A 502,368-nucleotide genomic window follows, 5' to 3' on the forward strand; every position below is an offset into this window, starting at 1 on the left:
CAATTCAGAATATTTTAGAACTCCAATGATGTGGGATTATTTACTGTTAATATGTTAAAATGTTCAACTTGCTTTCTTCCCACATGAAATTTTGTGGAGCAGGATTTGATGAAAAGACTGACTATATATAATGCATATACACCATTTACAGTGTCTATTAAAATATAGTTTGTAGCCGGGCATGGTGGCACTTTAATCCCAGCACTCGGGAGGCAGAAGTAGGAAGATTGCCATGAGTTCGAGGCCACCCTGAGACTCCATAGTGAATTCCAGGTCAGCCTGGGCTAGAGTGAGACCCTACCTCATAACAACAACAAATATATATATATATATATATATATACACACACACACATATAAATATATATATAGTTTGTAGGGCTGGAGAGATGGCTTAGCGGTTAAGCGCTTGCCTGTGAAACCTAAGGACCCCAGTTCGAGGCTCAATTCCCCAGGACCCAAGGTAGCCAGATGCACAAGGAGCGCATGCATCTGGAGTTCCTTTGCAGTGACTGGAGGCCCTGGCACACCCATTCTCTCTCTCTCTGTCTTTCTCTTTCTCTCTCTCTCTCTCTCTCTCTGTCTCTCTCTGTATGTCTGTCACTCTCAAATAAATAAATTAAAACAAAAAAATTAAAAATGTATATGTAGTTTGTAATTAATATGCAATGTAAATAGTACGTATATCTGCTATTTTATGATGACAAGTTGGAATTCCCATCTTGCCATTGTTCTCTAATAGAGATGGGTGAAGAGGATGCAAGTCAGGCTCCACAGAACAGCTCTTCAGGTCTTTGCCTACGGAAGCTGTTTCTCTCCACGCTCTTGTTAAACTCATATACATGATCCACCAGAGCGCGGTTAGCACGTACCAGCACTTTTTACTAGACTTCCCACTGTTGGAGCCTCACACCCGCCTGGTAGTGCTGTCCATGTGTCCTGAAGTCCATCGGACTATCCTTTATGTCAAAAGCAGCAAATGGCTGCTTTCCCTTGTGCACAAATGATTGCCCTGTCTCTGCCTACCTGGCAGGGACTCTGTGGCGTGGGGGCATCTGTCACACTCCTTGGCTTCAAGGCTTCAGCTAAAACTTCTAACAGCAGCTTGAAGAAGAGGCCAAAGCACTTTAGAAGATGACTCTGCGTTTGTGCCACGATTAGTCATATTCACTGTAAATAAATCAAGCACTGGGAGGAAAACGAGGTAGGAAGATCACCCCCAGAAATAGTCTTTGCTATCATAGTGACGTTATTGTTAAGATGCCCAGTAACATCTCAGCTATTGTAGAATATAGACTTTAAAAAAAATTTTATTTAATTATTTATTTGACAGAGAAAGAGGGGGAAAGAGGCAGACAGAGAGAGAGAGAGAATGGGTGCACCAGGGCCTCCAGCCACTACAAATGAACTCCAGACACGTGCGTCCCCTTGTGCATCTGGCTAACACGGGGTCTTGGAGAATTGAACCTGGGTCCTTTGGCTTTTCAGGCAAATGCCTTAACCACTAAGCCATCCCCCCAGCCCTAAAATTTTTATATTTATTTTTATTTTACTTATATGAGAGAGAAAGAGAGTGAGAATGGGCGCTCCAGGCCCTTCAGCCACTACAAACTCCAGATGCATGCACCATCTAGTGCATGTGGCTTACGTGGCTCCTGGGGAATCGAACCTGGGTCCTTTGGCTCTGCAGGCAAGCACCTGAGCCATCTCTCCAGTCCCCACCCTTTTTTTCTGAGAGAGAGAAGGGGGGGCAGGGAGAGAGAATGGACCCTGCAGCCACTGTGAACAAAGTTCTCACGCGTGCGACCCCTTGTGCGCATGAGTGACATTTCCTGCTAGCCTCACTTAATGCATCTGGCCTTGTGAGACCTGGAGATTCCAACAAGTGTTCATAGGCTTTGCAGGGCAGGCTTCTCAACTGCTAAGCCATCTCTCCAGATGGAATGTAGACTTATTAATAGATATGATAAGTGACATATGAATCTGCTAAGTACTGCACATGCCATTTTTCATCGAAAAAAAAAAAAAAACACAGTTAAGCAGAAGATAAATTAAATGAAACCTTAAAGGATGGCTGAACTTTAGGTGTTGACTCAACTTACAACATATTCCAACCTTAGGAATCCTCTAAAGCCAAAGTTATTACATGAATCTGGATGTGAATTCATCCTGCTTAGGGACATATTTGCTTTATTCGACATCTAATAGCTCCTGGCTACTTGAAAGTAGAGGGAAGTCGCTCTTTTTTTTTTTTTTCCTCCTCGTCTTCTTCTCCTGTGTTTTCACTGAGGTATTATTTGCTCGCTACCTGAATATTTATAGCACTTGCATTTCACTTACAACTCTCATTCCCAAAGTGGTTCAAATTTAGCTCCATGTTTAAATGGGAGAAATTCATTTTAATTCATACTCTTACCATGATTTTTCTATTCTTGGTTCTTTACTGAGTCATCCTTTGGTTTCCTTATTAAATACTGCTCCCGAGAAGGAGTGGCAGGTGCCTTCTTGTACGACTGAGAACACTTGCCTCTTCTTTTCTTCTTGTTTCTATTTTCTTAGACTAGTCTTCCATTTGATGATTCCTTCTCTCTTGCTGTTGAGCAGATTTTCACATTTACTATGCTATTTTTATTTATTGATTGATTGATCAGAAGTCATTTTTGCTGTGGCGCATTTTAAGTGAATTCCTCTCAGCGGGTCTCTGCCTGCCCCATCTGAGAACCTGGTGCTTTGTCCCAGGAGCAGGGAGTGGTGATAAAGATGGAGACAGGCTCCTGGGAGCCTCCGTGCATCTCTGCCAGAGGTGACAAGCTCTGCTCTCCTCCCGAGGCTGTGCAAAATGTCCTGCCCAGGACTTAGTGCAGGTGATCAGGATAGGATACCGCAAAAGCTTCCACAGAATTAAAAGCCGAGGGCTGGAGAGGTGGCTCAGCACTCACCTGCAAAACCTAAGGGACCAGGTTCAACTCCGCAGGACCCATGTGAGCCAGACGCATATGGTGGCCCACGAGTCTCGAGTTCGTTTGCAGTGGTTAGAGGCCCTAGCAGGCCATTGCCAAACTCCCTCCCCCACCCCACAATAAATAAATAAAACTTTAAAAACAAGAAAAATTAATTTTTTAAAGCGTTGAGGCTGTAGATCAGTGGTAGAGCACTTTGCTAGTACACACAAAGTCCTGGGTTCAATCCCCGTCGCTACAAAACAAATATAAAACAAAGAAACAAACTTTCCGTAGGCTTGGGATTGCATTCCCCATTCATTCTACTTGTTCCCCCCAACAACTTCCCCTATACCTGCTTGCTCCTTCCCTCCTTCCCAGCATCAAAGGCCAACTGCAGCTGCTCAGCTTATGTTACCCCACATTCGGAAGCATTCTTTGTTTGGCCTCTTTGTGGTTTTATTTTATTTTATTTTACTTTATTTTTTGAGACAGGGAGTTGCCATGTTGGGGGGGCCTTGAACCCTTAGGACTGCTTCTCCCTCCTAAATGACGAGATTGCAAGACTCCCAGACCTTTCTTTCTTCTTCTTCTCTCTTTCTTCCTTTTTAAAATATTTTTGTTGTATTTTTTTTAAGGCAGGGTCTCACTGTAATTCCTGAAACCCACTACGTAGCCTAAATATATTTTAATATTTTTTGTTTATTTTTATTTATTTATATGAGGGGGGTGAGGGAGAGAATGGGCACGCCAGGGCCTCCAGCCACTGCAAACGAACTCCAGACGCGTGCGCCCCCTTGTGCATCTGGCTAACGTGGGTCCTGGGGAACCGAGCCTTGAACCGGGATCCTTAGGCTTCACAGGCAAGCGCTTAACCACTAAGTCATCTCTCCAGCCCCTAAATATTTTTAATTGGGAGCTTTAATAGATGAACATATTGCAATTGGGTCGTATTCCCATCAGGTTTCCCCTCTCTGTCTCCTCCCTTCTGCCCCCTTTCCATGGAGGGCCCTCCACCGTGGGGTTATGGGTAAGCACGGTGGCATGTGGATGCTCCACTCAGTCCCTGGCTGGGGGAAGCAACCACACACTTTACCTTCCCACCCTATGGCTCTTCCGTGGTTTTTCTGCTCCCTCTTCTGACCCTCTCCCTGAGCCTTGGGGGGCTGTTGTAAGTTTAGTGTTGGCAGGATGGGGAACTTGTGACTCACCAGCGCTGCTTCTGGAAAAGCTTTACAGTGATCTTTTAATCCCTCGGGAGATTCAGTTTTTAAGTTTCATGTGATGCCCTATCTTTCCTTATTTTATTTATTTTTTGTTGTTGCTAAAAGTGAGCGTTGCCTTTGGGGTGAGTGTTACTGTTTTACTTACTTAGATACTAGGCAAAGGCAAGGATTATCTTAGTTATGGTTTAACTTTCCTGTTTACTGTGGATAACTATAAAAGATAACTGAAATACATAAAACAGCTATTGAGAAGCATTGAGAGATAGTCAAGGCAGGGCTGAGAACCCTAACAAAGAGAATGCACTTGCGTTACCCCACGTTTTCTCCTTGGGAGCACTTTTTTTTGTTTGTTTTTTGTTTTTTGAGGCAGGGTCTCACTCCGATCCAGGCTGTCCCCTCGTTCTCAGGGCGGTTCTTCTTCCACTGCCTCCCTAGTGCTAGGATTACAGGCGTGCGCCACCCCGCCTGGCTTCTTTGGGAGCATTTTTAAGGGCCTTTATCCATGCAGGTTGAGTCCAAACAACAGTAAAAGATTGCAGCTGAGGTCTCCCAAGACCCAGGTCTCAGGAGGTATGAATACTAGAGAGGCCAGGAAAGAGAAGGCACCATGGGATGGTCCCTAAGGCCCTGGCTAACTCCTGTTCTCTACACTTGGTGAGGAGGCTCTGGGACATCTGGTAAAAGATAGTATTTGCCACGGGTGTGAAGGCCTGGTGTTTCAAAAAATCTGAGTTCTGGGAACTTCAGTTCTTACAATCCGAGCCAAGCCTATAGTGCTCAGAAAAGCTTGTGACTCTCCTGGCCATTCAACTGGGAAGGCAAAACACCAATAACAAAGAACAACATATCTAGGAGCGAGGACTATGCCTTAGGAAGAAAGAGCATGTGAGAGACATAAGGGTGAATCTGACCCAGGCTTCCCACGCTCCATAGAGACTCAGTTGAGACTGACTGTCACGAACATTGAGGTCCGCCAGCAAATTAGCTGCATGTCAAAACCAAAGTCAGCACTCTTGAGGATGCCCATGCTGGGAAGCACCTCTGAAACATTTCTGTTACCTGAGACGCACCGTATCAGGGCGCTCATGACAAACTACCACGGAATGGGTGGGTGAAATGACAGAAAGAGGTTGACAAGTTGGGCTTTTGGGAGCTCAGAAGTCCGGCGTGGATACATCAGAAAGCTAGGTCACATCTTAAAATGCTCTTCTAGTCTCTTTTCCTCCTCTCCTCTTTTTCCCTCTCCTTCACTGCTTAACCACCCCCCTCCTTTTCCTCTCTCGCTCTCTTTCTCTCGTACTGGGGTTTGAACCTAGAACCTCACACTTACTAGGCAGGCCTTCTTTTTTTTTTAATTTTTTTGTTCATTTTTATTTATTTAGTTGAGAGTGACAGACAGAGAGAAAGAGGCAGATAGAGAGAGAGAGAGAGAATGGGCGCGCCAGGGCCTCCAGCCACTGCAAACGAACTCCAGACATGTGCGCCCCCTTATGCAACTGGCTAACGTGGGTCCTGGGGAATCAAGCCTCGAACCGGGGTCCTTAGGCTTCACAGGCAAGAGCTTAACCGCTAAGCCATGTCTCCAGCACTAGGCAGGCCTTCTAACACTGAGCCAGACTCTCATCTCCTGAGCATCATCTCTTGGCTTGTCCTGCCATGCATCAAGCTCATACAACCTCATGTGTGTGTGAGCATCCTGGTGTGTATACGTTGATACGGCATATTTTCAAAGTTCCAGAGACAAGCACCATCTACGGTTAAAGAGAATGTTAAGACATCACATGGACGATGGTAAATTTCCTGTATATCCTGTTGTCCACTCAGGAGTGAAAGGAGAAACTATGAAACTATTCTTTGGCTAATGAAACAGAGGTTTGCTGATTTTAGTTCACATGTCTATGGCTTAGAAGGACAGAAGGAAGGACAGGGAAGTGACTGAGTGCATTAGAAGACCTCACCAGCTAAAAGAAACTCTAAATTTTAGTATCAGTCATCACCTGATCAGTAAAGGAGGAAGTGGAAAGTATTACAACTTATTCACCACTTACTCACATTTTTATTAAAAGGCTTTGTTTGTTTGTTTGGTTGGTTGGTTGGTTTTTCCAGGTAGGGTTTCACTCTAGTACAGGCTGACCTGGAATTCACTATGCAGTCTCAGGGTGACCTCAAACTCATAGCGATCCTCCTACCTCTGCCTCCTGAGTGCTGGGATTAAAGGCGTGTGCCACCACGCCTGGCTATTGAAAGTTTTAATACATAAATGTTTAGTAATTTGATCACATCCCTATCCTATTACCTCTTTTGGGCCCCCCTTCTCCTACCTCCATTTCCCCTGAGCACCTTCCACTTTCCAAATAGTCCTTATTCTGTATTGATGTCTCGGCCTTTTGGTTCTCCTCTGCTCCATGACAAAATGTTGATGGTGGTGTCCTGCACACCTGGTATTGGTTGCAGAAGCATGCAAAATACGAGGAGTGGTTATGAGTTGCACATGGTTCCAGGAGCTGCTGCTGAGATGCGTCATGAGGTAGGGCCTGATGCCCTGATAGGCTGAAAGAGCCTTAGGAAGATGGACCGTGGTTTGCATGAAGACCTGAAGACGTTTTGGATATACCAGGACTATGCAAGGGCTGCCATAGAGCACACTGTTGGCCTAGGAGGGAAGTGATCCCTGGCTACTCTGCCCAGCTTGAGAAGCAAAATTGAAGAATCTGGAGACTGGCAGTCTCTGGTTATATTGAACTTGAACTACAGAAGTTCAATGTTATGTGATGAGTTTGCATTGTTTTAGTCTCTCCTTGCTATGCCTTATACCAGTTGCAAATGTTTACTCTGCCTTTATGTGCTGGAAGTATTTAACTTGTTTGATTTTACAGGACTCACTATCTTAAATTGGTCAAGACCTTTGAAACTGAACTGAGTACAATTTACAATATGTGATGGTCATGAATCTACTGGGGGGCCAGGGGCAGAATGCGGTCATTTGAATAGTTGGCTCCCAATCTATTCCGTGTTCTATTAGTTTGTAGTTTGCATCTGCAGCCACCTGGCTGGAGGCGGTGTCACTGGGTGGATCTTAAGGTGTGGTGGTGGGTTTCAGATTTCAATCTAAAGATCTGCAACGTGTGCCTAGCTGGAGTTCCTGAAGTGTGCTGTGCTGTGTGGCTTTTGGCTTGTGCTTCTCTCTCTCTCTGTTTGGTCCTGTGAAAGCAGGTCAGATTCTTCTGCCATTATGGAGCTTCGGCTGGATCTGTGAGCTTCAATAAATATCCCTTACTCCAATGCTGTGCCTGGTCTGGAAGTTCATCTCAGGGAACCTGAAGCTGTCTGCCACACAATCCTTCTACCCCCACTTCCGCAAATCTCCCTGAGCCATGGAGGGTGTGTTCCAGGTCAACTTCAGTGTCGAGCTCTCCGCAGGCCCTGGAGTTCTGCCTTGGTGAGTTTTGCGTGTCCGCTGTGTCTGTTTCCATGACCTTGACATTGGTGGCCAGGCTCACGTGGTGGCGGTGCTCTGTGGTTTCACCGGGGCCAGCCTGATGTGCGAGGGGCGGTTCATCCGCTTCTTCTAGCTGCCTTCTGAGAGAGAAACACAGGTGCTCTGAAGGAGACTGAGGTCAGCGTAGGTTCAGTGAGATGAGCGTTATTAATTAAGAGAGACTTAGGTGGGTGTAGCCTCTCCTTTGGCTAAAGACTCGTGGGAGCTTCTTTGTTGGAGTCCATGATTTTGGTCTCTATAGGATTCTGACTCATCTCCTGGTTCAAGCTAAGGATTTGTTTCCACTGAGCAAATCTCTTAGCCAACCAGAGAGCCACTGGTTACCCATCTAGGCTGGGTGCCATTTTTGCATGGGTCCATCTTGTCAGGCTGGTTTTGGCCACAGGCTTTTGACAATGTTTCCGATACTTGCTGTGGAGAGAGCCTCAAATCCAATCAGAAAACAGCTTTTGTTACCCTCATTAACGGTTGTATCACGATTGCACCAGTATGCACCTCTTGCTGGCCTGACCAAGGTGTGGCACCTGTTGAAAATGTTTTTCCCCTGCATAGCACTTTCCAGCACCGTGACCGCTAGCCAGCAGGTTGGATACCTCCACTTCAGTTCATTTTCAGAGAAAATACGTCTAAACAAGAAATATTATTCTGTGTCTGAAAGTACAATAAATCCATATGCACTGTCATGAAAAGATCTCCAGCACAAAACATAATACATAAAATCTGAGTAAAAATAGTCTCTATAATTTCTATGAGGAGACACGCATGACCACAGAAAATGTACAAAGACATAAAACAAACACACAGAGACATGTCTGGGGAAGAAGGGCACAGCTGTTGCGAGTATTGGCAGATTTGTGCAGTGTTGGGTTCACCCACAATGCTTTAGTCTATTTCATTTAGTCTGTCTTACTAGAGTGGCGCATGTCATATATTTGCTAGAAAGTCATAAATTGGGCAGGAGAGATGGCTTAGTGGTTAAGGAGCTTGCCTGCAAAGCCTAAGGACTCATGCTTGGCTCTCCAGACCCCATGGAGGCAAGATGCACAGAGACGCAAGTGAGTAAGGTTGCACATAGGCACTAGGGGGCGCATGTGTGCCAATGTGCTCACTCTCTCATACACACACACACACACACACACACACACACACGCACACACTTACTCTTGCTTTGAAAAAAAAGCAGCCTGTTGGACTTGCATCAAAAAACCAGAAAAATAAACGAAAATTAAAAAATCATTTTTCCCTTAAAATAAAAATAATAGGGCTAGAGGGAGGGTTTAGTAGCTAAGGTGATTGCCTGCAAAGCCTAAGGACCCATGTGGGAGTCCCCAGACTCACACACCCAGACACGCACGGTGACACGTGCACTCATGGTGACACACATGTCTGGAGATCGACTGCACTGTCTAGGGGCCCTGGGGTGCCAACTCTCTCTCCCTTCCTCTCTCTCTCTCTCTCTCTCTCTCATAAAATAAATAAATAAAAATAATATAGGCTGGGATGGAGAGATGGCTTAGCGGTTAAGCGCTTGCCTGTGAAGCCTAAGGACCCCAGTTCGAGGCTCGATTCCCCAGGACCCACGTTAGCCAGATGCACAAGGGGGCGCACGCGTCTGGAGTTCGTTTGCAGAGGCTGGAAGCCCTGGCGCGCCTATTCTCTGTCTCTCTCTCTATCTGTCTTTCTCTCTGTGTCTGTCACTCTCAAATAAATAAAGAAAAAATGAACAAAAAATATTTAAAAAAATAATATAGGCTGTAATAATATCAGCTATAAAGTTAATATATGCATTTTGGAAATGGCCTCAAAGCAATGTCAAGGAAAATGACTCCATCTACAGCAACATCATCTGTGTAAAAAATGTAAAATGGTTGGTCCCTACATTATATCTCTTCACTCATCACTGACAAGAGGTCTCATGCATGTTTTTTTTTTTTTCCTGATAGCTGTTAGGAATAATATTTAGCCAGCTTGCCCATGAAGGGTGGTAATAGAAAGTCAGGAAAGTACCTTGAAAGATGTTGACATCTACGTCATACTCTGGGACTGAGAATGCAGCCATCGCGGTTCACAGTCTGGAATGCCACGGCAAGGCTGGCCATGTGCACGAGGGGCTCGTTTCTACCAGCCAGGCCCGCCTCGGCCACTGCTCATCGGCCTAGCTGTAGGTGCCATTTCTACTGTTCACACATAGTATTTTTTTTGTTGTTGTTGTTTATTTTATTTATTTATTTATTTATTTATTTGAGAGCAACAGAGAGAAAGAGGCAGAGAGACAGAGAGAGAGAGAAGGAGAGAGAGAGAGAGAGAATGGGTGCGCCAGGGCCTCCAGCCACTGCAAACAAACTGCAGACATGTGCGCCCCCTTGTGCATCTGGCTAACGTGGGTCCTGGGGAATCGAGCCTCGAACCAGGGTCCTTAGGCTTCACAGGCAAGCACTTAACCGCTAAGCCATCTCTCCAACCCACATAGTATCTTTATTTCCGTTTGTCACTTTATCTTGAGACATATGATAATATCTGTTGGATGGTACTATTGGTGGCTATTTAAGAACTATGTAAAGATTCTGGGTATATAGATCCAGAAGTTCGCAAAATATGCAAACACATAAAAAGTTATTTTATTTTATTTTTTGTTAACCAAAAACATTGGAAGTAACCAATTTTTCTCTTACATATTAGGAGCCTAGAGATCTAAATTCAAATGAACTTTTAACGCATGCAAGAACTGAAAATTCTTTAATTTTGGTACATGAGTGTGATTGTCACACATGAGAAGGAAACAAGAATAACCTTGGGCCAACAGATACAAGTCCATCTAACCTGGACCACGTAAGATAATATCCTGGAGTGAATGAGAGAGAACATGGCTGTCAGCTCCCCTCTGGACAAAGGCTTTGACCGGTTCTCTAACAATGCTGAATTGTCAAATTAAGAGAACAGCAAATGCAATATATGCAAATGTACATAGTTGCTCCGAGTTCACAGCATCATACAATAGTTCCCAGATTACATACTTAACGTTTCCATCATAAAATCTCAAGTAGAATGCTTATCCTCAAAGCAAGTGCTGGTGGCACTCACTGTAACCCCATCACTCAGGAAGTGGAGGCAAGAATATAGAAATTTAAATGCAAAATGCCCCCCCATAGCCTTATGGGTTTGTGATTAAGACTCATACTTAGGGCTGGGGGCATGGCTTAGCTCCTAAGGTACTTCCCTACAAAGCCAAAGGACCCAGGTTCGATTCCCCAGGACCCACATAAGCCAGATCCAAAAGGTGGGGCATGCATGTAGAATTTGTTTTCAGTGGCCCTGGCATACCCATTCTCTCTCTCTCTCTCTCTTAATCTGCCTCTTTCTCTCTCTCTCTCTCTCAAATACATAAAAGGAATTTTAAAAGTCAAAGATAAAAAAGACTTATACCTAATCCCCAGTGGGTGAAATTGATGTGAGGCGGAACCTCACTGGATGTGTTAAAAGAAGTTTCAGGCAGGAGAGATACCTCGGTGGTTAGAGGCACTTGCTCCTCAAGTCTGCCACCCGGAGTTCACATCGCCAGCATCCACATGAAAAGCTGGATGCTCACGGTGCATGTGTCTATAATTCCAATGTGCCCATGGCATTGGGAGGTGGAGTAAGGAGAACCCCACAATTTGTGGGCCGGCTAGTCTCACCTTCTCAGAGGCAAAACAAGAAGAGAGACCCCCCCCCCCCGCCTCAAACAGGGGAGGTTCGAAACAACAATGTGAGGTTGTCCTCTGACTTGTCAATTTACCGTGGCATGTGTGAGCTCATATTATACATACATACACACATACATGGGCACACTCACAGGGAAGTAAGCACCCCTTTTCTGTACTGGTAAGAAGTAAACTCAAAGATGCATTGTGGAAAAGACTGGGCAAAACCCTGCAATTTGTATAGCTAGAAATTCTACTGACATGCATGCATAGCCACCTAGAACATTTTGGTGCAAAAAAAAAAATTAGAACTGGTGGGCTGGAGAGATGGCTTAGTGGTTAAGGCACTTGCATGTGAAGCCTAAGGACCCATGTTCGGCTCTTCAGATCCCACCTAAGCCAGACGCACAAAGTTGAAGCAAGCGCAAGGTCACACATGCCCACTAGGTGGTGCAAGCGTCAGAGTTCAATTGCAGTGACTGAGGCCCGGGCACTCCAATTCTCTCTCTCTCAATCTCTCTTTCTCTAAAACGATAAAATAAAATTACAAAATTAAATATATATATACGACTGATACTGGTGAGGGTTGGAGAGGGATTTCCTATTCATCATCAATCCATTCCTATTCATTAAAGATTTTACTTTGGGCATACAAATTACCAGGATAGGTTAAAAATGTAAGGAAAATTAAAGTGATCAAAGATCACTCCTTAATAACTGCCGTCTCCTCCAGACTGTAGAGTATTTATAACCTACGCTCTTACCGCTGCTGTGTGCTGACCCTGCCAGGACGCCGTTCCTGGTTCTCTTAGCGTGAAATTTTATTGACTCCTGGAAACCTTGATGGGCATTGACCCTGGCCCCTCTGTCAAGAAGCACCCATCTGACCTGTATCTGCCTCTGTTTCCGGGCAGTTGGATCACCCAGGCTGACTGAGCACCAAGCAAACCCCCACTTCGGACGTCCCACTCTGTGCTTGGATCCACTCCCAAGACGGAAAGTCTAGCCAGGTTTCTGGGTGACTGGGCCCAAAGCAGCACACATGTTGAAAATCTGCAAGAATCCGCCAAGACTGGAGAACAAAGGACACTGTAGTTTCAAATGAGAGTGCCTATGATTAAGGGTTTGGAAGAAAACAGGAATCACACTTTGTGTGTTGATGTTTATTGAAGCAAATCATTAGTCATTTTCATAGCAGCCGTCTCGTTAGGTCAGGCTCTACCAGGGCCAGCGCTGACTTTCACAAACATGAAAGCAGGTGCGAATAACTTAAAAATAGCCTTGAATGGAAATAATTACCACTTGGTCTGATCAACAAAGCATATCTTTGTGCCAGAAAGACCCTTTCCTACCTGGCTAAGTGCTAATTACCCCACTTGCAAGAACAGGGCTGATGTGTTAGCTGGAATTTCTAGATTCCAGTATTTAAAGTTGTTTACTACAGTGTAGAAAATACTGGAAATTATCTTTCAATCTAAAATGGCTTCACAGACAATAATGAATGGTTGTCCCAGTGATGTATAAAATATTGTTCAAGTTTTTTTTTTTGAGCCCTTAAGGAACTAAGAAAATGTAGAAATTAATTCCTAATCTTAACAGCTAAATCTCCTTTTAACGTTAACAATTGTGTGTGTGTGTGTGTGTGTGTGTGTGTGTTATTAGTCATCCCTAATGAAAGTAAAAATAATTTGGATAGTTACAAAATGAAAAAGAAAACTTATAGTTAAAAGTACAATATTAAAAAGTATTTCAGGCTAATTTATATTACATCCCTGAACTAGAGCACAATATTCCATTTGGAATGCAGGTATGAAAACATAAACTTGACTTACACATTTTTATCATTTTTGGATTGTTTTGGGGTGGGGGCATATTATGTATATTTCTTAGTTCATTTCTATATTTCCCAATGCCAAGGCACTCTGAGATTGTTCATCTTAAACTAATTTGGGCAGTGAAAAAATGTCAGGATACAATGCGCTTATTCTGCTTCAGCCTGGAAAGGGTTGTTTCAGCTCAAATGTCAAATATTAAACCAAAGGAAAGAGCCAGCAATGTTCTAACATTTAGATGTGAAAGGGAACGCGGACACAAGCTGTTCTAGCTCTTTTCTCCTTTTGTGCGAGAGTTCATTTTCAGCTTGGCATCTTGATGTTCCTCCTTGCCCTACAATTTTTTTTTTTTTCCCCAAACTAAAATCTGGTGATTTCCTTCTGTAAAAGCCTTTGTTACTAATTAACCAACAACATAATTTACTTGTATTTAAAAGGTCAGTTCATGTTTTGGGAGACCAGTGATTTCAATCTTATATGATTATGAGATCAACACAAACCAGACTGGGTCTGTCAGGAACAGGAATAGCAGTCACGGGGAAAAAAAAAAAACCCTCTGGTAGACAAGCATCTACCATGACACTTTTTATTTCTTTATTTGCAAGGAGAGAGAAGGAGAGAGAAGGAATGGATGCATCAGGGCTTTTTGCCACTGTAAATTGAAGTGCCAAGACCCCCTACCCGGGGTCAAGACCCTCAGGATGTCACCCAGAGATCCACCGCAAAGAACTGAGATGGTCACTCCGATGCAATTAGCAGCAAGTTTCCTTTATTGTAGTGCAAGCCAAGCCTGGACCCCGTCTCCACACAGACCACGCAGTGGGTATGAGAGTGAGCCCCGACTCGGGGGAGGGTCAGGGGTTATAAAGGCAAAACCCACAACTCTGCATAACAACATGATCTTTGCATTAATTGGGTATTTGGGCTCCCATGGTTAGGGACTTTCTGCTCATGGCCAGGCTGGTTGGGTGTCTGGGGTCCCATGGTTAGGGATTTTTTACTTAGGCTGTCTGGCGTTTTACAGATCTAAACACCAAGTTGGGCCGGGGCTTTTTGTGTAAAATGTTCCCCTAGAGTTCCCAATATCTGCAAGGGAGGGGGAGTTCTGGGAACTGAAGCTGAGCATACTGACTACAGTGGCTACCTGTTTTAATATGGCAGTACCAATGTCAAGCTGGAGGGCTGGCAAGCAGGGTTACAGAAGCTAAACGCACCATGTTAATTTCTTAGATGTTACATTCCCCCTCTTTATGTTTCTTGAGGAGCCAATCTTGGTTCCTTATATGTTGTCAGGCTCATGAACAGCAACAGTATTGTATTGAGCCCTGAGAACCATCAAATGGACTGAATTAACACGATCTTTGACAAATCTGACAAGCCTATTAAGTATGCAGGGTCCTATGGTGAGTATAACTAAGAAAATAGCTAAAGGTCCTATTAAGGCAGATATTCAAGTAGTAAACCATGGAGCGTGGTTAAACATGGACCCAAACCAGCCTTGAGAGTTTTCTCGATCCCGTTTTCTTTTTGCTAGACCCTCTCGCACCTTTGCCATGGACTCTTTAACCACACCTGAATGATCCACATAAAAACAGCATTCTTCTCCCAAAGCCGCACAGAGACCACCTTGTTGAAGAAGAAGCAAATCTAGCCCTCTCTGTTCTGTGATACCACCTCAGATAGAGAGGCCAGTGACTCCTGAAGGTGAGAGGCTGAAGTCTCTGTCCTCTCTATGTCTGCATCAATAGCTGTCCTCAGGCTGGGGTAATAACTTTCTGAGTAACTAGGGCTGCCGAACCAGTGCCCACCCCAGCTAATCCAGCCCCAAATATAAGGCCCATGGTGAGAGCCGTGATGGCCTCTCTTTTAGTTCTTCTCAGCTGTGGTTGTTCCAAACGGGCAAATAACTCATCCTCTGCATGGTAAAGCAGCCTGGGCACCAGAGTAACCAACACACAAAAATCCCGTGACTGATTAAGAACTTTTAGTTGGACACAGGGAGTTAACCCCGTGGAACATGCCCACCACATTTCGGGGGGAGGGAGAAGATAGGCAGACAGGTGATCAGGCTCTGGAGTTATATTAGTGATGTTGCAAAGTTGGGTCTGATCCAGGGGCACTGTTCCTATACATAGTCCCTGTCCAATGACAGATGTTAAAGTTAACTGGGCTTTCTGTTGCCATCTACAACTAGAAGCATCATTAGCGCTTGTATAATTACCATGTCCTGCAATGCCCTCATAATATGGGGGCTGAATGTCATAGCGAAGCCAGCAAGCAGTAGTAGATTCGGGTACAGAAGCATTCAAGAATCTGTAGGAGTGCTCTGAAAGGTCAAGGAGGGGGTTGGTTAAGGGTGGGGACGGGGGGGGGGGTGAGGGAAATAGGGGAAGGGTCGGTGGAGGGGGGCGAAGTAGGCAATGGTTGAGGCCTGGGGAACACAGGTAAAGGCCGGGCCAGAACTTTACTTGGGCCTACAGGTGGACTTCTAGGGTAAGAAACATGTAAACGTGCTCCCAGGAGACCCGCTTCACGGGAGCCCGAGCCAGTTTGGTACAGTTCCACCCCCCAAATTAATCCTTGTTGCCAGCTTTGATCTTGTTTGCCACGATCAGTAAAGGACAGTTTAATCGGGTTACAGCGTCCCTTTCCATCCCTTTCTGAGAGTCCTCTTAGAGGCCCCGACTGTACTTTTAAGCAAGGGGGTTTGGGATCTCTGATTATGTAAATTAAATCATCCTTTTGTGGCGCCTCCCACCATATGTCTCCTGTGGAAACACAGGCCCATGACTTACAATAATAACTTTCAGTTCCCCCACATGTTTTACGATGGTTTTTGTCAGTTATATATCCTAGGCAAACACAAAAATTGTGTTTTTGGAGGAACCCATCTACAAAAGATACCTCAATAAAGGTTCCCAGCTCAAAATATAATTCTGGGAACCAAGTCCAGAGGGGGTATATACCAGTGGTAGAATTTAAAGTCTCCGAGGTGGTTACATTGCATACCTCCCATGTTAGATTTAAGGGAACATGTGGGTTAGGGGCAATACACACAATTGGTAACATGAGAACCATCAGGAGTGTCCAGGGGCTGGATTCTGAGATGTAACATCTCAGTGGAGACGAAGCTTGAGTGGATCTTCTGGATCTGGGTGACTCGTCCAGGCATCTCTGGCCTTCCAGGGGACTGCCTTTACGTGGGCCCAATGGATCCATGATGCTATACCGTCCACCTTTACAGCTGTAGGAGTAGTCATTAACATGATGGATGTAAGGACCCTTCCATCTGGGTTCCAGAATTCTCCGCTGGTATCTCCTGACAAGCACTTTGTCTCCTGGCTGAAACCTGTGGGGCTTTGGGGGAACAACAGTTTCATAAACAGCTCTTAGGTGGGGCCAGGCCTTTATATGGGCAAGCTGTAAGCGCTTTAAAGCATGAATTAGGGGCTGGAGAGATGGCTTAGTGGTTAAGCGCTTGCCTGTGAAGCCTAAGGACCCCGGTTCGAGGCTCGGTTCCCCAGGTCCCACGTTAGCCAGATGCACAAGGGGGCGCAAGCGTCTGGAGTTCGTTTGCAGAGGCTGGAAGCCCTGGCGCGCCTATTCTCTCTCTCCCACTATCTGTCTTTCTGTGTCTGTCTCTCTCAAATAAATAAATAAACAAATAAATAAATAAATAAACAAAAAGTATTTAAAAAGAATGAATTAGGTCTCGATCGTCCATCTGCGTTAGGAGATTGGGAGGAGGTACTCCAAACATTATTTCAAAAGGGGTTAGACACATGTGATATGGGGAATTCCGGACCCTAAAAGGGGTGCAGAGGGGAGGAGAGCCACCCAGTCCGTGCTGGTCTCCAAAGCCAATTTAGTCAAAGTCTCCTTTAAAGTTCTATTCATTCTCTCTTCCTGTCCTGAGCTCTGAGGGTTATAGGCACAGTGTAATTTCCAACTGGCCCCCAGTGCAGTGGCTACTCCATGACTTACCTGTGATATAAAAGCTGGTCCATTATCTGAACCTCAAGAGACTGGGAAACCATACCTGGGCAGTATTTCTTCTAGTATCTTCTTAGCAACAACCTGGGCAGTTTCAGTCTTAGTGGGGAAAGCTTCCATCCATCCAGAGAAAGTATCTACAAACACTAAAAGATACTTGTATCCTGACTTTCCAGTCTTAATTTCAGTAAAGTCCAATGCCCAGTAGGCCCCTGGTCTAGTTCCTCTTAGCCTAGTTCCTGGATTGGAGGGAAGAGCATTAGCATTAGTCATACAGCAAGGCTGGCAATTAGACACAATTTGTTCAATAATTTGGCTAGTGCCCCGTATTTTTAAGTGGGAATTTCTCAGTAACTCCTGCATCCGCTTGATTCCCAAGTGAGTGGAGCGATGGACCTTCTTTAGAATTCTTTGTTCCAGTCTTTGGGGTAAAATTAGGTGGCTATCTTCTGTTTTCCACCAGTCATCTGATTTATTAGTTCCTTTTAGTTGGCTAATCCAAGCAAGATCCTCTGTAGAATATTTAGGGACATCAGGGAGTTGGTGGCCTCCAGGGTCAACCAGGACAAGGGTCACCACCTTAGCGGAGAGGGCTATTTGTTTAGCTGACTGATCAGCTAGGTTGTTGCCCTGGGGAATTAGTCCATCCCCTTTCTGATGTCCTAGGCAGTGGATAATAGCCACCTGAGTGGGGACCCCAAAGAGCTTGGAGCAGATCCAGAATTTCTTGTTTATTTTTAATAGTTTCTCCTTCTGCTGTTAAAAGTCCCCTTTCCCTGTATATTGCTCCATGGACATGAGCCGTAGCAAATGCATACCAGCTGTCTGTGTATATATTGAATTTTTTGTTGGCTCCCAGTTGTAAGGCGTTAGTGAGGGCTATGAGTTCTGCCCTCTGGGCTGAGGTGCCCATTGGAAGGGGGTTCCACCCAAATAACATCTGTCCCCGAAGTGACTGCTGGCCCCGCGTACCTGTGTCCGTCTTTGATGAAGCTGCTGCCATCCGTGAACCAGGTCACCTCAGCATCCTTCATGGGGGTGTCCTTGAGATCTGGCCTCACATTGTATACATGGGCTAGTATCTCCACGCAGTCATAGAGAGGAGCATCCAGGTCTGGATCAGGCAGCAGAGTGGCTGAGTTCAAAGCTGTGGGAGTCTGGAAAGTTATTCTGGCTGGATTTAAGAGCAAAGTCTGATAATGGACCATGGGAGCATTGCTGAGCCAAAGGTCAGGTGGCTGTTTCAGTACCCCTTCAATAGAAAAGGGCTGTGGTGGCTATAATTCTCAAGCATGGGGCCATCCAGCTGCAACAGTATCCAATTTCTTTGACAGGTAGGCTGCAGGTCGCTGCCAGGGTCCCAAACTCTGGGTGAGGACTCCCTTTGCTATCCCATTATGTTCATCTACAAAAAGCAAAAATGGCTTAGTTACATCAGGGAGGCTTAAGGCAGGGGCTTCTAAAAGGCGTATCTTTAAATCCTCAAAAGCCTGTTGGTGATAATCTGTCCATTGGAAAGGTTGAGTTTCCTTGGTGGCTTCATATAGAGGTTTTGCCAGTTCCTCAAATCCAGGGATCCACGGACGGCAGAAGCTTGCTGTACCAAGAAATTCTCGTACCTGTCTGGCTGAGGTTGGCGTTGGGATCCGGATAACAGTTTCTTTTCGTGTGTCTGACAGCCAGCGCTGGCCATCCTGGAGAATATACCCCAGGTAGGTCACCTGCTGCCTATAGACTTGAGCCTTTTTGGCAGAAGCTCGGTATCCCAATTTACCCAGAGTCTGCACGAGATCTCTGGTTCCTGCCAGGCACATATCTTGGTCCACAGCTGCTATTAAAAGATCATCTACATATTGTAGCAAAGTTAGTCCTGGGTTACATACCTGAAAGTCTGATAGGTCCTAATGTAAGGCTTCATCAGAAGTGGTAGGGGAATTTTTGAACCCTTGAGGCAACCGAGTCCAAGTGAGTTGGCCATTGATTCCAATGTCAGGGTCATGCCATTCGAAAGTTAATTACAATTGATTCTGTGGGCTAAGGGTAGGCTGAGAAATGAATCTTTCAAGTCCAAAACAGTATGCCAAGTCAGTTCAGGTGTTAGACTTCCTGATAAGGTATAAGGATTAGGCACTGTAGGGTGAATGTCTATTACTCTTTTGTTAACTTCTCTTAAGTCTTGTACTGGGCGGTAATCACTTGAGTTAGGTGTTTTTACTGGTAGGAGGGGAGTGTTCCAAGCTGACACGTCTAGGGGTTGACTCAGGTCCTTTGCCTCAGCAGGAATTTGAAACTTAGGCCTAGCCGGGGTCACACCTTACTGAAGCCTGTCATGGCGCCAGTCTGGTTCCTGGGTCTTTCAATCAGCCACGGTGCTCATTCTGTGACCTTTGTATTAAGGTGTCCAAGCTCATGTGACATAGACATGGACCAATCTTTCCTTTTTTCCTAGTAGTTGTGTGGCCACTGTTCTCTCTCTGCTAAGGCAGTGTCTTCTGAGCAACATCGTGGCCAGATTCTTAAGGTTCTTGGGTCACTTTGGATCAGCTGGTGTCAGTCTATAACTCAGTCCACAATTGTTTCAGTTCCTTTTCTCACCAGGCCAGGCTCTGAGTTAGCAAGGCACTCCTGCTGTTCTTGGGAGCAAGAAGAGGCTCGTGTGAAGAAATGATATCATTGAAATCCTTTCTGCAAGTCCACAGACATCTGATTGTTCCCTTGACAGCTGTTATTTGGGCTGAAAATGGTAGTCTGGACCTTCCTTGTGACATTGGGCCATATCTTCAAGCTGAGGGCCTGCCGCCCCCTACTATACCCTAACCAACACCCAAGTCACCCTTCAAAACCTGACTCTTGTGCAGTTGACATCAGATCCAGTCCTGCATGTCAGGAACTGGGACGGGAGATGCAGAGCACGTCAAGCATGCATGTTCCTCTCTGAGCCCATCTCGTCTTCAGCGGCTCAGGCTCAGGTCAAACGCTGACCAAGGCCTCGCCTAAGCAAGCCACGACCTTCAAGGCTTCACTCCTGTACCTGCTTCCCCTTCATGAATAGACACTAAGGCTTGTTCAGGAGAAGGGAAGAAAAGAAATGGGGGCTATATAGACGCCACACTGCCAGGTTCCAAGAACCTCTGAAACTGTTCTTCCTAGAGGTTAGGATTTATGCAAGTTTACCCACTTCCAACGTAAATCAGTTTAGTTAGGTTTCTCTCATTTCCAAGCCGGGAAATAGTGGCTTCTACTACATACTGCAGAGATTTATAGTTGTGCTAACAGCATGAAGGCTCCAGGATCAAAAGCAGACTCGGAACAAGAGCTTCCTCTGCTACTGGAAGTCTTACCAGGCTTGATGGGCATTGTTTTTATTTGTTGTCTTTTTTTTTTCTCTTCCTTCCTTCTTTCCTTCCTTCCTTCCTTCTTTTCTCCCTCCCTCCCTCCCTTTCTTTCTTTCTTCTTTCTTGTTTTCAAGGTAGGGTTTCACTGTAGCCCAGGCTGACCTGGAATTCACTCTGTAATTCTCAGAGTGGCCTCTAACTCACAGCGATCTTCCTACCTCTGCCTCCCAAGTGCTGGGATTAAAGGCGTGCATCCCCATGCCCAGCTTGCCGTGTTTTATTTTGATTTCTGTTTCTTAATTCATGTTTGAATGGTGACAGAATAAATACAGAAAGTCCTTAGTATAGTATTTATAGAATTGAGCACAATTTCCCAATGTGATGGTACCTGACTTGCATCACTGTAAAAGGAGTAGACTAGTGAGTGTCCTTAGTGAAACATTTCCTCCTGGAGGTGTGGGGGGGAGGCTACTAAGGCTCAGGAAGCCAGGGAAATGTACAAGGTTCAGGAAGTTCATGAACATTGCAAGCTCCACAAGGTCCCTCCCCAAGGTCATATAGGTAGTAAACAATCCCTGGGTAGGAGAGACTCTCCAGTGACTTGCTTACAAGTGGGGTGGGGCTCTAGGTTCCCAGTTCTCACATAAGATGCCAAGTACAATCATGGGCATGTGTAATTCTACCCCTGGGGAAGCAGAGACAGGGTATCCCCTAGGACTCGCTGGCTACATGGACTAGCCGAATTGCTGAGCTCATGTGGAGAGCTATTAAGTGCCCTGACATTGACCTCTGGCTTCCATATGCACACACGTGTACATACACCTGCACACAGATGGACGCCACCACAGGTGAGAACACACACATATGGAAATAGAATGATGGGGGCTGGAGAGATGGCTTAGCGGTTAAGGCATTGGCCTGCGAAACCAAGGGGCCTCCATTCAACTCCCTAGGACCCAAGTAAGCCAGATGCACCAGGTGGCTCTTGCGTCTGGTGTTGGTCTGCAGTGGCTGGAGGCCCAGGCATGCACATTCGCTCCCCCTCTTCCCCCCACCTCTTTCCCTCTCTTGTTCCCTCAAATAAATAAGTAAATAAAATTAAAAAAATAAAATTATGAGCCAAGGCATGGTGGCACATGCCTTTAATCCCAGCACTAGGGAGGCAGAGGTAGGAGGATCACTATGAGTTTGAGGCCACCCTGAGACTACATAGTGAGTTCCAGGTCAGCCTGGGCTAGAGAGAGACCATACCTCAAAAAAAAAAAAAAAAAAAAAAAGGAAGAGTATGTGATTGAAAGGCCCAAGAATTCAGAAGCCCAGAAATACTATCACGCTCCAAAGGGAGCTTAAGCGGGCCCCTGCATACCTCAAACTCCAGGCTTTACTCTCTGTTGAAAGCAAGTAAAGAATCCCTCTTCTCATTATATCAGAGCCCGCTCCTAATATAAAACTACGTAAAAAGGGCATGAGATAGCCCTCAAGGATGGGAAATGAGTAATAAAGTAAACCACTTATTTGGTTTCTGTAAATAGCCTGCACCATAAGCCTTAATAGCCCACACTGTAAGCCTTAGTAGCTCGCACCATAAGCCGTAGCAGCCTGCCTCAGACCACCAAGGTCATAGGAGACTGGTACCACACTCTGCTACCCCCACCTAAGGACCTGCGCAAATGCTGACCTCTAAGGTCATAGGAGAATGATTGGTCCACGAGGGGCTTGAACAAATTAAACTAATTGGCTTAGAAACTATGGGGTGGCACAAACTGACTGGCTCGCACCCTGTGGGCTCCTGATATTAAAAAATGATTGGTCTAATGCACAGGCTTTGTTAGAAACCCTATAAAACCTGTCCCGTCCTGCATTCGGGGCTCTGCAGTCCTCTACCCCTGTGCGGTGTATGACTGTGGGCCCCAGAGCGCTTGGAATAAAATCCTCTTGCAGTTTGCATCAAGACCGCTTCTCGTGAGTGATTTGGGGTGTCGCCATATCCGGGCAGAGCGTGGGGTCCCCCTCCTGGGGTTCCTTCATGATATGTTCATATATTCTCTGTATACTATCTGAAATTCCTTATATAAAATGTTAAATAATGAAACCGTATATAAACCTTGAGCTTCACAACTATCATTCCCTTGATTGATAAGTACTCTCCTCCTGCTGATGTGCTTTCCCTCCCCTGCCCGCCAACTCTGCGCCCTTCCTTCTTTCATTACCACACTGTCAGCAGCCTCACCTTCCAGTCCCTTTACTCCAAATGCCATCGGAACAAGGACGAATCTGTATTTTACACCTCTGTGATCATGCTCCATAGCCCATGATGCACCAGAACTTTTTCATGCCATATTGGCTTGTTCCTAATTTTCTTTGCAGTATAATTAAATTTTATTCCCATTTTTCCCTAATGTGCCATATCACAGTTTACTCAATAAGTCATTATTTATTATTATTATTATTATTTTTTTTTTCAAGGTAGGGTCTCTCTTTAGCCCAGGCTGACCTGGAATTTACAGTGTAGTCTCAGGGTGGACTCAAAACTCACAGCAGTCCTCCGACATCTGCCTCCCGAGTGCTGGGATTAAAGGCGTGCACCACCATGTCTGGCTCAAGAAGTCATTCATTCTTGGGCTGGAGAGATTGCTTAGTAGTTGAGGTGCTTTCCTGCAAAATAAGGACCCAGGTTTGATTCCCCAGTACCCACATAAAGCCGGATGCACAAGGTGGTACATGAGTCTGGAATTTGTTTGCAGTGGCTAGAGGGCCTGGTGTGTCCTTTCTCTCTTTCTCTCTCTCTCAACTAACTAACTAACCAACTAACTAACTCAATAAATAAATATTTTTAAGAAGTCATTCTTCAGAAAAAAACCTGCTCAAGAAGATGATGAACTAGTTGACATAAGTAAAAGCTAGTACTAGAGGAACAAGAGTGAAATGGTTATTTGATGATAATGTTACACATTTTTCCAAATAAAATCAATTGTAAACTCTCCTGCTAATTAAAACCTAAAGGTAAACAAACTTAAGTCAGTTAGGTTTATTTGGTTGGTTCTCGTTGTTTATTATGGGCCCAGAGAAAATGCTTAGTGGTACGGGAGAGGCGGCTCTTGCTTTGAAAGCCCAGTGGCCTGGTTTTGATTCCCCAGTAGCCAGATGCACAAGGGTCGCATTCATCTGGAGTTCATTCGCAGCCACAGGAGGCCCTGAATCACCCACCTTACTTTCTCTCTCAAATAGATAAAGAAAAATATTTAAGAAAAAAAAAAAAACAAGAAATGCTTTGTGGATGACCCCCTGACATATTGCCTTTCCCTAATCACTTCTGTCTCTTTTATTTTTTGTCACTGTAAAGGTTATTTTTCCCTTCCATACTGGGTACATAGGTTAAATTATATGCCTCCGGGCTGGAGAGATGGGTTAGCGGTTAAGCGCTTGCCTGTGAAGCCTAAGGACCCCGGTTCGAGGCTCGGTCCCCCAGGTCCCACGTTAGCCAGATGCACAAGGGGGCGCACGCATCTGGAGTTCTTTTGCAGAGGCTGGAAGCCCTGGCGCGCCCATTCTCTCTCTCTCCCTCTATCTGTCTTTCTCTCTGTGTCTGTCGCTCTCAAATAAATAAATAAATATTTAAAAAAAAATTATATGCCTCCATGAAAATTATACTAACTTCAAATAGGTTGATGCCATTTACTTATTTTACTTGGTTAGCTCTTTTGTTACTAAGAAAAGCACACACTACATAGAATATATCGGTAATTTCAGAAGGAAATCAAATAGTTTACTTCATAGTTAATTTAGTGTTCCAAAATTTGTGAATTCACTGCACAAATGCCACAGTCTAGAAATCAGGAGAGAGAGAGGGGGCAGCTAAGCTCTAAAGCCTCTCAGCACCATAACAAAACAAGGCAAATGTGACTGGGGAAAGAGCATTTCGTGGGATCATCCACAAAACATTTTTCTGTTTTTTTTTAAATATTTTATCTATCTATTTGAGAGAAGAGAGAGGTAGAGGCACTACAGACCAGGAAGAGAGACCCACAGGAAGGAAGGAGGAGGAGGAGGCCTGGAGAGGAAGAGGAGCAGACCAGAGGACAGAGAACTGGACATAGGAAAGGGAAGGATCCAGAGAGACATGCTCCAGTGTTTCACGGTCCAACGTTTTGGAAGGAAAAATAACCATTCTTTTAGGGTCTGGGGAGACAGCTCGGGGGTTGAATGTACTTGGCAGTCCTGAGGCCAAGTAGCACACACATTTGTAATTGATATATAAATTTATATGTCGCAGTGGGAAGTGGGATCAGGAGAGTCCCGAGGCTTGAGGGGCGGTGGTCTGGCACTCATAGGGGAAAATCAACAAGAGACTCTGTCTCAACCAAGAAGGAAGGTGAGCACCGAGACCCTGAACTTGTCCTCTGACCAGCAACTGTCCCCATGCATGTACACAGAGCGCGTGCACACACGCACACACACACGCACACGTGCACACCCTCTTCTGTGTCCTACTTGTCTCATTAAATGTTTCCCATTGTCTCTACTCCCCCTGGTTTTATCATCATCATTATCATTATTCTTATTATACCACTCGCCACCTGGAAGGGCATTACCAAGGAAACATGAATGGGCTTTCAGTCTCACTCCATAGAAACAGCCTTGGGTTCTCACAGCGAGTAACTAGACACAAGACACCCGAGGTCTACCTGTCCACTCTCCCCTGCTCACCATGACCTCCTTGCAGGCCAGCCTTCCTCATTCTCTCTGCACCCCAAACAGAGAAACAAGCAAAGGAGACGCGTAAACGGAGTGTTGGGAAGGGAGTCGTAAAGTACACAGGCCCTGGGTCAACTCTTATTGTCATGGAGTCCAGCCTCCACGGTAATGCCTCCATCCCATTTCCCAAGTTGATGTTAAGCATTTCTGGACCATCTACGCCCTGCCTCCACCTTGCATTTATGGCAGTGAGTTGCAGTCAGGTCCGCATTGCTGGTAGAAATCACCCAACCAAGAGCAGCTTCTGGGAAAAAGTGGTTTATTTTGGCTTATAGGCTCGAGGAGAAGCTCCACGATGGCAGGGGAAAATGATGGCATGGGCAGAGGGTGGACATCACCCCCTGGCCAACATAAGGTGGACCATAGCAACAGGAGAGTGTGCCAAACACTGGCATGGGGAAACCGGCTATAACACCCATAAGCCCGCCCCCAACAACACACTGCCGGCATCATGCGTTAATTGGCAAATCTCCATCAGCTGGGAACATAGCATTCAGAATACCTAAGTTTATGGGGGACACTTGAATCAAACCCCCACACGGTGCATCTTCTCTGTCTTTGGTAGCAGCCTAAATTTACCTGAGGGATTAGAACTCACTTGAAGGATGTGGAGGGGAGATACAAGTTCGTGGGTAGAAAGTGGAGGTGGAGAGGAACCACCTTGCTCTGCCTTCTCTCTGCTGGTGTGTGTGTGCGTGTGCGTGTGTGTGTGTGTGTGTGTGTGTGTGTGTGGAGACCAGAGGATGACATCAGATGTCCTTCACCTTTGCTGTCCATCTTATTTTTTTGAGACATTGTCTCTCATTGGACACAGGACTCCACACGGCCTAGATATCCTCCAGCCATCCCCGTTCTGGGATCAGATGTGAACCGCCACGCCTGCCATTTGACGTGCGTCCTGTGAATCCAAACTCCGTCCCTCATGCCCGGCGAACCATCTCCACAGCTATATTTCTAATTGCTCTTTTTGAAAATAAAAGGCATGGGCTGGAGAGATGGCCTTATTGGTAAAGGCGTTTTGCCTGTGAAGCCTAAGGACCCATGTTTGACTCTCCAGGTCCCACGTAAGTGAGACGCACAAAGTGATGCAAGCGTGTGAGGTCGCACGTGTGCACAAGGGGGCGCACACATCTGGAGTTCTACTGCAGTGGCTGGAGGCCCTGGCGCACCATTTTTTTTCTCTCTCTCTTGCGCTTGCTCTCGTGCATAAAAAAAATGCCAGATTAGGGCTGGAGAGATGGCTTAGCGGTTAAGCGCTTGCCTGTGACGCCTAAGGACCCCGGTTCGAGGCTCGGTTCCCCAGGTCCCACGTTAGCCAGATGCACAAGGGGGCGCACGCGTCTGGAGTTCGTTTGCAGAGGCTGGAAGCCCTGGCGCGCCCATTCTCTCTCTCTCCCTCTATCTGTCTTTCTCTCTGTGTCTGTCACTCTCAAATAAATAAATAAATAAAATAAAAAAAAATGCCAGTTTGTTGGGCTTGCCTCAAAAAATAGACTAAAATAAAATAAATAAAAGGTATATTGGTGTGTGTGTGTGTGTGTGTGTGTGTGTGTTTGTGGGTGCATCAGGATCTCATCATTGCAAATGAACATCAGACACATCACTCTTTGCATTTTGCTTTTGTGGAGGTTTGATTCAGGTGTCCCCCATTAAACTTAGGTATTCTGCATGCTAGTCTCCCTAGCTGATGGCAAGTGGACATTAACGCCTCCTGGGGGCAGTGTCTTGTTGGGGGCGCTTATGGGTGTTACAGCCATAGTCCTCTGGCTAGCGTTTGGCACACTCTCCTGTTGCTATTGTCCACCTTATGTTGGACAGGGGGTGATGTCCACCCTCTGCCCATGCCATGTTTTCCCATGCCATCATGGAGCTTCCCTTCAAGTCTATAAGCCAAAATAAACCTTTTTTTCTCAAAAGCTGCTCTTGGTCGGGTGATTTCTACCAGCTACGCAAACCTGACTGCAACACGTGGGTATTTGGATTCAAACCCAGCAGTGCAGGCTTTCCAAGCAGGTTCCTTTAACCACTGCGCGAGCTCCCTAGGCCCTATTTCTAATTTTATTTACTTATGTATTTGCATAAAGAGAGAGTGAGAAGATAGGGAAAGAGAGAGAGAGAGAGAGAGAATGGGTTCATCAGCTGCTGCAAACAAACACCAGGTGCATGCACCACACTGTGCATCTGGCTTTATGTGGGTACTGGGGACCAGGACTTGGGTCATCAGGCTTTGCAGACAAGCGCCTTAGTCACTGAGCAATCTCTCCAGTTCCTGTTTCTAATGCTTTATTGCCTTTTGTGACAAGTGTGTGTGTGTGTGTGGGTGTGTGTGTGATGTGAGAGAGAGAGAGAGAGAGAGAGAGAGAGAGAGAGAGGGAGAGCCTGGAGAATGCTTCCATTGTTTTTCTGTAGCATTATTGTTAATATTTCTTGAACCTTCTGTCCTGGTACTGAGGTCCCCTATCCCGGGAATACGCACTACTTTCTCCCTCCAGCCTGGAGCATAGAAATCTTGAAAACCTGGCCCACAGTTTCATTTGGTCATCCGACAAACTGTCCTGAATGCCAGTTTACAGCATGACAATGCGCACATGTCTCTGGCAAAATATCCTTTCTGTATCTGATGGCCACGAATTAAGATTTAATTAATTTTCTGTTAAAATAAACTGTAGGGAGCTGAGGCAGAATCTCGCGTGTGTGACGACTTTCCTGTGTGGTGTAAACATTAAATTAAATTCATATGCTAATGGTGACAATAACGGTCCTGTGTATGATTTTCTATTACAAGCATCAGCCCAAATGAGGATCCCAGTTGTCGCTAGGAACATCAGAGGATCAAAGAAGTAAATCTTCGATTATAGTGACTATGTGTGAATTATGATGATTTTCCTCAATAAAGAAAACATGCTGAGCTTTACAACTTTCCTCTGAGAATCAATCAATTAATTAACACATATTAAACACCCGCAGGGGGCCCTGGAGCTGAGCAAGCAAACTATTTTATCGACCTGACAGAGGACAGTTGGCGGAATGCCACACAGCAACCAGGGAGGCCATGGACAATCTGGCCAGGGCTGGCTTTCGAAGTGGGTCCCATCTTCACCATGCTTTGCTCGTCCACCAAACAGTTTGGACACGATGGTGGGTCTGCAGTCTGCTCTCTTTCTAGCTATGTGTCCCCAGTCAAGACCCTCCACCGTGAGTTTCTGATTGCCTATTTGCTAGGTAGTAAAACCCTCACCCTATGGGACAATGAGCTTTGAAGTCAGTGAGGAAAACACACGTGGAAATTACTTTTCAAAGTATTCGACACTCACTGGGCCTGATGGTAATCCTAGCTACTTGGCAGGCTGAGGCAGGAGGATTGCTTGGGATACAGAGTGGGTTCAAGGCTATCCTGAGTAAGTCAGGGAAACTGTCTCCATGATTTAAAAAAAATCACTCTAGTAGTATAAAATATTATTTTTTCTGTTTGAAGTCCTTCTCAACATTCCTAAAGATGTTTGCCTCTAATTCCTTTCCTCTCTTTTCTTCTAAATTTACTCTCCAATGAATTCCCTCCTGCCATATTGCAAAACTGTCAGTAGTTCCTAGTTGTCACCTCAATCGGCAGCAGGTCACATCAGGGGTTTATTTTCCTCACAACACATGCTATGGGACCTTCTGAAAAGGGCACTTGCTTTTTTCCTGGAATCACTGGCCACATTTTCTCTAGGTGATTTTTTCTGTCTCTCTTCTGCATTTTTTTTTTTTGAAGGCTCTTAGCCAATTTGATAATTTTTAGAACTTTTCTCTTCTGAATTTTTATCCTTAGTATCCAAGGCCTTGGGTTCTCAGATCTTTCCTCTTTTCACGGTGGCATCCGTTTTCTTTTCATTGTATATTTATCTGCTGTCTTATTGTAAATATTCTTTCCTGTTTTGTTATTCTCACACCATTCCAGAGCGCCCCTGCAAATTAGATTTATACTATATGCATGTATCATTCTCCCAAGATAGTTTACACACTTTGAGCAAAACGACGTCCCATACCTAACTGCTCACTTTCCCCTCTACATCTCCTCCACCACCACCTTCCTTTCCTTGGTTAATAACAATTCCATTTGTACTGGCCAACATTCAAGTCAATCTTGAAATGTCCCTTTGTTTTTTTCTTCTTTATTTATTAGAGAGAAAGAGAGATAAATAGGGAGGGAGGGAGACAGACAGAGAGAGAATGGGAGCACCAGGGCCTCCAGCCACTGCAAACGAACTCTAGATCCATGCACATGTGCACCTGGCTTATGTGGGTCCTGGGGAATCAAACCTGGGTCCTTTGGCTTTGCAGGCAAGAGCCTTAACCACTAAGCAATCTCTCCAGCCTTGAAATACCCTTTTCTTTTGTAGCCCAGAACAAATTCCTCTGCCCAGAACCCACAGCAAATCCAGTAGGTACAACCTTTCAAATCTACTTGCCGATGGCCACTTCTCATACTGTGACCGGTATAAACTACCGCCATCCGCAGAAGACCATGACACGAGTCTCATAACCGTTCTCTGCCTTTCTGTGCCTATTTCTCCTCCAGCAAGCATGGTCCTCCTGAGCACGCCTGTTGTCCAGCACGCCTCTGTTAGAACCCTGCAATGCTCTCTACTGAACTGGGTAAATCAAGACCTTCCAAAAGAAAAAAACAAACATGTCTAATGAGATTTCTCTCTCCCTCTTTCTCTCTCTCTCTCTCTCTCTCTCTCTCTCTCTCTCACATACATATACACACCACACCTTCACCTCTATCTCTAATCTTATCTATTATTAATTTCTTCCTTGCTCTGCCCCAGGTATCAAGGCCTCTGTGATCCTGCCTAGAAATTCTGGCTCCCTTCCCTCCACTCAGGCCCTTCCTTTCTGCCCTCTGCCTTGAGAAGAGATTTCACCAAGATAGCCACGACTTGTTCTTTCAGCTGTTCCAGATTTTGCTTTCTCAGCAAGGTATTTCCTGACCACTTTGTAAATTGAAAACTACCTTGGTTCTAATTCCCTAATGTCTCTCCAGGATATGTGTCTAAGATTTTATATATATATATATATATCATATATATATGATACTAGTCTACTAGTATATATAATACTATTGTATGTATATATATATTTATATATATAAAATAGTAAATATATACACCCACACAGAGAAAGCTCTCCCAAAACACACACACTTATATATCCATATATCCATATACATCAACATATTAAGTCATATTAACACATTGGTCAATTATTTCTCTATTGCTTTTAAGTACAATGTTTGTTTCTTGAAGAAATATGTTTGTAGGTTTTGATCCCAACAAATTCTTTGTCCTAAGGATCTCTTTCATAAGTTAGGAAGGAAATGGATACATTTTAAATGAATTAAGACTATTTTTATTACTGGACCTGTATATAAAATTAGCACTAATAAATTTCAATTCTAGGAAAAACACATTTTCACAAGAGGAAGTCACTGGATCTACAGTGCACACTGGTTGGAAGATTGGCTTTGATCATTTACACCTAGCTTCATTTTTTAAACTTTTTTTGGTTTGTTTATTTTGTTTTTGTTTCTGTTTTACCCACTTGTTTCATTTCATGATGAAGTAACAGGTGATCACTTCATGTCACTTCATACTTCCGGGACAATTTAGGATGATTGAAGATTTTTTTTTTTTTTTGAGGTAGAGTCTCACTCTAGCCTAGGCTGACCTGAAATTCACTCTGTATTCTCAGGGTGCCTACCTCTGCCTCCCGAGTGCTGGGATTAGAGGCGTGCGCCACCACGCCCCACATGTTTTCTTTTTAACAAATGGCAATAGAGATTTTTGAGTTGTTACTCATACTGTGGAACCTGATCATTCAAAATCAACTTTTCTGTCATTTCAAAGTTCAAAGGTCAGAAGATGAAGACAGGACAGATATCCAACAAATGAATTACTTCACTGGTCTTTTTGCATGTCTGTGTCTGTGTGTGTGTGTGTGTGTGTGTGTGTGTGTGTGTGTGTAGTGTGAATACATATGTGCATGCATGCTTGTATGTGTGTGGATGCATATGTGCATATGTTTATGAAAGTCAGTGGAAAAATTTAGGTGTATTTTAAAAATCGCTCTCCATGTCACATTTTATTTTTATTTTATTTATTTATTCATTTCTCTATTTAAGTAGGGTCTCAGTCTAGCTCAGGCTGACCTGGAATTCACTATGGAGCCTCAGGGTGGCCTCGAACTCACAGACGATCCTCCTACCTCTGCCTCCCGAGTGCTGGCATCAAAGGCGTGTGCCACCACACCAGGCTTCTAGCCTCGTTTTGGAAGCTGTAGATCAGTTATTCATCAGCTGGCATGTCCTGTGGGATAAGTGGGAGACTAGGTGAAGGGAAATTCCAACACAGTCAGTCACTCCTTTCCCAGACCCTTTCATGAGGAAGATTAAGGAAAAGAGCAGAACTTGGAGAGAGTCCTTTGCTTTGTAACACATGTGTGAGGAGATGACAGGATGCTTTCAGAGTCAAGCGAATCATTCCCCAATTCTCTGAAATCTTCTCTCCCATGGAGGGCAAGGCCCAGGACACAGGTGCAGTAGTAGAAGATTCTTGCCTTGTGGAGTGGAAGAGATTGTCTTCTTATAATTGCTTTCTTATAATTTCTTATAATTGCTATGCTTAAGTGAAGCAAAACGCAAAGGCTGTATCTCAAAAAATCCTTTCTGATCCGGCCGTGGTGGCGCACGCCTTTGATCCCAGCACTCGGGAGGCAGAGGTAGGAAGATCACTGTGAGTTCGAGGCCACCCTGAGACTACACAGTGAATTCCAGGTCAGCCTGGGCCAGATCGAGACCCTACCTGGAAAATCAAAAAATAAAAATAAAAATAAAAAAATAAAATAAAACCCCTCCCTTGTGTCGGCTTTTTTTTTTCCATGAGAGTTATTTGGCTCTTTGGAACTGCATGAGTGGTTTTGTTTTTATCTTTTCCTTTTCTTTTTTTTTCTACTTTGATTTAAACTTCCTTTCAAAGTAGCAAAATGCCAGACAATTTCGTCCAAGATTTCAGCAACTCTGAGTAATAGATTCCAGATGCCACCATTCCTTGTATTCAGCAGAGGGATGAAGGCTATAGAAATGAATCAAACCAAATGGCTAAGAATTATCTTTTGCAAAAAAAAAAAAAAATGTGCTGGAGAGATGGCTTAGTGGTTAAGCAACTTGCCTGCAAAGCCTAAGGACTCATGTTCAACTCTCCAGATACCACGTAAGCCAGACCCACAAAGGTGAGACAAGCGCAAGGTCACACGTGCCCACTAGGTGGCTGAGGCCCTGACCTCCCAATTCTTTCTCTCTCTCTAAAATCATTTTCTCTCTAAAATGAAAAACAAAAATACCTGAATGAAAAAAAAAAAAGCAGCCTGGCATGGTGAAATTTGCCTATAATTCTAGCACTTAAGAGGTAGAGGCAGAAGCATTATGCATTCAAAGTCATTTCTAGCTACTTGGCAAGCTTCAGATCAGCCTGCACCACATCAATGCTCATCTCAAAACAACAACAGAAATAATGATAATATACAAATGAAGAATACACAAAGAGTAAAGAATAAAAGTGAGAAATAATCAAAAGGAATATCCAGTAACTACGGGATGCTGGTCAGATTGACCTATGTAAAACTGACTACCTAGAATGAGAAGAGAGTACATGGATAGAAAATTGTCAAATATACACCAAAAATGGTGGGAGATGTCAAAAACTCAGAAAATGCCAAGCATAATAATAATCTTAAAAGGCACTTATCTCTTCTAAAGACAGGTAGAGAACAAATGAAAGGCTGTATATAACAATAAAGATAGAAATCATAGAAGAGTTCTCATCAGAAGCATAGTATAGTACACTGCACTATTGTATACAATACCTACTACCCTGTGTACTAGAATAAAAAAGAGAGCTATATTTGAACTTTAGTTAGACAAAAAGAATATATATATATATATATATATATATATGTACACACACACACAGATACATACATACATACATAATACATATGTATCCAGGGAAAATATAGAAAAAAAGAAAATATGTTTCACAAGAACAAAACTTTTATTGACAGCAGAATAGCATATTCAAGAATGAAAAAATTACAAATGGTAATAGCTAATCAGGCCTAATAAGTGCAAGACAATTCAAAGCTCAAAGCTTAGAGCTACATAAAAAATAAAGGGCTGGAGAGATGGCTGAGCAGTTAAGCGCTTGCCTGTGAAGCTAAGGACCCCAGTTCGAGGCTCGATTCCCCAGGACCCACGTTAGCCAGATGCACAAGAGGGCACATGCATCTGGAGTTTGTTTGCAGTGGCTGGAAGCCCTGGCGCACCCATTCTCTCTCTTTCCCTCTGCCTCTTTCTCTCTGTGTCATTCTCAAATAAATAAATTAATTAAATTTAAAAAAAAGTATGTATGAAAGGAGAAACATCAAAATAAATGTAAACAAAATAGATGACTTTATCTCATTTTTAATATAATGTCTAAAATAAAAAAATAAATATATTGTGGAGTTTAAAACATATAAAATTTAATATTTTATCCAAATGTTCTACTTAGATCACTGAATAGACAATAATAATCATTCCAAGGATTAGAGAAAGACTTTTGAAGTATAATATCATAAGATTCTGCTATAAAATAGGTGGTGTAGTATTTAACAGTAACTGTGGCAAGTTAATAATTCCTACTGTACTTATGAAGACATATAACTAGGAAGCCAGTAGTCAAGATAAAATGAAATAATTTTATTCATTCATTTATTTCCAGTTTTCTTTGAGGTAGGGTCTCACTCTAGCCCCGGCTGACCTGGAATTTACTATGGAGTCTCAGGGTGGCCTCAAACTCATTGCAATCCTCCTACCTCTGCCTCCCGAGTGCTGGGATTAAAGGCATGCACCACCATGCCTGGCCTGAAATTATTTTAAGATGGTTAATCCAAAGAAATCTAAATAAGAAAACATGTATAAATGGTTCAAATAGAACAAAACTCATGAAATAACAAGTATAACACAATATACTACACTAAAATACAATACAATAAAATATAATAATATTGATATTTTCAAATATAAATAATGTGAACACTGACTAAATGGATTGATTGACTGATTTTAAGCATTTCAACCATTGATTCTTTATAAAAAGTGCAATTTAGGGGCTGGGGAGATGGAACAGCAATTAAAGGCACTTGCCTGCAAAGCCTGCTATGTTGGGTTCAATTCCCCAGGACCCACATAAAGCCAGATGCACAAAGTGGATATGTTTCTGTACTTAGTTTACTGCTGCAAGAGGCCCTGGGATACCCATTCTCTTTCTCTCTCTCTCTCTTTCTGTCTCTCCTTGCAAATAAATAAATTAAGACACCAGAGAGATGCCCTTACTGCTCTCTGGAGAAGAGTGGGCTTGCATGCTAAAGAAAATCTCTCAAATAACTTTTCATATCCCCTTTAACCCAAGCTGCTCTCACTCTTGGTTGGATTATCTGTTGTTTTTTGTTTATTTGTTTTTCCAAAATGGCAGAGAAAATGGAGGTGAGCCAAGATCTACTGATAAGACAAAAAGATAACTGACTGATCCAGGCGTGGTGGTGCATGCTTTTAACCCCAGCACTCAAGAGACAGAGGTAAGGGGAATCGCCTAGAGTTTGAGGCCACCCTGAGACTTCATAGTAAATTCCCCTGTCAACATGAGCTAGAGTGAGATCCTACCTCAGAAACACCTCCCTCCCCCAAAAAAGTTAACTGACTGCCTACCATGAGACTTGCCACCTCTATCACATCCACCAGGACCCAAGAGGAACTGTGGAAGAAGAGATGACATGAATGCTGCTCTTACTGTTAGCATGACAACCACCTGCAAGGTGATGGTGACAGACACAGTGAAGAATCAAAATTTATCAAAGCAGCGATCAGAGGCTACAGAGATCGCAACACTAATTCAGACTGCCACCGGGTCTGCTATTGTGGAAGAGGAAGCGGAAAGATTGCAAGAGCCACAGAGTGGGTAGGCATACCCTGAGACGTGGTTCCCCCCACCCACTAGCTCCTCCACAGTGACAGACTGAGTCTTTCATGTTCCATAGTGAATACTATCCCACCAGTGAGGAGGGCCCCCAGCACAATGGGTGCCAGGGTGAGAGGATAAAACCTGTTATTTTTTATATAAAATAATTTTTAAAAATATTTTATTTATGTATTGGGAAGAGAGAAAGAGGGAGAGACAGACAGATAGAGAGAAAGAGAGAGAGAGAGAACCAGGACCTCTCACCACAGCAAACAAATTCCAGATGCATGTGTCACCTTGTGCATCATTCTTACGTGGGTCCTGTGGAATCAAACCTGGGTCCTTAGGTTTCACAGGAAGGAGCCTTAACCACTAAGCCATCCCTCCAGCCCCACAAAATAAAACTTAAAAGAACAATTTAGAATGGATATGCGGCTCTGTTGATAAAGTGCTTGCAGCACAAAGGGGCGGAGTAGAGTTTGGATTCCAGCACCCATGTACAAGCCAGATGCAGCGTCAAGTGTGCGTAATCACGGCACACGTACAGAGAGAGGGGAGGTGGAGACAGGAGTTTCAGATGCTGCAGGGCCAGCTAGCCTTGTGAACCCAAATTTCTACAAGGGGAGTCCACCTGCCTCAGACACAGGGGAAGGCAAAGACTGACATGTGACATTGTCCTCCAGTCTCCATATGTGAGCTACCACACACACACACACACACACACACACACACACACACACACACATTTTATGTAAATAAAAAGAAAATCTAACTTAATTATAGGGAATTGTAGAGATTTCAGGTTAAAGGCTGGAAGAGGCTATTGAATGAAAACATTAATCAAATAAAGCTAGCATTGCTTATTTCAAAATAATGAATAGTTCCTGAGGGAAAAGATCAATCAGATCTAACGTATTCTATTTGTATTTGCATCAAGGCTTGCATAGGAATGAAAATTAATAGACCTGCAGAGATAAATATAAAAATGGAAGAGTTCTGTACTGCTTTTTTAGCAAGTGATAGAATAAAATGACAGGAAATCAGTAATGATATAGAATACCTGGATTCCATCAACAACATGGTCTAGTTAATATTTATAGAACACTATGCAACATAAGCAGAATTATTATTGTTTTTTTCATATACACAGGAAAACCTTGCCAAGATAGAGCACATTCTGAGCCATAAGGAAATATCTGTGCACTTGCCCTCCAGGATTGAAGCTCTTGGTTTGATTTCTAGCACCAGTACAGAGAAAAAAATGAAAGAAAGAAAGAAAGAAAGACAGAAAGAAAGAAAGAAAGAAAGAAAGAAAGAAAGAAAGAAAGAAAGAAAGAAAGAAGGAAGGAAGGAAGGAAGGAAGGAAGGAAGGAAGGAAGGAAGGAAGGAAGGAAGGGAGGAAGGGGGGAAAGAACTGTCACCAAAACTCAAAGAATTAAACCTAGACAACTTTGTGTGGCAGTTTGAAGGTGAAATGTGCCCCATAACCTCATGTATTTGTGATTTGTGATTTAACCTAATACTTAATCCTCAAGTGGTGCAGCCTTTGGGAGACAAAGTGTTGCTGGGAGAATGCCAGGCAGTGCTATCATCCAGCCCCATGAGCCAGTGCTAGTGAACTCACTTTCTTTTTTTGTGGAGATCCAGCTAATTGGAAAAAGGCTAATCTCTGCACAGGCTAAGCCTGGGGATGTGGAAGACTACTGCCTTGGGTGGAGCTTCTTAAAAACAGGAACTCATAAGCTTCTCTAAAGCTTTCCTGATAAAATAATCCTAAACAAACAATTTGTGATCTGATCTGCTGCAAACTTGGGCCTGTCTTATGTTCTGACTCCCCATTCCTTTGACTGCCTGAATCTAAATAAAAGCTGCCAGAAAGGTCAGTTTGGGGAGCACTAGATTGCATTTCCCCCCTGAACCCCCAATTAAATCTCGTTTTTGCATGTTGTGTGTCCATTTTGCATTTAGCCAAACACTGCTGGAAGTGTATACATCCTTCCTCCCTACTGAGGAAAAGATGTCACACCAGCCTTCTGCTCCTGCCATACTATAATGAAGCCTCCCGTTGAAACTGGAAGCTAAAAATAAGTCATTTCCTGCCATAAGATGCTTCTAGTCAGGTATTTTTTTTGTCCCAGCAACAAGTAGATAACTGCTACAATTTGTTATCTGGGCAAGTGAAAGCAAAATAAAAGTCATGAACAGAAAGATATATGAAAATTTTCAGCTACTTGAAACTGACTATTCAAAGTCAAAGAGCAATTACAATGGAAACTTTAAAATATTTTCCAGTGATGGAAAACAGAAATAATACATGAGACCCATGGAGCACAGCTTAGAGAGAAATAGTCTCAGTATTAAAAGGCTAGTGTTTAAAAAGTAAGAACTTTGCAAATAGTTGCTTAAGCTGTTGAGAAATAAGAGTTTCCTCTTCTTCAAACCCAAATTCAGCCCAAACCAAGCAGACAGAAGAAAATATTTAAAAAACCATCAGAGATGAATAAAATTTTTAAACAAAAACAATAGAACTAAAGTGGTTATTTATTATAATAACATGGAAAAGTTCCTAAGAAAAAGCCCCAGAGCTGAAGGCCTCACAGCTGAGTTCTACCAAATAAACAACAAATGCAAATCTTGCTCAAAGGTTATCAAAAATTTGATATTTTTAAATCTTTTAAAATATTTTTATTTATTTGTTTGAGAGAAAGAGAGAGAGAGAGATTGAGAGAGAGAAAAGGCGTGCCAGGTCCTCCAGTCACTGCAAAATGAACTCCAGACACATGCGTCACCTTGTGCATCTGGCTGAATGTGGGTTCTGGGGAATCAAGTCTGGGTCTTTTGGCTTTGCAGGCGAGTGCCTTAACCACTAAGCCATCTCTCCAGCCACCCAAACCTGAGTTTTCTTAAAAGGAAAAATCAAGCAGCTCTTTGGTGTGGAGTCAGCTGTCGACACTTGTATGCAGCCCGACTGTTGCAGACATGTTAGAACATGGTCGTTTCTCCTCTTGCTGTGTGAAGATGAACACAGAGGCCCTCATGCACAGGGCCCCGTCTAGGCCAGGTTTTACTCGACACTGTGCATGAATGAAAGCCAACTGCTTCATTTGATGCCAAACAGGGAAAAGAGAGAAATTCTGCTCTGAAACATGAAGCTAGAAGTAAAACCCTGAACTTCTGCAAAGTCACTATGTCTGTAGTTAGCTTGATTTCATTTTGAGAAGACTCTCAGGAGAAAGAATGCACCATTTAAAAAAAAAAAAATTGAGCTTATCAAACTGCTTTTTAAATTTTGGTTATGAAATTGTGCTTTAGTCAGCTATGTGCTTCAATATTTTGCCTCAACTGTTGTTTCTTCTTTACACTTTGATGCGTTTTGGATTTCCCCGGTAGTCACCACCCTCTGAAAAGATCTAACAAAAAGTGAGAGCAAGAACATGGATATTTAGAGTGCAGTTTTGTGGGCATAATAAATTCTTTTAGCTGAACAGCAGTGACCTGTGATCTTCTCAGCCATGGGCTTTGGACTAGGTTTTCAGTGTCAAGCAGGATCTCAAATCCAATCAGAGAGCAGTTGGTTGCCATCATAATCAACATGCCACTATTGCACTGCGTGGCTACATCTTGCCTGCCTGGCCACTTGTGTAGTTTTTCAGGACCCAGTACTGGTTAAGACTGTTGATGATTTTTCTCCCCCTAGAAAGCTGCATAGAACCTTCCAGCATCAGGCCAGCTGCTCAGCCAGGAGGAGGTTCTCAGCTCAGTTCTAGCTTGGTTTCTCTGTCTTCTGCAGCTGAGGAATGTGGAGTCTTCAGCAATAGGGTTTATTCTAATTATTACAGCCAGCCAAAGGCCTTGACAATAGCCTGTCTTGTTCTGAGGCCCTCAATGGCTTCCCTGACCAACATCTCACTAGAAGGTATTGATCCCCTGACACTGAGGTTTTTCTGTAACAACATATGGCTCAGAACTCAGCGATAGCTACCCGAGTACGTTACTGCTGCCCAAACCATGTATTTTAAAATTATTTTTGTCTTAATTTTTTATTTTATTTAAGAGAGAGAGAGAGAGAATGGGCACATCAGGACCTTTAGCCACTGCAAACGAACTCCAGATGCATTCCTGGGGAATCAAACCTTTGGCTTTGAAGACAAGTGCCTTAACCTCCAAGCCATCTCTACTTCCCAAATTATGGTTTTTTTTTTAAGTTAGTTAACAAATTAAGTATCTTTCCATATGGCTTATTTATAATATCCTTAGTATTTTACATAGTTTATGAGATAAGAGAGAGAGGAAGAGAGGGAGGGAGAAAGAGAATGGGCACATCAGGGCCTCCTGCCTCTGCAAAAGAAATCCAGATGCATGTGTCACTTTGTGCATCTGACTTAAAGTGGGTACTGGGCTGTCAGGCTTTGCAAATAAGCACTTTAACCACTGATCCATCTCTCTAGCCAACATCTTTAGTTTTGATTAACTCTCATCTCACCCTTTCCTCTCCCCCATTCCCACCCGCCCCACCCCGTTAACACGCATCTGGAGAACTAATCACCGCACAGACAGATGTGGACTCTCTCCCCTGTGAATTCATTTTCCATTTCCCCTGGGCATGGTGGAGTGCCCAGGGGAGAGGAGGTCCCAAACTATTTCCTGTCTCTGATCCAGCCTGAGGATATAAACATGTAATGCTTTTTTTAAAAAATAAAATTTGTTTATTTTTATTTGAAAGTGATAGACAGAGAGAGAAAGAGGCAGAGAGAGAGAGAATGGGCATGCCAGGGTCTCCAGCCATTGCAAATGAACTCCAGATGTGTGCGCCACCTTGTGCATCTGGCTTACGTGGGTCCTGGGGAATCAAGCCTCGAACCAGGGTCCTTAGGCTTCACAGGCAAGCGTTTAACCACTAAGCCATCTCGCCAGCCCCATGTAATGCTTTTTAAAAAGATCATCATTGAGGACTGGAAGACACCCGCCATGTAAACATGAAGGAAGACGTTTGATCCCCAGTGTCCACGTAAAATATCAAGGATCGCTGTGTGTGCCCGGAACCCCAGCTCTGGGAGGTGTAGGTAGAATCCCTGGAGCCCACTGGTCTCAAAAGGAGGTGGTGGCATCCCTGGGGATGACACCCGAGGTTGCCTGCTAGCCTCCACATGCACACATCTGAACATGTACTCTTCCACGCCCGTGCCCCCAAATACATGAACATGCGTGACACACATACAAACCAAAAACAAGCAAAAAAAAAAAATCATCAATTTTCATCCCTGGTTCACCTTTATGAATTTCAGAGATGGGACTTTCTGTGAGTTATCTGAGCCAACCATTACCTCTTATAATTATTATATTATATTATATTATTATATTATTATTATATTATTATTATTATTATCCTCTTGTTCCTAGTCACCTGTCTAACAGGCCCATATGGGAGAGAAACATTGCAGGTGAAACTTCTTAGAAAGCATACCTTCTGTTTTGTTATTATTTAATTATTTGAGAGAGAGAGAAAGAGAGAGAGAGGAGGAGGGAGGGAGAGAATGGGCACACCAGGGCCTTCAGCTGCTGCAAATGAACTCTGGGCGCGAGCGCCCCCTGTGTGCAGGTGCGATATGGCATGCTTGCATCTCTGCGGCCTGGAGATTGCAACGTGCGCTCTTGGGCTCTGCAGGCAAGCACCTTAACCATTAAAAGCCATCCCTCCAGCCCGAAAGTGTGCGTTCTCGCCCCAAATCAGCATTCTACCGTAGAGTGTCTTCAGGTTGGAAGCACCGTATCTTGTCATGAGGACTAAGGTGAAGACACCACAGAGGTTGCTGTGTGGAAGTTGAACTAAACCTGTATTGCAGTCTGCACCACTGAGGCCCGCACTGGCCCAGGACCACCCATCTAGGACACCTTACGTCACACACCGCTCATCACAGAGGCACATCCCGAGATAAAGTACTTCCAGAACTATTAGAACTTTAGTATTTCTCCCTGCCCCCCACGACCCCGGCCCGCATGGAGATAAACAGAACTACTGTGAGAGGGCCCTATCATTGTCATATAAAACCACGTGACAAGATGACATGACTTGACAGCTACGTGAAATTTGACCTGCAATTAATATATCACCTAAGTAAGAAATGCGAAATCATTTCAAAGTCAATTTGCTAATATACTTCTAGTACACCGTACATCCCTCTGTTTTCTACAGAGCCATGAAAATTAAAGTGAAAACAAAATGGTGACAAGGAAGAGACCTCCCGGTGCCCAGGAACAACACTGATCTGGGAGCAGACCTGTTTCCAGAATTCATTCCTGCAGTTCATTTTCACCCTGAGGCAGTTGCTTCTCTTTTTAACATTCCTTGCTAATTCCTGCTGTACAAGATCGCTGTCATACGTGGAGAACCAGCAGTTTTGTTTCTACGACACAGCATGTGTTCAGTAAGGGGAGGCTATTGTTACAGCTTACCACGTCAGGATGACTCATTACATAATTTTGGAGTCACTGACTCCTCTTTTTTGACAAGTGGATTAGATAAAATGGCTCTAAGTCAGTCTATAACCACATGAGACACAGGTTGCCCTGGTGATAAGCCTGTCTCTCTGTTTATTTGGATAAGTGTAGCTGCCTAGAGGAGACAGTTCCAAGGTTCAGTCCCTGCTCATCACGTGGTGCTTTGACCTTGTACAGGTGACCCGAGGCACCACGGATCCTTGAGGGCAAAGCAGGAGTTGAGAGAAAATGCTCTCTGACACTCGGTTGCCAAGTGCCATCTTTCAATGCTTCAAATTCTAAACCGAGGGGATGTCCAAGAGTCCATCTGGCTGGCACCATGTTCCAGGGTCAGCTGCTTGGACTGGGGTGTCTGGAAAACTGATATGCCATCACTCAGATGTTCTAGGGTAGGATGTCGAATTGAGACATAGGCTCTCAGATGAAAAGGAAGTTTCAGGATGGTGTTAATGAGATGCCTCTAAAGTGAGGTGGGGCACCTCAATTATTTTTTTTTCATCTCTTTTTCTTTTTTCATGGTAGGGTCTTGCCCTAGCCCAGGCTGACATGGAATTCACTCTGTAGTCTCAGGGTGGCCTCAGACTCACTGTGATCCTCCTACCTCTGCCTCCCAAGTGCTGGGATTAAAGGCGTGTGCCACCTCCCCTGGCTCCATATTGAAGGTAAAAAGAGTCACAGGCAAGCCTAAGGAAGGGCTCCACCATGGGTCTCCATGAGCAGATAAAAGTCATTTCAGAAAAGGGGTTCCAAACAGGAGAGAAACAGCGTGCCAGCTAAGGGGTGGCACACACCTTTAATTCCAACACTTGGGAGGCAAAGGCAGGAAGATTAGGAGTTCAAGGTCAACCTTGGCTGCAGAGCAAGTTAGAATCCAGCCTGGACTACATGAGACTCTGTCTTTATAAAGCAGTAACAAAAAACAAACAAGGGCTAGGGAAGGCTCAGTGGGGAAGAGTGCTTGCCATGAAATCACAGGCCTGGGCTGGAGGGGTGGCTTAGAGGTTAAGGCACTTGCCTGCGAAGTCAAAGGACCCAGGATCGACTTTCCGGGACCAATGTAAACCAGATGCACAAGGTGGCACATGCTTCTGGAGTTCCTTTGCAGCGGCTGGAAGCCCTGGCACGCCCATTCTCTTTCTCTAGCTGCCTCTCTCTCTTTTAAATAACTTAAATAAATAAATAAAAATTAGAAAAAAAAAAAAGAAATCATGAGTCTGAATTCATGGCCAGCACCCACATCAAAAGCTGGGTGTGGTCATGGTGGAGTGAACTCAGCCCCACGGGGAGGGGCCAAGAGAGGAGAGTCCCTGGGCCTCACAGGTCAGCCGTTCTGGCTGAAAATGGCAGTTTCAGTTTAGGGGAGAGCCTCTGTCTCAAAGAAAGAACGTGAGCGCGATAGAGGAACACAGCCAGGGTGATCCTCTGGCCTCTGCACACGTGGGTGCCTGGCATGTACAGCTGCCACACATATGCATCTACCCCACAGCGCACAAAATACACACAACACATTACATGCCCTGATTACATTACGTTACATTACATGACACACGATAAAGTAAAGGAATAAAGGAGGAGCATAAAATGTTAATCTTAATACATATATTGTTTATAAATATATTATTTTGTTTGTTTTGGTTTTTGTTTTTTTCAAGGTAGGGTCTCACTCTAGCCCAGGCTGACCTGGAATTCACTATGGAGTCTCAGGGTGGCCTCGAACTCTCGGTGATCCTCCTACCTCTGCCTCCCGAGTGCTGGGATTAAAGGCGTGTGCCACCATGCCCCGTTATAAATATATTATTTATAAATATTATTTATAGATATATTACTTATAAATCGATATCATTTATAAATAATGAATTATAATAAAATTCTGGTGACCTAAGGGGAAATCTCTGGGTTGCAAACATATAAACCTAAATACTAGTGGATTTTGGAGGGTTTTTGAGGTTCAAGAAAGTGACTGAAGAATTCAAGGCCACATCCTGGCTCGGTGGGTCAGCACTGCCGCTGTTACGTGCAGGCAGGTTTTCAGCCCTCAGAGATGCTTAGAGAGATTTGATCCATTATGTTTGCAAGCCTGAGGTATTCGATTTACAGAATCAGTGCCTAGCAAGAAGCTGCTGGCACTGTCCTCAGGCGAAGTAAATACAAGTTTGTATCAGGGCTGGAGAGGTGGGGTGGTGGTTAAGGCACTGGCCTGCGAAACCTGAGGACCTCGGTTTGATTCCCCAGGACCCATGTAAGGCAGATGCACGAGGTGGTGCATGCGTCTGGAGTTCCTTTGCAGTGGCTGGAGACCCTGGCGTGCCCATTCTCTCTCTCTCTCTCTCTCTCTCTCTCTCTCTCTCTCTCTGTGTGTGTGTGTGTGTGTGTGTGTGTGTGTCTGCCTCTTTCCCTCTGTCACTCTGTCAAATTAAAAAAAAAGAGTTTGTATCAGAGGCCATTAAACATGTCAATCAGATGATTGAAAATTGCCATCGTGGTTTAAGACTTGCAAGAATTTGGTTTGAAATTTAAAATAGCAGTTTTCAAAACTGCTAGACAGAAATAAAATACTAAGCTCTGAGCAATTTCAATTTTTAAAATTCTAACTTCAATTACAAAATGTTGTTTAAAATCCAAGTAGTAGATAAGGGTTCTGCTCCCTACGTAAACTATCTGTGTCCAGCTCTGGCTAACCTAGGGAGAGAGTACAAGGCAAGAGGTAAAAATTCCTGTTAAGTGGGAAGACCCTATTAGCTAAACTAACGTTCATCTTTATGTCTGTAGGCGTGGTGCCCCCTGGTGCTAAACACAAGTAATAGCATTTTTGGAATCCAAGCACTGGTGTGGGTGGAAACCATTTCAAAGACATTATCAAGATAGAAATAGTACCTAAAGCTTGCAGCTCTCCTATTTTGTGCTTTCTTTTAAAAAAAAAACAATTATTTTTATTTATTTGAGCGAGAGAGAGAGAGGGAGAGAGAATGGGTGCACCAGGGGCTCCAGCCACTACAGACAAACTCTAGATACCTGCGCTACCTTGTGCATCTGGCTTAAATGGGTCCTGGGGAATTGAACCTGGGTCCTTTGGCTTTGCAGGCAAACGTCTTAACCGCTAAGCCATGTCTCCAGTCCTTGTGCTTCTTTTTTGTATTTGACATATTGTATTCATGTTCCTGGGTGTATTTCTTTACCTTTGAATAGGAGAAATCTCCCCTTTTGTGCTCTGGTGGGGTGCTTACCTCTGTCGTGACATTTGTCAAAGTTGGTTCACATCAGAGTTATTTATTTAGTCCCTATTTTGCCTGGGAGCATTCCTGCAGTGTGCTTCATGACCACAGAGGGCTTGCAGGTGAGGCAGTGTTGAATAACTGCACCTAGAATGAAATAGATATGCAAAACAAGAGTGTTGTACATAATTGGCAAATCAATTAATTATAGCACATTAATGTTCTCTTTTCTGTCAGGATGTTTGGTCAACCACAGTTCCCCTCATCTCTTCTATCCTGGAAGTCACAGTGCTGTGTGTACGTGATGGCTAGAATCAAAGAAGTCATCATGACATGCCTCCTCCTTTGCAGGAGAATGGTTAAGTGTATATCAAGAAAACTTCTGGAACTTGTGATGATCACATGGTGTTGCAATTAACTGTCTCACTGCTGGGACAGACACTGCACCAGAAGCAGATTGTGGGAGGAAAGGGTTAATTTTGACTGACAGGCTCGAGGGGAAGCTCCTTGGTGGAAAACTGATGGCATTTGCAGAGGCTGGACATCACCTCCTGGCCAACATCAGATGGACAACAGCAGCAAGACAGTGTGCCAAACAATGGGAAATGGGAGTGGGCTATTTCACCCGTAAGTCTGCCCTAAACAACAAACACGCCCCCTCCTCCCCAGCAAGGCTCCAATTCCCAAATTGCTATCAGCTGGGGACCTAGTATTCAGAACACATGCGTTTATGGGGGACACCCAATTCAAACCACCACAGATGGTGCGCAAGTCCCTGTCCCTCACCCCCCAGGCACAGGGACACCCTACTGGCCCGCGGGTACTTCCCAGACTTGGTCCTCGAAGACTGTGCGCAGCCTCGGTCAGCGTGTGAGGCACTGATCAGGGCTCATGCACACATCGTGACTGATCAAGCAAGGCGCTGGGAATAAGTGACTGTTGGGTGACCAGCCCTCACTGTGACAGATATATCACCCCTTCCAAGCCCCAGAGGACATTAGAGGCGAGAGCGCAAAAGGCAGAACCAGAGGAGGAGTTGTGTTTTCTGAAGGTGACATGTCTGTGGCAACCATGAATGTAGCAAACACGGCACCTCTTCCCAAGGAACTGTCAGGAGCTCATGGTTACCAGTGGCCGTGGTGGGATATGTTATTCAGCGGGAGAGCCACCACTACATTGTCTGAGCTTTAGTAAGTACACCCGCTGCCCAAATGCCCGTGGAAGCGACCCTAATGAGAACTCAGTGACACACGTGCACACACACATACACACACACACACGCACACACTCACTCTCTCTCTCTCTCCACACACAAAGACATGAAAGTGTGATAGTAGGAGAAGAACTAGCTTATTTTCTGTTTTTCTAATAGATGTTAAACATACAGAGCTACCAGGTAAGAGCTGCGAGGTGCAATGTGTTTTTTTAAATTTAATTAATTAATTTATTTGACAGAGAAAGAGGGAGTGAGGAGAGAGAGAGAGAGAGAGAGAGAGAGAATGAGCATGCCAGGGCCTCCAGCCACTGCAAACAAACTCCAGATGTGTGTGGTGTGCCCCTTTATGCATCTGGCTAACGTGGGTCCTGGTGAATCAAACCTGGGTCCTTTGGCTTTACAGGCAAACACCTTAGCCACTAAGCCATCCGTCCAGCCCTGCAATGTGTTTAAATGCATGCAGGAGAAATGTTTCCCTCGAGTTATAGTGTTGTCTGGTCAGATCTCAGTAGGATTGCAGGTCACAGGGGATGGACTGACCGTCACCATCGTCAGCACTTACACACAAGGTTTGAAACTGTACAGCTCTCATTCATCAGAAAAATGGCAACCGACTCATATCTCTGACCGTGGGTGAAGACATCAAATTCTAAACTGCCAAAGGCTCGTGCGATTACTATCTGGCTAGAGGTTCTATGGTAAAGGACAAAGACGAACTATTGTTATCTCCATGAGGAGTTAATCCAAGTGGGTTGATCAGTATTTGTCCAGGAAAGCACCCCTCCAGCAAGTTGTCTGTTCGAGAGGCTTTATAAATAGCATAGAGCCTTCCTAAAATTGTACGTTGTCATAACAGTCCTTTTGGCCATAGCTTATTTTTTTTTCTTTTGTTTTTTCCAAGTAGGGTCTCACTCTAGCCCAGGCTGACTTGGAATGCACTTTGTAGACTCAGGGTGGCCTTGAACTCACGGTGATCCTCCTACCTCTGCTTCCCAAGTGCTAGGATTAAAGGCATGCGCCACCACGCCTGGTTTACCATAGCTTATTTTTAACCTTGAGGATGCTCTATTCTGTCTTGTGATAAGCTCCACCCATGTACACTAAACCCTCTCTGTGTCTCCTCTGAGTTCTTCCGATGGATATCACAATGGCCAGGAAACGGAGGGGAGGCCAGAGAAAGATCCAAGTGGACACAATATCTTTACTAAATGTGTGTGTTCCGCAGCTCCTTTGACAGAGACAGCTCACCCTATGTCCTTGAGCTTACAAAACCTCCTGATAAAGCAGCTAATGGAGGATTGGCCATTGGGCACTAGCTCTATGAATCCATGAGCTGTGGGTGGTTTTCCTAGCTCCCCAAAAGCATACATCTACATGTATGTTCATGTCATGTAGGATGACCTTTTATCCCATCTCCATTATCAATGGTTCATAAATTAGACACCTCCTAAGAGCTAACTTGGAAAAAAATTTTTTTTAGAGGACAGAAAAGCTTGCCAGAAATTTACTTAGTTCAATTATTTGCAGAGGTGGTGGTTATATAAAATCACAGGGACTGTTCAAAAGTCAACCTGGTCACTTGCGTTTCTTCTTCCAGTTAATTAACATGGTATGTGTGTGTGTGTTTGTGTGTGTGCACGTGGAGGCCAGAGGTCAACATTAAGTGTCTTCCTCAATTACTGCCCTCCTAAGTTTTTGAGACAAGATCTCTCACTGAACCTAGAGCTCACCTGTTCAGTATAGACTGGTCAGTGAACCCCAGGGATCCCCCTTTCTCTGCCTCCCAGTACTGGGATTACAGCCATGCACTGCCACATCTGGCTATTGTTTGTTTGTTTGAGGTAGGGTCTCACTCTGGCCCAGGATCACTTGGAAGTCACTGTGTAGTCTTAGGCTGGCCTTCAGCTCATATTAATCTTCCTGCCTCAGCTTTTGAGTACGGAGATTAAAGATATGTGCCATCATGCCCACATCTGCCTTTAAAAAAATATATATATATATATACATACACACACACACACACACATATACACACACATATATATATATATGATTGAGAAATATTTAATTTAATTAATTAATTAATTTATTTATTTGAGAGGTAGAGAGTGCGAGAGAGAAAAAATGGGTGTGCCAGGGCCTCCAGCCACTGCAAACAAACTCCAGATGCATGTGCCACCTTGTGCATCTGGCTTATGTGGGTCCTAGAGAATAGAACCAGGATCCTTTGGCTTTGTAGGCAAGCGCCTTAAGTACTAAGCCGTCTCTCCAATCCCATATCTGACTTTTTTGTAAATGTGAGTGCTGGCGGTCTGAACTCAGTTCCAACTGAGCCATCTCTTGAGTATTATAACAGGAAATCATGGAGAAGCAAATTATTACAAAGAGTTTGCATTTGTCCTGGCACTGCCCTGAATCTCTCACTCATGATTCTAATCAGAAGATAACATAAATAGAGGACATTAAAAACAGGATGATTACAACTGCTCTCCTTTGAAATGCAATTTGCTGCTTTTAGGTGTTTTTCAATTTTATTTTACAATAACTCCCGGCTAAGTAAGGATAGCTTTTTATTCTGAGCAATTTCCCACTGCCTACTTAAACCAAATGCTTAATGAAGTCCAAAGGACTCAGGCAAACAGGAACTTAGCCCCAGCTCAAACAATTTGGGTTTCTATTACAATATGAAAGGGCAGAAGCTCCTGACCCATGTCAATCGCTGTGGTAAGAAGAAACGCATTATGACTGTTGACCCTCGCCAGGCAGGAGCCGGATGAGCGGCTGTGCGGGGAGGCTGATATGCTGGGCTGCTTCTGCGGGGAGGAAGGGCTTCACCACCACCTCCGAGAATCAGAGATGAGGTCTGGCTGGATGCAGCAAATGTGCCCTTGTCATCCCAGAGGACTGTGGCCACGTCTCCTGCTTAGCCACAGCCTTGTGACATCAGCAGCCACTGACACCTCTGCCCGAATCCTCTTGTGTCCTGGTCTGATTGCTTCCATTCTTGGATGGCCGCTGTCACTGATGCAGAAAGGACATGAAGAAGATGTCTTCCACCACAAGCCAGCCGTTCTGTTCTCTCAACTATACTACCTTTAAAATTACTGGGCTGGAGGGTTGGTTTAGTGGTTAAGGCGCTTGCCTGCGAAGCCTAAGGACCCATGTTTGACTCTCCAGATCCCACATAAACCAGAGGCACAAAGATGAGGCAAGTGCAAAGTCACACATGCCCACCAGGTGGGGCAAGATCTGGAACTTGATTTCAGTTGCTGGGGCCCTGGCATGCCAATTCTCTCTCGTTCCTCCCCCTCTTGCTCACTCTATAATTAAAAAATAAAAATTTAAAATTACCCAACTTTGTTCCAACTTAACATGGTGTGGTGGTGATGTCCTAGATGATATTTATTTTTATTCCATATAATTCCACTGGAATATAAATTACAGTGAGAATGAGGACTTCTTTGATGTTATTCCTCAATAAACTAGAACATGGGGTAGAAAAGATTAGACATTCCTTGAATATTCAGTGAAAAAAAGACCTTGGATAATGGGTTGTATACTTAGGATTTACTTTTCGAAGAGTGAAATTGTAGCCATTGATATTCCATTTATCTTTTGTTCACTTATGGATAAATTATATTGCTACATATAGGATAGGACATGCAATAATTACTTTGTAAGCATATGAAATAAATTGAAAGAAAATGATTCCATATTGAATATATAAAATTGAAGTCAATTGTTACCTTCAGTTCTTTCCTTGTAGATACAAACGCAAAGTACATTGGGTTACAATCACACACACACACACACACACAGAGAGAGAGAGAGAGAGAGAGAGAAGGAAAGAGGCAGATAGAGAAAGAGAGAATGAGTGTGCCAGGACCTCAAGCCATTGCAAAAGAACTCCAGACGCGTATACCACTAGGAATCAAACCAGGGTCCTTGAGATTTTCAGGCAAGCACCTTGACTGCGGAGTATTCTCTGCATTCCCAGAAAGAGACTTTAAGTTCAGGTCATTTATTAGGTCAGGTACTTGTAGGCATCAATCTCTAAACCACTGCTGCTGGGGACCAAGTCAGACTCCTATGGAGAGCAAGAGTGTGACTAATGAGAAGCTCTCGCTAGTTTTTGGCCAAAAGAGAGGCTACATCCATCCAAGTCTCTCTAACTTAATGATTCTTAATTCCCTTTAACCTATTGTGGTGAGACTCAGGTGTCCCCCATAAACTCAGGTGTTCTGAATGCGAGGTCCTCAGTTGGGGGTGGGCTTATGGGTGTTATAGCCAGTGTCCTCTTTCCAGCGTTTGGCACACTCTCCTGTTCCTGTTGTCCACCTGATGTTGGTGAGGAGGGTGACGTCCACCCTCTGCTCATGTCATCATTTTCCCCTGCCATCATGGAGCTTCCCCTCAAGTGTGTAAGCCAAAGTAAACCTTCTTTTCCAGCAAGCTGCTCTTGGGTGGGAGATTTCTCCCAGCAATGCCAACCCGATTGCAACAACTGTGCTGACCTCACTCTATGTTGAAGAATCTTATTTTCTTTTTCAGAAGGTAGTGAGAACCGAGGACAACCAAAATCTATTAACAAGACATGAAAAGATAGCAGAAGCCCTGGCAGATGAACTGTACCACACATTTTACTTTTAGAAACACTAGGTTTCCTACAAAAAAAAAAAAAATGTATTAGATAAGCAGAGATAGAATGTTTCTGAGATGGCTTAGTGGTTAAGGCACGTGACTGTGAAGCCTAAGGACCCATGTTCGACTCTCCAGATCCCTCTGAGCCAGATGCACAAAGGTGAGGCAAGCACAAGGTCACACGTGCCCACTAGGGGGCGCAAGTATCCGGAGTCCTATGCAGTGGCTTAGGCCCTGGTGTGCCAATTCTGTCTCTCTGTTTTCTAGATATGTGTGTGTGTGTGTGTGTGTGTGTGTGTGAGCAGGCACATGCCAGGAGAAAAAGTTCATTTCTCTTTAAGACAAACAAGGTGGCCCATGAAAGGAAGCAAGGTTTAATGACATGTACTACTGAAGCAGCACTTTGCCCCTTATTCCCTTCAGTACTTTCAATCATTCTAAGGCATGTGTATGGCTTTGCAGTTGAGGAAGTGGAAACAGAGATGATGCATGATTTTCCCCACGTCTAAGCTACAGACAGAGGATGTAAACTCAATCCTAGTTTGAATAAATGGGAATTTAATTTTTACTATAAATTGGATCTAGAATGACTTTTCGGGCTGGAGAGATGGCTGAGTGGTTAAGGCACTTGCCTGCAAAGCCTAAGGACCTGGGTTTGAGTCCTCAGTACGCACATAAAGCCAGATGTGCAACGTGCTGCATACATCTGGAGTTCATTTGCAGTGGCTGGAGGCCCTGGCACACCTATTCTCTCTCTTATCTCTCTCTTTCTGCATGTAAATTAACAAATAAAATATTAGAATTTGACTTTCAAAGACCAACGTGCTAAAGGCTTTAGGTATTTGAACCTTTAAGAGGTGGGGCTTAGGGGGAAGCCTTTAAGTCATTGTGGGAATGCCCTTGAGGGCGACTGTTGCCATTCGTTTCTTGTCACTGTGACAAACATCCAACCAGAAAGAGCTTATGGGAGGAAAGGGTTCACTTCAGGCTTACAGGATCCTGGGAAAGTTCCTTCAAGCTGGCTCACTTTGCAACCAGAACAGAGAGAAAACAAAAACAAAAACAAAAACATTCGCCAGCAAGCACGAATAGCCAGAGTTTAAACTGTACTAGCTCTTCACACTTAGTAGAGGGCTGGTCTGAAGGTCGCTCCACCTCCGTAACACAGTTCTTTCCCAGCAGGGCTCTGGGCACTTAAGCTACAAACTCAATCTTAATCGGAAGTCCTTCAGGCTATGGGGGACATACATTCACATTGGACCTCCACAGGAACAGTGGGACCCCAGCCTCTCTTCTTCCTCGTCTCCTTTTTAAATTTTATTTTTATTTTTATTTATTTGAGAGTGACAGAGAGAGAAAGAGAGAGAGAGAGAGAGAGAGAGAGAGAGAGAGAGAGAGGAATGCCAGGGCTTCCAGCCACTGCAAATGAACTCCAGACATGTGCGCCCCCTTATGCATCTGGCTAACATGGGTCCTGGGGAATCGAGCCTTGAACCGGGGTCCTTAGGGTTCACAGGCAAGCGCTTAACCACTAAGCCATCTCTCGCCAAGCCATCTCTCCAGCCCTCCTCTTCTCTTTTGCTTCCAGGCTGCGAGGCCATGCTTTGACATGTGCCCCTGTAATAATGATACTCTACCACAAGCTACAAGCACTGGGGCTTGACTAAAATCTCTGCAACACAGAGTCAAAATCAACTGTTTCTCTTTGTCTCAGGGATCTGTAATAGTCACAGAGACATGAACAACGTGACCTGTAACCCCCCATTCTGGGAACACGGCTGTTACTGAAGTTCTGTGGTCTCCCAGCATTTACCCCAGAGCACACGTCTTGGGTTTTCAAACCTCAGTCTACCTGGATTCATTGTACAGCCTCGCCCTAGGTCGCGGTAAACTCAAGGTTCCATTGTGGAAAGGTGCCGTCTACTGTAATTTGAATCCAGACAGCTGAAGAATAGGGAATCTCTCGCTTGTTGAACCGGAGACCCTGAACTCACCAAAGGTGGCTTTCCATATGGAAGCAGTCATGCCTTCATGTTTGCAGAGAAAACGTCTTCGTAACTGCACGTATCCGAATGCCACCTCCATTTCTGGGGGCTGCCCATTCACCTGTGCATGAATTCTCTTTTTCTCTTTGAGCCATTGAAACACTTTTGATTTTTAAGATAGACACTTTTCAAAATGTTCCATTTCCCCTTGACAGTTAGGTGATATTTTCCTACAGACAGGAACTTTCAAAGGAAGCTCTGTCTTCTATGAATCTTGTCAAATTTCCTCTGGTAATTGATCACCAGGTTGTCTGACTCTATTTCTAAAGCAAGAAATAATATTATCTGACATTCCTTTTTAATTTAATTTAAATTTTAACTGACTTTTCCATTATTTGGGTCACATTTAGCCAGAATTACAAAAATGTTAGGGGGAAGGGAGCTTAGGTATTTTCTTTGTTATCTCATTTCATGGATTAAAAAAACATAATAAATGTTAGCTGCTATGCATTATATTGCCCAGTTAATAAGTGTTCTTGGATTGTTGTGTTGAACATGATTCCGCAGTCATTAGTAGACTTTGCAGATTAGAACGTCCGCCCTGAATGTCATCACAAATGACCAGTCCATGAGGTGTACTCACTGTGAGGAATCCCAATGCGGATACAGGAAAGCGGTCACCAACGCTCACGGCATGATTCATTATGACTTCTGGAACTTTAGAATCTGTCTTGAGCCTGATGGCAGTAGATGAGTGTAAAACTCCAGCCCTCGGGTGGGCGAAAACCAGCTGACCACCTGTTATGGCAAATGGTGGTTCTCGGGCCGCTAAGAGTAACTATTTGTTTATTATGGCCTGTGGCTTGTCTTAGCTACTTATTGTTGTGACCAAATACATGATGGGTGGCCGTTAAAGGGAGGGCAGGGTTTTTCTGGCTTACAGTTTGGAGGGGCTGCGTTCCATCATGGGTGGGGGGGGGCGCATGACAGAACAAAGAGGGTGGCTGCTTCCATGGAGCCCAGAGTCAAAAACCAGACACAGGGGCCTGGAGAGATGGCTTAACAGTTAAGGAACTTACCTGTGAAGGCTAGGGACCCAGGTTCGACTCCCCAGAGCGCATGTGGGCCAGATGCACAAGGCGATGCACACACACATGGATGTGCACGTGTCTGGAGTTTGTTTGCAGTGGCTAGAGGCCCTAGTGTGCCAATTCTTCCCGCTGCCCCCTGGCCCGCCTCACTCTCTCTCTGTGTCTTAAATAAATGAACAAATAAATAAATAAAAGCAAAACAAACACAGGAAGTGAACTAGAAGCAAGGCCAGGCTATAAAACCTCAAGGCCTGGCCCCAGCGCCCCACTTTCTCTTAGAGATTTCACGACTTTCCACCAGCTGGGGACCAAGTACTCAAACGTGAGGCTCTGGGGACCTTTTATACTTAAGCCACAAGGCGCTTTCAGCATCATAATTATGGTGGGGTCATTGCTGTGGAACTCTGTGACCCATGGACCCTAAACTACTTACTCTCTTAACTTCTTAAAAAATTTATTTATTCATTTTGAGAGAGAGAAAGAGGCAGACAAGGAGAGAGTGAGAATGGGTACCCAAGGCCTTCACCCACTGCGAAGGAACTCCACATGCGTGCCTCCTCTTGTGCGGACTTTGTGTCATTGTGCATGTGGCTATGCGGGACCTGGAGATTTGAACATGAGCTCTTAGGCTTCACGGGCAAGTACCCTAACCACTAAGGCATCTCTCCAGCCGCTCTTACATTCTTTCTTCCTCCTCTTCCACAGTGTCCCCTGAGCCTTGAGGCGAGTGATACAGATGTCTCATTTTCCACCGAGCTCTCGACACCCACTTCTACTTGGCACTTTGACAAGTTGCGAGTCTCCCCGGAAGTTACTGCCCTCTCCAGAAAGAAGCTTCTCTGACCAAAGGTGAGAACAGGACTAATCTGTCAGCATAAACATATAGTATTTAGAGTGACTTGCTGTTCACAGCATATTCACTTAGCCAAACAACATCATTTTTTTTTAAAGATTTCTGAAAAGGATGGAATCACTATTCTGTAGGAATAATCAAATATTGATGGAGGCAAGAATCACCTGGACTTTTTTTTTTTTTGTACAAAGGGAGAGACTAAGCTGCATTTAGGCTGAGTAGGACTGGCATTGGGCCCAGGAAGCTCTATCTTCCCAGGACTAACTGATTCATACAGTTTCTTGAATGTTCTGCTGCAGGTGCCTTCAGAATCACGAGTTCCAAGAATGAGTCGTTACTGCAACGTACACCCAGTGCCAGAGGCTTAGTCCTTGTCGATAAAGATGTGCTTTAAAAAAATAAAAGTTTTCTCACAGTCCCATTTCACATCACCCCAGAGTATTGCCCACTTGTAAATCATAGGAAAAAAAAAAAATGGCAAGCGTCCCCAAAGCAATCCAGTTTCTGATCGCACTTAACAGTGACTATAAGTGTGGAAAGGAAGAACGAAGAACTGTTACTAAAGACTATTAAATACTTGGAAAGACTGAATTCTCTCACTGTGCATAGGGTTGGTGGAGAGATTAGCACGTGATCGTAATATTGTCATGTTCAGACATTAACAATAGCCCACCTTTAGGACCTCAGTGTATACAATCTGGGAACAAAATCTCCAAGCAGAGGATGATAATGCAAACCAAACCCATTGCTGTCACAGGGGGCTTGGCCACTCTACTCTCTGCCAGTTGACAGGCACCTCACTTCCGAAGGTCCTGCGTTACTTCGCAGAGTCCCTGTGTATGATAGCGGCTCTCAGTGGCAGATTTCTCTCCCTGTTCTTTGGATTTTAGCAGGACAAATAAAGTTGAAACAGTAGATGAGATTGTTATTAAACCTGGCTTTCACATCCAGTAAGGCCCAACAGTGTAGATTCATGTAGGTTGTTTGAAGTCTCATGGAAAGTAAATCTTCTACGTATCTTTTGTTTAGTGAAGTCCTGGTTGGTGATCCTGAGTGGCACCAGTCCAAGCGTGAAAGGTGGTGGAAAGCATGAGTTTCTTTCCTTCTTTCTTTCTTTTTTCCTTCCTTCCCTCCCTCCCTCCCTTCTCTCTCTCTCTCTCTTTCTTTCATTTTATTTTTAAAGAGTGAGATAGATGGAGAATCCATGTGCCAGGGCCTCAGCAACTGCAACTGAACCCCAGATGCTTGCGCCACCTAGTGGGCACGTGTGACCTTGCGCTTGCCTCACCTTTGTGTGTCTGGCTAACTGGGATCTGGAGGGTCGAACGTGAGTCCTTAGTCTTCGCAGGCAAGCGCCTCAACCACTAAGCCATCTCTCCAACCCTGGGTTTGTGTCTTAATATCCAAGGAGACCTAAGGGCTGGGAAGATGGCTCAGTGGATCAGGTGCTTGCCACACAAGTGTGTTTACCCAGATTCGGGTTCTCAGATCCCGTGTAAAGCCAGACTTTGTGGCGCACACAAGTGAATTCCTGGCATACCTACAAGAAGGGAGGCAGAGTTAGGAGAACCTCCTGGAATCTTGCGGGGCAGCTAGCCTGGAGGACACAGCAGGGAGAGAGACAAGGCTTGGCCTCTGGGCAGAAGGCGCGAACCAACACCCAAAGCTGTCTTCTCACCTGCACGTGTGCGCTGCGTCATGGGGACATCCATGCTCACTCACCCGAATACATGCACACACATCCAAGAGAACCCAAGTGCACAATGTTTTCAATTTTTTTAACTTTCAATGTTTCTAATGTGTGTGTGTGTTCCTAGCCACACGCATATGCGTGTGTGCATTGGTGTCGTTTCTCAGGAATTCCATCCACTCTTTTTTTTTTTTTTTTTTTTTGATTTTTCGAGGTAGGGTCTCTCTCTAGCCCAGGCTGGCCTGGAATTCACTATGTAGTCTCTGGGTGGCCTCGAACTCACGGTGATCTTCCTACCTCTGCCTCCTGAGTGCTGGGATTAAAGGCACACGCCACCACGTCCGGTCCCATCCACTCTTTTTGAGGCGGAGTCTCAATGCGAGGTCTCTCGTTGGTCTGGAACCCACCAGTTCTTACCACACTGGTTGGCCAGCAAGCCCCAGCGATCTTTCTGCTGTGGTCTCCCTAGTGCTGGGATCACAAGCACATGCCATGGTGGCCACCTTTCTTACATGGCTTCTGGGGAACTCAGGTCCTTATACTTGTGAGGCAAGCGTGTTACCCACTGATCCACCTTCCCAGCCCTACACAATGTATTTCTAAAAAGATTCTACGACGTCCTTGTTGGCAGGCTGTTATTTGGGTATAAGTGGGTTACAAATCTAGCCTGCCACGAGACAAAAGTAGTTTTGGAAGGAGTGAAAAAATACTTCAGAGTAGGAGATTCATAGCATGAAAGGAGGGAGCTGGGAAAAAAATGGGTCACTTTAACCAGCAGGTGGTGAAGAGAGATTCTAAAGCAAATTGTTTTTTTTTTTTCCCAATCCTGTCAGGATTTAGAAAATTAGCACTTGCAATGTCTTCACCGGCCACCAGGTGGCAGCCATTCAGCATATTCCTGCCGGCTACATAATGACAGTTTTCCTCTCAGTAGTAATTCAAATATGACTCTCCTCTCAAGAGACTTCGTACTCTCATAAATGAAGTACAAATATGCTTTAAGGACTAATTTTAAATATTTGTTTATTTATGAGAGAGAGAAAGAGGCATACAAAATGGGCATGCTAGGGCCTGCAGCCCCTGATAATGAACTCCAGACACATGCACCACTTTGTGCATCTGGCTTACGTGGGTTCTGTGGAGTTGAACCTGGGTCCTTAGGCTTCACAGGCAAGTACCTTAACCGCAAAGCCATCTCTCTAGCCCTAGGACTAATGTTTTATAGTTTGAAAATATCAAGAGTCAGCCATACCCAGAATATAATTGGCATCCCAAAACATCAAATTCCTGAGAGGGCACTGGTTTTATTGTACTGATCGATAGCTCCCTCGCCTCATTGGATGAGGTCTTGGAGGACCGCCTGATGCTGCCAAGGCCGATGCACAATGGGGAAGTGATGTTGCTACAAGGGACGCACAGCGTTTGGAACAAGACACAAAATTTGGAACAGCATGGACCTCGGTGGAGAGGAGGAGTCAAATTGTCACAGAAAGAGTAAAGGAAATGATATGGGGGAGGGGCTGGAGAGCTGGCTCAAGCAGTTAAGGCATTTGCCTGCAAAGCCTAATGACCGAATTCAGTTCGATTCTTTAACATTCCCCCAAAGCCTAAAGACCCCAGGCAGATACACAAAGTGGCACATGTGTTTGGAATATACATACATATATATATATATATAAATGAAAATGAAATATGTATATATATATACATATATATATATATATATATATATATATGTATGTATGTATATATATATATTTGTTTTCCCAGTGGCTAGAGGCACTCAGGAGGCCATTCATTTTCCCTTTTCTGCTTGCAAATAAATAAGTGAAAATATGTTTCTAAAAAGATTATGGGGGGCTGGCATGGTAGCGCATGTCTTTTATCCAAACACTAGGGAGGCAGAGGTAGGAGGATCACCACGAGTTGGAGGCCGCCATGAGACTACATAGTAAATTCCAGGTCAGCCTGGACTAGAGTGAAACCCTACCTTGAAAAACAAAAGCAAGCACAAACACCCTCCCCCCCCACACACACACAAAGACAATGGGGGGGGGGCAGCTGGGCATGGTGGCGCATGCCTTTAATCCCAGCACTAGGGAGGCAGAGGTAGGTGGATCACCATGAATGCGAGGCCACCCTGAGACTACATAGTTGATTCCAGGTCAGCCTGGACCAGAGAGAGACCCTACCTCCAAAAAAAAAAAAAAAAAAAAAAAAAAAAAAAAATACTGGGTTACTGGGGGAAAGAAGAGTATTTTTTCCTTGGAAAGAAAGATGGATCAAGCCATTTCAAGTAGGTTACAACTTTTTAAAATTTGTTTATTTTTATTTATTTATTTCAGAGCAACAGACAGAGAGAGAGAGAGAGAATGGACACGCCAGAGCCTCCAGTCACTGCAAACGAACTCCAGATGCGTGCGCCCCCTTGTGCATCTGGCTAACGTGAGTCCTGAGGAATCGAGCCTTGAACCGGGGTCCTTAGGCTTCACAGGCAAGCGCTTAACCAAGCTAAGCCCTCTCTCCAGTCCTAGGTCACAGTTTTTAGAAAACCATACAATCCACCCATCAGTCCATCTACCAATCCATCCATCATCCACCCATCCTGTCAATCATTTTCCCATCCAATGTTTGCACACTTAGGATTTCCTGGGCAGTGTGGTTGTATTGAGGAAAGATGAGCAAAGCTTTGCCCTTCCTTCAAAGAGCTGGTCTATTAGAACATATCCATCCACAGATAACTGAGGGGAGAAAAAAACGTCTCCATATGGTAACAACACTAAAACACAACACAACTACACAACCTTTAGAGGGAAATGCCAAGTTAGAAAACATGTGAAAAAGACAAAATGAAAGGCCTGGCCAGAAGGGGCAAATGACCAGAAGACAGGGGCTTGCTAATTGCATCATGGAGGAAATTAACGTTGGTACGTGGATTAGGACCCGATGCCTGAGGAAGAACACTGGGGGTAGAGTTAAAAAAAAAAAAAAAGTAATGGCAAAGTTTCTCTTAGCCTCCTTAAGTAACGACAAAGTTTCTCTTAGCCTCCATAAGTAATGACAAAGTTTCTCTTAGCCTCCATAAGTAATGACAAAGTTTCTCTTAGCCTCCATAAGTAACGATAAAGTTTCTCTTAGCCTCCATAAGTAATGACAAAGTTTCTCTTAGCCTCCATAAATAACGACAAAGTTTCTCTTAGCCTCCATAAATAACGACAAAGTTTCTCTTAGCCTCCATAAGTAATGACAAAGTTTCTCTTAGCCTCCATAAATAACGACAAAGTTTCTCTTAGCCTCCATAAATAACGACAAAGTTTCTCTTAGCCTCCATAAATAACGACAAAGTTTCTCTTAGCCTCCATAAGTAACGATAAAGTTTCTCTTAGCCTCCATAAGTAATGACAAAGTTTCTCTTAGCCTCCATAAATAACGACAAAGTTTCTCTTAGCCTCCATAAATAACGACAAAGTTTCTCTTAGCCTCCATAAGTAATGACAAAGTTTCTCTTAGCCTCCTTAAGTAACGACAAAGTTTCTCTTAGCCTCCATAAGTAATGACAAAGTTTCTCTTAGCCTCCTTAAGTAATGACAAAGTTTCTCTTAGCCTCCATAAGTAATGACAAAGTTTCTCTTAGCCTCCTTAAGTAACGACAATGTTTCTCTTAGCCTCCATAAGTAACGACAAAGTTTCTCTTAGCCTCCATAAGTAACGACAAAGTTTCTCTTAGCCTCCATAAGTAATGACAAAGTTTCTCTTAGCCTCCTTAAGTAACGACAAAGTTTCTCTTAGCCTCCATAAGTAATGACAAAGTTTCTCTTAGCCTCCATAAGTAATGACAAAGTTTCTCTTAGCCTCCTTAAGTAACGACAATGTTTCTCTTAGCCTCCATAAGTAACGACAAAGTTTCTCTTAGCCTCCATAAGTAATGACAAAGTTTCTCTTAGCCTCCTTAAGTAACGACAAAGTTTCTCTTAGCCTCCTTAAGTAACGACAATGTTTCTCTTAGCCTCCATAAGTAATGACAAAGTTTCTCTTAGCCTCCATAAGTAACGACAAAGTTTCTCTTAGCCTCCGTGGCAGGTTGGTGTCCCCCCCCCCTTCCCTCTTTTCCAGTGGTCAGAGGTCAGTGCAGATGTGCATAGCTGCTGGAAGTGCACAGAACAAATGGCCATTGTGTGATCAACCCTAAATGACATATCTATGTCACTCCCTCCAGTGCTTAGGGAACACACAGAAGAGGGATCAGAGAGAACATTGAAAGATAAAGGATGGGTGCTGTACGTGATGATCAGCTCCAGGATGGAGGAGACAGACCCCCGGGGACGCTCAACAGCCACCAAAGCAGAGATCCAGAGGCTCCTAAGAGCTCAGCACTGAAGTAGACTTCAAGCCCACCCACCACGGCTCAGGGAAGTTTGTGGAACAGGGGACGGAAAGATTGTAAGAGCCACAGGTTGAGAGATCATGACCAGAGGCATTCCCTCCCCTCCAAAATAACTGACTGCTGCTCCCACAACGCATAACACACCCCCCCATGGGGAATATCTGCAACGCCACTGAGGAGGGTCTCCAGCGGAATGGGGGCAGGGAACAGGAAGAAGAGGGGACCAACACATGACGTATCCACACAAAACATGCTAATGATCAGCATCATCAGCATCATTTTTAAAAAGATAGAGGGTGGGTAGGAGGGCCGTCAAATGCTGTTTTCTGGACAACACGTGGCTGTTGTATTTGCGGGCTCACAGCAGATGTGGTCTCATGCACAGGACTGAGCCTGTCAGTATTTCCTCATGGATGAGGGAGGGGTTCATGAGATTCTACTTGTTCCAGAGAAATCGTTGACAGCTGATGGTTGCTGGGAGAGTGGAGTTATGCCCTTTAGGGGTGTAGCCACTGGTAAATAGCCCCCACCCACACTCATGCAAACAATGCTAATTTAACTCAATGCAAAAAAAAAAAAAAGACATAAAAGTGGAAAGCAGATTGTAGTTGGGATTAAGAAGGTATTTTGTGGGTAAAAGAAAAAAAACATTTGAGAATTTAAAAATGGTTGCTGCTGTTGCACACGCACACACGCAGTAAGGAGGACACTTGGGTTGGCACAGAGGTCCCAGGGGTGCTCAGCCATGCACCTTGAGCTAGTGGGCCAACACTTCCCAAGCCTCAGCTTCTCCATCTGCGAAATGGAGCCTGTGGTGACTGGTATGGGGAGTTACGAAGCATATCAAAGGTGCAAACAGAAGTGAGCGGGCAGGAACGGAGCGTGACATCACACACGCCGTCTGTCAGACTTCTCCGGCCAGGCATTTCACAAGAGCAGAGCGATCACAGGGAAGCCGGGTAATTTGATGCTGAGTACTCAATCCGGCTACACTTCCCTCCTACATCCTCCCCAAGACTGTGACTTCAACAAGAGTAACAACGATGGATGCTCTGGCCAGAAGCGCTAAGATAGGTAAACAGAGATCTCATGAAGCAACATGTCACCTGGAGGCGTGGAGATGTGGTGTGCGGTTTACTCACAGAAGTAGGATTCGGGTGTGAGGGTGGCCTGGCGGCGACATCTGTCACCCCATTGATCGCTAGGGTTGATTCAGTTGATCTGGCTGGCTGTCCCCTTCCTCCCTCACTGCTCCGTGTGTGTCCCTCCCAAAGCTGATCACTTGGTACACAAGTAGCTGTACTCCCCTGTTAGATTCTCCATACATGTTCTCAGACATGTAAGAGCCTTAGCATGCATTTGTGTGTTGGGGGCAGGGGAGGGCGGAGACAGAGAGAGAAAAGCTAGACCCTGGGAGTTTTACTGTGGGCAGTCTTTGTATATTATGCTTGGATTGTAAATATATTTTTTAAAATTTTTTTGTTTATTTTTATGTATTTATTTGATAGCGACAGACAGACAGAGGCAGAGAGAGAGAAAGAATGGGCATGCCAGGGCCTCCAGCCACTGCAAACGAACTCCAGATGCGTGCGCCCCCTTGTGCATCTGGCTAATGTGGGTCCTGGGGAATCCAGCCTCGAACCGGGGTCCTCAGGCTTCATAGGCAAGTGCTTAACCGATAAGCCATCTCTCCAGCCCTGGGTTGTAAATATCATCCCAAAGCTCATGTGCTAAGGGCCTGGTCACTAGCCGACGACAATACTGGGAAGTGATGGGACCTTTAGGAAGTCTGTCACTGCTATGAAGTGAGCAGTTTCCTCAGCCAGATGCTTCCAGCATAATGTCCTGCCTTTTTTTTTTTTTTTTTTTTTTTTGGCCACAGATCTAAAAGAAACAGGACCACGCAATGGACTCAACTGTCCGAAACCGTGGGCCAAATAACAGTTTCTTCTTTTGGGTTGTTGATGCCAGGTATTTTGCCATGACACAATCACTCACCCCTGTCCATGTTGACGTGTCAGCCTGGCATGTGTTCCGCTAGCTTGGAGCCAATGTTTGTACACATCTGTGTGTGCTGGAGCAAGCATGCACACATCCCTGTGTGGGGGCGACCTGAATGTGTGTGCCTGGCTGTCTCCTGGAAGGTGATTATAGTCTTTTCTTAAAAAAAAAAAAATTATTTATTTATTCATTCATTTATTTATTTATTTTGTTTTGTTTTTTTTTTTTCGAGATAGGGTCTCACTCTAGCATACGCTGACCTGGAATTCACTATGGAGTCTCAGGGTGGCCTCGAACTCACAGCGATCCTCCTACCTGTGACTTGGGTGGAGGGGTTAAAGGAGCACACCGCCACGTCCAGCTTAAAACATATATTTTTATGCACTTACTTGAAGAAGAGATTGAGGATGCCTGGTCCATACTGCAGACTCCAGACTCATGGGACACTTTGTGCATCCGACTTGGCACGGGTACTAGGGAGTTGAGCCTGAGCCAGCGGGCTTATTAAGGAAGCCCTTTAGCCACCGAGCGACGTCGGCAGCCCTGGCCGTAATCGCTGCTAGAGTTTACATGTCAAAAAGAAATGCATTTGACAAAGCCTCGGGAGCAATGTAGAAGTTTCTAAAGGGTGACTTCCACTGCTTCTTTCTTTTTTTAAAAAAATATTTTATGTATTTGTTTGAGAGAGAGAAAAAGAGGCACAGAGAAAGAGAGAGAGAGAATAAAGAGCACACCAGAACCTCCAGCCACTGCAGATAAACTCCAGAAACATGTGAGGCCATGTACATCTGGCTTACATGGGTCCTGGGGAATCGAACCTGGGTCCTTTGGCTTTGCAGACAAGCGCCTTAACCGCTAAGCCATCCCTCCAGCCCTCTTCTTTCTTTTATAAGTTTTCCTCCATCACCAGTAAAACTAGGGGTTCACTTCTGCTTGACCTTCCCTGACACTGCACTGACCTGCCCCCGCCCCCTCTTTCTCTTGAAACCTAGTGAATCCCTGCTTCTGTCTTACGAACCTGACCCACAGGCAGAGGCTCTTTTCCGGTGCACATGGGCCTTTACCAAGCTTCCTTTCAATCAAGTTGGCCCATTCCCACAAAATAATTCCCAAATTACATTATCAAACACAACAGCCATTATACACACAGACATAACTGCACATACACATTTTTAATGTGCAACGTGATTGTACAATCATACTGTGATTTTCAGATGCTTTTCAATTATGGTTTTATGTTTTTCAGCTGCCTCTCAACCATGTCTTGTTTATCTTTCCAAGTCATTAGAAATAAATCAAACTCATTCCTTATACTTGCCATATTCAATTAATTACTTGAACGTCAAACAAGGTAGGGCCTTTTGTGCTATAATTTAATTCGGGCTCATGATGAGACTTCATCAGCTAAAACACAGAGGTCTTTCAGTTGCTTGGAGCATAAGCCCTACTTAAACAATAATTATATTATCAATATCATTAAAGCCAAAGAAAATTGCTAATACTTCAGTAACTTCTTTCTGAGGGGAAAGAGCTATTCTATTCATTTATGTGCACGAGGTCATTGAATCTTCATATCTATCCTATTAAAGAGATCCTACTTTTTTTTTTCCAAGGTAGGATTTCACTCTGGCCCAGGCTGACCTGGAATTCACTCTATATTCTCAGGATGGCCTCAAACTCACTGCGATACTCCTCCCTCTGCCTCCCGAGTGCTGGGATTAAGGTCATGTGCCACCACGCCCGGCACAGAATCTACTTTTATTCCCATTTTACAGATGATTCCTTGGAAGCACGGGAAACTGAGTAAATTGCTCCAAGGAGCCCAGTCAGCAAATGATATTTTTTTGCTTTGTTTTGTTTTGGATTTTCGAGGTAGAGTCTCACTCTAGCCCAGGCTGACCTGGAATTCACTCTGTATTCACAGGGTGGCCTCAAACTCACTGCGATCCTCCTACCTCTGCCTCCCGAGTGCTGGGATTAAAGGTGTGCACCACCACGCCCGGCTGAGCAAGTGACATTTTTTTTAATTGCAATGTGTCAGGCTCTGGACACTATGGTATTAATTATTCCACATGTAACATCATCTCCAACAGGAAATACTTTGTACCTGTTTGGTTGCCAAGGACTCAAACTGGCTGTCCCTGAACAAATTTAATAAATGTTCTCACTAGTTCCAGGGGATCCTGGCATGCAGCTCTCAGACTGGCTCTTAATCTGGAAGCCTGGTGAGAGGACAACTGGAAGTTTCTATGAGGAAGAAAGTGAGGCAGGCTCTGCAAGAGCAAGGGAAAGGAACACAGCTCCCCCGCTCCCACCAATGACTGCTTGCTGCTCTCAAGGTCATAGCCCTCAGCCCCATGCTGAATACCAGGAGGCCGACCACGGAGGGCAGGGAGGAGGGAAATGGGAAATGATGCTTCCAACACATGATGTGTCCACTCACAGACTCTACTTGGTAAAAGCCGGGCGTGGTGGCGCACACCTTTAATCCCAGCACCCCGGAGGCAGAGGCAGGAGGATCACCATGAGTTCGTGGCCATCCAGAGACTACACTGTGAATTTCAGGTCAGTCTGGGTTAGAGCAAGACCCTACCTTGGAAACCAAAGCAAACAAATAAATAAAATACAAAGTTTCTATTAAAAAAAAAAAAAGAGGAAAGAGAAAAGAAGTCAGGCGTGGTGGCTCACACCTTTAATCCCAGCACTCGGGAGGCAGAGGTAGGAGGATCGCTGTGAGTTCAAGGCCACCCTGAGACTCCATAGTGAATTCCAGGTCAGCCTACACCAGAGTGAGACCCTACCTCAAAAAAACAAAACAAAACAAACAAACTAACTAACAACAAAAAAATAAAAACACTGAAAAGAGTAAAGGGAAGAGAGAATGAAATAGTGACAAGGAGTGATGTCAGGCACCTAGCAGCTGAGAAAACCTTTGAGGGGAATTCACCAAGCCTCTGCAGCTCCGAGCCTGGCTCCCAGAATAGCTGGAAGGAGGCAGACTGCCAGCAAGTCAATTATTACGGCTGGAGCTGGGAGAACTTAATCAGATGTATCCGGTTTGCATTCACACAGTATTGGGCGGAAATATGTGGTCAACTGCAATGAATTGGCATGCCATGAAGTGGTCCAGCCACAGACGGATGCCAGGTGCCTTGCAAGTTGAAATCCAATGATTCTCTCTTCTGGGTGCCTGCATCTCATTGAAGGTGTGTTTTGTATCTCCATACTGTCCACGCCCTAGAAAAGAAGAGAGAACTCTTAGGATGACTAAGTGGAAACTGCAAGAGTTTGAAGATAATAAGGCAACATCCTGAGGCATTTGTCCATCAGACGAGACCAGCCCTGTACCTGGTGTTCCTTCACTGCTCAGGCATGGGGCCCAGGAAGGCTGCCATGGCCACTGTGACACCAGAATGGAGAGGTCAAGATGACCCAGAGAGCTGGTGAGCTTCCTTAACTGCAGGAGTTCCCGTAAGTGAAACCAGCTGCCCACCGCCAATGAACTTGGCTGTTTGTTACTGGTGTCTCGTCAGGTCCCCTGGGCAACCCACGGCTCTTACTCTCTGCTTGTTGCCTTCTACCCTAGAGGGCGTGGCACTGCCCACCAAGTTGACACTGCCCACCAAGTCGACCATGTCCAAGGCCAGACTGAAGTGAGGTTCGCGCCTCTGGTCAGGACATCTTTTTTATTTTTATTTTTTTAAATTTTTATTTATTTATTTGAGAGCGACAGACACAGAGAGAAAGACAGATAGAGGGAGAGAGAGAGAATGGGCGCGCCAGGGCTTCCAGCCTCTGCAAAGAAACTCCAGACACGTGCGCCCCCTTGTGCATCTGGCTAACGTGGGACCTGGGGAACCGAGCCTCGAACCGGGGTCCTTAGGCTTCACAGGCAAGCGCTTAACCGCTAAGCCATCTCTCCAGCCCAGGACATCTTTTTTATTGTGGCATTTAGAGGATGAAATTTCCTCTGGGATCAGTCTGAAGCTGAGAGTCTCCTAAAATCATGACATACCTAATTCTGCTCCCGCCCCAGCCGCTCTCCTTCCTGCTCCCTCGCTTCTCTTGGGGGTGTCTCCCCAGTGGATCACTTGACAGCAGTGTCTGCCTCAGGCTCTGGGTCTCAGGGAATCTTGCCTAAGAGAGCGTGTGAGATCTCCGTCAGCAAAACCTCACGGAAAACAGACGTACCTTCTACGCCGCATCAGGCAGCGCTCACAAGACCGCCTGCATTACTGTTCCAGAACGTACACAGAACACACAGTTACTTGCCCAATGTTTGCTTTACAGTAGTTTTAAAAAATATTTTAGGGCTGGAGAGATGGCTTAGCGGTTAAGCGCTTGCCTATGAAGCCTAAGGACCCCGGTTCAAGGCTCAATTCCCCAGGACCCACGTTAGCCAGATGCACAAGGGGGCGCACACGTCTGGAGTTTGTTTGCAGTGGCTGGAAGCCCTGGCGCGCCCATTCTCTCTCTCTCTCTCTCCCTCTCTCTGCCTCTTTCTCTCTCATCTGTCACTCTCAAATAAATAAAGAAAAAATAATTAAAAATATTTTATTTATTTACTTACTTTTTAAAGCCTTAAAAAAAATTTGTTTTTAGCCAGAGAGACAGAGAGACAATTGGCATGCCAGGACCTCGGCCACAGAAATCAAACTCCAGATGCTTGTGCCACCTAGTGCGACCTTGTGCTTGCCTCACTTTTGTGCCTCTCGCTAACGTGGGATCTGGAGATTAGAACCTGGGTCCTTAGGCTTTGCAGGCAAGCGCCTTAACCACTAAGCCATCTCTCCTGCCCTTATTTACTTATTTTGATATAAAGAGAGGGAGGGAGGGAGGGAGGGAGGGAGGGAGGGAGAGAGAGAGAGAGAGAGAGAGAGAGAGAGAGAGAGAGAGAGAAAATGAGCCTGCTGGGGCCTCCAGCCTCTGTAAACGAAGTCCAGATGTATGTGCCACCTTGTGCTTCTGGCTCATGTGTGTCCTGGGGACTCAGACCTGAGTCCTTAGGCTTCGCAGGTAAGCACCTTAACTGCTAACCTACCTCTCCAGCCCCAACAGTAGTTTTTAAGCTAACTGATTTTATAAAAATACTAGCCTTGCCCTAAAAATATTTCTGAAATTATGACTTTTAGGTTCTAATTAGGGCTCCTTAGTCCACAGTAAAATAAATACATCTTCATATGCGCACAAATGTATTTACCTATGAGCAGCTTAAAACCATTCCACTTACCACATATATGATATTCATATGGACCACAGCTTTCAAAACATTTTATCATGGGCTGGAGAGATGGCTTAGTGGTTAAGAGCTTGCCTGTGAAGCCTAAGGACCCTGGTTTGAGGCTTGTATTCCCCAGTACCCATGTAAACCAGATGCACAAGGTGGCACATGCATCTGGAGCTTGTTTTCAGTGGCTGGAGGGCCTGGGGCACCTATTCTCTCTCTATCTGCCTCTTTCTCTCTCTGTCTGTGGCTCTCTTAAAAAAGTAAGAAAAAATATTCTATCATGAGGCAGATAATTTACAGAACCAGATTTTAATGTCACAGAGTTCTGTTGGAGAGCTAGGCTCATATTGGCTATGAAATCAGTTTTTACTAATTGATTTTTTTTGGTGGGTGTGTATGTTCATTTTTGTTTGTTTTGTTTTGAGGTAGGGTCTCACTCTAGCTCAGGCTGTTCACTCTGTAGTCTCGGGGTGACCTTAAGGTCACGGTAATTCTCCTACCTCTGCCTCCCAAGTGCTGGGATTAAGGGCATGTGCCACCATGTCCGGCATGTTCATGTTTTTGAGTGAGGGCACACACGTGCCCCAGGGCATATGTGGAGGTCACAGGATAGCTTCCAGCGTTGGTCCTTCCCTTCCATCCATTTGAGGCAGGGTATCTCATTCTCATTGTTATTCACCACTGCATTTACCAGACTGGCTGTCCCGTGAGCTTCTGTGCAAATCTCCTGTCTCCCCGTCCCTTCATGTAGTAGGTGCATTGGGTGACAGGTACGGGTGACATAGCCTTGGCTTCTATGTGGGTTTCTGGGATCTGGTCGTAAGTACTTCTGTTTGAGTGACAAGCACCTTATCACCGGCAGCCATCATCCTAACACTTCTCTATAGTTTTAAATTAACCTATATTTTTAAATGTTTTCTTAGCCCTAAATCTTGCCCTAGTCCTAAAGAGATACACATGGTGTGAAGTAACAAGTGGGTAGAAGAATGCAGTGTTTTTTTTTTTCTTTGAAAACAGGAATAACTCAAAAATACCTTGGCATATGCATGTTCACCTCAGAGTTTTGAGTTTTCAAGATGCTTGGCCAATCTGCTGCTTGTAAACAAAAGCATTTTGCTTGATGCTTGAGTTGACGTTGCGTTGAAAGGAAGGGGAAATTTCTACGAACTGAAGATATCTTGCTAGGATGAATGACTCTGGCGTGATAAAAAGATAAGAAAGATGCCCGGTGGTCATCTGGGCAGCTGATGGGCAGCACAGGGACACTTGGAGTCATAGACTTTCCCCTGCCAGCTGCCATACTACATCTCCATCCTTAGAGGTGGAGGTTGATACCAAGAGCATTTACATTTTTTCTTTTTGATTTTTTTTTTTTTTTTAGGTAGGGTCTCACTCTAGCTCAGGCTGACCTGGAATTCACTCTGTAGTCTCAGGTTGGCCTTGAGCTCATGGCGATCCTCCTTCCTCTGCCTCCCGAGTGCTGTGATTAAAGGGGTCCACCACCACGCCCGGGTGCCAAGAGCATTTTCAAAGAGAGATGCGCAGTGGGGACCACTTTGCCACAGCTCTGGAATGGCCAAAAGCGTACAGATGACACAGAGGCTGAGCTGGTGGAGGTCTTCGCCTCGTCTGATGTGTCTCATCTTGACTCCATTGATTCCCTCTGTTTTAAGAGTGGATAAAACACTTGCCACTCAAGCCTGGGTACCTCAGGATCCTCAGGACCCAAATGAAAACCAGATGCCATAGCATTAGACCCCATGATCCCAGCAAGTCTGCCACCAGAAGGAAGGAGGACGCATGGCCATGTTCCATGAGCTCATGGGCCCCTTAGCCTGGTGAACAGTGGAAGACCGTGTCTCCAACGAAGGGAAAGGTGAGGACCTTCACCCAGACGCTGTCCTCTGACCTCCACAGGTGCGCCATGCCACGTGCATGCTCCCACTCACACACCTGAACATACACACACATAGGCAAACACGCCAATGACGAGAAAGACATTAGTGCTTCAAGTGCAAGGTAACAGGCCAGTGATCAGTAAGGCATTTTAGTATCAGGACTTTGTATCTCATCTCCAGCATATTACAGAGGAAACGTACCTTAAGGGACTCTGTCATGTATTTTGGGGCAAAGAATAGCACATTTCTGGCTGTCATGAGATGGTTACATCATGTTATGGGAAGTGTGACTTCAGCCTGCTATAAGGAGATGGGATACAGTATCGGGCTGCGCAGGGGAGGCGGGACTTGAAATGGTTGCATTCTATTGTCAACGTGATCAGGTTAGGAATAAACAAGAGACGTGCCTCTTGTGTGGGTCGGTGAGTGTGTTTCCAGAAAGGACTGATGGGGGACAAAATCCTCTTCTCATAGTGTGAAGCCTTCCCATGGTGGGCTATGTATAAAGAACCTCCCTGGGCTGGAGGGATGGCTTAGCAGTTAAGGCATTTGTATGCAAAGCCAAAGGACCCAGGTTCGATTCTCCAGGACCCAGGCAAGCCAGATGCACAAGGGGCACATGTATCTGGAGTTTGTTTGCAGTGGCTGGAGGCCCTGGTGCACCCATTCTCTTTTGCTCTCCCTCAAATAAATGAATAAAAATAAAATATTTTAAAAAATTAAGAAAAACTAAAAGAACCTCCAGGAGAAGACAGGGTCTTTTGCCTGGCTATGTGGGCTACTCTGTGGGGCATGCATCTCTCCTGATGCTGCCAACCTTCATGGACATTGGAACCCAGCTCTATCAGCTTTCTAACGTGGGATGGAGACCAGAAGCACCCTCACAATCTTCCAGAACCTTCAGTGCCAGATTAGGCCTGCTAAGGCATCAGCCTTGTGGACTGAGCAGCTGCTGAGCCTCTCCAGCCTGTATCCAAGCCATTGTTGAACTTCCCAGTCCACATCCTGCAAGTGAATCTAACAAACCCTCTCGTGATTCACAGGCATTCATTTTTTCAGTGCCTCTAGAGAATCCTGACTGATACAATGTCTCATCCTCAGCATAATGATCTTTATGATTTATCCCCTCATGCATCCTTTATGGATAATGGAGTGTTGAGCAGAGAGAAGTCTGAGGACCAATGAATCTTGAAAAGCACCTTTCTTCCTTTGCATTTCAGCTGAAATAACATTTTGAAATTCACAGGAGCAGCTCATAATTAGAGATTCAGAGAATGGAGCGGTCGTAAGTCAGGGAAGAGATTGCAGGTCTGGCACAATGGTTCCTGCGCACTCACATCTTAACGCGCAGTCAGACATTAAACTTACATTTAAAATGTCCCCGACGCGTTTACCCATCTGTGTAAACTTCAGAGAGTGACAAGTTTCTATGACAGAATTGACTCTATTAATGTAGTGATTAGTATCTTTAGTTTAGACAGCTCCACTTTTAGTTCTGTTTTTTTTTTTTTAAGAGAACTCACTATTTTCCATATGGCAGTACTAATTTTCGATCTCAAAACAGCATATACGAGTTCCTTTTTCCACATTCTCACCAGTATTTTTTTTTAATATTTTTTTGTCCATTATTTATTTATTTATTTGAGAGTGACAGACACAGAGCGAAAGACAGATAGAGGGAGAGAAAGAGAGAATGGGCGCACCAGGGCTTCCGGCCACTGCAAGAGAACTCCAGACGCATGCGCCCCCTTGTGCATCTGGCTAATGTGGGACCTGGGGAACCGAGCCTCGAGCCGGGGTCCTTAGGCTTCACAGTCAAGTGCTTAACCGCTAAGCCATCTCTCTAGCCCCTCACCAGTATTTTTATCTACATTATTAGAATGTTACTGACCAGAACCAGAATATGGAATTGACCTAAGTGACCATCAATGAGCAAAAAAGAAGTAAAATAAAATATACAGGAATCATATACATATCCATGGAGAGAGATGGGTAGATAGATTAGATGGATAGATAGATATATACAAACAGTAAATACTTTGCAGTCATAAAAGAATGAAACTGTCTGGCTGGAGAGATGGCTTAGTGGTTAAACGCTTGCCTATGAAGCCTGAGGACCCTGGTTTGAGGCTCAATTCCCCAGGACCCACATAAGCCAGATGCACAAGGGGGCACATGCGTCTGGAGTTCATTTGCATTGGCTGGAAGCACTGGCCCACTCTCTCTCTCTCTCTGCCTCTTTCTCTGTCTGTCTGCTGTTCTCAAATAAATAAATAAAAATAAACCAAAAAAAAAAAAAGAAAGAAAAAAAGAAAGGTGGACAGCAAGCAAGGAGGCCACCTGAGGTCAATCTTTGGCTTCTATATGTACACAGGCATGCACCCATATACACATGTACAACCCAGACACACATGAACATGCATATAGCATGCACACATGTACAGGCAAAAACAATGCTTATGTTTATGGATATGGTGATTACCCTAGTTTGGTTGCATTCAGATGCATATGTGAATTAAGACATCACGTCGGACTTCAAGCATCTACATAAGGTTATTTGTCAACTGAAAATGAAGTTGGCAGTCCCATTGCCTGTGCATAGGCTCTCACAAGTTTGGGAGAAGAGGCGGTTTTGCCCTCATTCCTCAAGTGGCAAGGGTTTTTTTTTTTTGACAAGAGTTTCACTTTCCATTCCATTACATCCACTGACTCACATTCTCCAGTGCCCTTCCCAAGTGTTGCTTTGTTCTCACATGTCTCCTCAGGATTAGGGCTGCAGTCCAGGAGAGATTAAGTTTTTTTAAAACTATTTAATTAATTTATTTATTTGCAAGGAGAGAGAGAATGGGTGTGCCAGGGCCTCTAGCCACTGCAAATGAACTCCAGATGCATGCACCACTTTATGCATCTGGCTTTTGCATGAGTCCTGGGGAGTCCAACGTGGTTCATTAGGATTTGCGGGCTAGTACTTTAAACATTGAGCCATCTCTCCAGCCCCAGATTGGTTTCGTCATGGAGGCTGTCTCTTATTCCAGGAGTTGCTTTTGCATTGCTTTGCTTCCATCACTCAACAGCCATGGTCTTGAGAAGTGAAATCTCTGCTTTCTCACAGCCCCTGATTGTCAAGTATGTCAAAAGGAAACATGGTGCCCTGAAACCAGGCCAATTCCCTCTGGCTTGTGCAGTGTGGACTAAAATGCCAGGACTTGTCACTATATACTTAAAATTTTGGGCATGGGAAATTAACCTTTGTCAACATATAATAAATAAGTTGATGCTGGTGTCCAATTTCTCCTTAAGTAGAACATGTACTTGTCATTGAGCCATTTGGCGAAAGGCTTAAGAGATGAAGAAGGTGACAATAACAGCTTTATGACATGGATTTTATGTCATCTCTAAAACAAGCACAATTCCCAAACAAATAGCAGACACCAATAATTCACAGGCAAACAATAAGATCCTTCTATTCCTGGGCTGGAGAGATGGCTTAGTGGTTAAGATGATTGCCTGCAAAGCCTAAGGACCCAGATTTGATTCCCCAGTACCTATGCAAAGCCAGATGCACAAGGTGGTGCATGCATCTGAAGTTCGTTTGCAGTGGCTAGAGGTCCAGGAGTGTCCATTCTCTATCCGCCTCCCCTGTGTCTCTTAAATAAATAAATAAAATATAAAAAGACAACTAACTGATTGCTAAAAGAAAAAAATAAAAGATAACCTGTATTCCTAGTTTAAGCCCTTATTCAAGAAAAAGGATTTAAAACCCCAAGTGTAATGGCAAGAAGTAAGACAGACTAATTCAAAATTACCTAGGCTATTTAAGTATCATATTAGGTGTGTTTTCTGTCTTAAAATGTTGACTAATGCTAACTAACATAGGATCATCACATTACTAACACTGCCCAGTGCTATTTATTAGTAACTATCCAGAAAATGTCCACAAGTCTTCACAGCTATTTTCCAGTAATATTTCAAGAAACAAGAAACCCACTTTCCTGACCTTTGCAGTGAAAACAAGCAACTCCAAGATTACAGACCTGCCAAAATAAAGCTTAAATCTGCTCCATCAGATTTCAACACCGAGTGAGAACTTACCTGTTAAAATCAAGCCTCTCATGTTTGAGAGCTGCCTTCAGTTAAGGTCACATTGCCATGTGAATTTTTTTTGTTATTGAAAATGATATCCATTTCCCGTGGAAAATGCTCACATTGGTATACTTAAAAAGAATAGCTTCAGGGGCTGGGAAATGGCTCAATGGTTAAAAGTGTTTGCTTACAAATCCTGCCTGCCAGGTTTAATTCCCCAGTGCACACATAAAGCCGGAAGCAAATGTCGTGAGTGTGTCTGCCTTTCATTTGCAATGGCAAGAGGTGTCCCCCCCCCACAAATGCAAGTAAATAAAAATTTTAAAATAATAAAGTTCAAAAAATAGCATTAGCTTTCATTAAATTGCATAGATATTTTCCAAAGGGAAAAAATATGATGGAGATTTGAATTACGTGTTTAAAGATAAAATGCAACATATTTCTATTTCTTTTCCAGAATGATGATTGACATCTGGGAAGGTAGAACAACATTATCTACCTTCCAACAAAAACCTCTGTGAGTGATGGGTAGAATAAAAAATAAGTGTTGTGGTATACAACATAAATAACCGTGCGTTTTGTTCATTTGGATCTACGCACATTGAGAGGCACCCTTCTCAGATAAGATAGGCTTGCAAATAATGGTTAGAATAAACTCAATTCAGAAACTTCTGCCTTTGCCGAAGATAAAGTAATAGAAATTTATCAGTCAGAAAAAGAACGAAAGGGAAAAAAAGACAGATAAACAAAACCATGACTTTCATAACCCTGGACAAGCTGGCTATAGAGGAACGTGATTTATGATGAATGGGAACAAATCACCTAAGATTGTTGCAGCTAAGGGCTTCAGGAGAGCTTCCGGGCAGAAGCTCAGGTGAGCCCCCCTCCCCCTAGGCTCAATCTAGGAGGAGCAAAGTGTGTGCCAATGTGAAGGACAGAGTGGGAGGAACGAGGGATGTGCCAAGTGGCCAGGGGTCACCAAGAGCTGGGGACAGGACAGGGTTCGCCACGCAGACTGAAAGGCTTATGAGTAGCCAATGGCATGGCAGGCAGAGCTTGTGAGAAGTCTTCGCTCCGTGGTGAGGAACAGATCAGCCCCCCAGGTCCCACCTAACAAATCAGAGTCTCAACAGGGTGAGCGGCTTCCAAGTAAGGTAAGGGTGCCCTAGAATTAACTTCAAGAATATTCGTGGGAAAACAAAGTCAGCAGCATTCAGTATTGTGAAATTCACAAGTTCGGATGTCCAGTAAAATGAGCCAAACAAAGGACAGAAGGTGGCTGTGGTGGTTTGAATTAGGGCTTGCCCGTAAATTCCTGTGTTTTAAAGGCTTGGTCCCCAGCTGGTGGCAATTTGGGAGGTGGAGCCTTGCTGGAGGGGGTGTGTTGTGTGTGTTGGGGTGGGGGCTTTGGAGTGTTATACCAGCTCCCCCTTGCCAGAGCTCAGATCACACTCCTACTTTTTAAAAATTATTTTTGTTTATTTTTATTTATTTATTTGAGAGTGACAGAGAGAGAAAGAGGCAGATACAGACAGAGAATGGGCTCACCAGGGCCTCCAGCCTCTGCAAACAAACTCCAGATGTGTGCGTCCCCTTGTGCATCTGGCTAATGTGGGTCCTGGGGAATCAAGCCTCTAACCAGGGTCTTTAGGCTTCACAGGCAAGCGCTTAACCGCTAAGCCATCTCTCCAGTGCCTGAAGAAATTTTTGAATCCACAGTAGATAACTGCATAGATTCCATACAAGTGATGAGAAACATGAAGAAAATCTCATCAAATGTGTCATATTTAGATGGTTCAAAACCAATGACAAGAGACTCCTAAAAGGAAAGAGGAAATTGAGAGATGCCAGTGTGATGGCTGACCTCTCACTGCCAACTTCACAGGATTCAGAACGACCATGGAAACAGCCCTTTGGAAATGGAATTTGAGGGCGTTTCTTGTTCAGGTTCATTGAGGGCCTACCCTAACTGTGAGTGGCCCCATTCCATGGGCTCACTGTCCTGGTGTCCTGGATTGAATAAAAAGAAGAATGCAATCTGAGTACCCAAACAAATGTTGAAAATTAATCCCCAAGGTGAGGTATTAAGAGGACGGAAACTTAACCAAACCACAGCATCTGCAAGTGGGACCTTCGGGAGGGAGTGAGGCTAAGTGGTGACCACAGGCCTAGGCCTCTGATCCAGTGGAACTAAGAAAAGAAAGAGTGACTTGAGTCAATAGTCCGTGTCTTGCCATGTGACAAGTGATCACTACTTCTTTGGACACTGTTGAGTTTCTCCAATAGGAACGATCCATCACACGCCACTGCCCGCCCTTGAACTTCACAGGCTAAGGCTCATTGAACAGGCACCAGAGATAAGTGGGAGAATCAGAAAATGTATTCCTGTCAGTGTGGACTCAGGGGAATAGCTTCTGAAGCCTGGGACCTGAGCTCTGATGGATAGCTCAGGGGTTTTCTAGACAGTATAGCAGACAGTTTGAATTTGTTACGCTGTTGGTGGGTTACAGGTTTATAAGGTTACATGATTTGGGGGCACAAACAGAAAATTCCTTAGCAGTAACTAAGTCAGCGATAAGAAATGGACGAGTGTAGAACAGAACGCTGTTTGTTCGGGGTGTTTGTGGCTAAGGCTGCATAACCCGATTACACACAGGCAGGGAGCGCAGCAGACATAGGGAGGAGACCCAGGGTCCTGCTGCCTCGTGGTGAAGCTTGTATAATAGACACTGTATCTTACAGGATCATCTGGGCCTGGTTTCTATTCGTTTCAAGAATGACTATGAGGGCTGGAGAGATGGCTTAGCGGTTAAGCGCTCGCCTGTGAAGCCTGAGGACCCCGGTTCGAGGCTCAATTCCCCAGGTCCCACGTTAGCCAGATGCACAAGGGGGCGCACGCGTCTGGAGTTCGTTTGCAGAGGCTGGAAGCCCTGGTGTGCCCATTCTCTCTCTCTCTCTCTTTCTCTCTCTCTGCTCTTTCTTTTTTTAATTTTTCTTTTTTCTTTTTTTCCCAATTTTTATTAACATTTTCCATGATTATAAAAATTATCCCATGGTAATACCCTCCCTCCCCCCTACCTTCCCCTTTGAAATTCCATTCTCCATCATATCCCTTCCCCATCTCAATCATTCTACTTACATATATACAATACCAACCTATTAAGTACCCTCCTCCCTTCCTTTCTCTTCCCTTTGTATCTCCTTTTTACCTTACTGGCCTCTGCTACTGGGTTTTTTCCTTCTCACACAGAAGCCCAGTCATCTGTAGCTAGGATCCACATATGAGGGAGAACATGCAGCGCTTGGCTTTCTGGGCCTGGGTTACCTCACTTAGTATAATCATTTCCAGACCCATCCATTTTTCTGCAAATTTCATAATTTCATTTTTCTTTACTGCTGAGTAGAACTCCATCTCTCTGCTCTTTCTCTGTCTGTCGCTCTCAAATAAATAAATAAAACCAAAGAAATATTTTCAAAAAAGAATGACCACAACCACGGACATCTCTCTGAGGCAAAGATGGAAGCTTTTAGTCGGGAAAAACACGAGCTGCCAGGACTGACTCAAGAGCGGAGAGGTCGACTTGGGATCTCCAGTAGTGGGGTATGTAGAGTTCTTCAGTTGGGGGAAGGTGAGAAAGGGGGAAATTAAAAAAAAAAAAGTTTGCTTCAGGGGAGATCTAAGATAGCCAGGGTGTGACACCAAACACTAACCTGGTGTCCTGAGAGATAAGGGGGCAGGAAACCTAGACCTGGGGCATTGTTAGGCAAGGAAGGGATGATGGCGGGGGGGGGGGGGGGGGGGGGGGGGGGGGGGGGGGGGGGGGGGGGGGGGGGGGGGGGGGGGGGGAGTGAAGCAAGGCACTCCTAACGCTTGAAGGAAGCACCACAAAATCCTACAGTGGACGCCCACAGTCACTTGTAGTGCCGAATCCTCCACACGCTATGGTTTCATCCTGCGTATATCTTCCCGTGATAACGGTTAAATGGCTGCGGGCTCCCTAACACCCCGATAATTCTGTTACTGCCACCGCTCTTATTCTCCTGCCTCTGCAATAGCCCAGGCACTGAGATAGCATCAGGCTCTTACAGCGGCATTCCTTGAATTCAAGGGCTGTGATACCACACGAGGGGTGCGCTGAATCCAAGCGTACCACGTGCTAGGCAAATGTTGATTCATGGAATGGAAAGGAAGGACCAAGAGGAGAGGTTTCATCACGTTGCTCAGGGCAACGAAAAATTTAAGGCTGATCAACTGTTTAGTTCTGTGCCTTCCCGTTTAATGCTTTTGCACCATTGTTGACCACAGGTGGCTAAAAGGTTGTAAAGATGGAAACGATACCTCCAAGTGGCAACAAATTAGATTCTTCATATTAATGAGGCCTGTGTGATAGCTTTCCTCTAACCAAAATTATTTTCTGTGATATGTTTTCACTGAGCACTGAATGCTTTCATTTTCTTAGAAATAGAATGCTCCAGGGCTGGAGAGATGGCTTAGCCGTTAAGGCACTTGCCTGTGAAGCCTAAGAACCCAGGTTTGATTTGCCAGATCCCATGTAAGCCAGATGCACGTGGTGGTGCATGTGTCTGGAGTTCGTTTGCAGTGGCTGGAGGCCCTGGTGTGCCCGTTCTAACTCTCTCTCTCTCATTCTCTGTCTGTGTCCCTCTCTCTTTCTTAAATAAATAAGTAAATGAGTAAATGAATGAATAAGTAAATAAAAAGAGAATGCTCCAAGTGTGGTGATATGCTTAGATCTCTTGCATCCTTAAAATGTATAGTAGTGTATAGATAACAAAGTGCATATTTTATTAGTAAATTTATGCATTGTATAGCACATAAAGTGAAAAATGCTCATTAATGTTGTATCACCTTTTAACTTATGGAAAAAAAAATTAAATGCTACTGTGTTACTGGTGTGGTGACGTAGAGATAGTGTGGTTGTTTGAATGTTATGTCTCCTGTCATAATTAGCTTCATGTTGCTGGGATGATCTTCTACACAAGGCACACTTTGTGGAAGGAATAGGATCTGTTGAAGTGTACAGATCCAGGGGAAGTTTGATAATGGCAGGAGAAGCTGCCCCCTGGACCTCACAGGTCCCACACAGAGAGAAAGACCACCAGCAGCCGCCACACTCCAGGACCCAGGCAGAGCTTAAGCACTCTGCATATCTTTAGGCTTGAGTTCAAGAACCGCCCCCAAACATGCCTTTGGGCTGGACCCTAGGATCTGCTCACAGAGACACCTCCTCCAGTCGGGGCTGGAGATCTAAGTAAAAAGCTATAATAAACTCTTGAATCTACTGAGGACATTCATTCAAAGTACCACATCCCCCATAGATTCAGGGATTTTTTTTAAATTTATTTATTTATTTTTTTATTTATTTGAGCACAACAGAGAGAGAAAGAGGCAGATAGAAGGAGAGAGAATGGGCGTGCCAGGGCCTCCAGCCACTGCAAACAAACTCCAGATGCATGTGCCACCTTATGCATCAGGCTTACATGGGTCCTGGAGAATCGAGCCTCGAACCAGGGTCCTTAGGCTTCACAAGCAAGTGCTTAACCACTAAGCTATCTCTGTAGCCAGATTCAGGGATTTTTTTATTTTATTTATCTACAGGAAGGGGGGTGGGCACACCAACTTCTACAAACAGATAATATGCACCAACTTGTGCATCTGACTCTACATGGGTAATGGGGAATCAAATCCAGGACGTTATGCTTCGCAGGCAAGCACCTTAATTGCTGAGCCATCTCTCCAGCCCTCGGGTGTTTTATTAAAGCTTATAGTTTAGATCTCCAGCCACCTGCCTGGAGGAGGCATCGCTGGGAGTGGATCCTGGGGTCCATCCATAAGGTGTGTAGGAGGCAGATCTGATGCCCGGCACGAAGGTGCCCAGGTGGGTTTGAGCTCTTGCTGGGTCCTGCTTGCTGCCGGTTCATGTTTGCTGCTTTTGGCGCTTGCCAGCTGTTTGGTTGTGTGTCTCTGCTTGGATGTACGGAAGCAGTTTCTTCTGCCACCGATGGACCCTCCCCCTGCATCTGCAAGCTTGAAATCAACCCCTTAATCCCATACACCATGTTGAGTTTGAATGTCCATCTCAGCAACGTGAAACTGTCCACAAAAGGTATTGATGCCAGTAAGGACATGTGACCATAACATAACATACATCACACCATATAACATCACACCACATCACATCACACCACATCACATCACATCACATCACAGCACATCACACCACACCACATCACCTCACCTCACATCACATCACATCACATCACACCACACCACATCACCTCACCTCACCTCACCTCACCTCACATCACACCACACCACACCAAACCACACCACACCACACCACATCACATCACATCACATCACACCACATCACATCACACCACATCACACCACATCACATCACAGCACATCACACCACACCCCACCACATCACAGCACAACACGACATAACAACAAATGCAGCTATCTAAATACAACCTATAGGATGGAATCAGAGGCAGCTTTAAAGATGACCTCAAACAACACACCTGGCCCTAAATGCAGATACCTGTGGACATCTGTGGCGAGCCACCTCTTTCTCACATCATCCTGGCCTTGCTCAAAGGCATACTGAAAATTTTTGTTTGGCCAGATGGGTATTATTCTACCTAGCAAATTGCATTCTTTCTTAAATTTTCTGTTTATTTTTATTTATTTGAGAGTGCCAGACAGACAGAGATAAAAGCAGAGAGAGAGAGAGAGAGAGAGAGAGAGAGAGAGAGAGAGAGAATGGGTACACCAGGGCCTTCAGCCACTGCAAACAAACTCCAGATGTGTGCCTGGCTTACGTGGGTCCTGGGGAATTGAGCCTCTAACCAGGGTCCTTAGCCTTCACAAGCAAGCACTTAACTGCTAAGCCATCTCTCCAGCCCTGCAAATTGCATCGTTAGTAAGCTTTATTTTATTTTATTTTTTAACATTTAGAGAAGCTTATTAGATAGATTGAGAGATGGGAAGAGAAAGTCAAGCGAGATCCTGCCCGTGAGAAGGCAGGAGGGTATAAAGATCCCTTAGTAAACATTTTACTACACGCATGCTTGTCCCTTTTGCCGCCTGTGTCTTTTCTCTTGGCTAGATATCTAGATATAAAATGCATACTTTTGCCACCTTCTAAAAGAGTTTAATTTGAACCAGATCTCTTCCATTTTGTACCCATTTCTTCTTTCCAGCCCTGGAGGATGAGTTAGATGGACTCTACCAATAGACTTCTTGCCTCTTGGTTTGGTGTACCCCAGTGGAGAGCCCTGGAAAGAGACAGATGACGTCATGGCAACATTGAAGGAATCCCATGTATTCTAGAGACACAGATATGGGTGAAGACAAGTTAATAGGTCTTTAGGCTTCATAGACAAGCCCCTTAACCTCTAAGCTATCTCTCCAGATCAAGTGTTTTCATTTTTTAAAACAAAACCAAACAAGCACAAAAAAATACAGTATGCATCAATGGGGATCTAAGATATCCAGAGGTGTGATATGAAACATGACTCTCTAACTTGAGCTAAGTCACTGAGGTGAGTGTACTCCCCCAGGACCTGACATTTATAGTTTTCTGAGAGTGATATCAATAGTTAACTGGGTTGGATAATTGATGCATGGCTTGACTGGTGGCCTATATTTAACAATGTCAAATCGCCCACAATTTCCTGACATCCTAGCAAGGAAAGAATCGAAAATGATCTTATGAAATGATGTTTAGATGCAGGAAGGCGGTAAAAATCACGGACGTTTTGGCCCATAGAGCCACATCAGATACTTTCTCTGCCCCCCACAAATATAGCAGCACCAATGTCCTCATAGGGTGCTAAACAAGGCACCTGCCTTAAGAGAGATGTCACAGTGGTGGTGTGGGGTATGTTACAGCAAGAGAAATGAGTTCTACTGTCTTAGTGGGAGAAAAAATGAGATCTTGGAAGGGTTGAAATCTATTCAGAGTGAATGCAATTACCATGAAAACCTACGGAGACCAAGGGATAAACAGAGTATTTTGACATTGAAGGCATTACAGCAGTTGCTAACTCATCACTGATCCCCTGGAAATTCAACGAAGGTTCAGGAGATGCAAGCGCCGCCTTATAGGGAGGGATGAAAACCAATTGTAGATCTGCTGGCAGAAACCCAGTCTGAATTACTGCAGAAAGGGCCCACAGGCTTGGCTCTAGATTCCCTCCTCAGACAGCCCAGAGTTTAAGTGTGTGTGCATGTGTGTGTGTGCGCACGTGTGCATGTGTGTGTGTACATGCATGCATGCCATGTAGCATGTATATGGAAGTCAGAGGACATCCTCAGGTGTCCATCTTGTCCTTCTGCCTTGTTTGAGGCAGTCATCCATCGTTCACAGCTTCATTAGCCAAGTGAGGGGTCCAGAGATTCTCTTCTGTCCTCTCCTACCTCACCATAGCAGTGCTGGGATTAGAAAGGCTCATGCTGGGGCTGGAGAGATGGCTTAGCGGTTAAGCACTTGCCTGTGAAGCCTAAGGACCCTGGTTCGAGGCTCGATTCCCCAGGACCCACAAAAGCTAGATGCACAAGGTGGCACACGCACCTGGAGTTGGTTTACAGTGGCTGGAGGCCCTGGTGCACCCATTCTCTCTCTCTCTGCCTCTTTCTGCATCTGTCTGTCTCTCTCAAATAAATAAACAAAAAATTTTAAAAAGGCTCATGCTATTATGTCCAGCTTTATGTGGGTTCTGGGCATCTGAACTCAGGTACCCCTGCTTGTGTGGCAAGCACACACTTTATCCACTGAGCCATCTTCCCAGCCTAGAGTTGAAACCTTTTCAAGGAAGAAGAGACTAAACTAGCAATGAGTTCACAGCTAGAATCCACTAATATGGTCTAGTCCCAAGATTGCCATGAAGAGACCCAGGGCTGTTAACTCGGGCTGCAGTAGAACAGGGTCAGTAAAACGGCCGTGGCTTGTCGGATCAGCTACTGACTGAGTGGACACAAATCACTGGAGATGTACAATGCCCCATTTGTCTAACTGGCAGAATGGGAGCGTATGAAGGTCACACGAAATAGATGGATCTTGGCCAAACTGTCATACAGTTGGCCTGGTGACAGCGCAGACCTACTCTGAAATTTGCACGGAGCCAGACCATTAGGGGGAAATACAATTGTAAATGGCCCGTGTGAAGGGGATGTTGATGTATAGTATCAAGTCCTTCTTTAAACCTCCTTGCCTACCCTGGAAGCCAAAAGTGGGGCCACATGTCCTCCTTGGTTAGTGCTCCTGCCTGAAGACCTGAAGTTTCTGGGGGATTCTTGCCATGCAACTTAGCAGTTTGGCTGGTGAAGGTCAGTGTGTTCCCATTTTTGTCCTCCACGATTGACTTCTTGATTTCTTTCCCTCTTAATGCTAATGTTCGCTGTCCCAGTTTTTGGAGATTTTCTCTGTATCTTTTTGTTTTATTAGGTAGAGATCTTGTATGGACACATCTGTGTGTTGGTACCATCATTTCCCTCCTCCCTTCCCCATTCCACTGAGGGGCCTCCTTAGAGGGATTGCTGGTTCTTCACCTTGGGGTTGTGGGTTATGAGTTGTGAGAGGAGCAGTCAGTCATTGTGGGGGTGGGGCAGGCAATGCCTCCGGATATTCCCTCCCACCCCTGTGGCTCTTACATTCTTTCCACTGCCTCTTCTTCAAAACTCCCTGAGCCTCAGTGGGTGTGGCTCAAGTCTGCTTTAGTGCTGAGCTCTCACAGCCTCTGGATTTCTGCTTCGGTGCATTTTGAGTGTCCTCAGTGTCTGTCTCCATCACCCTGGTGCAGGTTGTCAGGTTATCTTAGTGTGAAGTCTTATCTTCAGCAGGATCAGAGCTCTTATCAGCTCTTATCAGCTGAAATAAAGCAGGAAGGAATGAACCTCTTCCATTCCCCCCTTTCGCTCCACCCCCCTCCCCACTGGCCAGTCCATTTCCTCCTTGGAAAGCTAACTGAAACTGACTCACTGTGGTTGGGCAGGTTCATGCTTCCTGCAGCTCCCATGACATAGTCTCCTAGCAACAGTAGTTTGGGGATGATTTTAGCTGTGTTCATTGAATGGCGGCCCTTAAAGTAATTCCACAAGAGTATCAGGAGGAAACATTTTAAGGAAAACAAACAAACAAACAAAAAAAAAACCAAACACCCTAGGGTCTAACATGGTGGTGCACACCTTTAATCCCAGCACTCAGGAGGCAGAGGTAGGAGGATTGCCATGAGTTCAAGGCCACCCTGAGATTACATAGTGAATTCCAGGTCAGCCTGGACTACAGTGAAATCTTAGCATGAAAAGCCAAAGGGTGGGGGGGGGGAGAAAGAAAGAAAAGGAAAAAGAGAGAGAGAGACAAAGATCCAAACTGGAGACTATGCTTGGCATTAATGAGGGCCTTGGTAGTTGCTGCTATCAATTTAAAAGACAAACTCCGGAAGAAGATAAGGCATTCATGTTTCACTCTAGAAACCGGAGCGCCTGTGGAGTTCAAAGGTTCTTCCAAGAGGATTTTTATCTGTGTAGTGCTTTGTTAAAATGCACTTTGTTAGGGCTGGAGAGATGGCTTAGCGGTTAAGCGCTTGCCTGTGAAGCCTAAGGACCCCGGTTCGAGGCTCGGTTCCCCAGGTCCCACGTTAGCCAGATGCACAAGGGGGCGCACGCGTCTGGAGTTCGTTTGCAGAGGCTGGAAGCCCTGGCGCGCTCATTCTCTCTCTCTCCCTCTATCTGTCTTTCTCTCTGTGTCTGTCGCTCTCAAATAAATAAAAATTTTTTTAAAAATGCACTTTGTTGAAGTGTTGTCTCCTATCAGAAGTTTTACAAGGCAGCATTTGCAATTATAAATAGGCTAGCTTTTTAAATAAAAGTCCCCTTTTAGGGAGTTAAACAGAATAAAATGAAAATTTCTGCATGTTTAGTGCTCAAACAAAACCAAGCATATAAAGTGAATATGTACTGGAAGTGAATGCCAAATATTAATAATAAAATACAAATGTGTATTATCCACCTGGAGGAAAAACTGAATTGCATGTCTATGCTTGTGTTGAAAAATCTTGCAATATTGTTTACAAAAAGGGTACCAAAACATACACCAAAAACTGAAGGACGCTATGACAGATGCAGATGTAGAATATTTTCCTGAATTTTTATAGTAGCTGTGTTATTTGTTAGTTTTTTATTTTAGTTTTTTAGTATTTTATTTTATTTGTTTATTACAGAGAGAGAGAAGGGGGCAGAAAGAGAGAGAATGGGCGAAGCAGGGCTTCTAGCCACAGCAAACAAACTCCAGATGCATATGCTACCTTGTGCCCCTGGCTTCCGTGGGTCCTGGGGAATTGAACCTGGGGAGGGAGGGGTTTAATTTGGCTCATGTTTTCAGAGGGGCGCGGGGGCTGTGGGAGGGTGAGGCAGTTGCTGTCCCATCATGGCAGGCAGAAAGAAGAGGATGCAGGTGGGAGCCAGGACAAGTGTCACCTTCAAAGGCCATCTCCTAGTGACCCCTTCCTCCAACCAGAGCTCAGTTCCTAACAGCTAAAGAGGAGGTTTTCAAAATATAAGCCTGCACAGGACCTTCCAGATGCAACCAAAAATGTCCACATCTAATTGAATGGTTTTAGGGACTTCCAATGTCCTGCCAAGTTGTATCAGCTTCAAAACCCTGGGCTGCTGTCTGTACTTCTCAGGTTGCTTACAATCACTTGGCCCCAACCTTTCTTCCTCATAAGCAGTGGCAGGCTCTCTGCACATAGAGGACTGAGGATGGTCACTGTATTTTGTTCTTTTAAAACTTGATATCGGTGACACCTGGAGGATAATAAATAGAATTGAAAAGCTGGGCATAGTGGTGCATGCTTTTATCCCATCATTCGAGAGGCAGAGGTAGGAGGATCACCATGAGTTCAAGGTCACCCTGAGACTACATAGTGAACTCTAGGACAGCCTGAGCTAGCATGAAACACCATCTTGAAAAATCTAAATAAATGAAAGAAATAGAATTGCTCAGCAACAAGCCTTACAGGACCTACGATGTCCCCAGGTAGGGGTTTAAAACACCACCTAAAAGTAAAGCCATATCTATTTTAACATTCCATCTAAATATGTTTAAGTCGTTTTAATATGGTAATTTGCTTTTGAAGATAAAAGATGCTTGTATTTCGCTTATTTCTAAAATGTGTGTGTGCTTTTCAATCTTCAACTTTGTTTCTTTAGTGGAGGATTTAGAAACAGCTCACATGAAATACAGACGTGCCACAGTACTATATCTCTGACCGTGTCTGAGGGTAAGTATAAATGAATAACTCTTTCTCTTTCTGATGAAATAAATTACCACCTTCACAGAAAGATCTAGTGACAAGAAATACCCTAGAGTAAAAATATTTGTTTACTCGTATCAGATCTATAAAAGATAATTCACTCCTGCATGTTACAGGATCAGATCACGTGCAGATTTAGGAAAAGAAACAGCCAAAATGTTTCTAGTTTCCCTAGTGTTCGCTTCTCTACTTAACCACCATGTGTTAATGGAGACATCTTCCTGGCTCCATTATTTCAATATAGATGTCACTAAGTTCTCTCAGACATATTATAATTGGTGTTAGTTTCTAATGAAATTCATAATCCTGAGGGAAAGTTAAATTCATGGAAGGATCTTCTTGGCTCATCTCAGAATGATAAGTAGCAAGAATATCTGATGCTGACATAATTAATAACACTATATGATGACTAGCAAAAAATTATACATCCTAGCCAATCCCAGCACTTGGCAGGCAGAGAGGTAGGAGGATTTCCATGAGTTCGAGGCCACCCTGAGACTACATAGTGAATTCTAGGTCAGCCTGAGCTAGAGCAAGACTCTACCTCAAAGAAACAAAAAAATAATAAAATTAAAAATTAAAAATCTTAGGTATTGTACAATATAACATTTTTCCTCCTATCACTAAGCTAATGTAATATGCTACAATAAAAGTGATTTAAAAAAAAACCCAGAGACTGAGAATAGCTTATGTGAAACTTGAAAAATTCAGTCATCTTTACAGTTGTATTTTGTCATCCATAGCAGTGAAGTGAAATTTTGCCAGTCCAGATTCTATTGCTGTTCTTAGTAAGATCAAATACTTATTCTGATAAAATACTATGTGACGCTAGCTTTTCATTCTGTTTCAAATATCATATTTTAATAATACCAAAAACATTTCTATGGAAACAAATTCATTCAGTTTAAAATCAGTCTACTAATAAAACTGACACATGAGATATATTTGGAATACAGATTCCACATATTTCTTTTTTTAAACTTTTTTTTATTAACAACTTCCATACTTACAGATTATAAACCATGATAATCCCCTCCCTTCCCCCACTTTCTCCTTCACAAACCCACACTCCATCATATTCCCTCCCTCTCTCCATTAGTCTCTCTTTTCACATATTTCTTTTGATTGCTATAAATGCTTCATATGCAGTAGAGCTAATTTTTTTGTTTTGTTTTTGAGAGAGAGAGAATTGGCGGGCCAGTTCCTCAGCCACTGCAATTGGACTCCAGACACTTATATCACCCAGGGGGCATGTGGGACCTTGCGCTTGCTTCACCCTTGTGTGTCTGACTAACGTGGGATCTGAAGAGTAGAACTTGGGTCCTTAGGCTTCACAGGAAAGAACCTTAACCACTGAGCCGTCTCTTCAGTCCAAGCTAATTCTTTTTTTTTTTAAATTTTGTATTTTTTTGGTTTTTCGAGGTAGGGTCTCACTCTAGCCCAGGCTGACCTGGAATTCACTATGGAGTCTCAGGGTGGCCTTGAACTCACGGTGATCCTCCTACGTCTGCCTCCCGAGTGCTGGGATTAAAGGCGTGAGCCACCACGCCCGGCTCAAGCTAATTCTTAATATGGATTAAAGTTCATTCTCAGCCAATCCAGATAGCATAGGCCTATAGCCCCGGCTACTCAGGAGGTTGAGGCAAAAGGATCACTTTGGACTATAGAGTGAATTCAAGCCTGCCATGGAGAATTTGGTGAAACCTTGGGTCAAAATAAAAGCAAAAGGGGGGTTGGGAATACAGCTCAGAAGTATAATGCTTCCCATCATTTGTGAGCCCTACATTCTCACACACTGTAAGAGCACACTTTCAATGTGTTTTCAGCAGTATAAAAGTACACGACATATAAAGACTGTTTTACTCTGTGGACTGTACCACTCTTTTCCGAGAAAATTACTATAAACATTTTTTTTTTCATCCCCTCATAGTGCTGTGGATTGGTAGGCTCTTATCAGGTCTAAATTTTCACAAATCACCCCTTACATAATACTTTGGATGCCTTTATGTTTCAGTACATGTAAGGGCACCTGACTCTTTTGAAGACACCGTAGTAGCTCTGGCATGAAGCTCACGTTGTTTTCAATAATTTACTGTCACAAGCAGCACTAATTAGAACATCCTCACATCTGTATAGGTGTATACAGCAGTGAATAAGAATATAGCTATTTCATATTTATTAATTCCCCCAAACAATTACCTAAATTACACTTAGCAACCAGTAGTTTAAAGTTGTTAAATAAGGTTGGAGAAATGGCTTGGCGGTTAATCGCTTGCTTGCAAAGCCTAAGGATCCCAGCTCGAGCCTCGATTCTCTAGGACCCACATAAGCCAGATGCACAAGCTGGTGCATGCATCTGGAGTTTGTTTGCAGTAGCTGGAGGCCCTGCTGTGCCCATTCTCTCTCTCTCTCTGTTGCTCTCAAATAAATAAATATAAGTAAAACAAAAAAATTAAAGTTTTAAAATAAAAATTCTTATACATATATGGGAAAGCTCTGAGGAAATACGTGGAGCAGTATTGGTAGCAATCTCATTCCTGCACATGTCTGTCCATGTGTACCAGTGGGCAGGAAACAGTGACAAAAATTACAACTACAGTTTGTAAAAGTTTATTTTTGCACCTTTAGAAATAACTGAAAATATTTAAATTCATGAGATATATCACACTTATCCAATACATTCATTACAGTTAGCCTTTTCATGTTTACTAAGCAGGTTGAATTCCTTATCTTTAATTTTCCTTTGTGAATGTCCATTTTAAAAACCACTCCTATTTTTCTACTTGACTTCTTGTTCTCATATTTAACACCAAAAAACCCTGTATATATTTTTATATTCTAATCTTTTTGTATGCATTGTCAACATGCTCATTTTGTTCTGCAAAGTGCCTTGAAATAATTTTGTAAAATATTTTCAAATGTGAATAAAAAGTGTGATAACAGTAAAGTTGAAACCCATAAATTTGACTAGCTCTATCAGTTTTGCTGTTGTTGTTTGTTTTATTTTTGAGGTACAGTCTTTTTTTTTTTTTTTGGTTTTTCTAGGTAGGGTTTCACTCTAGTCCAGGCTGACCTGGAGTTTGCTATGTCTTCTCAGGGTGGCCTCAAACTCATGGTGATCCTTTTACCCCTGCCTCCTGAGTGCTGGGATCAAAGGTGTGCGCCACCTGCCTGGCTCTGTCTGCTTTAAACAGAGAATAGCGTTGCAACCTTCGAAGTCCCCTGTGCACCCCTTTATTTGCAGTTGCTCCTTCCTCTCTAAGGAACCACCTCTCAGAATTCTGTATTTATCATTCAGTCCTTGAACTATGCTCACAATATTATCATAAATATTCCTATTCTGGGCTGGAGAGATGGCTTAGCGGTTAAGACACTTGCCTGCAAAGCCAAAGGACCCAGTTAGCTTTCCCACGATCCATGTAGGCCAGACACACAAGGTGGCGCTTGTGTCTGGAGTTCATTTGCAATTGCTGAAGGCCCTGGAGCACCCATTCTCTCTCACTCTCTCTCTCTATCAGCCTCTATCTCTCTGTGTGTCTGAAATAAATAAATAAGTAAATAAAATAAATATTCCTGTATTATCTGAATTTTCAAAACACATATGAGGCAACTCTAATGGACTTTTTAAAAAATATTTATTTCTTTATTTGAGAGAGAGAGAGAGAGAGAGAGAATGGGCATACCAGGACCTCCAGCCACTGCAAACAAACTCCAGATGCCTGCGCCACCTTGTGTATCTGGCTAATGTGGGTTCTGGGGAATCTAGTGTCCACCTGGGGTCCTTAGGCTTCACAGGCAAGTGCTTCACCACTAATCCATCTCTCCAGGCCTCTAATGTACTTTTGAGCAACATGAAATTTTTCTTCAATATTTATTGCTCAGATTCAGAAATGTGGCTACAGTTTGGTCATCTTCACTGCCATACAACAAAATTAATTTGGGGCATGAATACAACAAATTATATAACAATTTATTTATGATTTACTTAGAGGTCAATGGAATTATTCCCAGTTTGTAACTCTTACCAATATGTTATGATACAAATAAATAAAAATTTCAGTTACATCTCATTAGCTATCTTCTTGACACACTAACGTATCTTCTTCATGTAAAACACAGCCTATACGTGTTTTAAAGAATTTTTTTTGTTCATGTATTTATTTATTTGAGAGTGACAGAGATAGAAAGAGGCAGAGAGAGAAAGAGAGACAGGGCCTCCAGCCTCTGCAAACGAACTCCAGACGCGTGCGCCCCCTTGTGCATCTGGCTAACGTGGGACCTGGGGAATCGAGCCTCGAACCAGGGTCCTTAGTCTTCACAGGCAAGTGCTTAACCACTAAGCCATCTGTCCAGCCCTCCACATCCCTTTCTTAAAGAATAATTTTATCTTCATTTGTAAGGAGAGAGAGAGCAAATGGGCATGCCCAGGCCTCTGGCACTGCAAATAAAGTGCAGATATATGTGGTACTTTGTGCATCTGGCTTTACACAGGTACCGGGGTATTAAACCCGGGCTATCAGGCTTTGCAAGCAAGTACCTTGAGCCATTGAGTATTCTCTCCATCCCAACTTCACTTTTTGGGTCATGGTCTCTCACAGAACCTAGAGCTCACCAACTTAGCCAGGCTATCTGGTAAGCAAGCCTTAAGGATCCTCCTGTCTCTGCCTCCACCTCCCCAGCACTGAAATCCCAGGTCTCATGACCATGACAGACTTTTATGTGGAAGTTGGAGATTTTTGCATGTCATACACTTTACTGACTGGGCCATTTCCTCAGTCCCTCATTTTTTTTTTTTTTTCTGGTTTTTCGAGGTAGGGTATCACTCTAGCTCGGGCTGACCTGGAATTCCCTCTGTATTCTCAGGCTGGCCTTGAACTCACAGTGACCCACCTACCTCTGCCTCCCGAGTGCTGGGATTAAAGGCATGTGCTACCACGTCCAGTTTTTTTTTTTTTTTTTTTTTTTTTTGAGACAATCCCAACTGGTCTTTTTAATGAGACAGGAGAGAGAGAGAGAGAGAATTGGTATTCCAGGGCCACCAGACACTGCAACCGAACTTCAGATCCATGGGCACATGTGAAACATTGCAAACTTGCGTCACTGTGTGTCTGGCTTACGTGGGACCTGGAGATTTGAACATGAGTCCGTAGGCTTCATAGGCAAGCACCTTAACCACTAAGCATCTCTCCAGCCCAGTCCCTCACTTCTTATGGGATGAGCTTGGACATGATCTGTTATGGATTTCTGGAGTTTGCAAATAAATATTCTGCAGCCATAAAAGTTATGTTTGTCTCACCTTGCTGTTATCTTCTGGAAAAAGGCTCTCAGTAACACTGGGGTTTCATAACAAGCAACATAAACAGCATGCATCTTTGCTGTCAAGGGTAGGCCGGGGTCTTCTGTTTAGCATGAAAAGCCCAGCAGTGGTTGGCAAGCATCTGTGGAGACCAACAGCAATTAGTAATTTTGAGAGGAAACAGTGAGATCTACAGAACACCCTTGAAGATCCAAGGTGATTGCTGAAGGACCCTGTGATTCCAATATTTAATTAGCTTCTTAAACTTGGAGTCATGGAACGTATTTTGCTTTGTAAAATCCTTGGAATTCCCAGAAGCAAGAAGCTCTTAAAATCACTTGACTATAATGAAGCCTCCAAACAAGAAATTTTGCTAGTGTTGTTGAGATTATAAATTTCTACATGTATCTATGCTTGATTTTTGCGTGTATAATCTCCGTTCAAAAAATGAGAATATTTGCAAATCCCTTTCTCCTAAAATACATCATAAGGAATGCTTTCGAAGCACAAGAAATAGAAAAAATGGGCTGAGGAGATGGCTCAGTGGAGAAAGCGCTTGCTGACTAACTGTGAGTTCCTGGGTTCAGATCCTCCAGGAGCTGGAAGCTATGGTGAGCATCTGTAATCCCCGTGTGCCCATGGCAAGAAGAGAGGCAGAGATGGGAGAATTCCCTGGAAGCTTGCCAATAGAATGGTGAACAGTGGTGGCTGGCCCTGCCTCAAGTGAGATGGGATATGAGAACCAATCCAAAATTGTCCTCTGACCCCCACACATGCACACACGCACACACACACACATAAATAACATTTTCTAAAACAATAGAGAAAAATAATAAAATCAACAAGGTTTGTAGCCAAAACGACCAAATCAAAAATAGTTGACACAGTAAACACTTGAATACTTAATAAATAAAGAACAGGGCTAGAGGGATGGCTTAGTGGTTAAGGCACTTGCATGCAAAGCCAAAGGACCCAGGTTCGATTGCGCAGGTCCCACGTTAGCCAGATGCACAAGGGGGCGCACGCGTCTGGAGTTTGTTTGCAGTGGCTGGAGGCCCTGGCGTGCCCATTCTCTCTCCCTTCCTCTTTCTCTGTCAAATAAATAAGTAAATAAAAATAAAATATTAAAAAAAGAACAAATCAACAAATGATGGATTTTGCCTAAGGACTAGATAATGAGAAAAGAAATCCTAACGCAAACATGATAAACTGTTGCTGAAATGTTCGTCATTTACATACATGGAAAGTTTCAATCTGGTATATTTTTCAAAGTTTATTTTCATTATCTTATGTTACTTTTATTTATGTATGTGAGAGATAGAGAGAAAGAGGGAGGGAGGGAGAGAGAAAGAGAGAGAGAGAGAGAGAGAGAGAGAGAAAATGGCTGCATCAGGGCCTCCAGCCACTGCAAACGAACTCCAGATGCATGTGTCCCCTGTGCTTATGTGGGTCCTGGGGAATTGAACCTAGGTTTTAGACTTTCCAGACAAGTGCCTTAACCACTAAGCCATCTCTCTAGCTCTCAATCTGGTATTTACTTACATTTATTTACACATTCAGATTGGTTTAGTAAGTTGGGGTATGATATTAGAGAAACCTTTTGCAGACTGATAATGTATAAGAGGAATGGGAAACTCCATCCTATTCGGAGAAAATGGGAGGATTTGTCTTTCCATCTTGTTCTAAAGAGCCTATTGCTAAATTTGTGGAGTCAGAGATTAATTCTCCATCTTTGGTGTCTGTACTCACTTAGAGATGTTTCAGAGATCTAAAGATCACGGTACATTGAATATACCTGTGGGTCATTCCCATCTATACATAAATTCTTATTCTCTTATTACCTAAATGCCTGATGAACACTTCAAAATCAATACACAGCCAGGCATGGTAGTGCACGCCTTTAATCCCAGCACTGGGAAGCAGAGGTAGGAGCATTATTCGAGGCCACCCTGAGACTACATAGTGACCCTAGCTCAAAAAAATCAAAAAACTATGGGGCTGGAGAGATTGCTTAGTGGATAAAGCATGTGCCTGTAGAGCCAAAGGATCTCAGTCTGATTCTCCAGGATCCACGTAAGCCAGATGCACAAAGGGGCGCATGTGTCTGGAGTTTGTTCGCAGTGGCTGGAGGCCCTGGAGTGCCCATTCTCTCTTTACCTCTTTCTAAATAAATAAAATATATTTAAAGAGAAAAATCCCTAAAAAACAAAACAAAAAAAAAAACAAAAAACATAAAACTGAAGTAATCTTGGCTGGGGAGATGGCTCAGCTATCACCAATGTTGCCACTTATGCATGAGGGTCTTTTGGGTCAGAGGCTGACAAGTTCCAGGCCCCAGAACCCATATAAAACCCTGGGTGTTGGGCTGGAGAAATGGCTTAGTAGTTAAGACACTTGCTTGTGAAGCCTAAGAACACATGTTCGAATCTCCAGGTCCCATGTAAGCCTGATGCAAGCATGCAATGTCATGCATGTGCCACAAGGCGGTACACACATCTGGAGTTCATTCACAGTGGCTGAAAGGCCCTGGCACCCTCATTTTCTCTCTCTCTCTCTCTCTTTTTCTCTCTCTGCCTCTTTCTCTTTCTCATTGTCTCTGAGAAATAAAATAATTAAAAAATGTCTGGCTGGGCGTGGTATTGCATGCCTTTAATCCCAGCACTCGGGAGGCAGAGGTAGGAGGATCACTGTGAGTTCGAGACCACCCTGAGACTACATAGTGAATTCCAGGTCAGCCTGAGCTAGAGTGAGACCCTACCTCAAAAAACCAACCCCCCCAAAAAAAAATCTGGATGTGGGTACACACATCTGTAACCCTAGTGTACAGGGCGTGGAGCTGGGAGAATCACTGGGGCTCACTGATGGACACCAGCTCTGTGTTAAGGGAGAGACTGTGTCTAAAATATATGCAGATGAGGTGTAAGAGAAAGACACCCAGCATTCTCCTCTGGCCTCCACAGGCTTGAGTTTTGGCACACACATGGTCATGTCACAAACACACACACACACATGCATGTGCACACGCATGGGTACAGACACCTCCCCAAACAACAGTAAATAAGACAAAAGGTGAGGTAACCCTTCCCTCAAAGCCTGTGCCACCTCTGTTGTCCTTTATCAGAAAATGACAAGTCCACTCTTCCTCTCAGGGGCCGGACACTCTGGTATTGTCTCTGAGTCTGCATTTTCACGAATTTCTGGATTGTGTTCCTTCTGCTTAAATAGCTTCGGTACTGTGAGCTCTGGGATAGGAGAGCAGCGTAGAGCATCAAGTGTTGTAGAAGTCAGTGACTTGCTTTCCAAATCTATGTTCACTTAATTTAATTTCCCAGAAGAACAGATTTCTCCATTGTTCACTTAGAACATAAAGTGAGGAAGTGCTCAAAATCAATAGGGTAGTTACCAAGATGATCTAGAACCACTGCTAAAGGCCTAAATACTATCAAAATCACAACTACTGGACCATGAAAAAGAATAATTATGGTACCTAATAATAGCATATTTTTTTGGATCATTCAAGATAGGGTCTCTATATCCCAGGCTGATCTGAAATTCACTATGGAGTCTCAGGCTGGCCTTGAACTCATGGCAATCTTCCTATCCCTGTGTCCTGAGTGCTGGGGGTACAGGTGTGCGCCACCACGCCTGGAGTAATAGAATATTTAGTGAAAAACATCTGGGAGGCTTTTCTTCCTTTGGTGTATACTCATGTAGTTTGTGTACATACAGTGTATGCACATGTGTGCGCAGATGCATGCATTCTGTGTGCACGCATGTGGAAGTCAGAGAAGAAGGCTGGGCATCTTCTTCTATCGCTTGTCCACGCGGTCTCCTTGAGATTCAGCCTCTCATTGACCAGCGAGCACCAGAGTCTCCTGTCTCCCCCTCCACACGACTGGTTCCAAGCACTCATGGCCATGCCCAGCTTTTTATATAGCTTTTGGGGATCCGACTTAGGCCCTCGCGCTACGTGGCAAGGACACTTGCCTGCTAAGCCATTTTCCCAGTTCTCTAGGAAATATTTTATGGTTTTAGTTAAAGTTCCAAAAGTATAATCCATAAAAGAATAACATTGAAGCCGGGTGTGGTGGCACACGCCTTTAATCCCAGCACTCGGGAGGCAGAGGTAGGAGGATCACCATGAGTTTGAGGCCACCCTGAGACTACATAGTGAATTCCAGGTCAGCCTGAGCTAGAGTGAAACCCTACCTCAAAACCCCCCAAAAAGAATAACATTGACTAAAAGTTTAAAAATGCCTGTTCTGTTAAGCATACTGTTGAGAGAATGAAGTGATGAGCCAAAGTCTGGGGAAAAAAAATAATTGCAAAACACTTATCTCATTAAAGGACTTGCCTCCAGACTGCATAAAGAATTCTTAAAATGCCACAATAAAAAAACAAACAACCCAGTTTCTAAAGCCAGGGAAAAGATTTGAACAGACATTTAACAGAGCAGAAACAGATGTCAAATAGAAGTCCCATGTCACTCCTTTCATCCCAGCAGTTGGGAGGCACAGGTAGGAGGGTCGTTGTGAGTTCAAGGCCAGCCTGAGACTACATAGTGAATTCCAGGTCAGCCTGGTGAGATACTGCCTTGACAAACCAAAAGAAAGAAAGAAAGAAAGAAAGGAGGGAGGGAGGGAGGGAAGGAGGAAGGAAGGAAGCAAGGAAAGAATGAAGGAAGGAAGAAAAATAAGGTGAACAATTGAGGGAGACACCCAAAATTGACATCTGTCATCCACACACACGGGCACATAAGAGAACATGTACTTGCATACCCATGTGAGCACACACACATGGCTATGCACATGCATGCGCGTACACACACACACACACACACACACACACACACACACACACACACAGATGTGAAGCTATAGGATCTCCCAGTTCTGCACTGCTGGTAGGATAGCGACGGGAGCTGTCCCAGTCAGGTTCACATTGCTGGCAGAAATCACCCAACCAAGAACAGCTTGTGTGGGGGGGGAAGGTTTATTTTGGCTTACAGACTCGAGGGGAAGCTCCATCATGGCAGGAGAAAACAATAGCATGAGCAGAAGGTGGACATCACCTCCTGGCCAACAACAGATGGACCATAGTAATAGTAGAGTGTGCCAAACACTGGCAAGGGCACATTGGTTATAACACCCATAAGCCCACCCCCAACAATGCACTGCCTCCAGGAGGCATTAATTCCCAAATCTCCATCAGCTGGGAACCTCGCATTCAGAACACCTAAGTTTATGGGGGGCACCTGAATCAAAGCACCACAGGATCCCTTTGGCAGCTGCTGTCTTTTCATCTGTATGACGCAGTAGTCATCAATGGGTATTCATCTAATAGGGTCACAGACAATAAAAGCCTGTGCATAAATGTTTACGACAACTTCATCCATAATTGCCAAAACTTAAAAGCGAGCACAATGTCCTTCAGCAGCTCAGTCACAGCGTGGTTCATCCATAGTATGGAATAGTAGTCAGTGATTTCAGAAAGGAATTAGGAGCTGGAAAGACTGCTTAGTGGTTAAGGTGCTCGCCAGCAAAGCCAAAGGACACAAGTTTGATTCCTCAGTACCCAAAGTCAGATGCACAGGGTGGTTCATATGTCTGGAGTTCATTTGCAGTGGCTGGAGGCCTTCCTCTCTCTCTTAATCTCTCTCTCTCTCTCTATATATATATATATATGTGTGTGTGTGTGTGTGTGTGTGTCTCAAATCAATGAATCAATAATTTTTCTTTTAGTTTTGCGAGGTAGGGTCTCACTCTATCTAGCTCAGGCTGACCTGGAATTCACTATGTAGTCTCAGGGAGGCCTGGAACTCACAGTGATCCTCCTACTTCTGTCTACCAAGTGCTGGGATTAAAGATGTGCACCACCACACCTGACTTAAAAAAAATATTTTTAAATGAAGGCATTTAGCAAGACACACACATGGGAATGGATATAGCTTTATGTATTGTTAAGTGGAACAAGTCAGTAGGAGAGGGTGCATAATTTTTTTATATATTTTATTTTTATTTATTTATTAGAGAGAATGGACACACCAGGGCCTCTAGCCACTGCAAGCAAACTGCAGATGCATGTGACACCATGTGAATCTGGCTTAAGTGGGGTCTGGGGAGTCAAACCTGGACCCTTAGGCTTTGTAGGCAAACACCTTAACTGCTAAGCCATCTATCTAATCCCAGGATACATAATTTCTGATACTTGTTATGTTATACTCTGGCAAAAGACAGGACCATACAAATAGTCAACAGACCAGTGGTAGCTGGTGTTTCAAATGGGTCTGGAGTGCTGAGCATGTGGGGACTCAAGGCAAAGTGTGCTAGGGGCTTCTAGAAAGGATTTTTCTCCCATAGAAGCAGGCTTCATCCTCATGTCAGAAAGCGGACTTTTAGCCTGCCCTTTCTGAGACGGTTTGCCTTGCACAGGGGCAGCATGCAAGCAGGAGATTCTCCAGCCAGCGTTGAACCATTAAATGACAAGGCTCAGAACACAAAGCCAATCTGCCGATGTGAAGAATGCAAGGTTCTTGAAAGCGCCTGTCTCTAGATGGCTGTTAGATAAAAGTGGATGCCGGGTAGTCTACACTTTTACCCAAGCCACAGCAAAACTGAGAACCTAGAAAGCAGAAGGAGGTGAATAAAGAACACACACACACACTCAAATCACACACACGCACACATACACATTCACACTCTCTTACACTCTCTCTCTCTCTCTCTCTCACACACACACACACACTCACACACAGAGAGTGAGAGGGAGAATTTTGATAATTATCACCTTGAAAACCCCAGCATAAAAATTGATCCAATGAGGCTCATCAATGCATTCAAATAATCGCTGGGTAAAGGCAGCCAACAGGCTATGTCTGCTGTTTCAAAACCTGCAAGCTGTCTAATTGCGGAGGGACAGAGAAATTTGCCAGCCACTGACTCATCCAATGATTAAATCCTCATCCACAGTCAGTGAACATAGCAATGTGTGCCTCCTGGTGTGAGTCAAGGGCATTTATACAGTTATCAAGTATTTTGTTTTGTCAAAAAAATGCACTTAACATATGTACATAAACCCACAGCTCCAATGTCCAATTTACAGCAAACCTCGGGTCTCTTAAGTTAAATAGGCTGACTCTATGCGGAAACATCAGATGAATCTAGAATGAGGAACATCCAGTAGGGAACCTGTCCTAGACCCTTCAAAAAGTCAATGTTATGAATTTATTTTTGTGAGTTTTTTGTTTTTGCGAGGTAGGGTCTCACTCTAGCCCAGGCTAAACTGGAATTCACTACTTAGTCTCAGGGTGGCCTCGAACTCACAGCGATCCTCCTACCTCTGCCTCCCAAGTGCTGGGTTTAAAGGCATGCGCCACCACGCCCAGCAATGTTATGGATTTAAAAGAAGAAGAAGAAGGAAAAAGAATGTGATTGGTATTTTAAAATACCAAACAAGCAGTATTTACAATTGGTGAGTCCTGATTAGATTAGGAGCTGGAAATGGCATAGCTCTGAAGCCATTCTGCTAACAATGGGGACAGGTTGATCCTTGGACATCAGATGATGCTGTGGAATAATGTGTCAGTTTCTTAACTGTCATAATAATACCGTGGGTTATGAAGCATTTAGCAGGGAAAATATTACAGCACATATGCCTCTTAATTCCACAACCTCAAAATAAGTCATCGACGCAGCATGATAAATACATGCAGACACACATGCATAGATTAGATGGATGATGGAGAGAGTGAATTTTGCTAGCAAATGGGGAAATACAAGAAGATGCATAGTGGACCATTTATCCTCATAAAAATTTCAAAATACTGGGCTGGAGACATGGCTTAGCAATTAAAGACACTTGCCTGCAAAGTCTAAGGGCCCATGTTCAACTTTCCAGATCCCACGTAAGCCAGATGTACAAGGTGCTGCATGCACAAGGTTGAATAACATGTGAACAAGTTGACACATTTCTGGAGATTAATTATAGTGTCTGAAGGCCCTGGAATGCCAGTTCTCTCTCTTTCCCTTTCTCATTTAAAAAAAAAAAAAAAAAAGGTCAGTCTGTTGGGCTTGCCTCAAAAATTTCAAAATATAAAACACATAAAAGAATTATAGAGAGAATAGCCATGTGTCCATTGACTATCCCATAGTTGACAATGTTTTGCTAAAGTTGCCTTAATCTATTTTTTTTTAACTGTTGCATCGCCAGAGCCACTGGGCATCTCGTTGCTAAGTACACTGGTGTGCATCTCCTTAACTGGAGTGGTGATCATTACTTGTACACCTTTCTAACCTCTCTGTGGATTTAAAAGTTCTTTAGAAGGTGAATAGAGGGTATAAAATACTGACTTTTTGTTTTGTTTTGTTTTTTTTCGAAGTAGGGTGTCACTCTGGTCCAGCCTGACCTGGAATTAACTATGTAGTCTCAGGGTGGCCTCAAACTCACAGCAATCCTCCTACCTCTGCCTCTTGAGTGCTGGGATTAAAGATGGGCACCACCATGTCCGGCTTGAATTTTTAATTATTTGTTTATTTGAGAGGTTGAGAGAGAGAATGGGCGCTCCAGGACCTTCAGCCACTGCAAACAAACTTCAGATGCATGAGCCACCTTGTGCATCTGGCTTATGTGGGTACTGGGGAATCGAATCTGGGTCCATTGTCTTTGAAGGCAAACACTTTAACCACTAAGCAATCTCTCCAGACCAAAAAAGTGACTTTTAAAATCTGTTTTGATTCAAATTGGGCATATTTATTTATAATCCTCACTGTTGACTGTTTTTTGTAGAGAGCTTCACCATATAGCCCTGTCTGGCCTCCAGTGCATGGTTAAATCATCCTACCTCAGTATTCCACAGTACTGGGATTACAGGTGTGTGCCACCATGGCAGGGTTATTGCCACAATTGTATTTATTTATTTTATGCATTTAAGGGGGAGATAGAGAGAAAAAAAAATGATGGGCATCCAGGGTCTTCAGCTACTCTAAACAATCTCCAGATACATGTGCCACCTTGTACATCTGCTTTTCGTGGGTCCTGGGAAGCTGAACCTGGCTTATTTGTCTTTGCAGGCAAATGCATTAACTGCTAACCCATGTCTTCAGGCCCTATTGCCACATTTTTAATTCAAGTACTGCTGAAGTTACTTTTAAAATATTTTATTTATTTGAAAGGAGAGAGAGAGAGAGAGAGAGAGAGAGGGGGGGGGGGGAGAGAGGGGGAGGAAGAAGAAGAAGGAGGGGGAGGAGGAGAGAAACAGAGAGAACAGGCACACTAGAGCCTCTAGCCACTGCAAACAAACTCCAGACACATGAGTCACCTTGTGCATTTGGCTTTATGTGGGTACTGGAGACTCGAACCCAGGTCATTAGGCTTTACAGGCAAGCAACTAACTGCTGAGCCATCTCTCATGACAATCACTGTATTCCTCCTGTCTGACTTCTTGGACACGTGCTGGGCTAGATTCTGGGAGCTGGAAGGTGGGATTGGGATTGGAGGTAGAGTTCAGGGAGGTATGGGCAAGGTTGAGTGAAGTGAGACATCAATGTAGGGTAGTACAAGCAGATGAGTAAAACCAGGGACAGTGTAATGATCAGAAAATAGAAACCTGGTATAATTCAAAGTGGACTCCAGAGATGTGCTCCACTGGCATAGAGCCCTAAGAACCTCCCTTGGTGTTGGCATGCCGCTGTGTGGCATGATGGCACAGGTCTTGGCTGAGTGGCCAACCTCGCGCAGCTTGGAAGTTTGAGCATGCCCTTGTCCTCATAGATCATTTTCTTCCATTCCCTCTTCTTCCTTTCCCAGTCAGGAGTTTTCAATCCACTGTTTCATTAAGCATTTACTGGACCTCAGAATAACCAGATCTTTTGTAGCTCAACCTTACTAAACACTGTATTCAGTCTGGCTTCCTAAAGGGTTTGCTGTTCCTTGTGCCTTACTGAAAACATTTCAGTTCCAGTTCACACAGCCTGAAGCTTGGTGAGCGCTGGTGTGAAAATGACCTGTACTACTCAAGCTGGGTGTGCAAATAGAGTGGACACACTTCTTCTGTCCTTGCCCGGGCTCCAGAATCAAGGCTCCCTCTGCTATGATTCCTTATCACTCCAGGGCTGTGCATGCACACACCAGACCTCATGCTGTACGCAACTGCTGCTCCATTCTGTGGGCCACGTCTCCAACTTAAGCCAATACTTGTTTGCAAGGGAAACTTGTTAAAATGTACTACACCTGAAAGGTCATAGGAAGAAGAGACAGACATGGGCATTATTGAACAAAGACTGTTTAGATTTATTTATTTTCCTTTATTTATTTGAGAGCTACAGACAGAGAGAGAAAGAGGTGGGGGGGGGAAAGAATGGGTGCACCAGGGATTCCAGCCTCTGCAAACGAACTCCAGACGCGTACGCCCCCTTGTGCATCTGGCTAATGTTGGGTCCTGGGGAATCGAGCCTCGAACCAGGGTCCTTAGGCTTCACAGGCAAGCGCTTAACCGCTAAGCCATCTCTCCAGCCCTGACTGTTTAGTTTTTAAAGACAAGGTCTTATGTGGCCCAGTGTGGTGTTTTTAATCAGGTGTCCCCTGTAAACTCGTGTGTTGTAAATGTATGTTCCCATTGATGGCAGTTTGGGAGGTGGAGCCTTACTGGAGGAAGTGTGTCATTGTAGACCGGCTTGAGGGTGATACAGCCAGTTCCTCTCTGCTAGAGCTCAGGTCATGATCCTGCTGATGTTGGAAGGAGATGAGGCCTGTACTATACTGTCTTTCTCCCGCCATCGTGGAGCTTCCCCTGGAAACCATTAGCCAAAATAAACAAGGTTCCTCCCACCAGCTGCATTTGGTCAGGAGTTTCTTCCCAGCAATGCGCAGGTAACTGCAACACCCGGGCTGGCCCTGGAACTCCGATACTTCTGCCTCTGCTCCCAAATGCTCGGGTTATAGGTCTCCACTAACACGCTGGCAAGAAAGAAGGTTTTGGATTCTGATCCTAATGTCCTACATTCTATTCTACTCTTTTATTTGAGGGCAAACCCTCAAATTTCCAGATTCCAAGATTTGGAAATCTGTAAATTATCTCTCCCTTCCCTGAATACTATCTCTCTCTCTCTCTCTACCTGTCGCTCTCTCCTCTCTTTGTCTTTGCTTCCACTTACTGTATTTTATCTTATTTGTAATTCTTAACGTGGCGTCTTTCCTACCAGACTTTCAAGCTCCCAGAAGTCCATTGCTAGAACCTATTTACATTAGCCGTGCCCAAAATGGCAGGAGTTGAAAAATACATGTTTGCTGAATGACTTTAATAAATAATTCATAAATCTATCAGCTGAAAAACAGACAAAAGGGATGAGAGGTAATTTATTTCAGAAGCTTGATTCTGAGGATTCATCAAAAGAAAATCTGGGGGCTGTAGAGATGGCTTAGCGGTTAAGCGCTTGCCTGTGAAGCCTAAGGACCCCGGTTCGAGGCTCGGTTCCCCAGGTCCCACGTTAGCCAGATGCACAAGGGGGCGCACGCGTCTGGAGTTCGTTTGCAGAGGCTGGAAGCCCTGGCGCGCCCATTCTCTCTCTCTCCCTCTATCTGTCTTTCTCTCTGTGTCTATCGCTCTCAAATAAATAAATAAAAAATTTAAAAAAAAAATAATCTGGGGCTGGAGAGATGACTAAGCCGTTAAGGTGCATGCCTGAGAAGCCTAAGGACCAGTGTTGGACTCCCCAGCTCCCATGTAACCCAGAGGTTCAGTGATGCAAGTGTGCAAGGCTGACCCAAGCATGAGGGTGCTCGTGAATCTGGAGTTTCGTTACAGTGGCTGGAGGCCCTGGCGCATCAACGCTCTCTCTCTCTCTCCCTCTCTTGCATAAAAATCAGGTAATCTGGGAAAACCAATCACATAATCAGCAAACTGAACTCCTGAAAAACTGATTGTGAATTATTCAAAAATGATCCTGAAAATGCTAAAGCTGACACACACACACACACACACACACATATATACACACACACACATATATATACACACATACATATATATGCATATATATATGAAAAAATGTGATATGTATGTATGTATATATGTATGTATGTATATGTATACACATACATGTATCAATCACATTTTAATGTGATACATATTTTTATGTACATACATAAATCTATATGTATATCACATTTTTTCTTTTATTGCATTGTGTGTGGTGAAGCACACATGTGCATATACATATTCATATTTATGTAAATACATTATTTTCTTTAAATTATTCTATTGAGGTATAATTGTCATATGAATGTATTTCACATATATAGCATGTACTACTTAATAAGTTTGAAGATTAGATTCAGTAAATCATCACCACAGTTTATTCCAAACGCATATCTATGCCAACAAAAAGGGTCCTCCTACCCTCTTGTCATTATTATGTTATGGCATTAAAACAATATCTACCCTCAGCAAATTTTAAGTTTACCATACTTTATTATTACAATTAACATTGGGCATGATACAGAAGATCTACAGATGTATTCTCTAAGAATATAAAACAACAAGAAATAATATAAAACGATATTATCTTTCTTAAAGAGTAATTTTCCTTTGTGAGCTGGGGCTGGGTGCAGGGTTGCATGCCAGGGAGAGGTGGCATTTCTGGGTGCCTGCCTGGAAGGGAACAAACCAGCAGAAGATGGGCGAGAAAACAGAGGAGAACCGAGACACATAAATAAGACAAGACGACATTCAACTGCCCTCCACAAAACATACCACCTCTACTACATCTTCCAGTGCCCTGGAGGAAATGGAGTGACATGAATACCACTGTCACTGCCAACCTGACCGCCAGTTACAGGGCAACGATGACAGACACAGTGACCAGTCACAACTTACCAAAGCAGAGATCCAAAGGCTGTGGAGAACTCAATGCTCAATCATACTGCTAGCAGCCTTGCCATGGCCCAGGGAACACTGTGCAAGAGGGGGTGGAAAGATTGTAAGAGCCAGAGTGGGCAGAAATACCCCGTGGCATGGCATCTCCCCATCTGTTACTTCCCCCAAGGCATGCTCACCTCCATATCCCTACAGTGAAGGCCATAATCCCACTGAAGAGGGTTCCCAAGGTAACCGGAGCACAGCCAGAGGATAAAGAGCATAACCTGTTATAACATATGTAAAACAAAATAATTATTTTAAAAAAACATTTTTTCATGAGGGAGTATGACTTTTGCCTATATTTGGTTCTTGCTTGGAGTTCTCTTTGGTCTCAGACTTTTAAAAAATTCTTTCTTTTGGTTTTTCGAGGTAGGGTCTCACTCTAGCCCAGGCTGACCTGGAATTCACTATGTAGTCTCAGGGTGGCCTTGAACTCATGGCGATCCTCCTACCTCTGCCTCCCCAGTGCTGGGATTAAAGGCGCGCGCCACCATGCCTGTGCGCATGCGCGACGCCGCACGCTTGCGTCACTTGCGTGTAACTTACGTGGAACCTGGAGGTTCAAACAAGCATTCTCAGGCTTCACAGGCAAGTGCCTTAACCCGCTGACCCATCCCTCCATCCCTTGTTCTGAAATAAAAAATATGAAAACATGCTTCTACTTTAAAGGTAAGTTTTTTTTTTGTAACTTTTCTTTCTTTAAATTTTTTTGTGTATTATTTATTTATTTGAGAGTGACAGAGAGAGAGAGAGAGAGAGAGAATGGGCGCGCCAGGGCTTCCAGCCTGTGCAAACGAACTCCAGACGCGTGCGCCCCCTTGTGCATCTGGCTAACATGGGACCTGGGGAACCGAGCCTCGAACCGGGGTCCTTGGGCTTCACAGGCAAGCGCTTAACCGCTAAGCCATCTCTCCAGCCCTAAAGGTAAGTTTGATGAGCTTTGGTAAAGGCATAAGCGGTGACCGTCGAGACAATCATGAAGTATATGTAGCATGTTCATGACTCCAAAAGTCTCCTTTCGCTCCTTGTTGGTGAATTCTGCCCACTTACTTCCAACCTTTGGAAATCCTTGATCCTTTGTTTCTTTGTTTCTTTGTTTCTTTCTTTCTTTGTTTCTTTCTTTCTTTCTTTCTTTCTCCCCTCCCTCCCTCCCTCCCTCCCTCCCTCCCTCCCTCCCTCCCTCCCTCCCTCTCTTTCTTTTTTGTTGTTTCTGATAGCTTTGCCATTTCCAAAATGGCATATAAGTGAAGCGTGCGGATTTTCAAGCCTGATTTCTTTGTAGTTAGCATAATTCTCTCAAGTTTTCCTGTTTTCTCCTCAAGCTCTAATCGCCTCCCCAACCCTTCTGTAGATAATAGTTACCTTCACTCTCCTCTAACAAGTAGATCTGGGAAGATTCCCAGCTTTGCAATTTCAGCATGGAAATTGATTTGCTATGATTGATTTGGGGTGTAAGTGTCAATGAAATGTTATTATGTTCCTTGGTAGAATTTTTACCATTTAAGCTAAGGCAGTTTCAAAGCATATGGTTAATGGCTTCAGTTTTTGTACAGCCTCTGAAATCACTACAGAATTTTTAAAATTATTTTTATTTATTTATTTGAGGAAGACAAAGGGAGGCAGGGGCAGAGAGAATGGGCGCCCCAGGGCCTTAAACCACTGCAAACAAACTCCAGACACATGTGCCGCCTTGTGTATCTGGCTTGTGTAGGTCCTGGGGAATTGAATCTGGGTCTTTTGGCTTTGCAGGCAAGCACCTTAACCACTAAGCTATCCCTCCATCCCCACCACCAAATGTTTTATAATAACTTATTTGTAGCTACTTTGAAAGTAATGTGTCTATAGAAGCTACACTAGACAAAAAAACAGCCTATGGAGGTTGCCTGCAGTTTTAAAATATTTTATTTATTTATTAGAGAAAGAGGGAGAGAGAGAGAATCATCAGGGCCTCCAGCCACTACAAATGAACTTCAGATGCATGTGCCACCTTGTGCATCTGGCTTAGGTGGGTCCTGGGGAATTGAACCTGGGTCCTTAGGCTTCTCAGGCAAGCGTCTCAACTGCTAAGCCATCTCTCCAGCCCTGGATGCAGTTTTTAATTTTAAGAGAATCGAAGAAGGGAAGGGTAGGAATAGCAGACACCATTTCTATTCATCAAACAATATATGTAACTTCAGCTATAAATTCTTCTCAAGTTCTGGTCTTGCTTCTTGCCAGGCTAACATGAATCCTCCCATGGAGGTGATTAGTACTTGAAGTTATAATTAGTGAAGAAACTAAGTTATGAAGAAGAGCTAAGGAAGTAAATGACAGACATGTCTAGAATGCTTATGAAAAGTACCTAATAAATTAATTGTTTATAACATTGTGATATATATATAGATCTATCTATCTATCTATCTATCTATCTATCTATCTATATATGGAGAGAGAGAGAGAGAGAGGAACCTCATGTAAATTAAATATGAGAAATAATAATTACTGAACTTTATTAGTGTTTTAGAATAATCAAAGTAAATATTAGCAACAGACAGCAACCATAATATTGGTGAAAGAACATAATGTATGAAAAATAGCAATTATCTTCCTAATTTAGGACTGTTTATTCTCTAGCCTGCAACTGGTCACATTTTAATTCTCTTATTGCAGTTATGTGTGTGATGTGAAACATACATGAGTGCACACATGTTGATGTCTGTGTGGGCACATGTGTGTGTCCAAGGGCATGTGGAGGCTTACAGTTCTATTCATTCTCTTCCCCAATTGCTCTCCACCGTGTGTGTGTGTGTGTGTGTGTGTGTGTGTGTGTTATCAGTGTGGTAGTTTGAATGGATGGCCCCAATAGATTCAGGAGTTTATTCAATCTTATAACTTAGATCTCCAACCACATGGCTGGAGGTGTCACTGTGGGCAGATACCGGGGTCCAGACCTAAGGTGTTACTGGGGACGGATCTGAATTCTAGCCTAAAGTCTGCAGAGGGTTTGAGATCTATCTGCCTGGGGTTCCCAGAATGTGCTTGTTTTTGGTGGAGCAGATAGGGGTTGCTTTCTCGCTGCATGGGCCCATGAAAAGGGTGCCAGCTTTTTCTGCTAGTAGGGAACTTCTCTGGATCTGTAAGTCTGAAATAAATCCTGTTCTTCCTGTAGACTGTGTCTGGTTTGGAGGTTTACCCCAGCAATGTGGAGCTGACTGCGACAGTCTGGGTCAATCAGTGAATTCCGAGCCCATGGATTCAGGCAGACTAGCTAGCCAGAAAGTGCTAAGGATCCTCCTGCCTCCGCATCCCTAGCTCCAAGGCCACACACACACACACCCCATCACGTCCAGCTTTTACTTGAGATACCAGGAATCTGAACTCAGGTTTTTATGCTTGAGAAACACACCATCCCCTTAGATGGTCTGGTCGCATTTTTTTGTTGTTGTTTTTATGATTTTTTTGATTCCTTTATGTAGATAATGACATATCATAAAGACTGCAGCTTGAAATTGAATGATTTTAGAAAGACTACATTAAGAGTTAAGTCAAATTAAAAAAAAACAGACTAGATAGCTGTCTTGGGAATTATTTAGAGTAAAAAAAGAGGTAATGGGGGAAAAGCCTGTGTGTGGAGAGGAAACATGACCTTCTGTAGTGATCGCCCTGCTTTGCAAGTGAGGCAGGGATGAGAAGTCTTGGCGGTTGTAAAGTTATTCACCTGAGGGCTGTCACTCTCGCTCATGACACGGGGTTTATGATTTGCCAACACATCTTTGAGGTGAGAAATCAGTGCTCTATCAAGAGGGGAAAAAAAAAAAAGCTAAAACAAATGGTCAAATAAATTGAACATCAAAATGCTGCCTGGTGTTCTTATCTGGAAAACACATTCCATATCATGTGTAGCTTATCTGCTGTAGAAGGTATAATATGTGAGATACAGTGGCAAACTGAATTGCTGTCATTGTGCTTTTCAATTGCAGGGCAGTTTGGAGATCAATGACTTAAGCTTTTTTTTTTTTCCACCCTGCTATCCACATCAAGCATAATATTATTTGTCACCGAGAAGCCCCCATAAATACAACTCTCTAGTATGGAAACTGGAAACTGCTGACAGCCGTGTGAGCAGTTTCAGTGGTGGAAGCCGGGCCGACACTCACGGAGTCCATTAGGGAGGCCCCTGGAGGACCCAGTTGAGCTTCATTGGCAAGGGCACCACAAGAGTTCGTGTGACTCCTCCTCATTAAAGCTCTCACTCACAGCCGCTTCCCCGCTGGCTGCTGCTCCCTCTCTTCTATGGGAGAGATGGGTGTGCACCACAGAGGCATGGATGCAGATTGACATGTTTAGGAAAAGATTGGTTTTCTTTTAAAAAAAACTTTTTTTGTTGTTTATTTAATTTATTTATTTGAGAGCGACAGACAGAGAGAGAAAGGTAGCTAGAGAGAGAATGAGAATGGGTGCACCAGGGCTTCCAGCCTCTGCAAACGAACTCCAGACGCGTGCGCCCCCTTGTGCATCTGGCTAACGTGGGACCTGGGGAACCGAGCCTGGAACCGGGGATCCTTAGGCTTCATAGGCAAGTGCTTAACCGCTAAGCCATCTCTCCAGCCCCAACATCCACATTCTTCATGGGAGTCTCCATTAGGAAAATTTGCCAGCCAAGTGCAATAAACACAAACAATTTCGCCCTGCACTATTTCCAATGCTTAGGAAAGAAAACCTTCTGACTTCAGGCCACCGAATGAGCCTTACTGATGGGGCATTAATAATGCCCATTACTGATGTTTTCCTAAGTCGTGCTGCAGTTACTGCTTAATACTCCTGCTCTACGGTGGTCCAAGTATACATCTGTGTGACAGGAGAAATGCCAAGCAAATTGTGATCTAGGTGACTAAAGGAAAAATAGAGACATAGCCAAATATGATGGTTTAGAAGTGTGCATTATTATAAAAATTCTTTTTTCCCTTCTCATGACTAATATATGCCCCAAATTGCTTTTTAATGGCTATGATGCATTAGGCAAGCCTATATTCATGAACAATTATACACACACACACACACACACACACACACACACACACAGCATGTATATTCACAATTAACCTCACACATGTGTGTAATTCACACGCAGGCACTTTTAAACAACACTCTATGCAAAAGAGCCCTGGCACCCCGCAAGAGCCATCGTCTCTGGGGCCCAAACATACTTGCAGATCTAGAGACCATTAAGAGCCATTTTGGGGTGAGTGGAAACAGACTGCTGCTTCCAGAAGGTTCAAAACGAGGGGGAGACATAACAATCCAAAGCTCCTGCACATGCACCCTTAAGGATACATTGCTCAGTAAAAACCCCAAGTTTCCCTAGAACGAGGAAGACCCAGCACCTACTTTTCCTAGGAGTGTCAGGCCAGAAAAGTGAGAGCAGAAGGAAGGCCAATACGGCCAGAGCTGCCCTGTCGCTCAGGAGGACGGTCTCACACAAACTCACACCATTGTTGTACGCTCCTTGCTCAGCGACGGTAGCACACGTGTACACCCATGCACACACACATATTGATTGTAAAGCTTCCTCGGTGGCTCCCGTTGCTGTTCCCTTAGGACAAAGGCCACGTGCACACAGCTCGGGGCCTTTTCAGGCCACCACTCCTCAGCTGTGTGAGTGAGACAAAGTTGCTCGACCTCCTGGATCTGCCACCAAGGTGGCCTTTCTTGTCACCCGCTGCCACACGTGCCGCCAGGATAAATCGGAAGTTCCATTACACCAGGACACAGGAAGGGCATTTCCATGATAATAAGAAGTGATTTATGTCTGAAGAGTGCAACCATAGTTTATTTTGACACGCTCACCTTTGAGACAACGGCGCATATCGAAAGGGAATGATAAGTAAGTTGGGAACACACCTGTAAGGGCACCATTGCGTCTAGAAGCTAAAACGTCTTAATTATTCATGGGTCATCTAGCATATTTAGGACATACACATATTATAAATATGGAACAGGGTGAGTTTTCCCATTCTGTCTTCAGGCAAGGCGACTGACTGGTAAAAGGGGCTGTCTTTGAATTTGACAAGGACACCCGATTTCACATGGAAACCGCATGTAAATTGCTGATCTGTCTTCCTAGGAAGTGTGGAATGGAGAGCCAAAACGTGTTAGAGGATATGTAAGGAGTGACTCTCACTCTCCCTCACACACACCGCTCTCTTTAACAGTCTAACACGCTACCCTTCTGAGTACCACTAGTAACTATAAATGCAACTGAAGACATAGGAAATAAGATTGAGAGAGGACAGGAACTTGGTCCCGATTATTCCCCAAGAGAAACCCTACCGAGGCAGCCCCACAGAACTGCGTGCAGGACACGGGTGGGGAGGTTAAGGCGGAGCTTGGAGTGGGTGCTCCCCAGCGCAGCAGGAGGCGGGCCGACCCTGGCGGGAGGGCTGGGCGATTGCTGTCACTTTAGGAGCTCCGGGCTCCGAGAGTGAGGACACCCCCTGTGGCTAGAGCCCCGTGGCGGGCTGGACACGGGGTCCCCGGGTGGTCGCGGGCTCTCCCTTGCCACGCGGACCCCCCGCGCCCTGGGTGGCAAGCGCGGCGGTGGCGGGTGGCAGGGCCTCGCCCATCGCAATCCCCACCCTCTCCATCGCGAGCCATTAGCTGGCGCGCGGCGGGCCGCTCCTGGCACGTTCTGGGAGGACCCCAGGGCGCAGGGGAGGAGAGGCATCTGGGGGGCGCAGGACACTGCCCAGGCACCATGCGTCCGCCTGGAGCTGCCGGGGCACCCGGGCTCTGAGGCTGCTGCCAGCTCGCCATTGTGAGAGTGGCCGCGGGGACCTTCTCGCCGCCAGCGCCACCGCCAGCGCCACCGCCGACCCGGTCCACGGGTCCCGTCGCGATGGGGCATCCGCCCACGGGGACGCGCGGCCACCGTCGCCTGCTGCTGGGACTCGGGCTCTTTGTACTGCTCAAGGTAGGGGATTGCCCCCCCCCCCATCTGAGCGATGGGGCGGCGGGAAGACGGTGGTGCGGGGGAGCGATGCGCCCCCCCATCCCCGGGCGCGCCCGGCCCGGCCACGCGGAGAAGCGGCCCCGGCAGCCGGGGGGCGCTCGCTTTGTTACCGGGCCAGAGCCCGAGGGCTGCGCGCGGGCTGGGGGCGGAGGCTGAGCGAAGTTTGCCAGGTCCTCTGCTCGCCTTTTGTGCTCCTCTTCCAGCCGTATCAAAGGTGGGCTTGCTGGGCAGGGCTGTCAGAAGCAAAATGAGGTCGCTTTTATTTCCCTGCTGGTCTGCACTGCACCCCAAGCCATTTAACACCCCCTCACACACACTTCTCCTGGCGGGGGCTCGGTGAAGCCGCTTTGTGTCCGTGTGTCTTCGGATAGAAAGACGCAGCTGTAGCAGGGGCTCCTTGGCCGTCAACTTAGTGCTGCGCCCGGGTGGGTGGGTGGGTGGGTGGGTGGGGGGCACCGCTTGTTTGGAAGTCAGCCTGGGCAGGGAGGAATGGTCACCTTAACCCCACCGGGTCGGTGCCTGCGCTGTGCACAGGGGACTCTGCCTCTCATCTTAACGGCAGAAGGAAAAAAAAAAAAAGAAAGAACTACATTTCACTTTTTCTCTTCGGAATATGTTGCTTGGGATTTTACTTTGAGAAAAATGAAAGGGAAAGAGAGATTAAAATGAAAAAAAAAATAGAGCTAGCTTGACACCCCCACCCCTCCAAAAAAACACAGATCAGTTGGATGTTTTCTTGGAACGTGGTGTGAAGTTGTGAGTGACATTTGCGCTCTTATGGTGGTTTAGCTGCAGCGTTGGGACTGTTCCCTTCGCGTAAAGACGCCCACAGGTGACCTCTGGGGAGCTATCCTTTCAGCACCACGGGGCACCTATACTAGGAAAGAGGAAAACACGAACAAGCCAAACGGCTCATGAAGGAGCCACTTCTAGCTTATATGCCCATTGCCCATGAACGGCTGGCAAGGGCGTCATGGAAAAGGACCCGTGCATCACAGACAGCATCAATTTTATATACTCCGTGCTCTCTTTTGTCTTAATGGGAACATAGTTTCAGAGCAAAATAGCGGCAGAGTATGCAAGTACGAGTGGGAATTATGTCTCACATCTATTTGTATGTTTTCATACAAGTCATCGTTTTACTGTACAATCCGGCAAACAAGAAATGCGCTTACAAAGTTGCCTCACAGCTTGTTCATCAGCGCACATCATAAGTGCACTGGGGTTATTGAGTTTAAAATCTGCAAGGGCTACGGTATTTACTCATCGTGAATTTACGATGGAAACCCGAGTCACGCGTTTTACTGAGCAGCAGCCAGGGCGCAAATGGATGACATGGATCTGAAATGAACTTTTGGAGCAACTGCAAGGTTTCTTTTTCTTGTTTGTTTCAAGCCTTCATGATGACTGATAATTTTAGAAATGAGGGTGGCTGGTTTGGGGGTACAGTTAGAATGCTGCAGTTAAAATGTCAAAAAAAAAAATAATGTGGAAAAGATTGAACTCAAAGACTCAATAATGGATGAGGAAATGTAGTCAGTAGGGCATCTTGGTGGCCTTAGTGACTGTAATGGGGTTTCAGTCAATCACAGAATGGGGTGTTTCTCCACATTTGCAGGTGGATGGTGGTTATGCTGAACTGCGTAACACATACTGACGAACTTCATCCCTAAAGAAGTGTTATGATAGTGGGAAACTAATTTTGCAAGGAAAGTAATTGATATGGAGTATACCAGAAAAATATATAAATCAAATATCCACTATGTTCCAGTCATCTGAATATTTCACAATGCTATTTCAATTAATTGTATTTTCTTACTATCAAGAAGACATGTTCAAGTGTTAAATTGGGCACACGGTGTAATATCTTATATTGGGAGGTTAATACATTACTTGATGCACTGTGCATACAGTATAATCTGTTTATAATTTGGAGGCCCTTTTGAATTCAAATTACTGAGCAAGAATCAGCTAGATCTAAACATAGAAGTGATGGTAGGTATATCAAAGAAATCTTTTATTAAATGTCCAATAACTTACCTGATAAAATTTAAAAAGTGCTGGGCGTGGTGGCACATGCTTTTAATCCCAGCACTTGTGAGACAGAGGTGGGAGGAACGCCATAAGTTCAAGGCCACCCTGAGGCTACACAGTGAATTCTAGGTTAGCTTGAGCTGGAGCGAGGCCCTACCTTGAAAAAAAAGAAAAGAAAAGAAATTAAAAGTCTATGTGTAAAGAGTCAGAAACAAATCATTTCCCATCTCTCCTAACAAAAAAAGCAACTCCAGTTTTAATTAAACAGCCAACAATTTTTTTCACTTGTGTATCTTTCATATGAAAATGAAATTTCCTAAGAAATAAGAGTCAAAAATATTCAACCTTGAGGCTTGAGCTATAGTTTTATATTTTCTACAACTCAGATGAATATGAGGATAGAAACCATGAAAGTGAGGCAGTTTGCATGCTTGATGGGTGCAACCACTCTCGCTGAGTGACAGAATATGGGTGTAACTGAGCCCAGAAGAATTCGTACGTCACTTCTTATCCACGGTTTAGTTAAGCGTTCATCTAATCAAGTTGGTCAGATGGTCTAACTCACCTGCTGAACATTGTGATGCTGCTGCCTGTCCAGCTGACACGCACAAGCTCACTGTTGGTTAAGAGACACTTAACCAACACACACACACACACACACACACACACACACACATACACTCACACTATTAGAAACACAGTGGAACTCAAATGGGTGCCCACCACTCTAAAGTCTTCTGAGAATGCAAGAAGAGAATTTATTCAGTGTCTCCCTGTTATGCATCTTTCCATAATTCCTATCGAAAACAACCCAGTTCCCCTCACCACCCCATATTTACTGCTTTTCAATATCAGTATTTTGTCAGTTGCAGTGCAGATGGTAGACAGTGACCTCAGAGGATTTTGAAAGGTGCTTTCTCTGGGTTATTATTATTAATTTATTATTTATTTTATATATTTATTATATATTATTCATTATATTATTCGTTATACATGTTATATATAATATATATTATAATATAATATACAAATATATATTATATATAATATATAATTATGTATTATATATCTATTATATATTAATTATTATTATTATTACTATTATTATTAATGGCCAACTAGAATCGTCCTCAACATTAACAAATTTAGCTAGAGGCCCTTGTTCCTTTCTTATCCTCTCTATTGTGTCTTGTTTCTCTTCTAACACGAGAGATAATTAAATTTGAAAACCTAACTATGGAGTTATCGCAATTAGGCCCATGTTCAATTCTGTAAAGCAAGAATGCTTTTATACTGGCTCTAGTATTCTTTATTTTAAAAAAAATTGGGCTGGAGAGATGGCGTAGCGGTTAAGCACTTGCCTGTGAAGCCTAAGGACCCCGGTTCGAGGCTCGGTTCCCCAGGTCCCATGTTAGCCAGATGCACAAGGGGGCGCACGCGTCTGGAGTTCGTTTGCAGAGGCTGGAAGCCCTGGCGCGCCCATTCTCTCTCTCTCTCCCTATCTGTCTTTCTCTCTGTGTCTGTCGCTCTCAAATCAATAAATAAATTATTTAAAAAAATTATTAACAACTTCCATAATTATAAAGAATATCCCATGGTAATTCCCTCCCTCCCCCACTTTCCCCTTTGAAACTCCACTCTCCATCATCTCCCCTCCTCCTCTCAGTCCGTCTCTCTTTTATTTTGATGGCGTCATCTTTTTCTGCTATTGTGAGGGTCTTGTGTAGGTGGTGTCAGACGCTGGGAGGTCACGGCTATCCAGGCCATTGTGTGTCTGGCTCTGGTATTCTTAACCAGAAGAGCTATCCAGTGTCCATGCTCTGTCCACCCTTTCCCATCTTCCTGGCTCTCCCACTCTGCTTTCTGTGTCACCTGTCTTGTCTTCCTTGCGGGGGTCTCATCATCAACCACCTGTGACAGGTTGCCTGGCTGATCTTTTGCAGGTAATGGAGTGGTTCCCCTTAGTTTAGTGAGAAAGACTGCTACATGAAAAAAAAAAATCACACTATTACTTTGCCTTATTGTGGCCTCAAAGAAAATACGTATGCATATGCATAGGTGATTAAAGACAATGGGAGCTGTGCATATTAAAGTGTAGTACTATTTCTACTGTCTAAATATCTAATTTAGAAATATTATCATCTTTGGCTGGACATGGTGGCGCACACCTTTAATCTCAGCACTCAGGAGGCAGAGGTAGGAGGATCGCCATGAGTTTGAGGCCAGCCTAAGACTACAGAGTAAGTTCCAGATCAGCCTGGGCTAGAGAATTCCAGGTCAGCCTGGGCTAGAGTGAGACCCTACCTCGAAAAATAAAAGTATTCTTATCTTTGGATTGACACTCCCAAGTCTTAGAAATAAAACGACAACTTGATACTTCAGGGTTTGCAAAAGGGTCTTCTTGTTGTGTGTGATTGGTGTCCCTGAATAAATAATACTGGGGCTGATAGCAATGTGACATAATACTAAGTTTAACCCAATGACTGCAGACATCTGGTTTAGTGAATCCAGATGAACACAGTGACGTCAGATTCTTAGAGGCACAGCCCAGTGCAGTGATGGGCTTTGTCACAAAGCACTTAATGCCCTCATCTAATGACTGTATGTGTTGTTATAATTTTTTTAAGAGATACAGAGAGAGAAGGAGACAGAGAGAGAGAGAATGGGCATGCCAGGACCTTCAGCCTGATGCTAATGAACTCCGGATGCATGCGCCCCCTGGTGCACACATGTGGCATTGTGCATTTATGTCACTGTGTGTCTGCCTATGTGGGACCTGAAGATTTGAACATGACTTCCTGTGCTTCACAGGCAAGCGCCTTAACTGCTAAACCATCTCTCCAGCCCTTGTCATACTTTTTTTTTTTTGAGGTAGGATATCACTCTAGCCTAGGCTGACCTGGAACTCACTATGTAGTTCCAGGGTGGCCTAGAACTCATGGCGATCCTCCTACCTCTGCCTCCTGAGTGCTGGGATTAAAGGTGTGCCACCACCATGCCTGACTCAGCCCTTGTTACAATTTTTAATAAATGCAGCTACAATAATTTTCTTTCTCTGTGTGCTACCATCTTGTATTAGAAATGTGATATCAACTTAAAAAAACAGACCACAAGTTTTCTGCACTATATAAATAGCTTCTAAGAATTGTAACAATATTCACATAGGCGTTTGTAAACTTGTCAATGTAAGGAAAACATGATTGATTGTGTGAATTAAATGATCATAATGATAATAAAATCATTATACTTCAAATAATATTTTATCAATTACATGTTAATATCTTATTAAAACCAAAACTAAAATTCATTATTTTTCTCAAAAGTATGGTACTTCCAATTACTCATTTGTTTATCAATGTTACCTAAATTGATGCTTACTTTTATCAGTCACAAGGAAGCCAGGGGTGTTCTGGGGAGATGGTTTAGTCAATAAAGTGTTTGTCACACAAACAGGAGGGCTTGTGTTTGGAGCCTCAGAGCTCATGTAAAATGCCAGGCCATGGTGCCATGTGCCTGTAATCTCAGTGCTGGGGTGGCAGAGGTTGAAGGATGCACATTGTTGGATGGCTAGCTAGTCTAGACAAACTGGTGAGCACTGGGTTCAGTAATAGAGACTTTTTCAAAATGAAGTGAACTGATAGAGGATGACCCCTTTGTAACCTTTGGCCTCCTCGGGCATGCACACATATGCACAGGCACCCATGCAAGCATATGTGTCACACACATACACATGCATGCATATGCACACACCATAAGCTCATATATACAAAGAAAAATTAGCAAGAAATCTGAGTGTGGTGATGCGTGCCTGCAATCCTGAAACTCATCAGGCTCATGCAGAAAGAGCTGAAGTTCAAGGTCAACCTGAGTTATATGATGAAATAAGCCTCTATAACAACAGACAAACCAAGTTAGAAATTGATACATTAAGGGAATCTTGAGAATATTTTCTCCTCTGCAAGTAGCATCTTGGAATAGCTTTCTATACATAGAACCAATATATCTTATTCCTATGTCTCAGCTCTCATAGAATCTAATTCTACAGTGAAAGATTTCTTCTTTCTTGAGGCATTTTGGATGCTTTAAAGACAACTAATTATATATATAAATATATTCTCACTCTAGCCCAGGCTGACCTGGAATTCACTATGTAGTCTCAAGTTGGCCTGGAACTCACAGCGATCCTTCTACCTGTGCTTTCCAAGGGCTGATTAAAGGCGTGTGCCACCATGCCTGGCTTACTTGTATATCTTTAAACAAAACCAACAGAGGATTTTAGTGACAACATTGAAGAGGCTTCTTGATAAAAGGTCCCCCACCCCAGGAAGAAGAAACAAAAGAGAGAAAAGAAATGATACATCTTTAGAAAAATATTTCTGAGAACCAGAATACAATTTGAAAAGCTTTAAACTTGAGATCTGGATTACAGATTGTATACCTGCATGTAATTTCTGGAAAGAAAGTTATATAATGAAATGAATAAAGTTTGATGAGAGCCCGGGGAGATGGCTCAGTGGGTAACAGTCCTTGTTATACAAACATAATGATCTTGGTTTGGTCCCCAGCACATATGTGAAAAGGCAGGCATGGTTATACATTCCTATAACCCATTGCTGAGGAAGGTGGGAGAAGCAGAGACAGGAAGATTGTTGGGGCTCCGTGGTAAGCCAATCTAGGAAAAATGGGGAGCTCCAGGTTCCATAAGACGTGTCTTTGAAGACATAAGGTGGATGGGTGTTAGAGGACGCTTGTTACCTTCCTCTGGACTTGGCACATGCACACTTGGGCTCACACACATACACATGCAGGCATCACCCCCACTATGCAGAAGTAGAGGAAAAGAAAGTTTGATGAAAACAAATAGACAAATGTTTGTATCCAAGTAACCACATTTCTCATTAAATCCTCCTTATTGGCTTTTTCATCTTCCCAAAGAAGTTGGGAAGTACGTCTTTCTAGTAAAGCTGTTGTTATTTTAAAGTCCATGAGAACAAAATGAACCTGCCTTTAAACTGGTCAATTGTAAAACTTTATTATGAAATTTAAAAGGTGAGAATGCCATTTAGCTACAATGTAGGGGGTCCAATGCCAGTTCATAGGAATGTATATGAGATTCAAATGATAAATACTTCTCTTTCTTGAATGCTACCTCATTTAACTGTTCTCAGATAGCTAAAACCTTTGACTTATCTTTTTAATTTTTTCTGTCCACTCACTATTTTTTTTTAAATATTTTTTATTTATTTATTTGAGAGTGACAGACAGAGAGAAAGACACAGAGAGAGAGAATGGGCGCGCCAGGGTTTCCAGCCTCTGCAAACGAACTCCAGACGCGTGCGCCCCCCTGTGCATCTGGCTAACGTGGGACCTGGGGAACCGAGCCTCGAACCGGGGTCCTTAGGCTTCACATGCAAGCGCTTAACCGCTAAGCCATCTCTCCAGCCCAACTCACTATTTTTAATAAGTGGCTTGTGTGTGGATGAGAAAATATCATGAATCCACCACACCTTTATTACATTTCTTCATTATCCTCCCCCTGTTCTCCACACTGGACCTATAACTTCCTTTCCATCTCTAAAGGTTGCAATCACTACTGGGCATCATCCCATGCTTAAGAAAAATGGGAAATTTCTAACTTACGTCAATTTGATGACTGATAAAATGTCAAGTTCTGTTCCTGTTTTGGGGTTCCCTTCATTTACCCAAAACCCAACTTCGAGCCAGGGTACTCATGGATACACTGATTCTTTCTGGGTACCTCCTACCCTTAGGAGTTTGGGTTTGGTCTGTGCAAACCAAATGTCAGAGAATTCCAAAAAACAAAGCTTCAGTATCGTGTGTATGCAATCTGACGTCTGCTTGCTAACCACTGTGCTTATTATTTCTGGACCAGGATTGTTATTATTAATTATCATTATTATGTTATTATTAACTCCTGTACTTCTGCTTTGGGATCCTGACTTTAATTTCTACTTCATGTTTCTGTCCTTTATTTTTTCTGCGGGAAAGAGCCTTCCAGAAACTGGTTTTGGCTGATCAATATTTCCTGAACCTTAAATGGAAATATTGGGGAGTTATTTTTCTTCTTTAATCCAAAGTCTGTCACTTAGAGTCCTGGCCAGTGACTTCTTGGCCAATGATATTCAGTCAGCCAAACGCTTACTGAGAACCTACAAGGTGCCAAGAATTGACCAGGTGTAGGTAAGGAGTGGGTGACAGACAGATAAATGCCTGCAGGTGTATAGTGGAAATGCCGACACAGAAAAGCAAAATGTAGACATTTTTAACTGAAAAATTGAAGGAATGGGTATGCCAGAGCTTCCTGTAACAAATGACCTCCAGATGCATGTGCCACTTTTATTTTGTTTGGAGTGTGTAGTAGACAGCTTCGGGTTTGAGATGAACTTCCAGACCAGGCACAGTTATGCAGGAAGGGATGTTTATTGAAGCTTGCAGATCTAGGGGAAGTTTCATAATCACAGAAGAAGCTGGCCTGCCTTCACAGGTCCAAGGAGAGAGAGAGAGGGAGAGGGAGAGAATCAAGCCAAAAAGCCAATAGCCACACCACAGAGCACACTTTGCATATCATTAGATTGGAATCTCATACCCACTACCACTCCTTAGGGCTGGACCCTAAGATCCACCCAGTGACAATGCCTCCAGCGAGGTGGCTATAGATCCAAGCTATAAGCTAATGAAACACTGGATATATTGGGGTTCATATATTCAAACTACCACAGGGTACTGGCAAATCAAACTTGGGCCATCAGGCTTTGCAATCAAGTGCCTTTAACCACTAAGCCATTTCTCTAGCCCTAGAGATTTAAAAAAAATTTTGTTTATTTTTATTTATTTATTTGAGAGCAACAGACACAGAAAGAAAGGTAGATATATATATAGAGAGAATGGACACACCAGGGCCTCTAGCTGCTGCAAACAAACTCCAGATATTTGCACCCCCTTGTGCATCTGTCACTAACATGGGTCCTGGGGAATTAAGTCTCAAACGGGGTCCTTAGGCTTCACAGGCAAGTGCTTAACCGCTTAGCCATCTCTCCAGCCTGAGATTTTTTAATAGAGGAAAATATGGGAGACCTGTGGAGAATAACTATGTGTCTAGTGATTTAAGATGATGTATGAGTTAAATCCTGAGGCAAGTTATTTATTGCTTTTTGGTAACATGGACAGCAAGTTCAACATGCTAATTAAATTAGTGTCATGTTCATTAAAATGTTAGTCTGGATCAAACACCTAGAACATTAAAATTTGCAAGTAACTAAAATGCGAAAATAATATGTGCTTAAAACAAATACTATCACTTAAATGATTCAATATTTCACTAGTGTGTTGACATTAAATGATCATATAATAGATTTATATTAATAGTCTCTTACCAGGCTGTTAAAAGTGCTAAATTTTGGGTTGCTTGTAATTGGGTTGGTTGCTACAAGTTTGATTGCATTTTTGTTTGTTGGCAAGTCAGAGCCAGAAATAGGAGGAACTATGATCAAATTATTTATGCTTTCACATACTTGGCTAAAAGGGCATTTTCTTAACACTCTTTGAATTTGTGATAAGGATTTGCATCAAGAGTGGCAAAAATGATATTGGTAACTATTTCATGAGTGGTTTTAGTTTTATAGTTTGATAATATTCTTTACACCAAATCAAGATTTCTGAAAACTCTTCCTGGAGTAACTGCCTGAGGCTCCTTTTCCCAAATCATCTTTTCTTCCTCCAAGATTAACCAGGAATTTCTAACTTTTTTTAAAGTCAATTTTGTAGTCAGTAAAAGAGATATTTAAGTACCATTTCTAAGGATGGATTTCCGTTTACTCTGGTTGTTGTTGGAGTTAACTTCATGTTGCTGAGAAAAAACACCCTACCAAAAGCCGCTGGTGGGAGAGAGACATTGGATTTTGGTTTATAGTCTCTAAGGGAAGCTTCACAGTAGCAGCAGAGGCTGGACACCAGGCCACAGCAGGTGGAAAACCGCAACAAGAGAGTGAGCTGAACTAACTCTGGCTAGCCAGGGCCTCATAAACCTCTAGGTCTACCCGCAGTGAGTGCACCTTCTCCACCAATGCCTCACCTCCCAAGATGTGATCAGCTGGGAACCAAGCATTCCAAACACTTGAGTTTGTGGGGACGTCTGATTCAAACCACCATGGTAGTGTAACAAAAAATAAAGTGTAGCCGGGCGTGGTGGTGCACACCTTTAATCCCAGCACTCGGAAGGCAGAGGTAGGAGGATCGTCATGAGTTCGAGGCCACCCTGAGAGTACATAGTGAATTCCAGGTCAGCCTGAGCCAGAGTGAGACCCTACCTTGAAAAACAAACAAACAAACAAACAAACAAAAAATTGTAATAAAAAATACAGGAGGGTCTGGAGAGATGGTATAGCAGGCAAGGCATTTACCTACCAAGTCAAAGGACCCAGGTTCGATTCCCCAGGACCCATGTAGGCCAGATGCACAGGGGAGTGCATACATCTGGAATTTGTTAGCAGTGGCTGGAGGCCCAGGCACGCCCATTCTCTCTCTCTCTTTCCCTTTCTATGCCTCTTTATCTCAAATACATAAATAAAATAAGATATTTTTTAAGAAATACAGGAGTATATTGGCAAATCTTACATTTTTAGCTTGACCAAATTCGGAAAGACCTAGTAGTAGCCTCTGGGTGTGTCTGAGGGTTCAAAAGTAACCCACCCCAAAGTTCAGTGGATGGTGCTGTCCCATGGCTGGAGCTCTGTGGTAAGTGAAAAGGAGAAAATGCTGAGCACTACCATTCACCTCTCTCTGCCTCCTCACTGGGATCACTGTAAACTGAGGCCCCACACTCTGCCTCCATGACCTTTCCATCATGAGTGATGCAGCACCCTTAAACTGTGAGCAAACATCGACCCTTCTTCTTACATTTTTTTTGGTCAGTCATTTTGTCTCAGCAATGAGAACAGTGTTCCTGCCAAATCCTACAAAGCGTGCGTATGACATCTACATTAATGCGTGTCAACACCATCACCATTTTGAAATACTTCATTACTCAGATACTTAAAATTCTTAGACTTTTCACCTGGGAATAAAAGTTTTCTATTTCTAAAATTGTTGTAAAATTTTTCTTTTTCTTCCTTCCTTTCTTTCATTTTTGAGAAAGGGTCTCTTGTAACCTAGGCATATATCAAACTTTTGATGTAGCTAAGGATAACCTTGAACTTCTGATCCCCCTGGGACTCCCCCCAAGTGCTGGGATTACAGCTGTGCATAACTTCAACCAGCTTCAAGTTTCTGAATCTTCAGTTTATTATGGATAATAAAGGATCAAGGAACACTGGGTGTGACAACATATCCCTCTAAGACAGACACTGGGGGAACAGGTGGATGACAAGTTTTAAGAGAGTTTGGGCTTCAGATTGAGATCCTGTCTAAAACAACAAGATAAATTGTGGATTTTCTATGATGTATAATTAAACATTTGAGTTTTGTAGTTCTTGCTAAAATGATTAGAAGAATAAACAGGTAATTATGCATTGGTATAATAGCATTGTTTACACATAAAATTGTGATGAGATGTGCACCAATTTTATTTTGTATTGTCATAGGAATTTCCTTTTAATTTTTTCCTACCCCCATTATGCTTTATAACTAGTCTTTCCAAAATGACTATAGATCTCACTCAAAGTGGTTAGAGTCTTGGAATTTCAATTTGGAAACTTTAGTATTGTCAAAACTTTGTTGAAATGATTGCAAGGGCTTAGACTTTGGACTCTGTTCTAAAAACTGAGCTTAAGAAGGTGTGCTTTATTTTATTTTATTTTTTAAAGATAAGATCTTGCTGTAGCTTGGGCTGACTTGGAATTCACTACGTAGTCTCAGGCTGGCTTCAAAATCATCTCAATCCTTCTACCTCTGCCTCCTGGGTGCTGGAGTTAAAGACACGTGCTACTAGGATTAGAGATTTTTAAAATATTTGTTTATTAATTTGCAAGCATGTGGGGGGAGAGTGTGAGTGCACCAGGGTCTCTGCCTGCTGCGAACAAACGCCAGATGTGTGCGCCACATTGTGCATCCAGCTTTACGTGGGTACTGGGGAATTGAACAGGGGTCACCCAGGTTGTTAGGCTTTTCAGGTAAGCGCATTAACGCTAAGCCATCTCTCCAGTCCCGATTTTGTTTGTAATTAGCAAAACTTGCTAAAACTCAGGCACCCTTTAAGGAACCCAAGGTTGAATCTGTGGATTTATATTCGCATATTTGCAACTCATAAAACTCAACTAGGCCTTTCGATCCCTTTTTCGTCTCTATACTAATACTTCGCAGGCAGTTTTAACTCCTTGACTGATCGAACATGTTTAGTCCTTTGTTGTTGTTGTTGTTGTTGTTTTTCAAGGTAGGGTCTCACTCTAGCCCAGGCTGACCTAGAATTCACTCTGTATTCTCAGGGTGGCCTTGAACTCACGATGATCTTCCTACCTCTTGCCTTCCCGGTGCTGGGATTAAAGGCGTGCGCCACCACGCCGGGCATGTTTAGTCATTTCACTCTGTGACTTCTTGTAGCTCTGATATAGAGCTTTCTTAACTTGAACTCTTTAAGGAAGTCAAAATGACTTTGCATCATCATATTATTATAAAAAGATGATGCAGTATAGAATCAAGCAAGACGAACTTTCATCTCAAGAAATCATCTGTCTCATCTCTCCCATGCCAGGGAGTCACTGCACAGATGCACGGAACAATCACACAACAGAAACCTACGGGAATTCGGTGACATCATGACTGAGTGGGGGAAACAGTGACGCTGTGGTCATCAGGGATCAGAAGCAGAACAGATGTATAATTCATCACACCGACCGGGGCACTGCTGAGGTTGAAGGGATCATTATATCAGATTGCTGACAAAGATCAACCTGTTCTCAGAAAACCAGGACAGACAGTTCCCCTCTCTGAACAGACTAACAAACATATTTTATGCAGTATTTTGTAACCGGCTCCACACCCATGTCACCCAACTCTGAAAACCTTTGCCTTAGATAATACCTATCCATATAAAAAGCATTGTGGTTTTCTTTGTCAAGCCTTAGCTCAGTACATAAGTGTCCAGAGAACATTTGCACTAGATGGCTGCTGACCACAGCAAGTACAATGTCTTTAATATGGGGATGGTTACAAACCTGAGGTACAGCCACACCAGGTAACACTACCTGGCAATGAAAATAAACACACAAACTGTCGATATACTCAGTGGCTTAAAGGAACCTCAGTAAAACGTATGTCGGGTGAAAAAAAAAATCTTACAAAGCTGCACTGTGATTCCATGTAGACAACATTCTTGAAATAGCAAAGTCATGGAGATGGAGGGCAGTTTCTTGGTGGGATATGGGGAGGAGGTCTGTAAAAGGGCAGCGTGAGAAAGCCGTGTGACAATGGATTAGTTATGTACACTGAAAACAGGTAATTACCTTCAACTATCCACGTGACAACATTGTAAAACTGAGTTACAGAAGCACACATGTGCACACTCACACAAGCACGTATATAACTGGAAAAAGCCTGAATAACTTCTATACATTGTACTAATGTCAACTTCGTAATTTGGATGTTTCCTTATTTTAATAGGAAATACTACCAACACCTGTGGAGATTCAGGGAAGGTTGTGTGGAACTTTTCAGGATATTTCTTTGCTACTCTCTATAAGACTATAATTATTATAAAGAAAAATTTTAGGGCTGGAGAGATGGCTTAGCAGTTAAGCGCTTGCCTGTGAAGCCTAAGGACCCCAGTTCCAGGCTCGGTTCCCCAGGTCCCACGTTAGCCAGATGCACAAGGGGGCGCACGCGTCTGGAGTTCGTTTGCAGAGGCCCCTGGCATGCCCATTCTCTCTCTCTCCCTCTATCTGTCTTTCTCTCTGTGTCTGTCGCTCTCAAATAAATAAATAAAAAAAAGAAAAATTTTAAAGTATTTGTTTCTACTTTATATTTTCATCATACCTGATGTTTTTTCTTCTTTTATTCAAGAATTTTTATTTTATTAATTATTTGAGAAAGTGAAAAAAAAGATGTGGTGGTGGGGGTGAGAATGAATGAGCATGCCAGGGCCTCTAGCCACTGCAAATGAATTGCAGACACATGTGCCACCTTGTGCATCTGGCTTAAGTGGGTCCTGAGGAATATGAGCCTGGATCCTTAGGGCTTGCAGGCAAATACCTTAACTGCTAAGCCATCTCTCCAACCCATTTTTCTTCTTTCATTTTAACTTACTAGCTGACAGATACATAGTTTCTTGTCTATAGTGACTGCTTCAGAAAGACAATACTTATATTTTCAGGGACAGCAATCATTTCTAAATAAATGTGAAATATTTTAGGAAAACCCATAAGGATTTTAAAAAAACACTCAGCTACAAACTCAAGCTAACTGTGAAGTCATTTGCGTATTGAACTACATTTTAGCAAGTCCTTAAAAGGAGCAAGGGTTAAGACATCTCCACTCATCATTCCAACAGCTTCAACATTAAATGAATATAATCATGACTCTTCAGGGAATCAGCTGAAAATGAAGTCATGGAAATTACCGGTGTAGCAGGAAAATACAAAATAGATTGCTGAAGCGGTAGTCTCCCTTCTTCAGTGATTATTGTATAAAATATCTGGAAATAATATGAAATACATTTGACTTCAGTAGAAAGTGTAAGACAAGCTTACACAGATTGGTTAAAATGGGAGGACTGTGTAGATAGATGATAAATAGATAAACAGAAGATAAGTATATGCTTTATCTTAACCAGTCAGTACTCAAGCACATATTGAACTATGCATAAAAAGAAGACACTTTGTTCAATTTTAGTAGTATAGAACGAAGTCATGCCATCAGAAAAATGTGTAATATAAGTGAAAATAACATTAAACATCTCAATTTACAGAACAATATGCTACTTCATACTTCAAGAGAAGTCCTATTAATTTGCAGGTGAACATGACGGAACTATATGGAAGAAGCACTGGTTTCATGAGGAAAGAAATCTTCATCTATCTCTTTATTTTTTTTAAAATTTTTATTTATTTATTAGAGAGCGACAGACACAGAGAGAAAGACAGATAGAGGGAGAGAGAGAATGGGTGCGCCAGGGCTTCCAGCCTCTGCAAACGAACTCCAGATGCGTGCGCCTCCTTGTGCATCTGGCTAACGTGGGACCTGGGGAACAGAGTCTTGAACCGGGGTCCTTAGGCTTCACAGGCAAGCGCTTAACCTCTAAGCCATCTCTCCAGCCCAATCTATCTCTTTATTCACCTTTTATAAAGAGTAGGTTCTGGGAAGCCTTTCAGGGTAGAGGAAGAGAGGAAAACAGTAAGTCCACTTGCAGGAGAAGTCAGGCTATCTAAGCAAACATGAAAGGATTTAGGAAACATGCGAGCTACGTACACCTTAACGAAACACGATCACGTGAAATTTCAAATTCATAAGCAGGTCTCATATTGAACCACATTGTCACTGGACTGATTCGTCAGTAGGTGTGTGAGAAGACGTTCATCGAGTTTTGGAAGGCTTGAATGAAACAGGGTGGATGGGTTCTGGCTCCCGGGAGGAGGAGGAGTCAGAGGTAAGAAAGCAGAATGCAAAGATGTCCTCATTAGGCCCCTTGCTTCTTGTCAGCACCTGTTTAGAAGGGTTGCAACAGGCAGACACTCAATGCACGTTAGCTCAGCACTGCAGAATGTGCGGGCAGGAAAAAGCAAATCATCATACCTCATTTCAGCTTGAATTGCCTTTAACAATTCTGAATTTGCTATTAAATGCAAATGCTTAATTCTAAATAGGTGTGCTCTGTCTTAATTAGATAAAATAATCTTCAGTTGCTTGGGTAGTTCTGTAAATTAGTTGCTAGACTAACTCCCCTGGATCCTCTTTTTGTGTATTAATCTGTATGCACTCTTCATATAACTGGGAAATAAATGGACTTTTTTCCCCCCCAGACTCAAGTTTTAACAGTCATCAGACTTTCAAATTTATATCCTCTGTTTGTGACTGAAAATTGCCATTGTGACTTTAATAATTATAAGTTGTGTTCATTTGCTCCTGTCATTGTAGAACGCCCTCTGTTGGTTTTGTCTTTATTTAAACCTACAAGTTAAAATTACATCTCGCTGGCCAAAACCAAATAGAATCCAGGCAGCACTATTTCTTTAATTTAATTGTAGGGTTTTTTAAATTTATTTTTTACTTTTTATTTTATTTTATTTTTTGCTTTTGCCTTTTGTTTTTTGAGATTTCACTCTAGCCCAGGCTGGCCTGGAATTCACTGGGTAGTCTCAGGATGGCCTTGAACTCATAGTAGTCCTCTTACTTCTGCCTCTCCACTGCTGGCATTAAAGATGTGCACCACCACACCCTGCTAATTTTATTTTTTTTAATTTTTAATGTTTATTATTATTGTTAACAACAGATTTCATATGGATACATCATGTGTTGGTACCCTCTTTTCCCTCATTCCTGCCCCCATTCCATTGGGGATACTCCTCAGTGGGATTGCAGGTATTCCCCATGGGGTTACTGGTTATATGTTGTGGGAGCAGCAGTCAGTTATTTGTGTGTGGGGAGGAAGGAATGCCTCTGGGCATGATGTTTCAACCTGTGGGTCTTACAATCTTTCTGCCCCCTCTTCCACAAAATTTCCTGAGCCGTGGTGGGTGACTTTTAAGTCTGTTTCAGTGGTGAGCTCTTAGGAGCCTCTTTTTTTAAAAAAAAAATTATTAATTAGTTTTGTACTCAGCGAATACAGTCAGTTTGGTGCCATTATTAGGCTTATCCGTGGCCTACCCCCTCCCCTTGGCCCCTCCTTGTTGAGGTATATGGGTCGTGAATTCTGGAGTTAGCCCACAGTTATGGGTAGGAGAAATGTCTCTGCATATCATGACCCAACATGTGGCTCTGACATTCTTTCTTCCCCTCTTTCACAAAATTTCCCTGAGCCATGTTGGGTTCATTTTGGGTCTGCTTCAGTGATGAGGTGTTGGGGGCCTCTGGGGCTCTGGCTCTCTGATTTGATAGGAGTTGATTTTTCTCTGTGTTGATATCCTTCACCCTTGTGCTGGTACCCAGTTCATCAAGAAAACAGCACCCTTGCTTGTTTTGCCAATTATTCTTAGTTTCAGCCGGGACCCTTTTGAGGTATGATGGGGTGGCTCTCTCCTTAGGATCTGCATCTATCTGAAAAAGAGAAGAAGATCCTTCTTAGGAGTCTCTTAAAGGTGACACTGTTACATCCCCTTTCTGCACCCCCTCCCATTCTCAGTGGGGTTATTGGTACTCACTTTGGGGTCCTCAAGGCTCAGTCTCTGTATGGGAGGTTCATTAGACAACACTACTAACAGTCATTCCTTTGTATCTGTGGAATTATCCAACTGTAAGTTGAAAAACGCAAGAGAGAAAAAAGTTTCTACCTCACACGTACACATAAATTTTCTATCCGCATTCCCTGAGAAACTCATTAGAACACTGATTTGCATAACATTTACATTGTGTTAGGAATAATAAGTAAGCTGGACATGATCGAAAGTGCATGGGGGGTGGGTGCCCAGGTTGCTTGCCGATGTTGTACCACTTAGGGGCCTGAGCGTTTCTGGATTTGGTCATTTCAGAGCTCCTGGTGTCAACCTCGCGGGGGTATGAAGGGCATTCTTACCAGTGCATCATGCGTGTCCTCTGCCAGTGTCATATTGGTTGGTTCTAAAGTATCTAAGCAATAGGAGAAACTGTGCCAGGAACGAGATGGTGTGTTCTTCAAAGACTCACTTATTAGTGACGGTGACAGTGACCTGGTGATCGCTAGCAGCTCTTGAGAGGCTGCTAGGCATTGTGATCTTGCTGTAAACTTCTTGCCATCCTTATATAGTGCTGTTTTGTTTTGGTTTTGGTGTTTTGAGGTAGGGTCTCACTTAGCCCAGGCTAACTGGAACTTACTGGGGCACCCAGGCTGCCCTCAAAACTCATAACCATCTTTCTACCCACAACTTACATCATGACTCCATTTTCAGTAGTGGGGCAAAGTGAGATTCAAAGATGTTCTGAAGGAGTTGAAAGAAATCCTGGTCCTATTCGCCATGGGGTCTCTGCAGGCTGCCCTGTTGTTTTGTGTGAAAATTCATGCTCGGCTCTCATGTCTCAGTTCCCTCGCTTTCCACGCCCCTCCCTCCCTCGTGCTGCGGAGCTAGCTTGAGACGCGCGTGAGTCAACTCCTAAACTCTTGCGTGGAATGCCGTTTGGACAGATATGGGACAAAGCTTACTCCTGGTGACAGGACTTGATCGTCTGAAATCTTTCTTGTAGTTGTTCCTTTCTGTCAATCAATCTGCCAGTCGTATGTTCCCAGACCCAAACCTTCTGTCAGATTCCTATAAATTCACAACTGTAGCTTGTATCTTCATTCATTACCTTCTCTCTCTCTGTGTGTGTGTGTGTGTGTGTGTGTGTGTGTGTGTCTTCTGCACTTTGTTATGGAATTACACAGACCTGGAATACAGTGTGCTACATGGAAGATGCTTCTTTTCAAACCCTGTCCACCCAGAGCTTTCTCTGCGGGGGATATGACTGTATCCAGGCAGGCTTAGGTCCTGGCCTGAGAAACCTCCATGAGATTTTGGAGCTTGCTGGCTTTCTGTGACTTTTTTTTTTTTTCCAGCAAGTAGGCCTTTCCCTTTAAGATAGGACAACAATTTTAACACCAATGTCTTCCTTTTGATTGCATTAGATTTGCAAATTAAACGGATTAATGGTTGTGTTCTGTGTTCCTCTCAGCTCTTCTGTTTAATACTGTTATCTGACAAAGTGTAAACAGAAGACATAATTAATTACTCATGACTTGCATGTCAAGTTGCATAAAAAAATCACATCCCGGGGAGGCCTATTATTACATATCTGCCTGTTGTGTAGGATTGGTTTTGCAAAGAAGGAGCCTACCTGAAGATAAGGGTTTTGTTTGTTCTCTTTTTCTTTTCACTTAATGTATTACAGTGCCTGCAAAAGATGAGGAAGAGCATTACCAGTTAATACAGTTCAAAGAAGCTTATTGCATTTGCCCAAGGATCATTTTCTTTCTTTCCTTTCCCTCCCTCCGCCCCTCCCTCCGCCCCTCCCTCCCTCCCTCCCTCCCTCCCTCCCTCCCTCCCTCCCTCCCTCCCTCCCTCTTTCCTTCCTTCCTTCCTTCCTTCCTTCCTTCCTTCCTTCCTTCCTTCCTTCCTTCCTTCCTTCCTTCCTTCCTTCCTTCCTTCCTTCCTTCCTTCCTTCCTTCCTTCCTTCCTTCCTTCCTTCCTTCTTTCTTTCTTTCTTTCTTTCTTTCTTTCTTTCTTTCTTTCTTTCTTTCTTAACAGTTTGTCTATGGAACAGTCAACTCCGTATTCGAAAGTGTACAAGTGCTGCTTTGTATAGGAGAGGGCCCCAGAATGTGAGAACTGCCTCTTAAGAATGGGTCCTGCCAGGAATGTCATTGGCCAGTCACACCATGCCGTCCATTTCCTCCATAAATCGTCTCAACCTTGCCTTAGTAACTGTACTACCATGACCAAAAAAAAAAAAAAAAAAGGATAATTTTTTTTTTTAGTCATTTCTCCTGTCTTATCTGTCTAGAATTGAGCTGAATGAAATGAGGTCTCTGCTTTAAGTGGAGCACACAGCGTTTCATATTTAGCTCTCAATCTGTTTCATGGTAATTTCTGAAGGAACAGACTGCTCATGACAAAATGTGCCATGCTTTTATTAAAGGTACACTGCCTTTATCAATTTCTGTCACTTTGAAGGAAAGTGACGGTTGAGAATTTTTGAATGAGCAAGTCTTCCGAGTCTTTGAGAAAACCATTTAATACAATGAAGTAGTCACCTCAGGTGAGAGAAAACCAGATGCTGGATATAAGAAGCTGGTATAGTTCTCAGAGGAGCAGAGCTAACTGCTACCCGTCTGTCTCCTCACCTCTGTAGAAAACAAAGTCGTAATCATGTCTATCTCACGGGATCACTGTGAGCACCAAATGAGGTAATCTGTGAAAGCATTTTGTAAAGTGTAAAGTATAATTTAAATACACACCATCTCTTAAAATGATTGGATCACCTGCTTCATGTGCCTTATTAGAGGTGTGCTTCCTTTCTCCATACTCCAGAGCACCGTGTCGAGAGTGTAATGAGTGTCCTGAGAGGCTGGAATTAATACTGCAGTGCGTTCATTTTGTTTTTCTTTTGGTTTTTTGAGATAGCTTCTCACTCTTTAGCCCAGGCTGACCTGAAGTCAGGGTGGCCTCAAACTCACAGTGATCATCCTACCTCTGCCTCCCGAGTACTGGGATGAAAGGCCTGTGCTGTCACACCTGGCCCTCATTTTCTTTTTAAAAAGTAAAATTTGTCATACCCAAATTAATGTTGACTAACCTGTACTTTTAGTCAATTTATAAAAGTGAAATTTGCCAACATAGTGGCAACTATTAGCCCATCAGCTGTCTCTTAGCTACTTACCAGACCTTTCCTTATTTGAAATGAGTTACATCGTTGAGTATATAACACTGCCAAGAGTTCCCCATATACACTGTGCTTAGCATTACCACTCACCCTCCATGTGTTATGGTCGTATGGCCAACCATAATTCAATTAAGATGTCAAATTTTTACTATCAGCTATAAAACAGAATGCATTTAGCTACTGATTAGATCATTCTAATTCCCCTAAGAACATTTACTAAACCAAGTTGTATGCCAAATATTGTGTTATTAAGTCACTGTTTTCTTTTATTTAATATTTTTATTTTTATTTACTTGAGAGTAACAGACAGAGAGAGAGAAAGAGAGAGAGAGCACGCCAGGGCCTCCAGCCACTGCAAACTAACTCCAGATGCATGCACCCCCTTGTGCATCTGGCCAACGTGGGTCCTGGGGAATTGAGCCTCGAACCAGGGTCCTTAGGCTTCACAGGCAAGTACCTAACCACTAAGCCATCTCTCCATCCCATAAGTCACTGTTTTTAGCTTACAAGTGGGTGTGTGAGCATAGTAATAATTGCAATCGCAGAGCAGCTGAGACATTGGTCTTTTTTCCTTCAAAGAACTCCGTTAGGTGTTGTGAGTGTTCCGTGGGCATTTGCCTTGTCACCCTTCTTCTGACGACCACCTCTGCCCTTCTACATAGGCTCGGTAGCTTGTGATGACACATTTCTGCTGCTCCACTAAGTACTAACTTCACCAAGCTCAGCACCTTGCTGGATGCCCTCAAAACGCCTCCTCCTCTTTGCAAAGCTATGGCGTCTGTCTTCTGGGTTCAGCTTGTGTTTACTATTTTGATTTTTCCTCCCTTGGAGCTTGTCAGCTATGAGTCAGTCCATGTCATTCCTGTCTGACCTAATCCAGGCATGTCCGGATTCCCTGTGTGGATCAGCGTCATTCCTGTCTGACCTAATCCAGGCATGTCCGGATTCCCTGTGGGGACCAGCGTCATTCCTGTCTGACCTAATCCAGGCATGTCCGATTCCCTGTGGGGACCAGCGTCATTCCTGTCTGACCTAATCCAGGCATGTCCGGATTCCCTGTGGGGACCAGCGTCATTCCTGTCTGACCTAATCCAGGCATGTCCGGATTCCCTGTGGGGACCAGCGTCATTCCTGTCTGACCTAATCCAGGCATGTCCGGATTCCCTGTGGGGACCAGCGTCATTCCTGTCTGACCTAATCCAGGCATGTCCGGATTCCCTGTGGGGACCAGCGTCATTCCTGTCTGACCTAATCCAGGCATGTCCGGATTCCCTGTGGGGACCAGCGTCATTCCTGTCTGACCTAATCCAGGCATGTCCGGATTCCCTGTGGGGACCAGCGTCATTCCTGTCTGACCTAATCCAGGCATGTCCGGATTCCCTGTGGGGACCAGCGTCATTCCTGTCTGATCTAATCCAGGCATGTCCGGATTCCCTGTGGGGACCAGCGTCATTCCTGTCTGACCTAATCCAGGCATGTCTGAATTACCTAGGGTACCAGCTAGGATCCTCACCCCCACGCTGCCACATTAAAAATAGTGAAAGTAATTTATTTAGCTAACATCATCTTCCCGTTGCTCATCCTGTCTACTTCATAATGGAGGTGAGGAAACAGGTACACAGTGGACTAGCAAATGCCTAACAGAATACAGAAAGACAGGGAAACACATGAAAATAACTGAATAATACAACCATTGCCACAAGAACAAAAAGTCCCTGCGAAATACATTCTGTTTCAGACTCTTTGTGAAAGTTTGACATCTTAATTAAATGAGAAAATAAACAGGGGGTCAAAATTTTATTTGTGGTTTAGACTCTGCCACATGTATTTAATTCTACAGTGGGTTAGCTATTTCATAGTTTTTGAAAGCTCTATTTATCTCATCAGTATATGCTACAAGTAGGCAGCCTTTTAATATGAATTAAAAATTAAAAATTTTAAAAATAAGCATTATTGTATATATGACAACACTAATTTGAATACATATGTGAGACTAAATTGGTATCAGGTCCTAACGAAAATAGAAGGTAAATATAAAAATCAGGCTCTCTGGGGCTGGAGAGATGGCTTAGCGGTTAAGCACTTGCCTGTGAATCCTAAGGACCCTGGTTCAAGGCTTGATTCCTCAGGACCCACGTTAGCCAGATGCACAAGGGGGCGAACATGTCTGGAGTTCATTTACAGTGGCTGGAGGCCCTGGCGCGCCCATTTTCTCTCTCTCTATCTGCCTCTTTCCCTCTCTGTCTGTTGCTCTCAAATAAAAATAAATCAGGCTCTCTGTCTTGAGAGGGGATGGAAATAATGAGGATAAATATGTACCATTTTAAAATTCCAATTTTTTTAACAGTGTTCACATTGAAATCTCTGAATTATGGGAACTTGGGAAGTGTGTCATACTATATGTTTCCTGATCACATCATTTCAGAATCAATAGTGAGCATCCTCCAATTGGCTCTTAACTGCATTTACTCAGACATTCAGATTCAAAGAGCAGTTCTTCTTCAAGTCATGTGATAAATTTCACAAACATGGCAATGAACCTTCAGAGCATTCCTTCACCAAGGTGAACTCAAGATAGCCACATTCTCCTCACTGTCCCTGTACAGAGCTCTTGAAACCCTTGAAGATAAGTAAAATATAAAAGGAAAAATTGCCACTTTCTTCATCTTAATTTGAAAATATCAGGTTAATGGATGTCTACTGAAAGAAATGAAAGCAAATGCACTGTTTGTCACCAGAACTGTTGCAAAGTGAAAATTGAAACTCTTCTATGTGAACCTTCCGAGCATTTAAAAGTTCTTGCAAAATTCACTTAGTAAAGTTTTCAAATACTGTCTGGGAGAGTGGCTTTGCCACTTATGATTTCATGGCTCTTTTCGTATGCTGATCTTGATTCAACATCAAGTCTCTCTCTTTTCACAAACCATCTGGGAGATTGACAACTTACCTCTCACCAGATGGCCCGGCATACCAAACTCTCACTTCCAAGGCCCCATCCTTCCATGATAAATCTTGGAATGCTTTTGTATAGTGCTGCAGCCCAGGGAGAATTCCAGCGCTCCCGACACTAACAGCCTCCCCATGATTGCCCATTTCATTTCCCAAGATTGATCTCGGCTATGATTTCCACCGGGCACTGAACCATTCCTGCAGAATGCCAAGTTCAAAGTAACTAAGTGATTCCACGGGCGAACCACCAATCTCCTATCATGCTATCTTCCTGTAAGTTCTCTCTTCTTCATCTCTCTCTCTCTCCTTCCTAGTCTCGACTTTTGTTACTTACATTTTATCTATGGACTCCTCCTCTCCGTTTCTTTTGTTCTTCACATGCAAACCTTTAGCGAAGGAAGGGGAGGAGTGCTTACAATGCTGTCTTCCAGACACAAAACGGCCTTGATATCCATGACCTCACAGTGGCTGAAGCTACCTACATCAGACATGCATTGTAGCAGGGAAAACAATAATGACATCAAAGTACAGGAGAGACTAGCTGGATAAAAAAGGGAATTCACTGGACAGGGGACTTGGAAGGGGGAAGAAGAGGGTGGTGTGGTAGGGTTATGCTCACGGTATATTGTTTATATGAATGGAAGTTGCCAATGAAGAAGTTTAAAAAACAAAAATACAGAGGAAGGGCTGGAGAGATGGCTTAGCAGTTAAGGTGCTTGTCTGCCTTCAAAACCAAAGGACCCAGGTTTGATTCCCCAGGACCCACATAAGCCAGATGCAAAAGGTGGCGCATGCATTTGGGGTTTATTTGTGGTGGCTAGAGGCCCTGACACACCCATTCTCTCTATCTGCCTCTCTCTCCCTCTCCCTGCTTTTGTCAAATACATACATAAATAAAGAAAAACATTTAAAAAATAAAGGAAAAAGAAATAAACATTGACTCACTGTTCACTGGGGGTATCCAGACAATTGAAAAAAAGGAAAAGAAAAACGCTTTTGGTATATGTCCACTAAAATATCGGAAAGCAGCTACAGTTTTGAGCTGTGCATGGGAGAGCATATGTTCCAACACAAAATCCAGTTGCCTGTGCCTGTTATTTTACAGTGTAACTACATGTGACAACATACAAGTTTAAAACATGAAGATGGGCTGGAGAGATGGCTTAGCGGTTAAGCGCTCGCCTGTGAAGCCTATGGACCCCGGTTCGAGGCTCGGTTCCCCAGGTCTCACGTTAGCCAGATGCACAAGGGGGCGCACGCGTCTGGAGTTCGTTTGCAGAGGCTGGAAGCCCTGGTGCGCCCATTCTCTCTCTCTCCCTCTATCTGTCTTTCTCTCTGTGTCTGTTGCTCTCAAATAAATAAATAAAAAATGAACAAAAAGTATTTTAAAAAATAAATAAAACATGAAGATGTTCCTGAGCGTACGGTGTCTTCTTTTCACCAGTACAAATAGAAAGTCACTGGAGAAACCATGGAAGGTCAAGGATGGAGAAGATTCCTTTTCCCCTCAGCTCAGAATCCAGAAGGAATCTGGATATGTCCTCACATCCCTTCCACTGATTCTCATGAACTTTATATTCTTTTCGCCACTTAGAGTTGAGGAAGAAAGTGTGAATCAGAAAAATTGACAAGCGTCACAAATCTTAATTCGATAGTGCCTTGAGCACTGTTCATTAAATATCCTGTTTCAGCTTCCATGTGCTTTCTTCCTTTTCGTTTTTTAAAGTATTTTATTTTTATTTATTTAGTTGATAGAGAAAGCGGGGGGCGGGGAGAGAATGCATATACCAGGGCTTCCAGCCACTGCAAACGAACTCCAGACGCGTGCGCCCCCTTGTGCATCTGGCTAATGTGGGTCCTGGGGAATCAAACCTGGGTCCTTCAGCTTTGCAGGCAAATGCCTTAACAGCTAAGCCATCCCTCCAGCCCTTCCTTTTCATTTTTGTCTTTTTAACTTTACTGTCCCTGTCTCCCTGACAAATATGTAAGCTCCACGTCTGCTCAATTTCTGGCATGCGTATCAACCCCAAGTGCCCGCTAAGTTCTTTTTCTGTCATTGAGCAGTAATTATCTGCCACAAATTCACTACCTCTGTGGGAACAAACTGTGTTACAGAGAACTTTACCTCCAGGCGTTTTATTTCAAATTTCTTTCTTTCTGGCATTTGAAAGATGCTTCCTTATGTGCCACCATACCCACATCATATCACCACTGGAGACTCCTGAATCATCTTTGCATGTGGAAATCTCTTCCCATTTTCCTACTGCACTGCCAGGACACGTTGTCCACAGCTGGCCAAGGGACATAGTCCCCAGCTGGCCGGACGTCGAAGGGACTCCAGGGAGGAGCCCCTGCTTGGTTCAGTCTGCATTGATTCTAGGCAAGCCTGCTGCTCCTCTTGGGGGTGATTTGGCAGAGTAGAAAAATAACTGTCAATCATCTTTAGAATCCTCAAAGGTCTGCTTGACGTGGGTAAAGAGAGCAGTGGACCGTCAGTGAATGAGGCATTTCGGGATATTAAAAAGAGTCCGTGAGTTCTGAGTGTGTAGAGGGTGACCAGCGGCTAGTTCAGTTAGCAAAAAGATAATGGGATCAAGCAGGATGGAATTCCGTTACGTTGCTTCCTTGACCAAAACACTTAAGTGGTTGTTCATGATTTTTTCTTTTTTTTTCCTCCAAAAGCTCGCACTCTTTCAGGGGCTTAAAGCCATTTCATGACCTGTTTACTCCTCCATTAGCGCCTCTGCTCCATCCTTCGCTTCTTGTGCTATGGTCATTCAGACCTGCTCTTCGTTCCCCTCACTCCATGTTTATCCTCACCTTTCTGCAGTCTCTGAGGTCCCATTCTCTCTACCTGGAAATTACTTTGCCCCCCTCTTCTGCTTTTAACTCAAGGTGTGCCTAACCATCCTCCGGCTCACAGCCGAGGAGACACAAATGCCTTCTGGCCCCCGCCCCCTCCTCTAAAGGGGGGAGAACACTTCAGCTTTCCCCTCCTGCCGAGAACCCCCTTTCCAGCCATTGGTGTGCATTCAGACAAGTCCTGTTGATTTCTCAAGACAGACTTTAAAAACCTTCACTTCTTTGAAAACCTTCCAGCCTCACTCCAACTTTTGTAGATACTGCTTGGGATATCACTACCATTTACAGACAAACTGTAGGCACTTAGTCCTTGGGGCATCAACTACATCTTGAAGATATGCTGTAGCCACTCCTTGGGCATCACTATGAAGATACACTTCTAGTGTTTTACCTATACTGTTTGGTAGTAATCATCCATTAGCTTTCCTGAAAAGGATGTATTAACTTCTTGAAGAAAGAGATTATCTTAGAGTATATGACATGTTCCTACTAAGCTTGAGTCCTCACCTATTAATCCTACAGATATAATATTTAGGTATCAATTTCTCCATTTTTTCTGTGAGCCTTGTAAGTATAGGATCAGGTATCATTTCTTCTTTACAGACGCATTGCACAATGCTTGGCATGTACTGACACATTATTTTAGCGTGACTGACTTCATCTTTGTATCACCCAGACATGAACTTCTGTAAGCAGTGCCAAAAGGAACAGGGCAAAGTGACTTGAGGTGGCTTCATGCCATCATTAGTCATGTTTAGAGTTCATGGTTAACCAGACACCATAGAAAAATACAATTTAGCCCACTGTTGAATTACAAGTCATTGGCATGGCCCCATCAAAATCAAAGATTTAGAAAATATAATACCAACCAGTCTTGTAAAATTTATAGAAAAGAGTGGTAACAAGTATGTAATCTTAGCACTAAGGAGGTTGAAGAGAATACCATCTTAAATTAAACACACATACACAGAGAGAGAGAGAGAGAGAGAGAGAGAGAGAGAGAGAGAAAGAGAGAGAGAGAGAAATAAAATGTCAAATCGGATTTATTCATCTTAAAAATTGACCTCATTTGCCGGGCGTGGTGGCACATGCCTTTAATCCCAGCACTTGGGAGGCAGAGGTAGGAGGATCACCATGAGATCGAGGCCACCCTGAGACTCCATAGTGAATTCCAGGTCAGCCTGGGCTACAGTGAGACCCTACCTCAGAAAACCAAAAAAAAAAAAAAAAAAAAAAAAATTGACCTAATTTACTCAAAAGACCATAACAAATTATACCATCTGTAGGTCTTTATCTTGTCATTTGGTAAGAATTACTCGTCGGGGCTGGGGAGAGGGAGAGGAGAGGGTTCCGTGGTTAAAAGCCCTTTCTCTGCAAGCCTGCTGCTAAAGTTCATCTGCCCAGAACTCATATACAGCAGGAAGCCTGGTCCATGCCTCTGTAATCCCAACGCGCCTACAGAAATGGGAGATGGAGCCAGGGGAATCCTTCCCAGGGGCAAAACAAGAGAGACACTATCTCAAACAAAGTAGAAGGAGACTCCTCATGGCCTGTGGCATTCATGCATGTGCACTAACACACACACACACACACACACACACACACACACACACACACTTCTTTTAAAATGAGTTGTTAAGTAACTAAAAGTTAGGAAGCTTTTTCTATAGGAAATACAGTAGCTACCCAAAGATGTGGACACCTTACCTCTAATCGAGGAAACTACAGATGTTAACCTGGCATGACAAAAGAGGGTGATGAGGAGAAGGGACTTTACAATGATGAAGCTATCCTGGGATTTTCATGTGGACTCGGTGTAATCATATTATTTCCTTAAAACTGGAAGAGGAAGGGAGAGTGAAATTGGGGCGCTGCATACAGAGGTGGGATGTGCAGTTGCTGGCTTTGAAGATGAAGGAAGGGAGGTCCTGATCCCCTATCTATCTGTAGCAGACTCGGGAATCTCAGCAGATGCAGGAAGAGGGGCATGACCCCACATCTGTAGGCAGACCCTAGAATCTGACAACAGTTTTCAACTGGTTGCAGGTTAGAAAATGTGAGCCTCAGCCTTATAACTGTTATAACTGAGAACAAAAGTTAATAAGAAATATGCAACTTTCAGTTCCTGGAATAAAAGCCTTGGAAAAAATTTTCCTTTCCCTTGTTTCCTTTCTTCCTCTTTTCCTCCCTCTCTCCCTTCCTTCCTTCCTTCCTTTTTCTCTCTCTTCCTCCCTTCATCCTCTTCTCCCTCTTCCCTTATTTTCTTTCCTTTTTTTTGAAAAGGCCCAATGTCTAGCTATGCAGCCTAGGCTGGCCCCAAAGCATCAATCCTTTTGCTATCATTAAAGGTGTCCCACCATAGCTGGCTTGAATTCTCCTCTTTGAACAGATAACAGTAGCCTAGCCTCCACTCCGCTTTGAGAGACTCTGTGATCTGAGTCTGCGTGAGAAGATGCCTTAACCTTACCCTAAACGTGGGGTGTCAGGCCAGGGCTGTAGACAGATGATAGCAGACGATGAAGGGATGGTAAGCACTTCCTTGTACTCTATCTGCTGGGGACAGAGCTCCCCAAAGGACCCGTGGGTGTCACGCAGCTCTGTTGGGTGAGCAGTCAGCTGGAATGTTAGCTCTTTGCTTCTGACAAGTTTCTTAGCTCTGTAATTGGCAATATTGAGTTCCCACCCTGCCATGGACCTCGCTGCCTGTCCGTCAAGGCAAGTGTATCAGACGGACAGTTCACCCATGGGAAGTGAAGGCCAGGAGCGTAGTGTGCCGTCCAATCCGCTTTGAGTTTTATGAAATATTTGCCATCAGATATTCTGATGTAAGACTTCTTGAAACTGCCTGGGTACTTTCACTATAGGGAGAAGCGGCGCAAACTGCAAAAGACTACCTCTGTTGTACCAGACACACAAGGAGAGATTTGCACCCTCACGGAGCGATTTACACACAGGCAGCTTCTGTCCTCAGTTCACATGCGCACACAACTCCCATTGATGGCGACGGGAGCTGCGGACATGTGGCTGGGCCCAACGTTGGCCCGCTGCACAGCGTCCTTGGCATCCCTCCGCTCGCTGACGACTTCAGAACGGCACCTCTGAGCACGTGCATTTCTAGAGGCAGAGCTCTTGCTTTAATTGCACCCCACCCCCTTTAGCTTGGCCTTGGAATACAAAACAGAAACTTGAGGAACTGCTTGCTGGCAGCAGTGGGTGCCTTGCATAAAATCAACTGTGTGGGGCACTTGGAGAAACTGAGAACTTAAGATTTCTGGCTTCAAAAATTTGACGATGTACTCTCATAGATGGGTGCTGTGGTCCCCAGGGCACCGACCAAGAGCTTGGCTTCACAGTAACCTTGGAAATAAAAGGGAAGGATGCCTTTCAAACAGTTTTTGTATCCATAAAATTCTCAAGCCCAACCTTTAAAACTTACAAAAGGCACATAGATGTCCAACAATGTTTAAAACCTCTATCTGCAGGAATTGCACCTTTCCTGGTCCACAGAATTCTGATGGGGTTATGAACAGTCAGTCTCCTACTTCCTCCATAAGAGGTGGAGTCAGGCTGCCAAGCAGTGGGTTGAATCCTCCAGGACACAGAAACCAACCCAGCATCAAGCTGGTGAACCAAGAACAGAAACCGAGATCACTTGCTAGTCCAAAGACTAATGTGGTCAGTGTTGCCCTTTGATTTATTTTTATTTTTATGTTTTTGGTTTTTTGAAGTAGGGTTTCACTCTAGCTCAGGCTGACCTGGAATTTACTATGTAATCCCAGGGTGGCCTCGAACTCACAGCAATCCTCCTACCTCTGCCTCCCAAATGCTGGGATTAAAGGTGTGCGCCACCATGCCAGGCTTCCCTGTTACTTTTTTCTAATACATTTCATTCATATATTTGTGATGAGAGAGAGAGAGAGAATGAACTAGGGCCTCTTGCCACTGAAAACCAACTCCAGATACAGGCAGCACTTTGTGCATTTGACTTTATGTGGGTACTGAGAAACTGAACCTGGCTCAATCCTGGTTGGCAGGTTTTGTAAGAAACTACCTTTAACCACGGAGCCATCTCCCCCCCAGACCCAGAGTCTTTCCTTTTGAGAGCAGGAGATGAAAAGCTACAAAATTGTGGCTGCTTCTCCTTCTTTTTCCCACCACTTGGGAAATGTAACAGATCCCAAAGTTGATTGTATGAATTACTTTCTTCTTGCTGGGGAACCACACGCTGTTTAAGGAAGGAAAGGATTTTGGCTTACAGTTTCCAGGGAGATGGCATCGTGGTGGGGAGAGGATGGCAAAGCTAAGGTCACATTTTCCACATCAAATGGGAGGAAGTAGGGAAAGATTAAAAAAAAAGCAGGGTTGGGCTGTAACACTTCAATGCCCATCCCCCATTAACATGCTTCCCCCAGAAATGCTCCACCTCCAAGAGGTCCTGCAATCTTGCCAAGTAGCCACACCAGCTAGGCATCGGGTTTTCAAACAACTGGGAGACAGTTTACTTTCAAACAACCACACTGATAGAAAAGACAGGAAAGATTAGGAAAACCAAAAGTTGTTTTTTTTTTTTTTTTTTTTCGTGTTATGACATGCACCAGGCTCCTATGGAAGAAAATTAATACCTTTTGTGCTTAAGCTGTTTTGAGTTGAATATCGAAGAGTATATAGAGATTTAAAAAAAAAACAGATTTCCTGTCATATGCAAATTTTCATATTTCACCAGCTGTGTACCGTTTTGTAAATAAGTAACCTAAGGGGAGTCTCGCACCATTTGCAGAGCTTGTAGATTTGCTTTGACGTCTTCAGGGAGAATCCAGCTGTCTTGGCTCTTGTCTACGGGTGCATCTGGACAGGGTGTGACCTATCAGGCAACCCTTTAATGAATGGGTCCGGTGACAAGCAGAGTATGTTGAGCCAGCTTCTCTCAAAACATTGCTTCTCCCCAAAATTCCTTGAATGCCATTTTAATTAATTACTTAATAAGCTTACTTATTTATTTATGTGTGTGTGAGAGAGAGACAGAAAGGGGCAGATAGCAAGAGAGAGAATGGGTGCGCCAGGGCCTCCAGCCACTGCAAAGGAACTCCAGTTGCATGAGCCACCTTGGGCGTCTGGCTTAGGTGGGTACTGGGGAATGGAACCTGGGTCCTTAGGCTTTGCAGGTAAATGCCTTAACTGCTAAGCCATCTCTCCAGCCTTGTAAAGCCATTTTAAAAACATTTTACTTTTATTTATTTATTTGAGAGAGAGAGAGGCGGGGTGGGGGGGGGTAGAGAGAACAGGCATGCCAGGGCATCCAGCCACTGCAAATGAACTCCAGACACAGGCATGCATCTGGCTTAGGTGGAATTCCTGGGGAATAGAACCTGGGTTCTTTGGCTTTGCAAGCAACTGACTTAACCACAAAGCCATCTCTCTAGTCCTTGAGTGCCATTTTTAAGAGAGAGTTAGGAAATGTACATGGTAGGTAGCTTACAGAAACTATTATCTTCATTGAAGTGACTACTGAGAATGGGAATGCATGATGGGATTTTCAGGGGTCATGCAGGCCCAGGAGGAATGGGTCCTCCATCGCTGTGATGCGTACCGTTCAGGACACGCTGAAGGAAGGTGGGTTAGCCTTGATTTGCATGAACTGGAAGGATGGCTCAACATGAACAGGCTTAGTGGCTCTTGTTAAGCCAAGCCACGAGTCCACACAGATCCTTCACGGTTTCTCCACAGGGTGCCTTCCCAACAGCGATCCAGAAAATATGTGCATTGAGAATAAATATCTATTATTTACTTCCTAAGGAAGTTTTTTGGTTGAGAAAGTATTTGCTCTCAGCATGTTCAGATTCTAGCCCCACTACCAGAATGTGTTACCTGACATGTAATAAACAAGTAAATAATAACAAAAAGACAAAATAAAAACATGTAATAAAAACATGACATGTCTAGACATTCCCTCAATGCATCCATTCCCATGCAAGATATGGCCATACATTAGTAGACACACACACACACACACACACACCACCACCACCACCACCACCACCACCACCACAAAGGCCAAGATTAAGTAGCTTCATTCATCTAAGAGAATCATTAGGCATTTGTTTTATTACAAGGATAATAAGAAAAATTTTTTTCTTTTATTTGGGGGGAAGGGGAGGTTTATGGTAGGGTCTTGCTTTATCCCAAGCTGATCTGGATTTCACTACATAGTCTCAGGATAGCCTTAAACTCATAGTGATCCTCCTACCTCTGCCTCCCAAGTTCTGGGATTAAAAGCATAGACCACCATGCCTGGCTTCTTTTATTTTTTATTTATTTATGATTTATTTATTTGAGAGAGAAAGAGAGGGAGAGAGAGAGAGGGAGAGGATGGTTGTGCCAAAGCTTCCTAGCCATTGCAAATGAACTCCAGATGCATGCACTGCCTTGTTCATCTGGCTTTTCATGGGTTCCCAGGTCCTTTGGCTTTGCCAGTAAGCACTTTAATGGGTAAGCCATCTCTCCAACCCCTTCTTTTCTTTTTTAAAGGGTATGTGTTTAGTACCCATTTAGTATTACAAGAGGAACCATTTAAACAGGTCTGACTAGATGCTGTAATAAATACCCACTCATATTTTCTAACTGAATATTCACAATATTCTTGTAAGAAAAAAAAAGACCCACTGCTTTACAAGTGACAAAAACAAAGCTCACTGATATGAACCAGCCAAGTGCCTGGGTTTAGCTTCAAAGCCAGTTCTCATAACCACTAAGTGAATTTCAGTCCCTGGTGTTTATTTTAACTGAATTTAACCAGCCTCTAGTGTCGATGATCCTCTCTGCATTTAATACAAGACCAGCCATATCATCATTTGGCATTCTCCCAGCTGCAGTAACGTTTTCCTCTGGTCCATACTGTTTGTGTTGCGTGGTAGAATAACATAAGGGAGGGAGGGAGAAGAGGAAAAGAGAAAGGAAATGAGAAGCACACGGACAGAGGTGGATTGATCAATTGAGGGACCTACGACTCATGTGGGTGACCTCTATGTTTGCTTCTTTCAAGGTCTCCGAGGAGGAGGTCCTCTTTCAGGTGGGGTTCAGTATCTTGCCTACAGCTCTTCTGGTCTAGCCCAACTCTGTCCTTCAAAGTGCTGAAGCTGTGAGGTTGGTTCAGGCTTGGTGAAAAGCCTACCCTCTGATCCCCCTGGCACCAGCGTCCACACTCACCTCATGCCCTCCATCGAAAGCCTCAGCTTCAAGAGTCTCCCGTGTCCCTGACCAGCCCCATGTGTGAATTCAGTGCCTGGCGAAACCCTGGTGGAAGTAGCATTGCTGACATACAGAATGACAGATGAAGACTTGTCACCTCTAAGTTGATTATGACTTGCAGAGGTTAACTCAACAACATCTTTATTTTCCTTCTCATGGGGAGTTTTTAAAAAGATGGACATTTTGCTCCCCTAAATAAAGAATCTTTTTTTTTCCCAGAATTTCATAATCTGATACACATCTTCAGTAAGTTTACCAGATAGCTTTAGTGTTTTATTGGATCAAAGTTTTGGGATGAAAATTTCTCGTAGGTATAAAGTGAATTTTTCATGGCTACTTAAAACAAAAAGTGCTCTTGTTCAGGCGAGGAGGTAGCGAGCTGGTATTTGCTAGCACAGGAGAAACTGCCATATAATTAACTGTGTCAAAATGTTTTCTTTGTTCCCAGTTAATCTAACTGCAGCTGCTAGAAGGCAGAATGCATAAATATGACTGTGTACTTTTAATTACAGAAAATGACAGGCGTAAGTTGTGACTGGAGCCGTGCCTGAGACTGTTAAGGCAAAAATGTGGCTCAGAGACTCATTGAATTAATAAGTAGCCTTTTATTTTTTTTTTCAGTGTCAAAATTTCATAGATATTAATAGCGACCAAAATAAAATTCAGAATTTTAATCAGCCACAGGAAATTTAAATAAAGTCGTGGAATGGATCTAGAGGAATCATAATGTGCAATGCTCATTTTATTTTGGCTACAGTACACAATAGTATTTTATCCATCTGACTTTATATCAGAGAAAGACTAACTCCATTATCAGTGAATTTTCTAGAATTCTCTCTCTTATTTTCTGTGCTATTCCATTCAAAGTCACTTCCAATTTTAATTTTTTTTATCCCAAGTACTCTTAATAATTAGAGAAAGCACCTATTAATTAATTCCCACAAATAGAAGGATGGGAACCCTGGGCTCCTTAAGCTTAGCCCTCCCAAGTCTTTATCCCTAACTGCTTATTCCTATGAAATAGTCTAAATAGCCTTAAAGAGAAGCATAGCCTCACTCATTGTTTGAGACTCTAGCCTCTCCCATTTTCTCTTCAACCTTGTACCAGTGGCTGTTCAGCTATCAAAAAAGTGTATAGTTTTTATCATTAAGACTTTCTGAGTATTCACTCACCTCTCTATGAGGATAAAGTAGAGTTTGAACCTTAAATAGGGTGGTTACTCCAAGATCCCAAGATCCCTTCTCTATTTCTTTCCTCCGTGAGTTCAAGTAATCCTCTCTTTTAGTCACGCACATCTTTTTTTTTTTTAACCCCTGTCATATGTCAGATAGGTAATAACGGTGGCTTTGGGGTGGGGTGTCTAAAGGACCACTGGCAAGGCTGGGGGTGAGTGCTTTTTGCAGCTGCCTCATTGCCTGCCTTCTCCTGTGGATCCGTCTGCGTGTCACTCTGGAGTGGCCGTCACCTTGGTGACAGCAGTCTTGTGCGGCGCAGAGGATGTGAACACAGGCTTTTTGCATAAACAGGTCCTACTGCTTTGCGGGGCTCGCGGGAAGCAGGCAGCACACGGCCTTTGTTCTGCTGGGGAACCGCACTCGTAACAGAACGGGGTATTTGAAACGGCGTCTCTCCGTCTCTAATTACCGACTGCCAAAGCGTCCTGACTGCTGCTGTCACCGCGAGTGACTGTTCCGAGTTTCCTTCAAGGGATTGCGTTCCCTCGCCCTGCAGCCCTGTGTTCAGAAAGTTGACGTCCGTCCCAGAGCTTGGGATGATCTAAAGTCGACACAAAATGAACCTGAGGATTTTCAAGTCAGCAGATGTTCGCCGTGGGTCTGCTTCATACAAAGGAAGGTGGAACTGTCATCGGAACGAGCATGACAATCTGTCCATTCCTGAGTCCCAACGTCCCCGATGGCGTTGGTGAGGCAATGAGGCAGCCCCGGCATTGCGTGTATAGTCTCCTTCATGTGTGGATGTTTCAGACAGATCTCACCCACCGACACTATCTGTCCCGCTTACAGACTCAAGCTCTGGCCAGCCCACCTCTGGGTCCTAGAGAATCTCTAATATAGCTTCAAACAGTGCAGGTGAAGAAACGTACTGCCAAGTGTATTGCATCAATCCATGATGTCACCATATTGTTAAAGCAGACAGAACAGTGATCTGGTGTGGCCATGTGTGTGCAGACCCTTAATGTCCCTCCTTATTGTCTGTCACTTTTGCCTATCGTTGCATGTAGCAGTCGTTGCTGATAAAATGTGCACAGAAGTTGTCAGATCTCAGGGCAGCCATGGAAAGTTAGTCATTGCCAGAACTTCTGTCCGGTTTTAGTTACACCTGCTGGGGAGACTACGCTCTCAGTGTGCGTAAATCTTCCAAGACACCCTTGGCGATTTTACAACACTTTGGTTTTCTCTGGCCTAATGTATCTCCTGGAGTGAGATCCAGATAATGGGGAGATACATAAAGTTTCCATATTCGGGTGCTCAAATGTGAATGTTTGGTGCATGCAGAATTTGATCTAATTTGGAAACTGGGCTGCCCTCCAAGGCAAGTTTGATATAAGGTAGGTATAAAATCATCATGTTTATCATATATTTCTCCAAGTGATCCAACCTGTTGTCTCTGAGAAACTACTTACCTCATAGACCATGAAGTTCTAGTTGGATTTTAACGCATATACTTGGAGAATGAGGGACAATTGACATAAATATTCATATGGACTCTCAGCCATCCATTAATATGAAAATATGTGTTTATCTATTCAGTTATTTTTCCAGTCCTTCCTTATTTTTCTTATTGTAATATCCTTACAGGGATTATTCTCAGAAAGCATGGGCTATTATTATAAACGAATCTAATTTTTAATTATGTTTTTCTCATTTTGTTTTTGAAATACCGCAGTAGAAGAGTTTTTGGTTTTTCTAATGTTGACCATGTATCAAGCATCACTGGAGAGCTCTGTAATTAGCTCAAAGGACTTCCTCATCTCTGCTTGAACAAACTTCTGGTCTTAGTCTGCTTCAAGGACTCCAAACTTCAAGTACAGCCTATAAAGCCTCACATGTTTTCTTTCCCAGAGGTTTTGTTTTCCCTTTTTTTTCTGTGTCTCAAATATTCATCAGCTCCTTAAGTATTTGGCCCTTTTTTTCTTTACCTTTCCGGAGTCCATTTATTTTTAATATTTTTTATTGATTGATTGATTTGAGAGACAGAGAGAGAATATGGGCATGACAGGACTTCTTGCCACTGCAAACAAACTCCAGACACACCTGTCACCTTGTGTGTCTATCTGTATGTGGGTTCTGGGGAATCCAATCAGGGTTGTCAGCATATGTAAGCAAATGCCTTTAACCACTGAACCATCTCTGCAGCCCCAAAACTCCATTGAAATGTCAACATGGTGGCGGTGGCAAAGGCAAGCCTTTAATCCCAGCACTCGGGAGGTAGAGGTAGAAGGATCACTTTGAGTTCGAGGCCAGTGTGATTACAGAGTGAGTTCCAGGTCAGCCTGGGCTAGAATGAGACCCTACCTTGAAAACAGTAACAATAAAAGTCAACATATTTAAAGACATTGTTCCTAAACTTGCCAGAAAATGTGAATAATCCCTCTATCTCATTTTATCAAAATCACCAACACTATGCTTGTATCCATCCAACATTTATCATAAGCCGGAAATGTTTTATTTACTCACATGTGTAAACAAAATGTGGGTGTCTTCCAGGAAGGAGCTGACAGTTGGGCTTAGAGTTCTTTCAGCAATTAAGCCAGTGCCTGGCCAATAATGCCAGGGAACACAAGAATGCTAGGAGAGTGACCTGAGAATCAAGCTTTGAAGACCTGCACTTGTATGGAGCATGGAAGAGAGCTCTTTAGGGTGAAATAAGACACACAATGTCTCCATGGTAACTGAACACAATGTACAATTGTAATGAATGTCGATGCTAAGGGAAAAAATGTCAAACTGTCCACTCCAAGCACTGTCTGCAAATGCTCTGTAGAAACGACAATAAAAAGTCACATATACCAGTTTCCAGAATTTTAGCAGCTTGTTGTTGATTTAGATGCACATTTGGACCAATGGTCTGTGTCAAAAATACAAACAGATTTAAGTAAAATAAATAGTTCAGGAACTACTTGTTTCAGAGGTTTTGAACATAGCCAGCATCAAGTCTATTAGTACAAGAACAGGGTTTATTTGGTCAAGGGTCATAAAGACAAAATACCATTTGTGAATCTTGAATTGATTACCAAGTACTCGGTGTATTTAGTATTTGTGTTGAAGAGCACACAAAAATGGGTGAATTAACGAATGAATGAATTTTTGAAAAGTATCCTTAACGTTTTGTCATCTGATAGATGCTGTGCAATGTTAAGAGTTTGCTGTATTGACTCCAGCATTCAATGTTAAATGAAACTAGTATCTATAAAGACTGTAAATTTCATTTTATGTGATTTTTTGATTGATTTTTTTATAAGCTGTAACATAAGCAGATAAATATCATGTATTTTAGTTTTAGGCCAGTCAGCTCTTCAGACTGAACTTGCTTAGTACACTGCAGAGAAAGTGCATTTTTCTTTTTTTTAAAAGATTTATTTATTTATTTATTTATTTGAGAGCAATAGACACAGAGAGAAAGACAGATAGAGGGACAGAGAGAGAGAATGGGCGCGCCAGGGCTTCCAGCCTCTGCAAACGAACTCCAGACGCGTGCGCCCCCTTGTGCATCTGGCTAACGTGGGACCTGGGGAACCGAGCCTCGAACCGGGGTCCTTAGGCTTCACAGGCAAGCGCTTAACCGCTAAGCCATCTCTCCAGCCCCAGAAAGTGCATTTTTCAAACAATGAATCAGAGGGTAGAATTACAAAAAAAAAAAAAAAAAAAAAAAAAAAACACCAAAAAAAAAAAAAACTGGTAAGAAACTAATGCATGCAGAATAGTAACTTCTTCCCTGTCTCCATTCCTACATCCCTGTCTCAAACCCTGTTTGCATAATTGTCCTACACTTGCCATATGAGGGGACATTTCCAAAAGCATTTCTGTTGCTGAAGCCCTCTTTGCTATGTGTCCCTCTGTCCAGGCTTCTGAAGTGTCCCTTACAGTCATGGGGGACTCTGGCTTCAGGAAAATGAGCTACTGGAGGGATCAGTGCAAAGGAAGCACATTCCCGTCGTACAGGAATCCGGGATTTGCACGTACGTCCTTATGCATCTTTCTTTGCCAAAAATATCAGAACTAGATGCACAATAGTTTTCATTTCATTTTTTTAAAATTTTTTATTCATTTATTTTGGGAGAAAGGGGAGAGAGAGAGAGAGAGAGAGAGTGAGCGAGAGAGAGAAAATGAGTGTGCCAGGGACTCTAGCTGCTGCAAATGGACTCCAGAGGCATGCGCCACCTTGTGCATCTGGCTTATTTGGGTCCTGGGGGATCGAACCTGGGTCCTTTGACTTGGCAGGCAAACATCTTAACCATTAAGCCATCTCCTCCAGCCCTCCTGTCATTTTTCTAAGTGTAGCATAACCCTATTACTAGCAGTTCATCTATTCCTAAATATTTTCAAATATATTTCATCGAAGTATTGTTTTATACTAGAGTTACTCTGCATAGATCAGGCTTTTATAGAGAAGCAAATAACTAGTGAACATACGATATTCACAGAGTATTGATTCAGGTCAATGGATTTTTCTTCTACAGGACTGGAGAGGTGGCTCAATGGGAAAAGTGTTTGCTGGATCCTTAGTAATGACATAAAATTCAAGTTTAGTAGCAAGTGTCTTTAAACCCAGCATTGGGAAGGCAGAGACAGGGGTTTTTCTAAGGCTAGCTGGATCAGTGAACTGTAGATTCAATGAGAGAACCTGTCTCAAAAAATTACTTGGAAGCCGGGCATGGTGGCACACGCCTTTAATCCCAGCACTCGGGAGGCAGAGGTAGGAGGATTGCCATGAGTTCGAGGCCACCCTGAGACTCCATAGTGAATTCCAGGTCAGCCTGGGCTACAGTGAGACCCTACCTCGAAAAACAAAATAATAATAATAATTGAGAGGAACTGAGGAAGTTATCTGATGTTGGTCTATGGTGTACACAAGCACACGCATGCACATACACTCTCTCACACACATGTGCATACATACACATGCAGACATGCATACACACACCACAAACACACACATACAAAATATTGTTTCCCCTTTCTTCTATGATACAGTGTATAAAGTAGGCCCAGCAAAATATAAACCAATATACTAAAAGGATGATCAAATCTAGAAATAGCTTCAACTCTAATACAAATTCTCATCTTAAAAAATTGTAAATCTGAGTCAAATAATCACACTATTATGGAATAACCATGTGAAACTTTTCTAATTTCAACTTGGAAAAGCTAAACTTAATATTTCCACCTGAAACCTCTTAAAGCCTTACTGCTTTTTTTTGCCATTTTAAATTGAGCTTTTTGAAAATAATGAACATTTGCAAAGTGTGATTAGAATGAGATTTAGAAGAAATAAGCTCTAAATTCAAGATGGTAGAAATTTAATTTCTAAGCTGACCTTGAGCATGTCTAGGGAGGACCAAACAACCAGAGCTTAGTTTCTGTGTGGAGCAAAATCTGAAATGAACATGGAATGAAGGTAAATATTTGGAAGATTAATTCCTTGAGCTTCCTCAATATCTTAGTTTTGCAAGACTTTGAAACCGTCCTCTCCAGGGACAAAAGAATGTAATTACCTCTCCTCCACATGGTCTTCAATCATGCTCTGTTTTTCAAAGAACAGCTGTGCGATGCTGGCTGGGCAACAAAATTAAACACACCTCCTTCAACTAGCCTAGATTTAAAAGATAATGAATACGTGGGGTGACAGAATCCAAATTCAAGAAGATTTTAGTAGGCCAGAGCTCTAGGCAGACAACAAGGTGGATGTAACCAAGGACCAGTTTAAAGGCTTAGGCTTGGTCCATAAAAATCAAATAACACAGTTTTATATCCGGTTTTATTTGACTGGAGGCTAAACTGAGGCTGTTGGTTTGATGTAATTTACAGACCGTGGCTTAAGTGAGCTGAGCAAAAGCCTTTGCAGCTGCAGGCCTCACAGGTTTCCACCACAGAAAGGAATTGTGAAAGATGTTGGGTGTTCGTGAGCACATGCTGCCAGTTCTAGGTTAAAGATTGTTCAAAAGCCGGCTGTGGGTTCTTGTGCCTATAATCCCAGCCCTCGGAAGGCTGAGGTAGGAGGATTGTCATGAGTTTGAGGCTAGCCTGGGCTATAGAGTGAGCCTTGTCTAAAATGAACTCCTGCCTCAAATTAAATAAATGAGCCCACAACCAAAAATAAAATACTATGTGCTTAAGTAGATTTCGAAGGATCTACAATGAGTGTTCATTTTAACAGTTCTAGTAAAACCCTAAGGGTTCCTGATATGATCAGATTTGTAAAGGCTTGAATATTGGGTGGCATCCCAATGTTATGTATATTAGCAAACACATAAATCATGTAGCCAGGGATAGACAACTGAGATCATTCTTATTAAATCTAGATTACTGTCATTTTTTTTTCTGGCAAACATCGACAACTGATCATTGTATCGAACAGAAGGAAAATGTCTACATAAAGATCATGAGAACCTAGGACTCTTTCAAATAAAAGGTTTCGATTCAAAGTGTAAAGAGTGCACCGTGTTACAATCACTAGGAAATAAAAGAAATCTCTAAACGTATGTAGAAGAGAGAGGTCATACTTATCTTTGTGAATATTTATCATTGTAGTTCTGGTACTTTTCCCAGGTGGAAAACTGTTTTCCTGACTGCTTCTGTCCTCCACAAATAAATCACTACTGTAAAAAAAATTAAATAAAACAAAATAAATGAAAAAAACTCTCAAAGGAATGTCAGGTGTGCTTTCTGGAATTATTTACCATAATTGATTTCTTTGGGTTTCTAAATGCTTTAGTCCAAAACCTCATTTATCAACTGTCTGTTTCATTGTAATTGCAGAGTTTTCTATTATATATTATGTCAGGTCAAAGCAAGGCAACTCCTGTGCTAGGGAGGAAAAAAAAAGGTGTATTACGGCAATCCGCATTCTTAACTGTAATTGGACTTTGAGGGAGTATCCCTGTTTGACAAGTAAGGAGGCCGAATGACTTATAGGAGTTATTAAGTCTTAGCGTGAATATTGGATATCTGTCACCAGAACCTTTTCAGTACTTGGAACTGTGTATGTCACATAGTTCTCTACCACTGAAATGTATTCCCAGCCTTAAAAATTATATCTATATCTATATTTGGCATGTAGAGTTTTAGGTGTCATTCACTTTAACATTTTCAGGCATAACTTGTTTTTGGGAATTGTCACTTTTAAGACAGGGTTTCGCTAACTTTGTGCTTACTCTGTAGATCGGGCTGCCTTTTCACTTTCCTGCCTCGGTCTCCTGAGTACCTGAGATTATGGTCCCCTGCCACTGTCAGTACGTATGTGACTAAATAATAAATATGGACCCCCTCCTTTGTTTTGCAAGGGGCAGAGCCACACATTGTGTGTTGGAATCACGGGTCCCATTCATCAAACACTATGAGCATGCTTCTTGAAAAAGATACATTCCACATTTTTTATTCTAATAACAGCTCCTAGCAGTCGGGTTTGATTCCCCAAGACCCACGTAAGCCAGATGCACAACGTAGCACATGCATCTGGAGTTTGTTTGCAGTGGCTGAAGGCCCTGGCATTCCCATTCTATCTATCTATCATCTCTCTCTCTCTCTCTCTCTCTCTCTCTCTCTTTCAAATAAATAAAAAAAATAAAAACATACCAAAAAAAAAAAAAAAGACCATCTGGGATTGGGGAGATGGCTCACAAGTTAAAGGAGTTTACTTGCAAGTATGCCAGCCTGAGTTTGACTCCCCAGCACCCACATAAAGCCAAATGCAAAAAAGAAAAAAAAGCACGCATAAGTGAAACCAATATGCCTATATCAATGGGATGCAGAACCTGGAAAATTTGGACACTCACAGGCTACCTAGACCGGGCATACACCAAGTGAAATAGAAAAAACAAAGTGACAGAAAGGGAGAGCCCATTTAAGCAGGAGGAGGGGAGGAACCGATGCCCTGGGAGTTTTCCTCTGACTCCTACACGTGTGCTATGGCACGTGCATTCCTATACGCATGCACACACATCATACAGATATACCAGTATACACACCTAATAACAATACAATAAACCATGGGCTGGAGAGATGGCTTAGTGGCTAAGCGTTTGCCTGTGAAGCCTAAGGACCCCAGTTCGAGGCTTGATTCCCCAGGACCCACGTTAGCCAGATACACAAGGGGGCGCACACATCTGGAGTTCGTCTGCCTCTTTCTCTCTCTGTCTGTTGCTCTCAAATAAATAAATAAATAAATGAAAATGATAAACAAAAACTAAATAAATAAAATAAACCATCCATATGGAATATACTGCAATATATCAGTGAGAAGGTTGCACTCATCCTCAAAGCAACAGTTATTTGCTGACAAGCACCAAATAAAACACATGACCATTGCTGCATTCTGTTTGTTGCCACTCTCCCGTGTAGTGTCCCTGAAGATGGTTCATGCCTTAGTGGAGGAAAGAAATAGTTCAGATTGCTAGTTCTTACACTAATTTTCACCACAGAAGTCCTCATTCATCTTTGCCTGAGATTATAGATTGGTGTTTCCTAGGTAAGGTGTTCAGAGCATCCAGTGCACCTAGTTGATCGAGACTCCAAGTTAAAGTTTTGGTTCATAATATTTTAATTCTGACACCGTTAATAACTCATTTTGGTATGTTTGTCATCCAAATGTTATTTACTTATTCATGCATTCATTTTTAGAAACAGGGTCCCATGTAGCTGAGGCTGGCCCAGAGTTTTGAACTTCTGATACTCCTGCCTCAGTTTCTTGAGGCATATAAGTGTGTTTCACTAGCACCTGGTTTTATTCAATGCCACACATTAAACCTAGGACTCCTTGGTGAGGCAAGTTCTCTACCCACTGAGCCATATCCCTGGCCTGTAAAAATTTCAAATGTCTCTTGACAAGTGTAGTTGAAACGTAGGTCTATTTTTCTTCATATTTAAGAGTATTTCGCACAATCCCTACAGGAGAGGTTCAGTTTAGACAAAGTTGCACATAAAGATTTTAAAGAAATAGTTCATAGAACAGAGGTAACGTCTCACAGTACTGATACCTACAAAAAATACCTTAAGTTTGATAATTGGTAGGTTTTACTTTTGATCTAACGGAATATGTACATGTGTAAATTATTATTATTATTATTATTTTGGTTTTTCGAGGTAGGGTCTCACTCTAGTTCAGGCTGACCTGGAATTCACTATGGAGTCTCAAGGTGGCCTCAAACTCACGGCGATCCTCCTACCTCTGCCTCCCGAGTGCTGGGATTAAAAGCATGTGCCACCACGCCCGGCTTACATGTGTAATTTTGATACACAATTGTTTTTAGTCAATAAACTGATGAAGGAGATGATATTAACTGGCAATTGTCAAACACAGATCATATATGAAACAATATACTCAATGCAGGCAGTGCTGTTTGAATATTGTTTTATATGAGGGAGAGAGAGAGACAGAGAAAGAGAGAGAGAGGGAAGTGAGGGAAAAATTGGCATACCAGGGCCTCCAGCCACTGAAATCAAAGTCCAGATACCTGTGTCCCTTGGTACATGTGTGCACCCTTGCACCTTGGGCCCTTGTACTACTTCATGTGTCTGGCTTATGTGGGACCTGGAGAGTCAAACATGACTCCTAGGCTTTGCAGACAAGTGCCTTAATCGCTAAGCCATCTCTCCAGCCCCATTTGAATATTTTAATTAACTGATTGACCATTTATTTTATATCAGCCAAAAATTTTTCTACTTAAGATATTTAGGTGGTCAGGGGATGAAAAATAAAAAAAGGAGACATTACTCATTAGTGGCAGAATTTAATGTAGGAGATACTTAAATAACTCCATTCTAGAATAAAAACCAGGCAAGCACTATGCCTGGTTACAGGAAAGGGAAGTTGTATTGACTCATTTCAGCAGAAAAATGTCATTCCTGCTAAATTAAGTCCATGTGCATTTTCAAGCATCCATCTCGAGCAAAGCAAGCTGCTCAGTTTCTGAAGGATGAAACCGCGTTGAACCTTTGTGCATCTTATGGGAAACTGGCTGGGAGGAAAACGCAAACAGCGGTGTGAGATGGGAAACTGCAAAATGCGCCAAGGAAACGATGCAGAGCCCAGAATGAGGAAACCCAAAGGCACAAAGAAGGGCTTAAAAACTAGCATAAGAAAGGAGAGGAAAGAATATTCCAGAATAATGTTCGACTTTTAGATGCAGGAAACAGTCTTCAGAGTGGTAGATATGGAAAATTGATGAGCAGAGTTACAGACGGTAGGCAAGATTAAAATTGGGTCACATTGGGAGTTGTTTTCCTATGTTGATCTTTGCAACTTGGGAGCTGTGTGAAAAGTGAGATTCACATATACAACTGTAGCCTTCCAGTTTCTACTTGAGAGGCTGGGAAGATGGCCCAGTGGATCAAAGCCCTTAATGGGCAAGCATGAGGTCCTGAGATTGATTCCCAGCCCTGAGCATTCAGCACTTGGATTCATTTTGAGTCTTCCCAGTAAAACTCAAAAGATAAAATAAAATATTGTTTGAAAGGAGTATTTCAGTTGAAAGGGTCAAATAAACATAAAGTGTTGGAGATAAACATGAAGTTTATTGATGATCCCTGGAGTTGTTCTCGAAACCTGGAACTCTCTGGCCATCGTATTTGCTTAGCTTCAAGTTTGTCTCCCAAACTGACCAGCATTAATGCCCCCTTCATGTAATCCATGCTCACTGGTGCTCCTTAGTTCTTGAAGGTAGTTAAGTGGCATGTCATTATGTCTCAGGTGACTTAGTGGATTGTGCCTTGGCTGAAAACGAAGTGTATCTGCTTTGGGGTAAAACAAAAAGGCAGAGGTAATGGCCTTTATGTACACCTGCCAGGAGAACCCTGAGATCCTGGGCCAAGGACCCCTGCGGTGGCAATACTTGGTCTTGTTGAAGAAGCTGACATGTGGGTGGCACTTAGCTTGCCAAATTGCCAACGTGCTACTTCATTAGCTGCCTAAGGCTGTGAGGATGTGTAGGCACTGCCTGATCCTTTGAAAGGGTTTGTTTTTTTTTTTAAAAAAAATATTTATTTATTTGTTTATTTATTTCAGACAGAGAGAGAGAGGAAGAGAGAAAGAGAGAATGGGCACGCCAGGACCTCCAGCCACTGCAACTGAACTCCAGACACATATGTCCCCTTATGCATCTGACTTATGTGGGTCCTGGGGCATCGAACCAGGGTCCTTAGACTTCGCAGGCAAATGCCTTAACCGCTAAGCCATTTCCCCAGTCCTGAAAGGGGTTTCAATTGGGCTTTGGGAAAACACAGCTTTCTAAAGCTAAATTGGAAAGAGGCAAATTCTCCCAGTGGAAAGGCTCGGGGACATGTAGTCTGTTTTGGCTTCTTTGAGTTTGTGGGCATCAAGGACTCATGCCCTGCAACTAAAAGCAACTCTCAACCGCAAAGGCACGGCAGAGGAAATACTTATTGTCCCCTTGACTTTAGAGTCTTCACCCATTGTTTCCCTTTCACCTTCCCTGACAGATACACCAACCATGAAGGCAGAGAGCTTAGTCGGACCACCCAACAGGACGGGAAACTTGCTCAGTTATATCCCCATGGTTTGTGGAATTGACACAATCCAATTTTCCTTTCTTTAAATTTAAAATAACTGATATACTAATTTTTTAAAAATCAACTGGCCAGACATGGTGGTGCATGCCTTTAATCCTAGCACTTAGGAGGCAGAGGTAGGAGGATTGCTGTGAGTTCAAGACCAGCCTGAGACTACACAGTGAACTCCAGGTCAGCCAGCACCAGAACAAGACCCTACCTTGAGAAAACAACAACAAAAAGAATTCAACTGGAACAGAGTAAGCAGATGTGAATCTGTTGCCTATTGGAGACCATAAACCTTGGTGTTATACTAATTCCTATCTCTTTCCTTATTGGCTTGCTATTCATCAAACTAAATTAGATTTTGAAGCTAGCTATAGTGATGCATACCTATATCAGCACTTATGAGATTGAGGCAAAAGAACTGTGAGTTTGAAGCCAGCCTGAGCTAATTAGTGAGATCTTACCTTGAAAAAAAAACAGTGGTTTAAGTGAGGGAAGGGAATTATCATGGTTTATTTTATATAATTATGGAATTTGTCAAAAAAATTAAAAACAGGGCTAGAAAGATGGCTTAGCAGTTAAAGCACTTTCCTGTGAAGCCTAAGGACCCATGTTTGACTCTCTTGATCCCACATTAGCCAAACACATAATGGTGAGGCAAGCGCAAGATCACACATGCCCACTAGGAGGTGGTGCAAGTGTTTAGAGTCTGGCTACAGTGGCTGAGGCCCTGGAGCACCAGTTCTCTCTCTCTCTCTCTCTCTCTCTCTCTCTGTCTGTCTCTGTCTCTCTCTCTCTCCCTCTCACTGCCTCTAAGAAAAAAAATAAATAAAAATAAAAGAAAATTTCTATATGTATTGATAATAAACCCTAGAAAAACTGTACAACTTCATAGATCCTGACAATTTAAAAGTGAGGAAATCTTCCAGCAGTAAAAATTTAAGTATATTTCCTCCTCAAGGAATAAACATATTCACTACTTTATTCGTGTGACGCACACGTTCACTGAGTGAACGTCACAGGGAGAGACTGTATAAACATACGATGTTTCACAGAAGCAGTATGTGCATGCTGTGGCTTAGATCTTGAACATCTTACATGGACCTACATAGAGAAGCCTTGGTTTCCAGGCTGTGCAACTGTCGTCCACCAGGACTCAGGGAACATTACCAAAGAGAAGGCAGAAAGATTGCAAGAGCCTCAGTGGGTGGGGATAGCCTGGGGCACCGTGTGCTGCCCCCCCCCCCTACAGGGGCTGCCTAAATCCTCTCGGTCTCTACAACGAATACCAATATCCCCACCTGAGAAGACCCTCAGTAGAATTGGGGTGTGGGTAACGGAGTCTAAGATCATAACCTTTTTAATAAAAATCCATAGAAAAGAAAATCTTCACTTGGATTTATCAGTTCTTCAAATCACTATGACAAATCCCCAAGAGAAACAATTGGAAGGGAGAGAAGATTAATTTTGTCTCATACTTCCAGTCCATGTTTGGACTGGCTCCATCCCGTTGGTCTCAATTAAGGCAGACTCTTGTGATTAAAAGCTATGAGCAAAGAAGCATTCACCTCATGGTGTCCAGGAAGCATTAAGAGAGAGAGAGAGAGAGACAGAAGATGGGGGCGGAGGATGCAACTTTCAAGGGCATGCCCCGTGATGTGCTTGTTATAGGTGTGGTCCTCTTCTCTTGAAGCTCCCACCGCCTCCCACCAACTGGAGTCCAAGCCTGCAGCCCAGGAGCCTCTGGTAGACACTTTGTACGCAGACCACAGCACCACAACATGTTCATGTAAGCTTTCTCTACTGGTGCTATGACAGATTTCCATGTCTTCTTCAATGACCATATATTGTGTTTGCACCTAGAAAAAAGATTATTGTATCAAACTGCATCAAGGGCTGGAGAGATGGCATAGCGGTTAAGGAGCTTGCCTGCAAAGCCTAAGGACTCATGTTCGACTCTCCAGATCCCATGTAAGCCAGGTGCACAAAGGCAAGGCAAACGCAAGGTCACACATGCCTACTAGGTGGCTGAGGCCCTGGCATACCAGTTCTTTCTTTGTCTCTCTGTCTCTCTCTCTCTAAAAAGTAAACAAACAACAAAAAAATGCATCAAGTCATCAATTAATGGCAAATATGATCAAAACTTCAACCTCACACTTTGAATTTAAGCATTGGCTACGGAGAAAGCGCTCTGCTTAGACATGTACTAAAGTGAGTTTCTATTATGTGTGGCTTTGTGATTTTCCTATGTGTGTGCATAATCTCAAATGCTGAGATTACAGGTCTGCACCAACATGCCAGGATCTATTTAAGGAAACTTCACTTTGTAAAAGTCCTTCAATGAGAAGCTTCTCTAAAAGACAGTTCTGGTGCCAGAGATGGCTCAGCAGTTAAAGATACTTGCATGTAAAACCTGACGGCCTAGATTCCATTCCTCAATACCCATGTAAAGCCAGATACACAAAGTGGCACATACATCTGGAATTCACTTGCCCTAGCAGGAGGCCCTGGCACACCCATGCTCTTTCTCTCCGTCTCTCTCTCTGTCTTTTTTTTACCACCTTTCTCTCTCTCAAAAAAGTGAAAATAAGAATATTCAAAAAAAAAAAACTTGTTCACAATTCATATAAGTGCTCTCTCTCTCTCTCTCTCCTAATGAGTCCACCTACTGCTTCCTGTCAAGAACATTCTCTTCAGGCTGGAAAGATGGCTTAACAGTTAAGGTGCTTGCCTGCAAAGTCAAAGGACCAAGATTTGATTCCCCAGAATCCACATAAGCCAGATGCACAAGGTGGTGCATGTGTCTAGAATTCCTTTGCAGTGGCTGGAGGACTTGGTGCGCTAGTTCTCTTTCTCTCTCTTTCTCTCAGATAGATCTATCTATCTATCTATCTATCTATCTATCTATCTATCTATCTATCTATCTATTGTTTAAAAAGAATGTTCTCTTCCTGCTTAGGGATGGAGCCAGTCCAAACATGGACTGGAAGTATGAGGGAAAATTAATCTTCTCTCCCCTTAAATTGTTTCTCTTGAGGATTTGTCACAGTGTTTTGGAGAACTGAAAAATGCAAGTGAAGACTTTTTAATGGATTTTTTAAATAAAAGGTTATGATCTTAGATCCTCTTATCCCCTCCCCATGCTAGAATTCAATTTAGAACGAGATTTTTGCTTAACACGCACCTTGTTTGCTAAGGAGAAAAAAGTTGGGAAGAGCTTTTCTCTTTGCTATCATTGACAAGAATTCATTATTTACTGTCATGTTCCAACTCCACAGTCCATCTCATCAAGAAAGAACCCTGTGGCACGTTACGGAACCAATTTGGAAACTTACCTGTTACTAATCTTTCTGGTTTGGCCGAGTCTGGTATGTGGCAATGAAATGCAAGTTGGTAGTTCTAAAGTATTTTTTTTTCTTAAGAGAAGAACTAAACAGGCCCCTCTTTAGTTAGAATCACCATGACTTGGTGGAACATACATTTTTTTTTTTCTTTAGGCGGCAGGACAGTGTAATCGCACACACTGGACCACAGCCCAGTTAAGAGAAGCTCACTGCCTGAAAGGGAATTATGGGCAAGAATTACCCGAATTCGTTAACTGTTTGGGGGTAGGGTGGAGTGTGGGTAAACAGTGTACTTCCTATTTGCTCTTGGATCAAACCTACCACCAAAAAAGGGGTTGGATTCAATGTTGTCTTGCTCTTTAATTTAGCCCAAGGAAGAGGTTTCCTCACTCGGGGCCCAGGGTGGTCTCAGACGGTGTTTCCAGCAGACATTACTCAGTTCTTGGTTCAGTCTAAAACTCGTGATGGCAGGCGGACCATCTATATTTGTCACTTGACTAATTAGAAGTTGGTTGTGAGTCAGTTAATGGCACAACTGTCACCAGGGCAAATTGGAGTGTAAGTTTATAGGACAGGCAGTAATTAGTGCCTGCAGATGTTTTACATAGAATCTAGTTTAAAATCCATGGGAAAACTAAAGTAGAAGAAATTATATAACCTGTAGGTGCTGTTACCATAGAGAGCCACATCTAAAACTGCTAATTAAAAGAGATCTCTGAGGTGTGATGGAAACCAACATAATTACGGAGTCACGAACGTAGGCTTTGGTGTGTTGGACTATTAATGCTAGCGTGCCAATGGTACATTGTCCCAAGACAAGTGCATGATAAACAGGAAAAGGAAGAGCTTTGGGGGACGAGATTGGTGTCTTGATTGAGGGACCTAACACCAAATCTTCATCAGTTCTCTTTCTTATTTCTTTTATGGTCAGACTACATGATGTGAGCCTCAGTGGTTCGGCCAGTTTCCAGCCCCTTTTGCGAGCAGTTTCTGATGTGTGTGGTCATAGCCAGCTGTTTATGTGAGTGCCGGGGAACTGAACTCAGGGCCAGCCAGGCACCCCGGGGCCTCCTGCTTGTGCAGAAGGCTCTCTTATCTATGGAGTCTTACCCTCAGCCCTCTTCGTGGTTCTCTAAAGGAAGTCTTTGAAATCTAAGTGAAAATTTATTGTCTAGAAATTCTCATCAATAGGATAAAATTAGGACTCTACATTAGAATCACTATACAGATGTAGCCCACTTAGGATGCTTTAAACAAGAGCACCGTATAATTATACAAGATTTGTCTTTGATTAGACTATCTATCTATCTATCTATCTATCTATCTATCTATCTATCATTCTCCAACTCCACAGTCCATCTCATCTAGAAAGAACCCTATGGCACATTACGGAACCAATTTGGAAACTTACCTGTTACTAATCTTTCTGGTTTGGCTGAGTCTGGTATGTGGCAATGAAATGCAAGTTGGTAGTTCCAAAGTATTTTTTTCTTAAGAGAAGAACTAAAGAGGCCCCTCTTTAGTTAGAATCGCCATGATAGAAAACCAATTTATGATACATCTTTAATTAAATTTTTTGTTTACTTATTTATTTGAGAGTGACAGACACAGAGAGAAAGGGGGAAGAGAAAGAGAGAGAGAAAATGGGTGTGCCAGGGCCTCCACTGCAAACAAACACCAGACATGTGCACCCCCTTATGCATCTTGCTAACGTGGGTCCTGGGGAATCGAGCCTCGAACTGGGATCCTTAGGCTTCACAGGCAAGCGCTTAACTGCTAAACCATCTCTCCAGCCCTTAGGATACATCTTTCCAGCCTCCACAAAATAAACATTATCAGAACATGATTTTCTCGAGATTTTTGTTGTATCAGCATCACGAACTTTATCTTTTGTTTTTATGTGTTACCTCCATATTAGTCTTTAAACATGGGAATGATTATAAGATATTTTAAAAAATCCTTTCCATGGAGCCGGGCGAGGTGGTGCACGCCTTTAATCCCAGCACTCGGGAGGCAGAGGTAGGAGGATCGCCGTGAGTTCAAGGTCACCATGAGACTCCATAGTGAATGTCGGGTCAGCCTGGGCTAGAGTGAGACCCTATCTTGAAAAACCAAAAAAAAAAAAAAAAATCCTTTCCATGTAGCAGTTGGTGTTCTTACTCAGATAAATTGCAAGTTGTAGAGCCACAGCCAGCCCTCGTCTCCATGGCTCTGTCCTAAACCATCCAAACTGGAGTCAAGACATTGCAACGGAGCGTTTCATAGTGACAAATGCATTTACCCTTTTCAATGGTGAAAATAGATTTAACGGGGAGGAACGGACCACTTGGTGGCTAAGGTGCTTGCCTGAAAAGTGTAATGACCCCCGTTTGATTCCCCAGGACCCACGTAAAGCCAGATGCTCCAAGTGGCACATGCATCTGGAGTCCGCTTACAGTGGCTGGAGGCCCTGGCGTGTCCATTATGTCTCTGTGTGTCTGTCTCTCTTCTCTCTATCCATCTCTGCTTGCAAATAAATAAATAAGTAATTAAAAAATAGATTTAAGCCGGGCGTGGTGGCGTATGCCTTTAATCCCAGCACTCGGGAGGCAGAGGTAGGAGGATTGCTGTGAGCTCAAGGCCATCCTGAGACTACATAGGGAATTCCAGGTCAGCCTGGGCTAGAGTGAGACCCTCCCTCAAAAAAAAAAAAAAAAGAAAAGAAAAAGAAAAAGAAAAAGAAAAGAAAAGAAAAGAAAAATATTTAATGTACTTTATTCCTGCCATTTTTCTTTGCTCTGAATGGAAAAGACCTCTTAGGTAGTATATATGCTTAAACTTCAAACTCAGAAAATTCTTCCCTCCATGGCCACAGGTTGGGAGGGCATACCCAGAGGTATCCTTCCAACCCCCAGTGACTTAACTTCTGCTCTCACAACGCAGAACCCACATCCCCATGGGGAACACCAGCCACCCCACTGAAGTGGGGCTCTCAGCGGATTGGGGTGTGGGGGGGAATGATGGTACCAATACAAAGCATATTCTGAAATCAAGAAAAAAAAAAAATGTTCCCTCCACCAAACTGAATTAAACTCTTTTTTTTTTTTTTTTTTGAACTTTCAGCAATTTTCCAAATTCTCCCATCCCCCAAATACTGGTACGTATAGCTGTCATAAACGTAGAACACAAAGATCAGTGGAGCAAACTAGTAGCTCTTGAGAGGAAAGCTCCTAAGTTTTTATTGGATTACAGTTGACTCTTAGGAACTAGGAGGAGAAATGGCAAGGACACAAGAGTTGAAGACAGCATACGTGGAATTGGGATGCTTCGTGCCGAGCAACACTCAAGTCTCTCTAGAGGCTGGACGAGCCATTCTCTCCTGCTGTCTACATTGGGAGGGAGTCAGTAGCTTTGTTAGACAGTTAGGGTGACAGGGGCCCCTGAAAGTACCCCTGCGGTCTCCATTTTGCCAGAGATCAAAGTATGATCTGACTTCTTATCTCTCCCCTACATCTGTTTCTCCACAAACAACCTGAGCCCCTCCTGGAGGGGGCAGGTCTTTCTTTCTAGGATTTAATTGTGAGACAGGGGTTGGTCAAGATCAGCCCCCAGAACTTGGCATCATGGCTAACCTCTTCGTGAGACAGCCCTAGCCCAGACCAATCGGCTGTCTCTCTGGCTCACCCGAGGCAGAAGGTAGGACCCACTACCGTAAGGTTATAAATACGTTTACAATGGAGGGACAGCTCCCTGGGCTGACTGACCTCACCCCCCAATCTCCAGGTTCTGGTGAGCTTCCCCTTGTCTCAGCCCCGCCGGGCTCAGATGAGGGGAGAGCCTCCCATGACCCCCGACTTCCCACATTGGCTCCTTACCCCTTCCTGCCCTCCCCATGGCAAGAGCTCTTTGTACTTTCTTTGTTTTTTGTTTCTTTTATTCTCTCTAACTCTCTTTTTTCAATTTCTTCCCGGCCTACCACGTGGGCTCTCAGATGTGGTATACCATTTTCCTTGGTTCTGTCTTTCCCTCTATAAATATAATAATTATGATAATAATAATTATTATTGCCCCATCACCGTTTCACCATGACGGAAATCTTTCTTTTTTTCCCTCCCATGACTGCAGAGTCCACACACATGCAGCTGTATGTGTGCCAAGGCTCGTGACAATGAGGTGCAGCCCATCATTGGCTTTGTTGCCACTTGCTTTTACCTCTCCACTCTCTTACCGAAGCACACAGCTCTTATTTCTCCAGAAAACTACTTACAGAAATAGCTATTCCTTCTTTGTCGCTTACTTTGGGTCACCATTTATTACTAACACTTGATATTAGTTTTGCCTAAGACTAGGATTGGAGCTTGAAACTATTGTTAGGAAACTTACCCATATTCTTTTTAAATTTTATTTTTTTTGGGGGGGGGAGAGAATGGGCATGCCTGGGCCTTCAGCCACTGCAAACAAACTCCAGATGTCTCCTTGTGCGTATATGCGACATGGCACACTTGCGTCAAAGTGCATCTGGCCACATGGGACCTGGGGATTTGAACAGGAGTTCTTAGGCTTTGCAGGCAAGCACCTTAACCACTAAGCCACCTCTCTAGTCCCCCATTTTTCAAATCACACAACACAGAAAGACTGTTGCAAGGCAAGTCTATCTCAGCATCAAAACCACATGAGCAATTGGAAGGAAAATTACCCCAGGGATGTATCTCTCTCATGGCAATCAGTACTTCACACTTCCAAACACCCTCACTGCAAGCATGTTTTGCCCTCAGGAAAGTGTCTCAAGCCCTTAACATATTGTTTCGTGAAGCACGGGAGGCAAGGGAAAGATGGGAGGCCGTGATAGGGACATTGTCCTCAGCCTACAGAACTAGATCTCTAGACATTTTAAGAACCTTGTGTCTCTCCTCTGGCTGTTAATTTAGCTTGAGAGTTTCCCAGAGATCCCGTTCTTCCAATCTTAACTCCTCATGGAACCCTTCTGTGTCCATCCCCTTGGTGTTACTGTAACAAAATACCCTAGGCAAGCGACGTATACAGGAGTAAAGGTTTGCTTTGGCTGTCAGAGTTTGTTTGTTGGCCATGCTGCTTTGCCTATGCTATGGGACTTCACCTCAGAAGGGGGGGGGAGTAGATGATGCTGCTCCCCTCATGGCCAGATAGCAGAGAAAGAGAGAGAGAGAGAGAGAGAGAGAGAGAGAGAGAGAGGGAGAGAGAGTACCCTGGGGCTCTAATCTTTTAAGGGCCAGTGGACACTCAGGCTGGCAAGCAAGCTCAGAGTTGTGGGACACCCTAAAGGTCCAAACTTTAGCGTCCCTCTTCCGGCCTTACCAGGGTGTAATGCTTTCGCATTTGAGCTTATCTAGAGCCTTACGCATTGTAGCTGTCTGCCCGGACATCTCACGAGACCCAAATTCTCTTTTGTCAGGCCCATAGTGTCTGAGCACACCGGTATCTAAAAACATCACCTGTCAGCTGACTTAATGAATGCACTAAGGGATGGATGAAAGGGCAATAATGCAAGCTATGATATAGGAGAAGAAAATGCCAGCGTGTGGATGGTTTACTAGCTGACTGCCTATCACTCTGAAGAGACCAGCCTTAGCTCCTCCGTTACTGTTGTTGGCCGGATTCAAAGGATGTTTCTTGGTCCCCTTAGAGAGTACAGCGGAACATCTACAAGGCAAATTTCCCTTCTGATCTCACAGCTTGATTTAAGTGCATTGTGACATTCTGTAAGAGAGCGAAAAAGAGATCTGGCTCGGCTGTAAACAATGCCTATTACAGGACAACCTGAAGACAGGCTAATGGAGAAGACCCCGGGGAATATGGAAAGTATTTTGTTTTTCCTCTGCAAGCACAAATTATTTCACTGTCACACAGCCATGTGTTTTCTTCGTGAAAGTATGATCTATTTCTATCACATCAGAAAACAATATATGGATTTCCCAAAAATGTTTTGAAAATAGACTCAGAGAAAAATCATGTAAATTTCAGAACAAATATTGCATGTAAATTTCACATGCATCTTTTGTATAACATAGATGATAGCCACCCACTCCCAGTTTTATTGCAAAAATATTCATCCTTAACTAACAGAATATTGAGGCTCCCCCCACCTTGCTCTACATTTTATAAATTTTTTTTTGTTCATTATTTATTTATTTATTTGAGAGCGACAGACACAGAGAGAAAGACAGATAGAGGGAGAGAGAGAGAATGGGCGCGCCAGGGCTTCCAGCCTCTGCAAACGAACTCCAGATGCGTGCGCCCCCTTGTGCATCTGGCTAACGTGGGACCTGGGGAACCGAGCCTGGAACCGGGGTCCTTAGGCTTCACAGGCAAGCGCTTAACCGCTAAGCCATCTCTCCAGCCCTTGCTCTACATTTTAAATTATTCAGAAGTCATAAGACTTGAAAGGTCTTTGTTAATAGACAGAGACCCCTGCATTACCAAATGCCAAAAGAATAATGAAGCACCTCAAATGATAAGGGGCCAGTGTCTGGGATGAATAGACCCTTAATTGGAAAAAGTTCATGTATTAATGTTTAACATTAGCAGTGATTAGTAGATACACCATGTTTTCTCAGCAGGATGGATAGCGGTATGTCCAATTCTGATTAAATTTAGAGGCAATTTTAGTGTTGCTCTAAAATGGTCTAATTAGGTTTAGAAGAAAAAAATTTTTTTCCCAGTAAGCACATCTGTCTTCACAGCAAAGCTTCTGAAAATAATTTTATGTGTGAAACTCTTGCCATAGCTGGCTGGGAGATTTCCATATTAATATTAATTATTATTATTATTGAATAACCATGTTCTATCTGTCTGGTTTGGTTGCATGTTCTTTAACTCGTGTGTGTGTGTGTGTGTGTGTGTGTGTGTGTGTGTGATGGTGAATGTGGGTAGGTGTGTATGTGTGTGAGAGAGAAAGAGGGAGAGACAGTGAATATAGGTAGGTATGTGTGTCTCAGTGAATGTAGGTAGGTGTGTGTTTCACAGTGAATGTGGGTAGGGGCCTGTGTGCATGTGTGTGCCATGGTGAATGCAGGTAGGTATATGTGTGTGTCACAGTGAATATGGGTAGGTTAAATAACAACTCTGGCTGTTGGCCCTTGCTTTCCACTTCATTTGGGGCAGACATTTTTGTTCACCATGGCACACACCATTAAGCTTCCACGTTTCTCATGTGTCTGCCTACCCTCTCATAGCAGGAGGTCTGAGATTACAGATGCCTGCTCCTATGTCTAGCCTTATATAGGCTCTGGGAGTCCATGCTGAGGATCATCACACTCGCCCAGCAAGAACTTTTACCCACTGAGTCATTCTCCTGGGCCCCCCGTAATGAAGGGTTTATTCTTTTCTCCGTTCTAGGAAAGCATCTGTCAGCTACCCCTCTTTCTGTCACTGCCTGGTCAGAGTAAAAGACCCCCCCCCCCCCCCAGCAACATTGCTCCCTGAAGGGAATCTTTTTTTGTTTGATTTTTTTTGTTGTTGGTGGTTTTCAAGGTAAGGTCTCATTCTGAGAGGGGGGTAGAGTTACGGTGAATGGACCCCGGAAGGTGAAAAATGCAGGAAAGTTTGCCCTTGCTGGAAATCAAAGATGATCTGACTTCTTATCTCTTGCCTAGTTCTCTGGACTGTTTTTCTACAACCAGGAGCCCTCCTGGGAGGGAGGAGGTCTTTCATAGGATTTAAACATTGTGATTGGTCAAGTTCAGCCCCTGAACTTGGTGTCAGGCCTAGCCTCTTCCTGAGACAGCCCCTAGCCCTGACCAACCAGCTGTCCCTCTGGTTCACCTGAGCCGAAGACAGGGTCCACCACTATGAGGTTACAAATACCTTTGCAAGGGGAGGGCAGGCTGTCTGACCACTTGGGAACTTCCAGCTATAGGTGAGGTTTTTCCTCTGCTGGGCCCGGGCTGGCTTGGCTGAGCCTAGGGGAGAGCCCCTATCCCTGACTCTCCACATGGACCCCTCCAGCTTCCCACATGGCAGGAGCTCCTTCTTTTTTATTTTATTATTATTATTATTATTTGTTGTTGTTGTTGTTTTTTGAGGTAGGGTTTCAGTCTAGCCAAGGCTGACCTGGAATTTACTATGGAGTCTCAGGGTGGCCTCGAACTCAAGGCGATCCTCCTACCTCTGCCTCCCGAGTGCTGGGATTAAAGGCGTGCGCCACCACGCCCGGCTCTGAACTTTCTTTTCTCTCATTTCTTTCCATGGTTTTTCCAGCCCCTCCACTTGGGATCTCGAGCCACATAGAGATCATTGCTCTGTCCTTCCCTCAATAAATATAATAACTATCTTTCTGTCTTTTAATTCAATCCCTTGATTAAAAATAGAAATGGGGCTGCAGGGATGGCTTAGTGGTTAAGGTATTTACCTGCAAAGCCAAAGGACCCAGGTTTGATTCCCCAGTACCCGTGTAAGCCAGATGCACAACGGGACACAGGCATCTGGAGTTCATTTGCAGTGGCTAGAGGTCCTGGCATATCCATTCTCTCTCTGTCTCTCCCTCTCTCTGCTTGCAAATACATACAATAAAATTTTAAAAAATTAGAAATGAACCTAGGGTTTGGGGTTCAAGGACTTTCCTGGACCCCTAACAGCCTGTTACAGTTGTAGCCCAGGCTGACCTGAAGTTCACTGTGTAGTCTCAGGCCTCATGTGCCACCATGCCTGGCTGTTAGTTTGTAGGTACGGTCTCCCTCTTGCCCAGGCTGACCTGGAATTTATGGGGATCCTCCTACCTCTGCCACTGACTTGCAGATTAAAGTCCTCCACCACTATGCGTGGCTCCCTGCAGGGAGTCTTTAGCCAGGTAACAAGAATGCTCACCACAAAAGGCACGCTGAGTGTAAACATTTAGAATTATGTTCAAGGGGCTGGAGAGATGGCTTAGTGGTTAAGCGCTTGCCTCTGAAGCCTAAGGACCCTGGTTCGAGGCTCGGTTCCCCAGGACCCACGTTAGCCAGATGCACAAGGGGGCGCACGCATCTGGAGTTCGTCTGCAGTGGCTGGAAGCCCTGGCACTCCCATTCTCTCTCTCTCTCTCTCTTTCTCTTTCTCTCTCTGCCTCTTTCTCTGTCAGTCACCCTCAAATAAATAAATAAAAATAAACCAAAATTTTTTTAAATAAATAAATAAAAATAAAAGAATTATGTTCAACACAACTTCACTCTTCACAAGCAGTGGCCTCAGCTTCTTTTTCTTTTATTTTAATTAACTTCAAAAATATTTATTTATTCATTTGAGAGAGAGAGAGTGGAAGAGGCAGATAGAAAGAGAGAATGGGCATGCCAGAGCCTCTAGCCACAGCAAAGGAACTCCAAATGAATGCGGCCCCTTGTGCATGTGGCTTATTACGTGGGTCCTGGGGAATGGAACTGGGGTCCTTAGGCTTGGCTAAGCCATTTCCCTAGCCCTGGCATCAGGTTCTTAATGATTTTTATCTAGCCATATTTCCCAATATTTCTGTCACCTGCAGTCAATACCAGTATATGTTTACAATGATGCACCCCTTTGTCACAGCTTTCCCTGGCCCCCACCCCATCTTTTCCAGCCTCCTGGATGAGACACATACTCAACTTCACAATCTGAGATTAAGCTTTCATCTGCCCAGCACTGTCCTGCTCCTTTTTACCTTCGTCTATATTTTTTCATAAACTCGGAACATAACCAGTGCTCAATAAACCAGGATTGATAAAGTGGGAGGAAGCCTGGACCTGTCTTACCCTTCACCTCGCGTTTCTAGAGAACTTTCAGTGAAAGATCCTTTTAAAGATATGTGTGAAAAAAATAATAAGTAAGTGAAAGCCGTGTGTGGTGGTATACTCCTGTAATCCCAGCACTCCAGAGGCTGAAGCAAGAGGATCATGAGTTTGATCAAGGTCAGAGTGGACTATGTATTGAGTTCAAGGCTACATAAGACCCTTCTGAGAGAGAGGGGAAGGGGAGGGGAGGAAAGGAGAAGAGAGGAAAGAGGAGGAGGGGAAGGAAAAGGAGAGGGAAGAAAAGTTACCATCAACACTTTTTCAATCTCCATTTTATTCTAAGTTATCCCATAAAGCTCAGCCAGAAATCAAGGCTTATATAAAAGAATCTTCCGTCTTGTGGAAACTTCTGGAATGCCTTGGGAGAGCTTGCAAGGGCTGGCTTGGGGACAATATGGGAAGGCATTTGTCCATTATTTCTCCATCTCCATTACTTAAGGTTGGACCTTAAATAATGCCCCTCTGGTTGTACATGAATGAGGTCCCAGCGTGGTCCTGTGAGAATGTCACACCTGGGTACCAAAGTCCCATGACAGAAAGTACACTGAGCAGACTAGAAGGAAAGGACCTGCTAGAGCAAAGCAAGCTGGTTTGTAAACTAGTTCCACGTAAAGAAACTACTTAGCAGAACCATCGCTGAAGAGATGGGCTCGCAGCCAGTGAAGTTTCTGTTCCCTTAGCCTGCCTGAGCTGTCAGGACAAAATACCATAGCCTAAGGTGCCTTACATAACAGAATTTTTTACCTCGCAGTTATTGAGGTTGTGAAGTCCAGGGTCAAGTTACTGGCCAATTAAGTTTCCTATAAGGGTTTTCTTCCTGGTTTTCACAAAGTCAGCACCTTGCTTGTGCCCAGTTCTCTGGTCTCTTCTAGTGAGGTGAAGATCCCATCATGAAGATTCCACCCTCAGGACTTATCTAAACCTTTTAGAGCTTCTGCTCCCTAAAGTCACTCAATTTGGGGTAATGGTTGAAATAAGACTTTAAAAATTTTATTTTAGAGACGAGAGAGAGAGAGAGAGAGAGAGAGAGAGAGAGAGAGCAAGCGAGGGAGAAATTGGTGCACCAGGGCCTCAGCCACTGCAATCAAACACCAGACACTTGCGCCACCTAGTGGACATGTGCGACCTTGCACGTGCCTCCCCTTTGTGCACCTGGCTTACGTGGGATCTGGATCATTGAGCCTGGGTCCTTGGGCTTCACAGACAAACTTCCTAACTGCTAAGCCATCTCTCTAGCCCTGAAATAAGACTTTTGAAGTTACGCAAATATCCAGTGTACAGCACAGCCCAAACCTGGCACCATTTGGATCCACATGCCTTCACCAATGCTACCTCCAACAGTGCCTCGTGGCGGCAGTCACTGGCAATCCTCTCTGAAGACAAAACTGTCCAGCCCTCAGTTGCGCACACTGTTGGGATGAAATTCCAAACCAGACACAGTTTATGGGCGGAAGGGGTGTATTTCAAGCTTACAGATGTGGGGGGGGGGATTGTTCCATTGAGGCAGAAGTAGCTGGTCCCCTTTCACAGATCCAAGCAGAGAGACACAAGCAAATGCAAGTACAAAACCAGAAACAAACATCAGAGCCCAGGCAGAGCTCAGACCGCTCTTACACCTTTGGACTGGAATTCCGATCCACTCCCAAACACACCTTAGGGCTGGACCACAGGATCCATCCCTCAGTGACACTGCTTCCAGCCAAATGACTATAAATCCAAGTTACAAGCTTCAAGAAAACATCTTAGTCTATGGGGAGACTTACATCCAGACTACCACAATGTCTCAAGTTATAACCCATATGTATAATTTCTCTTCCCTTTCTTCACTATTGTATCTAGTTTCTTCACCCTTCTTAAGACTGTGGCTTACATTTCTTCTTTTTCTTTGGGAAACGATGGAAATAAAATGTCTTTATTTGTAGATGGCATGTTTTTCCATATAGAAAACTTGAAGGAATAAACAAGAAACCTTGTAAAATGAATGAGCAGTGGCACAGGTTTTAGCAGACAAGGCTGATATGCAAGAGTTAATTGCTTTCCTATATACAAACAATTAAGAGTGAAAATTAATAGCATTGACATCTGTACTATTAAAATAGAATGTATGCATATAAGTAAAAGCATATAAAATTCACATGAGGAAAAACTATAAAATAATGTTAGACTTTACCAAAATGAAATAAATGAAAAATGTTCCACCTTTATGAGTAAGTACATACAATTTGTTATGATATCAGCTCTTCCTAAATTGATGTAAAGTTCATTCCAAAGTCAATAAAAAATACTATTAAGTTATTCTTCAAATGTCAACAAACTAATTGAAAGTTGACAGAGAGAAAGGTCCCCATGGTACTGAGAAATTATACACAGAACTAGAACATATGCTGAGACAAAACCTGCATGTGGAGTGTGTGTGTGTGTGTTTGACGCTGCCAATTGCATGTTAGTCAAGTGTTCTACCACTGAACTATATCTCTATGGCTTTCTTTCTTTCTTCTTATTTATTTAGTCAGTAAGTCAGTTAGTTAGTCATTCCATATATATACACACACACACACACACACACACACACACACACACATATATGTATGTATGTATGTATGTGTGTATGTATATATTTAAGTTTGAGGCAAGGTCTTGCCATTTCCCAAGGCTGGCCTTAAGCTTGTTCATGTAGCTCAGACAGTCATTAACCTCCATGTAGCATGGGGAAGCCTTGAACTTACAATTCTCATGCCTCAGCCTCCTGAATAGCTAGCTCAACATTACCAGCTGAGACTCCAAGCAGAAATTTATAGGAGCTTTCTCCACTAATGTTAATAATTGTAGGCAAACAATGTTTCTTCCCATGGCTGAACGGATAAACTTAGTACATTACTGGCATCATGTCTGGAAGCCAACGCTAGTCATTTTCTCTAGTCAGGATCTATTCTTCAATGATTATTGAGAGTCATCCAAGTCCTTGAGAAATTTATTCCTTTTCTCTTGGTCCAGATTTCTCCCTCGTTCATCAGTTGTCCAAATTCAGGACACATGACTGTAATTATACACTGATCTATGTTCCAAAGGAGCTCATATTCTCTCTAAGGAAGTAGTTATCAAACTCGGATGCACATTAAGACATCCAGTCACAGGAGCATGGAGTCTCCATGGTGGGATAGACGGTGCTCTGGCTTATATATCTTGTGGGCTAGGACTCACTATGTGGCCCAACTGGCCTCCAACTTGCAGAGCTTCTCTTGCTTGTCTCCTAGCCACTGGGCTTGTGGGCATGCGTCGCTGTGCCAGCTTAGAGCCATTTGAGATGGACATGAATTCATACCGTACTTATCAAAAGGAAAAGAATGGCGAGGAATGGAATAAATCATGCAGAACAGAACCATGAGAACCCAAGTGACGTTAATACTAGAGACAAAGGCAAAGGCGTAAGAGAAGAACCAGGGTCCAGAGACCAGAATGAACACGCGAAGCAGAGAAACGACTTTCAGGACAAAGAAGGCTTCATCAAGAAACATGGCTGAGCGTCCCAAGGGAATAAAGGACGAATTCTGAATAAAGGATGATACAGAAATTAAGAAACTCTCACTTTTGTTTTGCTTGGAGCAACTGACTCATGAGGACGAGGGCAGATGAGGGATCTCAGGAGGTTGAGGGCTGTGTGGAAACCAGGGAGGCAGTGAGTTTAGAGAGCCCAGAATAGATCCTGAGAAGTGGTTGTGAGGCAGTTTCACCACGACAGCCGCCCCACGTCCGTGGGTGTCTTTATTTCATCAGCTCATCCCTGGCTGAAATGACACTGAGGCATATAGCTATGGAGATCAAGTTAATCGGCAAAAGGCTAATCTTTGCCCAGGCTAAGCTTGGGGACATGGAAGACCACGAGCCTTGAGTGGAGCTTCTCAAAGACAGGATACTTACAGCTTCTCCAGAGATTTCCTGATACACACAAACAACTGGCCATCTGAATGTGTGATCTGTCTTATGCTCTGACTCCCCACTGCTTTGACTCCCTGAATGCAGGTAACAAGCATGGGGGCAATCCGTGGGGGAAGTGCTCAAATCCAGCGCCCCCTCCCGACCTTCCGTTCAATCACATGTTGCCTGGTGTGCATTCATTTCGTGTTTATCCAAACACCTCTGGACAGAAAGAAGGGGAGGCACCTTGAAGAGAAGGACGGAATAAGGAAACATGGCCATATTGTCACTGCTATGGCTATTTAGGGTCGGGGCAATATGAACATTTCATGACAGGGATGAAGAGAGACGTGAGCTCAAAGCGATTCCACCCCCCCCCCCCAAGCATGCTTCTATGAACAATAAAAATTTCCCCCACAGTCCCCTCTTGGGATAGAATCTTTGGTCCCTTATATTGGCTAATTTTATGACCACTATCTTAATTTTATCTTCCGATTGCTGGTAACTCAAGACTATTAAATTCTAGGCTACCACACGAGAGCAGGGATATTTCCACAATTACCTTGCCTAAATGGAAGCTGTCCAAACTTGAATTACTATAGCTTTTGAAGAGCTAACAACCTATTTCACTGTATTATCTCTTAATATATGACAGGACTTGCAGAATTAAAGCTCTCACACACGCTGATGACTGAAGCTCCTGCGCTATAAAAATAAGATATTCTGGTGTGCCTAAAGATTGATGATGCAATGAACACTAGACAACCATATGGTTATTTCAAAATAATCAGGCCTTTGGGATTACTTGAGTTTATAAACAGGAACAACTGTCTAATCCCTCTTGAATGTCTTTAACATTGAGAATGTGTGTGATTGTATGTGGTATACCATATTCAGAAGATCCTATATTGTATATAAATTCATTTCCTGGGCTGGAGAGATGGCTTAGCGGTTAAGCGCTTGCCTGTGAAGCCTAAGGACCCCGGTTCGAGGCTCGGTTCCCCAGGTCCCACTTTAGCCAGATGCACAAGGGGGCGCATGCGTCTGGAGTTCGTTTGCAGAGGCTGGAAGCCCTGGCGCGCCCATTCTCTCTCTCTCTCCCTCTATCTGTCTTTCTCTCTGTGTCTGTCGCTCTTAAATAAATAAATAAAAAATGAACAAAAATATTTAAAAAAAATCATTTCCTTATTTCTTTTTATATTGTCAACACAAACCACACAGCTCTCACCTCAAAGGAGATAAGAGATAGCTTATCCTGGAGCCCAACATGAGCGTGCACGGACCGGGAACACAGATTTAGGTTACTCCCAAATTCCATGTTCCAACGTGTTAACACTCTCAAGAAGGTTTTATAGTAACAGAATGAAAGCAAGTCATAAGTTAAGGCACTTTTCAAATACATTGGCTAACCATCGGGTTGGTGAGTTTCAGCAAAGCGGGGAAATCACCATAGGCTTCAGGGGCTGGCCTGACATTCTTAGACCTTGGGTGGGTGAAAGCTGGGGAGTCTGTTAGTGAACTCCAAAAACGTCGTGCCTGATCAACTGATAGTCACGTGGATGTCAGGTCAGACACAGGGGTGGGCAACCAATGGCTACTGAGGGGCTGATGATAGCCCAAGGTGATTAAGCTTTGGCCTTACAATGTTCCATCTCTTTATCAGCCCGTTCAGCCTTGCTGGAAGTAGGCATAACAGATAGAGCCCTTGTCTGGAAACTTCAGTTCACAGCACCTAAGACGTCTCTTTGGATGGGCTGTAAAGAAATACACTTGAACATACGTGACGTGTGATGTGCTCGTGTGTGAACTTACACAAAAACATAAGTTTGTGGCTGCAAGTGTATGTATTTTGGATTACTCATATTGATGTGTTGCATTTTCACTTCTACTCATTAACAGGAAGGATTAATAGGGTGCTGAACTCAGATGAATTCTTGTATCTTCAAAGAGAAGTAAATTTTTCTTAAAAGTGGGAAGACAAGCATTGGATTAACTGCTGTTAAATAACTTAAGATTTTTAATTGATGTTATTAGAAAAACATGCTTTGTGTCAACAGTCTTTTCATAGTAAAGAATAAGACATAAGCTGTATGACTCCAAAATGTGATTAGTTTTACTAGTTATTACTTATTTGCATACTTGTGAGGGCATGGCTATGCTATGTATGTTTACACATCGCATGCACATGCATGTGGAAGGCAGAGGAACACATGGCGTGTTTCTCCTCTCCTTCCACCTTATGTTTTTAAAATAAATTAAAAAATATTTTTATGGGCCGGAGGGATGGCTCAGCAGTTAAGGCGTTTGCCTGCAAAGCCAAAGGACCTTGGTTTGATTCCCCAGGACCCACATTAGCCAGGGGGCGCATGTATCTAGAGTTCGTTTGCAGTGGCTGGAGGCCCTGGTGCACCCATTCTCTCTTCCAATTTCTCTGTCAAATAAATGAAAAAAAAATTAAATATTTTTATTTACTTATTTGCAAGTAGAGAGACAGGTGACAGAGAGACAGAAAGAGAGACAGAGAACGGGTGTGTCAGGGCCTCCAGATGCTGCAAACTCCAGATGCCTATGCTGCTTTGCATCTGAATTGTCCAGGGGTTGTGGGGCTTTGCAGGCAAGCACCCTAACAGCTGGTCCATCTCTCCAGCCCTCCTTCCGCCTTACTGAGACAGAGTCTCTCTTGCTGCTGCTGGTGCCTGTGAGCTTCCTGATTCTCGTGACTCCGCCTCCCATTGCTGTAGGGCATAAGGATTATAAACAATTGTACCACTTTATGTCTGGGTTTATCTGATGCTAAGAATCCAGGTCAGGATTTCAAAATTGCAATTAAGTGTCTTTACTTGCTAAGCCATCTCCCCAGCCCTAAACTATGATTTTTAAAATGATGTGATAGCATGGGATAAGGAAAAAAAGAGATTTTTGAAACCAAAAAAAATCTGGGCTGGAGAGATAGCTCAGCAGTTAAGGTGCTTGCCTGCAAAGCCCAAGGACCTTGGTTTGATTCCCCAATACTCACGTAAGCCAGATGCACAAGGTGTTGCATGCATCTGGAGTTCTTTGCAGTGGGTAGAGGCCCTGATGCATCCATTCTCTCCCCCCCCCACTCTGTTTCTTTCTCTCAAATAAATTTGTAAAAAATTAAAAAGGAAGAAAAATCTGGACAGTAATTCATGTCCAATGAGGACTCTTGAGATAGATCACTCTCCCACATCGTGTGGACTTTCATCATTCTGGACGTGAGACAGGTGAAATGAGAGTCAGGGATCACTTTCAGTCGGCCAGTTACCCCTGTTAACAGATTCTTCCTTTTGAACATTTACCACAAAACAGATTCAGTCTTTTGCCTTCCCAGGGGAAGAATGACAGAGAGAAAATGCAATTATAGAAAGACTACACATTATATAGACAAAGTATTTTTAGAAAGTACTCTCCCAGGAAATAGGGGAGTTCTATAGCTGATCTGATTAAGTTCATCTCAGGGGCCTCCAATATTTTATTTTGGATATCCAGGTGCTTGGATACTGTTTGCTTTGTACATAAAGCATCACCAAATTCTTTTTTTTTTTTGCTTATTTTATTTATTTGAGAGAGAGGGTGAAGGGGAGAGAGAGAGAGAGAAGATGGATGCACCGGGGCCTTCAGCCACTACACATGAACTCCATACATGTGTGTCACATTTGCATTTGCGCATCTGGCTTACCTGAGTCTTGGGGAATCAAACCTGGGTCCTTTGGCTTTGCAGGCAGTATGTTAACCACTAAGCCATCCCTCCAGCCTAGCATCACCAAATTCTAAGGCCATTGATATTTGCCCTGAATAGAAGGGTGCTATAGCACCCTTGAAAAACTATTGCTTTAACAACTAGCCTGTCATAAGACTTTTAAATTAAAACTACATTTTTTTTCTAGTGAATCTGATTGCATTAGTCACCAGAAGCTATGTATGTGGTTGCACTGAATTTTTTTATATTTTATTTTTTTTAATTTATTTGAGAGACAGAAATAGGCAGGGAGAGAGCGAGAGAGGGAGAGACAGAGAGAGAAAATGCGCATGCCAGGGCCAGTAGTCACTGTAAACGAACTCTAGAGATGTGCACCCCTTGTGCATCTGGCTTACATGGGAACTGGGAAATCTAACCTGGTTCCTTTGGCTTTGCAGGCAAGCGCACTAACCACTAGACAATCTCTCCAGGCCCTGGTAGCATTGTATTTCTAACAACTGAGTTGTAATATACGAAGGAAGAACAGAAATAAACTTTTACAAAACAAAAAATTAAGTGCCATTGACTATGAAACATACCTTCATATTTACTCTCTGACACAAATCCAGTCATTTAACATCATTATCCCCATTTCATAGAAAATACAACTGGGAAGTTAGAATCTGAACCACATATTTCTGAATGAGAAGCCCTGACTTTGGTCTGATGAGGGAATGGGGACTTAAAGACTACTTTAGATTATTTTGGATTCCCTCCATTATCCAGCATAGTTAATACTTCATTGAACTTGGACTTTATAAGTTCATTTCCTTCTGGATAAACCACGACATGGAAATCAATGCATAGCCCTCAGTGTTGGCCTTTGAGAAACCCAAGCAACCCACAGGAAATAAGGTTTGTGGCTTTGTTCTTCTGCAATTCATCTCCCAACCAGCCTAACTTTACTGAGAAACTCTGTGCCATTTGCTTTTCTAGGGGTTTAGAAAAAAGCAGGACTTAAGGAATCATATATTCTATAAGGTTCTGTGTGGTTGGGGATAGGGAAAAGATATAGATAAATGTAAAAATTTTACTCTGAATAATAACTGACCAGTACAGCAATGATGGCAACTAAACATTTTAAGAACTTAAAACTGTCTCTGCCATCAATGTAGAGGTTGGCAATTATTTGCCACATCCCTGTTGTTAGATTTCCTGCAATAGAGATAAAAGTCAAAACCAATGTACATGGGTCAAGTAGTGTGGAACCAGCGAATGCTGACAGATGCTTCCCAACACAGTCCTGCTCCCATCTTTAGTGCAGAGGAAAATGTGTTGTATTACTTTTCTGTAGCTGTGACCAAATATGTGAGAGATATGACTTAAAGGAGAAACAACATACTTGGGTTGACAGTTCCAGAGGATTCAGTCCATAATTGCCTTGTCAGAACACTACGGTAACAATGAGATAGAGGAGAACTATGAAACTCATGAGAGACAGAAAGCAGGTAACAGCTCACATCACAGTGGACAGGAAGCAGAGCAGCTCACATCATGTGGACAGGAAGCAGAGCAGCTCTCATCATGTGGACAAGAAACAGAGCAGCTCACATCAGGGTGGACAGGAAGCAGAGCAGCTCACATCAGGGTGGACAGGAAGCAGAGCAGCTCACGTCATGTGGACAGGAAGCAGAACAGCTCACATCATGTGGACAGGAAGCAGAGCAGCTCACATCAGGGTGGACATGAAGCAGAGAAGCTCACATCAGGGTGGACAGGAAGCAGAGCAGCTCTCATCATGTGGACAGGAAGCAGAACAGCTCACATCAGGGTGGACAGGAAGCAGAGCAGCTCACATCAGGGTGGACAGGAAGCAGAGCAGCTCTCATCAGGGTGGACAGGAAGCAGAGCAGCTCTCATCAGGGTGGACAGGAAGCAGAGCAGCTCACATCAGGGTGGACAGGAAGCATAGCAGCTCACATCAGGGTGGACAGGAAGCAGAGCAGCTCACATCAGGGTGGACAGGAAGCAGAGCAGCTCTCATCAGGGTGGACAGGAAGCAGAGCAGCTCACATCAGGGTGGACAGGAAGCAGAGCAGCTCACATCAGGGTGGACAGGAAGCAGAGCAGCTCTCATCAGGGTGGACAGGAAGCAGAGCAGCTCTCATCAGGGTGGACAGGAAGCAGAGCAGCTCACATCAGGGTGGACAGGAAGCAGAGCAGCTCACATCATGTGGACAGGAAGCAGAGCAGCTCACATCATGTGCACAGGAAGCATAGCAGCTCACATCAGGGTGGACAGAAAGCAGAGCAGCTCTCATCACGGTGGACAGGAAGCAGAGCAGCTCACATCACGGTGGACAGGAAGCAGAGCAGCTCACATCAGGGTGGACAGGAAGCAGAGCAGCTCACATCAGGGTGGACAAGAAGCAGAGCAGTCTTGGAGGACAAGATGTAGAGAGAGAAGCAAAAACGGGTCAAGTACCCCAAGATCACATCATCCCCCAAGTGGTCATCTTTCTCCCACAAGACCATACCATTTACTCTCCACTACTGTCAAAATAGCACCTGCAGCTTGAACCTCCAGGTCTGTTTGGACTGGGGTGATGGAGCAGGACCCCTACCCTTACATAACCCTGTCCCCTCCCTTGTAGTGGGATCTCTCTGTATTTCCTCCTCTTTCTTTCTTGCAACCTAGTAAAGTCTCTCTAAACCTTAAGCTGGAGAGCAAGCATTCCAACATAAGACCCAATTGGATATTTACTAATCAAACCATAACATAGGAGATCTAAAGTGATCATGATGATTGGGCTGGAGAGATGGCTTAGCAGTTAAGGCGTTTGCCTGCAAAACCAAAGCACCCACGTATGCCAGGTGCACAAGGTGGCGCATGCATCTGGAGTTTGTTTGAGGTGGCTGGAGGCCCTGGCATGTCTCTTTTCTCTATCTCTTCATCTCTCTGCCTCTTTCTTTCTTTCTCTCTCTCTCTCTCTCTCTCAAATCAATAAATAAATTTAAATTTTAAAATAATACCTTTTAGGGCTGGAGAGATGGCTTAGCGGTTAAGCGCTTGCCTGTGAAGCCTAAGGACCCCGGTTCGAGGCTCGGTTCCCCAGGTCCCACGTTAGCCAGATGCACAAGGGGGCGCACGCGTCTGGAGTTCGTTTGCAGAGGCTGGAGGCCCTGGCGCGCCCATTCTCTCTCTCTCCCTCTATCTGTCTTTCTCTCTGTGTCTGTCGCTCAAAAATAAATAAATAAAAAATGGAAAAAAAATATTTTAAAATAATACCTTTTAAAGGGGTCATGATAACTAATTTGAGTGGCTGATTAGCAAGGTTAAATACTAGCATCATTTGTAGTACATAAATAGGTCATCCGACTGATTAAATCAGTTGCTCATAGAAGCACAGTATTGTTCAAATACTCAGAGAGGTCTCATAACACGCCCCCTACCTCTTTGGTGGTGAACCTTACTATTTAAAGCTATGATTCTTTACTGCTCTGAAGATCCCATGAGTGATTTCACTTTCTCATTACTTTTGGTCTTTGATTCTCTAGGGACAATGGAGAAAAGTGACAGATATGTGTTCCAGTGTCAAGCTTACTATCGTTACTCTTTTTCCAAAAATATGTTTCTGAATTTGCAGTCATTGCTGCTTTACTTTTTCTATAAGAATACTAATAGCTACACAGAATTCTATGAGAGTCAAATGAAATTTTTATGTGGCTTAAGTGCTTAAAGAGGCATTTAGTAAATTTAGTTTAATCCTTTGAACATCTGGTTTCAACACCATATGATTGTAGTACTTTTCCAAAATCTTTTGAAATTATGTGTCTTGATTCAAAATATGATCTCAACAAGTATTTATGATTTTGGTTTCCACATATATTACAAAGAAGTTTAAATATCATAAAAATATCTGTACATGTTAATAGTTTACATGCTTTAGATAGACTGAGTCATCGCCTCACATTAAGGATGGAAATCTAGCCCTTTCAGTTTAGTTATTTTATTTTATTTTATTTTATGTAGAATTTTTCTTGACTTTGAGTCAGATGGTGGCTCATTCCTGTAATCCTAGCACGTGGAAGAGGGCATTAGGAGGATCGGGAATTTAAGATCAGCCTGGGCTACAAAGGACTCTGTCTCATAAAAACCAAAATCACAAAACAAGAATCAAAGAGAGATAGCCAGATAGATGAGAGATGGGTAGATAGATGATAGACAGGTAGATAGATAGATGATAGATAGATTATAGTCATACACACACATACATACACAGAGAGAAAGAGAGAGAGAGGGAGGGAGGGGAGAGAGAGAGAGGAAGGCAAAGAAAATGAATGTGTTTGAATCTGTGAGAGTTCACTAACCATCATGCTTCCCTACACTGACATGATTGCCCAGGGCAAACCCTCGACTTCTGTAAATTTTAACGAAGCTGAATGGACACCCATCAGGAAGGCGGTTGGAAGGTTGTCCAAATCAGTTGGAAGTCATTCAAGATGACTTTCAGATTCTCTTCTCTCTTGGGTAAATAATGTTTCATTTGAAGTAGACCTAAAAGGAACCCAACATGGCTCAGGGAAATTCATGGAAGAGGGGGCGGAAAGATTGTTAGAGCCACATGTTGGGACGTTATGCACAGAGATATTGCCTCTTCCCCATAAGTGATGGCTGCCCCCACAATGCACGACCCACATTCCCCAACGAGGAGGGACCCTGCAGAGGAGGGAGGACAGGGAGGAGGCTAATGATGGTACCAACATGGTTGTTTACACACTGTACATGTAACTAATAAAAGAAAGAAGAAAAGAAAAGAAGCCATGTGTATTATATTACTGTACCCTCTGTATTCTGTATTTTAATAAATATATTATCAGATATTTAATGTAAAAAAATCACTACACCCTGAAACTGAAAGCTAGAAAAGAGATTACCCATACACAACTGTAAACCTGTCTCAATTGCACATATATGTATAAATTCAAAGCTATATAAAGAATATAAAAGAGATATGCATGTATTAAGTTATCTTCTCAAGTATTTGGTTTCTGCTTTTGTAAAATCCAATTGATGCAATAATTCTATGCAATAATTTTAAGAAATATATGTGCAATAATATTGCCTCTCAGATAAATTTTTAAAAAAAAGAAGGAGGAGGAGGAGAAAGGGTTGGCCGGGAATTGTGGCACATGCCTTTAATCCTAGCACATGGGAAGCCAAGGTAGAAGTATAACTGTGAGTTCAAGGCCAGCCTGAGACCACATAGTGAATTCCAGGATGGCCTGTGATAGAGCAAGACCCTACCTTAAACAATTGAGAGAGAGATGGGATTGCTTTCCTATTGCATTGTTCCTCAAGAGCACTTAGAACGTTGCTCTGTGCAAAGTTCTCTGTATAGGTAATATTGATTTCTTTTTCTTTTATTTAGCACATTTAATTGCATTTTGATTTATTTGCAATAAATTGCCTCCCATTTTCTTATTTTGTCTTTACCAAAGCAGCAAAATACTTATATATTTTTTGAGGCAGAGTCTCTCTCTAGCCCAGGCTGGCCTCAAACTTACGGTTGATCCTGCTGTCAGCTTCTTTAGTGCTGGGATTAAAAGTGTGGGTCACCATGCCTAGCTTCAGCAAAATGTTATTAATGTTAGCTTGCAAGAAGTTTTGGAGGGAATTTCTGGGCATGGAAGCATGTTGGTCCACAGATAGCAAATATTTCTGACTATTTAAAATACTTAAAATAGCTGGGCGTGGTGGCACACACCTTTAATCAGAGAAGACAGAGGCAGGAGGATCACAGTGGATTAAGGCCACTCTGAGACTACATACTAAATTCCAGGTCAAACTGGGCTAGAGTGAGACCCTACCTAGAAAAATCAAACCAAATTAAAAAAAAAAAAAAAAACTTATAATAGTATTCCTTCTAATTTTGGGGAACTTTATACATCTTATATTCAAGCAATAAACTTATAAATCCATTATGGCACTGAAATCTGCCTTTGTAAGAAAAATCTCACATTTTCTACATTAGAAATTTTAATTTTTAAATTCTATTTTTGACAATTTCATACATGTAATATAATGTAAATTTTTCATATTCACCCCATTATCCTGTCTTATCCCTGTTCCACTCCTGATAAACCCCTTCTTCCCAGCCACCTGTCTCATGTTCTGGTGTGCATGTGTACGTACATACATGTTCATATGTGTGTGGGCACATGCCCAAGTGTGAGAGTGCATTAAGGGACAAAAGTCACTATCAGATGTCTTCATCAATTATTCTTCCCTCTCATATTTTAAGACAGAATCTCTCACTGCACCCAAACCTCTCTGACTTGACCAGACTACTGTGGTAGTTTAATTCAGGGGTCCCCCATAAACTTACATATTCGAAATCCTAGGTCCCCAGCTGGTGACAATTTGGGAATTGAAGTCTCTTGGAGGCAGTGTATTGTTGGGGGCGGGCTTATGGGTGTTACAGTGTCCCCTTGCCAGTGTTTGGCACACTCTCCTGTGGCTGTGGTCCACTTACGTTGGCCAGGGGTTGATGTCCACCCTCTGCTCATGCCATCATTTCCCCCTGCCGTCACGGAGCTTCCCCTCGAGCCTGTGAGCCAGAATAAACCCTTTCCTCCTGCAAGCTGCTTTTGGTCGGGTGTTTTCGGACAGCAATGCAAACCTGACTGCAATAACTACCTTGCCAGAAAAATCTAGGAATCCACCTGTCTCCACCTCTCTAGGACCGGGATTACAGGTGCATGCCAGCACATCTGTTGTCCATGAGTTCTGGGGATCCAACCTCCGGCCCTCATGCTTGTTCCACAAGCACTTTACCCACTGAGTCATCCCCCAGCTTGGTAAAAACAATTTATAACAATAGGCTTACCCTGCCTGACCCGGAGGGTAGTTTTTGCCAGTTTTAACTCACTTGGAGGTAGGTATTAATAGCACCAATCTCCATGGTCCCTGAAGACAGGGTCCAACTCAGCCTTTACCTGCCGTGACATCTTCCATACCTTGACACATGGAAGGGAAGCAACAAGTGACTTTTCTCAATGAATATTTTCTGGTTCCCATTTTAGATCCTTTTTATAAAAGGTGTATTATAAAAAACGTGTTGTTTCAATGTCAAGGTTATCATTTACCTGTTTAGCATAAAAACTGATTTTGAAATGTTTGTTGATTCTACACCCAGTAGTTCCAGACCCTTGAGATGACGTAGAATGAACATGTGAACATGGCAGGTGACCTAAGAAGAAAAAGCAGACACAATGGCAGATGTATATGATGGAATCACATTAATATAAATGCAGAAGCTATCCTAGACACGGGGAGGGAGTGGCGGAGAAAAATCGATTCATTTCTATTTTTGCCTGTTTATAAAATCAAAACCAATAATGCTTCGTGGAAGAAGCTAACCTATTCTTGGCATTGAGCTGCAAGGAAATGTCTTCTGAGGAGCTTCAAGAGACCCCAGCAAGGAAGTGAGCAATGTCTTCCACAACACCCAGTGTGCGTGGTCTTTGTTCTGACTTCCAATGAGACCGAGGCAGCACCCCCAGCCCCTTGGTAAGAGGGGAGCCAGCTATCTCTCTGTAATAAATCCGTGTTTAATTTTAGCAGGAAAGTTGAGACAAAGAGCTAAGCTCTAAATCATTGCGTTTAATTCTGACTTAGAGGCAGCAGGAAGTTGAAGCAATACTTGGCATAAAGCCCTGATTTTTTTTTTTTTTTCACTTCTCATTCTACTTTCCTCAAAGCAATGTAAGTGTAACTTTGAATACCTGCAGGCAATCTATCCCCACTGTCCTTGACCAACATCTAAACTCCTTACCTTCCCACAATGCCCTGCTGGATCTGATTCTTAGTCAGCACACCTCTCCATCCTGTACCACTGGGCCTAATGTCTCCTTTTCCCATCCACATCACTGACATTTCTGCTTTGTGACAGCGTCATTCCATGCCAGACATCCTGCACATGCCGTTCCCCACCATGTCCTCCCGCAACACCCTCTGCAGTTTTCTCTTACTTAATTCCTACTCTTCCGAAGCTGTTCTCAACAAGGACAGGCGTTTATTCCTCTTAGATGACTGGGCACCCCTCGTCATTCCAGACCCTCATCCATCACACTGTGCATCTCCATTGTGTGACACTATTACAATTTGATTAACTTGTTCAGTTTCTTGCTTTTCCAAACAAGGCTTCTAAAAGCGAGCGATTACTTTGTGCTGGGCACTTTTCAATTCAAAAGGCATATAACCATGAACAAATATACAAACTCTACACTGTCAGGCTGGAGAGGTGGCTCAGTGGTTGAGGCGTTTGCCTGCAAAAGTTGAAGAGCTCATGTTCTAATCTGTAGGTCCCACGAAGACAGATGCACAGTGACACAAAACACGCAATGTCACACATGCACACAAGGGGTGGAGGTGTCTGGAGTTCATTTGCAGTGGCTGAAGGCCCTGGAGACCCATTCTTTCTCTCCCCTTTTCTGCCTCTTTCTCTCTCTCTCTCGCTTGCTCTCCCAAAATAAATAATATATGTATATATGTATATATATTGATAGATATAGATACATAAATCTGCACCATTATACAGCTTTCATGCTAGTATGTGACATTAAATATTTTCACTAAGATATAAAATACGTATGTAATTTTTTCTATCTTGTTCCCTCAAACATTAAGTGCCTATCACAAAATTCCTGAAGGTGACATCAGTTAGAAGATAATGGCTTGGGAAAAAGGTCTAAATTTTTAGCGGCTTAAAGCAATATAGCTTTATTTTCTTAGTCATACTGATCATACTGTATGCCCATCAGATGACCTGCGATCTTTTCCCATCTTCCTATCACATTCATTCAAGGTCATGAGCTGGCAGAACAGAACTCTTCTCAGTTATTGACAAGCAGAATGGGAGAGAGAGAGAAAGAGAGAGAGAGAGAGAGAGAGAGAGAGAGAGAGAGAGAGAGAGAGAGAGAGAGGGGGAGAGAGAGGGAGAGAGAGAGAAACTCTCCTGAGAGTTTTAGCCAGCATTCAGTGATTCTAGGATTTTAGCCAGAAATTAAATACTCTATACATCTGAGAACTTGACACTTAAAAGCCACAGGTCAGAATGAGTAATCTGCCGTTTTCCAGCTATAAGTGTCCACAGGGAAGAACAAGAGTTAGTTGGTAGCAGTGATACTGATTGTGACAGAGGGAACTTAAAAAAAAATTTACAGAAAAAATGGCAGAATCACCGTAAGAGAAGTTGAGACATAGATAAAAATCACGTCTCTCCCTGAGAATTGTGCCCATCTGATATGCACAAGATGCTTAGTTTAAGCTACTGATAAAAACAGCTTGTTTTGTTCCAGCATAAAAATTACTTGTGGCTTTGTTAAGCAGGGATGACGGATTTGCTACACACAACATATGGAGTAGGTATCTTGCCAACAGGTAACTGAAATTCACTGTGTATGAAAAGTCGATTCTTCAAATAAATCATGAAGTATGGTAGAGGTTTCATTTCTCAAAAAGACAGGTTCACAGAGATACTCAAATATGAATGCATTCTGTGGGGCTAACTGAAAAGTAATATTTTTTGCACATTCTGTTCTCCTAGCTGACTGTAATTTGGATTTTCCTAAACATTCAATTTTCTTTATTTAATTAAAAATTAATTAAAATTCATTAGAGTATGAATGACATCTAATCATTTCATTGAATTCTAACTATAGGTCATGCCTCTTAAACACAGAAATACTTCGCATTTTGGTTCAGCATAAAATGAAGAAATATCAGGATTGTTTTGGTACTCAGATGGGGACTTGGTATTTGTTTGAACTGAATTCTGATTTTAATTTTGAGCAAGAAAAGAGCCTTTGGGGCTTAACTTAGCAGGTTTATTCAGACTCATAAGAAAACTGTAGGTATTTCTCCTTAAGAGGAAATGTTTTGAAAGATCATACTTTTGTGAAATTTGTTGGCTTCACTTAGTGGAATTTTCAACTATAAAATTCTGTTCCCCATCAGTTCTTTCCTGCTGGAGTTCTCAGATCTCTTGGGACCTGAGAGTTCCCTGAAGAAATTGTCCAGTGACTTATTCCTAGTTGATAACTGTTGCGGCAGCTCACATCTCTGGGACAAAGCAGTGAAGGGAGGAAGGAGTTTATTTCAAGCTCACGAATTCAGGAGAACACCATCAATGGCGGAAGAGACTGTCTCACTTTCATAGAGCCAAGCAGAGAGACAGCATCAAGCAGCCAGCAAACACCAAAATGCTCCAACAATCAGAGCTCCAAACAGCTCTGGTCACACCTAGTAGAGCTGGACTCAAGATTCACCCCCCAAACACACCGTAGGGCTGGACTTTAAGATCTTCCCCTAGTGACATCTCCTCTAGCTCAACTGCTGAAGACACAAGTAAAAAGCTCAGTTCATGGGGTGGAGAGATGGCTTAGCGGTTAAGCACTTGTCTGTGAAGTCTAAGGACCCTGGTTCAAGGCTGGATTCCCCAGGACCCATGTTAGCCAGATGCGCAAGGGGGCGCACTCGTCTGGAGTTCGTTTGCAGTGGCTGGAGGCCCTGGCATGCCCATTCTCTCTCTCTCTCTCTCTCTCTCTCTCTATCACTCTCAAATAAATAAATAAAATTAAACAATTTTTTAAAAAAAAGCTCAGTTCACAATCACAAACATGTGAGTCTATGGGACCATACATTCAAACTGCCACCATAGCATCCAAATGTGCAACACACACACACACACACACACACACACACACACACACACACACATTCTGTATAATCAGAATGGCATGCACTATCATTTGTTTTGGGTGCATTTTTCACAGACTTCTAACAGTAACCCTTTGGTTATTTTTTTTTTTTTTTTTTTTTTGAGGTAGGGTCTCATTCTGGCCCAGGCTAACCTGGAATTCACTATGTAATCTCAGGGTGGCCTCGAACTCATGGTGATCCTCCTACTTCTGCCTCCCGAGTTTCTGGGATTAAAGGCATGCACCACCACGCCTAGTCCCTTTAGTTATTCTAACAGTTATGTGTGACACAGTAAGAAAATTATGAATTTAGTCCAAGTGACACAGAAATGATGAGGAAAGTTTCAAAATAAACGAAATTGATGCTAATAGTAAATATATGTAACTAAAGATAACCTGCACTGTCCCAGCCGTAACTAAGTAAACCCAACAAATACAATCCCATGTCAACAAAGATCATCCGACATCAATCAGTGTTGGCAATTTATCTTAAGTTTTACAGCTTTAATTGATGAAGTTGATTCTATACTTTGTAAGGGTGGCAAATATTCGAGTTCTTACTCATTTGAGAGTTCATATCTGATTTGCCATTAAGAACAAAGATGGGAGGCTGGGGAGATGGCTCCGTGGTTAAGGCAGTTGCTCACAAAAAAAAAAAAAAAGCCTGCCGGGCCAGATTCTATTTCTCAATACCCATGTAAAGCCAGATGCACAAAGGGCCACACGTGTCTGCAGTTCATTTGAGTGGCCAGAGAGGCCCTGGCGTACCCATTCTCTCTTTCTCGCTCTTCCATTCTCTCGTTCTCACTCTTGTTCTGCTTGCTAATAAATAATGAATAAAATTTAAAAAAGAATACCAGTGAAACCCCTTATCAGAGTCTGTATGGCCCTGAATGGCCCGGCCTTCCCCTACATGGCCTATGGGTACCTTTTAATGCCGCCCTCTAACTGCCATGCTCCAGATCCTCTGGCAGTTCCGGGGATTGGTTTTATACTGGGCGTCTTCCATTTTTGGCCACATCTTCAGGCCAGTACAGCATAGTTGTCCACTGCTTGGAGTGGTAGTCACTGACCTTCCTGTCTAAAGCCTTTACCTTTATTTATTATTTTTATTTATTTATTTACTTATTTTGGCTTTTCAAGATAGGGTCTCATTCTAGCTCAGGCTGACCTGGAAGTCACTATGGAGTCTCAGGGTAGCCTGGAACTCCTGGTGATCCTCCTACCTCTGCCTCCCGAGTGCTGGGATTAAAGGCGCGAGCCACCATGCCCAGCTTTCCTTTATTTTCTTTAAAAAAAATTTTTTTGTTGTTATTTGTTTATTTGAGAGTGACAGAGAGAGAAAGAGGCAGAGAGAGAGAGAGAGAGAATGGGTGTGCCAGGGCCTCCAACCACTGCAAACGAACTCCAGGTGCATGCACCCCCTTCTGCATCTGGCTAACATGGGCTCTGGGGAATGGAGCCTCGAACTGGGGTCCTTAGGCTTCACAGGCAAGCGCTTAACTGCTAAACCAGCTCTCCAGCCCTTTTCCTTTATTTTCTAATAACAGTGGCTATTCATTTCCTTAATGTTATGCAGCTTTATTTACAGTTTGTTCAGCTTGCTTGCCTATTCCTTCAATCTGCTCAACACCAAGCACAGACCCATAGTCAACACACACACACACACACACACACACACACAGAAGCATGCCCATGATTACAGAGATCCTATCATCTTGTTCTTTTTGAAAGCATGCTTGGGGGCTGGAGAGATGGCTTAGTGGTTAAGGTGTTTGCCTGCAGAGCCAAGGGACCCAGGTTTGATTCCCCAGGACCCATGTTAGCCAGATGCACAAGGGAACTCATGAGTCGCGAGTTGGTTTACAGTGGCTGGAGGCCCTGACGTGTCCATTCTCTCTCCTTTCTCTCTGTCAAATAAATAATATGAAAAGCATGCTTGGTATATGCAGTAAGAGTATTTGACCCTACAGAAGCGTGTATTTCTGTCGAAGGCATTGTTAATTACAACATCAAAAAGTGGCACGCTTTAATTTGCCACTGTGATTATTCACAGCACTGGATATTTTTGGCCACATATATATATTTGGTTTTGCAAGGTAGGGTCTCTCTCAGGCTCTGGCTGGCCTAGAATTCACTATGTAGTCTCAGGGTGGCCTTGAACTCATGGCGATCCTCCTACCTCTGCCTCCTGGGTGCTGAGATTAAAGGCGTATGCCACCATGCCCAGCTAGGTCACATAGGTTTGCTAGTAAATTGTGTACCTTTGTTTTAAGAATCTTTTTATTTTTCTGTAAATCTATCTATCTACAAGTGTTGTTAACATAATCAAGACATTCATTTTATAACGTATTTTATTTTACAAAAAGGTCCCCAACTTGCTGCTTGCTTATCAGTATCTCATGACTTTTTTGTGCCGCAAACCTTGTTCATTTTTTTAAGATCATAATCTGTTGATGTTTTTATCTTGTAGATATTATTAATCATATTTCACAGATGAATAATATGAAATTCAGAACAAAATCCAAATTACTCATGTTTGTTTTAGGGTTATTTAACTGCAAAAATCTGTGTTCTTTTATTCTATGTACCTGATGACTTCTGTACCTTAAGACAGGTACTGTCTCAGAGTGGCTCAAAGCACATGACAGTCTTGGTTTTGACTAATACCAAAGATACCATAGGCTGGGTGGTTTAAACAGGGGATTTTGTTCCTCACACTTCTAGTGTTTCGGAGATCTGAGTTCAAGACCAGCAACTGTGGTTCTTGGGGAGGTCTCCTTCTGCTCACAGATGGATCACTTCACACTGTTCCTCATAGGGCAATGAGGCACCATCATTCCAGAGACTTCTGGTGTCTTCTTCCTCCTCTCCTTTTCCTTGTCCTCCTCCTCTTCCTCCTTCCTCTCTGCTTTTGACAAGATCTCACTATATAGCCCAGGCTAAATGTGAACTTGAAATCTTCCTACCTCAGCCTCATGAGTGCTAAGGTTACTGCTCTTAACTACCGTACCTAACTCTCTTGGAGCTTCTTAAAATAGCGATGGTCCCCTTCACAAAATCTCCACCTTTAGGAGTTAATTACTTCCCAAAGGAATTATTTCTAAATATCATCACATTCTAATATTCATGTGAATATAGCATGAGTGTCATTTTTAAAGATCTTCTAGAGCTCAAAGTATAAATCTCTCCTGATGTTTCTAATGAAAAGCATTAGTTTGCCTGCATTAAAACTATGGTGAGTAGCTGAACCTGTGTTTTTGAACTTTGGGCTATCTTTGTGTAACAGTGTTGTGGTAGCGGTACATCTCATGCTAACCAGAAATGCTGATTAGTACTTATGTATGATTTTGATGTGAATGCAGATAGGAAACAGTATTATTCCCTACTAGAGAGACAAAAGTGCTTTTTATATCCAATCAGTGACAGGAAAATGCAATTAACTATATTATTCTTGATGAAAAAAAATCAGCAGTTACCTAAAATTCTGTTTATTCCTCTTCATTAGGCTTTAAGAGAATGGTGATTGTACATGTTAGAGGAGATCGCTGTGATGACTCCACACATGTGATCGTTGGAGCAGGCCTGGTCAAACCCCACTGCCTTCTGTACCCTTCCTCGTTTCCTGCTTTACCCTGTCATCTCTGGCTTGCCATGTCAGTTCTCATTTCAGTTCCTACAGGTGCAGGAGAACACAGGTTGTTTGCTTTTACGAGTCTGGTTTATCTCACTTAACACCTTCCAGTTCAAATTGGCTGCAAATAACAGGACGTCAGGGAACGCAGGATGCTAAAATGACTCATTCACTTTCTAAATTTATGAGAAGCAAACTATTGCCACTCTGAATACCATACCCTAATGTACAAGCTTATTTCATACAATGAGCTAATAATAAAGTACTCCATTTCACCAAAATTATAGGACTAGAGTCATATCAATGACATATGCTCAAAGGACCAAGATAAGATTCAGTGTAAAAAAATATGGAAACGGGATGTAAATGTATTTGCACATTTCAGATCAAGTCCAGTTTCTAATTATTCCTGTTCTATGAGAATCGAATGTATGTCTAAAATTAAGTGGTTATATTCAATTTTCTATTATCCTATTTTAGAGCTGTTGATCAATTATGTTGGGATGTGTATTACTTACTTTTCTATGGTAAAGCTCCTGACAGCAGTATCTCAACTCTAGAGACCAAAATTAAATGATAATGACAGAATACTATCGTCCTAAAAAAAGAACCCATATTTGCTTTTTAAATTGCGTATTTCTTTCCTTCCAATGAGATGTGCCTAGAAAATTCCCTGTGGGTGTCAGAGAGTGACTTCTGCTATCTTTCAGCTTTTTCTTTGCTGGAATCTCCATTTGTTCCTATTATTCTATGTTACTGAAGAGAAATGAGCTTGGTCAGCATATGTAACACTCAATGGAAGGCTGTGTTTTGAAGTATCTCTCCCCAATATGTAACTTGTTTTCATGGTCCGAGGATAGTGTAGAGAGCAGTCACATGATGCCCCATACCTTCTTTATGTTATCTTCATAAAGTTCTTTGAACTTTGATGAAAGTATTTTTTAACCTAGATCCAAGTTTCTATCAGGATCACCAGTATCTCCGAGGTATTGAAATATGCCCTATTTTCACTTACAAAGCGAAACAGAACATTCTCAATTTCTTTTAACCTGTATTTCTTTACCTGTAAAATAACAATACTAATATAGATCTCCTTGGACTGTTAAGAGAGATGCATATTAATTAGCCATGGAGATTGGCACTCATGGATCTAATGAAGAGTACTTTCTGCTACGATTACATTGTAAGCCGACTTTTCCTTGAAGGTTAAATTCAGGTCTTATTGGCATCTATAAAATCCTCCGCATGGTCAGGCCGGGCATGGTGGCGCATGCCTTTAATCCCAGAAGTTGGGAGGCAGAAGTAGGAGGATCGCCGTGAGTTCGAGGTCACCCTGAGGCTACATAGTGAATTCCAGGTCAGCCTGGGCTAGAGTGAGACCTTACCTCAGAAAACCAAAACCAAAACAAAATAAAAAATGTCCTCCCCATGATCCTTAACTCTCCATCTGACATAGCTCCTATATTTAAGAGGTTCAATGCTAAAATTGAAAGAATAGTAGTTTAATTCTTGGCACATAGAAATGATATGTCCCTGAGAGATAAGTTAACTTCCTAAAGGTATTACATTAACAATTCTTCAATATCTTTGGTTATGATCAAATGTTAGCTTAACTAAATTAACATCTGGGAAAGTAAATTTCCATGAGAAATATGAGGTCAATACATATTTAAAAGGTGTTTGAATTGCATCCTAATGATAATGAACACCTTTCAGGTCACTCAGTAATTTAAACAATTCATTGACCGAAAAAAGAACAAAGCACATTTGGTCATATTTTGAAAATAATTATTTAGATTTTTCCTATTTTTGTCTAAATTACTAAATTCAGGCTATTATAAATAGCCCAAGTTAATTCTTTGTCTATTTAGGGATATTTGTGTCTATTGTCTATATATTAAACTTATACTACTATGGTATTTGAAAATGAACTGGCTATGTTCATATCTTTTTTAAAAAAATTGTTTATTTTTAGTTATTTATTCCAGAGTGACAGACAGAGAAAGAGGCAGAGAGATGGAGAGAGAGAATGGGCCAGGACCTCCAGCCACTGCAGACGAACTCCAGATGTGTGTGCCCCTTTGTGCATCTGGCTAACGTGGGTCCTGGGGAATTGAACCTGGAACCTGGGTCCTTTGGCTTTGCAGGCAAGCGCTTAACCACTAAGCCATCTCTCTAGCCCTGTCCATATCTTTTCATATGACCCAAACACGTTTGCTTTAGCCCTGTTTTCAGAATCGATTTTCATGTTCCTCTTTGTTGTGTACCTGACCCTTGGAAGAAAACAGAGCAGGTGAGCATGCCCACAGAGCAACCAAAAGCAAAACAGCAGGAATCTCTATCTAAATAAAACAGTACTGAGCTGGGCATGGTGACGCATGCCTTTAATCCCAGCACTCAGGAGGCAAAGGTAGGAGGATGGCTGTGAGTTAGAGGCCACCCTGAGACTACATAGTGAATTCCAGGTCAGCCTGGGCCAGAGTGAGACCCTGTCTTGAAAAAGAAAAACAAAACAACAACAACAAAATTCCTAGCAGTAGTGTTCTCTTGATGCGGAATGTTCTGGTTAACTCAGGAGCACCCTCTAGAATGTGTTAGTATAGCCGTGATCCTCTTCCTCAGCACCTTCCTACCTTTATCTAAGAGCTTGGAGGATACCTCTGATATCTAGCTGGAAAGTCTGGAGGAAAATACAAGCGAGGCGGCAGAAATAAGATCTTCTTAGGGTGGTTTCATCATAAAAATATAATCTTCAAGTGATCTATGATTTACCATAAAGATTTGGGATTATTTCACTTTATTTATTCTAGCCCTACCATGCTGTGTTAGAAAAAGAAATTCCATTGGGTACATAATATATTTCAACCAGTCCAAACTATCTAATTATCATCGCTAAATAAGAAGAAAGTCATCATGTGTCATTGAGGGAGGCTTCTTGCTGGGTTGTGTGCCCACTTCATTTATTACTGGGTCTTCCCATTTTCATTCATGACTCTCTTCCATAAACCAGTGTATCAGCAAGGTTACAAAATGTCACTGGAGTCATGCACACATGATTGAAACTATAAATCTTTAAAATCAAATTTTCTGGGGAGAAAGGCACTGGAAAGTGCCTTATAATATTTTGAAATGTAAAATGTTCTCATTGAACTCTCTCCTAAGGAATATTGTGATTTTGAAAAAAAATCTCTAGAAATTAGCCTTTCCAAAATTTTCTGTATTCTTCCATATATTCTTACAGTGCCAGCTACAATATTTTATACATATCTTAAAACAAACAAAACTTTTCATTAGCAGTTCTATAGCTAGATCTTTTTTTTTTTTTTTGGTTTATCTTTATTTACTTATTTGAGAGCGATAGAGAAAGAGGCAGAGACAGAAGGAGAGAGACAGGGAGAGAATGGGCATGCCAGGGCCTTCAGCCACTGCAAATGAACTTCAGACGCATACGCCCCCTTGTGCATCTGGCTAATGTGGGTCCTGGGAAATTAAACCTCGAACTGGGGTCCTTAGGCTTCACAGGCAAGTGCTTAACTGCTAAGCCAGCTCTCCATCTCTATAGCTAGATCTTAGTGTTATAAGATACAATGTTTTATTATGAGAAAGTCTTTCATGTGGTATTTGGGGAAATTTTCTTTATCTGCTAAGACGTCTTGAGACTGGGGATATGACTTAACAAGCAAGAGCTTCCTATGCAAGCATGAAGAACTGAATTAAATCCCTAGTCACACATAAGAAGCTAGGCATGGCTAAACATGCATTTGACCCCAGTCTTAAGAGGACGGAGATGGAAGATTTGCTTGGGTTTACCGGTTGGCCATTCTGACTGGGAGAAAAGAAAAAGAAAAAAACAGCTCCCAGCTCATCAAGAGACCCCATCTAAGGAAACATTGTATAAAAGTAATCGAGAAAGGGCTGGAGAGATGGCTTAGTGGTTAAGGCACTTGACTGCAAAGCCAAATGACTCAGGTTCGATTCCCCAATACCCATGTAAGCCAGATGCTTAAGGTGGTGCATGTCTGGAGTTCATTTGTAGTGACTGGAGACTCTGGCTCGCCCATTGTCTCTCTCTCCCAAATAAATAAATAAAAATAAAAATATTTTTTAAAGAGTAATATAGGGAGATACTCAACTTTCTCTGGCTCTCACATCCTTGCACATGGGGCTCACACATCTCCACACACATGTGCATATGCTATACAAACCCATACCTCATGCATATCACCACATAGTAAAGACATGTGTATACTGAAAACATCGTGGGCTGGAGAGATGGCTTAGCAGTTAAGTGCTTGCCTGTGAAGCCTAAGGACCCCGGTTCGAGGCTCGATTCCCCAGGACCCGCATTAGCCAGATGCACAAGGGGGGGATGCATGCATCTGGAGTTCGTTTGCAGTGGCTGGAGGCCCTGGTGTGCCCATTCTCTCTCTCTCTATTTGTTTCTTTCTCTCTCTGTGTCTGTCACTCTCAAATAAATAAATAACAATAAACAAAAAATTTTTAAAAAATAAAATAAAATAAAATAAAAACATCATAAGTTTAGCTGCTGCTGCTGTTGGAATAAATGAAACAATGTTCCTATAATTAGCTTTTGAAAAAACCTTGTCAGGCTATTATTATGAGTTGAGTCATTATAGAAAGCAATTTTTAAAAAGACAAACTAGTAATTGTTTTGGATAGCATGCTATTTTGTATCTTCTTATGAACATACTAGAGAGATTGCTTAGTGGTTAAGGCATTTGCCTGCAAAGCCAAAGGACTGTGGTTCAATTCTCCAGGTCCCACATAAGCCAGATGCACAAGGTGGCACACGTGTCTGGAGTTCGTTTGCAGTGGCTGGTGGCCCCGGCGCTCGCTCGCTCTTTCTGCCTCTTTATGTCTATCAAGTAAAAATTAAATTAAAGTTTTCAAGAAAAAAAAGAACACATAATGTTTTTTATATTCTCCTGAAAGATTTATACTTTTAAGTTCTAGCCGTTAATTATTACCAATGGTGTAGCATTTTGAAAAACACCTTTAGTACTTACAGAAAAATCCATACCAGTAGATATAGGTTTTTTATAAAATTAATCATGGGGGCTGGAGGGATAGCACTTGCCTGGGAAGCCTAAGGACCCAGATTTGATTCCCTAGGACCCAAGTAAACCAGCACAAGGTGGCATGTGCATCTGGAGTTCGTTTGAAGAGGCTGGAGGCCTTTGTCCGCTCATTTACTCTCTCTCTCTCTCTCTCTCTCTCTCTCTCTCTCTGTGTGTGTGTGTGTGTGTGTGTGTGTGTGTGTGTGTGTGTGCGCGCGCGCGCCTGCCTTTCTCTCTCTTTCTCATAAATTAATTAATTAATTAATGATTGGCTATGATTTTTTTTTTTTGCAGTGAAGGATTATATACCTTAGGAATATATGTATATATTTTAAAATCATACTATTTTTTGAGACTAGCAAGCATTTTGACAATCAAAATGTTTTCTTTTTTTAATCTTTCTTGTTTATTTTTATCTATTTATTTGCGAGTGACAGACAGAGAAAGAGGCAGAGAGAGAGAGAGAGAGAGAGAGAGAGAGAGAGAGAGAGAATGGGCGTGCCAGGGCCTCCAGCCACTGCAAAAAGAACAAAGGAACTCCAGATGCCTGTGCCCCCTTGTGCATATGGCTAACGTGGGTCCTGGGGAGTCGAGTCTCGAACTGCGGGTCCTTAGGCTTCTCAGGCAAGCGCTTAACCACTAAGCCATCTCTCCAGCCCAAAATGTTTTCTTGAGTTTAGAAAAGTATCTCAGTTGAGCAAAGGATTCCATGGTCAAAAACAAAAGCAAAAACAATTCAAACCTAATCCGGGACTTCTGATGGGATAAAGCGACATCCTGAAAATTCAAGTGTTGGCGGGGAGAGGGCTTGGCGGGTAAACAGCTTGTTTCTCCAGCATAAGTACCTGAGCTCAGAGCCCTGGGCCCCATGAAGAAGGGCTTTAGTGCCAGTGTCTGTAATGCCAGGGCAACTATGGTGACAAGGCAAGTGGAGCCAGGAGAATCGACTGGAGACTCTTGGGCCAATTAGCCTGGCAAACCGCGGTGGACAATGACCCTGCCAGAAACAAGGAGGAAGGAGAGGACTGACACCCCAAGTTATCTTCTGACTGGCACCCCTGCAGTGTGGCATGTGTGTGCCCACGCTTACACATACAAACACGTGTGTGTACCAAGCTTTGAATTTTATTTATTTATTGTACAGAGAGAGAGAAAGAGAGAAGGAGACAGAGAGAGAATGGGCACGCCAGGGCCTCCAGCCACTGCAAACGAACTCCACAAACATGTGCCTCCTTGTGCATCTGGCTTATGTGGGTCCTGGGGAATCGAACCTGGCTCCTTAGGCTTCGCAGGCAAGTGCCTTAACTGCTAAACCATCTTTCTAGCTCTCCTCATCATCAATTTTTTAAAACAGAAAAGAAGCAAAGTAAGTGTTGTGTCAGTATAGTACACAAATATTTCTACTTAACAGGTAAGTGCAAAATGAAAATTAAATTGCAGAGTCATTAGAAGTGAAGCTGTTGAATTTTCAGACCACGTGCCTTCATGCAGATAGTTCAACATTTATATAGGGGTTTAATCATCATAATCTCCTGGGTTCCCTGTAAAACAATAACCTAACTTGTCATGACATGTTTGGAGAAAGTAGTCCTCTCCCCTGTTTACAGAAGACAAATGCTCTTGAAATTTAAGTCACACAATTATAATGCTTATAGCATTTGCAGATGTCATGGATTTAAGTTTATTTACCAAAAGCTAACAGGATGCCAGTACTGCTGCTCAGCAGGCCAAACCTTCAGTGGTAGAATGTTCCAGAAGTACACAAACTTTCCTAGCAGGGCCTCGGTAAATACTGATGGCTATTCTGAATGTAGGCGGGAGGGTGTGTTGGCATGAAACATCTCATTCTCTTCCCTCATCCCTCGCTTGTCCTGGCACAGAAAGAAAGTAGGCTCTTCTCTCCTGAGTGCCCAGAGCGCCTGTGGTTGCTCTGTGGAGATGTGACCTTCCTGCTGACTACCCCGCTGAAAGTCCCCTTGATCTCATCCATCATTACAACAGCATTTGCTTCAATTTTTAATTCACTTTGCTGTTTCAACCGCAAGTTAATTTTTAAGGAATACATCTCTCGCACACACAAAACTTGGCCAGGAAACGAATTCTCTTAATCCTTGTAAGAGAACCAAGAAAATATTGCCTGTTTATTTGTCAAAAACACAAAGAAGGAAGAAATGGCATGAGATGAGTGTTTTTTCTTGGAAAAGAGAACTTAATTATCTAATGCCCCTTAGAAAAAGTACCATTCTCTAGGCATGCTTCGATTTGGAGTGTTAGGTTGTTCTAAATCTAGTTAATTACTTTTTGAACCTTTAATGTTGCCATGGAGAATGTGGGGCCAATTGTCTATTAATTTTCCCAAGAATAATCACAAAAGCTATCTCTGCTCAGGTGACTTGAAATACAGGGAGCATTTTGTGCATGCGGAGTTCTTGTGGTTGGGGGGACGGGGAACGAAGAGCTAGTGTAACTGTGATGTAGGGACGAAGAAAGACCACGGAAAGGCTGGGGATGTAGACTCATGAATAGATGTGCTTGCTTGCATGAATGAGGCCCTGAGTTTAAGCCCCAGCACTTAAATAGAAAGAAAAAAGGAAGGGAGGGAGGGAGGGAGGAAGGAGGGAAGGAAATTGAGGGAGGAAAGAAAGAAAAATAGAAAAGAAAAAAGAAAGACAAAACTGAGCTAACCCACCACACATTGTTCATATGAAAACACTCTAAGGATTCTGAAAGAGCCATAAATAACTAAATTGTTGTCTCTCCTGACTACCCCTGCTGGGCAAATGCAGAATTCTTGAAGGGTCATCTTTGCTAGGTTCTGGTAAGTTAGTTGCTTGTCTTAAGAAAAGGTGAACAGAATTCAGTGTTCCAAATCGTCCCTAATTTTACTTCCTCCCCCATTCCATTTTCTCTTATTTACACTGATCATTGATTTTTATATGTAGGATAAAATTGATTATATAAGCAAAATAATGTTCAAAGAAATATATACATATATATGCATATGTATGTATGTATGTATGTATGTATGTATGTATGTATGTATGAATGTATGCATTCTTCTGCAAAGGAGATAAGTGTTTATTTGGAAGCATATACTTATGACAGCCAACCTCAAATATTAAGCTCGAAGACATGGGACAAGCAATCCTATACATTTATTCCCTACTTACTGGTCTGTCCGAACCACTTGCAGCCAAGGACTATCTTTGTATCTTCCCACCTAAAGAGCAGTCTAGCTGAAGTTCTTTGAACACATTTTGTCAGGCGGTAGTGAAAGGCACGGACACGACCCTGGAACCATTCCAGTGCCCTTGTCATGCTGAATTAATGAATGACTCACGAGTTTCCAGCTTACTTGATGCTGCGCGCGGCCGGCCGTGATGAATGCTGCAGCCAACCTTGGCTTCCCTCTGCTAATCCAATTTCCCGGGATGGGCACTGACCGTCCTCAGTCAGGAAATGAGTAGCTCCTTCAGACCCTGGCAGTGGTCCACCATTTGCCCCTCTCTTGGCACGCTCCTTTCTCGATGAGTTGCAAGGAACATTTGTGCGCGCCCCCCCCCCCCAAGGCCTTTTCTAGGTTACTGTTAGGAATTTTATTTTGCATCCGTGATTTGGGCTGAGAAAAATGGTGATTGAAAATCAATACACAGGAACGAGACGGGGAAAAGATGATGGAAGTACTAATCTTACAGAAAACATTTTCACAGGTTGGTGTTCATTCAAATATTTTCCTTGTGTTCATTCATCTAGCCTCAATGTGTATCTTCCTCAGTGTCATGGAATTCTAGGACCATCTGTCCAACTTTTTTCCGATATCATGCAACTATATGAGAAGGTACCCAGCACATAGTTAAAAATAGTAATACCTGGCCACATTTAAGATATCAAGAGAGACGAAGAGTGAATTCTGCGTGCATTTCTTAGAGTATGTTCAGGCCATTGCATACAAGAAGCATGAGTTAGATAAATGTTCTTTCATTCATAGCCTTATGAAAACGTCAAAAGAATATATTGAAAATTGTGCCATAAAATTGGGTCTGATGATGTTTACAACACACTGCAAATGCCATGAGCATAAAGCCTTCATTCTTTTTTTTTGTTTGTTTTGTTTTTTGTGGTTTTTTTTTTTTTTTTTTTTTTTGGAGGTAGGGTCTCACTCTAGCTCAGGCTGACCTTGAATTCACTATGGAGTCTCAGGGTGGCCTTGAACTCATGGTGATCCTCCTACCTCTGCCTCCCAAGTGCTGGATTAAAGGCTTGCGCCACCATGCCCAGTTAAGCCTTCATTCTTAATGGGCCCCACAGACCTTAAATATGTCTGAAATGCAGAAACTAGGAACGGGTGCACAGGTCCGTGGCAGAGCGCTTGCCTGGTGTGCATGATTCTCTGTGCTTTCTCCCTCATCCTGAGTTACTAAATCATGGTTCTCAGGAAATCTGGGTGTATATTATTTGGGGGATCTATTCTAGTGAATGTACTGTACACTTGATCCCATTCCACATTCCCGTGTCTTCTCACAGAGGATTGGATGGTAATAGTAGTTTGAAAGCAATGACCGCTGTGTGGATCTGCCTCAATTCTCCTCTCTGTCTGCACTGCTCCCAATAGGACCATGCTGCCCTGGAATTCTTCAGGGATTTGTTTTGTTTTATTCGTTTATATGTTTGTTTTGAGATAGAGTCTTACTCTAGCCCAGGTTGATCTGGCAAAAACTGTGTAGTCCCAGGCTGGCCTTGAACTCACCGTGATCCTCCTACCTCTGCCTTCCAAGTGCTGGCTGGGATTAAAGGCGTGCTGCCATGCTTGGCTTCTTCAGAGCTTTAAATATTTTTATTTATTTTTATTTGAGAGAGCAAGAGAGGGAAAGAGGCACACACACACACACACACACAGAGAGAGAGAGAGAGAGAGAGAGAGAGAGAGAGAGAGAGAATGGGTGCATCAGGGGCTCCAGCTGCTGCAAATGAACTGCAGACACATATGCCACCTTGTGCATCTGGCTTACGTGGGTCCTGGAGAATCGAGCTGTGGTCCTTTGGCTTTGCAGGTAAACGCCCTAACTGCTTTAGCCCCCTTCAGGGCTTTTAAACTGTAAGGTTTAGTCTGTCATCAGGTATATTTTATTCAAGCCCATGTCAACTGAGTCTGTTCTTAGGCTGGGAATAAGGTCTAAATGCAATGCCATCCACTGAAGTAGGGATACTGAGCGCCCATCCACACACTGTGAACCATCAGCCTGCAGCAAAATGAGAAGCCTTGGCAGGCTGTGCATGATTGAGATACAGAACTTATCCCAACATGTTAACTGTAGCACTAGGCATACTCTTAAACCAGCTGGTTTTTATTTCTAGGTAAAAGTTTTTCAACAAAAGAAGCAAATATGTTGATCACCATTCGGGCCCGAACTCATTATGTCCTCATAGATAAGAGCGCTGATTAGCATAGGCAGTGGGTTGAACGCACAGGGCCCCTCCTTTTGCTGTAGTGGGAACACGGTTAGTCATTAATTTTCATGCCAGACCGTCACGTTAGCCCATAGACTAATTGCTGCTGTCGATTAGTATCTTCGTTAACTTCCTAAAGTCTCGCATTCACTGCTGGGTCTCCAGCCCTGGCACTGGGGTGGCTTTCAGTGCCTGTCAAATGAATAAGCTGCTGGGCTCAACCCCCTTTGTACTGGCATCACTTTTTCTTTTGTTTTAAGTGCGGGTGTCGGGGTGGGGGAGGCTCTTGTACTGGGTTTCCAGGGACATGGTTGGTTTTACTCAAACATCGGCAGCAGAAGTGAGGGTTGGGATCAATTGGACAAGAACGGGAAAGGTCAGGAAGGTTTCCCAGAGTAAATGTGATGAGTCTGTCGTTTGAAGTCAAAGAAGATTCTAGCTGAGGAGCTTGGCATGCACAAAAACTGGATGCCAATACCCATGTGGCACAGAGTGGATATGCTAGATGGGGAGAGGGCTCAGGTAGCGGAGAGTCTGCCTGGCAGGCAGAAGGACCTGAGTTCAACCTTAGGCTAGGGAAATGGCTTAGTGGTTTAGGCATTAGCTTGCAAAGCCTAAGGACCCTGGTTTGATTCCCCAGGACCCATGTAAGCCAGATGCATAAGGGGGTGCATGCATCTAGAGTTAGTTTGCAGTGGCTAGAGGCCCTGGTGTGCCTATTCTCTCTCTCTCTCTCTCTCTCCTTGTTTCTCTCTCAAATAAATAAATAAAATATTTTAAAAAATGAGCCGGGCATGGTGGCACACCCTTGTATTTCAAGAGCTGAGGAGGTGGAGGTAGGAGGAGCCACACACCTTACTGACAGGCTAGCCCACCTCTTGAAGCGTTCCAAGCCAGTGAGAGACCTCGTCTCAACAATGCTAGATGGCTGGAACTGTGGAAATGGCTCAGTGGTTCAAACTGTCTGTTGTAGGAGCCAGATAAAGCAGAGTCCCAAACCCTGGGACCCGTGGAAAGCTGATTGGAAGTACTCTACCTATTTCTCTATAACCAAGGGAGGCAGAGTCATGAGAATCCTGCAGCCCACGGGCCAGCTCCTTTGACGTTGGTAGAGGAAAACACGAGAGACCCTGCCCCAACAAGGTGGAAGGCAACGACTGATGCCAAGATTGTTCTCTGACTACCACACTCATGGCCCATCCTTACACATGCACACAAACACACACACATGGAGGTGGGTGGAATGACAATCAAGACTATCCCCTGGCTGCCACACATGTGCACACATTCACATGCGTGTGTATGGGCACACACATACACGCAAAGGCATGAGTATGTCACCCGTCAGTCCCCAGAAGTGGGGAGGATTAAGCATGGATCAGATTCTCACTTTGACATTTTTTACCATTCTAAATACTTGTAAATATGTTTCTTCTGCTAAAAATAGTCACAGGGAAACCAGTGCTAAAACTCTGTTGCATCCATTTTCCATAGGCACACCATAACACTAAATGCTTTAATACAAAAATAAATAAATAAATGATTTTTTGCTGGAGAGATGGCTTAGCAGTTAAGCACTTCTTGCCTTGAAGCCTAAGGACTCCGGTTCAAGGCTCGATTCCCCAGGACCCACGTTAGCCAGATGCACAAGGGGGCGCACGCATCTGGAGTTCGTTTGCAGTGGCTGGAGGCCCTGGTGTGCCCATTCTCTCTCTCTCTGCCTCTTTCTCTCTCTGTGTCTGTTACTCTCAAATAAATAAACAAAAAAATTTAAAAAATATATGATTCTAAAAGCCTCAGGAGGAAGCTCTTGCATGGCAGTTAGCATATTTTTCTCCAGTGTAAAATTTTAGAGCAAGTGCTGACATACTAAATATTAAATCAGTCTTTGAAGTTCAAGCGCACAAAAGATCAAAACACTGTGGTCGCAATTTGGAGTGAACAGAGGTGGGTTGGGAGCATAAATGGAAAAAGAACCTATCAGCTGCTGGTTTTTTTTTTTTTTTTTTTTTTTAGCAGATATTCGTGTGCTTGTTAAGGAAAGACTCCTTTCTTTACACAAGTCAGCAAGCCCATTTATCCTTTGTAAGATGCTCCAGCAATGATTAGGAAAGGAACTAATTGGAGAACGCTCAGTGTGGCAGCCTGGGAGAGGCCAGGATGTTTAAAGTCAGAAAAGTGTGCACAGAAAACAGGGAAGCACTCTTTCCAGCCTTCCTGGAAGCAAACGTTTACCTTCCATATGAACAGTGTAGCCAAATATTTAACCAAGTTAAACCTAATCTTTTTTTTTGGTCATAGTTCAGGTAGACCTCAAGCCATGTGAGTGACAGAAGAAGTGGTGGTGACCTCAAAGTCTGGCCTGTGGAAATACCTCTGGTTGGGAGACTGACAGCAATAGGGAAATTATTTGATGAACCACATTTATTTTAATCCCATCAAGAGCAAACATCGAAGTGGACACAGCACTCACAAGCAAAAGCAGAAAAAAATAGGGGTGGTGTTATCAATTTGTTCAGAGGGAAGTAATCCAACATGGGGTGGAATTTAGCAAAATTAAGAGGTGTGCATGCAGGTCAGCCATTCCTCATAGGAAGTGAACCAATCTGAGGGAATTCTCCCCTCTGACACATGCATCTCAGGGCTCTCTCTGCCTTTCTTCCTTCCTTTCTTTCTTTCTTTCTTTCTTTCTTTCTTTCTTTCTTTCTTTCTTTCTTTCTTTCTTTCTTTCTTTCTTTATTTGAGAGCGACAAACACAGAGAGAAAGACAGATAGAGGGGGAGAGAGAGAATGGGCGCGCCAGGGCTTCCAGCCTCTGCAAACGAACTCCAGGCGCGTGCGCCCCCTTGTGCATCTGGCTAACGTGGGACCTGGGGAACCGAGCCTCGAACCAGGGTCCTTTTAGGCTTCACAGGCAAGCGCTTAACCGCTAAGCCATCTCTCCAGCCCTCTCTCTGCCTTTCTGAGTTTTTCATCTTATTATCACTTTCTTATAGTCAGGTTCTTTCTTGAATATCCAGGCAGTACCTCAATTACTTGGCCAGACCTGAAAGCATGCAAATTGAAGCTCATGCCTGTTATCCAAGTACATCTCCCTCTCGCACCTGCTATTCATGCAGGATTTCTGGGTCCAGGGAGGGATTCCATAAAGACGTAGGAGATCCCAGGCCCGTGAACTCCATGTTTTGGGCCCTTATCCTATTTAGCAAAGAACTGAAAAATTGGACTCGGAGAAGGGTAACTTATGAATTATACGGTTTATTTTAGTAAGAATTAAGACTCAAGGGAAAGCTCCCAAAAGCCTCAAGCCAGAAGAGGTTAAGGCTCTTGTCTGAAAAGCCTAAGGACCCAGATTTGATTCTCCAGGTCCCACGGAAACCAGATGCACAAGGTGGCTCATGCATCTGGAGTTCCTTTGCAGTGGCTGGAGGCCCTGGTGTGCCCATTCTCTCCTTGCCCTCCCCGCCCCTTTCTCTCTCATTCCCTCCCTCTATCTCTAATAAACAAATAAAAATACTTTTAAAAAAAGAAATAGGAGGGCTGGAGAGATGGCTTAGCGGTTAAGCGCTTGCCTGTGAAGCCTAAGGACCCTGGTTTGAGGCTCGGTTCCCCAGGTCCCACGTTAGCCAGATGCACAAGGGGGCGCATGCATCTGGAGTTCGTTTGCAGTGGCTGGAAGCCCTGGCGCGCCCATTCTCTCTCTCTCTCTCTCTCTCTCTCTCTCTCTCTCTCTCTTTCTCTCTCTCAGTCTCTGTCTCCTCCTCCTCTCTGTCACTCCCAAATAAATAAATAAACAAACAAACAAAAAAAAAGAAATAGGAATATAAAGGACTCAAGGCTTAAAAAATGAAAGACTCGAAAGACCACAAGAAACTCCCCCAGTTCCGAGCTCGGCTGGGGCCACTGAGTCCCTTACTGACAGAAACTCGCCTCACTTCCTTTCTATTCCACCATCCTATCTGGCCAACCATACCACTTATTGTTTTTTTCATGATTAAATGAAATTTGCCTGAAAGCAGTAAGTCATTATCATTCTATGATACTATATCATGATCACCCTCTGCTGATAGGCAGTATAATGGTGGTGGCTAAAGTCGACCTGAGGTTCCATCATTTTCTGTCTCCATGAACATGAGTTGCCTGGTGCCTCTGTGCCAACTTTCCTGCCAGCTCAGTGAGTTCTGTAATAGATCCCGCCTTATAAGAACTATCCCATGTCTGTTGAAAGAGGGCCAAGAAAAAGGAGTTTACTGCCTACCACGTATTTAGTGCCCTGTCAATAGTACCAAGCTACACAGAGTCCCTATTGCAGCTTCTTAGTCTCATAGATGAAAGAATTTAAAAATCAACTCCAAAGGAAAAGCTAGGACAATTTTACTGGAGTTTCAGAGGAAGTAGCAGTAGGACAAGCAGTGGAGACCTCAACAGCTGTTGGTGGGAGGAGGGAGGTTGGCAAGATGAAGAGAGAACTGTTGTTTGTGAGTGACAGGATGAGGTAACCAAGGGCTTCAGTGGTGGCCGTGGGAGATCAGAAGTGTGATGGGCAGGCAAGTCTGGTGGAGGCGAGAAGGGAGCCAGGGAGAGCACAGAGAAAGGAGGAGGAGGAAGAGAAGGAGAACAGTCAGAAGGGGAAGGGAATGGGAGAGAAGAGGGCAGGGGAGGAGAAGAGAGTCGAGTTGAAGAGAGGGGAGGGGCCAGATTTAGGTCACCCCAAGTTCCAAGTTCCAATGTGTTATCAACTTCATGAAGGCTTTATAGTTAGAAGCCAAAAGAAAGTCATCAATCAAGGCATGGTTCAAATACATGGGCTGACCATCAGGTCGACAGGATACAGCAAAGAGGGGAATCTTTACCATAGGCCTCAGATGGTACATTCTCAGCTTTGGAAGCCTGAGATCCGTTTTTTCCATTCCAAAAAGGTCACACCTGAACAACTGACGGTCACCTAGATGCTAGGCCAGGCACAGAGAGAGGTAGGAAATAAGTGGCTATCGAGGGGCTAAAGGTAGCCCAAGGGAGCTTGGCTCTGGTCTTGCAACATTCCCTCTCTCTGGGACCATGGGAGTCCTGTCAGTCCATTCAGCCTTGCTGGAAGTGAGGGCAGCAGCGGATGCAGTGTTTTTCTGGGATCTTTAGTTCACAGTAGTATTTGGACCCCTGTCTCAGGTAAGCATCACTCATGGTATCTGATAGTTCTTCGAGTTTATTTTCCAGTCTTCCTTCCTGGCTCTGAATCTTAAAAGAGTGGGGGGGGGGGAGAGGGAAGGAGAAAGAGAGAGAGGGGGGAGAGAAAGAGAGGAGAGAGGGTGGTAGAGATGGGAAGGGACAGAAAGAGAGAGAGTGTGTGATTTAAGATACTTTCTGAGCCACAGAATTGCAAAATGAAGCTTCGTAGCAATTCCAAATAATTTTCCCGGGGAGGAGGATTCATGTATTACCAAATTGACAAATCAAGATGAATTTTGGTTGCCTTTCATGTTCATTTTTCTCAATTGAGATGGTAAGAGAAAAAGAGACATCATTATAGTATGAGAAGAAATTTTGTATTTGTGTGTGTGTGTGTAATTGTTTTTAGGATATTTGAGGCAAAAGCATACACATGGCACCCACTGCATAAATACACAAGTGAACAAACATGATGGCTTACTGCGAAGGTATGAAGGTTGCCTTCCAAGAATATGAAATACTTAATGAAAAGAATTTTAGAATAATCTAGAGTCAAATGCTTGCTGTTTGCTAAATCTTTCATGTGTTAGGTTGAACCAAACAACACTGAGATATTTGCCACTTTGACCGGAGGTATGAATATAGGATAGGGTTTGGACCAAACACATGTTTTCCATTCCTCCAAATAATAGCATTCTCACTTTTCAGGGAGGAAATTAGGGCTTAGAGAGAGATTAGTGATTCAGAAAGATTAATAAACCGCAGAGTTACAAAGGGACAGCTTTGGGATGTGAGCCCAGGTTTTGAGGCTCTTCTCATTAGATACTGACTCCAGCATTTTTTGTGTGTTTCCTGGTGGGGTAAATAATATGATATGTAAGGGACGTTTGCTTTAATAAATTAAGAGGCTGGCCAACAAGATATTAAACACTTATACGAGGGTAAACATTGAGCGATTAATCAAAGGTATAGCAGCAGAAGGTATGCATGAAAGACGTTAGTCCCAGGTCTCATAAAACCAGAGAACCGGGCTGGAGAGATGGCTTAGCAGTTAAGTGCTTGCCTAAGGACCCCGGTTCAAGGCTTGGTTCCCCAGGTCCCACATTAGCCAGATGCACAAGGGGGCGCACGCGTCTGGAGTTCGTTTGCAGAGGCTGGAGGCCCTGGCGCGCCCATTCTCTCTCTCTCCCTCTATCTGTCTTTCTCTCTGTGTCTGTCACTCTCAAATAAATAAATAAATAAATAAATCAAATAAATAAAAACAAAACAAAAAAAAAAACCAGAGAACCTCTCTCATTCCTCCACATAATAATGAGAGAGAATCACCATGGGTTGATTTCTTTGTATCTCATTCTACATCCTTCTTCCCTATGTCATAACAACGTATGATCATCTTCAGCTGCAAAAGGAACTACCTTGCTTAACTTTTAAAGGGAAAATGAGGGCTGGAGAGATGGCTCAATGGTTAAGGTACTTATTTTTTCTTTCTTTCTTTTTTGGTTTTTCAAGGTGGGGTCTCAGTCTAGCCCAGGCTGACCTGGAATTCACTGTGTAGTCTCAGGGTGGCCTTGAACTCACAGCAATCTTACCTCTGCCTCCTGAGTGCTGGGATTAAAGGCGTGCGCTGCCACGCCCAGCTTTAAGGTACTTTCTCGCAAGGCCTAACAACCTGGGTTTGATTCCTCTGTGCCCACATAAAGCCGGACACACAAAGTGGCACATGCATCTGGAGTTTTTTGCAGGGGCTAGAGGCCCTGGCGCGCTTTTGCTCTCTCTCTTTCTCTGCTTGCAAATAAATAAATAAGTAAATATATTTTTTAACAAAAAGGGAAGGTGAGAGGGTATTACATATGTGGGGAGAGGAGAATTTTCAGAGAGATCCAAGCAGACAGAGAAGGAGAGAGGATGTCTGTTGGCAATCCCTCAGGCTGGCAGAGGGGCAGCCTAACTTTTGGCCTCTTCTAGCTAATTACTGGAAATGTTGGGTAGATCCCTTGCCCATCCTGAGCTTCATATTCCTCTTTTATAGAACAGGATGCCTGGGCAAGTGGCTTTTTGAGGTCCCTTAGGGTCTTAATAATTTACAGAACTTGGGATATTATGCTATCAATTAACTTTTTAGCACTTTGCCAAGTGGTGAGATAAAGGAATTAAACTGGCAAAAACATGAACGAGCTTGTTTTCTACATTTCCTTCCTTCCTTCCTTCTTTCCTTCCTTCTTTCTTTCCTTCCTTCCTTCCTTCCTTCCTTCCTTCCTTCCTTCCTTCCTTCCTTTTTTCTTTCTTTCTTTCTTTCTTTGAGAGTGACAGAGAGAGGGAAAGAGAGAGAGAGAGAGAGAGAATGGGTACACCAGGGCCTCCAGCCACTGCAAACGAACTCCAGACATGTGTGCCCCCTTGTGCATCTGGCTAACGTTGGTCCTGGGGAATTGAGCCTTGAACCGGGGTCCTTAGGCCTCACAGGCAAGTGCTTAACCACTAAGCCATCTCTCCAGCCCTCTGTTGCTGTTTTTGTTGTCAAGGGCGGTTCTCATTATTTGGGTTTCAAAGCTGTTTTCTACACCCAACACCCAAGATCTCCCCGAGAGAAGCAAGTAACAGGACAGCCACACATCCAGATATTGCTTCCAGCTTCCAACAGCCTAACTGCTGCTTCCCTAACCCACTTACATGACTCAGAGTCAAGGCCATGGATACTGGTAATAAGAAATGCTGTAAGGGAGAGAACGTATTTCTTTCTCTTTTTACTATCTCCCCAGCAAGGATCTAAGGGCACAAGTGAGAGGAAAAGCTGAACATCAAAAAGAAAATTCATAGTTGGGCGTGGTGGCGCATGCCTTTAATCCCAGCACTCAGGAGGCAGAGGTAGGAGGCTCACCATGAGTTCGAGGCCACCCTGAGACTACATAGTGAATTTCAGGTCAGCCTGGGCTACAATGAGACCCTACCTTGAACAAACAAACAAAAAGAGAATTTGTTAGCCTTTGAGAACATGACAGGCGATGAAGACAGGCAAGTTACAAGGAGATGTGTCTTTGGCTAACTGGAGGTTTTAGTATTTATCAGCTCTGACACTTGAAGTTGTAACTAAATATCCTCAAATACGTGTAATAAGCGCGTGCAACACAGCACACGTAAAATCCAGTAAAGGACTTGTTTTGTGGAAAATGCACATTCCAATTTAGGTCTCATATTTATAGCATACCAAAAACCCACAGATGGGACAACATTGTTATTTTTTATTTTTTTAGGAAAGAATTTTCCATTGTGAAGACAGAAATAAAACTGTTCACTTTCCTTTATTATTTAGAAGTTGTGTGATTGTGGTTTCGTGGAATGTATTTGTAGTTACCCATGAAACTTGAGAGGAAGCATCTTTGAAATAAATATTCACAGCATGTACAAAGACTTAGTGAATTCCTAGTATGTTCCTGGCCTAGAGAAATATATTAGCAATGGCCTTGGTCTTTAGGAATCAAAAATCTCCTGAGAGCTATATGTATAGAGTGGTAAAATGAATCAGGAGATGGTGTGGTTTTTAGTTGGTATTTGTGGTGGTTTGATTCAGGTGTCCTCCATAAACTTGGGCATTCTGAATGCTGGGTTCCCAGCTGATGGAGATTTGGGAATTCACCCCTCTTGGAGGCAGTATATTGTTGAGGGCGGGCATATGCATTTGGAGTATTATAGCCAGTGTCTGGCACACTCTCCTGTTGCTATTGTCCACCTTATGTTGGCCAGGGGGTGATGTCCACCCTCTGCTCATGCCATCATTTTCTCCTGCCATCATGGAGCTTATCCCTAGAGCCTATAAGCCCAAATAAACCTCTTTTCTCCCCCACAAGCTGGTTGGGTGATTTCTACCAGCAATGTGAACCTGACTGCAACAATACATAAATGAAAATATAATGAGTGAGTGAGGATGGAGCCTTTATCTCCACGGAGAAGGTTCAGAAAAGAATATCCAGGCTGAGAGGGAAGGAAACAGACTTCCCTGAGGGCAAAAGAGAAAGAGAGAGAGAAAGAGAGAGAAAGGTGGGAGAGATTCAGACAGGCGTTAGGAAGGAGTGTGTATTCCTCAGGAACTGTTCGGCAGGTCATAGTGACTCCACACTCAAGTGGAAATGGTGAAGGAAATGGGCTGAGCTGGGCAGGTTATTGGGTGAGGCGTGAGGGTGGCCTTACTTCATGCCAAGGGGAGGGGTCTGTCCTCCCTGGACACCAGCTGCTTCCTCCGCAAGGCTGCAGTTACGTCCCTGCGGCGTGAATGCGTGTCTTCCAACCATGAGAGATGGCACTACCATGCAGCCGCGCGGATTTCGGTTTTCATGGGCTTGCCTGTTTCTGGCTCTCACCTCTCACCTCACCATCAACCAGAATTATGACTTGCAGAAGCCTTTTACATATATGACTAGTCAGGCTGGAGGGATGGCCTAGCGGTTAAGGCGTTTGCCTGCAAAGCCAAAGGACCCAGGTTCTAGTCTCCAGGACCCACGTTAGCCGGATGCACAAGGGGGCGCACGTGTCTGGAGTTCGTTTGCAGTGGCTGGAGGCCCTGGAGCGCCCATTCTCTCCCTCCCTCCCTCTCTCTCTTTCTCTGTCAAATAAATAAATAAAATATTTTAAAAATATATGAGTAGTCACCCTTTGTCACTTGTTATGTTGTATTTTGTTACCCCCTACCCCCATTTCTTTGGTCATTTTCTTCTATGATTTGGCCTCATCTACAGGCAGTTTTACAAGGGCTCAGGGGGTCCAACCCAGTCCTTAAGCTTGCAGGGTAGGCACTTCAGCTGAGACACTCACCAGCACCGCTGCTCTTATTTCTCTTGGGTTTAGCCAACACAGGCTTCCTGTACACTGGCCTTTGCTTTCGTGTGGTTTCACAAAGGCTAGCTCTTCTCCTCCTCCTGACAGCCTCGTGTGGAAATTATTCCTCCCCCAAAGTGACGAGTAAGGCAACTGTGCCTCATCATGAAGGGGACAGCCAGCCAAGGCCACGGTGTGGGTACGTTTGAGTTCGGAGAGCACAACAGAGGTCTGCTGCAAGTCCATGCCGGGGAACTCCCTTCCAGATTTCGATTTCACCTCTTCCACAGTTCTTATACTTTATACCTACATTGAACATGGCTTTGCCAAACCCAGAGATGACATCAATACACTACTTCAGCAACCTCTTAAACATACTTACAATAAGCCTATAGGTTTTTTTTAGAAGTTTAATCAATGTACAATGTATTCTTATTCATGGTGAAATTTAAAAACTTATTTTCCTTCCAGGGGTTATACAGCCATTTTTTGCACTGGCCACTATTTGAAATGCTAAATGTATTCTAAGATAGACTTTCTTTCTTTTCTTCTCTTTTTTTTTCAAGGTAGTGTCTCACTTTACCTCAGGCTGACCTGAAATTCACTATGTAGTCTCAGGGTGGCCTCGAACTCACAGCAATCCTTCTACCTCTGCCTCCCGAGTGCCAGGATTAAAGGCGTGCACCACCACGGCCAGTTTAAGATAGACTTTCTTATATGCAGGGTGTTCCCTGTAGCCCCCCACCTTGATTCTCTACATGGCTCCATTTGCTCACTCTTATCACTAATGCCACGAATACTATGTTTTCTAAATGTTTCATTTTTTCCAAAATACCTGTCAATATTCTCCTTTAGTTATCCAAAGAAGTACCCAGAGTTGGCTTCATAAATTCTATGAAGATTTTTTTTTTTTTTTGCAGGGGGAGTAGGTGGGTGTTGGACTAAAATCTACTTATAAATTAATCAAAATGGCACTAATCATCAAAACGATTATCTGATCCATACTGTGTATGGCATATCTTTCTGTTTATTAGGCTCTTTCATATACTTCATTCCACTTTGTACAGTTTTTTCTTCCTAAATGCCTTGCGCTCTATTTGCTAGGCATGTTCTCTGTATTTTACCATTGTTTGTTACTTTGAATGAGATCGCAAATTGCATTAAACTTTCTGATTGGATCCTGCTGATACTGTTAATGTTTGCGTTCTTGTCTATAACTGCTGTGTTAAATTTTCTTGTTAGTAGATTTTTAATTAGTTACCTTTGATTTTTTTCCCCTTAGACATTAATATCCATGAAAATTGGTAGCTTTATCACTTCCACTGTATATTTACCCAGTTTAATTACATATCAGACCATATATATACCTGGAATGAAATCTACTGGTGAAAATATTCTTAACTTTCTTGTTTCTTGTTTTAATTGAAATTCTTTCCATATTTTATTGTTGGAATTGTTCATATTTGGGAGTTTTATTTTTGGTCCCAAAATATTTATTTCAGAATCATATATTTATATGACACATTGTATATACAGATCTTTTAATTATCAAACCTTTTTGTCTCAGGACTTTCTTCTTCTTCTCCTTCTCCTTCTCCTCCTCCTCCTCCTCCTCTTTTTCTTCTTCTTCTTCTTTTTTCTAGCTAGGGTCACACTATAGTCAAGGTTGACCTGGAACTCACTCTGTAGTTCCAGGCTGGCCTCAGACTCACAATGATCCTCCTATCTCTGCCTCCCGGGTGCTGGAAATGGCTTGTCTCAGGACTTTCTTTTTGTTTTTTGTTGTTTTTGTTTGTTTGTTTGTTTGTTTTTGGGTTTTTCAAGGTAGGGTCTCACTCTGGCCCAGGCTGACCTGGAATTCACTATGGAGTCTCAGGGTGGCCTTGAACTCTGCCTCCCGAATGCTGGGATTAAAGGAGTGCGCCACCACGCCCGGCTTTGTCTCAGGACTTTCTAACTTCTGTCTCAGAGTAGAAATCTGTTGCCAGCCTCAGAGTCTGCTGTTGCAGTACCTTGTCAGGGTTCTCACTCACTTCCTGGTCGATTTTTAAAACCATCTTCTGCATTTGCAGTTCAAAAGTACATCTTGAGTTTCATCAAATTGTACATACATTCGGGATTAAGGTTGAAGATAAAAATATCTACACCCAGTTAAATTTAAGTTCAGACACACACTAAATTACAACCTGTATTCCTAAGGTACATGTATCTTAGTTCTGCAATCTGATAAACCCAGCAGAGTATTCACTGATCCTTTCATTATTGTGGTGGCTACTATTTGGGAATTAATGAGCTGGTCTGACCTAAATGTCTTCTTCAGCCCAGAGAAACACTCGCTAGTTATTTCTCTGACACGTTGTTCTGGGTCATAAAAATGGGCTTGTAAAATCATCATGCATATTAAATAATATTCCAAACAAGCCATTTTTTTTAATTGGAGGTATGTCTCATGCTTAGATGTCAGTGAGATAGAATAGAAAAACAAATGATGGGTTCCCCCCTATATTTTCTTTATTCTTGTTTTCTGAAAATATTGGATATACTAAAAGTGTTCCTCACATTTCATTATCAACTTGTATATCTTTATCTCTAGTACCTTACATTTTGAGTGTTATCTTCTGTCACAATAATTATATTACTTAAAACATTCACTAGGGCATTAATTTTAGTTATCATAGTTTTAATCTGTAAGATTTTTATTGGCCTCAAGTTATTTCTTTGTCATAACAATTTGGGTTTACTCCATGACCCTTATGTGTTTTTTTAAATAATTGCATTATGTTGGATTCCTACATTTGCCAGCTTGCCATTGTTACAGTGAAATGCCCAAGACAATCCGCTTGAAAAGAGGAAGGGTTTAGTTTGCCTCACAGCTTTAGAGGTTCAACGTGTAGTCAGTTGGCCCCATCGCTTCTGAGCATGTGGCAAACCAGCCAACCATGGTGACAAAGTGTGGCAGAGGTGGCAGAGAGAAATGCTTCACCTCATTGTCCAGATTCAGAAAGGGAGAGAAGATGAGTCCATGATCCCCAAACCCTCTTCAAGAGCACGTCTTCAGTTGACCTTAGACCCCTGACCGGGTTCCATCACATCCCAGTAGGACTTAGGTCCAAGGCCTTACCACATAGGGTTATGGGGACACTGAGGTTCAAACAATGGCACTTCCTTTATGATTGTTTCTTCAAAAGAGAAAGAAAGGAAGGAAGGAAAAGAAAGAGAGAGAAAGAATTGGTGCACCAGGGCCTCCAGCACCTGCAATGAAGCTCCAGATGCATGTGACACCTTGTACACTTGTATGACCCTGTGGAACTGGCTTATGTGGGACCTGGAGAGTTGAACATGGGTCCTTAGGCTTTGCAGGCAAGCTCCTTAACCACTAATCCATCTCTCCAGCCTTGATCCTTTCTTTTTGTTCAGCATTATCCTTTACATAAGTGCTGATGATCTTCCTGATACGTAATGATTCTCAGTTGTCAGTCCATATTTTCATATAATTCATGTTTTAAAGAAATAATTATGCTTTAAACATATATGGTGTATCTTCCGATTTTTTAATCGGAGAGGGTGATTGAGCATGTTAGTGGGAAACAATTATAATATGATGCTTTGACCTATGCAGACACTAATTTCCTCAACCCAATTAATAGTAACATCAAATTATTGATTGATACTTGTGGTGAGACTGTTGAAAAGTTTTAGTATTTTTAAAGTAATGTGTAGCTGGATGTGGTGGTGCACACCTTTAATCCCAGCACTGCAGATACTGATGTAGGAAGATCACATGAGTTGAAGGCCAGCCTGGGCTAGAGTGAGACCCTGCCTTGGAAAAGAAAAGATATTAAAATAATGCAACACATGACTATTTACTGTGGTCACTGTGAATGGCAGCAGATCCCTGAAACATCACTCCACCCAACAGGAACTGCAGACACTTAACCTGTTTACTTTCCTTCCTTCTGCTGTCACTCCTGCCTCAGCCTCCACGTTTATACTTTATGTTTTGGTGAGTCTGGTTCTTTCAGACTTTACATGTAAGGAAAATCATATAGTAGTTGCCCTCATTTATCTGGCTAATTTCCTTTAGCCTACTCTTGACAAGCAGTGTAAAGTTCTGTTTCCACCGTTGCTCTGTCCTCTAAATCTGAGATAGAAACAGGGATACTGGTCTTTGGATATTATGCTATGAGAAAGAGGTAGAAAACATGAGGCTCTTCCATCATTGTCAAACCCAGTATTCCCCAGGGTTGCACTTGTAAGAGCAGGTGCTGAACACTCCAAGGTCACTTCTTCTGAGCACTTTGATGAATTTTGAATCTCTCCCTTGACAACTTATGACCTCACCAGCCACAGGAATTTGCCTAGGTTTTCAGTGCCAGGCAGGAATTCTCTCCCATGGAGTAGACCTCAAATCCAATGAAAGAGTAGTTGGTTACCCCCATAAAAGACATGCCACCATTGCAGTAGTGGTGCTTCTTGTTTGGCTGGCCAATTGTGTAGCTTTCAGGGTCCACTGCTGGTTCAGTTCATTTGATAGAGTTGTAGAAAAGGAGATCTCTTGAACAGACAAAACTGCCTTTGAATAGCCTGATAGGGTAGAAAATCCAGTTGTAGTATCATATAGCCAAAAGGGGAGCTCATCTTTTAGTAGAGGAAGTAGATCAATTTATGGTCAAGGATATAGGTAAAAAGTTCAAGCAGTAGGTTACTACTAAAAGTAAAGTCCTTAAAGAGAGTATATCTGGGGATTATTTCTAAAAGCTAATCATCAAATAAGTTTAATTATTAAAGGGGGTAGTGAGCTTATCCCATTTAAAGAAAAAAACAGGGAGGTGTTAGATAGGAATTTCTGCTGATACCATGTGCAGAGATGGCAAACTGTTGCCTGGATGAGCAGGAAAATGACATGCCAGCTTAATGAAAACAGAACCACAAAGCATGTATGAAAAACAGCATATGTAAAGGACAATGAAGACTGTGTACTTCCAGGGATAAGCGCTGTGCCAATACGGCATGTATAGAGTGGGGTAAAGTTCATCTTTAAACCCCAACAACTTTTGACAAGTTTTAGTCCCCAACATGCCGCATAGCACTTTCTAGTACCATGACAACTAGTCAACAGGAAGGAAGCTTCTAGCTGTGATCTAGCTTGAATTCCCAGTGTCCTGCAGCCTAAACATATTGTGCCTTCAGAAACAGGGTCTTACCATCTAGTTCTGGTGAGTTCTGGAGTCTTAACAATGGCCTGGATTGTTTGGGGGGCATCAGATGCCTTCTTGACCAACAATTTAAAAATAACATAGAGTTTGGGTAGGAGTACCATGTGGGGATGGATAATGTTTTTCCTAGAAGCCACAGATTGCTAAAAGGAGGTTTTGGTGCCAGGGTGGAATATGTGCCAGTGGTTTGTTGGCCAGGATCATATTTTTCTAACACTGAAACATGTCAAATAAAGATGAGATTTAGAGGCACAGTGTTGTCCTGTGGTTTGTATTAAGGGGCTGAGGGGACAACATGTAAGCAGGTATTTCTGGTGAGTGGTTGAACAAGTGGGTCTCAAACCCAGAGGAGATATCAGGGCTAGAGATGGATTTGAAAGTATTTGTGGGCTGGAGAGATGGCTTAGCGGTTAAGTGCTTGCCTGTGAAGCCTAAGGACCCCGGTTCGAGGCTCGGTTCCCCAGGTCCCACGTTAGCCAGATGCACAAGGGGGCGCACGCGTCTGGAGTTCGTTTGCAGAGGCTGGAAGCTTTGGCTTGCCCATTCTCTCTCTCTCCCTCTATCTGTCTTTCTCTCTGTGTCTATCGCTCCCAAATAAATAAAAATAAATAAATAAATAAATAAATAAATAAATAAATAAATAAATAAATAAAATAAAAATAAAAATAAAAAATCTTTAAAAAAAAAAAAAAAGAAAGTATTTGTTATAATGTTGGTAACTCTTCCACAGCCCCAGAGGGAGTCTATGGAGATACAGAGTCGAGCTACACAATAAGTGATGAAGACCTAGGACCCAAAGTTAAAAGGCAGGGGGAAAGGGAGAGAGGGAGAAGGCAACAAAGAAAAGAGGCTGAACGCTGGGGTTGGGTCAAAAGTTTTGTTGTGATAGTTGCCTACGGAAGTGTGTCAGTGCTGGACAGAAGCAAGTTCTGCAAAGATGTCAAGGGCGGAAGCTGAAAGGACAGCTTCAGACTAAGAAAAGTTTCTGAAACATCCCCTCCCAGGATGAGATGTGATAAATGCCTCATCCTGGAAATGCTGTGGGGGAATTGTGGGTAACTTGGATATGCATTCATATTTGAACCACTTACAGCAATACTTGGTAAAATCACACAGACTTTCAAATACATAAGAGGAGTAAGCTTGAGAGATTTATTATACACTATGGTGACTACAGTTACTAACAACATACCATATATTTGATGTCTTAGGATTGTTCAGAGAGAGACAGAGAGAGAGAGAGAGAGAGAGAAAGCCAATAGGATGGATAGGTAGATAGATAATATAAGTAGGTAAGTAGATAATAGCTAGATTAGATAGATGATGGGTTGATATGTTTAAGATACATAATAGATGGTAGATTGATATATTATAGGTAGATAACAGATCAGATAGGTGTAAAGAAGAAAGATAAACAGACATATAGATAGATGGATACTTAATTAGGAAAATCGTCCCATGAGACCGAATAGGCTAAAAATTGCCACAACATCTTGCAGACTCTGAGACAGCTGTAGCGAGGCTCAGTTAATGTCCAAAAGCCTCAGAGCCAGAGAAAGCAGTGGCGTAACTAGCCGAGGTAAGGACATGAGAGCTCCAGGGACCACTGTTATCAGTTCTCTTAGTGGTCACTAAACCAGTCCAGCTGCTGTCCTCACGAACAACTACATGAAATGGTGCATATGAGGATGGAGAGAGGCTTAGTGGTTGAGGCACTTGCCTGCAAAGCCTAAAGACCCAGGTCCAATTCCCCAGTACCCACATAAGCCAGATGCACAAGGTAACACAGGTGACTGGAGTTTGTTTGAAGTGCTAGAGACCCTAGCATACCCATTTTCTCTCTCTCTCTCTCTCTTCTCCTTTCTCTCTCTCTCTCTCTCTCTGAAATTAATTAATTAATTCAAAAAGAAATAGTGTGTGGGGTAAATCATATGACTGAGCCACCCACAATGGGTACATATCAAGGCATCATGCCATCCTACACAAGTTTAAGCTACGTATCAGTTAGAAACAAATGGAAAAAAGTCAATCAATTAATTAACTCAAACATTTAACCCACATTGAATCTGCATTCTGAAATGATGCTCATACCAGTTAGCTTGGTTAAGGGCAGCATTTGCATAAAGTATGTGGGAAAAGTAAAGTCATTAGTTTCTGAAACTACACTCAGCATGCTGCTGCTGACCTTAGTTTTGAAAATGCATAGACTGAAGAGATAACTCGGTCCAACACCCTCCCCAAAAGTGCTGGGCATGGTGGCATGTGCATGCCATTTTAGTGCTCAGGAGACAGTCAGTCACTGGCTGTTTATCCTGGCTCAATCAGTAGATAAAAGTTCAGGGAGAGGGCTGGAGAGATGGCTTAGTCGTTAAGCGCTTGCCTGTGAAGCCTAAGGACCCCAGTTCAAGGCTCCATTCCCCAGGACCCACGTTAGCCAGATGCAATGACTGGAGGCCCTGGCGTGCCCATTCTCTCTCTCTCTCTCTCTCTCTCTCTCTCTCTCTCTCTTTCTGCCTTTCTCTCTCCATCTGTTGCTCTAAAATAAACAAATAAAAATAAACAAAATTTAAAAAAAAATGTTCAGGGAGAGACCTTAATGTAAAGAATCAAGTAGTTAATGACCAAGAAAGAGCCCCAACATCAACCTTTGGCCTCCACACACACCTGAGCATATTTGCACCTATTTGCACACAAACATACATACACACATTCAGCACATACCTATTTAAACAAAGAAGAAATTGTGACCCATTTATAAACTTCTAGCAGCTGGGGGGACAGGGTGGCTCCCGGCATTAGGTAATATTGATTTGCAGCTTCACCCAGGCACACCTGGTGGGTCCTTGTACTAAAAAATACAGGTATTTTCCTCGGTGGTGTTTGCTGGAAGATCACGATGTTAGAAACAAAAGTGTGGCCCCCTAGGACTTTGCTGCTTGTGCCTGGAAGAATTAAGCTGGGCTTGAGAGAGGAAGCAATGAGAGGAAGCAATGATCTCTGGAAAGATCGATCAACTGCCACACTTGCTTTTGAAAGAACTTACTGTCAAAAACTGCCTCTTTTGCAAAGCCATGCCATTTCATTATTCCTCTCCTTTTGAAACTTAATAAGTTATATTTTTTTCCTTTCAATTCGGTTGCTCAAAGGTTTCATGGTAAGGAACGACATTAATTGCCACTTTCTGCAGTTAAAATATTTTAGTGCAGAAGCAAGCAGACTGACAGATAGATGAAGCGAGACTTTAAGTTGCTTTAAAGTAAAATGGCATTTTTCATGCTTCTACCAAGGGTAATAATTCAGTGGGATAAATTGTACATGAGTACAGTGGTCAAAGCAAGCAAGGCACCATAAGAAACGTATGGCTTTTCTATATTGCTGCAAAACCAGATCATTTCAAAGTGATTAATTATGCTTGACATTGTACTTTGGAAAAATTCAATATTGGGAAAACTTTACACAAGGTTGGAAAATTTAACCAAGATGATGTTCGTGCCAGTAACTGTATAGCATTTTGATTTAATCTTTTCCTTTTCTCCTGCCTTCTCAACCTAGAAGCAAGTTGCAGAATCCTTCCAAAAGTGTCATGCTTTTAGGGATACACATTTAATACTTTAGGCCACTGTGCAGCTACTGAATTTTGTATCTACACTTGAACTTTTGGTCTCAACTTGCTCACATAGGAAGGAGTGGTCCAGTCAACTGTCCTCCCCAATCTGTTTCCAATGTTTCTAGTACAAATTCTATACCAAATACTCACACAACTTCATGACAGTTCTGTTGTTAGCTACTTACTAGTTAAAAGCAAACATGGACTCAGCTCAAGTTTGCTGAATTTCAAACTTAAAACACACGTGTTTCTTTGTCCACTACTTTCTACAAGTGAAAAATCAAGTTCATCTTGGTGCGTGTCTCCCATGCAGGCCAACAAGGAGAATTCAAGAACAAGCGAATATTTTATTTGATCATACTATGAGTTGGAAAGCAATAAAGTAGTATTTTCTGGAAAAGAAGAAAATTTAATGTCTTCACTAGGGATCTGAAAATCCATTTGAGCATCAAACATTACTCACAGATAGCTTATCTTCATTCTTAGGTGCAATTAAATGTAACAAGCATAGATCTAGTGCTTAATCTACAATTTTGGTAAATCTGGTGAGCTTTTTAAACAAGCTGGCCAAATATCATTGATTCTTGTCAACAACTACTAAAATTGCAGCCTAAGTGAATGTCTGTGAAAGATATTGAAATCTAGAGGAGCTGCTGAGGGATGTAGAGTTTTAGCTGGAGATTTATTTCATATTTGTCATTGATTATAACAGTGAAATGTGATACAAACTGAATAAACAAAAGGAGTTTGGTCAAGTAAGTTATCACCTATGTCCTAATTTTGTACAGTGATCATACAGTTCTTCTGTTAAATCATGAGAGCTGGTCCTGAAATGGATTATCTTGAATCAGTAATTCATTCAATGTTTTTAGATTTCCACGGGGACATGTTACTGTGTCCTTCTATGCTTTAAGTGACGGAATGATTGATCTAGACATGAAGCACATTGTCATAGCATCTGACACAATGTAGCCATCAAGAGGTATCTATATAGGAAAATAGAGAAACTGAAATTACTTGCTTATTCTATCTTCAGAAAAGTGTATTTAGGGGCTGGAGAAATGGCTTAGCCACTAAGGCACTTACCTGTAAAGCCTAAGGACCCAGGTTCAATTCTCCAGGCCCCACATTAGCCAGATGCACATCATGGCACATGCATCTGGAGCTTGTTTGCAATGGCTTGAAGCACTGGCACACCCATTCTCTCTCTGTCTCTCTTCCTCTGTCCCTCTGTCTCTAATAAATAAATTTTTAAATGATTTAAAAATATATATTAAAAAATAAAATATATATATTAAAATGTATTCAGTTAAGTGCCATCAACTTCATAAGATAACTTAATATTCAAAATAATTATATTTAGATAAAATTTACTACCCTGCTTTTAACTACCAAATAATCAATAGTGTGCACTTAACAACTGATTATCTGTATAGTTTTTGTACATTATATTTAGGTATTTCCAGTTAGAAAAAAAAATCCTTCACTGAATAAGCCAATGTAAACTGACATAGACATATTTCTGCACGACTCTGCTTCGTTTTGCATTGTGTGTCATCTCCAGCAAGTGAATCCTTATCTCCATAAGCCAGGCCTTTGGCTGGAGCAAGATTTGGGCACATATCAAACTGGGAGGATGGAAACAGCTCAAACGAAACATATTAGCCAAGTCTAAAGTAGATGAATGAATGCCTTCACGGAAGAAAATCACTTAGGAAGCCGTCATTTGTGAAGTGTTATTTACAGCACATTAATAAAAAGTGAAACAGGTTTGATAAATAGTGAGCCACTGACTCTCTGACGTCTCGTTGAGATGACCTCGGCCTGCTCAGAGCAACGGATCACGGTCACATGCTTCCTGTTTAGGTCATTCTACTGGTCCGCAGGTTGAAAGAAAACTCTTCTCCCCTTAAAGCTCTGTTTGTGTTCTGAGTCATGGAAGTTTTATGGTACAAGAGGGTTCAATTCAACTACTGTACCTTCATCACTGCAGCTGATGTCTCATGATCAGAATAACAAAAACGAAAACGAAACCAAATGCCTTTCAGAGCCTTCTCATCCCTGTGCTGTGTACAAAGCAATGGGGAGTGAAGTGGCCTCCACCGTGGACGCAGAGTAGTGTCCGCAGCATCTCATACGAAAGCAGGAGGGTCGTTCAAGTCTTCCTTCGTTTACCTGGGCCCTGTGAGGACAGCAGACATCGATACCCTAAGGACATCTCCACCCATCCCATCTGGCCACACCAAGCAGGAGAGGAAAGGGCTTTTCGCAGTAGACTTATGATAACTGATCATATTATACTATTCTTTTTTTTTTTTCACCAGCAACCCCCAAAATAAAGAAAGTGGCACCTGTTTCAGCCCATGTTGCTCACATTTAATTACACCCATCCTTTGAACTCTCTGCCTTGCACGCCTGCATACTGGGAGCGCTCCCACCTTCCTGTGACTCCTTTTGTGATTTGCTTACTGACGCCTCCAGCCAGCATCTGAATCACTGTGCCTCATCCAAGGGCGTCCTGAAAGAATAGGGGTTTTGTAAAGGACCCAGCCCAGTGGGTAGACACTGGCTCTTACCACATAGATGTCATGACAGGTAACCTAGAATAACAGTAAACGGTCATGATTCACGAAAACCAAGCGCAGTGGTAACTTGCTACAGTGCATTTTGTTTGTTTGCTTGTTTGTTTTTCGAGGTAGGGTCTCACTCTAGCTCAGGCTGACCTGGAATTCACTATGGAGTCTCAGGGTGGCCTCAAACTCATGGCAATCCTCCTACCTCTGCCCCCCGAGTGCTGGGGTTAAAGGTGTACTCACCATGTCCAGCTCAAGCTGTGCTTTGGAATTTGTAGATACTTGTTTTTTCTTTCTCTAGTTTTTCTTTTAGAAACTGGCTCATGCAGCCCAGACTGGCCTTGAATTCAAATCTGGTACCTCTGCCTCTGGAGTGCCAGGACCACACCCATCTGCCACTATGCCTGGCTTTTGATTTTTGGTTTTGTTTTGTTTTTCAGCGTAGGGTCTAGCTGTAGCCCAGGCTGACCTGGAATTCACTATGGAGTATCAGGGCAACCTCAAACTCACGGCAATCCTCCTACCTCTGCCCCCCGAGTGCTGGAATTAAAGGCGTGCGCCACCATCCCCAGGGCTACTATGGATTTTAATGGTGCTACAGGAAAGAGTTGTATTTGTTTACCAGCATCCTTTGCTAATCCCACGGAATCAAGATGGAGAGCAGCTTTGATAATCAAGCCAATATGACACAAAACCATATTTGGGGGTAAGGACCAAAGTTCAAGGCAACCAGTGAGCTGCTGGGCAAGTCTAAAGCGTGCGTTGAAAGGTGTTTCTTCATGTAAGCCAGAGGCGTGCCTCGTAGCCAGAACTGTGCACCAAAGGATGCAAAATTTTAAGACCCAAGCATTTCAGCAAGATGAGCAGGTTGTCATTGTAGTTATTTTCTCACTGCTGGGACAAAGCTTCTCACCAAAGGTAGCTGAAGGGGGGAATGCTTTATTTTGGCTGAAGGTCCTGAGGGGAAGCTTCATGATGTCAGGGGAAGGGTGGCATGAGCAGAGCCTGGGCATCGCCTCTGCCATATCAGGTGGGAAACGGCAGCAGGAGAGTGAGCTGACGATCTGGCAAGAAAGAGCTGCCTATCACACCCCCAAGCTCACCTCCAGCTTACACCTCCTCCAGCCAGGTTCAGCCTCCCGAATTGCCATCAGCTGGGGACCAACATCCAAAGAAACATGAGTTCATGGGGGCCGTGTGATCCAAAGCCCAAAGTTGTGATGCGTTGCCTGCAAGCCAAAAGTCAATTCTACGTATGTTCAATTGATTCAACAATTCAGCAGTTCAACAACTGTTGGCTCATTTAAAATTAACAGGGTTGTGTTGCGTGTGTATGTATGTGTACCAATATGTGCGTAGGCACATGTGTGTGCAGGTGTGCGTGCATGTGTGTGTACAGGGCACAGGGTGATGTTTTCAACCTTGCTCAGTTACTTTTTTCCCTTAGTAAACCTAGCACTCACTGGTTTTGCTAGACTAGCCAGCCAATGAGTGTCGAGATCACCTTGTCTCTACCTTTTCAGTGCTGGGATTACAGAGGAGCATCACCATGCTGGGCATTTTAAAAAAAAAAGTTTTTTTAATTTATTTGAGAGGGAGAGAGGGAGAGAAAATGGGCATATAGGGCCTCCAGCCACTACAAACATCCTCCAAATCCATGCTCCACCTTGTGCATCTGGCTTATGTGGGTCCTGGGGAATCGAACCAGGGTCCTTTGGCTTTGCAGGCAAGTGCCTTAACCGCTAAGCCATCTTCTCCAGCCTGATGCTGGGCATTTTTTAAAAATTTTTATTTATTTGTTTATTTATTTATTTGAGAGCGACAGACACAGAGAGAAAGACAGATAGAGGGAGAGAGAGAATGGGCGCGCCAGGGCTTCCAGCCTCTGCAAACGAACTCCAGACGCGTGCGCCCCCTTGTGCATCTGGCTAACGTGGGACCTGGGGAAGTGAGCCTCGAACCGGGGTCCTTATGCTTCACAGGCAAGTGCCTTAACCGCTAAGCCATCTCTCCAGCCCGATGCTGGGCATTTTTATGTGGGTCCTGGGGATTTAAACTCAGGCCCTCCTGTTTTCATGGCATGCACTTGACCCACTGAAACGTCTCCCCAGCTCCCAAACCCACAGTTTCATTCTCTGTAGAGCCATAAGTCAACGTCATGTATCAGGTTTATTTCAAAGAGGCTTCCCTCCCATAAGCATAACCATGACTCTCATGTGGGTCCTTCTCGGAAAACGTGTGTCTTATTTTGAAATGTAATCCCGCTTGAGCTGCCTTTAGAAACCAGTGAACGCTGCTCCTCTCATCGTGGAGAACCGCTGATGTCCCCTTTCAGGTCCCCAAGTGGTTTCACGTTGTCTGTTGGCTCTAATGACACAGCGGTACATTGGGACTGGGAGGAGGGAGTTGAGAATTGCTCCGGAACATAGGCTGTGCGCTCCGTCTCTCTAGCTGATAAAACACCGGAATTCCAAGGTCCACACGCACAAACGCCTTTCCTATTTAGCAGGTCCCATCGTAATTTGAGCCTAGTGTAATTTCTAGTTTTTAGGTTTGTATGCTACTAGTGATCAACTCTGGGGTTTCCCACATGCCAGCCAAGAGCTCCGCCACGGAGTTACATTCCCAACTCTGATGACAACATATTTTATAACCTTTTTTTCTAATACTGGGAACCTTCACTATGAAATCCTATTCAAAAGAATGCACCTAGCAGCATAATTTTGCTTTTGCTTTGTCTCCCCTACCTAGCAAAAAGCATTAGTTATAAAGGAAGGGTGGTGGGATAGAAAATAAAACACACGATAGGTACTTACCAAATATTTGCTGAATGATTGCTAAATCATCTTACACCTGTTTGCAAGGCTACATCAAAAAGTGAGAAAAGGGAGCTGGGTGTGGTGGTGCACGCCTTTAATCCCAGCCCTTGGGAGACAGAGGTAGGAGGATTGCTGTGAGTTTGAGGCCACCCTGAGACTCCAGGTCAGCCTGAGCTAGAGTGAGACCCTACCTTAAAAATCCAAAATAAATAAATAAATAAATAAAGTGAGAAAAGGGATGGAGAGATGGCTTAGTGGTTAAGGCATAAACACCCTCAAAGCCAAAGGACCCATATTCGATTCCCCAGGACCCACATAAGACAGATGCACAAGATGGCACATGCATCTGGAGTTCATTTGCAATGGCAGGAGGCCCTGTCATGCTCTCTTGCTCTCTCTCTCTCTCTCTCTCTCTCTCTCTCTCTCTGTCTCCCTTTTTCCCTCTCTCTCATGAATAAATAAATAAAGAAAAATTTAAAAGTCAGAAGACAACAGTATTGATATTTGGGAAAAGGTGGTAATATAAATAGGTAAGGTTTTGGAGCATAGTAGAGATTTCTCAGAACATTAAAACTGTTACTACCATATGATCTAATAAACTTCTGGAAAGTATAAATATCCAAAGAAACAGGAAATCAGTAACTCACAGAGAGCTCTGAACTCCCATTCCTTAGAAAATTATCATTGCACAAATGCATCAAACAGCAGAAGGAGATCCTGCCTTTGGTCACAATATGCATGGAGCTAGAGTATATTATTTTTATTTTATTTTATTTATTTGAGAGAGAGAGAGGGGGGGAAGGGAGAGAGGATGGGTGCACCAGAGCCTCTGGCCACTGCAAATAGCCTCCAGAAGCATGCACTTCCTTGTGCATCTGGCTTTACATGGGTCCTGGGGAATCGAACCTGGGTCCATTGGCTTTGTAGGCAAACACCTTAACCACTAAGCCATCCCTCCAGCCCTAAAGTATATCATTATTATTATTATTATTATTATTTTTGGTTTTTCGAGGTAGGGTCTCACTCTGGTCCAGGCTGCCCCGGAACTAACTCTGTCATCTCAGGGTGGCCTTGAACTCATGGCGATCCTCCTACCTCTGCCTCCAGAGTGCTGGGATTAAAGGTGTGCGCCACCATGCCCGGCTAAGTATATTATTTTTATCTATTTAGTTAATCTGTGTCTTTTTGTTTTGCTTTGCTTAGCTTTGTGACAAGCTCGTGTGTATCCTGGGCTTCCCTTGTGTTTTCTGTGCAGCCAAAGATGACTTCAAAACTCCTGGTCCTCTGCCTCTGCCGCCCCTCTGGGGTGGCCGGGGTGCCTCCATGCCTGGACTGGTCATTCTGTATCTCAAGGCACAGTTGAATCCACTTACATTTAAAGAAGGCCTTTCATTGTTTTCTGTCTTGAAATGATTTTGTCCCTATTTTCCTCTCTTGCTCTATTCCTTTGTCTCTTGATGATTTTTTTAAAAATTGGTATTCTTTGATTCCTTTTTTTGACTCCATTGTGTATCTTCTTTAGCTATTCCCTTTGTGGTCACCATGGAGTTCACATAAAACATACAGCTTTGGGGCTGGAGAGGTGGCTTAGCAGTTAAGGCACTTGCCTGTGAACCTAAGGACACAGCTTCGATTCCCCAGGTCCCACGTTGGCCAGATGCACAAGGGGGCGCACGCGTCTGGAGTTCGTTTGAAGAGGCTGGAGGCCCTGGCGTGCCCATTCTCACTCTCTCTTTCCCACTCTCTCCCTTTCCCTGCCTCTAATAAAGAAAGAAAGAAAAATAAGACATACAATCTTGGCGTGGTCTCTGGGTGCAGTGTGTATGTGTAACGCATGCACACTTTTGTGTGCAGATGCACACACCACACCCCTGCACACACATTCAGAGGCCAGAGGAGAACGCCGGATACCCTCCTCTGTCTCTCTTCCACTTTGTTTCCTTGAGGTGGAGTTTGTCATTGGGCCTGGAGCTGACATTTTCAGTCAGGGGGTCAGATCAGCGAGTCTCAGCAGTTCTCCTGCCCTTACCCCATCGTTCTGCCCTACCCAGATGGGATTTACAGGTGCAGATGACCGTGCCTGATTGTTAACCCTGTTTCTGGGGAGTAAACTCAGGTCCTAATGCTTGTGTGCCAAGCACGCTGTTGAGCAGTCACTCCAGTAATAACAGTTACCTGTTTTTAAGTCGATAACAGTTCAACTTCAATCATACAAAATATGCTTTCACCACCAGCCGTGAATACGTCCCAGCACTTTAATCCCAACACTCGGCAGGCAGAGATAGGAGGGCCGCCATGAATTCAAATGCACCCTGAGACTATGTAGTGAATTCCAGGTCAAACAAGAGCGAGACACTGCCTCAAAAAAAATATGCATTCAGGGCGGAGCCCGAGCTAGATCCAAGAATTTTGAGGATGTCAGATGCACATGTATCTGTCCTTCCTAAATAGAAAATCCTGGGCATATTTATAATAAAACGTCTCTCAAGAAGATTGTGGTCGCCTACATGTTGTGGAGCCCATGCCTGTGCCGGGTTGGGGGGTGTCACATAGAAGCATACTGCTTGCCCCGTGGATGCAAATATGAAGAAACTCTTCACAATCAAGGTCACCATTATAATTTGTACGTCTGTTTTGGGCCTTCGACTTCTGTACGTGGTGTATCTTACCCTAGTTGAGCCCATACTGAAGAGGCGCCTCTTTGGACACTGGCCAAAGTGGTGCGTGGTGTTGGGGACGCTGGCCAGCTCCTGCAGTGGGGCCAACATCCTGAACAAGGTGAGCTCAGAGGCCCTGGAAGCTTCAAGTGCAAGAACAGCGAAAATCTGTCTTTGCCCCCTGACATGTTGTCCCCAGCTAACTGGGAATCACATTCAAGAGGCAGACAGCTGGGAAGAACTGACCGAGTTGTCCTGGGTTTTATCTGCCACCCTGTTGTTTTCACCAACTCTTGCTGGAAGATCACAGTTGGAAGCAAACACACGTGCTTAGTGTCTTGTCCTTGTTAATGTACTAATAGACATTTTTTATTTTTATTTATTTATTTGACAGAGAGAATGAGACAGAGAGAGAGAGAGAGAGAGAGAGAGAGAGAGAGGGAGAGAATTGGTGTGCCAGGGCCTCAGCCACTGTAATTGAACTCCAGACACTTGCGTCACCTAGTGGGCATATGTGACCTTGTGCTTGCCTCACCTTTGTGCATCTGGCTTACATGGGATCTGGAGAGTCGAACATGAGTCCTTAGGCTTCACAGGCGAGCGCCTTCACTGCTGAGCCATCTCTCCAGCCCTCTTGCATCACTTTCATTTTTTTAAAATTTTTTTTAAAATTATTTATTTATTTATTTATTTGAGAGCAACAGACACAGAGAGAAAGACAGATAGAGGGAGAGAGAGAGAATGGGCGCGCCAGGGTTTCCAGCCTCTGCAAACGAACTCCAGACGCGTGCGCCCCCTCGTGCATCTGGCTAACGTGGGACCTGGGGAATTGAGCCTCGAACCGGGGTCCTTAGGCTTCACAGGCAAGCGCTTAACCGCTAAGCCATCTCTCCAGCCCTTGCATCACTTTCAATGTAGCACCCTGCTCTGTCCTGGCGTGTAAAGTCTTTCCCAAGAAATCTTACAGTCCTATGAAAATTTCATTCTATGTAGTCACATTTTCCTCACTACTATCAAACTTTTCTTTGTCTAGATTAATTATATTTCACGGCAGTATACCTATCTTTGAGGTCATCTTACTTGGGACTCCAGCAATTTTTTTGTTTATTTTATTTATTTATTTATTTATTTATTTGAGAGTGACAGACAGAGAGAAAGAGAGAGAGAGAGATTGAGAGAGAGAGAGAAAATGGGCACGCCTGAGCTTCCAGCCACTGTAAACGAACTCCAGACATATGCGCCCCCTTGTGCATCTGGCTAACGTGGGTCCTGGGGAACTGAGCCTCAAACCAGGGTCCTTAGGCTTCACAGGCAAGTGCTTAACCACTAAGCAATCTCTCCAGCCCCTCCAGCAATTTTTCATATGAAGGTCTACTTCAGAGTATAGATCTGGCTACATTTTATCCATTATTTCCTTGAATAAGTTTCCTTCCTAGTTTAAGTCTCTTCTTGCAATGTGTGCATTGGTGATGTGCTATAAGCCCTTTAAGCTTTCATTACTCTTTTTTTTTTAAACTACATTGTTAATATTTTTATTTATTTATTATTTGACAGAGAAAGAGGGGCAGAGAGAGAGAATGGGCACATCACAGCCTCCAGCCACTGCAAATGAACTCCAGATACATGCTCCCCCTTGTGCATCTGGCTAACATGGGTCCTGAGGAATCAAACCTGGGTCCTTTGTCATTACTCTTTTTTATTTTACCTTTTATTATTGCCCCTCTAACCAAACCATATGCAATGGCTTGACTAATGGTTTGCAAAACTGTTCTGTTGCTCAAAACAATAGGTTATCAGATCTCTATAGTGAACTTTTTAGTTCAGTTATTTTATTCCTTAGAGCTATCCCTTCTGACCTCAATTTTTGGTACATTTTTATGTTTCCTGTCTCTCACTTTGAAATTCACGCTTTGTTCATGCATTTTTCTTTTAACCCTGCAAAACATCTTTGTGAAAGTTACTTTGAATTCTCCCTCATATATATTCATATTTCTATTTCATTAGGGCTTATCCCTAGAGATGTATCTTGTATCTTTGCTTTGAACATATTGCTTGCTTTGTTTTGTTTCTCTCCAGGCCAGTCCCTTGGCTAGGTCCTAGTAAAAGCAGAATAGCAAATGTGTGATTTGTTCTTTTAAACCTGGGATCTGGCAGTTTCTCCTCATCCCTATACATGACAGGGATGGGGGTGGATGGAGAATAGCTCATTTGCCTGTGAGCTTTCAAGTTTCACTTATTTATTTATTTATTCATTTTTATTCACTCAGGATGAAAAAAAAATCACCTAGTTTTTCAGAATGGTAGTATTTCAAGTCTCATCACAGGCATTCTGTGTTTACAAAACCCTTCTATATAGCACAGTATGCATTTTGGCATTTCTTTTCTTTTTTGTTTATTTTATTTATTTATTTGAGAGCAACAGAGAGAAAGAGGCAGAGAGAGAGAGAATGGGCACGCCAGGGCCTCTAGCCACTGCAAATGAACTCCAGACGCGTGCGCCCCCTTGTGCATCTGGCTAACGTGGGTCCTGGGGAATCGAGCCTCGAACCGGGGTCCTTAGGCTTCACAGGCAAGCGCTTAACTGCTAAGCCATCTCTCCAGTCTGGCATTTCTTTCCTAATAAAGTCAATTTAAGTATATTTGTGACTAAATGCAGTGATAACTCCTGATTTTAATCTTATTTCTCTGTTATCTAACAATGATAACTGATGAAGGTGGTCTTCATTGCTTCTTGGAATACAGTCTCCTACCTACCAAAGTAGCTTAGCTCCATCCATTCACTCACTGTCCATCCTGTCTGTCTTGTTTCTGTAAAGCATAAGCAGAAATCCCACCTGAGTGAGCTTTATGTCTGATGGAAGAAAAGAGGGAAAACAAACAGAATTGGTAGGTTTGAGAATTTGCAACATCATAGTGCAAATAATAATGGAGTGTGTTCAAGTGTAAAAGATTCTCCCACTCCTATGCCCAAAACAGGTTCTTTTCCTATTCTGGGTCTCTGGTCTCCTTGTCTGCATGAAGAAGTTTCAACTTCCCAGCTCCAAAGGTCTCTTGTCACTCCGAAGAGAACATGTGCTGAGGTCCTGTGAATGCTTCCTTGCACCGTGCTCCTTGCCCCCTGTGCTGGCTGGCAGTCCACTTGCTTTAATCACTGCTATAGCCTGCTGGCGCGTTTCCTGCTCTCTGTCTCCCTGGTGCCCTTCAACCACCCCAGTGCAGGCTGCAAATCACCACTTCTCACAGAAATCCATCTTCATGCACAGAAAGTTCTAAAAGCTCTCGTGTACTGCGCGCATCTAAACGTGCCTTTCAAGACCCCTCCTGCTTCTTCAAAGCGCCGTGTTTCCCCTCTGGCCTGAGCACACACCACGCCCAGGCTCCCTGTCAACACCGTCCACGTTACCGTGGAATTGCGCCCATTTCTCAGCTCTTACCTTCGTCTTCACTAATAAAGCATCCTTTCTACCACCGTATTCTGTGGCTACAATGTTTGGGGCTCATCAATTCTACTGCTCATTACTCGTCTTTCTGAGGACCGAGCTGAGTCTCTTGCTCACAACAGTGCTCTCTACTAAACACCAAGTAAGCACAGAATATATATTTTGCTTGAATCACTTGCCTTTGAGGTCTGTGTCATGTGTTTCCCAGTTGCTGATAAGACGTTGATGGTGATGGCGATAATAATAACAATAATAAAAAGCTTTCAACATTGCTTTAAGGGAGAGACGTTACGCATATATAAGGAAAACCCTGAGCAGTACGAGGCACTTAATATATGCTAGCTATGATTGTTGCTATCATTCTGTTCCCTCTGTAATTACAGCAGTCTGTGTGGGTTTAATGATAATTACCCTATAAGGAAAAAGCTCTCATGTTCCGAATACTAAATGGAATGCAGAGAAAGCAGACACATTAGCCAGCTAAACAAATGCATCAGGTTAATAGATTTTTTTCTTATGCCACAGAAATAGGGTCAGATCATTTATGCACTAAGTGTATATAATTATTCATGTTTTATTATAAATTATGCACCAATATAGTTGGAAAATATTATATTGAATTATTCTAAAGTATTATTAAGTTATGCCAGTAAATAGCCCATGATTTGTTTCCCTAAAGTTTAAACTAATGGAAAAGACTTAGGAGAAATCCTTTTAAAGAAAACAGATGTGAGTACTTTAGGTCTAAAAGGAAATCTGACGGGCATCTCTTAATCTTAGAAATTACTCATGCCTTCAGCTTTTACTAATTCATAGCTCTTCAAGTTGTGAAATGAAAGAGGTCCTGGGCTCCAATCTCCCATCCAATACCTCAGTCTCCCCAGCACTAGCCTAGCTAAGTGAATGAATGGCTGTTTCAGGGGCAGTTGGGCAATTATATCTCTATTAGTTTCCATAGCAACATATGATTTATTAATGGTTTAATCTGTGAGTTTTTAAGAATACATATTTTGAATGCCAGAAACAAATTATAACTTAGTCATAGGAAAAGAACAACAGGAAAGTGGGCAGTAGAAAAGGAAATAAGTGAGATATTAATATTTAGTTTGATTTTATGCATGTGCACTGGCGCATAATAACACAAGGATTCATGACTATCTGAGATATAAAATATCAGTCTTGACTTGTCATTGTTTGTTTATTGTTATTCATTCTTAACTTATAAGCTTTTTTCATTGTCTCCCACTTCCTTTTGTTTTTTAAAATATTTTATTTATTAATTTATGAGAGAGAGGGAGGCAGATAGAGAGAGAATGGGTGCACCAGGGCCTCCAGCCACTGCAAATGAACTCCAGATACATGTGCCACCTTGTGTATCTGGCTTACGTGGGTACTGGGGAATCGAACCTGGGTCTTAGGCTTCACAGAACTAAGCCTTAACCAATGAACCATCTTCCCAGCCCACTTGTGCACTTTCTTTGTATTCATTTAGTTTTTTCCCCTCATCAGACTCCCTTTTCCTCCTTTACTTCCAGATTCTCTTTTGTTAACTTCCTTTTTTTGGCCAAATATTCTTTCATTGCTACCACGTGATGTTTCTGTAACAACCCCAAAGTAAACAATGACAATAATCACCCTGCCCCAGGAGCGCCTGGCAGGGCAGTCACAACGGGGGAGATCCAAGCGCCATCGAGGTGAGGAGAAGTGACCCGTAAGTGCACAGTACTGGGTGGGACCTCCTCATTACATCTTCCAGGGCTCAGGGAACATTGTGGGGGAGATGTTGGAAAGAAGATTAGCGCTGTTCTCAGCATTTGCCATGCAAGCCCCTTTATGGAGACAGCTGTGGGGACTGGGGAGTATCAAAACTCATCAGAGTGCTGGGCTGGAGAGATGGCTTAGCGGTTAAGCACTTGCCTGTGAAGCCTAAGGACCCTGGTTCGAGGCTGGATTCCCCAGGACCCACGTTAGCCAGATGCACAAGGGGGCGCACGCGTCTGGAGTTCGTTTGCAGTGGCTGGAGGCCCTGGTGTGCCCATTCTCTCTCTCTCTATCTGCCTCTTTCTCCATCTGTCACTTTAAATAAATAAATTAAAAATAAACAAAAAATTAAAAAAAAAAACTCATCAAAGTGCTGAAAAGATTCTCATGGGAGTTCAGTGCTGCATGGGACATTTCTCTCGTGGCCTCTAAAACTCGGGGGACACTGAAGAAGGGGGGAGGGTAAAAAGAATGAGCTAGAACTTGGGGAAGAGGACTTTGTAACACCATCCTCCAGGCACCAGCACATTTGTGAACACACAGTGGAGGTCACTACCTTGTTAAGAGCTGCACAATATTTGCTCAACAATATTTTGACATAGATGATGGAGGATGGAGAAAAAGAATGAGGCAACAAGATTAAAAAAAAAAGGGGGGGACTACATGGAAAAATGAAGGGATTTACTGGAATTAGGGTGGGAAGAGAGAACTGATGAGGTAATGGGATGGACTTCTGATCAAATAATAGTAGGCACATATCTTAAAATCCTCAAAGATAGCCAGGCTTGGTGGTGCACACCTTTAATCCCAGCACTTGGGAGACAGAGGCAGGAGGATTATCATGAGTTTGAGGCTGCCCTGAGACTACATAGTGAATTCCAGGTCAGTCTGGGTTAGAATGAGACCCTACATCGACAAACCAAGAAAACTCAAAATAACTCAAATATAAGTACTTTGGCATATGAGGAGTAAGCCAAACAGCCACAAGACGAATATGTAACTAAGGATTTAATAAATATATGGTAGATGGGCTTAATCTTACAAGCAACATCATATTAGGCTAGAGTGTATGATAGGTAAGAAACTGGTTCTCTTTTTACTCAGGAATTTAAAGTCTACAGGGAAATTTACGTGCAGAATAAATACAAACGTGGCAAGAAACTAGAAAAAACAAGAACTATAAAAAAGAAGAATAAAAAAAGATTGACATCAAGGAATGATATTATGGAGGGAGGAAGATGTAGAAATCCAGTGGCTAACACATAAAAAATGAATGCTGATTATAAATAGAGCATTTCCAGGCATCAAGACAGTAAAGGTGTGTCTCCAAAGGTTAAACATGTTGACACTGGCTTATTTATTGGTCTATTCGATTATTGAATCTTTATATGTGTTTGGGTATATGATCTGTGCGTGAGTGTGGGCATACACGTGCCATGGCACAGGTGCCATGTGGAGAGCAGAAGACAACCCCAGCTGTACCCTCCACCTTGTCTGAGATGGGCTGTCTGTCCGCCTTTGTGTCTTCACGAAGCTGGCACGCAACCTCCTAGGATTCTATTGCCACTCTCCCTCCTCCATCTTGCTGAAGCTGTACTGACATTAAAGACACACACTCATGTACCCAGCTCTACACTGGATGGGGGGATTTGAACTCAGGCCATCATACTTTTCTGCAAGCACTTTATCCACTGAGCACCTCCCCCAGCCCGACATTAACTTAAAACCATTCTGACCTCGCACTCACAGGCATGATATGCTATGGGTTTAAGTCTTTAGCTATCTTACTTAACCTAAATTTAATGCACAGATTATTGTCAAATGGCATAGTGTGCTGGTTTCATGCCTTCAAGAGTAGCTGTCTTCATAAGTCGCCTTTGAAATGGTAGAAAAATATGTGAAGCGAGGTTCCAGCATTTCTGCAAAGAATTCTATGGAAAAGTTCATTGTTTCTGTTACATTAAGTACTGTCAAAACATTCTAATTTTAAAACCGTTTAAAAGGCAAAATTTCTGATTTTCATCTTTTAAAATACACATGGTAATGGGCAAAAGAAAATATTTAATGCCCCTATGGTGCAAAATTTCTGTTTATCACCTTTTATGATGTACAAAATAATGGGGAATATTAAATATTTAATGAAGAAATACCAAGTTCGGCATGCCACATAAAGTAATAGTATTTTCTTAATGCCCATAACAAGAGCATGGTCTACATGCATACACATCCTTGTCAAGAATGGACCCCTTTTGGGCTGGAGAAATGGCTTAGTGGCTAAGGCACTTGCTTATGAAGACTAAGGACCCAGGTTTGATTCCCTGGTACCCACATAAGCCAGATGCACAAGGGGTTGCATCCGTTTGTAGTTCATTTGCAATGGCTAGAGGCCCTGGCATGCCCATTCTGTCTCTCTCTGTCTCTTTCTACCAGCCTCTTTCTCTCTCTTTCTCTTCAAAGAAAGGGAAAAAGGAAGGAAGGAAGGACCCTTTCACTTGATATAGCAAATTGCATACTGTCTTCTAACTGCTGTTTCCAAAGACAGACATATTTTTGAGCTTCATGCTTTAGACATAAAGATCAGGTTGTGGTCCTAGCATGACTGTCATTCAAAACAGCATCATGGTAACTGGACATATGACTCCTACATTAGTGACAAGTGAAAGCTAATATTGCAAACTGGCAATAAATGTTCAAAATGTTCTACTTTTGTTCTGTTTCCCATGAATACTGCAGACATATATTCTCTTTATATATTGGTTTAAGGAGATAATTTACAAGCAAGTGCCTTTAACCACTCAACCATCTCCCCAGTCTTTATGAAGGAGATCACTTAAATACCTAACTTGAGGATAGGAAGATTTGGGTAAAGGAGAAGAGATAATGACAATGGTTTTGAGGTCTTGTTGTAAGAACAGCGAACCTGAGCAGAGCTGCATGGTCTGATGTGCAATGGTGGGTCCTGAGAGCTCAGTGTAAAGCTGAAAAGAGTACAGAAACCCACAGTCTAATTCTCAAAGGCTTCTCAGCAAAGGTGACATTGGAGCAGAGAAGTAGTGCAGGTATTTGAAGTGAGGGGAGAGAAATCTCAGCCTAAATGCATGCAGAAGTAGAACTCCAAGACAAGTAAAACCCCCAGGATGGGCACTGGAATTTGTCTGTTTAATGCAATGCATAGAATTCGAGCAGAGAAATAATGGTAGATAAAATGGGAATGTGAACTGGGGCAAATCGTCAGAGAGGCAGCCTATACTGTCTAGTTAAAGTTTGGCAACCAGTAAGAAGCTTGGTGATTCCCACCACCTGCCACACATACAAACACACACACACACACACACACACACACACACACACACACACACACGCACATTGTTCTTTCCATCTGATTCACATGCCAAGACTTGGTTGCTCACTGGACACTTGGCGTGTACCTGGTTATGCTATATAGTTAAAAACATTGTCCAAAATGGCTGTATTAGTCCATTTTCAATTACTGACACCTGAGTCTGAGTCGGTCACAAAGGAAAACATTGTACCTAGTAGACTCATGCTTCTGAAGGCTGGAGTCCACCATCAGATGGTGGCATCTGTCAAGAGCCTTGTGCTTGGGTCCTGGGGAATCAAGCCACGAACCGGGGTCCTTATGCTTCACAGGCAAGCGCTTAACCGCTAAGCCATCTCTCCAGCCACAGAGACTGTTTTAATAGGACAATAAGAAATAGCATCTCTGGGCTGGGGCGATAGTTATGTCAACAAAGTATTTACCTTGTAAGCATGAGTACTGCGATTTGATCCCCAGGACTCACTTAAAAAACTCCGGGATGGTGGCTTGAGTTTGTATTCTCAGTGGTGATGAGGTAAAGTCAGAAAACTTCCTAGAGCTCTCTGGCCATCCAACCTAGTTTTCTTGGCAAGTTTCAAAGCAATGAGAGGTCCTGTCTCAACAAAGAACCTGTGACAGGACATCTGAGGTTATGTGGCCCCCATGTGTGTGCACACACATGCACACGCACATACACACATGCACATATATGTACACAGGCAGAAAGAAAACCATAATATTTATTACTTTTGTTTATAACTACTCCAAGTAAAATCAAATCTAACTCATCAATATTCCTTAAAAATAAGGGCTGAAATTGCATGATTGTAATGTCAGAGTTTTGTTGTACCATTAAAGGTTCCTGTGCAGGAGTAATTTTGAATATTCGCTTTATTGTCTGTCAGACTTCTTGATGCTGTGCAGAAAGCTCTATGGTGCCTCTTACAAGGTCTAGCAAGAGTCTAGCAAGATTCATGTACCATTCTTATTTTTTAAGCTGTCTAAACTAAGTACCTTGGTAAGTATAAAATAAGTATATGAGTGCTGGAGAGATGGCTTAGCAGTTAAGGCACTTCCCTGTGAAGCCTAAGGACCCAGGTTTGGTTCCCCAGTACCTACACAAGCCAGATGCATGCATCTGGAGTTCGTTTGCAGTGGCTAGAGGCCCTGGTGCACCCATTACCTCTCTCTCTCTCTCTCTCATAAATAAATAAACAAAAATAAGCATATGGAAGGGTTTTAATGACATGTTCTTTCATTTTACTATCACAACAAATTTGTATGCTAGATGTTCTTTCTGCATTTTATAAATGAGGAAGCCAAGCCTAAGATGGCTTGGGTCTGCGTGTGAGAAAGCTGACATTCACAGCCTGCCTTGGTTCTCTCTACACCCCTACAGTAGAATAGCCTATCGTTCCCCATGTAACAAAAGCTGTGTGATGGCCAAGTGAGCTGCATGCCTCATGGTCAGTACAATGCTCTGACAGTGTGAGACGCATGGAATAAGGAAAGCAGCATTAAGTTTACCGCGTCAGTTTTGCCAGCAGAGGGACATGGGCTGAACACCCTTGTCTACCCTTAAGGGTATGTAACCTTACGTGTCTTCCTTAACCATTCTAAGGCTCAATGTCCATGACTGAGAAGTATAAAGAATATCTGTTTGGGGAAGTCGAGAGGATTCAGTGGAGTCATAACTTTTAGATAACGAGGTATAGCAGTGCCCAGACCTGTGGTTCCAGCACTCAGGAGCGTGAGGCAGAAAAATACTGAGTTCAAGAGCAGCCTGGACTACTTAGGGAGACTTTGCACCCCAGCCCCCAAAAGACAACACAGAGTCAATAAAAGTAAGCTCGGCCTGCTTACCACACTATGGTATATTCTAGATTCCTGTGGCTTTAGCTAAATATCTCAGTCAAATCACTTTCTAATACTGAGTCCAGGCCTCACTTCTGAACCTTAAATGCACAATCCAATTATTTTTTAAATATATTTTTTTATTTATTTGAGAGAAACAGAGAGAGAGAGAGAGGCAGATGGAGAGAATGGGCACACCAGGACATCTAGCCACTGCAAACAAACTCCCTTGTGCATCTGGCTTACATGGGTCCTGGGGAATCAAACCAGGGTCCTTAAGTTTTGCAGGCAAATGCCTTAACCACTAAGCCATTTCTCCAGTCCCAATCCAACTATTTAATTGACATCTGCAGTTTGGTGTTCACAGACACCTCCGTCCCCTTCCTATTGAAATGATGATACTTGTCACCCTTGTTTCTTCCCTGGCAACATCTGCTCTTCTATATGTGACAATAAGATGTGTGTGTGTGTGAATGCATGCATGTGTATAGAAAATCAGCATCACAGCCAGTTCTTATCCACCCATTCCCAAGTCACTTAGCTTGGAAATATATGTGCTCTGAATCTCTCTTCATATCCCCCTTCTTTCTAGTTTCTACCACTTCTCTCCCAGATTATTCCATCTTCATTGTGCCAATCCCACTCATTTTTGCCTACTCTCAGTGAGAAAACAGATGCAGCCATCAGGAGAGTCTGCCTGCTCAGGGGACATAAATATAACCAGTTTAGAGTGCTACTCCACTTCAAGGAAAATTAAATTCCCCAGTGGGACTGTTTGCCATCTTGGTGGAAACTTTCATCGTAACGAATGCTCTTCTCTTTGGATCCCAATACGTTCCTCCACGTGGATATGAAACTCAAGTTCATGAACACTGACGACATACAAGTGTGGCAGACTTTAGTAAAGATTGAGAACCCAAGAGAAGGCAACGTGTTCACTCTTCACGTGGGACCTCAGATGGAACACCAGTTGTTTTTTTTTTTTTTAATTTTGTTTGTTTATTTATTTATTTGAGAGCAACAGACAGAGCGAGAAAGAGGCAGAGAGGGAGAGAGAGAGAATGGGCCACTGCAAACAAACTCCAGACGCGTGCGCCCCCTTGTGCATCTGGCTAACGTGGGACCTGGGGAATCGAGCCTCGAACCGGGGTCCTTAGGCTTCACAGGCAAGCGCTTAACCGCTAAGCCATCTCTCCAGCCCAGGAACACCAGTTTTAAAGTGCTCATTGGCTTCCTCATAATCTGAAGGTGGTGGCTGGGTGCCCCTTCTATATTCTGGCACCTCTCTATCTTGTGCGCTCTCTCTCTCTCTCTCTCTCTTTCTGTCTCCTTTCCAGCTCCATCTTGTTTTTGGAGTAAGCTATTCCTTTTTTGGGGACTTGGATGCTAGTTCGGCTGTTAGGGGTTTGGTTTATACATTGGCCTACATTCTTCTCCTCCTATAATCAGTGCTCCCTCCTCTATCAACTGTTTTCTTACCAGGTACTTGCTCAAGAAACCTTTCCCCCAGTGGGAATTGTAAAGCCAGCAGAAATCACAATGAACTTCTGGTTTCTACTGAAGAATGAAAATTTGATCATTTCACACACCCCACCCTTTATAACCATACGTAGCTTTCCCTTGCATTCAGTATTAAGCCTCAACTTTTAAATATTTATTTATTTATGAGAGAGAGAGAGAGAGAGAGAGGGAGGGAGAAGATGGGCGTACCAGGACCGCTGGCTGTCGCAAACAAAGAGTCCACTCTTTCTCATAACTATTACCTGTTGGTGTTGCACTCTTTTGGGATTTCTCCAGCCCGCAGTCATCATGTGCCCTGCTCTTCGGGGTCCTGTTTTTCCCTAACTGGCCTTCAGGTCAGTTATGAGTAGCCGTTAGCCCTCAGCTTCAGCAGCCCTCAGTCTAGGTCAGAGCCTTGCGTTCGACACATTTTGATCATCTTGGCCTTATCAGCAAGGCTTTTCCACTGGCAACTATCTCATTGCTGAAAGTTAAAATAATTAATTTCCTCTCTACTGCTATAGAACATAAACACCAATGGCCAGAAACATTTTTTTTTTAATTTATCTACTTATTTATTTGAGACAGAGAGAAAGAGAGAGAAAGGGCACGCCAGGGCTTCTAGCCATTGCAAATGAACTCCAGATGCATGTGCCACCTTGTGCATCTGGCTTATGTGGGTTCAAGGGAATCGGTGTTTTTCTCTTTCTTGTCTTTGTTTTTATTTTTCAAGGGAGGGTCTCCCTGTAGCTCAAGCTGACCTAGAATTCACTATGTAGTCTCAGCATGGCCTCAAACTCACAGTAATCCTCCTATCTCTGCCTCACAAGAGCTGGGATTAAAAGAATGTGCCCCCACGCCTGGCTGGGTACTGGGGAATTGAACCCAGGTCATTACGCTTCCCGGGCAAGTGTCGTAACCACTAAGCCATCGGTCCAGTCCCCAGATTTCTTTTCTTGACAGCCATATCCTCAGCACCAAGCACCATGTTTACAATTAGGTACTCATAGTTTAAAACTGTCTAAAGAAACATCGAGCAAACCCCTGTCTCTTAAGTATTCTCCTTCACTTCCCTCAACTTTATAACTATGGAACCTTAGTGGTGGTGAAGGGCACATGGGTCTCTTTGTTTAAAGCTCTGCCATGCTGCTTCTGATCTGAACTGAAGGACAGAGCTTGCAATAGGCCACAGGAGTCCTGGCAAAGTGTGCTTGGGGAAGGCTGCTCTCCTCGCCAGCTGCCTTCAGGACTGAATTAACTATTGTCCTGGGCTGGAGAGATGGCTTAGCGGTTATGCGCTTGCCTGTGAAGCCTAAGGACCCCGGTTCGAGGCTCAGTTCCCCAGGTCCCACGTTAGCCAGATGCACAAGGGGGCGCACGCGTCTGGAGTTTGTTTGCGGAGGCTGCTAGCCCTGGCGTGCCCATTCTCTCTCTCTCCCTCTATCTGTCTTTCTCTCTGTGTCTGTCGCTCTCAAATAAATAAATAAAAATTTAAAAACAACAACAACAAAAAAAAAAAACTATTGTCCTGGGGGAAAAACACTTAAGGCCTGCAGGGAGGTTGGGCTCAGCCCATCCATTCCAAAACAAAGCCAGCACCACCATCTCTCACCTTATCTTCCAAAGAACTGGACAGTGGCGTTTTTTGTTGTTGTTGTTGTTTTTTTTTTTCTTTTAATGAGGGAACGTCAGTTTTCAAGCTTTATGAAAATAACCTCTGCTTCACAAGCAGAATGGCCCTCTCAAAATGGTTTACTGTTCATGACACGTGAAGCCAGAAGAATTTTTCAGGGCTCATGACTCTGCCTGGACCTTGAGCTGTGAAGATACATGTGTATTTTGTGGCTCCCTGCGTTGAGTTCACTTTCTCCCCAGTCAACCATCAGCCACGCACAGCTTCAAGGACACCTAGTTTCTCAGCATCATAAGCCCTAAACCCGAACAGGTTAGCTCAGGCTGTCACCATGTTGAGAAGAATAAAAAAAATGCTGTCAGCTGGCTTTTGTTAAGAATGTCACAGAAGAAAGTACCTTTGGAGGGTTACCAACTCCCTAATAGCAAACTAGACAATTTACATGTATAATCTCAGCTGTCTTCTAGCCACAAAAAAAGATCGAATCTAAAATAGGTTTTAGCCGGGTGTGGTGGTGGCACACACCTTTAATCCAAGCACTTGGGAGGCAGAGGTAGGAGGATCACCATGAGTTCAAGGCCACCCTGAGACTCCATAGTGAATTCCAGGTCAGCCTGAGCTATAGTGGGAACCTACCTCAATAAACCAAGCAAAAAAGAAAGAAAGAAAGATAGGTTTTAGGGCAGCTAGAGAGAAGTAAGGCACTTGCCTGCAAAGAAAAGACCCAGGTTCAATTCCCCCAGCACCCATGTAGCCAGATGTACAAGGTGGCTGACACACGCATCTGGAGTTCCTTTGCAGTGGCTGGAGGCACTGGAACACCCGTATTCTCCCTCTCTCTCTCTTTTACTCATAATTAAGAATTTTTTAAAAAATAAATAAAAATAGGTTTCAGGAGTTCCATAACATAGCTAAGTCAACTAAGACCTAAAGAATTAAACTGAAGGGCTGGAGAGATGGTCAGGGGTAATGTGCTTATCATACAAGCATAAAGACTTGAGTTCATGTTCCCAGCGCCCACATAAAATGCTGCACATAGCACAAACAGGAGCTTCCCCAGGGTTTTCCAGCTAGCTTAGCTAGCTAGCCTAATTTTACACTGTGCTCTGTGTTAAAGTGAGAGACCCTGTTTCAAGAAACAATGTGGAGAATATGTGAGTAAGATGCTTAATATTGACCTCTCGTGTCCACATGTCCCCCCCACACACACACCAGCAAAAATAGAATAAAAATGAGAAAGTGGAATTTGTTCTTTTTATTTAATTTTTTGAGAGAGAGAGAGAGAGAGAGAGAATTGGCACACCCCTCAGCCACTGAAATCCAACTTCAGATGCTTGCACCACCTAGTGGGCATATGTGTGACTTTGAACTTGCCTCATCTTTGTGCATTTGGCTTACGTGGGATCTGGAGAGAGATCGAACATGGATCCTTAAGGCTTCCCAGGCAATTGCCTTAACTGCTAAGCCATCTCTCCAGCACAAGAAAGTGGAATTTGAGTGCAGGTCTATCTATCTTTACTAATTTTTTTTCCACACTGTACTTTCCAGTCATCTGTCAAGCATAACACAGAGGTATGTGCTAGCGAAATTTCCCAGGAACTAAGTGTAGATATGAAACGTGACATTTAGGCAACCATTACGGCTCTAAGATCTTGCTGTCTGGAGACAGTAGTATATCAGAGTCACAAACTTGTACTTCAAGAAGTGCCTATAGTGCCCACGTATTCACATAATAACACAGCTTCCCTGAGACATCCTTCTGATGTCCTGAGACTCAGTGCCTTTACCTGTGGGCTGAGAAAATAACTTAATGGGGGTTTTGCAGACCCAGTGAGAAAATGCATCCAAAGTGCTTTATAAAATATAAAATTACATACATGGCTCTTATCATTGTCCCACATGCCACATAAAATCTTGGCACATCTTTATAGCATAGCAGTCTCCTTTCACTTAAATATTGCAGGTGGAGGCCTGAGGAGATTAGGGTGCAAATTGTTTGCTGCGCAGGCGTGATGGCCTGATCCAGTTCCCCCTCTACCTAGGACCCTTGTAAGAAGGATGAGCAGAGTGACTCATGCCTGTAACACCTGGATCCCTGGAGCTTTCTGGCCAGCCAATCTAGCTGAGTGGGTGAGGTTCATGCTAGTAAGAGTCCCTGTCTCAAAACAGTGATGTCAAGCTGCAGAGATGGCTCAAAGGTTAAGGCGCTTGCCTGCAAAGCCTAACTGACCCGGGTTCCATCACCCAGTATCCATGTTAAGCCAGATGCACGAAGGTGTTGCATGTGTCTGGAGTTTATTTGCAGTGGCTAGAGGCCTGGTATGCCCATTCGCTCTCTTTCTCTCTTTCTTTTTCTCTTTCTCTCTCTCTCTGTCTATCTTTCTCTTTCTCCTTGCCTCTCTCATAAATAAATAAATATATATATATATATATTTTTTTTAAAGTAACATCTTTAGGATACTCAACATTGCCCTCCAGATTCCATGTGCATATTTCACACATATGCACACGCACCTGTACACATACATGCATAAAAAATGTCAAGTTGAATGTTTTCCACAAGCATGATACAGCCCCACAATTGAGAGTTCTGCCGAGTTTCCATGTTGAAAGTCAGGAAATGGTCATTGTGTTACTGTATATCATAAGTTGCCGTTATGCCCATACACACACACAAGGATACTGTTTGTATTCCTTATTGATGCATAGCCCATGACAGAATTTAGCCACCATTCTGCATTGTGGCTGGGTGTCATGTCTGGAAATCAGAGAGCCTATCAGGTTAGCGCCCACAAATCCCTCACAAGATTGGGCGCACTAGCATTCCGTCGCCGAAGAGCACACAGGAGTTCATGAGGCTCTGCCTTCCCCATGGATGTGTGAGCTGGTAACACTCGCTGAAGAGGAAGAGGTTGGACTTCAGTGGTATTATTCTGCAAGTAGTCTGTGCTCTTGCGGTGACCCCGCACCCACGTACTGCGGTGACCCCTCATCTATGCTCCTATAGGTAATCCCGCATCCATATTCCTGGAGTGACCAATTCCTGGAGTTCGACTTAGGTGAAATAATTGCTTTGGCTTATCATTGATACCCAATCTGGGTAAGTATAGCTTTGTTCACATCTCCTTGGAGAAAAGTTTCATAACACAAAGCTAGAGTCGGATCAGACTCAAGAGCCGCGGAGGCAAACTTATCAAGGAAATGGAGATGCAGCGATTTCAAGGGTGGGATCTAGCAGTCTGGGGGCTCTGACCAGCCTACAGATGTATTATATTTGACCCGAAGTGTTTCATTTATTTATTTTTGTAATTGAACACTGGAGCCTTTAGAAAATTTCTGTGCACTTTTGTTTACTTAACCACTCATCATTTGTATCCTTTTATATAGGGCTCTGTCTCACCCTTACACTATCTGCCTGGCATCTGAGTTGGAACACCCTTAACCTAATAAGAGGCATAAGAGACAAGGTCTTCTGTGATCATAAAAAGTGACAGCATCTGGGTGTATATTAAAAGAAGAGGTGATGTGAATGCTGACAGGGACAGAATCTTACATGAGTAGAGGTGACATCCTCTATGCAAGAAGACATATTCAGGACGCATCTAAGGGAGTCTGGCATTACATAGCCGATTATAAGTATATTCATTCAGTATTCGTTCAGCTGGCCACATCCAGATACTTCTTGTGGGTTTCAGAATAGTTTGGGCACAACATAAGTGTTATTATCTCATCATCTCCATCCTTATCACCATGATGGCTATTGTCCATCAGACATCATACTAGGCAATGGCATAAGCTTATCTTCATCTTTACCTCCAAATAAAACATGTCACCAATGCCCTGCTCATATTTGTTATTCAAAATATATGTGAAGCATGACTACCTTTGGGAAACCTCCAAATGTTTCTCTGATAAATCGTGTATGTATGTGTGTGTGTGTGTGTGTGTGTGAGAGAGAGAGAGAGAGAGAGAGAGAGAGGGAGAGAAAGAGAGTGAGAAAGCTTGAATGGTGTTATATAGGAAAGTATCAGAAGGAATTTACCTAGCAAGGCAACTCTGATCCTTTGATCTTCCAGAAGAAACTGGAAGGAAAAAAATCATGTATCTGTCAGAAGGTTCCTGGGAGCTGGGCAGGACGCTCAGTGGATGAATTACATCATGTCCACAGAGAGTTGCATTAGTAACATGATGACTTACATGAGTCAAATATCCTATTGATTTCTATGTGATCACCTTAGCACAGCAGAATTTTCCTAAGTCTTCTCCCTAAGATGGTCCATGATACGCCTGGTCATTGATTGGGTTGCCCACTGGAGTATGGATAATGTCCTAGATGCAAGTCACGGGGTAGACTTGGTACAGTCAGCAGGTGCTTGAATTGGCATCAGGTCTCACTTGAACCGTGGCAGCCGCTCTCTTACTGTCCCGTGGTCTGTGATCAGCCCAGATAAGGCATGCGTCCCCATGCCCCATACTCCTGATAATGCTGCTCTTTCCAAGCATGTCACTTTCCTACATTAAAATAGAACATAACTCACTTTGGTTCAAGAGATTTACAAACTTGGGGCTTGAGAGATGGGTCAACAAGTAAAGTGCTTGGTGTGCAAGTAATGGAGTCTGAGTTCAGCCCCCGGCACCTGTATGAAAACCGGAGCATAGTAGATGCCCTGTACTTATTAAGCCGAGGAGGCAGAGACAGAAGGACCCTAAGACTTTCTGTCCAGCTGAATCAGTGAGTCTCGGTTTTGTTTTTTGAGTGTGTGTTTAAAAAGTAAGATGGGGAGCTGGGTGTGGTGGCGCATGCCTTTAATCCCACCACTCGGGAGGCAGAGGTAGGAGGATTGCCATGAGTTCGAGGCCAGCCTGAGACTACATAGTGAATTCCAGGTCAGCCTGGGCCAGACTAAGACCCTACCTCGAAAGACCAAAGTATAAATATATATAATGGGGCTGGAGAGAGGCTTAGCAGTTAATGTGCTTTCAAAGCCTAAGAACTCATTTTCAAATCTCCAGGTCCCACATAGCCAGATGCAACGGATGGTACAAGTGTACAATGTACCACACATGCACCACAAGGTGGCACACACGTCTGCAGTTCATTCTCAGCAGGCTGAAGGCCGTGGCACGCCCATTCTCCCCCCCCTCAAAAAATAAAAATAATGAAAAAATAAGATGGAAGAGCTTTCAAGAAAGGCACGTGGCATAGTCCTCTGATCTCTGTACGTACACAAACACGTATGCACACGCATATGAACTTGCACACACACACACACAAATATGACCCAGGGCTGGAGAGATTGCCTAGCTGTTAAGCGCTCGCCTGTGAGGCCTCAGGACCCCAGTTTGAGGCTCGATTCCCCAGGACCCACGTTAGCCAGATGCACAAGGGGGCGCACGCGTCTGGAGTTCGTTTGCAGTGGCTGGAGGCCCTGGCACGCCCATTCTCTCTCTGTCTGCCTCTTTCTCTCTCTGTCTGTCATTCTCAGATAAATAAATAAAAAATAAAAATAAACAAAAACTTATGATCCAAACACCTTAGCGAGGTGTGTCTTGAATTTGGACTCCTGAGCTCTTCAGAGTAGTCAGATACCATTTAACCACTCCAGAAGACCGTGGAACATTTTCTTTCTTCAGTGAAGGACTTTATGACCTGCATTCCCCTGGAAATCACCAGACATCACCTCCACTTTCCATTTCCCAAGCTCTGCTACTCACAGAACCCAAGTGAATGGTTCCTCATCTTTTGTATTGGCCTGGACCCTTGGCTGAAAATAAAAATCCTGAAATTCCCATTTCAACAACTTCAAGTGTACTGAATCTGCTCATTTATGTTTCCAAGCCACCGAGTGGTTGGGCCTTTATGATGAATGCATGCAGGACCTTGAACCGAATGGGACACTGTCTCGGCTGCTGTCTTCCTGGGACAGAAATCACACATACCTGGAACCAGAGGCAGGGAGATGAGAACATTTTTTGTTTGTTTGTTTGTTTTGTATTTTTAAAATTTTTTTATTAGCAACTTCCATGACTATAAAAAATACCCCATGGTAATACCCTCCCTTCCTCCACTTCCCTCTTTGAAACTCCATTCTCCATCATATCCCCTCTCCATCTCAATCAGACTCTCTTTTACTTTGATGTCATCATCTTTTCCTCCCCTTATGATGGTCTTGTGTAGATAGTGTCAGGTGCTATGAGGTCATGGATATCCAGGCCATTTTATGTCTGGAGGGAGCACGTTGTAAGGAGTCCTACCCTTCCCTTGGCTCCTACGTTCTTTCTGCCATCTCTTCCGCATTAGACCCTGAGCCTCAGAAGGTGTGATCGAGATGTTACTCAGTACTCCAGTCACTTCTTTCCAGCACTATGATACCTTCTGAGTCATCCCAATGTCACTGCCATCTGAAAAGAGAAGATTCTCTACCCAAAGTGAAAGTAGTGTTAATATAAGGGTATAAAGAAGACATTTTTTCCCCACCAATTCTGCTCCAACTCCCCATCCCAGGAAGACTTCTGGTCTGTGTAGCTTACCTGAGCCGCAAGTAGACTGGAGACCACGATTCATCAAGCCTGACTCGGGTGCTTTCTAAGACAAGGGTGCGTGTCGTGCTATTACTGGTAATGCTTCTTAGCAGGGAAAAAAGGTGCTGCTTTAAAGGAAAAGGGTACTTTGCAAGAAGGGGTTTCAGGCAGACAGAAGAAAAACATGTCAATAGGACTACTTCTCAGTCTGTAATTAATAACACTTGAGATCATATTCTAACTCCACACACTCACTCTGTCCTTTCATTCAACTCACTGAACGGTGAGCTCCTGGTCTTCAAGTTCCTTTCCTTACATACTTGCCCATGGCTAGCACCTAAAAGGATGCCTGACGTCAAGTTGCCACTTAGGTATGGTTTGTTTGTTGCTGAATGGACAAATGGATCTCTCTCCGGTGCTCCGTCAAACATCCAGTGAACACAATTTCAGGATGGCCCCGAGTTTGGAAGTCACTGAAGCAAATGTGACAGAACTTGAAGGTCACTGGATAATTCAAAATCAAACCCAAACACAAGGAGCTTTGAAAGGCATCCAGTATTTTTTAATCGGCATATATTTGTCGCACCAAGCACTAAGTTTTATTGGGATATTTTCATACAAATATATAGTATTCTTTGACCCTGCCCCCATGCCCCTTACTCTGTCTTTTCTCTCCCTTTCCCTTACTTAGTCTCCCTTGTTTTCCTAAACAATTTCACTTCTACTTTTATGTCATATATACATACATGATTTTATGTACATATATGAAATCTAGGATCCACAAATGACCAAATCATGCAATATGTGTCTTTCTGAGTCTGAATTAATTTGCTTAGTATAATCATCTCCATTTGAATTCATTTTCCTGCCAATAACAAAATTTAATTCTTTATAAGTGAATGAAATTTCATTTGGAGAAATATATATATATGTCACATTTTCTTTATCCATTCATCTGTTGATAGACACATGGACTGGACAAGTAATTTAACTATTGTTCTGCAAAGAACATTGATGTATTAATATCTCTGTGTCATGTTGGCTGGAAGTCATTTGGGTAAAGACCCAGGAGTGATATAATTGGGTCATATGATAGAACTATTTTTAGTTTTTTGAGGAACTAGTGGTTTGTGTGTGTGTGTGTTCATAATGTTAGAATTTATATGAAAGTCATTTCATCTTCACAAAAGAAAGAAAATCCCAGGAGTGATGCTGAGTGGGGTGGCCCACATCTCCACCCAGCACTGGGGAGGCAGAAAAAGAGGATTTCAGAGAGTTTGAGGCCAGACTGGTCTGCATAGCAAGTTCCAGACCAGCCAGGGCTACAGAGAAAATCCCAAATACATTTTTAGAGATGAGAAATATTAGAGTGTTTGATATTAAGAGACAAAGATGGCTGTAGACTTGCTCAGGCTTTCATAGGCAATTCATGAAAGAGCTGGAACGTGAACCGTTTGATTGCACACCTTGTACTGTGTTCACAGGCATATTATTTTAGCCAGCAAGGGGAAACAGGGCTAATAACATTTATGTCTGAAAATTGCTAAAAAGAGTAAAAGAAAAAAATCTTATACTAAATTCATAGCACAAAGAGTAGTAGTCTATTGGTAATAGTTGTTAGCTTGGGCATTGAGGATGCTTACCTAGTACCTTTGATTGGCACCTGTCTAACTGGCCTTCATCCTTGCCCTACACCCCAGGACTCACTGTGTTTTTTCTGCTTTTTGTTAATGCTTCTCTCTTTGCCTCCTATAACTTCTCCTCCTTGGATTAACTACAGACTGACGGCAGGCACCTCAACTCGAGTTCCTTGCTAAAGTCAAGTATCTAGGCCCCCTGGCTACAGCTGTTAGGAGTTGACCTAAAGCTCCAGAAATATAAATCCCAACATGCGAAAGAAGATATGGTTCTGACCTCACTTAGCTATATGGCATTTGTGCCACTGTTCCCTCGAGGGTAAAGGGAGCATGCTGAACCAGAAAGAACACTACATTGATTTTGTATGTAAAGGAAATCTCAGTGAAAATATTCTTACTGCAGAGTTATACCATATTGATACCTGGCCTCAAAATAATACATTTAAATTTCTTTTTTTTTAAAAAAATATATTTTATTTTTATTTATTTGTCAGAGAAAGAGAGCAGGAAGAGAGAGAGAAAGAGAATGGGTGCAACAGGGCCCCCAGCCACTGCAAATGAACTTCAGATGAATGTGCCCCATTGTGCATCTGGCTAATGTGGGTACTGGGGAATCGAACCTGGGTCCTTTGGCTTTGCAGGCAAGCGCCTTAACCTCTTAGCCATCTCTCCAGCCCCATTTAAATTTCTTAGCAGGTGTATGTGTATCGTGTGTACAGGTATATACCATGTGTGAAGGCCAGAGGCTGATGTTCACTATTATCCTTAATTGTTCTCCATCTTATTTTTTAATATTTTATTTATTTATTTATTGGGGGCAGGGAGAAAGAGAAAGTGGGTGTGTCAGGGCTTCTAACCACTGCAAATGAATTCAAGATGCATGAACCACCGTGTGCATCTGGCTTCTATGGGTTCTGGGGAGTAGAACCTGGGTCCTTAGGCTTCCCAGGCAAGTGCCTTCACCACTATGCTATCTCTCCAGCCCTTCCATCTTATTTTTGAGACAAGGTTTCTCACTGAACTTGAAGCTTACACGTTTGGCTAGGCCCACTAGTTAGCAAGTTCCAGGGATCCCCCTGTCTCAGCCTCCCCAGAGCTGGGATTATAGGCACACCCCACCATGCCTGATTTCCATGGGGGGTGTCTCGGTACCTGAACTCAGGTCCTCATGCTTGCCAGACAAGCACTTCTTACCCACTGAGCCATCTCACTAGCTCCCATTTTACATATCATTACACTCACCAAATGAACAGCATCGTCCCTACTGAGTTTACCAGATCTACTTCTGCTCTTGTTGAACGCCCCTTGATGCCCACCTTCCCAGGAGAGAATTCGCGCCTGCAGCCAGCTATCCATTTCCTCCTGAGCACGTGTAGATTCAGGACTAGCTGGGAAGGAGCAGGTGGGGAAGACAGCAATATCACCGGTGGCATTTCTGTTGGGCTCACTGCCCACATCTCACTTGGCCCACTGCCTTTCTGCTCATTAGTCCCGTCGGCTGAATCTGATTAGCCACTCTGATGTATTTTTGGCAACCTGGGAGCATGTGAGCCAAGGCTTATTTCCATAGCTGATACAATCGTCGCCAAAGTTGCCCTTAGCATTTAGATTACTCCCTCCTCTGGAAGAAGGACTCTGTTTATGAAGCGCTGGGACATGCTAGACAGCTTCTTAAACACTTAGAAAATTAGCCTGTTGATTCTCTTTTTTTTTTTTTTTTTTTTTTTAATTTAATTTATTAGTTTTCTTTTCAGTAAATACAGGCAGTTTGGTACCATTATTTAGGCTCATCTGTGATCTACCCCCTCCCATTAGACCCTCCTTATTATTGAAAATGGGTCGTGCATTGTGGAGTTAGCCCCCAGTTATTAGTATGATAAATGTCTCTGAAAATCATGACCCAACATGTAACTCTGACATTCTTTCCGCCCCCTCTTCCGCAAGATTTCCCTGAGCCATGTTGGGTTCATTTTTGGTCTGCTTCAGTGCTGAGGTGTTGGGGGCCTCTGAGGCTCTGGCTCTCTGATTTGGTAGGAGTTGATTTTTCTCTGCATTGATCTCCTTCCCCTTTGTGCTGGTATCCAGTTCACAGGAAAACATCACCCTTGCTTATTTCGCCAGTTGTCCTTAGTTTCAGTTGGGCCCCTTCTGAGGTATGTTGGGGCAGCTCTCTTCTTAGGATCTGCATCTATCTGGAAAAGAGAAGCAGATTCTCCAACGGAGAGTAAGTTAGCCCCTACTTCTTCTCCATTGAACCCCTTCTTTCTAACCCGACCCTCTTCTATTTTGATGTCGTCATTTTTTGCCTTTATATTATGCAGTCTTCCAGACACAAAGTATCCATCATATTCATGACCTCACAGTGGCCAAGGCTACCTACCCAAGACCCGCACTAATCATGAATGTCATGTCTGTAGACTTAAAGTGTCTGAGTCAGTGAACCAGCTTCAGGAAGGAAAAGCCACATTTCAGTGTGATCAGATATACTCAGTCCTGGGCTCGTCTACATCTTGAGTTAATAAGATTTTCTGTCATGAACTAAAACCTGCTATTTGAGTAAAGGAGGTTAGTAATAAGAGAAAAAAAAAGAAATGATGTTTTTCTTCTCAAAAATAAAGCTTTCAGATATTAAACCAAACACCTGCCATGAATCAGATAGAGGATAGACAGGTGATAAATAATCCCTTTCTTATAACTGGGACAAAATACCCAGCCAGAAATGTCTCAGGGAAGGAAAGAGGTTATTTCAGTTTACAATTACAGAGGGCGGAGTCCCGCCGGGCAGGAAGTCGGAAGTCACTGTTACAACATCATGTTATCAGGGAGATTGTAGGGAAGGGGAACTCCAGCTAGCTTTCTCTTTTATATCCAGTCCAGGACCCCAGTCCATGGGATAGCATTGCCCACAGTAAAATGGGGCCCTAATCTAAAACATCCCTCATAGACATGCCCAGACATTTGTTTCCGCGGTGATTCTTAATCTCATCAAATTGATAGGGATTAACCATTGCAGACAGACAAATTTGTGGGCAATAATATTTGTTGCTAAGAATTATTTTCAAGTTATAAATTATGTTGAATATGAACAATTATTATGGGGCTGGAGAGATGGCTTAGCGGTTAAGGCACTTGCCTGTGAAGCCAAAGGACCGTGAAAGCCAGATGCACAAGGTGGTGCATGCATCTGGAGTTCATTTGATGTGGCTACAGGCCATGGCACACCCATTCTCTCTCTATGTATCTGCCTCTTTCTCTCTCTCTCAAATAAATAAAATATTATTATTATTATTATTATTGGGTTTTCGAGGTAGGGTCTCACTCTGGCCCAGGCTGACCTGGAATTCACTATGTAGTCTCAGGGTGACCTTGAACTCACGGTGATCCTCCTACCTCTGCCTCCCGAGTGCTGGGATTACAGACATGCACCACCACGCCCGGCTCAAATAAAATATTTTTTTTAAATTACTATGTAAAAGGGTAGCACATTTTGTCCAGTTTTCCAATAAGATAAAATCAAAATGATTTTCTCAGCAATATCCATTAATTTGAAAATTTATCTACAGCCAGAGTTTCCCATGCATTAAGCATTTCATGGATAGGTAGCCTAGGAACATTGCCAGACGGAAGCGTCTTGTAAATTGGGATGAGCATCAATCCTGGTCAGCATATCTGCAATTTCCTTTTATCCATATTGGCGTCTTCTCTGTTGAATAGGGGCATGTGTGCTGTCCCCCACTACAGGAAGCTCCCCGTGGTCTGGGCCGAACTCTTCCTCCAGCACGAAGACAAAACATGCAGAGTTCACTGTTCAAATACAGTTGTTTGGGCTGGAGAGATGGCTTAGCGGTTAAGCGCTTGCCTGTGAAGCCTAAGGACCCCGGTTCAAGGCTCGGTTCCCCAGGTCCCACGTTAGCCAGATGCACAAGGGGGCGCACGTGTCTGGAGTTCGTTTGCAGAGGCTGGAAGCCCTGGCGCGCCCATTCTCTCTCTCTCCCTCTATCTGTCTTTCTCTCTGTGTCTGTCGCTCTCAAATAAATAAATAAATAAATAAATAAATAAATAAATAAATAATTGTTTATATAAAAAAAATACAGTTGTTTGATGGTCGAGGCAGTCAGAACCGACCAATAGAGAGGAAGACTCGGGATATGGAAAGACTGGACATGTTTATACTAGTCTTGTCCCAATGGATGGTGGAAGACATTCCCCACACTACCCAGAGGAACATTACCATCACCACCCAGCAGTCTTGTCCAGTAACCCCGTGTGCAGAGGGACAAGCGATGCAGGAGGCATCATCCCCCCGTCTGTCTGCCCAGGGACCAGGTCCTCGCAAGGCGAGAGTCAGCTGACCTATGGGTGAGAACGCGAGGCAGTGGGAACAGCCAGGCGTTCCGAAGTCCATGCGTCATGACTGGCTCGTACAACAGAAGTCTTCCGAGGGCCACACGCAGCATTGAGCACCAGGCACTGGTTCTGAAGCCACACAGCAGAGAGAACTTCCACCACCCAACAATCCTGTGTGGTTAGAAGATCAACAACACAGCTTTCACTAGTTCCAGAGATCCTTAATGAGTACTAAGACCCATAAAAACGAGAATACCAAAAAAAAAAAAAAAAACAATAATAATAACAAATAAAGGACTGGAGAAATGGCTCAGTGGTTAATAACCCTGCAAAGCCTGAGGGCTGACGTTCAGTTCCCCAGTGCCCTTATAAAGCCAGATGCACCAAGTGGCACATGTGTCTGCAGCTCATTAACAGTGGCAAGAGGCCCTCTCTCTGTGTGTCTGCCTCTTTCTCTGTCTCAAACAAACAAATAAAATACAGAGAAAGAAAATACATTAGTACACTGACAGTTCCACAAAGCCTGGTTTAGATTGAGATGTTGAGATGTGCTCTGTGCTTAATTTGGTTGCTGAAAATATGTGAAGTAACAAAATCAATAAGTAAATCTTAATTAATGCAACCAGCAAGTCCTTCATTCAGTCAGCCAATTTTTTTTTTTTTCAGTTAGAGGACACATTCACTATTTAGACAATAAGTCAGGAGAGGAAGACGCACATACGTAAAACAAGAGAGGCTCTCCGTTTTTGAACTTGTGACCTTGGGAATGTGACAACCGTTCTGAGCCTCAGTCACAAAGTGAAATTATAAAGTGTAAGGGCACTTCTGTGCAGGCGTTAGGATTGGAGTTCAATCTCCAGTACTGACCAAAAACAAAAACAAAAACAAAAAAACCTGACATGGCTTTGCAGTGCCTGCAACTCCAGTGTTGGATGAGGGTAAAGACTAGGTTGTTAGGACTTGCTGGTCAACCAGTCTAACTGAAAAACAGGGTGCTGCACATTCAGTGAGAGACTGTCTTGGGGAAATGAGACAGAAGAGAGGTAGAGAGGCACACTCGATATCTTCCAGCTGTCGAGTGCATGAGCATATGTGCACACACACACGCACATGTGCACATACACACATGCATGCCCAGTACGTGCACACACACATTAAAACACTTAACCTACCTTTTGAGGTTACTTTGATCAGAATGGGACCATCTATAGATGGTTTACAGTGCCAACATAGAGCTTGCATCCTTTCAGGTCCTCAACCCATCCCAGCTGTTATTCTACCTACCCCCTCCCCTCCCCCAGTTATAGAAACCTGCCTCTTGGGGCATCAGGATCACGTGCAAAGTACACGTACATAAGATAAATTAAAAGCACAGAAATAAAGCTGGCTACGGTGGCTCGAGACTTCAGCCCCAGTGCTTGTGACATTGCCTGCATAGGTTTGCCAAGAGGTTAAGGCCAACTTGGGATATACAGCAAGTTCCAGGTCAGCCTGGGCTACAGTGAGACCCTACAGGAATACACAGGCCCATACACAGTTGTTGTTTTTCAAGGACAGCTCATCACTGTCTGTCTGAACACTTGGGGCAAGGCTTTCAGTCCCCCCAGCAGGGGCTGGCTTTCCCATAGGCACCTCCACATCTGCCAGTTCTTTCTTGAACCTGAGCTTTTCTGCTTACGGGTGGGTTAATCTTTAATGAAGAGGATGATCACAGGTTTCTCAGTTGTGAGACTTTTCCCACTTTCATTGCTGGCAGGTAAGAGAACAGAGAGGAAACAATTACTTTGAAGTCTTCTGCCCCATGCCTCATTGAATGTAGAAAGCGTGTGGTCAAACCATGCTTGCTTGCCTGAACACAGGACTTCCCTGAAACTTCAACTTCACAGAGGCCTCACTCATCAATTACCCATTCACTTGATGTGTATTTCGGGCTTATTGCATGCATGCCGGAGCCAGAAGCAAATTTTCAGTGGGGGGAAAAAAGTCCCATGAAGTAAAACTCCAGGGGCTGGGGAAGATAGCACAGGAGGTAAAGTGTTTATCTCACAAACGCGGTGGCCTTAGCTTGAACCCTAAGTACCCTTATAAACAACAACAACAAAAAAGCCAGGTATTGCCTGTGTGTCTACAATCCCAGCTCTAGGGATGCAGAACCCTAGGGCTGGCTAGCTACCTAGTCCAGCCTAGTTGGTGAGCCCTAGGTCATTGAGAGACCCTGTTTAAAAAGAAGAGGATAGGGGCTGGAGAAATGGCTTAGCAGTTAAGATGCTTGCCTGCAAAGCCTAAGGACCCATGTTCAACTTTCCAGATCCCACGTAAGCCACACGCACAAAGGTGAGGCAAGCGCAAGGTCACCCATGCCCACTAGGTGGCGCAAACATCTGGAGTTCGATTACAGTGGCTGAGGCCCTGGTGCGCCAATTCTCTCTCTCACACACACACTCTCTCACTAAAAAAATTAAAAACAAAACAAAACAAAACAAAAAATATATATATATATAAAATAACAGGTTGGTAGTCCTAATGATAATAACCAAGTTTCTCTTCAGCCTTCACACACATGTACATGAGCAGCTCTAGAGATGTGTGCCCCCACACATGAATATACATACATACACACATGAATATACATACATACACACATGAATATACATACATACACACATGGCAAAAAGAACAGTAGAACTGTGAAAAGGGTGTTTACCATAAGAAGGATAAACTTCTGTTGTGCCTTGTATAACTGAACTCCCTGTAACTATGATAAGAAGCCATGCCTACCATGAGTGGTAGTTTTATTTTTTGGTTTTTTTTAATATTTTATTATTTATTTATTTGACAGAGAGACAGAGAGAGAGAGAGAGAGAGAGAGGGAGAGAATGGGTGCGCCAGGGCCTCCAGCCACTACAAACGAACTCCAGATGTTTGCACCACCTTGTGCATCTGGTTACGTGGGTCCTGGGGAATTGAACCTGGGTCCTTTGGCTTTGCAGGCGAACGCCTTAACTGCTAAGCCATCCCTCCAGGCTGAGTGGTAGTTTTAGAAAACTTGTTTCAGCATTTTACTGGCCATTATCTTCAGCTGACCACTACCTTCTTTTCCTTTTCTTAAACAGATCGCTACGACGTTCCATGTGACCGTCCAAGATGATAATACCATCGTCGTCTCCTTAGAGGCCTCGGATGTCGTCCACCCAGCATCCACATATATTGTGAAGATCGCTGGAGAGTCCAAAAATTACTTCTTCGAGTTTGAGGAATTCAACATCACGTTGCCTCCTCCTGTTGTCTTCAAGGCCAGTTATCATGGTCTCTACTATATAATCACTCTGGTGGTGGTAAATGGGAACGTGGTTACCAAGCCATCCAGATCAATCACAGTGTTAACAAGTAAGCACCCCGCGATGACACCCTCTGTTTCTCTGATCATACCCCCATGGGGCTCTCTCTGAAGCCCAGCCTGCTAGAATAGCAAGACAGCTTGTCTCCAGTCAATAACATAGTTCAAAACTCTCCATTATGGGCTGGAGAGATGGCTTAGCGGTTAAGCGCTTGCCTGAGAAGCCTAAGGACTCCGGTTCGAGGCTCAATTCCCCAGGACCCACGTTAGCCAGATGCACAAGAGGGCACATGCATCTGGAGTTCTTTGCAGTGGCTGGAGGCCCTGGCGCACCCATTCTCTCTCTCTCTCTCTCTCTCTCTGCCTCTTTCTCTCTGTGTCTGTCACTCTCAAATAAATAAAAATATTTAAGGGGCTGGAGAGATGGCTTAGCGGTTAAGCGCTTGCCTGTGAAGCCTAAGGACCCCAGTTCGAGGCTTGGTTCCCCAGGTCCCATGTTAGCCAGATGCACAAGGGGGCGCACGTGTCTGGAGTTTGTTTGCAGAGGCTGGAAGCCCTGGCGCGCCCATTCTCTCTCTCTCCCTCTACCTGTCTTTCTCTCTGTGTCTGTCTCTCTCAAATAAATAAATAAATAATTTAAAAAAATATTTAAAAAAAAACAACTCTCCATTATGGATGCAGATTCTGATGATGTCCACTGTTACCCTTCGTTAACCCCCCCCAAAAAAAATCAATTTTAAACCAAAAAAGTAAACCTATTTGAGGTAGCATATTTCCGGTTCATGAATAGATCATGTAAATTTCTGCCATCTGACTTAGTAATATGATCATTCCTCTGTGGGATTGTTCCAGAATATATATTCTCATATTAAGCAATTTGGTTCTTGAGACAATGAATGTGTGATTATCCAGTCATACTCACATTTAATTGTACATTCCTAGTTGAGAAACAGAAGATATCTATGCATCTCTGTGGGTTTTATTTATTTACTTATTGCTTTGTTAGCTTGTTTTTAATTCCTATGGAGCACAGGCTAGCCTCAAATTCTCAGTCTTCCTGGCTCAGCATTTCAATGGTTAGATTTACAGGCTTGCATAGATATCTTGACCAGCCATTTTTCCTCTCCTCACCTTCAAAGTAGTCATGGCTTTTCCACTGCAGGGAAAAAAATGCCAACAACAACACACCCACACACAAAGAGCTAATGCTGATACTAAGGTGTTAGCAATGATTTTAACACTAAGTGATTTTCACTTTATGACTTTAACGTCTACTCAACGTAAAATGTGTAATGTACACCATAAGAGATATTCACACAGTAGAGAGCAGAGTTGTCTCCGAGGTGGTTTAACGCCTCATCTGTGTTTCTTTGCTTGTGTTCTTGAGTGGGATATTTTCAACAGGGACATCATTAGAATGCCAGCTGTGTTTGAGCATCATGGCCACAATGAGAGGAAAGGACAGAATGATACTGTCTGTTTGGGTACAAAGAGAAAGAAGCAAGAGCAAGCAAGAACCAAGCTAGAGGGACATCTTTTTAACCTGACTGTCAAAAATTAATTAAAGTGTCTATTGGCAGAATCCCAGGATCCGTATTAAGTCCAAAAACAATTAACCATGGCATAGATCCAAGATGGACGAGGTTCACAGATGTCACGGAAAGAGCTAGAAATTAATTCAATTAAAGGAAGAAGTCACTGATCAAATCCCATCTCCAGTTTGAGAAAGAAAAGTAATGGGAAAGTAGACTCAGAAGCTATGAGGGCATAGCGCCTTGGAATCAAAATTCTGCTCTGCTCATATTTGTAATTTCATGCATCCCTGACTACAGCCAAATAGACAGGTGACTCATAAATGTTAGTTCAAGGCAATTGAGCAAGAGTAGGGGAATTCTGTTGAAGGGAGGAGGCAGGGAGACTAACGCATAATGTAAACGTGGGCATAGAGGGCTGGAGTCAAGGCGCTTGCCCGCAAAGCCAAAGGACCCAAGTTCGATTCCCCAGGACCCATGTTAGCCAGTAAGCCAGGTACACAAGGTGGCACAAGTGTCTATAGTTTGTTTGCAGTGGCCTGAGGCCCTGGCATGCCATTCTCACTCTATCTCTCTCTCTCCCAAATAAATAAATCACACTTAAAAAACTTTTAAAGTGGACATAGAAAAGCAGTAGCTTCCTGACCCATCATCTATTAGCAATGTGCTGAGCCATACCCAAGCAAATGCTGGAAGTTTCGGTGCTGGAGGCAATGGCTCCCAAAAGAAGCTTAAAGTCAGACAGGGTGGTGCGTGCGTGTCATCCCAGCACTTGGTGCGTAGAAGCAAGTCGAGCAGGGTCAGCCTTGGCTATGTGGAAAAAATAAAAGCCAACAGACTGGGCTTCTCAACAAACAACAACAAATACATTTGATAAGTGAGCAAAAGCTAAGATGTTTCTGAAATATCACATTGATATTTTAGCACCTGCAGCAGGCTCTCCTTAAAACATCTATTTTCTCCCGTGGTTTCTTCCTTGGTCTATGGTTCTGGAAGTTTCTGAAGAGGTTTCTGTTTCTTTGCAACTTATGGATTTCTAAGTAAATGCTATTGGGATTGGAGAATGTACTTTCTATTTCAGTCACTGCTGGGATGAACCTCCAACCCAGACACAGTTTATGGAAGGAATGGGATTGACTTCAGGCGTACAGAGCCAGGGGACGTTTTGTAATGGCACAAGAAGCTGGCCTCTTTTTACACAGATCCACACAGAGAGAAAAATGACCACCAGAAACACCTAAAGCAAACACAAAACCACAGGGACCCAGGCAGAGCTCACTCTGCATACCTTAGGCTAGAAATCACATCTACTCCCGGTAATACCTTAGGGCTGAACCCCAGGACCCATCCTCCAGTGACAGCTCTTCCAGCTGGGCGACTGGAAACCCAGCTTACAAGCTTTAGTAAAACGTCTGAGCCTACTGGGGGACACACCTTCAAACTATCACAACGTTTGGGCTTGGTTTCAGGAACCCACCGGAAGTGTGTTTGCTTCCTCATTCGGGGAAGACACTCAAGAAGCCCCAATAAAAGTCAAACTGGCTGTTTTGCATCCTTGACACCCTCACTACCTGTTGATCTGTCCTGATATCACTTGCAGAGGGCTGTCCATCTCTCTACTTATAATTGTGCCTATGAATATTTCTCCCCCCGCCATTCCATCCACTGATGCTTTTCATAGTTCTGCTTTGACCTTGCTAGGGTCAGGCCTTCTTGGTATCACTTTATCTTTTTGAGGAGCTGATTCTTTTGTCTTCTTGTGCCTTCCTGCCTATCTCAAACTCTGAGCTGGAGAGATGGCTTAGCAGTTAAGGTGCTTAACTGTGGAGCCAAAGGACCCATGTTCGATTCCCCACAACCCACTTGTACCAGATGCACGTGACGGTGCATGTGTCTGGAGTTTGTCTGCAGTGGCCAGACACCGTAGTACTTTCTCACTCACTTTCTCTTTCATTCATAAGTAAATAAATAAATATTAGTTGCACCTTGCTTTCAGCAAACCCAGAGCATCCCAGTAATAGACTGCTATTGTTTTTTACTTAGTGTTAAGTCTCTGGGGGACACTCGATATCCTTGGTTGTCCTGGTCTAGCTTCAAGCTTAGGTAGACTCTGAAATCTAAGTTCTTTTTGTCTGATATTAATGTAACCATTTTAGTTTCCTTCTGATATCTATTTATTATTATTATTTTATTATTTATTTATTTATTTTGGTTTTTCAAAGTAGGGTCTCACTCTAGCCCAGGCTGATCTGGAATTCGCGATGGAGTCTCAGGGTGACCTCAAACTCATGGTGATCCACCTACCTCTGCCTCCCAAGTGCTGGGATTAAAGGCGTGCACCACCACGCCCAGCTGATATTTAATTTTTATTTATTTGAGAGCGGGAAAGAGAAAGAGAGAGAGAATGGGCATGCCAGGGCCTCCAGCCACTGCAAACAAACTCCAGATGCATGCTCCACCTTGTGCATCTGGTTTATGTGGATCCTAGGGAATCGAACCAAGGTCCTTTGGCTTTGCAGGCAAGTGCCTTATCTGCTAAGCCATATCTCTAGGCCATCCTTCTAATATCTCTTTATGTAGCATATTTGACCCATCATTTTACTTTCAACCTACCATATCTGTACATCTAAATTCATTTCGTATAGACAGTATCAAGTTGGGCTCTGCCTTTTTCTCTGTCTTTTGAGTGTTTCCATTAGCACCAGCCACTAAAAATAGCTTAACAGCATGTGTAACGTTAACAGTTTTGGTAGATATAATAAGATCTTTTTAAATGTGAGATTAATTAGAGTAGCATAGTTTATTTTGCTCACCATATTCAAAATATTATTTTAATATAGAATAAATACAAAAATTGACACACTTTTTTTAAACATAATTTAAAATAAAGAAAATGAGACAGGAGAGATCACTCAAGTCAATAAAGCATTGCTTTACAATCACAAATACCTGAATTCTATTCCCAGAACCTACCTCAAGCCACCAGGGCTGCAGCGAGGACTCAGTGGTTAAAGACACTTGTTTGCAAAGCCTGACGGCCTGCATTTAATTTCCCAGAACCATGTAAAGAAACAGACTCACAAAGTGACACAGGCATGTGGAGTTTGTTTGCAGGGACTGGCATGCAAGTATTCACTCTTTCTGTCCGCCTCTTTCTCTCATTCTCCCTCTCTCAAATTCATTTTTAAAAAATACCAGCTTCAAGCCTGTAGTTCCTACACTGGGGATGCAGAGATAGGACAATCTCTGAAGCATGCTGGCCAGCCAGGCTATCCTAAGCAATAAGGGTCAGAGCAGTGAGTGACCCTGGCTCAAAAGTAGATGGAGGCCTGGAGGAATGGCTTAGTGGTTAAGGTGTCTGTTTGCAAAGCCAAAGGACCCAGGTTCGATTCCCCAGGCCCCACGTTATCCAGATGCACAAGGTGGCACATGCATCTGGAGTTCAGTTGCAGTGGCTAAAGGCCCCGATACACCCATTTTCTCTATATATATCTCTTCCTCTCTCTCTGTCTTTCTCTCTGTCAAATAAATAAATAAAAATAAAATATTAAAAACTAGATGGATTAGGGCTATAGAGATGCCTTAGCAGTTAAGGCAATGGCTTGCAAAGCCTAAGGACCCATGTTTGACTCTCCAGATCCCTGGTAAGCCACACACACAAAGGTGAGGCAAGTGCAAGGTTGCACATGCCTGCTAAGTGATGCCAGCATGTGGAGTTTGATTTCAGTGACTGAAGCCCTGGTACACCAATTCTCTCTCTCTTACTCTCTCTCTCTCTCTCTCTCTTAAATAAAAAAAAAAATTAAAAATAGATGGACTATAATCCTAAGGATAACACCCAGGATTGTCCTGTGGCCTACACATAGACACACAGACACACAGACACAAGATACACACATACACACACACATATGAACATGCATATATGCACGTAAGCACACAGTACACACATGCAATAAAAATAATAACAATAATAATAAAGTTGAAACATAGCTCCTTAGCTGAAGTAGCCTCATTTTTTTGGATATTTTACTATTATTTAAATATTTATTTGACAGAGAGAAAAAGGCATAGAGAGAGAGAGAGAGAGAGAGAGAGAGAACGGGCATGCCAGAGCCTCCAGCCATTACAAATGAACTCCAGACACATGCGCCACTTTGTGCATCTGGTTTACATGGGTCCTGGGGAATTGAACTCGGGTCCTTTGGATTTTCAGGCAAGTGCCTTAACTGCTAAGCCATTCCTCCAGCCCCTAGCCTCATTCTAAATTCTCAAAAGCCATTGCTAGCTAGTAGTAGTCACCAGCTTAGATAGGCAAAGTTTGACCCATTTATATGCAATGTAATCAATTGTGTCTGAATTTAAAGTTACCTCATTGCTTAGGTCTTAGTTGAGTTTGGGGTGAAATATCAGGTAATAGTGGAGTGAGATCTATGGTATATCTGGAGTCTGCAGTTAATCATAGATTCCAGGAGTGCCAGGAAAGGTAACAGCATTTCTCAGGGTTTCTTTTCTAACGCTGCTCCCCAAAAACACAGAACATTATGGGCCACTGTTGTCTTTTACTTAGTTCTAAGTCTCTGGAAGTTGGGTACAGTGAAGATTCTATTTTATTTATTTATTTATTCATTTATTTATTTATTAGTGTGTGTGTGTGTGTGTGTGTGTGTGTGTGTGTGTGTGTGTGTATGTGAGAGAGAGAGAGAGAGAGAGAGAGAGAGAGAGAATGGGCACTCCACGGCCGCCAGCCACTGCAAACGAACTCCAGATGCATGTGCCCCCTTGTGCATCTGGCTTACATGGGCCCTGGGGATTCAAACTTGGGTCCTGTGGCTTTGTAGGCAAGCGTCTTAACTGCTAAGCCATCCCTCCAGCCCAGACACTGGAGATTCTTGGTTTTCCTGGCCCATCCTCGGGCTCAGGTAGACGCTGCAATCTAAGATGGGCCATTCTCAACATTGCCATCCATGTTTTTCTCCTGATAACTAGATTCCTCATGAGAACTGCAAGACAGACAGCCCCGTGCCTCCTCCACACCCAGGCACAGAGCTCTGCTTGTGGTCAGCATGTGTCCAGCTCCGGTTCGGTTCCCTGCTTGCCCCTCAGCCCCCTGTGGTAACAGAACCCTAGCAATACATACAGCCCGGGAATAGAGGTCTTTTGCTTTTCCTCTTATTGACAAAGAGATCTTTTTCATGAGAACTGGGAGAAAATGACTTTTTTTTTTTCTGCCCTTTCCCAATGCCCTAAAGCTTCTGGTTTGTATTCAAAAAAGATCCAATAAAACAAATTTTTATTACTGACCTTAGTGATTCATCTGAATCCCAGTGCCCTTGTGAGAGAACTCAGTGCCCTCTGTGCCCCAGGCCAACGCCTTGAGAGAAAAACCAGAGAAAGTGCTAGAAGGAGAGAGAGAGAAAAGAAATCCGCACATAGACTCTCAATTGTTATGATCTAGTACCATCTTGGAATTTCTGAAGGACAGAAGCGTCTAGAGTGCTGTGATTTGAAGTGAGCCCCACCAAGCCGAATGTGGTGATGCACACCTTTAATCCCAGCACTTGGGAGGCAGAGGCAGGAGGATCACCACCCTGAGACTACATAGTGAATTCCAGGTCAGCCTGGGATACAGCAAGATCCTGCCTCAAAAAGAATAAGAAGAGGAAGAGGAGGACGAGGAGGAAGAGGAAGAAGAAAGACTGTACCCCACCATGCCCAGACCAACCGATCATTCTTTAAATTTAATTTAAATTCATTTTAAAATTAATTCAAGCATCTTCCTGTGGCTATGAGCTACCATAGACAGAGTAGCCCCAAGCTGTCACTGAGACCATCCGCTCAGGCTTTCTGAGCGTGTTACCCTGGGGTTTCTTCCCAAGGGGAAACAGTGCTTCCCTTCTCCTCAGAGGAGCTCATCTGTCCTTGGAATGCCCTTCACTTGGTCACCTTGCAAACTCACCTCCGGAAAACTTAGGATTTTGTGGATTTCTTGGCTTTTGTTGTCTTTGTTGCTGCTGCTGGTTTGAGACAGGGCATGGAGAACATCATGTTATCTTTGATGTTTCTCAACATGAAGAGGAAGAAGAAGCATTCATTTCAAATGAGTCGTGAATGAATGGTGGCCTCGTACATCTATCTCATCCTGTACCCCATTACGCACATTGTCTCAGCTTCGAGAAGCAATAGTAGGTTGGGAATGTGAGAACTGGAGATAAGGGTATGGATATTTCAATAGTAGATTTATGGAGCCACCAGGTAGCATTTGGGTTTTTAGTTTCCTCTATTATAAAAGAAAGAATGTAAAAACATATCATATCATTATTAATGTCATGAATTACTGTTATTTTTACATAAATATTTGTATTTTATTTGCAAGCATAGAGAGTTAAAAGAGAGACAGAGAGTATGGACATGCCAGGGCCTCCAGGTACATTCAATGAACTCCAGATACATTCGCCACTTTGTGTATCTGGCTTTGCGTGGGTAACTGGGGGGAGTTGACCTTGGCTTGTTAGGTTTTGCAGGCAAGTGCCTTAACCACTGAGCATTCTTTCCAGCCTATTTTATTGTTCTTTTAATTCATGTCAACCACTTAAAAATATAAAACCTGGGGCTGGAGGGATGGCTTATTGGTTAAGGCACTCACTTGCAAAGCCAAAGTACCAAGGTTCAATTCCCCAGGACCCTCGTAAGCCAGATGCACAAGGTGGCGCATGCACGTGGAGTTCCTTTGCAGCAACTGAAGGCCCTGATATGGCCTGTTCACTCTACATATCTTCCTCTCTCTCTCTCTTTCTCAAATAAATAATTTATTCTAAAAATCCAAAAAAGAATAAAATTTACAAAAAATAAAACCTGGAGCTGGAGCAAGGGTTCAGTGGGGAAAGCCTTGAATTTGGATCCACAGCACTCATGTAAAAGCCAAGTGGGTCTCTCATACCCATAATTCCAGCCCTGGGAAGCAGAAGCAGAACCTCAGGACCCACATAAGCCAGATGCACAAGGGGCACCTGCATCTGGAGTCCATTTGCAGTGGCTAGAGGCCTTGGCACGCCCCCCCCTCAAATAAATAACTAAAATAAACAAATAAAAGTTAATATATTTTTAAAAAGAATTTGAAATCCCACTCTTAGCTTGTCAAGATTGGCTTTGTGAGCTGTAGTTGGCCAAATTGATCTGGTGGCTCATGCTAGGATTGTAATCATACCTACGGGGCACTGCTGTGAAATAATGTAAATAGTTTGAATCACAAAAAAAAAAAGAGTAAACTCCACCATGTATGATCACCGAATTCCATCAGGAGCACCATTAAAACGCCAGAAGCAGTGGCAGCCAGTGTGATTCACCACATCACAGACAAGAGCCAACAGAGACAGATTAGGCAGGGAAGTGTCTGCGAGCCAGCGGTGGCTGGTCTGAGGCAGAAATGAGGGTAAAGAGAGGATCAAATCCCCCCCCCCACACACACTTCGATGTTTTGAAAAGAAACAAGAAGAATTAAGAAGATGAGATCAGAGGCGGGGAGAATAATTCAGGAAGCTGTTCAAATGTTCCAGGAAGAGAATCATGGGGTTCTGAGCTAAGTCAGCTGCTCTGCACCCTGGGCCGCTTCCCATCCCAGGGGCCCGCTGGGGTTCCTGCAGCTGAGGGGTCCGGCCAGATCTCAGGCACACCAAAAACACAGAGCAACAAGCCCTGGCCTGGGATGCAGGATCAGTCTTTTGTCCCCATTCCTGCTGTCAGAGGGAGGGACTAATCACAAGTCCTCCACCCTTAAGTGAACCACATCTGGTGAGACAGACTCCTGGCTCTCACCTATCGGGGCTTGAGCCCTGGCCCAGCAGCTTCATTAGGTTTTAGTTCTACAAAGCAGAGCCATCTCAGACAGACGTGCCTCTTAGCGGTCAGCACTTGCTAACTGCCGTAGTCAGCTTCCTGTGGCTGGGATGAACTTCCGAACCAGGCACTGTTTATAGGGGGAATGGAATTTGTTGAAGCCTACAGTTCCAGGGGAAGTTCCATAATGGCAGAAGAAGCTGGAGCCCTTTCATAGATCCTCACAGAGAGAGAAACTACCACCAGCACACAGAAAACCCAGGCAGAACTCAAGCACTATGCATCTCTTAGGCTGGAATTCAAATCCAACCCCCAAATCCACCCAGCAATACCTGCTCCAGCCAGGTATCTATAAATCCAAGAAGCTTTAATAAAACTGCATCTGGGCTAGAGATATGGCTAAGCAGAAGAGGCGCTTGCCTGAGAAGGCTAAGGACCCATGTTTGACTCTCCAGATCCCACGTAAGCCAGACGCACAAAGGTGAGGCAAGTGCAAGGTTGCACATGCCCACTAGGTGGCACAAGCATCTTGAGTTCGCTTTCAGTGGCTGAGGCCCTGGAGCACCAATTTTCTCTCTTTCTGCTTCTCTCTGTCTCTAAATTAAATTTAAAAAAAAGTTAACTCCTTGGAGAGTACTTATTGGAGGCTATCCATTCAAACTACCTTGCTACCAAAGGCAGGGTGTTTTGCTTTTCATTTATTTATTTTTTAACAGCAACTGCTCCGTTTTCTTTGCCTCTTCTCTCGGATAATCACATTTGGAACATTCACTTTTTTCCTTCAAGTGCACCTCGAGAAGTGGCTGTGGTTACCTGGAACACACACTGTGTCTGTGAGTGACCACCAGTGAATGTGTGGCCCACAGAGAGCCCCCATGTAGTTACACCTGCTGAAGCTGACAGTTAGTGAATAATTTTTAAATATTCCCCTTCATACACAATGTCCCTCATGATCTCTGTGAATTGCTTAAAGGTAATTAAGAAACATAACACACGTGAAATTTAAATGTATTTCATCATGTGAAATGCCTAACAAAAAAAAAAAACACAGTAATAGTAAATGCCATGTTCTACTTTTCATTAAAAGTAAAAATGAAATTGATATTGGGATTTCTGGTCAAAATATGACAGTCAATTCCTGCTTTGTCATATACTGTTTTTCTGCTAGTACCATAAAACTAAAAGAAAGCCAAGAGTATGTTGCCAAATTCAAGAACTACAGTGGTCTCTGAGTCACAAACAAAACTGAGACTCAAAGCGAGCCGGGTAGGCTGAAGCAATGGGCCCCCTGTGTTCCAGGTAAGGAAGAGACACTTGTGAGTTTGAGCATCCACAGAGAGAAAATACTGGAATCTTTCACAATAGACAAGATAAAGCCAGATGCTTGGCTACTTAAGGAAACATGCACACATGCAGAGCTGGGAATGCCGTGGACATGATGTGAAGAATCCCAAAGTGTTACTTACCTTGTTTTAGACTGCAGGCTATGGTGGCTGGCTTAGAGAGGGGCAATGGGTTACAGCCTCAGGAGCAAGGAAATGAGAAATAAGTCCAGAGCCTGTGTTTTCGATCACATAACGAAACCTATGCTTAAGATGATGGGTAACAAGCTATAACAGTTTGTAGTCTATTATTTAATTTTTAAATACGTATTTTCTATTTAAAGCAGTCTAAAAAAGCTTAAGGTATTTTTCTGATGTTTATAGACAAAAGTTAAAGAATAATACACATTTTCAAAGATCAGCAGTAGCCAAGCAGAAAGGGCCAGCAATGAAGTAAAAGTTTTGGACATGAAAAATACGTGATTTTGTAAATTAATTTAAAATCTTCATTGACCAAGCTAATGCAGTTGAAATTGACTACATTGAAAATTAACTTTGAATTGATGGGATATTGATGCCTATTAGAAAGAATTTGCAAGGTTACACTGTTCAATCATCCCATAGGTTGTATATAGTGATTTAGCTCACAGACATAGAAGTCTAGTGAGGAGCCCCAACTAAGCAAGCTTAAAAGTTCAAGAAAAAGGGCTGGAGGGATGGCTTAGCAGTTAAGCGCTTGCCTGTGAAGCCTAAGGACCCCGGTTCGAGGCTCGGTTCCCCAGGTCCCACGTTAGCCAGATGCACAAGGGGGCGCACGCGTCTGGAGTTCGTTTGCAGAGGCTGGAAGCCCTGGCGCGCCCATTCTCTCTCTCTCCCTCTATCTGTCTTTCTCTCTCTGCCTGTCACTCTCAAATAAATAAATAAAAAATGAACAAAAAATATTGTAAAAAAAAGTTCAAGAAAAAAACTGAGGGAGAGCTGGGCATGGTGGCGCACGCCTTTAATCCCAGCACACTGGAGGCAGAGATAAGAGGATCACCATCAGTTCGAGGCCACCCTAGACAACATAGTGAATTCCAGGTCAGTCTGGGCTAAAAAAGGAAGAAGAACTGAGGGAAAGATGGGCTCATATGTGAAGAGATAAGTATGACAACCTCACTTGTGGAATTACACAAATCCAGAGTACCAGAATATCTAGTAGTAATTTTTTTAAAGACCATATCTCCTGCCCACTAAGTGGCGTAAGCATCTGGAGTTCGATTGCAGTGGCTGAGGTTCTAGTATGTCAATTCTCTCTCTCCCTCTCTCTCTTCCTCTCTCTAAAGTAAAATTTTTAAAAAGACCCTATCTAAACACATGTTATTGAAACTGTGGGTTACCAAGTTTAATCGATAACCTTGGAAGATCTCAGAGTGTGACTCAGTGTGTACAAGGGACTGCCCTGCTGACAAAAGTCTTCTGTGTTATGATGATTAGTGCAAAAAGCCACAGAAACATCATCTTCAAGGTACTGAGAGGGTCCCTGTGCCATAGATTTGTAGCCACAGAATTCACAATAATGGATAACAGAAAGCAAATTACCTACCAAAACCCTAACAGATGACTTGTTCAGTTGATATAGTTGTAAAGCAGACACTGAAAGTTTCTAAAGACATGGTTCAAAGTGGTCGAATTCCAAAATAGTAGGTGATAAAACCAAGCTAGGGAACAATATGTATGGTATGATGGCATTACTATATTAAAACATGAAATAATGTTGGATACATTCAAATATAAAAAGGAATTTAAAATAAAAACAGCCTGAGAAGAAAAAGTCCAAGTTCAGAATAGTAAATTATTTTCCTTTGGCTACAATGGAGGAAGAATAGAGCCCAGGTAAGTTCAACTTTGATGGTAATTTTTCTTGAGGCAAGCCCAACAATCTGGTCTTATTTTTAAATTATTTTTTAATGCTAGGGTGTGAGAGAGAGAGAATTGGCCCACCGGGGCCTCCAGCTACTGCAGTCAAGTTGCAACGTGTGTGCCCCTTGTGTGCATGTACAAAATCGTGTGCTTGCATCACTTTGTGTGTCTGGTTTACATGGGATCTGGGGAGTCAAACATGGGTCCTTAGGCTTCACAGGCAAGCACCTTAGCCGCTAAGCCATCTCTATCCTCAGACTTGCCCTTTTTTTTTTTAATTTATTTATTTGAGAGCGACAGACACAGAGAGAAAGACAGATAGAGGGGGAGAGAGAGAATGGGCGCGCCAGGGCTTCCAGCCTCTGCAAACGAACTCCAGACGCGTGCGCCCCCTTGTGCATCTGGCTAACGTGGGACCTGGGGAACCGAGCCTCGAACCGGGGTCCTTAGGCTTCACGGGCAAGTGCTTAACCGCTAAGCCATCTCTCCAGCCCCAGAGTTGCCCTTTTTTATGAGATAGAGCAAGAGTGAGAAAGAGAGGGAGAGTGAGGGAGAGAGAGTGACTTGGCATGCCAGGGCCTCCAGCCACTTTAACCAAACTCCAGATGCTTGCACCACCTTGTGCACATGAGCAACTTTGTGCATGTGTCACTTGTGCGTCTGGCTTACGTGGGATCTGGGGAGTAGAACATGGGTCCTTAGGCTTCATAGGCAAGTGCCTTAACTGCTAAGCCTTCTCTCCAGCCCTTGACTATAGTTCTACATGTTTCTTTCTTTTGTCTGTGGCCCAGGGGATTGTGTTGTGAGAGGTGGGGGTTAAGGCAGGTGGTCACATGTAGCCCAGGCTAGTCTCAAACTTGCTGTGTAGCTGAGGATGACCTTGAACTCCTGACCCTCCTATGTCCATCTCCCATGTGCTAGAATTTCCTCACACTGCAACGTTTCCTCCTTTGAAAAAAATAAAAGTTCCAAAGACAAGAAAATAAATGAAGTATAAAGTTGTTGAGTGATCACTTTTATTTTATTTATTTATTTATTTTTAATTTTTCTGGTTTCTCAAGGTAGGGTTTCACTCTAGCCCAGGCTGGACTAGAATTCACTATGTGGTCTCAGGGTGGCCTTGAACTCACAGCCACCCTCCTACCTTTGCCTCCCAAGTGCTGGGATTCAAGGCGTGCGCCACCACACCCAACTAAGTGATCATATTCTCCAGCAACCCGGGTTCTGTTTGGTGCAGTCCGGCTCCTAAAACAAGGGAGGGAAGTACAATCAAGTGGCTGGCAGGGGATACCTACTGAATTACTGGGTTTGTACCTTGCCATCCCTCGGAAACAGGTGGGTCATTCAGGCTTTAGGCTATGGGACATCACTTAATTTCTAAAGCAAATAATGACAAAGCAAGTACCTGGATAGGAAGAAGCTTAAGATATCTTCCAATTCTAGGGCAGAAGGGCCTCAGCTGGGCCTGAGCACATGGAGTTGAAGATTTACAGCTGACCCAGGTCCTGGCCGTGAAGCTGAGAGAAATGTCTCCCACACACTTGTAAGCGAGGGCTTTAGAAATTCTCTAAGTTTAAAGTTCAAATAGTCTTCCGAAGCCAAAAATACATAAGGAAATAAAAGAAGAAATCAGAAAGTAAATAAGCCCCATGTGTTTTGAATGTCAAAGTTTGCCTATGGCTGTTGATGGGTGACTTCCTACCTCAGGGCAGGGAAGGCTGACTGGGCCTCCTTGTCCCCTGGGTGTCCCCTGGGTGTGGCAGTAGGAACACTGGTGAGGGTTGGAGACAGGAAGGTAGCCATAATATTGTAGCCCTACTGTGTGGCTGTTAGCTTAGTCAGCCTCTGCATGGGGCAGACTCCTTGCGTTTGTGGTTGGGTTGACCTGAAACTTGATCAGAACTTCCTGGAGAGGTTTGAACTCAGCATTTAGAGTCTTCAGGGCTGGCTGGTTGGGTGGTTTACCGACCACGTTGTGTTCACTCTGAATGGTGACCTTTTAGTTGGGAAAAGCAAACATGGGACCAAGATATGACAGAAATATTTTAAAACAATTTTTAAATTTTTTTTTTATTTTTATTCTTTTGAGAGAGAGAAAGGGTGTGCCAGGGCCTCTAGCCACTGCAAATGAACTCTAGACGTATGTGCCATCTTGTGCATCCAGTTATACCTGAGACCTGGGGAATCGAACCTAGGTCCTTATGCTTCGAAGGCAAGTGCCTTAATCACTAAGCCATCTCTCTAGCCCAAAACAGAAACTTTTAAACCAGAGAGTATAGAATAAGGTCTGCAGAGATTTGATCACAAAACATGATGAAGGCCTCCTATTTTTTATATTTTATATATTTATTTATTTGAGAAAGAATTAATTCTTTGTGATAAATTAACAACTCAGTCAAATTAAGAATGTTCTTGGGGGCTGGCGAGATGGCTTATTGGTCAAGCACTTGCCTGTGAAACTTAAGGACCCCGGTTTGAGGCTCGACTCCCCAGGACCCACGTTAGCCAGATGCACAAGGGGGTGCACATGTCTGGAGTTCGTTTACAGTGGCTGGAGGCCCTGGCGTGCCAATTCTCTATCTATCTCTATGTGCCTCTTTCTCTCCCTGTCTGCCTCTCACTCTCAAATAAATAAATAAATAACTTAAAAGAAAAGAATATTCTTGGGCCGGGCATGGTGGCACACACCTTTAATCCCAGCACTCAGGAAGCAGAGGTTGGAGAATCGCAGTGAGTTCAAGGCCACCCTGAGACTACAGAGTGAATTTCAGGTCAGCCAGGGCTAGAGTGAGACACTACCTCAAAAAAAAAAAAAAACCAAACCAAAAAACAGAATGTTCTTAAACTTCTGTAGAAAACACCATATAAGCTATCCATTCCACAACATTGAGTGGTTTGCAATTTTTATCCCTAACAGAAAAAACAACTGCTAAATTCACATGAAAAAATAAATTATCACGTAAGTATTTATCACTGGCTAGAGGCAAAAGTCCTTTCTGTTACTGGTCTGTTATTAATATAAATTTTTCTCGGTACAAAGAAAAACAATGAACAAGACATTTAATGGTCCAGAGAAGAGTTCTCAGCTCTCCTCTTCTCCATTCCCTTTCTTCCTCTCCCTTCCTTTTCCCTCCTCTCCTCGTCTCTTCTCTTTTCTCTGTTAAATTGCTCGTGACAAGCAATGCAGAATCTCATTGGGTTTCCATTACGCATTACGCATTATGTTTATCTGTTGAACATGCATACATAGATAGATGTGCGCACACACACACACACACACACACACACACACACATTTTTTTTTTGAGGCAGGGTTTCACTCTAGCCCAAGCTGACCTGTAACTCACTCTTTAGCCCAGGCTGGCTTTGAAATCCTGGCAATCCTCCCACTTCGGGAATTATAGGCACGAGCCACCACGCCTGGCTCTGAATGGATATATTAATATTTGTCCTTTGTAGACATCAGAGATTTCACCAATGACAAAAGGAAAAATGAATATGAAAGCTATTTGAAAGCAGACAACACCATGTATGTACGATGCACTTGTTGGTGACCGTAAGGAGCACACTAAGTCCCCATGATGAAGCTGAATGCTAAGGGAACTAAAAATGCAATTATAAAGATAGAAGTAACGTTTGCATGATCATTGGCGCTTTCAGGTATTAATGACGGCCTCTCTTCCCCTCTTCCTCTGTCCTCTCTCCATTTACATCTCTCTAGAACCTTTACCCATAACCAGCGTTTCCATATATGACTACAAGCCTTCTCCTGAAACAGGAGTCCTATTTGAGATTCATTATCCAGAAAAATTTAATGTTTTCACAAGAGTAAACATCAGCTACTGGGAAGGGAAAGGTTTCCGGACAATGTTGTACAAAGGTAAGAGGCAATAGGAAATGGAATAAAGGATGACTAATACATTTTGCATGACTTTCAAAAGTGGTCTTGCTGACTCGAAGGGGTTTTTATGGGGGCTGGGGAGACGGTGCTTGCTTGCAAAGCCTGCTAATCTGGGTTCAACTCCCCAGTACCCACATAGAGCCAGATCTACTGCATGGTGCGTGCATCTGGAGTTCATTTGCAGCAGCAAGAGGCTCTGGATTTCTCTTTCTCATAAATAAATGAAAACATATTTTAAAGTTTTGTAATTGACCTGTAGGTAAGTATTAAAGTGGTTATTGATTCATGGAATTCTTGTCGCAAGGAGCCTTAGCCTTAGGTTCGTTAGTGGAGGGTCACAGGTTATGCATACAATATGAGAGATCCTCAAATTACTTTTATTTATTTTAATTTTTATTTTTTTTAATTTTTTATTTATTTATTTGAGAGCGACAGACACAGAGAGAAAGACAGATAGAGGGAGAGAGAGAGAATGGGCGCGCCAGGGCTTCCAGCCTCTGCAAACGAACTCCAGATGCGTGCGCCCCCTTGTGCATCTGGCTAATGTGAGACCTGGGGAACCCAGCCTCGAACCGGGGTCCTTAGGCTTCACAGGCAAGCGCTTAACCGCTAAGCCATCTCTCCAGCCCTCAAATTACTCTTAATTGAGCGTCGGTCTTGCTATGCATGCAATATGCTCGCGGCATGAGATCCATTCCTGCGGTTTTAGATGCAGTCTCATCCAAACATTCCCTTCTGGGTGTGACTGACCATTGGACATGTCTAGGACTGGGTTTTTCGGAAAGCAGAGAGCCTCTTAACAGGACTGCCCCTGGAGAGGATGCAAGTTTTCTCAAAGCAAAAGGTGATATTTTGGGTCCCTTTACATATGTTTGCTATATGACCATCTCAGTAGCTGCATTCATATGCAAAAGCACGGTTTTTTACTGGTTGGTGGGGACGGGAGCGAGAATTGGGTCCACAGTTTCAAATTATCCAAGAGAACGCAGTCAATTTCTCTGGGTACTTTCAGTCTCTTCCCCTCTTCACTTGGGACTTGGATTGGAGTTTTAAGCTTACTCTTAACTGCCTTTAGTGTTTTTAAGTGGAATCCCCATATTTCTTTACTTCTCTCTTTGAGCAGATGCTGTCTGCCACTTGGTAGATAAGCCAGCGTTCTTGTAATAGAGCCGAGAATCTACAGAGGGGGAAAGACTTTTCTCATAAAATTTATTGATGACTCTTCTGTCATAATGCAGTTAAAATATGTTGTCTTATAATAAATGACTAGTATAAACCTATTCTCTACTGTTTCTGTGTGCATTGAACATTCTTATAACAAACATTTAACTCCAATTGTGTCAGATGTTGTTATAAATTCTGACAGAAAATAAAAGACTTTCTGGACTAAGATGTAATGACAAATTTTCATTACTTTTTAACTGACCATGCCAGAAGTTGAGGGACATGTTATTTGATGGATATTTAAACATTATTAGAAGTTTCTCCAACTACATGACATTGAAAAAGTGTCTGTTCTTAATAGAATTGGTTTTTCTCTTCACAGATTTCTTTAAAGGAAAAACAGTGTTTAATCACTGGCTACCAGGAATATGTTATAATAACATCACCTTTCAGCTGGTATCTGAAGCAACCTTTAATAAAAGTACCCTTGTGGAATATAGTGGCGTCAGTCATGAACCCAAACAGCACCGAACTGGTGAGTCTTCTGAGAAACCAAATTGAGTGAAAAAAATTAAATGATATATTATCATATATTCATTTCAAATGTTTCTAAGGAAAAAAAAATTTCTTAGCATTTCTAAAAAACATTTTGTTGCAGAGCCAGTAAAGAGAATACTTCTTATTAATAAATTTTCTGTCAAAGAAAATGAGCAAAATATTCAAATAATAACATAACATAAATCAATGTAATCTTTGATTAATAATCTTTGAACAGAGGGACACGTGATAATATCAAGAGTTATAGTCTGGTAAGTGCCTATGGAGCAGAAAAGACAGAGAGTTAGACCTTCTAGTACAGATTATCAAATCATTAAAGGAAAATGCTGAAATTCTGATTTTACCTAGCGCTTTCAGTACTAATTTTAGTAGCATTGGCTAATATGAAAAGCTATTACAGAATAGATTGATGGATAGAAGAGTGAATGCATAAAATAAATACATTCTACCAAATATCTATCCCCAATATATGCTGGCAACACTGAGTTCACCTAGCATACGGCTACAGCAATACTGAACAGGCCAATTTTTATGAGTATTTGAAATAAGTTATAACAGACCACCTCCCAAATCCCTTACCCCCCCTCCCCAAATAATCTTCTATGCCATGATTCTCAGTTAATTTAGAACAAGACTAGGAAACCTTTTCAACTCTATAGATTATTCACCTTGAGAGAGCATTGAAGATTCTCTTTGTACTTCTCAGTATTCAATTGGACCAAAGACATATTAATGAGCCCCTTCCACTTGGAATTTAATTCTAAGTGCTTAGAAAGGGGGGAAGGCAAAGATGGGTATGATGGGGCCTCTCTTCTCAAAAATGGTCTAGGCATTAAATGAATAATACAGGGAAGAATGAGGTAAGTGTTATTTAAAAGACATAAAACCATTGAACAGTACAAAGGATGGAGAACTTAACTTTTATTACGAGTTCTTACAAGGGGGTGTTTAAGGGACAATTTGAAGAGTAGAAGCAATTGTAGGCAAAAATCAAGGGATGTCTGTTTATAACATTGTTTTAAGATTTATTTTTATTTATTTATTATTAAATTATTATTATTAAAGGCAAAGAGAGAGAAAAAGTGTGTGTGTGTGTGTGTGGTTGAGTGTGAATGGGCATGCCAGGGCCTCTAGCCATTGCAAACGAGCTCCAAACGCATGCTCCACCCTGTGCATCTGGCTTTCGTGGGGCCTGAAAAATTGAACCTGGGTCTTTAGGCTTTGCAGGCATGCACCTTAGCCACTAACCCATCTCTCCAGCCCTATGACATTTTTTTTTTTATTAAAAAACATACTTTGTGTGGTTATATCATGTGTTGGTACCTTTTCCCTCCTCCCTGCCCCCATTCCACGGGGGCCCCTCTTCAGTGGGGTTGCTGGTATTCCCCATGGGGCTGTGATTGTGCATGTCTGCTTCCATAATTCATAGTCATTGCCCAGTCATATGCTTCATTGTAGAAGTGGATTCAGACACCCAACATAGGCGTTGGCATCTCCATGGGCACACAGGCAAACTTGTAAGGTATAGCTGTGTCCCATAGAGCATCTTACCTTGATAAGTAAATACTTACCTTATAAGTAAATTATAGTTTAGCTTTTTTTATTTTTCTTTTTTCTTTTTATTTTTTTTGGTTTTTCGAGGTAGGGTCTCGCTCTAGCCCAGGCTGACCTGTAATTCACTATATAGTCTCAGGGTGGCCTCGAACTCATGGCAATCCTCCCACCTCTGCCTCCCAAATGATGGGATTAAAGGCATGTGGCCACCACAACTGGGTTAGTTTAGCTTTTAGTTAAAAAATAAAGAAGAGTGGTCCTGAAACAGACAGATTTTTTTAACATGATATTGTGGTTAAAACCTAAAATACTTAGCTAAATTATTTGTTTAGAAGTCAGGATTGCCACGTCAACAAGCATAATATCCTAAGTCAACACGTGTAATGTGTGGCTGATGAGCTAATATTGGTCACTGTGCACTGAGTAATAAAAGAATGTTTACTTGAAACCACAGTGGTCCGAGTCAATTTGCGTACATTAGAACCGAAGTTCCTCTCCATTTGGTAAGTTCACTTATGGAAATATTCAATATGCAATAAAGTTAAAAATGACTTAAAGGCGAAAATCCCATCTTTTACAGCCCCATATCCACCTCGAAACATTTCTGTTCGTTTTGTGAACTTGAACAAAAACAACTGGGAGGAACAGAGTGGAAGTTTCCCAGAGGAATCCTTCATAAAAGCACAAGACTCAACAGGAAAAGACAGAGTCTTCCACTTCACACAAGAAGCTCTGGAAATCCCTTCTGGAAACACCTCCTCGGGTTGGCCTGATTTTAACAGCAGTGACTATGAACCAACAGCTCAGTCATACTGGTGGGACGGAGCATCTGCAGCTCCTGAAAGCGAGGGTGACTTTGTCAGCGTTCTTCCAGTAGAATACGAAAAGAATGCGACAGTCAGCGGGACTGACCGGCCAATGTCAGACTCTTTCTTCCCTGTGCAAATGATCCTGAGCTGGCTACCACCAAAGCCACCCACGGCCTTTGATGGATTCCATATTCTCATAGAAAGAGAAGGTAGGATGTAAGACAAGAGGTCAAATGAGAGGCATGAAGGAATGGAAACTGAAACACTTTATTGGCTTTCTTTTTAATATTTTAGATTTTCAATTTTGTTTATTTATTTATTTGAGAGTGACAGATACCGAGAGAGAGAGACAGAGAGAGAAAGAGAGAGAGAATGGGAGCTCCAGAGCCTCAAGCCATTGCAAACAAACTCCAGACGCATGTGCCCCTTGTGCATCTGGCTAACGTGGGTCCTGCCTGGGGAATCGAGCCTCCAACTGGGGTCCTTATGCTTCACAGGCAAGCACTTAACCACTAAGCTATCTCTCCAGTCCACTTTATTGGCTTGTTAAAAATATTTATTTATTTGAGAGAGTAATGGGTGCTCCAGAGCCTCTTCCTCCTATAACCAAACCCCAGATTCGTGGGCCACTTTGTGCATCTATCTTTACATGGGCACTGGGGAATTGAACCCAGACCTTCAGACTTTTCAAACAAGCACCTTTGACTGCTGAGCCAGACCCAACACTTTTAAATTTAAACGTAGGAAGGAAGAGTGATATAGATAGGTAACATCTAAAGACATAAAGAACACGAAGAATTTAATAAAATATTCACTGTGAACTGAGCAAAATCCCCGATATAATAGATTAAAACAGAGCTATAAAGTTCAGGTGGTTCATTTCACTACTCACCATTTAACATTCCAGAAGCCACCGAGGAAAACCTGGTATTTGGAAACATTGATCCAAGCACGTAACCATCATAAAATATTAGAGTATCCTGGCGTTTCGTTTTCTTGTAGGCAAACTTGTGAGCTGCGCAGCCAAGAGTCTTGCTAATAGAATGACTCCTTCCGGGCTGGAGAGATGGCTTAGCGGTTAAGCGCTTGCCTGTGAAGCCTAAGGACCCCAGTTCGAGGCTCGGTTCCCCAGGTCCCACGTTAGCCAGATGCACAAGGGGGCGCACGCGTCTGGACTTCGTTTGCAGAGGCTGGAGGCCCTGGCGCGCCCATTCTCTCTCTCTCCCTCTATCTGTCTTTCTCTCTGTGTCTGTCGCTCTCAAATAAATGAATAAAATTTAAAAAAAAAAAAAAAAAAAAGAATGACTCCTTCCCCAGCAGCCTGAGATCTGTGTGCTGCTCCCCTGATATTCACGTCCAAGGTGGCCTGTGCCTCCTGGATCCGCCACTTAGATTTCCTTAGAGGACTTGCTACTAAACAGAAAGTGTTCAACAATTGCTGTTTTCACTATAGCTAGTACAGTTTTGCAGTTCACTTATCCATCACTTGAACTTGTATGAACACACACACACACACACACACACACACTTGGATTTTTTTTTTTAAGATTTATTTTTTTTCTTTTCAATTTTTTTTTTTTTTTTTTTTTTTGGTTTTTCGAGGTAGGGTCTCACTCTGGTCCAGGCTGACCTGGAATTAACTCTGTAGTCTCAGGGTGGCCTTGAACTCACGGCGATCCTCCTACCTCTGCCTCCCGAGTGCTGGGATTAAAGGCATGCGCCACCACGCCCGGCTCACAATTGGATTTCTGAGACAGGGTCTCATGTGGCCCAGACTTGCCTCAGATTTCCTGCCTAGCTGAGAGTAACCTTGAACTCCTGATCCTCCCGCTTCTTCCTGCAAAATGCTGGCATTCCAGGCACAGACCACCATGCCCAGCTCTTCTTACTTTAGCCCACCGGCTAAGGAAAAACAGACAGGTGGCATGTCTCAAGTGTTCTATAGCAGATATTTATGGTTGGTTTTTGCCTGTTTTTAACAGTAACGTATCTCGCATTCCAGCAGTTTTGACGGCAAGGGCTGTCAACTGGTCAAAGTCTGGCATTAGCATGGTAGCTTTATTTTCATGGGAGGGTATTGAATTGTGTAGTCTCAGATGTAAATTATTGGTGATCTCCATTTTATTTACTAGAATAAGATACAATATTCATTCTCTATGCTTAGATGATGCACCACACACTGCTAAATATTATAGAAAGTTGAAATACTTTGTCACAGTTATTGGAGTCAAAAATCATTTTGGAATTGCAAATATATATATGAAATTGAAGAACACACACACACATATATATATTCTTAATCTGTTTTTTTTTTATTTGCTTCTAAATTTATTCTAAGTAACATAGGATCTGGTAATTGAAAACATTTTTACTGGGCTGGGAAGATGGTTTAGCAGTTAAGGTGCTTGCCTGCAAAGCCTAAGGACCCAGATTTGATTCCACAGTATCCACATTAACCAGATGTACAAGGTAGCACATGCATCTGGAGTTTATTTGCAATGGCTGAAGACCCTGGTATGCCCATTCTCTCTTTCTGTCTGCCTCTTCTTCTCTCTCACCATCTCTCCTTCTCTCAAATAAACAAATAAAATTTTAAAAAAGCTTTTTGCTGCCTACTTCTAAGCAAGTTCAGTTATGTGTTTGTCTGACTATGGTATGTTGCTTTGAAAGCTGTTGTTACCAATAATAATAATGACAATAACAGCTCCAAATAAAATTGCAAACAGAAGAGATAAAATCTGAGGCAATGTAAAATTTGTCTTCCTTTTCAAAGTTGTGAAAGAAAATAAATGAAGGAAAAACTTGTTTTCCATAACGGTATAAATGTCAATCTATCTTAAATCATTTCTTGGATATTGAATGCTATGATAAGAACTTGCTAGATATTTAGTGCTAATGATTTTTCCTCTTTTACACCAGATGAGAAAGTCTCAACATACCATTTCTACTGTGCATATAATTCTGCTCGAGGTATATCCAATACACCTTCCCTCCACGTTATTGATTTGCATACTATATTTTACTCTTGGTCTTTAAAGTATTAGGAATATAATTTGAGCTCAATTTTATCTTTCTGCTGCTAGTGCCTTTGGTTTAGAAGTGTAATTGAACTTGAAAGCGAGAGAGGAAGTCTGTAATTAAATATCTGTTTCATAACCCTTATCCGCTTGTCTGCATCCAAGGCCCTGGCCGGTGTCAGTCACGTGTTTTGTCTTTTTGCGCATCATGTAGAGAACTTTACTGAGTATTTCACGGTAGACGAAGAAGCTCACGAATTCGAGGTGGAGCTGAAGGAGCCGGGGAAATACAGACTGTCTGTGAGGACCTTCAGTGCCTCGGGGTCCTGCGAAGCTCGGAAAAGCCAGTCCGCGAAATCCCTCAGCTTCTACATCAGTGAGTAGCCAAGAGATGATTTCTCACTTAAAGGGGAGCTAGCACAATGAAACCGGGGAGATTAACAACGCTCAGATTCACTGATTCCCAAGGCTTGGGGACTGTGGGAATTCCTCAAGGTCAAGGCAAGGATCCGTGAGAATAAATATGTGTTTGTTCAATAGTAACAAACCTGCCCAGGGATTTAACTAGAGGATCCCACTGCCCCCCCCCACACACACTATGTTGATAATTGAACATTTATTAAATTGACCTTCTGCACTAGCCATAACAACGTCTCCAAGGGCATGGACACAGTCTGGGAAATATGACTTTTGTTTGAGGCCATAATGAAATTTGGCATGGAAGGATTACATGGAAAATCTCATTAGAGTATCAAGCTTGTAGAGCTGAAAAGACAAAGATCCAAGTGTGGGGAAGCCCAGGTGGTCTCCATACAGTTGTCAGGAGACAAAGTGACTGTCCCCTCAAGGCCGCAGAGACAAGTCTACTGATCCTGCAAGAGGAAACCGCGGGGGAGTGAGGCTCTCACGGTGGTATAAGGTGGTACAAATGGCATCGATGCCTGTACTACTTTTAACTAAATAAAGCTGACTTGAAGTTTGCAGGTCAGAAATCTGCTACCTAGATCATAAGATAGTAAATGTGTTTTTCTTTCTTATTTTATGTGTGTGTGTATGCACAAGTTCACGGAGGTGTGGGTGCAGATATATGTGTGTGTGTGTGGAGTCCAGTGGTATGAGGAATGCCATCCACTTTTCATTAGTATATTTTTTAAAGTTTTTATTTACTTTCTTGAGATAAAGAGAATTTGGGCACTCCAAGGCCTTCAGTCACTGCGAACGAACTCCAGACACATGTGCCACTTTGTGCATCTGGCTTATGTGGGTCCTAGGGAATTGAACCCGGGCACTTTGGCTTTGCAGGCAAACGCCTTACCCACTAAGCCATCTCCCCAGCCTCCTCCACCTTTTATTTTGAGGCAGGGTCTCTCGCCAGCCTGAAGCTCATCATCCCAGATACACACCTGTCTACCCCGCCTCACTGCTGGGATTACAAACACACACCACTATGCCTAGAATTTTTTTTTAAAATGTGGGTTCTGGGGATCAAATCCAGGTCTTCTTGTTTGTAAGGTAAGCACTCTGCTGACTGAGCAACCTCCCCAGCCCCAAACGTGCCTTTTTGATCAGCAAAAAGGAAGAGCAGGAAACACAGATGTCTGTCAGCAAAGAATCTGTCTCATATATCTTCTTCCCTAAGGGCCAAACACCATCTTGCTTCAAACAATCCTCTAAAGATGGGCAGAATGGGAGAAAGGGCCAGAAAAAGAAAAAGAGGGAAAAGGTTATTTTATAGCCTGCAATATTGAAAAGATTCTTTTATAGCATTGATTACTTTTAGGGAACCAAAATTGTCACCACTCATGAAAGGCCTGAAATAGCTATTAGACATAAAAAAAAAAAAACCACATTTTTAATTACTGAGTGTGAATTTCAGGTGAGGGGATGTCTGATGTGGGACAGCCGGAGGATAAACTTGAGCACTTAGTTTTCTCCTGTGGGGAGGAAAATGCTTCATTAAGAAGTGACCTGGCCCATCAGCACACAGCCATGGCCATGGAGACTCAATCAATGCTGCCTACCACACCAGCCTTTCTTTTCTCTTGGCTTCAAATGTGTTTTATAGTACAAACCACAAAACATAGAAATACAAAACATAGAAAGGCACTAGCAGCAGAAAGATAAAATTGAGCTCAAATTATATTCCTAATACTTTAAAGACCAAGAGTAAAATATAGTATGCAAATCAATAACGTGGAGGGAAGGTGTATTGGATATACCTCGACATCTTTTTCCCTGAACTTATTTTATTTGTTAAATCTTCTCATACCAAATTATAAAACTCTAGATTGTGGTTATACGATGTGCTTATTTATTCATTTTCATGCATCCAACAAATATTTATTGAATTAATTATTTTAATTTTTTTTATTTTAGAGAGAGAGAGGAGAGAGGATTGGGTTACCAGGGTCTCAGCCACTCCACTTTCTTGTGCCACCTAGTGGGCATGTGAGACCTTGCACATTTGCCTTACCTTTGTGCATCTGGCTAACACGGGATCTGGAGAGTTGAACATGGGTCCTTAGGCTTTGCAGGCAAGTGCTTTAACTGCTAAGCCCTCTCTCTAGCCCAGAATTACTTATTTTTAATCAGTCAGGCACACTGTTTTCTTCTAAAGAGTACTTCACATGACTAGTGCCATTCAGAATATGTTAAGACTGCTCACATATGTAATCATTTCAAAGAGACGTGGCTTATTGTTCATTTACAACAACAAAAAAGACACTAGAATTTTTTGTATGTACCAATCAAAGAATATTTGGGGTGCTTAAAAATATTCTGCTTAATCGCGTAGAGTAGTTGAGTATGCTGTGTATACTCTGACTTAGCAAACACACTCTAGATATAAATACTTACACGTAAACTGGTAGTTGAGCAACGGATTCTATTGGCTTAATTTATCTAGCATAGTGTAGTGAAACATCAGCTAAATAATGTTTGCAGCCCACTTTCCTGACCAAGCTGTTTCAGAATTCTAGAATTCTGAATATTCATCGCATTAAGATTTAGATTATTTTTAATTAGAGAGGGAGAGAGAGAGAAAGAGGCATTTAGTGAGAGAACGGTGCTCCAGGGCCTCTAAGCCACTGCAACTGAACTCCAGAGGCATGCACTGCCTTGTATATCTGGCTTGCATGGGTAATGGGGAATTGAACCTGGGTCCTTAGACTTCACAGGCAAGCGCCGTAACCACTAAGCCATGTCTCCAGCCCAAGATGTATATTCTTTTTTTCAGATATATGTATGTTATTTCATTGTGCTTTATATTTCTATAGTCCTGAAGGCTTTTCCAAAGAGAATTGTGGTATATATTTAAATTTAACTCCTACAACCATATGAAGGGAACTCCCCACACCCCAGCACTGGTAATTCAACTCAGGCATGTGCATCTAACAGGCAAGTTCTGCAACTGAGCTATACCATCTCCCCCTTCGATGCTATTTTTTTTTTTGAGTCTGAGTCTCAGTAACTTGCTCAATGCGGCCTTGAACATGCCATCCTCCTGCCTCAGCCCCTAGAGTTGCTAGGATTCCCAGTCATGTTCTACAAAGCCTGGCTCAAAGACACACTTTCAGTATTTGTTATGTGAAAACTACTTGATCACAGACAGTTCTGTGGCTTTCATATATATCAACACCAGTACTAAAATGTAGGATTAACTGGAAATGCCAAAGTCCCTTTATTTTATTTATTTATTTATTTGTTTGTTTATTTGAGAGCAACAGACAGAGAAAGAGGCAGAGAGAGAAAGAATGGGCGCGCCAGGGCTTCTAGCCACTGCAAACGAACTCCAGACGCGTGCGCCCCCTTGTGTATCTGGCTAACGTGGGTCCTGGGGAATTGAGCCTTGAACCAGGGTCCTTAGGCTTCACAGGTAAGCGCTTAACCACAAAGCCATCTCTCCAGCCCCAAAGCCCCTTTTTGTGTAGCTTGCAGTGACTCCTTATCTTAGGATGGTCCATGCCACCAGGTTATAAAGGCTTACTACCTCTGTGACATTGAAAAGTGCGTGCAAACCTCTGAGCCTTGGTATCTATATGAGTAAATAGGGCATTGAATCTCTATGGTTCTTTTCCAGTTGAACATTCCATGCAGCCCATTTGACAGATGCAATGACAGATCAAGAATCATTCTGTCATATGCAAAAGATGCATAAATTATAATAAGGAGAAGACCCTGGCCAACCTATTTTTTTTCAAGATTTACTTTATTTATTTATTAGAGACAGAGAGGGAGAGAGAGAATGAGAATGGGAGCATCAGGGCCTCCAGCCACTGTGAACGAACGCCAGACACCTGCGCCACCTTGTGCATCTGGCTGATGTGGGACCTGGAGAATTGAACCTGGGTCCTTAGGCTTCATAGACATGCACTTTAACCGCTAATCCATCTCTCCAGCCTCCAACCTATTTTATAACCAGTTCTTTTCAGTATTTCAGAGTATCCCATTCTAGAAGGACAATGCAGTGTTAAGAACATGGATTTTGGAGTCAGACTTCCAATTTGTGAATCCCATCTCTCCTAATCCTGTCAGCCTCAGTGTTTTCAATCTAAAAGTGAGACACAAAAATAGCACTTATCTCATAGATTTGTTATAAAAAATTTAAGGGCTTAACTATATCATTTCATATAAACAAAAAAGAGCCTAATTCATAATGGGTGTCAAATCTCTTTGATGCCATTGTCATGCTTGAATTATAATTTCCCTCATGTCATTTACACGCATCTGAACCTGCCCCTCCCAACGGGGCCGCTCGCTCGTCTCCCACTCTGGAGAACAAAGCTAATGATGGGCACCTTGGAGCAGACCTTTCACAATGATGAACCCGCGTCGTCCCTCAAACATCACCAGGTTCCAGGCACCCTTTTTGAACTCAGCCAGCCTGTTTCTTTAATGCCATTCCTGCTGCTGCCAAATTTAATTTTTTTTCCATGGGATTATAGTCAAAGCTCATTTGAATCTCAAAGCAATTATTTCTAGACACTACAGAACCTCGGAGCCAAGGAATTAGGAAGACTGAAGAACTGCCACACTATGACACCCGCTGCGGCAGAATTCCCCTCAGTACTCAGAGGTGCCCGGAGGCCGAAGCCACGCACGTGTGCCCCAATAAAATTGCCATGGTGTTGCTGTTTGGACCAGATGGAGGGCAAGGAACTGAACCCTGCAGATAGCTGACCACAGCATGGGAAGAGGAAACAGTGTGATGGATGGTGGTCTTTAAAAAATCTCTCACGATGGGCTGGAGAGATGGCTTAGCGGTTAAGCACTTGCCTGTGAAGCCTAAGGACCCCGGTTCGAGGCTCGATTCCCCAGCACCCACGTTAGCCAGATGCACAAGGGGGCGCACATGTCTGGAGTTCATTTGCAGTGGCTGGAGGCCCTGGTGCGCCCATTCTCTCTCTCTCTCTCTCTTTCTCTCTCTCTCTCTCTCTCTCTCTCTCTCTGTCTCTTTCTCTCTCTCACTCTCTGCCTCTTTCTCTGTGTGTTGCTCTCAAATAAATTAAAAAAAATTTTTTTTTTACTCTCTCATGATAGAGAGATGGCTCAGTAGCTTGGGCCCTTGCTTGCCAAGCCTAAAGACCCCAAGTTCAATTCCTCAGTACCCATGAGGAGCCAGATGCACAGAGTGGTACATGTATCTGGGGTTCATTTGCAGTGGCAGGAAACCCTGGCACATCCCTTCTCTCTCTTTGTTTGCAAATAAATAAGAAATATTGGGGAAAAAAAATCTCCTTGTGGCTAGAGAGATGGTTTAATGGTTAAGGCACTTGCCTGTGAAGCCTAAGGACCCATGTTTGATTCCTCAGTATCCACATAAGCCAGAGGCACAAGGTGGCACATGTATAGAGTTCCTTTGCCGTGGCTGAAGGCCCTGGCACACCCACTCTCTCTCTATCTGCCTTTCACTCTCTCTTTCTCCATCCCTCCCTCCCTCTCTCTCAAGTAAATAAATAAATAAAATACTTTAAAAAAAAAACTCTTTGTAATGGGCAGACATGAAACACAATGACTTTTATTTTATTTATTTATTTTGGTTTTTCAAGGTAGGGTCTCACTCTAGCCCAGGCTGACCTGGAATTCACTATGGAGTCTCAGGGTGGCCTCGAACTCACGGCGATCCTCCTACCTCTGCCTCCCGAGTGCTGGGATTAAAGGCGTGCGCCACCAAGACAGGCTCCACAATGACTTTTAAAACCAGTACCTTTTATGTCAACCAGCTCCCTGTGTCACACCGCCTCCCTTTGTGTTCTGATTTGAAATGTCCAGGCTCCACGGGAGAGTGGATTGAGGAGTTAACTGAGAAACCCCAACATGTGAGCGTCCATGTGTTAAGCTCGACGACTGCCTTGATGTCCTGGACGTCTTCCCAAGAGAATTACAACAGCACCATTGTGTCCGTGGTGTCCCTGACCTGCCAGAAACAAAAGGAGAGCCAGCGGTTGGAGAAACAGTATTGTACTCAGGTAAGAGACCAAAGGGGGGCCAGCAGATCACCTGGTAAGGAATCAACTGCATCAAATCCTCCTGAGGTCTTGTGTGCAAGTGTGGGGAGCAGTGTTCCCCAAGGGGAGGCAGGGAGTGAGTGGGAATGGCTCCTCACACACAGCCAAGCTCCTTCCCTTTGCAGAAAACCATGTTCCTTCCTCTTCCATGTCTTAGTCAAGAGGGTTTGGTGTCACGTGCTAGAGGCAGATGCGAGAGTTCAAGGTAAATCGTAAACATCTTCCCCTTGCAGAGCAAAGTTATTATTTAGTGATTGATAATAATGATGATGATGATGATGATGATGATGATGAACAGTAAGCATGGAACTACTGTTCCATATTTCAGAAGCCCAAGCTAGAAGGAAATGACGGTAAAAGAGGTAAAAGAGTAGTGGGGAAAGAATGTGGAAACTGGGTGGAGAAACTTCCCATGGGAGGAAACAGCCAGGCAGAAATGGCTTCTGCTGGGAGGGTGCAGGGCTGGCTCAGTATTTGTCCTCACATGCGTTTAGCTTTTAGGTAAAGAAAGAGTAATGTGAAGCCGGGCGTGGTGGCGCACGCCTTTAATCCCAGCACTCGGGAGGCAGAGGTAGGAGGATCGCCACGAGTTCGAGGCCACCCTGAGACTCCATAGTGAATTCCAGGTCAGCCTGGGCTTGAGTGAGACCCTACCTTGAAAAACCAAAAAAAAAAAAAAAAAAAGAGTAATGTGACCACCCCCCCCAAAAAAAAAACCAAATTATGTAAAAGCTAAAATAATGGTCAAAGGTGCTTGCTTACAAACCCTTCCAGCCCGGGTTCACTGCCCCAGTACCCATGTTAAGCCCAATGCACAAAAGTGGCACATATGTCTGGAGTTTGTTTGCATCAGCAAAAGGTCCCTGGTGCGTTCCCTCCCCCCTCCTCTCTCTTTCTCATTCTCTCTCCCTCTGATCACAAATAAATGAATATAATAAAATAACACTCCCTTCTCCTCACCAATCCCAAGTAAAAAGAATTTTGAAAGCTGCAGAGGATCCAGCTAACCACAAGGAGGAGGGAGCAAGGGGCGGGCCAGAGACGACATGCTACGTACTGGAGATGTCAGCCTCTAAGGGTGGACACACGCATCCACCCATCACTCCTGACACAGAACGTGATGCCCGCCTGGAATGCACCAGGCTCTCAGGGACCCCGAGAAGCTGGGGCCCCATCTTATTTTCCAAAAATATGGTTTTAGATGTTTTTTTTTATTATATTTTTAAACCTGTGTGTGTGCTGTTATGTATGTGTAAGGCCACACACATGCCACAGTGCACGTGTGGAGATCAGAGGACAATTGTGGGTGTCAGTCCCTGCCTTCCATCTTGTTTGAGGCAGAATCTCTTGTGCCCTGCTGTGAATGCTGGGCCGGCTGGCCGGGCGAGCTCTGCGGGATTCTCCTGTACTTGCCTCCTGTGGGAATGCTGTCTGGATTACATGTGGGTTCTGCGGCTCTGATCTTGGGTCCTCACACTTGCTGGGCAAGTACTTGATCCACTGAGCCAATGCCTCATGCTCCCGGGAATTATTCTTTTTCTCTACAAGATGTTATTGGATGGCTTCGAACTCATGGCAGTCCTCCTACCTCTGCCTCCTGAGTGTTGGGATTAAAGGTGTGCACCCCCATGCCTGGCTCAGACACATTCTTTATGTCCCTAAAGGCAGAGGGGGGAAAAAATCAAATTATCTATTCAAGTGGCAAACATCTGAACATTCCTCTGGGGAAAATTGGGCATTTGTGAAATTCAAACTGTGGGGAAATTACAATTGATGATACTAATTCAAGAAGCAGGGGCTTTGGAGCACTCAAAGGTGTAGAAGGCTGGGGTAAGCCCTTACTAGAGGCTGAACGTCCCCCTGGACTCAAATTAAAGTAAGGAGTAAGTACGCTAAACAGTTTAAGTGGCATTCACAGCTCCTTATTTGGCTCATTGACTCTCTCTGCACATCCCCAATAGAACCGATGCCTCACACTGGTGGAAAAACAAAACCGTGTTTCTGTTTCATAGACAGTGGCCCAGAACTCTACTGTCCAAGGCACGTTTGTTTCTTGCCCGTTGTAATGTAACAGATTATGCATGGTTCACATTGGAACTAAAAGCTAAGTGTTCTGGTAGATGTTATCAATGACCCAGAGAAGGCTGCTCTAGGTCCATTGTACAATGACCTCCAAAACTCCAAGCCCCCAATTTAAGAATTATGGATGGACAGAAAGCCTGTGTTTGGGGTACACGATCCAAACTATCATGCCATTTTACACTCAGTTTCCACAAGGCTTGTTTTTAATTTAATTTTTATTTATTTTCTACTTGGAGACTTTAATACAATTATGTGACATATTTTATTCCTCCTAATTGCCCCTCTTATCCCCTTCCTATCCCATGAGCCTTCTAGGGATTGTGTTATTACCACACCACCATTATCCATGGCCCCAACACACACATACACACAAAATTTTTGGATGAAGAAAGTAAGTTTGAAAAGTCTCAAGGGGGCTAGAGAGATGGCTCTGCAGTTTAGGCAACTGCCTGCAAAGCCTAAAGGCCCAGCTTTGATTCCCCAGTACCCACGTAAAGCCAGATGCACAGAGCGGTACATGCATCTGGAGTTCGTCTGTAATGGCTGGAGGCTCTGGTGCACCTATTCTCTTTGTGTGTGTGTTTCCTTTTCTCTCTCTCTCTCTCTCTCTCTCTCTCTCTCTCTCTCTCTCTCTCATTCTCTCTCTCTCCCTTCCTCCCTCCCTCTCTTGTTGCAAATAAACAAAAATATTTTTAAAAAGTCTCAAGGGTTAGCCCAGAATAAAGTGGACATTAATCAAAGAACTTGAGAAACAATTGACCAGATTAGATCTAACCTGGCTTTTCAACTTACTTTGTGAAACAACAATCCATAACTTTGGAGGCCCTGGCTTGTCTATTCTCTCTCTGTTTGTCTCCTATCTCACTCTTTCTCTCTCTGCTTGCAAATAAATAAATAAAAATAAAATAAAATAAATTCAGCCAAACCTGAATAACAATTAGAGAGCTAACACTTTTTTTTTAAATTCACTTTTGCTATCCTCCAAATTTTGCAAGAAATATCAAAAGTTTGACTTATCACATAAGATATGAGGAGTTTCCCAAAAATAACAGATGTGCACGCCGGGAGTTTCCTTACCCACAGGAAGAAAGAATGATTGATAGTATTTCCTGTGGCGCCATATTTACTGGTTCTAAGTTTATATTAAATATAAAATTCAAAAACATATCTCTGAAATCAAAGTGAATCTGAAACCAAACACTTACGAATATAGGTGGAGGGCTGGAGAGATGGCTTACCAGTTAAGGCACTTTCCCGCAAAGCCAAAGGACCCAGGTTCAATTCCCCAGGACCCATGTAAGCCAAATGCACAGGTGGTACCTGCATCTGGAGTTCTTTTGCAAAGGCTGAAGGCCCTGTGCACCCAATCTCTCTCTCCCTCTCCCTCCCCCCCCCGCTTCTTCTTCTCTCTTTCTCAAATATATAAAATAAATGAATACAACTGGAATATTCTTTATCCAAAATGCTTGAGATGAAAAGGTTTTCAGATTTGGAATATTTGTGAAGACTGGAATGTTGGTGAATACATAATGACCTATTTGTGGGACAGGACCCTAGGCTGACCAAGCATTTATTTATTTGGATTTCATATATATATATGTATATTTCATATACATAACCCGAAGATAATTTACATCACATTTTAACAAGATTGTGCATGAAATAAATTTTCATGGTGCTCAATTTCCCACTTGGGCATAAATACAAGATGCTTCAGACTTTGGAGTATTTTGCTTTTCACACTGCTTTGCTCTTCTGTGAGGTTTTCTACTTGTGTCCCCCACTTTCAACTCCATTGACTCTTGTGTAACTCCCTGTAGAGAGCAGGTCCTGGGTGCGTGGTGGAGATGGAGCAAGTGGACCTGAACCTTAACTTCGTGAAGCTAATATCATTCCTTGTAGGAACAGAGCTCACCTTCACCTAAATTTGACTTCATCATGCAGCTATGTGTAACCTCTTCATGTGTGTTGTAACGTTATCCCTCCTTGCAACTACGGTACAGTTCTTCGTTCATAAACAGATATGAAATCAGCGTTATGTAAGAAGCTGTGTTACTTCTTCAAAATAAATGTACTTTTAGGGCTGGAGAGATGGCTTAGCGGTTAAGCGCTTGCCTGTGAAGCCTAAGGACCCCGGTTCGAGGCTCAGTTCCCCAGGTCCCATGTTAGCCACATGCACAAGGGGGTGCACGCATCTGGAGTTTGTTTGCAGAGGCTGGAACCCCTGGCGCGCCCATTCTCTCTCTCTCCCTCTTCTATCTGTCTTTCTCTCTGTGTCTGTCGCTCTCAAATAAATAAATAAAAATTAAAAAAAAAAAGACTTACAATCATCAATTTTAGGATTAGGGCTCATCATATAAGATAGATATCTGAAGCCAGGTGTGGTGGCACACACCTTTAATCCCAGCACTCAGGAAGCAGAGGTAGGAGGATCACCCTGAGTTCGAGGCCACCCTGAGACTCCATAGTGAATTCCAGGTCAGCCTGGGCTAGAGTGAGACCCTACCTTGAAAAACCAAAAAACAAAACAAACAAACAAACAAAAAAGATAGATATCTGCGATGTTCTTATGTGTGGTGATCCTGACCCACGGATGGGTCCTGACAACTGCCTCGGTAGATAATAACCAAGTGACAAAAGTCAGACAGAAAGGCAAACCCATCTTTTAGCTTTGTGAACGAAGACATGGCAGAGCTAAGAGGCAGAATGCACGCGGGCCTTCCCACAGCCACACAGCCGGCAAGTGTCTAAGCAGAGGCCGTGACCCACGCGAGCCGACCGCCCAGCCGCGGCTGCTCCTCCCGGTGCTCGTTGCCATTCCAGGAGACAGCCACCGTGCCGCCGTCCTGATGGTCCTAGCACAGGTGACAGTGACGGATGTCGGCTTCAGACGTGATCTTCGCAGTTCCCAGCTATGAGAATCTGAGCCATTCTGCGCACCTCCTAACTCCTAGTGTCTCCATCTGTTATTTTGGGGAAACTCCTCACATCTTATGTGATAAGTCAAACTTTTGATATTGCATGCAAAATTCAGAGGATAGCAAAAGTGCATTAAAAAAAAAGTGTTAGCTCTTTTATTGTTATTCAGGTTTTGCTGGATGGTTTTTTTAAATTTTATATTTATTTATTTATTTGCAAATAGAGAGAGAAAGAGTGAGATAGGAGATAGACAGAGAGAGAATAGGCAAGCCAGGGCCTCCAGCCACAGCCAATGACATGTGAAGCCCCTTGTGCATCTGGCTTACATGGGTCCTGGGGAATCGAACCTGGGTCCTTTGGCTTTGTAGGCAAGCACCTAAACCGCTAAGCCATCCCTCCAGCCCTGCTTTTTGATCGAAAGGAGGGAGGAGTGGCTGTGCTGGCCCTCCCTAGGAACACTGGGGATCAACCAGTATAAATAACTAAAGGAAGTTGGGGAAAGTGTCACGGAAAATGGAACTAGCCCCACGTCCTAATCAGAGGAGCCTTCACTGTCATTTCTTTCAACTCCACTATGGAATACTTTCTCCTCTGTTGCCTGTAGCTTTCCCGTGAATCTCCCTCTAATCTCATTAGCTGGGGAGGAACAAACAGTGTCTTTTTGGATAGAGATTTGAATTGAATCTAATGGAAATACTGGGACTGAAGATTAAGCAAGAGAGGGAGAGAGAGTTAAAAAACCACCATTATTAGCATGCTTAGATGGGTGCACATTAAGACAAGCATGTATTCGTTTCTTAATTGCTGTTAAAATGATTGCTGCTGCTAATTTTTAGTCAATTAATTAATTAGGAAAAGGGGCACAGAGGGATTGAAGTGTAAATATGGGTTGGCAGCTCAGCAAATACTCAGAATTGGGGCAGTCTCATGGTGTTCATAATTTGTCACCATGGCTAGGAATTTGTAAATTTGTAATCCCCTTTCCCTCTTGTCTTTTTTTTTTTTTTTTTTGGTTTTTTGAGGTAGGGTTTCACTCTAGCTCAGGCTGAACCTGGAATTCACTATGTAGTCTCAGGGTGGCCTCGAACTCATGGCGATCCTCCTACCTCTGTTTCTCGAGTGCTGGGATTAAAGGCGTGCACCACCACGGCCGGCCAGCCTGTTCTTTTTTAAATATCTGTGTGTGTGTGTGTTGACAGTGAGCATGAGTGTGCTAATGTGTGTGCATGTGCACTTACAGATGAGTGCAAAGGCCAAGACAACTTGGAATATCATGCCTCAGGAACTCAATCTGCCATTTTTCATCTACTTATTTTATTGGTTTTATTTTTTTTTTTTGCACAATGTCTGTCATTGGTCTGAAACTTATCAATTAGGCTAAATGGACTTATTAGCAAGTACCAGGGATAATTTGTCCCCACTTGCCCTGCTCTGGAAATAAGAAAAGTGTGCTAACTATGTCCAACGTTTTGCAAGGATGTCTTTTTTTTCTGAGTAATATTATACATATGTACATACATATAAAAAAATCCATGGGGCTGGAGAGATGGCTCGGTGGTTAAGACACTTGCCTGCAAAGCCTAACCACCTGGGTTCAATTCCCCCCAAGACCCACGCAAAGCAGATTCACAAAGTGGGGCACGCCTCTGGAGTTTCTTTGCAGTGGCTGGAGGCCCTGGCATGCTCCTTCTCCCTCTCTCTTCTTTTTCTCTCTGCTTGCAAATAAACAAATAAATAATCCATAAAATGGATTGGGGAAACGGTCCAACAGCTAAAGGTTCTTCCTTGAAAAGCCTGCCAGCCCAGGTCCAATTCTGCAGGACCCACATACAGGCAGAGACACAAAGTGGTGCATGCATCTGAAGTTTCTTTGCCGTGATAAGAATCCGTGGTTCTCTCTCTGTTTCTATGTATCTGTTTATCTATCATCTATCTATCTCTCCTTCCACGTAAATAAGTTTTACTTATTTATTTATTTGGGTTTCTCAAGGGAGGGTCTCACTCTGGTCCAGGTTGCCCTGGAATTCACTATGTAGTCTCAGGGTGGCCTCGAACTCACGGCGATCTTCCTGCCTCTGCTTCTGCACTGATCTCTACGTGTAATCTGCCAACACTGCAATTCAGGATGCCAGGCTAGCCTTGTGGCACAAGGAGGTTTGGCTGTGGTTAGAATCTGGCATGTCTCCAGTGTGTGCACTTACTGCTGACGACGGTGCGTAGAAAGCATCCACTGGACTTCTAAATAGAGCAACAGAATATGAATGTGGCGTAGTGGTTAAGGCATTTGCCTGTGAAGCCAAAGGACCTAGGTTCAATTCCCCAGGACCCACGTAAGCCAGATGCACGAGGGGCGCATGTGTCTGGGGTTCATTTGCAGTAGCTGGAGACCCTGGCGTGCCCATTTGTTCTCCGTCTGTCTCTCCCCTCTCTCTCTCTCTGCTTGCAAGAGAATAAATAAAATTTTTTAAAAAGAGATAATTCATCCCAATTTTGAAATTCGACTTTCCTCAGCATAAAGGCCACTGGGTTTCAAGGCAGTCACACAGTGAGTTCCTGAATATGATTTCTGTGTCCATAGCACACTCTAAAAATTCTAAATACTCCTTGTCGGATGTTTGGTTTGAAGGTAAACTCAAGCAAACCTGTTATTGAGAATCTGGTTCCTGGCGCCCAATACCAGGTGGTGCTATACCTAAGAAAAGGCCCTTTGATTGGACCACCTTCAGATCCTGTGACATTTGCCATTGGTAAGTTGTTAGTTACAAGAATCACAGTGACCTGTACTCGTTGGAGTGCTGGCTGGGAGGGTGCAGTGACAAGCTGCAATCATTGTCAGCATATGTGCAAGGGGTATGGTACTTCACCCGTGTCCTACCTTCAGAATATAATCATTTCACCAGGCGTGGTGGCACACGCCTTTAATCCCAGCACTCGGGAGGCAGAGGTAGGAGGATCATGAGCTCGTGGCCATCCTGAGACTACATAGTGAATTCCAAGTCAGCCTGAGCTAGGGTGAGACTCTACCTTGAACCTCCCCCCCCCAAAAAAAAAAAAAAGAATATAATGATTTCTCAGCATCCCTAGGAGATTGCTTCTAGGACAACACACACACACACAAACACACACACACACACACACACACACACACACACACAAGGATATTAAAAAACACATAGATGTGCTCATCCCATAATATAAAATGGCATAGGACATGTTTCTATTTTATACACATTCTCCCATAAATCTATAGCCATAGGTAGATCAGTCACTTATATCCAAAATAATCTAAATAGTAGATAAAGAGTATTAATGCTACATATCAGGGAATAACAACAGAACTCCATACATGTTCAAGATAGGTTCAATTGTAGCAGGCAGAATAGGGTATATTCTCGATTCATGGCTCATTAATTTGCCAATGTGGAACCTTGTGTAATGAGAATTGTACAGTTCAAAAATGCTCTTCCATTTCCTACTGTGGAAAAAGCAGAAGTGTGATTTCGTTGCATAATATAATTTAGGACATTGCAAAATTACAGCAGTATTCGACTGTATTATCTTTTTAAGGGTATATGTTTTATTTCAGTGACTGTGTCTAAAAATATGTAAATACTGATGATTAAACATAAGTTTGAAGCCACCGCAAGATATTTATTGAACAGTCCTTCTTGGTTTTCTTGCCTTTTTCACTCTACACCTCCCTTCTCTTTAGTTCCCACTGGGATAAAGGATTTAATGGTCTACCCCTTGGGTCCAAGAGCAGTGGTCCTGAGCTGGACCAGACCTTACTTAGGAGTGTTCAGAAAATATGTGGTGGAGATGTTTTATTTCAACCCCACAACAATGACCTCAGAGTGGACAACCTACTATGAAATAGCAGCGAGCATCTCTTTAACTGCATCTGTGGTAAGCCTCCCCCAGCCAGTTCACACTCTCCTGCCGTAAAACAAAGTGCCCCTCGCCAGGTGTGTCAGAAAGTGTTACCTGTAAATGAGAGCATTTTGGAAATATGTCTAGGGAGCTGGGTACTTCGAAGAGCCAACTTCATTGTTCTATTGGTGGCAGTGGTTTTATTTTTTTTACTCAAGGTTTCTGAAAATACAGGATTTTGCATGTAGCTTTGGGAGGGAGGGAGAGACAGGATTGCACAAAGCTAGTTTTCATCCCTAGTTAAATTTATTTTGTTGCCCATTCTCCCTCCATCTGTCTCTCTTCTGTCTCTCTCTGCTTGCAAATAAATAAATAAAATTAAAAAGAAAAAAATTAAAAAATATTTTAAGGTCTGGAGAGATGGCTTGGCAGTTAAGATGTTTGCTTGTGAAGCCAAAGGACCCTGGTTCGATTCCCCAGGGCCCACGTAAGCCAGATGCAAAAGGTGGCACATGGATCTGGAGTTTGTTTGCAGTGGCTGGAGGCCTTGGCATGCCCGTTCTCTCTCTATCTGCTCTCTTCTCTCTCTGCTTGCAAATAAATAAATTAAATTAAAAAAAAAAAACTTTGAGAAATTTATTCTTCTGTTACTGAATTTTCTCGAAGCAGAGCAGAGATAAGAATGCTTACTTCTCCTCCGGGCTCCGGAGGAAGGGAGCGCAGGAGTTTCCCTGAGGCCTTCAACATGGCGTTGGTTGTTGCCTCCAGCAGGGAAGCTTAGCATCCTGAAATTGTTCCATCCTTACATTGCCAGTCCATGTAAATGGCTGTTGGGGCACAGGTGATGCTGCCCTTTCTGAGACCTGAACTCTTTGAAAGCACAGGTTATGTGTGGGTTGTGGTGAAGGGCGTACAAGTGGCTCTGTAGGCGGATAACTGTTGTGATCATTGGCACCCAGCGTGGTCCAGAAGAGGGCATCACTGATTGGGGGAGGGGCTACCTTAGAAGTAGGGCAATAAAAATACGTGTGATTTGGGGCTAAGGAGCTGGCTTCCTGGTTAAGGCATTTGCCTGAAGAAAGCCAGAGGACCTAGATTCGTTTCCCCAGGACCCATGTAAGCCAGGTGTACAAGGTGGCACATGCTTTTGGAGTTCATTTGCAGTGGACAGAGGCCCTGGGGCACCTATTCTCTCCCTCTCTCTCTCTCTCTCTCTCTCTCTCTCTCTCTCTTTCTCTGTGTCTGTCCATCTGTATATATGGATCAAGAGAAAGAGAGAGACCTGCCTCTCTAACTCAAATAAATAAATAATAAATCAAATTTTACAAAAGTGAATGTGATTTCATTGCATATTATACTTTAAGACATTGCAGAATTATACCAATATTTGACTGTATTATCTTTTTAAGGGTATATGTTTTATTTCATTTTCTTTATGGCTTACTTTGTCCCCAGAAGAATTTGAAATACAAGACACAAAGAAGGGAATTGAAAATATTTACTCTTTTTTTCTATGACCTAATGAAAGTAAACATACTCAACAAATATTACCTTCTCCTCAGTCTATTGTCCCCTGACCTGTTTAACCTCTCGTTTAGAGAATAGCCAATCTGCTGCCGGCGTGGTACTACAACTTTCGAGTTACCATGGTGACATGGGGCGATCCAGAACTGAGCTGCTGCGACAGTTCCACCATCAGCTTTGTCACAGGTGAGCAGTGTGGGAAAGGTTCCCACGGGACAGAAGTCGCCCAGAAACAGACTCAACATCCACCCACTTCAGGCTACCTAATATGCTTGAGCCTCCTCCTCCATGATTTGATAATAGCTCGCCACTCAAAATTAAAGTATGATTTTTCTTATTCACAGTTGATGCCCTTGACTTATTTGTATCCAGGGTCATTGCCCCTGGCATGTGTCCCTAGCTGGGACTGATCAGAACACAGAGATGTAGCAGGCAGAGCTTTCAGCTTCATACTGCGTGCTCAATTGATTTTATCCACTCGGGGACCATATTTGTTGGAGGGACCCTCCATTTCCTTCTTAATTAAGCCATGTCTGATTCGAGTGGGATCCATTGCAAGGTCTACAAAGAAGTGTTGGAAAGAGAATCACTTGTCTCTGGTGAGCCAAGGAAGTCAAATTTTCTAAGCCTATTATTTTTTCAATGAGGAGATAATGGCATCAATTTTTTGTGATTATCTTTATCATTTATTATTACTTCTTAATTAGATAAAGTCCTTACACCTAGTACAAAGTTTAGATGCTTCAAAAAATTCAGTCTTAGGTTCTCAGGAGCCTTTAATCACAGAGTTACATCAGCAGCAGAGAAAGTGGCAAAAAGAAGAAATCCATTAAATAAACTAACTTTTCTTGTTTGGACTATGATTTTTAAATAAATTTTTGTTGTTCAATAAGGCTATACTTAAAGTTGCACTGAGAAAGCAAAAGAGAGGGGGGAAAAAATAAAACATAAGCCTCTTTCCTCCCTGAATATCTGGCTTTGCTCTATTGAAACACCAATAAAACAAATAGAAGAGTCAATCAGATAAGAATTTTGGTGTCATTTAAAAAAAATTTGTTTATTTTTATTGATTTGAGAGCAACAGAGAGAAAGAGTGAGAGAGAGAGAGATAGAAAGAGAAAGAGAATGAGCATGCCAGGGCTTCTAGCCACTGCAAACGAACTCCAGACACGTGCACACCTTGTGCATCTGGCTAACGTGGGTCCTGGGGAATCAACCCTTGAACTGAGGTCCTTAGGCTTCACAGGCAAGTGCTTAACTGCTAAGCCATCTCTCCAGCCCACTTATTTTTTTTATCAGCAAGACTCCAGAGCACTTTTTCTTTACAGAAAAATAGAGTAGGCAAGTTTAAAAAAAAAAAAAAGAGCCAAGTGTGGCTTCACACGCCTTTAATTCCTAACACTCAAGGAAAAGCTGCGGTAGGAGGATTGCCGTGAGTTCAAGGCTAAAAAAGGCTAGCCTGGTGCTACAGAGTTCCAGGTCAGCATGGGCTAAAGTGAGAGCCTGCCTTCAAAAGAGAAAAAACAAAAAAATTGAAAATACAATCATTCTAACATTTTATGAATTACATGTTAAGCTCTTGATTATATAACAATCACATATTTAACCATAATTCAAGGTTACTGTATCAGTAAGTCTTAGCACCTAATTTTATTGATGTTGATTTTCCAAGAATGGATTTTCCCTGACAAATGGAACAACTGTCTTTAATATCTTTATTTTGCTTTGAGGCAGAGTCTCACGTATCATAGAAATTTGCTGTCGGGGTAGAAAGATGGCTTAGCGGTTAAGGCGCTTGCCTGCAAAGTCTAAGGACCCATGTTCAACTCTCCAGATCCCACGCAAGGTTGCGCATGCACCCAAGATGGCACACACAGCTGGAGTTTGATTGCAGTGCCTGGAGGCCCTGGCATGCCAAATCAATCTCCCTCTTGCTCTCTCGCTCTCTCTTTTGCTGTCTCTGTTTGTCATAAAAAATAAATTACAGGGCTGGAGAGATGGCTTAGCGGTTGAGCGCCTGCCTGTGAAGCCTAAGGACCCCGGTTCGAGGCTCGGTTCCCCAGGTCCCACGTTGGCCAGATGCACAAGGGGACGCACGCGTCTGGAGTTCGTTTGCAGAGGCTGGAAGCCCTGGCGCGCCCATTCTCTCTCTCTCCCTCTATCTGTCTTTCTCTCTGTGTCTGTCGCTCTCAAATAAATAAATAAATAAAATAAATTACAAAAAAAAAGAAACTTGCTGTGTAGTGGAGGAAGGAGGACCTTGTCTTGCTCCTCCTGTTCTTCAACCTCCTGGGGCTACAGGTTGGCACCACCGCACACAGGTTACGTAGTTCTGGGGACCAAAGCCATAGCATTGTCCATGCCAGGCAAGCACACTACCAACTGAGCCACCCCCCGCCCTGGAACAGCTGTCCTTGAGCAAACTGTCTAATGGTCCTGCACTTCCGATTCCTGGCAGCACAAGCCTCAAACATTCTCTCTGACGACAGGCTCAGCATAAGGTCATTATGTTCGAAAAATCACCTTGCCAGAGACAGGAAATGACTCAGAGGAGGACGACAGTGGTAAAATGTTAACAAGCGTTGGTATTTCCACTGAAGTCGCTCAAAGGATGTCTTTTAAAATGGGGCGGGGGCGGGTCGAAGCAGGCCCAAATTTACAAGTTTACAGGGACAGGGCAAGTCCAGATAAACGATCTGTGGTTAATAAATGAGCTATTGAGGCTGGAGAGATGGCTTAGTGGTTAAGGCACTTGCCTGAGAAGCCTAAGAACCCAGGTTCGACTCTCTAGGTCCCACATAACCCAAACATACAGTGATGCAAGCACGCCAGGTCTCCCATGGCACGCAAGGTCTCCCATGGCATGCAAGGTGGCCCAAGTGTCTGGAATTCAATGGCAGCGGCTGGAGGCCCTGGCATTACAACTCTCTCTCTATCTCTTGCTCTCGCCCTTGTCCTCTCACATAAAAAAAAAAAAAAAAAGCCAGTCTATTGGGCTTACCTCAATTTTTTTTAAATTATTTATTTATTTATTTATTTGAGAGCAAGACACAGAGAGAAAGACAGATAGAGGGAGAGAGAGAGAATGGGCGCGCCAGGGCTTCCAGCCTCTGCAAACGAACTCCAGACGCGTGCGCCCCCTTGTGCATCTGGCTAACGTGGGACCTGGGGAACCGAGCCTCGAACCGGGGTCCTTAGGCTTCACAGGCAAGCACTTAACCGCTAAGCCATCTCTCCAGTCCCTCAATTTTTTTTTTTTTAACAAAATGAGGTAATCTTCAGTCTATTGTCCCAACAAATAGATCTCTCTGTTTTTTTGAATTTCTTACCTTTCCTGAAAAACAACTTAGTCAGGCTGACAGTATTAATCTTACAGCTTTGTCTAAGCAAATTGAGGTGACCCATCTCGATTCCCACATCTATATCATGGGTATCATAGCATAGAGTGGGAATTAAATTATACCACGCAAATCACCATTACACTGTGTTTCATACTAAACCACTTGCAATGGCAGCTCGTTTAATCCTTTCTCACATCATTTCAAATTAGTATATTTAAAACAAGTGAAGCAACCATATTTTATCTCCCTATGCTTTAAATTCATATTCAAATTGCCAAAATGTATCAAAATAAATTGGCAACCCAGGCCAGACAGTGCAGGCTTCCAATCCCAGCTGCTCAGGGGGCTTGAGGTATGAGGATCACAAATTCAAGGCCAACAAAGTTAAGTTCAAACCCAGACTGGGAAACTTGATGAGGAGACTCTTTTAACAAAGACAGTTCCTGGGGATATAGTTCAGTGTTGAGTATAGTTCAGTTGGCTAGCATGCCCAAGACTGTACATTCAATGGTTTAATCTCCAGACCTCAAATAAATAAGCAGTAAATAAATAAAAGTAGGAAAAAAATATTCAAATTAAGTGTGATTTCTTAGGACCTCAAGTCTGCTATCATTGTTAGAAAAATTGTCTGAAAGCTAAATTCATAGTAATTATGCTAATACGCCAAATAATGAATAATAAACAAATAGTGACATCTTGTGGCCTTTTAGTCATGTGTTGATTTTAATACACCAGCATAGCGTACAAATTCTGAAGCTCTAGTCATTGTGAAGAACGGATACTTGTTTCTTGTTTTGTAATTCTAAATGTATGTGTTGTCCTCACTAAAATTAGAATATAAGAAAAAAAAAACCTTTAATGAAATAATGTGCAGGTGTTTCTACATGCGGAAGAGTGTCAGAATACATGAAGAGGCTGTAAAGAAGCTTGTTTTTGTCTATCAGAATATTCTAGCATGTGGTGAGGATATTTGGCTTACATTGCCATGATCAAATAACTGAGATGATCAACTTATAAGAAGAAAAGATTCAGGGTTGGAGGGATGGCTTAGCAGTTACAGCACTTGGTTGCAAAGCCAAAGGACCCAGGTTCAATTCCCCAGGACCCATGGAAGCCAGATGAACAAGGTGGTGCATGCACCTGGAGTTTGTTTGCAGTGGCTATAGGCACTGGTGTGCACATTTTCTCTCTCTCAAATAAATAAATAAAGTATTATTTAAAAAAATGGCCTTGAGAGATGGCTTAGTGGTTAAGGCACTTGCCTGCGAAGCCAAATGACCGAGGTTTGATTCCCCAGGACCCACACATGCCACATGCACATGGTGGTACATACATGTGGAGTTTGTTTGCAGTGCCTAGAGGCTCTGGTGTGCCCATTCTCTTTCTCTCTCTCTCTCTTTCTCAAATAAATAAATAAAATATTATTTTAAAAATAGCCTATAGACATGACTTAGTGGTTAAGGCACTTGTCTGCAAAGCCAAATGATCCAGGTTTGATTCCCCAGGACCCACATAAGCCAGATGCACAAGGTGGTGCATGCATGTGGAGGTGGTTAGCAGTTGCCAGAGGCTCTGGTGTGCCCATTTTTCTCCATGTGTCTCTTCCTCTATCTCTGTCAAATAAATAAATGCATAAAATTGAAAAGATATTATTTTTAAAAATTAAAGAAAAAGAAGAGTAGATTTGCTTGGGCTTATAGCGTCAACACTTTCCATCCATGGTGAGACAGAACCATGGCATGAAGCCCGTGGCGCAGCAAATCCACTCGTCTCATGGCCACTAAGAAAGCAAGAGGAAAATATACCCTTCCAGGCGTCACCCCAGTGACCTTCGTCCTCCAACTAAGGCCCCTCCCAATGTTTCCACCCCTTCCTCACAGTGCCATCAGCCTGAGCTAAGGCTTGACGAGATGAGCTTTCAGAGGACATTAGAGATCCACACCAAAAGAGCCCTGTTGACTTTTCAAAATTTTGTTGATAAATACGCTGTCAGGAGGCAGAGGTAGGAGGATCGCCATGAGTTTGAGGCCACCCTGAGACTACATAGTGAAGTCCAGGTCAGCCTGGATTTAAGCGAGGCCCTACCTCAGAAAACAAAAGAAAAGAAAAAAACAAACAAACAACAACAACAAAAAAAACCAGCTATTCCTGTGTAGTATGGAGCACGTGTGTTTTACTCTTTATGCAGGGATTATCAATACCTCAGTGGCACTCATTTTTTAAAATATTTTATTTATTTATTTGTGAGGAGAGAGAGAGAGAGGGAAAGAGAGGGAATGGGCATGTCAGAATCTCTTGCCACTACAAACGAACTTCAGATGCATATGCCACATAGTGCATCTGGCTTCCTTGGGTACTGGGGAATCAAACCTGGACTGTCAGGCTTTAAAAATAAATGCCTTTAACTGCTGAGCCATCTCTCCAGCCCCAAGACTTGCATTTAGAAAACATAATCAGTGAAGAATCCTTGAAACAAATATTAATTCATTTTTAAAAATATTTTTATTTGTTTATTTGCCAGTAGGGATGGGGAGAGAGAAAGAGAGAATGAGAAGGGCTTCTAACCACTGCAAACAAACTCCAAATGCATACACCACTTTGTGCATCTGGCTTTTTGTGGCTACTTGGGAAAAGAATCTGGGTCATTAGGCATTGCAGGCAAGCACCCTAACCGCTGAGCTATCTCTCTAGTCTACCGGTATTAATTCTTGATGCTTTCCAGAAATTTCCCTTCTAATATTTTCATTGCTTTTGTTCTTTGTCTTGGGATGAAGCACTTACTTTCAAGCAAATTTATACATGGAATTTTACTTGAGGGCTCGGATAATGGCACAATATTTAAAGGTGCTTGCCTACAAAGCCTCCTGGCCTGGGTTCAATTCCCAGACTATCCAGTTAGGCTGGATGCAAAAAGTGGTTCATGGAAGTCGTTGGGGTGGCGCACACCTTTAATCCCAGCACTCAGGAGGCAGAGGTAGGAAGATTGCCATGAGTTCAAGGCCACCCTGAGACTACATAGTAAACTCCAGGTGAGCCTGAGCTAGAGTGAGACCCTACCTCAAAACAACAACAACAAAAAAAAAAAAGTGGTGCAAACATCTACTGTTTGTCCACAGTGGCAGGAAGCCCTGGCACGCTCATGTATGCACACACACATACAAGTGCAAATAAATGAGTATGCCAACTGAACTACACACTCATTTCTTAAAATCTTTACAATTAAATGCTCTGTTAGATGATAATTTCAATGTGCTTCCAGAGGTCATATGAAGTTTACATGGCATTGCCTTTTCAATTAGCAAAAAAAATTTTTAATTAAAATTAGAATATAAGATAATCACCTTAGCACTGGACTTTAGCTTTGTGGTGTGAGAGAAAAAAAAATCCATTCCTCCTTTGCCACTTACTTCAGCATGTTTGTTAAGAGCTTAAATTGTGCAAAGCACAGGACTAGACACTAACAATGATATCACTCTGTTGTACTATAAATTGGCATTTCTCTTCTGCCCTGGTTAGAGGTCTGTAATCTGCTTTCTTCCCTGCTCTCCTGCCATGCTTTTTTTTTTTTTTTTTAATTTATGAAAGATAGAGAGTGAGTAAGAGAGAATTGATGCACCAGGGCCTCCAGCCGCTACAATCGAGCTCCAGATGCGTGCGTCACCTTGTGCATCTGGCTTACGTGGGTTCTGGAGCCTTAACTGCCAATCCATGTCTGCAGACCTCTTCTGCTTTTCTTTAGTCTCATAAACACCTTCACTGCACCACAGCGAAAGAGACTGAAGATTCTAGAAGACCGGGTTTTCCTATACTTTTGGATACTATCTTCCTAATCAGCGCCTGTTAATAGTAGCTGACTGTTACAGTGAGCATACCCAACAGGCAGAGACTGTAGGCGTCTTATAACTGCGATTTGTGGGGAAGAGCTTGGTGTCCCCAGGAACAGATGGCTCTCTTGAGACTGAGATAGGTAAGGGGGGGGATCCCATGAAGCGAGAGCCCAGCCTTAGACACCAAACTCCACTTCTGTTTGAAGGAAGTCATGGTGTGAGGTGACGGTGACTTTTCATTCCTTAAGCTCACTGGCTGGGGACTCCATGCTTTTCTGGCAAGTCTGTCGCTTCTTAGCCTGTGTCTCTTTTCCTGTTTGCAGCCCCGGTGGCTCCAGAGATCACCTCCGTGGAGCACATCAACAGTCTGCTGTATGTCAGCTGGACGTACGGGGACGACAGCACGGACCTGACCTACTCTAGGATGCTGCACTGGACAGTTGTCGCAGAAGGGAAGAAGAAGATAAAAAAGAGCGTATGTGTCCTTGAATCCCGCCTGGTATTAGGCATCTGAATGTGTGAAACACTGAAAACCCCTCAGCCGACACTTGCGGAGACACTAAACCAACGTGTGTCTGCCAGTTGGTAAAACTGTTGGCACTGGAGTTGGGGTAGTGAGCCAAATCAACGCGGTGCCTTCACCGAGCGCACCTTCCCATCTTTAACATGGAATAACTGTGTGTATTAATTTCACTCACAAAGTTATGATTTGAGAGCTGTGTGTGGTGGCACGTGCCTTTTATGCCAGCATTTGTAAGCAGAAGCAGATGTTCAAGGGCAGGGCTTCATAAGATCCCATCTCAAAAAAAATACCCAATAAATAAATTTAAATAAATAAAGTTATGATTTGAACTTTTCCTTCAAGATGTCAAATATCTTCAAGACAACAGCAATAAGTAACATTTTTCTCGCTACATCAGCCGTCCCTAGATACTTGGGCACATTGGCAATATTGATTTCTTCTCTCCTGATCTATTAAGCCTTTTTGACAACCATGTTAATTAGGGTACAGATTAAGCTACTACGATCAAATCAAGCAAACATGAGGAGAGTGGAAAGTGAAGGCCTCCACATCTTTCCTGTGTTGTGCCACACGGGGCCACCGAGGAGACTTGGTCCACATGCCATTCTGCAGGAAGGGGCAGCCAGGAGTGACTGGCCTTTGTTTCAGTCCCGATGGGTAAATTGGCGACAATGGCACAGCCCGTCATCATGGAGCTGTGGTCGGCGGGGCGCTGGCTCATTCACTCCAGGTTGACGTCCTTCCTTTGACGTCTTGCAGGTGACGCGCAATGTCATGACCACGGTTCTCAGCTTGCCCCCAGGAGACATCTACAACATCTCCGTCACCGCCTGCACGGAGAGAGGAAGGAACACCTCCGAGCCCCGCCTGGTCAAGCTAGGTAAGGGGTGCACAGGGGAGGGGGGGGACAAAAGCGTGCCGGGAGAAGTTTCCCCACCCACTCAGCATGCACCCCACCTCGGCTCCATGAGACAAAAACAGAAAAACCGAAGCCCGGCGTGGTGGCGCACGCCTTTAATCCCAGCACCCAGGAGGCAGAGGTAGGAGGGTCGCCATGAGTTCAAGGCCACCCTGAGACTCCATAGTGAAGTCCAGGTCAGCCTGGGCTAGAGTGAGACCCTACCTCAAAAAACCAAAACCAAACAAACAAAACAACAGAAAAACTGCTAATTCTCTCCTAAGTAGAAAAGGAACATACTAGGCAGAGTACATTCAACTTGGGATGAGATTTGATGATGGGAATGGTGGTCTGTCACAGCGAAGCTTACCATTGTTACTAGTGGTAGAAAGACCAAGTGGCCTGAGGATTTAAAAGATGGAGTCACCTCAGAGTCAGTTCAGCGCAGTATTTTTTTGTATTGTTTTGTTTTTTCACCTATCTGACATTCCCTTTTCATATAAGTACCATGTGATATCTTCTTTGTTATCTCCAACAGAAATTCATCGATGAAATAACCTTCTCATGGACTTTATAAAGATTGATATTTCATAATTCTAATACATAATCAAGACGAGAGAAAAATACTTTCTAAAAGGAAAAGAAATGGGAAAGATATCTCTACCCTCAGCTTCTAGGAGCGCATTAATTTATAACAAAGTAATATAAATCCCCTATGTATGTATTCAGACACACCTTTTTCCATTAATGGAATGGACTTATTCTTTATTTTGTTTTACTGAAAGAGAGAGACAGAGACAGAGAATGGGTGTGCCAGGCCTTCAGCCGCTGCAAATTAACTCCAGATGCATGTGCCACCATGTACATCTATCTGGCTTACATAGGTCCTGGGGAATCAAACCTGGGTTCTTTGGCTTTGCAGGAAACAGCTTTACCCACTAAGCAATCTCCCCAGTCCAAATGGACTTATCCTTACACATAACTAAAATGACTAAATTTGGGTTTAAAAGAAAGGGCAAGGGTAGTAGTGTTTCCTATAAGACATGTAAAAATAAAGGAAGGAATTATCACTAATATTAATTAATTAATAATAAAGAACTACAAGCAAAGATGTAAGTATTGCCTGGAACAAAATTGAAGCTAGAACAAATAAAAATCAGAAGTGTTTGCATATGGTAAGACAAAGAAGGAAATGACCTTAATTAATGGGTAGAGAACAAGCCAGGGAAAATGATGGGCTGTGGTTGAGGGCTGACGAGAACAGCTGAATATTATTGCAAATGAGCTGGAAATTATTGTGTAGAACTGTGTTAAAATAATTCCTTATGGGCTGGAGAGATGGCTTAGCGGTTAAGTGCTTGCCTGTGAAGCCTAAGGACCCCGGTTCGAGGCTCGGTTCCCCAGGTCCCACGTTAGCCAGATGCACAAGGGGGCTCACGCGTCTGGAGTTCGTTTGCAGAGGCTGGAAGCCCTGGCGCGCCCATTCTCTCTCTCTCCCTCTATCTGTCTTTCTCTCTGTTTCTGTTGCTCTCAAATAAATAAATAAATAAATAAATAAATTAAAAAAAAATTCCTTATGTTATCACATGCAACTTGGAGGTGACACAGTGATAGAAACACGTCTTCTAGAGAACAAGAGTGACAACTAGAGTATGTCATCACAAGAATCATAATAGTAATAAAGCAATATTCATCATTCAAACATCTACCTGTATTAAGATATACATTTCCAAGCCGGGTGTGGTGGCGCATGCCTTTAATCCCAACACTCGGGAGGCAGAGGTAGGAGGATTGCCATGAATTTGAGGCCACCCTGAGACTATATAGTGAAGTCCAGGTCAGCCTGAGCTAGAGTGAGACCCTACCTTAGAAAAACCAAAAAAAAAAAAAGATATACATTTCCTTTCTGATACTTAAAGAGGCCTTTGGAGAGGCTGTCCTATAATTGGCCACAGTCAATGGAGGAGAGATCGGCATAAAGTTGTGTGGACGACCTTTTGGGGCAGCGATTGTTCTGGTTAAGAGCTGTTACTGGTTAAGAGTAGCAACTCAACAGCAAATCACGGTAAAGTAGGAGCCTTAAGAGTTCCAGGTTAGGCTGAACGTGGTGGTGCACACCTTTAATCCCAGCACTCAGGAGGCAGAGGTAGGAGGATCGCCATGAGTTCGAGGCCACCCTGAGACTCCATAGTGAATTCCAGGTCAGCCTGGGCCAGAGTGAGACCCTGCCTCAAAAACAAAACCAAACAAACAAACAAAAGAGTTCCAGCTCAGGCTGGGGAGACGGCTCCGTCAGTAAAGTGCTTCCCTCACTGAGTTCAGATGCCCAGCACCTCATAAAAGCAGACATGGTGGCCCACACTGAAAATCCCAGTGCTGGGGTGACAGCCCAGGTGGCCCAAGCACTGTCATCTTATAAAGCGTTTCTCAGGGCTGGAGAGATGGCTTAGCGGTTAAGCGCTTGCCTGTGAAGCCTAAGGACCCCGGTTCGAGGCTCAGTTCCCCAGGTCCCACGTTAGCCAGATGCACAAGGGGGTGCACGTGTCTGGAGTTCGTTTGCAGAGGCTGGAAGCCCTGGCTCGCCCATTCTCTCTCTCTCCCTCTATCTGTCTTTCTCTCTGTCTGTCACTCTCAAATAATAAATAAATAAATAATGAACAAAAAATATTTTAAAAAAATAAATAAATAAATAAAGCGTTTCTCAGGTGATTGCTTTTTCCCAGTCATGTAGTTTTGCAACTCTCCCTCTTAACAGTAAATACAATTCATTTATTTGAAAGAGAGAAGGAGGCATGTGAGAGACGATAGGCATGCCAGGGTCTCCAGCCACTGCAAACAAACTCCAGATGCATGCTCCACCTTGCACCTGGCTTATGTGGGTCCTGGGGAATCAAACCTGGGTCCTTAGGCTTTGCAGACAAGCACCTTAACTGCGAAGCCATCTCTCCAGCCACCAAGGAAAAATTGTAAGTTGACTTATGGCATGCTTTGCTGCCATTTTTAAGGAACATCATATGTGATCTGTGGAGCCTCAGGAATATGGGTTAAGATTATGCACCAGTCCAGTTACATCTACACAGGAGTGTGAGGCACACTCCATGATGGTTTCTTGCACGTTGTGCGTGTCTGAGCTACCATATTTTCCTGATGTGTCAATCAGGAATAACCTAATCCAACTAAGAAGGGTCCTTTAAACTTTTCAAGATGGAAAGGTGAGTTGTCATAGAAAGACTTACCACTGAATCATAACCTATAAAATAAATAAAATTTTCCTTCTTGGCATATTAGTAGATGGAATATGGTCTCCAGCTTGTGCCTGTCCAAAAGTGAGACAGATATAGTGTACCTATATTTCCCCATGAAAACTAAATAATACAACATTTGATCCTTTGGTCAGAAGTGTGTTTTCTGCTAATTGTGTTAGTGTTTTGTAAGCTTCTTCAGTTGTCTACAGCACAACACCTCATATTGCTGAGCTGAATTGAGGTTGCATTTAATATTTAACCCAAACAACTTGCACCTTTCAGAAAGGTGAAATATCATTTTACGTTCATGATAACTGAAGTTATTTTTGTTTGTTTGTTGCACAAAGCTGTCATCCCAGTCACTTTCATGATTGTTCATAGACTTTGACTTAGTATTCACAGACATCATGGTTAATTCTACTTTGCCTCAAAGAGTTTTCAGGTCTTGCTCACACCAAAACACTATTGTTAAACCTCATATTGAAAGTAGTTTGGATAACCTGAAGTTCACCTTCTCTGTGATAGAATCCTCTTTAGAACAGCTGACTGATGTCATGTAAGGCAGGAACTACCAAACTACCAGAAATTTACTGCAGAAGACATGTGGAAGAGAATGCAGCTGCTGGTTTTCCTTTCAGTAGCAAGTTTAGACTGCCTGAAGATGTGTAGAATTGTGTTGCTGCATCCTGAGAGACCCTTTTGTTGTTAATACAATTGTCAATGAAGTTTATACCAAAGTTGTATGGTTACAGTGACTCAATGACCTACGTATAACTGTGGTTTCAAGCAGAATATGTCTACATCTACTTGTTGAATCTATTTAGAACCTTAGGCTTCCTTAGGAGAATTTGATAGATTTATATCAGAGCATCAATTTTATCCACCTTTAGAAACAAAGGAAAAGAAACAGGAATAAGAAACACCGAGTATATCCCAAAATAGCGTTGTGACAATAGAATCTTCACTCATTAATTCACTTAGCAAATATGTATGAAACCTCCTAAACACTGCTCAGATATCAAACTATACGAGCAGTCTTGAACCCCAGAAGGCTACATCCCCTTTCTGCCCACGAGCTTATGATATAGGTACGGGGGAAACTGTAATAAGTGCTTCCCGGAGTTTAAAGATCCTCTCTGTGGTGTGGAGTGACATTACTGAAAGCTTGCTAAGAGCTAGCCATGGAGGCTGAGGTCTACATGACATTAAACATGAAAAGGTTGGGGAAGCAAGCTACACAGAGGCGGAGGCCAGGCCTTGTGAGTCTATTAAGGCATGGAGGGAGGAGCAGAGTTTATGTTTAGAGCAAGAAGTCATTTGGGGAATTTAAATAATCAGTCTTAAATTTAAAATAATGTCTCTGGGAGCCTAGGGAGAAGGGAGGCCTGGGTCAGTTGTGCAAGTAGAGGGAGCAATTAAAGCATTGTTTATCCTAATTTGGAAAAGCACATTCTATTTCAAGGCAATCCCAAGAGAAATGAGGGTAACTTCAGTTGAAGTGGTTGTCATGGATATGAAGAGAAATGGATCAAATTCAGGGGTTAATGTGGAAGGGAGAGTCCAGAGCTTTCTGTTTTAACAGCAACAGGAAATGAGGGCGAAATTAAGAAGAGCTGTGGCATTGCCTCTTCAGCAACAACGCTGGATGGTGGTGCAGCTCACTGAAGCCGAACACTAGAAGAGTAAATTCAGGGTCAAGTTAGGAATCTTCCTGTGTACAGAAACTTGCGTTGAAGCTGCCTTTAGTCCCAGCACTCAGGAGACAGAGGTAAGGGGATCGCTGTGAGTTCGAGGCCACCCTGAGAATACAGAGTGATTCCAGGTCAGCCAGGGCTACGATGAGACCCTACCTCGAAAAACAAAACAAAAACAAACAAACAAACAAACAAAACCCTTGCATTGACACCAAAGAGAAAGAGTAGAAAAAAGGCGGCTAGAGAAATGGCTTAGTGGTTAAGGTGTTTGCCTGCAAAGCCAAAGGATCCAAGTTCAATTCCCCAGGATCCACGAAAGCCAGATGCACAAGGTCACATTTGTTTGGAGTTCGTTTGCAATGGCTAGAGGCACTGTCGTGCCCATTCTCTCTTGTCTCTCTTGTCTCTCTCTCTCCTTGCAAAGAAATAAATAAAAATTTAAAAATATTTTTTTTCAAGAAAGAATACAAGAGGGCTGGAGAGATGGCTTAGCGGTTAAGCACTTGCCTATGAAGACTAAGGACCCTGGTTCAAAGCTTGACTACCCAGGACCCACGTTAGCCAGATACACAAGGGGGCACATGCATCTGGAGTTCTTTTGCAGTGGCTGGAGGCCCTGGTGCACCCATTCTCTCTCTCTCTCTCTTTCTTTCTCTTTCTGCCTCTTTCTCTCTCTGTCTGTCACTCTTAAATAAATAAATAAAAATAAACATTTTTTTTTAAAAAAAAAGAATATAAGAAAGAGGATATTTATTCATTGTGCCTGAAGACCATGGAAAGTTTCTGATCTTGAAGGATAAACTTGGGGTGTCAATTAGAACAGCCAAAGGTAATTAGAGGGCTGGAGAAATGTCTTCTTAGTTAAGGCGCTTGCCTGCAAAGCCTAAGGACCCAGGTTTGATCCCCCAGAACCCATGTAAGCCAGATGTACATGCCGGTGCATGCATGCATCTGGAGCTTGTCTGCAGTGGCTGGAGACCAAGGATGGGTCTGGGAGACATGCGATGCACGCCCCATCCTGTTGGGCCTGGGGCTAGGAACGGGGCTCAGTTCTTCCTATGTATCTGCTGTTTATGCTTTTCTGGTTAGGGTGTGTGTGGGTGGCCTCCCCCTCCCCCAAGAGCCTTCATTTCCTTGGCAACCATATGACAGAAAGGGGAGGAGCCTCCGCACACCCACTATGTGATTTTCTCTTCCCTTTGGGGAACTTGGATAATAGAACATTGGCTTGATTTCTTTTCTTTTCTTTTCTTTTTTCTTTTTTTTTTTACAGTTCTTAGCCAAGTAGTCATATAAACCAGAAATGTTTGAAAACAAAATTGGGCGTGGGCAAGGACTTTTTTTTTAAATAGTTTGGTATGTTAGGAATGTAGGAAGTATTTAATTCCTCTCTTCCTAGCTCCTTCTGCCAGTGGATTACAATAAATAATTACAGACACTTTAGTGAAATGTAATGACTGCCTTGATAAAGCCTAGAATGCCTCTGGGGTCTCACTACCACTTGAGAATATTTACTTGTTGCTTTGTTGAGGCCGTTGTCTTTGCAATTTGGAAATGGTTGCTAAGATACCTGCAGTCTTTATTTGGGACAAGATGTGTGGTAAATGTGTAAGTCAAGCTCAATAACAGCTAAGGTCCCTCTCTCTCCCTCTCCCTCTCCCTCTCTCTCTCTCTCTCCTCACTTCTCTGAGTCCCTACATGAATAATGAATTAGCCTCCCCAAATGTAAGGTTCAGTACGGTCATATGATAATATTCACAAAATTGTTCATATAGCAGAGAGGAGAAAAAGCATGCATGGATGGATAGATAAGAAAATGAGTATCTATACCATTTATGCATCTGGCTTACATGGGTACTGGGGAATCAAAACTGGGTCCTTAGGCTTCACAGACAAACACCTTAAATTCTAAGACATCTCTCCAGCCTTTATACATTTATGTGTGTGTGGGTATACACATATATGTTTATATATGTGTGTGTACATATATACATATGTGTGGTGTATATATATGTATATACTGATTTTTAATAATAAAAGCTTATAAAATAATTAAGGTCATATACTTTTAAAAAGTTCATTAATTTTGGGGCTGGAGAGATGGCTTAGCGGTTAAGCGCTTGCCTGTGAAGCCTAAGGACCCCGGTTCGAGGCTCGGTTCCCCAGGTCCCATGTTACCCAGATGCACAAGGGGGCGCACGCGTCTGGAGTTCGTTTGCAGAAGCTGGAAGCCCTGGTGCGCCCATTCTCTCTCTCTCCCTCTGTCTTTCTCTCTGCGTCTGTTGCTTTCAAATAAATAAATAAAAAGAGAAAAAAAAATTAAAAGTTCATTAATTTTGGATGTAAAATAATATTTATCCAATATTTAATCTACATCACACAGTATTCCAGGTTCTGAAGATACAAAAATTAATAGCTCTAACAAAAACTTTCTAGCCCCTTTCAAGTGATAAAAACAGTTAAGCGTCGCTCTGGGATTATTATGTCGTGGAGCATTGTGGAGTAAAATGAAGCTGTGAGATAAACACTTAAGTCTTCTTATCCGTGTAAGAGATATGCTAATGCCGTGTTCCCCTTGCTATAGACCCCCATGGCCAGCAGCTCCATACAAGTATCAGTATACAGGTATCACTAGTAGAAGAATCTGGATGGTTGACCCACAGAGCAACCCCGTCTACAAAGAAAGACAGAATAACGTAATAACTAATGGAAAAGGGTGGATTTTAGAAAATGAGGGCATTATGTCCCGCTGCAAGGCTAAGTGGCTCACCTGACTCCTTCCCAAGGAGAAGAGGGGATTTGCTGGCAGAGTTCAGAATAAGACTCTGGGACCAGCTCCTGCTTCAGAAGTCATTTTCACACCCCAGAGAGGCGCCACCTGGAGCCTCTCATAATCCAGTCGAAATTACACTGAGAAAGCATTGCAGCCGGTGCATGACCCTTGACTTTCTTATAAAATTAGATCGACTTCCCAAGTTGAAACCTGGAGAGGCACCGAACAAAGAGCAGAGGAAGTGGGGAATAATGCAGACTTGAGGGCAACAGCAGCAGTGTTAGCAAGCTTTGTGATTACTAAAAAGCAAGCGATCCCATGTCTCTCCCCTGTTTGATAAAAATAAAAAGGTATGTCTTACCCCTTTACCATAGACATCAGGACTTAGGTAAATACAATGGAGTCTGAAATTATTGATTATATTTGATTTATTGACTTGAGAGAAAGAAGGGGGCATGGGCATTCCAGAGCGTGTTGCCATGGTAAATGAACTCCAGACACGGGGCACCACTTTGTGCATTCGCTATGAGTGGGTGCTGGGGAATCAAACCCAGGCCATCAGGGTTTGTAAACAAGTACCTTTAACCACTGAGAAATTTCTCCAGCCCTGAAATTATTTTAATAAAAGGATATTTGGGGGCTGAGGAGTTGGCTTAGTGGTTAAACCTCTTGCCTACAAAGCTAAGGGATCCAGGTTTGATTCCTCAGGATTCGAGTAAGCAAGATGCACAAGGTAGAACATGTGTCTGAAGTTTGTTTGCAGTGGCTGGATGCCCTGGCATGCCCACTCTTTCTCTTTCTCTCTGCCTCTCAAATAAATAAATAAAAATAGTTTTTATTTATTTACTTATTTATCCGAAATAGGATCTCCCTCTAGCTGACCTGGAATTCACTATGTAGTCTGAGGGTGGCCTCAAACTCATGGCAATCCTCCTACCTCTGCCTCCCGAGTGCTGGGCTGGGATTAAAGGCATGTGCCGCCACACCTGGAAAACTATTTTTTTTTAAGAATATTTGACCTTTTGGAACATAGGAACATTGAAAAAGATAAAATTCAAAATGTTGGGCTGGGGAGATGGCTTAGCAGTAAAGCGCATGCCTGCGAAGCCTAAGGACCCCGGTTCGATTCTCCAGGTCCCACATTAGCCAGATACACAAGGGGGCGCATGCTTCTAGAGTTCATCTGCAGTGGCTGGAGGCCCTGGTGTGCCCATCCTCTCTCTTTCTCTCTAATAAATAAATAAAATCTTTTTGAAAAATTCAAAATGTCACTTTACTAGACAGAAAGTAATAATCAGTAGATGTTCTCAAACTGATATCTACCTGACTCTACATTATATAAAGTGTGTATATATTGTCTTAAATAACATTTAGCATTCACAATGTAATTAGGGGCTTCCTGGCCTTTTGTTGTGTGAATCAGACTGGATATAATTATTTTTCATAGTAAGGGACTGTGTTAGCAGTTTAAGGTTGTCAAAACAAAGTATCACAGACTGGGTCATATCAATGATAGAAATTCATTGTGTCACAGTTCTGGAGACCAGAAATCTATGATGGTTGATCTTCGTGGTTGGAACGGTGGGATTGATAAACACCTAGGCCATTGTTGATGCTCATGTTTGGGTGTGTCTGGGTGGCATTACCAGAGAAGATTAACCCCAAATGAAAGGCTCACCCTGAAGTGGTTTGTCCCAACCCGTGGACTGAGGTTCTGGACTGAATCAAAAGGGAAGAAGGGAGAATCCCAGCATTCCCATGTCTCTGTCTCCTACTCACGCCTGGCGTCTCTTTGTATGTCCAAATGCCTTCTTATAGACACCAGTGAGCCAGGGGTAGAGCCCAATCAAATGACCTTGTATTAACTTGAGCACTCCTTCAAAAGTTCCATCCCAGCCTGGAGAGATGGCCCAGTGGTTAAGGTGCATGCTTGTGAAGTCTAAGGACCCAGGTTTGATGCCTCAGGATCCAGGTAAGCCAGGTGCACATGGTGGTGGTTCATGTGTCTGGAGTTTGTTTGCAGTGGGTAGAGGCCCTGGCATGTCCATTTTCTCTCGCTCTCTCATAAAATTTTAAAATAAAATATTTTTAGATGCCATCTCAAAACATAGTTATATTCTGAAGTACTTGTTAAAGTAGTTAGCATGCAAATTTTGGACAAACACACTTCACCTTCTAACAAATGGATGTCAAAATTTCTCTGCATGTCACTGTATTCCCTATGGCAAACATTAACATGATGTGCCCAAGGACAGGGGACATGCAGGGTCCCTTAGGATCTGGAACTAGACTGACTGCACTTCTTGAGAAGAGACAGAGAGCAGAGAGAAAGCCCTCAGTCAGTTTTGACCGAAGACTTCTATACTTCTGACCTAGCAATCAGGAAGGAGTAATCTGCGTAAGATTCCCAGTGTTGATTTTCTGAGTAGTTCATGTGTCACTTAGACCCACATTCCAGACTCCTGAAAAAAAAAAATCCTACTCTAGACTAGTAGTAAAGAAGGAATTCAAGAGCCGGGTGTGATGGCGCACGCCTTTAATCCCAGCACTCGGGAGGCAGAGGTAGGAGGATCTCCGAGAGTTCAAGGCCACCCTGAGACTACATAGTGAATTCCAGGTCAGCCTGAGCCAGAGTGAGACCCTACCTCAAAAAACCAAAAAAAAAAAAAAAAACAAAAAAGAAGGAATTCAGGGCTGGAGAGATGGCTTCGCGGTTAAGGCACCTGCCTGCGAAGCCTAAGGACCCACGTTCGACTCTCCATATCCCATGTTAGCCAGACGCACAAAGGGAGGCCATGTGCGCTGAGCAACAGAGCACGTCGGTGAGAAGACTGGGTGCCCTGGACAGCAGCTCAGCTGTAGGGCAGGGGTGGGGACAAAACCAGATAGGTAGGTGACATGTGGCCGGTTTAAGTGGATCTTAAATGTGGGTGCATTGGGCTTAGATAAAATAAACAAAGCACAGTTCCGATCCCCGTGAGCCAAGTGGCATTTTAAGCTGAAAAGCTGCCATTGACAACATGAAGAAAGTACAAGGGTAAAAGACTTTGCAGTGGTCCATACTGTGGTGACAACAGTCTGAGCCTGTAACGTGACTTAAAATAGCTAAAAGGAAGGGCTGGAGAGATGGCTTAGCAGTTAAGGCACTTGCCTACGAAGCCGGAGGACCCAGATTCGATTCCTCAGGACCCACATAAGAGCCAGATGCATGAGGTAGTGCACGTGTTTAGAGTTTGTTTGCAGTAGTTGGAGGCCCTGGTGCCCCCATTTATTCTCTCTCTTTCTCTCTCTCTGCCTCTTCCTCATTCTCTCTCTCTCTCTCTCTCTCCTGTCTTTCCCTTTCTCAAATAAATAAATAAATATTTTTTAAACAGGTAAAAGGAAACTATGATGAGATTTAATAAATGGCATATCACCTAGGACTGAGGGGGAAAAAAAAAAAACAGCCTCAGAGTCTTTTCACTTAGTTGAAAGGTGGATGATGACCCTGTAAAAACCAGGGGTCTTTGGGATGTGGATGCGACCTGTGAGGAGGAGAGGCTGCCGGATTCAGTCCTGCCCACCTGGAGCAGAGGTCCTAGTGAGGGGACAGAAGTCACACAGGTGGTGATGATGATGGAAAAGTTGAATCCAGAAATCAGGATTGGGCAAGGTTCATAGTGGGTCCCTAAGATGCCTTTATCTATCTTCGGAGAAAGAATTAGCCTCAGGGAGTCTGGAGCTAATCCAAGAGACTCACCCCAAGGAGCAGTTCAGTAGAGTGTGTTCTTGATTTGTGTTGTCTCGTTTTGTTTTGTTTTGTTTTGTTTTCAGGCAGGGACTTATGTAGTCCAGGCTGGCCTTGAACTCACAATGTACCCCCAACTGGCCTTGAGCCCTGATTCCTTTCGCTTCACCTCTCAAATGCTGGGATTACAGATGTGCGCCACCGCGACTACCTTTGTCCCTGCTTATAGAACAGAAAGGTTGCACTTCATGGTCACAAGCCACCCGTCACAGCCCCAAGCACCTCCCACTTGCTCCCAAAGGTCTGATCCCACCCTCTGGGGACCACTGCAAGACTTTGGTCCCACTCATAAGCCTGCCCGCAGTGACAGTTTTGCAGGATGTGAATGTCAACATTGACCTTGGGTTACCACAGAAACTCTCAGTTTCATTTCTTCAGAAGAGACGTGAGAAAGGCTGGAAGTGAATAATACGTAGCCAGCAAAAAGGGGATCTTGACTGCAACTGTGAAGTTTGCTTGCTTAACACTGATTCCTCTCCCTCCCCCATCAGCCCTTTTACTTAAAATAAGTCATATTCTTACTAGCTAAAAAAAAAAAGTTTTCTTCTTTACTTGGATCAAAGTGTTGGTCGCCTGCAGTCAATCATTTCAAAAGTGATTTTGAAAGAATTCTTGGTTCTTAGCCAGGTCACAATGATGATAACCGTTCTAGAGAAAAATTTCCCACAAAAGACTTGAAAGAGATCAGCCAGTTTACAGGTCTTCCCAGCCTTGCGTAAAGCTTTGTCCCGGGGTCGCACGTGGGAAGGCGTGAGGGGATGACAATCCGCTAAAAGCTAAAATGTTGGAGGTAAAAATTCTCTCTCACATTTTACAAAGCATCCAGTTGCTTTCCACGAATCCTGTCCTTTAAGAAATCATGTAAAATGGCTGAATCAGTAAAGTGCTTGGCTTATAGGCACGAGACCCAAGTTCAGTGCCCCAGTACCCACACAGTCCAGGCATAATGGTACATACCTGTAATCCCAGCACTGAGGAGGGAGGGACAGGGCAGTGTTGGAGGGTCACTGGTCAGTCAGTGAACCCTAAAGGTGAGCTTCAGGCCATGGAGAGACCCTGTCTCAAAAAAAAAGAAAAGAAAATAAAAGGCAAATGGTGTTCCCAAAAAATGATGCTTGTGGTGGTTGTTTGATCTCTACACTCATTGTGTGTGCCACACACTTGCACCCCCACACATTAAACACACATATACGTGCATGCACCCCACACATACACACGCAAAAAGAATCATGTTACCTGTTTGGTTTTACTCCCCCCCCCCCAATATTGAATAAACTTTCAACTTTCTAGAGAAAAGGAGACACAAATCGTTACTTGAGATTCAAGCTGATTCTCCCTCTTAGCCGGGAGACCACCACTGTCATGTCCCCAAGCTATTTTAAGGGCACGTTTCTAGGTCTCCTCAAGAAAGGTCTGTGTTATTAGGACAATGCTAACTCCAGAATGGATGACCCAGAAACTATTAATAGATTAGGGCTATAATGCTGAAGTAGGAAACAGAAGTGTTCCAAAAAGAGAAGTATAAGATGTAAGAGGAAGGAAAAAAAGAAAGCAACCCATCTGAGCCACGGAACCCTCTTTGTGGGTGGACATATGTCAGAATGAACGTAAAGGCCAGGCTCTAGGCTCCCTGTCCACGGATGCCTCGCAGCTTCTCCTGCTCGTGGCTAAAGAGGGCAGGACAACGCGACCACAACTCTCCAAACCTTACTGTCCCCTCAGAGCCAGTGCCTCCAAAGTCCCTGTTCGCAGTGAACAAATCGCAGACTTCCGTGACCCTGCTGTGGGTGGAGGAGGGCATAGCTGATTTCTTCGAAGTCCTTTGCCAGCCGCTCGGCCCTCGTGGGGAAGCCAAGCTCCAGGTACCGTGCCTTCACTTTGCGTATCTGAATGATGACTAAGGCTCATGATCTGAGCAGAGTAGGAATGTCTTTCTAGAGTATGTGAAAGCTGTCCCCTGGCTGTTTTGTCTTTTGGTGATAGGAATTAGACTGCAGTGAGGGGTGTTTTCTTTGGTATTCTTCTGTTTTATATTTTTTAATAATTTTTAAATATTTTATTTATTAAGAAAAAGAGGCAGATGGAGAGAGAGAGAGAGAGAGAGAGAGAAAGAGAGAACAAATGGGCGTGCCAGGACCTCCAGCCACTGCAAACTAATGAACTCCAGATTCATGCGCCACCTTGTGCATCTGGCTTACATGGGTCCTGAGGAATCAAACCTGGGTCCTTGGGCTTTGCAGGCAAGAGCTTTAGCTATTAAGCCATCTCCCCAGCCCCTGTATTCTTCTTTTGTCCTTAATACTTAGCCACTCCAGGATATGCAAAAGTTCATTGGGTCAAGCAGATGAAGACTGTACCAGATAAAATATATCTTAACAATCCTCAACCAATTTCCTATATTTGAAAGGTACTCCAGAGCATATAAATGGTAAAATTTACACTTGCCTTCAAAAACTTTTTTATCACTGTGCATAGTATGTAGTTATGGAAATAAGTAAAATATACTTCCATACCAAAAAAAAACCCCTCATATTACAAAGAGATTTTAAATGAAATATATGCAGGGCAGTTTCATTGGAAATCATAATCTGAGATAGCGTTGCTGAATCTGTAGGGTTATAATTAGCATAAAAAAGAGATCTCACTGCTCTCCAGGTCATAATGAAGGGAAGGAGAGATGAGCCCACAGCTCTAGGAGGTTAGTGGAGCCATAGGGAGAATATTTTACAGGGCTGGATAGATTGGCTTAGAGGTTAAGATGCTTGCCTGCAAAACCAAAAGAAACAAGTTCAGTTTCCCCAGGCCTCACGTCTGGTGTTCATTTGCAGTGGCTGGAGGCCCTGGCATGCCCCCTTTCTCTCTCTCTCTCTCTCTCTCTCTTTCTCTCTGAGTCTCAAATAAAAACATATAAATATATTACAGCCAAAAGTGGAAGAAAAGGGGAAATAGTGAGGGCTTCACGTATTGCAGGGCGTGGGCTCATGCTTTCAGCATGGATAATTGGTGCTTCTATATAATGAAGTTCACAGACGGAGAGGGAAGAGGAAGATTGCTGTGAGTAGAGATCTTTTCACACTGATTGCTGAGATAATTTGCTTTGATTCCTTTCCTCTTTTGATATGTTCTTCTACAAATTTATCTCCTTTTGATCTGGGCCCGAGTAGCTGGGTCTCTTCTCTGCTGTAAGAATCCTTCTGGAAAATAACCCCCAGCCAGTAATGGGTTTTCTTGTCTGAAACAGCAGCGATGTCTTCCGTTACAGACTCGGGGCTACTCAGCTGCTTCCCACAGCTGGGCCAGGGCAGCAAAAGCCTCTCTCTCTCCTTGGAATCATTCTTCGCTAGGCCAGAGAGAGAGCGGGGGTGTGTGTGGGGGGGGGAATTAATGCCTCTGTCTGTCACCGTGTTAGGCAGGAGAGTTGCAGAAGCTTATTCAAAAAGCAGTTCTATGATGGCTTTTCTTCTTGTACTGAGCAGTAATACTTAACCACAGTTCTGGTCATTGGTCCACCAAATTAGCATATTTTTTTTCTTCTCAGAAAAATAAAGTAATCTTGTTTCTGAGCACCCAGCATCACCATGCCTTAGAGAGAAATCATATAAAAGCTGGGAATGCAGGCAGAAGGGTAGTCCTTAATGTATAAAGAACCACTGCAAGTCAAAAAAATAAAAAAAAAAATGAAAATACTTGCCAGGCATGGTGGTGCACGCCTTTAATCCCAGCACTCGGGGCCAGAGGTAGGAGGATGGCCGTGAGTTCGGGCCACCCTGAGACTACATAGTGAATTCTAGGTCAGTCTGGGCTAGAGTGAGAAACTACCTAGAAAAATAAAACAAAACAAAACAAAAAACTGTAAAACATATCTTCCATAGAAAAATAAAACAAAGGAATTTTGAACATATAAAACTTGATCATACTTATTTATGGTTAAAAAAAAAAAAAAGCAGGGAGGCTGGAGAGATGGCTTAGTGGTTAAGCACTTGCCTGTGAAGCCTAAGGGCCACAGTTTGAAGCTCAATTCCCATGTAAGCCAGATGCACAAGGTGGCGCATCTATCTGGAGTTTGTTTGCAGTGGCTGGAGGCCCTGATGGACCCATTCTCTCTCTCTCTGTCTGTCGCTCTCAAATAAATAAATACACATATTTTTTAAGCAGGGCTGAAGAGATGGCTTAGTGGTTAAGGTACTTGCCTGCATAGCCAAAGGACCCAGGTTTGATTCCCCAGGACCCATGTTAGCCAGACACACAAGGTGGTACATACATCTGGAGTTCATTTGCAATGGCTAAAGGCCTTGGTGCACCCATTCTCTCTCTCTCTCTCTATATATATATGTATATATATATATCTATATATATCTATATATATATATATATATATATATATATATAGATATATATATATATAGATATATATATAAATGTATGTATATATTTCCCCTTCATCTCTCTCAAATAAATAAATAAAAATAAAAAATATTTTTAAAAAGCAAAATAAATTACAAGGTACAGATTTTACTAGTAATATTAGGAAAGCTTAGATGCAAATATAGTGCATTGCAAAGAATGCAAGTAAGCCGAGCGTGGTGGTGCATGGCTTTAACCCCACCACTGGAGGCAGAGGTAGAAGGGTCTCTGTGAGCTCAAGGCCAGCTGTGTGTTCAAGGCCAGCCTGGGACTGCAGGGTGAAAATGCAGAAAAACATACATTGTCACACATCAGCAGTACAAGGTAATGGACAATGTCTGTGAAGGATGATTTTTCATCGATTTTCAGTATTAAGTGTATACCTTTTGGCTCACTGTGAGGAATGTGTGAGCATATGCATGCTTATGCATTCACGTGGGCTGTGTTCATGCACACACACACACACACACACACACAGTCACTGCATATGTATATATATGTTCCCATGCTAGTGAAACATGTTCACTGTAGCACTGAGCAGAACAGCTCAGAAAATGAGAGCTCATGCAAGCCTTCCTGAATAGCGGGCTGGTGAAATGCCGTGTAAACTTTTCTTGTGTCTGTGCATCCCTTGAAAAGAATGAAGAAGGGACTGGGAAGATGGATCAATGGCTAATGGTGCTTATTTGCAAAGCCCACCAGCCGGGTTCAATTCCCAAGCCACCTACATAAGCCAGAAGCAAAAAGTGACTTGAGGGTTCGGCGTTCATTTGTAGCAGCAAGAGACCTGAGAAAACACACATGCGTGTACACACCACACACACACACACACACACACACACACACACACACACACACGCACACCTTCTTCAAAAGACTAAAGCAGCTGAATTTAGCCCATATTGGAAGAGCCAAAATATACTGGTAATTCAGGTAAACAAACAGAATGGTATGTAAATTTTGATTATGATTCTTAACCAAGCTTTATATTTTGGGGGGTAGGTTTTCTTTTTGCCTACATATGTGTGTGCATGGGTTGTGTGTGCGTACCTCTGTGCTTGGATAGCTTGGATAGTGTATAGGCACATGTGTGCATGTGTGTGTGTGTGCGTGTGGAGTCCAGAGGTGGACATCAGGTATCTTCCCTCAGTTCCTCTCCACTTTATTCTTTGAGACAGGGTCTCTCGTTGATGTCACTGATTTGAGTTATGGGCAGGGCTCACTGATTAGGCTAGACCAGCTAGTCAGGGAGCACCAAGGATTCATCATTTTTCTACCTCCTTAACAGTGGCATTCCAGATACATGCCAGCATGCCTGGCATTCGATAGAGGCGTTGAGGAGCTGATCTCAGGTCCTCCTGCAAGTCCATTAACCACTGAGCTGTCTCCACAGCTCCCTGTCTTATATGTATAGGGAAAAAAGCTCCTGGCATGTGGCTGCTTGCATGGGAGGGGGTAGATGAGGAGTATCTTGAAATATTTGGAAATAACTTCCCATCTTTCCTTGACTGTGAAAAACAATTTTCAAAGCAAAGCGCATGATGATAACGTAAAACATATTTCTGTTTTCATCTCCAGGAACCGATAGCCGTTTCTTCTCATGTCGTGACCATCTCCAGCCTCCACCCGGCCACCGCCTACAACTGCAGCGTCACCAGTTTTAGCCATGACAGCCCTAGTGCGCCCACATTTATAGCTGTCTCAACAATGGGTAATTATACTCATTAGGAGAAAGGATGTCCTGGTCTTCAGAAGTCATTTTTTTCCATACTTTCTTTTTTTTTTTAATTAATTATTTATTTATTTGAGAGCGACAGACACAGAGAGAAAGAGATAGAGGGAGAGAGAGAGAATGGGCGCGCCAGGGCTTCCGGCCTCTGCAAATGAACTCCAGCCGCGTGCGCCCCCTTGCGCATCTGGCTAACGTGGGACCTGGGGAACCGAGCCTCGAACCGGGGTCCTTAGGCTTCATAGGCAAGCGCTTAACCGCTAAGCCGTCTCTCCAGCCCTCCATACTTTCTTTATATAGATTCTACAATTTTCATGGCGTCAGTGTTCCATTGAACACAGCTACAGGTTCAGAGAACCTTTCACTCTAGTACCACAGTGTGTTGCTAGGATATCTGAATGAGGGAGAAAAGTCTACTGTCTTGGAGTCCTTTCTTTTAATAATAATAATAATAATAATAACAATAATAATAATATATTCATTGTATGCTGTTTTGAAGTCTAGAGGTAAAAGACAAAAGACCCTAGAACACACTGTCTAAATGCTAGATGAATCTCCAACTTCAGCTTTCTCATTACACCACATTCTCCAGTGGTGGACACAGCGCCTTTACCACTCATCTCTGTTGGCCTTGGCCCTGAGCTGGCATTGGCCAGATTATAATAGGGATGTTTAATCACTGAACCAAAGCCAGAAGTTTCTAATCCAGCAACAAGAGTGAAAGGGAAAGCTAGAAATTAGTGAAAAGCCTAGGATAATGCTGGCTCCTTCTTTGCCTGATTTGTGGTGGACCCATTTCTCCATGTAGGATCCTGCAAGCCCTCTATGAAGGCTGTGATGAAGCCACCTCGTGAGCACATTGTCCTTTAATAGGCTTGTTTCATATCTGTACTATTAGCTACATACTTATTGATAAAGGGGTAGACTTTTGTTTTGTTTCAATTTGGGTCTTTGATCTGTAATGTTTTGTTTTTTTCGAGGCAGAGTCTCACTCTAGCCCAGGCTGACCTGGAATTCACTATGCAGTCTCAGGCTGGCCTCAAACTCACAGGAATCCTCCTACCTCTGCCTCCTAAGTGCTGGTATTAAAGGTGCACACCACCATGCCTGCTTAATTTTTGATTTTTTATCAGAAGACAAAAATGGACCCGAGCTGGGCGTGTGGCACACAGCTTTAATCCTAGCATTCAGGAGGCAGAGGTAGGAGAATCACCATGAGTTTGAGGCCACCCAGAGACTACATAGTGAGTTCCAGGTCAGCCTGAGCTAGAGTGAGGCCTTATCTTGAAACAAAAAATGGACCCGATGGGGCTGGAGAGATCGTTTAGTGGTTAAGGCAGTTGCCTTTGAAGCCAAAGGACACATGTTCAATTCTCTAGTACCCACATAAAGCCAGATTCACAAGGTGGCACATGCATATGGAGTTCATTTACCGTGGCTGGAGGCCATGGAACACCCATTCGCCCTCCTTTCTCTCTCTCTCTTAAATAAATTTAAATATATATATATACACACACACACACATACATACACACTCTGAAATGTACTTTAACGTTACAACTCTATATTCTGTGACACTTCTAAGTGCTTTAATGTTTATTAATTTTCATAATATCCCCTAGAAACTTAAAACAGCATGTGATTTTGCCTAGTTTACTTGCAAGTTAAAAGAAAATGAGGCCCAGGAGCCAGGCATGGTGGCACATGCCTTTAACCTCAGCACTCAGGAGGCCGAGGTAGGAGGATTGCCGTGAGTTCAAGGCCACCCTGAGACTACACAGTGAATTCCAGGTCAGCCTGGGCTAGAGTGATACACTCCCTTGAAAAAAGCAAAACAAAAAGCAAACAAAAATGAGGCCCAGAGAGTAGGCGGCATGGCTTCTGCAAATGGCACACACACACAGTCAGTACTCAGGTGAACCGGAATGAGCCGGCAGATGGGAAGTAACCAGCACCCAAGACCCCAAGACAAGTGGGATCAGTTCTATGACATTTTTTTTTGTGTGTGTGACAGGATATCATGTAGCCCATGTTGGTCTCAAACTTGAACGCCTGATCCTCATGCCCCAGCTTCCACAGTGCTGGAATTACAGGCATGCAGCATCGCGTCTACCAGTTCTGTGATTTTTCCTGATCCATGCAAAAGAGGGTGTGACTCCCCTCGACTCACTGTGAAGACATGTGTGAAGACCTGGAACATATTTTTTCTGGTCATACATGAGGTGTGAGGGAACAGATGGTGGTGAGGTGCCACGGTAGACCAGTTATTTTAGAAAATACGTGAAAGGAACAAACCCCACACTGGGGAGTCTCCACCCTAATGTATCAGTAGGTTTAAACTCTGGGGCTGGGCAGCTGGGAAACCTCGGGACATACGGAGGGTCAGGACGCGGGCTTCTGCTGACGTGAAAAGTGCCCTTTCCATATCCATCACTAGTCATGAGCAAAGTGTACAGCTGTTTTTCCTGACTTTAAAGTCAAGGGCATAAAATAAGAATCTGCCACCTTCTAAGCCTTGGAGAATGTCATAATCCTTGGTAGTGAGTTCTAGGGTTGGTGTTTGTTTTTAATTTTTCAAGCGAATTTAAACCATGGCACTGAAATTCTTCACATTTATTATTCCTCTGTAAGCATATCCTGCCTGTTACAGGAATGCTGTTTAAAAGGAATAGACTTGGTGACTTCCAGGTACATGACAACCATCTGTCGGCCTGCGGTTTTACGTGAGGACAAGGTGATACTTGGCTTGGAGAATCACGATTGCTACCATTAATATTGCCGTGGCAAGCTCACTGCTGCTCAGAGCCGATGAAAGGCGATGAATGGGGCTGTTAGTTTCTATGGAGCGTAACCTTGAGCAATGCGTGGTGCTCTCTCTCTCTCTCTCTCTCTCTCTCTAGTTACAGAGATGAATCCCAACATAGTAGTAATCTCAGTGCTGGCCATCTTGAGCACCCTTTTAATTGGACTGCTTCTTGTCACCCTAGTCATCCTTCGGAAGAAACATCTACAGATGGCAAGGTAAGAAAAGGTACTTTACCTTACCATCTTTTTGTAAAATTAATTCATTTATTTATTTGAGAGTAACAGATAGAGAGAGAGAGAATGGGGGCGCCAGAGCCTCCAGGCACTGCAAACGAACTCCAGTTGCATGCACCCCCTTGTGTATCTGGCTTACGAGGGTTCTGGGGAATCGAGCCTCAAACCAGGGTCCTTATGCTTCATAAGCAAGCGCTTAACCACTAAGCCATCTCTCCAGTCCCTACCTCACCATCTTTAAAATAGTTTGACCTTATAGACTTATAGCTTTCACATACCTAAGTTTTATAACTGTACATTTAATTCAGTTTTTGGTGTCTCTTTCTATTTTGTGTGCTGCCTAAGTAAATTATGAAAACTCTCTTATTGGTTGGGGAGATGGCTCAATCAGTAAACTGCTTTGGCAAGCGTGAGAACCTGAATTCAGATCTCCAGTACCCAGGCAGAAGCTAAGTGTGGCATCATGCCCCTGTAATTCCAGTTCTGGGTAGGCAGAGACAGGGCTTACTGGCTAGCTAGACCAAACTGGTGAGCTTTAAGCACAGTGAGAAACTCTGTCTAGAAAAATAAGGTAAAAAACAATAGAGGAAGACATCTAATGTTGACGGCTGGTCTCTACATATGCATGTGTACATGTGCCCCTACACATACATGCACACGTGTACATGCCCCACACATACATGTGCATGTGCACATGTGCCCCCACATGTACATGTGCATGCCAATAAAGAGAAAGAAAATACTACAGCTGAAATAGTAAACCAAAGTGTTGCTTGCTTGCACCAAACCAGATCTCTTCCTGCCCAAGTTAGCGTTCTAGGAAGCCAATACATAGGGACTTATTATGATCAAAAACTTTCACCTATATTTGGAGTGAATGAACTAGATATTATAGATGATTAACGAAAGGGGTTAATAAACCTGGAAAGCTAAGAATATGGGGAAAAAAGCTCTCATTACTTCTGTTTTATCAAAAACTATATATATCTGTAGAGCTTAGGACGAGGTCCATTAGAGATGCATTTTCAGCTTTAGTCTCGTCACCCAGAGCCATGGGGATGCTAAGGAAATGCTCCACCATGAGCAGCAGGCTCGTTCGTTTTCCTTTGACTGTGGCTGCATTGCTCCTTGGGTCATATTCTCAAGTGCTATCGCTTGTTCTCACATTATCAGGGTAATTCAATTTCCCTAAGAAACTGGTTCTTATTTCAGCACTACTGGGTTTGGGAAATTTGATTCAAATATATATTTGCGCGATGTTGGCCAGCTGAAAAGCAAATCTTTTTCCATGCTCAGAGTTCTGTGGGTCACACGTTTCATAAAGAAATGTGTTCATCCATCATGATTTAGCAAGAGCCTCCCTGGGTATATTAAAAGGCCAGACATCAAAACTGAAGTACTTGAGATATTTAAGTTGAGCCAGGCTGGTCTAGTAAGGAGGTAAGAATGGGATGCCAGGAACGTGGAAAACAGCGGTCGCTTCTGAGGGTGAAAACCGACCTCACAAAGGTAAGTGTTGGGATTAATCTTGGAAAGATAAGGCGGCCTGAGGGTTAAGCTGTTCCAAGAGCAGAAATTTTGACATTTTCAGCATAATGTGCTCTTGCCTCAGTGATCCAACTTTTTTTTAGGGCGGGGGGGGGGGTTTCGAGGTAGGCTCTCTCTCTAGCCCAGGCTGACCTGGAATTCACTATTTAGTTTCAGGGTGGCCTCGAACTCATGGTGATCCTCCTACCTCTACCTCTCAGGTGCTGGGATTAAAGGTGTGCGCCAGCACATTTGCAGTGGCAGAAGGCCCTGGTGCACCCATTCTCTCCCTCCCTCTCCCTTCCCCCCTCTGTCTCTCTCTCTCTCTCTCTCTCTCTCTCTCTCTCTCTCTCTCTGTCTGTCTGTCTCTGTCTGTCTTGCGCACGCACGCGCGTGTACTATATATATGTATGTGTATATTTGCCCCCTTTCTCTCTCAAACAAATAAAATATTTTTTTAAATAGAAAATCCTCACTTTACTTAGGAAGTTTATCCACCTTCCTAATGAAGTCTTTGTAAAAAGTGCCTTATCAGAGCTGGAGAGATGGCTTAGTGGGGAAGACACATGCCTGCAAAGCTCAAGGACCCAGGTTTGATCTTCCGGGTCCCACATTAGCCAGATGCACAAGGAGGCACGTGCATCTGGAGTTCATTTCCAATGGCTGGAGGCCCTGATGCACCCATTCTCTCTTTTTCCCTCTCTATATCTCTCTCCCTCTCTCTGTCTCTAATAAATAAATAAATAAATAAAAATCTTTTTTTTAAAAAGTGCCTTGTCCCCAAATAGTGCAAAGATTTATTTTAGGATTATTAATACCTTCTAGCAATGATCATGAACTGGCCTTCCATACTCAAATGTCACCATTTACAACATTGTAGAGGGCAATTTCATTGCTTCATCTTTGTGCTTTGCTCTGTATGCAAAAGAGAGTCATATAGAATTGATATTATCATTTAAAAAAACGATTTCTGGGCTGGAGAGATGACTTAGCAGTTAAGTGCTTGCCTGTGAAGCCTAAGGACCCTGGTTAGAGGCTCGATTCCCCAGGAATCTGGAGTTCGTTTGCAGTGACTGGAGGCCCTGGCATGCCCATCCTCTGTCTCTCTCTCTCTCTCTCTCTCTCTCTCTCTCTCTCTCTCTGCCTCTTTCTCTCTCTGTCTGTCATTCTCAAAAAAAAATAAATAAAAATGAACAAAAAAATAAAAATAAATAAATAAATAAATGATTGCCATCCTGATATGCCAGTCAAGGCCCTGTCTACTTTCATGGCAGGTTAAGAGTCCCCGTGAGGCGGCGCCCTTGACTTTCTGGCTTCTTTCCCACAGGGAATGTGGAGCAGGCACGTTTGTCAATTTCGCCTCCTTGGAAAGAGAGGGGAAGCTTCCTTATAACTGGTGAGTATTGTTTTGGGTCAAGCCTCCAGCTAGCTTATTAGCCAAGCTGCATCTACTGCAAACTTGATTTTACCATCTTTCATCTCCGAGACGTGGGCTGTGAATTAGAGTGCTAAAGTGAAGAAGACGGTCTTCTGTGGCACTATTTTGAGCAGTGTCCTCATGTGGCTGTGCAGAGGGCACATGGCTTCTTTCTGTAAGTGAAGTAAATCCAAGTGCAGGAGCCACATGAAGCATGTGGTAGCAAAATGCACCAGGGGAGACTCAGTGAAGTGACATGGGACATCAGAAGCTCCACCTAAAACTTGTGTCTCTGTGTCGAGGTTGTGAGTCACAAAGTCTGTTCAAAAAAAGAAAAGAACAAGTCAGATAGGCCAGGAAGCTCACATCTCACAGGCTAGTGAAGATCAAGCAGAAGTCATAGTCTTTAGGAAGGAGTCTGAAAGACCTAGAGGAATTAATTAATTATAAAAACATCATCAAGGGCTGGAGAGATGGCCTAGCAGTTAAGGCATTTGCCTGTGAAGCCAAAGGACCCAGGTTCTAGTCCCCAGGACCCACATAAGCCAGATGTACAAGATGGCACATGTACCTGGAGATCATTTGCAGTGGCTAGGGACCCTGATGCATCCATTCTCTCCTCTCTTAACTAAATTTTAAAAGGCATTATCAAAAAATCAAATTACCTACACAAGACCATCATCATAGGAGGAAGAGATCATGACATCAAAATGAAAGAGAGACTGATTGAGAGGGGGAGGGGATAGGCTGGAGGGTGAAGTTTCAAAGGGCAAAGTGAAGGGGGGAGGGAATTATTATGTGATATTGTTTACAAGTATGGAAGTTGAATAGTGGCACACGCCTTTAATCTCAGTACTTGGGAGGCAGAGGCAGGAGGATCGTTGGGAGTTCGAGACCACCCTGAGACTATATAGTGAATTTCAGGTCAGCCTGAACTAGGGTGAGACTCTACCTCAATAAAAAAAAAAAGACTAAATAGTAATTCCAGCTTAGAATTCACTTTAGTCAAAACTCACGAGTCACAAATCAAGTTGACATTAGATGTGAAACCAACATGCCTTTGGTCATCTTGTTTGCTAGCAGTCATGAAAAAACTGTCTGAATGGACGCATTTCATATTAATCTCTAACAAGTGAATGGCTTTCATTTTTAAACCTCTGAGGTGGTTAATGTTAAGATGTAGATTGGAGAGATCAGAATTTTTACCCTAAAGAATCAAGATGGATATGGACGTTAGATAAAATATAAACTGTACCTCCTTTGAAACAAGACTATTTATTGTTATTTTAGAGAGAGAGAGAGAGAATTGGTGCACCAGGGCCTCAGCAGCTGTAATCAAACTCCAGACACTTGCACCAACGAGTGGGCATGTGCAACCTTTCACTTGCCTCACCTTTTGTGCGCCTGGCTTATGTGGGACCTGGACAGAGATTGAACATTGGTCCTTAGGCTTCGCAGTTCAGAGCCTTAATCGCTAAGCCATCGCTCCAGCCCGAAACAAGACTCTTTTAAATAAGATGGTACTTTGGACCATTTTGAAATGTTAACATGAATAGAATTTTACCATTAAGATGTGATCAATCAGTTGTGAAGAGAGAGCATTTGTAAACCCTTAGTGATAAATAAACTAAAGGAACATGACTAAGTTTGTTCAAATACACTAGTTATCACTCTTACCAAGATTAAGAGACTGATTCATGGACACCTGTTTCCTGCCTTAAAAACACCTGGTCCCAAACTCCCTGGTATGGGTATGTGACCCATCTAAAAACTGATCCACTTGTACTAATGGCTAGAGTACTCTTCAGTAACTAAGCTTACATCCAGTCACAATGTGCAAAATGTACAGGAGACTAGATTTGGAAGGACTAGAGCAGAAGAGAATTCTTATTTTTTGTTTTTGTTTTTGTTTTCCTGTAGCGCTTGGCAAATATAGTTTCACCAGCAGTAGAGTGTTCTGAGTGAGAACAGAAATCTCAGTGGGGATTTGTTCTAACTAAAGAGACAAGGTGACAGCATTTCTTCCTCCAATTCTCACTGTTGATGGGGCCACTGGATATATTTTAATTTATTTGCAGAGAGAGAGAGACAGAAGAGAGAGAGAATGGGCATACCAGGGCCTCTAGCCACTGCAAATGAACTCCAGATGCATGTGCCCCTTGTACATCTGGCTTATGTGGGTCCTGGGGAATTGAACCTGGGTCCTTTGGCTTTGCAGGCAAATGCCTTAAGTGTTAAGCCACTTTTCCAGCCCCAGTAGATATCGTTAAATCTGTGTGAATGGATATTCTATTTTACAAGTGGTTTGCATATCAGGATCAGATTCCAGCCAAGCATTTTAAGTCAAGTATAAATTAGAATTAAAAGGGAAACTGAGTTTCCTCTCTACTGGGTGCCAACACTACCATAGAGCAGATAATTGATGAGCTGTTTATTTTGAACAACTGATCAGTATCACAACGGATCAATGTTTTAGGGAATAATTACAGAAATCAATAGTCATTTAAACTAAAAATGATCTAGAGTCTCATCAAGCATTATGCAGTTTAAATATGTCCAGAAAGCCTACTGTTCCCTCCTCTGTTTCCTCACTTCAGCTCTGCTGAGCTGTCAACTGATGTTTCATAAATTTCTTAAACTAGATTTAGTCACAGGAAGAGTAGTTAAGAATCAGATGCACTGGAGCTCGTTTGCTGCATCCAGCTAAAGGCCCTGACATGCCCCTTCTCTCTCTCTGAAATAAATAAATAAATAAGGATTTAAAAAGGGAGAAGAGAAAAAGCCATGGCAGTTACCAACGATGTCTGCATAGATTTCCATTTTGTTGTGCTGCTGAGCCAGGGTGAAAGCTTCATTGTTGCATTTGGACATGACCAGAAACTGGATGGCAGACCCGTAGTCCCCAAGCTGTAGAAAAAACCTGACAGAAGACTGCAATCAGCTTGACTCACACAGAAAACAAGTTTGTGACCTTAATGGTTATTACTGATTGTCAGCTTGACAAAATCTAGAATCACACAGGAGATAGACCTCTGAGTGTGTCTGTGAGGGAGTTTCTCGGTTGGGTTAACTGAAGTGGGAGACTCACCCTGAATATGGATGGCACCATTCCACGGGCTAGGGTTCCAGACAGAATGAAAAGAAGAAAGTACTGAACATAGTTTGGAGAGATGGCTTGGTGGTTAAGGCATTTGCCTGCGAAGCCTAAGGACCCAGGTTCAATTCCTCAGTACCCATGTAAGCCAGATGTACAAGGTGGTGCCTGCGTCTGGGGTTTGTTTGCAGTGGCTAGAGGCCCTGGTGTGCCCATTCTCAATCTCTCTCTCTCTCCAATAAATAAATAAAAGTATTTTAAAACAGAAAAAAAAAAAGAATCAGATGCAATGTAGGCAATGAGCGCCACAGAACTGAATGCAAAATCAAATCATCTAATAGCAGACTAATTGAGGCAAAGTAAGCTGAAAGAAATATATCTGTTGGTGATGAGATCTTGGGCAAATAAAAACAGATTCTCTCAACATTGTAAGCCCACACAATTAAATCCCATAGGACGGTCTAAGATCTCATTGCAATTAAGGTACTTGTATCAATTGACGTCAGTAAGTAATTCGCTGATATCTGTTCACAGTTATGTTACTAACTCTCGCCACATCTCCATCTTCACATCTGTTATCTATTAATGCTCACAGGCGTCGAAGCATCTTTGCTTTCTTAACTCTGCTACCTTCATGTCTTTGGACTGACTATCTTTTGGCATTTTATATTAATCCTTGGTAAGTGACTTTTTTTTTTTAATCTAACACAAAGTCTTTAGAAGTTGGCTTTCGAAAAGTAAACAAAATGGCAATCTTTCTTCTCAGTTATTTCACGTGTGTTTGGTAGCAACCTAGACAGCGAGTCATGTGTAAATAGCACTGAGCAGTTAATGGTACCAAGATGCCTGCACCACCTCCCCAACTAAGTTTTCTTATGGACATACCCTGGGCAACCCTTCCTTGTGTGCATCCACAGGCCTTTGTGTCTTTGTGGAGTCAATCTTCTGGCCCCTCATATTTGACTTTTGTTTTCTTTCCTACCCTCACTCACTAGAACATTCCATACTTCCAAGAAGGTAGGAATGCAAGAAGACAGAGACACCAGAATCAGTAGTCTGAGTTTGGGGCCTCTTGGTTTTGTAATAATGGTAACTCACTGATCGGTCAGCATCTCACTACACGTAAATGTCTTTGTGCAATTTTCTTCTTTTACCCACAGCCCTTCAGAGCTGTACTTCTTTCTGAGACGGAAAATAGAGTTCCAAGATTAACTGTCTTAATATCGTAAACTAGCACATAAAAACCCAGGTTCCAAGCCCAAAAACTCTATCCTTTCCTCCTAACAACAACAACAGCAACAAACTTTCTTTAATTTGTTATTTTCTTGGCTTTTAAGTCATCTGAATCAAATCTTAAAACATAGCCTCTTTGGTTTTCTACTAAATAATAATAATAATAATAATAATACAATTAAATTGTTAGGCTAAGAAATCTAGAAGACTTTTTTTTTTCCTCTCAGGAAACTAACACAAAAAAAGTTATTGTCTATAAGTACTATCAAAAACCCAGACATGGGGACCCTAGTTTATAATCCCAGTGCTGGGGAGATAGAAACAGGTAGATCTCTGGGGCTCACTGGCCAGCAAGTCTAGACTACTTGGTGAACTCCAGGCAGATGAGAGACCCTGTTTCAAAACAGGCATCTGAGATTGCTGCCTATCACCCACGTCCACGTACATGCACTCATGTGCACACACACACACACACATACACACTCACACAAATACTAATGCAAAGTTGTTTTGGTAGTGCATTATGAACAACAGAACTGTTGACAGACTTAAATGGAAGAAATAAAATTTAAAAATACTTCATGGGTTGGAATAGTGTGTGTGTGTGTGTGTGTGTGTGTGTGTGTGTGTGTGTGTCAACCTGGAGAGCTAGTTTCAGAATGGTGGTTAATCAAATGTCCTTCTATCCTCTGAGGACAGAATCAATACAGGTGGCAGATGTTGAGATTAAAACTTGCAATGAAAGATATTTTTAAAAAAAAAAACAAACTGCCTAGCGAGGTGTGGTGGCACATGCCTTTAATCCCCACTGGGGAGGCAGAGGTAGGAAGGATCGCCATGAGTTCGAGGCCACCCTGAGACTACATAGTGAATTCCAGGTCAGCCTGGGCTACAGTGAGACCCTACCTTGAAAAGAAAAAGAAAATGTCTGGACTGGAGAGATGGCTTAGCAGTTAAGGTATTTGTCTGTGAAGCCTAAGGACCCATGTTTGACTCCTCAGATCCCACACAAGGTGACCCATGTGCAAGGCTGTGAATACACACAAGGTGGCATGTGAATCTGGAGTTCGGTTGCAGAGGCTAGAGGCCCTGGCACACCAATTCTCCCTGCCCCCATAAAAAAATAAAAAGAAATCAAAAATGACTTCCTTTGTTTGGCTATCAGTAATGCAGGCGTGTGTATATTCTTACAAAGAAAGAGAGACTAGAAGGCAGCTTTTGAAATAAGCTCAACCGTGATCAATGTGTGACATCACTGTCATTCTGTTTGCTGCCCTCAGTATGCAGGGTGAGGCTCCATGGTCCTCAGCTTGGAGTTTTTCAGTATTTAGCATAAACTAGTTCTCAGTAAAGTGGTGCATATAATGTTTTCTTTTGTGTGTTTATTTATTTATTTATTTTTTTTTCTGAGGTAGGGTCTCACTCTGGTCCAGGATGACCTGGAATTAACTGCATAGTCTCAGGGTGGCCTTGAACTCACAGCAATCCTCCTACCTCGGCCTCCCGAGTGTTGGGATTAAAGGCGTGCACCACCACGCCCGGCTCACATAAATTATTTTACCTTGACTTTCACGACCTAGATCACCTTTTAGCTGTACACCTGCTAGCCACCCTTATGGGTTCCACCTGTCATTGGAAGTATTGGCATATATTCTCCACAGATTTCAGTTAAGACAAAAGGAAGCTGTGTACAGTATTATATTCATCTCCTTGCTTAATTCCCTCAGACTTTCTCATTTTCCCCAGTTTATTTTTTTTTTATTTGTATGTATTTGTAGAGAGAGAGAAAGAGAGAAAGAAAAAAAGGCAGAAAGAGAGAGAGAGAATAGGCTTTCCAGGGCCTCTTTCCACTGGAAAGAATTCCTGATTTATGTGCCACGATATGCTTCTGGCTTTGTGCGGGTACCAGGGAATCAAATCCCTGGCCAGTGGGCTTCCTGTGCAAGTGCCTTTAACTGCTGAGCCATATTCCCAGCCCTTCCACTGACTTTTAACCTTCTATCACGTGGGTCTCTGCTTGCTCACGAGTCTTTCTTAACAATCTGCTGATGACCTCACATTCCAGCTTCACCAACCCCTTCAAGGTCTCCAAAGATGATATTAATAAATCATGGGAGACCCTGGCTAAGAGGTATTCGACGCTGTTAGTGGGTTTCAGAAGAGCCATCCTGAGCCTGGGAATGGTTATCTCCAGGAGACAAAGCCATGCTTTTTGTCATGTGCACGTCACGACCAGTAAACATATCCAGTAAATCAATTAGACTGGGCTGGAGAGATGGCTTAGCGGTTAAGCGCTTGCCTGTGAAGCCTAAGGACCCCGGTTCGAGGCTCGGTTCCCCAGATCCCACGTTAGCCAGATGCACAAGGGGGCACACGCGTCTGGAGTTCGTTTGCAGAGGCTGGAAGCCCTGGCGCGCCCATTCTCTCTCTCTCCCTCTATCTGTCTTTCTCTCTGTCTGTCGCTCTCAAATAAATAAAATAAAAAATTTTTAAAAAATAAAAAAAAAATCAATTAGACTGTCAGTCCTCAGTCCTAAACTGGAGTTGTGTCGATACCAAAGAAAACTCCGTGTTCTTGCCCCTCAAGTTCTCCTCACCAGTCCCCCCACTTTCAGTTTGCTTCATCTCACAGCTACCTCACGGCTCCCTCTGCTTTCAGCTCATTTCATCTGCTAAATGGCCCTGTTGGATTGCCCCTGGATACGTTTGTCTTCATGGTTTATCTGCCATGTTAAACAAGAGCTAAAACTAAGAATTATTCCCCTATACTCTTATTAACACACTGTCTGGCTCCCAGTGGAGACGGGATTATTAGGAGACAAAGATTCCCATGGTTTTCTACAACACTCCTGATGCTTCTAGAAGTTTGAATGGAAATCAATAGACTCAAGGTGGGCGTGGGGGTGCCCGCCTTTAGTCCCACCATTTGAGAGGCAGAGGTAGGAGGATCGCCATGAGTTCGAGGCCACCCTGAGACTACATAGTGAATTCCAGGTCAGCCTGGCCTAGAGTGAGACCTTATCTTGAAAAAAATCAAGAATTAATATATAAAATAAAATAGAAATCAACAGACTCTTGTCAGACTGTGTTGCTGAACTCCTTCCCAGGGTAGCAGCGACAAACAGGTACCCAGTCCACTGCCGTCTGAGTTGGCCCTAGGATTGTACTATGCTTGAATTTCTTCTCTTCGGTGACCTTGGAAAGTGATGCCTTTTGAAAGAGTCAACTAATTTGAGCTAGCATCATCTAAATTCACTGTCGTTACTTTTTTCTTTTTGTTTAATTCTACCACAGCCATTCTCAAGCTGTATTCAAGTATTCTTCTGCCTGTCCTAACTCCTAAACACAACAGTGTTTAAACGGCTGGAGTTTGGTCATGGGTACTGCATGCTGTTTGGAGTATGATGCAACCCAAAAGGCGTGGCGCAAATGATTAGTTGTTTCTGTTTAGCTCATGAGATAATAGGACTTATGAACCTGAGGATGTTTGCTTTATTATACTATTATTATAATATATATATTATGTATATTTTAATTATTTTATTTTACTATTATTATATATATTATATATATTATTATAGCTATTATAAATTCCATGCCTCTGCAACTTCCTTGTTTGGTTAGGGTCTTTCTTTTAATTTTTCTTCTAAAACTTTTTGTTTATTATTTATTTATTTGAGAGTGATAGAGAAAATGGGAGAGAGAGAGAGAATGGGTGCGCCAGGGCTTCCAGCCACTGCAAATGAACTCCAGATGCATGCGCCCCCTTGTGCATCTGGCTAACGTGGGTCCTGGGGAATGGAGCCTTGAACCGGGGTCCTTAGGCTTCACAGGCAAGTGCTTAACTGCTAAGCCATTTCTCCAGCCCTCTTTTAATATTTTTAACATTTATTTACTTATTTATTTATTTGACAGAGAGAGAGGGGGGGCCATGTCAGGGTCTCCAGCCACTGCAGATAAACTTCAGACATATGCTCCCCCTTGTTCATCTGGCTAACGTGGGTCCTGGGGAATTGAACCTGGGTCCTTTGGCTTTGCAGGCAAATGCCTTCACAGCTAAGCCATCCCTCCAGCCTCCAGGTGGTTTTTTTTTTTTTTTGGTTTTTCGAGGTAGGGTCTCACTCTGGTCCAGGCTGACCTGGAATTAACTCTGTCATCTCAGGGTGACCTTGAACTCATGGCAATCCTCCTACCTCTGCCTCCTGAGTGCTGGGATTAAAGGCATGTGCCACCACGCCCGGCTTGTTTTCTGTTTTTTTTTAAAAGATTCCAGAAAGGCTGGCTTTCTGAGACTGTTATACTCATAAAAATAACTCATGAGTAATTCATTTTAATTCCTTGAAGTCATTGAAATTTTGTACCTTACTTTACATGAGTGAAAGAAAAATGAAGTGCATGATCATGAATGAGCGTGTGTGTGAGAGTGTGCGTGAGTGTGTGTGTGTGTGTGCGCACGCATGTGTGTGTGCGTGTGTGTGTCATTTGGATACTATTTGACATTGTAAAGGAGTTACCCTAACATTGCTCAGAACTTTTATGATAATGTACACACACACACACACACATGCACACACACACACACACACATATATACACAGCACATCTCTTCCCACACATGCCAGTTTAAATTGCCCACGAAGCCTTAACATACATGTTTACAAGTGAACTTTTCTATCCTTGAGTCTTGTAATTGGCACCGCCATTGAAAATAGAGAGCAGTTCTCTCGCTGTGGCTGTGGAGACTCCTGATTCAATCCTGTCATACTCCATCGCTTCCTGATATAGCGACATCGCAACAGAACAGGAAAAACACACACAAATCAGGAAGCCATGCACAAATGGTGGCAATGAGTCACCCACAGCGTGCAATGGTGTTTTAAAGCAAGCTGAACATTCGCGCTGTGAGGACGGGGAAGGCAAGGAAGAAGTATGTCTGCCTCTGAGTCAGCCTTCTACAGACTGCTTAACAGTAGCTACACTGAACACATTCGGTATCACTCCCTCATGTGAACCCTTTGTTCCTCTTTCCCCTTAAAGTCTGTTTGGATAGGAAAGTAATTTTTTTGTTCTTGCTCATTTACAATCTCAACGTATGCTGATCGGCTCCACCAGAGCTGTCAATCCCCTGCCCTGGTGAACTGCTTTGCTACCACACGAAAGTATTTGGCTGTCACTACACAAACCAGGATTTCTGAAATGCACTGAGTTACTATCACAAGAGCTGAATTAAAATATAATCTATGAAGCTGGGCGTGGTGGCACACGCCTTTAATCCCAGCACTCAGGAGGCAGAGGCAGGAGGATCACCCTGAGTTTGGGGCCACCCTGAGACTCCATAGTGAATTCCAGGTCAGCCTGGGTTACAGTGAGACCCTACCTCAAAAAACAAACAAAAAAATTTAAATATATATGTAATCTATGAATAATGATTTTTAGGTTCCCATATGCCTAAGTGATTTAGCTGTGACCAATAGTCCAGTGTTGTTTTCTCTGAGAATGAAGGAGAATGCACTGTCATGCTGAATTCTAAGAATGAAGCCAAGGAGGAAAGGATGGGATGATTAGGAAAGGGATGACTGAATGGGCTGTCTTCATTTAAAAGCTACCAGAAACCCAGCAACACCCTTCACTGTGATGGAGGTTTCCACGTCATTCCAGACCTGCTCACTTTCTCCCCAGCCCCAAAGCACTCTCCCTGACCAGACCCTCCTGGGCTTACGTCCAATATCAATGTTTCTTACTTTCTTTTAACTACTTCAAATGCTATGAGTTCTTTTTGTTAGTGAATAGTTATTGTACATAGCATATCAAGCATATTCAATTATGGTTTGTCACTTGTCCCTTATGCAAGATAGTAACAGAGTGTTTCCGTGGCTACTATCAAAGCACCAGGTAAGGTGGAAAAAATTACTCAAACTACAGTATACAAAGGCAATTAGCCAAGACAGGTATTAAATATTTCCTGGGTTTGAGCTTGTAGGTTACTCTTAAATCAAGAAGGAACATGTGAGACAGCTTAAAACCTAGTTGAGGGCCTGAGAGATGGCTCAGTGGTTGAGGTTCTTGCCTGCAAATTCTAATGAAACAAGTTCGACTTCACAGTGGCCAGATGCACAAAGTGGCACACGCCTCTGGAGTTCGTTTGTAGTAATTGCAGGCTCTGGAGTGCCCATTCTCTCTCTCCTTGCAAATAAATACATAAATTTTAAAACCTAGTTTAAAAGAATACATAGAAGAATTGCCCGTTTTATGTCCACAGTGGTACCACAATTCACCTCACTTATGAAAATGTCAGACATGGTTATTTTAGTTTATAATGAAGAAACCAACCCTGGACCTTCTCAGTGTTTGTACTTCATTCATTTCTTCCTTCCCACCTACAAAAGCTGGGAATCTGGAAATGGGGGCTTCTATATATGCAAAATACTTTAGCAACTTAACCACCAGGGAGATAAAAGTTATATTTTTAGAACTGTTTTTTTAAACTGTAAAATACAAGATTCAAGTGTGCTTTCAATCTAATAGACTTTTTAAAAGTGAATCTGGAATTATTATTATTATCTTCCCACCTAAGGAAAACTAGCTTAACAAATCCGAGGCCTATTTAATTAAAGTTAAATAAAGTTCAGGCTCCTAATGTAATTATTTAAAATGCTTTTAAAATTTAATTATTATGCTAATTCTTTTACTTGGATAAATTTGTCTTTTTTCTTTCCCAATACTCAGGAGTAAAAATGGCTTAAAGAAGAGGAAACTGACTAAGTAAGTTTGTCTTTACTATTGTATTTAAAGAATTTCCTCATAGTGACTGAAACTTTCTGAATTAAGATGGCCTGTCTGCACAGGAAAGGGGTTCAGGAGAGGGCTGTCTGTGCTGGGAGAGTTAAGCACAGCACATGTGGGCGTCATGCACACAGAAGAGACCATTACAGAAGTTATCATGGAAGCCAGGTCAGGAAAAAGATCCGCTCATGCATCTGCAAGGTTGGAAAGAATGCAGTCTTAGGAACTGTAGAAATGTTGCAAAGAGACATCTATGTACAAGCCCACTGATGCCTTAAAATCCAAGGTTCATTTCACAGAAAGGCTTTTACTATAATGCTAAAAACTGATACTTTGGTAATGCTGTCCCAGAAAAGTTTTATCACAGATAAATATAATTAGCTAGCCTATGGCCTTACTTATCCGCTGAATGGTGAAGTTGTGAGACACATGATGCTGGTAAGAAGAAATTAACCATATGTTGATTTCAAAAGTTAATTAGAGTGTCACCTCCAGGCCTTTCTAAGTTAAAATTCTACATATAAAGACTGAAGCATTTTCATAAATACAGTTCAGCCTTGATGCTTGCAGAGGCCAGAACATTAGTGCATTCTAATAAGAAGCAGAAAAGAGGGGCTGGGTGTGGTCTTTAATCCCAGCACTTGGGAGGCTGAGGTAGTGAGTTCAAGAACACCCTGAGACTACATAATGAATTCCAGGTCAGCCTGGACTAGAGTGAAACCCTATCTCAAACCCGACCCCCCCAAAAAAAGAAGGAAAAAAAACCCATGAATGTCCACCAAATGAGCAACATCTTTGCTAATGGGAAAAATCATGCAGTATTACTTCTAATCATACAAAACAAAGTCAACATAAGATATTTTTATTTAGCCTTGAGTAGTTTCTAATTTCTTGTCACATAGCTACAGGATATTTTTCCTAAGTCTATCTTAAATCAGTAGGCATTCTCTTGGCTTACACCAAGAAGTGTAGGGGAAACACCAGCCTCTGCCACCGCCAAGAAGGAAGAATGAGACAGACACTGAGAGACTGTTGCCCAGAGCTATTGGTAGGTAGTTAAGTGAGCTACTGGCTAGAGCTTTCAGGAGTTGGTCTCAGGGCAAAAGGGAAGCCCTCCCTCAGAGCTACCTCCTCCTGGGACCCAGAGAGAAGCAAGCCCAGGACAAAGGTCTGGTAGAGCTTCCAGATGTGAGGTCACAGGCTTCTGGTGATCACATGTGGAAGGCAGAAGCAGGAGCATTGGTTATGTTGAGGACAGCCTAGGAGGCCCTAAAGACTCTTGTGATGGAAGGAAGGGAGGAAGGAAGGAGGAAGGAAGGAAGAATATAAGGAAGGAAGAATGGAAGGAAATAGGGAGGGAGAGAGGAAGGAAAGAAAGGAGGAAGAGATGAAGGAAGGGAGGGAGGGAGGAAAAAAGAATGGAAGGAAGGAAGGAGGGAGGAGGGGAGGAGGAAAGCATGTCCTTTCTGTTTTCATAGTATGTTTCTTTTTGTTCCCCCCGCCCCTCTCCCTCCTCCTTGCCCCTCCCTCGTGGTCTCCTGTGGTGACTCAGGTCTAAACTCACTCTCACATGCCTTAGTTACTCATATACAAACCTGTCAAATTGGGATCCACGTATAAGAGAAAATGTACAATTTTTGTCTGCCTGGGACCTGGGTTACCTCACTTAATATAGTCTTTTCCAATTCCACCAATTTTCCTGCAAATTTGATAGTTTCATGTTTATTTGCAGCTGAATAAAACTCCATTGTGTATACGTACTGAATTTTAATTTTCTATTCCTCAGTTAACAACAGACACAGCCACTAGACAGAGGCAAGATGAGGAAGTGCAGTGAGACTGAGGGGCTAACAGATAATGTAATTAAATGTAGCGTGTGTGTGCGTGTAGAACATGTGAAAACAAAAAAGTCTTAACATAGGCTTATAACTTAATCTACCAAAATAGCCCACCAGAAACTTTAAACGGCTACCTAATAAGTGCTATTTACCTGCCAGAAGGACATACAACCACTGGCAGGTGGTGTAAATTTAGCAGCGTGTCACAAGGCTCAAGGAGAGATCAGCTATGTGCACGGTACGCAGTGGCTTGGGCTAAAAGAATGTGGCTTCCTACGGAAGCACTGGACAGTCACTGTAGCTGGGTCCTACAAGAGATAAGCAACTATGGAAACCTGGAAAACCAAAAACACCCTTGGTGAATACCAAGTAACTCCACACAGGAGGGCTCTCTGTGGAATGGGACTGGGAAAGAGGGCATGCAAGAGGATAACCCTGGGGCTGGAGAGGAGGTTCAGTGGTTAAGGTGCTTGCCTGCAAAGCCTAGGAGCCCAGGTTCGATTCTCCAGGTCCCACGTAAGCTAGGTGCGTGGTGGTGCATGCGTCTGGAGTTCGCTTGCAATGGCTAGAGGCCCTGGCGTGCCCCATTCTCTATCTCTATATCTCTTTCTCTGTGTCTATAAATAAATTAATTAATTAAAATATTTTTTTTCTTTTGGTTTTTCGAGGTAGGGTTTAGCTCTACCCAAACTGACCTGGAATTCACTATGTAGTCTCAGGGTGGCCTCGAACTCATGGATATGCTCCCACCTCTGCCTCCTGAGTGCTGGGATTAACGACATAACGCCACAACGCCTGGCTAAAAATAAATCTTTGGTTGTTGTTGTTTTTGTTTTTCTTTTTCGAGGTAGGGTCTCACTCTAGCCCAGGCTGACCTGGAATTCACTATGTAGTCTCAGGCTGGCCTTGAACTCACAGGCGATCCTCCTACCTCTGCCTCCCGAGTGCTGGGACTAAAGGCGTGCGCCACCACACCCGGCTAAAAATAAATCTTTTTTAAGAAAGAGGATAACACTGGGGGAATGGGACCAACAAATGATATGTCCAGATAGTAAAGTTTCTAATTAATAAAAAAGAATCTAAAATGCAAACAAAATGTAAGATTACTGGTAATGAAGGACAGTTTATACACACAGGGTTCAAGTTAATGTAAAAGTGGTACCATTGTCCACAATCATTTATTGCAGGTGTATTTTTACTATGTTGTGCTATTTTGTATAATTTTATATTATATATATATTTACATATTAACTATTACATATATAAATTTAAAACACCCTTGGACTCTAATCATCAAAAAAAATAGCAAAGTGAAGCCAGGCGTGGTGGCGCACGCCTTTAATCCCAGCACTCGGGAGGCAGAGGCAGGACAATTGCTATGAGTTCAAGGCCACACTGAGACTCCATAGTGAAGCCCAGGTCAGCCTGAGCTAGAGTGAGACCCTACCTACTTTTGTCCTTCCCTCCTGTCTTGTCACCTCTTGATCCCCTCTTGAGATCCCCTATCTCACATCATAGCCCACCTTCAATCTTGCATTCCTTTACTTACATACAAACATTAAAAGTTAGGATCCACATACGAGAGAGAATGTGTGAATTTTGTCACATATTGAGTCACTGCACTTAGCAGAATTCTTCCTAATTCCATCTGTTTTCCTGCAAATTTCATAAGTTCATTTTTACTTACAGCTGAGTAAAACTTAATCGTATATATGTATATGTATACATACATACATACATACATACATATACCACAATCAATGCATTCATAGATTTACCAACCTCTAAAGTGGCTCTCTCGGGTGAGACTCAGGGAACATTCTAGACCAGCACCTCATCCTTCTGACCCGGCCTCTGCTCTGGGATGCTTACAAGGCTATTTAAACATAACATACTTTTTCCTATCCTACACATTAACCTTAGGAGGATATGAAAATAGCATGTTATCAATGACTCTAGGGAATATGTCAACAGTTAGGGATGGGGAGAGGGCTCAGCAGTTAAAGGTGCCTGATTGCAAAGGCTGCTAACCTGGCTTTGATGCCCCAGTACCCACATAAAGCCAAACACACAAAGGGGCACATGTATCTAGAGTTTGTTTGCAGTGACAAGAGTTTCTGGCACGTCCTCTGTAGCTCCGTCCCTCTCCCCACGCTGTCTCTCCAATAAAATAAATAAAAATATTTAAAAAAAAAACAAATAAAGTCACATTAGAAACTAGTAACTTTAATGACAAATGTAATATCAACAAGTGCAGACCTCTGAGAATAAAAAGTCTATTTTTCAGCAAGGAAAAGTATGCAGGCGTGATGTTAAAAAAAAAACAACAAACTATAATGCCTATAGTGCGATTTATAATGCGTGCCTTTCTTACGTTTGACAAAGCCCAGTTCAGCTGGACGATCTGGACTCCTACATCAAGGATATGGGCAAAGACTCCGACTACAAATTCTCTCTGCAGTTCGAGGTGAGCTGGGAGAAGCACTTCGCCCCTTCTGTGGTGGGGAGAGAGTGGGAATGGCTGCGCCCGCACTGGGGTCACTGCCCCGCTCAGTGGGTAGAGCTCATGATTTGAGTGTCGCTAGGTAAGGCAGGTTGTGGACTTCTGGGGCACCTAACTGCTGGTTCACCTCCTCCCGTTGGTGAGAGGGGCAGAGCTCATGTGGCACAAATGGAGTGAACAAACAAATGTGGGTTGGTGGTGACCAACCAGGGCTGGCAGACACCATCTTTGAAAACCAGGGATAATGGGGAGGTAATATGATGGAGAATGGAATTTCAAAGGGGAAAGGGTGGGGGGGAGGGGGTAATTACCATGGGATTTTTTTTATAATCATGGAAAATGCTAATAAAAATTTTAAAAAATAAGAAAACCAGGGATATATAAAAGGGGGCAGTATAAAAAGGAAACTGAGGCCTGACCTTGGACTTCACTTTCATGAGACTTTCATTTGGGTTTCTTACGTCACCTAGGCCCCAGTCAGAGCGGATGTTAGAAAACTTCAACCCTCTTTGCCTCCTGGGCATTTAACAACATAGGGTAGAACTTTTACAGTTCTAGAATTCTCATCGCCCTACTGAATATTTCTTGCAGTTTTATTTTCTTTCTTTGGAAATAAACAAAAAAAAAAAAACACTGACTAGGGAGAGACAGGTACAAAGTAGTTGTGTGAATGAATAAAAGAAAAAAGAAAGGAAGAAACAGAAGGGAAGAAAGAAATAAAGAGAAAGAAGGAAAGTCACCTACAACCCATTTTTCTCTGAAGCATATATTCATTTCTTTGAGTGACGTCCCACAGGGGTGTGCAACTTTGTCACGATGAAGCTTTTCCAGGTATATTTACTCTTACAACACAGCTAGTTGTGAGTGTGACTTGTTTGGTTCACTGTGTGTCTCAGTTGGAAGAACACAACTTCTCCCTCTAGGAATCGTTTATAACACGTTTAGGTGTATGTTTGGGGCCAATGTTTGTTCGACCAATGGTCCGCTTGTCCTTTATCCTTGACAGTCCCCAGGCATTGCCAACTCTAGGGTCATCATCTCCCACCACATTCTAAGATTCAGTATCCTTGGGCTGGAGAGATGGCTTAGCAGTTAAGGCACTTGCCTGCAAAGCCAAAGGACTTAGGTTCGATTCCCCAGCACCCACGTAAGCCAGGTGCACAAGGAGATGCATGTGTCTGGGGTTCATTTACAGTGGCTGGTGGCCCAGGTGGGCCCATTTTCTCTCTATCTGCCTTTCCCTCTCTCTCTCTCTCTCTCTCTCTCTCTCTCTCTCTCTGTTTTTCTCTCTCTCTCAAATAAATAAATGATAAAATAAAAATAAGATTCAGTATCCTGGTTTCTTCACATGCTCTCAAAGAAGCATTCTGGTTCCATGCCTTATTTCTGGGCGGCAGCCCTCAAATTTTCCAGAGGTATATGGATAGCATTGATGCTTAAGGGGAAACAAGGCTCCCATCAGAAGTGAGAATCCAGGAAGGCATTAGCATGACTGAATGGACTGGGCCCAGTTAAACCCAAAGGCTAAACAGTTACTTGGTCTGCTTACATGAGAGGTTATGCTACTTGCATTGATTTTGAACTGACTTTGAAAGATCAGACTGGAATTGAGAATTTACATCATTTATACATATTATGCAAATTGAGACTAATGTCTGGATTTACATATATTACCAATACAGCTATAAGCCACACATGAGCTATATGAGTTACTGATTTATATTCACGGAGTAAATTCCTTTCTCCCTTTGCATCTGATTTTGGAACTACGGGAAAGATTGATTATGCTTCGGACAGAATTATACATCTTTCCTTAAGGAGGCTGGGGATCCAGGGATCAAAACGCAACAAACTCATTTCTGGCGTCTGATATGAGAAAGCTTTTATAGAGCCAGACTTCAGTGTGAGAGTTCACGAGGCACCCTACGTAGTACTTGTTCTATTGTGAACCACAGCGGTTTCCCACTGAAGGAACCCAAAAATGGGGACCCCACGCTCTGCCCGGATATGGCGACACCCCAAATCACTCACGAGAAGCGGTCTTGATGCAAACTGCAAGAGGATTTTATTCCAAGCACGCTGGGGCCCACAGTCGTACACCGCACAGGGGTAGAGGACTGCAGAGCCCTGAATGCAGGAACGGGACAGTTTTTATAGGGTTTCTAACAAAGCCTGTGCATTAGACCAATCATTTTTTTAACATCAGGAGCCCGTGGGGTGCGAGCCAGTCAGTTTGTGCCACTCCATAGTTTCTGAGCCAATTAGTTTAATTTGTTCAAGCCCCTCGTGGACCAATCATTCTCCTATGACCTTGGTGGTCAGCATTTGCGCAGGTCCTTGGGTGGGAGTAGCAGAGTATGGTTCCAGTCTCCTATGACCGTGGAGGTCAGCATTTGCACAGGTCCTTGGGTGGGGGTAGCAGAGTGTGGTATCAGTCTCCTATGACCTTGGTGGTCTGAGGCAGGCTGCTATGGCTTATGGTGCGGGCTACTAAGGCTTACGGTGTGGGCTATTAAGGCTTATGGTGCAGGCTATTTACAGAAACCAAATAAGTGGTTCACTTCATTACTCATTTCCCATCCTTGAGGGCTATCTCATGCCCTTTTTACCTAGTTTTATATTCAGAGTGGGCTCTGATATAATGAGAAGAGGGATTCTTTACTTGCTTCCAACAGAGAGTAAAGCCTGGAGTTTGAGGTATGCAGGGGCCCGCTTAAGCTCCCTTTGGAGTGTGATAGTATTTCTGGGCTTCTGAATTCTTGGGCCTTTCACCACAAAGCCAGGATGCTAGTAAAAGTCCTCTCCGTGTTTGATCAGCAATGTGTCCACCGTGATCAAAATGAAACTATGTAACTTGCCACATATCTCACAAGACCTCTTTTATTCCCCATAAGAGCTCCATATGCAGACAGTTTTCCTTATGTCCATGTCCAGGTCCCTAGAAAAAGTCTTGCCATCATTCCTGAAGTCCCCTTGAACCTTCTCCAGCAGGTTTAATATAAGAGGGTTTTTTTTTTTTTTTTCTCATTTCTTCTTTCCCGAATGTCTGGTCTGTTTCTAAAAATCTAAACTACTACTAGGGTAAGCTTTCTTTGTGGTGTTGGCCCTGGCCTGAATCACATTCTAGAAGCCAGGGCCCTGAGAGCAATTGATAAGCTTTTGTTTTCAATATTTTATTTATTTGTTTGTTTATTTATTTATTTATTTATTTATTTGAGAGAGAGAGAATGGGCATGCCAGGGCCTCCAGCCACTGCAAACCAACTCCAGATGCATGTGCTCCTTTGTGCATCTGGCTTGTGTGGGTTCTGGGGAATCAAACTGGGGTCCTGTGGCTTTGCAGGCAAACGCCTTACTCACTAAGCCATCTCTCCAGCCTCTTGATTAGCTTTTCTGAGCTTGATTTCTTTCTTATTTAACTTTCTCTCACCCACTCTTAAGTTTCTGATTGGTACCTTACCCTTCCCCAGTAGCTGTGATAGGCCCTTCCCCAATCAAGCTGAAGCCCTAAAAAATGACATTGGGGTAGATGGAATTAGTTAAGATGCGATAATGCAATAAAGCAAGCTGTATGCAGACACAGGCAGAGATAATTCGATGGCAACAGCAGTGGTGAGAGGACGTGGCTGTAAGTGAAACTGTGCCCCGCCAGAGCCTAGGGAAAGGCGGAGAGGGGCTCTGGGGCTGTGATGAAAAGAAAACGCATTTCTCTCATGAAGAGCCACGAGTCTCTAAAGCTACAATAACCGACCAAGCCAACAATCTTGGTCACTTAAAATGACAGATGTTGTTATGCCCAGTTCTCGGTGCCCCCAGTGACCACCAAGGAGAACCAAACACATATGCAAGGGTAAGGAGCTTTACTTCGGGCTTAAGATGGGTCTCTTGACTTCACCAAGGCAGTGGATCCCTACAAGAGCCCTGAGCAGCAGGGGAACAGGGATTTTATAGGGATTTGAACAAAGAAGTAGGGAATGGGTACATGATTGGTTGGTTTCTTAGGACACTGGCAAGGTTGGTGGGCGGGACCTAGGTAACTGAGCAACCTCTGTTGCGATTGGCTAAACAAGCAGCAATAACATTTGTTTGTATTTCGATTGGCTGAGATGGGGGGGTAGGAGGGACAAATCTCTCAATTGGCCAGGGCAGGGAGGTAGGCGGGACAAGTCTTTGGCAAGTCTCAGGAGTCCTGGGCAGGGTGCCAGCTGCCCCTTTGTTCCTTTGTTTGAGCTGAAACTTGTAACTTAGGCCTAACCAGGGCAGCCTCTGCTGAAGCCTGTCATGGCGTCCTTCAGTTTCTGGGCCCTTCCGTGTGTACTCTCAACAGTTTTTAAATTCAGGACTCCAAATCAAGATGTCATCAGGGTCACACTCCTTGTAAAAAATCCGGATGAAGACATTTGGCTCATTGAGCTTTTTTTTTTTTCATAACTTAAAAAAAAAATTATTTATTTGAGAGAGAGGTAGATGGGGGCAGATAGAAAGAGAGAGAGAGAATGGGCACACCAGGGCCTCTAGGCACTGCAAACGAACTCCAGACGCATGAGCCCCCTTGTGCATCTGGCTAACTGGGTCCTGGGGATTCCATCCGAGATCCTTCACTCATTTTCAAGGTACCTTCCCCAAATACCTGTCTAGTTTCTTCCTCCAGCTCTCTGTCAGCATTGTTTAAATAAGCTTATGATTTCCAAGAGAAGCTAACCTAAAAATGACTCCGATTTAGGTTTCCTGAAAATAATTTTTTGTTACTTACAAAAATAATACTGGGCTGGAGAGATGGCTTAGCAGTTAAGGTGCTTGCCTGTGAAGACTAAGGACCCACGTTCGACTCTCCAGAGCACACATTAGCCTAAGGATCCATGTTCCATCTCCCTCCAGATCCCACGTAAGCCAGATGCACAAAGGTGAGGCAAGTGCAAGGTCGCACATGCCCACTAAGTGGTGCAAGCATCTGGAGTTCCATTGCAGTGGCTGAGGCCCTGACACACCAATTCTCTCTCTGTATCTGTCTGTCTCTTTCTCTCTCTTTCATTCTGTCTGTAAAAAAATAAAAATAAAAAACCGAGGAAAAAAAGAGAAATCAGAAGTTACAAGAAAATTCCAGGGAACAATTTTTGGAGTCTCTGAAAGACTTCTGGAGACAAAAGAGGTTAAATGATGCTATGAAGATTGAATGTGAGGGTCGGGAGGGGTAACCATTGTGCCCTTTACAGTTCAAGTGGCGTCTCCTTGCCCAGTACAAGCTTTAGAGAGAAGCTTTGGGCCTGCCGCAGCTTTGAAAGGAAAGGTGGTTTCAGGTCACGTCCCCTGTTCTTACTGACATTGGCGCATGTCAGCAGTCAACATGGATGTGACAACCACAATGGCCTGGATTTCTCTTTCCCTCTGAGTGAAATTGATTCCTTTGCATTGGCGCGCGCGCATGTGTGTGTGTATATGTGTGTGTGTGTGTTATACACACATGTGGAGGTCACAGAAAGACATTCTTCTGCATTATTCCCTTGACACAGAATCTCATGTTGAACCTAGAGCTCCCCATTTTTTTAGTTAGACTGGCTGACCAGTGAGCACCATCAATCTCCTGTCTCTTATACAGACATGCCTGGCCATGTTGGGTTTTTTTTGTTGTTGTTTTTTTGAGGTAGGGTCTCACTCTAGCCCAGGCTGACCTGAAATTCACTAAGGAGTCTCAGGGTGGCCTCGAACTCACGGTAATCCTCCTACCTCTGCCTCCCGAGTGCTGGGATTATAGGCATGCGCCACCACGACCGGCCATGTTGTTTTTTTTATGTGGGTTCTGGGCACCAAAGTCAGGTCTGCATGCTTGTCCAGAAACACACTGTCCTTCTTAACCACCTTCCAGACCTGAAATGGAACTAATTCTTTATCTTTAACATGCACGTCATTTATTCTGACCACATTCTTGAAGATCATTCTTGAAGACAAACTGTCAAGTTGGATCCACAACTCACAAAATTTGATTCCCCCCACCCCTCATTACAGACAAAAACCTCTGCATCCAATGCCTTCTGGAAAAAATCTTGTCACTATTATTTATAACTTTCTCATCTTAAAGGATTTCCAAGAACTGACTGTATTACTCTTTAAAAAACATACTGAGTGTCCAGTCAAGAGAAAGGAAGGGGCTGTAAGGCCACAGCCTTGATAGCGTTAGGTTCAGGTATGCAAGGGTGAGACCCGATCGGGTCATAGATTTGGTGAGTGTGTCCCTGAGCTATCCCACCTGAGCCAGCCCATCCAGGTAGTGACCATGGGCAGCAGGAAGGGCTGTCGGTCAGTCTTGATCACATAGAAGCTCCATTTCTGCCAGGAGTTCCATTCTTGTGCCAGGGCGAGGTGGCATGTGGGCTGGTACCTCCTTGTTCTCTTCGGACTAAATTTCTAACCGAAACTGCTGCCCTCCAAAAAAGCTAGCTTTCTCCAAACTTCCTTTATTATCATGGGCTGGGGAGATGGCTCACTGGCTAAGTGTGCTTGCTTGCAAAGCCTGTTGGCCCAGGTTTAATTCCCCAGTACTCACGTAAAAGCAAACTCACAAAGTGGTGACCGCTTTTGGATTTTATTTGTAGTAGCAAGAGGCTCTACCTTGCTTGCTCTCTCTCTGTGACAAATAAATAAAAGTATCAAAAACATAAAATAAACTTTCTTATCAGTACACCTCATCATTGAGATGCAGGAGATATTTAGATGTTTATTTTATTTTTGGATTTTTTTTTTTTCCGAGCTCAGGCTGACCTGGAATTCACTATGAAGTCTCAGGGTGGCCTCAAACTCACGGCGATCCTCCTACCTCTGTCTCCCAAGTGCTGGGATTAAAGGCGTGCATCACCACGCCCGGCTTAGATGTTTATTTTCATTGAATACCACTGACACATCTTTATTTTTTTAAAAAAGTTTTGTAACCACATACTTAGTGACTATTATTGTGTATTTTACAATGTCCCTTCATTTTCTTTTAATTTTTTACTACTTCCTCTGGTTTATTTTCAACAGGGGAAAAAAAATGTCTGCATGTTCTTGTAGAATAGAAAATACTTGTGTAGGGCTGGAGAGATGGCTTAGCGGTTCAGGCAGTTTACCTATGAAGTAAAAGACCCAGGTTCAATTCTCCAGGACCCACATAAGCCAGATGCACAAGGGGCACATGCATCTGGAGTTCATTTGCAGTGGCTAGAGGCCCTGGTATGCCCATTCTCTCTCTCTCCTCTCTTTCTCTCTCTCTCTGCAAATAAATTAAAATATATCCACTGGCCCCATCAACAGTGAGAATTAGAGGAAGAAATGCTGTCGCCTTGTCTCTTTAGTTAGAACAAATCCCCACTGAGATTTCTGTTCTCACTCAGAAAACAGAGGTCGTTTGTACTGGCTGGAGGCCATGGTATGCCCATTCTTTATCTATCTCTCTTCTCTCTCTCTCCCTGCTTGCAAATAAATAAATAAAAAGGGGAAAAATATTTTTTTAAAGCCTTTAAAACACATGAAAGGAAAATGCTTATATAGACAGCACACATTTTAGTTGTCCCCGTTTTCTGGGAAACCTTTCCGTTTTCAAATTTCCACAGCATTCACCCGTTAAGATCTCTTTGCACTTAAGGCGGGTCCGAGCTACTGTCATGCTATGGAAGAAGCACGCTCACATCTCAGTGACCATGAGTGACCTTTAGTGTCCCCACTCCTTGTGTGGCGCAGGGAGGCTCAGTTCCAAGTGGCCATGGGTCAGAGTCAGGTTACCTCCTCATCTTGAGACCAGCAGCTGCCTTGTCTGGGGAAGGGGGGCCTGACTTTGTCACGGCGCAGCAAGCGCCCAGCAAGCTTCGGATGGGACGTAAGTTATACTGAAGTCTTGGCCGAAACAGACCATGGTGGCCTGGAGTACACTTTGCGCTTAAAGAGAAGCTCTTACAATATCATCTAGCCAAGAGCGTGATGTAATTCCGCACATGCCTGGGGTCCTGTGTGAAGAGTAAGTGCACCCCAAACCACACTGTGGATAAAAATCCCCAATCTGTTCTCTCTTGCTTGCAGGAGTTGAAACTGATCGGACTGGATATCCCTCACTTCGCTGCCGACCTGCCGCTGAACCGATGTAAAAACCGCTACACAAACATCCTGCCATGTAAGAGAGCCAAGAGTTCTGATCCTAACCATAGCTCTGAAAGGTCAGGGACCACTGCGCAGCTGCATCTTGCGCCTATCTCCATCCAGAGTCAGGTGTGGTCCGACTCTGATCTAAATCGCAAGGCTCTCACGGTGGTTACCTGGACCCGACTCGTGCATCGAGCCAACCAGATGGGCAAACATTTCATTACTGTGCTTTCCAACAAAAATTGCAGGAAACAGAGGAAACTAACCATTTGACCCTTTTGGTATCTAGGGGTTTTCGCAGGAGTGGGGACCTGGGAAGAAACTGAAGATCAAGAAGGAATGAATATGGTCAAAATATATGACAGACTTATTTTTTTCTTATTAGTTATTAACTTAAGAGAAAGGGAAAAAGAGAGAGCGAGAACAGGCATGCCAGGGTCTCCAGCCACTGCAAATAAACTCCAGGAGCCTGCACCACCTTCGCATCTCTGACTTTTGTGGGTCCTGGGAAATCGAATCAAGGTCCTTGGGCTTTGCAGGCAGACGCCTTAACTTCTAAGCCATCTCTCCAGTCAACTTATTTTTTTCTTAATGAAACCCAGTACCATATTTAAAGAATATTTTCCAAGTAAAAACTCTTTTGGCAAGAAGTTAACAGTAGAACTCATAATAAGCTAAAGAAAACAAATGGGAAGAAAGACAATAAAGAAAAAGCTGATGAGCTGGAAAGATGGTTTAGCAGTTAAAGCATTTGCCTGCAAAGCCTAAGGACCCAGGCTCGATTCCCCAGTACCGACATAAGCCAGATGCACAAGGTGACACATACATTACATCTAGAGTTCATTTGCAAAAACTTGAGGCCTTGGTGCCCATTCTCTCTGTGTGTCTCAAATAAATACATAAATAAGATAATTAAAGAAAGAAAAGGCTGAAATTAAATTCTATAGTAAGAATATATAAAGGAAGAGAAAAGCTCCATGATTTCACTAAGAGATGAAATCCATGAAACCAATGACATCAAAACCTTGAATACATAAAGCAGAGAATACATTAATACATGAATCAGGTTGAGGGGTGCAAGGCCTGAGTCAACACAGATGACCACATCTGGAGATCTAAACAACACAATGTAAGCCTACAATTAGGAGTATTTATGCTATACTGTAAATGATACAAGAGACCAGATTTTGTATACTTTAAAAGTTTTTTAATTTATTTTTTACTCGAGACAGAGAGAGAGAAAACAGGCACACCAAGGCCTCTGGACACTGCAAATGAACTCCAGACACATGCATCACCTCTCTCCAGCCCAGATTTTGTATACTTATACCACAAAGAGTCACAGTGTGAGATGATGAATATACTGACTTGACTCTAAGAGTAATTTTAATAAACACGCACAATGTTGTGCACCTTAAACATTTAGTTCCATGCTGACCACCAAAAATTAAACAAATGTAGGGTAGAGAGATGGCTTAATGGTTAAGGCACTTGCCTGCAAAGCCAAAGGACCCAGGTTCAATTCCTCAGGACCCACATAAGCCAGATGCACAAGATGGAACATGCATCTGGCATTTATTTGCAGTGGCTAAAGGCCCTGGTGTGCCCACTCTCTCATTCTCTCTCTCTCTCTCTCTCTCTCTCTCTCTCTCTCTCTCTCTCTTTCTCCCTCCCTCGCTCCTTTTCTCTCAATTTAATAAATAATAGAATATCTTTTAAAATTAAACCTCCGGGCATAGAGGCGCACACCTTTAATCCCAGCACTTGGGAGGCAGAGGTAGGAGGATCGCCGTGGGTCCAAGGCCACTCTGAGACTCTATAGTGAATTCCAGGTCAGCCTGGGCTAGAGTGAAACCCTACCTCAAAAAACCAAATAATAATAGTAATAATAGTAAACAAACCAATATATTAATAAATAAAGTAATTCTAGAGGCTCATGCATCTGATATAGTAAGGCGCCTAGGTGAAATGGTAATCATGCATTTTAAACTGCTCACTATACTTTTCATATAGTCACCCAGTTATTTTAGTTCCTGTAAATATTCCTCCACAGCCTCTGGAAAGCCTCCTTGGAGGAGATGTCTCCTCCAAGGACAGAAGAGCTGAGGTCTAGGAAATAGTGGCTGGAAAGTACTTATTTACTTAACTGGGAACCCAAGACTACAATGTCAAAAGTATAAGACATAATTCTCTACTCCATCCCTGTTTCATTCCACTACATCTTGGGAGGAGAAGGAGCAAGGTAAATTTTCCTCCCATCCTGACTTTTACCATATTCTTTATTCTTCACAGACGACTTTAGTCGAGTGAGGTTGATCTCTATAAATGAAGAGGAAGGAGCAGACTACATCAATGCCAATTATATTCCTGTAAGTAGAAAAGTAAATTCACTCATCCAAATACTTAAGACTATATAGCCCAGCCAGTGAGAGAACACTGGGACTATCTGCATGTGTCAAACAGTGAAGAAGAGAGACTCCCAGAGGCTGGGGCTCAGTAGGTAAAGCACTTTCCTTGAACACACGGGCACCCGAACTCAGGTCTTCAGCACTCACGTAAATGCTGAGTGGGCATAGCAGCCCACGGAGTATCCCAGTGCTTGGGAGGCAGAGACAGAGGGTCTTCAGTGGACAAGCCAAATCAGTGAGAGACTCTGCCTCAGTACATAAGAGTGTAGAGTGATGGAGAATGACAACTGACATCAACCTCTGACCTCCACACACACACACTCTACATATGCATGCACATGCAGTGCACACACACACACATACAAAAAAAATAGCCATCCGTGCCCAGCAACTGAACTCCATGGGCAGTTCTGTTATGCCATTTAGAGCAGGGGAGGGGGGATACCATAGATTTCTCATATTCAAATCTCTGTGAAGGATGAATGAAAAAGCTTATCATTATTTGAAAGATCCTATTAATTATGTTTAAACTTTGGTTTCAGCAACTAAACACAAAGAGCTTCCCCCCACAAACACCTGTGTATTTATGAAGATAGTGTTTATCATAAAAAGGTGTGGGTGGGATTTTAGAGGTTTCCAGATAATGGCTTAAGACTTACGTGGGTCAGTCTGATTACCTCTTCGATGAAAAATGGGAAAATGTTGCGTAGGGGTGTGATACTTGGCCAGAAATGTCAGCTGCCCTCCCAAGTGTGAAACGGCATGTGGAATTTGATGGCGGCTGGTTCAGGGCTAAGGTTCTCGCTTACCTTCCAGGGTTACAACTCACCCCAGGAGTATATCGCCACCCAGGGGCCCCTGCCGGAAACCAGAAATGACTTCTGGAAGATGGTTCTGCAACAGAAGTCTCAGATTATCGTCATGCTCACTCAGTGCAATGAGAAAAGGAGGGTACGTACCCAACAGACCCACGGCCCTGGGCTGCTCAGGCCACCCCAGCTACTGCCGTGGGTGACGTGCTCACTTTCGAGAAGACGCAACTTTCCGTCCTCACTGCAATGCTGCGTGATTCTTCCAGGCCTTCCACTTACCCTCAGTGAGCACACACTTCGATTCCCCCCCTAGCTGGTTTGTTTCAACCACTGTGAATGTTTAATTTTGCTGCAGGTGAAATGTGACCATTACTGGCCATTCACGGAAGAACCTATCACTTATGGAGACATCACGGTAGAGATGGTCTCAGAGGAAGAGCAAGATGACTGGGCCAGCAGACACTTCCGGATCAGTTACGTAAGTCTCCAAGCAAGAGCTTTTCTCTAGCCCAGTGCTTCCACCACTGTCCCTCATGGCAAAGAGCTGGGAGCAACCCACTGCACTGCTATGTGATGTAGAAAAAGTGGGACTCCCAGCGTTTACCTGGGGATAACTGAGGAGACGGTGACACACACACAAAAAAAAAAAAAACACATGATTTCAGACAAAACAGGGTTTGTAACTGAGTGAGCTCGCGGGATAAACTCTGACCAGAGGAGTGCGCAGCTAAAAGGGGAGCTCACCTTTTCTTGGGAAAGTGTACTGTCAAGGTTATAGGTAAAATGCTCAAGTAGTAGGTACCTAATTAAGGAACTGAAAGGCAGCACATTTGGGGATTGTTTGTGAAGGCTAATCTTCAGGGCAGTTTACATTTGAAAGAAAGTATTGAATTTATCCTATCTAGAGAAAGAGCAGAGAGGAGTTAGAGTTGCCAAATCTGTGTGCATAAAGTGATGGCAACACGTCAGCTTCAAAAGAAAACAGAACTGTACAGAATATATGGAAATAGCACCTATAAGATTGATAAAATATATCTATTGCTAGAAATTAGTACTGTGCCAGTAAGGCAGGAGTGGAGTGGGTTAAAAATCAACTTTTAATCCCAATGATGTATGACATGAGCACTTCCAGCCAGTGTTCCTTCCTGCCAGAGAAACATCCCACTTTTAGTGTGGTTGTTTCCCATTTTATGATTGGGTGGAGGGTGTATTTGTCACTCTTCTCACTCCTGTGACAAAACATCTGACTCAAGCAACTTAAAGGCTGGGGAGAGTGCCCAGTGCTTAAAGGTGCTTATGTGCTGACCTGACCATGGCCTCAGCAGCCATGTAAAAAGACGGGTGCAAAGGGGCACAAAGTGCCTGCAGAAATTGGAAGCAGAGCCAAGAGAATCCAAAAGCTCACTGGTCACCTAGACTGGCCTATCCAGCAGACAAATAATAATGACAAAAGAATCCCTGTCTCAAAATTAAGGTGAGGGCTGGAGAGATGGCTTAGCAGTTAGGATGCTTGCCTGAAAAACCCAAGGACCCATGTTTGACTCCTCAGATCCCACATAAGCCAGATGCACAAAGGTGAAGCAAGCGCAAGGTCTCACATGCCCAATAGTTGGCTCAAGAATCTGGAGTTTGATTCCAGTGGCCCTAGAGTGCCAATTCTCTTTCTGTGTCTCTCTTTCTCTATCTCTAAAGATAAAAAAATAAGGGCTGGAGAGATGGTTTAACAGTTAAGCGCTTGCCTGTGAAGCCTAAGGACCCCGGTTCAAGGTTTGATTCCCCAGGACCCACGTTAGCCAGATGCACAAGGGGGCTCACGTGTCTGGAGTGCGTTTGCTGTGGCTAGAAGCCCTGGCGACCCATTCTCTCTGTCTACCTGCCTATTTCTGTATATCTCTCTCAAATCAATAAATAAAAATAAAATATTTGGGCCGGGCGTGGTGGCGCACACCTTTAATCCCAGGGAGGCAGAGGTGGGAGGGTTGCCGTGAGTTCGAGGCCACCCTGAGACTCCATAGTGAATTCCAGGTCAGCCTGGGCTACAGTGAGACCCTACCTCGAAAACCCAATATATATATATATTTTTTAATTAAATTTTTAAAAAAGGTGGAAAGAGAAGACCAGCACACTCAGGTTGTCCTCTGACCTCCATACCAACCCTGTGGCATGCATACACATACACACACACAAGTTCAACTCAAGGAAGGGAGGGTTTGTTTTGGCTCACAGGTTGAGGTTACAGTCTACTAGGTGGGGAATCAGAGACGGAAGCAGCTGGAGCATTATTTCCATAGTCATGTCGCAGAGGGTAATAAATATCGGTGCTCAGCTTGCTTTCTCCATTTTATTTGCTTTGAGACCCTAACCCCATGGAATGTCATCCACAGTTAGGGTAAGACCTCCTACCCCAATTAAGCCTTCCACAGGTGAGTCTCCCACTGGTTCCTTAGCCAATCAATTTGTCCATCCAGGTCGTCCCTCACAGATTGTGTAGATGGCATGCCTTGAAGGGCAGGAATGGATGAAAGAAATGACTTCCCTGTTCTTGTCTCAAACCAACCGAGGGCCCCAGAAGTCAATCATTACTTACCAGCCACATCTGAAGTTGCAGATGCTCTCTTACTTGCATAATCATGAGTATCATAAGATATGCAAGGCGCATTTGCGTTTTCAATTAAACACTTAAACCATGGTTTTGTTTGCTTGAATTTTGTTCTGTTTGTTTTTCTTGGTTGTGATTTGAGCTTCACTACTTGGAAGGCATTGCTAGGCATTGCTATATCCCTCTTGAAGTTCTTTTGATTTTCACGTGTTAGGCTGTCCGGAAAATCTATTTCTCTTGCATGGCCTTCTATCTCCCTGACGACAAGGCATGGAGCACAGACTGACAACTGTTTTCCAGGCTCTTCAGCCAGTTACCCTGTTTGCCTTCTATCAATAAGCATTCCATAAAATATAGGATTTCATTAGTAAATTCCACCTGGATGTGCTAGCTGCTGAAGACGAAATTTAACTGCAAAGTCCCCATGTAACTTGTTCTTCCCTGCGCAGAAACAGCGCTCCCTGGTGGACAGAACAGGGCAGGGCAGACTGCCACCCACTGCTTCATAAAACCGCCTAGCTGGGTACCTCTCAATGGTTTGGGTGCCAGGGATACAGCTCAGTGGTAGAGTGCTTACCCTGGGTTCCATCCCCAGCAACACACGCACGCACGCACACGCACACGTACATGATGATGACTGGGTGAAAAAAAAAACTAAAGAAGAATATTCCATATGCAAACATGTAAATTATGTGACATGTGCCTGTAAGTAACACTTTGTTATTACATGAATCCAGATTTCAGTGCCTGTAAATAATGTATTTGTTTATGTATTGTCTGTGACTGCAATAGAATGAATGGCTTGCAAAACCTAAAATATTTATGATCTGGCCCTTTCCACAAAATGTTCACTGACCTTCCCGCCCCCCGCCACCGTGTAAATAAGGTTTACCCAAACCAGTAATAATGTAAGCACTCATAAACACTCATTTCCTGATATGTACAAAAATAAATAACTAAATACTAGCAGTTAACAATGGCTTTTGCAGCAGTGTGCAGAAAGTTTAAGCACACAAGCGCCGGACAGTTTCAGGCTTGCCCGTTCCTTTGAACTGCCCGCCTCTTCCTTGGTTCCCAAACACACTTCTACTTGGAAACAGTTTGGGATCCAATGCCAGCTCCTCCCCTGGGCCTTTCCTGTTCTTAAGAGACTTGCAGTGGATTCCTTTGGCTGCTGCCGAGCCCCTCCCCAACGCTGCTCTTGGTCACAGCACACTTTGCACCTCTGCCTACCCAAGACAGGTGACGTTCACCACCCAGTACTGTTATCTTTGTGGGATGAATAAATTCGTGAATGAGCTGTTTCAAAAATAAAGCCACCCTGAGACTCCATACAGAATTGCAGGTCACCCTGGGCTATAGTGACACCCTATATTGAAAAAAAAATACAATATATATATATTTTTTTACATATATAATTTATATATATTATTAATAATAATATATATATATATATATGAAGCACCGCGTAAGTCAGTAGACTTCCCACCAGGAATGTCCCACAATCTCAACACCATTCAAATTAAGCTTGCTTTCCTGCCTGTTGCCGTGCAAACAGGTGAGGATCAGAGAGCAGATGTTTCCCAGGGTTTGCGTACTAGAGGAGAAAATGACCGAGTCCGACGCAGGCTACATCCCCCTGTTTGTTCACTTTGCAGGGAGGAGTCACATGTAGCAGCACGTGAGCAATAATAGGATTCTTGTCTGTGGTCCTTAAATGATGGCATTTCAGTGGCAAACACGTGAAGAACTTGACCGCAGAGGAGAGAACGGGCTCTGCCTGCTTCTAAGGCGTTTTCCACGCAGCTCGTGGCCAGCGCCTCCTCTGGGCCATAAACAGGCCGACTCTGGACGTTAAACTGCTCCTGTAAGGAAAGCTAAATTGACCAAACATCGAACTGTGATAAAGAATCGTTTCTTGTATTTATTTATTGACGGGGAGGGGAGCTCACAACCTTACCTTTTTTCCTTTTACATTGAAACGTGTCAATTTCCTAAATACAGCAAGTTCACGTGTGTATATACATCCACGGCGCTTAACTTGTCACTTTTCAATGCTAGAAAACTGACATGGACTCAGTGAAGATCAAAAAAAATCTGTTAACAAAGACTTTGTGCTTTGCTATTCAATTGAGAAAGATGATGCCAATGTCAAGGGCCCTGCCTTGTAGCTGGAGAAAGACAGGTGATGATCTGGTAGCTTCCTAGTTATACAGCACATTGTCCACCCCCTCCACCACCTTTAAAAAGATTTTCTTTTTAAATATTTTTTTAAAATTTTTTATTTATTTATTTGAGAGTGACAGACACAGAGAGAAAGACAGAGGAAGAGAGAGAGAATGGGCGCGCCAGGGCTTCCAGCCTCTGCAAACGAACTACAGACGCGTGCGCCCCCTTGTGCATCTGGCTAACGTGGGTCCTGGGAAATCGAGCCTCGAACTGGGGTCTCACAGGCAAGCGCTTAACCGCTAAGCCATCTCTCCAGCCCAAAATATTTTATTTTTATTTACTTGAGAGAGAGAAAGAGGCATAGAGAGAGAGAATGGGCACATCAGGGCCTTCAGCCTCTGCAGATGAATTCCAGACACATGTGCCGCCTTGTATATCTGGTTTATGTAGGTCCTGGAAAATCAAACCTGGTCCTTTGGCTTTGCAGGCAAGCGTCTTAACCACTAGGTCATCTCTCCAACCGCACACTGTGCTTTTTAGCTGGATATATTTTCAGATCAATCCTGCTGAAATGTGCACAGGGAGAGGCAATAAATGGCACCTTCCAAGTGGCACAGCCAGGATGTAAACCCCAGTCTGAGTTAAGCTGGTGATAAGGAACAGCGTACACATGGATTAGATGGTGCGCTTTCTCGTTGAAGCGTCATACAATCACAGTCCAGGTGCTTTTCAGGACACAGAGCTGAAGCAGAGGTGTGTCTTTCTTCCTTCTGGACATTAACTTGCGTTCTTCAGAGGAGGCCTGGGCCATCCTGACAGTAGACAAAAAGAGCAATGCTTGGTTTCTGACTGTTTTGTTGTTGTTTCCTGCAGGCTGACGAGATGCAGGATGTGATGCATTTTAACTACACCGCCTGGCCTGATCACGGCGTGCCCACAGCAAACGCAGCAGAAAGTATCCTGCAGTTCGTCCACATGGTCCGACAGCAGGTGACCAGGAGGAAAGGTCCCATGGTCATTCACTGCAGGTAACCTCGGCCGCCACCGCGGTTAGCCCTGCGTTTCACAGACCCCTGGTCAGGTTTCATCATAAAGCAGTTACGCTTTTTAGATCTATTGGTGATTGACTTTTTTATTATTTTATTGTATCACAATGTTTTTATTTTTAAATAATATAGTTAACTTATAACTGGAGGTGAGGGGAGATGGTTCAGCAGTTAAAGCACTCGCTTTCAAAGCCTGCTGGCCTGGGTTTGATTCTGCAGTACCTACATAAAGCCAGATGCACAAAATGGCACATGTATCTAGAGTTTGTTTGCAATGGCAAGAGGCTCTGGCATGTCCATTCTCTCTCTTTCTCTGTCTCTCACTATTGCAAATAAATAAATTAATTAAATTTAAAAAGTAAGGAATACCTAGAGACTATGAAACCACACTGTTTTGAGCCAGGCTCGTTACTCTGTAGCTCAGATTAACCTAGAACTCACTCTGACACCTGGTCTATCCTCAAACTTTCACTGGCCCTCCTGCCTCAGCCTCCCGAGTACTGGGATTATTGGTATGCACTACCAAGCCCAACTTGAGATATCTACTATTATTCCCATTTTTCACAAAGAAAAGAACCTGAAGTGCCGATAGATTCAGGGATTTGCAAAAGTTCATTGGACTAGAACATAGGAGGAATCGGGATTCAAATACAGGCTCCCTGGATCTCCAAAGGCCATGCTCCTCAATGCTATGTGATGTGATCCCCCCCCAATCAAAGACTCAGAGTGGCTATAACATGATAAACACAAGGTCAAGTCAGAAATAGATTCTCACAGCACAAAATGGTCTAAATGCCAAAGCGTGAACAGCCACACCATTCTGGGCGAATAAACTGATGATCTCACATTCTGCACCACCTTGTCCCTGTCGCTTAGAATGGCGATGCTGTGTGAGTGAGCGTGTGTGCACGTGCAGGTGAATGTGAGCCTGTAGGGGATGGGTGAGGTGCTCCTTAAACTGCTGAGTTTCTGTTCAGGAAGGAGGGGATCACTGTTGTCATCCTCCCTCATTCTTTCACAGTTTAAAAGCTATGCTGGGGCTGGAGAGATGGCTTAGAGGTTAAGGCACTTACCTGCAAAGCCTAATGACCCATGTTCAACTCTCCAGATCCCACACAAGCCAGACGCACAAAGGCGAGGCAAGTGCAAACTCGCACATGCCCACTAGGTGGCGCAAGCGTCTGGAGTTTGATTTCAGTGGCTGAGGCTTTGGCACTCCAATTCTCTCTCTCTCTCTCCCTCTCCCTTGCTCTCTCTCTCTCTGTCTCTCTCTCTCTCTCTCATAAAAAAGGCAGTCTGAACTGAGCGTGGTGGCACACACCTTTAATCCCAGCACTCAGGAGGCAGAAGTAGGAGGATCGCTATGAGTTTGAGGTCACCCTGACTACATGGTGAATTCCAGGTCAGCCTGGACTACAGTGAGACCCTACCTCGAAAAAAGGAAAAGGAAAAAAAAAGCAGTCTGCTGGGCTTGCCTCAAAAAAAAAAAAAAAAGCTATGCTGCAGTTGCTGAGCTGATATTATCTTCAAAATGATTCTTTATAAGAGCTAAAAATAAAGCTACTCTCATCCAAAGGGTCAAACTCATATATTCCTATCACAGATGCCAGTGGGTGCAGTTCTCACTGGGAGAAAGATCATCTTACCTGAGATGTCCCAGGAGGGAAGAGTTGTTTAATAGAAAAAGCAATTTAGACTGCAAACTTAAGGCCTTGAGTGTTGGATTCTTTGAGCAAAATCTCACCTATTTTCCAAAAATGTTGCCATGAATGAGTTTGGAGCCCCTTGACTCTAAATACATGATCTGAATAATAAGCGAGCTGATTTTCATGTGAAGAGAGCCAGGGACTGTGTGGGCAATTGGTTGTCCATTGTCATACCACTTCCGCTCATGTTCCAAGAACTAGCATTCAATGAGACAGGTCCACGTATTTCGCCTGTCTTTTAGGTGACTGTCTAAAAAACCCCTAGAAGGCCGAGCATGGTGGGCACGCTTTTAATCCCAGCACTGGGGAGGCAGAGGTTAGGAGGAGCGCCGTGAGTTCAAGGCCAGCTGAGATTACATTGTGAATTCCAGGTCAGCCTGGGGGCTGGCGCAAGACCCTACTTCATAAAAACAAAATAAAATAAAAATAAATAAGAAGAAGGGGGCAATAACTGGAAATGTGGTATCAGAAGAAACACGGACCACCTCTGCCCCCTCCTTGTGTGGGGGTATACATGTGTGTGCGTGTGGGTGCTCATGCACGTGTGGGTATGTGGAGATGCAAGTCCACGTCAGGTGTCTTCCTCGGTCACTCGCTACCTTGTTTTGTGTGTCTAGACTCTCTAGCCAGCAGCCCCTGGGGGATCCTCCCATCTTTTTCTCCAGTAGGGTTACAGCTGCTTACCAGCACACCTGGTTTACATGTGGGTGTTGGGGATCCAAACTCAGGGCCTCAAGCCTCCATGGCAAGCCCTTCAGGCCACCGAGCCAGCTCCCAAACCCTGCAACAGTCTTACGAATCAGTTAAGCGGAAAATGTCAGCAGGTTAATTTTCTCATCTCACAGTGGTGATTGTTTTTAACATTTTTTTGTTTATTTTTGTTTATTTATTTGAGAGCGACAGAGAGAGAGAAAGAGGCAGATAGAGAGAGAGAGAGGGGGAGAGAATGGCACCTCCGGCCTCTGCAAACAAACTCCAGACACGTACGCCCCCTTGTGCATCTGGCTAACGTGGGTCCTGGGGAATCAAGCCTTGAACCAGGGTCCTTAGGCTTCACAGGCAAGCGCTTAACCACTAAGCCATCTCTCCAGCCCACAGTGGTGATTTTTAAATATTTATATTTATTTATTTATTAGAGATAGAGGGAGAGAGAGCGTGTGTGTGAGAATGGGCACGCCAGAGCCTCTAGCCACTGCAGACGAACTCCAGACGCATGCGCCACCTTGTATATCTGGCTTACGTGGGTCCTAGAGAATTGAACCTGGGTCCTTGGTCTTCACAGGCAGGCACCTTAACCGCTAAGCCATCTCACCAGCCCACAGAGGTGATTTTTAAAAATCTCCAGTTCATTTCCCAAAGTAACAACAACAACAACAACAAAAATCAGCCTGGAGAGATGGCTTAGCAGTTAATGTGCCTGCCTGCGAAGCCTGAGGACCCAGGTTCGATTCCCCAGGCCCCACATAAGGCAGATAGATGCACATGGTGGCACATGTGTCTGGAGTTCGTTTGCAGTGGCTAGAAGTCCTGGTGCGCCCACTCTCACTCTCATCCTCTCTCTCTGACTGTGATAAGTAAATAAAAACAAAACCTTTAAAAAACAAATCATTCCTGGAGTCATGTGGCGTTCTAACCCTTCTTTCGCAGTGCGGGAGTGGGGCGGACGGGAACCTTCATCGCCCTGGACAGGCTCCTACAGCACATCCGTGATCATGAGTTTGTGGACATCTTGGGGCTGGTGTCAGAAATGAGGTCGTACCGGATGTCGATGGTACAGACAGAGGTAAGAGAAGTGATCAACAGGCATTTTTCCATTTCTCCCTTGGCTGAAAATTCCCGTTATCCTACTTCACGCATCAAGGTAGCTGTCTCAACATAGTTTTGGCATCTATCTTTCCCATTCTCCTACTGTGTGTTTTAGAAACGATTTCGGTACCAAAGAAATGGAGGTCAGCCTGTAGAAATGCCCTCTGTAACTCTGGGGATCACACTTTTTCAACCTTCAGTCCACCTTTTCCGTGGTACTGAGGGTGAAGGTAGGGTGTACATTAAATAAGATCGAGTCAGCAACCTGGCGCGGTGGCACACACCTTTAATGCCAGTGCTCAGGAAGCAGAGGGAGGAGGATCACCATGAGTTCGACACCACCCTGAGACTGCATAGTGAATTCCAGGTCAGCCTAGGCTAGAGTGAGACCCTACCTCGAAAAACCCGAAAAATAAACAAAAATAAAAGACTGAGTCAGTGAGAGCAGTACGCCACTAGATAGACATTGTGGAACTGACAGGATTTGGCATATCTTTGAGATGCTGGACGAATTCACTAAGCTTGTCATTAGTTTTCCTCCATGTGACTCTGTCCCAATGCACAGCTCATGATCACTATAGGTTGGGTTTGTGTATTCTGTCTTTTACTTCAAGCCCCTAACCCACCGGCACGATCCATTCTCTTAAATGAGTGGGTACATTACTTTACCAACATGGGACACCCCAGAATACCTGTCAGTCTTGTTCACTAGTGTTCCCCTGCCTCCACCACCCTGAAGTTCTTCCTTCCCTTGCAGTGCTGACTTGCATTCAGTCTGAAGGTTCAGATGGATCCAGGGCCAGACAGCATGATGCTGTGTGGCCCCCAAGCCCCAAGTGCGACCACTTCATAATCCAGCTTACCCAGCCCCGCTGAGACTTACTGGATTCAGCGGTAAAATAGCTCTTCTTCTGGAGAAGTGAGCGGGACAAGGCCGTTTGTGGCCTGACCTCTTAGGACATTTTCAATGCCTTGGTCTTCCGTAACGTGTTTGTGCTTCTGTATTTGTGCCACTAGATGTCAGTATAACTCAAACAGCCTGGGGAGTCACCGCAGGGGCCTCTCTTCAGTTCTGTATTCATTTCTTCCCTCCTACCTTCCCAGTCTGGATGGATCCTGGTGCCTAGTAATTCACTTGTACATTACCTTGTTATGAGTCGGAAAGCTTCATTCCCAGAGTAGCCAGTGAACTAGTGATTAAACAGTGCCTTATTAACCAGCCCCAGTTTTTAGCTTTTCACTTCCATAAACATGCACCTTAATATGTAATTTAAAATCTCCCCCACTATATATATGCAAAAGTATACATTATTTAAAATATGCTATATGCTATGTGTTAACACGATATAAATATCATACTTTAAAGAGCAACATCTTATTTTAGGTGTTTTGTATTTGTAAAATATCTGTGGAATCTGCCCCACATTCTTAATTTATACCTCTTATAACTTCATAGACTTTTTTAATACAGTCTTCCTTTGGCTTTTTCCAACTATGGAATCTTAATCCCTTTTTGTTAAAATATTTTTATTTATTTATTTGAGAGTGACAGACACAGAGAGAAAGACAGATAGAGGGAGAGAGAGAATGGGCACGCCAGGGCTTCCAGCCTCTGCAAACGAACTCCAGATGCGTGCGCCCCCTTGTGCAGCTGGCTAACGTGGGACCTGGGGAACCGAGCCTCGAACCGGGGTCCTTAGGCTTCACAGGCAAGCGCTTAACCACTAAGCCATCTCTCCAGCCCTCTTAATCCCTTTTTTAAACACTGTCTCTGCCCTCCTCAACAGCTCGAGGGATTTTTTTTTTTTTTTTTTTTTTTTTTTTTTTGTCTTCAGGTGTGGTAATGACAAAATGAGAACATCTTCGAAGGGCTTTCTGCAAAGCTGGGATGTGTCTTGTTGGCCCACATTTCAGAGGTCTGGCTTCCTTGTGTAGGGCAGCGTTTCATGCCGCGGAAGCAGTCCTGCGAAAGCCTGATGTCCTGGGATTGGACTTGGGAATTCGAGAGCCGTGGACGAGTGCAAGGGTGGTCACCGCTTTCCTCAGCCGCTGTGGCCCCAACCCCAAGTTCCCAGGGCCTCCTGGCGGCTGCTTTCAGGTTCCAGTTACCTAGTTATGTCGATTCGGTTGGTTATGTCTAGACCATCTTGTTCGCTTACCTCTATTTTCTTTCTCTGCTCCGCCTGGTTCAAACTGTATTTTTCAATGCTGGTGGATATGTCTAATGTTGCTCTTCAACCCACTCACTTTTGATTCTGCTGACTCCTAATTACTTAGTTAATGAGTAAAGAACAAAATCAAAACTAAAACCAAAACATTCTTTTTTCAAAACGCCGGGCGTGGTGGCACACGCCTTTAATCCCAGCACTAGGGAGGCAGAGGGAGGAGGATCGCCGTGAGTTCGAGGCCACCTTGAGACTAATAGTGAGCTCCAGGTCAGCCTGGAGCCTGGACTAGAGGGAGACCCTACCTCACAAAAAACAAACAAAAAAAATTATTTTTTCGAGCGGGGCGTGGTGGGGCACGCCTTTAATCCCAGCACTCGGAAGGCAGAGGTAGGAGGAACGCCGTGAGTTCAAGGCCACCCTGAGATGACAGAGTTAATTCCAGGTCAGCCTGGACCAGAGTGAGACCCTACCTCGAAAAACCAAAAAAAAAAAAAAAAAACCAAAAACAAAATTATTTTTTTATGTATCAGCCAGTAATGAATAGCAAGAAGCCACAAAAATGTCTCCACTTGAATTTGTCATTTTGAATATAATCAACCCATGAACTGCCTTTCTTCACTTGCTAATTATTGTAGATTTATCGAGACATACCATCTCTCATCTTGATTCCATTACTTCACTCCATCCAAAAAAAAAAAAGGGGCAAAAGTCACTGACTGGAATAGCCGTGTAACATCTGTGGGCAGTGCATATTGTCCAGGCCTTTGTCTTTCTCACCTGACCAGCCATGCTTGAGGTGGAGGGATAGCTAGACCCGGGCGCAGACCCCGAACGAAGGCCGGAGCCTCAGCTTTGGGACGGTACAAGTCCTGGCAGCTCTGGAGTTCATGTCTAAACTGTGGCTGACGAATTCTCACGAACTGTAAAGAGTACATTGTGTGTGACGACAGGAGCCAAGCTAGTTAGTGCTCTGAGGCCGAGAAGTGCTACCCATCCGTGGCATTCACCTCCCTGGGGCTCTCTTCTATTTTCAGCAAATACTTTGCTCAATTTTCCTCTAATAGCATCTCCCTGGAGGCCAGTGAGGGCTTTGTTTTGAGTCAACTGTCTCCCTTCTTTGCAGCCTGGATGTCTCAGGGGCGCCTAAAGTTTATATCTCTCAATAGTCTTTTATTTGCCTTTTTCCTATGTTTTTTTTTTTTGGTTTTGTTTTTGTTGTTATTTATCTATTACTGATTCCATTTTGCTTTCTTTCTAATGCAAACTTGGGCCACTGGGAAGTTATGGAATGATAGTTCAAGCCAGAGCTTTCCCTGTTCCGGGTGTTGGCCTGACACCCGAGACCAGAGCGACGTGTGAGGACCGCAGCGGGTAGCTAGGTTTCTAATGAGATGCTGTCACCACATAAGGTGACGTGTTTTCTCCAACGCCTGTCCAGAAACACAGAGTAGGTGAGGTTCCAACCCGCTGGGGCTGGAAGTGTTTTCTTTGATCCTTTGTTTAAAAGCTGTCGCACAAGAGCCTGTTGAGAGGCTTGTGGCCATCTGTCTTCACTGGGCTCTCACTTGAAGGTGATATCCAATAGTATTGCTCACGGAGAAATCCTGGGAAATAAAGGAGAGAGACCTTAAAAGCACTTACCTTGGGCTGGAGAGATGGCTTAGCGGTTTAAACGCTAGCCTGTGAAGCCTAAGGACCCCGGTTCGAGGCTCGGTTCCCCAGGTCCCACGTTAGCCAGATGCACAAGGGGGCGCACGCGTCTGGAGTTCGTTTGCAGAGGCTGGAAGCCCTGGCGCGCCCATTCTCTCTCTCTCTCCCTCTATCTGTCTTTCTCTCTGTGTCTGTCGCTCTCAAATAAATAAATAAAAAATTAAAAAAAAAAAAGTACTTACCTTGTGGCACAAAGGTAACCAACTTTAATATTCTGGTGATTTCATCTTGGCTTCGTTCACGTCTAACCTTGACACACCGTGCAACATGACGTCCTGCTGGTTGAAAAGATGTCACGGGGCTCTGATCTTGACTGTTCATAAAATCCCTCTGCAGTCTGTGTTCTGGGAAGGTCTAGTTGGGAAATCAGCTCTGCGAGGAAAACGACCAGGGTTTCCTTGCCCGTCGGCTGCCGGTCCTCAGGGGGCCTCGCTGCGCCTTTGTCCGCACACCCCAGCTGCACCCCGCTCTTGTCTTGTCGTTGACGCAGGAGCAGTACATCTTCATCCACCAGTGCGTGCAGCTGATGTGGCTGAAGAAGAAACAGCAGTTCTGCGTCAGCGACGTCATCTACGAAAACGTGAGCAAGTCCTAGTCCCGAGACCCGAGCAGTAAGTAGAGATGCACTTTGAGCAAAGCACTCTGCCATGGAACAACGGGAGGGGGCGTGTGACAAAACTCAGACAAAGGACACGTGTTCCTGGACGTACTGACTTCACAGGCGTCTTCCTGCCCAGCCCTTGGCCCCACAGGGCTAGCCACAGGGGAGTCACAAATACCCACAGCATACTAGGTATCCTATAGCAATGCATGACCCTGGGCATCATGCATACCTGGTGTGTGCATTTCAATGCCCGTTGGTGTATCATAGCAACGACCTGGAGAATGTCCTCTCCTGACTTTCTTCTAGTCCCTTCACCTTAAGCCATTCTGACGTTGGATGAATGTCTGCAGTAGAGGCCCACTCACCCATTTCCATCCACCCAGACATTTGTGCACAAGTTTTATTGATTACATGGGTTATAAAGAACACTTCCTGGGCTGGATAGGGCATGTCCAAACAGAAAAACGATATTGATGACTGAATCTTAGAACAGCAGAATCTAAAAAAAAAAAAAAAAAAAAAAAAGCCGGGCTGGAGAGATGGCTTAGTGGTTAAGCGCTTGCCTGTGAAGCCTAAGGACCCCGGTTCGAGGCTCGGTTCCCCAGGTCCCACGTTAGCCAGATGCACAAGGGGGCGCACGCGTCTGGAGTTCGTTTGCAGAGGCTGGAAGCCCTGGCGCGCCCATTCTCTCTCTCTCCCTCTACCTGTCTTTCTCTCTGTGTCTGTCGCTCTTAAATAAATAAATAAATAAATAAATAAATAAAAAGCCTTTGCCCCATATATTATGTGAGCAGGCACTTGAGAGGTCTATGAAAACATTAGTAACCTACTAGACTCCCTGCCTGTCCTTACATTTTATCAGAAGGTGGGAGCTTGAAGTGTAAGGAGATCTCAGCTGAGGGAGCAAGTAGGCTCTGTATTTAGCACAGTCATAGGAGGCAATGTGCCTGGGCAGAATAGTTTCAGAAGCCACTGAGAGAGTAAGGAGTGAGGAGCAGTGATGCACTGTGGGAGAATTATGAAGGGTTCGGAAGCATATGGGTCAGTATTGATAGGAGAGTTCCAGCCTATCACCTGTATGTCCACCAAGAAAGAGCAGTGCAGGCCAGCTGGAAGGGGAAAACTTAAGGAAAGACAGAGATGTGTGGTAGAAAAAAAAAAATACCCAAGGCTGGGCGTGGTGGTAAGAGGTAGGAGGATCGCCGTGAGTTCGAGGCCTCCCTAAGACTACATAGTGAATTCCAGGTCAGCCTGGGCTAGAGTGGGACCCTACCTTGGAGAAAAAAGAAAAAGAAAAATATTCAGACCCAGAGAAAGAAAGAGTCACCCAGAGAAAGATGCGCGGATAAATCATTTTCACGTGGTCTGTGAGGCTGTATTAGTGATAAGGTAGGGGTGGACTGGGTGACATTTCTGACACGCTGAGTTGCTGACTGTCTTTCTCTCATTCACAGGAGACGACATGATGTGCGCCCATCCTCCCTCACTTCCAGATTTTTTTTTTTTTTTTGGAAGGGTCCTCTAGTCATTTTGAGAAAACAAGCCCTTTCTTTGTATAGTATGTGGCCAAGGAGGTTAATTTATCTCATAGAAGCACCAGGAAGATTTAGCCTTAAATAAAGAGCCTACACTGTCTTTTGGACTCTTTCCACTTCTGGATCTTTGATGGACCAAATTCAATAGAATTCCAGAAAGGTCAAGATGCTCTGCCAAGGGCAGAAAGTACATCCCTATCAGGAGTTCAGTTGGCCCTTTGTCGTTTGAACTGAGTAGAATGTTTCTGTTTTTTTTTTTTTTTATTTTAAGTGCAATAATTTTTGTATGTGTGTGATTTTATCAGAAAGTTGAACTGTGTTCTGCCCCACACCATTGATCAATGCCATCACCCAGGAAGTAGCAGGCACAGTTAGCGTCAAGTTACACCTCATTGTTTAAGAGGCACGGACACACAGGAACAAGTGGTGCATCTACTTTGAAGAAGTGGAACAAAAGAGATTTATACTCCACCTTTAAACTCACTGCATCAGAGGGCTGGAGAGATGGCTTAGCGGTTAAGCGCTTGCCGGTGAAGCCTAAGGACCCCGGTTCGAGGCCCAGGACCGACGTTAGCCAGATGCACAAGGGGGCGCACACATCTGGAGTTCCTTTGCAGTGGCTAGAGGCCCTGGCGCGCCCATTCTCTCTCTCTCTCTCTCTCTCTCTCTCTCTCTCTCTCTCTCTCTCTCTCTCGCTCTGTCACTCTCAGATAAAAAAATAAAAAAATATATCTTTGAAACAAATACTAGATCAGGAATGGGTGGGTGGAAGGGGGAGAGAGAGAGAGCCTTCTACCTACATTGATCGATGGCTGCGGGTCTTTTCCTGTTTCAAAAATGAAAACATGTAGTTCAATCTCAGTGTAGCATAGAAAACATATTTGTCTTAATTGTTCTAGTTCTTGATGGTTTTCTTCCTTATTAACAGTTGGGTGTTTCTTCCTTGGTCCTTTGGACAAATGTCACGGGTCTTTTCAAACAACCAGACCTGATTGGGAAGTTTGCATTCCGACTCAGCAGCACCATTGTCTAAGCGGTCTTGGTGCCTAGACTTTACATCTTTTTTTTCTGTTGACCTGAATATACGTGAGAGCTGTTTCTGCAAGAGCTACAGGCTGTGAAAAAGCACTTTCTTTTCCCTGAAGAGCTGGGACTGCATGACACAGCAGTGCGCCCAGCATGCTGGGACAATTATTTGACGCTTGGTCACCTTGTCAAGTGTCTCTCTGGATCCCTACAGAGATTTCTTTTGGTTTTCTCTTCTTCTCGGTTGTCAGATTCATCGGTTTTGTTTGTTTGTTTTTTTTTAAACCTGTGTGGCTGCTAGCATTTTCTTCTTTGGGTTTTGTGTAATCCAAGTACATGATTGTGTATTGTGACATGAATATTGTCAAAGTGGACATGGATGACGTTGAGAGAACTATCACTTGGCCCTGCTTCCGGAGACGTAAGAGGCAATGGCCTGGACAGACAGAGGAACATTTTGAGTTGAAAGTAAACACGGCTGGCTCCTTCCCTCTGGAATGCGGCTGTGGCGAGTTTCTTGTGTATCTGGTCTTTGTCCCCTGCCTCTGCCGTTTCCTCCATGCCCAATTGTCCTCATGAAACCATGGACACAAGACCAGTTTAATCTCTCATCAGTGCTCTTCGTGATCATTATGGATGCCAGATGAACAGCTCTGCACCCCCATGGGCTTGGTTGACTGGGAAAGGCTGTTCACAGCAGAACTTGGCCGGCGTCTCTGCACGACCAGGTCAGCAAGCCTCACTGTCACCTTACGGGGGAATGACGCGGTGTGTCCAAACCCTGCAGGTTGACAGCCTGGGCTCCTTAGGGGTTGTCACTTTTATTCAACTCCTTTGCTCTACTTTCTAGAAGACTCCCTCCTGCCATCTCCTCCTTTTCTCACCCCATTCCTCCATTTCCCCTTGTGGACATTTTTAGTGACACATCTTGCCAACCTCGGAATAAAACCGAGCTGAGGAAAAGTGGCCAACGTACGTGTGACATTCTTAGACCCTCACACGTGGGCAGGTCAGGGGCAAGTGACTATCCATGGAAGAACAACACATGGAGGGCTGGAGGGATGATTTAGAGGTCAAGGTACTTGCCTGGACCCAGGCAAGGACCCAGGTTCAATTCCCCAGGACCCATATAAGCCAGGTTCACAAGGTGGCACATGCTTCTGGAGTTCCTTTGCAGTGGCTGAGGCCCTGGCACACCCATTCTCTCTCTCTCTTTCTCTCTCTCTCTTAACTTAAATAAATAAATAAAAATTTTTAAAAAGAGCCCATGGAAAGGTATTTCTTTCTCACTCACAAATATGCTGACAAAAGTTTTTTTTTGTTTTGGTTTGTTTTTAGCTCTGGGACATGGATTCCCATGAAACAAAGCACTTTATAAATATTTTATGTTTTCCTTGAGTTCTCTTACAAAGTAGGGATCAAGTATTGCCAGATCCATTTTCCCAAAAGAAAACAGGAGAGACCTAGAGCGTCAATTGAAATCCCGGAAGTCAGGCTAGAAAGTCACACAGAAACCAGTTGTCACGAGGTCACTTCAGGGCCTCAGCTGTCATCTGTCACTCACTGTCACTGCTCGGTTTACAGACCTCGTGGTGGAAACACAGCCATCTGCAAAAGACGCTGACTTTCATCTTGATCATGACTTCAGAATCTATTGCTGTCCAGCTTCAGTTGACAAACTGTTGCATGCTAATAATAGCTCCGTATTCTTTAGGTATAAGAAATATCAGAAATGATAATTCACCTAATGGTGGTCAGCTCTACACTCATGTGCCTATGGCTACTCTAAACAGCATTGTTTCCACCCTAGGACCTAACTTCAGCCTTCAGAAGTAAGGAAGCCAGGGTCTCTGTATTATTAATTAGGTTTTAAAAAACAAAACCTTTGAACTGAAGGGACACAAAGAGTCTACGCAGCTAGGGATAACCTGAGTGATGCAAAGAAAGGACTAAGGATGATGGAATTACAGATTAGTGCTCTCAGAATGCTAAGACCAAAGTTCTGGGCTGAAAAAGACAATTTATGAGGTTAGTTGAGAAATTAACATTAGGGTATAATTGACAAATTTAATATTTAACATTACCTTGAAAAAAATTGGTGGCTGAGAACCTTTTCTTCAAATTTGCTTTTGGACAGCAGGCTAATACAGAATTCTTTTACTCACTGAAAAGATGACCTGTGTTACACCTAACATTTTAAATGAGGGAATCTACTATATTTTTGATCTCAGATTTTATAATCACTCTCTCTTTATACAAGCTGTCCTTGTTCTCCAAAAAGTGCAGTATCTCCCTAAGGAGGCTGTGATGTCTACGTGCAAAGCAAGAGCCAGAGGATCTGGGTCTAAATTATCTGTAGGCCACACAATAGTTGTTGGCTCAAGGATTGGCCCTTTGCCAAGGAGTTAAAGTTACCAAGTCCAATATCTGAAAGCAGAGGGGAAATCTCCCCTGCTTTCTAGCAAGGAGGCCGTCCTTTACACCCCAGGGAATGTCTGAGGCAATGTGCTTCAAATAGCTGGCCCGTTTCCTAGCTCACAGATCTCTAGTCTGGTGCTTGGCACAGAGCATGATGTCCAGGAACTGTGCCCATGACTGAATATGGCACTCACCTTGGCCAAATGGATTTTAGAGCATCCAAATGTAATATGCCAAACTATATATATATATAAACTTCTACCTCTGGTTTTCAACAGTCCCATTTGGATGCCTTTGAAGGAAAATCCAAGGAGGATTTTTGTCTTCAGATTCAATGGGCATGATATCACAAGGGTTTTCATCCCTGCCCCCTCCCCGGGTTATAGAGGGAAAATACTAGGCTTGTCAGACTTAAGAGAAAAAGGATTAATTCATTCAGTCAGTAATCAACGAATGTTTGTTGAATCATAGTCGAAGAGTCAAACATTCAATGGAAGGTGTCACACGACTTACATTAGACACTACAGTAAACACAACAGAGCAATATGAAGATTTTTAAATATGGTAAAAATCGAAATGTGTAGTCAGAAGGGCCAAAGGGGGGGTGTGGGGGGAAGTGTCAGTGAAGTCTTTCTCAGTGCTTTCTTGGATCTCCAAAACTACCCATGAGTCTTCTGGACACATCCACCAGCCGAGAGAATGATAAGCTTGGCCCACCCACACCTAGTCCCGTCAGGGCAGCAGAGACCCCTTAAAATGACTGTAATTAGATTCAAACACTCTCTACCTTACCTAGTGAGGCAGGGTCTCTCAGTTGAGCTCAAGGCTCACTGATTCAGCTAGTCTAGCTGGCCAGCTTCCCTAGGGATTTTTGTTGTTGTTGTTTCTGCGTCCCAAAGGACACTGAGATTACAGGCAGCCATCACCCCCACCTGGCATGTCCATGGGAGCTGGGGTCAGAGCGCTTGTCCTCAGGCCTGCATGACAAGTGCTTGATCCGCTGAACCATCTCCCCAACCCCTCAATCCACTTTCTCATGAAACATATTCCATCCTCTCCAAACGCCATTCTTGGACCGGAGATACTGCTTAGCAGTTAAGGCACTTGCCTGCAAAACATAAAGACCCAGGTTCAGTTCCTCAGGACCCGATGTAAGCCAGATGCACGGGGTGGCGCATGTGTCTGGAGTTCATTTGAGGTGGTTGGAGGCCCCGCTGCACTCATTCTCTCTATCTGCCTCTCTTTCCCTCTCTCTCCAATAAATAAAAAAATATTTTACAAGAGCCATCCTTCACGAGGTTAGATCTCTCCTAACCTGTGGATCTGGAGTGAAGATCCATTGCATTTGCCTCTGGTGAGAATCCTTGTGTAGGTTACTTGCTTGTTACTGTGAACAAATCCCTGACCAGGAGCGAGCTGTGGAAGGAAGGGGGTCTGACTCAGCTTACAGTGTTGAGGGGACAGTTCAAGGCAGGAGGGGCAGAGCTGGTCATATCTCACCACAGGAAGGGCAGAAGTATGGCCAGGCTACCAAACCTCAAGGCTCACCCAATTCCTTTGCAAAGAAAGCTCCACTTCCTAAAGGTTCCAGAAAGCATCACCAGGTAGGGAATGGAGTTCTCAAGCATGCAAGCCTACGGGAGACATCTTACGTTCAAGGAACAACAGCTTCTACTGGCGTTCAGACCGCCAACCTCTTTATCTCCATGGGGCATGAAAAGAGTGAACGCGGTCTGCGTTCCTTTAGCAAGAGCTCTGATGCTGCTCATAAGGGCTCCACCTGATGGCCTCATGTTCTCCCGTGGCCCCGGCTCCAGGACAATCAACAGGAGTGCAGAGTTTCAACAGAGGAATTTAAGGAGTAATATGTTCAGCCTATTGCACAGCGATTCAAATGATTTTTAAAAAAAAGATAGATTTAATTAGAAAAGAATAGTACTGGATTGCTAGCTTGTTATCAGCCATAGAAACCCTTGAGAAATTATAAATTTCTCCTTGATATGAGAAATTCTTCTCTATAGGTTTTGTTTACAAACTACTACTTCTTTCATTCGTTTGGAAAGAAAACACTATTAAATTATACACATATTGTATAAACATAATCTTTTAATACCGTTCACTTTAAGCCTATTGCATAAAAAATAAAAGTTAAAAAAATGTTTTTAAAAAGATCAGTTTAGACATAGGCATATGCTTATCAGTATTTATAAACAGTATTGGGAGTAACTTGGCGTGTAGTAAATTCACAGCTCTTCAGTACCAGACAGTCTCCAAGAGCCATCCTGGAAATTTCCCAACAGGCTTGGTAAAAAGCGCCTGGAGGGGTCGTGGAGATAGCTCAGTCAGTGACATTCTTGCCTTATGAGCTTAAGGACCTGCGCTCAATCCCAAGTCCCCACATAGAAATGTTGAGTGTGGGGGTGAACACTTGTAACCTCGGCTCTGGGGAGGCAGAGGCAGAATGAGCCTTGGGGCTCACCGGCCAGCCAGGCTAGCCTAAGTAGTGAGCTCTGGGCCAATGAGAGAACCTGTCTCTAAAGGTACTAAAGGTAGGAAGTATTCCTGTGCATACACATGAACATGCACACTGACATGCGTGCAAGCGCTCATACACACACACACACACACACACCTTTAAAAAATATTTGATGGGTTAGAGAGATGGCTTAGTGGTTAAGGTGTTTACCTGTGAAGCCTAAGGACCCAGGTTTGATTCTCCAGGTCCCATGTCAACCAGATGCACACCGTGGCACATGCGTCTGGAGTTTGTTTGCAGTGGCTAGAGGCCCTGGCGCGTCCATTCTCCCTCTCTCTCTCTCTTGCCCAATCCCTCTCTTTCTCTGTCTCTAATAAATAATTAATAAAAATAAATCTTTAAAAAAATTTAAAAAAAAATCGCTTAAAACCATCACCTTGGATTCCCTTCCGTGACATCCTCATTGTCCCTGACTTCCGAACACAAATGCGTTGCAAGTCTGTGGGGCCAACACAGGGACTGCTCCTCCGCCTCCCCAGGCTCACCTTTGAACTTCAGCAGTGCGCGGTGCAGCCAGCCGTAAAGCCGTGGTGGGGGGGGGGGAAGAAGGGGGGTCTCTGCAGAGCAGTGCTGGCATCGGGTGCCCGCTCCGTGGAAGACATCTGCAGTTGAGTAAGCACTCTGCACTAATCTTTCTATACAAAAACCATGTCTCAGAAAGCTCACTGCTGGCTGGTACAGGGCTTGCCTACGCATGACTGAAGCCATGGCTTTGACCCCTCACACCACATAGATGGGGACTGGTGAGGCGCATCTTTAATTTTTTTTATTTTTTTTATTTGAAAGCAACAGACACAGAGAGAAAGACAGATAGAGGGAAAGAGAGAGAATGGGCGCGCCAGGGCTTCCAGCCTCTGCAAACGAACTCCAGACGCGTGCGCCCCCTTGTGCGTCTGGCTAACGTGGGACCTGGGGAACCGAGCCTCGAACCGGGGTCCTTAGGCTTCACAGGCAAGCGCTTAACCGCTGCCATCTCTCCAGCCCGAGGCGCATCTTTAATCCTAACTCAGGAAGTGGACGCAGGAAAACTCAAAGCTCAAGGTCATCCTTGGCCACAGAGTGAGTTTGAAACCAGTCTGGGACATGTGGCTTTCTGATAATAATAAGAAGAAGAAGGAAGAAGAGGAGGAAGAGGAGGAGAAAAGGCAAAAGAAAACACTACTTCTGAGATGGGGAAGCCAAGTTGTATCATCCTTACTGGGTAAGCAGGTCTGGGTAAGAGCAGAGGACTGGGCTGAGCAGCGCCTGTGAGTGTCACATAAAACCTCTGTGAACCGCTTTCCGGGTTTGGTGATGTGGGTACTAAGCGCTTCTTGCACAGAGAGTTTACGCTGCGGATTAACGGAAAGCTCTGGTGCCTGGTGGTTTGGGGGTGCAGAGCTGCGTCACTGACGCCATTGGGGTCACAGAGACCTGTGCTCTGGCTCTCAGCCTTGTGCCCCGCAGAAGTCACCTACTACCTCGGAGCCTAAGCACCCTCATGGGGAAGCAAAATAGCATCGACTTTTTGGAGCGGTGTTAAAACTTAGAACTGGTCGTTTGCAGCAGTAGCCAAGTAAGTGCCTGACAGAAGTGAATAAACGTGAAATAAGCATTGCGTGATTCTCAGAATCTGTAAATCTCTCTCTCCACATTTAGACACCAAGCACCCTGCGCCTTCTGGCAGCCCGGCATCTCGGAGTGAAAGTACTCTTGGGTTGCTCCGGCCCAGTCCTCACGGGCTCGCTTGCTATGAGTACATCCACACACTAAGTCTATTCTCTTCGAGCAGCTACAAGTTCTCCAGCTAAATCCTGGAAATGTGGCGAGGGCAGCCCTGAAAGGCAAAGGGCTTATCTGCATATACATGTTCCCAAAGGTAGGGGAGGCCCTGGGGAACAAATGCTACAAGGAGTGAAAGCGAAAAAGCAATTCCAGATAGTGACATGTGTATATATATGTAATTTATTTATTTACTTAGTATTTGAGGGAGAGAGAGAGAGAGAGAGAATGGGCACACCAGGGCCTCCAGCCACTGCAAATGAACTCCAAACACATGTGCTATCTTATGCATCTGCCTTGCATGGGTCCCAGGGAATTGAGCCTGGGTCCTTAGGCTTTATAGGCAAGCACCTTAACCAAATAGCCATCTATCCAGACCCAGGTTAGTGGTTTTCATTTGCATTCTATATATTCACTGTGCAGCATCAAGGCATAAAATAACAAAAATCATTTCCCTATAATTCATTCTTTTTCCCATTGCTGCAAGATGAATGAAATATCCAAGCATCTCGATTTTATCCCAGGACAGATCGATTTTGGAGACGAGGCACTAAAGCTGCCATGTGGTGTCTTGTTAATGTAAACTACGGCCTCGCTTATTGACTGCAGGGAGCTGGGTTATTAATGTTCCCAACCTTCTCACCCCGTCAAAGGCTGGAGAGTATGAGCTAGAAATCACCATAGCAACTACCCAAGCCTGCGGTCAAGCAGCTCTGCTCTTGCCAGTCCCTTTACCATCTGACCCTGGCAGAAGGCAAAGCCCCTCTGGTTGGGTTTACAGGGTAAATGACACCACAGAGCCTCACAGAAAAATGTGATTCTTGTTCCCGGTTATGGAGAAGACCGAGTTCAAGATAAGCTAATGTTGGCCCCGATTTGTTGACATGTTAGAAGCAGGAGTGATGCGGAAGGCCATTTTTCCCATCTAAATAAAATTGGGGGAGCCAGCCAGCTGAAATTCGCCAAAGATGTAAGTGACGATTAAGATTTAGATTTAGATCTGGATTTCCTGACCTGACTATTGTCATGTCAGACAGATAATCTTCATTGTCAAAGTGACTGGATTTAGAATCGACCTTCAGTCACACTCCTGGCTATGTCTTTGAGGATGTGAGTGACCAGACAAGTTTGACTGAGAAAAAATCACCATGAATACGCATGACCCCTCCTAAATGCTGAGGGCTGGGGCTGATCAAGAAGAAAACAAAAGAGGAAAAGTGAGCTGAGGATTAGCCTTCATCTGAAAGGGATTTGTTCTCATGTCGCCTCCTTGCCTTGCCTGCTATGGTGGACTGTGTCCCTCAAACCAAGAACCAAAACACAACCTTCCTCCATTAAGTTGCTTTTGTCAGTTACATTATCGTCTTAAAGAGAGATGTGGCTAAGCACCGTGGAACAATGAGCTAAGTCGATCTTCAAGTTCACCTAGAGGCCTTCAGGGGACAGAACTGATGCGGCCAGAGATTTCTAAATGAGACTCTAACTACCGTTTGCAACTTAAACCAGGGACACTGACGCCACTTGACATAGAATACTACCTGAAACTTCCTTTGAAAGCACATTTTCAGCTGGGAGTGATGGCACATAGCTGGACTCCAAGCGCTTGAGAGGTGGAGGGAGCAGGAAGATTGCCACGAGTTCAAGGTCAACCTGGGCAGGATGATGATCAGCTCTAGAGTGGAAACAGCAAGTTCCTTCCTCAAGAAGCAACAAAAGCATGCAGTGTTGCTTGACATCATTTTATTCAGCAGTGATGATATCAAAGAAAAAGTTTGCATACTACATAGAAAGTCCCAGAAGCTCCATCCAAATTCAGTTGGTCCTTGTTTGTAAAGTGGGTGTTGAATGCTCAGCTCACACGAATTTCATCCATGCCTCTTTCAGGAGGAATAGATGTGAGAAAGGCCTGAGTGCTGCCAGCTCAGAGCGAGAAACTGGCAAAGGACAAACTGACTCCCAAGTTTATACATTGCAATTTTCGTTTGTATTTCCCAGATTTTTTTTTGGGCGGGGGCGGGATGCGTTTTAGTAGTAGGGTCTCACTCTGGCCCAGGCTGACCTGGAATTAACTATGCAGTCTCAGGGTGGCCTCCAACTCATGGCGATCCTCCTACCTCTGCCTCCCGAGTGCTGGGATTAAAGGCATGTGCCACCATGCCTGGCTCTATTTTCCAGATTAAAAAAAAAGGGGGGGCTGGAGAGATGGCTTAGCGGTTAAGCGCTTGCCTGTGAAGCCTAAGGACCCCGGTTCGAGGCTCGCTTCCCCAGGTCCCACGTTAGCCAGATGCACAAGGGGGCGCACACGTCTGGAGTTCGTTTGCAGAGGCTGGAAGCCCTGGCGCGCCCATTCTCTCCCTCTCCCTCTGTCTGTCTTTCTCTCTGTGTCTGTCGCTCTCAAATAAAAAATGAACAACAACAACAAAAATAAAACCCAAAAAACAGACTTAAAGATCCTCTATGTTCCTTTTTGAACATAGCAGGAATGATTAAATAGTGGGCAAATGAGGGCTGGAGAGATGGCTTACCAGTTAAGGCATTTGCCTCCGAAGCCAAAGGACCCAGATTAGATTCCCCAGGACCCAGGTTAGCCAGATGCACAAGGGGGCGCATGCATCTGGAGTTCGTTTGCAGTGGCTGGAGGCCATGACACACCAGTTCTCTCTGCCTCTCTCTTCCTCCCCCTTTTTCTCTGTCAAATAAATAAATAAAAATAAAATATGAAAAAAGGTGGGCAAATGGCACTGTACTCTATAGCCAGATGTGAGGAAAAAGATGGTTTCAAGTCTTTTTTATACTGAGGGCAGCCCAGAAAAGCAATAGGATTGAGCCAAGAGTCTGGAACTCTAGTTAGGAAGGACAGAGTCCCTGGAATCAGGCTGAGCCTGGTTAAAAGTCCTGTTTTTCTGGGTCACTGTTTCACTCCATCCCAGCACCGTCCTAGGGGCCCTGGGACTCCGCCACTTCTGCCTCAGACATCTCAACACGACCTACCAACTCTGTTGAGCAATGGCTAGAGGACCACACAGTGGACTGCTGGGTCTCCATACAGCCGGAAAGCCAGATCCAGGACGTGTACCTGTTAGGGCACACGTGGCCATGTCTTCTCCCAATGTAGTTCAGTGTCTGATTGTGTAGTCCGTGGGGATTGCTTACCCCATCATTCACAAATATGATGAAATAAACATGAACACTTGAGTGTTATAAGATTATATAGATCTAGATAGATAGATATGTCCCCTGACCCAAATGAAGGCTTCCCATCAAAACAGCTCAAGCCTGGCCTTCTTTTCTGCACTCATCTCCGAGGACGGGATAAATCAATGAGGTAGTAATAAGCAATCAAGTAGGTCGTGGCAATGCACCAGAGAAAGGCCCGGGAACCAAGATAGTGGGAAAGGAATGGATTGGAGAAAAAGAGATGTGTGGATAAGCTGAATTCTGGGTCCCATGAAATATAACCCCTTGACCGAAATCATTTGTCGAAACACAAGTTATCACGGTGTGGTTGTTTAAATAAGTAAAAGATTAGTAAGCCTAGTCTGATGGTGCATGCCTGTAATCCTAGCTACAATCAGGACCAAGAAAAGAGAAGCACAAATTCAAATCCTACCTGAATTACAAAATGATTTTAAGGCCATCCTGGGCAAATTGGTAAGACCTTGTCTCAAAATAAAAAAGGGGGTGGGGGGCTGGAGAGATGGCTTAGCGGTTAAGCGCTTGCCTGTGAAGCCTAAGGACCCCGGTTCGAGGCTCGGTTCCCCAGGTCCCACGTTAGCCAGATGCACAAGGGGGCGCACGCGTCTGGAGTTCGTTTGCAGAGGCTGGAAGCCCTGGCGCGCCCATTCTCTCTCTCCCCCTCTATCTGTCTTTCTCTTTGTGTCTGTTGCTCTCAAATAAATAAATAAAAAAAAAACTCTTAAAAAAAAAAAGGGGGTGGGGCTGCAGAGATGGCTTAGCCATTAAGCGCTTGCCTGTGAAGCCTAGGGACCCCGGTTTGAGGCTCAATTCCCCAGGTCCTTGTTAGCCAGATGCACAAGGGGGCTCACACGTCTGGAGTTTGTTTGCTGTGATTGAACGCCCTGGAGTGCCCATTCTTTCTCCCTCTATCTGTTTGCCTCCTCTTCTGTCAATTGCTCTCAAATAAATAAATAAAAATGAACAAAATAAAATAAAAAAGGGGGATGGTGTTGGGAACATAGCCCAAGCATAGAATGCTTGTCTAGCATGCATAAGACCTAGCTTCAATCAATGGGTCGATGGCAGTTAAAAAGTAGCTAGTAAAGGATGGTAGAATGCTACTTTTTTCCCCAACTCATTCCTGGGGCCCTTTATATAATCCTACCAACTTTCATAGTAGATACTAACTTAAAAGCATATTCTTTGCAAAAAAAAAATGGAATGTCACAGGCATAAAATTACAATTTTTAGGAAATTAGCACTGCCAGTTTGGGGTACGGTTTTGCCCCCAGGAAGTCTTTTGCCCCAGCTGCAGAGATAAAGTCCCGGTGTGCTTCAGGACTGCAAGTGCCTCAGCGGCTTAGGCACGAGGCTTCTCTTGGAAAGCCAAATTCTTAAAGGAGACATGAAGTGATTACAGAAGGAACATTGTCTTCTCAGAGATAATCAGTCCTTACACTCGCTGCTTGATCCCGGCCCAGGGAGCACTATCCTCAACCCCAGTGCGGCATCTCTAAATTCATTTTATTTATTTATTTATTTTGGGGGGTTTTATTTTGTTGTTGTTTTTGTTTTGTTTTGTTTGTTTTTCAATGTAGGATCTCACGGTAGCTCTGTCTAAATTTTAGAAAGTAAATGAAACTCCAATCGGGCGTGATGGCACATGCCCTTAATCCCAGGCAGAGGTAGGTGAGTTTGAGATCTCCCTGAGACTATGTAGTGAATTCCAGGTCAGCCTGGGCTAGAGTGAAACCCTACCTCAAACAACCAAACAAGAGCCGGGCGTGGTGGCGCATGCCTTTAATCCCACTTGGGAGGCAGAGGTAGGAGGATCGTCGTAAGTTCGAGGCCACCCTGAGACTCCATAGTGAATTCCAGGTCAGCCTGAGCTAGAGTAAGACCCTGCCTGGAAAAAAGGGAAAAGAAATGGAACTCAAAACTTCCTTCCTGATTTAAAAAAAAAATAATAAAGGAAGAGTTTTATGAGAGCAGAGCACCTCTCACATCCGCTGCCCATGCCCTGCTGCCTAGGATGAAGAAGGACCATGGTAAGACCCACTGGTGACTTTTCACAAGCAGAGCGTGATGACGGTCTTCGGGATAAGGAAGCTCACGGGCTGCCCGTGCAGGGTCAACATGCTGAAGGAATTTAGGCTGACCAACTCAGATGAGGCAGAGTTCAGAACTCAGGACACGGGAAGTGGTTGGAGCTTTTGAGCAGAAGGATTTGTGAACAGCACTTCTAGAAATTTCTAAGTGGAGACTGCCATTGGTGCAGAACAAGGTAACCTAGAATTAGACAGATGGTGACTGGTACAAAGTACAGAATAGAATCGAGCGACTAGATGCAGCTATGCTGGAGACACTGACATCCAACCCAGCAAAAATAGCCCTTGTGTGGAATCTTCTAACAACCTGGGAAGCACACGGAGATTCAAGATACCCTGGGCATTCATTAAAAAAAAAAAAAAAAACACCTTGTCATATCTTATAACTAAGGTCCTCATACAAACAAAACAAAACCAAAAGTTCAAAGTTAAGCCCTGGAAATATGTGCAGAGGAGTTTTTTTAAAAGAGGTCCTACCAAGTTAGAAGACCTTGAAAAAGCACACTGAGGGCTGGAGACAAGGCTTAGTGGTTAAGGTGCTTGACTGTGAAGCTAAAGGACACAGGTTCACTTCCCCAGGACCCATGTAAGCCAGATGCACAAGGTGGTACTTGCATCTGGAGTTCATTTGCAGTGGCTAGAGGCTCTGACACACCTATTCTCTCTCTATCTGCCTCTTTCTGTCCCTCTCTCTTTCTCAAACTAAATAGATAATTTTTTTTAAAAAAAAGCACATTGAGTTTTTTAGGCTCTATCATACCAAAGAGTAACACATCCTATAAACCTTTGAAATGACCTGCTTGGCACAGAGCATTCTTCAAAGAAAGGTGTATCTATCCTAGAATATCTAAAGCATATTATTATTTTATTATTATTATTATTTATTTGAGAGTGACAGACACAGAGAGAAAGACAGATAGAGGGAGAGAGAGAGAGAATGGGTGCGCCAGGGCTTCCAGCCTCTGCAAATGAACTCCAGATGCGTGCGCCCCCTTGTGCATCTGGCTAATGTGGGACCTGGGGAACTGAGCCTCGAACCGGGGTCCTTAGGCTTCACAGGCAGATGCTTAACCGCTAAGCCATCTCTCCAGCCCTAAAGCATATTATTTATAATGTCAAATATATATAAAGATTATGGGCTGGAGAGAAACCTCATTGGAGTGCTTACTGAGAAATCCTGAGACCTCAAGTTCAGTCCCTAGCACGCACGCAAAAGGCCAGGCACGGTGCATATACCTGTAACTCAGTACTGAAAGGGGGCAGAGACAGGAGGATCACTAGTTACAACTCCCTGGCCAGCCAGTCCAAGTGAGAAATGACAGGCTCTGGCCATCGCAGGACACTGGAGATGGCCACCAATGTCCTTTTCTGGCCTCTGCCCACTTGCACACAAGGTGTGCACATCTATACATAAGAACCTGCAAAAAAAATATTTCAGGGGGCTGAAGTGATGGCTTAACAGTTAAGGCATTTGCCTGTGAAGCCAAAGGACCCAGGTTCGATTTCCCAGGACACACATAAGCCGGATGCACAAGGGGGCACATGTATTTGGAATTTGTTTGCAGTGCCTGGAGGCCCTGGAGTGCCCATTCTGTCTGTCTGTCTCTCTTCTCTCTCTAGCTCCCTGCTTACAAATAAATAAAAATTTAAAAATTCTTTAAAAACATATTTCAAACTCAAAACCCAAAATTAGCCTAGAGATTGCAAAGAGGATAGAAAATTGATTTTTTTAAAAAAGGATATCAAGACACATTTCCCCCAGGATGTTTTCAGCATGGTAAGATGCACACAAAATATGCTATCTTAAAGTTATTGAATGTACAGCTCAGTATCATTAAACACGTTCATGCTGCATAGCCATCAAAACTTTTTCCATCTTGTAAAACTGTTAACTGTATCCCATTAAAATCATCCTAAACATTAATCTCTATCTAAAGGTCCCTTTGCAAATAATTGATTTATATAGATTTTCGCTTATTCTGCAGGTTGTACTTTAACTATTGATTGTGCATTTTGATGCACAAACCTGACATTTTCAAAAAGTCCAATCTTCCAAATTGTTGAATCCATTTTGTCTAATGGACTGTTTCTCTCTGTTGCCTTTACTTTTCAACAAATCAGTGAAAATTTGATGTGGTGAATCTTTGTGTTGCTGTTATTTTCTTCTAAGACCTAAACAGTTTTTTTTTTTTTTTTTTTTTAATCTGGTGACTCCATTTGCATTCTTTTTCATGATGTTTTGTAACAGTTCATTCTTGGCACGCCTTTAATCCCAGCACTCGGGGGGGCAGAGAATGTGATTGATGGAGACCTCTGTGAGCAATTCAATTCTATGGAGCCCAACACCAAAAGAACGTCTGAAGATTTGGACCAAACCCATCCTGAGGTGTCCAAGAAGCTTGAGGATATCTGGATCCGCTATGCCTTTTGAACCCCTCCCACCCCCACTCTGTGGAGCTTTCCAGAGATTATTAGGTCTTGTTTTCATCACCAATATCTGGCTTCTGCTACATGCCAGGAAAAAGGTGACTTGATTATTAACTGAACTCCAGACGCGTGCTCCCCCTTGTGCATCTGGCTAACGTGGGTCCTGGGGAACAGAGCCTTGAACCAGGTCCTTAAGCTTCACAGGCAAGCGCTTAACCGCTAAGCCATCTCTCCAGCCCATATTTATATTTTTTATTAAATCACCTTAATGACCTTTGAAATCAGAAATCACACATCCCTCTTGTGTGGAGGGATTTCTCTTGTTATTTTAGCTCCTTGGAGTCCTCAGAGATTCCATATAAGTACTCAAATGGATTTCTCTAATTCTATAAAAATTTTCATAGGAGCCTGGCATGGTGGCGCATCCCTTTAATCCCAGCACTCGGGAGGCAGAGGTAGAAGGACTGCCATCAGTTCGAGGCCACCCTGAGACTACACAGTGAATCCCACCCAGGTCAGCTTGGGCTACAGTGAAACCCTACCTTGAAAAACAAAACAAAACAAAACAAAAATTGATAGGGATAGTCTATAGGCTGTTTTAGGTAGAGCTAATGACATTGTGCTCTTCAAATCCACAAGCATGGGATGGCTTTCCATTTTTATGCCTCATTTCTTTGAGAAACATTTTGTTCTTTGGTGTGATTACCATGGACATTTTGTTGAGTGTTTGGAGTATACCAAGGAAGTATAACTGATACCCGTGTGCTCACTTCACATTGTCCTTGTTAAATTTATCCATTATAGCAATTTGCATGTGTAAGTTCCTTACATATAAATTATATCACTTATAAATAAAATAATTTCACATTTTTGTTCAAATTTGGATGCCTTTTATATTTCTTGTCTGATCACTAGGATTTTGAGATTGAGCTGAACAGAGGTGGAAAGTTAGTATTAGTGTCTTGTGGCTAATCTTAAAGGAAAAGCTTTGCCTTACACCATTGAATATGACACTCATTGGTATTTTTCATATATATATACACACACACACATATACATATATATATGGGATGCTGTGAAGCTGTTTATGGATTCTTTTACTATTTTGTAATATTCAGTTTTATTTACTTGAAAGAGAGAAAGAGGCAGATAGGCAGAGAGAGAATTGCCACACCAGAGCCTCCAGCCACTACAAATGGACTTAATGCATGTGCCACCATGCACATCTGGCTTATGTGGATTCTGGGGAATAGAACCTGGGTCCTTTGGCTTCACAGGCCTTCACTGCTAATCTATCTCACCAGCCTGGATTTTTTTTTTTTAAATATTGAAAGAAAGTTGAATTTTTTCAAGCATTCCTTCTGCTTCAGCTGAGACGATTATGTGATTTTCCTTCATTCTGCTAACGTGGTGTGTTGTATTGGTACATTATCAGATGATGAACTATTCTTGCATTCCAGGAACATATCTGACTTGGTTATGGTATACGAACATTTTTTTTTAATTTTTTTTTTATTTATTTCTTTGAGAGAGACAGACACAGAGAGAAAGACAGATAGAGAGAGAGAGAGAATGGGCGCGCCAGGGCTTCCAGCCTCTGCAAACGAACTCCAGACGCGTGCGCCCCCTTGTGCATCTGGCTAACGTGGGACCTGGGGAACCGAGCCTCGAACCGGGGTCCTTAGGCTTCACAGGCAAGCGCTTAACCGCTACGCCATCTCTCCAGCCCTATACGAACATTTTAATAAACTGCAAATTTAGTTTGCTAGACATTTGCGAAGGAGTTTTATACATCTACATTCATAAGTAGTCTTTTTTGGCAGTGTCGTTATCTGGCTCTCTTCTCTGTACAATAGTGGCCTCTAAGAATGAGTGAGGGAATGTTTCCTCTCAATATTTTTGAAGAGTTTAAGAAAGATTGGTGTTAGTTCTTCCAATGTTCTCCAAAACTTACTGACAGAGCCATCATGTCAAGGGAATTTCTTTGTTGGGAGCCTTGTAATTATTGATTCAACCTACTTATGATTTGCTGGTCTATTAGATTTCTGTTTATTCATGTTACTCTTGGAAGTTCTTCCGTTTCGAGAAAATTGTCAGTTTCATGTATGTTATCAATTGTTGGCACATAATTGCTCATATTACACTTATAGTCCCCTTTATTTCTGTACATTAGTAGTGATGTCCCTGTTTTCATTTCTCATTTAGTAATTTAAGTCTTCTTAATCTATCATGTGGAACCATTTCATTGATTTTTTTTTTCAGAGAATAAACTTATCATTTCATTGGTATTATTTATTTATTTTTCTATTCAAATCTTCTCCTGGATATTGCAAGCCTTTAGTAGACTACAGAATCCAAAAGCAATTATGCTGAACAGAATCCCAAGTGCCATTATTATCTGTGCAGACATACAAATTCTTGTTGCATCCCACTCTACTATGCTTCCAGAATCTCCATTAAGATATATTTTAAGTGTATTCTATGTGGTCTATAAATGTGAATAAATATTGAGCAATTTAAGTAGAGATAGGGAAGGTTATTTTTGTTAGGTCTTATAGAGATGAACATTATAATGTCTGAGATGAAAAATCACAATGAGCAGGGGTCTAGGAAGATGGCTCAGTGGTTAAAGGAACTTGCTTGCAAAACCTGCTGGTCTTGGATCATTGTCCCAGTATCCATGTAAAGCATGATGTGCAAAGGGATGCGTGTAGTTGGAGTTCATTTGTGGTGTCAAGAGGCTAGAAGCAACCTCCTGAGAGATTCAAGTGCCCCTTGACTAGAATGTTCTCCTTAAGTTTATACCTCAGCCCCATACAGTTTTTTTTTTTTTTTTTTTTTTAACAATTTTTCACTTCTCAGTTTCTGCAGCTGGATCAGGGCAGCGCATCTTTGTCAGGGGCTCACTTTGGCATCTTTTCTCAAACTTTCTAGGTACCATTGACCAAACTCCTCACATGTATGGACTAGAACTCTGGCACAACTCTCCCTGGACTTTCTAAACATCACCACTTTCTTCTTTTTGTTCCATATATCTAAGGGAAATCACTGATTCTGCAAGGACTGAATCGCTGATACATCCCCTTGTTATTTAAGTTTTTTTTTTGTTCATTTTTTATTTATTTATTTGAGAGCGACAGACACAGAGAGAAAGACAGATAGAGGCAGAGAGAGAGAATGGGCGCGCCAGGGCTTCCAGCCTCTGCAAAGGAACTCCAGACGTGTGCGCCCCCTTGTGCATCTGGCTAACGTGGGACCTGGGGAACCGAGCCTCGAACCGGGGTCCTTAAGCTTCACAGGCAAGTGCTTAACCGCTAAGCCATCTTTCCAGCCCCCCCTTGTTATTTATAACAAAAAGATATGGCTCTTTGGGCTAGGGAGATGGCTCCGTGGTCAAGGCACTTGTGTGAAAAGCCTGCTGGTCCAGCTTCAATTCCCCAGTAACCCCATAAATCCAGGCACACAAAGTGGTACATGCATCTGGATTTGCTTGCTGACAAGAGGGGGCTGGAGATGTGGCTCAGTGGCTAATAGCACTTGATTGCAGTGGCAAGAGGTCCCAGTGCCTCTCTTTCTCTCAATATTATCCTGTCAATGACATGTAAATTAATAAATAATATTTTTTAAAGAAGGCATTTGCCTGCAAAGCCAAAGGACCTCAGTTTGATTCCCCAGGACCCACATAATCCAGGTGCACAAGGGAGTGCATGTATCTCTTTCTCTCCCCTGCTTTGTCTCTCAAATAAATAAATAAGTAATACACACACACACACGCACACACACGCACACACACACACACACACACACACACACACACACATTAAAAAGACGTGATAAATGAAAAGTCTTCTGTCAGATGTGCTGTTTGGCACTTATTATCTTACTTAGTGTTGGAATCTCACTTTGCTAATTCCTAGGTATGCATAGGTTTTCAATACACATCTGTGCCTATGAAAGCTAAGACTTCTAAACTAGTTCTCCTTTGCCATCCCCACATGGGCTCAGCGTGATAGGGAGCAGAGATGGAAGATGAGAGGCTTCTGTGCCGAAGGGAAACTCGGACTTAGGAAGTGAAACCTCAGCACCTGTCATAGATGACTGGTTGAGAATCCACATGAAAGGGCTGGAGAGATGGCTTAGCAGTTAAGCGCTTGCCTGTGAAGCCTAAGGACCCCGGTTCGAGGCTCAATTAGCCAGGATCCACGTTAGCCAGATGCACAAGGGGGGGCAGGCATCTGGAGTTCGTTTGCAGTGGCTGGAAGCCCTGGCGTGCCCGTTCTCTCTCTCTCTCTCACTCTTTCTCTCTTTGTCACTGTCAAATAAATGAATAAACAACAACAAAAAAGAATCCACATGAAAGGCCAGGTATGGTGGCACACACCTTTAATCCTACCACTCGGGAGGCAGAGGTGGGATGATCACTTTGAGTTCAAGCCCAGACTGAGACTACACAGTGAATTCCAGGTCAGCCTGACCTACAGTGAGACCCTACCTCAAAAAAAAAAGAATGCATGTGGAGGCATTTAGCAATGGCAAGTATAGTGTAAGCAAGTGTCATTACTACCACCATGTTTTAAAATATTTCATCTATTTATTTGTATACAGAGAGTGAGAGCAAGACAGAAAGGGGGGGAAGGAGAGAGAGAGAGGACACTCAAGGGCCTCTAGTCACTGCAAATGAACTCCAGATGCATCTACCACAGAGCATATCTGGTTCTACGTGGGTAATGGGGAATCAAACCCAGGTTATTAGGCTTCTCAGACAAGCGCCTTAACCATTGAACCATCCCCTCCAGATCAACTGCTACCATTTTTTTTAAAAAAAAATTGTTTATTTTATTTATTTATTTGAGAGTAACAGAGAGAAAAAGAGGCAGAGAGAGAGAGAGAGAGAGAATGGGTGCACCAGGGCTTCCAGCCACTGCAAACGAACTCCAGACGCGAGCGCCCCCTTGTGCATCTGGCTAACGTGGTTCCTGAGGAATGGAGCCTCGAACCGGGGTCCTTAGGCTTCACAGGCAAGAGCTTAAATGCTAAGCCGTCTCTCCAGCCCACTGCTACCAGTTTGACTTGATGCTAGAAGGAACAGGTGATGAAACAGGTAGACAAAAGAAACACGTGGAAGTATTCCTGTTTCTACACACGAAGAAGCAAGTTGGAGCCGACTTGTTTTTCTCTGTAAGTAGGCCCATTCCATTGAATGCTGATTCCCAGTCTACAAAGTGAAACCCTGTTTGCCAGAGAAACAGAAGCCATTTATTAACAGACAGCAAATACTGTTTATTGCAGACTTTTCCGCTGACTCGTGTGAAAAGGCACTATGAAAAGTTAATGAATCTAGATAATCTCTCTAAATGGATTTATGTTAAAATATACAACATTCTTACATAACATCTGCTTTATATATGTGAAATAATATAACATTTAATGACAAAACAGCGTGTTTCCAAAAATAACATTTGTTGAAGGTTAAGTATCTTTCTTTTCTCAATCTAGAATCTTTCACAGGATTAAAGGACGTGTAAATTATTTCTTGTTACACAGATAAAACACATAAGATGGCCCCAATACCCTTTTACCTCTTATACCAATATTCATAACTGGGGCCTTCATTAAGCAAAATACTGTAAATACACACCAATGTGGGCTACTTACTTTGATAGGCTTTGAATGTATATGAGTTTTCCCCCATTTGTGCTTTCTCATATGCAATTAATTACACAGTATACATAGTAACAGAATATTAAGTAAATCAAAATACAAGCTATGCAAGAGTTCACAATCAACAGAGCTATGAGAAACAAATGTCTTGGGAATGCTCGACAGTTGTATATTTGCACGTTCAAAGTCTGGCTATACTGTACACTTCATTCAAATATTTTATCTTTTTTTTTTTTAACTGTTGGCATTAAGAACTTTAAATAAGTCCAAATGTTCTATCACAGGGTATGTCAGAGAGATCTACGTAAGCAGCGGCCAGCCTAGGGGCACCTCTCCCTGGGTGGCAGTCACCGTAGCCACCCACAGCTGAACACTAAGGTTTCCAATGACGGGCGACTTCTTTTCTCTGTTGCCATGGAATAAGATCACCATTGTCCAAGTATTGCTACTTATGTCATGAGATGAAAGTGAGATAATGAATGCAATAGGGAGAGTCTTGATGAAGTGGGAAAAATCTCTCTGAAGGTCAAAAGCATCCTGTCTAAAACTTTTCAGGGTTCATCAAAAGGACGGGCACCATAGCAAATGCTCTGCTTCCTCAGGTGGACGCTGTTTCCTTCGGACAATAAGTTACCTCTCCCAAGCGAAATGCATGTGACATTCCCTTCCAGGCTTCTTAAAACAAAGCATGTTGGAGTAATGCCAAGAACCACGGAGTTTGAGCAACAAGCAAACCAACAGCATGTTAGTGGCCGCTCCCTTCGTCGAAGGACTCCACTCCCGAGTCGCTGGCGGTGGCGCTGATTTTTTCCTGCCGCCTCCGCATGATTTCTTGCAGCTCAGAACTGCCGCTGCTGTCCTGAAAGACACGGTGCACACAGGGCGGTTACCGGGTGTCCCTTGTGACCATAAGATGAAAGTGCGACAGTCCACTGTGTCCCCAACATTTCATCAAGAAAACTAAAGTCTCCCCTAGCACGTCACATTACTAACGGTTTCTGATGTGAAATGTCTCCAGGCAGTTCGTTTGCTTTGTCTTTCATTGGAAAACTGATGAGGACAGCTCATTCGTGCATGTGGAATATTCTAGATTTGACAAAAGACTTGTGATCTGTGCATAATAAGTACAGAAATCGTCAGCTGTCAAAGAACCCATGTGTGTATTCTCCAGAGGCCACGGACAATCTCAGGTGTCGTCCTCGAGAAATGCCAACCATCTCCGTTAGGACAGGGTCTCCCATTGACCTGGAGGCCACCAAATAGGCTAGACAGGCTGGTAAGAGGGGCCCTGAGACCCTCCTGTCTCTGCCTCCTTACAGCCATGCACCGTCATTGTCCAAGGGTTTCATGGGGGTACTAGGGAGCAAAGTGAGACCCCCATGTTGGTAAAAGAAACAACTTGCTAACTTTGTCATCTCCCCAGCTGTAAAGAGTCAAGCAAGACGTTCACCTTCCTTTAGAAGATTCGGAAACAGGAGAATTCAGAGAGCAGACTCACACAGCACACTACGTCCTCAGGTCCACTTGTAACAGAAATCTCTGGCAACATGGGGGAAAGATAAGAGAGGAACTAGCTCCCCAAAATGGTGAGAAAGGAGGGTGGCCGAGGACATGAAGAACCCCCAAAGTCAGTGTCTGTCACAAGGCGCTCCCAAAGGACTCGGGAGCAACAGGCCCTAGTGAGTAGCACTTTGGGCCAGTGACAGAAACAAGTAATCCCATGAGAAAGGTTTTCAGAAATTTGAGGTATATAAAATTTCCCAACATACTCTGGAGAAGTAATTTATGCTTGTTTTTTTACTTAAGACAGTTTCTCATTTATACTTTTTTTTTTTTTCTTTTTTCTTTTCCTCTTTGTCAAAGTAGAGTCTCACTGTAGCTCAGGCTGATCTGGAATTCACTATGTAGTCTCAGGCTGGCTGCGAACTCACAGTGATCCCCCTACCTCTGCCTCCCGAGTGCTGGCCTTAAAGGCATGCACCACCACGCCTGGCTTCATTTGTGCATTCTTTTTTTTTTTTTTAATTTTTTTGTTCATTTTTTTTTATTTGAGAGCAACAGACAGAGAGAAAGAAGCAGATAGAGAGAGAAAATGGGCGCGCCACGGCCTCCAACCACTGCAAACGAACTCCAGATGCATGTGCCCCCTTGTACACCTGGCTAACGTGGGTCCTGGGGAATTGAGCCTCGAACCGGGGTCCTTAGGCTTCACAGGCAAGCGCTTAACCGCTAAGCCACCTCTCCAGCCCCATTCGTGCATTCTTTTTTTTTTTTAATTTTTTATTTATTTATTTGAGAGCAACAGACACAGAGAGAAAGACAGATAGAGGGAGAGAGAGAGAATGGGCGCGCCAGGGCTTCCAGCCTCTGCAAATGAACTCCAGACGCGTGCGCCCCCTTGTGCATCTGGCTAACGTGGGACCTGGGGAACCGAGCCTCGAACCGGGGTCCTTAGGCTTCACAGGCAAGCGCTTAACTGCTAAGCCATCTCTCCAGCCCCCATTCGTGCATTCTTAAGATTAGAATGTATAACAGTAACAAAACTACTTGAGAAAAGATGGGACTCCTATTCGTAATTCAAAATAGCAATCGTCTAACATAAAACCTTCAAGCTCAATGTGGGAGAAAAAATTCTTAGGGTAATATCATTAGTCTTTTTAAATTTTTGTTTATTTTTATTTATTTATTTGAGAGACAGACAGGGAGACAAAAAGAGGGAAAGAGAGAGAATGGGCACACCAGAGCCTCCAACCACTGCAAACGAACTTCAGATGCATGTGCCTCCGTGTGTATCTGGCTTACGCGGGTCCTGGGGAATTGAGCCTCGAACAGAGGTCCTTAGGCTTCACAGGCAAGCGTTTAGCCGCTAAGCCATCTCTCCAGCCCAATATCATTATTCTTGATTAAGAATGGTTGCAGGATAAAACTTTTACCATGAGTGAGTTATTTACCCGCTCAATTTACATAATTTAGCTGTAAAATAATTAAGTATCCATTTCATGCTAAATTCTACATTTTTGGAGTTTGAGTAAAATTTTCACAAAACAATTAAGAGCTGTGAGATGTAACTCCAATGTTCACATAGCCTATTTTGAGCACAGCATTTAACAGACTGGGCACATATTTACTCCCTTGCTTTTACATATACAACTAGACTAACTAATTTTCTTCAGACTTCTCTTTAATACTTCCTTCCTGACATTTTGGATCAATAACTAGGCTTAAGAAATACAGCCATGACTTTTGCTTCTTTGGGGCAGGATCTGAAGCTCTGGCTACTTGAATTGGCTTTTCTGCTTCTACCTCCTCAGTCCCGGGATTAAAACTCTGCACCGCCATGGGCAGCTCCAGCTGGTCTTGATTAAAACCTTATGACCTGCACCCTACCGGGACCCCCAAACTGAATATGAGCAACAGGCAAAAGAGCCCCTTTGAGACATGAGCCCCTCCAGGTACGAGTTTCTTTCAGGAAATTTCAAGTTCCTACAGCAGCGGTTAATGCTATAAAACGAGCACATCATGCTTTTTGTTCAATGTCCTAAAAGTAAACCTGAAGGGGGTGGAGAGACGGCTTAGCAGTTAAGGCGTATGCCTGCAAAGCCTAAGGACCAAGGATCGATTCTCCAGTATCCACGTAAGCCAGATGCACAAGGGGCACGTGAGCCTGGAGTTTGTTTGCAGTGGCTAGAGGCTGTTACGTGCCCATAACGTGTCTCTCTGTCTCTCTTCTCTCTCTCTCTCTATCTGCTTGCAAATAAATAAATAAAAATAAATGATTAAAAAAATAAATCTGGGGCTGGAGAGATGGCTAAGCGCTTGCCTGTGAAGCCTAAGGACCCCGGTTCGAGGCTCAGTTCCCCAGGACCCACGTTAGCCAGATGCACAAGGGGGCGCACGTGTCTGAAGTTTGTTTGCAGTGGCTGGCGGCCCTGGCGCGCCCATTCTGTCTATGTCTCCATCTCTTTCTCTCTGTCACTGTCAAGTAAATAAATAAAAATAAACAAAAATTAAAAAATAAAAATAAATAAATAAATAAACCTGAAGCTTCATTAAGGGGGAATTTATAAAGAATTAATCTCCCTGAACATGAACATGGACAAGCGTACTACGGATAGGGGCTAACAGACGTGCAGGCAAAAGGGCTCGGTAGGTAAAATGCTTGCTGTGCAAACATGAGGTCCTGAGTTCAAATCTCCAGAAGCCATGTAAGATGCCAGGCATAGTGGCATATGGCTGAACCCATCCCAGTGATGGAGAGATGTAAGTAGGTAGGTCCCTGGGCGTGGACATCACCCCCCCACACACACACCACCACCATCACCATGGCACACACATGCCCCCACACTTGCTCACATGCATACACGGCCATACACACATGCACACACATGCATGTGCACAACACCCAGACCCATGACAACACATGACAAGGAAAATAACAGGGAAACAGGAAGGCTCTACGTGACCTACAACCTGACTGTAAATTTCAAGCTGCTTTAGGCGTTTATACTTTCAAAATAATGGCCGACTGATGGGACCCAGTGACAAACTTCTAAACGCCGAGGAGTCCAGTTTAGTTCAGCTCTGCAAGGAAGGGAAACGGGGCGCAGTGTGGACGTTCACTGCTGTTTCTAGAGCTCTCTTGTTGTCTGTTTTCCTCAGCAGTAAAACAGAAGGTGCATGTCACGTGCCTTACCTCTAGTGCGGCCTTCTGCACGGTGATTTGGCTAAAGACTCTGGCCCCTTCAGGACACACTGATCTCAGTTCATCTTTATTGAGAGAGAAGAGCTGTGCACCATTCAACACTCCAAGACTATTGACGGTCCTGAGGCGGGGAGGGAGAAAGAAAAACAATCCAGAAAAATAGTACTGTGACGATTAATCTCCATTGTGAACTTGATCGGATCGGGACTCATCTAGGAGACAAATCTCTGGGCATGTGTGTGAGGGAGATTCTAGATGAGGTTAACTGGGATGAAGAGGCCCATCCATCCTATCTACAGGCATCACCATCCCACAGGCCCGGCTTCGCCCTGAAGGAAGGAGGACCAAGTAGGCGGAGCAGAAGCCCTCAGTGGCCTCTGCTTCCTGATGTGCGTGCATGTGACCAGTGTCTTCTGCTCCTACTGCGCGGTCTTCCCTACCACAATGAATCCTCAGACTGTGAGCCAGAACAAACCCTTCCTGCACCTTCTGTCAGGCCTGAGACACGAATACAATTGCCCAGGAAACAACAGAAGAAAAATTTCTGGATCTCCTTCTGTTCTTTCCACCTTTCTCTCTCTCTCTTTTCTCTTTCCTTTGCTATCTTGAGATAGGGTCACATGCGTTCCAGGCTAGCCTCAAATTTACTATATAAGGTTGAACTCTTATTTTTTATTTTTGAGAGAGAGACAGAGAGAGCTGGTGCTCCAGGGCCTCAGCCACTGCAATTGAACACCAGATGCCTGCGCCACCTAGTGGGCATGTGTGACCTTGAGCTTGCCTCACCTTTGTGTGTCTGGCTAATGTGGGATCTGGAGAGTCGAACATGGGTCCTTAGGCTTTGTAGGCAAGTGCCTTAACTGCTGAGCCATCTCTCCAGCCCCCTCATTTCTTTTTCGTTTTAATTAGTTTTTTAGAGAAAGTGAGAGAATGAGAGAGAATTGGTACACCTGGGCCTCAGCCACTGTAATTGAACTCCAGACACTGGCGCCACCTAGTGGGCATGTGCAACCTTGTGCTCGCCACGCCTTTTGTGCCTCTGGCTTATGGGGGGTCTGAAGAGAGATTGAACTTGGGTCCTTTGGATTCCCAGGCAAGTACCTTAACCGCTAAGCCATCTCTCCAGCCCCCCTGCCCACCATTTCTTGAATATAGAATCAAGAAGGTATCTGGGCTTTTACACCTCTTTTTGTTGTTGTTGTGTGTTGTTTGTTTTTTGAGGTAAGGTCTCACTGTAGCCCAGGCTGACCTGGAATTCAGTCTAGTTTCAGAGTGATCTCCAACTCACGTCGCTCTTCCTACCTCTGTCTCCCGAGTGCTGGGATTAAAAGCATGCACCACCACACCCGGCAAGGCTCTTACACCTTTTCAGAGTCCTTTGCAGGGGCTGAGGAGATGGCTCAGCAGCTGAGGGTGCTTGCTGCGCAATTTTGAGGACCCGAGTTTGACCCCAAGAACCAACGCAAAAGGCCAGGCATGGCTGTCCATGCCTATAACTCCTGTGCTGAGGAGAACAGAGATAGGAATATTGCTGGGGCTCACTGGTCAGCCAATCTAACCAAAATAAACAAATAAACAGGGAGCTCCCGGTCCAGCGGGCGGCTCTGTCTCAGGGGGATGGGGCGGCAGAGGATAGAGAAGGACACCTGACGTCTGTCTCTGGCCTCTGCATGTGTACGCATTTGGACACGTGCACTTGCACACACATGCATCACACACACGCACAGTCCTCTGTAGCACGTTAATGACCCTGCTGGAAACAAGGGTTGGGGTACACACGGGACTACGAAGGACTTACACAGGGTTGAACCCCTTCGACTGTAGCCAGGTCTTCACGTCCTCCGGGGTGGAGTCATACGTGATGTTCACAACTGGCACGTTCTGCCGTGGCACGTGGAACTTCTTCTGTGCGGCGCTCCGGCCGATGGTGAGTCTCTGGAAGAGCTCGTCCTGAACCTCCTCCATCTGGGACTTCCTTCCTGGATGGCAACAGCGGGGATTCGTGTTTAAACACCCCTAACATGATGTTCCTCTCTTTACCACCTTGCTACCCATCAACCCTGGGCACCAACAGGGCTTACAACCAGGCCTCTTACCATCTCCCTCCCTTCCCTACCCCCAGCATAAATTCCATGATTAATTATTTTATTTATTTCACAGAGAGAGAGAGAAAGAGAGAGGGAGGGAGAGAATGGGTACACAAGGGCCTTCAGCCACTACAAATAAACTTCAGACACTTTGTATGTGGGTCCTGAGGAATCGAACCTGGGTCCTCAGGCTTCGCAGGCAAACGCTTCAACCGCTAAGCCATCTCTCCAGTGCCCCCATTAAGGCAATTCCCTAGCCCTTCTCTTCACTCTGTTGTACTTGGCCCTGGTTAATTAAGCCAATGCTCTTGCGCCGGCTGGGCCCACGCCCACTCCACTGAATGCGACGCAGTGGTGCTGAGTGACCTCATGCTCAGTTCGTGATCCACTAGGCTGTTCACACTCCAGGTAATCATGATACATGGCTTTCAACTAGTGGGGCCTTGGCCAGGGCCAATGGTGATCACACGAAGCAGTTGGCAATGTCCAGAGATATTTCTGCCTGCCTCACTTGCAGGCTCTAAAGGGAGGTGCCTGCCGTTGCCACGTGGTGGGTAGATGCCCGGGACACACAAAACATGTGACGATGCCTACTGCCAGCCTCCCACAGCACAGCACAGCGTCTGGCCCTGAAGGTCAGAGAGCGCAGGTTGAGACCTTCTAGAATTACCTCTGTCTTAGCCAGGTATTTAGAATCGTCTGCTCAACCTGCAACCTTCCAAACCAGTTTCCATCATCCTTAACCCCGACAATATCAATCACTTCCCATCTTCTGAATAAAAGAGAGTAGTTAACAAAACCTTCAGAGTGCGCAGCGAGTTCCAGGCCGGCCTGGGCTACACAGTGATACTCTGTTTCAAAAAAAAAAAGAGCAAATCAGTGTGGAGAGATGGCTTAGTGGTTAGATGTTTGCCTGCAAAGTCAAAGGATCAAGGTTTAACTCCCCAGGACCCACATAAGTCAAATGTACAAGGTGGTACATGTGTCTGGAGTTCTGGAGGCCCTGACGTGCCCATTCTCTCCCTCTCCCATCCTCCCTGCCTCTCTGTCTCTCTCTATCTCCAAATAAATAAAAAAGATTAAAATATTATAAGAATTTATTTAAAACAAGCCAGGCGTGGTACTGCAGGTCTTTAATCCCAGCACTCAGGAAGCACAGGAGGGAGGATTGCCATGAGTTCGAGGCCACCCTGAGACTACATAGTGAATTCCAGGTCAGCCTGAGCCAGAATGAGTTCCTACCTCAGAAAAAAAAAAAAAAAGCCATAAGAATTTTAAAAAGTAAATAATAAATAACCTTCATGGTTGTCCTTCGTACCATTTCTATCCTCCCCATTATACCAGTTGAAGTGCTTCCTACGCCTGCCTAGTCCCTCTGGTGACCCTAGGCACCAGATTCTTGGCTTATTCAAATACCCTGCCAGTAATTTCCTTTGTGTGTGGTTAATGTCTCTGCCATCTCACCAGATGTTTCTCTAGCCATCACTTCATGCACCTTGAAATAGCTTTCCTACCCTCGGCTGCCCATTCCCTGCTCCTCTGCAAGCAAACCGTGAACACTGGTTTGTGCTAGCTAACTGGGATTCATTCTTTTTTTATTTTATTTTATTTATTTTATTTTTTACTTTTTGAGAGCGACAGACACAGAGAGAACGACAGATAGAGGGAGAGAGAGAGAACGGGCGTGCCAGGGCTTCCAGCCTCTGCAAACGAACTCCAGATGTGTGCCCCCCCTTGTGCATCTGGCTAACGTGGGACCTGGGGAACCGAGCCTCGAACCGGGGTCCTTTGGCTTCACAGGCAAGCGCTTAACCGCTAAGCCATCTCTCCAGCCCTGGAATTCACTCTTATGGACCTCTTTTCTCTTAGGTTCACTGCCATCCAACTGATCGCATCCGTCTCCCCGACTTCAGTGCACCGTTCCATCCAGGGGTCAATTCTTTCCCAGCGGCCCCTCATGTAGCCCATCAGGACTGTCCAGGGTAACTGGTGCCTCCAGGTCCCCACCTGCTTTTGCAGCTCCTCAGTGTCACTGGCCCCCTTCTCCATGTCCTTCTCGGAGCACTGTTAAAACACACAGACTCCCCAGGTCTCACTAGCCTCCTCTCGAGGCCACGTCAAAGCTGGTGACCACCAAGTTCTTTCTCCACTGCTGACTATGTGAGCCCATGTATTTATTGGTGCTCCCAGTCATTAAGTGTCCAAAATTATCCCTCAACTATAACAGGGCCAATTCTGAATTCCGGGTCTGAAGTTTGTTTTTATCAAGCTTTCTGTGACTTCCTTTGAGACGCTTCTCCCTCCCTCAGTTCACAGCAATTCCATTTCCTCTGGTTAACATATAAATACATATGACATCTACCATTCGCCCTACATGACACTGACTCCACCAGCAAATTCCAGTGGTTTCCCTATGAGCAGAATGTAGCCAAATGCAACAGCTTCATTCATTCCATTGTTTCTGTCTCCAGCTTGGAGTTAGCCACCGACATGAACAGGTCGATGTCTGTCTCCACGCTCTCCCACAATGCCCTTCCCTCTGTATCCTCTGCTTGGTATCACAGCTAGAATCATGCTTTTTAAAAATATTTGATTTTTATTTATTTATTTGAGAGAGAGAAAGAGGCGAGGGAGAAGAAAACATGGATGCACCAGGGCCTCCAGCCACTGCACATGAACTCCAGATGCGTGCGCCCCTTTGTGCATCTGGCTTATGTGGGTCCTGGGGGAATCAAACCGAGGTCTTTTGACTTTGCGGGCAAATACCTTAACTGCTGAGCCATCTCTCTAGCCTTAGAATGATGCTTTTGAAACATAAAGTAGATATTGCAAATCTACTGCTCCAAACACTTCTAGAAGATCCACACTATTCCCAGAAATCCTACATAACTGCTGCCTCTCAGGAAACTACACTTTTCTCATCCCGATTCCTATTCCAGCTTCAGTGGTTTTACTGGTACTTTCATATTTAAGGGCCATTCTGGGCTCTTTTGCCTGAAATACTTTTCCCTCATGTATCCACATGGCTCCCATGCCCACCTCTATTGAAAAGTGTGACCTCTTGGCAAGTGGCCATGATATAGTCACTAAAAGAGCTTTCTGTGGCCAGGCATATTAAGTTATTTATATATATTTTCAAGAATTTTTTTAAAAAAGTTTTATAATTAAGTTAAATAATTTGGCAAGTGGCCATGATGTGGTTACTAAGGGAGCTTGTTGTGACCAGTTGCATTGTTCTGTGCTTTTTTTTTTTTTTCCTTCAAGGAAAGTGTTTGAGAAAATGTTTGGTGACCTTGGGAAATAAGTAAAACATAAAATGTTCAGACAATGCTATTACAGTCTCATGTGTTTCTAAGGCCTCAAGTATTTAGGAAACCTTGGAGAAGTTAAAAGAAAAGGACAGAAAGAAAAAGGCATGAAAGAAGGGAGAGATCTGGAAAGGTCTCTGCTCTATCAAATCATATATTACATGCATTTCATTAGTTAACTCCTTTAAATCCCTACTGCATTCTGTCTCATAGTACATGGGTCCTTCTCAAAGTCATGGGACAAAAATATCATGACTAAAGATTTGCCTTCTTCCCCATTGACCTCCCCACTGAACTGATGATCACTCTAAAGTCTTCCTCGGGGGACTATAGAGAAATCAGTCTCAAACATGCTCATGGCTTCTGGTGTCAGATTTCAATGTTCCAGCATGCTTCAAAGCTGACTAAACCTTCACACCTCTTTCTACAATAACACTTCTGATTACAGAAGATTGAACTCGAATAAAAGGTCTAACGTTTCAAAGGCAATGGAAGAAATGCAAAGCGGCTGAAGTGTTGGCATCTCTAAAAGCGAGAGAGGAGCTTTTTAGATCCTGTGACAACTATTTAACAGATTCCGTGGCAGATGGCTCCAAGCAGCTCTTCCAGATATCTGAACGCACAGCAGAGAGAGAGAGAGGGAGACAGAAAGAGAGAGAGAGAGGGCTCACTCCTCCGGGCACTTGCTATATTTTATTTTATTTTTTGTTTTGTTTTTCTTTTGGTTTTTCAAGGTAGGGTCTTATTGTAGCCCAGGCTGACCTGGAATTCACTATGTAGTCTCAGGGTGCAGGGTGGCCTCGAACTCCCAGCAATCCTCCTACCTCTGCCTCCTGAGTGCTGGGATTCAAGCATGCACCACCATGCCTGGCTCTTGCTATATTTATTTTTATTTATTTATCTGAGAATGACAGACATAGAGAAAGAAGGAGAGAAAGAGAGAGAGAGAGAGAGAGAGAGAGAGAGAGAGAGAGAGAGAGAGAGAGAGAGGGAGAGGGGGAGGAGAGGGAGAGGGAGAGGGAGAGAGAGAGAATAGGTGCACCAGGGCCTCTAGCCACTGCAAACGAACTTCAGATGCATGTGCCACCTTGTGCATCTGGCTTACGTGGATACTGGGAAATCAAGCCTTGAACCAGGGTTCTTAGGCTTCACAGGCAAATGCTTAACTGCTAAGCCATCTCTCTAGCCCACTTGCTATATTTTAAAAGCAGTCATTTGACTTCTTGGCCTTGTTCATGGCTATTTGGTAACAATTTTTTAGAAGTATTCTAAGTCCTTCCATTTTATTATTTATTTATTTTTACCTTTTAAAATATTTTTAAATTTTTATTTATTCATTAGGAAAGAGGGAGAGAGAGAGAAAGAGAGGATATGGGTGTGCCAGGGCCTCTAGCCAGTGCAAAGAACTGTAGACTTATGCACCATCTTATGCATCTGGCTTACATGGGTCCTGGGGAATCAAAACTGGGTCCGTTGTCTTTGCAGGCAAGTGCCTTAACCACTCAGCAATCTCTCCAGCCCCCATTTCACTTTTATGGGGAGTTACGATGGCGATCAAAGAAAGCAATAGCATGAAGAAGCATGTTTTGAGAGAAATGTGGCCCTCAATAAACACACATTCAGTTATGTTTGCTTATTTCTAAAAGAAAAAAATCTGTTCTCTAAAACTGTACTAGCATAAAATAGTCATTTTGAGAAAAAGGGATTTAAAAAAAATATATATATACCTTTTTGATGGGGCTGGAGAGATGGCTTAGCAGTTAGGCACTTGCCTGTGAAGCCTAAGGACCCCAGTTTGAGGCTCGATTCCCCAGGACCCACGTTAGCCAGATGCACAAGGGGGCGCACGTGTCTGGAGTTGGTTTGCAGTGGCTGGAGGCCCTGGTGCGCCCATTCTCTCTCTCTCTGTCGCTCTCAAATAAAAATAAACAACAAAAATTTTTTTTCTAATATACCTTTTTGAGATATCTTAAAGGAGATGTTTACAAAAGCAATTGCAAGAGTGTGTGCATTAATTTTGGCTGAGATGTTTGTTTACAGGCCAGTGTGTTAGACTTTCACTTGTGAAAACCAGATGTGAAAATGATGAGTCACGATGATCAGGAGAAGGCTCCGTCCTGAAGGGATCCAGGCTGGGCCTTGTTCCCATTGGGTTATTCTTGGGTTTCTTAGAGGGGGACAGAGGACAAGCTGTCCCAGCCCACGTACCACTCCCAATGGGGATGCGATGCCTCTGAACTCCAACCCGAGGACTGGAAAAAGATTACCCCTGTGTCAAAGATTATCGTGTTGACGTACCAGAGCAGGGAAATGTCAGAAACTTGTGGGAAGAATGCAGAAAAGAATAGTCATTTCTTATAGGGGAATTTTTCCCTAGGGAAATCAATAAAAACATTTGGAGAACTTTCTCATCCAAAAACTATTTCTTAAATGCCTATGGGGGAAAACCATCTTTTTTATAAAAGTCATATATTAAAAAATAATAATAACATATTGTATTTTACTATAGTTACAGTCAACATATTTATACAGAAAGTTAACTGATTTTCTGCATGTCATTTCTTCTTTAGTTTCCTTGTCATCAAATGTGAGTAACAGATTATGTGAATCAGCTAGCTGTGCTTTGGGTAAGAAAGCCATGTCTAAAACCAGCTTGTAAAAACAAAATACAGGCCTATAGATATTGCATCCAAGCAGAATTCTACAACAGTGAGACAGCAATGGCTCTCATATCATCGTTTTATTATTTCTAATTTACCAAGAATGATAATAGCTAAGTCGATGTGGCTATCACTCACTCAGATGAAATATATGTGTATGTATGTGTATATATGTATATGTATGTATGTATAAAAGTAACAAAAACAGGGTGAAAATTCCAGTTTAACATTTAGGAATATAGTCTGAATATGAGCCCAAGGGATCCAGCCTCAGCTCAGGTTAACAGTTCATTACATGTACCCAGATGTCAGAGATGAGATTCATCTCCAAAATGAGGCTGGCGAGCCGGGCGTGGTGGTGCACGCCTTTAATCATAGCATTCAGGAGGCAGAGGTAGGAGGAAGGCCATGAGTTCGAGGCCACCCTGAGACTACATGACTACATAATGAATTCCAGATCAGCCTGGGCTAGAGTGAAACCCTACCTCAAAAAGACAAAAAAACAGGGCTGGAGAGATGGCTTAGTGGTTAAGCGCTTGCCTGTGAAGCCTAAGGACCCCGGTTCGAGGCTCGGTTCCCCAGGTCCCACGTTAGCCAGATGCACAGGGGGCGCACGCGTCTGGAGTTCGTTTGCAGAGGCTGGAAGCCCTGGCGCGCCCATTCTCTCTCTCTCCCTCTTTCTGTCTTTCTCTCTGTGTCTGTCGCTCTCAAATAAATAAATAAATAATTTTAAAAAAAAAAGGTCAGGCAATCACCCATTCTGACGACATAAACAATGTACAGGGCAATGTAACCCATTGGCTATTTACACAAAAGGGATGCTTATACGAAGGAAGGATGCACACACGCTGACTCATCACTTACATGCTCACATCACGGAAGGTAAGTGGAATATCTTTGTGTTTTGGTCTTCCATGAGATTTCAAAAATATTTCTATTCATTTGAGACAGAGAGAGATTGAAAGAGAAACAGGCTGGAGACATGGCTTAGTGGTTAAGGTGCTTGCCTGTGAAGCCTAAAGACCCAGGTTCAATTCCCCAGGTCCCACATTACAAAGTGGTGTATGCATTTAGAGTTTGTTTGCAGTGACTGGAGGTGCTGGTGCGCATTCTCTCTCTCTCTTGTAAATGAATAAATAAGAACAAAATGTTTTAAAAAATAAAATACAATAGGAGGAGAAAGAGACATATTTACACAGAGAGAACGGACACACCAGGGCTTCTTGCAACTGCACGTGGAATACAGACACGGGCACTGCCTCATGGCGTCAGGCTTTACATGGGTGCTGGGGAGTCAAAGCAGGCTTTGCAAGACATCATCTTTAGCTGCTGAGCCATCTCATCTCCCAAGCCCAATTTTCCATGACTTTTATATAACAAATACTATATCATTAAATGACACTACTACTAATAATAATTTATGATACTTTATAGATATAATTAGAACATTAAACTGATGTGTCATATAATACAAAGCCTAACAAAAACCGTCTTAGAATTACATTCCATTTTTAAAGCTTCTACACTAGCTGGGTTTGGTGGCTTAACCCATGATGACAAGAGCACTCAAGAGGCCGAAGTAGAATTGTTGTGAATTCCCAACCAGCCTGAGCTACAGAATGCCAGGTCAACTTGAGCTAGAGGGAGAAGCTGCCTCAAAATAAATAAATAAAAATTTACATCACTCTTCTCCAACAATAACGGATAATCCAAAGTTGTCTATAATGTCTTTTCTTTCAATTTTATTTAAGTGTGATTTTTCACGAAAAACATCCTTATGAGAAGTCAAATTTAAAGTTATGAAAAGATGCCGGGCGTGGTGGCGCACGCCTTTAATCCCAGCACTGGGGAGGCAGAGGAAGGAGGATCACCGTGAGTTCGAGGCCAGCCTGAGACTACATAGAGAATTCCAGGTCAGCCTGAGCTAGAGTGAGACCTTATCTCGAAAAAACAAAACAAACAAACAAAACCTATGAAAATATGAAGTCTGACTTTAGAGGGCAAGTTGGAGGTGGTTGTTGGCAGGTAATTAAGCTAGCAACTGTGGCTGCGTTGAGAATAGCCAATATGAGGAAAAGAGAAGCCAAAAGAGGAAGAAGAGGAGGGAAAACAGAGGAGGAAGAGAAGGAGAAGAAAACGGAGGAGCCTGTTGTCATTCCTCGCTGTTTTGAATGTGCTGCACATTGGTCATTATCAATCAGGGTTTTCAACCTCAGTGCTGTCAGCATTTGGGGGCACATAATTCTTTTTTTTTTTATTATTTAAACTATTTTACTTTATTTATTTATTAGAGAGAGAGAACGGGTGAGCCAGCTCCTCTTGTCACTGCAAACGAACTCCAGACACATGCATCTTCCTCGTGCATCTGGCTTCATGTGGATACTGATGAAATCAAACCTGGGTCCTTTGGCTTTGCAGGCAGGCACCCTAACTGCTAAGCCATCTCTTCAGCCCTATATATTCTTTTCCTTTTCTTGCTTTCTTTTTTGTTTTTTTTGTTTTTGTTTTTTCAAGGTAGGGTCTCACTCTGGCCCAGCCTGACCTGGAACTCAGTATGTAGTCTCAGAGTGGCCTCGAACTCACAGCGATCCTCCTACCTCTGCCTCCCGAGGGCTGGGATTAAAGGTGTGCGCCACCACGCCCGGCTTATATATTCATTTTTAATACACTAAATATTTTCAAAAACCCAGGTATGGTGCACACCTGTAATCCTAACACTTGGAAAGGTGAAGTAAGAGTATGGTGAATTATGGCTCAGTGGTTAAGATACTTTCCTGCAAGGAGAGGAGAGGAGAGGGGAAGAGAAGGAGGGAGAGGGAGAGCGAGAGATGCTCTCCAGCATCTCCACCGTTGGGGCACATAATTCTGTTGCAGGACACTATCCTGTGCAATGCAGGGTGCTGCCAAAGAGCCCCGACCTCTACCCACCAGAAGTCCGTAGCACGTCTCAGTGTGACTACCAGGGAATGCCCCTCCCCCCCGACAGGACCAAATGTCTCCAGGGTGGTGGTGGCCGAGCTGTGTGTGGGGAGAACATTCTGCCACCCTAGACCTTGCCATGCAGAATCGACTTCAATCGTCACACTTGACCTAGACAGCATTAATCCCTACCCCCACTTTTCAGACTCTCAGATACGCGGAGGATTGTGACATTGTTGAAAGTCACGCCACGGGAGAGTGACAGTTCCCCGTACGGATGATCCCAGCTCGTCCGGCTCAGCTCCGCACTCCATGACCGTGACATCGGAGTGGTGTAGAAGAAACACACACCCCAGAGAGCAGAGAGAGAGGGGTTCTTGCGTCTCAGGATTCCTTAGGGAGCAGGGAAGGAAGCCCACGTGAGTGCTAAGGAGTAGCCCTCGTACGTAACAGGGAAACTCACGGTCCACGGGAAGCTGCTTGTATCGCTGGCCGTCTCGGGCCACACTGCCGCCGCCGTCACTGGAGCTGCTGTTCTGACGGGTGACTTTTGCTGGGATCTTTGACACGGGAACAGGTGCTGGCATCGAAGGTGGAAGGGGCACCGGAATGGGAGCTGGTGTTGGAGGAGGCGATGGTGCAGACGGAGCATCAGTTGGTCTTGGACCAAACTCCATCCTTTGTTTCTATAGGAAGACAAAATATTAACCTGAAATTTCAAATTACAGAAACCTAGGCGGGATGTTGTCGGCTATTTATTTTGGACGCTCACGTGTGTAATCCCATAACCAAGGGAGGTATGTCTATGCGTACATGCGTACAATTTAAATGCTATGTAAATATAATAGTTAAAATTATGTTTTAGGGCTGGAGAGATGGCTTAGCGGTTAAGCGCTTGCCTGTGAAGCCTAAGGACCTCGGTTCGAGGCTCGGTTCCCCAGGTCCCACGTTAGCCAGATGCACAAGGGGGGCGCACGCGTCTGGAGTTCGTTTGCAGAGGCTGGAAGCCCTGGCGCGCCCATTCTCTCTCTCTCCCTCTATCTGTCTTTCTCTCTGTGTCTGTCGCTCTCAAATAAATAAATAAATAAATAATTTTTTTAAAAAAAATTATGTTTTAAACAATTATCTTTTAAAAATTCTAGATATCTGCTCAAAGTTAATATGTGTTTAAGACGTGACAATGACATGCCCAAAGTAGATATTATTATAATAATAAATGCCAGGTAAACTAAATTTGGATTTGGAATCACACAAGATGAGGAGGGTAGGTTAAAATAATCTGATTGTTTTACAACTTAAACTAATGATTTCTAATGGCCTTGAAGACCAACAGCATTAAGCATCATGTCTTCCTTGCTTTAAATGTACTCTGTAGTCAAAAGTTTTAATTCTGTATGGGTAGTTTGTTAAGGAGAGATGAGTTATCGTAGTTAATAAGGGATTATGCGGTTAAAAAAAAAGTAGATAACTTTAGCTGGGCGTGGTGGCGCACGCCTTTAATTCTAGCATTTGGAAGGCAGAGGTAGGTGGATCACCATGAGTTCGAGGCCACCCTGAGACTACATAGTGAATTCCAGGTCAGCCTGAGTTACAGTGAGATCGTACATCGAAATACAAACAAACAAACAAAAATGTAGATAACTTTAAAATGCTATGATTTTTTTTTTTCAGGGAACAACCCTTCCTGTCACTAAAGATACAGTCAGTTTTTAGAGATGGGAAAAGCCCAGTGGTAGAGCTCTTGCCTAACATGCACAAAGCTCTTCTCCCATCCTCTGCAAAAGCAAGAGGAGAGAGAGGAGGACAAAGAGGAGGGGAGAGGGGAAACAAGGCATGTGGAAAGGGACTTATATCTAAAACAAAGCAATGATAAATTGTACTGACTTACTAGGCTATGATAAATTATATTTGTATGTAATTCCTTCCTAAAACATAACGCTTAAACTGAATTCTAAACCAAACAATTTTAACCAATAGAAAATTGCACTGTAAGAAGCCCAAATTCTCAAAAGGCACATCTTTGGAGAATCAATGATGCAGGAAACAAAGAAGTTATAATTGATCACAGCCTGATATCGATTAACTTAAAGACTTAGGCTTAGCATGTGGATAGCAAAAGGACCTTTTGGCAATCTGGCTCTTTCAATAGAACAATCCTTACTTTTCAGTTCTAAATTGGCCCAAATATAAAGCACTTGTGAATTTTAAGAGTCCTCCCCCATTTCCACAGAGATCAGGAACATACCACACACATTATTTTTCAATGAAATCAATGCTCAAAAAAAAAACAACAAACCAATCTGACCTTCTTGAAGTTGCCTTCACAGCAAATGAACACCTGTGGAAAGGGCCTGGGAAGGAGCCCACATTCTTTTCTGTCCTTCTCAAAAGCGACGGCTCACTGACCAGCAGGCACTGAGAATGGACGTGCAAGAACAGAGAGGATGGAGGGGCTTACAATGCCCGGAGGCATGAAGGGAAGAAGGAGACAGAGTGAGAGGAGAAGAGTCTGCCATGAAATTAGATGAAAGGAAAGCAGACTGCTGAGCCCCTTGGCATTAAGGCCTAGAAACATTTCTAATGTATTCGGTAGTGTGTTAGAATGCATTATTGTGCTTTTACTTTGCACAAGACACTCCTCTTATATTTGGGCCAATCAAGTATTCAAAGTAATCAAAACACAGCAAACATCACCAAAGTGCAACACTTAGCACACACCAAAATCGATTAATATGTATGCGGCTTTCCTACACAAAAGTCTGCTTTGCATATCATTTCGTGGGGGTTTAATGAATTCTTGCATCAATGTTTCAAAAGTGACAGAATTTAATTCATTGCCTTAAAGCTTACACCAACAAAACGCTACTAGCTAGGCATTCCATGATATGATTCACATCTTCTGCTTTCATAAAAGTGAGACCAGCTTGTGTTTTGCTATCCATCAAATAATGCCATGAAAAATGGAGTATCCTGTGTGACAATGTTAAATCAAGCCCAAAGACAGGCTCTTTAAATGTACTGTGACTCACTTCTTTCATCAGTTACTGCTACACAATGCAACTGTATCCGTTGATTTAACACAGGCTGGGTTTAAAACATTAAACTCATGTGAAAGTTTCCAAACTCATATGAAAAAAAAAACTGATTTATGCCATGAAGAATCTTTACTTGCATATTTTTTCCTCTTTTCTTAGTCCTCTCCTCCTGCCTCATGATTTCAACCTCTACAAATAAAGGGGGAAAAAAACCAAACCAAACCAGGAGGCCTTGATGGACTGTATGACACTCTGAAATGTCATTCAGAATAAATAAATAAAATAAATAAAAGCCTGCGGTCTTTTTTCTGTGCCCCTCCTCATCTTTTCCACATGGCTTTACCCTCTGGTCTTCAGAGGGCCCAGAGATAATGGTCACCGTACTACTCAAGTTCTGGGGTGCTTTAGTGAGCAGAACTGCATGTCAGCCTGTTCCTCATCTACAAAAGGTGCTGATGGTCTAATACCAAAGCAGAAATCTTGGGCCTGGGCCTGGGCCTGTCCCAGGAATTCACATGGGAAGTCCCACATTTCCAAGCGGGCAGTGTGATCACCTGGTACGGGTCCACTTTTCCACTGCACCTCCGGTCCCTAAGTCTTACCCGCTCTCGGTCACGAATGGATGGAAAGCTCTGCTGAGAACAAAATGTCTTTTCTTGCCTTTCCCTGCAGAAGTCACCATTACCAGACCACATAGGAAATGTGCTCTGCTACTTATAATTAAGCTGGAATGAGTCGCCTTTTCTTCGGTAACTAAAGCTGAGCAAACATTTTCAAGGATTACAGAAAGTTATTGGGAGGTTAAGCTCCTAATTCATGTGTGACACTGCTTCAGAGAGGAAATTATGCAAGTAAAAACTGTGCCATGTCAGTTGAAATATTCTTAAATTTTCACCCTACTCTGAATTATGATTTTTTTCTCTAAATATGATCTCTCTGGACCTGCCATGTAAACAACACATCTGGAACATTTGGAGGGTGTTAAGTCCAGAGATTGAATCCAAAAGTTATATAAAGAGGAAGTGCCAGGAGGGAATGAACATGGGTTACCTCTGAGAGTTCGCCAAGTAATTGCTATTAGGAAAATGGAGCAAATCACATTAAATGAGAAAATTAACACAGGAGATGAAACTAAAGTGATATTAGCTACTATATACATTAAATATTAGAAAACAACAAATTGGTTTTTCACAGTAAAATTACACGCCCACAAGTCAACCAGTTAAGGTATTTATAAATACACAATCAATTTCTCCAACTCTTATTAATTACATAGTTCAGCATACAGAATAAGAGACACAGCATGTTTCAATAACAATGATTTGATCATTAAAATAACATAACATGTTAAGGGCCGGAGAGATGGCTTAGTGGTTAAAGTGTTTGCCTGCAAAGCCAAACGTCCCAGGTTCGATTCCCCAGGACTCATGTCAGCCAGATGCACAAGGGGCACATGCATCTGGACTTTGTTTGCAGTGGCTAGAGGCCCTGGACCACACATCCTTTCTCTGTCTCTCTTCTCTCTATCTCTTTCTGCTTTCAAACAAATAAATTGAAAAAAAAATTAACAAAATGTTAAGATACTGATATATGTTAATTTTATTCCAATAGCTTATAAAGAATACACTCAGATTTACAAAGGGAAATATATGTCATGGCATGATTTTAGTGAACTTCCGTTCTGAGCTTGAAAGCAGTCTAAACACAGAACTTTTTTGTTTGTTTGTTTTTGGTTTTTCGAGGTAGGGTCTCACTCTAGCCCAGGCTGACCTGGAATTCACTCTGTAGTCTCAGGGTGGCCTCGAACTCATGGCGATCCTCCTACCTCAGCCTCCCATGTGCTGGGATTAAAGACATGCGCCACCATGCCCGGCAAAAAAACACAGAACATTTTATAATTGTGCATATGGGAAGATATTACATCCTATAAATTATAATTTATGTATTAAAATTACAAATTATATATTATAACTATACATCCTATAAAGAAGGCATTCAAACTGTCACTACAAATAGCTGACGAAATGTCAGCACATGAGGCAGAATAAAAGGTAACTATTTTTAAGGTCAACTATATAAAGACAGAGAAGACAGTGGTTACCAAGGCTGCCGGGGTAGTGGAAGAAAGGGGGAATGAGCGTGGTACAACACACAGCAGCAAACATGTAGGATGATCGGATAGAAAACTCTCACAGACATAGGGCTATTGTTGATAACGGGTGTCACAGTCAGCTTTACGCTAAATAAGTCAACTGTGGGTGCTCTTGCCACTGGAAAGGAAGAAAGGGTCACTATGTGAGATGATGGATGTGTCCACTTATTTTATTATTACAACGATCTTGCCATGCCACATGTGCACCTTATAGCATCATTTTGGTTTCTTAAATATGCCCAAGAAAAAGAATTTCATCAGCAAAGAAAAAAAAAAAAAAGAAAAGCTAACCATCTCTGTTTAAAAACCTTGTCTTTTGACTAATGAGTGGGGACTTCTGAGATTAATTTAAAATAATTTTTAAATATTGAGTATTGACAGAAAGTTGGTCTGGCTGGAATATGGAGACATATTAGTAATATGGTTGTTTTCCAGCCAATAGTATCTGGATGTTTGGATTGAATTTAGGTTAAAAAAATTATATGGCCAGGCTTGGTGGCACATGCCTTTAATGCCAGCACTTGGGAGGCAGAGGTAGGAGGATCACCATGAGTTCAAGCCCACCCTAAGACTACATAGTGAATTCTAGGTCAGCCTGTGCTAGAGCAAGACCCTACCTTGAGACAAAAACGAAGTATGGGGCTGGAGACATGGCTTAGTGGTTAAGGTGCTTGCCTGTGAAACCTAAGGACCCAGGTTCAATTCTCTGGGTCGCACATAAGCCAGATGCACAAGATGGTACATGTGTCTGGAGTTCATTTGCAGTGGCTAGAATCCCTGGTGTGTCCATTCTTTTTCTCTCTCTCCCTCTCTCTGTCTCTAATAAATAAATAAAAATAAAAACTTTTTTTAAAAGTATGCATGGCATGGGTGGAAATTAGTAATCACCACTAGAAAATATTACCACTTTTAATTTTGAAATCTTCCAGCACATATATAGGAGACAAAAGAATTGTGCGTCTTCACTGGAATGACCTTCTCTAGTTCATGACCAAGCAAATTGCAACACAGAAACAGGAAGTCATTTCTCTGTGTAGCTGTCACAGGGTTGGCTAGTGACAGAACTGGGATAAGAGTCCTTATCTAGCAATACGCATGTTGAAGATTTCCCACAGTGCTGTAAGAGCCAGGAAACAGATGATGGGAAAATTATTCTGAATGCATGAGACCATCACAGTAGGACATTCGTCGTTATTTCTGTCCTGGTAGAATAAGAATAGCTAGAGTAAGAGAAACAAAAACAAAAACATGTACTTAACATTTCATAATAAATACAAGACGTTTTAGCGAGGCCACATGATATACTAGAAATAACACGGGGGCCTTTTCCGAGACTTGCATAAAGGCAAAGCATCTCTGTGGGTAAAGGGAGAATTCTAGAAGACAGTCATGGTGCTGGAAGTCTGTGAATCAAATCAAAATAAGTCACCAGAAATTCTGTGTGCCAAATAGATTCTAGGTGGAGAGAAATCTTTTTGTTGCTCAGAAAAGATACTATAAGGACCTGGGTGCTCTGCAGCTAGCGACATTTTAATGAAAAGACAGGTCCTTTTCCCACAGTCGTTCAAAAGTGTTCACTTCCTTTTGTGTGGCTTCATTCAAACACACATGCACACGCATACATGCACACACTTATATATATACATATATATGTACATATACATACATATATGTATATACATACATATATGTATGTGTGTGTATACACACACACACACACACACACAGAGTCTCCACTTAATCTTGTCTTGTATTTTTAGAGCTTTGCAAAAGCCCACAGGGGAAACAGGAGCTCAGAACATCTGCCTTTAGAGAGATGTTACAAAACAGTCCAAATAGGAGGATGTTAAATACCCTGGGCCACCGGGCCAGCAGGTGACAATTCAAGGCCTGTTCAATGCCAGCGCCGGGCAGGAGCACCCTGCCGTCACAACAGGAGCTATTGGTAGCGCGTGACCAGGTGAGGGCCTGTGTGCCCTTCCCTGGAAACGACTCTCCTCATATGAACTCCTTCATTTCCAGAAATGGTAGGGATGGAAAGGAGAGTTGCAAATGTGTCCACTTAAAAAATATTTGGCGAGGGCTGGAGAGATGGCTTAGCGGTTAAGCGCTTGCCCGGTTGGAGGCTCGATTCCCCAGGACCCACGTTAGCCAGATGCACAAGGGGGCGCACGCGTCTGGAGTTCGTTTGCAGTGGCTGGAGGCCCTGGCATGCCCACTCTCCTCTCTCTTTCTCTCTCTGCCCCTCTCAAATAAATAAATAAATAAAAATAAACAAAAAAATTAAAAAAATAAAATATTTGGTGAGTTAACAGCAGCAGACAGCATCTGGTTTCCTTGTTTCTACTATTGACAAACGTCCACTTTCTAAGTTAATCGTGTACTATAGATGGATTTTTTTCTAAGTAATTAGAAACTGAAAGAATAGATCAAATCCAAGCAGTGGACACCTGAGACGAAAGGTTCCTCAAGCTACGGCGGATCAGAGTGGCCCGTCACCCTACAACGTGTGGTAAAGCCATTCTGAGAGTGCGTCCCATTAAGCAGTCATACAATGGAAACCTGCTTTTTATACAAAAGAGGTAGCAAGCTGCTAGGAGTTCTATTCCTGGAAAAGCACAGGCTCTGGATCAGGGGGTGCCGGGTCCCCGCGCTGGCTTCACGCTGTTGGGAAACGCTGGGCCAGTTATTTCTCCTGGCCCACCTGTGCTTGCGGTTGGGCACTTCAGGGAAACAGGATGTATTGAGTGCTAAGGAATGCCAGGCACAGCTTGAGCAGTGACCATTGGCATTGTCTGAGTGCCACCTGACTGCCACCTGGGAGTGGGAAGCCAGCTCTGTCCAGGACCTAGTATGTGCTGGGCTGGAGAGATGGCTAAGCACTTGCCTGTGAAGCCTAAGGACCACAGTCCAACGCTCGATTCCCCAGGACCCACGTTAGCCAGATGCATAGGGGGCGCACACGTCTGGAGTTCGTTTGCAGTGGCTGGAAGCCCTGGTGTGCCCATTCTCCCTCTCTCTCTAACTGCCTCTTTCTCTCTCTGTCTGTCGTTCTCAAATAAATAAATAAAAATTAAAAAATTAAAAAAGAATTAGTATGTGTTATGCTGTGTAGCCCAGAATAGACTAGGGTCCAGACTGTAGCCTAAGCTGGCCTCAGACTCCATAAATCCTCCTGCCTAAGCTTCACAAGAGTGTTGAGATATAAAAACGACTGGGACATATTTCCAAGGGCACGTTCTTTTCCATGTTACACCAGGCTTCTTTTGAAAGATAATACAAATTCACCAAGCATGGGAATCCTTTCAGAGCAGAACTGGGGACAGATAGCAGATGTTTGATCCTGTTTATTAAGAGTTTGGGGGCTGGAGAGATGGCTGAGCAGTTAAGGTGTTTGCCTGTGAACCAAGAAGGCTCAATGCTCCAGGTCCCACGTTAGCCAGATGCACAAGGTGGCACTTAAGTCTGGAGTTTGTTTGCACTGGCTGGAGGCCCTGGTATGCCCATTCTGTCTCTCTATCCCCCGCCCCAGTAAATAAATAAAATATAAAAAAAAAAAAGTAAACGAAATTTTTACAGTCTTGATGGTTTGATTGAGCTCAGCCCAGAGCTTTCAGTTGTTGAAAAGGAAGTGTTGTTAATGCCTGTTCAATTCATTCCCCTCTACCTTATGCACTGCAGAGAGACAGAGAAGGGGGAGCGGGGAGAGAACAAACATGCTTCTATGCATGTATCTGATGCATTTCTACATTCATAGTTATGTACAGAAACTTCTGGAAGACAGCACAGCAGTGTTGGAAAGTTAAAAAGGAAGTGACTCACACAGGCACTCCTTGGGAGGACCACGTGTCTCTGTTGACACAGAGTAGTAAGATAAACGCCCGAGCCTTATGGGCACTTAAAGAAACTCCTGGTTGTGTGGAAGCTTTGGAGGTGGAAAATACCAGGAGGAGCGGGCCACAAGTCTTCCTGCCTCGGGTATGCGCCAACCACCTTCAGGCTCCAGCTTTAAATAGAAAAGTCCACCTGGAGCTCCAGCCAAGAATCGGAACTGATGAACAAGAAGTCAAGAATGGGCTGGAGAGGTGGCTTAGGGGTTAAGGTAGTTGCCTGCAAAGCCAAAGGATCCAGGTTCGATTCCCCAGGACCTATGTAAGCCAGATGCACAAGGTGGTGCATGCGTCTGGAGTTCATTTGTAGTGGCTGGTGCACCCATTCTCTCTCTCTCTCTCCCCATCTTTCTTTCAAATAAATAAATAATTTTTTTAAAGAACTGGGCATGGTGGCACATGCCTTCAATCCCAGCACTCGGGAGGCAGAGGTGGAGTTCGAGGCCACCCTGAGACGACAGAGTGAATTCTAGGTCAGTCTGGGCTACAGCGAGACCTAACCTCAAAAATAAACAAATAAATAAATAAAAATAAAATAAAAAGACTGACGAGTAAGCAGGAAAAGGTGGAAGACATTAGTCTCTTTTTCAGAATATCTCAAGCGTGGCAAGGGTGTATGCAATAATGCGTATTACTTGCAAGTTTTAAGTGTCTTATTTGTGGGAGATGCCTATTCATTACCAGCCATGCACCCAAGCAAAAAGTGAGTGTGAGCCGGGCGTGGTGGCACACGCCTTTAATCCCAGCACTCGGGAGGCAGAGGTAGAAGGAGCACCGTGAGTTCAAGGCCATCCTGAGATTACAGAGTGAATTCCAGGTCAGCCTGCGCTAAAGTGAGACTCTACCTCAAAAAACCAAAACAAACAAACAAACAAACAAAAAAAACCCGCCTGTGGTATCGTTTATACACCTACAATATAACTCTGCACTCAGCTTGCCCACGAAGGTGAGGGCTACCCTTTGTGGATACTGCTTCTTGAACTTTTTATGAGTTAAAAACTAAAAACAGCACTGGGGAGATGGCTTAGTGGTTAAGGTACTCACCAGCAAAGCCAAAGAAACCAGGTTCAATTCCCCAGTACCCCTGTAAAGCCAGATGCACAAGGTAATGCATGCGTATGGAGTTCATTTACAGTGGCTAGAGGCTCTGGTGCATCCATTCATCCTCCCTCCCTCCCTCCTCCCTCCCTCCCTCCCTCCCTCCCTCTCTCTCTCTCTCTCTCTCTCTCTCTGTCTCAATTTCTCTCTGTCTCTTTCTCTGTCTGTCTGTCTCCTAAATAACTTTAAAAGAAGAAACCTAAAAACAATCCATGCATCTCATAGCACCAATATGCCCTCAGTGTCTCAGACAAACAGTTCCAGTATAGATTTTGTCGCTGTCTATGGATAAGGTCACAAGCCTTTTCTAAAAGAAAATTAAGAGTGGGCGCAGGAGCCGTGCGGGATGCCAGGAAGCCACGCGTTAAGCTCGGAAGGGAAGAACACGGCAAAGAAGAAGGAGATGCTGAAGTTTAGTTGCAAACGTCACTGCAAACATGCACGGCAGCAAAGCAGCTCCTACCTTGAACAATTCAAACTCCTTCCTCGGCATCAACAGCTAATGGCAGACAATGAACATTGGTGAGTTCATATGTCACATCAGACCAGGGAAATGTAAGTACAACAGACAAGTTTCCACCACAACCACTTCAGACCATCCGGATACAGAGACAGCGATGTTCATTTGGTTGGTTGGTGGGTTTGATATTTTTTGACAGCGCCTTGTCAGGATGGCTTAGAATTTACTACGTAGTGGAGAATGACCTTGAATTCTTGATCCTCTTGCTTCCATATATCAAGCGCTGGGGTGACAGGTGTGCACCCCCACTCTCAGCTATAAGAAATCTTCACTTTACATTTTTTCTTGACTCATGGGTTCTCAAGTCAAGTCTCTGAACCAAGTAAGGATGGACTCAGACTTGAGTGTCATGAGGAGTCCTAAGTACTTAAAAAACTCAACATGGGGCTGGAGGGATGGCTTAGCAGTTAAGGCACTTGCCTGCAAAGCCAAAGGACCCAGGTTCGATTCCCCAGGACCCACTTAAGCCAGGCGCACAAGGTGGCACATGCTTCTGGAGTTTGTTTGCAGTGGCTGGAGACCCTGGCATGCCCATTTTCTCTTTATACCTACCTGTTTCTCTCTCTCTCTAAAACAATAATAAATAAAAAGAAAACTCAACATGACCTCAGTTCTAGGACTGGACAATTTCATGTTTCAAGGCTAGAACTGGCACAAAAATGATCCGCTTCTAAACAAGTCCATAACATAATAATGCCATATGAATTGTAGAGCCAGAAGTTAGCTTTGCCCAAGACTGAAAACTAAATGAGTTTCTCCTGGAGGGATGAGAAAAAAGCTACCTAGGTTCATAGACTGTGTGGACTGGTTCATCCAGTCTAGCTCTATCGGTAGCCCTCATTTCAGGGTGCCATTTCAGGCCTGATACCCCACAGCTCTAACAGTAAGTGAGCTCAGTTGTCACTGTGAGTAAAATAAGCAGGCGACTGAAATCCTAAAAGACGTAGTGTGAGCTTCCAGCAATATTCAGTATCTGACCTGGTTAATCTACATTGCAAATACATTTTAAAACTTAAGAGCAAGAAAGGAAAAAAAAAAATATTAGAATCCAGTGAACAGATCCTCTTTTTCATTGCAAGGTGACTTGGTGTAAATTCAAAGTCTGAGCGAAGGCTAGTGAAGAGAACTAAGCTGCTGAACCTTCTAGTCTAAAGAGAAGAGCCTTATCTCCACATGTCAGGAAGATTACAGCGTCAGAGCAGGAAGCATTCAGAGAAACAATTTAGAACAACTTCCTTGGGAAATAAATTAGAAAAAAAGTACATGTAATCTTCTCTGTCTCTCACTATTGCCCTACGATTGCTCTAACAATTGCAAAAACAATCATGACAGCTAAAAGTGATTAACACAAATAAGTCTTTTTAAAAATATTTTATTATTTATTTATTTGACAGAGAAGGAGGGTGAGAGAGTGGGTGTGCTAGGGCCTCTAGCCATTGCAAATGAACTCCAGACATGTGCACCCCTTGTGCATCTGGCTAACATGGCTCCTGGGGAATTGAACCTGGGTCCTTTGGCTTTGCAGTCAAATGCCTTAACCGCTAAGCCATCCCTCCAGCTCCAGAGTAAGTCTTTCTAAATGGCTTATGAGTGTTAAGTGAAAAAAAAAAAAATCTGTAGATGGGAAGGGTTGTGAAGAATCATAATTACCTGTATGGTGTGTGTGTACGGTGGGTCGGCACGCGCGAGTCCGGATTCCGGAGGCCTGACTATATCCAGGATGTTATTTGGCACAAACCCAGAGTCTCCACTTGCGTTTCGAACTTTCCACCACTGCTTCCTGTCATCGAGGATCTGCCATCGCGAGAGATGGAAGCGTGAGTGCCGTAAGAATGCCGGCTCGCGGACAGAGTCCGTTTTTATGATTCCCAACGTTAATCAAGAAAGTGCTTCAGGGCTGGAGAGATGGCTTAGCGGTTAAGCGCTTGCCTGTGAAGCCTAAGGACCCCGGTTCGAGGCTCGGTTCCCCAGGTCCCACGTTAGCCAGATGCACAAGGGGGCGCACGTGTCTGGAGTTCGTTTGCAGAGGCCGGAAGCCCTGGCGCGCCCATTCTCTCTCTCTCCCTCTATCTGTCTTTCTCTCTGTGTCTGTCGCTCTCAAATAAATAAATAAATAATTAAAAAAAAAAAAAGAAAGTGCTTCACTTCTGACACCGAACCGAACAACAACATAGAAGTGGTTGGAATTCTTGGAAATAACACCAAGAAGTACAGTTTGTAGTAAGAATCAGTACAATGTCACTATGGACAATGTACCCTAAATCTATATGAGCGCCCAAGAACATTCCTACATTATTGGAGGTATTTATGAAACACGAACAAGGTACTACTTGAACCTCTGTTTCCATTTGTAGAACAGTATCAGGAAATAGCTGGGCTTTTTTTTTTTTTTTTTTTTGAGGTAGGATCTCACTTTAGCTCAGGCTATCCTAGAATTCACTGTGTAGTCTCAGGCTGGCCTTGAACTCATGGCGATCCTCCTACTTCTGTCTCCCAAGTACTGGGATTAAAGGAGTGTGGCACCACTCCCAGCAGAACAGGAAAATATAACAACCACTTTTTTTATTATTTTAAATATTTTTGTTTATTTTTATTTATTTGAGAGTGACAGAGAGAGAAAGAGGCAGAGAGAGAGAGAGAGAGAGAGAATGGGCGTGCCATAGCCTCCAGCCACTGCAAACGAACTCCAGACGCATGTGCTCCTTTGTGCATCTGGCTAACGTGGGTCCTGAGGAATCGAGCCTCGAACTGGGGTCCTTAGGCTTCATAGGCAAGTGCTTAACCACTAAGCCATCTCTCCAGCCCCATTTTTTTAAACAAAAGATATTATGATCGTTCATCTTCTGTATTCAAGAAGATGATTTCTCGTCATCCCCTAAGAAAGAGATTTGGGGATCATGGTAGAGTATTCTCTACTTCATGAGGCACTGGCTACATGTGTGCAAGGATTCTAGATGAGAAAGAAGGACATATTTTCTTTTATTAAAATACTAGAGTCTGTCTGTACTGAACTGATGTCCAGACTTTATTCAAACATGAATAAATCCCAGAAGAAGGGAAGACAGCCACACAAGCTACACACCCATCTCCCTCCCCCAACAGTATCTGTAGCTTCCTTTTGAGTGCTTAACATTACTGTGAGGAAGATCATCTAGACAGTTCTAGATACAGGTATCTAGAATACACTACACAGGAAAATCACCACATTAAGAATAATTTCTTGGGCTGGAGAGATGGCTTTGAGGTTAAAGTGTCTGCCTGTGAAGACTAAGGACCCAGGTTCAATACCCAGGACCCACATAAACCAGATGCACAAGGTGGGCATGTATCTGGAGTTCATTTGCAGTGGCTGGAGGCCCTGGCATGCCCATTCTATCTTCCTCTTTCTCTCTCCAGTAAACAAAATATTTAAAAGGCTAATTTATTGACCTCTCTTTCAGGAAGGCATCGGATTATATCAAAAGAATCTAGTAAATTCAGTTTATTAAGAGCATTAAAAAATGTGATTACCTCTAAAATATCATCCTTCAGGACTGACAGCTCACTGTTGTTCCTTGCCACAAAGTCATACTTGGATTTGGCATATTTCTTCGGCTGTGTTTTGAGTGAGTCATAACTTCTGCAGAAAGAAAGAAAAGCACCATTCACCAAAGGGGAATGAGCAGCCTGACGTTCCCGCTATCAACACTGCAATGCCTCCTTCTCTTTTTCTGTATGGGGTGGTGTCTATGTAAACCACACTTGCGGGGGGAAAAAAAAAATGAAACTTAAGAAGGAAACTCACTCCTGTTCTTTTATTGCTTTTCCATGCAAAGTCCAGGTTTGAGCATGTGAAAATTTTAAGGATTATATATATATAAGGAAATAAATAAAAAAATAAAACTAGGGCTGGAGAGATGGCTTAGCGGTTAAGCACTTGCCTGTGAAGCCTAAGGACCTTGGTTCAAGGCTCAATTCCCCAGGACCCACGTTAGCCAGATGCACAAGGGGGCGCACGCGTCTGGAGTTCGTTTGCAGTGGCTGGAGGCCCTGGTGCGTCCATTCTCTATCTATATCTACCTGCCTCTTTCTCTCTCTGTCACTCTCAAATAAATAAATAAAAATGAACAAAAAAATTTAAAAAAATAAAACTAGAAATAAAGACAAAATGAAATGGTAAGACTAATAAGAATGACATGACATTAACTCTGTTTAAATATTTAGCTAAATTTAGTAGAACTTTTCTTGAAACAGGGTCTTATACTGTGGCCCAGGCTGGTTTGGGATGCACTGTGTGTGCACCCAGGCTGGCTTCAAACCCATAATCCTCCTGCCTCAGCTTTCAGGATATTGGGACTCAGGTGTGCCCTGCCATATAGCTCAGTCTAAATACTTCTGTCCATAGGAAGATTTGTTTTTGTTAACAATGAAAAAGATGAAATGAAATGTTTCCTTGATGACTTATAGAGCTGGAAAACGCTTCAGTGACCATCTGGTACAAAGTAGTAGAAAAGCTTCGACATAATTCTCTCCTCTTCATGCACAGATCGTTGCCAGAGTTATCTTTTACTTTTTACAAGTGTCTTTTTAAACAGCAAAAGTTACCCAGTGGAATTTGCACTAAGTGAGAATTACCAACTGCAGTCCAGACTGGATCTTTTGTTCATCAAAGCAACAACTGAGCCGGGCGTGGTGGCACACGCCTTTAATCCCAGCACTCGGGAAGCAGAGGTAGGAGGATGGCCTTGAGTTTGAGGCCACCCTGATATTACATAGTGAATTCCAGGTCAGCCTGGGCTAGAGTGAGACCCTACCTCAAAAAATCAAAATCCTGGGCTGGAGAGATGGCTTAGCGGTTAAGCGCTTGCCTGCAATGCCTAAGGACCCTGGTTCGAGGCTCGATTCTCCAGGACCCACGTTAGCCAGATGCACAAGGGGCGCACGCATCTGGAGTTCGTTTGCAGTGGAAGCCCTGGTGAGCCCATTCTCTCTCTCTCTCTCTCTGCCTCTTTCTCTCTCTGTCACTCTCAAATAAATAAAAATTTTAAAAAAATCAAAGAACCAAGAAAAAAAAAGCAACAACTGAAATTTTATCAAATCATCAAAAAGACAAAACAGTGGGAGGGAGTAGAAGACATCTCAGCTCCTGCTAACACTGCGTCGCAGGCGCCCAAAGCTCTCCTGCGGGCAACACGGGACATTACCTCTCTGCCTGGCGGTTAGAAGTTGGCTTGAAAGCGACAGTGGCTTCCCCTTGGTCCAGATGGGGCCCTCTGGGGTACATGTTGTTGTTACCGAACGCATACCCATCAGGTGGAGAATACTCCGACACATTGGAATGCTGAAAGACAGAGCAGGTTTGATTAAAGAACCACCAGCTACATAAGACAACGGCCAAACTCTACTGGGACAAGACCACACATCAGGCAGCAAGAAGCCTTCCCTAAGTCATGATCAACTGTCATTTCCAAGTGACTGCCCACCATACTCGTAAATTACAAAACAGCAGTGATTCCTTTTGGCCCAAGACCTACATAGGAGAAGAAAGATCAGCAGTACAAAAGCTAAGTCTTAAGAATGCAAACAGCAGATATAAAGCAGAAAGCTATTGCATGAGACAGTTCAACAGTAGACAGTTGGGCTGGAGAGATGGCTTAGTGGTTAAGCGCTTGCCTGTGAAGCCTAAGGACCCCAGTTCGAGGCTCGGTTCTCCAGGTCCCACGTTAGCCAGATGCACAAGGTGGCACATGCGTCTGGAGTTCGTTTGCAGAGGCTGGAAGCCCTGGTGCACCCATTCTCTCTCTCCCTCTATCTGTCTTTCTCTCTGTGCCTGTCGCTCTCAAATAAATAAATTAAAAAGAAAACAGTAGACGGTTGTGATACTGTACTTCAGCACCAACGAACAACACATGGAAGGAAGCTTTGAGCTTTGCTTCCTACATATAATGGACACACACCTTCACCATCACCTGTCATGTAGAAGTCTGTTTGGTGCAACAGAATTATGTCACTTGCTTTTAATCACTTTTAAAATACATCCCAAACACTACTTATGCAGTATTTCTTAGGACCGGGTTATTAGCATCAGATGTACTGTGGTGGGAAACACAGAAAAGCACAAATACATTGATCTTGATAGTCTAGGGTCTAGACAAGATAATGCTGGCGTCATTTCTTTCCTGCAGTTAGCACAATTCAAATATGAATCCACTGGGTGCTACTAAGAAAGAACTGTGGTCTATGGGACCCTCTTTCTAAAAAAAATATATATTTTTGCTTATTTATTTGAGAGAGGGAAAAATAAAGAGAGACAGAGAGAGAGAGAGAGAGAGAGAGAGAGAGAAAATGGGTGCACCAGGGCTTCCAGCTATTGCAAACGAACTCCAGACACATATGTCACCTTGTGCATCTGGCATATGTGGGTGCTGAGGAATCGAACCTAGGTCTTTTGGCTGTGCAGGCAAATGCCTTAACCGCTAAGCTATCTCCCCAGCCCTCTGGGACCCTTGGAGCAACATGGTTTTAAAGTTATGGAGGCTACAAGCTCACATAGAAAGAAAAGCAGGACTTGCAAATTTCATATGGTCTCCTCACACAAAAGGCAGTATAGGAAAACCAGGCTGGATGCTGCAGTCTTTAAATCCCTTGGTTATTTCAGTGTGTGGATTCATGGGGAGAAACATATCTGAATTTGGGGATGTCTCAGGAAAAACCTCAGCTAGATGGCTATAGTAGCTAATTCTATCTAATGATGAAGCCGGTGAGAATAAGTTGAGTATCAGCTCAGCACACGGAATATCTCCCACTGCCTAGAGTGGATGCCCAAAATCCCATTATTACAATTTTTTTTTTGGAATAGGCATTAGGAAATTATTCTTCACACACAAATACAAATGGACATTTTCCAGCCAAGTAAACACCTGGGCTCAACCAACTCCACTTATCATTTTCTCAGGAGAGAGCAGAGCTATTCCATTACCTAATTTGTTTAAATTAAAAACTCTTCTGCGTTGGGGAGAGGGCTCAGCGGGAGAAATGCTTGCTACATAAGCAAGAGGACCTGAGTCTGGACCGCCAGCTTCCACATCAAAATCCGGGTGCAGGGCTGGAGAGATGGCTTTGCGGTTAAGCGCTTGCCTGTGAAGCCTAAGGACCCCGGTTCGAGGCTCGGTTCCCCAGGTCCCACGTTAGCCAGATGCACAAGGGGGCGCACGCGTCTGGAGTTCGTTTGCAGCGGCTGGAAGCCCTGGCGTGCCCACTCTCTCTCTCCCTCTACCTGTCTTTCTCTCTGTGTCTGTCGCTCTCAAATAAATAAATAAATAAAAATACTTAAAAAAATTAAAAAAAAATCTGGGTGCAGTGGTACACATCTGTAATTAGATCCAGGGAGGCAGGAACAGGGGGATCCCAGGGCTTGCTGGCTAGCTGGTCTAGGCAAATTGATAAGCTCTGGGTTCACTAAGTGACCTCCTCTCAGAAAATAAGGTGGAACTTCTCTTAATGCTCACATCCATATATCAATCTACTCTCACTTTTGGTTAGAGAACCTTCTCGTTTCAGATGGCAGTGACCTTGGGATGACTCAGATGGCACCATGGTACTGAGAAGAAGTGACAGAGGAGTTCTCAGCACTGCAATATCTCTATCACACCTTCCAAGGCTCAGGGTTCATTGCGGAAGAGGTGGCAGAAAGAATATAGAGCCAAAGGAAGGGTAGGACTCCTTTCAATGCGCTCCTCCAGACACAAAATGGCCTGGATATCCATGACCTCACAGTGCCTGATACCACCTACACAAGACCATCATAATAGGAGGGAAAGATAATGACATCAAAATAAAAGAGAGATTGATGGAGACAGGGAAAAGGATGTTATGGAGAGCGGCATTTCAAAGGGGGGAAGTAAGGGGGGAAGGAATTATCACGGTTTATTGTCTGTAATTATGGAAGTTGTCAATAAAAACTATTTTCAAAAAGAAATAAGTCAGAACATGATTGAGGAGGACACCTGATGGTGACCTTTGGCTACTAACATGCATGCACCCCCCTGACACCCCCACCACACACACGGAGAATCTTCTGAAAGACGGGAAGAAGTGCTATGCTTTTTTCTGCCTACTTCTGGACAGAGGGAGGCTGGCCAGTGTGTAGCCATGAGTGTCCCGAGAGTGAGCGACCTGGACGGGGCATCTGCACCAGGGGGCGCGATGACAGCTCCTGGCTGATGACCACACAGCGGCGCAGACTGCAGCCACCGGTTTAGAGGAAGCAGGGAAGCTGTGCCGTCACCCACATCTGTCCCTCCACCTCCGCCTTTCAATTCTCTACACACTCACTCAATCCTGAATCACCCAAGATTTTCTGAAAATGTATTTATCACAGTAGCAATAAAATATAATAAACCCTCTTTCCCAGCAACGATTACATTTCTCAGGCCCTTTAAATCACGGTTATTTGGCCTCTCTGCTCACAAAAAATAAATCTCAAGGTAGCAGACATCTTTCATTTCACTCTTTAAAATGACCACTTAAGTCATAACGTGGAAAATAGTTTACAACAGGAAAATGATAAGGCATAACAAGAGGTGGATTCTCAGTAATTCTACTTTTAAAATTACTTATTCAGAAAGAGTAACAGGCTTATATACACTTGATGCCCAGAACGCACCCACTACCCCCTCTTTAAGTACAGAAACTGGAAAAAGATCTGAAAAGTGTGAATTTCTGAGGCACACATTTAAAACGGGCATTTTTTTTTTTCATTTAAGATAAGGATACTATATATAAGGTGGAAATTTCTGTGACTCGAAAATAGCTGTTACTATAGCAACAGCAAGTGTATTGCAATTTCATGTTTGATTACATTTTCTTCATCTCTAGTAAATTTGCTGTCTAAATGGAAAGAAAATTCAACAACATGAGGTCTGGACTATAAAACTCAGGCAGGGTCACGTGCTTTCCAACGAAAGCTTAGAGTGTGAGGCTGTCTAATCAGGAATTTGGAGGGACTAGCATCTAGTCTTCCTTCTATGCAGCCAAAGGAGGACACACAATTGCAGTCGGAAAGGGGTTATTTCAAAGGACTACATTGTATTTGGGCAGCAAGGTCACCGGAAAATCTTGCTGGAACTGAGCTGAAAACCTTCTCCATGTAGACCAGCTGACAGAAAGCTGGAAAAACCCACACTGCATGCAGTTCCATAGGAGAGAAGGAGAGAGAAGTCATCTGTGGAGATAAACAACAGTGGATACTACAAGCCTTAAGTTGGGCCAGCCAGGCCAAATGAGCCAATGGGGGGGATAGTAGCATGCCTGTTATGGGGGAAACCAACCGCTCTCTAATTGGAATGGAGGCTCCATGAGAGGGAATACATGCCTGATATTGAAAACCTACAACAGGGGTAATCATGAGCCCTGGGTGGGGGGGGTAACAACTGCTGCTGTCTGGCTAAATGTATACACTATGCTCAGCAAACTGCCTCATAAGCACTTCTCTTCATGTTAATACCCATATATTGATGGTACTCTTACTTTTGGTCAGAGAAGCTTCTCTTTTCAGATGGCAGTGACCTTGGGATGACTCAAAAGGCACCATAGTGCTAAGAAGAAGTGACAGAGGAGTGCTCAGCACTGAAACATCTCTATCACATCTTCCAAGGCTCAGAGTCCGTTGCAGAAGATGTGGTGGGAAGAAGGTAAGAGCCAAAGGGAGGATAGACTCCTTACAATGATGCCCTGTTCCAGACACAACCTGGCCTGGACCCCCATGGCCTTGAAGTGCCCGGCACTGCCTGCACAAGACCAATATAATAGGAGGAAAAGATGATGACATCAAAATAAAAGCGACATTGATAGAAAGGTGGAGTGGATATTATGCAGAGTGAAGTTGTGAAGAGCAAAGTGTGTGTGGGGGGTGTTATCATGGTTTATTATGTGTAATTATGAAGATTTTCAATAATAAAAATGTACTAGGGCTGGAGAGATGGCTTAGTGGTTAAGCACTGGCCTGTGAAGCCTAAGGATGCTGGTTCGAGGCTCAATTCCCCAGGACCCACGAAAACCAGATGCATAAGGTGGTGCACACATCTGGAGTTTGTTTGCAATGACTATTGCGCTCATTCTCTCTCTCTCTGTCACTCTCAAATAAATAAAAAAACAAAAACAAAGAATCTTTTTTTAAAAAAAGTACTATGTTAGCTTTATTTTGAAAAATCCAGGGCTGTAACAAGTTTTTTTTAATAATGCCATTGTTAATGTCCAAAGAACGATCCTCTAAGGGAACAGATTTTTTGGATGTGTGTGGGGGTGTGCTTGACGTGTGTGAGTGTGTTATGTGTAGATGGGTGTGTCTGTGTGTACACGCGGAAGAGCGTGAGCTGAGGCATGCTGCAGTGTGCATGGCCAGGGAATGGGGGGGGGGGTCTGACCTCGCCTTCCCCATTGTTTGAGGTAGGTCTCATTCTCCCTGTAGCTTAACACTGCATTTGCCAGGCTAGCTGGCTCTCAAGCTTCCAGGAAATGCTCCTGTCTGTAGCTCCCTTCTCACAGAAGCACGCCACGGCAGCAACTTCTATGTGAGTTCTGAGGGTCCAAACTCAGGTGCTCATGTTCACACGACATGTGCACTGGAACATCTCCCCTGCCCGCAAGGAAAATTTACATGCACAGTTCCCTTTAACGTGGTCTCTGGGCTGGCGAGATGGCTCAACAGTTAAGGCGCCTGCCTGCAAAACCAAAGTACCTAGGTTCAATTCCCCAGAACCCATGTAAGCCAGATGCACAGGGTGGCGCATGCGTCTGGAGTTCGTTTGCAGTGGCTGGGAGCCCTGGCGTGCTCATTCTCTCTCTTTCCTTCCCCCCTCTCTCAAATAAGTAAACAACAAGAAAATATCTTAAAACAGACACTGGATATAACTTAACTATGGTGTGGTAATCCATTCCTTCATGTTTACCACATTGTGAATACCTGTAGGCAGTATGGGAGAATTGAGCTACTGGATAAAGGAAAGAACAGGCCTTTTAGAGTTATCTCACTGTCATTACTGTTTCTTTTCCACTCTAGACCTCCTCCATCCAACTACTTAGTTCTGATGAACCCATTTGTATTTGGTTCAGCTTCAGGTGTCCAATTTTCTTTTCCAGCATGACAAAGAATCATAGAAAAATCATTTCAAGGAACGTGACAAAATATTATACCCAATTTCATTCTCTTAATTTGCTCCCCAAATAGGCTATACTCCAAATCTTCATAAATACTGTAAAGATAGAGTAATCTGTAGGGTCACCTGCAGATGAGATCATGTCATGATTGTCTGCCTAAAAGCTAGAATTCACACACACACACACACACACACACACACACACACCACACCTTGCTCCTCCAGCCAGATGGACAGTATTTCAAAGGATTAGAGAAGGAGAAAGGGAAGTGGGAAGAAGTAGGGAGGAGAAGAGGAGATGATGTAGGGCGGTGGAGACAGTAGCTATAGCAGCTAGGAAGGGCAGAGGCCAGAGGGGAGAGGAGAGGAGAGAGGTGAAAAGGGGAGGTAAATTGTGGTGCTTATCGGAGAGTTGCTTCCTACAGACACAGCGCATCTAGGTTCAGGGAACTGTCTTGAGGATATAACAATTAAAAGGACATAGAGGCTAGAGAGCTGGCTTAGCAGTTAAGGCACTTTCCAGCAAAGCCTAAGAACTCATGTTCAAATCTCCAGGTCCCACGTAAGCCAAATGCACAGTGACGCAAGCACGCAATGTTACACATGCACACAAGGGGGCGCTCATATATGGCGTTTGATCGCAGTGGCTAAAGGCCCTGACGTGCCCATTCTCTCTCTCTCCTCTCTTTCCCAAAATAAATAAATAAATTGAAAAGTTACAAAAAAAGGAATTAGCAAGAGGACCACGAGGCAATTCCCTGATAGAGACACAGCGCGATGTGGCTTTGGATCAGGACGACAGAAGAGGAGAGGGGCCTGATAGACTTGGCCAGGAATGGAAACAGGATCCTGTATCCGTCACAGATATGAACACAAGCTGAGAGATAACTCAGGCCAGCAAAAGAGGGGTAACTTTTAGCCATTGGTTCTAGAACAATCTTCAAATGAATGGCGCCTCACAATTGCAATTATAGATAAAATCATAATTATAGTGAGCGTTGTACCAGCTACAGAAAACATTAACATGGGACGGTCTGACATTTTACCTCCGCGGGCACCCTTTTGATGTCTTGTTTGCGCTGATGCTCGGCTGCGCTGGCCACGGACTCGGCCAGCTGGTACACATCTTGCTCCATTGGTGCCCCCACAAAGTGCAGCATCGGGGGCTCCCAGCCGTTGCGGAACCGAGGAACATATGGAGGAATAAACTGTTCTTTCGGCCACTCTGCTCTGTGGGGGACAGAAGGTCGTACAAGTAGGCAAAACAAGAGCTGTGTCCACGCTCACGGACATTTTCAATGTTGCTAGCCAAGTACAGACAACAGACAGCTAGCTCACCGGCCCTCCATTTACCCAGAAAAGAGAAGCAAACCCGTTTACATTAGAAAGAAAGGGAGGTGGGAAACGAAGCTTAGTTGTAGAGTGCGTGCCTAGCGTGTTACAAGGCCCTGGATTTGATCCTCAATGCTGCAAAAATTAAATAAAATAGGAGTATGAATAATTTATCTTAAAAGATAAGTTCAAGGGCTAGAGGGATGGCTTAGTGGTTAAGACACTTGACTGCAAAGCCAAAGGACCCAGATTCGATCCCCCAGGACCCTCGTAAACCAGATGCACAAGGTAGCACATGCATCTGGAGTGCATTTGCAGCGGCTGGAGGCCCTTTCTCTCTCTCTCTCTCTCTCTCTCTGTCTGTGTGTGTCTTAAACAAATAAATAAATATTCTTTTTAAAAAAAGGAAAGTTCAAGTCATATATGTAGATGTCAGTCTTACACACGAGCTAAATGAAGCAAAAATTCAGCTCTGCAGTAAGGCCTCTCTCACTACGTTTCCTCGACTCTCCAAGTCTCTTGGCTTGCAGCATGGGCTTGGGCTTCTTGGAATTTGTGTGTGCCCAGAAGCACACAGTAAGTCTTGACATCATATATTTCAGCAGTATCTAAGATCACTTCAGATTCTCATCTTTCCCTGTGCACCCTGAAGTCATTAAGTTAGCAGAGATATCTTTGGAAAGAGAAACAGCCGAGCACGTTATAAAGATTCATGATTTTTTTGTAAACGTTAAAGTGTCCTAAAATGAAGCAGATGACCAATTATATAAATTAAATGGATCAGCTCTGTTTTAATCAGAAAAGCCAACTCATCTGTCATCATAATCACTCCCCATTCATCACTTAATGCCTGTGAGAAACTTCTTCCCACAAGACCCACTCACTCATGAGTGACAGAAATAGCTAGGGTGGAAATTATGACTTCACATTAGCTACGGTGGGCTGCCTTATCTTTCCTACGCAGTTTAATTCTTTGTGTTACGTGCCCCTTATGACGAAATGAGCCATTTTATTCCAATTATTAGGTACCTTCATAACCCTTTTCCTTTCCATGAGATTTTTAATCACTACATTCATTTCCTAATGCTCTTAATCAAGATCTGCAATGACCATTTTGTCATGGGAAGGGCTAACAATACATTTCCTTCCCATGCAGTAATTTAAGCAGTCACTAATTTTCTGATTTTGCGACAGAGCCTCAAACAAAAGAATTGAAGACAGTAGGCTATTTGTATTCTAGGAGATCTGACAGATTTAATAAGCTCCATGAAAAAATTTAAATCCCGAGCTTGTCATAAAGTCATAACCTGCATAAGCCAACATTTCTGAAATATGTTTAACCAGCTTTTATGTACTATGACCTATAAAGCAGTTTGATAAAACAGAGCATGATATGTGGATACATCCAACAGCCTACAGAAAGGTGGGGCTGGAGACATGGCTTAGCACTTAAGGTGCCTGACTGCAAAGCTTGAAGACCCACGTTCCAGTCCCCAGGACCCACGTAAGCCAGATGCGCAAGGTGGTACACGCGTCTGGAGTTGGTTTACAGTGGCTGAAGGCCCTGGCACACCCATTCCTTCTCTCTCTCGATCTCTCTCTCTCTCTCTCTCAAATAAAACAAAAGTTAAAAAAGAAAAGGAAAGCTAGGCTCCTTAGCACAGCCTTCAAGCCTCTCTACCTTCCACCACACAAAGTCCACTCCTCACATATGTCTCGGTTTAACTGCTTCATGCCTTCATTTGCGCTTTCTCTGGGGACGACCCCTTGCCTGCCGTGGACTTGTGGGCACACTGCTCATCCTACTGAAAGGCAATTTAGCAAGTGGCGGTAGGGCGGGGTTATGAACACAAAGGCCCCGGGTTCATGTCCCTTCTCTTGTCACTTACCATGTGTGATTTTGGGCAGATGATTTAACCACTGCAGGTTTCACTTTCTTTTTTTTTTTTTTTATTTTTATTGATTTAAAGCGACAGACAGAGAGAAAGAGGCAGAGAGAGAGAGAGAGAGAGTGAGATTGAGAATGGGCATGCCAGGGCCTCCAGCCACTGCAAAACAAACTCCAGACGCGTGCGCCCCCTTGTGCATCTGGTTAATGTGGGTCCTGGGGAATCGAGCCTCGAACCGGGGTCCTTAGGCTCCACAGGCAAGCGCTTAACCGCTAAGCCATCTCTCCAGCCCTCACTTTCTTTACCTACCAAGCAGGCATGGTAACAGGACCCCCGGCCAGAGTACAAACACTGTGCGTTGGCACATGTACGTTATTTTCTGTTGATCATCATGTATTATTATTGTTGTTGTCTCTTGCTTACCCTCCTCTCCACCTGTTCTTCCTGACTGCTCTTCCATGTCAACCAGCTAGACTCCTCTTAAGGCTACACTGTGGTACTCTGCACACTTTCTATTTCCTTCTGCAGCCACGAGGCTTTTCAAGAAGACTGTCTTTCCCTCACACGGCACACAGCTCTTCGTTCACAGAATGCCGAGAACGCTGACAGCCTCGCAGGCAGGCATTACGTGCTGAATTTGCTCGCGCTTACCTGACTTTCAGCCAGGTTTCACCCAATGACATCCACAGCTGCCGCTCATCAGCAGTGACAGTGTAATTTAAGAAATCAACGGTGTCTTTAGTCAACAGCGGGCTGAGAACAGAACTGGCCAGTTCAGGACCTCCTGTTGCCTGTACCACCTAGAATGAGAATAGACGGTTTCAAGCAAAAAAAAAAAAAAAAAAAAAGCTTATTTGTATACTTTTGAAATGTGTGTACAAAACATTCCATGTCCAAAATAAGCATTGTTCTTATATTTTCAGATTAAACTTTGATGTTGTATGACATACTATGGAATAAAACACATGTTATCCAGCATCAAGGTGTCTTAAAGCCTAAACTGAAAGTTGAGTTCAAGGACATGCAGTGGCTACCTCCTCGCTGCGTGTGATGATCACATTCTCTAAAAAGCAAAAGAGGGCTGGAGAGGTGGCTTAGCACTTAAGGCACTTGTCTGCAAAGCCAAGGGACCCAGGTTTGATTCCCCAGTACCCACAGAAGCCAGCTGCACAAGGTGGTGCATGTGTCTGGAGTTTGTTTGCAGGGGCTGGAGGCTCCCGGCATGCCTGTGTTTCTCCCTCCCTCCCTCCCTCTCTTATATATATCAAATATATCTTATATATATCAAATATATCTTATATATATCAAATATATCTCAAATCAATCAATCAATAAAATATTTTTAAAAATACTAAAAATTCTGTAGGGAATTTTTCACCAGCCAATTTAACTATCTCTAATTTTCTGTTATTTAAAAAACATGCATGACGACAGTCAAGTTTATTATTACAAAGTTGAAGAATATGCATCGCAAAATGAATATTGTGGAGAGACCAAAGCTCCATGCTCTGTGGTTGAGATGGACAAAACGGAAGGGTTCAGGAAGAGCCAAGACAGAACCACAGTGAATCACAGGTATTTTCCCCAGATTTTAATTACAGAAAATTTAATGATTTAATATGGATTATTTAATGGGCAGTAGAAAACAGGTGCAAAGCTTGGATAAGCAAATTAGTGCTGAGAATGTGTCCAAAAATGGTTCCAAATTTACCTCGAGGAAGCCATGTCCTGGCTAAGGAAGCAGGGGCCAGAGCCCTTTTATTAAAATCTTGCCTTCTCAGAGATGAGCTGTACCTCAGGGGAGGCTGTTCTAGTTTCCCAGAGGCCTTCTCCGTCACCCAGAGTCTAACTCAAGTGCCATCTCTTCTAGAAAGTTTTTTTTTTTTTAACATAGAGAGCAATACAAAGAGAAAGAGAGAGAATTGGTGCACCAGGGCCTCAGCCACTGAAATTGAACTCCAGACACTTACGCCACCTAGCGGGCATGTGTGACCTTGCACTTGCCTCACCTTTGTGCGTCTGGCTAACATGGGATCTGCAGAGTGGAACATGGGTCCTTGGGCTTCACAGGCAAGCATCTTAACCGCTAAGTCATCTGTCCAGCCCTGGAAATACCTTTTGTACTTCATAGTGTTACGTCCAATACAGTCTCCCCACCCTATGTTCAAAACAGTGTGAGCAGATAAGTAACTTACTACATTGTGTGAGGGTGCACATTGTCAACTTGACAATAAGTTGAATGTAGTCATGTACCTGTTATATAAGGAGACACACCCAAGGCTGCTGGTTGTCCCCTGGCAAACATGCTCTTCTGCCTTTTAAAAGAGAAGTCCCTACATCCTAGATGGCTCACGGACACCTGGATGGAGGTGACATTCTTTGGAAGTTAAGTATGGCCCCAGGAGGGAGTTCAGGCCAATTGGAAGTGGGAAGAAGTGATCTGCTTAAGTGCAGAGTCACACTTCTTACTGCGAAAGCTGCTGGCTCTAGACATTCTGTGCCATTGCACAGTCGTTATAAGGGCAACAAAGGAAGCCTGCTTTCCCCAGAGATGCATGCCTTGGTTAGTGCTATACGTTTCTTCTCTTCCCATTGCTTCTTCTCAGCCTCTCTTAGCTCTTCTTTTTTTAAAAATAAATAACTTTTTTGTTCATTTTTATTTATTTATTTAAGAGTGACAGAGAGAGAGAGAGAGGCAGATAGAGAGAGAGAGAGAATGGGTGCACCAGGGTCTCTAGCCACTGCAAACAAACTCCAGACACGTGCGCCCCCTTGTGCATCTGGCTAACGTGGGTCCTGGGGAATTGAGCCTCGAACTGGGGTCCTTAGGCTTCATAGGCAAGCACTTAACCGCTAAGCCATCTCTCCAGCCCTCTTAGTTCTTCCTATTTTCCTGACATCAAAACTCCCAGGGCTTGATCTTGATATTCCTCATTGCTCTTCCTTTTTACAGACCACACACACACACACACACACGCACGCACGCATGCACGCACGCACACACGCACGCATGTGCATGCACAAAGTGCCTGGTTTCTCCATTAAATTCCAGCACATATACTCAATTATCAATTCAAATTTCCCTGTTTAAATATCCCTTAATTTTGATATGCCTAAAACTGATCTCCGCATCTTTCTCCAGGAACCCGATTGCCTCAAAGTCTTCATGCTTAGTTAGGAATCACCTCATCCCGCCAGTCTTGAGCCAAAAGCCTTGGAAGCATTTTTGCCAGCATCAGCCAGTCCACCGAACCGCACCTGTTTTCAGCGCGTCCTGGGCCGAGCCGTGTGAACTGTCGCCATTCACCAGCTACGCTTCCAAACTGTGCAGCCAGGGCGGCTCTTTATGCTGATAACTCTTCGTGGGGTGACGGCCTCACAGTCCTATCCCAAGGGCCCCTGAGATGTGTCTTCCTATCTTACCTGCGTCCAGTCCCTTCCTTCTAATCTCTCTTTCATTCTTTCTGCTCAAGTCACGATTATCTTTGTGTCCCAAGAACATGTTTTTTCATGTTACCACATCTAAACACTTATATTAGCTGTTTTCTGTCTAGAATGACTTTCTTCAGAAATCCATGGCATATTCTTTATTTCCCTTACTCTGAAGGCTTCCTCCCAGCCAGGCTTCCTGAAGGAGCTATTGTCCCCCCCTTTACACACACACACACACACACACACACACACACACACACACACACACGAGGGAAGGGGAGAGAGAGATGGAAACTCCACTGGCACTCATTGCCTGCATTCTCTGTTCTGCTTTCCCACATAACATTTAATATTTAGAATACTATATTTTTTGTGCATTACATTTATCAAACCAGAGGCCATTTCGACACTGCAACATAAATTTCTAGAGGGTCAGAATTGTTTGTGTCTCATTCCTGAGGAGGAAGCGCAACGCCGGTTGAACAGGACGCCCTCAATTAGGATTTCTTGAATAAATACATAAATGAATCAACCTTTGAATAAATACACACATGAATCAACAGCTCAAAGGATGGAATTTGCATCCTGCATAACTCCACACAGCAAAGCCATTCATTGGGCAGTGGAGTTCTTATAAGTAAGAGTTTTGTGAAAAAGATAAAAATGTCTACATGACTCAAGCTGCTCTTTTTCATGTCCCTAACTCGGTCTGAAACAGTAACATCTCTCTACCTCTAAAATAATGTGTTTAAAATACCATCGTGAAACCCATCACTTCATATGCTAGCCTAAATTTTTACAATAATTATCCAGACACAATGTGGCCTTGATGTTCATGACTCCACAGTGGCTCAAGCTAACCACACAACCAAGGCCTGCATAACAGGAGGAGAAACAAACCTACGGCATCAAAATAGAAGTGACTAGGTCTGGAGAGATGGCTTAGTGGTTAAGCGCTTGCCTGTGAAGCCTAAGGACCCCGGTTCAAGGCTCGGTTCCCCAGGTCCCACATTAGCCAGATGCACAAGGGGGCGCACGCGTCTGGAGTTCGTTTGCAGAGGCTGGAAGCCCTGGCGCGCCCATTCTCTCTCTCTCCCTCTATCTGTCTTTCTCTCGGTGTCTGTCACTCTCCAATAAATAAATAACAATGAACAAAAAAATAAAAATAAAAAAATAGCAAAGACTAGTTGGAAAGAGGAAGGGATTCAGTGGAAGGGGGACTTAAGAAGGGAAAAAAGAAGAGGTGGTGGGAGAGCATTGTGATCATGATCTAGTGTTGTATTTGTGGAAGTTGTCCAGTGAAAAGGTTTTAAAAAGTAGCAATAACAAATGCCTCACCTCCGTCTCTGCCTCCCTCCCTTTCTGGGTTCCCCACGGCTACAGCTGTTGCCCCGGAGCCCGTGATGGGCAGGAGCTGCCCCTGAGCCACAGTCCCCAACGGGGAGGCACTGCTTCTGGACCCTCAGGTCTCACACACTCTGTGTTTACGCAGGTGCTAAGAACAGTGCTCTTGCACGGTAATGCACACCCTTGGAATGGAAAACACACTCAGGTCAACGACCTTTTTCATCAATTCTTACCATATTTAATGGAGTAAACAAGAAATGAACCAAATCTGAAGCACTTGGGTTCTGGATATGAGACTTCAGTTTGGCCTGCAAGAATAAGAAAATCAATAGATTAGCATACATGATCGAGCAAAAGCCAGCCACGGGACAGCCCGGTGCAGGCTCAGAGAAAGCTTCATTCCAGCATGGACAGCGAGAGAAGCTAGCGAACAAATGAACTCAGAAGTCACTACCTTCCAACTGCCTTCAACATGCATGCTTTACATTGTATGGTTTTCGTGAATGGCTCATCAGAACACACATCTATAAGAACCATCTTATGTCTTGATTTCATTGTCAGGACCATCCTAGACTTTGAACTTTCTCATTTGTTTCGTCTACTCATATATAAATAAATCTCACTCACCAGAAGGTTAAATCCATGTTTAAACTTCTGGAAACAGTCAATAAATTCATCAGGAGGTGGTGGTTTTGCCCTCAGTGTTAAAACACCCTCTAATGAAATAAAGAAGAGGAGGGATTGGTAAGAATAGACTTCCAAACAATAATTCATTATTTAAAAAACAAGACAAAACACCCAAAGCCACATCATTTTCACAGAGTTTGATGATCGCAACAGATGTGTGATGTCACCGTTCAGCACAGCCAGCAAATAGAGAAGGCGAGTGACTCATCCAGTCCCATAAACATGAGGCACAGCCCTTCTGCGTCCCAGCCTTCTTGCCGTCATCGTAAAGACGGTAAAGATGAGTAAGTTACGAGCCCTGCTCTTAATGGCTTTAAAATATGCTAGAGGAAGTGATTCAGATAAATTATTGTGATGGATCAAGCCCGTGCTAAGAGAAGAGACTGTACTGGGTGGGAAATGAGGAACTGGATACTTAGAAAGTGTTTCAGATAACTTTTATTTTTCTTTTCAAAAAGTATCTTTATTCATTTTGAAGCAACAAGAGATAGAAGAGAGACACAGAGAGAGAGGGAGAGAGAGAGGGAGAGAGAGAGAGAGAGAGAGGAAGAGAATGGGTGTGTCAGGGTCTCCAGCTATTGTGAATGAGCTCCAGATGTGTGGGTCACTGTGACTCTGGCTTTGCATGGACACCAGGGAATCAAACACAGGTTCATTAGGCTTTGCAGGCAAACACCTTAACTGCAGAGCCATCTCTCCAGCTCTCAAGTAACTTTTAAGATAGAATTTGAAAGTTTTCCCCCCCCACAGAGCAATTTGTGGAAATTACCATGATAATACAAAAGCAGCCAGAAGAAATAAAAAAAAAGAAATGACAAGCCTATGAAACAGCAAACATAAAACCAAGGAACCTGAGACTGGAGAGATAAGTTCAAGTTATATTATGGGAGAGACTGACTGTCTGGGTTTGGGGTTAGATTTCAACCATCAATCCATGGCGCTATATACTTTGTAGTCAAAGTATGACGGCTTCTGACTCAGAGCTTTAAAATTTCTATTTTCATAGTACTAAAGAGTGGAGGGTTAAAAGATAGCTCAGAAAGCTGGGCTAAAACATGTTGATGGTTTGAATTGCATACTGGCTATGAAAATTTATATATATATATATATTTATGTATATGAGACATAAGGCAAAGTTAGCTATATGCAAGAAAAAGAAGTCATAGAATCCAGAGCTTTAGATTTAGGTGACCAAGAGGACAATATATTTTACTTTATAAAGAACACAGAGTGCTTTGAGACACAATGATATTTTAGAGTATGATGACAAATGTCCACATAAAAACAACCAGAAGGATGACACTAAACATCATTTGTTAACAATACAGATGTGAGCTGAAGAAATATTTAAAAGTCACCACTTGGGTTGGAGAGATGGCTCAGCAGTTAAGGCGCTTGCCTACAAAACCTAAAGGACCCATGTTCGACTCTCCAGATCCCACATAAGCCAGATGCACAAAGATGCAGCAAGTGCAATGTTGCACATGCCCACTAGGTGGCGTAAGTGTCTGTGGTTCGATTGCAGTGGCTGAGGCCCTGGTGTGTCAGTTCTCTCTCTGTATCTCTCTCTAAAAATAAATAAATAAATAAAGCTGACTCTTATTGAAGGGGCATTTATTTACTGTTCTTTCATGTATTTCAATCCATAGTGTTTGCCCAAAGAAGTACAATTATGACTTCCATATTTCTACTTTTATACATTTTAAAGCACTTTATTTTTATTTGTTTTTAATTTTTTTTTTTTCATTTGATTTTGTAGACAGGGCCTTTTCTGTAGTCTAGATTGGCTGGAAGCTCGTGACATAGGCCAGGATAACCTGAAACACACAGCAATCCTCCTGTCTCAGCATCATGAGTGCTGAGATTATAGGCATGAGATACCAAGACCAGCTTTCTTAGGAATTTTAAATAGCTAAGCAGAAGTCCATTGTGAAATTGCTTGCATGCAACTCTGTATGTGAATGTTCTACTTAGAGTTTTGTTATGAATTCAAACCCATTGATATTTTAAAATACTTTAATGAGAAAAGCCAATTTTATTTAAAACTGAGGTTCTATAATTATAGTGAGAGACCACATAAGAATATAGAGAAGAAAGTCATAACCATTTGTGAAAACTGTGGACAGGTGGTCTGCGAGATGGCTCAGCCATTAAAGGCGCTTGCTTGCAAAGCCTGACAGCCCGAGTTTCAGTGCCCCGTACCCATGCAAAGCCAGATGCACAAAGTGGCGCCTGTGTGTGGAATTTGTCTGCAGTAGCCCTGGGATGCCTGTACTCTCTCCCTCTTCCTATGCTCAGAAATAAAAACATAAAAATATGTTAAAATAATTTAACAAAACAGGAGGTCACCACATGAATCTTAGGAGTTGCTGTGACTGAGATAGCACACCCTTGGATCTGCCCTCCCTGTGGGTGTCTTGGAACGAGCATGAGCTCTTCCCTTTCCATGTGAATCTCTGGAACTATGCAGAGAGCTCGGTGAGGTACCGGTGTCCAAGGTCAGGGCAATGTGACGAATGGATAAGGCCAAACCTCCCCTCACGACACAGCTCTGAGCAGCCCTCACGACAAAAGCCAACTTACCTCCTGGTCCTTTCCTTTTACTTTTCTTGCTTTTTTTCCTTTTGGAAAGCTCAGAAAATGCTTCCGCTGCTTTTTGGAGTTTTGTGATAAAGAATTCAATGTCATCCAAAATATGGTTTAAGATTTGCTAGAATTACAAACGAGAGGAAAAAAAAATATGAGACAAAACAAAACTAGTTGTCAGATGCTGCTGGAATTATAAATGAGAGAATGAAATATAAAATAAAGTAAATCTAGTTGTCAGATGCTAGCCAGTCAGTACAAAACAGAAACCTTACAAAACGAGGGAGTGCGGGCTGGAGAGGCGGCTTAGCAGTTAAGGTGCATGCCTGCGAAGCCTAAGGACTCAGGTTCCATTCTCCAGGCCCCATGTAAACCAGATGCACAAGGGGGCACATGTGTCTGCAGTTTGTTTGCAGTGGTTAGAGGCCCTGGCGTGCCCATTCTCTCATTCTATCTCTCTTTGTCTGAAATAAATAAATAAATAAATAAATAAATAAATAAATAAATATTTTTTTTTTTAAAAAGGAGGGAACAGGGGAGAACCCTACATGCAAATTGCAAGTTGATCATTAATTCTAAGAAAAAGAAAATACCTGTGGCTAAAGTCTGAAGTTTATATTTTTCTTTGGCTTAAGTCTGCTACATTCTGCATGCCACAGGGGAACATTCACAACATCTAATCAGATTATTAATTACTTTCAATTGCTCTAATTTTCTGCGACCTTTCTCCCACTCAAAGTTGGAGGGGGCGAGTTCTAAGAAACACTTTTATAGACGAACACCGAGTACTTTTGTTAACAGATGAGGCTCTGACAATATTTCATGGAATTTACAGAATGCTATAAAACCCTAAAACACATATATAGAAACCAATAATCAGGCATTTACATTTCTACATGACAAAACAGAATGAATGAACAGATCATCTGGAACATGTTTTTTGATTTTGTGAGGTAGGCTCTCACTCTAGCCCAGGCTGATCTGGAATTCACCATGTAGTCTCAGAGTGGCCTCGAACTCACAGCAATCCTCCTACCTCTGCCTCCTGAGTGCTGGGATTAAAGGCGTGTGCCACCACGCCTGGCTCATTTGGAACATTTTAATTATCTTTTGTAATGCAGTCTTAGTTGATTTTTTCTAGATTGAAACTTGGTATTCGTTCTTAAACGTATTCTTGAGAGCATCCACACACACAGACAATATTCCATGATCATAATCCCTCCCTCCATCTGCCTTCCCCACCTCCCTACGGCCCCTTCAAGACCTCTTCCTCATAACAAGACTAGATATAAGGGTTTACAATTAATAAATGCTTCAATATAACATGTGGTGTCATATAAAATTAATGTCTGAATGCAAAATGCTTTTATTTGCCTTTAAATAATCTGAGAATTTATATATAGTATGAAAACTAACAGCACTGATGAAGAAATGAAAATAAATATATTGTTACACTTTATAATGAATTATATGATAGTTACATACTTAACCTTTAAAAATAGTACTTAAATTTTCCTTTTTAAAATATAATTATTTTGGCTTTTGTAAGGTAGGATCTGGTCTGCTCTAGCCCCGGCTAACCTAGAAGTCACTATGTAGTCTCAGGGTGGCCTCTAGCTCTCGGGGCTCCTCTACCTCTGCCTCTGGAGTACTGGGATTAAAGGCATGCGCCACCACACCTGGCCTAAACTATAATCTTCATAAAACCCAAACAGAACTATGGAAAAAATATCTAAGCTATGAATGACAAGGAATGAAAAAAGAAAGCCTATAAAAAAATTTAATCCATGACCTCTCGGTGCCTGACACTACCTACACAAGACCATGATAATAAGAGGAAAAGATCATGACATCAAAATAAAAGAGAGACTGAGAGGGGGAAAGGGGTCTGATGGAGAATGGAGTTTCAAAGGGGAAAGTGGGGGAGAGAGAGCATTACCATGGGATATTGTTTACAATTATGGAAGTTGTCAATAAAAAATTAAAATTAAAAAAAAAAGAAAGATAGAAAACCCAGCCCATCTCCAGTCTTGATGATCCCGTTACATTCTTTTCTCAGTTGGTTAATCTGTTAGCTCTACCAGAGTCCAGGTCTGCTAACTACATATTAGTAGGAAAGCTTAAATAGTTTTTAAAAGCAAAGTGCATAGCCATCATTGAGGAGAGAAAATATCATTTCCACAGAGCATCTTCCATATGAATCGTCCTGAGCTCAGTGTATCTGCCTTCTTTCACACAAAGAGAATCAGTGGGGCAAACGTGGCTTCCAAACTCACCACATCCCTGTCAATCCGAGCAGCCATCATTTCAGCCGTTTCTTCCTGCTCGCGATACGGCCGGGCTTTCTCAACTATAAGGAAAGCACAGTCGTTAAGTCTTTCCATCACTTGTTAAAGCAACCCGGGTATAGAAATTAAAACACGAAAAGTGACTATAAAAGAATCCCACCTTCAAACAGAAGCACCTTGGGCTGGAGAAGATGGCTTAGCGGTTAAGCCATTTGCCTAAGAAGCCAAAGGACCCTAGTTTGATTCCCCAGGACCCATGTAAGCCAGATGCACAAGGGGACACATGCATCTGGAGTTTGTTTTCAGTGGCTGGATGCCCTGGCACACCCATTCTCTCTATACATCTGCCTCTCTCTCTGCCTCTTTCTCTCTCAGATAAATAAATAAATATATTTTAAAAAATGGAAGTTCCGCCTTGTGATAAACACCTCGGAATGATGCTCATTTTCCACAAACTGCATCCTTGCCTCCACACCAAGGACACTTGGGTACAGCTGGCCTTGCCACCTGCTCAGAGTTCATTAAGGTTGGCACCTCCTCAATCCCCCTCTTCCCCATGTCTGCTTCCTATTAGGCCAACTTAATAATAATAAGAAAACATGGGGCTGGACAGATGGCTTAGTGGTTAAGGCATTTGCCTGCGAAGCCTAAGGACCCAGGTTCGACTACCCTGGACCCACGTCAACCAGATGCACAAGGTGGAGCATGCATTGCAGTTCATTTTCAGTGGCCGGAGGCCCTGGTGTGCCCATTCTCTCTTTCTCTCTATCTGCCTCTTTCTCTCTTTCAGATAAATAAGATACTTAAAAAAAGAAGAAGGAAACTTACCAAAGTTTATGCACCTCATCCAGGAAAAGTGGCCGATTAGGTTCAAATGTAACAAAGTTGCCCACATCCCAACGCCATGCCTACAGTTAAACGCTGGCAACTTCCCAGAGCATAGGGCATCCAAAATTCTACTTATAATTCAACTCAAAACCTACAATTGATTGATTTTAAGCCACATGTCTTAAAAGAAGTACCTACAGGAATATTAAAAATCTAGACTATATATGTCAAAAGCACTCAAGCTGTCTGGTCAGCTAGCATGATTACGTAAGCACCACATCCACATCGCAGACGCCTTTCTGGAATGAGTCAGGGCGCACTAAGCACAGTCAACCCTGAGAGCTGCTGCAAGTGCTACGTAATAAAACCTGTTGCTGGGCAGGAGCAATAGATCTCCGAGGACTGGAAATACAGCTCCTGACATATCACCATGACTCATGAGGTCAACATGGAAAACTGAAAAAAAAAGATGTTGGAAACTCTCAAGGCCAGCGCCTACCCCTGCGCCAGCATTACCCATGCACTGGAAATCACAAGAAGGACAGCAAGGGAGGGAGAGGTGGAGAGAGGGAAGGATGAGTCACTGGACGCTGAGAAAATATATTAGTAGCTATTCCCACCTTAAGATCATTATTTTGTGCGCCTGAAATCTTGCCAGCTAGCTGCTATTTCATATATCGTTAGTTGCCAGCCTTGCCAGTGTCCTGCAGAAAGCAGGATGCTGCCATTTACATACAGGCATTAGGAGCCCTGGGTAGAGCTGGCTGGGTGGCTTACACTAATGTAAGCCCAGCATTCAGCAGGCTGAGGCAGGGGGATTGCTATAAGTGTGAGGCTAGGGTGGGCTGCTTAGGAAGACCCTGCTCCCTCCTGCACACACACACACACACACACACACACACACACACACACACACACACACAATTAACTGGGGCTGGAGAGATGGCTTAGCGGTTAAGCGCTTGCCTGAGGGCCCCGGTTCGAGGCTCGATGCCCCAGGACCCACGTTAGCCAGATGCACAAGGGGCCGCATGCATCTGGAGTTCGTCTGCAGTGGCTGGAGGCCCTGGTGTGCCCATTCTCTCTCTCTCCCTGTTTCTCTATCTCTCTCTCTGTGTCACTCTCAAAAAGATAAATAAAAATGAACAAAAATATTTTAAAAAGTTAATTGAAAAAATAAAAAAGTATCCTGGGGAGATCCTAGCCCAACTGGAGGGTGGACTGAGTGGGAGATGTGTGTTTCTGGGGCTCTGGCAAGTCTGAGGCACCATGGGCACTGTTTTCCTGAGCTCACCGATGGCAGCCAGGATCTCTCCACCTCAGGGCTCCAAGAAAGCGGGCAGCCAGAGTTGCCCACAGCCCTGGGGAGCACAGACGCACCCCTCTGGGAGCTTCCCAACTAAAGCAACTCGAACTCCGACAGAAGTTCATGTGTGAGCGGTTGGTTCTGCTTCATCCAGCAATAGACTAGTTCTGCAAACTCTGCCACATTGTCACTTTGGGTTGTTGTTTTGTGAAAGAGCTCACTCTGGTCACAGTCTGCCCTGGGCTCACAGTGCCAATCCTGAGCGCTGGGACTAAATGTGTGCACCACCGCATCAGTTCACTGGCAACTTAGCAGGTAACAGTGCAGAGAATCTGGCGATCAATTCTCTCTTCATTACAAATTAGCTGTGACACGTGTTTGTACAAGTTTGTTCAGAGCATCTGTCCACTCAAGATGCCTGTGTACGCAGCCCATGAACATCAGAAAAATCTCTGGGGTTCACTGGTCAGTCAGCCTGACTGGCACATCAGCAGCCCTGGGTTCAGAGAGAAACTCGGTGTCAGGGCAACGACCTGGGAGAGCAGTAGAGAGGACGCCCCACTTTCTCCTCTGGCCTCAGCAAGCCTGCACACGTGCATGAAAACACACACGTGCACACACCGCACGTACGCACACACCTACCACGCACAGAGACATAGATCCACAGAGAAAAAGAATGCATGACTTCCTAATACCTAAGATTTAGGGGGTTTTGTTGCTGTTGTTTGTTTTTCGAGGCAGGGTTTCACTCTAGCCCAGGCTGACCTGGAATTCACTCTGTAGTCTCAGAGTGGCCTTGAACTGACCTCCTACCACAGCCTCCCGAGTACAGGGATTAAAGGCAGGTGTCATCATGACCTGTTTAATATTTAGTTTTTCAAATATTTTTTTGCCTTGTTTATTGGAGAGAGAAAAAGAGAAACAGGCAGGTAGAGAGAGAGAGAGAGAGAGAAAGAGAGAGGTAATGGGCATGCCAGGGTCTCCAGCCACTGCACACAAACTCCAGACACATGTGCCCCCTTGTGCATCTGGCTTACATGGGTCCTGGGGAATCAAACCTGGCTCCTTTGGCTTTGCAGGCAAGTACACCAACCACGAAGCCATCTCTCCAGCCCAGACATTAAATGAAATTACATCACAACCTAAAGCGAGTCTTCGGTAGCGCTCCGATGGGAATACTCACAGTCCCCCTGGTCAGCCGCCCATGCAGACCACGCGGCCACTCGGCTTCTAACGTCCACCTGGGTGACGGTGCCTGGTGGCACTGGGGCAGGAGCTCTTGGTGGAGGCGGGATGCCAGGATCCGCTTTGGAAATCATCCTTTGAAAGATGAACACAATTTGAACTTGGAGCATTTCCGTTTCTCCAATGCATCACTTCTCTAACCTGATTATCGGGGGAAGTTCTTTAGCTTCAGAGAGAGCTGTAAGCGGACTTCCTAAGGGTCGCTGTTGTGCCTCACACACATACATGAGGAACGAACACGGGAGGATGAAAATCCATGGGAGGAGACCTGCTTGGACTTCTTGCTAGGTCTTGTGTGATTAGCAAGGCTGTGGGCTAATGACATGCACCGATGGGGTGGCCTTGGGCTGTTATGACTCTCTGAGACCCCCACAAGTGGATGAGAAGCTGAAGACAAGACACGCAGGGAGAAAAGAGAAAAGAGGGGGCAACCACGGATGGACAAGCCAGGGAGGACAAATGATTTGAGATCAAAGGTTGGAATCTGGAAAAACAGAATAATAACGCCACTACTGAAAATAATTTCCCTAAACTTTTAGGAGGGGGGAAAAAAAAAACAGAAAACAATTCTACCTACTAATTTCTTGCATTGCTTTTACCTCAGGGCCTCAGGCCGCCTCTTCTGTTTCCCACCTTTACTGTCACTGATGGCACTTTCGATGTCTTCACTAATGAGGTTTGCCTGCAAGGAGACGCGAGTTATCTGCAAGGCTGTGGAGGTTGTGACACACAGATTGAAACAGAGAAGAGGATTTTCATTGTCTCAATCAACAAGCACAGTGATGCGATGTAAGTAGAAGGCCTTAAAAAAAAAAAATATATATATATATATATATATATATATATATATATCAAGTGTTTCAAAAGTGAATTCTGTAATAACAGAATCCAAAAACTGAACTACTTTTTAAAGAGGTATAATCCTGATTCAGCTTACTTTTTTTTAAAATTTTTTGTTCATTTTTATTTATTTATTTGAGAGTGACAGAGAGAGAGAGAAAGAGGCAGATAGAGAGAGAAGAGAGAGAGAGAATGGGCACGCCAGGGCCTCCAGCCATTGCAAACTAACTCCAGAAGTGTGAGCCACCTCGTGTGCGTATGGGACCTTGTGCGCTTACATCACCATGTGCGTCTGGCTTACATGGGACCTGGAGAGTCAAACCTGGATTCTTAGGCTTCATAGGCAAGCGCCTTAACCAGCAAGCCATCTCTTCAGCCCCCGTGATGCTTACTTATTTATTTATTTTGGTTTTTTGAGGTAAGGTCTCACTCTAACCCAGGCTGATCTGAAATTCACCATGTAGTCTCAGGGAGGCCTTGAACTCACAGCGATCCTCCTACCTCTGCCTCCCGAGTGCTGGGATTAAAGGCGTGCACCACCACGCCCAGCCATATGTTTATTTTTACCAGTAATTGCTTCTGTATGTAAGATGGCTGCTTCTCTATACATCTTCTATTTATGATCCAGCTTGTTTTGTACAATTATGTAGGCTTTTCTCAAATATGTGGATAGCATGCTGTTTACCAGTGGGATTGATCATAAGTTTTAGAGCCAAGCAAACACTTGCAGACCAGAGTCTAAGCTCCCCTCCTAGTTAATACAGTTGAGGAACACCTGCTCAAGTGACCTGGAAGCAATCGGGTTTCCAGTGAGATGTCAGTGCCAAGGTAGCCCGTACTGGGGCACTTCCTTAAGAACATGTAACTTCTGGGAAGACATTGAACATCATGCCAGAGGCTTTCTATCAAGTGGAGTGGTAAAACTAAAGATGCCCAGGGACCTTGAACTTCTTGTGTGAAAATGATTACATTTCTAAGAAAAGCATCAGCACCAGAGTGGGCAAAAGCACGTGTGGCATCCTGTCATAAGCTTTAAAACTCAGCTGCAAGATGTTCCACATAAAAAATTACACCCTCTCACAACGCATTCACATCTCAATCAGCTGAGGAGAAAATGCCTCGCAAAGGGAGAATGGCACTAATGTATGAGTGAGTCATTTTCAGTAGCTGAAGAGCTTTAGTGCGGACAAAACAGTATTCAGTAAATCCATTTTGAACCCATCACTATTCCCATCCTCTAACAGAGAAGCAAAGTTCTTTCAGGGGTTTGAATCAGATGTCCCCTATTTGAATGCTTGGTTTGAATGCTTGGTCCCCAGCTGGTGGCAATTTGGGAGGCGGAGCCTTGCTGGAGAAGGTGTGTCATTGGGGGCGGGCTTAAAGGTGTTGTATAGCCAGCTCCGCCTTGCCAGAGGGCTGGCTTGCTCTTACTGCTCTCTTCCCTGCGGTGGCAAGAAGTGATATCCAGCCTCTGCTTATGCCCCATTGTCCCCTAATGCCAAAACGCTTCCCCTCAAGGCAGTGAGCCAAAATAAACCCTTCCCTCCCATCAGATACTTTGGGTCAGATGTTTAATCCCAGAAACATGAAGGTAACTACAACAGCCCTTTTATTCTGGGAACTGATATTCAGAAACTTTACTGAGTATAGCACTTATAAGCTCCCAAAGGGGTTTTCAGAGCATAGACACAAAAAGCATAAATTTGAAATGCCTTGACTCAATTCTCTATTTCCATAGCAAAATATTCACTCAATTATTTGTTTCAATATCTGGCTTCAAGTGATTAGTAATATAATCTATGACTTTCAAAGACACTGTAAACATCTAATAATAAACATCTAATGATAGCCTACATACAAGTTGTCTAAATGTAACAGTTCCTCTCAAATACGATTTTTAGACAGTCATCTATGACATTTTAATGTCAAAGAAATATGGAAGTGATCAACTGTTTCTTCATGCCAGTCCCCTAGAACTCCTTTATAAAAGTCACAGTATAACCTGTAATAAACATACAATCAAAATTAAGATACTGCTTTGGAAAAGTACCAATCAGTGAAAGATAACTGTCCTTTGAGAGAACTCGGCTCACAAAATACATTCAAGGTTATAGATAATTTCAAAGGTCCAGTAAAGTATCACAAATTTTAATCATTTGAAAATTACAGTGTACTTTGAAATAAAAATGTTCAGGATAAAACATGTTTTTATTGGCAACTGTCCCCAGCTATCTCTGCATATTGCTGTATGATTAAAAAGTCTTGAGCAGGGCTGGAGAGATGGCTTAGTGGTTAAGCACTTGCCTGTGAAGCGTAAGAACCCCGGTTCAAGGCTCGATTCCCCAGGACCCACATTAGCCAGATGCACAAGGGGGCGCATGCATCTGGAGTTCGTTTGCAGTGGCTGGAGGCCCTGGCGCACCCACTCTCCCCCCGCCCTGTTGCTCTCAAATAAATAAATAAAAATAAAAACAATTTTAAAAAAAGGCTTGAGCAAGCCAGGCATGGTGGCCTTTAATGCCAGCACTTGGGAGGCAGAGGCAGGAGGATGGCCGTGACTTTGAGGCCAGCCTGAGACTGTGTAGTGAATTTCAGGTCAACCTGGGCTGCAGCAAAACCCTGCCTTGAACAAAAAAAAAACCAAAAAACAGAACAACGGCAACAACAAATCTTAAGCAATTGCTCAAGTCACATAATTACATGGAGAACTTTGGGTCAGTACCACTGGAAGGGACTAAGTGTTTCACTGCAACCCAAGCTGTGTGACGAGAACAAGAACAGGACAAGACAGCAAAAGAGTTGTCTATTATCTACAAGGCACGATTTTAAAAAATATTTTATTTAATATTCATTCATTTGAGAGAGAGAGAGAGAGGCAATGAGAGAGAGAACGGACGTTCTCTAGCCGCTGCACACTAATGTGACACTTGGAACCCCTTGTGCTTCTGGCTCTGTGTGTGTCCTAGGGAATCAAACCGGGGTCCTGAGGCTTTGTAGGCAAGTGCCTCAAGCAGTAAGCCATCTCTCCAGCCCAACAAGGCATGGGTTTTTTTTTTGTTGTTGTTGTTCCTTTTTATTTATTTATATGAGAGTGACAGAGAGAGAAAGAGGCAGATAGAGAGAGTGAGATTGAGAATGGGTGCGCCAGGGCTTCCAGCCACTGCAAACGAACTCCAGACGCGTGCGCCCCCTTGTGCATCTGGCTAACGTGGGACCTGGGGAATCAAGCCTCGAACCGGGGTCCTTAGGCTTCACAGGCAAGCGCTTAACCGCTAAGCCATCTCTCCAGCCCAACAAGGCATGGTTTTTAAAGAATCTTTTTTTTTTTTTATGAGAGAGTGAGAGAGAGAGGGGAGGGGCTGGCATACCAGAGCCTCTAGCCACTGTGATCAAATTCAAGATGCATGAGCTGCCTTGTATACATATGCAACCTTGAACACGTGTCACCTTGTGCATCTGGCTTATGTGGGATCTTGGGAGTCGAACATGGGTACTTAGGCTTCACAGGCAAGCACCTTAACAGCTAAGCCCTCCCTCTAGCCCAAGATTCAATGTTTAATTGTATGTGCCAAGCCCACAATAAGAATTTAAATACTTAATAGGTTGATATTGTATATATGTAATTACAATGATTGTAATGGGGAGGTAATATGATGGAGAATGGAATTTCAAATGGGAAAGTGTGGGGGTGGGGAGGGAGGGAATTACCATGGGATATATTTTATAATCATGGAAAATGTTAATAAAAATTTTAAAAAAAGAATTTAATATATTGCTTGTATTTTTTTAAACAAAACAAATATAGGGGCTGGAGAGATTGCTTAGTGGTTAAGGCAACTGCCTGCTAAGCCAAAGGACCTCAGTTCGATTCCCCATGGCCCATGTAAGCCAGATGCACAAGGTGGCGCATGCATCTGGAATTCATGTGCAGTGGCTGGAGGCACCTGTGTGCCCATTTTCTCCTCTCTCTCTCTCTCCCTCGCCCTCTTTCTCTCACTCTCTCAAAATATAAAAATAAAAATTTTAATTTAAAAAAAAAAAAACCTATTTCGCCAGGCATGATGATGCATGCCTTTAATCCCAGCACTCAGCAGGCAGAGGTAAGAGGATTGCCATGACATCGAGGCCACCCTGAGACTACATACTGAATTCCAGGTCAGCCTGAGCTACAGTGAGGCCTTACCTCAAAAAACCAACAACAACAATAATAATAATGATGATGATGATGATGATGATGATGATGATAATAATAATAATGGATCTGATTTTTGTCTGTGAGTTAGGGTCTCACTCTGAAACCCAGGTTATTTTGGAACTCACTTTGTAGCCTAGGCTGATCTTGAACTCACAGTCCTTCTGCCTAGCCTCTCTCACTGGCAATACAGAGAGGAGACCCTATGCCCAGCACCTATTGTTAAACATCACCCAGAATTCCTCTTTGTTTACCTTGTATGGAAGACCAAAGGATGATACTCAGGGATGGGTTTCTTTACCTAACCCTCAGAAGTAAAATAAAACTTTAGCAGTGCCTAACAGATGTACAATTAAGATAGGAACATTTAGGCTGGAGAGATGGCTTAGCGGTTAAGCGCTTGCCTGTGAAGCGTAAGGACCCCGGTTCAAGGCTAGATTCCCCAGGACCCACGTTAGCCAGATGCACGAGGTGGCACATGCCTCTGGAGTTGTTTTTTGCAGTGGCTAGAGACCCTGGGGTCCTCATTCTTTCTCTCTCTGCCTCTCTCTCTCTCTGTTTATAGCTGTCAAACAAATAAATAATAAACCAGAAAAAAAAAGTAAAAGGTTTGAAAAAAAAGATAGGAGCATTTGCTTAAAGGGGCGAAATTCCCATTTTCTCACCTTCACCTCGTCACACTGGAAGAGGTGGAGATCCGGCTTGTTCTGGGTCGGCTCTTTGCACACCAGCGCAAGGATGGAATCGTAGCTGCACACGTGCATCACCGCTTGGCAGTGCTGGATCGTGTTCAAGGAAAAATTCTCCAGTTCATTCTAGAAGTAAAGCAAATATTTTACTGTGGGGAGAATCCACGTGGATGGCACACGCTTCCTATCCATGGCGCTCTCTTGAAAAATCGAATGGTGCCTATTTGACACACTTGCCTTCGATTCTAAGTCGATCAGGCTCACGGCTCGGTCATCCACTTGGAGAATCATGTCTTGAGTCCAGACCTTTCCCTTGGCATCAAGCAACTTCAGCTTCCTTATGCCATCATCCACAGTGATCATGGCATCTTTCCGGTCCAGCACAAAGGTGGTCAAGTGCTGATGGTTGGCGGGGGAAAAGAGAAAAAAGAAACCTCTTAAGACAACACACACAGACACGCACACACACCTTTTAGTACACACTTCCCAAAAGGAACCATCCTCACTAAAGTCAGTTGGCAGAACAGTGTAGCACATCACAAGATCTGGGCAGAAAGACTCGACTGAAAGGAGATGAAGCTCAGCTGGCTTAGATGAAGGCAAAAAAAAAAAAAAAAAAAAGTCCTGATTTGTAAGATAAGGTAGCCAAGGCTGTCCCGTGCCGAGCCACATGGAAACAATGTCTTTCGTTTCTTAAACTATCTCTGTGTGTGTGGAGTGTGTGTGAGAGGCGGTGTCATGTGTGCAGGGCAGAGGACAGCCTCGGGTGCTGCTCCTCATCTTCCACCTTGTTTGAGGTGGGGGGCTCTTGTTTGCTGCTGTAGATATCAGCTGTGCTGGCCCATCAGCTTCTACATGTCTTGCCAAAGGCATGCTAGGATTACTGACGTGAGCTAATGTGCCAGGGGTGGGCAGGGGCTTGGGGAAATGGACCTCAGGTCACTGGGTTGGCACAGTAAGCACTTTTACTCTCTGAGCCATTTCCTAGTAGACAGAAGGGTTATTTTAGGAGAATGGTATTTACCTGTTGCAAAATTATTCCGGGGCCCTTGCCTGCGGTTGAATTCCCCAGTACCCACAGAAAGTCAGATGCACAAAGTGGTGCATGCATCTGGAGTTCGCTTGCAGTGGCTAGAGGTCCTGGCATGCCCATTCCCTCCTTCTCCTTCTTTCTCTCCCTCCTCTCTTTTTCTATCCCCCTCTCTCCTTGCAAAATAAAATACTTTTTAAAAAGTCTTCTAAACACCTATGGCTGCCGCTCTCACTCTCGGCTAGATAATCTGTTTTAGACAGATGGCAGCAAATTCTGGGAGACCCGAGACCCATCAGTGTGACAAGAAATAAAAGCTGACTGCCCAGCAGGGGACAAGTGAGCTCTCTGACATCTTCCATAGCCCAGGACACACTGCAGAGGAAACGGCAGATGAAATGTTCGTGATACTCTCACCGCTAACCTGAGAACCACCTCCAGAGAGATGGCGGGAGACACTGAGGAGACTCCAAATTCATCAGAAGGGAACATCAAAGGCTGCTGAGAGCTCTCCACTACAGAAGCCTTGTAATGTGGAGGGGACGCTGTGGAGGAGGGGATGGAAAGGATATAGGGGCTGCAGAGTGAGAAGATGTGCTCTGAGACATCGTTCCTCACAACCCCCTCCGCCCCCTGCACAGACTAACCTGGGACTGAAACCCATGACCCAACAGTGAATATCAATAATTCCACTGTGAAAGGTCCTCAGAGGAGTAGGGGTGAGGAAGAGAGAACTTGAGAGAATATAACTGATGGAAATGTGACCAATCTGCACTATGTTCATATATTGGAGTTCTAAACTTAAAAAGCGAAAGAAAATTTTTAAAATTAAAATATTGTCTCCCTTTAACTTCAAATAAAAGTAAGGTGGGATTATGATGTTAAAAATGCAGACTTTGAGGTTCATGCTTCAGCTGGTAATTCTGATGGAAAAGGATAATTTATAAAAAGATTTGATGTCAAAAAAATATGCCATGTTGAGCCAGGTTTGATGGCGCAAGTCTTTAATGCCAGCACTCGGGAGGCAGAGGGAGGAGAATCGCCGTGAGTTTGAGGCCACCCTGAGAATAAAATACCATGTGAATGAAATAAAAGACAATTCTGATTCAACCTCCAATGTGGACACGCCTTAAGCGTCATCCTAGGCACTGGGGAAAAGCAAGTACTCACTTCCACACGGTACTGGGAAACATCCGACACGCTGCTCACACTGTCTCGGGCATAATTCTTCCTTTGTTCTGAAAGACAAATTTTCAAAGTCACTATTTACCCACTAATAGGCTGGAGTTCTTATGTGGAGTCATGTGGCCACCTCAGAAACGAGTCTATCTCACATATAAAAACAGTAGTCCACAAGGTTCCATTGTGCGGTGGATGTGAAAACACTCATTACTCAAAGCAGGCCCAACATCCACAAGAAGGCCCAAATAATATGCAAAACCGCCTTGATCCAATTTAAGTTTGAGTCCCAAATATTAAGATTATAAATATTCTAAGGAAGAAAAATTTTCATGTAAAGGTTTTTTTTTTCTTTTTAACAAGGGATTTAATGTTTGTCAAAAAGATTCAAAAAGACGGTATATAAACCTCATCTATTAATGCAATGAGATCACACAATTTTAAATATTGTCAGAGATACTGTATCATATGAGCTAGACTTCGTGAGTAAAAATCACAGGACCATCTCCGTTCACACCATCCAAACCAGGGACAGTGTCAAAGGAGACACGGCATCACCCAGTCATACTGGCAGCAATTCAACAGAGACATGTCACACAGCAACAGAATACACGAAGCGAAACACAGAAGTGTACAGAGAATCTGGTGGGGGAAAAAAATGAGAAAGTTAGACAGCTACTGAGCTTCGGAAGGGAACTACTCAAAAAGCACAGTGAAGCTGTGATTTTACTTTCTAAGATGTTGCAAAACCAAAACAAACAAACAAACAAAACATTAACCATGAGCTATATATTGGTGACATTTTGTGTTTGTCATTTCCTAAACGAGCAGCTTACTAAGCTGGAAATTCGGTTTTCTTTCTCCTTCTGGAGCAGGGTGCCATGGAGGAGAAGAAGGTGCAGGGAATCTGGAGGACCTGCAGATCTAACTCTAGCCTTGCTTCGGCCACGAAGCAGGAAACTAAATTTGAGCAAGCGACTTAATGTTGTGGCTCTCAGAATGTTCGCTGTAAAATGAAAGGGTTAATAGCAACCTAAAAGCCTTCAAGGTCTTAAAACCAACACACATCGCACATATAATGTAAGCTATAAGCTAAGGTTTCCATAAATCATATATCTATATCTTAGCTTTCTTATCAACAAATACTTTCTAACTCTCAATAAACATGTTTCATACCACTGATATAAAAAGAGAAGCTGACAGTTCAGTAGAATTCAAAGTCCAAAGAGAACATGTGCACAGACTCACAAAATGAACACAGAATTTGTTAGAAATTTGGTAATGTTCTGATTTATAATGTATTAAGGTAATTAGCTTTTCATTTACATTTACTTTCAAACTTAGATGAACGTCTCCACGTTCCTCTTCCCTCTATCAAGTCATGTTATTCCAGCACATGTTCTATTTTTGCTCTGGTAGCATTCAGATGATCTAATAAGAAGAAGAACACTACAAAATCCAGTCCTTGCTACCTTTCTTTTTTTGCTTAGACGATGACCTGAAGAAATATGATCCATCTGGTCCTACCAAAATAATATGGTCACAAAGAAAGTTCAGCTTTCACCTCGGATTTTCTAGTCCAATTCAATAAAACATGAGCATTCACTTATATGACTGAACTTCACAAAACTAGCAAAGTGAAACATGAGAGTTTTCTTTTTTACTTTCTTTTTTTTTTTTTTGGTTGTTTGAGGTAGGGTCTCACTCTAGCCCAGGCTGACCTGGAATTCACTATGGAGTCTCAGGGTGGCCTCAAACTCACAGCGATCCTCCTACCTCTGCCTCCCGAATGCTGGGATTAAAGGCGTGTGCCAAAGGCTGAAACATGACTTTTCTATCAGTGGGGGATTCATGTGAGATATAGAAACATGCACGGCTGTCTTGGGAAACGACTCGAGCTCATGAGATTCGATCTATAATTCCGGGGTGTAGCGTACATAAACACCTCCAGAGCTAACGCGCTATTGCTAAGACCCTGGCCGACCCGATTCTTACTCAACTCGCCAGGGCGGACTCAGAGCTTGAGAATGTCTCTCCTTTCTCTGATCCGACCTGGGGACAGCTGAGGAAATGGCAGCAGTTGCCATGGTATCTGATTAGGGTATGACTTGGTGGCTCCAGATGTTCAAACGTTTGAGCGGGCCTTTCAGACAAATGACTGGCAAACACAGGTCAGAGTCCACCTCACTCTACGCATACTTTGGATTTTTGTCACAAAATAGTGAAAAATCCATCTGTCCAGCATAATTTATACAAAGAGAAAATGATTTTCAGATTGCTTTTGTCAATAGCATGGTAACAACTGATCATCTAATTGCCTCGAAGGTAAGGTGTCCTTGCTAATATTTCAAAGTAAGAGCCTGTCTTGGGAATGCCTTGCCTGCTTCTTCTCCCATGTGACACAACAAATTGGATACGTGTTGGGGCTGGAGAGATGGCTTAGCAGTTAAGGCGCTTGCCTGCAAGGCCAAAGGACCCAGGTTCGATTCCCCAGAATCCACCTAAGCCAAATACACAAGGTGGCACATGTGTCTTGGAGTTTGTTTGCCATGGCTGGATGCCCTAGTGGACCCATTCTCCCTCTCTCTTCCTCACCCTCCTGCTCTCTGCCTCCTTCTCTCTTTCTCCAATAATTAAATAAAGGTTTAAGATGCATATTAGAGAAAATAAAGCAAATGACTTTTTAAAGGTCCTAAGAGTGTATGCCAAAAGACAGGTTTTGAAAGAAACTAATTCTGATGATTTCAAGTCAGTGAAGAAAGTTCAACAGTAACATTTTAATGGACATTTTTGAAAAATGTTCCTAAAAGGCAACTTCAGGACATTTCTTTTCATGAGAATTATAGGAACTCACAAGGACGTTGATGGTGCTCCTAAATGTAGATGTAACCATAGCCTCAGATAGTGTGAGAGGCCTTCAGAGAACCCCTTATGATGCCAAAAAAGAAAAAAGAAAAAGAAAAGGAAGACTCCGGTGAAATTCACAAGTTTCTCTAACAATGGATCTCATCCTTGACCACCTAGGACCAAGAACTTCAAATAAACCCTATGCGTGTCCCAGCCTGGAGATGCCCTATGGTGACTAGGAGCCACCAGTGCAATTAAGTGCAATTAACAGAAGCCTTCCAGGACTTCGTGATATGGCACCCAGGCTGGGTCCACTGCAGCAGAACCCATGTAGATGCCAACCCATCTGTTCTGCGCTCTCCCGCCAGGAAGACAATGTCCCAGTCTAAGCAGCACATTAAATAATAAGTCAAGGAGCCGGCCGTGGTGGTGCATGCCTTTAATCCCAGCACTCAGGAAGCAGAAGTATAGGAGGATCACTGTGAGTTCGAGGCCATCCTGAGACTCCACAGTGAATTCCAGGTCAGCCTGGGCTAGAGTGAGACCTTGCCTCAAAAAATAAAATAAAATAAAACAAACAAATAAATAAAAGTAAAGGAATAATCTGCCTGTAGAGTTTGGGATTTCTAGTTTTAGAAGCTTCTTAACTTTAAATGTAAGAGTAAAACAGTGTCTCCCACTACTCACTTGCTAGACATACACACACACAGTCCCCCCCCCCCCTTCCTCCCTCTCCCTCTCTCTCTCTCTCTCCCCTCCTCTCTGTCTCATTCAAAACAATTATAGCTAGAAGCAATTATAGTTAGTCTTCACTTACTTTTAGTAACATTGGTTGTGTCTCCCACTGACCAGACTATACAAATCCACAAAGACATACTTAGGTGATTCACTAACCAATAATAAAAATAAAAACAGGCTGGAGAGATGGCTTAGCAGTTAAGCGCTTGCCTGTGAAGCCTAAGGACCCTGGTTCAAGGCTCGATTCCCCAGGACCCACATAAGCCAGATGTACAAGGGGGGCGCACACGTCTGGAGTTCGTTTGCAATGGCTGGGGGCCCTGGGGAGCCCATTTTCTCTCTCTCTCTGCCTTTTTCTCTTTCTGTCACTCTCAAATAAATAAATAAAAATAAAATCTTTGCTCATCATTGGAGCATTGAGTTGATATGCTCTTGTGCAAAGGGACAGTCTATCTTAAGTCCAGAAAATGTTATACAAAGTTTCTTTTAAACTTCAATTTATGCAACAACAGCTACATCCAGGAAGCAGACCTCAGTACTGATGCTGTAAAACCGGTTCCCTGCCTTGATGTTTTGGCAACATTGTAATGGTAGCCAAATTCAGCAAACTTTTATTTTCTCTTTCTCTAAAGGCAAGGTATCTGCTCAGAAAGTAATTAAAAGGCAATGGAAAAGAAAACAAACAAACAAAAAAAGCAGCATAAAAATAGCCGCCTGGTCTTTCTTGCTTTACATTCCCCAAGGGGCTGACACTCAAAGCTTGAGCCAGAGACCACTGCTCCTAAGGGCCCAGTGCATGAACCTGCAGCGTCCAGAGGAGAGATGCTCAGTGGGGTCCCTAGCTGAGAGGAACAAACTGTCATTGTCAGAAGGTCACAGTCACACTGTGACAAGTCACAGCCGAACCAAGAGATCATTTTAAAGACAAGGCATGGACCGTGATACAGAATAATCACTGGGCTGTGAGGCGAGTGTGGAAGCCTTCTTGAGGCTCTGGTATCAGTTCCCAGTGCAACCGAGAAACTACGGGCATAAGCTGGGTGTGGGGGCACACGCCCTTTGGTCCCAGCACTCAGGAGAATCTCTTTGAGTTCGAGACCAGTTTGGCACTACAGACTGAGTTTCAGGTCAGCCTGGCTACAGTAAGATCCTATCTCTAGGAAAAAAAAAAAAAGCCAGGGTAGTGACATACACCTTTAATCCCAGCACTCACTCGGGAGGCAGAGGTAGGAGGATCACTGTGAGTTCAAGGCCACCATGAGACTACCTAATGAATTCCAGCTTAGCCTGGGCTAGAGTGAGACCCTACCTTGAAACACCAAAAAAGAAAGGAAGAAAGAAAGAAAGGAAGGAAGGAAAGGAAAGGAAAAGAAAAGAAAGGAAAGGAAGAGAAAAAAGAAAAGAAAAGAAAAGAAAAGAAAAGGAAAGGAAAGGAAAGGAAAGGAAAGGAAAGGAAAGGAAAGGAAAGGAAAGGAAAGGAAAGGAAAGGAAAGGAAAGGAAAGGAAAGGAAAGGAAAGGAAAGGAAAGGAAAGGAAAGGAAAGGAAAGGAAAGAAAAGAAAAGAAGGGCTGGAGAGATGGCTTAGCGGTTAAGTGCTTGCCTGTGAAGCCTAAGGACCCCGGTTCGAGGCTCGGTTCCCCAGGTCCCACGTTAGCCAGATGCACAAGGGGGCGCACGCGTCTGGAGTTCGTTTGCAGAGGCTGGAAGCCCTGGCGCGCCCATTCTCTCTCTCTCCCTCTATCTGTCTTTCTCTCTATGTCTGTCGGTCTCAAATAAATAAATAAAAAAAAAGTTTAAAAAAAAAAAAAAAAAAAGAAAAGAAAACGCTCTGGCTGGAGAGATGGCTTAGCTGTTAAGCATTTGCCTGTGAAGCGTAAGGACACTGGTTCGAGGCTCGATTCCCCAGGACCCACATTAACCACATGCACAAAGGGGCGCACGCGTCTGGAGACCCAGGCAGCATGCTTTCTTCTCTCTCTGTCTGACACTCTCAAATAAATAAATAAAAATAAACAAACAACAAGTTTTAAAAAAAATCAACTCTGGCATGCTTGTTATGGGGAAAGCAAATACTTTGTAACCGGAGTCAAGGCTCCTCCAAGGAGGAATTCCTGCCTGGTACTGAAATCCTAGTCAAAAGCCCATAGCTAGAGAGGTCATAGGCCCCGGGAGCGGAGAGAGAGACACCAGTACAGTTGCTTGGCTAAACAGACATCATATGCCCACTAAATTGCCCTCAATATCTACTGATATGCCAGTTTAATGCTGCCCTCACTTTGAGTTAGAGAAGCTGCTCTTTTCAGATGGTGGTGACCAATGGGGAGACTCAAAACTCATCAAAGTGCTGACCAGACCAGACAGTGGGGCGGGGGTGTTCAGCACTAAGAGAGTCATCTCTGTCACACCCCCCAAGGCTCAGGGACCACTGAGGAAGAGGGGACAGAGAGAACACGCGAGCCAAAGGAAAGGGAAGAGTGTTTCACGTCCTGTAGACACAAAGCGGCCGTGGTATTCATGACCTCAGAGGGGCTGATGTTACCTACACAAGACCTGAATAAATGAGGGCAGAAAGAAAAAATATGTATCAAAGCAGAAGAGGGTTTCATTGGCAAGAAGAAAGCATTCAGCAGAAGGGAGACATGGGAGAAGGGAAAAAAAGGTCGCGAGGTGGTGGGAGGGGATTATGGTCAGAGTTCATTGTGTATATATATGGAGGTTGCCAATAAAAAGGTATTTTTAAAAAAAAAGAATTATTTCTAATTGACGTGTGTAACAGATCATTACATTGGCTTACATCACAAGGAGGAGATAAAAGGCAGTTTAAATTTTTAAGTTTATTTGGGAAATTTTCAGTTAATTTGGGAAGACTATCAAACCTGTCTTTGAGTCACCAGGCACACTCTATGAAGCTGAAAGTTGATGAACATTCCCATTTTCCTGATCCCACTTAATTGTGGACTATTTACTTAAGACTTTTAAAAAGGGAGGGTGCTGGAGAGATGGCTCAGCGATGAAGGTACTTGCCTGCAAAGCCAAAGGACCCAGGTTTAATTCCCCAGGACCCAGGTAAGCCAGATGCACAAGGGGGCACATGCATCTGGAGTTCATTTGCAGTGGCTGGAGACCCTGGTGTGCCCATTCTCTCTCTCTCTCTCTCTCTCTCTCTCTCTCTCTCTCTCTCTGCCTATTTCTCCTTCTTTCTCAAATAATAAATTAATTAATTAAATGAATAAAATGATTTTTTTTAAAAGCACTACGTTTTGCTTTTTGTTTGTGTTGCATTTTCTTTTCTAGATTTTTTTTTTTTTTTTGGTTTCCTCTTGCCTCCGCCTTCTGAGTGCTGGAATAAGAGGCGTGAGGCACCATGCGTAGCTTTCATATTTTACTTAAAGATTTACATCATTTCTCTGAGCAAGTTCCACATGGGAACAAGGATGCTGGAAAGAAGTGGGTTTTAACTTTCATATCCACTTCAAAGTGGGAGACATTCTGCATCCATTATTCCCACCAGAGAGAGTCAAGCTGCAAACCAAGATGAGGAGACAGAGAGGGACGGAGAAAGAAAGAAAAGCGCGTGCACACACACACACCCAAAGACAGGCATGTGAGACAGCTATCTGCTAAGAAAAGCAGAGCTTCCAGGAATGCTGAGGGTGCTGAAGTGAGCTTACATAAGTTGGCAGTAAACACAGTCACACGAGTGTGCCATTCCATTTGTGAAAGTAACTCACGCTGCCATCTTACCAGAATCTCCTCCAGGAGGAACATAAAAATGGGGGGGGGGGGGCTGGAGAGATAGCTTAGCAGTTAAGTGCTTGTCTGTGAAGCCTAAGGACCCCGGTTCGAGACCCAATTCCCCAGGACCCACATTAGCCAGATGCACAAGGGGGCGCACGCGTCTGGAGTTCATTTGCAGTGGCTGGAAGCCCTGGTGCGCCCATTCTCTCTCTCTCTTCCACTTTCTCTCTATCTCTCTCTCTGTTGCTCTCAAATAAGTAAATAAAAATAAACAACAAAAAAAAATAAAAGTACTTGCTTTTGCTAAAAAAAAAAAAAGGAGTATTGTTAGCAGTTTCCACTTGCTAGTACCACAAAATAAGTTCCAATTTAAGGCTGACATGAGACTTAGGAGACTGCCTGCCAAACTCCGTTCATATTATTTGGCCCCCTGAGTGCATAAGCCTCACATTCTGTAGGTGTTAGCAATAACAAAATGCTATTACTTGGTAATTCTGTGAACTTGAGTTTTTTCTGAAGAAAAGAGGGTTTTAGCCAGCTGGTTTTTTTTTTTTTTTTAATAATATGTGGCTAAATTCTGTGATGCCTAACTTAGGGGGAAGCTGATTTTCTGGAAAGTTCAGTCATTCAAGCACAGCAGAATGTCGATTTACCCTAGAATACAGTAAAGCCGCTGCGTGGTCAGCTGCGCTGTAGAAAGGTCTCAATTCTGCACTCGGGCGAGATCTTCCATCGACTTTCGCAGCCCGCAAACCCCAGCAATGCTAGGAGCAGGCATGAGGGTGACAACGGACAAGACATGGGGATGGAGGGAGTCCAGGCACACGGAGCAGGCCGACCACGTGCTCAAAAAAAGAGATTTCGCGTGACTTGGGCACTCAAGGGCAAAGTGAAGAAACATAACGTCTGAGAACATGGCAAAACACACATCCACACACACACGTGTGTATTTCAATTTCCTGATCCCAGGAGCTAAGCAGATTGTTACTGTCACAAGTATAGAGGGAAAAAAAAAACAAACAAACAAAATGAATATTTATTTTCCTAAGAAATAATACAGCATCAGGGACATAAGCAATGCAGAGAGCACCTTTCATGGGCTGACTTGGAAACTTCTTTAAACTAGCACATTTTGGGCTGGAGAGATGGCTTAGCAGTTAAGGCACTTGCCTGCAAAGCCTAAGGAAGGTTCCAGATCCCACGTAAGCCAGATGCACAAGGTGGCGCATGCATCTGGAGTTCTTTGCAGTGGCTAGAGGCCCTGGCATGGCCATTCCCTTTCTCTCCCTCTCCTCCCTCTCTCTGACTCTAGCAAATATTAAAAAAAAAAAAAACTTAAAAAAAAACTAGCATATTTTAAATCTTTCCCTTAAATAATTTACACATCCTCCCCCAAATCCAAATTTTACTATCATGTAAAATAAATTTTTAAATATATTTTTAATTTTTATTTATTTACTTGAGAGGGAGAGACAGAGAGAGACAAAGAGAGAGAATGGGCGCGCCAGGGCTTCCAGCCACTGCAAACGAACTCCAGACGTGTGCGCCACCTTGTGCATCTGGCTAATGTGGGACCTGGAGAATGGAACCTGGGTCCTTAAGCTTCTCAGGCATGTGCCTTAACCACTAAGGCATTCCCCAGCCCGTAAAATGCATTTTAATTTTTTTTTAATTTTTATTTATTTATTTTTCGTTTTTCGAGGTAGGGTCTCACACTAGTCCAGGCTGCCCTGGAATTCACTCTGTCGTCTCAGGGTGGCCTCGAACTCATGGCGATCCTCCTACCTCTGCCTCCTCAGTGCTGGGATTAAAGGTGTGCGCCACCACGCCCGGCCGTAAAATGCATTTTAAAAAAGGATTCCTGTGAACATTTTTCTAGAGTGCTGTGAGTGTAACAGAACAGCACGTGGAATCTAACCCTCAAAGCATGGGATGGAGGCTGGGGGCCCCCTGTCTTGTCAAAGTAGCGCCAGGATTAATTTGTAATATCATGTGTATGTCATTATTTTCACACTACAACACTAAATTTGAGAGTGTCAAAATAAATTGGAGGGTTAGGGACATGGCTCAGTGAGGAAAGTGCTTGGTACAAAGCACAGAGACGTGGGATCAGAACCCCAGAACCCATATAAAATGTTGAGTGCAGGAGCAAGTGCCTGTATTCCCTGCTCTGAGGAGGCAGAAACGCAATCCCTAGGGCTCGCCGGCTAATCAGCCTCGCTGAATCTGTGAGCTCCACGCTCAGTGCTGGACCTGCCTCAGAGTCTATGGTGCACTGCAGCTGAGCAGAGCTCTGACGTCAACCTCCAGCCTCCACACGCACGCGTACATGTACGTCCGCACAAATACAAACATGCATGCGCACACATGCACGCCACACACAGAGACACACGGTTTTTTAATTAAATTTAAAAAGGGGGGCTGGAGAGATGGCTTAGTGGTTAAGTGCTTGCCTGTGAAGCCTAAGTTCGAGGCTTGATTCCCCAGGACCCACGTTAGCCAGATGCACAAGGAGGCACACGCGTCTGGGGTTCGTTTGCAGTGGCTGGAAGCCCTGGCGCACCCATTCTCTCTCTGTCTGTCTCTTTCTCTCCCTGTCTGTCAGTCTCAAATAAATAAATTAAAATGAACAAAAAATATTAAAAAAAAAAAGAAAAGTAAAGGGCTGAAGAGATGGCTTAGTGGTTAAGGCATTTGTCTGCCAAGCCAAAGGACCCAGGTTTAATTCCCCAGGACCCATGTTAGCCAGATGCACAAGGGGTGCATGTGTCTGGAAGTTGTTTGCAGTGGCTGGAAGCCCTGGCATGCCCATTCTCTCTCTCTCTCTCTCTCTTTCTGACTCTAATATATAAGTAAATAATTTTTATAATCATGGAAAATGTTAATAAAAATTTAAAAATTAAAAAAATAAAAAACAATAAAATAAAATAAAAATTACTGTTTAAAAAAATATTGTCAAACTATGAACCCAAGGGTTCTTGTGGTTGTTCTTGAAACAAATTCAAATGGGGAGGCCTCTTTTCTCTCATCAGCTTTCTTGAAAAAAAAAAGAGCTTTGGAATCTGCATTATTAGTAAGAAGATTAAATATACTTCCTCTTCAAGAAAAGTCATAGGTAGCCAGGTGTGGTAGCACATGCCTTTAATCACAGCACATGGGAGGCAGAGGTACAAGGATCACCGTGAGTTCGAGGCCACCTTGAGACTACACAGTAAATTCCAGGTCAGCCTGGACTAGAGTGAAATCCTACATTGGAAAAAAAAAAAAAGAAAAAGAAAGAAAGAAAGGTCATAGGCTTATAATTAGATGTCTAATTTATCCATATTACTTAACTCTCTGATTTACTTGCTTTTCATGCATTTGTATGAAATCCATTCTCAATTCTGCTAGCAAACTAACCCACGACAAACGTCACCCATTACTTCCCTGAACAGAGCACATCAAACACTCCGTATGGATAAGTGCCACTTCTACAAACGGCCCAAATTCTTTAGGATGACTCTGCCCGCTATGACCCCTGTTCACTTTTTCTGGTCTCATCTCCCAGCGTATTGCTTCACACTCTCTGGTTAACACCGAACAGCCTGCAGCTCATTAATTCTTCATACGCATTCTACAAGTAGGTGCAGGGCATAAATTATACAGTAGACACTGCACTGGCAAATAAACAAGAGGGAATCCTGAAGTGACTGGGACAAAAGGGGACCGCTCCCAAAGAGCTGAGCATCCAGAATGGGGAGAATCCGTACTGTTGTCTACAATGTCTCCCTCTCCCCCCCAAATCGCTAAAAGCACAGCTCACCTTTCAGATTCCAATTTGAAGCATAAGTCCTCCGTGAGCCTCCCTCACCACCCAACACCCAGCAGATCCAGTGCCCCACTGCCCCTGGTACAAGTTGCCACTTAGCCCTGAATTATAGAAATGTTCCCTGTGTGAATATCCAGTCTTCCAGGCACCATTTGTTAAAGTCAAGTTATCTTCGCTTTGAGATATGTTTTGGCACCTCTGTAGAGAATCAGATCACTGTGCCTATGGGGAATTATTTCTGGGTCTCTTTTTTTCTATTCCATGGATTCACACGCCTAATGGTTTTGTTGCTTTTTGTGCCAGAGTCATGCTGGCTTCATAGCATCATTTGCTCAGGATTGCTGTGGCTAGCGGGTGTCTTCCGTGCTTCAAAAGAATTATAGAATTATCCTGTTTCTATGAAGAATGTCATTGGAATTTTATTGGGCTTTGTGCTGATCCTATGTGCTGCATTAGGTAATACAGTCATTTTTACATTCTGCCATTTATGAACATGGATGTCCTTCCATCTTCCTGTGTCTTAAATTTCTTCCTTCAGTGTTTTTTTTTTTTTCTTTTAGAGAAAGAGAGAGACAGAGAGAGAACTGGCATGCCAGGGCCTCAGCCACTGCAGTAGAGCTTCAGACGCTTGCGCCACCTAGTGGACATGTGTGACCTTGAGCCTGCCTCACCTTTGTGCGTCTGGCTAACAAGGGATCTGGAGAGTCGAACATGGATCCTTAGGCTTCGCAGGTAAGTGCTGACCACTAAGACATCTCTCCAGCCCCAGTGTTTTAAAGTTTTAACTGTCAAAGCCTTTTACCTTCTTCTTTAGGCTCACTTCCAGGTTTTGTTTGTTGCTGTTGTTTTGGGATTTTATGAACAGGATTATTTTCTTGATTTCTTTCTGAACATGTTCAGTGTTAGTGTAAAGAAAAGCTACTAACTTTTGTATACAATAATTTTATATTCTTCAGTGCTTTTTGTTTGTTTGTTTTTTGGTAGACACCTTAGAGTATTTTAAGTACAGGCTCATACTGTCTGCAAATAAAGATATTAGGAGTTCTTCCTCTCTGGTTTGTACCCTTTTCATTTTTCCTCTCACGTTATCGCTCTGACACGAATTCATGTGCACACTGGATAAGAATGGACAGAGTGAACAACCTGCTTTCAGGGCAAAGACTTTCCATTTTCCCCCAGTTAGGACAGTGTTGGCTACGGGTTTGTTCTACGTAGCTTTTGGCTGCTAACGTGTAACTCCTCCCATTTCTAGTTCCCTTGGGATTTTGTATCATGAAGAGATGTTGGATTTTGTCAAAGGCCTTTTCTGCATTCATCAAGACAATCTGATTTTCCTTTCTGACCATTTTATGTCTTACATTATGCTTCATAAGGTGCACATGATGAACCGTCTTTAGAACCACAGAATGAAACCAGCTGTTTTGTAGTGTGTGATTGCGTGTGTGTGTGTGTGTGTGTGTGTGTGTTGCTGAATTTGATTTGCAAGTATTTTAGTCAGAAGTTTTATTTCTATACTAATAAACATATATATATATATACATACATACATATGTATGTATGTATGTATGTATGTATGTATGTATGTATAGTTATCTGTTGTTACTATTAAGTATCAGTATAATATGGGCTTTTTAGAATGATTTTGATAGTGTCCCTCCCATTTCTATTTGTTTATTTACGTGCAGGTAGAGAGAGATAAAGAGAAGAGAGAGACAGGAAGAATGGGCATGTCAGGGCTTCCAGTCACTGCAAACAAACTCCAGATGTGTGTGCCATAATGTGCATCTGGCTTTACGTGGGTACTGGGGAATTGAACACAGGTTTTTAGGCTTTGCAGACAAGCACCTCAATGGCTGAGCCATCTCTCCAGCCCTCGGTTTCTATTTATGGAATAGTTTTAGGAATATTGTTAGTAATTTTCTCTTTAATGATCTAGTGGCTCAGAAGTGAATCCAATATGGGCTCTTCTTTGTTGGGATTTGATGACTGCTCCAATCTCACTAATCATTATAAATGTATGTAAGTCTTTTACATCCTCTTGGTTCAATTTTTGTGGGCTAAATGTGTCTAGAAATGATTTTTATTAATGATAAGCTATTCATCTTTGGGATGAATGAAAACTGCATCAACATAGAGATAACATAATGTTGACCATGGTCTAGCACAGAATGACCTAAATACCTGTCTAGAAATAAGGATTGAACAAATTATTTTATTATTACCAAAAAAAAATCTTTTTATCAAGTTAGTATGGAGATTACAAGTTCCTTAGAATCAGAGATCAAATATTATTGGTCATATCTTAAGTATATTTTTATTATAAAATATATACACAATGAATATATTCTCTACATATATGAGCCACAAATACTAGGCCCTAAGTAAGACTGCCTCAATTTGATAGTAAGAAAATTGAAATAAGCATTAGTCACACTGTCATGACCCTTGACAAATTTCCATATATAGTATTAAATCTTTGATGAAGTATAATTTCAGCTGGAAATCCAGTTCACTAAGAATATAGGCGAAAAGGAATCACAAAACTTCAGTACCTTTCATAGTTACCACAGCCACAAAGTTGTAAATTGAGATTATGTAAAAGAATTGTACAAGATAAAAAAAGGCTGTTGGTTTCCATAACATGTAATAATAATGCTAATATCAACATTGTAATGACAATATATACAGTGACTTTTTTTTTTTAAAGAGAAAGGGGAGAGAGAGACAGGGAGAGAATAGCAAGTTGCTTTTTTTTTTTTAATTTTAATTTTTATTTATTTATTTGAGAGTGACAGACACAGAGAGAAAGACAGATAGAGGGAGAGAGAGAGAATGGGCGCGCCAGGGCTTCCAGCCACTGCAGACGAACTCCAGACGCGTGTGCCCCCTTGTGCATCTGGTTAACGTGGGACCTGGGGAACCGAGCCTCGAACCGGGGTCCTTAGGCTTCACAGGCAAGCGCTAACCACTAAGCCATCTCTCCAGCCCTACAGTGACTTTTGCTTGTTAAGAATGATTGTAAACACCTCACATTTATGATCTCAATTAATTCTCCTATCAGTGTTACTAGAGTGCATTACAACATGGTAAACAAACTTGAGTTCAAGAAGGTGAAGTGACTTGCCCGAAGTTATTTAGCTAACAGCTAGTCGGGGATTGGAACATGAGAAGTCTGGTTCCACACTCTTTGCTACTAATCACCTTATTTTCCCAATGCTTTATTTAAACATAATAATAAAAGGCCATTCCGACCCTGTAAAAATAAATGCCTTCCAGAGCCCTCCATTTCTTCTTATTAACTTCTAGTTGGTGTTTTAATTTTCAAAGGAATTTAAGTACATAATACAAACTGCAGAAGGCATTGGGAGTCAGGGAAGGATTGGAGAAAAAGCCTGATTATTTTGCAGAAAGAAATTGTATCAGGACTGCTTGCCATACTGAAATATTACTAAAAACTTCAAGAGCGCTAAGGAAAAATATATGTCATCTGTCAGCCCATAATCAGCAGGCTCAGTCACAAAGGTCAGCGTACACATGAAACTAACACACGGGAAGCCCCCCCCAGGCCACGGGGAAGACTCCCCAGGGCAGCACAGGCCCTTCACCTGCGGCGCTCGAAGCTGTGATTGACAGCGTGCATAGCTCATAGCTGTGGTAGCTTTCATAAGCACTCTTCTCTGAAATGGCCATTATCTAGCTGCCACTACTTCCTTTCAAACAGTATAAATAGTATGTTTTTTAAAAAGGCTGGGCATGGTGGCACATGCCTTTAATCCCAGCACTTGGGAAGCAGAGGTAGGAGGATGTTGTGAGTTCAAGGCCAGCCTGGGACTACAGAGTGCGTTCCAGTCAACCTGGACTAGAGTGAGACCCTGCCCCTCTCTCTCTCCATATATATATATGTAAAGTATGAGATTGAACCATGCCTTTGAAAACGCAAATGTAAGAAGGTGTTAGGAACAGGGTAACACCACATCAAAGAAGCTTACTTACCATACAGTGCCTTTGCGCTGGACTTGGAACTATGTTCTCTGTCCATCTGGGAGAAGGGAGGTGAAGATCCGTAGCCACTATAATGGTAATTTAATAAAAAAAAGTCATCGTCTTGGGATGAAGTCTAAAGTAAGTCATAAGAATTCAGAACGAGAAAATAAAAATTTCAAGACCTCCATAGCTAGGTGTTTTCTTAAAAACATACTGAGTTTATACTGACTGAGTTTGCCAACACAAACAAGATCCTGCCCTGGTGAGTAGTGGGTAAGTAGAAATAGAAATCAGGTGACGACAATGTCGACCATGTATGGTGCAAAGCTCAGCTCCCTCTCAAGGGCAAGTCACAGCTACAGCCAAAAGGATTCACCAAGGCGTGAAATCATACAAACTTGCCCCACTCAGCCAAGTTCTCATATTAACATAGTTATCCCAACTTCCCAGGGATATAGACTTCTTACAGTATTCTTACAGTTAAGGAAATTTACCTAGATAACATTTTAGCAGCAAATTTGGCCCATTTTACCCTACATCTTGCCACCCATGTTAAGTGAAATAAATACTGATTTATTTTAATTTTGTTTATATATTCAATCGGTATTTGCTAAACTCTAAAATTCAGAAGAATAGCAAGTATGTAAGGAGACAGGAACTATCAATAAAACAAGAAAGGAAAATGGTTACAACAGACTCTGGTGTCTGGGTAAAACTAATCGATATGAAATGCAAGATTATGGGAAGATCAACTTTGCATTGGGATAGCCAAGATTCACCACCACGGGAACCAAAAAAAAAAAGAAGTGGTAAGAATCTCAAGCAAAAGACAGAGAACTGAGTCTGGAAAGGGTATGTGGAACTGACTCAAGAAACAGCATGGTATGAGGAAAAAGCCTCTTCACTAGACATGCCTAGAGTAGATAAACAACGGAGGAACAGGGGCAGGTTAACGGCTGAGACATCATATTTAGAAATTCATTTCAGGGCTGGAGAGATGGCTTAGTGGTTAAGCGCTTGCCTGTGAAGCCTAAGAACCCCGGTTCGAGGCTCGGTTCCCCAGGCCCCACGTTAGCCAGATGCACAAGGGGGCGCACGCGTCTGGAGTTCGTTTGCAGAGGCTGGAAGCCCTGGCGCGCCCATTCTCTCTCTCTCTCTCTCTCTCCCTCTATCTGTCTTTCTCTCTGTCTGTTGCTCTCAAATAAATAAATAAAAAATTTAAAAAAAAAGAAATTCATTTCAAGGATAAGGTAAATATTATGTGTCTTGAAACTGGTGAGTGAAATTTATACTACAACAGCCATATCACAAAACAGCATCACGTATTTCACAGACAACAGTGGCCAGTCAATTCTGGGATATGGTTTCAGTAGATACCAGGATCCTTTGGTGTAGTACTGGTGATTTTATTTTGTTGTACACAATGGCAAATGTCTACACAGTATGGACTAAATGATATTTATTTCTTCTCAGATAGCTATATTTAAAAAAGCAATAATAGGGCTGGAGAGATGGCTTAGCGGTTAAGGTGGTTGCCTGCAAAGCCTAAGGACCCAGGATCGATTCCCCAGAACCCATGCAAAGCCTGATGCACATGGTGGCGCATGCGTCTGGAGTTCATTTGCAGTGGCTGAAGGCCCTGGTGTGCCCATTCTCGCTATCTACCTCTATCTTTCTCTCTCTCAAACAAGATAAATAAAATAAAATAAATGTTTTATGAGTGCTGCTTCCACGCTGAACCTGATGATCGGCACCAGGGTGAAGGAGACAGACCCCGAGAATACTCAACACCCACCAAAGCAGAGATCCAGAGGCTCCTAAGAGCTCGTACTGAAGTAGACTTAAAACTCACCCACAACGGCTCAGGGAATTTTGCAGAAGATGGGGACAGAAAGATTGTAAGAGCTGCAGGTTGAGAGATCATGACCAGAGGCCTTCCTGTCCCCCCAAAATAACTTACTGCTGCTCCAACAGTGCATAACTCACAACCCCGTGGGGAATACCTGCAACTCCACTGAGGAGGGTCCCCAACGGAATGGGGGCAGGGAAGAGGGAAAAGAGGGTACCAACACATGATGTCTCCATACAAAATATGTTGTTAATAACAATAATGATACATAAAATATCAACAAAAATAAATTTTTTAAAAAGCAATAACAGGGCTGGAGAGATGGCTTAGCTGTTAAGGCGTTTGCCTGAAAAGCCAAAGGACCCAGGTTTGATTCCCAAGTACCTAATGTAAAGCCTGATGGCACTTACATCTGAAGTTCACTTACAGTGGCTAGAGTCTCTGGCGTGCCCATTCTCTATCTGCCTTTCTCTTTTTCTCTCTCCCTCTCTCAAATAAATAAATAAACTATATATTTTTTAAATCAATAATAGAATGCTCAAAGAAGTTAAAGCACTGGAGTAGAAAATATATTCAACTAGATAAAGCAATAATACATACAGGTCTAGACTAAACTATCTACCGAATATTTCACAGGTCCCTAATGCTGACATTTACAGAGCCGTCACATGTCTGTCACACACAGTAGTAAGCCTTAAGTGATAACAAGAGTTAGTAACAGAAAGATACTACAAATGAATGACTGCATAAAGAAATTTAACTAGGGCTGGAGAGATGGCTTAGCAATTAAGGCACTTGCCTGCAAAGCCAAAGGACCCAGTTTGATTCCCCAGAACCCACATAAGCCAGATGCACAAGATGGCCCACACATCTGGAGTTCATTTGCAGTTGCTGGATGTCCTGGCACACCCATTCTCTCTCTTTCTCTCTACCTGCCTCTTTCCCTCTCCCTCTGTCTAATAAATAAATAAAAATAAAATATTTTTAAAAATTTAACTAACCTTTTCATTACGACGTGGAAAAAAAAAATAGCTAGGTGTGGTGACACATGCCTGAAATACTATAACTTGAAAGGCCAAGGTAGGAATTTGGTGAGCTAGAGATCAGACTGGACTACATAGAATGTTCTAGGCCAGCATGGGTTACATAGTAAGACCTTGTCTCTAAATAAAATAATAATAACAACAATAATACCACTGACTCCAATCCCCACCCAAATTAAATATAAAGCTCTCAACTTACTTCATTTGAGATGGGTACACTCCAAAGCCACTGGGATGGTTAGATATATGGCCATTCATTGTGGCTCTCCCTCCTGCGTACTAAAAATAGAAAGGGCCATAGGTTAAAGGCAATAAACGGGTCAGGACATACAGTTTCCTAAGTTACTCATTCAACAATATGTTTTATTGCCAGGAAGGGCACCACGGCACACAAGTCCTCCTCCACCCACAAAGTCCTTCAGCCCAGCCTGGGGGGCAAACCTGGCCCCTTGCACAAAGACCTAAGCAGGCACTAATGCTGAAAACCAAAGTGAGGAGAAGAAAATTCTGCAATACAGTCCTAAATCTTCTAACGACACAGGCACAATTCTGTACTCTGCACAGCTTCTTTATCAGTCATCGGCTTTGGAAGATGTTATTCTATTACCTCATTTCCAAACTATAAATTCTCAAAGTCCTTACCACCGTCATACCTGTGCATTTGTTTAAGTTAATTCCTGGCTTCACTAGATTATTTGTTGGCTCTCAAAAGGCAAGGGCTTCTGCTTGAAGATAAATTTATTTTTATTTATTTATTTGAGAGAGAGAGAGGGAGAGAGAGAATGGGCACGCCAGGGCTTCCAGCCACTGCAAACGAACTCCAGACGCATGTGCTCCCTTGTGCATCTGGCTTACGTGGATGCCATTAAGGTGGCTGTTCAAAGCAAGAAAGGCCAACGGAAAATGTATTCCTCCTCTCAAAGGACATCTCATTGCTGCATTCTGCATTTGGGACTAGCATCTGGGATGTCGCGGGATGTGGGGTTCCCCTGAGATGATTCGTGGGCATCCTGGCTCACATGTCTAGTGTAAACATCAAGCAAGGTAGACATGCCCTATCTCCACGGGCTGTTCATTCAAATTATAAATGAACCCCGCAGGGTGTGTGCTAATGTTGATCTGGTTTGCATTTTCAAAGCTCAGCAGCTGGTCTGAATGGACAGCACAGCGCTCTCATGTCCAGTGTTTAATTCTAACAGCGACACAAGTGTGTGGCTTGTGCGTCACTTTAAAAGTGTGATCAGCCGGGGTAAGAGGACAGTAGGAAAGTGGGAATGGAAAATAGAATTTTGCTAAATTGAGTGTTAAATATAGAAACATGCCTCGCAGGGCTATTGTGGTTTCACTTGGGACTGTGGCTCACGAGGTAACATGAGAACTTTCACAGAGCTCCATGCAGCGCTCACAAAGTACGCCTTGCAAAGAGAGCTATGGCAAATGCTTGCTATCTTTTCATTTAGGCTTTACAAAAATTTATTTAGTTATTTATTTGAAAGAGGGAGAGGCATATATATATATATATATATATATATATATATATATATAGAGAGAGAGAGAGAGAGAGAGAGAGAGAGAGAGAGAGAGAGAGAGAGAATGGATGCACCAGGGCCTTCAGCTACTGCAAATGAACTCCAGACACATGCGCCACCTTGCACATCTGGTCTACGTGGGTCCTGGGGAATCAAATCTGGTCCTTTGGCTTTGCAGGCAGGTGCCTTAACCACTAAGCCATCTCTCCAACCTTCCTTCAGGCTTTGAAAGATAAGTTCAATCTATGCCTAGAGAGGTCACATAAATAATTTAAAAGAAAATTCACCACATTAAAAACTTAGGTGAGGCTGGGCATGGTGGCACACACCTTTAATTCCAGCACTCGGGAGGCAGAGGTAGGAGGATCACTGTGAGTTCAAGGTCACCTTGAGATTACATAGTGAATTCCAGGTCAACCTAGACTAGAGTAAGACCCTATCTCAAAAAGAAAAAAAAAAAAAATAGGTGTGTGTATTTCCATAAACTGCTAAAACAGCTATAAAAATAAGAAGATAGTTTTAAAAAATCACTTTAAGGACTCACAAATATAATTATACTAATTTCTATACCAATTCTACTAAAAGTATACACTAAGCCATAATGACAGCTTCCAACTGTCTAATTTAATATAAAAGCCTATAAAGCCAAAGGACCCCAGTTTGATTCCCCAGGGCCTAAGGAAACCAGATGCACAAAGTGGCACAGGCATCTGGAGTTCATTTGCAGGGGCTAGAGACTCTGGCATGCCCATTATCTCTCTCTCAAATAAATAAATAAAAATAAACTTTTCAAATAAAATAATAAAAATTTGAAAAGACAAAAAATGAAACAAAATAATAATAAATGTAAGTCCTAAGTTTAAGCACACCAAAGAAGCTAAGACACTGTAATTTTCCACAGGAAAAGACACAGAATATGTGAAAACTCACTGAAACAAGAAATAAATGAGGCCACACTGGGAGAGTTAAATTCATATTAGAGTATTTTGGCTGCGTATGGTGGCATATGCCTTTAATCTCAGCACTCAGAAAGCTAAGGTAAGATGATTGCTGTGAGTCTGAGGCCAGCATGGGCTAGTATGCTTCAGAGAGAGAGAGAGAGAGAGAGAGAGAGAGAGAGAGAGAGAGAGAGAGAGAGAGGGAGGGAGGGAGGGACAGAGAGAGTCTTAGGATTTCTAAATATAAATAAATGCAATTTTAGATTTCCTTGTCTTTTCTCTTGCTTATAGCCGATACCAATTCTCTAAGTGACGGATGAGATGGCAGTCAGGACTCACTGTGGACACAGCACCTACCCAATCTTGTTTCTACACAGCTGGCAGCTCCCCACTTCTCAGAAAGTATCCCAGACTTTGTTATTCCTTGAAGCACTGTGTGAATTTGACAGAGTACCTTGAAGTATCTATGCCTAGCCTTCAATTTAATTGAACGTATGTCTCTGTAAGTTATAACCAAGAACAGTTTTTCAACAGAATTTAGGGTTTCAGCTAAAAGCCCACTGAAACTTAATTTCTACCAAGATGTCATCTAACCCATCATACTTTTAAAAAAAATTTCTTGTTTATTTTTATTTATTTATTTGAGAGTGACACAGAGAGAAAGAAGCAGAGGGAGAGAGAGAGAGAGAGGAGAATGGGAGAGCCAGGGCCTCCAGCCACTGCAAATGAACTCCAGACGCATGCGCCCCCTTGTGCATCTGGCTAATGTGGGTCCTGGGGAATCAAGCCTCGAACCGGAGTCCTTAGGCTTCACAGGCAAGAGCTTAACCGCTAAGCCATCTCTCCAGCCCCCACCAATACTTTTGTTTAAAGCTTTAAAGAACAGTAAAAATCCTGCCTCCTCAAAGCAACACATTCTCAGTCAACCACCTAGAGCATATCACAGAACAGCCACCTTTTAAAAAATATTTTATTTATTTCTAAAGACAGAGAGAGGGAGGATGGGTACACCAGGACCTCTAGCTACTGCAAACAAACTTAAGATGCATGCATCACTTTATGCATCTGGCTTTATGTGGGTACTGGGGAATCGAACCCTGGTTGTTAGGCATTGCTGGCAAGTGCCTTAGCTGCTGAGCCATCTCTCTAGACCGGACATCCACCTTTTAATGCCATTTCCAAAGTTGTCACAAAGATATCCTTAGTTCTCCATGTCTTGTAATCTAAGAATTGAATTCTAGTTAAGCTGCAGACAAATTCTGTTTTTTAAATAAACTCTACATTTAATTTTTCTTTGCTTTACAGAGAAATTATATACACGCTATTTCTCAATTGTGAATCTTTTTTTTGTTTTTTTCAAGGTAGAGTTTCACTCTGGTCCAGGCTGACCTGGAATTAACTCTGTAGTCTCAGGGTGGCCTTGAATTCATGGCAATCCTCCTACCTCTGCCTCCCGAGTGCTGGGATTAAAGGTGTGTGCCACCACGCCCGGCTTTCAATTGTGAATCTTAATTAGTGTGGATTTACAAAGAACTAATGAACCTTATTATTCATTAAAGCCAGCCCTTGTTTCTGGTTTCCTTATTTTTTTTTCTTTCTTTTTTCGAGGTAGGGTCTCACTGTATGTAGCTCAGGCTGGCCTCGAACTCACAGTAATCCTCCTATCTCTACCTCCCCCAGTGCTGTGATTAAAGGTGTGTGCCACCATACCTGCCTTTGTGTTTTTTTTTTAAACTTGATATCTTTTCTATTCTAAGATTATATCCACAGTATTTTAGAATTTTTTTTTTGTTTTATTTTTATTTATTTGAGAGCTACAGGGAGAGAAAGAGGGGCAGAGAGAGAGAGAGAGAGAGAACGGGTGTGCCAGGACCTCCAGCCACTCTAAATGAACTCCAGATGTGTGTGGCCCCTTGTGCATCTGGCTAACGTGGGTCCTGGGGAATCGAACCTTGAACCAGGGTTCTTAGGCTTCAGAGGCAAGCGCTTAACCACTAGGCCATCTCTCCAGCCATCCACAGCATTTTCACTACTTGTTTCATTAGGCTCCTATAGATGAAGAGCATTTCCCTAATCTTCTTTGCTTTTAGAGATGCTATTAGATTTCCAGGTCTGCCAAAAACAATGTATCACCAACTAACTTAAAAACACAGGTTGGGATGTCATGCCCAGAGGCATTGCTTACCCAACAATAACTAACTGATTCTCTCACGATGCATAACCCACATCCCCATGTGGAAGACCAGCATCACCACTGAGGAGGATCCCGGCAGAATGGGGGCTGGGAGGAGGGAAAGATGGTACCAAGGCCTGATGTATCCATACAAAGTGTGCTCTTAATAAAAATGATAATAATAGGGCTGGAGAAATGGCTTAACGGTTTAAGGCACAGGCCTGCAAAGCCTAAGGACACAGGTTCGATTCTCCAGGTCCCTCGTAAGCCAGATGGAGTTCCTTTGCAGTGGCTAGAGGCCCTGGTATGCCCATTCTCACTCTCTCTCCCACTCTCTGTCCCAAATAAATAAATAAAATCTTAAAATAATAACAAGGGCTGGAGAGATGGCTTAGTGGTTAGGTGCTTGCCTGTGAAGGCTAAGGACCCAGGTTCGAGGCTCGATTCCCCAGGACCCACATTAGCCAGATGCACAAGGGGTCGCACGCATCTGGAGTTTGTTTGCAGTGACTGGAAGCCCTGGAGCACCCATTCTCTCCCTCTCTCTCTCTCAATCTCTCCCTCTCTCCCTCCCTCCCTCTCTCCTTCCCTCTTTCTGTCTGTCTGTTGCTCTCAAATAAATAAATAAAAATAAACACAAATTTAAATAATAATGAACACACGAAAAAGAAAACAGAAATGCCCTCTCACTTCTTTGGAAGATGGAAGTGTCACATCGGAATAGCCATAGGACCAGCTCTCTCTGACAGCTATACGAAGGCTTCAGCCGCATGCTGGTGCTCCTCAGCTAGTGGACTCCTGATTTGAAGTCCCCTTTCTTTCCCAAAGAGCCTTCTCCCAAGGTGCGCCTCTGGACAAGTTAGCCCTTTCTTTTAAGGGTCTGAGTGGCCAGGTTATAGCGTTCACCCTGAGCCAGCATGACTTCATCTCAATGACAGATGCAACGCCCCTGTCCAAGTTGGGTCGCCAACACAGTAGAAGGGGATGGAGTGGGAATCTATATCTTGTGGTGGGAGGGTGGGGGACACAATCCCACCCACAACAATGACCTCAGAGTTCTGTGAAGAGCATTGTGGTATTCTGTAAGATCTCCCTCAAGTGGGGCTTGGATGGTTTTCACTCCTGATGGGGACTCAAGTGACATGCTCATAAAGGAAGATAGGGTGACTCACAGATGTTTATAGGTACCATCATCACTGTCTGAGATGCTGTCTGGCTTCCCACTGTCAAGCAGCCTCCCTATCTCCCTCCCCCCCCCCCCCCACAGCACAGCTCTTTGGAAGGAGACACTCATACCCTCAACTTGTACCTGCAACAGCAGAAAGGCATTCTCTCTCTGCTCTCTAGAAGACAAGAGTTTCGCTGCTGGAGAAGAGAGTGCGTTGGGGTTTGGATGTGAGATGCCCCCCACAGGCTCATGTGTTTGAACTCTCGGTCCCCAGCAGGTGGTGCTGTTTGGGAAGCTTTAGGAGGTGGAGTCTTGCTGGAAAATGTGGGAGGCGAGCCTTGAAGGTTTTACAGGCTGGCTTCACTTCCTGTTCATTCCCTGCCTCCTGACCCTTGCTAGCATGTGACCAACTAGCTTTTTGTTGCCGCTGCCATGCCTTCGCCACCAGGATACAATCTATCAGCTCAAAACTGTCCTTCCTTGAGAGCAAGCCTTGTCCTTCCTTAAGTCAAATATTTGATGACAGAAACCAGCAGTGACTAATACAGAACGTCTTCAGGAGTTACTTGGAATTCCTCAATGAAGGTGGTTGGTCTCTTCTCCCCTATTCATTTAGTCTTTTTTTTTTTTCTTTAAAGGAAAAAAAAAAAAGTAAGCTGAAGTGACAGAAATGCATGAAAGGGCTCAGATTCACTGGCTAGAAACTCTCAATGACTTCCCTCCTGTGAAAGTCCTGTTTCAAGCGATTCACTTTAGTTCTGCGCCAGGCACTGAATACTAAGTCCATCCAGGCGGCGAGGAGAATCGGAGCATTGAGCAGGACCCGACCCTGGACAAGAAAACCGTGGCAGACACCAACCAACGACGGGCGGAATTTTAAAAAGGAAACATTATCTGAGGCGTTGAGTCTTCCTGGAAGTGAAGGGCTGCTGTGTTCCAACTCCAGGAGGAGGCAGGATGGGCACAGGGGGGCATGTCCTCCCAGAGAAGGATGACACTGGACCGTTTCTGCCCGGTCATTTCTCAGCTGTAGACACTTCAGGAATAACACGGTGCAGTGAGAAATAGCAAAAATTCACTCCATTCACCTAACTCCACTCCCCCCGCCCCGGCCAAAAAAACAAAACAAAACAAAAAAAAAACTTTTTTCTCTATAAGTCTCTATTCTTGGTTAAACCGGTCCTGAGGATTAGCAATCAGGCTAGTCTCCATGTTACTGAGTGGCAAAAAGCGACCAAAGATCTCCCAAGATACGTCTTCATGGCTATATATCCTATTTCCAGGCTCACGGCATATTTTAAATTGGTATATAGTTCAACATTTTTCTTCAACAAAAAAAATATAAAGAGCTACCCTGACGTAACTGTACAAAGTAGGAAAGGAAAAAAAAAATAAGTGCCTTAAGACTAAAATGAGACGGGAATGTCTGAATTCAAGTCTCTTTCTGATGAGCTAAAGCCACCTCAAAAGCACAGATCATAAAACCTTACAGGCACAGCAATAAGAGTTCTGCCTCACAGGTGAGATATAATACTTTAATACGTATCCCCCCTGTTACCACACGACTGTCTTCTCATGGGAGCAAAGGGGATTCATAGTCAACCAAATAGTTCAGGAGGGGCTGGAGGCATGGCTTAGCCAGTAAGGTGCTTGCCTATAAAGCCTAAGGACCCAGGTTTGATTCCCCACGTAAGCCAGACACACGAGGTGTTGCATGCATCTGGAGTTCGTTTGCAGTGGCTAAAGGGCCTGGTGTGCCTATTCTCCCCCCTCCCCGCCCCCGCCTCTCTTAAATAAATAAATCAAAAACTTCTGGAAGTCACTCTACATTTCCAGTACAGTTCCTACACTGACCAATGTTGTACAACGGGCAAGTGATTTCTGTTGAGACAGGATCTCACTCTGTAACCCAAGATGACATCAAACTCATAGGGATCCTCTGGCCTCAGTTTCCCAAGTGCTGGGATGACAGGCCGGAGCCACCTCACTCAGCTTCAACATTCTTTTACAAATGCCTACAGGCTACACAGTAGACATGTCCCACTTAAGGAGCTGGTGTTCAGAGTTCTTTCACTTTTCTAAATCATACATGCATTCCCCTCAGGTTATTTTTATTTAAGCATTGTTTTTTTTTTCCCCCCAAAGCAATGGGATTCTATTTTTCAAAAGGTTGGTATATCTTCCCAGGGTATCCTAATGCAGGTGCTTACATCACCCAATTTTATTCTCATATGTTATATAAAAAAAGATTCTATATCACCAGGCATGGTGGCGCACGCCTTTAATCCCAGCACTGGGAAGGCAGAGGCAGGATTGCCATGAGTTCGAGGCCACCCTGAGACCATATAGTGAATTCCAGGTCAGCCTGGGCTAGAGCGAGACCCTACCTTGAAAAACTAAAAAAAAAAAAAAGAAAAGAAAAGGTATACCCAGGCAGGGAGAATTGCTTAATGGCATGTGTGCTTATCTAGCTTGTATAAGGCCCTGGTTTTGATCCTCAGTATTAACAGAAACAAAAACAAGATGCTTTTTTCAGATTTCAATTTCACTTTTTCCTGACTAGCACCCTACTCAAAGACTGAGCATTTTATAGAGAACATGTGTATCATAGCTTTACCAAGGATTGCTCACGGCTACAGTTAGTCTCTGTTTCAGCCACACACGGCCTTTCAGACCCCCTGGCTGCTCTGATGTATACATGAAGGACGGCATGTGGCCTATTAGAACGTTTCAAATGCCTTCTTTAGGTGTCCCAGTGTATCAAGTTCAGCATGTACAACCCTTACAAACCTACGCAGCACTCATGAGTAGCAGAAAAGGTAAAAGACTCAAATAATTTTAAACTAACTTTTAACTATTTCTTGTTATTTTGGGCTTCAAGATTTGTTCACAGAGACCAAAAAAAAAAAAAAAAAAAAAAACCATTCCCATTGCCGTGAGTTCGAGGCCACCCTGAGAGACTCCATGGTGAATTCCAGGTCAGCCTGGGCTAGTGTGAGACCCTACCTCAAAAAAACAAAAAAAAGAAAAGAAAAGAAAAGAAAATACCATTCCCTTTCATAATATTATTTTGTTTCCATTCATCCTCAAGGAACAAGACAGTCCTAATATGCTATGTGTAACCAACATGAACAAAACAGGTCACAGAAAAGCAAAACAGAAATTCAGTCTTGCCCTGCCTGGCGGCGCACGCCTTCAATCTCAGCACTGACTCGGGAGGCAGAGGTAGAAGGATCGCCGTGAGTTCGAGGCCACCCTGAAACTACATAGTGAATTCCAGGTCAGCCTGGGCTAGAGCAAGACCCTACTTTGAAAAACCAAAACAATAAAAATAAATAAATAAAAATTCAATCCCAATCATTGTCTCCCATTGGTTGGGTATAAAATAACCCAGACTATCTGTAGCCAATCCTGCTAAGAAGACACATTTCCAGAATGCTGGGGAGGGGGCGAGGAGGAAATGAGGAATGGATAAGAATCGAAGAAATGACAAAGAATGAAAGGTGATGCAAGAAACAGGGTGTGGAGTTCGCAGAGTGATGTGTAAGGGATGGGTCTAGAGAATAAAACATCCCTCAAAAAAATAACTAAACCAGGCTGGCAGGGTGGCTCAGTGGTTAAGAATGCTTGTTTGCAAGGCCTGGCTGCCCGCGTTCAAGTCACCACGTAGAGCCAGATGCATGGAGTAGTGCATGCGTATGGAATTTGGCTGCAGTTGCAAGAGGCCCTGGTGTACCCATTTCTCCCTCTCTCTCTCTCTCCCTCTCTCTCTTTCTCTCTCTCTATCTCCCTTCTCTCCCTCCATGCAAATAATAATTTTTTATTAAAATGATTAAATCAAGGAAGGAAAGGTAAAAGTGTTTGCATCTTAACACTTAAAGAGAGACTTCATAAAAGGTCACTGATGATGCCTGTGGGCAAGGAGGAGGATGGCATGCTAGGTGGCACCTGGGAACTGGGAAGGGGTCGGATCAGAACACCCTCCCTTCACAGGCCATCAAGCAAAGGCAGGAGATGGTGGGATCCGCTTAGGAAGCCACCTTCACTGGAATTACTGAAGGACGACTTCAGTCCTTCTTCAAGAAAAAGATGGACAGGAGGCGAAGGGCAGTGAGTGTGGATCCCATGGAAAGAGGTCTCCAAGGACGAGCTTAGAGAGGAAGCGCGGATCCACACCACACAGCGGAAACTACAGATACGTCAAATTTTCATCAGACAAAATGAGAAAGAAATGTTAGACATAATTAGGAAAATTTTTTTTTAAAGTCTTAGATTTTTGTTGGAAAAAGCTAGAAATTTCAGCGCTTACTTTTCCATGGAACGATCATTTGTAATAGGCTGTTTCCTTCCGTAGACGATCATTCGTCTGTTTCAAGTGGGTGTCTTCTCCCCAACTTCTCATTTCTCCGTGTCCCCTTAAGAGTCTGTCTTTATTGTCCACCAGAAGAGGAAGTCTCCAGAGGCATGCGAGCCCCAACTGTACCACTGTCCCCCCCCACCCCCCCCCGTGCCTCGCTGATGGCTCTGGCCCAGGTCACAAGCACACGCCCTTCGGGAGGGATCTCTGAGGGTCTCCTGCGCGGCTCTCCTCATGGGATCCACACTCACTGCCCTTCGCCTCCTTTCCATCTTTTTCTTGCCGAAGACCCACTCTGGGTCCCAAGGTCTTGTCCATCCTTTTTCTTTTTCTTTCTTTTCTTTTCTTTTTCTTTTTCTTTTTTTTTTTTTTTTTGTATTTTAATAAAACAAGCACTGCAGAAATTTCTTGGGGAGCAATATGGGAAAGGTAACTCTTGAAGTTTTACAGAAATAACAATGCCATTTTATACCTTTTACATGATTGATTTGTCTTGGCTTCAAATTACGGATTGCAGGGCTGGAGAGATGGCTCAGTGGTTAAGCATTGTCTGTGAAGCCTAAGGACCCCGGTTCAAGGCTCGATTCCCCACATCCACATTAGCCAGATGCACAAGGGGGCGCACAGGTCTGGAGTTCGTTTGCAGTGGCTGGAGGCCCTGGTGCACCTATTCTCTCTGTGTGTGTCTCGATCTGCCTCTGTCTCTCTCTCTGTCTGTCGCTCTCAAATAAGTAAATAAAAATACTTTTTTTAAATTATGGATTGCAAATCACTTTTGCCACTAGATTTTGAAACATTACCCTGCTATGTTCAGTGCTTCCAAGTGTAGATATTGTCCTCCCCCAAGTCTCTCTACAGAACCTGCTTTCTTCTATTTTTATTTATTTATTTGAGAGAGAGCGAAAGAAAGAGGCAGAGAGAGGGAGAGAGAGGAAGTGAAAGAGAGAGAGAGAGAGAGAGAGAGAGAGAGAGAGAGAGAGAGAGAGAGAGAGAGGATGGGCATGTCAGAACTTGTAGCCACTGAAAACAAACTCTCCAGACACATGTGCTACCTTGTGCATCTGGGTTATGTGAGTACTGGGGAATCGAACCTGGGTCCTGTGGCTTTGTAGGCAAGCGCCTTCACAACTAAGCCACTTTTCCAGCCCTTTCTGCAGCGTACTTTTATGGTCTAAAACATGAAGTGCTTGTTAATGAAAAATTCAAAATGGTTCAAGTCACCTCTACTATGAACTTGAGAACTTTAGGGAAACTATGAAATATGAGTCTAAGTTTATACTAAAAACAAAAGTACCATAGGAACAAGAGTGGAAGTAACGAGAAAAAAAAAAAAAAGAGGGAAATCTACATTAGGTAAAGTCAGCTGATATTGTGGTAGTATATGTTTAACTATCTTTAGTTATTATTAAAACAAACAGTGCTTTCAAATCCCAGAAGACAAAAACACTAAGGCACCCAGAGCAAAGGTGAAATTGCCAGTTAAATCAGGCATTATTCAGGAACAAACTTGGACTTCAATTGCTTTTCCAGAAATTAAATTAAATTTTTAATGCCCAGTAGAGACAGGTGCTAAAAAGAAACCTGGCATTCAGCATAGGCTAGATAACTATTCATTTACCCATCTTGATGGCTAGGCTGTTTACTTGTTTATTTTAGGGGTGGGAAGTCCATATGAGGAACGGGGAGATGAACCAGGGGGTAAGAGCTCTTGCTGTGTAAACACAAGTACCGGGAAGGGCTGAGTTCAATTACCAGCATCAGTGTGTCTATAAAGCCAGGTGTGGCCATACGTGTTTGTAACTCCAATTCTGTGGGGGGATAAAGACAGAACACTTGCTGGGGTCAGTCAGTGAGTCTAGCCAAAAGAAACATGCAGATCCTGGTTGAGAGGGAGAGGTTCTGCCTCAAAGAAATGATGAGGGGGCTGGAGAGAGGACTTACAGGTTAAGCCTGCAAAGCCAAAGGATCTCGGTTCGATGCCTCAGGACTCACGTAAGCCAGATGCACAAGGGGATGCATGCATCTGGAGTCATTTGTAGTGGCTAGAGCCCCTAACATGCCCATTCTCTGTTTCTCTCTGCCATTCTCTCTCTCTCTCTCTCTCTCTCTCTCTCTCTCTCTCTTTCTGTCTCTCTCATGCGCATAAATAAATAAATAAAAATAAATAAATAAATAAATAAATAAATAAATAAATAAATATATTCGAGGAGTTCACCTGGCATTCTCCTCTGGTCTCCAGACATGGATGCAGAGGGTGTACGCATCTTCACACACGTGTACAAACCATACAAACAAAAAGAGAAGTCCACCTGTATGAAGAATATATAGCTGGCCACAAGTTCTTTGTGAACTAACTGCAAAAAGCAAAGAGATCTTTGCATTTATCTTAAAATTTAAGTTACCTATAAAATGAGTATGAAACTTTCTTTTCTTTCCTTTGTGTGTTTGTGTGTGTGCGTGTGTGTGTGTGTGTAGCAAGCCAACAGACTGGCCTTTAAAAAATTTTTTTTTGTTTTATTTATTTATTTGAGAGCGACTGACAGAGAGAGAGAGAATGAGCATGCCAGAACCTCCAGCCACTGAAAACAAAGTCCAGATGCGTGCGCCCCCTTGTGCGTCTGGCTAACGTGGGTCCTGAGGAATCGAGCCTCGAACTGGGGTCCTTAGGCTTCACAAGCAAGCACTTAACCACTAAGCCATCTCTCCAGCCCCCCCTTTTTCTTCTTTTTAATGAGACAGAGAGACAAGAAAAGATCAAGAGAATTGGCACTTGGCATGTCGGCCTCCAGCCACTGTAATCGAACTCCATCTGTGTGTGCTACACTGTGCACACACCACCTTGTGCAACTAGTTTGCGTGGGATCTGGAGAGTCAAACCTGGGTCCTCAGGCTTCCTGGGCGAGCGCCTGAACCACTGAGCCATCTCTCCAGCCCCCAACTTTCTTCTCTTGAGCATTTACATATTTGTGGCTATGAAAATGAATGAAAATTTAATCAATGAAAACATAACTAATTTAAGTATAAAATTCATTAAGGAAAAACTTTAATCCAAAGAAAAATGTAAATTAAGGTCATTAGTTCCTATTTAAATGGCAATAACTGTAAGCTTCAATTAAGGATGAGAACACCCTTCAGAAACCAGTGCTAAACTGGGTGGCACACACCTTTAATCTCAGGACTCAAAAAGCAGAAGTAAGAGGATCATCATGAGTTCAAGGCCACCCTGAGACTACAGAGTGAATTTCAGGTCATCGTGGGCTAGAGAGAGAGAGAGAGAGAGAGAGAGAGAGAGAGAGACCTTACCTTGAAAAACACAAACAGAAAACCCACTGCCAGGCCAGGCATGGTGGCACACGCCTTTAATCCCAGCACTCAGGAGGCAGGGGTAGGAGGATCGCCGTGAGTTCGAGGCCACCCTGAGACTACATAGTGAATTCCAGGTCAGCCTGGGCTAGAGTGAGAGCCTTACCTTGAAAAACCAAAAACAAAAGAAAAAAAGAAAAAAAAAAAAAACACTGCTAAATTTCATCAGTAGGTTCTGAGCAACAGTGGTTGTTTCACATGCAGTCACTGCAGTAAATACAGACGTGCCTGATCGATGTACCAAGGGCGGGGTTAGGTTGTTTCCGTACACTGGCCACAGCGCCAAGACTTTCCATGTGTAAGCTTACTTAACTCTTACAACCTTAAGAGGCTATAAAAATTCCCTACTCCCATTTTAATGAGGAATTCAGGATTTAAAAAGGTTGTAACTTGGCCACGACATCAACAGCTAGCATACACTAAGGGTTTTGATTTGCCCAGCAAGTCATACTTTTAAGCACTATGAACGGCAAGCATTTTCTTTTTTGTAATGAGAAATCCAATATTTTAACACTGGCCAACAAAAAGTCGACAGTAATGAATTAAAAGTCAAAAATGACCTTAGCAAATCACTATTCAAATAAAATCACCCCGTATTGATTGTCATCCATCAATCTGAGTACTGACTCATCTATTCATTTACTCATATGCCTGCTTTGGGTGGCAATCTGAGGTCAGGAGAAGCCTTTCCCAATATAACTTCCTAGGTAGATCACTGCTCTTTTTTAAATTTAAATTTTTTTTTTTTTTTTTACTTTTTTTATTTTAGAGAGTTAGGGGGAGGAAGAGATACAGAGAGAGAACTGGCGCGTCAGGACCACAGCCACTGAAATAGAACTCCAGGCACTTGAGCCACCTAGTGGGCATGTGCGACCTTGCCCTTGCCTCAACTTTGTGTGTCTGGCTTATGTGGGATCTGGAGAGTCGAACATGGGTCCTTAGGCTTCACGGGCAAATGCCTTAACCGCTAAGCCATCTCTCCAGCCTGATTACTCCTCTTTTTATTTTATGTTATTTAAAAAAAATTTTTTTTTGATAGAGGGTTTCATTCTGTAGCTCAGGCTATCCAGGAAGGAACTACATAGCCTAGGCTAAACTTGAACTCACAGCAATTCTCCTTCTTTAATCAGGGAATTTTGTAGAAGAGGGGACAGAGAGATTGTAAGAGCCACAGGTTGAGACATCATGCCCAGAGGCATTCCTTCCCCGCCCCCCAAAAAATAACTGATTACTACTCCCACAACACGTAACCCACAACCCCATAGGGAATACCTGCGACCCCACTGAGGAGCATCCCCAACGGAACGGGGGCAGGGACGAGGGAAAAGAGGGTAACAACACAAGTTCCATGCATACGGAATATGCTGTTAATGATAACATAATAATAAACATTTTAACAGAGACAGCCAGATAACAGCAGGCATGCCTCTCACTCTGCTTCCTAACTGGGGACATGAGGTGACCAGCTGTGTTACCATTCTGCCATAGACCGCATTCCCTCAATGGTGACCCAGAGGAAGTCCTTCCTCTTCCCTCCGCCCCCTCGCTCCCTCTCCTTCTCCTTCTTCTTGCTTTCAGTTGCTTTTTGTCAGGTTTGCAACACAGCAATGGCAAGAGTACCAAACGCAACCACCTCTGTACCAAAGTAACCAAGCCAACCAACCGTGGGCCTCAGCCTCTGAAACTGTGAGCCACAGCCAACCTTCCTCCTTATAAGCTGAGCATCTCGGGCATTTTGTCACAGTAGGGGAAAGCCAACTAACACAGTTTCTGTCTTCAAGGAGCTTAAAATCCAGTGGCAGAGCAGCATGTACTATGGGAATTAGCAGAGAATGTTACAAATAATGTTAGTGGCTTAGAAGAAAAAGGCCAGACAAGTTACTGTGGATAAGCATATAAACATACACGGCACTAGTTACAAACTTCTAAAATGTGGAGACTGAGAGATTCATTCTGAAAAAATGTTGCCTCAGGATTTTCCCAATTAAAATTCAAGATCATTAGTGAACCTTTCATGTAAAGACTGTATGCATTTGCTGCAAGTGCATTCAACGTTTCCACACGGGAAGGTTCACAGAAACAGTGCCCCTGCTGACTCAGAAAACTTATGTAAACATAACTCTGAACAAGAATGCTGCTGATGGGGGCTGGAGAGATGGCTTAGCGGTTAAGCGCTTGCCTGTGAAGCCTAACGACCCCGGTTCGAGGCTCAGTTCCCCAGGTCCCACGTTAGCCAGATACACAAGGGGCACACGTGCCTGGAATTCGTTTGCAGTGGCTGGAGGCCCTGGCGCACCCATTCTCTCCCTCTCTCTATCTGCCTCTTTCTCTGTCTGTCACTCTCAAATAAATAAATACAAATATTAAAAAAAAAAAAAGAATTCTGTTGTTCATCCTATTTGTGGTGTTCACGCATGTACAAAGAGCAAAATGGAGGTGAATAAAGGTGGAAAAGCACCGAGAGCTACGGTGACCTGTGTAAACTCGTGACTCTTGGGACTACAGGTTGGGAGCCTAGATCTGCTGAGTCAAGAAGTCCAAGGTGAACACTGGACTACTGTTCCCCTTGGGCAGAAATGGGACTATTTTATAGTGACATGTCCCTTTTGGGCCAATGTCAAAGTATAAACTCCCCAAAAAACTATTTGCCAGGGGTCACATTCCTAAACTCGAGCCCCTGGGAAGGAAGCCTGGCTAACGAATGAACACACAAGGCTCTGTACTGCTCAGATGTGAGGAGGCGCCTGGGTCGACAGGAGAAGGGCGGGTCGCCAAGATCCTCACGCACCTGGGTCACACTGTGTGCTTTGCTTGGGCGCTTCAGATGGATTTGTTTGGCTGAGTAGGTAGGCTCTTTGAGGGCAGAAGGAAGAAGAAATCTGAAGAGGAAATTATCATTAGCAGAGGTAATGCCACATTAGCATTTCTTGCTTTCTACTCCCATAATTCATATCCGAAACTGGAAAACTGGCTATTGACTCAAGGAAGGAACACTTGGGAAGAAGTGAGGTCTGGCTGAATTCAAATGTGAAGCACATTAAAAATAAGACTTTTGGACTGGAGAGATGGCTAAGCGGTTAAGCACTTGCCTGTGAAGCTTAAAGACCCCGGTTCAAGGCTCGATTCCCCAGGACCCAGATGCAGAAGGGGGCTCACGCATCTGGAGTTTGTTTGCAGTGGCTGGAGACCCTGGCATGCCCATTCTCTCTCCCTTCCTCTCTCCCTCTCTCTCTCTCTCTCTCTCTCTCTCTTTCTCTCTCTCTCTCTCTGCCTCTTTCTCTCTCTGTTGCTCTCAAATAAATAAATAAAAATAATAAAATAAAAAAATAAGAAGTTTTAACTTTTCCAAATAATTCCTCTAAATTAATTCTAGTTCTTGGTTTAAAAACCTGGGTATGATTTAGCCAGCAAGTTCTGGTCCCCACTTTATCCCAAATGATTGTTCAAAATCAATGCACGGAGAGAAATGGGTTACGACTGCATTGTTAATAACAGTGACAGGAGAAAGGAGAAGGGATGCCAGGCTGTGTGTTTTACCTCTTTCACGGTCACAACAACCCTGTAAAGAAGGGACATCACTGTCTGCACTTGGCAGGTTGGTTAAGCTAGGTATAGCACTTAATAATAAGCGCCATGGGGAAACTATTAATACCCAGTATGTGAGGGATGACATTCAGCCATTTTGCCAATCATATAATGAGTTTTTTTAACCCATGATCACATGTCACACAATGAAAAAGAACTTTAAGGACCCCTTATTTATTTTGCTTATACTTACTACAAATGATAGCAATAAGTATGCATAAAAAGATCTGGCAAGAAAAAAAATTCAAAGGAAGGATCTGATGGGTTAGCGTTACTAATAAAGATCTAGAAAGTGGGGTTGTAGAGATGGCTTAGTGGTTAAGGCATTTGCCTGCAAAGCCACAGGATCCAGGTTCCACTCCCCAGAACCCACGGAAGCCAGATGCACAAGGGGGTGAATGCATCTGGAGTTCATTTGCAGTGGCTGTAGGCCCTAGTGTGCCCATTCTCTCTCTCTGTCTACCTGCTTTTTTCTGTCTCTCTCTCTAATAAACAAAAAAAGCTAGAAGGTAGAAGATGCTCAGATCCACTATGAACAAAGCCAAGGTCAGGCCAAGGTGGTGAAAGGACAAAGACCGAGCACTGTTGAGTGTAAAAGGACCCAAGGTTAAACCAGCTGTGATGGCACGTGCCTGTAATCCAAGCGTTTGGGGAGGCAGAAGCAGGAAGATCAGGAGGGGAGTTCAAGGTCAATCTCTCAGCTGTACAGTAAGTTTAAGGGCAACCTGGGCTACATGACCCACTTTCTCAAAAAGAACAAAAAAAAGGCGAAATTGGAGAAGGGCAGAGTGCGATCTAGGCTTTTGGTGGGCAAAGTTCATGAACAGGGCAGATAGCTTCACCAGTGAAACTAGACTTCACACTCAACTTTTATCAACATGGGGACCTATGAACGACCATGAATAAAACATATAGGTTAAAAGGTTTCACGACACCAGTTGAATGAAGTAGAATGATGTAGCCGTGTAGTTTCAAAGACGCCTATTAAAAATTACTACCATGACTATTTTACTATCTGACCGAATGACGATGCCTATTTGAAAATCTTCCCGCAGGACGGAATGTGGCAATGTTCTAAAAACAAGGAAAGGGTAGCAGGACATATGCTGATTGTGTGAGATAAAGTAGAATATATTTAGAATCTTGAGCTTAACCAAAAAAAAAAAAAAAAACGAGCAAGAATCATGAACGCCTCTCCCAGTCTCCCTCATCCAGCTTGCCCAGGCCTGTCGCTCCTCTTGCTTCTCCACGGTCACTGCTCTTGCTGTCAGCCAACTTCCTTATTTTCTCCAAATGACGTGGAAAAACAAACTCCTTATTCTTGAAACTGAAATGGCCCCCACAGGCTTTTAACACCTATTCCCCATATCCTGGTGCTACTTTGGGTGGCTACGGGATCTTTGGGAGGAAGGTGCCAGGGGAGGGTTTTTTTTGAGAAGGAGGTGCCAGGGGAGGGTTTCTGAAGGCTATGCCCAAACCCAGGTTGTGGGGGTTTCTCTCTGCCCACTAATCTTTCCTGAGGTGAAGCACAGTCTCCAGCCCCACGTGCCCTGCCGTGCCCTGAGCAGGCCCTGTAAGTCCTTCCCAGCATGGTGGTTCAAACTCATTGAAACAGACAAGGCCAAACAAATCTCTTACGTTGTTCTGCCAGGGATCATGGTCACAGTGACACACCAGTAACTGACACACTCTTATTTTTTTTTTAATTTTTCATTTATTTATTTGAGAGCGACAGACACAGAGAGAAAGACAGATAGAGGGAGAGAGAGAGAATGGGCGTGCCAGGGCTTCCAGCCTCTGCAAACGAACTCCAGACGCGTGCGCCCCCTTGTGCATCTGGCTAACGTGGGACCTGGGGAACCGAGCCTCGAACTGGGGTCCTTAGGCTTCACAGGCAAGCGCTTAACCGCTAAGCCATCTCTCCAGCCCTGACACACTCTTTTAATTATAGCCTCTTACTGCTCAAATTCTGCCCACTTTCTGACAATGAACAACAGGCCCTCGGAAGCCAGGCATGCTTTCTGGAACGGGGCGGAAATATTGTTGCTCGACTTGGCACGGCGGCCATCTCAGATGTCAATGTGACACAGGTCTGTATTGAGATTATCCAGAATGTAGAATCGTGAAGCTGATATATTCTTGCCGGTCTTCCAGTGTGTTCCCAGCTCTGTACTTTTGGACATGTCACTTTAAACTCATGCGTTCCCAGTAAGCACTGATGAAACTAGAGCTATTGAAGGGTTTTGTACAGTGCCCAAATCCATTGCATTAGTCCATGACAAAATCCACACTGAACTCAGTGACCTGTTTTGTTTATTTTTTTTTAATATTTATTTACTTAGTTGAGCTACAGAGCGGGAGCGAGAAAGAGAGACAGAAAATGGGCTGGCCCCGCAGGGCCTCTAGCCATTGCAAACAAACGCTAGACCTACGTGTCACCTTGTTTGTTTGGCTTTATATGGGTACCGGGGAATTGAACCTGGGTCCTTTGGCCTTAACCAATAAGCCATCTCTCACTATTTCTTTGTATGAAAATGATCAGAGGCCCCGGTACTTGGGAGGCAGAAGTAGGAAGATCGCCATGAGTTTGAGGCCACCCTGAGAGTACATGGTGAGTTCCAGGTCAGCCTGGGCTAGAGCGAGAGCCTACTTCAAAAGCCAGACGCACATGGGCTGGAGAGATGGCTTAGCGGTTAAGTGCTTGCCTGTGAAGCCTAAGGACCCTGGTTCGAGGCTCGATCCCCCAGGACCCGCGTTAGCCAGATGCACAAGGGGGCGCACGCGTCTGGAGTTCATTTGCAATGGCTGGAGGCCCTGGCGTGCCCATTCTCTCTCTCTCTCTCTCTCTCTCTCTCTCTCTCTCTCTCTGTATCTGCCTCTTTCTGTCTCTGTTACTCTCAAATAAATAAATAAAAATGAACAAAAAATATTAAAAAAAAAACCAGACACACAAAAAACTGATAATAGTTTGGGGCCACCCGAGGCTATGTAGTATCACCAGGTTAGCCGCAGCTATAGACTGAACATTCTTGTCTCAAAACAAACACAAAAATCCCAACCCTAAGTAGAGAGCTCAGTGGATAAAGTGTTTGCCACACAAGAGAGGTGACCTGAGTTTGGATCTCCAGAGCCCATATCAAGCTAGATACATCAAGTAGCACATGAACATTGGTAACAGCGGTGCTCCTCTGCTGAAATGGTAGACATCAGTGACCTGCTTTGTACCCAGAGATGTATACATACAGTTAACTGGATAGAAGAGCAGGGAAAAAAAAAAGGAGTCTGTCATTCTCTTACTGTTAGAGTTGGGGGAGTGACATAAATGAAGGGACGTATTCTCAGCTATCTCCATAAACGCCCAGCCTGCCTGCAACAAAAAGAATGTGACATGAAGAATTTTGGCTCTTCTGTGAAACAATTTTGGCTCCTAAGCAGCCCGAGGCGAACACATCCTCATAGCAGGCCCCACGCTCACACTGTGGGCTCACAGGACTCTTCCTGCTCTGCTAAGACCTGGGTGGCTCCATGCCAGGATGGTAAAACGGAAAATTTTTCTAGGAAACGAGGGCTTGGATTTTGTGAGATACGCGAGTAATTGTTTACAAGGACGGTGTTTAATCTCAACGGCGCTCAGGGAACCTCGGTGCTGCCGAGAGGCACCTGCCCTGCCGTGGGGAAAACGGGGCAAAACTTGAAATGACGGTGAGTGCCCCACAGAAAACCAATGGCTCCAAGTAACAAAAGCCCAAGGGTTTTAGCTGAAAATAAAGAAAAGATAAATTATCAACCTGCTCATGTATATTGCCGAAATATAGGGCACAACTCCACGTACCAGTGAACCCCAAGCCTGCTCCCTAGCTGGCCTTGGAAACGTGACAAGGGCTCAAATGAGAATGACTCACTCTGAGAAAACAAATACGTCCCTACTGTCGCTTCCTGGGAGGAAGAGAAAGCAAGTTCGTCCCAGGAGGAGAGAGAGAGCAGGCTTGCCATACGGCCATTCCCTAACAGCCAAAGCCCACCTTCCTAGCCAAAAGGAAAGTAACATTTTGGTGAGAGGGAAAGTGCCAAGGGGTTGCTTTTTCAGAGGTACTGGAAACAAAAACTTACTGGTTATTTCCAATACTTTTACCGCAGGACTGTAGCATGAGGATGTGGCTCCTTCCGGGAAAACCTTAATGCTACTTCCTCCTGCAACCTCAGACAAACCATCCTTCTCTACGAGCCTCAGTTTACCCCTTGGTAAAATGTACATGAAGGTCATGGGTTAAAGCGTGCATAGACAACGTGAGATCTAGTGTACACCCGTGCATCTGCCCACCTATGTATTGATTCCTTTATTTCCCTGAAGAATTCTATATCGGAGACAGAAAGGAAGGGACCTTTTCATTAACCACGAGGTCTAAAGTGAAATTCACTAAAGGAAAAAACAGTTGCAATTAAGAAAACACAGCTTAAGAGAAAAATGTATGATGGAGCAATCAATGCTACCAATTATAAACCTACAGCCCCCACAAATCCATTTCATAGCCCACCAAAATTATGTCTGCAAACAATTTCTCTGGGTGTCTGGACTTGCTCCAATACCCCACATGCACACCCTCACGCTGGCCACGCTCGCTCCTGAACGCGTGCATTCGCACCAAATGGCTTTCAAGCATCGACTCTTACTCTAAGAGCGCTCCCTACTGCTTGACTCATCTCTTTTGGCAATTTCTCAATCCCTCAGTGCTTAGAAGTCTCCCCAAGCTTTTCCTCAACAACCTGCCATTCAGCACATCTAGTCACACTTGATAATGTTGCATCACATGCTCAGAATCTTGAAACGTAGCTGTGGAGAACGCCTCTGTTATGCTTTTACATCTTCCACGCACTTCCGGGGTATGGAACAATGTGAAGTAGAGTGATCCGAGAGTCGAAGCATTTAGTGAGCTAAGTAAATGTTATTCCCAATTTCCCTCTGAAATTTGCACCAATGACCACCTCACCTCCCTCTTGTATGAAGCACAACTGTTGTGAAAGAGAAACTAACACAGGACCACAACGAGGGATACAGACTTGAGTTGAAATTTTTAAAAAATAAAATAAAAGGACGGGGGGCGGGGACTGAAGAGATGGCTTAGCGGTTAAGGTTTGCCTGCGAAGCCTAAGGACACATGTTCAACTCACCAGGTCCCACGTGAGCCAGACACACGAGGGTGAGGCAAGTGCAAGGTTGCACATGCCCACTAGGTGGCGCATGCATCTAGAGTTCAATTACAGAGGCTGGAGGTGCTGGGGCTCCAATTCTCTCCCTTTCTTGCTCTCTCTGATAAATAATAATAATAAGTAAACAAATAAAAACTAAAAAAGAACTAGACTATCTATGGCCACAAAAGAAAAGATCCTTGGGTGCACCGAGTAGAAATCTTGATGAGGAACTGGTGTGAGTGAGGGCATATTTCAACTCTGAGCTTAATATTTGATCTGAAAAGCAGAACTTTGGGTAACAGTGTCTGCATGAAGGACATTCAAAACTGACTCAGAGGAAAAAGTGCTATCCTCTGACTCACCAAGACCACTTCCTGAAACGCCCAGTGTTTTTCTTGGAAGGAAGTCCGCACACCCGCACCATGCCTCTCCAGCACTCATTATACAATCTGAACTTTAACACAAAATGAACAAAAGACATACACTTTGCAGTCTTAGCCAGATTTCAAAATAGAAAGAATTCCACAGATATAAATTACCTGGTCCTAAGAGGGAAGGCCAAAAAGTTAAAAAAAAAAAATCAATATTCCAAGAAATCTTCTAAAAGATAATACACTGCTTACTAACATATGTCCCTCTTTACAATATAATCTCTCACGTTGCAACTTTCACTCACAAAATTGAGTAATATCTTTAACTACAAAAGTCCCTTTTACTTTCAAGCTAATTCTCTTCTCCCCTCTGATTCAAGTGTGTTATTAATGTTTAACAGACAGTTACAAACAGAAAGATAATTGTATATTAAGTCTACATATGCGCCAAACATTATGAATTCCTAGTATGCATTAATTTGGTTGATAATCACAAATCCTCTAGGAGACTTATGCTAGCTGATTCACTGATGTTGAATATATTTAAAACATACCCTTGGAAGCCAGGCATTGTGGTGCACGCCTTTAATCCCAGCACTCATAAGGCAGAGGTAGGAGGATCACCGTGAGTTCGAGGCCAGCCTGAGACTCCATAGTGAATTCCAGGTCAACCTGGGCTAGAGTGAGACCCTACCTCAAGAAACCAAAAATAAATAAATAGATAAAATAAAACATACCCTCTATCCAATTACTCATTCACAGACATGTAGTCTCATTTCATATTTACATAATCCACGCCTAGATTCAGCTTTCTCCTTTTCACATTTGTGTATAAACTCGTGTCGCTATTTATATATCAACGGGACTTGGGTACAAATAAGAGCAAGTCTTTAACGTAGAAGGACAACTTAGAGAAACTTGGAAATGCTCCACTGTCTGGGCACCTGCGGGGCAGCCTCACGTATTTCTGTGTTCTGAAACACGGGAATGACCCCACAGACCTACTGAAAACACTAATGTGATACTGCCTCCACACAGCCCTTGGGGCGGGGGGAAGACATGGAACACTTCCTTCTTCAAAATAACAAGCAATTAAGTGACTCTTGCTATTTGTTTCCTCCTGAGAAACACACCCTGGACAGAGTTCAAACATCTGACTCGTGTGGAATTTTGCTTTCAGCAGGCAAACCATCATTTTAGAAATTATGTCAGCTAATAAACTCAGTCATCTTTATAACTGGTTCTTGGGAACTAGCTTAAAGGTAATAAAGCGATGTTGCGTGTTCCCAGTCCTAAACGGATGAAAAAGGAATTCCAAGGTAGGAAGTAAAGCAGATTAAGCACCCTGAAACCACAGAGAAATGGGGGAGATGAGCAGGAGCGCTGCTTCCAATCAATCAGCACCAGGGAGAAGGAGACAGACCCCGAGGACCCTCAACACCTACCAAAGTGGAGATCCAGAGGCTCCTAAGAGCGCATTGCTGAGGTTGGCTTAAAACACACCCACCACGGCTCAGGGTGGCTGCAGAAGAGGGGGCAGAAAGATTGTAAGGTTGAGACATCATGCCCAGACCATTGCCTTCCCCCAACAACTGACCGTTGCTCCCACAATGCATAACGCACAAACCCAAGGGGGATACCTGAACCCAACAGAGGGGGGCCCCCAGCGTCAGGAGGGCAGGGATGAGGGAAAGGATGGTACCAAGTCATGACATATCCATACTAAGTATGTCCATAATTAACTAGATTAAAAGTATAAATCATAAAAAAGGAATAAGCACACTGAAATACACAATATCACCCTGACCTTCAGATTAATAGGGAATAGGTTGTGTAATGGGTATGAATTTATCCCAGCCCTCAAACCCGCAGCGTTTGACTAAGGAAGTCGACTACTCCCTTTGGATGAATACACACACACAGATGAATACATGCAGCCTGCATGCTGTGATTTAAGGGCCAGGAGAGTGTCACCATGTTCCTTAACAAAACGTTATTTTGCCCAGGTGACACAAGGGAAATGAAAGGCTACCCACAGAAGTGAGTGCATTCTTTTGAGTTAAAAATTTCCATCCCTAGAAACCTCTGCTAAGCCACACGGGCTTCCCTGAGGAATACGGCATTATGCCGTCAATATTTAAGTATGCATTAGCAGATGATTTCTGTTGAAACAGGAGGGCTGTGGGGGACATGAGAACGTCTGCAAAGCCAGGGTGCCCATAAGTAAAAAGTCTACATCAAATTAATGCAGCAGTCAGCTACTGAGGAAACAACGGTGCCTGCTTGACGGTCTCACCAACTCCAAGCAGCTCAATCCAGTACATTAACAGCTACTATAAATGCCAAAGGAGTTCCAGCATTGGCAGGGAATGATTATCGATTCGAGGCAAACATACAACAGCAGCCAAAACCATTTATTCAGAACCTTGGGGAAATGTATGGCCTGTCAGATGCGCTTGCGCAGAGTGCAGGTAACAAACGTGACTCCTTTCCTCCAGGAAAACTCAGGTGAGCAAAGCAAAAACCCAGACAGGCCCGGCATGGCGGTGCACACCTCGAATCCAGCATTTGGGAAGCAGAGATTGAACAGGTGTGTGACTGTGTGCATGTATGCAGATAAGGTAATAGCTCTGTGTGTGTGTGAGAGAGAGAGAGGGAAAGAAGAGAGATATTATTTACAATGGAAGTTTTTTCTCTGTGTATGTCCCTTACACAGAGGCACTTATAATAAGATCTAACCTCTGTCCTATAGATCGAGAGGCTGCACCCAATGGGCTTAAAGATTTTAGGAGTTCATTTTTCCTCTCAGATTTATAATTATTGCCCTCATCATCATCAATCTGCTTTTTGTTTGCTTGTTTTTTGTTTATTCAGCCTGGATCTCATGAAGTCCAGGCTAGCCTTGAACTTTCCGGAGAGATGGCGCATCAGTTAAGGTGGTTGCCAGCAAAGACAAAGGACCCAGGTTCGATTCCCCAGTACCCCCTTAAAGTCAGATACACACAGTGGCACATGCTTCTGGAGTTCATTAGCAGTGTCTAGAGTCATTCTTGGCTCCAGACACATGTGCCCCCTTGTGCAGCTGGCTAACATGGGTCCTGGGGAATTGAACCTGGGTCCTTTGTCTTTGCAGGCAAATGCCTTAACCACTAAGCCATCCCACCAGCCCTTGTTCTGGTTTTTAATACCCTATTAAAATGTACAAAGTCATTCTTGGCTTATAGGGAGGAAATGGGTCTCTGGCTATTGTTTGTTGACCCTCTGATTCAAGTTCAAAACTACTTGTCAGCTCTACCCTTACTTCTCCTGTGGCTTAATTTTAACGGACACTCAACTGAACATTATTGGGCTTTTCACAAACACTAACTGCTTGTCCCTATGGAAGGCCCCATGAGATAGCTACCTTAAAAGATAGATGTCACGCTATGAAAGTGCGGTCACGTGTACTTAGCCAGAAGAGTAAGTCTAAACAAATGCAGCTAGTGGATCTTGTCACTGGGGACATCCGCAGTGCATTCTGGATGGCACAACCAACTCCACACCCTAGCTATGTGGTACGGCGTATTGTTCCAAAGTCACAGACCCAGCCGGG

General features: G+C 43.5%; 2 protein-coding genes across 4 annotated transcripts in view; one reads left to right on the top strand and one right to left on the bottom strand.

Annotated features, from left to right (window-relative positions):
- Positions 1-111,242: 111,242 nt before the first annotated feature.
- Ptpro (protein tyrosine phosphatase receptor type O) lies at positions 111,243-375,216 on the top strand. Of its 2 annotated transcripts, XM_045139541.1 has the most exons (27): positions 111,243-111,574; positions 259,563-259,836; positions 276,100-276,258; positions 277,826-277,978; positions 280,136-280,573; positions 283,596-283,757; positions 289,652-289,848; positions 297,515-297,635; positions 298,601-298,794; positions 300,357-300,468; positions 307,774-307,925; positions 308,733-308,853; positions 322,093-322,232; positions 326,353-326,485; positions 329,404-329,524; positions 332,397-332,465; positions 336,176-336,259; positions 343,540-343,575; positions 347,820-347,901; positions 355,983-356,073; positions 358,335-358,411; positions 359,267-359,401; positions 359,618-359,740; positions 364,904-365,058; positions 368,430-368,565; positions 372,957-373,077; positions 374,525-375,216. In XM_045139541.1, the coding sequence occupies exons 1-26, from the start codon at positions 111,500-111,502 to the stop codon at positions 373,059-373,061; spliced, it is 3,645 nt and encodes a 1,214-aa protein (XP_044995476.1). In that variant the 5' UTR covers positions 111,243-111,499; the 3' UTR covers positions 373,062-373,077; positions 374,525-375,216. The 2 variants fall into 2 exon arrangements, with proteins under 2 accessions (XP_044995476.1, XP_044995477.1); XM_045139542.1 differs by lacking the exon at positions 336,176-336,259.
- A 20,097-nt stretch (positions 375,217-395,313) lies between these two features.
- Eps8 (epidermal growth factor receptor pathway substrate 8) overlaps positions 395,314-502,368 on the bottom strand; it is a 144,645-nt gene continuing 37,590 nt past the window's right edge. For both annotated transcript variants that reach the window (XM_045139499.1, XM_045139500.1), the window contains exons 2-21: positions 476,302-476,381; positions 473,220-473,296; positions 458,087-458,154; positions 456,124-456,285; positions 455,863-456,012; positions 450,765-450,847; positions 450,104-450,240; positions 446,775-446,848; positions 444,496-444,622; positions 441,853-441,941; positions 441,459-441,533; positions 437,098-437,246; positions 434,272-434,455; positions 427,274-427,410; positions 425,601-425,709; positions 423,741-423,884; positions 411,859-412,081; positions 402,220-402,400; positions 400,413-400,542; positions 395,314-396,578 (exon numbers count right to left, since the gene is read on the bottom strand). In XM_045139499.1, the coding sequence (XP_044995434.1) occupies positions 396,465-396,578; positions 400,413-400,542; positions 402,220-402,400; positions 411,859-412,081; positions 423,741-423,884; positions 425,601-425,709; positions 427,274-427,410; positions 434,272-434,455; positions 437,098-437,246; positions 441,459-441,533; positions 441,853-441,941; positions 444,496-444,622; positions 446,775-446,848; positions 450,104-450,240; positions 450,765-450,847; positions 455,863-456,012; positions 456,124-456,285; positions 458,087-458,154; positions 473,220-473,296; positions 476,302-476,360 (2,472 nt within the window). In that variant the 5' untranslated portion in view covers positions 476,361-476,381 and the 3' untranslated portion in view covers positions 395,314-396,464. The remainder of the gene's footprint in view (positions 396,579-400,412; positions 400,543-402,219; positions 402,401-411,858; positions 412,082-423,740; positions 423,885-425,600; positions 425,710-427,273; positions 427,411-434,271; positions 434,456-437,097; positions 437,247-441,458; positions 441,534-441,852; positions 441,942-444,495; positions 444,623-446,774; positions 446,849-450,103; positions 450,241-450,764; positions 450,848-455,862; positions 456,013-456,123; positions 456,286-458,086; positions 458,155-473,219; positions 473,297-476,301; positions 476,382-502,368) is intronic.

This window comes from Jaculus jaculus, chromosome 22 (genome assembly GCF_020740685.1).
Source record: "Jaculus jaculus isolate mJacJac1 chromosome 22, mJacJac1.mat.Y.cur, whole genome shotgun sequence".
Taxonomy (NCBI): domain Eukaryota; kingdom Metazoa; phylum Chordata; class Mammalia; order Rodentia; family Dipodidae; genus Jaculus; species Jaculus jaculus.

Bases quoted from the DNA above. Each gene is read 5' to 3' on its own strand.
- Ptpro (XM_045139541.1), top strand. From the start codon at position 111,500: ATGGGGCATCCGCCCACGGGGACGCGCGGCCACCGTCGCCTGCTGCTG. The intron at 259,837-276,099 runs GTAAGCACCCCG...ACATCTCTCTAG, and splicing joins ATCAATCACAGTGTTAACAA to AACCTTTACCCATAACCAGC. The intron at 326,486-329,403 runs GTAATTATACTC...CTCTCTCTCTAG, and splicing joins TATAGCTGTCTCAACAATGG to TTACAGAGATGAATCCCAAC.